This window comes from Amblyomma maculatum, chromosome 8, assembly GCF_055883805.1.
Source record: "Amblyomma maculatum isolate TAMU_Amacu chromosome 8, ASM5588380v1, whole genome shotgun sequence".
Classification (NCBI taxonomy): Eukaryota; Metazoa; Arthropoda; class Arachnida; order Ixodida; family Ixodidae; genus Amblyomma; species Amblyomma maculatum.
Window position 1 is genome coordinate 62933922 of NC_139351.1, and position 576716 is coordinate 63510637.

Below are 576716 nucleotides of genomic sequence, written 5' to 3' on the forward strand. Positions count from 1 at the left end.
TGTCAGCGCACGTTAAAGATCCCCAGGTGGTCGAAATTACCCCGTAGCCCTCCACTACGGCTCCTCTTTCTCTCTTTCCACTTTCACTCCCACCTTCCTTCCTTCCCTTACGGCGCGGTTTCGGTGTCCACAGAAAAACAAGTGAGACAGTTACCGCGCCTTTCCCTTCCTATAAATAAAATAAATCAGAGGCAGCGGAGGTGGTGGTTGTGAACTTTTTTATTGCGCCCAAAAACAGGGGACCAGTCAAAGGACCGGTTGCGCTGGCTTAGAGGAGGTCGGCGGGGATCCTTTGGGATGTCGTGTCCTCCACCGCGCGCTGGATAAGCCAGTGTTGGTCTGCTGGCTCGGAAGTACGCAGGAGAGACTCTCAGGTGGCTCAGCTACAGAGCCAATAGCAGGCCCGTGTATTTTCTTTTCCGTCTTCCTATTCGCATAAAGTGCACCCTAGAATTTCTTTTTCTCCTGTCACCATAAGCAATCAAGCAAACATGACGAAAAGATTGTTACAATGGTTTCGTAGATTTCAGGGGCTAAAGGGTCTTGACAATAAACATCTACGCAGATAAAAAAAATGATCAATGCACAATTGCACAGAAGAAACTGCATTCCATTCGGGCCATTTATTTATGCAGCTCTATTTTGGCAGACCAGCAGTGCGTGGCGTGTTCTAAGGAATGCCGTGATGGCGATTCATAGAATTAATTGGGTCCATTCGTAGTGGCAGGTGGGCGCTTGCGATTTATAATTGAGACTATGTGGAAATGTATGTAACCCCGTAGTCTGTATGTCGGTTTCTTCCCTTTTCTATCACTGGAGCTGTCGTTCCCTTGAATCAGGCGAAGGCCTTCCACTGCGTTGGACATACCTATTGAAAAAAAAATATGAAAGATGGCTTAGCTCTGCTATGTATGGATATACGTAGCTACACATTCCATTCGGGCCATTTATTTATGCAGCTCTATTTTGGCAGACCAGCAGTGCGTGGCGTGTTCTAAGGAATGCCGTGATGGCGATTCATAGAATTAATTGGGTCCATTCGTAGTGGCAGGTGGGCGCTTGCGATTTATAATTGAGACTATGTGGAAATGTATGTAACCCCGTAGTCTGTATGTCGGTTTCTTCCCTTTTCTATCACTGGAGCTGTCGTTCCCTTGAATCAGGCGAAGGCCTTCCACTGCGTTGGACATACCTATTGAAAAAAAAATATGAAAGATGGCTTAGCTCTGCTATGTATAAATATACGTAGCTACAAGCCTTCTGCGGCCCCTGCCTGCAGCCAAACTCTCCTTGGCCTCCATATCGAGCGTGTCTAAGAGAGAGAGAGAGAGAGACAGAGAAAACTTTATTAACGTAAGTAGTGTTACTGGGCTTTAGTGGAAGAGCCAAGTGGCCGTTAGCTGGTGGCTTGCGGCGACTTCTTCAGCGCTGTTTACGGCGCCCAATTGTATATCGGGGCTCGCGCTAAGCAGCACTTCCTCCCAGGATTCAAGTGAGGGAGCTTCTATGAGAGACTTGGGAGGCGGGTCCTCTGAGTAATCCCACAGGATATGATTAAGGTCGGCCTTCTTTCCGCACTTAGTGCATGATCAGCTTATGCTGTCCGAAAATACGTGTGCGTAAACCGCAGGGTTTGGGAAGGAGTTCATTTGTAGTTTCCTCCAAACAATTTCTTGTTGCCTTGTTAGCGATTTGTGTGGTGGTGGGTATACTCTTCTAGACAGTTTGAAGTGTTGAGTAAGATTGCTGTATGCGTGCAATCCTTCCATTTCAAGTTCCTGGGCATTAGGTCTGACCGCTCGGCCGATAAATCCCTCGAGCATGTTGACGTGTAGCCTCACTGCCTCGGTTCCCTGGGTGGGCGGGTGTCCATACGAGTTCTATCTCTCTGTCGAGTCTGATATCCGCGAGGATGTTTTTGGCAGTATTTGATATTCTGCCGCGCGAGAAGTTACGTATGCAGTTTTTTAATCGCTGACAATTATGTCTGCATCTGTTGTAGCGATGGCTAAAGCGATTGCGGCTTCTTCCGCCTGCTCCAAGTAGTGGACTTTGACCAAAGCGGCTGATACGCATTTACTGATTTTACTAGACTGCTTAATTACACAGATGGCAAAGACACTTTTAGCCATATTGTAGTCCGATGCGTCTATGTACACCACCCCATAGTGATCTAGGTATTTTCTGTTTAGGGCCCTAGTTCTAGCTTTCCTCCTGCCTTCATGGAAGGAGGGATGCATGTTTTGGGTCAAAGGTTTGGAGACAATTTTGTCGCTCACTCCTCTTGGTAGTGGACCTCGGTGGTTGGCTAGTGGTTCGGCATTAATTCCCATGCGGTTGAGAATTTGCTTGACTGCTTTAGAGTTGTTAGTCTTTGTAGCTGTGCTGTCTTATGTGCTATGATCAGCTCCTCTACAGGGTTGTGTATCCCAATTGAGAAGGGTTTTTCAGTTGAAGTGTGTCTGGGTAGGCCTAATCCAGCCTTGTAGGTGCTTCTAATGAGTCTCTCAATTTCTCCTTGTCAGATTGAATCAGGCGGAGATAAGGGCCTGAATATGTGAATCAACTTAGCCTCTTTCATTCATCTCTTTCTTGCTGTTACTCTGTGTATAAGTCTAGTGATTTGTTGCACAGTAATTTCCAGCCTGTTGATAGGGACATTGCTTTTCTTATTGCTCTGGATGTGCAGCCCGAGTACTCTAGTAGTATCGACTGTAGGTATGGGTAGTCCGTGCAGGCAGACTTTAATGTCTCCTTCGTCTTGCGTTTTCCTTCTGACTGCGAGTGTTTCAGACTTAGGTTGCGAGCATTTCAGCCCAATCTGGTTAGCGTATAACTGGACTATATTCACTGCTTCTTGAAGCGTTTCCTCTATTTGAGTGTCCGAACCTTTTGTTACCCTCAAGGCGACATAGTCAGCATACATGGAGTGTTGAAGATCTTGGCAGACCTATCAGTGCTAGATTGAATAAGAAGAGAGAGTTGACAGATCCTTGCCGGGTTCCACTGTCTCCTATTGCTATTTTGTCCGATCTAAGTCCTGCGATACTTAGATCCGCAGTCCTTCCCAAGAGAAAGGAATGAATGTAATTACAGATGTTATTCCCCGCGTTGATGTTGGAGAGGATTTGGAGAATATAGCTTCGTGAGAGATATTGTCGAAGGCTTTTTCCAGGTCTAAGGCAAGAATGGCTTTGGTTCCGGTTTGTTATGGGCATCTATTACTTCTGCACGCGACTGAAGCATTATGTCCTGAGTAGAGAGTTGACTTCTGAAGCCAATCATTGAGCTGGGCAGTAGGTCATTCTCTTCTGTGTAGTTCTGAAGCCTATACATAATAGCATGTTCCATAAGTTTACCTAAGCCCGACGTAAGAGAAATGGGCCTTAAGTTCTCTATGCTTAGTTTCTTTTTCGGATTAGGAATGAAGACAACCTTCGCGTGTTTCCATACCTGCGGAAGTTCACTTTTGTTCCAATATTCATTAATTAGGTCCTTAATTGTTGAGGGTCACTTTAGGTCTAAATTTTTTCTTAGCATTTTATTGGTTACGCCATCTGGCCCTGGCACCGAGGTAGTGCGTAAATAGCCAACCGCGGCCCAAATTTCCGCCTCCGCTATCTCTCTGTCTAAGTCTTCATTATGAACCCCTTTGTACTTGTACGTGGCACTGGGGTTGCTATCGGTGTTGAGATATCTGCTTCGTAGTTCGCTTACCAGATATGCATGTGTACCTGGATATTCGTGTATGATTTGATTAATGTGGGATCTCATTGCTGTTTTGGTGAGCGTGGGATCTAAGAGGTATCTAAGCAGAAGTCAGGCTCTTTTAGTCCCAAGTTGGCAGTTTAACCCATCGCAGATTTGTCCCTATTGTTGTTTGCCTAGTTCCTGTGCGTGGGACTCGATCTGTCGTTCAATTGATGCTCGCTTGGATCTTAGTTTCTTGTTACACCTTTGTTTGCTCCATCTGTTTAGAATGGTTTTGTGTGCCACCCAGAGATGCAAGAGTTTAGAACCAGCGAGGGACTGTTCCTCCAGTGTTTCTATATCCTGGATGGCAATAGTAGTGTCTTCATTGATTTGTGTAACCCATGCTTCTAGATCTTCAATATTATTAGGGACTGTGTCCTGTCTTAATTTTCGAAACCTGTCCCAGTCCGTAATTCGGGATTTGGCTGATTTGTGTGACGTAGTGCGGAAGGTGAGTTGTATGACGCAATGATCGCTGCCTGCTGGGTTTCCTGTGTTCAGCAATTTCGCTGCTATTATGATTTTAGTGAAGGCTCGGCCCGGCATTGTATCTCTGCTTACGCTATTTCCTATGCGCGTGTATGCTTGAGGGTCATTTAGAAGAGGGAGTCCTAAGTCTCTCGTGGCCTCCCATACCCTAATTCCTTTTCTATTAGATTTTATGTATCCCCATCTGCGTGGGCCGAGCGTTGAAATCTCCTACCACGATTAGTTGCGCCCTTTTGGCTAGCGTAATTACTTTCTTTAAAAGATCAGATAGGCTAGTGCCTTTCTTCTCTATTTTCTCTCTTCTGTCTGCACGAGGCAGCGGAGGTGGCTCAGCTACAGAGCCAGTAGCAGGCCCGTGCATTTTCATTTCCTTCATCCTCTTGCTGTTTTTGTGGCTGTAGCCCCTCCGCAAGCGGCGTTGACCTACCGTCCCAGCCCCGTAGGGCCAGGAACAGCCACCCTTCACCGCCTCCCTCAGGAGCTCTTCAGCTGTATTGCGCACACCTACTTTCGTATAATGACGTCGATTTTCTTATAATCTCCCGTATTGAGGTGCAAATACGGTGTCGAATACAAAGTTTGTTAAAGATGAATGCTTGAACCAGGCGCAGGGTGTCTTGTTCGAGCATACCCTTGTTGTTAGTAGTGACCTTGGCTATCATACGCGAAACCTGCAGACATGGTGTTTTGAGCAGAGTTAGGGCGTACCCGTTTCTGCCCCTGTCGTTGATGTAAAGGCCTGAACCCTGATGGTGTCCTTCTGGTATTGGGTCTCCATTGAGGTTTACTTCAACAGTGGGTCTGCGTTGGCGGGAGGTGTGTAGTACCAGCAACTCCGATTATTTCGGGAGCAATAAGGCCGCAGTTCGCGGCGTAGGCTTGCACGATGGTTACAGCCTCTTGAAGGCGGTCCTCGATTTCCGCCTTTCTTCGGGACACTTCTCGCAGCATCTGTCACTCCCGGAAGGCAAGAAGCGCCGCCAGGCGGTGTTGGAGCGCCCTCGTTCCCACTTGATCCTCACAGCTGACGGCAGATGGGTGACGTCACATCCTTCACATCACCCTAATTGAGTGACTTGACTATTTTAGTATTGGGTACTTCATATTGCTCGCCAATCGCAGTATCCGTCACTCGCGGAATCCCGCTATCATTCTCACCGTGCGTTCTGCGCGCGATTGCTGAGTGTAGCTGGCGCCTTCGCGTTATGGCGCAGTCCTTGTGAGGTCGTCACGTCCAGCCGGCGCCGACGTGTGCCCTTCCCCGTCCCGGTGCCTCCACACCACATAGCATATAGCAGCAGACGCAGTCAAGCAGAAATCAATGTTTCAAATTGGTTTACAGGAAAGACAAGGCACAGCATCTGTCACATTCCTCAGTGGACGCCTTAACCGAGCCGTAAAAAAAAATAAGGATGGTGAGAGTGAAAATAGAGAGAAAGAGGTGCTGTAGTGGACGGCTTCAGACCACCGCGCAGCAGACGTTTTCGCCTCATCAGCCTTTAGTGCTCCAATTTCCCCCCTATGGCGTAAATAGAGCTGTCTGTCTCTCATTGCTAAGATGGTATGAGTAGGTGGTGAAGGGTGGCAGTTCCTGGCCCTACGGGGCTGGGACGGTAGGTCAACGCCGATTGCGGCGGGGGCTAGCCAGCCATCGATTTTTTATCTGTTGTAGGCCGTCATTGTTGTTGTAGTTGTGGCTGTAGGAAGAAGGAAAAGAAAATGCACGAGCCTGCTACTGGCTCTGCAGCTGAGCCACCTCCGCTGCCTCGTGCAGACAGAAGAGACGAAAGAAAAGAAAGAGGGAAAGGAAGACGCGCGCCTCAACAACAGCCGTCGTCCACCACCGAAGCGGTTGGCGCATGCTGTTGTTGTTGTGGCTGTAGGAAGAAGGAAAAGAAAATTTAGAAAATGCACGGGCCTGCTACTGGCTCTGCAGCTGAGCCACCTCCGCTGCCTCGTGCAGACAGAAGAGAAAATAGAGAAGAAAGGAAAAGGAAGGGGGAGAGAAAGACGCGCGCTGCAACAACAATCGTCATCCACCGCCTAAGCGTTGGTGGGGTGGCTGGGACAGGTAGGTTACCGCCGCTTGCGGCGGGGGCTTGCCTGCCACCGAATTTTTATCTGTTGTAGGCCGTCATTGCCATCCGTGCAGAATGCCTCGCTGAACGACCATCTGCAGTTTCTGAACTTCATCACATCATGGACTATCTAAACCATTCATATACAGCTGCCCCAGTACTTTCAAGCGTGTTCTACCATCGTTAGATGTGCGCTGCGGTGTTCTGGTGAAGGAAAACTTTCCGCCCCCAAACACGGTACCTGATTGTTGTACTTACGCTGCGGTGTTCTGGTGAAGGAAAACTTTCCGCCCCCAAACACGGTACCTGATTGTTGTACTTATGAGTCCGTGACGAAATGTTACAAGCTTCCCATGATGAACCACATTCTGGACATTTGGGAGTCACCAATGCACTTGCAAGGATCCAGGAAAAGTACTACTGGACTCGTCTTAACGCGGACGTTTCAAAGTAGTCAAACCTAGTGGCAGCTGTCAGCATCGCAAGGTTCCGGTGAGGACATCGTTCTTGAAACCAATCGACCCGCCATCGAGGCCATTTCAGCAAATTGCCATTGACATCCTGGGTAAAAGGTAGGTAATAGTTTCAATGGATTACCTTACGCGACAGGCGGAAACCTCCGTTCTACCCAATCACACAACCCTAAAGATTCCAAAGTTTTCATCCATTACATTGTTCTGAGTCATGGTGCACCGTATATTTCGATCACCGACAGGGAGGGGGTACCGCTTCACAGCTGAATTCCTGCAGCAGATTTTGCTTCACAGCCATAATGAACGCAAGAAGACGCCTCCACGCCATCGTAAAACGAACTTCTTCACTGAACGGCAGAGCACAACACTCGCTGACATGCTCTTAAAATATGTCAACGTAGAACACAAAACATGTTGAAGTGCTACCATACGTCACCTTCGCATACAATATGGCGGTGCTGGACACAACGAACATCATCACTTTTCAGCCTAATCCATGGCCGCTAGGGGACTACGATGCATAATGCCGCGTTACTACATCTGTACGACTACAAACAACAAGCTGATGTTCGCACCTTTCTGCACCTCGGCGAAGAGACCCATCAGCTGGCCCGGGTGCGAATTAAGAACCAAAAATGCCGAAATACCCAACGCTACAACCTACGATGCCGTGATGGGTCGTACTTGAGACCGTGTGTGGGTCTGGTTTCGTATTCGCCGACATGGCCTCAACGAGAAACTCCTCTTCCAATACTTTGTTTCGTATAAAGAGCTAAGACCTGTTATGGAAAATCCCTCCGCGGCCAAATGAGCTTGAGTGCTTGAAAAGTGCGTCCTTGTCAAGTAAAATGTTTGAAGGTATCGAGATACTTATTTAGAATATTGAGATCTATTTCGCATTTCCTCAAGTCACACACACCGCTCCAAAGAGATCCTAGTGAGCAAATCAGAAGCACTCGGGGCAGAGCACGTGCTCGCATGATATGAATCTCTCGAGGCGAATGCGTACGCCAAAACGAAGGCCTTGATGACGGTACACTTCCGGTTGGCAGAAAGTGATCTGCACTTCCGTTTGCCGCCAACTGCCGCAGCAAAAACAGTGGCAGATCGCTGCATTCAGGTACACCTGGCGCACTGTCAAGCCGTTTTAATGGAGAGAACGTGCTGACAAATCATAAACTGGACCTCATTTTCTTGCAGGAAATCAGTGTGCTCGCTATGTGGATTCGGTACAGATAGGAGATTCAGGGAGGGGTGACTACGACGAAGTAAGCTTATGATAGTCGGTCATGTCCACAATGCAGCGTGGCGTGGTTCAGCGGCTCGAGTGTCCCATTTCCGATGAGGAAGACAATACCCAGGACTAACTTACTACGCTTATTATTTAACCAAACAAACACTCTATTCAGAGTCTGCTCGAGGCGGCCTACCTTTTCCCTCGTGTTTGTCCGCTTCTCGACAGATTAAGTTAGTATAGGCAGTAGTTTCACTTTTGTGCATAGCACATGCACAGGCTGCCAGACCACCGTTACAAATGAGCCCACTATACGTGAAATGGCCAGTGAGCGTCTACGGGAGCTTTCAAGGGGAAATGAGCACCCCTCCGGGGTGGCGCAGCGGTTACGGCGCTCGACTATTGTTCTCAAGGATGCGGGATCGAATCCCAGCCTCGCCGGCCGCTTTTCGGTGGAGGCGAAAAGCAAAGTGCCCGAGTGCTGTGCGATGTCAGTGCACGTTAAAGAACCCCAGGTGGTCGAAATTTTCGGAGTCCTCCACTACGGCGTCTCTCATAGCCTGAGTTGCTTTGGGACGTTAAACCCTACAAACCAACCAAACCAACGTTATGAGCATTTATAGTTTTATCGGCTTTTTCATGCCCATTGGTCTCGTTATATTGAGACTTGAGTGCACCGCATCGGTGCTTAGTTGTTGATCATCTGCCTCGATGTGAGATGGTACCAGGCTCGATCCCCTCTACCGTCAGTTAACCACCATCGATGCAATGAGTCCAAGCTTTTCGGTGGCCTCCTGCTCGGCTGGCCTGGGGTCGACATGCTGGAGAAAGTAGTGACTGCCAAACCTTAGCAAAAAAAAAAAAGAATAACCGGCCTCATTGCTTTATTTGGACTAAGGTGCTATTGCTATCAACGTATATCATTATCCTTTTCAAATTTGAGTCTAATTATTTTCTATTGCGAGGGTGTCGCGAGTGGAAGAAATACATTTTTGCGCTCTTCTAAAGAAAAGTATACATGGACACAATAATCTATATTAAACCTACCATTTGGCCCGCTACGCATGCAAATAACTATAAAAACAATGAGCTCATATGCATGTCAGAACATTTGAGTTTAAAATACTTATTTCTACCGCATAGACTTTATTGAGGGGAATTCGCTTTCTAATGAAGCTGCGCTAGCCCATTCTTACGTCACAGAGCTCACCCACCTGTCTGTGTGAACCCTAAGCAATACTTGACGAATGCTGCTTTTTAACATCAAAACCGAACACAAATTCAGCAGCCTTGATGCGGAATTGAAGAAATATAAGCAGGAAAGAAACGAAACAAATGCGGATATTTGTCATAGAACCGATTCAAATACAAGCGGAGACGTTTTACGAATATTGGCATCCGCAGCTACTGTTTGTGCAAGCCGTACAGCAGTTGTAAGTAGCGAAGATGTTGCGCTAGCTGCGACACAGTAGCATATAGTTTTGATTATTTATTTTTTTATGTCTTCAACACTCAACTACGTTTGTAACTATATTCAGCTATGTTTAGCACACTCACAAAGAGCAGTTCTAGACGAACGATGCTGCATCTGAAACCTCAAACATATATAAGTATGACGCGTACAACAGTATAGAAAAGCTAAAAAGCTAGGAAAGGAAGCTGCTGGAACATTATAAAGGTAGCTAGAACGGAAACGTATAAAGGTAGCCGCACTGTGGCGCCTACATATATATCCTTCAATTAGAAAAACGAAAGAACTGCTCAAGTACTTTAGCGCCATTTTATTACCTTTCAAACAATTATTGCATGAAAGAGCACTGAACAAGGGTAGAGGGGTTAGCCTCAGCTCTCAAATCGAGCCAACATTTCGACAAGGGGACTTGTCTTTGTCCACTTGTCGCCCAGTTGAAGACAAATCCACTTCTCGAAACGTTGGCTCGACTTGAGAGCTGAGGCTAACCCCTCTACCCATGTTCAAGTGCTTTTTCCAACGGGGTAGCCATCTCGCGTTCTACCCATCCTAAACAATTATTGTGGTATATTTAAATGTAGTTTAGCGTTTTCTTTTCCGAGCCACAACGACTTTTCCATTCACTGATTAAATTAGCACAGGATGCTCACGCAAATACAGCTCTGCGATGTTCTGCGCTGCCAAGCGCAACCTTTACGCTCGCCATGTCGGCCGATGTCCCCCTTCTGACATAGAATGCATTCAAGAGCTACAAAATGAACCTTAGGATGTCACCAAGACAATCAATGCCAAACCAACAAACCAACAAACCTAGACTTTGATAAGCACATTTCCTATCTATGTGAAGCGAGAAAAGGCATAATATCAAGATGTACGTGACAGAAGAATCACAGCGCAAAGCGGAAATCACGTCCAAAATGGACGCCAGCGCCCTAGAGCTCACGCAGAACAAGTGAAAAATGAGCAAAACAATCGGGATTTTGGTACATGGAACTCATCAGGATCAATTGGCTACTTTACAGCACCTATAGCGTTGTTATATCATCCACGGCCCTTGCCCTGCTTATAGATCTTGACCTGCGTTGGATGCCAAATTTATTGCAAGTGAAAGGGCAAGTAATGACAGCTTCACTCAACTGAGTATTCTGCTGACCCGGATACTGTGATGATGTAGCCCAGCAATCTTGAGGTAACAGCGCGGAACGTGGACGGGAGCACAAGATTAGAAGACAACACAACGAGCGCTGAAGATGCATAACCAACATGCCCAAGCTGCTATTCTAGCTTTGCAATGTTTAGTGGAGTTGTATTAACGCAAATTAAAATGGCTTCCCTAAATTCGTACAGAGGCATACGCTGTCAAACTTCACCATTAAGGGTGTAACACAAACCTTGGTACCTTTTCCACTCCCCTAATCCTTTTTTCGTTTTTGTCCAGAAGAGGGTGCGCTAAACTCGCCAAAACATTTTATCTGTTACGCACCCTTTAGAGGTGCACGGGAACGATGGTGTCACTCAACGGTTTGAAGGTGTTCGAAGGCTTACGGGCCGCCTGAGACGTTTTTCTCGAATTTTCAGTTGTTCTTCAAGAGTGCCTTTAATATTACGTAAGGTATTCAAATCCCCGAAATAAAGGCGCCCGCAGACACAATACCTCCAGCTATATAACGGCGATTTTAAGCGCCATACCCGCAAAATGAACTGAATATCCACTCACCTGTTACGCTCACCTGGCTACAAGTGTGACCTCGCTCAAGTGTAGTAGAAATAAGCGGAGAGTGTGTTAGTTATAGGTGTACATGGTAGACGTGTTTTAAAATGGTGATAGTGCCATGAACCCGTCTGTTGGAGCTTTCTCCAGGACGCAGTATACGGGTATCGTACGTAATTCTGCGCTTAAGACTTTCCATTCAAGAACAAAAAAAGAGCTCGTAGATAACCTGTGGGTTTGTCAATGTTTTGTGGCCAAGTTATGGATTAACCCTAACAAGGAGAGATGCGAGATCATACAGACGCGTTTGATAATGTCGCTCCATCTAGGGGTTGGAATATTTTGAGAGTACTGCACAACCTCCAATGAAGAAAAGCGAAAGCGTGAGCGTTGTTGCTGCTACTGCTGCGACACTTCGCGTGTCGCAATTTTTGTTTTCTCTCTTTATTATTTTTATTTTCTACTTTTATTACAATGTGTATTCGCTTTTTAATCTTTTTATTTGTTTATTTCCTTCGAGCCCACTTACAATCAATGCCCTAAGAAGGAGAAATATGGACACGTTCGCAGACAGCCGCCGTAGAATATTGGTTGGCGCGGTCGGCTGGGGCAAGGAGAGAGAGAGAGAGAGAGAAAACTTTTAATGAGCATGTAATCAGTAAATATTCGCAGGAGCTGGGTGGTCGGTGCCCCTAGTCCAGGGCTCCGCTGGCAGCAGCTGACTTGCGGACTAGCTGGATAATCCAGGCTTGCTGGTCCAGGTTGTCGCTGATCAGGGCCGCCTCCCACTGCTCGTGTGTCGGGCATGGCACTATTAACATTGGGTCAGGTTTGTCCTGGCATTCCCAAGAGATGTGAAAGAGTGTGGGGCTTGCGCCGCACCAAGGACAGTAGCTCGTGTATTTTGTTGGGCTTATCTTATTTAAAATTTGAAGATTAGGGAATGTGTTTGTTTGTATTTTTCTCCAGTCTATAGCGTCCGAGGAAGGAAGGTGTTTGTGTGGTGGTGAGAAAAGTCTTCTTTCTAACCGTAGGTGTTCCAGCCTGTCGCCGTAGGGTCCTAGGAGAGGGGTGAGGTAGGGATGGGGATCCGCCCGGTTTGTGAGAGCTCGGGCTAGATCATTCGCTACCTCATTTCCTTCTAGGCCTTCGTGTCCAGGTGTCCATGTTATTGTGTGCGTCTGGGAGATGGAACGTAATATTGCACACGCTCTTTTGTGAGGTTTTCCGGCCAGGTAGTCCCTGCAGGCTGGTTGGGAGTCCGTCACTACGTGTGATGACTTATTTTGGTTGTCTTGTGTTTTTATGGTGATGGCTATTGCCAGTGATTCCGCTTCCGCAGGATCCTTTGCATAGATCGAAGCCTGAATAATTGGCCTCTTCTTGTGGTCAACTGCAGCTATTGTGAACTTGCCAGGTTCGCCGTAAGCCCCTATGTCCACGTAGACAACTTCCGCGTCTTTAGACAATTGTTTTTCCAATGATTTGACTCTGGCTTTCCTTCGACCCTTTTGTAACTCATGGTGCATGTGCTTGGGTATAGGGTTCACATAGATGTTGTTTCTTGTGGATGCCGGAATTTGTGATTTGATCTCAGAAGTTCTTAGTGCCTGCCATAGCCCTAGTTTTGACAGGATTTCCCTACCCGCCTGCGTTGTTGTTAGGCGTTGTTTCTGACTCTCTAGAACCGCCTCCTTGAGCTCCTCGAAGTTGTTGTGCACTCCGAGTGCCCAAAGACGTTCCGTTGATGTTGTTGGCGGGAGGTTTAGGGCCGTTTTATAGGCTCCTCTTATGATAGTGTCAATGGCCCTTTTATCAGTGAATCTAATTTCGTGATATGGGAGCCCGTAGGTAATCCTGCTAACGACTAGGGCCTGTACAAGGCGTAGGGTGTCCTCCTCCCTCATCCCTTTCCGGTGCCAGGTCACCCTTCTAATCATTCTGGAAATTTGGTTGACTGTAGTTTTGAGTGTTTTGATTGTATAATCCACTCTCAAATTGCTTTGCAACCACAGCCCCAAAACTCTGATCTTGTCCTTCTCTTGAATTATCTGGTCTCCTAGATAGAGCTGAATTTCTCCTGGGGACTTGTAATTTCTTCTGTGTAGCCTGATAAGTTCGGATTTTTCTGGGGAGCATTGAAGACCACTCTCCCCGGCAAATTCTTCGACTAGGTCTATAGCGGCTTGCAGAGCTTCTTCTTTTTGCGCCAAGGATCCCTGAGTAGCCCAGATGGTGATGTCGTCCGCGTATAAAGTGAAGCCAATATCAGTGCGGGTCAACAGTTTTTTTGCTAAATTTATCATTGCTATGTTAAATAGCATTGGAGAGATTATAGAACCCTGCGGTGTACCTTTGTTCGGCATGGGTACTTTTGATGATCGGATCTCTCCAATTCCTATGGTGGCTGTGCGATCTGAGAGGAAAGCCTTCACGTATTTGAAAATTTTCTCTCCGCAGTTGATATTGTTTAATTCTTGCAATATGGTTTGGTGGCCAATGTTGTCGATTGCTCCTTTGAGATCTAGTGCCAGAATGAAATTTTCGCCTTTTCGGGGTATGGCGTTGATGACTTCTTCCCTAATCCGGAGGAAAGCATCTTGCGTGCAGAGTCCCTTGCGGAAGCCCAGCATGCAGGAAGGAAAGATGTTGTTTTCGTCGATGTAATTTTGGAGCCTTAGGTGGACTACTTTTTCATAGAGTTTTCCCAGGCAAGAAGTGAGGGAGATAGGACGGAGACTCTCCACAGCCGGTGGCTTTCCAGCCTTTGGTATGGTGATGATATCCACGTGTCTCCAAGCTGATGGGACCTGTCCCTTCTCCCACAGTTCTTCGTTGATGTACTTCGTTAGGTCTTGCAGATGTTCGGTGCTTAAGTTCCTAATCATAGCGTAGGTGACTTTGTCTCCTCCAGGGGCAGTGTTTCTTGTAAATGTACGGGCGGCTGAGTAGACCTCCGCCAGTGTTATGGGGGAGTCAAGGGAGGTGTTTGGTTGACCCGCATATGAAGTTTGGCAAGCCGGAGTAGGGTCTCCTATGTATTTCTTGTGCATGGCGGTGATCAACTCTGCATCTGTGCCCGGGTATATATGGGCTATGGTGTGGAGGGTTCTTCTTGTGGCCGTTTTGGTTTTTGATGTGTCTATCATGCTTCTTAATATTGACCATGCTTTAGCCGTGCTTAGGGTACCTTTCAGTGAATTGCAGAAATCTGCCCAGTTTTGCTTGGCGAGCTTTATAGCATACTCTTGTGCTTCAGCCGTAACCTGTGCTATCTTCATTTTAAGTTTTCTATTTAATTTTTGCATTTTCCACCGTTTTAATAGACTTTTTCGGGCGTCCCATAAATGTAGGAGATGTCTGTCTACTTCCGGGGTTTTTGTCGTTGTGTTGATAGTCTTGGTCGTTTTTGCATGAGCATCCTTCAGGCTTTGAACCCAATCTTCAATTGTTGTGATGCCGTCGTGTGGCCGTCTAATTTGTCTGAACTTATCCCAGTCTGTTATTTTAGTAGAGCCAATGTTCCTTTTCATACGGGTTGTCATTAGGGATAAGCTAAGGATTTTGTGATCGCTGCCAAGTGTTTCTTCTAGATTGGTCCAGGTGCAATGTCTTATGTTTTTGGTGAAAGCTAGGTCTGGGCAGGTGTCTCTGCTTACACTGTTTCCTATTCTAGTGGGGGACATGGTGTCCGTCGTAAGACAGAGGTCCAGCTGCTCAGCCGCTTCCAACAACTTGGTTCCCTTCGGGGTGTCCTTGTGGTAGCCCCATGCCGTATGTACAGCGTTTAGGTCCCCCATAATAATAAGGGGGTTCGTTCCCGCTATGCGTGTGCATTCCAGTAAAAGTGGCTTGAAATCTTCCTGCGTGTTACTTGGAGGACTGTAAAGGTTTAGAACAAACACACTCTGCTTTCTTCTTTTTTGAGAGATGATCTCGATGAGAACTTGATTAATTTCACTGAAGGGAAGGTCGTGCGGTATGACTGTTAGTGTGGGGGCCACTAGTGTAGCTATTTTAGGTGCCGTGTCATGGGTGTATGTGAGGTATCCTTTGAGGTATGTTGTGCATCCTGTTTCGTGGAGACAGATGACGTCCGGAGGTATCAGTTGATTTTGAATAAACATCTGCAGGGAGCTGCGTTTCCTCTTGAAGGAGCGACAGTTCCACTGCCAGAGCTCTAGGTGGTTTGGTTGCCGGTTAGGGGAGGCAGCCATCAGCGTTACTCGCCACTGACTCGCAGTCGCTGAGATCTGTCATGCCAGCGGACCTTCGGTGGGTTTTTAGTCGAGGGTCATCGGGGATTCCCGTGCGTTTTCGCACCCCCTGAGTTATTATTTGGATTTTCGAATTGAATTCTTCTTGAACTGCCGCAAATTGAGTTTGCGTGGCAATTTGTTGGTCTTGGAGTTGTTTGGTTAGTTGTGTCATGGTCTGCTGCATTTGAATAATCATTTGTTGCATTTGAGTAAGAATGCTTGGTGCGTTTTCTTGAGTGTGAAGTCCGAGAGTTTGCGTAAGCGTTTTCTGCCGTTGCGTTTGGAGTACACTCGCCTGTTGAGGTTGAGATGCGGAGGTGTTTACAGCATTTTGTACCGATTGTGGCTGTATCGATACTATTGATGAGGGTTGGGGGGCAGTTTGCTTCTGACCCATTTGTAGCAGTTGTTGTAGTTGTTGTTCCACCTTATTAAGGCGTTTCTGTTGTTCTGATAGTTTTATTTTCAGTTGTCTATTTTGCTCCTCGAGCCTAGTGCAATCCTGGCATGAACCATACCCATTTAGAGCAGTGGGAGAGGCAACCTGAGCCCAGCTTACCCTTTTGCTGTCGTGCTCTAGCTTGTCTGGCGTCGCCCCTATCGCTTCTGGTGGTCCCTGCTGGTTGGGCCTGATCTGTTGTGTCTTCTGTTGGGAATAGTAGGCTGTCAAGTCCCGTCCCTTGGATCTCGATCGGGATTGGGGTCTCTGTTTCTCTGCCAGCTGCTGTTCCTCCTCCTCCGATGAAAACCAGCGGCGCTCCATCGGCTTGATCTGCTGATCTCTCCGGCTGACGTGCTGCTTGGGGGGCTTCTGTTGCTGATTGTTATTGCTTTGTTTAGCTTTGTTGTTGTAACGTCCGATATGTGCCCTGAGGCGCTGCTTGCAGGCCTTGTCTCCCGTTGGGTGGTTTCCCTGGCAGGCCACGCACTTGGCTTCACAGGTGTGGTTTTCCTCTGGTTCATGAAGGCCGCAGTTCCGACATACGTTGGCGTTGGGTGTTGGGCAGACATCCGCTCTGTGGCCTGCCTTGAGACAGCCTTGGCAGATCTGTTGGGTTGGTCGATATGGGTAACATGCCGTCTCTCCCCCGTAATAGATGACGTAGCGGGGGAGAATGGGGCCTATGAATGTTAGCACTGCCGTGCGAGACTTTCCCAACATTCGTGCTTGAACGAGCTCGACCCCTTGTGTGCGTAGTCGGATGTTTGTTAGAAGCTCCTCTGATGGTGTGTTTGGATCCACTCCATGAATAACTCCTCTGATGACGTCCTCAGGGCAAGGAAAAATCGTGTATTGATGCCCGGCGTGGACACAATTTTTTTTTTAAGTTTTGGTTCATGAGGACACGTTTGGTGACACGCTCTCAATACGCAAAAAAAAATATTTCGCATTAAAGATTTGCAGATAGGTCCAGGATTTCGTTGTAGAAAGAACGACCACAATAGGCCTTGGAGGAATTATGCCCGATGCCATACAGCTAACAGAGAATGGCACACTACAGGGGCAGGCGCAGCCCCCGACACTCTTCAGTGTAGAAATGTTGAAACTACTGCCTCTCATCAATCAGATACCCAACACATTTCAGCTGTTTATCCAGATGAGATTGCATTTTACTCTGACAGAGGCCCTCATGAGAAAACACAGGGCTCATTGCAAGCGGCTGCTGACACTGAACGGGAAGACGCCAAGGCAGGAAGACAAATTTGCAGCCGAGAAATCATAAATTCTGCTGCTGTACAGGAAGCACTGCAGATCAGAACTATTTTCTTACGTTCAATTTCGAATCTAAGGCGAGGTGGTCCCAAAGAAGAAAACGCTTCGTCTCCTTTTACTCAATTTTCACTCAAACGAAACGACCGCACACAAAATGTACATATTATTACGATGCGGCAAGCCGATGAAGACAGGAGACAGAACATGACCGATGGCGATGGTAGATGACCTTTAATGAGTCTGTTAGCGGGCCTAGCGCGAGCGCTCCAGCCCGCGCCACTGCCTGATTCTTCCTTGATATCGTCCGTAACATGGCCCGGGGTCACCGAGCGATCGTCCCGATCGTGGACGAGGAAGTGTACAATGTTGATTCCATGGCATGATGATGGGCGTGTCTGGATGCTTGAAAAAGAAGAGGTATAAGGAAGAATATAACGGCTTGCCGGCACGATGATTCCTGATGGTCCTTGGCCCAGAACACTCGCGCCACGACTTCATGGCGGAGGCCAAGGCACGCACCGCATGGCATAGGAAGGGGAGGATGTCATCCAGTGTAGTGGTGTCTTGGGTCGTGGGGTCTTTGGTCGGCACATCTCGTCAGTGGGATCACATATGGTCGTTCCGGTCTCTTCTTATGTCTTGTGGTCATATGTGGCGTCTCGGGTCAGTCTCTCCGTCGTGTCTCGTGGTCAGGGCGGGGGACGGGTCGGAGGAACGGCAAGGTCTTGCTGGGTCCGGCAGGCTGGGGAACAGCCATGCAGTGCCTCACCTTCAACCGACGGCGCACGACGTCGCAGGGCGCCGAAGCTCCGGACCAAGATGAGGGGGTGATGATGAAGTACCCCGCACCTCCAATCATATGAAGCATATAACAGATCCAATGAAGCATATAACAGATTATCCGCATGATCAGAAGAACCGATCTAACGTCCCATTGGAATACGGGAATACTGCATTTTCCAAGTCATGCAGGTCCTCATCATAACCCTAATCTGTGCTGCATCTCTTACCAAAATATCAGTGACTGGCGCCTTGACGTCCTCTTACAAATTGCAGGTGTCATGGTCACATTGTTTCCACCGTATACATCGACTAAGGGCGTTATAAATCTGGGCTTCCATGATACAATGGAGGATATCATGGAGGCGCAGAGTGTAGGGCTCTCCCCGAGCAAATTTCCCGGCAACATCACATGTGACAATTTTAGTATATGTACTCCGCGCTAACCTCATCGTACCTCCCATCCCTAAAAACATGCACCCTGAGCGAGACCAGGGCCGCAGAATAGCCAGGGCTCACGCCCTTCACAGACAATATAGCGACGACCAAGAGGTGGTCTACGTGGACGCAGAGGAATATACGTCAGGCTCCCGTATGGCCCTGGCTGTAGCCGACAATCAAGCAAAGCTACTTAGTTCCAGCTCCATAATACCAATTCCACCACAGAGGCTGAGGAGGCAGCCATTGCGCTTGCTCTCATCTCTACTTCTGCCACAAAAATTATCTCTGACTCCAAATCTGCGATTCTAAATTATGCCAACGGCTGTATATCCCGCACCGCTGCTCGCATACTACGCTTCTGGCAGCCCCGGCACCCCATAACCCTCATCTGGACGCCAGAAAATTCTGGCCTCCCTGGCAACGAGGAGGTTAATTCCCTAGCCCGAGGTCTTACTTTCCGGGCTAGAGGAATGGAGCCCCCTCTACAGGCCGAGGAGCGCCTGCTCTCCTTCCGCGATATTCTCTCGTACTACCGGAGCAAACGAAGGGAATATACACCCCCAGCCCCCTCTCTCACCATAGCGCAGGCCGTACACTGGCGAAGCTTGCAGACTCGGACTGCTCCATACCCTACACTACTAGATACCAGATACCCAGACCAGTTTTCCTCATCATGCAGACTCTGTGGCAAACCAGGACACTTCCTACACATCCTTCTTACATGCCCCTCCTTTCCTCATCCCCCATCACCGAACTTAGCAAAGTCCTACTGGGAGTCTCTCATGAAGAGCACCTCAAGTCAAGACAAACGGAAGATCATTTCCAGTGCTATGAGGAGGATTGCTCTTCAAGGACTTTCTTTTTTCCTTATGAGGGTGCCTCCCATGTAGTAAGGGAGCACCCAAGTCCATGCAGTATTTGTTCCAAATGGCAATAAATGTTTCTACCACCACCACCACAGGTGACAAAGAGAAGCGCGAAAGAAATAATGATAACTGGTTCACAAGAAGGGAAAGGCGCAGTATCTGTCACACTTGCTCTGTAGACACCTGAACCGCGCCGTAAGGGAAGGGAGGAACGCATGAGTGAAAGTGAAAAGAAAAGGGAGCCGTAGTGGAGGGCTGCGGACGAATTGCTACCTCTGAAATGCAGCGTGAAGCCGAATGACCTGTGCATCGGCAGGGTGCAATACCTAGCACAGTCAACGATGACAGTACCATAATTGGAAGGAAATAAGAAGTTGGTAGCCACCAAGCGCACGATAATCAGCAAATCAGACATTAAGCGCTTGCCATATGTTGGAGCCCACAGGACACTACGCAAAGCGTTGTCCCAGAATCTCAATCAGCCCCGCCGGGGTGGTGCAGTGGTAAGACGCCCGACTACTGTGCCGGACCACCTGAGTTCGATCCCGACCGCAGCGGCTAAGTTTCGATGGAGGCGAAACAAAGAGGCGTCCGGGTGCTGTGTGATGTCAGCGCACCTTAAAGATCCCCAGGGGGTCGAAATTAGTTGGCAGCCCTCCACTACGGCTCCTCTTTTTCTCTTTCCACTTTCACTCCCATCTTCCTCCCTTCCCTTACGGCGCGGTTCAGGCGTCCACAGAAACAGGTGTGACAGATACTACGCCTTTCCTTTCCTGTGAACCAATTATTATTATTATTATTTATTATTTTGGACCTTCTCACCAGGCTTCATTTCAGCGCTTAGCAATCTGTTAGAACAAGGGCGCCACCCTCCCAAATAAAAGCATATTCTTGACTGCTGGGAGCTCCCGCTATAAAAATAAGCGGAATAAAGTGTTAGCCCGGCGTGTTATCCGAAAACCATAAACAATCTGTCCAATTCGAAGACGCATCGCCAAAGGGATTGGCATACAAATTCATTACCATTCACTGTAAGACTAGTGCTACCACCGGCCTATCCAAATGTGAGTAGGGATAAACCCACGGGGAGCCACCAACTGGAGAAGACGTCCTAATTCCTTTCCTACCAAATGTTTCTCGTTACAGTCATCAAAACTCGGAATGACCAGTTACGAGGAAGTGACTAAGTGTTACCGCCTAGCTCGACGAAAATGCCGCCGCCTCACCCGGCACTTAGTCTCGAGGAGGCGCATCCTAAGGCAGATACAAACCGGGTCACTCCGGCGGACCAATGGCACATCATGTGGGACTGTGCCAGGTTCCCGACCGAAGCTGCATCCAAGACATACCCGCCAGAACTTCGAAGTGCTGTGCAAAGTAAAAACAAGGACATTTAACTATGGGCCGTCCAGCAGGCCCGAGGTGCGCTCGAAAAGCACAAGCCTCACAACCTACCACAAACAGGCCAAAATTAGGTAATGTAGAGTAGGGCATAACCCCGGGTCGACGCTGGGCCACCGTCACGATGCTTTAAACCGTCGTTTGCTGGCATCTCAATAAAGTTCATACATACATACATACATACATACATACATACATACATACATACATACATACATACATACATACATACATACATACATACATACATACATACATACATACATACATACATACATACATACATACATACATACATACATACATACATACATACATACATACATACATACATACATACATACATACATACATACATACATACATACATACATACATACATACATACATACATACATAAAAAAAATGTTTATTCAACGGATGAGATTTGCATTCTGGTACATCAACGGATGCTACTAAACATGCGGAACTCAGGGCTTGTGAATCGCACGTTGTGTAGCACGGATACGTCGTACTGCTCCAGTGGCGAGTACAGCTTGATTTGTCGCACGTGCGTGTTCATTCCGTGCAGGTGATTGGAGAGCACCGCAATCTGCAGGGAAAACGTGCGCACGGGTCGACAAGCCGCGTCCGTCGTTGCAATGCGCATCCAGCCCGTGGGCTGGTGCAGGTTGAAGGCCACTAGATCGCGCAGTTCGCCGAACGGACAGCCTGCGCGCGCACAAATCCTGAAACAAAATAAGGGGGCGAGGAAAGCAGGCGACACAGTTAAGCTCCGTTTTTAAGAGTATGACGTCAGACGTGAGATTGTTAATGGTTTCATCAGCGCTTCCTTACGTGCATTTCGCTAGTCGCGTAAATGATACCGCAATATTCGCCTCTCGGATCTCACGCAGCTCATTAGTACACAGCCGTATGCTTTTATTTATTGGTTCACAAGAAGGGAAAGGCGCAGTATCTGTCACACTTGCTATGTGGACACCTAAACCGCACCGTAAGAGAAGGGAGGAAGGTGTGAGCAAAAGTGGAAAGAGAGAAAGGGGAGCCGTAGTGGAAGGCTACGGAGTAATTTCGACCACCTGGGGATCTTTGACGGGCGCTAACATCGCACAGCACACTGACGCTTCTTCGTTTCGCCTCCATCGAAACGCAGACGCTGCGGTCGGGATCTAACCCGGGTGCTCCGGCACAGTAGTCGGGCGTCAGTGATATGCTTCCACATTACGTAAAGCACCGCCCAATTTTGGTAACTGCAGCTAGAGCCAACACATTTAAATGCAAGAGAGCGGCTGTTCAGTGGTTAAGGCGCTCACCTACTGTACCGGAGTACTCGGGATCGATCCCGACCGCGGCGACCGCGTTTCGTGGAGGCGAAACGCAAAGGCGTTCTTGTGCTGTCCGTAGACAACATCTCCGGCGTCTTCGAAACTTTTTTCGGGAAATCAACAATACCAGTTGTTGGGAGAGTTGGTGTGCACGGTGCGCTGTTATGGTTCGGGAAATCAACTGCTGAGATATAGCCCAGTTATTGCTAGTAGCTGAGCGTAAAGTCTGAGCATGGCTACCCATCAGTCATGTCTGCGCCGAAGTGTTGGCGTACTCGGACCGCGTGTACATGTAAAATGTAAATTGATTTATTGAAAGGAAAGGGGCAGTATCGTCCCATGTTTCCTCGGACACATCATTGGCTTGCAAGAAAGGAAAGCAAAGGCGCAGTATCTGTCCCACTTTTTTTATGCTGGGCGCCTGACCCGATCCGTAAGGGATGGGAGGAACGTAGGAGTAAAAATGAGGGGAAAGTAGAGCCCTTGTGGAGGTCTACAGAGTAATTTTGACCACTTGGGGATCTACACTGACATGACGTGGAGCCGACACCATGGCAACGCCAGGAGAGGAGGTGATGTAGGGTGGCTAATCCTGGCCCTGATAGGGCTGGGACAGGTAGGTCACCGCCACTTGCGGCGGAGGCTTACCCTGCCACCGAATTTTATCTGTTGTAGGCCGTCATTGCACCCGCCATGGCTTCAGTAGTGGACGGCGGCTGTTGTTGCGGCGCGCGTCTTTTCCTCCGCCCCGCCAGGGTGGTGCAGTGGTAAGACGCCCGACTACTGTGCCGGAGTACCCGGGTTCGAACCCGACCTCGGCGGCTGCGTTTTGATGGAGGCGAAACGAAGAGGCGTCTGTGTGCTGTGCGATGTCAGCGCACGTTAAAGATCCTCAGGTGGTCGAAATTACTCCGTAGTCCTCCACCACGGCTCCTCTTTCCACTTTCACTCCCACCTTCCTCCCTTCCCTTACGGCGCGGTTGCGGTGTCCACAGAAAACAAGCGAGACAGCTACCGCGCCTTTCCTTTCCTATAAATAAATGTTTTTTTTCTCCCTCTTTTTCTTCTCTATTTTCTGTTCTGTTGGCACGAGGCAGCGGAAGTGGCTCAGCTACAGAGCCAGTAGCAGGCTCGTGCATTTTCTTTTCCTTCTTCCTACAGCCACAACAACATGGTAATGCTAGCCTTTTTGCAATATAAACAAGAGCCATTGAAATCGCCAAATATTGCTTTGCTTGCACAACTACACGCGCTTTGCACGCTTCGAACGCCATTTGCAACTAGTAAAAAAAATCACCCGATTTCCATACTTAATCCAATTCGAGGTATGTGTGCAGCGCTTCTTACCCCTTTTATACTTTCCTATGCATTATACAGTTTGTTATGCTTGCATTTTTCTCTGATAAGAAATGTTCTCATGCATATGATTCAACTCAATACATTGCTTATTTAAATTACATTAAATTGTTATACAGAAAACGAAAGGCGCAGTATCTGTCATACTTTTTCCGTGGACACCTGAACAATGATGTACGGGAAAGGCGGAATGTGGGAGTGAAAGCAGGAAAAAGAGGTGCTGAGGTGTAGGGCTTAAAAGTAATTTCGACCACCTGGCGATCATTAACGCGCACTGACATCGCACAGCACACAGACACCTCTCCGTATCGTCTCGATCGAAACGCAGCCACCGGCTGTCTGGTTCGAACCCGCGTTCTCCGGCACAGCAGTCGGGGGTCTTTACCGCGCCACCGCAGTAGGGCCGTTGCTAATTTTAAGGCGAAAGCCGTTCTTTCTATGTTCATAGAAAGGCTGCTCACAGATCGAAATCCCGTGCGCGAGATTTGTGCGACATCTATCATAATCCGAGAGACTCCACGAGATTAGTTCTTGTCTAGCGTTCCTGACATCTGCAATATGTCATACTTGAACACGCGCCAAGGAACGCCACGTGACAGGAGCGATGGTGTACCGTCCAAACTCTCCACCTGCCGGAAAAAGTGTGATAGATACTGCGCCTTTTCTTTCCTGTAAACAAATATGTAGCACTGCAACGAAAGCCGATAAGAGGCAAGTGATAGAAGAGAAAGGGCAGGCTTTCGTCCTTCTCCTCTTAAAACACATCTAAGAGACCATTTATATATATATATATATATATATATATATATATATATATATATATATATATATATTGTTAAGCGGGGATCCAGACACTGGTAGCGGGCACTGGTAGCGAGCAGGACCGGAGCAGGGGTGGCTTAACTTGCAGTCAGCTAGTCCGCAAAATCACTTTCTCTTCCTCCTTCTCGGTGATCTGCCCAATTAATGGGAACCTCTTCTTTACATCTTGCCCCCGCAGAAAAGAGGAGCCATCCTTGCGACTCAAGGAGACGAAAGGAATGCGGGATCGTAGTAAGGCTTCAAACGGTCGACGTGAACAATCTCACGCCCACGGCGGCGAAGGTCGGTGGATGCGGCGAGCGGTTCAATTAGGTAATTCACTGGAGAAGTCTGTTGGAGCACTAGGTAGGGTCCGTGGTACTTGGAAATAAACTTGCTGCTCAGGCCGGGTGGTGTCGATGGGACCCAGAGCCATACGTGAGCACCGGGAGAGAATTGATGCACAGGGTGGCTGCTGTCACTGTGCGTTTTCTTCTGGGCTTGCTCGTCCGAAGTAAGCGAGCGAGCCAGCTTGCGACATTCTTCAGCGTGCCTGGCAGCTGCTGAAAGTGATGTGTACTCTGACATATCAGGACGGTAGGGGAGGATGGTGTCGAGTGGAGACGAAGGTTCACGCCCGTACAGCAGAAAAAATGGTGAGAATCCGGTAGTTGCTTGAACGGCGGTGTTATAGGCATAGGTTACAAATGGGAGAATCTTGTCCCAATCGGAGTGGTTGGAGGCGATGTACTTGGACATCATGTCACCTAGTGTGCGATTGAAGCGCTCTGTCAGTCCGTTGGTTTGAGGGTGGTACGCGCTGGATGTCCGGTGGGTGGTTTGGCATTCGCGTAGGAGCGCTTCGACAACCTCGGATAGGAAAGGTTTGCCTCGATCACTTAGAAGTTCTCGGGGGGCACCGTGCCGCAGAATGAAATGATGAAGAAGAAAGGACGCGATAGTGGGTCCCGTGGCATCCTGAAGTGCTGCTGTCTCCGCATAGCGAGTAAGGTGATCGACGGCCACAATTACCCAACGATTTCCTGCAGGTGTGTACGGTAGAGGTTCATACAAATCGATGCCAACACGATCGAATGGTCGATATGGGCACGGAAGGTGCTGTAGTGGAGCCGGCTGATGGAGAGGAGGCGGCTTGCGACGTTGGCAATCGATGCACGAACGCACATACTTACTGACGAAGGTATACATACCGCGCCAGTAAAAGCGCTGTCGCAACCGTTCATAAGTCTTAAATACACCCACATGGCCACACTGCGGATCGTTGTGGTGAGATGCGCAGATATCACTTCGGAGGTGGCGAGGTACGACGAGCAGCCACTTACGGCCATCTGGCATATAGTTGCGTCGATAGAGAAGATGGTCACGAAGGGCGAAATGCTGCGCTTGACGACGAAGGGCGCGAGGAGCCGGTGAAAGTGACGAGTTCGTAAGAAGATCGATTAGTGATGTAAGCCACGGATCCTTGCGCTGTTCTGATGGCATGTCGTTGATGGACAAAGAAGACAAGGCGGAGCTGGAGGCAGGGGACAACGGAGCGTCAGGCGACACTGGCGAGCGGGATAAAGCGTCTGCGTCGGAGTGCTTACGCCCTGTACGATAGATGACTCGAATATCATACTCTTGTAGTCTAAGCGACCAGCGGGCGAGACGGCCGTTGGGATCTTTTAGTGAAGACAACCAACATAAAGCGTGGTGGTCCGTAACAACATCAAATGGGCGCCCATACAAGTATGGCCGAAATTTCTGAAGCGCCCAAACAATTGCCAAGCATTCCTTTTCTGTCACCGAGTAGTTGGTCTCGGCCTTGGTCAGCGTTCGACTTGCGTACGCCACAACGTATTCATCAACACCGGGTTTTTGTTGGGCAAGAACAGCGCCGAGGCCGGCGTCGCTGGCATCGGTGTGTACTTCGGTAGGAGCAGCCGGATCGAAATGGCGCAATACGGGGGGTGAGGTAAGTATCTTGCGCAATTTCGTAAAAGCAGCATCGCAAGCCGGCGACCAGGCAGAAAGATCTTTGTGAGCGCTGAGAAGTCGCGTCAGAGGGGCAATGATGGTCGCAAAGTTCCGAACGAAACGCCTAAAATAGGAGCATAAGCCTATAAAGCTGCGTAATTGCTTGATAGATGTTGGCTTCGGGAACTCAGCGACAGCTCGAAGTTTAGATGGATCATGGAGGATGCCTTCTTTGGACACTAAATGTCCTAAAATAGTGAGTTGGCGAGCGGCGAAATGGCCCTTTTTCAGATTGAGCTGTAGACCGGCGTTGCTAAGGCATTGCAAGACGGTTTCAAGGCGAGTTAGGTGGGTCGCGAAGTCGGATGAAAATACAACAATATCATCCAAGTAGCAGAGACATATGTGCCACTTCAAACCGCGGAGAATATCGTCCATCATGCGTTCAAATGTGGCGGGCGCATTACACAGGCCAAATGGCATCACGTTGAACTCATAGAGCCCGTCGGGGGTGACAAAAGCTGTCTTGGGGCGATCGTCCTCAGCCATTGGAACTTGCCAGTAGCCAGAACGTAAATCGATAGAAGAGAAAAATTCCGCTCCAAGCAAAGTGTCCAGCGCGTCGTCTATGCGTGGTAGCGGATAGACGTCCTTTCGTGTGATTGCATTAAGGCGTCGGTAGTCCACACAGAACCGAATAGACCCGTCTTTCTTCTTCACTAAAACGACCGGGGACGCCCAAGGGATACTGGAAGGCTGAATTACACCCCTACTGAGCATCTCGTCGACTTGCTCATCAATAATGCGGCGCTCTGAGGCTGATACACGATAAGGGCGTTGGCGTAATGGGGCGTGCGTACCAGTATAGATGTGGTGAGAAACAGTTGACGTACGACCCAAGGATAGCTGCTGGATGTCAAAGGAAGCTTGGAATCGGTTCAGTAAGTCGAGGAGCTTGGCGCGTTGATCTGGAGCGAGAGCACTGTCGATGGCTTTGTCGAAGGTAGCCAGAGGCGGTGAAGGAGACGAGGAACGAGGTGGGCTAAGGGCACTGACGTTGTGGGATATTGTGTCGGCACAGGTGGAGAGAACCGGTGGGACGGTCACAAAATTTTCTGACCGAACAGGCTCAGCATGCCCAACGCACTCGCCACGTTGCAACGTGAGTGGATAGAACGAATCGTTAGTAATGGCTAGTTCGGTGCGTCCGCTTCGTACACTAAGGACGGCGCAGGGCAGGGGAAGGCAGCGTCGCGAGACGAAAAGGGAAGATGGGGTGAAGAGCACTGTACAGTCTTGAAGAGAGGGACAGTTGATAGGCACAATCGCAGCAGATGAAGGCGGGATATCAGTAGCATCCGCAACATGGCATTTGGCTTCTTAAAGAACGTTAGCAGCAGTCGGTGCGGTGCACAGCGGAAAAAACTATACTTCGGCACGAGCGCAATGAATTACGGCGCGATTGCGACACAAGAAGTCCCATCCTAAAATAATGTCATGAGAGCAGTCACGGAGAACGATAAAACTGATGACGTAGAGAACGTTCTGAATGGTGACTCGAGCCGTGCAGGTACCGATCGGTTCGATGTGCTGAGCAGTGGCGGTGTGCAATGAAACCCCAGAATATGGCAGAACAACTTTTCGTAACAAGCGGCACAGTCTAACGTCAATAACCGACACAGCAGCCCCAGTATCTACAAGCGCAAGAGTACAAACATTTTCAATGGTAACTTCTATTAAATTGTTCGGTGGCGAAGCAGGACTTTCACTGTTCGACGAAAGCGCAGTTCTTGCCTGCGGAACTGCGTCTAGTGGTTTTCCGGCATTGGCGAGGTAGAACGGCGGCGCATCGGCGACGGAGAGCGACGGCGCGGAGAGGTTGAGCGGTTGTCATAGGTTGAGCGGTTGTCATGCGAGAAGTGGTCAAAGTGAGAGGAGGGCTGAGGTGGCGCACGGGGTGGGGACGGCGGCTGTGCGTAGGCAGCCGGGCTCTGATCGAAAGCGTACGGTGTCGGACGACGGCGGCACAGGCGTGCAACATGGCCAGGGAGACCACATGCAAAGCAAATTGGCCGATTGTCAGATGTGCGCCAAGGGCGTAGAATAGGTGGCGCACGACGCTGAGTGAAAAATGCGCGCTGAGGCGGACCATACGATGGCAAAGGCGTAGGAGGGGGTAGTCTTGCGGCAACCTCAGCATAGGACAGTGGTGTAGGTCCGGACGTCGGAACAGCGTCGGCATGAATGAGCGGAGCTGTCAGTGGTGTGGAATGAGGAGTAGGTTGTCGATGGGGCGGAAGTGCGTCGGCAACTTGTTCCTGAATAACCTGGCGTATGGTCGGAGCCAGGTGTGAGCTGGAATGCGGAACGTTTGAAATTAGCGATAATTGACGTGCAACTTGTTCCCGTACGAAGTCTTTTAATTTCTTGAATTAGTGTGGAGCTGACAGGGGCGTCAGACATAGCCGCGATCGTGGCTTCAGGTTGTCGAGGGACGATGCGTTGCCAACGAAATTCGTCGTAGTTTTGACAAATCGTGACAACTTCACTTACAGTACGGGGCTCTTTTGCCATCAGAATGTTGAATACGCCTTCGTGGATGCCCATCATGATGTAGCGAATCTTCTCGGCTTCAGTCATTGATGCGCTTACACGATGACACAAATCTAAAACGTCTTCGATGTAGCTGGTAAAGTTTTCTCCTGTCTGCTGCCTTCGCTCGCGCAAACGGTGTTCGGCGCGAAGCTTGCGGACCGCAGGTCGACCGAAGACATCAACAAATCGGGATTTGAGCGAGGCCCAAGTTGGAATGTCAGCCTCGTGATTTGTGAACCATAACTTTGCTACTTGGGTCAGGTAGAAGATCACGTTGTTAAGTTTTAGGACGTCATCCCACTTATTGTGGGTGCTTACGCGTTCATACGAAGAAAGCCAGTCCTCGACGTCCTGATCGTCGGTACCGCTGAAGACCGGCGGGTCCCGCTGGCGAAGCACCCCGGAGCATGGAATAGAAGGGGCCGAGGTAGCGGGGCCGGTGGTGTTAGAGCTGGAGTCGGTCATTGAGGTAGGAATTCGGCGGCTGCGGAGCTCCAGAGCGAATAAATGGAAGAGAAATCCCGCGACCTCCACCAAGTGTTAAGCGGGGATCCAGACACTGGTAGCGGGCACTGGTAGCGAGCAGGACCGGAGCAGGGGTGGCTTAACTTGCAGTCGGCTAGTCCGCAAAATCACTTTCTCTTCCGGAGTCCTCCACTACGGCGTCTCTCATAGCCTGAGTTGCTTTGGGACGTTAAACCCCACAAACCAACCAACCAACTTTCTCTTCCTCCTTCTCGGTGATCTGCCCAATTAATGGGAACAAAATATATATATACTTTTTTTTCTTTGCCCCGCCGGCGTGGTGCAGTGGTAAGACGCCCGACCACTGTGCCGGAGTACCCGGGTTCGAACCCGACCTCAGCGGCTGCGTTTCGATGGAGGCGAAACGAAGAGGCGTCCGTGTGCTGTGCGATGTGAGCGCACGTTAAAGATCCCCAGGTGGTCGAAATTACTCCGTAGCCCTCCACTACGGCTCCTCTTTCTCTCTTTCCACTTTCACTCCCACCTTCCTCCCTTCCCTTACGGCGCGGTTGAGGTGTCCACAGAAAAAAAACAAGTGGGACAGTTACCGCGCCTTTCCCTTCCTATAAATAAATGTTTTTTTATATATATATTTTTTTCTTTTTTATTTAGATTTTAATGCAGATGACTAATCAATTGGTTTATACAAAAGGGAAGGCGCCGCTTTTTTTTTCAATTTTTTTCGTTAGCAACTGGACCTCGACGTATTGAGAGGAAGGTGGGAATGAAAGAAGTGCCGTAGAAGAGGGCTTCGAAGTTAGACCGCCCGGGGATCTTTAAAGTGCAGATGTACGAACACAGTTTTGTGATCTGGGCCGCAGCGTCCGCGACTGACGGCCGCACTCTCTCACTAGGAGCATCTATAGCCACTCCGTTTCCTCAGCTAAAACGCGTGAAGGGCGCGTAAAATTCTAAACTTGCTTATAGGAAAAAAAGGATCACACTTCGTGACACCACTACAGCACCGCAAGGGAAGGAGCGCAGATGGGAATTGAAGCGGAAAGAGAAAGAGCAGTCGTAGTGGAGGACTGTAGAGTAATTTCCACCACCTGTGAAACTTTAACGTGCACTGACATCGCACAGCACACGGACACCTCTCCTTTTCACCTCCATCGAAACGCCGCCGCCGGCGGTCGCGTTTGTTAAGCCGCGCGATGCACGTCGCCTCCTTGTCTTTGTCCACTGCAAGTTCACGTAGAGAAACAGTGCAGCTTCGGACAGACCTTACGATATCATAACCATGAAGTTATCAGAGAACATTGGCTCAGTTACCAATAAGTTTTAGTCATCATCATAGCGGGTGTAAGTGAGTCATGCATCTCATCTACACGGGTTCCCAAAATTGAAGCCACCGCGAAAACAGTCATGATGAGTCATGGTGTGACACGCTTGGGGTTACCACGTAGCGCGCGTCATGCTTAATCATATTTATCACCTTGTTGCACACATGTACCGCTATGCGAGATGCCCGCTGTTCCATACGCACAATCAATGGGTCAAAAATAGTTAGTCAAGACATAATACTGCCGCGAAACCTTCAAAACTGTATTTGTTGTTTTTCACCAGCCGCCGGCATACAGGCTTATCACTCTGATTCTGGATCGCGTATCAGTTCCGTTATCTTTGTTTGTTAATGCTCGATGTCGCGAGTCACACCTTTATAAGTTTCGTTGTAGCGCAAGATGCACCGAGATCTGTCTCGAAGGTTCCGGCCACTCGTGTGTCTTTCCACAATGTTCCAGCCCGTGCTGGTAGCTGTTTGCGACGTTATCTAGATTGTTCTGTGTAGCCTTTAAATTGAGCGTTGACGAGTGTGATGAGCATTCTTTGTTCGACAATCGACGAGCACGTTTGCTGCTATCGCCGCCGCTGAGTTGCTTAGTTCTTTTGCGGGCGCAAGTCAGCCCAATAAAGAGTTTTTTCAGTGCAATCACCGACTCTTCATTTGTGTCATCGACCTTGTCACCACCACGTTACAATACGATTACTACCATATATTATGTGTCGTGTAATTATGTATCTCATTGTACTCTAAGACATATATACATGACTGCTAAAACAGGCACATATCATACCATGTAGAATCGAGCGTGAAACCAATACGCCAGCAACGCCGGTTGCCCCCGCCCGGGTGGTGCAGTGGCAAGACGCCCGACTACTGTGCCGGAGTACCCGGGTTCGAACCCGACCTCGGCGGCTGCGCTTCGATGGAGGCGAAACGAAGAGGCGTCCGTGTGCTGTGCGATGTCAGCGCACGTTAAAGATCCCTAGGTGGTCGAAATTACTCCGTAGCCCTCAACTACGGCTTCTCTTTCTCCCTTTCCACTTTCATTCCCACCTTCCTCCCTTCCCTTGCGGCGCGGTTAAGGCGTCCACAGGAAACAAGTGAGACAAATACTGCGCCTCTCCCTTCCTGTGAACCAATTATTATTATTATATTAGCAACGCAAGCGCTTCTCTCTCTCTCTGTACGGCGCCAGCCGGACACGCTTCACGCCGATTTGAATGCACCGCTACTGTTAACCATTGTTAGTGTGCAGGGCGAAAACATATATTGTGCGAACTTATTTTGGGAGATATTATAGTTAACCTCCATATGCAATGATCTTCGACCTCAACATCTCGGCTAATTCTCTGCACGTATGTAAGTATGTACATGCATACCTTTTGGGGCAGTAGCTTTGGTCTTCCTTGTAGTCGACGTAAATGTAGATCGCCTCGATAGCCGTCTTCCGGTTAAACTGAATGTCGACAAAATGAGGCAGGGCTCCGTCTGATTGCCAGTAAGTCTCGATATTGCCGTCCCGTAGGTTATCGACGCCGTGCCCTGCGAAGAAACGTGTTGGCGACAGCATGAGTAAGAACGACATGTCGTTTTACTCATCGCCGCTCAATTAGTGGGATATCATACATTAACTATAGCCTACCATACACACAAGATGAAACCGTCCACACAGCTTCCTCGCCCACTTCACGGACTTTTCCACTCCTCTCCAGGACTTCGGGAGAGGTGTCGTCACCAGGGCTCAGGAGAATAACGGAATAACTCGTGTCCGAATGCTCCAATGTACCTAGAAGCATGTCAAATAAAAATTCTAAAGTTATTTCATTCTTCAAAGTGTAGCTACCAAAGACTCACGTGGCATTGTAGAAGCTATATCTTTAGAGCCCGTTGTTACCTTTTGAGGGACACAGAAGCGGAAACTGGACTCAGTTCGAGAAATGTCAACAAAACTTTCGAACCACTGCAGAATGGCCTGGTCCGCGTCGCCTACTTCAGCTTCGCCAGTGAAGAGCTGACTGCACGCAATCGCAGCAAGATGACTCTTTTAGCCCTACCAAATCACTGGGGAGCGCGCGGCTACAGTTAAAAGACAGTGAAGCGCACGTACTACGTCTGCCTCCGTCCCCTCCAAAACGCGTTCGCCGAGTTCGTCTGCAATCAGAATTGGTATTTGCACTGGTGTTGCATGTCTAGCGCACAAATAAACAAGCAAAGTATTTTATTTCGCTGCAAAATGGTAGTGCTGACGATGATTTGTGAGGCAAACATGTGGACTCGCGCAAATACAACTCGGAAGCTGTGAATGCATAGGAGGCGCTGCAATCGAAAACTTGCCGGTCCCGTTCCACAAAACCGTGTCGTCTGCTCACGGTATTTCTGCAAACACCACAATCACGTGCGCTTGTCTGCAAACGAGGTGGTATTTTAAACGTGGCGGTGGAAAGGAAAAGCATCGTAGGGTGAGACACTCAACTCGCATAGGGAGGTGCTTGCTCCTGGCCCTACGGGGCTGGGACTGTTAGACAAACACTGTTAGACAATTGGAAGATGATGAGAAACCTTAACGAAATGAAAAGATATGAAAACGAAGTGCAAGCAAATAATTTTCGTGGAAACATTTTTCACACACGCTACAATCCAATTTTAATTTCGATGATTATAAGCTTCAGATATGCACGAGAATATCTTTAAAAAATGCAAGCAGTTACCAGAAATTTTGAACAATTTACAGATTCATTCAGGCGACAGGCAAAATATTAATTGTATGCAGATTTTCAAACCACAACTTTCACAAATGTTTCAAATTAATAAAACATGAAATTACGAATGCATACTGTCACCTAATCTGAGCTGCAGCGACCCGCATGCATACGCTTTTGCTACCGCATTTACTACTAGTCACTGGAGATATTTTGGAGGCTTCATCTCGGACAAAAATCTGGATTCGTACTTCCACGAAAACACTCACAATCTCTTTTACAACATCGTGGCAGGCTGGGAAGCAAGATACCAATGAAATGCTATCTTTTATCCGGGCCTGCAGTTGTGCAGTGCTGATTGAATTTTTGAGGAGACCCTCTCTGTTACTGCGGAAAAAGTTCTCAGCAATTTTTACAGTTTCGATTACGGCTGGCGATGGGTTCGTCAGTGACATGTGAGGCTGTGAAAAGTTCTTCAACTCAATTAACCTTGCCGGTGCCGTGTTGGTAATCAGCGAAGCACGGCAGTCGTTCTGTTCTACTATTCTATGTTCTGTTTCTGTTCTACTTGAACACTGAAACGCGCAGCAACACAGCATCGCGTGCACGAAACTGCACGCGCGCAAGCCACAGGAACGGTACGACGAGGCAGTTTAATGGCGGCAGCAAGAAAATAAAAAACAAGCAAAACAAGATTTTGCGCGCGCTGATGACGTATGGTGACGTGTTTGACACGTCAGGGGGCCCGGCAGCCAACGACAAACCAGAAAACCCGCCCTCATTCTCTCTTTGGAGAGGGGAGCGTAGAGGAGCGAGGAGGAAAGCGGCGGGAGAGGGAAACGGCGGCAAAGATCTTACAATTTCGCTACTTTCCAGAGATAGAGGGGCTTTACGTGATTCCCCTGAGCAGCGCCACCAGGCGACAAATAGTGGATAATTTCTCTTAGTGTGCTTTTCCTTACAAATTGTGGTGCAGTGCTTAGTATCCTCGCTTATGCAGTGAATCTGCCCACTTAGTGTGTTTTTCCTTACAAATTGTGATGCAGTGCTTAGTATCCTCATTTATGCCGTAATGGCGCGGGATTCCTCTGAGCAGCGCCACCAGGCAACAAATAGTGGATAATTTGTCTAAACGAATCTGCCCTCTTAGTGTGTTTTTCCTTAGAAATTGTGGTGCAGTGCTTAGTGTCCTCATTTATGCAGTAATGTACATACATTTTTTATCGCGTCTCTAATTTACTTACCGGCGCAGTCAGTCATAGAGAAGTTGAGTCGAGCAGAGGCTAATCGCCTTATGCGATCATCTCAGGGTGGCCATTGGTCAAACCTCAGCGAATTTGTTTTTTCAGTTTCTTTATTCGCATAATCTATCTTATGTCATTATAATAATCATATCACCATCCCAACCGCTGTAGGTACCTTATATCAATAGCAATATATCTAATGTAATGGCGTCATATGATTATCGTTAATGTTAGCCTAAATTCCTATTTTGTTCCTTTATCAGCGTTATCTAATCTCATTAGCATACTATGTCAAATATCTGGTTACCTTTATGTTGGGTTGCAATGGCATATCATTTCATTTATGATCTACGGTAAATTATATATTTATAATTCATTATTGTTTTTCTTACCGTCGTTACCACCTGTACACATCTCGTGGTCACACATCTTGTCCACGCCACCCATGGTCCATTAAATCCTTTCAGATTAAAGACAATCAACACTAAACGGTGGGAAATGCTTAATATGGGCCATTTTTGGCTTTATTCAATTGCCTTCAAAGAGAACGTGCTCTCACAAAGAAATCAAGTGAGCTTCCACAGCTTTGTCTTCAAGTGCTAAGCGCCAGACGAGCTCGCGGCACACTTGTGGTTCCTGCACCTTGCTTTCCGATGTATTGCTGACTTGAGCTGCTCTCTCTTGAGAAGCAAAATATCCATCTGCAACTTGGGCATCTCTCTCTTCATCGACGCGTCTTGCTTGAGATTTCTTTGAAGCATCAGTCCAGCATGCTTGAAAGCTTCGGCCGCGATCGACAGCTTTCTTGATACACCCAGGCTTACCTCCGTATGTACCTCGTTGGCCCTGTGTTGTCCCTTCCTTAAGCACTCCTCCCCCCCCCCCCCCTTCCCGATCTATCCAACTATTTTGGGTTCCGGCTCACGCGGGGCACCCTGGAAATGAGGCGGCAAATTCTATCGCTCGCGAAATGACCGACCGAGCTGGCCCCCTCCACCCCGGGATGGACACGCGTGACTCCCTCCTCACCTTCCATGACATCACCCTCCACTACCGCAACTCCCGATTATCCCTCCCTCCCCCTCACAAGTCCCTATCTAAAATCGAACAGAATACGTGGCGCCATTTACAGGCCCACACTTTCCTCTCCCCTGCACGCCTTGCCCTAATTCACACCGGTGCCTTGTCGCCCCAATGCACGCTTTGCAGCTCTCCCCGAGCAGGCTATGCTCACATTCTTTACTCTTGTCCGGCGCACTTTCCCCCCGTCTCCTGGCAAATAATCAGCCCGCAGCTGTGGGAGGCTGCTTTGGCCAGCTCGGAGCCGCATATTCAACAGCGGCTTGCGACCTGGGCAGCAGAAGTCGCCGCCAGGCGTGACCTGGAGGCCACGACCAGCAGCCGGAAGGCCATCCACGGAACGGCGGCAACATAATTTTACTTTTTTAATTTTTTTGGCCTTCACTGAATAAAGTTTGTACCGCCACCACCACCTTGTGCAGGAACGCTCGAAGGCGCTGCAGGTCACTTTCGTAAAGACCGGGAAAGGATGGGGAAAAGGCCCCTCTCAGACTGCTTGCGGACGGCGTCCGTTTGTAGGCCTTGGATGCTGTGTTCTGATGCTGATGCTGCTGTTGTGGCTTCTCGCAGTCTTTCCCGTCCTTTGACTGCGAGCAGAGGCGCATAAGGAACCTATGCGGGGAAGCGAATCCGCGCTCTGGACTGAAGGGCGACGGCTGATATGTCGACGTCTGCCAGCCCGTGCCCTGGGAGTTGAGACCGAAGGGAGACTCGGAGGGTTGAGTGTCGTTGTCGGTCCATTGTCCAGCGTCGTACACCTCGGTGCAATCCGAACTCTCTTCCAGTTCGGCCAAGTCAGCCTGCTCTGGAACGGTACTGCAAAAAAAAATATATAAAGAGCTTTGTTAACTGCGTTTCTAGCTAACACTGAGGGTTAGCCATAGAGTTATCAAAAAATGCTTATAACGGGTCATCAAAGGTGAACCGAAATTAAATTGAAGTTGGGCTGAATGTATGCATAAGCGCATTCTAATAAATGACGACCAACATGTGGCGAAACCCGAGATTTGAAAGTTAGCTAAGAAACGAGAAATAAAATGCAAGCATCCCACCCTTCTACAGACAGAACATGAAGACATTTTTCATTTCGCGCGAATTCCTGAAGCTAACAAGCAGGGATCACGAAGTCCATTTTGCCTTTGGCATCTCAAGCGCCAGCCGTTCGTCCACGAAATATATTCTTGATTTTTAAATCAATTTGTTTCAGTGATATTGTGTATTTCAATGCAAAAGAAAACATACGGGGAGAGAAATACAATATCGGTGTTTTCTAAAAACAGACTAAAAATCGGTTTCTACTCAATGAGGAATATCTATGGAGTTGTCAAGTTTATATAGATTTGGCTTGGTTTATGCGGTTTAACGTCCCAAAGTGACTCGGGCTATGAGAGACGTCGTAGTGGAGGGCTCTGGAAATTTCGACCGCCCGGGGTTTTTTAACGAGCCCTGACATCGCACAGCACACGGGCGCCTTGCTTTTTGCTTCCATAGAAAAGCTGCCGCCGAGGCCGGGATTCCATCTCGGATTCCTGGAAGCGGTAGTCGAGCGCCCTAAACACTGCGCGCGTTTCGATGGAGGCGAAACGAAGAGGCGTCCCTGTGCTGTGCGATGTCAGCGCATCTGCAGTCGCCCACTTGAACGCGCGCCAAAGAACACCAGGCGGCAGAAGCGATGAGCTACCGTTCAACTCGCCGGAGAGTCTGTGACAGATACTGCGCCTTTCCTTCCCTGTAAACCAATGATAATTATATATAGCACTTAAAGATCACCAGGTGGTCGAAATTACTCCGTAGCCCTCCACTACGGCTCCTCTTTCTCTCTTTCCACTTTCACTCCCACCTCCTTCCCTTCCCATACGGCGCGGTTGAGGTGTCTGAAGGAAACAAGTGAGACAGTTACCGCGCCTTTCCCTTCCTATAAATAAATCAACCAGACTGCACCACTCCTGCGGAGTCTTCAGTTTATTTAAACATATAAGCATATGTATAACATCACAATGCTTTCGTCACCTCAGCATCCAGACCCTGCTCAGATAGGTATTTTTTGCGATAGAAGTTATATTTGTGTTCTTGAAGAATCGCCCTTTCATCGCTTTTGAAAATTTTCAACAATTCACTCTCGGTAGACTATGGCAATTGTGGATCTGCTTATTATGGGAAATTCCCAAAAATCTGTACACCTACCACCTCTTTTTTTTTTATTTCTTCACGTATGTTCCCTACATGGCTTAGCCATGATTTCCTCCTTATGTGGACGCTGCCATGCATAGGGTCTGCATGCTTTTGGGCCTTACCATATAGACCCTATTCACTATGAGGTTTAGCGGGCGGCAGTTGTAGCAACCATGTATTGCGGAGATGCCATAACGTTGGGCGGGTCCTCCTTGCTGCGCGTCGCTCATTTGTCGGATACTTGAGATGCCGTTTGGAACGCCGTCCAACCAGAGCTCAGATTTCACCGACGCCGTGTCATGATTCGCCGTAGGCCCTCTCTCTCTCTTTCTTTCTCCCTCTCTCATGTTGCGTTATACCTTCCATGGTTGCCAGAAACCCCGCCGGGGTGGTGCAGTGACGCCCGGCTACTGTGCCGTAGTACCCGGGTTCGAACCCGACCTCGGCGGCTGCGTTTCGATGGAGGCGAAACGAAGAGGCGTCAGTGTGCTGTGCGATGTCAGCGCACGTTAAAGATTCCTAGGTGGTCGAAATTACTCCTTAGCCTTCCACTAGAGCTTCTCTTTCTCTTTCCACTTTCACTCCCACCTCCTCCCTCCCTTACGGCGCGGTTGCGGTGTCCACAGAGCAAGTGCGACATACTACTGCGCCTTTCCCTTCCTATGAACCAATTATTATTATTATTATTATTATTATTATTATTATTATTATTATTATTATTATTATTATTCGGCTTTGATAAGCACATTGGCAATAATAACCTTGAACTCCAAGAGGTCAAGTCTATCCTTTGGAGTTATTGTCCTTTCACAGTCTTTGATACTGAACCCAGCTGTTGCAACAAGCGAGGTCTAGATAATGAGCAAAAACGTGAACTGTCCATTTGCGAGAGCGCAGAGAGATCCGATAGTATGAAACATAATGATTGATGAGGGACGTCTACGCCACCCATGTGAGCGTTGTACTTGTTCACCACATATTTGGCTGTGAGACATCAACTTCTTTCTATTCTTCTTTCGACCATTTCTTGCACGTTCCTTCCGGCTCAGTACCAAATGACGTGGTTGCCCCGCCGGGGTGGTGCAGTGGTAAGACGCCCGACTACTGTGCCGGAGGTCCCGGGTTCGAACCCGACCGCGGCGGCTGCGTTTCGATGGAGGTGAAACGAAGTGGCGTCCGTGTGCTGTGCGATGTCAGCGCACGTTAAAGATCCCCAGGTGGTCGAAATTACTCCGTAGCCCTCCACTACGGCTCCCCTTTCTGTCTTTTCACTTTCATTCCCACCTTCCTCCCTTCCCTTACGGCGCGGTTCGGGTGTCCACAGAGCAAGTGTGACAGTTACTGCGCCTTTCCCTTCCTGTGAACCAATTCAACCAATTTAACTTAAATGACGTGGAGAGAAGAAGGACTGATTTAGTGTCCTTCCATTTTACTATGCACATCTTCTCATCATTCATCTTGTCATCATTCTGAACTTTGAAGTGGGACTCTCCTCGCTGCATCAACTTGTCTGGAGGCATCGTTGTTGCCACACCACCTGTTCTATTAGCCATGATTGTTCCTGTCAGGTAGATCCTCCTTTCCAAGAGGTAGATGGCGAGCTTCTGACCGGTGAAATACCTGTTCGTAAAAGCAAACGTTGGTTTAGCCGTTCCAAGTGTCTCCATGAGTTTTTTCACCACACTCCCTCCATGACCAAGTTGCATCATATCATCTTGTGGGGCAGTTTCTTTCCCGACGTAAATTACAAAGTCGAGAACGGGGCCATCAGACGATGAGATAACAAAGTTTTTCAAACCAACCGGGTTAGGCTTGCTTGGGAGATACAGTCGCATGGAGCACTTTTTCGAGAACGGGATCATTTGCTCGTCATTTCAAACGTGCTGCTAATGTTGCAACTCCAAGCAGGCTTCTCTGAAGAAATCAACTATTGGGTTTACAAGATACAGCCAGTTTTCTTTCTTTTTCTCTTCTGTCAGCAAACTCTTGTCCTCAAAGTGAAGATTGTTGGGCAACTAAAAAGACCTGTTACGTGTCATCGCACTTATCATGGTGATGATGATGATGATGATGATAACTTTATTTTCCACCAGATATGCAGGCCCTCAATTCCCGCCCCCGGCACGCAGGCCTAAGGGACGGGAGCAGAGACCTCCGCGATGTGTCAACGCTTATTACGCGTGACCAATTGAGCCGAACTCTTGATAACTTCAGGATCCCCATCAAGATGTGCATTCCAGCGAAATTTCAATTCAGCAGGGTCAGTTTTTACTGACCTCCCAGACCGTTGTTGTAGAGAGTAAAGGTTTGTTTTAAAAGCGCGTTCGTCCCAGAACTGGTCTTTACAGTATTTTAAAGAGTACTGGTAAGGAGTTCGTGGTGTCGTCGACGTTTGTAGTCATCCGGTCTTCATCAAACTGAAGCCTTTCAAATCTGTAGCAGCAGAAAGTAATAAAAAGAATTTTTAAACATTGCATGCTAACAGATGGCACCACATATACACGTCTGGATTACAAAAATAGGAAGGAAGAAATAGAGAAAGTGAAAGCGCGCACGTCTTTGTCTTTCACAATGCTCTTCTTTGCGGCGTTCTGTCCTCATCAATGGCAGTGCTGTCGGCAATATGACTGAGCTGTCACTTTTCATCGCTTGAAGAGTCAGTTTCGCTCCCGCCTAGCACGTTGTTGTTGACAGCGTCCGTATCTTCGGAGTCGGACAAGTCTGCATCACTTTCCTCCAAAAGTGCATGAATATGCTCCTCGCTAAAATCGTATATGCTCAGTTGAGACCACTGGTTAAGACCCAAAGTACCCAATCGGGTATTCAAAATGCGAGAAGCTCTTATAGGTCTTGTCAGACAAGCAGCAGTTTGAAATTGCTCTTAATATACACGTGGGCGCTTCCATTGTTGATCAAATGACAAATAGACCTGTTAAATCATGCAATCATAAAGGAAAAGCGTTTTACTTACAACGAGCCCACTGCAGAGCACACGAGCCGGCTGACGCCATATTCGTTTACTTCCTGCTTGGAGATGGCTGGCTTAAAGTCCCTCGATAAAGAGAAAGTACCGCCACGCTTTGTATTTTGCCGCCGCCGCATCACCTCCTCTCCTCACCTCCTCGCCACCTACTCGGATTCAGATCTCCGCGCGACGGGCACCTCTGCGCGACGCCGCGCGCAGACGCGCGGCGCGCTCCGCTTCGCGCTAATTGGTCACTCTGGCTGTCCCCGGGGTCGCCATGGTTACACGCGCGCTTTTTGCATTCTTTGTGAAGCTTTTCGTTCTTCGCGCGCCATTTTTCACCCACTCAAGCAAAGGAGACCTTGCGCAGGTTGTTTTTCTTTGCGATGTACCTCACTTGTTAAAAAATCTTAGAAATCATTTGACTAAAGGGCACCTCATCTACCTTCCCGAAGAAGTTGTGCAAAAACATAACTTGCCAACTAATGTCGTGAATTTTGAGTTCATTAAAGCACTTGTAAGGCACGATGAAACGGATGATATAAAACTTGCCCCGAACCTAAATGCTTCCTGTCTTGATCCAAGCCACTACGATAAAATGAAGGTAGGCCCAGCTTTTTCCATTTTCCATAATGACACAGCTTCAGGCTAGCGCTTGCTTCAAGACAGAGGAAAAATTCCGAGAAACGCTCTTACTACTGCATGGTTTATCGAAACCGTGTTCAGGTGGTTTCGCCTGATCACGTCACGGACAACAAAGCTAGCTTTTAGCCACGCAGTTCAAGAGGAGTATGACTCCAGTGTAGCATTTTTGGAAATGATAATCGAGCTCTTCTCTAAAATTCAAATTGGACGTGAAAAAAATGCTGTCTGGAAGCCTGTACAATCGGGAATTATACTAGCGACAATAACAGCACTAGAAGTACAAGACGTCCTTCTCACAACGTACAACTTTCATTATGTGTTCCTGAGCAGGTTAGGCCAGGATGGGCTTGAAAACTTTTTCTCTACATTACGCGCCAAAAACCCCATCCCGAGACTATATGAGTTTAAATGTAGCTTAAGGAACGCAACACTAGGTAAATTTTTGAAGCCTAGCAAATCAGGAAGTTACTCCGAGGAGGAAGATTATTTCCTATTACATTTACGCGACACAAGTGAAGCAAGAAGCGACACAGATGCTATTCAAGCGCCCGATGACATTCTTGACCTGAGCCCTGAAATAGAGCAGTCATTAACGTACCTAGCAGGCTACGTTGCTTCAAAACTTGTGAAGCGAGTACAGTGTGAGAATTGCTATAATTCTCTGATTGAACGAGACAGCTCTACGACGCTGATAGAGCTCAAAAACTTTTCAAAGCACCAGCAGTCTTTGACCACTCCATCGCAAGGGGTGATTGAAGTGATAAAAATAGTAGAGAACTACTTCCGCACTAATAAGGAAGAGCTAATCCGTAATTCTATACATGAGTCGGAGGTGAAGCCATTACCCAAAGCGTAACTTCGCAGACATGCTTTCCTTCTTGCCATAACTTACTTGAAGATATTGTTAAAATATTCGGCAAACTGCGCATGGAAATTTTAGTGAAAAGTGAAGCGGCTAAAAGATCTTCTATTGAGAGTTCCAGATGTGCCAGTAAAAGCATTGGCATGCGCGTTGCTGTTTCAAGCATTAAATGATGTGTAGACGCTTCATTGCTTGCGAAGCAAAGGACCTTTATGTGATACTTTTAAAACAAATATCTTTCATAAGCAGCAAGCCACTGCCTGGGATAAATTTTAAAATTTTACAGCCACTGTGTAGTTAATATCTAACGTGAGAATTTCGCTTTTCATGTCGAAATAAATTTTGTTCACAACAGAAAAGACTTTTTTTATTTCAATCCGCTTTCAATTTACTGTAACATAAAACTGAAGGGGCTCAATGGTAAAGTGCACCAAGAAAAAAAAAACTCCAGAACGTCCACAAAGGGTGAAGGAGAGACAATAAACGTTAAAGAAAACTGCGTTCCGTGCGTTGAACTTCCTTTTACTGGAGAGTTTCGGCTCCAAATAATGTGCTGGCCCTTGCACCACGTAGCATCGGCTTCATTACATGTCTGGAAATCGTAAGCAGTTCATGCTTGGTACCGTGTTGGTCATTTTTCAGCCGTACTAAAACCGATTCATTCATAGCGTGATATTGCTTTTGTACAATTGTGCTTGCTTTTTGTGTTGTGTTTTGAACTGTCAGTTTCGTAAGTTTTTTTAAGTCCATCACTTCTGCGCCGCACATCTCACTGCATGCACCTGCGTTCACATCAGGAAACTAAACACATCGTGTTGCACAGCACTTACAACTAATTTATTGTACGCCGCCATAAACACTAGCAAACCGTTAGATGTCTTGCACTGATAAGCTTAATACGCATTAACTTATGCCTGGAGCACTACTTAGTTGATTACACGCCGCAAAACATCACATCTCCTTTCAGAGACGGTTTTCGTAAATGACACCCGCAGAAGAATGTTTTCTTCTTGGAAATATTTAGAAATAAAGTGCCTTAAAAAAAGAAAAAAAATCCACAGAATTTTTTCTCAGCATTCTAATCGCTTGGGTAACCGTTTATGAGAATTACTTTCACTACCGAAGCTGTAAACGGTGCTTAAAAAGCACGCCAGCGTTCAAAGGCGCGGCTGGCCGGCGGACGCTTGGGTGAAAAAGAGTGCCGTGTGCAGCGCGGGCGGCTGGCGGGCGAGGAGAAACGAGGAGGAATGCGCCGCGAAGGAGGAGAGTGTCGCTACTTTCAAAACATCAAGGGGTTTTAGGCTGGCTTAGGGTGCCTCGATGTAGCGCGCCGCCGTACAGGGTGGAGACACCGCCGTCGACGGCGCCATGTTGGGGCAAGCTTAGACACGGCGGGCTATGGAGCGTCAGCCCGATTTCTTTTTCAGCATGCGCTTCCGCTTCCAGGCTTAGCTGGTTAACGTTTTTACACACATACTCGCAATCCTGAGCGCTTTCTTGCTCGAAAAAAAAATGTGAAAGCAACTACTGCTTGCTAGCATGCGACGTAGTTTTAAGAGGAAATGATCAAATTGCAGATAGTAAGCCTTTACTCGTTCGCCGTCTCGAATGCTCAAATGCGGTTATTTTGAAGACTGGCTGTTTTATAAAGCAATGCACTTTGCTCTGCCGGATATGAATGAGTTTATGAGGTGCATAACATTCAGTTGCGTCTATTGCTATAGATCAACAACCATGTCTACGTTTCAGTCAGCCGCATATCGAAAATTATTTGTATCGCAGACACCATAGAAAGACACAGCAAAAAACAATGCGTAAATCAACCTTTGACACGTGTCGCATGCTGATGCACACAGCATTTTATTCCAAAACAACCCTCATCAAGACTTCGAAGCTGATTTTGGATGCACGCCTAGGAGACATCTTTTAATCAAGGTTGGTGCCAGCTGCAGTTTTGCTGCCGTACCCATCATTTGATTTTTCTGGCTGACTTAGCCAACTCAAGTAAATGTGCAAGCGCATCGTCCCAAACCGCTCTAACAGTCTGCTGATCAGCTTTGGGGGTTCCGCGCAATTAACCACTGGAATCGGAACGGTTTGTTCGATAAGGCATTTAACGGATTTTACTAGACTCTTCAAATGGCAGATGTCGTTTTATTCCAATAAAGTTTTACACGCAATCAAACGATGTCGAGACAGCCGTTGACTTGAGGAGCCGCCGTCCATACACTGTGTTTGCCCTCGAACTGGCGCTGAAATGATAGGCGACGAAACAGTCATGCATTTTGCGTCTTTTGTAGTGTGCACGCAAATAAATGAAATAATAAAAACATTATGGAAGCAATGCGATATTTACATGTGCGATAGCACAATTTTTCTATGGATGCCAAGCAAGAGACAGCACCAATTCGGATGACAGGCGGTCAAATTTAGCTTCACCTAAATTTGGCCTAACCTCAGACGAGTGCTTGCGGGGACAACAGGGTGTGTACATCGCCTTGCCATGGGTAATTAATTACACAGGGAAGGAAAAGCTGCATTCGGGATGAACTTTTGTACTGCGCAAGCACCTTGCTTCCTCACGACCGCTTTCACAAGATGATGCCGCTACACCTTCCAGCTCACGAGATCAGTTTCTTTGTGACTTGTCGAGCTGCCAATCACATACTTAAAACGAACTAATTTTCGTGAGAACCCAACTTTTTATATTATTGCGAATCTCACAAACCTCGCGAAAATCTGCTCCTGTGTATATATATATAAAAAAAAAAGCAGCTTCAGACGACCTGTTATCTCTGTTTCGCGAAATGTTGTACTAGCGATAAGCCCACTTGCCAAATTCCAGCGGGCCCACTCACGGGAAGTTTCTTTTTTTCTTTTTTTTTTTGCGACCAAAGTAATTGTTACAAACTGCGTTTCACTTCCTACTCTGTCGCGGGTGAGATGCCATCCGTCGCTCTCCATTGTATTATTTCCCGAGAAGGGGAGAGGGAATGTAATCCGTGTGAATCTGAAGCCTCGGTGGTTGACGTTAGCTTTCAAGATCGAGTGTAAAGGGGAGCGATCGAAAGGGCGCAATGGTGCATTCCTTTGACAAATACCAGGCTCGACCTTCTCCGCATATTCTTGGTGCGGCTATGAACACAGAAAGGGAGATCCTCAACAACAGATATTATTGTGTGACACTACGCGAATGATACTAAGGTCGAGTGTCACTCACTGAAAGTTACACTAAATTTTCCCGAGTGACTACAACATAGACGCAATTGTCCATATATTTAGCTTAGAAGCCATCACGTACGCTGAAAATTCAAAATTTAGACTTAAAAAACACTCCGTGCTACTCCCGATGCCAGGCAATGCGATGCTTCGACCTGCTTCAACGTTTAAGAAGGCAGACCAAAATCTGTTGCGCACAATGCTAGATTGGGAAGCCAAAAACCGCACAAAGCTCGTGCTTACAAGCAGATGGGTGAAGCGGCGTGAGATAATGTTATTCCATACAGGAGTGGGTAACTGCATTAGAAAAGTACAAAAATATCTTGTAAAACGCTTTCGTATGAACAGATACAGACCGCAAGAAAGACGACACGCGCACATACGCAGGCGCTTGTGTGTGTGTTTGCCATCTTTCTAGTGGTCTGTGTCTGCGCTAGATCTTTTTTACACAATCGAAATGCACCTATTTGCTCAAAAGAAATTTTATGGATGCATAAAAGCAGCACAGGTATTGTGGCTTACCTCGCAGATCTTCGCGTTGCCATTCGCCGTCCAGTCTTCACGCTTCACTTTCGCCTCCCATACATTTCTCCGTCTCTTATCTCGTGGAAAACAAAATCATCTGGCTCCTTTTTTTTTTTTTTTTTTTGCTGAGCCAGCACAGAATGGAACCCAACAGCCTGGCATGCTAGTTTGCGTGACTGAACCCAGTACAATCGCCCAGCGCCGAACACAACCGTTTCGGACACTCTGCAGCAACTGCACGAAGCGACTTGCCCCAAGATGGCGAGCGCGGAGAATGCGGCGGCGCGGGGCATGCCAAAGGGTGTCACCACCCTGTACGGCGGCGCTGGTATCGAGGCACCCTAGGCTGGCTGGACCCTTCGCGCCATCTCTTGGGACGTGGAGAAAACAAGCACCCGTTTGAGTAATGTGGGCACGCTACACGCACGCTACACATCTGCTAGGGTCCCTAGAAATATTGCTAGTCTGTCGTCCGCCGGCGGCGGCGGGGTCTGCCGCTGAATGATCGCCGCGGTGGCGCTGCGGTGAACCGGAGTGCGCCACTGCTGACGGAGCAGACGACGCGCGCGCCCGCGCGCTTCGAAATGCATTCGCTGCATGCTCATTGTCAGGTGCCTTGTACATGCGATGCCGCTCTTTAGTCTTTGATTTCAGTTTAGTCGTAATATTGAATTCGCAGCCTAGTTGTTGGCATAACCACGGATGCGACTTTTTTTTTTTTCGTGAGCGAAGTTTTGCGCGCATGCCATTGAGCCGATGTAGAAATGAAGCTGCTTTTTATACCCTATTATCCTGCTGAAGCTACCGCCGTGCCGTATTGTAATAAAGACTTCTGAGGATTTTGTGCAAATTGCGCTTGCATACTAGACGCACATTCTTGGCTCCAAGGACCATGTGTGCGAGCAACAGAGCGCTGTCGCCGGCGTTTTCATTCACGCTATAGTTTCATCTTAACTTCTTCGGACGTTTAGCTAAGTTATAACACGTATGTAGAACTAGAAACTTTCGGATGCATGCACAATTAAAGCACGCAAGATGGGAACCCGAGCCCTTCAAATCGCACCGCGCTTCAGGCAAACTGCTGATAGGCATTCTTTGCTGCTTATGAAGCCTAGTAGCCACTCATCAGAGTATGCCATCACTTTTGTTGACTTGCGTTTAGCAACCTCTAAAACATATTTTAACAGCCAGCTGTTAGTTGAGAGGAAGGGCACTAACACTTCTTTCAAACTGTTCTTGAAGGTGTTCATTTTCATTTCTCATTTCACCGAGAGCTTTTACCAGCTTTGCCACCTTGTCCTTCGTACGACAAACTGCTTGAGACATAGAAGTCTGTTTCTTAATTTTTTCTTCTTCTTGACAGGGTGTTCTGAGTTAACTTTCGCAAGTATTTGCAGGCTATATGCATGTTGCATCAGAAATAATGGTACAGTTCGTCGCAAATTAAGCAACGCCCATTGTAGGTGGGAAAGGTCTTGGTAATAGGCTCCAATCCGCTGCCAGGACATAAGCTGAGTTTCGCAATGTCCTGAATAAGATTAATTACCTCTTCTGTCGACTTTACAGCTATCTCCTTGACTTTGTTTCCTCGAATGCACACAGCAGCATTCATGGCAGCTTCACCACTGCGATGGAACAGAACTCGCCGATGGCAATTGCCTCCGGAGATTCGTCCTCGCTTGAGTGGCACTATGCGAATGGTCATTGTTCAACATCAGAAAGATCGACATTTGTCCCCAGTGGCGGTGGCATGCAGCTTTCTGCATTCCTGGAGCAGGCTCACGTCACACGATCCACCACCGCTGTATTCTTCAACTGGCTCCACTGATGCTCCAGGATCAGTGCACTTTTTTTCTTTCTCTGCAGGTCTCCCTGCTGACTGTTTTTGCTCGTACAAGTTGCTCTCCTTTCTCTTGAGAGGCAGGGGTTTCAACGAGTATTTCGGAGTGTCAGGAAACAGCGTTGAGATGGCATCCTTCGTGAGTTGCGTAACATCCCGTGGAATCTCAATTACCTTTACCTGTCTTAAAACATCGCTCAATAAAGCAGGGTTTGAAGTGTCGCTCACAAACGTCGACACTAGCTTATTCGTGTTACAGTAATGTGAGGGCAACCCCGATCCGGATCATCCGATATATATCAACGTCCAGGATTTCCTGTCTGCAACTCACAAAATAATGAGGAAGATATTCACCACTTGTGGGTTTGCCCGCCACTGAAGCCGACAATATCGGCACCTGACGGCAGTGGGCCTTTCACCGAGCAACCCATCTTCGTACATTGCTTGCACGCAAGGGCCTTATCATCGTTCTCTCTTGAATTTTATTAGAACACAGCCAGTCTATTTATTTTCTTTCATTTATTACGCCTTTTAATTTTTGTTTTGCATATTCCTTTATGCCCTAGCTGAGACAATAAACAATGTTATTGCCTTTGCAGCCGCGCTTGATGTTGCGCTCCCACTCTTGCCTCTTCCCTGCGTATTTCGGTGTGCTGAAGAGAACATTTCACCTTGCACGAGCGCTACCCGGTCTTGCACCCGGGCAAGAAACATGTGCTATCACGCTTACCCCGTTTTCTGGACATGACGCGATCACATATCCATAAAAAAGGCACACTTGCACACATGCTAGCTAATTTGCGCGCATTCCGGCCCGCGAGCGAAAAAAAGTGCACGTGGTGCACGAGCCTTGTCACGGCACAAACGGATCAGCGCGGCGCAGATTCGCAGTACGGCACAACCGCCACAGCACCACGTACACAACGCGACCACGCTCCGAATGCGTACAGCGCCCCCTGCGCTTTCATCCGGGAAGCGGCCAACCGGTTCCATAGGGAACCCCGCTCGGACGGCAGACTAGCAAATACTTCTAGGTACTCTACATCTGCTCACCACATTCAGAGTTACGAAGATTGGACAGCCCCCAATACCAACGCCAAGCACAAGCTTAGTGCCCTGCTAGACTTCATGTCGGAGTCTGGCGCCCTCAACCTCACCTAATCCACCCCCTTCCCCTCTAGGCCTCAGGTCATCCTCATGAATAAAGGATTAATGAATGAATGAATGAATGAATGTGGGCATAACGCATAGATTTTGTTTTTAAACGAATCTGGCCCTGTAGAACCATGGTACTGATTGGGTACCTAGGGACCGAGGAAGGTATGTAACGGCATCTCTAAAGATGAAAATTTTAAAACTGAAACATCTGACTAATAGGCACACAGTAGAAGTTTTTACTCCGGAAATATGTCGATCATAGGAAGCAGCCGTTCTCACGGAACTCTCATATAATGCTTTCAGGAGAAATACAAGTGCGCTCGAAGCATTTTAAGGAAATTATCACGTCACATAATACTTGCGTAGAACGTCTTTCCGATCGATACAACAAACTGTTTTGCTAAGTGCCCTGTAGACTATAGCGCGCGCGTTCAAATTAATGAAAGCAGGAAAGCAAGTCCCAAAGTGCATATGGGTTGCTTGGTCATATTAGGGCTCATGACATCACATGCATTGAATTGCGCATATGTGCTAAAAATGTGCGAGTTATTCAAAATTCATTTTCTACCATTGTCACTTCATTTGAACCCAACTTAGTAACATTCATATAATCCTTTTTCTAGAAGCCGATTAAAAACCACTTTCAGCGCGATACTTTAGGTGTAAAAAGTTAATTCCATTAAAACACATATATCTGTATTACGTGCACCTTTGACATGATGTCTCATTTTTCTGCCTCATCCTCTGAACCATCTGCGGTGGAATTACGTGCGCAGCTTGAAATTGCGGCAGGTTATGCGTTGTGGTAAGTTTTACAACGTTGTATATTGCCTAATTTCGGCTAGACAAGATCAGACACGTAATCGACTGTGGCGAAATCGAAGAATTAAAAGAACTTAATTCAGCTTTTTGCCGATGGAGGAGGATAATGGGGACAGTGGCGCCATCTTTAGAAGAAAACGCAATCAAAATTGTCGCACGTCTCGCCGCTTCTTTGTGCTTGTGCGTGTAAAAAACAGATGATGCCATCATAGCTGTGGACGGCAATTTTGGCGCAGGTAGACAATAATGTGTTTGTATCATGTATCATGCGGTCGAGTCAGGTCAGCGGTGCTGTGATACTTGCAAGCAGACAAAAATTAGATTAGTGTAAGCTGCCTGTACGGTTCCACCGCAATCTGGCAAGAAACAACAGAAATTGAAAGTGGAGGACGGAGAATAAGTAAGCGCACTCTATTCGTATGCGCATTGTCAGCTGAAAGAAATAACCAGAGGCGGTAACGCGCCACCTAATTATGACGTGCAATGTAGTCTATAGACCTCCTTCATGTTTGCAAACAAACAAGACGATCGAGGTGGCGCTGCTCTCGTCAGCGATCCCACGGTAGGCAAAAAGCACGACCGCGGCACTGTGGCCAAGCTTGTCAAGGCTATGTTATTGTGATTTGTAGGCGCCTTCTTGGCAGACCACATACTAGTATTTCGTGGGCCTCAGCGGTGAGGACTGAAGCGATAAATTGAGAAACTCTATCGTACACGGCGTGCAGCGTACGGACCCACACGCCGTACCGATGAAGATTGAGTTCAAAGCGCACAAGAGAAGCGTTGCTGCCAGCCAGGGAAAATGAGCGACGTTGACATCTATTTGCTGTTTTCTCACAAAAAAAAAAAAAAAAAATTAAGCGCGGAACGCATTGAGGATTACAAAGCTTCGGATGCCTACAACTACTTTGAGTCGAGTAATCTGACGGTAATTTTTCTCGCTCATAAATAGCGCGCGCAAACCGCAAACGTAGTCCGCTCGAATCATATCATTGCGTTATCGGATGGGAGGCAGATGAGCGTTCTTGGTAACCACGAAACACCTCGCTAGCATCGAGCGGCTGCATGGTTAAGATGATTTAGGTTAGCACGGCAACAGTAGCCTTGACACCACACGAATTTGCGTATCATTTCGTTATTCGTTGAAATCACAACGCTGCGCGTCTGTTATATCTGCTCTGTTCGTGGGCGGCAGTCGTCGTTAATGGTAGCAATTTTATCACGGGTAGTCACGCCGTTAGCTTGCATTACAATTACGAGCAGCAGCGGCCAATGTGGTTACGTGGGTTCCGGTAAAAACGTCCCAGGAAAAAATGGTCCCGGAAAAAAGGGCCCAGGATAAAACGTCCCTAAACAGGTGTAATCAAACGTACTGCTAAGTCGAGCTTTCGCTTTGCCTGGTGCTCGGCTTATTAGCGATGAATTGCGCTCATTGTAATAAACTTTTAGTGTTTTATCTTACTATGGTTTTAGCTTGAACATTATTTATATTTTGATCCCCGCCGTTTTATTTGTTTTTTCACGTTCTGTAGTTCTTTTACTAAAGGCTTAGACTTAGTTTCTTCGTGTCTAGCCGCAGTAATGTATGCTACAGTGCTTCCTTCTACCCGTCCGCTTGAAATTTGCAAAAAATGGTAATGATGCCGTGCGTTCGCAAAAAAAAAAAAAGAACATTATGGTGCCGAAATTTGTGCGGTTGAGGACAAGCACGTCTCTCAAAATTGTAATACTAGCCGGGTGATTAGAGCTATAAAAGAGCGATATTTCCTAGCTTGGAAACTGGGAACTATGCACTGCATGCATAATACTCGCTGGATGTTGTATAGTGGTGGGGTTCTTTCTTCTTTTTTTTTTTTTCGCAATGCTTTCTCGCCAAGCCTTCTCCAGTTCCTGCAAACGCGTAAAGCACCCAGAGGACCCAGTGCCCAAACAATAATTACATTTATTCTAAAAAAAAGGCACCTAATAAGATGCTTAATTTTTTGCGAAGTGAGTTCCGGGCAGTTTTTCAGTCAATTTCACGGTGACATTTTTTCCTAGGGACCGCTTCCTGAGGGGACCGCTCTGGGCGTTTTTTCCGGGGCAGTATATTCCAGGGACCTTTTCTTCGGGGCTGTATCTTCTGGGGACCTCTTTTCTGGGGCCGTTTTTACCTTCACCCGTGGTTCCGTAGTTAGGGCGGCCCAGTTCGGTCTCGGCCACTGTGGCCGCGCTAATGAAGGATAAACCCCACAACTCGCATTCACAATCAGCCGCTCTGAATACAAATAAACGCGCTCGGCATCAATAAAAAAATGCATCTCTATTCCAAAACAGTAGCTACCAACGTGAAGTGGGAATCTTCATCAGGAACTAAATTAAAATAATTTGACGTGAACGCGGCGAAGGTTAGCCATGCAACATATATGTCACGGATTGAGGTATGCAACACAGATCTCTCGCGTAGAAGCTCATTGCATGCACATATACATACAATTACCAAAGTGAAAAAAAGAACGGGCTTGAGGAATAGTTTGCATAGATAAACATCTATGCATGCTCCAACAAAGAAACAGGCCTACGCATTACAACATATATATATGACTGCCTCGTCTACATGTGTTACCTGCGCACCCACGCCCGCGCCGGTATTAAAACAGAACCAAACTTGAGTTATTCGCGACCTTTCATCCGGTAGACCGCTCTGGCGTAAAGGTAAATAAGCTCCAGTTTAGCCGTGACGAAGTGTTTGCCGCATATTTGATGAGCAGGCGGCGGTATCCAGCCTTGGCGCTTCACCGCGGCGGCCCACAACAGTTTACGGCGACCATTGTCGGCCAGAAACCTGTGCAAGCTTACTAAACATCCTCTTGTGTGCCTTTCAGCACATGTCATAGCGACGCGATTAGGCGGCATGGTGCTCTGCATTTCCCGGCAGCCATCGCACAGTCACGGTAGGCAAAGCGACTGAAGCGTTGTTGTGCCTACCACGCGAAAGTCACTAACGACGACAGCGCCACCGCATTTTCATGACGTAGCCGGAGTGAAGGAGGTCTATAGGCCGTTTTACCGAGAGCAAGCAGGAGAGGCGGAAAATACTCTCTAACCAGATTCATTGCGCCGGCCCATTGTTGCCACTACCGACTGGGCTAAGCATTCGCGCGCTTAGTGCATAGCAGAGCGGCTTTGCACCTCGGCATATTGTCGTGTGAGAGCCTTATACACCTTTATTAGCGCCACTTTTAGTGGTAATGTCATGGGGATAGCAATGCATGTTTGCGGACTGCAAAACAATCAAAGAAATCGCAAGATGATTGCCACGAGCGTATGCGGGAAGCATGCAACGACAGTCCGAGTGCAGCTGTGATATGTTTCTGCTTCACCGCTTTCCAGTTCACCCTGATTTAATTCACCTATGAACGTTTTGTGTAAGCCAGACAGACTTAGTACCAATGACTGACTCACAATAAGATGCCCATTTTACTAACTCCGCTGTAGTAAACGCGGCAGCCGGCAGGCCGTGCCGATCCCGCAAGCCCTTTTTGCCAACGATACGGTAAATCTCTTCCGCCAGCACCAGAAGAGCGTGCTAAAATCTATTCTTCACTTAAACAATTAATAAGCCGACAGCAATATATATATATATATATATATATATATATATATATATATATATATATATATATATATATATATATATATATTTCATGCGGATTCCTTACCCATAGCGTGTTTTTGATAACTGCAATACAAATAAGTTTCTCAACACAGCCAGCAGCCGCTGGTGCAGCGCGCGGCTCATCGTCTGCACGCTGGCTCCGGTGCTAAGACGTCACCGAAATTTACATATTTCTTTTACTAATACATGGGACCGGTAGTAAGGCAGTTCCATGAAAGACCGTTTACTCTAGCGCTGAGTAATTACAAAGCGCCGTCGGATATGACTTTTATGTGAAACAATTTAGGCCTAGCGACGACTAGGGGGTAGCGCTCGGCGAGAGTGCAGTAAGGCTCCTCTAAAAATAGAGGAGCCTTAGAGTGCAGTCGTCCGTCGCGGCAGCGTGCGGCGCCGCTTTCGTAAGCGCTGCTCTATGTGCTGCGAATTTGTCGCCTTCGTTCATGGTGCAGCTGAGAGCGCACGTTTTTCGACGTTTTGCTCAACAATTAATACGTCGTGCAAACGATGCTAGATACGAGTACGGGACGAGGATATGCTGCGCCGCCGGACGTACACCAAGGCTCTTTGATTCCATCAATATGCCCGGGAGAATCGGGGAATTCCCTATTGAGATGATTCTGATTGGCTATTATCTCGCATTTGCTGCAGAACGTTGGAGGTTCCTCTCCCTCCCCGATATATAAGATGGAAAGAATCGGCTTGTTTGTAATTTTCGCCGGTCTCTGCACTACTTAGATGTGAGAGATCGATCTGGAGGTGGGAGGCCTAGTCTTTCATTCCTGTGTGCAGCTGGCGTGTACGTGATAAGCGGATCCTTCGACCCGGGTAAGGGTGATTCCACGGCTGCCCGGATGTAGATATCTCGAGCGAGACTGTTAGCAGCCTCATTGCCTGGAATCCCCTCGTGAGCCGGGACCAACATGATGGTGATCTCTCTTTCCAATACCGCACTTAACTGCTTATTTCGAAACCCTTCCATTATTAAAGTTTCTTACTACTATCTTCTATCGCAAAGTATGAATTTGGCTTCGGTGCTCCTGCAGGCTAGCACCAGAGCAGCCTCTTCCGCTATAAGCGAGTTTCCGGTGACCATCGTCTAGTAGTCCTCATCGATTACTGCCATTACCGCCACTCCATCTAGGCCGCAGGCTGCATCGCAGTACACAATTTGAGTATATAGAGTCTACCCCTTGTAGTCTTTTTTTTTTTTTCTTGTAACTTTAACTCTATGTACCCTGAGCTCCTTGTTGTGTGTCGGGTGCACATTCTTCGGAGTTGGAGCGATCCTCAGTCTTTTTCGAACCTGAAGATCTCTTTCTGCTGCCAAATATAACAGCTCCCTCTGGTTTTCCCCTATCTTTCTTCCTGCTCTCGTGGAGAGTCGCCTCCCTCACCACTGTAGCGATTTCACACCACGTATTAGGTACACCTGTTTTCAACAGCTTCTCAGTTGAGACGCTGGTGGGAATTCTTAGTGCTCTTTTATGCCCTCTAATCCCAATATCTAGTTTTTGTTCCTCGCTCGGGCTTAGATTCAGGAACGGCGTTGCATACGCGATCCTGCTGATAATAAACGCGTGTGCGTGTTAGACGCAAGAGGCAGGGCTCCCGCAAACCCTTATCTTTTAGTGAGATTTTTTTTTCAATCTCTGGGATAAGGAAGCCTCTAATTTTGATTACTGGCTCCCTAGGTACCCTAGCTATTGCCCCCCCCCCCCCTCCAACACCTCCACCGGCAGGTAGAGTTTTGTAAGGCGTCTTCCTTTCCTTTTTGGTTCCTTCGATGAGAGTATAAAAAATTCAGACTTATGCGGAGAGCAGTACAGTCCTCCCTCTGGCGAGAATGTATTTTTCTGCCGTCTCCGCCGCTATCTGAAGTCTAGGCGAGATATCGGCATTGGAGCTCCCACTCATCAAAATAATGATATCGCCAGCGTATATGCTATGTTTGATCCCCTCTGTTTGTCTTCGAAGAGGGGAGAATTTCCGCAGAGTAAAGTTGAACAACATGGGGGAGAGAACAGATCCTTGTGGCGTTCCTCTATCCCCCATCACCAAAGATTCGGAGTGGAAATTTCAGAATTTGATGGTAATCTGTCTCTCTGAAAGAAAGTTCCTAATGTACCTGAAGTATTTCACTCCTATGTTGGAATCGTTCAGACCTTCGAGTAGTGCCCTGTGTTCCACATTATCGAAAGCCTTCATGAGGTCCAACCCGAGAATCACTCTTGTGCCAGCATGTTCTCCCTTATCAACGATGCTGTGTTTCAACTGAAGCTTGACATCCTGTGTGCTGAGACCCGGCCTACATGGTCGATGGTCTTGGCGGCATCGTTCAAATCCTGCGCGCCGCGTAACATGCAACTTGCATTTGGGAGCATGGTTCCGTCTTCTTGGATAATACTTCCCGCTAATATAGTTATTATAATTTGACTACGTCCCGTTTTGTGACGAAGAAACACTAGGTTCGGATGGTGCTGACATCATGGATGGCTGACAAAAGCTGCGCACTGGCGGTTCCGTCCAGAGTGCGCACTGGCGATCTCTTCCAGTAATAATATGTTTCACAACGGACGGGACTACCGTGAATGGGTCTAAAGAACCACAGTGGTAAAGAACAGTGGCATGTATTCGTAGTATATTAATATATTGAAGGGAGCAAGTGACATTCTTCACAAGTCGATAAAGCACGCAACCACTACTTCATTATCCCATACCATTCGTACGTTTAAACTTGGTTTCGGTTTCGTTTCATAAATTGCATTTAGAAATAGTTTACTGTAAACAAAAATTAGATACAGTATATTAACTCTTTGTATAAAATCATAGAATATAACACTATTTAGTGCGCATTGGTACCCAGTTTGTTAAAACATTTGTAACTGTGTAAGACATTATTAATGATTGAGCCTGTTCATTTACAAAAATTGGTTGCTTTAAAATCCTGGAATATTACTAAAAGTTGTGAACCTACATAAAATATCAATTTTGCCTATATTAACCTAAGGATGTTTTTGCCCTTTACGTGACCAAGTTCAACGCACATTTTCGTTTTCATGTGACGTCGCCAGAGCGCGGTCTACGTCATTAGACTTTTCTTGCGCTTCTGTTTGGACACTTGTTGAAGGAAATCGAACTCGCTCTACGCGTATTCTTTTTTGTGCCCATTTATTTTTGGTTTCTTTCCCCAGGGAAGTGGAGGCTTCTTGTTTTCTTTTTTGCTTTTGGTTGCCTCTTCTCGCATGCAGTGTGTGTGCTGTGACACCTGTGCTATGCGGTGCCGGGTGGTGTCGGCGGTACGTGCGCTCGGAACGGTGAGTACTGCTTCATGTCCTTTGTAAAGAGCGTGTGGAATACCTGCTTCCTAGCGCCCGCCGAGGCGAGCGAGCGACAGCTTCGGCAGGTCCCCGCTACCGATCTTGCTTTGGCGTCTAGGAACCTGCCTTCGTTGCGACTCCATTCCGTCCGTCGAACCAGCCGGACGAGCTTGGAGTAAAAGAAAGAAAAGACGCGTGTACCCCCGAACGCTCTTTGTTTACTGCCCGGCTCTGGCGATCGCTGCTAATTATCGCGGGGCTGTGGAGACGGCCATCCGTTCCAGCGAAAAGTACCGCGCGCGCAACAGCGGCTGTCACCGGTCCCGACACACGCCGGCGTGTCGAGCGTTGTACAGGCTTCCCTGTTTACACTCCGTAGCATGCACTTTTCAGCTCTGTAGGCTCATCGAAACGATGGGCTAAGCGCAGCCGAGAATTCCGGACTTGTGTATAATGCATTTGGCAGGCATTTATGTGCGGAAGGGCGGCGGACTTTTCGACCTGGGGGTACGTAATAGTTATACCGCTGCGCTGCTCTCAAACGTGCATTCTTCTTGCCATGGGCGCTCCATCTCCGCATTTACAATTCCTCTCGTCTCGTGAGGCACCGCACCCGGCGGGCCTGTCTCGTCGCTGGCCTGCGAGCGCGCGGTTCTAGTAGGGCACCTCGATTTCGAATTTTCCTGTCATCGAGGAGCCGCTGCAGACCTCGGCGGAGAGCTGTGGCGACCTAGAATGTATTTCTGCAGTAATCTTTTCCCCTGCGAGCGACCACCACGTTCTTTCCGCGCGTTTTTGTTTTGTTTTCTTTTTTCTTTTTTTTCCTCGGCTGAGCTGCGCGTTCACAGTTACCTTCGCGAGCCTTGAGCAGCTTGCTTCATGCGATCCTCGAGAGGTTGTTGCTGTCAGAGTGCGAGACGCCTTGAAAGATGTTGCGTTAACATGTTATTGCGTGCAGTCTGCCTTGGTAGGCGAAGAGATGAAATACCGGAAGTTTAGAGAACATACAGAACGGAATTCCGTCCCGAGAAGTGTGTTCTCTAAACTTCCTGTCTTCTACTAACTCATTTGCTTGACAATTGCTTCCTAATTCCTTGGAATTGCTGAGTGTATATCTGTTGACAAGCATATCCAGGATACTGCGCACGTCTGAACTGGGGTGCTTTTTGTCGGACCCGGGGTTGACACAAGCTTGTCTGACACAATTTTTCTTACACTAACTGCGAGCTATAGGAAGAGCACTTGTTGCAGCGTGGACAACCATATCATTCTGTGCCTTTTGTACAAAATGTGACACAAGAAAAAAGAGCACACATCCGCTTTCAGCCATTGCTTACATAATTTGCACTGCTCGAAGTGAAGGGCGGGGGTTAGAAGGGCACATGTTCACACTGCAGTCCTTCGTTACAGCTGTGCAAACCCCTATATGTTACTGCAGCAGTTCCCCCAAAACCTCCTATTTTCTGTTCTCTGTCTTCTTACTTGGTTCAAACCGTAAGCATCCATAATGAGGCTTTAATTACACTGGAGTTTAATAAGGAGAGTCCCACGGTAGAGTGAATCTTGTTACTTAAAGAAGAAATACTCCTCAGCATCTACCTGAGCATTGAGAGCTAGGGTGCAAGAAGCATCGAAAGTATTGGTTGAGAGCTGCTTGACTTGTATTCTGGCTGAGCGTTTTATGCTCACGAAGTAAAATAATTATTTCATTTTTGTGTAAAACGAAGTGATTGCAGAGTTGTGGGCACACCATAATTTGCTTATGCCACCAAAATTGGTTGTTTAGTGAAAACACTTAGAATAAATTATCCACATTGTATCCACTGCACCATGTTGATGCTGTATAGCTATCGGCTGATCTATGTTCTAGAGAAGCCTGAAGCATAAGAAAGACAGGGACATGACAGAGACAGGATTTTATGTTCTAAAGGTTTAGGTCATTTAGAAATAACATTGCATTTATGAAAAGAGAGTGTATGTAAGTTGTATTAAAAGGAAGGAAATTGAATTAGGGGCTTAATAGAAGCCTTCTCGCTTTATTTTTGGGCCCTTTTCCTGCCATAACAAAAGCTTCTTTCAGTTTGGCCCAAAATTTTCTATTTTAGGCTCTTTTTTTTTCCTACAGCAGCTTGGTAACTCTGACAGTTAGGCAAAAAATGAGGCAGTGTTGTTTCCTTAATTTTATTTATTTATTGTTCATGAAGCTTTGTTAAATTTCCTTCTTTTTTTTTCAGCTTGCATGAAGTTCCCTGAATGTAGTGTCACCGTTTACTTTTTACGGGAGGGGTCAACAAGAATAGGTTTCTGACAGGTAGCTACGTGTAGATTTCTGTATTGCATTCTTTTATCATTCGTTTGGGCCTGCACCACTGGAAAGGTAATGGTTGTAACTATAGAAAAACAGTAGTGTAAAAGGCAAATCATTTCACCGTGGGAAAAGCTCATTCCGCAGTGTTACTGATGCCGCATAGATTTTTGAAAGAGGCAAACAGTCTACGAGTCCAAGGCAAACGTTTTTTTTTTTTTTATGTTATGTTGCTGTCATTGACAAGAATTAGTCTTAGGATGTTCAGGGGTAAAGAATATTAAATAAAAAGCGGAAGGAAAAACAATGCGAAAAACAACGCTCATCATCGGTGCGTTATTTTTCCTCCCGCTTTTCATTTAATATTTTTTATCTCTGAACATCATAATTCTTGTCAATGACAGCAACAAAACATAAAAAAAATACCCAACGTTTGCCTTGGACTCGTAGACTGTTGGCCCCTTTCAATTCTATAATAACGAGCCCCTCATTTTTCCTTCAGTTGCCTGCGCGTAGAGTTTAGCAAAACAATTAATAGTTATTATTTCCTTTAGTAATACAGCTGTAATATTTTATGAATTTCCGTGACAATAATGTCTGAAAAAAAAGGTTTCACCTCTACAGCATTGCCCAGCATGATGAGGCAAGTGTCGAAGCAGCATTCCACCTCCTCCATGATGGGTTTCGATATTAAAAGAGAAAGCGCTAAATTTTACCGTGAAGTGACAAAGACTAGTGGGCAAGTTTTGTTTGCAAGCTTGATATACCAACCTTTTAACCCTTTGACTGTTGAATGTTCTGAAAAAAGACTCGCTGCCAGTGCAAAATTTTTTTAGACGCTGTGCGTTTAGCGCAGTACCTGAACGACAAAAACGCTGCGAGACGGAATGTGGCTGCAGTATCTGTACGGCAAAAGTAGTCAAAGAGTTAAGGAGGAAAAGGTCAGGCAGGTTAACTCGACCTAAACCAATCAAGACATGCGAAAGCGCTGTTTAGCATGCTTTTGCTTGATGGTTTAGCATTGAGATAGTGACATAGCAATGTCATTGCTCGGAAAAGTCCCTGGGTTGTGGAAATTATTCCGTAGCCCTTGACTGCGGTGCCTCTTTCTCTCTTTCACTTCCACCGCCTTCCCTTCTTATACAGCACAGCTGAAGTGTACAGATATCTGAAGGATACAGCACCTTTCCTTTTTTATGTACCAATTTGAAACTTAAATCTGAGCTTGCCAGGCCCTGGTGTAATGTGCGACGTTAGTGCACATTAAAGAACACCGGGTGGTCGGAATTTCTGGGGGCCTCCACTACGGCGTCTCTCATTGCTTGAAACAGTGCAGTATCTGCTTCTCACCTTGGTGAACGCCTACACGAAGGGGACGTATACATATGTTAGATAAGTTTGCCAGGCTCTGAACCTCTGCTGTTACTGCTATCATACTAAAAAAATGAATTTAACAGACTTCAGAATTATATATAATTTTCTGCTTATAATAAATTATTATGGCTAGGGCCCCAATCTGTGTTTTTGAATTTGTTTTGATGTAGTAATGTTTCTGCGAAGCAGTGGTTGAAGGAAGGGTGCAAATTAGATTAATGGCTCGCAATTGCTTTAGCATTAGCAAACACCAAGGGATTTCAAAAGATGCTTCCTACCTCACAACAATGCAGGAAAGATCATGCACTTCCACAGCTGCTCAAAAACTGCCAGAGTTTAATTAATTATGGCCGACAGTTTAGCAGTGCAGTCTGATATAAATGAATGAGGTATGATTATTCTCACACTAAATTAGGGGAAAAGTTCAGCTTTAGTCATTCATGAGTTTAGGCTTTAGGGAGCCCACAAAATGTTGCAATAACTTAAAGAGTTAACTCAGTTTGAGAACCCTTACATTAGAGAAATTCTGGCGTGAGGAGCCAAGCATGTGTTTAGCATTATTAATTGTGGTGCGTGGCATTTGCTTTATTTTGACAGAGATGATTATGCAAGACACACTGAAGTCACAAAATATTTACAGTGTTCTGCCATGGTTGACGAGGCAAAAGGCATTTAATGAACTCCTGACGAAGTCTCGTCTCCGAATACACTGCACTACCTGATTAATCTGCCAGTCGTGTGATTAACAGAAAGCCTGGATTAACAAAATGCCACGATTATGTGGGCCACAATATGCTAATGCACTTTTGTAGATCCCTCAGTAGGGGTATTCGATGGTTTGAATGATTAAGTAATTTGACAGTCGTTGAGTTGTGTAGGCCTGACCACTTTACACCTGTTTGCAGGTGGAGGCCACCTCAGCATGATCACCAAGGAGGCAACAGGTAAGCAGGAATTCACTTGGCTTTTTTAGCTTGGTTTTTGTCTTTGGAGCCTTAAGTGACGACTCGTTCTGTATGGTGTATTAAAGGCTCCATTTTTCATGGAGCAATTTATTCTTTCCCACACTCGGTGCTTCGATTTTGGCATTCTATCACAAGTTTTGCTGTGTTCTTAATTCGGCTGCTTACAATGCAGCGGGCTTTTTTAATTCAATATCCCACGCGACTATGCCCACTGTCGGAAGCTCGTGGCTTGTCACTCCTTGCCAGCGTCAGCATAATTAGTGTCACTGTTGCATTCCCAAATGCACCATGTTCCTTTTGCCATATTTCCTCTTGGGTTCAGTGAGGCATGAATTGGTAGGGTGGAAAAGCAAAAATTTCTTATGTTCTGTGGGATGTCAGTGCATGTTAATGAAACCCAGGTGGTTCAAGTTAATCCAAGTTGCCTATGTGGAGGTTTCGGTTGTTAACCATTATGTACCATAGCATTCTACTTGCTTTCTTTGGTGTCACTTTATGTGCATCTAATTGCCTTATTATGCAGGCGATTTCAGTGGCAGTTTAGCTGACAGTCAGTCGAACTGAACAGCAGTTAGCGATGTTACACTGCAGTGCAAACTGCAGTTTAGGTCTAAAGAGCAGTTCAGTTCAACTGAGGTCGGGGGTCACAGTTGCACCAGTCAACTGACAAGATGGCTGTCAGCGAACGCGCTGCATCGGCCGAGTTGGCGGCATTTCCAACCGCTGTGTGTTCTAAATTCACTTGGAAGGTTGTTGTCCTAGCTTGTATAAGCCCCAGCCTCTAACCTTAACTAATCAAATGAATGTCAACAGTCAACTTTGCAAGCTGCACCACAAAAAAAATGACTAAGCTGTGCACATGGCCGGATCACATGATGCAGAGATTAAGCTAACCTTTGCGAGATGTTTGGTGTCACTGCAGTGTACTGCCGTTCAGTTCAGCGTCGCTTGAGAAGCTGAAGTGTCATTCAACTAAGCAGCAGCTGAAACTGCTTTTGTAAAGCGGGTATAACTCTCTCTCTACCCGCATAACAGTGGTGCTTGCAATTTGCAGCGGCAGTTGCTGAGGCAGTGAGTGCCCTCGAGCGTTTCCGAGAGTCCCTGAGTCCTGCTGCCGCTGCCGAGCACGAAGAGGACATCAATGCCCTGCTTGGAGTGCTTGCCGCAGACCCCGTCCTCGGGCGAGTCTTGGCACTACAGGCAAGTGTCCTTTCTTGATAGCCTTGCTTTCATCCCTTATATGCTTTGGAAGCTCATTGAAAGAGTGTGCTAGGGGGGTGGGGAGTCTGCTAGAAAACAACGGGAGTTAATGATGTCCAAGCTGAAATCAAGAAAAGGAGATTAGCATGAGCATAGCATGTTACCAAAAGAACAAATGACCAGTAGTTATCACAGGCTAACAGTTCAAGGTGAAGTAAATGTAGCAGGGGTTGGCAGCAGACTAGGTTAGTCAGTCAGGAGGGGGAGAAAGGGGGCAACCTGAAGCCAGCATCTTCCTGATTAGAGGCCACTGGGGGAGGCCTTTGTGTACTGCTGTGAACGCAGCAGAGCTCTTGATGTTGTTCATGAAGTAATCCCTGGAGCATGATGTTTGTGTAGGGTTGAGTGTGATCTTGGTAGCGACCGCATTGGTGGCCATTTCGCTTCTGGTGCCCCGTTTTCACAAACTAAAATTCACTTCCTTTGCAACGTTGGCCTGAATTCACTTGTCTATATGGAAGAGGAGCGTGCTGGATCATGGTATGCTTGCAGACTTGATTCAGACTAATCCGAAGGGCTGAAGTTGGCATATCACGGTCTGGCATCAAACATTTTGCTCAAGACTCGTCTTTATTAAGGCCCGTTGTTCCAAGTATTGAATAAAAACCGAGACGCCACCATTTTAGTAGTTTCTTGTCTCCACATTATTGACCTTTTCTTTTGTATGCCCTGCATACTCAAATGGTATTCGATGAGGTTTGTATCCTGCAGTGGTATGCACTAACAAAGTGCCCTTCGAGCACGTCTCAAAAATCGCATCATGCACTGCGTTAATAGAACTGAGTCCAAAACCGAGTTCACTCGTTGATCTCTCTGTGCTGTGCACTCCACAAGTTTTCGTGTTATGGTCGCGTGTAGTGTAATGGTTCTTTGTTTTCTCATTTGCATTTGCAGGACTCACTCTCTCAGTTGCGGCGGCATCTCCAGAGGCACCCATCGCTTTTGCCCAACGACTTTGACTTCTGTCCGCAGACTGGCGCACTCACCTTGGGGGCGGGCGCTGTGCAACTGGGCGAGGATGAGATCGACCATGAGGCCAGGGATGAGGAGGAAGAGGAGGAGGAAGAAGAGGACGACAACAACAATAACAACAACAACTCTGATTCGTGCGAGCCGAGCTCGGAAGCTGACCAGAGCCTCTCGCATGCGGCTTCCTCTGCCGGAGGTGTGCTGCAGTACTCACCCGAGGTCAGTACTGTGCGATTTATCTGTTTTCATCTGTTTCGGGTCATACGTGGCCTCTGATTCCAAGTTCTCAGAGTGTGCCATGCATTACTTTGTAACGGAAGGAAACTGCTATTGGCAGTCTAGCGTGCATCAGCTGAGATTATGTGCCAATTGCTGTCCTGTCTATCCATATTCTTTTAGCTATTCCATTCTTTTGGCCTGCATAATTTTCCTTAGACATAGTTTGACCACAGCTGCTATTACTCCATTGGATAGCAATAGGCATGGGCAGGGCATGCGGCATGAAGAGAGGATAACCCATGATCGCAGGGGGCGGCAGAAAGTTATGTGGGCGGATGAGTTAAGAAGTTCGTAGGGGTCTGGATGCAGCTAGCAGAGGACCGGGATAATTGGGGGAATATGGGAGAGGCCTTCGCCCTGCAGTGGGTGTAGCCAGGCTGATCATGATGACTGTTAAATACACTCTGAGGGACTAGTTGTTGCATGGTCTCAAAAAAAGAACATGTGCAACACAACACAGCAGGAAGAAGGATGATGACCTCTTCCTTCTGTGTTGTCTATGCTTCTCATCTTTTTTTGTGTGGTGATGACTATTACTTGGCTGCCTGTTGTACGCTGCTGTCCTTTTCTCCAATCATAAACCCTCAACAACAACACAGTGCACTGGGGTGGTCAGGGGACTCTTAACACAGGTACGTGGGCTTGTAACGTAAGGGTACATTCTAGCCAATAACATGCGAGCCTTCCTACATATGCAGTATGCAAACTGAAGCTTGTTTAGAATGTTCTGGCAGGCTAGTTGGCCGGATATGCTTAGACGCTGCGTGTAGTGCATATAAATTTTCATAAACTAGAGCATGGAGCATAATAAATATTCATTCCCAAGTGAATTTAAAGTGATCCACAGGGGATCGGAGGGAATTAATTGCAAAAAATTGATTGTTCTGTGCACTTTGCATAGCACCTCCTTTTGAATCGCTGCTGGACAGGGAAGCAAGAGTAGCAAGCGAAGCAGACACAGAAAACTTGTTCAGCTACTAAGAACTGCAAGTCTTACTGTGAAAACAAGCAGGTACATCACTATCGCACTTCTTTATCAATAACAAACATGTCAAGCTTCAATCAGGCAAAATCATACTTGAACCATTATAAAGGTGATGTCATGAAGGCAACAATCACTAGAGTACTTTGTCAAGGGTGTTTAAAAGCAGTACACGGCCTGTTGCCAATGTGTTGATATGGACGAAGCTCCAGCATCGCTGAAGCAAAAACATGAGGAGCCACTGGCTGAAGGCAGTGAAGTAAAGAAGCTGAAGGAACAAAAAGGCTACCCTTCCGGGCTGTCTATCCTCCCTGAATGGACTACTGAGCAGTGCTTGAGAACATATCAGTACTTACGGGCGTAAAACCAAATAACATGAACAAAGTGGAGAACAGCAGTGTACTTCTCATCAGTGTAAACTCTAACTTAAACTGGTGACAATGCTTGAGCACATCATAGTGGTAGACTCCGCCTTTGAATCTGTTAACTCATAACAAGCAAATGCTTTTAGTCAAGCTTCATGTTTAGTTATGAAGTACATAAGCTAGCATTTTATTATCTGCTAGTCTTATTTTCTGAATTGTTGGTCAGGTCAGCCGTGATACTTTAAATACTTGCACGTTTTTTTCCCGTTTGCCTTGCTTTGTCAGAGATGGGTGCGTGGTTGAATAAGAAGGAATCGATCGGTGTCTTTCTTTTTTTTTTTTTTTTCATGTTGGGAATTCAGCAGTCGCAATTATTAAAGGCTTCTGACCCTAGAAACATGTTTCATAACATGATTAGAATGCTTCAAAACTCGTTCTATTGCTCCAAAGCTGCTCCAAAATAACTTTACTGTCGAACCTCGCTATAACCAACAAGGGTATAGGGAATTATCGGATAAAGCGAACTGAAATTAAAGTTTGGTTGGTCTGTGGTTTATTTCTATGGGAGTTCTTTCTTTATAATGAAACATAAATATCAAAATTTTACGCTAGATCGGTTATAACAAAGCAGTTCTTTTGCATTAAAAGTGTAAACGATGCATGAAGGAGCCGGAAAAAACAAGAAACAAAATTTTTTTACTCAATCGAATCTGCCGTCGCAGAAGTGTGTTTAAATTGCCCATGCATTCACATGCCGCTCCATCTAGCGGCGGCGACAAAAACTTGCACCAACGGCCTATGGCCTCCGAGATCACCCCTCCGCACGCGAGGATCTCGAAGGCCTTGAGCGGGCATGGGCAGACTCGAGCGTCGCCGCCGCCACCGCTGCTCGAGTCCGACTATGCAACGACTGACAGGCATGTGACCGGCATGCCATCACCATTGCCTTATCATGGCGTAAGCCCCTACAGTGCCTCTGCCACTGTGACCGACCCGTTTGCGCGTGCTACACTCCCAGAGTCCATTGGTTCCGTCGCGCAAATTGTGCGCGGAGGCAACATCTATTCTTAGTATTCATTTTTGCTCTCCAACTCGGAATAAAAGGCGAGATTTCATCCTTATACCAAGCTTTTAATTTTAAAGAAATGTGCATTTTCGCACCTTTGTGCTGTCCATATTAGTGCGCATTTGGTTCATTTTATTAGCAAACTTATTTACAGGAATTTGGACATGCACTTCTATAACGAATATAGGATATAACGAACAAATTTTCACACCCTGTACCACTTTGTTGTAACGAGGTTCGATTGTATTACTGCCTCTGCAGCTGCTCTAGAATAAATGCTCAAGCCAGCTTCCACCGCTGTGTTAGATTCAGGTGCCTCCGTAGCCATTCTTTGGCGCAGTGCTTTGCACTCTTCCTGAATATGGTCGTTTGATGCCTCTGGCTATTCCACTCTCCTTACGTCGCTCGTCTTGCAAGTCATAGCAGAGATGATTGTAGCATCTGCTGTGGTCGGACTACAGATGCCATCGCAAAAGGTTGCGCCATGTTTATGACTTTGAGTCAACAGAGTTTACTCGAACATTTCCAGAGGGGTTTTCACCTGCATTTTTTTTTAATCTTGGTTTCCATTATGCATTGCCCTTTGGAGCCTTCATGCGAAATCTCCTTGTAATGAAAACCCGCATGTAGCGAAAAATCGCTTACTTTTTTCAGTGTACTTGTATCCAGGTTTAACCGTACATGAGCTTAATTCCCTGCCATTTTCGTGTGTCCTTCTTGTGTCAATTGCAGTCAGTTTGAATTTATTCTTCCTGACAGAATACATAGGTCAGATTAGTGGAACTACCGTAAAAACCCGCGTATAATACGAACCCGAATATAATACGAGGTGAAATTCTGGAGACGCGAAATGGAAAAAAAAAGTTTTTACCGCATATAATACGAGAGAGAAAAAACAAGACATTTATTGAAATCGGACCTCACACTTCAATCACTTTCATCTTCAGCAGCGCTTTCCTCGGAAATTTCTTTGTCGGACAAATCATCCCACAGGTACTCATCTTCTGTGCCATCGAGGGCGTTTGAGATGCCGCACTTCTTAAACGAACGGCGCACAAGCTCCTCTGGGATGCTTGCCCACGCGTCCACAATCCATTTGCACAGCGTGGCTGGCGATGCTCGCTTCAGCCGCCCGGCCGGCGTCACTGCAGGCTCACCTGACCGCATCCATTCCGCGTAGCATCGCTTGACTGCGTCCTTGAAGGGTTTGTTGACACAAACGTCGAGAGGCTGAAGTTGTGAGGTCATCCCACCCGGAATCACAACAAGTTCTGTGCGGCAGTCGCTTAGCAGCCTTTTCACCGAGTCGGCCAAATGGCAACGAAATGCGTCCAGCACGAGGATGGATGGAAAGGACAACAGTGCACCGGGCCGTTTGCACCACACTGACTTCACCCAGTCGAGGACAAGATCCTCGTTCATCCAACCTTTTTCGTGGCATCTCACGATGACATTCTTCGGCAGCTCCTCACCTTTCGGCATTGTCTTGCGCTTGAAGATGACATAGGGCGGGAGCTTGCGGCCGTCTGCCGTGCACGATAGCATGACTGTAACCCGCGTCTTCTCGTTTCCAGTAGACCGGATACAAACTTGTTTAGAGCCTTTCTCATGGACGGTGAGGGGCGATGGCATGTCCAGGTAAACCGGCGTCTGGTCAGCATTGCCTATTTGCCCCAGCTGAAAGTTTTTGGTCTTTCGCAAAGAAATCACGTGGCGCTGAAAAGCCACCAGCAGCTCTTCGAAGGATTCGGGCAGCTTTTGTGAAATCGAGGTTCGCCGGCGTAGCGAGAATCCAGCACGGCACATATAGCGATGTATCCAGTGCTTGCTTGCTTTGAAGGCGGAGCTCGGAATTCCCTTTTCCCTTGCAAGCTCCCTAGCTTTTGCTTGCATAAGCTCTACGCTCACAGCTAGATGCGATGCTCGCTGTTCTCGTACGAACTCCGTCAGAGCGAGTTCAATTTCCGGGAATGCGCCATTCTTTGGCCCGCGAAAGCTTCTTCGCATTCCCTTGCACGCGAAAAGGGCTTCTTTCTGTCGTCGCCATCCGCGAATGCTTCCCTCGGTGACGCCAAACTGCCTCCCGGCCGCACTGTTGCCGATGTTTTCAGCAACTAAAATCACCTTTCTCTTAAAAGCAGCCGAGTACTGTTTCCGAGACCCTGGCATCCTGCTCGTTCACTTAAAGAAAAAAGCGTGCACTTTTTCGCGAACCGTGGTTTGCACGAGAGCACATGCGCTGATGCTGTGCGCACTCGACGACTCAACAACAAAGAGACGACACCTCGACGTCGTGGCCACTGCGGGGTGCGGCCACGTTAGGGCAGCGAAGCCAAGCCGTAGCCGCACATCGATAACAAAGCCAAGCCGTAGCCACGCGGCAACAACGAAACCAAAACTTCTCGCAAAACTTTGACATTTTGGTTGGGATCCGCAAATAATACGAGGCGGAAATTTGGAACGCTGAAAGTTGGAAAAAAAACTCGTATTATACGCGGGTTTTTACGGTAAATTGTTCAGGGCTTCATGGCAATGGTCTGATGCTTCAAGGTAAACAAGCCCTGTTAATTGAACTTAGTATAACCATTCCATGTTTATTATTTATTTACCCCAATGGCACTGGGCATGATTTGGCTTTAGAGCTCTGTTTGTTTAACTTTGGCAATAAAATGTGTAGTAAAACATATGACTTTCTCACCCTGACTGCAAAGAGAGTGAAAACGATGTGATTTAGAAGAATGAGACAAAAATGCACGAGTGTCGAAAATTGACTGGCTTTGCTGAAAGATGTAGTATATTGTGAACACTGACGGTGGCTACTGTATCATGTGCAGCTGAGTGGGTCATCCGTGGTGCACTGTGGTGGGCGGGCAGTGACGACACCGGGCTACCTGGAGGAGTTTGAGCGGGCGATAGCCAGAGGCGCGGCGGGCCGCCAGATCCTCCGCGTAGAGCTGGCCAGGCCTCCGGGTGCCAGCCTTGGATTCAGTGTCGTTGGGCTGCGCTCACCATCTCGCGGCGAGCTTGGCATCTATGTCCAGGAGCTGCAGCCTAATGGCATTGCCCAGCGGTGAGTACAAACGAACTTGCCTGGGGTATCGGAGTTGAGGAGGGATGGCTGCATGGGACTTCATCCAACATGCATCAAGGTCTTTTGTTTCTTTGGTGAGTTGTCTTAAGAAAAACTTTGAGAAAGCATTGGCAACCTTGATGAGATCTAAATGCGACAGCTTGCGGAGATCCCTCTGCGTCAAACCCTTTGCGTCAGATCCCTGCATAATTTGAGGAGGGGGAACAGTCTTCGAGTCGACTTTTTGGCATAACCCAAGCAGTCTTTTTGTGAGGTGCCTCTGGAAAGGGTTTGCGAAGGCTGTATTTTGCATTTGCTGCATTGGAAGGGCTTTGCCTCACACTTCTGAAATAAATCTCAGTTGCATAGTTTTGGTTTCACTTTGGTTAACTCTACACCATCCAGTGGCTGCAGATGGCGTAAAGCGCATAGAGCGCATGCGTTTTCACTGCGCACTCTCTTCATTGCTGGGCTTCACTGTGCAGTGAAGCATACTCAAAATGGGACGGTGCCACTTTGCGAGGACGCACCACTATTACTGTGTTGCACTGCAAAAAGGGTAGCGGAGACGAGCAGTTCCTGTATGTTGCTGACAATGTGTGCAGAGCAGAGCACTTGACAAAGCAGGGAAGAACCATTGTTCTGAATTGAGCTTTCAAGTGCAGAAAACAATCGTGCAAATGTTCAATAGATAAAATGACTTGATGCAAGCAGTTTCCCTTCGCTTTTGTAGCGCAAGCTACACTGCGCTAGGTTTTAAAGCTGTTGACGTGGCACCGTGCCACGTGACCGTTACCTAGCAACTGTCACTTGGTATAGACCGAGAGCTGTGCCAGGAGTTGGAGGAGGAAAGAAGAAGGAAAAGAAGAAGGAGAAGAAAAAGAAGAAGACAGATAACTCTGTAGTTGGTAGAGGTGAACGACAGCAGCGGGTTGTTAGGACAGAAGGCTTGTTCGAACATTGTGACGGTGGCACATTAAATCCAGGTGTCTGCAGGAAAATTCGCTGCAGCACTCACAGCTTCTGCTTTATCACTAGATTCAAGCCATGCTTAAACCCCCCCCCAGTTTTTTAACCTCCCTATTGATAATTAAAACTTTCGGTTGGTTTAAGCATTTTTTCTAGTTCATCATGTGGCCGAATTAATAGGAGTTTATTCTATGTGAACAGCACACAGTCTCGGTGTACTGGAAGATTTAGACCATGCAGATGTAAGTAAAGGAAGCGGTACTCAAGTGGCAAGTGAAAAGGACGGTTGAGAAGGAAACAACCATTAGCATTGTGCTAATTAGCTTCCAAAGTATTGCTCAGCTAAGTTAGGTTGGCTGGTTGGTGCGGGTTGATTGTGCCGCTATCGCTGTGGGCTGGCGGGGTGCTCAGGGTAGTGAAACCAAGACTTAGTAGTTGGACTGCTGCCAGATTTTAGGCCATCTACCTTCACAGCTGCTAAATGTTCACGTCAGAAGTGAAGTGGTGACTCTGTATCATGCTACTCCGGCCTTGAGTATGGGCAATTTCCACAGCAATTTCCTGCTCCGGTTATACTTGGACAGAGCCCCAAACCTGTTTCAACTAATCAATATGAGACCAATAGCACCTGGCTTAGTGGCTATCCAGCACTGCAGACTTCCATGATGCAGGGGCTGTCCAAAGCAAAACCAAGTCGGCAGTTTGAATGATCCAGATTTCTCAATTAATGTGGGTCAAGTTAATGCACCCTTACTGTAACCTCAGGCTCTTTGTCGATGTTGGCGACCCGTGGTGACCTTGTGTGAACTGCTGCTTTGCTGCCTAATGGTGCAAAAACAACTAAACAGTAAACAAGGAAGAAATCGGTGTTTGGCGCTTTACAACAGCTGGCGTGAATGCAGAGTGGTGAACGCTAAGTAGAAGTAATTTAAGATTGACAGCATTAACAATGGAGCCATCTGAAAGGGGTGAACTAGAAGCATAGCTTTTTGCATTTAACAGTGTAGGTGAACGAGACTCCATGACTGTCGTGCAGTTTTTGCAGCGAACAAGTTTGAAACATCCTCATTGTTGCAGCTGTTTTTAAACAGCTGCTAAAACAGTCCCCACTTCGCATTTTTCTTTAGCTCATTAATTCAAATGGTTACGTGCTACATTGTAAACAAATATACATCTTTAGTCATGTGTACAGGTGCACAGGGTGAGCAACGTGAGACTGCCTTCCCTGTGCTCTATTTATTTAGAGCAATTGTACCTGGGGGAGGGGGGGGGGGAGAGAGAGGTGTGCTGTCTGTTTGCAAGCAGTGGGTGCAAATCATGCAGTGAATCTAAGGTTCCTGTGGTTCAGGGCCGATTCTGACTGATTCTGTTCGATTCTTGCTATATATGCCCCTCTTGTATGTGTACAGTTGCAGCAAAGGCATGGGGCTATAATAAATTGCAGAGAGAATTGCTACAATGAAATGGAGTTCGAATGAGTACAGTCAACGACCGATTTTTCCGACCCTCTAGGGAATGCTAAAACGTCCGAAAATTCAGGCAGTCTGAAAAATGAATGCATGAAAAAGACTTGCCATTTTACGAATATTTCTGGGATCAAATAGGTCAAGGACAAAGTGTCAGGCTTCCAAAACGCCAAAGCATAAAAAAGGGTTGTTCAAAAACTGTATGCAGCCGACAGCCGGTTTATTATGTATGTGTCGTCAGGGCAGCCGGCGTTATTGCTGCAGTGTCTTGAAGAACTTGTCCATCATTGTTTGGACGGCATTCCACTTGCATGCGATCATATTCGCCTCGATCTGAGCAAGGGTCATGTCAGCACTGCACACGAATGAAAGCGTAAACAATGCTCGTGTCAACTCTGCACTCGTAGGCGGCACAGGCATTGGCTCCTCATTTTCAAATTCGGATTCTTCCGAATCCGTCAAAACCTGATGGACTACTTCCTCGTTGGTTAGTTCTGCACAGAAGTCAAGCTTGTCAGCGTCGACGAACTGTTCAAAAGTTATTTCCGTCGGTATGGAAATCCCAGCAGAGCGGAGATCGTTGATCACGTTGTCCATGGGCGGGCAAATGTCAATCACGTCACATTCAGGCAAGTCTGCTGCTTCTGTGGTGAGGCAGCAGACTTGCCTCACCACAGTTGTGTATCGTGTCTTCCCTCACTGCCTTCCATGCGTCCGCAAGCATTTCGACGGCAGACCAAAGGTCAACGTTGTAGCCTTTATCGCCTTCCGCACACAGCACCATGCGGTTTAGTACCCGTGAATGGTACAAAAGTTTCAGATTGCGGATGACGCCTGGGTCCATCGGTTGGAGAATTGCAGTCGTGTTGGGTGGCATGAATTCCAGCTGGACAGCCTTCAAGTTCTTGATGTGACCACGAGCGGCGCAGTTGTTAACGAAGAGCATGGCACGTCTGTTCTGAAGTTCAAACTTCCTGTCCAACCTGCAGACGTAATTCTCAAACAACTGGCATTAAACAATCCCATGTGGTCAACGACACTGAGGCCCGCCCCTACATCAGCTGTCATGTAGCCGATGTCGCATGGCACGTTAAACCCATATATGCTTTTCATTTCTTATTTTTTTTGTTCAAGGATTCTGCTTATTCGTAATAGGGGTAATGAGCACATTTTGCTTTAGAGAAATGCTTGAACGTTTGAGAAACAAATCTTTGCAACACCAATTACACTAAAAGTAAAACCTCTTGCAGGTCCCTAAAGTAAATTCTTCACTATTTAGAAAAGGCACAACCCGGGTACGCTCATGCAACGCGGCTGACTCATACCAACTCGTATGTGTGGCAGTTTAGATTTCCTTATCTAAATTCTGTTCCATATGAGGGTTCTTTCTGTTTCAATATGTCAGGAACCAAGGAATACCTCCTCTTAACTGGGAAGTCAAAATGTCCCCATTGTTTCAGTCACACAGGAATGTGATGACAGTGGTTGAAATAACGGGGACATTTTGACTTCCCAGTCAAGAGGAGGCACTCCTTCTCGGTTCCTGACGTATTGAAACAGAAAGAACACTCATATAGCACAGAATTTAGATAAGCAAATCTAAACTGCTGCACATACGAGAGTTGGGAAGAATTTTTGGTTACAAGACAGCTTTCTCAGGTCCCCTGAGTGTCTCTTGTAGCGAGGTTTTACTGTATTACATCATACACATAGATCAGTGTACACTGGTAGCCCATTAGAATCATTAGAACCCTTTTCCGTCTGTGCTGTCTTTCGAGCAAACTGGTTGTTTCTGACAAGTGGAGTAAAACAGCTTCATACCGGCTTAACCATTGGTGTTTATTTCGGGAATAAATATATATTCATAGTCACATGATAAGATGAACTAAATTCCTTTCAGGATATACCGTATACACGCGTGTAACGGCCGCACTTTTTTTCCGAGATTGGGGTGAAAATCAGGGGGTGCGGCGATTACATGAGAAAAAAGAAAGTGAAAAAAATTATTTGCGGTGGTACCTGCCTTTATTATTGTCAAAAAACTCCTCGTCCTCCTCCGCTAAACTCGTCGGGATTTCAGGCTCGTCCCGTGTCCAAAACATCACTTGTTGACACATCGTCATGCGACGGCGAATGGACAGGTTTTTTCGCTTCATGAAGCGCGAAATCCACCCATTGCTGGCTTTAAACATGGTAGCCGCAATCCCCTTGCTGCGTGCAGTGTCTAGTGCTTTCATGCGCAACATCTCGGCGAACTTAATCCACTCACCACTCTACACATGAGCAGTCAGTTTTCCTGTGCGGCGAGGTTTCCTGTACAGTGTCAGCGTAATCTAATTTTGGGGAATACTTGTGCCTGATTGTCTAGCCAAAGTTGATCTCCACTCAGTCTACGGCAACCCATTGGGCAGTACACTGCCAGAGCTACATCTAACCTGCGTAATCCTCGAGTCAAGTATGATATACCAGGCTGCCTTGATTCATTCTAAAGTACTGCAGGTCAGAGCACAAACCTTGTATCTGCGTGGGCTTGACACTAAATTTGCTTGTCTTACTTTTATAAGACGCGCACGCCATTGAAAAGGCGATAAGGTATGCTATGTTCAGGCCCAAGTATCATGCCAGTGAACGCCATACAACGCAAAAGCGTGCAAAGCGATGCCAGTAAATCTATAAGACGGGTGGTTGTATTGCCGTGTCCAAAAATTTTCGCGTTTTTTTTTTTGCTGCATCGGCGAAATCCACGTATCTTTTTCTGCAATATTGGAACATTCTAAACAGTAAATCGCTAATGCATTGTATCAGGCACGTTTTCAGCGCCAACAAACCCGCCGTAAACTTGGAAGCAGACATACGCCGCATGCGCTTCTGTGAGCGCCGCCGGCTGCCAATCCCCACTAGCGGAGCGACAGTGGCGCCACCTCTAGGTCAATCTCGCGGCAAATATTGAAATTCGGAAATATGAAATATTTTTTTACATTGAAGATATTAGAAATATGTCTGGGATTTTTTTAAAAATTCGTTAATGTGGTGTTTGTACTCACGAGATTTAGCTGTACAGGATCTGTCCTGAAAGTAATGAAACAAGCATGGGGATGCGCGCAATTGGAAAATGGTTTCAGGGGATCGTGGGGGTACATTGAGCTTCATAATGCAGTGAGTTCAGTTGGCTTCGAGCAGATGACCTGACGAATAGATGCATTGACGAAACATGGGTACGCACCCAAGCACATTCACTTGCTTTGCCTGTTCGAAGCCATCTGAACTCAGCTGAATGTTCCCTCACCATGCACCAAAAGGACTTTCCCGATTGCACTCATACATGCTGAATGCGGCCATTTGTCTCAATACTTTCAGGACAGACCCTGTATAATTTCAAAATAATTTTGTTCAGAATATTTTAACTATGTTTAAGCATACGAGGCAGTAAATAAGAAAGGCAGAATCAAGTCGCAATAATATCACCAAACATTATTTTGTAATGCAGATTGATCGCTTGAATAGGCCTTCCTTCCAGCTCCAGTTCAGTTTAGTCGTTCAGTCGTGTCCGACTCTTCGTGACCCTATGGACCGTATCACGCCACGCTTTCCGGTCTCTCACTATCTTCCTAACATCACATAACTTCATCTGCAGTGCCTCGAGGATGCCATCTAACCAACGCGTTCGCTGCCTACCCCTTCTCCGGCGACCCTCAACCTTTCCCAACATCAAATCTTTCTCCAGCGACTCCTCTCTTCTCATCAGATGACCAAAGTAGCTGAGCTTTAACTTTAAAATTTGACCCTCCAATGAGCAGTCAGGGTTTATGGTCGACAATATCGACTGATTTGATCTTCTGGCAGTCCAAGGAACTCTCAAGAGTCTTCGCCAGTACCACAATTCAAACGCGTCAATTCTTCGGCGGTCAGCCTTTTTCACAGTCCAACTCTCGCATCCATACATCACAACTGGAAAGACCATAGCACGAGTTATACGGATCTTGGTTGGCAGACTAATGTCTCTGCTCTTTACTAGGCGGTCAAGGCTAACCATTGCTTTATTATTTATTGAACCATTTATTATTAAAGACTACACACTCACTCACATTTCTCTTTGTAGCAGTTGCATCTGTTAAAATTTCTTGTATCTCAGTTTGAGTTATTACTCACGTATGGCAAAGGAATTTACTCAATGTTATCATGAAGCACTGTAAGTTGACTAGATATCGGAGTCAGCAGGATGGCACTGTAGGCATGACAATCGTGACAAGCCATGTGGTAGCTGCCTGCACATGCAAGCACAGTGCGTGCTGTGGGAAAACCATGCTATATCAGTGGCACTCAATGGAAACCATTTACATTATGACAGTCAAACAGGGAGAGGAGACAAGTTTCTGTTGTGTTCTTGTGGCTGTAGGAAGAAGGAAAAGAAAATGCACGGGCCTGCTACTGGCTCTGTAGCTGAGCCACCTCCGCTCTCGTCCGGACAAGAAAAAGTAGAGAAGAAAGAAAAAGAAGAGGGAGAGAAAGACACGCGCCGCAACAGCCTTCGTCCGGCCTACAACAGAAAAAAAATTGGGGGCTGACTAGCCCCGCTGGAAGTAGCGTTGACCTACCGTCCCAGCCCCGTAGGGCCAGGAATAGCCACCTCAAAGTGACAGAATGTCATGTTTGAAAACTCGCTGAGAAGCACCAGACGAGTGTCAATCCAAGCACAAATAGATTACTTCCCTCTTGCCCAAAACCATCAATGAGGCTCTCCAAGCATTTTGAGTGACACAGCACACATTGCTGTTATCTCCAAACGACTGACATCAAACAGGTGCACAAAACAAATTGCCTTTATATTTCAAATGCATAACTTGCAAAAATTCAACTAAGCTAGATAGACAGAAATTAGCACCATGCTTGAAAACAGCTTCTAAAAATTGACCAAATGTGGAATTTTCAGCCATCTTGCTCTAGTATTAACACTTTGACTGTCAAATATTCTGAAAAAAATTCACCCCTAGTGTCAGATTTTTTTTAAACGGTATGCGTTTAGTGCAGTACCCTTAAGCAAAAACGTGGGACGGAATGCGGCTGCAGTGCCTGTACGGCAAAAACAGTGAAAGGGTTAGCAAAAATGCTTTGTTCTGAAGCTTGCCCCCTTTAAAAGGTTTTTAAAAGAGTCCCAGACAGTTGTAATTGATATGGAGTCCTCCACTCCATTGCCCATGTTGTTGGGAGACATTAAGCCATGTATACTATGCCATACCATACCTCTGCTAATTTTGGCCTAGAAAACACTGCTGAGATGCAGAGAATTAGCATCCTATGGCTACTTTTCAAGTTTGGGCTGCATAAAGTGTCTGTCATAGATATGAGCTCACGAATATGCGCATGTAAAGCTTCAATCCATAGAGCGTATCAGCCCCTTCACTGAAAGAAGCTGTCTATATTATAAGTAGTGAATGTGAATGAGGTCTGAAACGCAACCGTATGTATGCACTGAAGGGGCGAATTTGCAACAGCACTGGGCTTTTGCTTTTAACTTTTGTAGGTTTCCTGTTTCATTTTGAAATTTGGTTTAGCCATCACTTTTATATGGCTTAGCCACGAGCTTGTGAAGGACAGAGATTGACAAGGCTCTCTTGCACTTTTGCATCGCACCCAGTTTTCTTTCTGTTTGTCCAGAGTAAAGCATTTGAAAACTGAACTCCATTTTTCATTTGTGCTGCTGGGGGTTCAGGAAAATAAAGTTATGTGCCCCAGAGTATTTTAAAATCAATGTTTTGTTTCTTCAAAGTGCTACACATATATAAGAAATCGTAGTGCTCTTATGCAGTCATGAATTGGCAGTCCACTGTTAGAGCAGCTCCTCACTGTATACTTTAGTGCATCAAAAATGCTGCAAATAGTAGATGTTCGGTGGCATCAGTGATGTTGAGAAAATGTGACCTACCAGAGCAAAGCAGTGAGGCCCCCTCCTTTTTTTCTATGAAACGAGAAATCATGAAAGGAGTCAAGAGAAGTGAGCAGAACTCCGAAGGTGCCACAGCACAAAAGGTTTCAATAAGCACTTTTTTGCACCATTTTGAAGACGACGCTGATGTGCGGGCTAAAGCGAAGGGCACCTGCCACTCGAGGCATCAGACGAGTATGCACAGCTGTGTGTCAGATGTTGACGTAGCTGTGTGCAAACGGTTTCTCGACATTAAGTCACGAAACGTTCCCATTTTGAGCCCAATGCTTGAGCAAAAAACTAAAGCACTTTGTTTTTGTTCTTAGCAGACCTGATTTCTACGGTGGCTCCGGTTGGTTACAGTGCCTTAAAGAATACTGCAAAGCTTTCGACGAGGCGATCACTGGTTGATTCGTGCCGTGGATACTGCGAAAAAGTGGATTGAGGAAACTTGGGGTGACATCACAGCAAGGGGGTGGGATATTTTCAGCGTAAACTGTGTTATTTTGTTACATATGCTTCCAGTGAAGACGCTGGCGTGTCGTGAAACGTCTGGTAGTGGGAAAAGAGCAAGGATAGAATGTCAGTGTTGCTCACCACTAACATAAATGAACCAGCAAACCTTTGACTGCTCATGATAGGAAGTAGCATTTGCTTGTGCAATGCTTGCAGGACACTCTAATTTCGATTCCAGTGACCTATACGGGTCCAATCGAAAAGTACGGATGACCTTAAAACTTTTTGCCAAGTGGCCTGGTATACAAAGATCTGGCCTGACCTGGAAGACCAAGTGTGCTTTTTCATAGACAACAGCCCTGCCGATTGCTGCAGTTCCAGCGATATGAGCTTCGCTTTCTGTTGGTTGTTGGCCGAGCGCTGTGTCGGTGCTTCGATCTCTTGGGCCAAGGGGTAACCTGTGAGGTAAAGGCTAGTTATGGAAAATGTCTGATAAAGAGCCCGAGAAATGGAAGAGACCTAAATAAAATTAGGTGTGGTTTAACCCTTGTTAACCCAACGGCGGAAGCTTCTTTTGCCTGCTACATTATTTCCCTATCACGCCCTATCAGTGTAAGCTGCTACATTATTGGGGACACTTAAGCTCATCCTTTAAGAGTATGACGCGAGAGCGTAAGTTACCAGCCTTTTTTTTTTTTTCTTCATTTTCTTCTTCTTTTTAGTCGCCTTGTAACGTCATGACCAGTCGTGACAGTACATCGTGCGCCCCTTGTCGAACACAATTAGCATTTCATTGAACGCATTAAAGTTCACCGACATTCTATAATTCATCTACAGAAAAGGAAAGGCGCAGTATTTGTCACTCGTGGAATCTCGCTATCATTCTCACTGTAGACAAGGGGAATTATGAAGAGAGTTTTACGATCCGGGGCATGGCGCAGTGGTGAAGCACTGGGCTGGGGATCCAAGGAACGGAGGTTCGATTCCCGGTGAGAGACAAGGTTTATAATTTATTTTTTAAGTACCATCGCCGCAAAAGCTCTTCCTCCTCCTCCTCCTCGGCTGTTCAAGGTCAAGCGTGGCGTCCGCCGGGGATACGCGACGGCTCGAATCCTGGCGCAGTATTGCTATAGCAATAAAAAAAACGCTGCTGCTCCCACAAATAAGAGTGTATGTAAGCACGAAACAGGCTTATTACCGGCGCGCTCAAAAACACTTCGCTGCGTTTCCGTCTTGCACAGGGGTGACTGGGTGATCAAATTAGAGCTAGTTGCTGCCTTGGCCGATGGATGGTGCCACAAGACCTGTGGCGTTAATCTTCGGGCGGCACACGCATCCTCTAACGACGCAGGGCCGCTAACGACAGCAATTCACGCGCCATTTCTGTCGCTCGTCACGTTTCGCCAGGAATGCGCATGCGCCACTCGGGCTTCACGACAGAGCGTAGACTCCCTCGCGTCACGTGCTGGCTTCGTCCTCACCGTTGGACCTGGGAGACACTTGTTGACGTGTGCGCTGCTCGAGCGGCAGCACAGCATTTAGGCTCCAGGAGGTAACCAACGGAATTTCGTTTTGGTTCGCCTTCGTGTGCTGCCGTTCGGAGCCGTGTGCTTCTCTCTGAGGCGCCGTCAGCGAGCGCTAAAAGCATTTCGTGCTTAAAAACTACCTCCTAGGCGCTCGTCTGTGTGGTGTAGGTCATGGAATCATGTCAAAAACGAAGCTGCGCAACTGCTTCTGACAGATTCAGATCTGCTTTCCCGGCGAAGGGGGAGCAAATTCTTTGACTGCTGAAGTCGGCGAAACCATGTCGGGTGTTGCCGATTTATAGAAATAGGGTGGCCACAGGCTACCTTCGGGTTTAATGTCCGTAGGGGGCGACAACCACGAGAGACACGGCGCTTCAGTAATTTCGATCGCCTGGGGCTCTGCACTGACGTCGAGCGATACACTGGCGTCAAAACTCACGAACCGGGGATCTTGTGTGGCGATCTTGTGCGGATCGCTGTCGCAGCTCCCGAAGCAGGTCATGGAATTGGGATTGAGTGAAAGCTAAACTTGCCTGGCCTCAAAGAAACGCGCACTTAAAAAGCCAGCGCGCCATGGCCTGTAGAAGACGTGGGGAGGAGGCGATGCATCGTCACCGGTGTGCAGGGATTCGACTCCTCGATCCTAACATTGCGCCGCTCGTCGGACACCCGAGAGGCTTTGCATTGTAGCCCCCGTTCAGCAGAAGATCCAGCCAGAACTAGAATTTCACTGATGCTGGCATCAACAAATGCCGTAGACGCTCTCTCTTTCTCTACCTCGCGCGCCCTCCGTTTCCACACTCATCTCGCGTTTCTTTCACCTTGAGGAAGTCGGCTTTGAATCTCTGTGGTTTTAACACCTTGTAAAACTGTCTGCCAGGCCAGATCTATGCGCGACCTTACTGGTTATTTCTTCTTCTTTTTGTGGGCGTCGGTTTCGCGGTACCCCCATATGAGAAACGCTGCCCTAGCGGATCACTTGCGTGTGGTGGGGCTGCACGTGTGCGCGTAAAAAACGCCGGCATTTTTCGCCGCGTGCAACTGCTCTTGCTTTCATAGTGAAATATGCCAATGCAGACAAAATATGCTTCGTAACACGTCGGGTTTTACAGGTCTAATTTCAGAAGTTGCCGCGTGAAATGTCGTGAAATAGACGCGCCGAAATGGATTCGCCTTCTGCCTTCGCCGGTGGCAGACGTCGCGGAGATTATCGAAAGAGCTCGAGCAGTAAGGCAGCAGGTGACAAAAGTGGGGACGTCCCGCTGGATGGACTAGTGTGTTGTATGGAGAAATTATGGAGGTTTAATTCTTCGAAACCTATAGATGCAGAATGATCGAGAGCTCTATTTGGCTTGGTTACTCTTGTTGTTAGGCTTCCATGTCAAACGTCAAGTCCGTTTGGGTATTTGTTTAACGCAAAGTTAAGCGGCCTTATTAACCTCAAATCAGAGTTTCTGGCTTCAAGGTCAAATTGTCCCACCCGGTGACCTTGGCGAAACCTGTCGTGATAAAGCTCGCGCTCTAAAAGGCGTACAGATCGGAGGAAGACACTCTTTGCTCGGGTTGTTTGCGAAACACGAACTTGAATGCGTGTCGCAAGTTATTTTTTCTCAGTAGCAAGAAGGGTTCGCACGGGCTTTTTGGAAGGTATGCTTTATCGGCCAGCTTGTCGCAATCAACACCCCCCTCCTTCCACGGGGGTTGAGTGTCACCACCAAGAACTTGACAATCAGAAGCCCACGTTATGACTGCGGGAGGCGCCATGAAGGGCCATCAAATATACAAATTTAGTATATCGCGATCCGCGATTAGTTACCGTTATCCGCCACCGCGGATCCTACTGCGCATGCCCAGATCACCTTGACGGCGCTAGATGGCGCCACGTGCTAGAATTGGAACATACCTGCCGTGTCGGGACGAATAAGCGTATACGCACTGTCGGCGCGCAGTAGCGGGTCACGCGGTGACGGATCGCGAATCGCGCTATGCTAAATCTCTGTAATGATGCTGCGAGCGCGGAGCTGAGTCGACTCATGATTGCCCCCTCTACACTAAATTTAAGATGTTCAGTCACCAACTCGCCCAGTAGCACACTTTGATGCCCAACCGTGGAGGTTCTCGACCCCCCGCTAGAAGCGTCCTGATCCAAAAGACAACGTTTTCGGTCGTGACGTTCGCAGCTTGGAAAGTGGGTTATGCACCGGCCTTGTTCTCGGTGGTGACGATTTGCTCGGCCCGCCAAAATGCTCCCTGCCTCCACGGGCAGAAAGTCAGTCGCTTGGGGATGAATAAAGCGATGAGGATAGATACGCTAATTGAACCTAGATGAGGCGTTAATTGCCAAGTTGGCGCGTCCTTGCCGTTCGGCCGCGGGGGCGCGACAGCCGCTTCTGCCGGCCGACGACGCCATAGCTGCCCCTTCTCCCTCCGCGTCCCCCGTTTGAAGAAAAACTTCCCCTCTCTTTCGATTCCTTAATGTATTTATGTCATAACGCCGGTCCCTCTGCGTTGTTTTAAGCCATCAATTAGTGCAGCTTGGCAAAATCGCAGGGTTTGAAGTTGCTCGGGCAGGCTGATCGTCTGTCAAACCTTCGAGTATAGTAATAGAAGTCGTCGGCGGTGGCGCATATAAAGCATTCAGCCGTAGCATATCTGCCAAAATACTCTCCTTATTCTTGCAATAGAGAGAAAAGCTCCCATTCTTCAATAAAAGGCAGTTCATTTTCCTTCCGAAACGTTGATCACGTCAGAAAATTAGGGCGACGTTGAGTTTCGCTTGGCAGATATAAGGAAAGGAACGAATGATCGCTTTTCCTTCATTTTCCTTCGAACCCATTGTACCCTATTTCTCCCTTAATGAAAAGAGCACCGCGCAAATGGACTCGAATTTGCATTAAAAGGATCGATTTATATAGTTGGGTGGCAATAAAAAATAGGACGATCTTTTTTTTTTCTTTGCTGTTTATTGCGCGGTTTCGATTTTTTTTTCTCGCAGGGAGACGTTCGCTGTGTGTATTTGTTTTGCGAGCCTCACCTGGTTTGGCAGTCTCGAAATGCTCATTTGCGCTGCGCGCGCCGCCAGTACCGGGCTGTCGCGCTTTCATCCTGTCTCTCGTTTCCGTCGGTACGGTATATATCGACCTGGCCACGCGGAACACCGGTGGCTTCGCAATGGCATCATTAGCGAGCTGTCAGTTCTCATTTAGCTGACGTCCCCGATGGCCGGGAATAACGCGGTGTGGCTCGCTTAATGATTGCAGTTATATAGCTGTTAGCTACCTACGACAGCCTCTTTTTCTTGCTCCCAGATTTTTCGTATTCCCTTGTTGTAAGCGCCGCCAACCTTCCTGAACGAACGCATAATTATCCGCGTCGCGGTCGTCTGCTTGACTGCTGGGCGCGCACTGGGAAGAAGACGCTTGTTAACGTTCTTCTTATTGGTGCGGAAACTGGGCACCTATTGCCGCGCATTCGTTTTATGGTCTTCTTGCCTCGTCTTTCGAGCCGCTCGGCCTTCGTTATCGTCGTCCCCATTTTTTTTTCTGCTTCGTCGAACCCTTTCCGCTCTCCCGGGTACGTTTCCCCGGTTCGCTGTCGTCTGCGTTCGCGGCGGCCGGGCGTCATCTTGGTGCGCAGTGCCGCGAGAACTTCCCTCTCTACCCTTTCCGCTGTAACGCTTTATGTTTTCTCTCCGCCGGGTACTCGTGGCCATGGAGGAAGGAAAAACTCTCGAGAGGTTTCTCATTTCCGCCGGCGAAGATTTCCGCTCTCCGACCGCAGGCCGCCGCACACGGCGCTGTCGTCGGTTTCTTGCTCCCTGTACACGCACAGTCATGTGCTAGTTGGCGCTCGTGGACGTGGCCTGCGCCTTGCTCACTTCATGAGGTCGCTGAGAGAAATTTTGGGGAGTTTTAGCATAGTTAGTTTTAGTTTTAGCACTGCTTACTGTATCCATTTGACGTGTGCTATATGCACCACACGCGCATGCGCAAATGGCCTGGGCGCCCAGTAGCTAGCTTACGCATGGGCCACTGGGCGCTGGCCGCCATCTGTGCCGCCAATGCACAGATAACACAGCACAGGACAGAAAACGCACTGGCGCAAATTATGCAAAAATTATATCAATTTTAGCATGCTTCTACTGTGAACAGCTTATCAGATCGTTTCCGGTAACCGCCAGTTGCTCATGCTCAGACGGCGCCAACAATCTAGGTTAGGGTGGCCAGTTGAGAGTGGTCTGCGGGTGCAACTGGACCATCGGAACCATCGACATGTGCACTGTGGCAGCGAACTATAGAGCTGTTACAACCTAGTTTTGGCAAGCAGGCTGTTACCGTAGCTTGCACCGCAAGAATTTGCTGCTTATCTGTTTGCGCGGCTTTTGTTTTCAAACATAGATCGAAAGGCGCCACCATGTTTGTCGTCTGAGCTGTTTTGCAGAACAAGGCATAATTGAGGAGTAAAGGCCCCCACGCTCTCCCTACTGCCCAAAAGCTAGTTGCTCCGAACTCTTTCGCAAAAAAAAAAAAAAAAAGAAGTAGTGAGGTTCAACACTGCTGAATCGGACGCCGGCAGATGCTTTCTTGCTCCATTTGGTCAGCTCCGCGGCAGCGGGCGCATTACGGGAACTACCCTCCGCGCACTAGGCGGTATAGTGCCTAGAATACACTTCTAGGCACTATACCTGTGGAATGGCGCAGCTAGTTGCCATGGTTACGGCGCATGCGCAGTAGCGGCCCCAGCTCCGCACAGCGACCTTGGCTTTACATGGCGCACATCCGCATATTCTAGTAAATTTTTTACCGTACGTTTTTCTCTGCGCTCTGACGCATTCTACGAAATTTGGGCAGTATTTGATAATTCTTTCGTGCGGAACTCGATTTTAAACTGTCCAGTTTTCATGCCTCAGTTCTGACGATTTGTGCGGACAACACTGCGTTTGTGACGTCACAGTTATACCTGCGTTATTTCCCGCTTCCCGCGCGACTTTCCGGCCTGTATTAGGCTATCTCAGGCATTTTATGCACTGCATCATAATTTCCAGGCTTCACTTGCAACATCCAACGAGCGAGCGAAGGTTTTTCGAATACTGTATGTGACGTCACCATTCCGCCTAGAGGAAAGTCTTTTTCTGGCCATAAAACCACGCAGTTTCGGTTTCGATCTTCTGTTCTTTCATTTTATAGATAGTTCCACTTGGAATTTTGAAAAAAACTGTGTGTGTGTGTGTGTGTGCGTGTCGGAGTCAGGACATACTGAAAAATGAATGCAATAAAACGTTTTGTGTGTGTGTGTGTGTATGTCGGAGTCAGGACATACCGAATGCAAAGGATAACTCAAAATGATGAAAAACCACCGGAGTCGCCATTTAAGCGGCCGGCTTCAAACGTATGACGCGACAGCGTTGGCGGCTTCCGCCTGTGGGCCCCCTTGCGGATTTTCGTTCGCATGCATGCATTTTGCTACTGGCTTAATCACTAACCCCGTGACTTGTGTCTCCGTTGTCTAACACGTGGTCATTGGCATACAGTATAAGCTAGCACGTAAAGTACAGTAACACGTGCAGTGTAAGCTAACACGTAACACGTAAAGACCCGCTTTAACCAAGCCTTACGGATGTGCTTGTGTGATCAAGGCGTATCTGTCGCGATCCAAGGGTTCCCGGAGGGAAAATAATCCAACCCCACCCTTTTATCTCAGACGTGCTGCCCTATAGTTGGAGCACCTAGATTCCTCGCACCCTTGTGTCTGAAGTCGGGTACGCTATATACGCCTAAAGGTCTATTCACACTTGCGACTCGCGAAGGACACGCGACCGGCAGTCACATGCGACCAGAGAGCAACCGATGTTCACACTTGCGAATGCGACTTGCGGGTTGCTTTCCACATCGTGTCTACTTTGACTGTTCACCACATAGAGTGAAGCTAACTTACGTTCACGTCAGCTGAGCCGCTGATTGGTTTAACGGTTTGCGACCAGCAGTCGCGCGACTGGAAATCGAGCAGTGCCCGAACGGCCCGCGTCGCTTTTCGACCGATGCGACCATTTGCGACTGTCGCTTTTCGACCAAAACGGTCGCGCGACCGCTGCGAGTCGCAAGTGTGGACGGGCCTTTAGGCCACGCTGGCGTTGTCGTTCTGCTTAGTTAAAGCGGTTCCTTGGCTGTATCGCGTGTTCTTCTAATAAGGGGGTTGCTACGACAATTTGCTAATAAATGTGCTTGAGGTTATAGACGCACGGATTAAAGGTTAGTGATTAGAGAGTAGCAAAGTGCATGTAAGCGAATGATGGTTCGCAAGGGGAGCCGTTGAATCCGTCGCATCATACTTAAGTCTTAAAAGCAGAGCTTAAGGTGCCCCCATTCTTTTTCCAATTAAGGCAGATTACGTTTACTTTAGAACTCGCCACTAATTCTGATTAAAAAAAAAAAAAAAGGCTTTCTGAAATGTGAAGACTTCTTTAGAGCCACTATATTGTATACCATTCTTGGCGGACAGAAAAACGGCAATAATGGTATACTATTGTGGGTAACTAATTTCTGATAATTAACTTTTATATTTTACATAACCGAGGGTAGTCGCGTTTTCTAAATTCTAAGAACTGATACCTCTAGTAACAAGGGCCGACTACAAATCTCCGATTGCAACTATAGACGCGGAACTGTAATAGTTAAAATACTAATTGTCATCTATTAATTAGCTTAAGCTAGCATTATCCACCTGTCTCCTGGCAACACTGATGCAATTGCGCCGCAGAAGCCAGCCCAGAAAGTCCATTTTTAATATTAGTGGTGGGATCGCTTGAAACACGATGTTCATTGCAGTTTACTACTGTATACGCCTACATGAAACTGACAGGAGTGCGCCGTGTCGCTGAGCAGGTTCGCCGCGACTTAGACCGAATTCCCGCGTCTAGATATCGCTGTTTTCTCACGCTTTAGTCACCGCGTAATGCTGTTTATGGGACACCGTCCGGAATAACCTTCAGTGCATGTGATCCATCGCTTCTTGAGAAGGAGCCGTTTGTATTGACTGTCAGTGTACGCACTGATCGTCTAACACAAACACCGAGCTGCAACTAAAGGAGATTTACTGAAATTGCTTCTCTCTGAAATTGCCACCCGCATCCTTTTCCCGCAGAATCCCCCCCACCCCCACCCCCCTTTTTCTTTTTCGACGCTAGCGCCGTGCCGTTCGATTTCCGCGGGCCGCTGTTGCGTTTCCGTATCAGTTCTTCGTATCTGCCTTTCCTTCCTCGGTCGTTGCCGCATTTCGAGTAGATGATAGTGTTTCAGATGGTACTGGTATCTGCAGGAAGATGAACAGAAAGCACAGGCTTTTTGAAATCGAGGTGGGCCCAGTGTCTGCCGCGTGCGCGTAAGGATACAAATGACTGTAACAGATTAGGCGCGTGTTGCAGTCATACTGATGACCCCCCAAACCCGCGTTGCAGTTTTAGATGTACGGCGTGTCTCCGTATGTATAGAGCTGTATGCCTTTTCTCTCCGCGTGACTCGAATATATTGTTAGGGCAGGTGTCTATCTGGCATGAATTCTCCTTCATGCGGTACTTCCTAATTTGCCTTACCTTACGGTCGCAGCTTTTAGTGTAAATATGTCAGAAGCAAAACGCATCACCTCTAACCAATTGATTTATAGAAAGGGAAAGGCGCGGAAACTGTCTCACTTGTTTTCTGTGGACACCTCAACCGCGCCGTAAGGGACGGGAGGAAGTTTGGAGTGAAAGTGGAAAGAGAGAAAGAGGAGCCGTAGTGGAGGGCTGCGGAGTAATTTCGACCACCTGGGGATCTTTAACGTGCGCTGACATCGCACAGCACACGGACGCCTCTTCGTTAGCGTAGGAGCAAAAATGAGTATGAGCAGCTATTCTTGGGGACCTCTCCGTGCTAACGCGACCGCTGGTCACCTGTTTACATAGTCCTGTTTACACAGTCTTTAACGCGCCTGTAGTGGAAAGTTAAACAATCATGCTCACAAGGAATCGCTGCTGCCGGAAAAGATAAAAAGGTTTTAAAAGAGAACGAGTTCTGGCGCTCGCATTCAAAGCGTCATTCACCCACCAATTTTCACAGTGGCTTATATGTGTGCTCAGCTTTTTTACCGGTTGTGAAGATATATATATATATATATATATATATATATATATTACACCAGAGAACACATTATGTAATTTTGTTTTTGAATTGCCTTTCTGTCTTATGTCTACCTCGTTGTATAGTAAAGAAAATTAGCGCCATACCCGCCGCAGTGTGCTTCAAAAGCGGCCAGATCCGTTCGCACCTGCGTAATTCTCCCCCCACCTCGCCTAAATTGCGGCTTCCTGATGGAGTTCCGCATACTGGCAGCCGTTGTTTTCAGCGCGCTTGAATTTCGCTGGCCGCACCCGAGATGGCGCGCAATTCGGACCCCGTGGCGCAGGTAGTTGCCTAGAGGAGGAGGGGAAGGAAACGGGATCGAAGCAGCGTCCCCGCCCTTTCGGCCGAAGGGACGATGTCAAGCAACGTTTGCCGCTGTTCCCCCCTTTTCTTTCCCGTTTGCTTTCTTTCGCTTATTTACCCTTCAGTTAGCGCCCGGTGTGGCCACTCTGCTCGACTTCCCGGCGTCCCCAATCTCACATTTTGTATCGATATGAAGGCGCCTCGCACTGCGAGTTCCCGTTTTGGGGAAGCCTGCAATAACCCACGCGGGCGCCGCGCGCAGCTGACCGCCGGCGCTTGAGGGTTCTCGGCGGAGGAGGACCCGGGGGAAAGGAAACCTCGATTCGGGAAGTGGGGCTGAGGGGAAAGCCACATTCAAGGGAAAATACCGGCGTCGTCTCGGGGACGAGCGGGAAGGAAATTGGATAGGACAAGCCCGAGTGGCCGAGTCTCCCGTTTCGCGCGCGCATTTTTTCCCCCGTTTTCTTTATCCGCACTATTTTTTTTTTCGCCCCAAATCGCTTCCTCTTGGACGCTGTGTTTTTCCCTTGGAGAGAGAGAGGAGTCCCGTCGCCCACCGCCTTCGAGCGACTGCCGCGCCTCCACGCAGCGGTCGAGGGCGGCTGGTGTTGTGCTGTTATTTGCGTTGGCCCGTATACGTAAACCTTTGCCCAGGTTCGCGCGCCGCTCGACGATGAGGGCGCCAACGCCCGCGCGTCGCACCCCTTCCGTTCACTGAGGAGAGCGGTGGTGTGCCGTGTCCAGCCGTGGCTGCTGTTGACGGCTCCCGACATCGTCCATCCCGGCGGAAGGTCCCAGCCGTCGCCGAGCGACGTATTTGTGTCTCCAGCAGCTGCTGAGCTGACACCGGCACCGCTATGACTAAGGCTTGATACAGGTTGAGGTACGGCGCGGGCAGGTGCGGCGTGCAGAGAGGCGGCGGAGGAGCGGACTCTGGAGACGACGTTCGGCTGTGCTCGCAAGGCGCGGGAATGGGCCCCGTGGTAGGACCGGCCCATCGACGGCGGTCGCCTCACGGCCACCCTACCTTCGTATGCCCTGTGCTCGCGACGCCGCTTTCACGACCTATGTGGCGCTCTCACGCTGTGTTCGAGTAACGGCGCGTCTGCCGAGGTCCGGCCACCACCACCTCCAAGCCACAGTCGCCGCGCGCGCTATGAGTGTGCGGCGGCCGGTCGTCGGGTGTCGTAAGAGCCGGGCCGGCTCGGAGCGCGTGAGCCGACGCGTGCGAAGCAGCAGCAGCAAGAGCCGCGCCGAAGGCCTTCGCCGCTACGCCGCCGGGCCGACGCCCGCAAATAGGCACAGCCGCCACTGCCGAACGTCAACATCGCCACAGCCGCTGCGGCGCATCCACGGAAAGCGCGGTGGCGCGCCCGAAGCGCTGGGCGCCGTGTTCGGGGCCTGCAGCCGCTCGCCGTCTCTACGGGCGCCCCTGCTGCCTGCTACGTCCGCGACCGTCGACTGCTCCGTCCATCTTCTGCCGACTGCGGCGGTGGACGCGTCCTCACAGCCGACGGCTCGGCACGGCGCCCGTCGGTGGTGATTTGCCACGGCGACTTCAGCTCGCAGAAGCTTTCCTTTTGACGAAAAGTCCATTTTCGTGTGTGCTAGTCTCCGAGGGTGTGTGGTTGGTAGCCTGGAGACTGGTGGAGAGTTGTCACTCATTTCTTGGACAGTGCGCGCACCCTTTTCACTGTGACCTCACGGCTGGACTGACGGCGCTATACATCCGTACCGCATTTTGTTTTCATTCGTCAGATATCACGGGACCCAGCAGACGACGTGTCCCATCCCGCCCGATTACTACCCTAGAAAAAAAAAAAAAGGAAGTGCGCACATATTGTATTTCAAGAGTGTTTTGAAACACGCTCCTTCATTGCGGTAGGGAACAAAATCGCTATCTTCGCATGCACAGACTTCGGCACCGTGGACTTCAGGAAAATGGACTTCAAGGCTTGAAGACGGAAGCGCCGCAATTCATACTGAACCTGCTTTACCGTACATATTAAAAAAAAAAAAAAAAAGGAAAATCAACCTCAATAAGCATACTAACACGAACCACGGGGCCTGACAGCAAACGGCGTCCAGTTTTGCAGCCGTTGCAGTCATTCTTACATTACTTTGAAAACATATCCGCACCAACTACCGCACGTCGCTGCCCGCTCATAGGGCTGCCCTATCTTATCTCGGGGCACCGATCAAGGAGGAAGGAAGGACGCAACATATCGTTTTTTTTTTTTTTGTCAATCGCTTTCGAACAGCTGCCGTCTGTACGAGAGGGCGTCGTCTGCTTGCCGCCGCAGGTGGAATGGGTAGCGCAAATTAAGAGACTGTTCGCCTAGTCAGATTGTGGGCGTGCTCGTGTGGTCCTTGGGACGTTTCCGCGCTCTGCGCGGCGCTTGAACTCGGGCGTCAAACCTGCGGCCCAAAAAGCGGTGGTGGGGCTGGATCGTCCGATGACTTTGATCCCCGTGCCGTGATGTGGACGTTCTGCGGTGCACCCAACAACGGCGGGGCTGCTATGACGCACAGCCGCTCCGACGACTCTGGACGAAGTAGCGACGGTGCGACCACGTGCGTGGCGGCGCCGTTAGCGACGGGATTCGAACCCTGCGCGCCGCCTGATCGCAGGGCACGCCACCAAACTCGACTCGGGATGAGTGCGACTGCCTTCGTAGTAGCGTTACCGCGTAGCTGCTGCTTCAGCTCCGCTTTCCGTTTTCGCGAATGAAGTCGTCAGTATGGGCGTGTTCTTTTGTTTTTTCCTTGTCCTAGTGCCTTCTGTTTCTGTGTCGTGATGGTATAAGTGTAGTTAGTGTGACAAGCGCAAGAGGCCCTCGGAGTTCAAGAGAGCGTCGAAATAGGTAGGTAGTTGCAGCGGTGCGCTTCTTTAACTTCGTCCATGGCAGTTGCTCTGTGGCTGACCTGAGCTTGTTGCATCAGGCTAGCCTCTCTTTGTCTTTGAGCCAGTGCATGTCATGACCTGTTCTTTAATCTTTAATAGATGACTTCTGTTTTAATGTGAACATGTTGAATAACAGCAGTTATTAAAGAGACTTTTCGATGGGTATCTTTAATGATTGACTTTAATTGTTGCACTTGTATATTTTGATGAAGTGCTAAGTTGTGGTTTTGTATGCATGCAAGAAGTGGTACAAGCCATAAATTTAACATACTAGGCTGTTCTGGTCAGTTGTGGCAGTTTCCTCTTCTAATTGTTACTTCATTCTATATGACTCATTATACATGTACACATAATTGGGCTCTTATGGGATTGGTTGGTCTGCTTTTAGTTCTGTTTTAATGAAATGCATCTTTTTTACATTGAAGCAATTGTAGCTTATATGGTTGCCCAGAGGTTTATCTAAGGTTTACATGCTTCAACGAAAGCTTTGTTTGAAGTTCTCATTACTGTTGTAATCATTTAGTCCAAATTTTGCAGCTGTTCATCTCTGTGTCTGTGATAGCATCCGCTCATGTTTACGGAAGATTTTTTTCTGTTGCTTGCCATTTTGTGAGCTCAGTTTGAGGAATTCTCGTCGGTCAAATTGTTGCTGTGGAGTCGCATACTCTGCTCACCGATGCTTGCCGGGCAGTTGCTTGACAAGAAAAAAAAAAGGCTTTGTCATTTGAGGCTTAGTGAAAGTGGTTGTCGTTTACAGTCAGCATTTTAATTTTTCAAAGCATGCACAATTTATATGTACGCATGACTGCAGGGTTATGCTCTAGTTTGTTAAAGAAATTGGCCTTTCGCTTTATTATTATTATTTTTTTTTGTGTTAATTATGCTGTGGGATTTACTAGGGAAAAGAAAAAGCATGCACAAGGATTTGACTGCTGAAATTTGTGGCATCATTATCTGTATTATGGATGCCATCGCCACATTTAGTTTCTGGCTTCTTGCTGCTTTAAGGCGTGTAGCGCATTGTGCTAAGTGGTTATTCTGCTGCTGTTGAGCAGCCTCTGGAGGGTAGAGCAGTTTGCGACAGCAAAGTGTTTGAAGTGGCAAGAGAACACCACTTGGAGCAGGTGTTATGCAGATCCAGGACACGAAGTAGCTAGGAGAACAAGAATGGGATGGCGTACATTTGGCAGGTTGAGTAGCAGTTTAATTACCAGTGTATCTCTAGAGGAAAGTGTACAACAGCTACATTTTGCTGATGGTTACTTGTGGCGTACAAAAGGTTATGCTAAAAAAGCAAGGGTAGGACTTATAATAAAAGTGGGCTTTGTGCAGGGAGCGATGTAGAGAGAAATGATTAGTGCAATATTAATCAACAGGAAGGGAGTAGGGTGGGTAGGGTTAGAAATGAGAATTAAATCAAGAAAAAATGCGTCTGGGCATGTAATGCAAAGAAAGGGCAAGTGCTGCAAGGACAGCAGAAAGTCAGGTGGGAATATGAGATCATGATGTTTGTTGGAACAAGGTGGCTGCAGCTAGCAGAGGGCAGGGTTAAGTGGAGTGATAGGGATGAGTCCTTTGTCTTGCAGTATGCATACTTGAACTGCTGCTGAGAGAAGAGAAAACAATGAATGCTGTAGCAATGTAGAGAACAAACTCCGAGGAATATAATGTAGCCATAAACTCATTATGTTAAATAGCTATTAGTTTCTCTGCCAGTGGTTTGAGTTATTAATGTTTTGCTGGTTTGCCTGTTCAGGAAGGGGTAGGTATGTACTACATATTTGAAACACATTCAGTTTCCAGACATGAGGTCATTGTTGCAATGCTTTTGAAAGCGCTCTGTCTGTGATAGCAAATAATGGGGTTTGCAGGCTGTTGCATTCGGTGGAAGTTCTTGAATATTGTTAATGGTAGTACCTGATAGTAGCTGATTGCATTTAGTGGGGACACATTACCTTGTAGTGGTGGTCTGCACGGTAAAACATTTAGCGATGTAGTACCATCATTTAAAACATGTAAATACATATAAGATGTACAAGATGATGTAGGAGCGCTTGTAAATGTTTTGAAAGGGGCAAATGTACAGGCCAGTCCTCTCCAAACTGCAGTTGTGCAGCTTTCTTCCCATACTCTTGTTTTCCTTTCCTTCAGTGATGGTAAAGAAAAGAAGTTAATTTGCTTTGCCTTGATATGAAGGTAGTTATCTGAAGTGCTGTTCTACTCCGCAGTTCTTTTCATGTGTAGCTGTTAGCCATTTAGGCACACTAGACAATGAATGATTCACTGCATCCACATATGCTGTTGCTTTCAGCTTACAAAATTGCAGGCAAAGAGGAAACAAAAGGCATTGAATTGCTGTTTTCAGCTTTGCAATTTGCACCTGCAAGGTTCTGTTGTCTTTATTGGAGCGTTTAGATTAGACAAAAAGCAGAAACATTGGGCCTGTAGGCTGGGCAACATGCCATTTTCCATGCTTTTCTTGCACTGTGGTTGCACAGCTATTGATGTCGGGGCAGTAACTTCGTTAGGGTTGACATCAGAGGGGGCAGCTGAGTGAGACAACTTTACTGAAGGAAGGCTGAATAACAGCGTACTTGATATTCGCTTCTGCAGCACACTGGACTCTTATGTTCAAGTATTTAGAGATAATAAACCCAAACTGCATTTCTTAGCAGGTATTACTTTTGCATTCTCGCTTTTGCTATGTCTCATTTTGTCGACCGCTTGCATCCTCTTTTTATATTGTTTTCACACTGTGTGGCATTCTTACCGCTTTAAGCATCTAACTGCACAGTCGGGAGTTGTTCGTTTAAAGGCTGTTCGAAAACATTCTGTCAGCAGCTGCCTCTCCTCCTGGCATTTGTTCCAGTACAAAATGAAAAATTATTAAAGTTTTGATTATTTCAGCATTTATGGTTTGGCATCAACCTCCTACAATTAGAAGACTTGTAAGTGACCCATGTTTTTCAATATCTCAGTTTACAATGTTCCTGCCCTCTAGCCTTTAAATGCGTGATGGTTGCGAGTACGCTTTTGCAGGCTAGTTGGTGCCTAAGCATTCTGTTTTTTTGCGCAAAAAAAACAGAATGCGTGATGGTTAGTCGCTGTTGGCTGCTCTCTGCGAGTAACTAACTGAATCGATGCTAACTTCGCAGTGAAATTCCAGCCTGACCATCTGACTACTGTTGAAATTGCAGCTAGATAAGCTCCAAGAGGTCAGTTGCATTACCTGTTTGGGAAGGAACTCTGTGTATTTAAAAGTGAATCGGGTTAGTTTTCAATGAAGCTGGTGCTGGTGCTGAGGCTTCAGTGATGCTGAATAAAGACTGGATAGGGTACTTCACTAAGATTTACCCCCGCCGAGGTGGCGCAGTGGTTACGGCGCTCGACTACTGTTCCCAAGGACGCGGGATCGAATCCCGGCCTCGGCGGCCGCTTTTCGGTGGAGGCGAAAAGCAAGGCGCCCGTGTGCTGTGCGATGTCAGTGCACGTTAAAGAACCCCAGGTGGTCGAAATTTCCGGAGTCCTCCACTACGGCGTCTCTCATAGCCTGAGTCGCTTTGGGACGTTAAACCCCACAAAACCAAACTTCACTAAGATTTGCATTGGTCTGATGCAGTGTGCCACAGACTGCAAGCATTTAAAACCAGCATTTTCACTGTCACAATGTCAACTAACATTTTTTCTTATTCTTTTCAATATGGTGTGCTGGGGGGACCAGTAGGGCTCTTGACGTCTTAGGGGATCTCTCCTGAACCTTGCTGCTGTTCGGTGCTGTAGGGATGGACGTCTGGAAGAAGGAGACCAGATCCTGGCCATAGACGGGCAGCCTCTGGACAGCAACATCTCACACCAGCAGGCGATTGGCATCCTCCAGCAAGCCAGAGGAACAGTGCAGCTGGTCCTTGCGAGGGGACCACCCCCCACCACACCACCGACCACCGCTCAGGGTATGACACTGGGTTATGCTATTGGTCAGAGGAGGCACATGATTTTTGCATGCCTGAGAACGTGTACAATTTGTCATTTTTGGACTCTACACTGGGCGCAGGTTTTCATTGCTAGTGCTGTGCTGTTGTGGGACACGGTTGAAGCATTGAAAGAGGCGTTAAGTCCGTGTCAGAATACTTATTCTTTCCTCCACCCAAAAGATGTGATTCAGAAGTGGAAGACTAGGCCAGCTGAGACATGGTCACACACACAACACAAATTCATACTAGGTACTTGCTCACAAGGAATTGAGACTTCCAGCTGGCTTTAGTGATAGCATGCTGTATGTATGAAATTATCGCTGAAGAACAGTCACTTGGAAGTCTGCATTGTCTTATGTTCTTCACTGTGTCTGTATCCTTCCATCGGTCTTGTTGTCTGGAATTTGTACAGTCTTCGTCAAAAATATGCGGCCCGAGGTATTTGCTTCTAAATCCTATAAGGGAAGCTTGAGAAGGGTGAAGATAAAATTTCTTGTCACCTGTGGGATTGTGAACACTGGATGTGCGCAGAAAACCCCGCTACAGTGCTTAGACGCAAACCCCTTGGGCTGCATATTTTTGCAAAGGACTGTACTTTGACTCCAGTGCAATAGAGTCTTGGAGTTTCATGCAAACATAAGCCTTATTAAGTTTCTCATGGACATGGGTCTTTTACAGCAGGTGAAATCTTGTGTGTTTATTGTGTGCGAGAGAGTTTGAAGTGAAGATGTATTTCTCCTGTAGGCAGCCAGCATAATGTCTCGGCAATCATTGAAGAGCATCTCTTCCTGTTGGTGTGTTACTGAAACCATAGTTGCATGCACAAGATAACAGCAGTATGCGACCTTGGTGCAATGCTGAGCAGGGCTTTGTCACCTGTATGAATATGTAAGTGTGTAAGCTCGTGGAAACAGTGGCTTGCAGCAGTCTACAGTGGGGATGGGGGTCAGTCCTTTGAAAACCACTTGTTTGGCCTCCATTTCAAACTCGTATGCACTACATCGCCTGTGTGCATGTTGTTTTTCCTGTGACATCAGGGAAGGAAGAACTGCAGTAGCGTACCTATTTTTCATTTTTTTGAATAGGCTGGCTGCATCTGTGACGCCATGCTAGTTGCAAATAGAGCTGTGCACTTTCATTGCCATGTTGCACGAACCACTTATGTATGCATGCTGTGAGTTGATAGAGACACTAACAAAATGGGTACGCTCAAATTAGCAGCTTGCACCGTATTTTCCGGAGCTCATTTTCTGTCTGCTTGGCCACTTCAGTCATGTGAATTAACATGGCTCTGACAGAGGGAGGAATAATTGTTATGAACAAGGGTGGAGAGGGGTCTCAGGCTAGTGTCTGTCTGGGCTCTTACTTTACACAGTGGCAGAGGGGAAGGAGAAATAGCAGAAACGGTTGCACCCCGTTAATGTGCAGGTAGGCATAGCGTAGCACATCATGACGCAAGCAAAACGAATTCCTGCTTTCAGGACTTAATGGCAGTTGTGACGTGCAGTAATGGTATTCACTGTTAATGAGGCCAGAGAGAGCCATAAGTTGCAGAGTTTTTTGGTGCGCCGTTAGAAAGTACTTTCTGAACTTTTTATTGTATTCTCCCCATAGATGAGGGGCCAGCAAAGTTACTAGAAAAAACAGCCTTGGAGAGGTTTTCTTATGGCTTGAGCAGCGAATGAAGTTAATTTAAGAAGCGCAGTTCTTTATCACTAATAGTCTTTGGTAGGCAAGGGCAAATGGCTTTTGTTTAGCGATGTCGTTGTGGCATCTATCGCCTGTGTACATAGACCTGTGTGTAAGAGGTGCTCTAAACATGTTTGAGCAATCAATTTCCTAATAGTAAATTACTTCTAGGGCCCTATTCTCTGAACAAACTGTAATGAAAGGGTGTAGATGGTGGAGGTGTTTATCTGCTTAGGAGCCCATTGCTTTTGAAGACTGTGACAGTGCACGTCTCTGTCTTGGCTACATCCTCTTCATCGTTTAGGAGATATTTATTCCATTGTAGGGCAGCTTTAAGTGTGCTATTTGTGCCCATACCTTCTGCAGGTACCCCTGTGCCTGCATTACCATCAGGTTCCCTTACTGGGTCCGTGACCGCTGTGACGAAGTCAGCTGCAGAGCGTGAGGAAGCCATGGTGCTGGGCACGGAGTGGGCCGAAGTGGAAGCCGTGGAGCTGCTCAACGATGGCTCGGGTTTGGGCTTCGGCATCATTGGTGGCCGCAGTACGGGCGTCGTCGTGAAGACCGTTCTGCCCGGTGGTGTTGCTGATCGGGTGAGTTGTATTAGGGGACGTGAGACGAGGCTTTTGTTATTAAATGCGCAGAGGCAGTTTTCTGCAGGCTTCTGGTGAATGAATTTATTTGAAACCCAAGCGAACAACCCAGTAAGGTGTGATTAGGGTTCTGAGAGTTGCATCTAGAGAGGGGCCTTGGGTAGGTTGGTAGGAATACTACTCAGCGTTGTGGCAAACTTCAGAAGGCTGCCTGTCTATTCAGCATTTGTTGAAACACAAGTGGCATTGTAGCAGTGAAATCAGGCATAACCCGCCTTGGTTGATCCTTAGTGCTGAAGTAACATATGTGGTTCAATTGGGTAGATTATTTGGAACAGAGAAAGGGAGTCAGCACGTAAGCACAACCTGACTTTGTACGGGGTGCGCAAATCCAAATCTATCCATGCTCTGCAAAGAAGACGGCTCATGTTTTCCTTTTTGGGACTTCCCTCCTTTCATCAGGATGGCCGGCTCCAGAGTGGCGACCACATCCTTCAGATTGGTGATGTCAACCTCCGGGGCCTGGGCTCGGAGCAGGTGGCCTCGGTGCTGCGGCAGGCGGGCGCTCGAGTGCGACTTGTGGTGGCGCGGCCTTCGGAGTCTGGCGACCTGCCAGCGCCTCGGCCGTCATCACTGCCACCACCGCTGGTACTGCCCACCCGGCTGCTGGCCGATGCTGACGAGCTGGAGAGGCGGCTGCAGATCCACAGTGCCACGGTCGCCATGGCAACTGCCGCAGGGGGGACGCCAGGCTCTCCACTTCTGACCGAAGTAAGCATGGCTGAGCAAAAATGGCAGGTGGCTAATCGAGATTCACAGACTTCATGTACAGTAGAGCGTCATAAATTTGATGGTTATAAATCTGGAATCCAGTTGACTTCAACAGCCAGCACATTCCCAGCTGACGCCGATTTAAGTCTGTCAGGACCGTGAAATGATTTAGATGGTCATATTGTAATCCAACAAGTCTGTAGAGGCGTCCCTTGTGAATCTTTGTAAACCCTGTATCAAAGGAATTCACGAGATCAGTGAAAAATTTAGCCAAAGCTGAAACTTTATTGTTGTGAAATAGGACCAGGAAATTGCCAGATGAGAATGGGCAGTCAAGATTTAGTTGATCCCGGATATATTGAATTGCTGCTTATTGCCAAACAGTCGAATAATCGAACAATTTCCTTGAAAGTTTCATGCAAACATATATTGTTACCAAATATGTTTACCAAATGGCACGCCACACCCATGCAAGCGGAGGCTCTGCTAACGGCGCCTTTAGATCGCTTTTCGCACATGGATAACGTAGCACGTGATTGGCTGTATCCTTCCGTCTGGCAGAGCATCTTTTCACACAACACTGCTGCCATGCGGAGAAGCCAACGTTCGGTACAACTATGCCATGCAGTAAAGCTAACCTAGCTGACCGAAGCTTAGCGGCCTGCAGGGCTCTCCTTTTTGCTGAAAGAGCTGCAAAAATAAACTAACTTCATGCCAAGGAAAGATAGTTGCACATACAGCGCACCAGTAACATGATCAGACATGACCAGGCACCCGCTGGTTACAAAGCATTGTCTTCACTGCGAAGCAAGCTGAGCCCTGCAAACTCTTGCTGAGCGGCGGGCTTCTGCAGGAGCGAATGTGTTTAAATTTCAAAAATTTGGAGTAAGTGATCTCTGCGAGAGGTATGCACTCCATTTGTCATGCGGCTGAGCACTCATTATCTGCGATTAGAGTTCAGCATTTGTTTTCTGTGGGGGTCTGTGAATGTTGAAATTTTAAAATACGAATATGGTAGAAAATTCCTTCGAATATCTGATCAGTCAAGAAAGATTGTCAAAATAAAACATTGCAAACTTTTTAAATCTTGTTTGTTTCAAAATTCGGATGGTATTTTCAAATGTAAAAAAAAAAAACAAGGATTTCATAGAAGCATATACACTACTGAAAAATTCAGTTTACATTTTACACAGAATTCTCTCTACTGGTTTTTTGGCTAGGATGGACCTGCGCATGAAAGCGGGTTGAGCTGTCATACAGTAGAACCCCGCTATAGTAGACTCTGATATAGTAAGAACTCTTATATAGTAAAGGGAAACTGAAGTCCCAGATCATCTTCCATAGACAACTGTACATTTTCATGCCTTTATAGTAAAGATATTTTTGGTAAAAATCGGTTATAGGAGAGTTCGCTTGGCCACGGTGACGACTCCCACGACATGACATTGCCGCCCGCGCACTATCTAGAATCTTGAGGCAAAGATTTTTTGTACTTATATTAACACAGCGTTTTTTTTTTTTTTTTAATGGCTTTACCATTAGGCTTAACAGCACTAAGGCGAAGCCTGCTTTACGGAGGCCTCGAAGTCGTGAGGGAAAGCATGCAGCGTGTAAGAAAAAAAAAAGTAAAGCTGTCTACAAACATGGAAAGGAGGTGGCGCCATCCGTGGTAAAGTGCAGCAAAGAATAGGGATGGGAAATTAAACGGGCAAACATTTGCAGCACGAAGCATGAGGTAGTGGAGGCAAGAAGTGTAGATGCAGCGTGTGTGGTCTTGCAGCACTTGACTGCCACGCGCATTTATTATTTATTGCCTTTTAAAAGACAGAAACAGCAAAAAGTGACAGGTGTTCAAGCAAGGCTTTGGTTTTCACATGAAATCAAACTTGGTTGTATTCGTAGCCATGTTGTCCGCGTGCTTAAGAGGTACAGTCTTTGTCAAACATGTAGAGCCCAGGGGGTCTGCTTCTGAGCTGCTTCGTGCGGCTTGTAATGTATGTTCAGTGTTCCGAAGCTCATGATGGTAAGAAGATTTTTTTGTCCTACCCTCTCCATTTGGAAGAACCTCCACTAACGCTAAATCAGCGCTGCTACACGGCTCAAAAGCAGACCCCCCCCCCCCCAGGCTCTGCACTTTTGACAAAGGCTGTACTTCCACAAGACGTAAAAAATTTATCTAACTGAAAAAAATTGAGCTAAGAGATGATAGAAGAGAGGTGGAAGGCATTTCAGAGCTTTTTTTTTTTCAATAAGCAACAATACGTGTTCAGTAAGTGCCCATTTAGCTACCAGACAGCATCTTAGGACCGTGCCATCACCAGCATCTGATATAGTAGAGACCCTGATATAGTAAAGATTTTTGCTGGTCTCAGTGACTTTACTATAAAGGGGTTCTACTTGCGGCTGTATACAGTGAACTCGTCAATTCGGCCTTCAAGGGACCAGAGAAAATGTCCGAATTAACTGAAGGTTAGAATTATCAAAGAGGCCTGAAAAGACTGCCAAAAACCATTTGCATAACAGTAATTCATCTCCATGAACACCTGCATGATACTTGTCTGCATTTGACATGAAACCAAAGTGAGAACGGCATTTTTTTCTGGTATCGTCAAGTACTTCTCTTTGTGCACGCTGTTGGAAAACCTTCTGCTCTAAAGGGAATAATAATAATTATAATTATTATTCTCTAAAGGGAAGGTCCCCTTTCACCAAAACAGCCCCTTCATGTTTTGAGGATGCTTCACTGCAGCGTCAAAGGCATTGCAGTGAGGCGCGCAGTATGGGGCAACTGCGGGAGTTGAATATTCCTGAGTATTTGAAAACTTCGAACGAGTTTTTCGAATGCGAGTCAAATAACAAGCGTATATTTGATTCATGTTCAAAACTTCGAATTTTTGCATGCCCCTAGTTCTTAGACGTCAGTGGGCGAATTTGTACAGGGGTGAACCTTTCTTTCGAAACTTTGCCTGTGGAGTCTCCCAATGCGTGCATGAAGAGGAGCAGAGAAGTTTTGCTGATCATCCCTCTTAATAATCTACCGCAGAAAAAAAGAAAAATTTCTCATAGTGTGTCTTGCAGTTCTCTCGGTGCTTACCTAACACTTTCCTGCCTGCGGGAAAAGTGGTGGTTTTTGGGTGGTGTCATTAATCTTTTTCGACTCTTTTTCTTCTTTAACAAAACTTACTTGGTACAAGAGTGTCTAGTATCAAATTATAGAGAAGGGGTTCCTCTTCACGATGGTATTAGTGACAATCAACATATTTATTGAGTAAGTGATGAAAAAAAAAAAAAAAGAAACAGTAAAAAAATTGTAGTTAAAAAAACAAACTCACAAAAGCATCTAAGTTTCTTGACACAAATAAAATGGAAAAGTTCCAATATTACGTTCTTTACAACAGGGACCAATGCAACATTGCAGCAAAGTCTAGCTTTCTGTATACGGTATTTGCTGAGTTAGGAAAGAAAATAGTACTCGAGGTCGACTACGCCGAGGTTGACCCCTGGCTGTCTTCTAGCGGAAAACACAATTCTCTGTCATTGCCGGCAGCAAGTAATCCCGCCCGAAAAACGTTGACACCCTGCAGATAACAATTGAAAGCCGAACGTTTTGAGGGCGAAAGCGAAACTTATCGGGGCATAGCTGTTGACGTTCCGGGTCAGTTTGGGGGACAGTTTCACTGTCGGTGCTGAAGATTGAAAAACTGAATTCGTCTTCCAAGTCATCATTGCTGCTGTTCACATCCAAAGACTAGCTCTCAGATGTGTCAACTTTCGTGGAAATGTGCCATTTCCGCGCGGCAGCAGCGCGTGATGTTAACTGTATGATATAAATAAGGAGTGCCGATCACTGGACTCCGGAGGCCATCGGGACAGGCGCGGCACGGCGGAAAAAATAAAACCGCAAGTGAAACTGAAAGAAGGGTTCCTCTATTCTCTGCTGGATGACGTCATTTGTCAAGGAGTGTTTCGAAATTGAGAAAATTCTATTTGTGAAACCATCGATATAGGCGTGAACAGGAAAGTGTTGAAAGGCGTGCAAAACTTAAATTACTCTCCGCATAGAGGTGAGAGTATCAATTGGCATTTACCACTGTTGCAGATGGCAAGTCGTGACAGTGTTTTGGGTCTTTCGAGCGAATGGGTGCATGTTACATTTTCTTTCCGTTCCTTTTCTGTGTCAAGCTAAAAACGAAAGGCCATATTGCGTGCACAAGCTAGTTGTTTATTATTTACCTTCGACTGCTGGCAGCTGCAGTTGCCATCATTCCTCATTGCAGATCGGTGTAGTTGCGTGCATCAATCTTTATCTATAAATGCACCTGTGGCCTTGTTCTTATTTATTGCAGCCCACTTGGTGAAAGGAGAAGCTTTTGATTGCCCCTTTGCGGTGGCATCTGAGGCTGAATTCTTTCCTTTTGTTCCGTTTCTCGTAAGGCGTTTTGCTGTGGCAACCGGAATGCAGTTACATCCCCCGCCACCACTCTCGGTTGCAACCGAACTGTCCCACTTCTGACCCTTCGATCAATACCGTGTGGCCAAACGCAGTGGTTTTCGGAGGGATGTGGGCCCAGAGATCTGTCCTTGTGTCGCATTGGGATCGTCCTCTAACACCGTGTGGTCCATCCCGCTTCTCTACCAGATACTGGACGACCTTCCCGAGACGGAGACTTTTGAGGTGGAGCTGGTGAAGGACCAGCAAGGTTTGGGCATCACTATCGCTGGCTATGTCTGCGAGAAAGGAACACAAGGTATGTATGTAGGTGTTTCTTTTTGACGCGGTAACGTTAAAGGCATCTTTCTTCAAAAAATCCAGCACCTCCATTGGTGTTGTGGGCATAAAACCGGAAGCTTGCCTCTGGCAAATGTCATGGCTGGACACTGACTCGCCGTCGGTCTGTGGGAGGTCACGAGACTACACCACATGGTCAAGTGGGCAGAAGCTGCCAATTTTAGGGTGGTTTTTCCAATAATATGCTAGCTTACAACGGTACGGTCAGGAGTGCTGCGAGATAGAAGAGGCAGAAATTCAGGTATATTTTGACTAAGCGGGTAGCAAAATGCAATGTATGTGAATGAGAATCTACGGGGGGGAAACGCCGACGAGAGCCATGAATGCAGTCGCTTCATGCCCTTAAAGGCGGAATTTAAGTGTTCCTTCAGATATTGTGCTTTGCCCCAAATTTGTGTCATTTGAGAGCTTGTTCAATTTGAGTGTCTTTTGCGGTCAATAGGTTTTAGAATTAAGGAGGTCCGCTGTACCTGGAAGACAGTGGCCCGGTTTTCAGGCACATCCGAGTTTTCTGGTTGCATATGCTTGCTGTTCCTTCCAGGCATATTCTTTTATCTTGAGTCTTAAGTATCTGTTAAGTATTTGCACTCTGCTCTTTTCTTGCTTTCGAACCTTCAAAACACTGTGCCGTGTTTTCTCGTTTCTGTGCACCTGCAGACGAGATTTCGGGAATTTTCGTGAAGAGTGTGGCCAAGGGGAGCGCCGCCGATGCCAGCGGCTGCATCCGTGTCAACGACCAGATCATCGAGGTGGACGGCCGGTCACTCCAGGGCTACACCAACCACCAGGCCGTCGAGGTGCTCCGCTCAACGGGCAAGTGCGTCAAGTTGCGCCTGGCACGCCACCTGCGTGGTGCCCGCTACCTCCAGCTGCAGCATGCCGTCGCGCTCTCGGATGCCGGCGGAGGACTGCCACCTCTGCCCACTACACCTACGCTGACGCCGGGAGCCGTGACGCCAGTGTCACTGCCGGGGAGCTCTCCAGTGACGCCAGAGCAGCCGTTGCCGTCACTGCGGGCTGCCGTGGAAGACAGCATCGTCACCAGTTCTGTGGTGGATGGAGTCAGTCCATATGCCACACTTGAAGAGGAGGATGGAACGTATGGTAAGGGATCTCCTGCAGCACCTTCTTCTCCCTCCAGGATGAACAGCCGGGACTCCTCAACCATTGGTTTTACAGGAAAAGTTATTGTAGAATGTGTGTAGTCATATAGACCTGCCGCGTCAGCCGTTAGATCTTATATAACAATAATCATAAAATGCTTTTATTTTTCCATCATGTTGATAGGTGAGGCAGGGAGAAAAGGCCACGCAATTAGCTTGATAGAGAGACAGGACAGTGTAGCGACGGCAATGTACAAGAAAAATAAAGGTACATTCAACAACACATCGCACTCATAGATATGTGTTAAAGAATTGACAAAAACCGGCAACATTTGCACGAGAACAAAAATTTGGTAGAGTAAAGAAACATGGGCAAACTTACTGAATTCTTAATCGAATCAGTTGATTTGAATTGAAGTTGCATTTTATAAGGTTAGAGGGACAGGAGGCGGGAGGCTGGAAGGTTGCTTCGAGAGAAAGAAATTGAAGGAGGTCTGTTGTGGATTGTACTTGTGCTGAATAATTCACTAAGCCTGGAGTAGCATGGAATGTCCTAACAAGAGAGTGGAAGGCCCAAAAGAGTAATTTTTATTTTATTTTTGATGAACGTTTGCCTGGCTTTTGGCTAGGAGTAAGCCTCCCGAACCAGGCGTGCATATGCATGGCAGTGTGTCTTTTCTGGTCTGGCTTGCAGTTAGCTTATCATTGCTGCTTCTTGATTTCTAGCTGGTGAGCTGGATCTGAAAACAGAGGCTTCAATCGTGGCCCACTGGAGCAAAGTGGTAGGACCGGAATTTGAGATTGTGGTAAGCATCTTCTACCTTTGGCACATGTGAAATGTAACCCCAGTGATCAGGAATGCATGCTGCACTGCTAGTTTTCAATGCAGGATGTTACGCATTTTCACAACCCTTGGATATAGGGAAGGCTGTCTAATTTGATCTTGAGTAGTTCGAATTTTAGGATGATTCAAACTGTACAACTTGGCCCAGGCAAGCTCTGTAGAAGCTTATGGTTATGAAAAGCTTGTTAATTTGAATGTGAGTCAGCTCAAGAAAGGGAGGAGAATGAGGAGAGAAACTAGGAAGCAGGTGACCAAATAAATTCGCTGTGATGCAAGTGGGTCTTGCCAGTTTTTTGGTGGGTCGTTTAATAGATGGAGCTTCAGCTAATTCCAGCTTTTTCTGTGATGCTGGTGCTTTGTAGTTTGAATTAATTACTTTTTACTTTACAATGTTTAGTTCTTATTCAAGCACATACATTTTTCTGGTTTGTAATTTAATACCGTCTGATTGATTGCTTTTGCTACATCCACACATAACCACTTTATTGAGCTGTACAAACAGAGCACATTGTGTAGTCATAAGAGCCATGGCTCATTCGAAAAGTTTAGTCGAAGTTGAAACTTCGTTGTTGTGAAATTAACTTGAACGAGAAAAAGATACGAATAGGTAGAGCGAAAATAATGTTTATTGTAGGAAGTAAGTCAAATTTGTTTGCTTTTGCCTTTTTTTAGCCCCTGTATCAGAGCACGATTTTTGTCATTATGTGCTGATTCATAACTTTGTCACCTCTTTCTTTATTTTTACATTCTTTGACACAACACTCATCAGTGATGGTTTCATACTAAGCTCAGTGCTCTGGAGTGAGCAAGGGCAGAGCCTAGATGGGACATAATTTTTTGATAACATGAGCTTTCGGTCATCTTCTGGACTGTGCTGTGTCTAATTTCAGTTAATATATTTACTAAAATCTAGGCCGACCCACAGAATTGAAAAGGTTAGAAAAAGAAAACTTTACTCGGGCGTAAGCCGAGTAAGAAAAAGGCATTGACTGGGTCTAGAATGCATCTTATTGTGCTTGCGATGCTCACGTCCCATGCTCACTCGTCGTCGTCTTCGTCGCATCACTGCCCTCTTTGTCGCTGGCTTCATCCCACAGCACACTGTCCTCTCTTAAGTTGAGCGCATTTGAGATTTTGCACTTATACAATCAGTTGAGCCGGAATTTTGTTCCATGCTGCAGCAACCCAGTTTGCCACTTGGCACGCTTAATATGCCTCGTTTGTGTGAACTGGTGGTCTTACAGTGTCAGCCAGTCATTTTAATGCTTCCGTAGCCTATCCTTTAAATGGCTTGTTGCTGGCAACGTCGAGCAGTTGTAGTTGGCTCATCATACCTCCTGGTATCTCCCTAATGTCCGTACCACCATCCGAAAGCAGGGAATTTACAGCGTCTGTCAAATAGCCGCGGTAGGAGTAAAGAACCAGGAGTGACTCCTTGAACAACAGAGCTCCGGGAGGATGGCATTGCCAAATGGTCTTCACCCAGTCTTCGACAAAGGCGCCGCTCATCCATCCATTCTCATGAGCTCGCACGAAGACGTTTTAGGGAAAACTTCCAGCTGGAAGCATCTTCCGCTTAGATATGATGTAGGGCGGCAGTTTTCGCCTTTCAGCTGGGCAACATAACGCCATAGTGAAATGTTGGTTCTCGTACCCAGCAGCTCATAATTTCACATGTTTTGCGCCCTTCTCATTGACTCTGTACGCTATTGGAAAGTCGAAACACACTGGGATCTGTTCGGCATTACCAATTTGGTCCAGTCTGTACTCCTTTTTCAGCTGATCCTTGATAACAAACGGCCTGAACGCTACAAGCTTCTCCAAGTTAAGAGTAGGTTTTGGCATACGGAAACCCGGCGTCGTAGGCTGAATCTAAAACGCTTCATGGAGTGACCCAGCCCCTGCTGGCCTTAAATTTGTTCTGCGCAACGCTTCTAATATTTGCGGTCTCCCTGCCTTTACCTCTATTATTTCTGTTGTCAGGGGCATCGGACCTTCTCTTTGCTTTCTGATAAAATCGTTCTCCACCTAGTGACAACATCCTTCTCCACTTCGTAGTGTGACCTGCTCTTGGGTCCAATGAAGGCCATTCGCTTTGCGGTGCTGTTAAAAAGTTTGTTCCACTGCTTCCGTCACCGGCACACATTCTTTTTGTCCACACCAAAGTCGCGAGGGGTTTGTTGGCTTGAAGTTTGCTCTGCTTCCAAAACTACCTTCTGTTTAAAAATGCGGTGTAATGGCAGTACTTGATGGGCACCCCGTGAATACGACCGCTTCTTGAAGCAAGCATGGAACGACGAAACCTTTTTTTTTTCACAGCTGTCATCGTCGCAGCGTTCGGAAAAGCAAAATGGAGCCTGCAAACCTGCAAGCAGCTGCAAGTGTGTAGCTGGCATAGCTGTGATGTGGCGTTACATGTCTAGCGGTTGTAGGCGAACCGCATCCTCGAATCTAAACCGACCCCCTAACTTTCGTAAACGATTCTTTTAAAAAAAAGTCCCGGCCTAGATTCGAGGAAATACGATATTCTCTCTGTTTCATCAAACATGGTGTTCCTTCCTTGTTACATGAGATCACCAACAGCGCTATTTTTTTCCTCATTCACTGCTTTCTTAGGACAACCATTTCAAAGCCATCTGCAGTGCTCACCTGATCATAATTAAATGTGTCATCCATGCACTGGCTCTTCTCCTACTTTTGCATGTTGTTACTGCATGTGTGCTCAACCTCGCGGCAAATTTGTTTTTTTTTCAGGACAAATTGTATGCTGCTGAAATGAGATGCCAAGGACAGCCATTTTGTTTCATGTCAATGTATGTTGGGTGAAATACTCAGTGTCAGCAGAAATGCTTGTGTAGCAGTCCATAAGCTCCTTTTTGTTCTTGAGCTTTGTGCTAGGTGATCATGGAGCACAAATAATTGGCCGAATATTGGAATGGGTTGAGCAATGCACTGATCGTATGTTGGCTGGACATTTCTGGTGCAGTTCGGATATTAGGTTGGTGGTTTGCGCTGCTCGGCCCAATATTGAAACGGGTTGGCAGTGTACTGGTCCTATGCTGGCCGGACATTGCTGGTACAGTTTCGTTATTGGGTCAATGGTTCGTGCTGCTAGGCCCAATATTGAAATGGGTTGGCCAACATAGGACCAGCTCGGGCCAGTATTGGAATGGATTGGCAATGTATGGGTCCTATGTTGGCCATACATTACTTGCACAGTTCCAATATTGTGCTGTTGGCTTGTGCTGCCCAGAGTGGTGCACTGTTTGGCACGACAACTGAACTTCAGGGGGAAAGGCACATTGACGGTCAAGTTGTGTGACCTTCATCTGTCCGCCACTGTATCTCGTTGCTCTCTCTGGCTGCAGGTAGCACAGTTGAGCAAGTTTGAGCCTGGTGGGGGCCTGGGCATCTCGCTCGAAGGCACAGTGGACGTGGAGGATGGCCGGGAAGTGCGTCCGCACCACTACATCCGCTCGGTGCTTCCCGACGGCCCAGTGGGGCTGAATGGCCGCCTGCGTCCAGGAGATGAGCTGCTGCAGGTACAGTTGATAGCCATATCAGGGTGTGCCCTTCCTTGTACTGCTTTCTGTTCTTGTCTGTCAAGTTGAGGCGGGGATGAGGGTTTGCTGGCACGCACGCGTCTTTGTTCATATCAAGGATGGCTCTTAGTGATACACACTGAATATTTTTCTAGTGAAGGTATCTGTAGGGAATTTACTTAAAGTAAATGGTTATATAATTATATTCAACTAGCTCGACTATCAGTTTATGGTATTTAAGTTACCTAAATAAACAAAATAGCTTAATTTCTCATTTTTATTAATTTCATTTTAATATTTTAAAATAAATTGTTCTGTTTGTAATAGTTTGAAGGGTTGATTTTATTTAGAGGTGAAAGTTGGGCATTAATCTTTTTTCTGGGAAATTTCCTCAAAGCCAGAAAGTAGGCATGTTATATAATGGAGTAAATTTTCAGTTCAAAGCGAATAGAAAGCAAATAAGAATTTCTTTCGAGTAGTTTTGAAGGAAAGGGATATATTTCTGTATTGAGGCAGTTCCCTGCCATGTAAAAATATGTTGGCGAAATTCCTTAAGGCAGTTGAAATAAAAATGAAACAAAATAGATGCAGTCAAATCTCATTGGTACATATTCGCGAAATTCCCTAGCCGGGGGGCATTGTATACAATGTTCAAAATTTCGGATGTTACGAACACTGTCCCACGCCACTACAGATGATACAAGCGCGTGAACTGCAACCGTGACCTTGAGCAGTATGCACTGCCTGCACATCATTGACTGCAGAATCGCCAGCCACGCTGTATGCACACATCATAAGCAGTTGTCGGGCTTATGCCGCGAAAAGTTTTCAGCGGCACGCGGCCCACAAACCGCAGGCGCCGCAATCACAGCAGTTGGTGGCAGCGTACATGGCAGGTGTGCACAGATCACATATCATTGACTCTGCAGTCGCGATCCGCGAGCAATTTGCGGCGCCGTGCGGCCCACATGTCGTCATCTGTCGTGCTGTACGCGCCGCGGCTGTGAGTAGTAGTCGGCGGTGCATGCAGCAGGCACGCATGGGCTGCTGCGCTGCGCTGCCGGCACGTCGCCATCTCTTAACAGCGCCACGGGAAGTCTGCGGAGACACGTGGCCCACACGTTGCAATCACCTTTCGCACTATGTGCTGCGAGAGTGGCGAGCTGTGACCACGGGACCATAATAAACCTTCTCAGTCGGAAACCGATCTGCGCAACTGCCTTTCCCATGCATCTGCATACTTATTTTCTTTCATTTTGGTGTTACAAATGTTTGGATTTTCTTTCATTTTGATGATACGAATGTTCTGATGATACAAATTTTTTCGTGACCACGTGAGACTCTTATCATCGAGGCTTTACTGTATCTTGAAACTTGCATTAGGCAATGGGTAAACAGCAGCAAAGCAAAGTGGACAAAGCATCATAGTTTTGTCTTTACCATGAGATTGTTTTCATGGTGCCGATTTCAGATATAAAAAGACGCTAACATACTTTTTGAACACGATTTATGATCTAAACTTTCGTGCCACTCAGTCGCATATTTATTCTATTGAGTCAAGTGCGCAAGCGTGACTGAAATTTCGGATGGGTCGCATCTGACATTTCTCGGGCTTAATTTGCTTTGCACATAATCGCACGACCGCATGTGGACGCATTATCACTAGAGGTGTGTGAACGTCCGAAATTTTGAATATGAATCGAATATTGATGTTGTTCGATTCATATCTGTATTTGAAAAACTGTTGGATTACCGATAGTTTGAAAAATTACCGAATACACCGAAAATTTTCGAGGTCACCACAGTTTCTCTGCACTGCGTCCTTCAGCGCAATGTTTGATCTTGTGGGCTGTGCAGTGAAGCATCCTCAAAACGCGACGGCAGTTCCTTTTGTGAAGAGTGCCTTCCACACAGTGTGTGCAAAGCAAAGCAGTGGACGAAGCCTTGCGAAAAATGCCGTTTTCACTTTGGTTTAGTCTCAAATGAAGACATCCATCATGGGTGTTCATAAGGTTAAATTACTATGATGCAAGCGGTTTTTTAGTTTTTTTCGGGCCCGTTTGATAATTTGAGCTTTTAGTTAAGACATTTTTCCTGGTCCCTTGAAGGCCAAATTGAGTTTACTGCATTCATCAGCCATATGACAGCTCCACCCGATTTCATGCAAGTTTTTCCTATACAAAGAACTGGCATACGGAAATTCCTCCGTATAAAATTTATGCGGGATTTTTCAGTTCACTTCTGTGTAGTTCAAGTTAAATTTTTTTTTCCCAAATACCATGTGAATTCTTAAAGAAACAAAGTGAACAGTGTTTGCTATATTTTATATATATTTTTGTTCACTGTTCAGATATTCGATATTTGATTCGTATTTGAAAATTTCAATATTTGCGCACTCCTAGTTATTGCAGTTTAGCACTGTTGTCAGGGGGAGGCTTTGGCCTGAGCTGTCCAGTACCCGGAAGTTGAAAGATAGATGTCAGCAAAGGCACCACATGCACATTGAAGGGGCACACGGCCCCCGTCGCGTCACAAAATACTCGTTAGAGGATGCAGTGTGAAACAATTTCTGCCATGCGGCAGCATGAGGAGATGCCTTGCATACCCTCTCACGCTGTCAAACATGGCTCAGCACAAAGATGAAGGGTTCGCCTATTTCTTGAGAGCAGACTAAAATGGTATTCTTATGGGAAAAGGATACAGTAAAGGTTCATTAATTCGAACTTCATGGGACCAAGGAAAAAGTTCGAATTATCGAATGGCCTCGAAAAAACAGACAAGAACCATTTGCGTTACGGTACATTTACCATATTTACTCGCGTAATGAACTCACTCGTATAATGAACCCACCTACCCGCGTTTAGTTTAAGAATTTGACAAAAAAAAAGAAGGCATCAGTCGTTAGCACGTCCCTCTGTTTCTCGCCATCATGGTCCACAACGCATTTCTTGGCAGTGCACCAAGATCCTGCGCAGTGATAACATCAGGGTGTGTTTACCTTTTGAGGTTAGCTCTAGCAGGGAAGGGTTGGAGGGGGGGGGGGGGGGGGAGACTTGGCAGAGTGCCAGTGCTTGTCCAATTGTACAAGCCTCTTTTTCAGTATGTTCGCTTTATCATGCCTTGCAACAGCAGCAAACTCCTTTTGAAGCTAACCATGCTAAAAGCCAGCTGCGTGATCGTGGCTGAGCAGGTGCTTTCGTTGACGACTGATGGGTGGAAGGATGAACAACTCTTGCAAAAAAAAACGAAAAAACGTGTAAGCTGTAGCTCCCATCCCAAGTCATAGTCATACATATTATCATTCTTTTTCTTGAAAACAGCTCGAGACTGGAATGGCCTTCCATCCTTCAGCCAGTACAAAACCGCCATCGAAGATATTTTGTATTCATATTAAATTTCACAGCCCACCCTTCGTGTAATGTCCCCGGACCTTTGAGGAATAAACAAATAAATAAATAAATGGGCGTTGGCTGGGACCACACCAACAGTACTTATACATATTTCTGAACTAACGGGGCTCGAATTAACGAGTATTTAGTTGTGAGATTCAGATGTTGCGCGAAAGAGAGAGCAGGCAGCCGCGGCCTCAACCTCTACCTTTTGGTGTCGCCGGCCGCCACGGCGGTCATGGCGCCATTTAGGCTTTGCTCACTCTTTCATGGTTTTACCTTGTTTCATCTTCTGTTCCCGTTTTGGACATGCACAGCCTCTAACTAAGCTGCCCTTTCACAGAGTAAATGTTTTTGGGCCACGTGCTGTGTGCCAAGTCGCCCAGACGCGGTGGCATGTAGTTCTAATTATCCGGACTCTCATTGGATTAACGGGCTTTTTTGTATGGAGATCTGTATGGGAGCTTGGCTGGATCAAATACAGTAAAAGCTTGTTAATTCGAACTTCACGGGACCGGAAAGAAGTTCGAATTATTCTATGTTCGAATAATCGAATGGCCTCGAAAAAACTGGCAAGAACCATTTGTATTATAGCAAATGTATCGTATTTAGTCGCGTAATGAACTCGCTCGCATAATGAACCTACCCAGCCCTGATTCGTACCTACGAATCTGAAAAAAAAAAAGCTGTCAGTCGTTAGCGCATCTCTCCGCTTTGCGCCGTCACCGTCCGCAGCAAATTTCTTGGCAGTGTGCAAGATGCTGCGCAGCGATAACAGCCTGTTTATTTGACTAGCTCAGCAGAGGGGGATGGGGGGGGAAGCAAACTTGGCAAAGTGCTAGCGCTTGTCCGGTTGAGCAAGCCTCCTTTTCAGTGCGTTTGCTTTGTCATGCTACGAGCGGCTGGGGCCGGCGCCGTCTACTGCCACTCCAATCATTGAAACGCGCGACAGCAGCAAGGGGCTTTTGAAGCGGCCGATGCTAAATGCTAAAGTCAGCGTCATGATTGCGGCTGACTCGCGTGCTTCTGTTGACGACTGATGGGTGAAAGGATGGATGGCTGTCGAAAAAAAACAACAACAACAAAAAAAACTTTTAGTCCATAGTGCCCATCCGAGATCATAGCCTTTCATGGGCGTTGCCTGGGACCGCGCCGACAGTACTTATCCGTATTTCAACAGAGCTGGAATTAATGAGTATTTAGTTTGCGAGCTATGGGAGGTTTGTGCAGAAGAGAGAGCAGGCAGCCACCGCCGCGGCCATGCATTGACCTTGCTGCGGCTGCCTTTCCCCCCCTCCAACACAGCCACGCCGGTCTTGGCGCCATTTGAGTTTTACCCACTCATTCATGGTTTTACCTGGTTCCATCTTCTGCCCCCGTTTTAGACGCGCGCAGCCTCTAATTATGCCTTCCTATCCTGGAGGTGTTTCTTTACTTTTTTTGCCGCGCGATGAGCACCAAGCCGCCCGACGCGGTGGTGCGTAGTTCGAATTATCCGTAGCGGAACCGATTACCGTTCCAATTAACGGGCTTTTTAAACAGATCTCTATGGAGCTTTGCCAGACCAAGTAGTGTAGCTTCAATTATCCGAAAATTCGAATTATCGGGGTTAGAGTTTATTTATTTATTTATTTATGGTACCCCTCAGGGCCAGAGGCATTACAGAGGGAGAGTAGAAAAAAAACACAAAAATACAAAATTGGGAAATACAGCACAGTCAAATTTAAATAACACCTGAGTATACAATGCTAGCTGTAGCTTCGCGAAAAATCTCATAATTATTAATGATGGCATTATCTGCTGGAAGGTGATTCCAGTCACTGGAGGTACGTGGCACGAATGACTGAAAAAAAATGATTAATGTTACATGAATCAAAACCTACTTTATGAGGATGGTCAATACGATGGAATACGTAAAATGGTTAAGGGATAAGGCGATTGCGCTGTAAGGAATGATGGTACAACTCGTGAAACAATGCGATACGAGATGCTTTTCGACGAAGTGACACTATGGAAGAGAAAGACTAGATTTCATACTACTTATGCTTGCTGTGCGGTTATAATTAGTTAGAATGAAACATACAGAGTTATTCTGGACTATCTCAAGAGCAGTAATATGACTGTCATAAGAAGGATCCCAGACTGGAGTTGCATACTCCAGCCTGGAGCGAATTAGTGTTTTATAGAGCAGAAGTTTCAAAGAAGGAACGTTTAAAAAGTTGCGACGTAAATAACCTAGCATGCGATTAGCGTTGTTGATTATGTGCTCAATATGCAGAGACCAGTTTAGGTTAGCAGTGATGTAAACCCCAAGATATTTATATGATGTTACAGATTCCAAAGACATGTTGTCAATTTGGTACGCAAGCAGGGCAGTAAATTTTCTTGAAACACGCATTAGTTTGCATTTGTTAATATTTAGTTGCAAAGGCCATTCCTTGCACCAGTTAGCTATAGTGGTAAGATCAGACTGAAGAAGACAACTATCGTTAGTATCTGTCATTTCCCTAAAAATAAACGCAATCATCCGCGATAAGGAGAATATGAGAGTTAACAAGGGAAGGAAAATCATTGATGTAGATTAAGAACAAAAGGGGCCCAAGGACTGAACCTTGAGGAACGCCTGAATGCACTTCTGTAAAATCTGAATTAAAACCATTGGCGGTAACAAACTGCGATCGATTAAGAAGAAAGCACCCAATCTATCTCAGTGGACCAGGGTCAAGGTTTAGGTTACTTAGTTTTAATAATAGGAGTCTGTGTGATACCTTGTCAAAAGCGTTACTAAAATCTAGGAATATGCAGTCAGCTAGTGATGATTGTTCGAAGTTAATGAGCTTTCACTGTAATATAGTTCGAATTATTGAGATTCGAATTAATGAGCTTTCACTACTTCCATTTAAACACACGAAAAGGTAGCCGAGAAGTGTTGGGGAGACTCGTCCCTATGCCAAGATGGTGAACGCAAAGAAATGGCAGTCCTTTTCATTGTGAAGACTGTGCAGTCGCATTAAAACACTTCATAGAGCCAAATTTCTAATTGTGGTAGTTGAAATAATTGGTAGTGCATTTCACCCGTAATTTAAACTGTCGACAAATGTGAATGTGAAAGAAAGTGAATGTGAAGCAAATGTGAAGAATGTGTGTCTGCATCAAGATTGATTTCCTCTGACATTGTGTAGTGTCATCAGAAGTGATTCAATCATGCGAGGTTGTTAAAGGGGATGTAGATACATCCACCGTGTCTTCTGACTGTCTATTTTCCCGAATTCTGGAACTCCATAATGTTGGAAGTTTCCGAATGCTGCTGCTGGTCGCTTTGCAGCCCAAATTGAACACTGCCTTATTTGGTTCAATATTCAAAACATTTTAATACAGCGTTCGAATATTGGCACCGCCCTACTAGAAAAGGTTCTGAGTGGTGGTGTTGAGGCTGTAGCAGGTAGAATAAAAACCGGATTCGCCAGTGATGTTGTACTGTGATGGAGTGCCGGTTGACAAGCTCAGAGCAGGCTGTGCCACTGATGTAGGATGTGTATACCTTCCAACTCTCTCAAATTGCTCAGGGTACTCTCTGAGTTTGCCTGAACTTGTATAAGCACTGCCCTATATCATTCAGATAGCTTCTTCAGCCCGGACAAAATTAGTTTTGGTGAAAAAAGAACTTGTCGCGGAACCTTTTGCCTCAATGTAATCACAGTCATCAACATTAACCGCTGCACTGGTGCCATTGCCATCATTAGGTAGGCAGTCAACCGAAGCCAAGCCAAAGCAAAAGTTGAAGCAGCTAGGAAATGCAGAACTGGCTTCCTCTCGTTGGTATTCTCATTAGAGTTTAGTTCCCAGGTGTGGTTGCTGTGCAGGGTAGTAGAGTGTCTTCCTTCCTTCTGCAGGTGAATGGGCGTCAGCTGCTGGGGCTGCACCATCGGGAGGTGGTGGGTGCCCTGAAGCAGCTGCCGCTGCACGTGCGGCTGGTGTGCGCCCGGCCCCTGCCTCCTCCGTTGCCCCTGCACGGACCACCAGCTTTGGGCAGCATCACCCGGCGCTCACCCTCTCGGCCGGCCGATGAGCCTGACCCTTTTGCGGACGACAGCAGCAGCTACACGGGAGGTGCGTTGCCTCGTTTGGTTTTGACCATACCTGTTGCAGTGCCAGCTGCAGTATCCAGGTGACTCACTTTGCGTAGCTTAAAGGGTATGCAGTCAAACCTGGTTCTAACGAAATTGTAATGGGTACCGAAATCTTGCAAGCAGCTGTGCACAGCTTGACCTGTGTATTTTTTTCTTTCGTGTTGTATCGTCATGAAGCTTGGTGAGGTTCTGCCAAACTTCCAGTAATTCAGCGCTAGCTAAGAGCCAGTCGGCGCCCCGAGTTCGTTATATCCAAGGAAGTTTTAATAGAATTGCTGGAGTGGAGGAGGCGCCCGGCGTGCTGAAGCTGCATGCCGCCATCTCGCCATAGGCAGAAAATGCGCCAGTTTTGTTTGGCGCGGTCGGTTCGTTCGCTTGATTTTACACTCGCGGATGCTTATCTGTGAGAATGGTGGCGTCATGCATTGCATATGAATTCACGCATGGACTGAAGAAAGGTTGAAGGATTATATTCCATCTGTAAGTATGCTAAAATAAATAAAAACAATGCTTGCTGTCACCTCGTGTTCGGACAGCAATTATGCTCAGTTTTGTTGACAGGTTTTCAAAAAAATGAGGAAATGTGAAGCTTATGGAAGTGAACTGTTAGAAGAGAATTCTGAAAACTAAGAGAGAGACAATTTGCGTCCTGTGCTTCCGCAGTACTTTCAAAAACACCAGCTTGCACTTTTTTTATTGCATTTGAAAAGAAAGCGACTACCCGTGCTGGACAGCCAAGTCTTCAGCTGGTGCAAGAAGATATAGTGGAACTGGACTAAGAAGTCTGGATGCACCAGTTGATGAGTGAAAAATTGGCAGTGGTTAATAGTTGAACCCAGTTATAAGATCAATAGCAATCGGTTTTGCATGGTCTAATGTTGGTTTTTGGGTTATTATTATTGAGATATTTGAAGGATGTGATGCTTTAGCAAACAATTAAGTTCTATTTTTAATTTAAATAAATATATAATGTTAATTAGTTAAAATTTGTTTTCAGTCCAGTGTATGACACAAGCTCTCCAATGATATGATATGTAGTGTAGAGTTTATTTTTAATCACAATTAACAAATAAGCTGCAATAATTGTGATGCATAGTAATCGGAAGTCTTTTAAAACTTTATGTAAGCTGTCAAATTATATAACACTTGTGCTGCAATTATACTCGACGTAAGCTACACAACTGTATAACACTTGTGTTGCTAAAATTTGACTCGGATATTATTATTGACACAGTTGAAGGTGACGCTCACTAACAGAGCTGAAAATCATGAAAAGCTTGTTTTTGGGAAATAGTTAAAAAAGACTTGTTCGCTTAGTTTAAAATCAATAAAATAAATACAGTGCTGAGTGCGCGTTTGTCTATTTTCCGTTTTCCGTCCTCGCCTGCTTTGCGCTGTAATTATATATCAATTTATTTTTTCAACACTTTTCAGGACGAGCTTTACAGTTGCCCCATTTTATTTAGTTTAAGCTGTAAATGCAATACAGTGGCTTATTTAGAAGACCAACCACTCTTCTCAGCAAAACATTGCATTGAAAAACCACGAACACCCCTCCCTCCCCTTCCCCTCCCCCCTCGCATGTTTTCTAAAAAAGTGCTAAAAATCATTTCTTGAACTATAAACCTCCTCTTTACCCATCCCCTCTGAGTGTCATGCATAAATCCGCTCCTGATCTGAAAATATGAGCACGGAAAGACCATATACAAGTGTGCTAGGTACTCTGTCTTGCCTATGGCAAGATGGCCACTGTGCTCTCTAAGTAAAACCTCGTTACAAGAGACACTCAAGGGATCCGAAAAAGTTGTCTCTTGTAACCAAATATTTCTACCAACTCGTATGTGTGGCAGTTTAGATTTCCTTATCTAAATTCTGTTCCATATCAGTGTCTTGTTTTGTTGCAACATGTCAGGAACCAAGGAGTGCCTACTAAAATTTTTATGAAACTTTAAGGATCAGTTTTAAAAATGTGTACCCTGTTTAGCACTTGCATTCTTCAAAATTAGGCGTTTTGGATCATATGTCTTTTTTTGTGGCGTGCATTTTTCTGAATAATGTTTTTCCTCACTTCTATGAAACATATCAGTAAGGCTTTGCTATATCTAGGTAGTGTAATTTTAGTTCATGCTGTGTCAGTTTCAGAAAAGACTCTGAAAGTTTAGGTGGTGTAGAAGTTTGACTAAGTGCTGTTGTGTGTGCTCTGTTGAGGGTTTAGGACACCCGAGAAGCTGGGGCTCCAAATGCTGTAATGAACTAAAGAGAAAAAAAAAAAGAAAACTGGTTTGTTAAGTCTGGAGTATTCGTTCTGCCACTCCACTGCTGAGACCTAATGGTCTCACCCAACAGTGCTCTCTCTCTGAAAAGTGTGCATTTATCTTGGGCGAGGGTGGTCATATGAGGGTGCACCAACACGCAAAGATGTCGGCCGAGTGGAAGAAAGCTCGGGACGAACAGCGTTGGCTCATTTTTGAGAACCTCACAGCTGAATTTGATTTACATAGTCTTTACGAACTTGGTGCAGGCTTGGCACAAAGCCCCACGGGCCTGGCTCGGCCCTCATCGTCCTCATCAGCGTCTCCGCCGCCACCTCTGCTGTCGGGTGGGGGCCTGGGTGGTTCGCTGCCAGCCCTGGTCAAAGCCAAGTCAGACGGGTCGCTGGCCCAGTCGGATTGGGAGGAGGGCCTGCCGGGTCCCCTGGTCAAGCTGCGGTCGCGCTCCCTGGAACCCCTCACGGGCCTGGCCATGTGGAGCAGTGAGCCACACGTCGTGGAGCTGCTCAAGGGCGAGAGGGGCCTGGGATTCAGCATCCTAGACTACCAGGTCAGCACCCGGCCTTGTTTGTCTCTTGACGGCCAGGACACCGTTGGAGCTGCTTGGGGCAGAAATCGGGAAAATTAGGGAAGGGCTTATAGATTAAGCGGAGCACAAGCCCTCGTGAGGAAAATATTTACTTGCGATTTAGTGCGAAAAGACCACAGTGGGTAGGGGGGCAAGCAGGCTGAAACCTAGAAGACAAAATAAAATGGGCATGGAGCAGGGCATGTAATGCAGAGAGTACTGTATTTGCACGATTCTAACGCGCCCCTGATTGTAACACGCAGCAATAGTTAACACCGAAAAACCATGAAAATAACTTTGTGCTGATTCTACCGCACACAAGAAATAATGCAGTGAACAATATTTAGTGGAACAAAACCGGCACACACAAACACAACCGCAAGACCTGGACGTCATAGGCTACTCGCTGTCAAAGTTGGAAGACAGCTCTTTCTCGCTGTTCATCGGCCACAAAAAGTCATTTTCAGTACCATCTAACTGCCTGGAAATTGCACAATAAATGCACGCATGATCATTGCTAGCAGGAGGGCCTTCCACGCGCCGTGAATCCATCTCTCAATGTCCCCGCACGTCGCTCTCTTGAGACCGCGTGAGGGCCTGCTCACAAAGCCAGTCGCTGTATGCTGCACGCATTCAATTTTTTACGGGCTTATTTAAGCCATGACACCATGATTTAAGCACACATCAAGCGACTGGACAAACACTAGACCAAGAAACAGAAGCGGCTGATAGGAAGCTCACCTGCGCAGTGGAAGAAAGAGAGGTGCTTCAACGGCGCGACCGCGCTGCAGCGAGAGAGCAGCCACTTAGTGTGACCGGAAGAGAGGGCAGCCGCTAGGGGCAGCGCATGTTCTGGGGGCCATATGCGAGACATCTTGTGCAGTCTCTTAGATTGCAACTGCATAGACGCACGTGCTCTGACCCGATATCTACCTTTCGTCCATTTCGCCACCTGGAAGCGCTGTTGTACATCTCAAGCGAGAGGGCCAGCTGCTCGACCTGGCTGCTCGTATTTTTAAAATGCTGGAGAGGGTAGAGGCAGTTTCCCGAATATATGCTGCAAACTTTATGCTTACCTCATCATTTACGTATCGCGTTGTATTTCCATGTGCTGACCATAAAGTAAATATCACGCCACATCCCCTAAACTACTATGTTTCAGTGAGGTTGCGACAGTTCAGCAGGCAAAGACGGTCGAAAAAAAAAGTCTTGCAATTAGAGAAAGCCTGCATAAGCCTCTCTACGCTATTGTGGTAGCTGAAAAAAAAATCCACCTGTTACAAACAGCTAGCTGGCTATCGAACAATCAAATGACAGCATATGTACCACGGTTGCTGCGTGGCTTCATATGTCCAGCACTGTTCAGTAACGCGAATCCAAACAGCTGCGGAGTAACTTTGAGCCCAAGGAGTGTGCTCGCCGATATTTGATACGGCCCAAGCTGGTCGCCATGTGTATGTGCGTCGATCGAGAACGACATGCAGTGCTGGTTGTGGTTATTTGTTTTGATATTAGTTTTTATGCACTGTAAGTTTTGTCTAAGCATTCAAGTGGAATGGTGCTGGATGCATTAAACGATATCAGCTAACTGCTTATATGCCTCACACATACGTTACGCCTTTTTTTGTAAATAAAAATGGAGTACGAAGCTTTCTCTGGTTACGCATTCAGTATGCAAGTTAAACAATCGATTGTAGCAACCTTTGGGCCATAATGTTTTACTACGTGATAAAAAAAGAAAAGCGAACACATTGACGCTCCTATAGGTTCTGCTGCGGTCATATCGTCATCGCCATTGCCGATTTTGTGTCCGTGGAAGATGGCGGCAACCATATTGACGGACGATGCGATAGCTCACGAGATGAAACGGCAGATTCTTCGGGATTTTTGGCAGGGTTTCAAGGTTGAAAGCCTCGGGTAAAAAATAGACATTTGCACTCTTCGATTTTAACGATCATCAAGGCTGGGGATATCCTTCAGCTCATCCAGTCGCTAATCAGTTTCATGCACGCAAAAAGGACTGCCGCCAGTGATTCTCACAGCGATTGTCAAGCTTCAGCTGCTGCTCAAGCGAGCGCGAATTTCTGACTTCTTTAAGTAGCCTTAAGTTGTTTTATGGCTATTGATGTATACTGTAATGAAGTGTTTAGTGCTCTTTACGATGATTAGTGTTGTTCAACCCGATTTACTCATTGCCAGTAAGTAGGCAAGCCTACATGCATGGAAAAATACGTGGGTGCGCTTTTTTTTCGTCGGTCCAGATATGACTATAATCTGTTATAACAATCGGATTTTCAAGTTTTCTCAATATCGCTATAAGTGAACTGCACTGTGCTGGTGCTGCCCCTGGTGGCCGCGTCATGCATAAAAGTCACACGAAGCAGCCGCTCCTCGAAGGCATCGAGCCAGCCGGAAAATATAGACTGGGTTGTCCAAGCCTTCTGGTTTGCAATGTACTGGACACATATCGTACGGTCACCCTTGAAGCTACAGGGCTTCTCCCTCTGGCCATTTGTCAGTGCCGTTCATGTTTGAGCACAGCAAAATTGTCACTCGCTGCTTACTGTGCTTTCCTTCATGTTATTTGTGGCCTTTCAAGTCCAGGGTTCTTGAAGGAAGCATTTGATAAAACAAGCCCGTCTCATCCGCATTGTAGATGTCAGAGAGCTTGTACTGAGCTAGTGTTTCTTTGTTAGTCAGCAGCCACATCGGCGTTGACATCAGCTCAACGCCTGCTGCTTCCCCGGAAATTACCTTAGTCACAATGATGGGCTTTAAAGCGGCTCGACCAGCCCGCGTTAGCTACTGGTCATGCTCGAGGATGCAAACGAAGTCCAGTGCTTTCTGCTGAAGCACTTTGACAGGCAGTACCACTTTGCTCGCACACCATTTGCAAAACCAGGCGAACACCGCCTTGTCGACAACCGGGAAGGCGGTAGCCGTCACTGTTTTGTTCTGCGCACGAGCATCATTCTCGAGCACTCGGAAGAATAGCGGCCTTACTTTTCAGAATGGTAGAGAGCAAGCTGCACGGAAGTCTAAACTCTTCGGTGATATCCATCGTCTACCTGCTTTTTTCCACTTGGGCAATAATAATGGCAGCCTTATCTTGCAGTGACAAAAATTTATGCTTTTTGGCTGGTGGAGGAATTTTTTCAATGGAATGTGCTCATTTCCCCCTACATGCAGACAAACACGCACACGCACACATGCACACACACACACACACATGCACGAAACACACGATACGGAAGCATGGAGTGTGTTGCCACCTGATGGTGGCACTGCAAATTTCATTATTGTGGAATTGCTGTGCAAATGTCTTATTGCTGAGAGATATGAAATACCGTATTTACTCGCATAATGCTCGCATTTTTTTTCACGGAAAATGGATGCTAAGTTGGGGGGTATGATAATTATGCGGGGAAAATTTTCGAGCAGATGTGTTGGAGCGCTAAAAGCAAATTTAAATAGGTGTGAATCGGGATTCTTAGGTCAGCTGTTGTATATACAGTGTTTTGCAACTTTATCGGAACAGTCTTGGAAAATTTTCCCACTGGACGAGGCGGGAAAATTTTCCAAGACTGTTCCGATAAACTTGCAGAACACTGTATGACCAAAGCATTACTTTCAAGCAGAACTTACCCTTGTTATAAGAACAGGGTCGCCAAAAGCACAAATTGCTAAAGCACTTTATTTACCGCACGCAGCCTCATCATCACTCCCCGCGTTTTGTGGTATAATGCTCACAGCAGTTCTACTCATGATCAGAGACTTGATCCGAGTCCGTATCGACGCTGCGATTGCTGTCTCCAGTAGCGCACTATGCAAAACTCTTTGACGCCAAAGTGCCCGCTGGCAGCATGGTTGCTATGCTGTAGCCCGTACTCGAAAGCTTTCAGCTTAAAAGCAGCTGTACAACTTGCGTACCGCCCCACCGCGATGCGGCACCAAAAACATGGTAGACGGTGGAACAAAGCAAGTAACACGGATTGAACGAAGGAACAGTGACAACGAGACGTGGAGACACCTCACAAAATGGCGACTATGAGCATCATGGAGGTAAAAAAAAAAAAAAAAAAAGACGAGCATAACCTATGATGATTACCCGAGCACGCTATCGCTGCCTGGTAGCGCGTGCACACAACGAGGCCAGCTATGATGGACAGTAATATAAGTGCGCAACAAGGACGAGACAAAGAGGAGAAACGAGACAAAATGTTCGAAACTTTCGAATACAGTCGAACCCGGATATATCGAACTCAAAGGGGATCACAAAATAGTTCGAGATATCGATAATTTGATATACAGAAACCGGCTTGAGACACCGCTTGCAATCGTGAAAAATGATACTGTATTTGTCGCGTAATTAACTCACTTGCATAATAAACCATTCATCCACTTTTCCACCCGTGAAAGATGAAAAAAGATCTGCGGCTTCTTAATGACTTCAGCCGCCCTAGTTTACGCACATTCAGCACGACGACACGAGACGCTCATCGCACGTCATCCACCGCGTGCAGAGGGTCCACAACACACGTTGGAGGAAGCATCTGACATTACATCTGCCATGGGCTGAGATGGCTAGGCCCATGCGCAGCGCGTGCTGCTGTGCACGAAGACCGGGAAAAAGGGAGGAAGGAGAGAGAAAGCTCAGCAGAAGAATGGGCACACCCTTGCACTTCGCTCAATCGCGTTTTCCCCCCGAACATCATGGCTGCATTGACTGCATCCACTGTGTACCGGTCGTTACCAAACTAATTCCCTCTTGTTCGTAAACGCACTTGGCTTGCAAACGTCATGTGCTGTCGCCAAATTGTTCCTTTTCATCCCCTCTGCGTGTGGCTTGAAAACGTCACGTGGCAAATGGCCGAGGGTGATGCGATCGTCTTCGGACAAGGCGCACCTTCCAGTGCATGGCGTGGAGTTCAGTATATCGAACGACCGATGAAATTGAATTCGATATACGCAGCTTTCCTATACTTTCACATGGGAGTTTCTAGGGGATAATCCGTGAGTTCGATATAACCAAAATTCGAATTCTCCGGTTTCAATATATCCAGGTTCGACTGTAGTAGTACCTCATAAATGTTGAGAAGTTGTAAATTTCTAGTTCTCTAAACTAGCAGCAAAGCATTGCAATAATTTCTAGACAATTATAGCTTGCAATTGTTGCTTAAGGTAACTTGCTGCTTTGCTACAGCATTGGCGTAGAGGACAAAGGACAGATGTGACAGTGGAAGACGGGGGGGTGCGTAGGTAGCAAAAGTAGCCCCCTGTCTTCTTAAAATAAGGCTCACAGTATGGCACGTGCATATGGCTGTCGCTTATTTGTTGGTGTGTGAGACTAAGAAGAAAAGAAAAAAGTTAGAAAGAAAAATCAAATAAGCTTCCCCAATGGGGCACCTGACTACCACAGAGTCGCTCACATTTGACCTGTAGACGATAGCCGATGACGAAGCCATAAAACTTCACTTGAGCCCTGCTAAACTCTTTCGCATCTTTAGCACGAGCATTCCTTTACGTTAGTGGGCCTACCTTATTTTCCAAGCAGTGCTAGTCTCGCCTGAATTTCTGATATTGGTACCATCTCAAAATTTGCATCAGCCACAATTTTATGATGATTTAATCGTATTCATATCCACATTACTACCAAAAAGTTTGTATTCTTGCCAAGTCGGCACACAGTCACCTTGCTTGCTTACGCCTCGGCCCTTCTCTCCCATTTGCAGGACCCAATGAACCCAAGCGAGACGGTGATCGTCATCCGCAGCCTCGTGCCGGGTGGAGTGGCGCAGCAGGACGGCCGGCTCATCCCGGGCGACCGGCTCCTCTTTGTCAACGACGTGCCACTGCAGCATGCCGGTCTTGACGCCGCCGTGCAGGCCCTCAAGGGTGCGCCGCGGGGCATCGTGCGCATCGGCGTTGCCAAACCTCTGCCCCTGCCACCACCGCCGGACTCCTCGACCACCATGGGCGTCTCCTCCGCTTCCTGCACCCAGGTGGGTGGCACTGGTGGCAGCCACCACCTCCGACGGCCACCCCTCCTCAAGGCCGAGAGCTTCTGAGCGCCCCGGCGATGGCCTGCCCTCTTCTCATTCGCCACTGTCGGCTCGAAAAAAAAGAAAAAAAAAAGTCTGGATCGAACAGGTTTTCGACATGCAGGGGAACCTTCAATTTTGCACGGTTTGCTGTGTAACTTTGCACGGAGTGGTCACAAGAAGCAGGTCCAATGTTGCAAGCACTTTCGAAGAATAGCACGCACAATGGTCATTGTTCAAAGTGCGCAAGCCACGCTTGTTGGTCTAGTTCGTAAAAGGAATGGTTTGGAATTCTCTGCTGTTTGAAAGCTGGTTCGAAAGTTGTTCAAGAGAGGTTCGAAAGCTGGAACAGCCAACTTGTGAGTTAGCTGTGGTTCGCAGCAGCATCGAGAGTGTCAGGATTTTTCTACCAACAAGTACAGCTGTTTGGAGTGGACAAACTTTTGAGCATTATGGTGCTAGTGCGTTCCCTCAAGACAGTGATGGCTGATGCAGCCAGCCAGTTGCAGCAGGCAGCTTTTACTCATTTTCCATGACACCATCTTTTGATGCGCCCTTTGGGACTTTGAGCTGAAGCATCTGAGAATCGTCTCTCCATCATGTATGTCGAGCACTTGGCAGCTTTTTTCGGCTGCTCTGACTGTTTTGGCCTTTGAAGGTTTTTTGGTGGAGGTGGGCCCTGCTTCATCAGGTTGCAAGCAGGCATACATTCCAGGACATAGTCAGCGATGACAGACCGACGTTCTTGGCTGTGCGTAACGTGCTGCGTCCTAAATGGAAGTTGAGTAAGCTTATATGAAGTACCAGATTAAATACATCTTATTTGGAACGGAAATTAGATTTTCGTAGCTTGAGCCAGAGGCCCTCGGGTTTGCCTTTCGGCTGTGGATTTGTGCACCGAGACATTCGTTTTGCGATGCTCCAGTAAAATGCTAGAAAGCTTTTCAAATCAGGAAGTTGAAGCGAATAGCTTCTGCTACTCTCTGAGCGGGAACGAAAACATCTGTCTATATAGGCAGATAATGCCACACTAACTAGAGAGACTGCACTTGAGGTGCGCATAGTAGCGCCATCTTGTGGCTCAAAATGAAAATTTGCTGCAGAAACTAAAATCAACTTCGAAACAAGTTTCTAAACATGATTCAAAAGTGTGTGCATGCTTAAGACGTCGGCTGTAGGCCAATGCTATGTAGTACAGTTAATGTGTTGGCACGTTTGTCCTTGTGGCCACTGTACATCACTAGCATGCGAGACAGTACCTTCGTATCAATGGTGGGGTGGTTGAAATTAAGCCAAGAACGTCAAAAGGCAGCTCAGTAGATTTCTAGAGAGACAATTACAGGCGTTGTCGAGTAGACGTGTGCCGTCCTTAGCTGGGACCTGGCTCGGAGGGGGCATGACAGGGTCAGAATTTTTGAGGTGCTACCACTCTAACTCTCCTGTACTCCGAGGGCCTGCGCTTGTCTGTCACGGTAGAGATAGCCCGCCGCTTGCGGTCGTTCATTATTCTGTGTAACGGTTACCGTCGAGGGTTGCCAGTGCACTCATGCTGTGCATCCATCGTATTGTGTCTTTTATTTTCTCCCGACATTTGGGTAGCCTCCTTTCTTGCATGGCTTTTCTTGCCCGTGGCCTTCAGGCATTTGTGATGGTACCACAGATACTAGTGCAGCTATTCGTATCTTATTTGTTCTTTGTCATTGCCCTCTCGCATTTCGCTCTCTGCTGTTGAAAGTTTCTGATTAGAATGTGTGCTGGTGGCAGTCAAACTTCTTTCCAGTCTTATCTAAGATAATGCAGCAGAATCGAAAATAGTCTTTGGAGATGTACAACACTGTTTTGGTTTGGGCAGATGGGTGCAGCCATGTTGGGGTGTCAGTGTGACTTGTTGTCGCTCTGCTTATAAGACCGAGGTCTATTGGGTTCAGCCCACAGTTGGCAAGACTCTCTTGCCACGCACATGGAGATGTGAATTTTTTTGCAACCGTGCACTGCGATGAGGGAACAAACGCCAACTGACCAGCACTTTCGAGATGGCTGCACCTGTCCACTGTGGTTTCAGTAGTTTTGTGCAAGTTTTCATCTTTAAGCGATAGCAAAGCTAAGCAGCAGCGTTTTCTACTGTGCCCATAAGCAGCTTGGCCACCTTATTCCCTAGGAGGGGTGTGCCTCTTGTTCCAGGTGAGAATGTCTCCCCTGTCTCCAAACAGCTCTGCGTGCATCCAGAGTCTTGTTGTGGAGGGCTTGCCTCCCATACTCAGTACTATGGATATCGCCGCTGTCATAGAAGCAAGTACAAACGTAAACCCGGGTGTCTAGGCGAAGGTTGTGGCCTGTTTTGTAATTCGGGAGTAGTTGGGTCGCTTGGGGTTTTCACATTCCAGGGAGCATGTTGCAGCCTTCACTGACATGCCTCAACATGTCTCAGTAGCACATTAACTCGTATTGAAATGTTTTTTTGCTTTTTTTTCCCTGATCTGGGGTCGTCAGAGTGTAACGATGCACAAGTTTGAGGCAGTGTCCCTTTCAGAGAGTGACTGAGCACACCATCTTTCGCATATTATATACATACATTTATACAGAGGTGTGATATTTTGTAGTCTAGTGCACAACTGTTCCCAGCTGAGAAGTAGATCATTTTGTGGCTACTAGGTTGTTCGGTTTGAAGGCTGGGATTAGCTGATTGTTGAAGTAACTGGATTGTTCAGTGCCACGCCGCTAGAAGAGGGTTCAACATCTGTGTGAGGCTGTTGTCAGCTCATACTGAAGCAAGCAATGAAGCGGAAGCGGCTTATTTCACATAGGTTTCTTTTAACGGGAGCTTGTTTTTGCTGTGTCAGATAAGTCGAAGAAGAAATTATTTAACTATTTGGTCCTATGGTCTTTGGTTCTGCATTCTTTTTGCAAAACACTTGGTCGTCAAGGGTGGAAGTGCGTAAACTTGCAGAATACCTAAATTAACTTGGCAAGTATAGTAAAAAAGAAAAAAATATAGAATGCTGTACGAGTACGACAACAGATTCTCATAATCAGCACATGGTTGAAGCTTTGCTGTTAGTGCAACCGTGCATTTCTTGGAACATTTTCTGCTAGGGAGATAACAGTGATATGAGCCCATGTTTGAAGCAAAGATAAGCATTCTAGTCAGTGCATGTGCCAAACAGACAGCTGCTTTTGAAGTACATTTTTTCGCATATTTTTCATTGGCAGCCTCGGATATCCAGGGACATATCTCGCTGTCCTTTAGATCCAGTTCGTAAGAGATGGCGCTCGGTCTCACTAACTTGACAGTGAAGCTGTGGCTGATATACACATGAGCGTTAGGTTTACTAACATATTTTACTGTGCGATGATGCTGAGGTCCTGCTGAGGCATGTATGAGCAGGCTCACTTACTCCTGTTTCCGCTTTCCACAGTTTGCCCCAAAAACGGCGATTGCAGCGCGTTAAGCACGCTTACTGCACGTGAGAATTACATACATGATAAGCAGCACGTCTCTCTTTACGTTGCTGAGCTGCATTTCAAGCGGTAATATGTTGTGCTAGTTTTCATGGGGTGCATTTTGATGTGGCTAGAAAAAAGTTCAATGCATTTCCACCCATCGCATTTTCACTTGCAAGCAGTCTAAACCACCATTCTTTCTGGCATCAAGGTATTGATGTAACAAAGTAGAAAGCAGAAAACGATGAAACAATGGTCTTACACCTGTTTCTTTTAATAGTTATGTTTTATTTTTAGTTTAAACTGCATGTATCTGTATTCTAAACTATTGAAAATTGTGCGGTTCAGTTCAAAACCAGATTTTGTTTTAATTTTTTATTCCTTGTTTCATGTGTTCTTCACCGTGGTGATTTCTAGGAGAAAACCTCGCATGTTTCCGTGTAGAGTTAAATCATAGCTTAAGAACAACAATTGGTGGTTCACGGCACAAATTAAGCTTTCAATGAATGTCCGTACATGTCAGCTAAGTGTCCCTTAGTGTCTGGAACCTGCAACTTAGTACAGTTCATGCCCAGAACAGCTGTAGTATTGGCGAAACTCGGTGGCCCCAAAGGGCTAATGCAAAAAGGTGATATGCAAGTAGAACCAGACCATGAGAGTTTATGTGCAACAAAGACGACACAAAGAAGGTAGACACGACAGGACACACGACAGAACATGTTCTGTTGTGTCTAACTTTTTTGTGTCGTCTTTTTTGCACATATCTTCTTCAGGTAGATGCGACAGGACACGTCCTGTCATGTGTGTTCTTGAGGAATGCTGAGCTGTAGTTTCCGCAGAGCTTGGTGCAGTGGCGTAACAGACTGGCGTGCTCTATGTCCACCACTGCGTACGCTTTGAACCTAGCCTGTCTTGCTTGGGAAAGCTTGTTTTGGCTGCACTTGCTTCCTGGAATGCATCTCGCATCAGTGAGACCTGTGCTCGAGGTTGGCTGAGTCGCCATAATGCGTGGCCTAACCTTGAAAAATTTATAAATTTCTAGAGCCCTCCCTGTTTTGAGAAATGCCGGCGCCACAACGGCTGCCATGACATAGGTGCCGCAAGATTTTTAGCCGTCGCTAGTAGCATAGTCTGCCTGCCTCGTCGACATGTGCGGCAAAACTTTTATAGTGTCCGATGGCCCATCGTAGTAGCCGTGGTAGCACTGGGCCACTTTGGAGATGACGAGTCTTGGTGTGTGTATGTCTTTGATGTGCGGTGCGGTGACAGGTGTCATTTTCGTGGCGGTGTGCATTGCCTCTACCCACTGCAGGCTTGCGTACACTGCTGCTGCTTGCTGCATATTTCATATGCAGCCGTAGATAATGCTCTCGCACATGCCCATGCTCAGTGCGAAGCTTTCTGGTGTTAGTGGAAGCACTCTGACATCATTTGTGAGCTGGTGACAGTCATGGTGAATCTTCGGAACCTTTCCCCTCCTTTTTTTCTTTTCCCGGTGGTGTTGGCAAAGGGGCTTGGCAAGAGCATGTGGTACCCATCTTGTGGAACTGGAATTTTCGTTTTATTTCCCTGCTCGCCTGTTTCTTTTGTATGATCAGGCTAAATGTTCTATTCTGCAGCCCTCTCCCATGGGCAGCCTCCCTGAACCCATATGGCTGCCTTGAAGCAGTATTTTGAGCACTACCAGCCATCATTGGGCTCTATATGCTCTCCTTGCAATACTGAGCAGTTGTGTGAGAGAAAATTCTATCGTGTTCATCTCAAATTGAAGGGAATGCAAGGAGGGGGAGCAGAACTGTCTCTGCATTGTTGGGGAGAAACTCTTGCACAGTGAAGAGGCCGCCAGTGGTATATTGGAAATTCCGCATTCAAGTCGTACGAGGAGCATGCTCTTGCCGACAGTCTCTTGCCTTTCTCCACTGATGTGCGAATCTTTCTTGTCGGAGTGCACTTTCCTCTTGTCACCACTCGCTGGTGATGTTCTTTTTTTCTCAAACGAAAGCGCCCAGACTTTTCTGTTTGATTTGCGTTGTTTTCCAGGCACTGGCTGTTGTGCCGGCTGCTTGATTGAGAGCAGGCAGCGTGTTTGCAGCATGTGCATTTGTTCCCTCACTACGGCCTATTCATTCACCGCCACCACCATTACCCCCCGTGCACAGCTTGGCTGCCTCTCGCCCTTTCACAATCCCCTCTTCTTCCACCCCCCCCCCCCCCCCCCCTACCCTGGGGGTTGGAGGCCGCTACCACGTTCACCACCCTATGGTTTGGAAAATATTTCCCCGATTTTGAGGCGCCCGCAGCAGTTCGAGACTGCTCCACATTGCAAAGTGGGAGCCTTTCTTTTTCTTTTGCACTGCAGTCAGGTGCAGGCAACCTTCAAGCTTGATGTTCACTAGGCACTCTGTAGGCTTTTCCCAACTTCTTTGTCATGAGGTTGGTGCCATTTCTTCTACTGAAGGGCCCATTTTTGTCTCAACCTAGCCCCTGAAAGGTCTGAATGCACCCATAGGTTGTGGGCACACGCTTGCGAGGACCAGGTTTTACTTAGTTCGACTTGAACCTTGCAATCTCTACTGAGAGTGCAGAGTTTGAAGTGCATGCATGCATGCATTCATGGCCAAAAGTGATGCTTTCCCTCTTCTTTGCTTGTGGCTTTTGCAGTCGGCGTAAAATCTGGTGAAGATACGAATGAGCTGCAATGGTTACACGTTTGTGACATGCACTTGAGAGTGTGTGTAATAACTTTCTGCGTGTGTGTTGCTACACTGCTCTTTCTGCTGCTCTCGTTCTTCTGTCCTCACCTCTCGTTCATTCCACATTGCAGCTTGCCGCTGGTCTGTCGGGCTGTCAGCCTTCATCTTACATGAAGAAACATTTTTCAACACACTTCATCGACCATTGGCTAAGCATGTTATTGAGGACAAAAAAATGGCGGGCTGTAGTTTCACTTTTGGTCTTCTTGCTTTTGTCTTGGTCATTTGTGGAAAGGATTGAGAGGCTGCCAGGCTGCTGGCGTCTGACCATTCGGGGCCTGGAGGCTATCTGCTTCTCTCTTTGGCTTGCATGCATAGCTTCGCTATTGCTTGCTTGGAGTTTGGAAAAGTCGATACAAGCCTACTTGGGTTGTGAGAGAGTGGGTGAATAGACATCTGCAGTAAGCATGCTTTGTGCTCAAAAGGAAAACTTAAGCATGTCCCCAAGATGCTTTCGCTGTGTTTTGCCACAAAACTTGCATTTTTTTTTATTTCACGCTCATTGCACTTGTGCTGCTACTGCTGCTGCTGCTGCTGCTGCTACTGTGCGGATTTGTGTTTTGCCGCCACTATGTATCCCTGTCCTGTCCCTCCATGGGCTTTGCAGTTTCTTTTGGATCACTCGCCTGGTTGTCTCGGCTTATCTTGATCTAGCTCCGTACTGAATATGGAAGTGCAGTTTGTTTACTGATTGAGGCATCTAGCAGCTAACCCATTATGAATGGCACATTGCGCTGGGCATCAGGGGACTTTGGCTGGCAGGTCTCTTACTGCTGCTGCTTAAAGTGCTTGCTCACAGTCACTGTTTTTGAGGCTGAAGGAAGTCTTTCATTGCATCGCCTTTAGGGAGGATGCAATGGACATTGTTGCATTGCATTTAGAGATGATGTAATGTACACTGTTTGTTGCATCATCTCCAGGATCGATGAAATAGCATTTTTTATTGTCATGGGTGTCAGAGCTCGTGTATGCTGCTTCTTGCAGCAATTTGGTGCTAAATAGGAGCCTTCTTTATCACCGAAAGAAAAAATTTTCAATTTCTTTAACTTGTTCTACAAAAGCACTGCGTGGCTTTAATTACATAAGCTTTAATCGGTTTCAACCACATGCTTTTAACGCATCCTTTAAAACCCAGATTAATTAGTACAGGCTTGTTCTGGCTGGCAAGATTTTTGCTCGGTGACTGTATGAGGTGCCCAGGCAGCAGACAGGAAACATTGTGCTTTATTGCATGCGGGAAAAGCTAACTCGTGCAGACAAAGTCAGGTGATAAAAAAAATGAAGAGCAGAGAACATTGATGTCAACATAGATAAAAAAAGAAATATGGGAACAAACGCTCATGCTGTGAAAAGTTGTCTTTCTTTTTTTTTCTGCGAAAGTTTCATGAGTAGTTTGTAGGCCATGTGTTTCGTGAAACCAACAGAAAATAAAATTGAATTACAGAAAGAAGAGATAATACAGAAGCTTGTGTAGTTTGCACTGTAACTCTTGGTACTACCAGTTCATGTCTAGCTTTGTTTTTGAAGTTTGTTCGTTAAGCTTGCGCCATATTATAAATATACATATACCTTGTCCTCGTGCAAGTGTTCCCAACCCTTGTAAGAGACCTAGTCGAAGCAAATAAAGAGACAAGTTTGAGACATGGCCTCGACTCTTGATTCGCGTCGGCCGTTTTCTTTGTGGCCTTGTCGCCCCGATCGGCATGCCTTGGCTGCCGCATGCTCTGGAGCACAACGTTTCTTTCTGCTGTTCCGTGTGGACGCTGCCATTGCCTCTCGGGAGATTGCCCGCATTAGGCTAGGCTAGGCTGAGTCTAGGGCAAACACATTCCGCAGTTTTTAAGATGAGAACATTAAAAGCTGCTCTGTCATTTTTGTAGAGCTCAGCAGCTATTGATTCTGCTGGAAAGCTTGCTAGCAGAACTACCTTCATGGACATGGAGTCTCGTGTTGCTGAATGCATCACTTCTGAGCAGCTTTTTCACTTCATATATTTTTCTTGTTTGAAATCGGGAAATTGTTTTTTTGATGTGCACTCCTGTGCTACTGACTTGGTCTCACACCTAAGCATGCCTTTTGCTGTCGTGCCCACTTGCATTGGATGCTGGGGAGCTTGCTCTTGCCTTCTACAGGCAGCCAAGGGGGGTCTTGCCTTCTAAAGGCAGTCAAGGCCGCCCTTACCTTCTATGGGCAGTCAAGGCCGTTCTTGCCTTGGGCAGTCAAGGCCGCTCTTGCCTTCTACGGGTAGTCAAGGCAGGTCTTGCCTTCTATGGGCAGTCAAGCGCAGTCTTGCTATCTGCGGGCAATCAAACAAGAGTCATTGGCAAGGAGGCAGGGTGTCCCGATTGCTCTGACTAGGGGGCTCACACGAGGCATGGATGTACAGTGCTCCCTTTTTCCCATGGCACGCACAGCACTCCTCACGCCACCATTCATCACTGTTTTTTTAGCACTTTTAAGTTTTCTTCTCCTTCATGCCTGCACTTCTTTCAGCTCTGCCCCCTCCATTTTCATCACATGCAACCGGGACAGTGTAATTGCGAAGTTGTTGCTAGTGGAGGTAGCTGTAAATGCTTTGCTTTTTTTTAATGGCTGGCTTTTTGTTCTTGGGATTGTACACTCCAGTGTATTCTGGCGGTGTCATGAAGTGTGCAGTACAGTTGAAAATGCACTGAAAAGGACGAAGCAACTTGGGGATACACGGGACTTGTTTCTTCATCCCTCTTCTTGTGTCTCTCCATTCGCATTGTGCTTCATGATGCTGCTTCCAAACCAGCTGGGTAAAGCTCACCAAAGCATCTGTATGCACTTTGGTAGTAGATTTTATGTAATGCCAAGTTTGATTGTAGATTTGCCTTTTATGAGGTAACTAAAACAATGCTTCATCCGTGTCCTATGTTGGAGCAGGGAGGTGGGATCCTGTAACTCAGTGGTAGCAGAGTGGGGCAAAGTTCCTGGAGAGCTAAGGGCAGCGGCACGCAAGTAGTACTTCTAATCTGGACCGAATATGAAAGAGATGGTGAAAACGGGATGAATTACATGTTGGGTATTTGAATACTTGCTGCTTATGGCATGCAAGTGAGAACTGTGGTGCATTATCAGCAATGCTGTATATAGTACGATTAATTACGGAGCTATAGCTGTCAAAAGTTGCATTGCTGGTCCTCGCTAGGGAGACTCAACATGGAGTTCTACGAATGTCACCTCCTGCACAGAGAAAAGTTCACTTTTGCTGCTAATGATGGCAGTGAATAAACAGCCCCACATATCATTTGAGGAGCAGGGCATGATCTGTAAGCCCTGGCGTCGTAGATTTGTTATTGAATCAGTTTTGCCAAGTCTGACTCAACCCTATGATGTTGCCGAGTCTTGGAGGCCATGTGAGGGTTATGAGGGATGTCAGACATATACAATACACCACTGTGCTAAATCCACGTTCCTGTTTGACAACATGCTATGCAGCTCTAATTTGAAGCACTAATTGGAAAACAGCTGGCATATTTTTTTGTGTGATTCATTTGAAAACTACTATTAGACGTTTTCGCTCAGTCGATGGAGTAATAGGATATTTGATTTGGGATTTAAAATTTTGAATGTTCGCATCTCCTTGTCAAAATTTTCTTTGCAAAGCTATTTTGGAGTGTTTCACCCTTTGAGGTGAAATGGTTGTAATGGCTTTGCAGTGGTTTCATCTGGTGTTAAAATTTAAATTTAGCTCCTGTACTGGACTCCAACATAAGATGTAGAATCTAATTGGTACACAGGCAACTATTATCCTGCAAAGAAAACCTACAGGCTCAGATTCTCATGCCTGTTATGTACAGGTGCAGACATATGTAAACGGAGCGTGCTTTTCCGTTCAAATTAAAATCACACCTTCTGCGCTAGAGATACGAAAACAAGATTTGTCCGAGTGAATTATCACTGGCGTCTAGTACTGGTTTGCATGCACCACTACTTGCAGTTTCAATTATGCGACGTATGAAAAATGGCAGGAGGAAAAATGTGTGCTCTGTTTACTTTTGTCCACAACGGTACATAGGCCAGTGAAAGCCTACCAAGAGGCAGAGGACAGAGCAAAGAAATGGACAAGACACATTATTGCTATCAAGTGCAGTTTACTACAGAGCATTTTAATTTGCTTTGGAAGTGTTAGAATTGACTCCTAAATACTATGTCAAAATTCAGGTATTTCATTGTAAAAATATAGTTAATAGTGCCAGAGCATGCTAATTTTTACTTTATATTTCATAACTTTACTGGCTTTCATAACTATACTTATCTATGAATTATTTACACTAGTATATACTGCTTTAACAACAAGGGTAACAAACTGGATTCCAAGGGAAGGAAAGCGTAGCAGGTGCCGGCAGAAAGAAGGTGGGCAGAGGAGGTTAAGAAGTTTGCAGGGGTCAAGTTGATGCAGCTAGCACAGAACCAGGTTAATTGGAGAAATATGGGAGAGGCCTTCGCCCTGCAGTGGGTATAGTCAGGCTGATGATGATGATGGTGATACTGCTTTAAGCACGTTGCACCTGAAAGAAGTCTTGTTACAATCTTGACATGGGACACAAAATGATGTTAGCTCTTCAATGCAAATACTGAGTTCTCGCTCATGCTGAGCTGGACTGTGAACCTGCGAGGAGACATTTGCTTATTTTGCAACATTTGTGAGGCAAGTACGCTCTTCAAACTTGGCATTACTCACAGTTCAGAATTAATTCATATCGAAGTCCAAATGAGCTCGGAAGTCAAAAATGTGTATTTTCAGCTGCTTTTGCTGGACGTGCACCAGTCCGTACTGGTTAGAACTTTGCAGAGCTTTATAGAAAGGCACTCTTAGCAGAAATGGATGGTGAGCATAGGGTTGGGGGCAGAAACAGGTTATCGTGTGTCTTCTTCTCTCGTACTCGTGCACATATTTTACGTGGGAAATAAGAGACACTGCAGTAACTGATGCCACTGGTTACTTCGAAACCGGCATTTTTAGTAATGCAGGTTCAGCAGCAGGCACACTGGCATTGGCCTTATTTGAGTGTTTTTTTCTTTTTTTTTTTTACGCCGTTGCATGCCCAAATCATGTTAAGGGAAGACAGGAAACTGCTTTGTGTAACCTTTTGGGGATAATGGAGCACCAGGGGGCTTAAGCTGACCTAGTCACGGGATCCATCCTCAAACACAAATTTGTCTCCATGGGCCACTAACTGTAAAAAGAGTGGTTAGCAAACCCGCCGTACCACTTTGCTTACCACTTCGTTAGCCGAGCTTTGACCGATAGGTGAAGAGTATATGACAATAGGAGATATGATCTGCATTCTCACAATGCCTGGCCTGGAGTTCTTTCCTTCGACAGTGGCATTCTTTGCCTGAGGTCCTTTGGAGGAGTAGGTGTCTTGTTTATCTAGAGGCCAATGCTGCCTCCGAAAACGGTTATGCATTGATTGACCCACTGAGAAGCTGCTGCTCAGAGACACTGACTTCCTTATGCGGAAGCTCTCAAGCAACCAAGATGGCTTTGTCTCTTCTACGAGGAACATCCGCATGCTATGCGAACACAGGTTTACTGGGGTTCAGCCTGCAGTATCTCGGCATTGTTGACCATTTACTTTGTCTGTGGCTGACTGTTCAGGGGAAGTGGGTCCCTCATGTGGCCCAATCATGTTGTTCTTTGAAACAATGATTCAAACTCTTGGCACCCGTGGGCACTTCGAAACCCACCTTATTATTCCCAGGATGGTCCATCGGATGTAATCTCCAAGTAGCAGAGACAGTGCTGTGAAGGTCAGTTTGTATGACCAGATGCATAAATAATTTAAGTGGGACCTGCGTGGGCCAACTTTGGAGACGGGAGAAGCAGTTAGTGTGGCTGCTATAGGACCCAATGAACTTAGGGCACAAACCTGAGAGGAAACAGATTTTGAGGCAACTGGGTCAGGATATCTTCAGCCTAGTGGTTGGCCATAGTAATGACTGTAATTATGATCCAGTACTTAATGAGAAGACTGGAGCTGTCAGAAGACGCCCCGAAACGGCATGACATAAGTCTCTCTAAGGTCAGCAAGTTGCATAATAAGGTGTTATGGGATGTCTGTTTGGGACATTTTATTTGGCGTAAAAAGCAGATTGTCAGAAGTGGTTCCAACTTGCATTTTTCAGGTTGAGGGATGATGAGTAGTAGGTCTGAAACAGCTTGGGATGAATGCTAAGTCTCTTGCCAAATGCCAGCATTCTGCGCAAAAGCTTTAGCTGCAAAAAAATAAAAGGGTCTTGATTCAGTCTGATGACACACGGACTCACTAAGTGGGTCAAACAAAGGTAGGGGGCTAGGGGCTAGTTTGAAGAGGAAAAAACCTAGGACCAGAACAAAAAAATTACGAGGGACTTTAGCGACTAAAGTAGTGAAAGGCGAAAGCCTGTGTGCCGCATTCTGCTATGCAACTGGCACTAATTAGTGATTAATTATGTGGTCATTACTTCAATTATTTAGACATCAAGTGGGTAACTTAATAATTGCCCAAATAGTTTTTATAACTAATAATAAATTTCTTAATTAGTCAGTAATTAGTAATACTGTATTAACCAATTACTCATTAATTAGTAATTTATCGTTGATTGCCATATGGTCATATAAGCCACGCATTCGCGCATACTGTGGTGGTGCTCTGTGATGGTGAGACCTCTATGACGTTATTCCGCCTTGGCCAATCAGCCGCCGCAAAAGCGGGACATATTTTGTCCACGACAGCATGAGCCATTACAAGCTTTCGCATTAAAAAGCATGAACACTAGGCAACATCCGTATAGCAAGCCCTAATATGTGCTGAGAGCAACAGGTTCGTATCCACTTTGTCCAGGAAATTTGTTGCCTTACCTGTCACGAAGTACGTATAACGTGCAATTCACCGTGCCCGTCATCGATGGCACATTCGTTGCCTCTTTCTCCAGTCGCGGAGTGCGTATTGCCCGGACTGTGCACAAGGTAAGTCGTTGGAAAGGAAATGTTGCCAGGAAATGAAAGGCAGAATTGCTCCTTAGTGAAAGCTATGTGAAAAACAGGGCTCTCTATAGAAGGTCCGGTAGGCAGTACTTTTTTAGGCCCAGTTTGTCCTAACTGTAAATTCCGGCATTTTTGTGCGTGCAAAAGAGAATGGTAGTCATGTAGGCCAGATATTTAATGGTATATTCACTCGCACATTCTGAATGTATTCCACCATTCACTAATATTTCAGCTAATATTTCAACGACAAACCAGTTTGGACTAAGGTGAATTTTTCTACAAAGATAGTGAAAGCTGTTCTCTCGGTAGCCCAATGGCTGCGTTTGGGTGCATGATAAGAAATCATCCTCTTACTAGTTATAAATTTTTTCCACCTTGGAGAACAAATATTGGACAAATAAGTTCGTAATCTGATTCTCCTGGTGGAAATGCCAATGACTTTGTGCTGGCCAGTATGAATACAAGAAGGCTGTACTTGTTCCTTTACCTTTTAAGGCATACACAAAAGGAAAAGTGCAGGGGGATTAACTAGGCCATGCCTATCTGGCTACTTCACATACTCTCATGCCAGTGGAATAGGCTGTCCACTTCAAATGGAACTGTGTTTTTGCGTTTGGGAGCTTTGCTCGCATCCAACCTCTAACACCTGAGCGTTGTGACACTGCCGGAAAGGTGTTATCTCTGGCGATGGGTCATTTTAATTGAAGCAGGGTGTTGGTGTATGGTTTAGCTCTTGCAGTCACTTTTTTTTTTGACCCACCTAATGAGAAAAAAAAACATGAATTTTTCACCTGAAGAAACCGTACAGCCAACCTTGAGGCAGTCATACAGCTACTGTGGAGAGGAACGTGGACACATAGGCAGGTGCAAGCAGACAGGATGATCAGACAGTATTTCCTATTGCGAGTTTTTCCTTCTAGAATGTGATATAGAAAAGGTGGAAGCTTGGATAGGGTTTGACATCGGAACCACGTATAAGACGAAACGAGTGCACCAACACGACGCCGACTTCAGCAACATGTCTGTGCACTCGTTTCATCCTCGTCTTACCTGCTGCTCTGATAATGATATAGAAAAATTCAGTGGAAGAGCTTTTAAATTTTTACATGATCAATTCAAAAGAATGAAGTTTGTACATCATCATCACCAGGTAGACTACATCCGCTGCAGGGTGAAGACTTCTTCATTTTTCTCCAATTAGCCCGGTCCTGTTCTAGCTGCATCCGCTTGACCCCTGCAAGCTTCCTAACTTTGCCCGTCCACCTAATTTTCTGCCGCCTCCTGCTACACTTTTTTTGCTTTGAATCTAGTTTGTTACCCTAAGCGACCATTGGTTATCTTCTCTTCACAATACATGCCCTGCCCATGCCCATTTCTTCTTGATTTCCACTAGAATGTCAGTAACTTCAGTTACTTCTCTGACTCACACGTCACGCTTTCTATGTCTTAACGTTGCACTTACCAAAGTAAATCTGTTGAGGGAGTGTGAACGCAACTGTTCAAGGTAGGAGTAAGTGGAGGCTATTGAAAACGACCTTCTGTCTTGTGTCAAGCACAGCTAGGGTGACGACGGTGTCGAAACCTTCCTGCGGCGTCAGTTTTACAGCACATAATTGTTTCGGTCCCAGGCTGTGCATTGAAGACAACACGAGCCTTTTGCAATTTTATCTAAAACTCCTAAGCCTTTCATGAAGGGACCATGAAAAGATATTTATGAAGTCTTGAGCAGGATCAGTATGCCATCACTCATCTTCGGAGTGCAAACACTGAATATACAGGTGTTAAAAAAATAATGCCTCACCTCTCTCTCCCTTCAACTCTCATGCCTAAGGCCGCCTGCATCACTTGGGCAGAGGGTGCATTTCGATGTCTGGAACATATTGTAAATTTGTCTTGTAAATCGTAGAGTGGACTCAAAGCTTTTAAATTTGGCTCTTATACTTCCAAGGACAACCTCTACAGATCTGTCACATTAAATAATGACAATAGTTACCTTTTGAGGCCCCCCCCCCCCCCCTTCCCCCCCCTAGAGATGGGAAAGTGCATGCGTCTGAACACTAGTGAGAAGAATGGCACTCATTTGCAGTGTCAGGGGAACGCTCTGCAATACGCTGAAACTTGATGTAAGCATTTTATTCTGCTACACATGTTGTGTTCATTGGGACGTGTCCGCAGAAACGTGTTATGTTGGGAAGTAAAGTCTAAAATAGGAGAGACATTCTAGGTACTAGTACAGAGTGGAAAGGTTGAGAATGTTGCTGCAGGTTGCTGCTCAGGAACAATGGAATATGTTCTCGGTGGCAGCAGAGTGGCCGATCTCTCGTGCACAACGGGTAACTTGCTACTCCTTGCAATTGTCTCTTTGAACAGCGAATTTCTAGCTCTCAAAGTTGCCGTAGTATTTGTCAGTTTGGAGTAAGTATCATTAGTGGAACTCAAACGTTCACATTCTCTGCCATCAAAAGTGCCACAAAACCTTTCGTTACATTCGATAAGTGGGGAAAACCTTATGGCTTACAGTTAACAACTAATGTAGGTAACATCTGGCTACAGCTTATTAGCGCAGTGTGAAAGAGAGCTTCATGAGCGGTACTAGGCCTTTTATGGGTTATAATTACAGGTACCATTGTTTGTTCACGCATAATGTACTTACAGCTGGAAAAAAAAATAGTGGAACTGTATAGAGGCGAAATTGGTTCAGCCTTCTGTATAGCTGGGGCTATATATCAGTGGGTAATTTTGATAATTTCAGTTATTTCCTTGTTGGCTGTGTTTGCTGCAGTTTTATATAGTTTTATACAGCAGTTCTCTAGACCCTATGTAACTAGATTCATACTCTGTATGCACCTTGTTTGTTGTTTTGGAACTTGCAATTCAGTCGAATGTAAGTGTAAGATCTTAAGCGAGATATGAGATGTTATCTTTAAAATATCCCACGGACATCAGGTTCTACAGTATCGGTACAGGGAAGTGCTACATATTTGGGCATTACTGCTTTGAACTTTGTGTATAGTGTCTTCAATCTTTTTAAACAGAGAGGACAATAACATAAAAGCCCTTTTTGTAGGGGAGAAGATCCATACAAGCTCTAGAGGCAATTTAGGCAAGGGCGAAAGTTTAAACTTGGAAACTTCACTGTCTTTATTGTTCTTCATCATTATGATGGTAGAAACAGTACAAAGACTGCTCCTTTTTCGTTTGCATCAGCAATGACTTGGTAGCTTCCGTTGAATACATGAACGGGCTGTTAAATGATTGGAACATAATGACTGCAGGCAAAAGAGTACAAAGGAATGAAAAGAAGGAGACGCCACAGAGTGTTGTGCTCCTTTGTGTGTCCTGTTTTCCCCTGTGTATACCAATTGCTTCAGGGATGCCGGCCATAGACTTTTTAAAAATAGGCTTTTTGAGGTATAAAGAGGGCTCCTGCACCACAGCGGTACTATGTTGGTGGCCACGCGAATGAAGGTGGATAATGATATTGTAAGCTGGTTAACTACTTTCTAATTATGGTGCTGCAGAAGCAGTCGTCGCTTCGGACAGTGAGGACGTAAATGGAATGATTAATTCTAACTGAATCAGGCAAGTATCTCTTGAAACGTATTAAGAAACAAAAATTACCGCCAAATGTCACCTCTTTGAAATTTAAGCCTGGACAAATAAGTGGTTAGGCTGAGATGATAATCTTTTTTTGCCACTGAGTAGCCGCTCTGGCCAGTTTTCTTGTTGGTGTTTGTATTTATTGCATGACTTCATAATAATAAAAATAAGTGGCATGCAGGAAAGGAAAGGCGCAGTATCTGTCACACTTATTCTGTGGGCACCTGAACGATGGCCTGCAGGATAGCACACAGCACATGGCCACCTTTCACTTTCGCCTCTACCGAGACTGCCCGGGTTTTAACCCGGGTTCTCCGACACAGTAGTCGAGCATCTTAACCATTGCATCACCACGGTGCGGCATGAATTAAGCAAATCTCTTTGAAATAAATTTTGGCCAAAACATAAACCGCCTAATACACTGCATTCTATGAGAAGCAAAAGCACCAAGCAGCCTCCATGTGAATCATTTTCATTTCTGCTTATTTTATAAATATAACACATGACAGGACATAAAGTAAATACTTATTAGCCTGAAAACAAAGTCTTGGAGCAGCACCAAGTATTCAGGGCGATGCTTTCTATGTCACCAATATGGGCAGAGGGGCCACTAGACGGCAGCTAGAATTGTACGAGGTCTACCGTCTCATAGCTATAGCAGCTATGAGACGGTCCCCGTCTGTCCAGATGTCATTGTTTTGGTCAGCCTTGCATTTACTGCTTCTGTATTGTGTGGCAGAGCAATCACTGTGGAGGTGGTTGGACACTTTTGAAATCAGGGTGGAATTACTTTTAATATCATATGTGCAGTCTCTGTCATAAATATGCAGTCCAAGGAGTTTGCATCTGGGCCCTCTAACGGGGCTTGTGCATCTCCTGCATTCGCAGTCTTGCAAGCGACGTCAAATCTCTTCTTCACCCCTCATCTTCACCCTTCTTTAGCTTAGGTATTCCAAAAGCTCTTGACAAAGACTGTGCTTGTAAAAGAACGCACCCACAACTTTGGCCATCTGAAAGTACAGTTTTTTTTCCCTTGTCTGCTGGACATACCTCTATTTTTGGTTCATAGTCTCGTGGTAATGGTGAATAATTTGAGCAGGTGCCCCTTTTTGAACATGGAAACAACTGCACCGTAACATAAGAAAAGGCCACCTGTGGGAAGTCAAGGCTACTGCAGCTCAACCTAGCCAGCAAAAAGGTTCTGTGACAGATGCAAGAAGCAAAAAAATCAAAAATGAAAATACCTGGTCGCAAAGGTTTCTCAGTTTGATTTTGGCAAGAATTTCTGGCGTGACATTGCGTTGCAAATGAGTGAACTCAGATGTCGCTCTCCTTGGACATATCTGCAGGTCATACATACCGCTTTAAGATAAAAATGCTTGAAACCATGCTGTCGAGCGTGTTCAGAAGGTTTACAAGTTGAGTTGTACTAGATCTAGTTTTTATTCCACCGGTGTACTTTTTCTCTTATTTTACTCCTTAAAATTCTTTCTGAATATTGTATTCTTTCTGAATGCACCACTGGATTTTCGAAGGTGCTTTTTTTTAAAGGTGCATTCATTGTGCATGTAAATAATGTGTTACATAATGTAAACAATGGTGCAATTAGAAAGTGTGCACAAGCTCCTGCTTGTGCACACTTTCTAATTACACCTCGTGACCTCGTAGCGTCTACTGGTAGGTGCATAGTGGTTGGGATGATGTGACACTCTTTGCTGTTTTTTGTGCAAGAATTCAAAGCAAATTATTAAGTGATGAATCTTCATACACTAAGGCTGTGGCTGGAGGGCCACAATGGGCACAATAGCAAATTTCAAATTTATTTCACCCATTTGAGGCCCATTAAAGGGTGCAGCGCAACCTGAGCACAGGAGCATGTTTGCACGAGCATGTCCGCATGTTCACAATGTTACTAACATGGCCGAGGCTTAACCCTTGACCAGTAAGCTCAATAAGCACATCGTACTGCCAGCCTTGCACATGGTGGAAGCAATACCTTCCTACTTTTTCTGATTGCTTTGCTTTATACAGGTCGAAAGTTTTTGAGAGGGTCACGATAAGGGTGTTGGGGGGAGCAGATTAATGTTTTATTCTGGAACAGTCATTCTTAAAAGTATTGTCTTGAGGATTTGTCTTCCGAGGTCCACAGATTGTACAGCACTGACAGAATTGTTTCAAGTGATAAGCAGTACTACTATTTTCTAACCGTTTTCAATTTATTCTGATGTTTTTCCTTGTTATGAAGTCACTAAGCAAGAACTTCAAAACTATAGCTACAAGTCACTAATACCATCCGCTTAGAATAAGCATTTGACGCTCTTACAGGCGTTATGGCATTGCCACGATGCAAAAAGAATAAAAACTGTCGGTCTATGAAGTATTACGGGGCTGATTTTAAGTCCTTTAGCAATTTTTCAGTCAACTTTAATGCATTTAGCTTCACTAAGGCCACTGTTAGTCTCTACATAGTGAAGTACTTGTGGACATTCTTCATTGTCATGCTTTATTGTCTATGTAAGTAGCCTTTTCTCTGTACAAAATGTCAGGTAATATGCCCCAACTTCAATGTGTCTCATCGCTCCTTCAAGACCAGGCTGTTCCTTTCTCGTTTCTCGCAGCCTGAGCGACCCGAGAATTCCATATCGGCCGACTCGGACGAAATCAGTGCCATCCAGCCTCCGGACGAGCTGTGGAAAGCATCGTCGGGAACTGTGGTTCTCCACAACAGTGGCGGATCCTTAGGTGGGTGGGTCTTCATTATGCATGGTTATATAAGTGCATGGTATCTTGAAATGTGCTGGAAACGATTGACTGGCCATATTTACTAAGCATGGAGAAAAAAATTGCTTAATTGCATCACGCACACCTGCATAATGAACTTTCTGGTACAGTTGTCTGAGGGGTAGATTTGGAATTTTATTTTGCTTAAATTACAAAATGTGGATCGTGGTATTACTGCTAAGACAGCACCATGCACTAATGGCCGAGCATAAGTTTGTACTACTGCAACAGAGGGTGCCACAAAGTTTTGATGTGTTAAAATACGCGATTCCTGCTTCTGATTTCCTCCTCGCGCTGCTTTATGGTACTCTAACACTGCGGAAACAAGAAGCGTGCCCCCTACTGGCTGTCAGAGTAGAAAGAACTGAGGCAAGGAAAAAACACATGCAAGATGATGCAGATAAAAAATTGTCTTCAGAAGAACAACTGCATGCATGTAGTAGTAGGTGCCAAATGAGGTCGTGTCATGCTTGTCATAATCATGATTGCTGCTGTGCATCATTGTGCGCCCCCCACTTCCGGGTGACATTATCTACCAATCTCTTTCTTGTGCGGGTCATTGCTCCATTAGCCTGAATGGCCGGTGTATTAATAATAGATTTCTGGAGCAGACCGAACCCGACTGCCGGTGACTGTGTTTTGATGGAGGCGAAATGGAGAGGCGATTGAGTGCTGTGGGATGTCATTGCAGGTTAAAGATCCCCAGGTGGTCAAAATTACTCCAAAGCCCTCCACTACAGCTCCTTTTTCTCTCTTTCCACTTTCACTCCCACCTTCCGCCCTTCCCTTACAGTGCAGTTCATGTGTTCACAGAACAAGTGTGACAGATACTGTGGCTTTCCTTTTGCTGTGAACCAATTATTACATTATTATCATCATCCCCAAAGAGCACTCAGCGATGGCCACGTAGTCTTTCGCCTATAGTAAATTCTGGCTTAAAAAGGAATTGGCCTGAGGTTAAAGGAGCCACAACAAAGTTAGTTAGGAGATAACAGGGGCACAATGTTTTGATCACAATGGAGAAGCACATGTGGTCACTCTATCAACAACTTCAGTGAAATTAAAAAGCCCTTCCAGCATAACTCTAACACACTCATCATCAACTGGGCCATACCTCCTGCAGGGCTAAGGCCTTTCCCATATTTCGCCAATTAACCCTGTCCTGTGCTAGCTGCTTCCGTTTGACCCCTGCGAACTTTTGAACCTCATCCACCCACCTGACTTTTGTTGCTCCCTGCTAGGCATGCCTTCCTTTGTAATCCAATTTGTTACCCTAAGCGACCAGAGGTTATCCTTTCTTCGCACCACATGCCCTGCCCATTCCCATTTGTTCTTCTTCATTTGCACTAGAATGTCGGCAACTGGAGTTGTTTCTTTGGCCCACTCTGCGCGCTTCCTATCTCTTACATTACACTTACCATTTTGAGTTCCATAGCGCTCTGCATCATCCTCAACTCAAGTAGAATCCTTTTAGTTAGCCTCCAAATGCGGTAGAATTTTTTTTTTTCTTAGGCTTCTTTCTAGATGCTTGACTCCCGTGTTTCATAGGAATGCAGCATTCTGTACTCTGCATGCTTTGTTTCCTGTTCTGTTTCTTGCTTCCTTCCTTCGCTGTTCTTATGGAATCTGCAACAGCTACGATTTCTCTCGGTGGTGGTGGGAGCAGGTCTGAAGCTTCGCTGGCAGCATGGCATCTGGACCATCTCGGATGTGGAGCCCGGTTCAGCCGCGGAGCGGCACGGGGAGCTCCGCGTGGGCGATATTGTGCTCTCCATCAATGACCACGTCCTCTCGGAGAAGACGCAGGGCGAAGTGGCCGCCATCCTTGCCCTGACACAGGATCTCAGCGTTGTGTTGTGAGTTTTGCTGGTCCAGTAGCTACCAACAGTCCGCAGTGCAGGCTCCTTCTCATATTGGTTCATAAATGGACCAAACAAATTGACATTTACCGAAGGCACTGCGACTTTTGCATGTGCGGAATTTACACAAGTTAAGCTGGTAGACGCTGTGGCCTAATAAAGCATCAACATATCATATTGAATGAACCAAGGGCAGAAGGCTATCGCGTTTCTTTCATGCTCCCGTACTCAAAAGCAATGACTACAGAAACACTGTTATAGTGTAACGGATGAGGTTTTCGTTTTCAAGATCCGGATCAAGAAGTTTTGTTTTTCTATTTCAAGAAAAATTTCTGCAAAATATCTGGGCCTATAGCCTTATATGGCTAGTATCCTGTCTAATACAAAATATAGCATTTAGGCAACCGCATAGGTAAGCAAGGTGTGAATGGAAATTTGAACAAGCTGTCAACACATAAATAAAGATAAAGTGCAAAAAGCGATGTAAGACAACCAAGTAGTCCGGTATGCCGACAAAAGAAAGCATTAGGGCAACCACATTAGAAATGTACAAACCAGCATTTCAACAAAGCAAAGTCGTGTGTTCAGACGAAATGAAAACAGTCAAACTACAAAGAAAAAAAATAGCTTCGAAGACAGGTTAAAATTTCGTGCCACTTTTAATTCTATTGATAGTGTATTTGAGACCTTCCTGCCAAAGAATTCGGTCAATATGTTGACGTAGGCATTGCTATGACTTGGAAGATTAAAGTTACCATTAGAAGCATGTCGTGTTTCAAATAGGCTGAACAGATAAGCTCAACAGGAGGAGATAGTTGCTTTATTCCTTTTTACTGAAATAGAGGTTTTATAGTCATGCAGAGGAAAAGGTTTTAATACATGAGTTTCTTTAAAGAACCTATTTCTTGGTCGATTTATTGGAAGCATTTGAGTATGCATGAAACACTGATTGGGGTAGCTGGGCACTGAATATTGATGAGAAGCAAATCAATTAGGCACCCATATCGAGAGTTAACGTTTGCAAGAATAGTTCTAGTGCTTCCAAGTCCATCCCTTCAATGCTAGTTCACCATAGCATGTCGGTTCTCTCATGGCTCTCATCCCAGCCAATCCCCATCTTTCGCAGTGTTTTATATAGTACTTTTCATGGCTTGAAAACTGCATTACCTACAGACTGGCTGTTTTGCGAGTTTATGAAAGGTAAGCCCCCCCTCCCCATTATAACAACTTAGGAGTTCTAATCTGCAGCAGTATTGTATCGAACGAAACTTGCAAGGCCCCTGTGTAGTTTTTGGCCTTATAGTGGTGATTTTATCAGCGCATATCACCGGAGGCTCTCGCCTACTGACAGGCAGCCTCTTTCATAGAGGTGTAACTTTTTCTCCTCTTTCCCGGCTAACATTGTGAATCATCGGGTGTCTACATGATCTCAAACAAAGAAAGCCTTACCAACAAAGACTTGTTGGTACCCTTTGATTAAATCATACCTGTGTGCCTTCATCTCTCTGCCACAGCCAGTAATCAATATGCAATCAATATGCAATCAATATGCAATCAATATGCAATCAATATGCATATGGTCTACAATCACATGTGTTTGAAAGAAATCGTTCCAGTTTGTGCGAAAGTTGTGCACTGTTGAAAGTACTGAAGTTTATGATCTTTCGTGCAGCATCAACTACCTCAGGGAAGTGGAGGAGGATGTTGTCGAACTGCCACCAAGCCCATCAGTTGAAAAAGTCAAGCTTCGGAAAGTGAACGGGATCAAGGAAGAGGTTGTCAAAATGTGAGTGGTTTTTTAGGGTTCAAAAAGTTTAACCTTGGCTAAGTTCATGTTGGGGGAAGTACATATGTGGTATCTCAATTAGTGCCAGAGAAGCCGTTCAAGAGTAGCTGTGTTGAAACTGAAACAATATTGTTCGGGCAAACAGCCACAAAAAGGAGTATTTCCCTTACTGCGTGGTTCAGGTGTCCACAGAACAAATGTGACAGATACTGAGCCTTTCCTTTCCTGTAAACCAATTAATATTATTATTACATTTAGTTTACACTAAGGTATTTTATTTAAGTGCAGTAGACTTTGGGTAAGACGAGTTCTCGGATAAGATTAAAATTGTGGGGTCCCATGAGACTCAGTATAAAAAAAAATGAAAAGAAATCTACTTTTAGGTCCTTTAATTAAACAAATTTTGCAGCTTGTAGTGTCCACTGAAAAAAGTGTGAGATACTGCGCCCTTCCTTTCCTGTAAAGCAAATATTAATTATTATTAACTACTGTGAATCAGGAGAGCGCATCAGGAAAGCGCATGGGCAGTTAACGGCCAATATGGTATACATACGGGGAGGAAAAAAGAGACTGTAGAAAAAAAAACGAAAAATTACGCCAATGTCATTTCAAAGTAGGACGATGTGAGCTTGTTGCATGCTTTGTCTATGGCTCGTTTTATGCATAGGTCTCTAAATACTTTTTTTTTGCGATTACTCTCTCTCTGGAAGGCTTTTTTATTATTTGTATTCATGTAACATACAGTAGAACATCGGTGATACAAATTTTATAGGCCCCTTAATAAGGGAGTAATTGCGCATTATCGGGCCGCGAAAAATTTTATATCAGAAAACTCATGTCATCAAAATGGAAAAAAATCAATGTGGGGCTGCGGTCCAGGCTGCAGTCACAGCTCACATGTTCTTGCTCTCCGTAGTGCCGCAAGAGGGTGTTTGAAACGTGAAATTCTGCACATTGTAGACAATACACTCTGGCTGGGGAATTTTCACGATTTCATATTAGTAGAACCCCTTTATAGTAAAGTCACTGGGACCAGCAAAAATCTTTACTATATCAGTTGTTGTTGATGACATGGTCCTGAAGATGTTGTCTGGTAATTTACCCAACAGACGTGGAAGAAAGGTAGCGCAGTAAGTGTTGGAGAAGCAAGACCAACGATAAGCACACTAATTCTGTCTGGTCTTATTTTGGCCTGTTAGTCTCAAAATCCCAACTATAGTACTCTGCATAGTTCAGTCTTGAATAAGTTATTCAGGTGTCTACTGGTCTGCTTTGGGTTGTGCTTTCTTTGGATGTGTGCAGGTACTTACCATCGAAGCTTCTGTGTGGAGCATTTCAGTCTACTCGCAAAACTGTTGGTTTTCACAAGCGTATCTTTAAACATAAAAAGACAGGACAACAAAAAGATAAGACGAACATTTATTGGTTCACACCATATTGAATTCTGCAATATGTGCTTAGGAGTAGCATGTTTATTCTCCTTGTATATACTACCGTATTTACTCGCATAATGCTCGCACTTTTTTTCACGGAAAATTGATGCTAAGTTGGGGGGTGCGATAATTATGCAGGGAAAATTTTAGAACAAATGTTTTGGAGCGCTAAAAGCAAATTTAAATAGGTGCAAATCAGGATTCTTAGGTTAGCTATTGTAAATGTAACCAAAACATTACTTTCAAGCAGAACTTACCTTGTTATAAAAGTACAGGGTCGCCAAAAGCACAAATTGCTAAAGCACTTTATTTACCGCGCGCAGCCTCATCATCACTCCCTGTGTTCCGTGGTATAATGCTCACAGCAGACCATATAGTTCTACTCTTGATCAGACTTGATCAGAGTCCGTATCGGCACTGCAGTCACTGTCTCCAGTAGCGCACTACGCAGAACTCGTTGACGTCGAAGTGCGTGCTGGCAGCGCGGTTGCTATGCTGTAGCCCATACTCGAAAGCTTTCAGCTTAAAAGCAGCTGTATAACTTGCGTACCGTCCCACCGCGATGCGGCACCAAGAACACGGTAGACATTGGAACAAAGCAAGTACACAGACTGAAGGAAGGAACAATGGTGGGACGCGGAGACACCTCGCAAAATGGCGACAACAACCAGCATCATGGAAAAAAACGCAAAAAAAAAAGCCGAGCATAACTGATGATGATGATCTACTCGAGCATGCTATCGTCGCCTGGTAGCGCATGCACACAACGAGGCCAGCTAGGTTCAGTAGCGCTCCAAAGATGGCGCTTGTTACTGCTAGCAGATGACTCTCGCAGTGGTAATATTGGTGGTGCGATGATTATACGAGTAAAAGAAATTCCAATTTTCGATGCCCAACGTTGGGGGTGCGAGCATTATGCGAGTAAATACGGTATGTATGTTTTTCCTATTTTTCATGCCTTTTCATCTTTCAAAATATGTATCATGCTATCAGGAATCTACACTAGCAGAATTTCACAAACAAGCTTCATCCGAGACCAAAAAGCCTGCACGTCAATAGCATGAAGCTCTGCAGACAGCTGTGCATATTTAATTATTTTACGTAAATTTTGTTTGCATTTTTTTGTATTCTCCTTTTCGTGAGCATAGCCTTGGTCTTGCTTTATACTGTCTTCTAAACAAGGTCGCTTGTCTTTTTTAGTGTGTGTGAGTGTGTGGCATTAGACTTCCTTCTTTTTTAAGAGTGACAGCGCCTTCTCTTTGTTTTCTTTCTTGACCTGCTGAGCTCTGATGCACAGAGGCCGAGGGGGAGGGGGGGAGAGGGGGGGGGGGGACGGGGAGGAGGGGGAAGCCATGAAACGCCTTTGCCTCCTAATCTCGTTATAAGCAGTGGGGTAATCCCAGCTCCAGATCCGAGCGTGCCGTCTCCCTTTGCTTATCTCGTTTTGCTGTATGTTCCCGTTTGGGTTGGGGGTGGTGGTGGTGCAGGGGCCCAAAGCCGGCGGAGCCAGGCTCACGGCGAACCTCCTTGCTCGTGCCATCGACTGGACCGCTGAGCCTGGCGCTTCCTCGGCGGCACTCAACAGCTCCTGACATGGAGACCATGGTCGCGGCAGTGCACAACATTGCCTCCTCTTACGTGCCTTCTCTCAGGGATTCCATGTCGTCATCCAAAGGTGAGTGCGGACCGGGAATTGTTTCTAAAAAAACTCTCGAAGCTTCATTCTTGCCTTTCTGTTATGTCTAATCACATCTACCTAATCACTTCAGCTAGAGCATTTAAAAAAAGTGAAAAGCACTTCGGCTTGTATAATGTATAATAGGATATGGTTGATATGCCGGAGGACAGTATGATGAGGTGCAGCATTCTACTTGTGCATTTTTGGGCTTTTGCACAGTAGGCTTCTAGGGAACTGCAGTACTTTAATGTGCAGAATGTAAAAGAACTTTACATGGTTTGGCTTTTTATCTGTTCCTGGCTTTCATTTGTGTAAAATTTAGCATGGAGGTGCACGACCTCTCGGAAAGCGTTTAATTTGGTTAATAACCGCTTAGATATTCAATTTTTCATAATTCTGCAAAAAAAGAAAAGTAAACGGGGAATTGAGCACTTTTGGTGGAATTCGACCGGCATGTTCTCATTTTTGGATTGCTGCTGCTGTTATGAGCGTCAGTAGGAGCGACACAGTGATGGGAAAAAGACATGACACGAGGAAAGAGACTGAAACGGCAAGAAAACAAAAAAGAAATGTTATTGAAATGTTTATGTAACAGAGTTTCATGAGACTGCTGAGGTTAACTGCAGTCAAGGCCGTCCTGACAGAACCGCGCCTGACATGCTAGAATACAGATTAATCAGATACTTTGATGGTGATGAAAAGGCAGCATTTCAGATGCTCCATTACTCGGTGTTTTGGGATCCCAAGTTTGACACTGGTTTTCCTTTGTTTGCTTTCAATGCAGCTCTTTCAATTCCTTCTCTTCCTGAACCATCTGCAGTGCTTTGGATTCACATCCATCGTCCTAGGGGCTGTTGAAAAACTGACTTCTCTTAGTGGCTTGCAAGGCTAGTGGCGAAGGTCGCTTCAGCTACCTGCAACATCTCGAAGAAAAAGAAAAAAGTTTGCTCTATATTCTTCGATGCCTCCTGTGGGATGTTGCAGATTTTTGTTCTCGCTTCATGGAACTGAAAATTGTTTTGCTACAGAAAGTTTGGAGCCTTGATAATTACTGCGCATAAAGTGAAGAAACAGTCTGCTGCAGGCTCAGGCAGTTGCAGTGTGGTTTGTCCTAGCATGAAGTGGCTGGCGGATAATGAAGTATCTTTGCTTTTGGGCACCTGATGAATCCAACAAGTGCTCAAAGGAACAACTAAGGCTTTTGCAGAACCTAATGCTGAGAATTATTCACTAAATGTGTGGGGTAGATGCTTCAATTAGATCTACATTTGTGAAACGTGCTTCTAGCTTACCTTATCTTTGAGTACACTGCTACCTAAACAGTCAGGGGTACAAGTTTAGCTGAGCATTGGCCACTTGGCGATATGCGTTCTTTTTTTTCCATGATTCCAACAGTCATCAGAGGAGTGTGAAAAGATTTGATTTGTTGCATAACTAAGGCATGTGCTTTGAATGCTGGTCACTTGAGTTTGAACCTAGGTGGCCTGCTCTCGGCAGCTTATATGAATGGCTCGTGCAGTTTTACGCCCCCTATACTTTCTCACCAACGCTGCACTCTTATTTCATCTCCGGAGCCGATGGCTGTAGGAATATTTTTTAAAATAAATTTGTTGAATTCATCATCTTGTGGGAAACAACGACATGAAACAGGAAAGACTGCTGGCACTTGTTTTGTATGTGGGCCTGTGATAGGTAGCGAAACGTTAGGAGTGGTAGGCGAACATGTCTGCTTTGGACAGGTAGTGACTGCAGATCCAGACCATGAAAGGGAAATAACTAGGAGAATAAGATTGGCACAGAGTGCATTTGGAAGGCACTCAAACATTATGACTAGCAGCTTACCGGTATCACTGAAAAGAAAAATGTAAGACAGTTGCATCCTACCGGTACTGACCTATGGGGCTGAAACATGGAAGTTAACGAAAAGGTTTCTGCTTAAGTTGAGGACAACGCAGAGGTCATGGAACAAAAAATTGTTGGATAACTCAAGTTACTGACATTCTAGTTGAAATTAAGAAGCAGAAATGGGCATGGGCAGGGCATATAGTTTGAAGAGAGGATAACCGATGGTCTCGAAGAGTAACCAATTGGATTCCAAGGGAAGGTAAGCGTAGCAGGGGGCGATAGAAAATTAGGGGGTGGATGAGATTAAGAAATTCTCGGGGGTAAAGTGGATGCAGCTAGCACAGGACCGGGTTAATTGGAGGAAAATGGGAGAGGCCTTCGCCCTGCAGTGGGCATAGTCCGGCTGATGATGATGATGATCCAGTGTCATTTTGGGCATGCTTGCATATGAGTTACCTTTCTAGACTTCATATTTATGTCGTCGGTGTGAATCAGAGCATCTACAATGGAGGATATTTACTGCTGCAGTAAGATCTCGTTAATTCGGCCTTCAGACGAGCAGAAAAAAGTTTGAAATATCCGAAAGTGTGATGTATTGAATGGCCCTAAAAAGAATAAGAACTGCTTACACCCCACTAAACTTATTTGCTGGACACCCGGACAATAACTGTCTAGATTTGTGATGAAAACCAAGTAACTACAGTTAAACCTCTACGTAATGAACCTCCATATAGCGAATTCCTCGATATTACGAAGTTTTTCAATAGACCTTATGCAAAATTGCTGCCATCTATCGGCCGCCGCGCATGTTTCCGCCATGTTCAAGGGTAGCCGCATTGAGGAGCGGCTGCGTTAATGCTCGTTGTTGCCGATAATATCTATATACTGTTGTGTCCCTTGTACGCAAAATTAAAATAAGGGTGTAGAAGAAAAGAAGCAGCAAGTTACATCCCTTGAGCTTTTTTTTTTTTTTAATTGAGGCTTGTGTTAACCTGCTCTCGCGTGGTTGTCGCGCTAGGCGCACTTTCGATCAACGGCGCACCTGAATTGTAAAATATCTTATTTAGCATGTATTGGAAGATTGCAAATCAGTACCCGGTGCTAAGGCAGACGAAATATATCGTCCAGGGTGTGTTAAATTTGCCTGTAGACGGACTGGGTGCATCGCCTTTTCACATAAAAGATACACAAGTGTGTTGTTACTGCTTTCCTTGTTGCGCCAATTCATCTCAGCTTTTAAGGTTTCATGCATACAGGATGTCAACACATTTCGCCCGTATGTATAGGTCCAGGTATCCAGATAGAACAGGTTTCGGCACTTCAAGGGCGCCAGACTGCTCTCTTAAATTCCAGCGCAATATTCTAACGTCTTTACGCATTCGATTCATCGATGAATTGAATAATAGTCGGCTACGTCCAGGCTTCAGTTGCTAAGATGTGCCTCCAGAACACGACTTGCAAAAGAAATGACTCAGAGTATATACGTGGCAGCAACTGCCTCTACCGTTTAGCTGCTCTCGTCTACCACGAGTTTGCATGATTGTTGTTGCTATAGTGATGGCGATCACCGCTCTGTTTGCTTTTTTTTTTAGTGCGAGATTCTTTTTCTGCAAGTTGTGTGAGGTGCTTAGAAAAGGAATTACGATAAGGAGTTAAGCCTTAATTTGGACCATGCCAGTTTTTTTTTCTCCCATCCATATCGCTAAATAATGCCGGCCGTTTCTTCATTTAACCTTCATTACGGGCCATGAAAACAGTGTAATGAGGCAGGGATTGAAACTGTGAACCATTTGACATTATCCACAGAGCAATATCGTTTGTAGCGAGCCTTACTGCGCTTAGTAGTGAGGTTTGCTACTGCGGCCATCGCAGTAGAAGCAAGAAGGAGCACAGACGTCTTCCAACTTTATTTTGTCTAAAAGTACCCAGCCCTATACTTGTATGCATCACATTTTCTGTATGCCCATTGCTTGGTACATTCTACTAATTCCCTGAATTGAGGACGCGGCTGCGCCGTGCGTTTGCTTCGTATCGCAATGGTTAAAGCGGTCCCGTCTGGCACTGCGGCGCAGGTTCGCCGTGCTCGACGTGCTGAAGTACAATGGTTACGAAGGCAGGGAGATTGCGAGTCTACTGATTCTGATATTGCAGCCAAACGGTGCAAGAATCTAGAAGCACAAAGAATGAGGAAACGTGCCGAGCATGCTCAGGAAACTGCTCAAGACACTGAGCGTCACCGTGAAACGGATATGAAAGCAAAGAGGAACGAATGTGCAGTAGAAACTCCAGGACAATGGGGCTGCGTGACTGCAAGCGATGAAAAGGTATAGCAGGGATAAGCAGTGATACGCACCTACTTCGCATTTGATTAACTATGAAAATCAGGCGTTACTTTTTTTCAATTACGCTCGATAATAATTATAATGATTGATTCGCAGGGAAGAAAAGGCACAGTATCTGTTGAGCTTGTTGTGTGGACACCTGAACTGTGCCCTAAGCAAAGCAAGGAAGGTGGGAGTGAAAGAGGAAAGAGGTGCCATAGTGGAGGGCTAGGAAGTAATTTTGACCACCTGTGTACCTTTAATCCACAACACATGGATGCCTCTCCATTTCGCCTCCGTTGAAACGCAGCCCCCAGGGATCGAGTTCGAACTAGGGTACACTGAAACATTCAGGCATCTTAACCTCTGCACCACCGGGGCAGGATGAAATCCATTCGATAATTCGAACGTTCTTTATGGCTTCCTGGGGGCCGAAATAACAATTCATTACTGTATCCAAAGAAATTAGGATATTTGGTAGTGTTCAAATATCCGAAAATTATTGGTGTACATATTCGGTAATTTTTCGAATGTGCAAAAAACTTAGAACATGCATTTTTCGAATCAAATACGAATCAAATAATGAACATGTTCGATTCGTGTTAGAAATTTCAAATATTCGCACGCCCCTAATTTTTGCACTAAAGAGCACCTCTTGTTATCTATTTTTTTTTCATCTTTGGTGCCTTGGTGGTATTAGCGGCTTTCTTGCTAGCGCGAGAATTTGCGAGCTTTTAGCAGTAGAGAAGAGGATTTTAGCAAGGAAGAGAACATTTTTCCTTCACTAGATTATGGTAGTAGCAATGAAGACGATGGCGCTACAGACGGCAGCTGTGGTGATACGGGACTCGATAAATATTGCAGGATCTACGTGTTTTGTTGTAGAAAGCACTCTTGCTGGCTTTCTGAAAAAAACTGTCATCAGGATTTTTTATTTTATAAGAATGCAGCAGCAGCTGAAACAGGGACTAAGGTATCAATGGCACCTACAGTACTGCTGCCACCTGATCAAATGGTCATAATTGATAATAATGATAATAATAATAATAATCCATAATATAATAATCGTAATTCAGGTCAGCACCCAGGAGAGCCCTTTCAGCACTACTATAGGCTGCACAAATATTACTCAGACTTGGGACACATAAAGAAATTTCTCCAAAATACCTTTCAATCAGTTGTTTTCTTTAACATTGCCCCAAACTGGCAAAAGAGTATAAGGGAAAATGTCGGACTGCAAAGGATTAAGCTTGGTCATGTTAATGCTATTTCAAATCACGCCTCTGCCTGCAGTGCTGGCAACAGTGCAGATGCCTGTTTTAATTTCTTGCTAGGTGTTCATTCACCCACAATATTTGGGAAGGTTCTAACTGGGTTTTACTGTAACAGGGTTCGCCTTTGTTGTTATCATCTCTATAAGAAGCCGCATTCATCTCACATTTATGTTCGTTGCGATGTAGGGCACCTAAATTTCGAGGCCAAGGTTTGAGGATATGCCCTGTTAACCAGAACCAAATGAATGGTTTGGTTTGGTTTTGTTTACAGGGCTTAATGTCTCAAAGCAGAGACGCCGTAGTGGAGGGCTCCAGAAATTTTGACTACCTCGGGCTCTTCAACGTACACTGACATCGCAAAGTACATGGGCGCCTTGCTTTTCATCTCCATCGAAAAGCGGCCGCCACGGCCGGGATTCGATTCCGCACCCTTGAGCTCAGTAGTCAAGCACTGTAACCACTCGACCACTACGCGCAGATGAATGATAAAAGGCTTAAGTGGCCAGGTGTTTTGACACCTGTGAAAAGCAGCATAGGAAAATGGCACGAGAACACCAGTCTCATGTTGTTGCGGTGTTTGCAGAGCTGCTAGTCCCCAGCCGGAGCCTGACCTCGACGCCCAGCCCGAGCACGTCTCCGTTGCCCTCATGGCCGGCGAGGACACCATCCCCGTTGCTGTCCCCAGCTGGCTCCGGCCAGCCACTGCTGCCGGCCTCTCCCCTCCACCAACAGTGGGGCCCCGAGCGGGAAGTGGAGCTGGTGCGTGAGCTACCCCAGCAGAGGAACCTGGGCATCAGCATTGTCGGTGGCCATGTCGACCTCTTCCGGCATTCGAGAGGGGGCGAGGGGGGTGGCCCTGCTCCGGGCGTCTCGGGCATTTTTGTCAAGAACGTGCTGCCAGACAGCCCCGCAGGTCGCTTAGGTGCCTTTGGACGTGGCGACCGCATTCTTGAGGTTAGTGGCAAGGAAGCTTACCCCAGATGGGCTGCGGTGGCTAAGTGGCTATGTTGAATGGCCCACGGTGGTTGTGTGTCGCAAATTACGAATGTGCACAGGTATGCGGTCACAGAATTCAGGGTGTGCGATACTGCAGGGAACCCTGGTGAAGCTTTACCCATTTTTATAACACTCGAGCTCTCCAGCTGCAAATGGAAGTGATGTGGCCCTGTGACCAAAACGGGCCCATGGCAGATCGCCCCACTTAACCAAATTCATTGGTCCTTTTGGTCATATTGCTGGGCACTTAGATTAATATCGCTAACGTGCAGTGCATCAGCCCAGTGCTGCAGCTGCGGACTGCGCTTGTTTTTCTCGTGTAGGCAAGGACCAGCACAGGTATGGGGTTTTCGCTCAGTCGACATTTGGTTGAGAAAATGCTTCGAGCATACCTACCTTCCCCATAATGTGGTCACTGAATGCTAAACACAATGCTATGACCACATAGTTAAGCTGACGATTTCAAGCAAACTACTTATTCGTGCATTCCTACTTTGCTCGTAACTCTTTCTGTGTATCGGTGCAGTCCATCCTTGTTGTAGGCTGTCATTTCTTAATGCCTTACGGTAAGTGATACAGGCTGAGCGCTGGACAATCACAGAGCTCTCAACACATGCGATGCACATCGCAAACAGTACTCAGTCCAGCCACTTCTTCCTGTGGTGGCTACTGCATTCGTAGACACTGCAGCTGTGTCCGAACAACTTTTTAGACTTGCAGGAGGATGCGGTTACTGCGCCTGCTTGTATGGGACACAAAGGTGATCCGTAGCATTTTGGTACTCCAGGGATAGATGGCTCCTCGTGTCTGGGTTTGACAACATGCACGAAGTTGTCTTTGTGCGAGAGTATTGTATTCTGGTCTTTAGACAGTTTGCACATGACATCACGGTTGCCATCTTTGTGCACAGAGACTTGCTCACCCATTGTGCACCTGAGTAGTGGCAAATAATAATTGAATTAATAATTTATTCACAGGAAGAGAAAGGCAGAGTGTCTGTCAGACTTGTTTCTGCATGGTTCTCCATAAGGAAAGAGGGAAGTGAGAGAGGAAGGGGAAAGGGAGAAAGAGGAGCCATAGTGGAGGGCTAGGGATTAATTTTGACCACCTGGGGATCTTTAACCTGCTTAAAAGTAAAAAGCAAATTAAAAATTCCCCTCTTTTTACTGAACTTTTCACTCCCAAATACATATATAGCAGCCATTAGGACGTCTGTGCAGTCTGGGTCGACCAACAGCTCACAGAGAGCTATTTTATATATGAATTTCTGTGCATGCAAAACAGTCATGAGTGACTGTGGTGTGAGCCATAAGGGCTTGCATATTGTGAAGCATGCGTCGCACTTACAGGAAAAAGAAAAATATTGAAGGGGCAGAGAATGATGTGTTAAATGTACTTCCGCTAAGACTGACTGAAAACTTGCCTTTACTTCACTGCTATATTTCCTCTTCAGTATGCTTTTGGCCACTATAGTTTTCATGACCAGTGCACTTCTTTTTTCCTTGAAGAACATAACACTTGGAATCTGCTGTCAACTAAACTATAGTTGAAGCATTCACATATGTCTTGTATTCGGAATGTTCGGGCTCAGCGTCCTTGGAAGGGTTTGTTCTGGGTTTGGATGCCATCCCCATACATACATACTTATTTGTAAACTCCTTGTTACAGAGGTGTCATGGTGGCCTTTATGTAGGGAAGTTGAGTTGCTGTTAGTTACTAGGGGGGTTAGCTAAGAGCAGTGCTATAATGAACTCACCACACCAACTGCACATTTTTTACTAGCGGCACATCTTTTGAAATTTAGTTGAACTGCATAAAATTTTAATGATCATGAAACACGAATGCTTGCGATCAGAAGGTCTTCCGTTGTAACAAATGTATGCATTTTACATGCAACACAGTGCACTGTGCACACCGAAAAGGTTACATGCAGAAGAGGGCGTGCTGCTATCATGCCGTAACGTCATAGCAAAATGTTTCACCATGTTTACAACTTCGAGCAACAAGGGTTTATTGTAAACTGCTGGTAGGGCTAATTTTATCTATTCTCTTGTTTTCATTTTGACTTCAGTTTTGCACGTTTTTTCCGAGTTGTCATATAAAACCTTCATAGAACAAAACCTCCTTGTAACAAAGAATTACAAAATTTTTTCAGTTTCATGGTATCCAAGTTCAAGTCGACAATTATTGTAGTGTTTTTGGAAAAGCTGACTCAATCTTGTAAATTCTCCATTTAGCTACCCTGCAAAGAAAAATGAAGGAGCAGGTATAGGTGCGGAGATAGGTGTATTCGTTGTATTCGGTCTCTGCTTTTTGAAGCATGACTTGCTTTTGCCATTGTTGTTTGTCGAAATTAATACAGTCGAACCCGGATATATCGAACTCGAAGGGGATCGCGAAATGGTTTGATATACAGAAATCGGCTTGAGATGTCATTTGCAATCGTGAAAAATGATACTGTATTTGTCACATACCTTATTTACTTGCATAATGCTTGCACTCGCGTAATGCTCACACCCCCAACATTGGGCAATCAAAAATCTGGATTTTTTTTTCCTCGCATAATCATCGCACCACCAATATTACCACCGCGAGAGTCTGCTAGTAGTAACAAGCGCCATCTTTGGAGAACAACAGAACCTAGCGGGCCTCGTTGTGTGCACGCGCTACCAGGCAGCTATAGCGTGCTCGGGTAGATCATCATCGGTTATGCTCGTCTTCTTTTTTTTTTGTTTACCTACGACGCTCGTAGCTGTCGTCATTTTACGAGGTGTCCGCGTCTCGTTGTCATTGTTTCTTCATTCCGTCCGTGTTACTTGCTTTATTCCACCGTCTACCGTGTTCTTGGTGTCGCATCGCAGTGGGGCGGTATGCAAGTTATACAGCTGCTTTTAAGCTGAAAGCTTTCAAGTACGAGCTACAGCATAGCAACCGCGCTGCCAGCACGCACTTCGGCGTCAACGAGTTCTGCGTAGTGCGCTACTGGATACAGCGATTGCAGTGTCGATACAGACTCAGATCAAGTCTCTGATCAAGAATAGAACTGTATGGTCTGCTGTGAGCATTATACCATGGAACGCGGGGAGTGATGATGAGGCTGCGTGCGGTAAATAAAGTGCTTTAGCAGTTCGTGCTTTTGGCAACCCTGTACTTTTCTATAACAAGGGTAAGTTCTTTTGTTTTGATTATATTTACAATAGCTGACCTAAGTATCTCGATTCGCACCAATTTAAATTTGTTTTTAGCGCTCCAAAACATTTGCTCTAAAATTTTCCCCGCATAATTATCGCACCCCCCAACTTAGCATCAATTTTCCGTGAAAAAAAGTGTGAGCATTATGGGAGTAGATACGGTAGTCAACCCACTCGCATAATGAAACCCCCCCCCCCCCCCCCACTTTTGCCCCCAAGAATAATAATTAAAAAAAAAACGTTTGGTGCCGCGTCCCTTTGTTTCGACTGTCCCATCCACAGCTCATTTATTGGTAGTGCGCCAAGATGCTGCGCAGCGGTAACGTCACAGCATATCTATCTTTTGACTACTTCTGATAGCTTCTGCGGTGGCGGGGAGTGAACTTGGCAGAGTGCCCATGATGGCTTGATTGCACAAGTCTGGTTTGATCTATCACGCCGCGATTGGGGCGAGCAGAGTCCCTGCCACGAAATTATTGGAAAGCGTGATAGGTGCAAATGCCGTTTGAAGCGAACAATGCTAAAAGCCGGTGTCATAATTGCAGCTGACCGCGGGCTTTTGTTGTTTCATAGATGCAAGAATGGATGACTCGCAAAAAAACCTGAAAAAACTGCCGCGTTTTAAGTCAGCAGTTACCATAGCATACACTAGGCTATAGCATTCTAGAACACTGTAGCTAGGCTGCACATTCAGCACGACGGCATGGATGAATGACTCCAGCAAAAAAAGAAAAAATTACCGCTTCTTAGCCTCCGCGGCCGCTGTAGCTTACACACATTCAGCATGACGACACGAGATGCGCATCGCACGTCAGCCGCCGCGCTCAGAGCGTTCACAACATGGACTGAAGAAAGCATCTGCTACGGTATCCGCGGGCAGAGCCAGCTGAGTCGCTTGTTCACGCATGTGTAGTACGTGCTGCTGCGAATGAAGACTGGGAGAAAGAGAGGAAAGGGAGAGATAAAGTTCGGCAGAAGAGTGGGCACACCCTGGCGCTTCGCTCTATCGCGTTTTTCCCATCTCTCGAACACCACGACTGCATTGGTTCCGTCTTGTTCCTTCAGGCACATGGCTTGCAAACGTCACGTGATGGCGTGCGGCAAACGATCACAGCAAGATGCGCGCACCTTTGGGAAAGGGCGCGCCGCTGCCCAGACCAGTCGTCGCCGAACTGTGGCGCTCTCATTCCTTCCGCGTATGGCTTGAAAACGTCTCACACAGCAAACAGCCGAGGTTGATGCGATCGTCTTTGGGGAAGGCGCATCGTCCAATGCGTGGTGCGGAGTTCGATATATCAAACGACCGTGAAATTGAGTTCGATATACAATGCAGCTTTCCTATACTTTTACATGGGATTTTTAAGGGGATATTTTGTGAGTTCGACACAACTAAAATTCGAATTATCCGGGTTTGATATATCCGGTTTCGATTGTATTCTTCACAGAGTAATACTTTGTTTAGAAGATACGAACAACCGCATTTCATTATAGACATTTTCAGCGAACCAAACTGATTCGCACTACATTCAATCGAGTAGACAAATCTTTGTCACGCTATCAAAAGAGAATGCTGCTGCCATCTTTGTTTCAAGTGCAAATGGGGCAGTATTTTTTAAGGTGTTTTCATTTAGAAGTGATTTTCATTAGTGAGCATTTTTATTTCAATTTTGGTGCATATTGTGGGTAAGATGCTGATGTTGGGAGCTCTTCTGAACAGCAAATTCTATTAGCTGCACATCTGCCTTGCATACCTAGTAAAAAGGGATGTTTGCAGCGTCCTGTGTGGCAATTTGCTTTCTGAGCTAGTTCGCACAGCCTTCTGTTTTTGGGCTCGTCCCAATGTGTCTGTCCTTCTCTTTCCCTTCTTTTTGTCAACAGGTGGATGGCATCGACCTCCGAGATGCAACGCACGATCGAGCAGTGGAAGTGATTCGAAATACTGGGTCTCATGTCAAGTTTCGACTTCAGTCTTTGCTGCCTACGGTTAGTGTCTTAGTGAAACTCAATCTCGTTACAAGAGACACTCGGTTATAAAAGGCACTTGAAAATGGTTTGGATGGTTTTTCTATGTTTGCCATGTTAACAACATTGCATACAAGAGACATGATTATAAGAGACGCTCTGTTACTGAGGGCAACTTTTGCAGATCCCTAAAGTAAATTCTTTACTATGTATAAGAGACACAACCCAAGTACACTCATGCAATGCAGCCGACTCGTACCAACTCGTATGCGCGGCAGTTTATATTCCCTTAACCAAATTCTGTTTCATATCAGTGTCCTTCCTGTGTTGTTGCAATATGTCAGGAAGCAAGAAGGAGTGCCTCCTCTTGACTGGGACTCCTTCTTGGTTCCTGACATATTGCAACAACACAGGACACTGATATGGAACAGAATTTAGTTAAGGGAATCTAAACTGCTGCACATACGAGTTGGTAAGAATTTTTGGTTACAAGAGACATCCTTTTGGGGTCCCTTGAGTGTCTCTTGTAACGAGGTTTTCCTGTATTTTTTTTTTTTTTTTTTCAGAAACCAAAAGTGTTATAGAGATCTCTTATTTAGAAGAACACATAGAGCTTAGTGCTTTTGGTGTTTCCAACTATGGCTGCAGCCCTGAACATGGCCGAGATTGCGCGGGTAGCTCCGACCACCTATAGCTGTTTAGAACATGTGCTATACTAAACAGGTTAGCACCAGGCAGAAGGATTTGGGAGTTCCTAAACTGGTGAATGTTTCCTAAATCATTGTGAACTGCCTTAATTTGCACACCGTTGTCAGGCAAGGTCAGCATGATTCAGCTGTCTGCATGCTCTTGTGAAGCAAGACGTTCTTGTGGAAGTGCAGTTTAACCAGATGGTAACCAGAGTTAATGCAACAGTGGACTTGTAACGCTGTGCAGCTGTAAAGTGGGTTCACTGGTGAGCTTGGCGTATTTGAACCACGTTACTTGCTTCTCGTTTTTATGCAGCCAAAGGACAGCATAGATGATGCGAGCCAGGAGCCATCACCAAGGCTACTTTCACCACAGGCATGTATTTCACCATTGGGCCTTTTATTTTCTTTTTATTTTTTATTTATTTTTAATTTTTTGTTGAGGTAACATTTCTAGCACCTACTTCTTGGCAGCAGTTTGGTATAATCCAGATTGACTGGCAGTTTTCAGTACGATGTCACATCTTTCTCGTGTGAGAGTGGACGCTTGGCTCATGCATCTGTTTTTCTTCCTGTGGGCAGTTTTTAAGTTGTTTGGCCCAGGAACAGCTCTTCGTTATGCCAGTTTTTTGCCTTGTTTTTTGTGTTAGGGGTCTTTTGTTGAACTGATTTTACTGTTTTTCTGCATCAGTTCTCTTCTGTCACTTGTGCAATATTCTCTTTGTTGGGCAAGTTTACAGGCCCTGCCTGTAATGCTGAATCCTCTCTTCCTAAATTTCAAAAATAAATAGCCTAAGCAATTTTCTTTTTGTCCGAGTCGTGTAGCAGGCCTCGTGTAGCATTTGTGAAATTCTTAGGTTTCGGAGGGGCGAGGCTGCTTAGCACCGCCCAGTAGCAACCTTTGTGAATTGTTTAACTGTTGACAAGGACTACATGTTTGCCAGGTCAACTGCTAAGCTGAGGTACATGTTGAGGCCGATGTCAAAGGAAATGATGGAGGCACGTAATTGACCTTCGTTGCCCATTGCTCGTGCAGCCCTCTCTGGAGGCCGTGAGCCCTCAACGCAGCCCACTGGCCGTGACCAAATCGCTATCACGGGAGTCTCGCCTCAGTGTGGCGTCACAACTGAGCCGCAGTGCCAGCCAGGGCAGCCAGGAGGGTGTTGAGCCGGCACCAGAGCCCACCAGGAAGGTGCTCTCCAAGCACGGTGTGGAGGTGACCCTCTTTTGTTTTTCATGCTTCCTTTTCAAGTGTACACGTTGGTAGGTCACCATCTTATATTCGTAGTGCTTCGTTTTCAAATGCACCTTTCGGTTGATCATCGCCACTGGATCTTTTATAGTTGGCGTAATAGCACAGTTAGTTATTATGTCTGCATTTTGATACCATTTGAGCACAGGCTCTGTGTCGCCTTCATGGCCATGTGATGTAATGTCACATCACTACTTGCATTCGCATGTATGCATGTATGTAGTAACACTGATATCCCTGAGGTAAAAATAGTCGTACTAAAATTGCCGGTTAGGATAGTTTCTGGAAGTTCATGATGGAAGCAAACCAGTGTGGCCAGGATGAAAGCTGGGTAAGGGAAGCATGTACTACCACTAGTAGCTGGTGCCAGTGCTGGTGTCTGTTTCCCCAACCTACCTTTCACATTGAACCTACTGGTTTGTACCTTCCAGGGTAGTGTTCCAGGGTAGTGCAGTCTGCAGTCTATCCCGATTATATTGAATTGTTGCTTATATCGAACTCTCAGAATATCCTTGTAAAAATAGCATGCAAAAGTATAAAACTAGTGGCGTTCACTTTTATCGAATTCCCATTCAACGTTCAATATATTGAACTAATCTGCGCTGTGGCTTGCAAAGGGTGCTTATCTAATGACTCTCCTGCAGTCACATTTTGTTCATGGAGGCAGATTGTCTGTACACTGCCTAGTGCCAACCCTCTATAACCGCGGGATGACCGGAACATCGAGTCCACTCGAAAATGGTCTTCACTCTGGTGTGTTTGTTTTGACGCGGCAGCGAAGCCAGCCTAGCTGACTGAGGGCTTTCGGGAGGTGTCGCAAGGGAGGCTTTATTGATATATTGAACTATTTCGCAATCCCCTTCGATTAACATATATCTGGGATCAACTGTACGTATAGTGGTGGGTGATGACTGCTGAGCAACTATGGGCCGTCATAGTGCTGGCTGGCTTTTGTTCTCGCATCATTCATTGTTATTGAGGCCTGTATTGACTTGCCGTGTACTTCTTTGACTGTCTGCAGATCGACATGAACAGCGCGGGCAGCATCAGCCGCGAGGAGCTCTCCGAAGGCGAGGAGGAAGAAGAGGAGGAGGACGTGTTCGGCTACACCATGAGTGAGTGTGAGAATCTTGGTCACCACGCTAGGGCTTGCTCCTTTGTTGTAACGACCTTCCTGAGGAGCCAGGCTCATCAAAATTTTGAATTGGGCCGTAGGCATCCTGGTATTTGCAGCATACTCAGCGTGGAGGTGCAGAGAGTGCAAGACAGCACCAGGGTACTCTGGGCACATTGGTGCATGTACTCAACGTGAATGGTGCAGGGAAAACAACGCAAGACAGGTGGCATCAAAAGTATCCTAGTAGTATCATTCTGACGGCTTGCACCAGCTTTCAGTCTGCCACATTGGACTTTCGCTCTAATTCCTCTAAATGTGAAAAATACTCTCAAAGAACAGTCCGGCCAGGAATTGTCTTGAAACTCTACAGGTGACAGAAGGTTTACGCAGCCTTCTTTGAGTTGGTTTCACTGGCGTAAGGGCTTTTCTTTCGAGCGTCACAAGGCCACTGAGGTGTGCCATTGTGCCATTTTGTTGCCATGAGCGGGTGTTCTGGTGTACTCAGCGACGAGCTCAGTTCATCCTGTTTTCATTTATCTTGCTGGCAGCTGGGGTCGAAACAACTGCAATTAGATGGGAGCGGGTTACATTCACTTTTGTTGCCATACGCAAGTTTAGAAGTGAACATAAAAAAGAATCGAGAGCAATAGATGTTCCACTTTCTGACTATTTGCTTGATTTTACTGACCGCAAGGAAAAGGGAGAGGAGGAAATGAATCCTAAGCGGCATTCTTTTTGCAAGGAAGCATAGCAGAGGTTGGTCTGGAAACTGTGGCTGACACTGTTTAAGTTTAAAATTATGTCAGCAAGTACCGTATGGTACGCTGCCTTTGAGCAGTCTGAAAGGAAATGTCAAACGTCCTAGTCATACTGTCACATATCTTGTTTTTTCAGCGTGTAATGATAAAAAGAAATATTACGTCATCTGATGTCGACAACACTGTAGAGTATTTTTAACTTTTACCGTGTCAGTTGTTGATAGATGTTACCTTGTTTTGCTAGTCTTGGGCACCCAAAAATAATTAGATTTCCCCCTTCCCCTCCTTTGAATCTTCTAACTTCATTCCTCCTGTAAATGGCTTCAAAAAGCTGCATATAATCAGACTATATGCCAAGTTGTCATAGCCACCTTGACACAGGTGTGAGGCCAAAAACTTTCCCACCATTCAAAAGAGCAGCGTTTCACCGAATATGCCATAGGATAGTGCACAGTTGCTCTTTGAATGTGTACCCTTGGCTTCCTAAAGCCTAGAAAACAGAATCTCAACATTAGGAGTATTTAAGAGCATTGTTCAAGTACAATGAACACGAAAACATTCACCGCTAACTTCCCACACCTCTCTCAAAGTCTAGCTTTATCTCCTTTCATCTAGACTTTGTTTTATCTCCTTCTATCTGACTGTGCTCCAAGTCCATTTTCTCTCCCCCTGTTTAATTCCCTTATCCCTTTTCCCCAGTGTAGGGTAGCCATCCGGAGGCCTTCCTGCTTCTATCCCCCCCCCCCCCCCCCCCTACACACACACACACACCTCAGTGTTTTCTAACACTGAACATTTGTGTTAAGTACTCATGATCGTCTTTTGCAGCTAATTTTATGAGGAGACTGATATAATCATTCACAACCTGTCACGTTGTATGGAAAAAGGAAGCTTAATTTTGACCCTTTGTAGTAGCACTGCATCGTATTACTGCATTTTGATACGCAATTAAAGGAACAACTTCTCGTACAACCAGTTCTCAGGCTATCACATTTCGGAGCAGCAGGTTAGCCTACTGGCATCCATATCGTGCATGCATGTATACTTTTCAGTATTTGTAACCATATAAGTGAGAGCATGCAAATGCTTGAAATCTTGAATAGTTTGCAAATAGTGCTTGTTGCTTGATATTCACAGCACATAATCACTGATTTGGATATTCAAGTTTTTTTCAAATTCAAAAATTGTGAATTCCGGGAAATCAAACCTTCCCAATCAATTGGACTTGGACCTGGTCTAGAATCATGAGCTTACAGTGCAGCTCTCTCTCTCTCAACATTTACAGCATGGCCTTTTTAAATGCATGGACAGTAATGCCAGGCATTTTATATCTGCATGTGCCACTTTGCATCTCCTAAACCTCACTGGATCAGTGAGCAGAAATTGGTTGACAGCTGTCACGAACTGCTGCCAACTTGATGCAACTAAAACGAAGCACAGCATGACACCTGTCATGCCGTTCATTTGAGCATCAAAGCATTGACTGCACCATGAAGAAATCACCAACAAAGAAGGCACGCTTATGCAAGTGTGGTTCTCTGCACCTAATTTCGTTTTAGGTCGTCTTAATTGAATGCGCGAGGTTCCGCACGCATGGTCAGTGACAATGCACTGGGCAAAACTACTGCTGTGTGCGAAAGACCTGCTTCCACGGACTTCTCGCTGTGACCGCACTCGATCATGTTCACACGGTGACATGTAAGCTAAGCGTACAGCAGCCCATAAAGAATGTGCTTGCTATGGCAGTCTGTACTCTATATTTCTTGCACTCTGACAAATATGCGGGTGGAACATAAACTGCATCCCATTCATGCTGTAACCGAACTTGCCGCTCTTCATCTCTTCTTCAAACTGTTCTGCTACATTTTGCGGTACCAACTTTACTCGTAATTCAAAGGAAAAGTTTAGCTTTGATAGATGTTAGTCTCATTATTACTGATTGCGTATGAATGATGTTTAACTGTAGCAGGATGGAAAGGAAAAGTTTAGTTTTGATAGATGTTAGTCTCATTATTACTGATTGCGTATGAATGATGTTCAACTGTAGCAGGATGGCCACTTGATTAGGTTAGTAACAATTCGTATTTGGGTGGAAAACAGTGCACAAGCATGAAGTAGAGAGGAAGGAACCAAGGCAGCGCTCATCTGTGTGCTCTCTTTGTTTCTCTGTCCTTCATCCTTTTGCGCTGTTTTCTATCCAAAAATGATGTTTAACTCCTGCAGCCTGGTAACAGGTGTAGTGGGCATCGAATAATAGAAAAAAAGAGACATCAGACTTTTCAGCAACAGTTATATGTGATTAAGTTTTGTAAGGCCAGCCAGCACAGAAAGGAAAGAAAGAAAGCCGTTTTATTTGTCGCAGTGTTTCAATGCTGTAGTGTTAAAGGCCTCGTTCACCAGAAAATTCGGCATTAGCATTGATTGCACTTGGCATTGGCATCGGTGCAGCCGGCATCATGAGAAAAAAATCACAGTCTCAGGCACGTTGTAGTTGGCAGGCAGCATGGCCAGGCATTGATTGACTGTTGGGTTGTGTGACGTCACAAGGTCACATGACATATGCAAGCTAGCAGAAGCTGCCAACTTTGGCATCCCTTTTCAGCCGAGGTTCATTGAGACCTTTGGCTCCTAGGTCCAACATGCTAATAGTGGATTACGCAGGCGCGTTTATACGGCTTGGTGAAAGCGGGACTTTATCTGCATGTTGAGATGTCCTTTGCATAATGTGATAGCTTGTGACTGTATGCTAACGAGTTTCCTTGAGATACAGGGGCACAAATTAATTGGTTAGCAATTAAGCAAATAGCAAAGCACATGTAGTAGAACGAAGATCCGGACTAGAGCCGTCAACGCTGCCGCGTCATGTTGTAAAAGGCATTAAGTGTCCCCCAAATTTTTTTGTTGAATGCAGCAAATCTATTGCTTTGGTTTGCATGAGGGCTTTGTAAGTAATTATGTTATCCCCAAACATTTATCTTGTATACATTGTTCTCAGTTCGCCCTTCTGCTTTTTCCAGTGTCGAGTCGTTTTTAATGGGCCCCTCCCTAGGTAAGCGAGAAGGCAGTCTGGGTAAGGATTGCAGAAAATTGTTGTAAATCACACTGTGTCTAGGGATTTGACTGTAGGTGCAATAAAGGTGCGCATTCAGTGCCACTAGTTTGAGAAAATAAAACTCCTGGCAATAATCCTTGTATATTTTTTCTTGTCCTCAATGGTTTGCCAAGTGCTACCTGTGTTTACCTTGGTTTCTGCTATCCTGTTAGGTCGATTGCTCTCCTGGGCCGTGTATAATATCTGCTTGACTTATTTTTGTAGTGTATAGCACCAAAGTAGCACAAATTGTATTATAGTTATGCTTTTTCAAACATTCATTGCCCACCTAACTTTACATCAGTGAAGACAACTTTTACAAGCACGCGGAAGTATCGTATAAGGGGCGTGCATAAAAGCTAGCAGTAGCACCACGCTGTCTTAATGGACTTGAGGCTATGTCTTCCAAATCAGCAGTGATGGCAGGATGGCATTATTTCTCTCTGGTTTGCTTCAGCCTACACTAATGAATCTCTTCGGAGTATGCCTTACTGTCATCCTTTCCCCGAAGCAGCTAGAGAAGATATTCCGTAAAAACCCACATATAATAGGAGATTTAATTTTGAGATAGCAAGAACGAAAAAAAAAAAAATCTTTCTGATCTGCATATAATGCAAGCGAGGAGAGGTCAGTAAAAAATGCCACCTCGCACCAGGCATCGAATAGTTCCACAAACCTTCATACCGGTGGTGGTTTGCTCCCCTTCTCGCGCCGACACGCTAGGCCGAAGAATTTTATGCACCGTGAGTAGAGCAGAGTAGCACATATTCGCATCAGCAATCGCTGAAGCCACATGTTCCTCAGTGTATTCGAAAACTAGCAGGCCGCTTCCAGCTCGGATGCGGGACGGCAGCGCAAGAACTGTCGGCTAGCATGCACCGCACCACGCTAACGCCTCTTCGCTTCTATGTATAGCACTGCGCACAGGCACGCAGCTTATGCGCCCAGGAAGTGTTCTCGGATTTAGGGTTTTCATCATCGTTGTCATCCGGTATATTATTTGTCAAGAGTCCCTTGCTAAAGACACCTTTCTCTTCAGTACCTCTAAACGCATTTGATATCCCAAATTTCTTCAAAGCGCGACACACACTCCTTGGGAATTAAGCGTCCATGATTTGGCTGTAGGGTGAGGCCAGCATGGGTGGAGAAAGTCTGATGCTGATAGCGGTGATTAATAACGAGGCTGGAACTGTGAATTTGGGCAGAAGTATGTAAAAAAAAAAAAACTCGTATTATACCTGGGTTTTTACAGTAAGTCAGAAAGTATAGGGGTCTTTCTTCGAAGGCAGAATTCTGCATTCTCTGAACACGCCCATATTAATTTTGTTCTTTGTTTTTTTTTTTCTTTTTTTCCACAAATAAAGGATTGTTGAGACCCATGATTTATAGCTGCCGACTGATATTTCAGACCCAGTGGGACCCAGAACATGCCCAAATACATTAGAATCTTGATGATGTGCACCTCACGGAATTTCGTAAACTTTTGTATCGTCCAAAGGTAGCAAAGTTAATATGTAGAAGCGTGGGGAACGTGTTCACGCGAACCTGTCCATGGCTATCAGGATTTATTTATGGCCACGTGCGACCCCTCACTGCTTGCAATGCTTGCCATGCAACTGAACTGGCTTTTGCAGCATCAGCAATGTGGCAGTGTTTATTTCTTGATGATGCAATCACAGTTTATGCACTGTTGTTGTCTACAGTGAGGCAGGTGAACTTTCAGAATGTTGAAAATTCTGCAAATTGTACACAATGCACTATGGCTGAGAAATTGTGCAAATTCGTATCATCCCGAAATTTGCACTAGCCATGATCTTATCATTAAGGTGCTACTTTATTCAAATTGCCCCAAACAGCCCTGAACAGTTGCTATGGCAACCAGTAAGGCACAAGCAAGTATTTTGCTCGGCCTGACAATCATATGAGTGCTTTCCCACTAATTAGTTGAAGCACAAGCTTCTGAAAATTGCTGTTACATTTCTGCACCTTCACCTTAATTGAGCATTTTTGGAGCTGAATGTCTCACCAGGGATGAAGACATCACCGTTTCCCTGCTGTGCAAAGAAAGTTAAAAAACCACGGTTTAATTTGCATTGAAAATCAGCTTTAGCTCAAGCTCACACATTTTTGTTTTCAGGTTGCCACGAAAACTATATAAATATCCTGCAGTAAACGCAAGTAACTAATGTCCATTTGTCGCTACTCGTTTCGAAATGCGTTCATGTCAAAATCACAAAAAAGGTTGTGCAGTACAGACAGCAGCAGAGCATAGGAAAGAAATTGCGAGCAAGGCACTGAGCTTGCAGCTGGTTGAATTTAGGGTAACGCTGAAGAATAAACACATTTCACATCACAGGGATCACGGGATCACAGCGAACTGTGCTGTTGCTCAGTGTTTGGGCTTTGCGCATGCACCCAGGATTTCAAGGGAGGGCTAAGGGTTCAGGCACGACGAGGGTTGAGGTATAAAGATAAGAGCAGCAGGGTTTCAGTTGACAAGGTATCTAGTGGCTAAAACCTGCAAGTCAGCAGAAATTTTGTATGCCTGGGAAAATTGGGGAAATGTCAGGGATATTATCAGAAATGTGGCCAAGTCAGGGAGAGAAAGATAGTCTGAAATTATAGCACAGCAATCTGCTATGAATTTTGATGGTAACATGAGTGCCCAACACATAGTCCATACACACTGGCATGGCATCCTTTTGCTTCTAATATGTATCAGGCATGGCATCCTGTCCGTTTCAGCCGTCTTGTTCTTGTCCATGCAGTGAGCGCTTTTATAAGCTACTAGGTTGTTTACCAGCTACCATACTCCTTAGTAAGCTTGGGCTCTTGCAGTTCTATAAACGTAGGTACGTTAGACATAATATTTATGGAATAATTCATAATTAGTCATGTGTGAAACACCCGCTTTTTAGCTTCGTGCGAGCCACCGCGCCACCCCAGCAGGGCATCAGAATTGTTCTGGCAAGCTTGCTGCCTGGCTGCGTCTCCACATGAAAAAAATGTCTCCCCCAGAAATCAAACCTCCATCCCTCGGATCCCCAGTCGAGCGTTTTATCAACTGTGCCACACGTGGGATCGTGAGTAGCGCATCCTAATTCTCCTTCTCTAGTGCGAAGATGATAGTAGCACAGCTGGCGGAGCTGCAGGTAATGACTACCTGCAATGACGTAATGACTACCTAGTACTAAGTAGTCATTAGTCATGACTAAATAGTCATGAGTAATGACAATGACTGGCTATGATGTCATGTCCGGATGTCATCCGCTCATGTCTAATAGCCAGGAGTGATGTCATAATACGTCACATCCGGTCATGACGTCACAACTTGTGATGACGTCACCAGGCCAAGCACCTCGCAGCATATAGAAGCAGACAGTGCAGCAGGCATGAGCGGCATTTCAAATTGGTTTACAGGAAAGAAAAAGCGCAGTGTGCTGGAGTACCGGGGTTCGATCCCGACCACTGCGGCTGCGTTTCGTTTCGATGGAGGCGAAACGAAGAGGCGTCCGTGTGCTGTGCAATGTCAGCGCAGTTAAAGATCCCCAGGTGGTCGAAATTACTCCGTAGCCCTCCACTGCGGCTCCTCTTTCTATCTACTTTCACTCCCAAATTCCTCCCCTCCCTTACGGGGCGGTTCAGGTGTCCACAAAAACAAGTGTGACAGATACTGCGCTTTTCCCTTCCTGTGAACCAGTTATTTATTATTGTCACAATTCACCGTGGACACCTTAAGAAAAGGAGGAAGTGGGGAGTGAATATAGAGAGAAAGAGGTGCTGTAGTGGAGGGCTTCAAACCACTGCACAACAAAGGCTTTCGCCTCATCGCACTTTAGTGGCCGAAGTGCACCCTATGGCATAAGTAGAGCTGGAACTAGCCATGTCTTTACTTTCAAGGCGAACCTAAGCGTAACCATGCAGGTTACTCTCGTGTAACTCCAGGTTTAACCATAACTAAACCACAGCAATTTTTTTTATGGTTTCAGAGTGCAATGTGGTTTTTTTTATTATTATTATTATTATTATTATTATTATTATTATTATTATTATTATTTCCATCGTCATTATCGCTGGCGATGTTTGTCACCGAGAGAGTCACGGATGAAAAGCATCCGAGTGAAAAGCACGCGGGCCTGGCCTGCCCACGCTGGCAACAAGTCGGCTTCCCCGCTCACGTAGGCGCTATGCGGGGAAGTATCATTGCCGTTCGCGCTCCCCGGTCGGTTGCCCGGCATCAAATGCTTCGTGCGCATAGCGGACGTGCCTGTGCTTAGGGTGCAAGCTCCCGAGATGGAAAAAAAAAAAAAAAAAGTAGATTCGAGTTGGTACGATAACGGCATATTTTCTTAAGCGTTGAAAAACAATAAACGCTCATTTTGTACCTTTCGACCTATCTCTTTCCTACTTTGGCGGCAGAGCATTTCAAGATTTTATTTTTAGGCTTGCTGTTTTCTTTTTTTTCTCTCTCTCTCTTTCTTCTGGCGATGGAGAGAAGTGCGCACTGTACCTCGTGCAACTGAGTGGTTCCTGTCTGTTTTGTTGAGTGTGAGGGAACAAGGCAGGCACGTTCATTAACGACCGTTTGCCGCCTAACCCTAGCGTACCCAGTTGGCTGACTTCCGATGTTTTTTCACTTTCGTATACTTGAAGAACAATTGGCAATGGACTGGATTAATTGGAGAGATGGTGGAGAGATATTTGCGCTGGAGTGTGTGTAGATCAGGCCAGTGATGATGATGATGACGATGACGTATACCTGAAGTGCTGCTTGGATGTGGTATCACATAAACATTGGTCGGTTGTCATCTCCGTCGGCAGCCTTCGGTGGGGCTAGGCCATAGAGAAGTACGTGGCGTAAGTAGACATACTTTTGAGGACCTTCTCTGCTCTTATAACAAAGCGAACGGCGCTGTGAATGAGGGCGTGTGATATGCCTGTGTTTTCCGACTCACCCGTAGAGCGCGGCGGTAGAGGTGTAAAACAGTAGATGGAGACGAGTCGACAAGACTTGCGCTGTTTAAATCATCGCACACTACAGTTACTGTGGGTGATCAGACGAAACGAACAGCCCTGCAGACGTCTGTTTGTTCTGGTGCGTCAAATCGTGCTATGCGTTGTGCATCGCATATCGCATAGCACACGCGGGACGTTGTCTTGCGACCGGACTTTGCTAGCGTAGTGGTGGCACTGGTTTTCCGTCCTGCTCTTCAGGGCCGATACAAGAGTTCGGCCTTTCTTTGATAGTGTCGATAGTGTAGCGACGTCCGTGACGCGGAAAACTTGAATTCTCCACTGAACAGCCTCGGAGAAATTGAGCCCCATATTTCCTTTTCGCCTGAGCGTCGTCCGTAGACATGCTGATGCTTCTAATTTCACTGTTGCTTTTCACTTCCTTCAAGCAGCGAACAGCTGCTCGAGACCGGACGCGCATCTTGAGTGGGAAAGCTCCCAGCGCTATGCATCGGTCGCACCTGCCGCCCACTCTGGCGAGGGGACGTAAAAAGCGGCGTGCGGAGGTGTTTCCTGGCGTCGAAAGGAGCAAGGCCGCCCCCTCGGCCCGCCTACTTAATTCCAAACTTTTACGTTGTGCATTGCCTCTGGTCTTGTGCGCGAATAGAGCAGGATTCACCCCGCAAATGAACTAGAGGCAATGTGGGACGCGTTTATTCTAGGATATGTGCGGGGCCGTGTGATGGATTTTAAAACGCGATATTTCATCCCGAAGGCTGACACATTTGCGCGGCGCCGCCTTCGACTCTCTGGTTTGTACGATGGGTGAAGACGAGTGGTTTTGATGTGTTTGTGCGGCATCATTGTTTTTATAGCGATGGTTATAAATGGTACTCATCTCTCGCGGAATAATACGAGAGGAGGAGAAGAGGGGAGCGCACGTTTATCCCCGTCACCTCTCAGCCACAGATACAACGAGGCCCGAGAGGAGACGTACTTTTCAAAATGGGCATCGAATCAAAAGAGATTTAGCATACCGTGATCCGCCACCGCGCGTTCCACTGCGCATGCCCAGATCCCCTCGACGCCGGTAGATGGCGCCACATACTTGATGTCGGCACATAGACCTGCCGCGTCGGGACCAATCAGCTTGTGCGCCCCGCCCACGCGCGGTAGAGGGTCACGGTGGCGGGTCGCGGATCACGGTAAGCTAAATCTCTCTATTAGAGAGATTTAGATTTAGCTCGCACTTCTCGCTAGCGATCGCGGAGTCATCCATGCTGTCGACGTCATCCTCGACGTCACGAATTTGTACCGAAGGGCGGGAAACAAATCGAATTTTACGTGGTAACTTGAGCCTGTGTCGCAGAAAACTCAGCGTCTTCGGAGTCGTCCGCGTACGTGGCGTCGTTCGTGACCGAGAAATCCCACGATGCACCGATTCGAGCGGAGACCGCTGAATATGCTGCGCGAGGTGTGAATTAGTCTCGCGCCACGTGATCCGGAGAATAGGGCGGCTTCGCGGTGGGATAGGCGGCAGTCGGCAGCCATGGGTCGACCGTGCGGGATCGTGACAGTCCCTCCGTTGACATTGGAGCTACAGCAGATCCAACGCCTGCTGCAACATTCGCACTGATGCGCTATATATGCATTTCGTGCGTTATTTTCGTACTGGATTTTTCTAAAGGTTTTTTTAGGGCGTTTAACGTCTAGGCTATGAGAGACGCCGTAGTGGAGGGCTCCGGAAATTTGGACCACCTGGGGTTCTTTAACGTGCACTGACATCGCACAGCACACGGGAGCCTTTGCGTTGCTCGTCAATCGAAAAGCGGCCGCCGAGGCCGGGGAAGGCAGAACTGTGTGTCTTAATGGTAAACTGGAACCGCTGACTGTAACAACGCAGTGACGTCACGCATTTTAAAAGCGGAGTTTAAATGCGACCCAGCTCTTAATTGCGCAGGAATTCTTTTGCTGCCGAACGGACGTCTGCAGACTTCAGGCGACTAATAATTATAAAAAAATAATTGGATGAAGCTATCCTTATTGTTCGCCTGTGCCCTTTAATGTCAGCACGAATCATCGTGCTCGGCAGAAGCCGCTGCGCACTGCCCAAGCCAGTAAATTGCGGATGCATGTCACCACCACTCACTTGTGAAAGGGCCTTTATGCGGTGGGGTTCCCGAAATCAGCGCTCTTCAAACTGTTCCAGCTGCCCCCTCCCCCCCTTCGGTCTTTTTTCATTCCACTCCTCTTACGTTCGTACACTCGTTTCTTTCGGCTGTCGCTTTCTTTATTTCGTTCTTTCTTTTTTTCTCTTTCGCTCACGCTCAGATTCCACGAACGGCGAAAGCGCAGTGCAGAGCATGAAACCGCGATTGTGTGTCCGTCCGCTCCTCCGGGAAGCTTGCGTAATTAGCTCATAAATATTCACAATGACGCTTGCGCTTTGAAGCCAAAGAGACGAAACAAAAGACGCGAGCGCGCCAGACCTCTATACTCTTTCTATTATACACGTGTATATATAGAAAGAGGGAGACGCGGCGGAATATGCGCAAGCCCGCAGCGCGCGCAGCACGTTTCAATACCGCGCGGTGCACACGTCTGCGCCGAACCCCTTTCGCCATTCTCTTCTCCTCTTCCTCCTCCTTCCGGCCCCGTATCCCGACCCGTCCGTCCAAATGCCCGTGAAAAGTTTATAACCTCGCCTCCGACCCGAAAGCGAACACCGGCGCGGGCTGATTGGGGTGAATATTTCAGGTGGTCGTTGCGATGGGAGCCGGCAAGGCAGCTGCGGAGTCGGGTTGCGCCAGCGCATCGGGGTAGAATTTTTAGCGCTGGCCACGTTTCGAACGCGCACCGACGACGTGAGTGCCAAGACGAGGGGGGGGGGGGGGGGGGGAAGCAACACTGTCGCCAACGTAGCTGGCGGTGTTGTTTGGATGAGCCCGTTTTGGTGGTTACACTGTTTCCGGAGCGTTGACGAGCGGTCACCTGACCGCTCGTCAAAGGATTTCGCCACTACTCTAACTGTACTGTTCAACTGCAATTCGTGCGTGACGGTATACCAGTGCGTGATTGCACTGGGGCGGCTACGTGCTCGAAAGCGTCAGCAATACGAAGCGGCCAATTCCCACGCAAATGGTTTCTGCTACGCTGGTATTTTAGCGTGGCGTATACCGTCCAGAACTGCGGCGCTCACCGCGAGATGACGCTCTGCTACTCGAGGCAGTGGTTTCGTTAGCAACATTTTCAGGAACACACTTTCTGGGATCGCTCATCAATCGCGACGTATACGATGCACCAGAAACTTCGAATAAAACCGAACTTCGAATTAAGCGATTTTGAAACATCACCATCAGCCGGATTATATCCAGTGCAGGGCGAAGATATCCTGATAAGGAGATGTGAAATAAAGAGAAGTAAAAGAAAAACATATCTAAATGCTCAGATTTCCCAAATTCAAACATACATCTGCAGATCGCTTCCGTTGTTCAAGCAGGCGTTCATATCCGCGGCATGGTATTCCTTGCCAGTTTATTGAAGCTGCGATGAACTCGACAGCCGGAAAACAAGGTTCTGCCCAGGCCGTCCGTCCGCGAATATGCGACGTATGCGAATATGCGACGTATGCGAATATGCGACGTATGCGAATATGCGAACTCTGCAGTGCACGTGAAATGTTCCCACGTGGTCTAAATGAGCACCTCTTAGCGGTGTTCCTTTCGTCCACTCGCTCCTCCATACCTTCCCTCAAGGCCCGATCGAGGCGTCCAGCGACCAATGAGACAGTTAATGAGATGTTTTTGTTTCCTTTCCCCAAAATGCGTTGTTTCTGCGCCTAACGATTTGAGCTGATAACTGTTTTCCTTGCTCACTAAAACAACCGCTGGATTCCTCATGGCTTTCGAAATCCGCGAATTAATAATTATTGGTTCGCAGGAAGGGAAAGGCGCAGTATCGGTCACACTTGCTCTGCGGACGCCTGAACCGCGCCATAAGTGAAGGGATGAAGGTGAAAGTGGAAAGAAAGAAGAGCCGTAGTGGAGGGCTACGGAGTAATTTCGACCGCCTGTTGATTTTTAACGTGCGCTGACATCGCACAGCACACGGACGCCACTTCGTTTCGCCTCCATGGAAACGCAGCCGCCGTGGTCGGGATCGAACCCTGCAACTCGATCCGGGCATATGTGTTTTCAGATACAACGAAATGACCTTCATTCGAATTAGTTAGATTCGCGCTCTTCCAGTTCGATCTGACGTTTTCGTCTCGCTTGTACCTCCCACGTATCACAGGGGCTTTGCTTAATTTGAGCTCCGAAATGAACCAATTATTATTATTATTATTATTATTATTATTATTATTATTATTATTATTATTATTATTATTATTATTATTATTATTATTATGGGAACGAACTTTCATGCATCGCCTCCTAGTTCCAATAATACCGAAGTGCGACTTGAGATAATTTCAAATAGCGAGAGACAGGAGAAAATAGAAAAACCTAAGCGTTCAGCTAGACCTTTCGAAATCATTCATTTGTACTCCGCTGTGATGGCGCAGTGGTCAGGGTGCCTGACTGCTGAACCCTAGGCGGCGAGATCGAATCCCGGCCGCGGCGGCCGCTTTTCGGTGAAGGCTAAAAGTAAGGCGCCTGTGTGCTGTGCGATGTCAGTGCACATTGAGGAACCCCAGGTGGTCGAAATTACTCCGTAGCCCTCCACTACGGCGTTTCTCATAGCCTGAGTTGCTTTGGGATGTTAAACGTCACAAACCAAACCATATACTATACGCCGTTATTCGAAGCGGCCATCTTGATCCGCGCTATGGTATTCCGTGCCAGTATCGGAGTGGCGACGAACTTCCTGCCGACCCAGAAATACTCCACAAGCGTAACACGCAAGTTTTCGGGTGGGAGGACGTGCTTGCCGCGGAAACGCATTTGCGTAGATGAATCCTCAAAAAAACAACCTCATCGCGCGTTTTGAGTCGGGAACGCATTTGCGTATATGAATCCTCAAAAAACAAAAAAACAACAACCTCATCGCGCGTTTTGAGTGCTCCGGTACCGCGATCGGTCGGTCGACACGCGTCCCTAATCTGTCTCCGTGTGCGGAGAAGCAGTGGCGTGACAGCATCCCGCGCGCTCCTACTCAGCACGCACGCTGTCGAGAGCGATTCACGCATCTTTACGGCTACGCACGCGAGCGTCGCCTTTTCGTTTCGCCCCCTGTAAAGTGAACCATGCACAGCAGCGCACTGCGATTGCAGCAGCATTTGGGCGCACTGCGATTGCTGAGCAAAACAAACGGGAGAATAAGGAAATGCGTGCGCAGTACGTTACGCCGCATCCCACTATACTGCTCGATTCCTCTCCTTAATTCTTTTGGATTTGTTGTTTTTTCGCCGTGTCTGAGATGTTCGTCTCTTCCTGGGTCTATAGATGCCCGGCAGAATGCCGTGGTGTGGAGAGAGAAACTTAAAATTGGGAAGGAGTGGGGGCGGACAGCGCCTTCTCCAATTGGCTCCGAGCCGAAATCCTGTTTAGAGCGCGCCCGCGCGTAATCCGCTTGCCTCACCGTCGCAGCTTCCTCCTCTCCATCTCGCCCCGCCACTTCACGGGGTCTGCGAGTGTGTGGCCGCGGGCTCGCGTTAAAATTAATCGCCCGGGAATGCGCGCTGGCACCGCGACCGCCGTCCACCCCCGCGTTGCGGCTCCTGGTGGATGAGGAGGACTCGGCACCGCTTCTGTGTGCGGAGTGCGCCGAGAGAAACGTCACTGTCCCGGAAGAGACTGGCTCGAGGGCGGCACGAGACGCCGATAAGGAGACGCACCTGAGAAGAAAGATAAAGATAAGCCAATAGCCAAGCCCCAAAAAAGAAGACAGGGAAGGGAAGGTTGCGGAAACGTTGTAGGGGCGTAACGGTTCTCGCCGAATGTTTCAAACCATAACCCACATGCACAATACCAGATTTTTTTTTTTTTTTTTTTTGCAGTGCTCTCTCTATTAGGAAGCGTTTATCTATTCACGACGGTCCGGCATCCCCACCGTCCCCACGTTTGCTCTGTGTTTGGCACGAGCACAGGCGCGAGGCCTCAAGCTAGCGTCGTGGGACCATTCGTTATTTCAAGGTACAGGCATGCGCGGGCGCAAAGCACACGCACACCGGTGATCCAGCCAAGAACCCGCAAACTCAAACTTTACCCGCCAGCTAACGTCGCATCTTACCGCGGAAATCCGTACCCTCTTCGTGATGGTCACGTAATAACATTTTCTTTCGGCTTTTTTTGAGGCTAATAAGGTACCAAATATATTATATAAGCGAGTTGTGGTATCAGTGCCACTTGTAGCCGTGCTGCACATACGCGATGTTCTTCTGACTTGTAATATATATATATATATATATATATATATATATATATGTATGTATGTATGTATGTATGTATGTATGTATGTATGTATGTATGTATGTATGTATGTGTGTTCGATTTCACCGGAGTGTACCTAATAATAATAATAAATTGGTTGACAGGAAAATAAAGGCGTAGTAGCTGTCACACTTGCTCTGTGGACACCTGAACCGCGCCGGAAGAGAAGGGAGGAAGGTGGGAATGAAAGTGGAAAGAGAGAAAGGGAAGCCGGTAGTGGAGGGTTACGGAGTAATTTTGATCACCTGGGGATATTTAACGTGCACTGACATCGCACAGCACATGGACGCCTCTTCATTTCGCCTCCATCGAAACGCAGCCGCCGAGGTCGAGTTCAAACCCGGGAACTCCGGTTCAGGTCCACGGAACAAGTGTGACAGATACTGCGCCTTTCCTGTGAACCAATTATTATTATTATTATTATTATTATTATTATTATTATTATTATTATTATTATTATTATTATTATTATTATTATTATTATTTGCGAGAGTGCGGACTGAACGTTTCCGAAACTGAGCACCTTTGCCAGTGCCGTTTCCGCTCGCAAAGCTGTTCATACCTGTTGGTATAAGGCTAGGGATGGCAGCGTTATAGCTCGTGCAGCATTACCCGCGTGTATCGTCTTTGCCAAATGTTTCCAGGTAACTGGGTTTATTTCTTCGGTGTATATAACTTAGTTCTTAAGGCACGTTTCAGCACTAAGCCTGCGTAAGGCAAGGAAAAGACTGTCCTCACCTTTCATCACATCTTGCTACATCTTCGGGACCACTGTAAGTGCTCTACTGGAGATCTTAAAAGCAGACACGGTTGCCATGGTTATTTCTGGCAAACGTGGGGCGCGTTTTGGCAAGCGGACTTGTTTTGGCCTTGTCGTAGCTCCATTCGGGTAAATTTCAGAAAGGAGGAGCGCGGATGTGTCCGGATTAGTTGAAACCATGGAAAACGCAGAAGGGGTTGAGAGAGAGCCTCACTTCGCTAGCCAAGGTTTCAGAAACGACTTGTATCACGAAGATAAGTCTACTTGTCGAGATGTTGCCTTGCGGATTGATGCTCCCCCTCAAACCTTGTTCGGTCTCCTTTCAATTTGTGTACCCATCTTCTACACCTTGCTCCATCCTGGAGAAACGTTAAGCATTTGTAGCCCAGCGCACTTCCCTTCAAGAGCGAGTGTGTGATTACCATATACCAGCCTACTCAGATTACCATGGTGGTTATAAAAAATTACAAAGCACGAAATTACTGCAAAATATCTGATGTGCTTATGCGTAGTAAATTCATTTATTCCACTTATGTGGATTTGTGCTCTCATTCAAATTACTAATATAAGTCATAAGCATCTGCTTGCTCATATGATCGATGGTAATATTTGTTTCAGCAGAATGTTTCCTTGACGAAGAGTGGATTTACAGGCAGGGGTGGAAGTGATCAACACCTAGGGAAAAAAATTACATAGGAATACTATGAGGAAACTGTTTTATTTATTCTATTTATTTTTGATGGGGGGAGGCTAAAACATAATTATTTAAATGACACCGCTGCTTCCAAGAGTGACTCATAAATGTGCCCATGTCCTTTAGGCACCCTAAGTTCGTTCAAGGAATCCTTAATTGCACAGTAGCTGTGGTGACAGTACAAAAAGCACAGTCTGAATTGGTCATTGCTTTATACACAAGCGTGATGGTGAGTCACTGGTTGTGTCTTTTGACTCCGGTATGGCTGGCCGTGGCACTAACATGATGGTGACAGTAGATCTATGATGGCTCGATGCTTTGTTCTTTACTTATATAAAAGCACACGTGCTAGGAATAATTGCGGAGGCTAGCATCGATGGCGCGCCTCAACAGCTCTGCTGTTTCAGTTCGCAAGAAATAAGGAAATGACCGGTTAACGCCCATACTGTGGTGAGAGTTCTGTTATGCGGGACCTTATGCAGCGGAATGAATAGAAGTTCCTCCGGAATGAATGTTGGTTATATTTCAGGGATTGTTGTCGAAGAAATAAACCCACAAACGGGACATGGGAAGCAAGACTGCTTTACGGGTAGACACGTGAACAGCGGCTAAGACGAATGAAAAAGGTAGTGAAAGGAAGGCCCCGCCGGGGTGGCGCAGTGGTTAAGGACGCGGGATCGAATCCCGGCCTCGGTGACCGCTTTTCGATGGAGGCGAGAAGCAATGATGCGCCCGTGTGCAGTGCGATGTCAGTGCACGTTAAAGAACCCCAGGTGGTCGAAATTTCCTGAGTCCTCTACGATGGTGTCTCTCATAGCCCGAGTCACTTTGGGAAGTTAAACCCCACAAACCAACCAAGCCAACCAACCAGTGAAAGGAAGGGCATCGAGATTCGAGCGCGCGCGCGCGCGCGTGCGTGTGTGTGTGTGTGTGTGTGTGTGTGTGTGTGTGTGTGTGTGTGTGTGTGTGTGTGTGTGTGTGTGTGTGTGTGTGTGTGTGTGTGTGTGTGTGTGTGTGTGTGTGTGTGTGTGTGTGTGTGTGCGTGCGTACGTGCGTGCGTGCGTGCGTGCGTGCGTGCGTGCGTGGCAAGGGGGGGGAGGGTGCGTTAACTTTGACCCCCTGGTGTTCTCTTATAGTACTGACATCGGCACAGATAGTTGTTCCGCCTGGTACATCTGCGGTCGGAAGCCGGCACCACAACCTCAGGCTCGGCTTCGAACGCCATGGCTGCTGTTCCATCACCGCGGAAGATACAAATGGAACGCGAAACGCACGCGAAATTAGTGGGCCTCCGAGACGCGTCTGATGTCTCTTGGCCCGCCTACCCAGCGCGCGTTCCTCTCCTCCGTCTTGCTTCTCACGGAAGCGAGGGAGGTTGAACGTAGGAGAGCGAAGGGGCGAGTGAGAGATGAGGGGAGAGTCTGCGGCACACTGACCGGGTGCCCTTTCGCCGCGGCCGGGGTCCGGGCCCCGGCGAAAGGGCAAAGGACGCCCGCGGCGACCGGAGCGGTGGCGGTGTTCGCCCGGGCGCTTCGACTCTTCCCCGGTTTGTTTCTGCTTCTCGTCGACGCTGCTTCCGAGAGGACGACGACCGGCGCGCTGGCGGACGCTGCCTTCATCCTCTTCACGGCGCCGATCTGCTGCAGGGCTTCCGTGGTGTTGCGTCCGTCCTTAATTAGATTCGTTGCTTCTTTGGCGCGCAATTTCTTCCGAGGTTTCGCAGTTCAGACTTCCAGTCACTTTTGTGTTCGTGTACTCCGCGACAGCGCGTAATGCGGACGGTAATGCGCATAGCGATAAAGACCACTGGCGTACGCACGGCCGACTTACGTACAACGATAAACCATTCATGGTATCCAGCTTGCTTTCTTCCCCTGATTGCGGGCGCCGCTGAAGAAAGCCGCTCGAGCGTGCGCGGGGACAGCGAGGCAGTGGAGAAAAGTATGCACCAACATGGAATGCGAGTTGAAGAACACGACACTCAGCGCCCTGACTTTCGCGCTCGTTTACCTTTCTTCAAAATGATGTATCAACTTGCCCGGACCTCCGCCTTCTAAGAAATGCATTCGCTCTGGGGGTACACGCTGCAGAGGTTAATAATGGCCGCGATAGCTTTGGCGAGGAAATGCGTAGGACGCAGTAATCTGGCTTATAAAATCCTTGTCGGCATTCTTGCCTCGCAGTTAAGAGGTTGGTGTGTCTGAGCGATGCAAATCGTACACTTGCGTGTCTTGTTTTGACGGCGTGTAATATGTAGCAGAGCCGTGTATTGGTGGCGCATGTTGGCTAGCAATGTTTAAAAATTAAACGAACAGTTCGAAGCTGCGGGACCAGGCACAGAAAGGTCCCGACAGGCCGGAATTGCGTTACCGGGCACAGAAAGGTTTCACGCGAGAGACCATTGCAGTGCGTATCGTGTGTCTGAGCTTCTTAGTATGCCGTATAGATTACTTTTCTTTCTTTTTTTTTTTAATTCGAAGACTTGCCATGTGGCATAGACTGAGGCTGTCTTTTAACTTAAAGGAAGTCATAAGTCTATTTTCTTCAAGATTACTTGTCTCAACCTTTAAACTTCAGCTCTGCTCCTAGAAGGCTGACAGGCCATGAAATGTTTGCCAGTCTTAATAATAATAATAATAATAATAATAATAATAATAATAATAATAATAATAATAATAATAATAATAATAATAATAATAATAATAATAATAATAATAATAATAATAATAATAGTCTTTCTAAGTGCCATGTGATCAATACTTTCACTGCAAGCAAGCGATAGATGGAGGACAGAGTTTACAGATGGCAGAGGTTATTATTATTATTATTATTATTATTATTATTATTATTATTATTATTATTATTATTATTATTATTATTATTATTATTATTATTATTATTAATTGGTTCACAGAAAGGGTAAGGCGCAGTATCTCTCACACTTGTTTCTGTGGACACCTGAACCACGCCGTAAGGGAAGGAATGGAGGTGGGAGAGAAACTGGAAAGAATTATATCCTGCATAGCTGACTCACATGACCTTGTAGCCGCACTCGTGTTGTTATTTTTTTTGTATTTTACGGTTCTCTTTGGAACGCGAAATAAAGGACCAGGTGAGATACATGCTCTAGGGAACAATGTGTAGAGAGGTTTTTGAAGGTGCTCTGCAACTTTGCGTATTGCACGTACTTCAGGTCCGCAGTCAATAAGTGAATAGTTGAGTAATTAAACGCAACTAATTATTTAGTTAAGGGGAAAAAATTGGGCCACTGCGCCGCACTTTCATTTTTAAAACTTGTGCTCAAATGGTGTCGCATAGCCTGTATACTTCGCTGCACGGACAGAAGCATATTGTTTTTATTATTTTTGGGAAGCCTCACCATATATACTACATGTACCGATGAAGGAAACTTTTTATAGGTTATAAGCCGTCTCATAAAATTTCACCGAAGCCAATCGATTGGCTGTCACTAGACTTCTTGTAGGAACATCAATCGTCGGTGTATAAACTGCAATTATTTCAGTACTGAGTAGATTATTTAAATTTTTCTGCCAGAAATTATGTGTAGGTATCTTTCTGTGAGAGTCTGGGGGCCGACTGCCTTGTGGCGTGGTGGCGTCTTGCTAAGTGCCGTGTGATCAATACTTTCACTGCAAGCAAGCGATAGATGGAGGACACTCTGTTTACAGATGACAGAGGTTTGCCCATGCAGAAATAAAGATGATGAAAAGAGAACAAGTACGATCGCAGTCTCCAGTTCGTTGTCGGATCATTTGCCGTAGTCGTTAGGCTTGATTTCGCCGGCACTTCTACAAATCTCAAGTCACGTCAGTGACAACGTACGATATCGTCGGGAACTAATGTTTTGTTTGCTCTTACGCCCTGCGTTCACAACGAAAGAATATGGTGGACGACCTGCCTCTGTGATGTAAGTGAACGCCCCCAGGTGGTTGAAATTTCCGGAGTCCTCCACTACGGCATCTCTAATACCCTGAGTCGCTTTGGGATGTTAAACCCGACAAACAAAACCAAAACCCGATTTCTAATTACATCTTCAACAATTTTTGTTATGTTGCATATATCAGCACACAAGCTTTCTTTACCGTTATAGCCCTACAATCATTTTCGTTCCTCCAATCACCGAACCCTGACCATCCGCCCAGCGTAGCTGATGCTCCATTTCGGAAAAGACCGACAACAGCACTGAAGAGAAACACTCGCCAACCAAGCCGCGCCTGTGACTCTTCATCCGTCCGCCAGCGGGCGATGGCGTCGCCAGCGCTGGCCGCGTTGTCCGATTGTGTTTTGTTTGCCTTTCGGCTAAGCCGCGGTGCGCTCTCCTGCTGGGGTTCTGTCGCTTGGTATAGCGCTGCGTTGTCGATTGTGACCGCGCTCGTGGTTCTCCCTGATTATTTTATTTTTTTTTCTCTCTTCACTGCGCCGTTGTGGGGCCGTATCGACGTGGAGGAAAGATAGGGTGGAGGGGTCAGACGTAGATAGATCGCGCCCAGCCGCGCTTTCCTTCCCTTCATTTGCTGCTTGCCGTCTCGCCCCGTAATGGAGCGAAGGTTACCGCCACGGGTCTGCTCTCGCGTACGCCAACAAATATAGCGACGGGGATAGAACTCCTCCCAGCAATCAGTGAAGAATTTGCGAGGGACTGGGTCAGAGTTGTCGCTGTTGCTGCACTGTGCGTTTTTGTTTTTTTCGATTTCTACTTTCGACGCCTCGAGTTTCTGATTAAGTTTCCAGCGTGGCTCCGACGGGGCTTTTCGTTTCCTTGGGGGTCTCGCCCTACAAGGTTGCCCGCACAACGCCGTGCATTTTTGTGTTCGTGCTTGGGAGCAGTGGAGCGAGGGTGAGGTAATGAACGCCACCTGGCGTCAATTGCGGGCCGATCTCGGCGAGAGGAAGCGATGGGCTTTTTGCCGACGCGGGGACCATCCTTATAGGCTTTTCCGCTATACCTGGACGCCGAGAGGGGCGCGCACCATTTTCCTTGGAGGCGGATGTAAGGGCGAATGAAAAAGAAAGGGGATCGAGGGAGCCGTACTCCGCTAACGGTCGTTTATAAATCTTTCCCCCTGTTTGCCCATTGTTGTGTCTCTCCGAGGCCCGCAGAGCTTCATCAAGCCGCCTGTGCCAGTTGTGCGGACAACTTTTTTGTCGGGGTCGTGGCGGTGGTTTTCTTGGAAGCACCACGAATCAGCGTCCGTACTCCGCAGCTTGACGCTAAGCATGCGCGGCTTCTGTAATTGTGCACTATTTTACACGAAAAGCAAAAAAGTGTGCATTTTATTCTCCATGCGTTCCAGGTATACAGTTTGCGTTAATGTGTATCATGTACCTTCAACTTCCTAAACGCTTCACTGTCGACACTGGTGGGCAGCTGAATCGAAGCTCGGATGTATTCGAAGTCGCAAGTGCTCTTGCTTTTCGTATCATAGCACAAGGCGCCGCCATGACGAGACATCTGGTCGCCATCAAACTAAGATGCGAAATCACGCCTAGTACAGTGCGCACTTAGCGTTTTACGCGTTCTAGTCATGCAATCGGTCGATGACATGATGGGTCATCTGATCGCCATCAAGCTAACATGCAGATGTCACTTGGGTACCCGCAACCTATTCCGTTTGCGTGTCATCTCACCAGTCGCCGCCATAACGAGTCATTTGGTCGCCATGAATGTATCATTCAAATTCACGCATAGCACAGTGCGGCCACATAGTATCTTCCGTGTGCATGTCATGGCAGCAGTCGCCGCCATGATGATCGCCATCTAGTACGCGAATCTGCATTAAGTTTTACCTGTGCATATCACGGCACTGGCCGATGCCATGACAAATCATTTGGTTGCTATCGAAGTAAGGTGCAAAACAACTTTAAGAATGAATATCTGGAAAAGTTGGCAATGGTACGGCGCTAAAACAGGCGAAGGGCAGATGACTAACTCAGCGCTGGGGTATGTGGTCTTCATCATTTTGCCCATATGTTCTCGCGCTATGACACCCACAACAAATACAAAGTCACGAGCACTGTTGATCCGCCTAGCGTTTTTCGTATGGATGTCGGCACCAGTGACCGCTATGAAGAGACATGTGGTGGCCGCCGAGTAAGGTGCCAAATTTTGCGCTTTCAATATGTATGTCATAGCGTTTGTCGCTTCCATGACGAGTCATCTTGTCGCAATCTGGTAAGGCGTGTCCGCAAAGCGTTTTCGTCAGTATTTCATGGCGCCAGTCACCGCCACGATGAGTGTATCTGGACCCCACCGGGGGGGGGGGGGGGGGGGGGAGGGGGGGGGGAGGGGAGGGGAGGGGGGGGGGGGGGGAGGGGGGCGCAGTGGTTACGGTGCTGCGGATGCGGGATCGAATCCCGGCTGTGTGGCGACGGCTTTTCGATGGATGCGGTAAGCAAGGCGCCCGTTTGCTGTGCGATGTCAGTGCACGTTAAAGAACCCCAGGTGGTCGAAATTTCCGGCGTCTCTCATAGCCTGTGTCTCTTTGCGACGTTAAACCTCACAAACCACTTCATCTGGTCGCCATCGAATGCGGCGCGTCCGCATAGCGTTTTCCGCATACATGCCACCACACCAGTCGCCGACATGACTCATTTGGTCGCCATCAAACTAACATGGCCGAATTGCGCTTAGTAGGCAAGGGTCCACATTGCATTTTCCTTGTGCATGTCATGGTACCAGTTGCTGCCATGATGAGTCATTTGGTCGCCATGAAACAGATGCCAAATTGCGCTTAGTATACGGCGATCCACATTGCGTTTCGTTTGTGCGTGTCACAAGACCAGTTGCCGCCGTGATGAGTCATTTGGTTGCCATCAAACTAAGATGCCAAATTACGATTAGTACGGCCGGTCCGTACCACTTGCCGGCGTGGTGATTCACCTCTTAAGTATTTTCAAGAAATGAATATAGAGCACAAGGAGCCATTGCAAGTATATATACTATATCCCGCCGCAGTGGCTCGCTGATTACGATAGCTGAACTTAAGGACGCGGTACCAAATCGCGGCCGGGAGCGGCAGCTTTTCGGTGTTGGAGAAAAGCGAGGCGCCCGTGTACTGCGCGACGTGTGGTCGAAATTTCTGGAGCCCTCCACTATGTTCTAGCCTGAATCGCTTTGGGGCGATAAACTCTACGAAGTAAACAGGTATATAGACTATATTGATAACGCCCCGCCGAGGTAGCGCAGTGCAATATACAAAGGTTCCATCGTGTATTTGCGGTCTTCATTTGGTCGTCTAACTGGGAACGAATTAGCAGAGATAATTTCTTTCGGCGAGTTAAAGACGGAGGGTTGTCTCTAATGCATCTATATGTGCGGCAGATGGTTTTAAGGTTTTGTTTCCTACGTGACCAAAAAGATGCATTCCTGAGAACCTTTATGCAAATCATGCTATCCAGTGCAATTCCAGAGTTTATAGTCTCATCATGCTCTGCTCGGGGATCACGCTTCCTGCGAGAAGTGGTGTGGTCGTTCAAGTTTTTGCGCGTGAGGTACTCTGTAGAGTATTTAGCGACGGTACCACCTAAGCAACTGTACAAGGATCTTATTTCATAATTGTACCCAGCTCCACTGTACAGAACATTATACTGTGAAGGCCCATGGAAAGATGTGCTCAAACGAGTTAAAAACATGACTGTTGCACCGGGCGTAAAAACATTCTTTTTTAAATTGCATACAGGAACCCTCCCAGTCAAAACATGGATGGAAGAAAAGGGCCTTTTTGTACCTTGGGGCTCAAACTTTCTGCTATGTAGCAAACCTGAAACAGTTGAGCACGTGTTCCTGGATTGTTGGGATGCGGTGTGTTACTGGGATGTGTTACAAAGGACACTTAAAAAAGACCGGCCATTGACGCCACGTGGAATTCGGTACTTGACAACTGTTAATGATGATTTTCAAGTATGACCTCATCATGCTATTGGGCCTTCACAGTATTTGGAGGAGTAGGATATGGCTTATAGACACTGTGATGTCGATGCACGATCTGTATGTGATTATTTTGTTGAACAAGTGTATAAACTAAAAGAAATTTTGAAGCAGCAAGACGCTGCAGAGGAGGTCTTGAGTCTGATGGGCGAACTTGTGGTAATGAAAGTTCATTAGACACGGTTGTCAGCCAAGGGGAATGGCAACCACGATTTTTTACTGATGTATTTGTACCAATTCATGCAATAAAGAAAAAAAAGCCGAGGTAGCGAAGTGGTTAGCGCTCTCGGCCACTAAGCCCAAGAATGCGAGATCGAATCCCGGCCTCGACGGCCGCTTTTCGGTCGAGGCGAAAATAAACGCAGCCGCGTGCTGTTTGGTATCACTGCAGGTTAAAGAACCGCAGGTGGTCGAAATTTCCGGAGTCCTCCACTACGGCGTCTCTCATAGCCTGAGTCGCTTTGGGACGTTAAACGCCACAAACCGAAACCAACTTATTTTGATAGCGCATGGGGATAATATACGCTCACACGTGGCGTCAAGGAAAAATTTTAGCGCCCTATGAAAACCATGCGGAAAAGATACGGTAACCACGGGGGAAAACGGATGGAAATCATGAGGATTTTCGTATATTTTCGCTTTTATATGCGGTCTGCGTATTCCTGCAGTGAATTTTATATGGGCGGAACGTCTCATTGTACGCTCTTTGCGTTTGAAGAACAGGCCATCAGTGTGTAATGGTCATCAATGTGTACGTTGGTTAGGGAAATGTAATGCTACTTTTGGAGACTCGGGACGGGTTTTGGATGGTGATCGCCGATCCCTGCCGCAGAAGTGAACTAAAATGTTAAAAATTAGGCACAGTGTATTTGGCAGACACTCGAGTCATTAATAGCGCATCTCAAGTGGAAATTTAATGATATATAAGCTGCCTTTTCAGTACTCACCTTGGGCACAACGAAAATTGAAGGCGAACAAAAATGTTTTAAAGTAAATTGTGGACAGCGCAGCAAGGATTATGAGCAAATTTATAGAAGCATGTCAAGGAAAAACCGCAACTTAAAAACATTCTAGTCGAAATCGAGACGAAGTATAGTAGGCGCAGGATATGTATCAGGCCAAAACAAGAGAATGCAAGCTTAGCAGGGGGCAGCGGGAATAACGGACGAGACAATAGATGTTTTCGACGATGTCTAATGATTACTAATGATTAGGCTCATGATGTTAGTGAAAATAAATGAAGGCTTTCACCCGAGCAGAAAAAAGAAACTTGCTAACAGCTGCTCGTCCGGGAAACACTGGCGGCTTAGTTAACTTTCTGGTGAGAAACTTCGGGGTAAATTTATTCTCTTTCGCGAGAATTTAGTGGGAAAATCGAGCACCTCATATGATCATTTTATGGCGCGGTTTAAAAATGGCAAACCACGTGCGCACGGCGAATCGAACGCTGATGAATTTGTCCCGGGTCCTCTCTGGGACTCCACGTAAGGAATATGCTGCTCAAAGTGGCCCTGACCTATTATATCTGTCGAGTTCTTTTGACACCGGGAGGAAATTATTTCCTTCCGTTCCGCGCGAATGCATGGCCTCGCCGCGCCCGTAATTCTTTCCCCCGAGTGCTTTTCGTTCTTTGTTTTTCTTTTTCGTCGTTATTTATTTCTTATTTCGCTCATTTCGTTCCCCGGTGGCTTTGGCACGTTCGCGCAGCACTGGGCGACCGATATGAGTGAGAGCTCCATCTCTCCACCCAGTCGTTCGTTGGAGAGCTCTTCCCGTCTCGTAGTAACGCGCGCGCTTCTCTCCCGGCAGTCTGAACGGTGGTAGTTGCGGAGCCGAGCGGACCCCGAGCTGTTACGCAGAGCCCGAACCCCGGAGAGTCACGCTTGCGGCTGCGACGCAGCGGGGCGCTTGCTGCCGGCGTCTGAAGAACGCCGGCGGCCTGCAGCGCCTCCTGTGCCATCTCCGCGAGGGAAAAAAAAATCACCCTTGCGCGCGCCGGCTGCGCGCTCTCTCGGGACCGCCGCATCTCGCTCCGCAGCCCGACCCGTGTGCCTTGCGCGCGCGCGCTTCGCTCGTTTTCAGCGTCGTCGTCGTCGTCGTCGTCTTCTTTTTCCCCCGCACTTGCTGCGCGGCGCCTTCGTTGCATCGTCCGGTCGGTGGTGGTCGTCGAGGAAGGAGTCCCTCTTCGTGTCGTGCTGTGTGCCGTGCTCGAATCGCGGTCGTCGTGATCGTCGTCGTGGTTTGCGGTGGTGGGCGGACGCTCTCGTCGCCGCCTGAGGAGACAGAGGAGGACGGTCAGCAGGGGTGCGCGCGCCCCGGAGTCTGGCGCGAGGGCGGGAACCGCCGCTGCCGGTGGTCGTTCGTTCCATGGCGGCCGGCAACCGGAGTCCGAGTCACCGTCGCGGCCCGGTGCTTGCTTGCTGCGCGGCCGACCGTGTGCCCCTGAGGCTGGGCGCGAAGTCCTAGCGGGGAACTGGGTGCCCTTGCCGGCAGTTCTGTCGGGGCCACTTTTCCATTCGACGACGCCGGCACAGTCCGACACCCCTTCGCAAGTGGGGTACCAGGGGGAGACCGACCGTCCCTTGTTCCGTTTGGCTGGTGCAGAAGTCGTCGTCCGGGCTTGTACTGACCTACGTGGTGGTGTAGAGGGGACACACGTTTACGGCATTCGGCGCTGCAGGACTTGCCGGTTGTGCACTGTCACCGTGAGGGAGACGACAGAGCTCCTTCGTTGTACGTGCCCCCACGGTCCGTTGCCGTCGACTGCTCTCTTCCCGCCGGGTTGGTTGGTTGCTCGTGCCGTTCCGTGCCTCTTCTTCTGGCCACTGTGTTCGCTAGTTGGCCGTGCTTGTGCCCCTCCACGCGGATAGGAAGAAACCTCGTGAAGTGCCGTTGCCGAGACAGGAGAGGGCGCGTGCTCTGTCTTGGAGAAGCCTCGTCGGTGCCGCGATAAAGTGCTACAGCTCCACTACCGTCTTCGCCGACTGGTCGTGCCGTGGCTCACTAGGTTAGGCGGCCAGTAGTGTCGCGCGCCATGCAGCTGGAATGTGCGCTGTGCTCGCGACGATAGACGCCGCGGGTGACCGGCATCCCATGGAGTCGGCGACGGTCAAGGTGCCCGACCCGCTGCTCGGTGCGTATGCTCACTTCGGGTTCTGTTGGGATCCTCTCTCTGCTGTGTGCTAGTAGTAGTAGTAGTAGTAGCAGTAGTATGCGGACTTCGCACTCTAGTGCCACCAAAGCACTCGTACTTCGCTGTCCCAGGACTCGGTTTCGAACGTAGCAAAAACTGGGCAATGTGTCCTGGTACTGCCTTCTAGATCACCTCGAGTCTTGTATATATGCACATACCTAAGCGCGCTGAACAACGCTTAGGTTTGGAAGAAACGTCGAGGGGCTTTTCGGCGCGAGCACTTCCGCCGTATCGAAGCATCTGTAGGCTGACTACCCCGCCTTTCCGCGGGACTCTGCGTTCTGGAATAGCATACTCGTATATCTCGCTCTGTATCGACGAACCGCAGCCATATTTGTGGTCTCGTAATCAATCGCTTTGAGCATTCCGAAAGCAACGACGCCTGTGTGCGTTATACACGTTTCGTACAATTCTCTTTCGCGCGTAGCCTCTGGAAGGATGCGCGATGCTCACTGAGGCAAGGTCACTCCACAAGACGGGCGGCGCGACCGTATCGTCTTCGGTGCGTTTGCATGGATGGAAAGCCTTATATGAGTGACATAATTTTGCCGTCGATATCGTGTGTGCTAAAAGGAAAGAAAAAAACTCCGTTCGGTTTTGTTTTTTTGGAACTGTTTTGTTTCCAGGCTGATGCATCCGACCACCTCCATGGTCGTGTCCCCAGCATCCTTTTGAAAGGAAAGATTCGGACTGATCCCAAGCTGCGCAGTGGCGTAGTAACCTTGCGCGGCTTCGGAAACCGTTCAAGTAACGGGATACCTTTGACCAAGAAGCCACTGCCTACCCCAGCGTTCGCTTCTGTAGACCACGCAGCTGCAGGGGCTTATTGTTTTGCATCGTGGGGATTCCGAATCTCTCTAAGGTGATCGCGTGCAACTCTGGTCCTCGCATCCACGATGTTTCAGGCTCCCAGATCTATTAGAGAGCCCGGTTGCACTTCTTGGCAGCAAACGGCGTAGGTCGTGTATTTTTTGCTATCAAGGTTGCTAGACCTTCCCGATCGCCTCGCGTAAGCCTGCTCGAGAGGGAAGACCCACCGCCTTATTAATAAGGAAGAGCCGCACGGGAAACGGACTGCGTGTAGTTGTATGTTTTTTTCTGTAGGTAGCGTTGGTTTTGTGCTGGTGAGTGCGACGCGCTTACACTTTGTGCGCTTTTCTACAAGGAGAAATGGACCTGGCGTATAATGCGTAGGCGAGATATAACCAATGGTCCCAGGGAGTAAGGGATTCGATGCCGAGATAAGGATACACATGTGGTAGGGGTGGCAGAAAGGGGAGAGAAACGTGCTGGAGAAAGTTCATCAGTGGATGATATAAGACAGGCTGGTCATGAGGATGAATCCTTTAGGATAGAACTTCTGGTGTGCCGAGTTTCATGAAAATTCCTTTATTGATGGTGTTCTCTTTGGAACTTGGTCGCCGCGCTGTTTTTCAACAGCGGGTACGTGTGGGCGTTTGAGAAGGTGCGTTTTGTAATCCGCTCCATTGTGAGCATATCGTTTACTGCAGTTCTGCATTTTGTTGTTGTTGTTTTTTTATACGTACGAAGGTTCTAGATGTGGTGGAGGTATATCGTCGCTTTGTGCAGTGACGGCGAACGAAACGGATGGAAACGGAACGAAATTGAGCCAAAATAGTTATATTATGGTGGCTTTAGTTTCTGAACATTGTTTTCTTTAAGTTACATCAGCCGACGGTTGCTTTCTGTATAGATCATGGGTGTTCCCGGTGCCTATTGTCATTGTCCCTTTCACGTGCCGGAACAAAATATGCTCCTGTAACGCCAACGAACGATAAGCCTATGGCCCTCACAGTGTCAGCAGCTTGAGGGAAGTTTGGTTCGTGTCGAGTATTCATATGGTGTCGTGGTTTAAATGGGTTAGGAGCGGTTCTACTCTGTAACGTTAAATGTCGGTTTGAAAGTGTAGCGGGGCTCATATATGCATGGCCGCCATGTTTGTGCGCCGCGCATCTCCTTCGCAGGCAGTATAAATATAGTGAGGCTTTGAAAACAAAAACAAGAAAAATAATCTGCCTTCTTCACTTTCCTACAACAGGTCTCTTTCGCAGACGCGAAGCTTTCCTTCTCTCTCTCTCTCTCTCTCTCTCTCTCTCACTTTGTTCTATCCGTCGTCTTGGCCAGTTCGGAACAAATTACGCCCAGGTGGGCACGAACATATATCCGACGCCACCCTCTACTTTTCTCTTTCGAAACATCGCGTTAAACTCGTATCAACCAGGACTCTCATCTCAGAACAAGGTCCGGGAAGTCCAGCGCAGCGCCTGCGCTGGTATGTTCAGTAGAAATATTTAATCCTAGCTGTTAGGAAACTCTAAACCAGTGTCGCTGTTACCAGCGACCAGTTCGTTATAGCTAGTCGAGGTCTAATACTCGCCCCATTCACAGTCCCATGGTTTCGACACATGCACCCTGTGGGGAGTGTCTCTGCTGGTTCTGGTTGGGGGGCAGAGCTGTACGAAGGTACGCAAATATTGTTACGTATATGCCACCGAAGAGAACGACGATGGCAAACAGTGAGGGACGACGAAGCCGAAGCCAGGGTTGTTGCTTGCCAGATCACTTACGTCTGTCATCAGCTGTTGTGGTTTTCCTGAACTATACCTTCTGCCACGTATCAATATAGAAGCGTGGTATACGGTCTCCCAAAACGCGGGGCATTTTTGATGATCTGGGGTGATAATGTTGCGCCGTTTCTTCCGTGTTTTACTTGCGTTTCAACATATATATCCGCACAAGTCCTGTGTCACACGTCCTTTTGGCGTGTAAGACGTGCGTTCCTGCTTTTCTTTCCGAAAAAAAAAAGGAACCTCGAAGACCTGTGTACTTTTATAATAATTACGAGGAACTTTAGCGACTAAAGTAGTGAAAGGCGAAATGAAAGCCTCAGTGCCGCATTCTGTTATGCAACTGGTACGAATTAGTAATTGATTAATTGACTAGTCATTAAGTGGATAATTAATTGTATAATTAAGCATTACTGTGTTATTTAATGAATGACTAATTAGGTATCTAATAATTACTACATTAATTAGTATTTAATTAGTAAGCTATAGACTGTGCACGCAACGGCTAGGAATAAAGAGCCTGCTTTTTAAGGCGAAAGCCTTTAATGGCTCATGCTGTCGTGGACAAAATGTGTCCCGCTTTTACGGCGGCTCCGATTGGCCGAGGCGAGATGACGTCATAGAGGTCTCGACCAGCCAAAGACCACCACCACAGTATGCGCGAATGCGTGCCTTATATGGCCATATGCCAATGATCAATTACCAATTAATTAATTATGGCCATATGCCAATGATCAATTACCAATTACTTAATGAGTAATTAATTGGTAATTGATCATTGGCATATGGCCATATAAGGCACACATTCGCGCATACTGTGGTGGTGGTCTTTGGCTGGTCGAGACCTCTATGACGTCATCCCGCCTCAGCCAATCGGAGCCGCCGCAAAAGCGGGACACATTTTGTCCACGACAGCATGAGCCATTAAAGGCCTTCGCCTTAAAAAGCGGGCTCTTTATTCCTAGCCGTTGCGTGCACAGTCTATAGCTTCCTCTTTGACTCGGCGTAGAGACGCGAAGATGGATGTCGATCCCGAGATTGAAACTGAAAAGAGACGCACGAATGCGTGAACTATACAGGAGCAGCGCGGGGATCCCCTTCAAATGCGTCACACCTCGTTAGTCGCGCTCTCTTTCTCTTCTGTACGAAGCCATTCAATTTGGGGAACTTTGGGGCTTATTACGTCGTGCTTCGTTCCATCACACTGAACGCCCGTCAGTGGACGCGTGGAGGTCATCTATACAGATTTTTTTCTCGCAAAAAAAAAAAAAGAAAAAAGAAACCCTGTGTGCATGTTCTCACTACTAGAGTAAAGGAAATGGTAGACCACACCCTAACCTTGCCGAAATGGCCCACCAGCAGTAATGAAAAAACGCCCGTGTATAGAGCTTTTTTAATAAGCGTTCCCTCGTTCGGTGTAATGATTGCGGAAGCGAGACTATATTCTCGTTTTGAAGCGACGCCATGGCCCGCTTTCGCTGTTCGTTATTGGCTCAAGTACAGGGCACATGACGACGTCTGCCAATGACCAAAGGCGCAAATATTTAAGAAAAATGGAATGGGAAGGATTTCAGTATTGTTTATAATATACCGGCCCTGGGCGCAGCCATACTTCCCTCTGAACTGTTCTGTGCGTGTAGCGTAAAAGCAAGCTAACCGGAAGCGATAGCTCGACCGGTCTTAACCAGTACTCCTTTTCCCCACTTTTTCTTTGCATTGTGAATTTCACGGTGCAACTGATATTTGCTCTTATGACTATATAGTTAGTCGTATTCCACATAGGTTCCAGGTAGTAACTAATATTAGCGGAGCTACAGGTATTTTAAAAGGTTTGACCGTTTGAGGGGAACAACTGGAACCGTGTTCCAGATAATAATACCTGCTAAGTTTTGCACCTAGACTAGCGTTGTCCGCGGTAAATCATGTGGAAGTGTGTTCAAATGGACCGGGCATATGCAACCAGCCAAGTTGTTATGGAACCGAGGTTAAGGCCGTACGCTATATAGGGTTGACGTTTCACTAATTATAATGAAAATGCAAAGATACAGTCGGCCACGTTTTAGCAGTATCACCGTATAAAATCGAACAAGTGGCCCTCCAGTGGCCTATTGCGGAGTGAAGTGTTAAAACAGCCGAGAATAAGCACGTCCATACTATAGTGTTTACTGTTTTCATCTCGTTTTTTCCACTTTTTCTTTTTTTTTTTCTTTTACAGAGCGTTTTATGGTTATTTTTTAAACTGCCAGGATGCGGCTAATAAGTGGCCACTGTAGTACATACGCAAAGCATTACAATGGTGGTCGTTGTCATTAACAGCGTACACAAGCACTCTATAGTAATATCTTATAGTTTAGAATGACGTTGCGGAGGCGGAGGGCTCCACAATGCTCGTGGTGCATCGTCAAACGTATTTCAAGATCCTGTGTCGCGGAGAGGACGACGGCAGTGCTCGAAAAAAGAAAAGAAAAAAGAAAAAGCCATGAAACGCCGCGTGGTGGACGTACCGTCTACTACCGGTGCGTAAAGCGGCCGCCTTAATGATGGCCGTCACTCTCCAGTGCGGTCTGTTTCGGTCGACTACACCCCCTCCAGTGTAATCGCAGATTGGAGAGGGCCCTTATCAGCTGCTCATCTCTAACCGGCGCCGAGCGCGGATCGTTCTGTTTGTTCCGGCGTTGCTGGAGCGATCGAGGACGCTCTCCGCGGTTGGAACGCAGAGCTGTCTACGCGTGCACTGAGCATGCGTCGGCGATATTGCTCTTTTCGTGGACGTGCAGAATTGTTCAAAAGTGATCAGGCCGTAGCGCCTGCTTTTGAGCCTCTTGTAGCGGGGAGTTTCTAATATATCTGGCGAGAGTGCCAGGCATATGTACTGCTCAGGAGGCGGGCCCGTGCGGATCGTGGACCAATTAGCCCTGTTTATATACTGGCGAGTTGAGGCGAGTCCTTGCTCCAAGGGAAACAGTTGGAAAGTGCGTTAGGCCGAGCAAGGTGTAAAGTAATTGACTAAGACGAACTTGGCGATTCGGTGCGAATGCACTGAGGAATTGTCAAAATTTCAGCTTAACTGGTGAGGCAGAAACAGCGAGCTGCACGGGCGCACATGCCAACTCCGATATTAAGCTCGTGCAGTAAGGCAGCCGTATATGAGGAAAACTTTGTTAAGAGGCGTTTGTTATAGCCAACCCAGAATTTCCTTCTCTGTTGTCATGTCCCCTTCCCACTTTTTCAATTGCGCACTCAGATGTGGCAAGTCGTACAGCACACGAAACGAAGAGGCGTCCGTGTGCTGTGCGATGTCAGCGCACGTTAAAGATCCCCAGGTGGTCGAAATTACTCCGTAGCCCTCCACTACGGCTCCTATTTCTCTCTTTCTACTTTCACTCCCACCTTCCTTCCCTTACGGCGCGGTTGAGGTGTCCACAGAGAACAAGTGAGACAGTTACCGCGCCTTTCTCTTCCTATAAATCAATCAATCAATCAGATTAACCATTTCTGTGTAACTACATATATATATGGTCGTCTCGCTAATGTGGACGCTTTGGTTCCAGCGGTTCTAAAGTGTGCGTAAACCAAGTCGCCCGTAATAACGAATCATGGAGAATAACAATAATGTTCAGAACAGGCCCTTGGTGTTTAAAGCCTGCATCTCTCCATACCTGCATGCATGTGAACTGAGAATTAGACAACCTTCGGAGTTGCAGACGCATTATGCTGATTCCCATTATACCCACAGAAATTCCATGCGGTTATAGAAGCGCCTTACCGTCCACTGAGACCTCGGCGGCTGCGTTTCGATGGAGGCGAAACGAAGAGGCGTCCGTGTGCTGTGCGATGTCAGCGCACATTAAAGATCCCCAGGTGGTCAAAACTACTCCGTAGCCCTTCACTACGGCTCCTCTTTCTCTCTTTCCAGTTTCACTCCCACCTTCCTCTCTTTCCTTACGGCGCGGTTGAGGTGTCCACAGAAAACAAGTGAGACAGTTACCGCACCTTTCCCTTCCTATAAATAAATAAATCATTTTTTTTTTGTACCGTCCACTGAGTGCACAGTGGCCAGTCCCGTATCATGATGCCCTACTTCCTGCCTTCGCATTCTGCTAACTTTTACAGGGTCGTCAGCTCTTAAGGTGAACAGGAGAGCACGTGACCGCTTTCTTCAGAGCGTCAGTGCGCCGAGGCCGACTGCTCATCGAAGCGAAATTCTCAACCCATGCTTAAGCATCTTCAGGTCTAACTGTAACTGCGCCACTTTGCCTCTATTAGCGGCCGTGTAGTACACATAGGCGCTTTCGAAGACAGCGGTCAACCTCCTCACGTGTTCCCCCTAAGAGTGGAGGATCCTGTACCTGTGCCTCGTCCATCGACAGCTAATGAACGCAGTTTTCAACTGGCTTAATTCATTCACAGTCATTCATAGAGTATGGACAGAGCAAGAAAAGCAAGGCGCCCGTGTGCTGTGCGATGTCAGTGCACGTTAAAGAACCCCAGGGGGTCGAAATTTCCCGAGTCCTCCACTACGGCGTCTCTCATAGCCTGAGTCGCTTTGGGACGTTAAACCCCACAAACCAAACCAAACCGAAAGATGCATGTACTTATGCATGTCTAACTCTAATTGACGAAAGTTTTGCGTAAAAAAAAAAAATGATGTCGTCGCTCCGGCACACTGGCTTTTGCTGATGTTCTGTTCCCTGTCCGCATTAGCGCGACTAGAATGTGTTTGCCCCACCGACCTCGGTGCAGTTTCACCCTGTCCTTTGTCCGTACTGCGCGAGTTTCATGCATATTAAAGATAGTGGTGGAACTTCCGCGTAATTTCGTCTAGCAGCGAGAAGTGGCAATTTCTGCTGCCCATGCTGCTACAAAATGCAGTCCTTGATTACTTCTGCGCCTTGTCTGCGCCAGAGGGTCGCTGAAAAGCTTTTGGCAAGAAAGAAGGCTCGCGGCCGCCATTTTGGTACAGAAAATGGAAATTGCCGATAGACTTTTTCCGGCGAACATAAGGAGTGAAAGAGCAGCAGTTTCGCTGTCAAATCTTTGAGCTCCGGATATGCGTTTTTACATAATTCCGAAGGAGTCTTTCCCTGGCATTGTTGTGGAAGAAAGATGTGCCGTCGGCTTCAGGCGGTGTGTGGCCCGGTTCCCACGCTGTCAGACGCCAGCTCTTTTAAGGCTGAAACTTTTCTTGCTTCATGCTTCGTGTGACTAGAAAGTGTGACCAGAAAACGTCCTTCGCACCTGTCAATCATCCGGAGATCGATAACAGTGAAATAAATCACTAATATTTAATCATGATACTTTTGATTTGATTAGTGATATGCATGTTTGGTCATAGGCATGGATAGTCGTGTTAGTCATATAGTCACGACTATTCGGTCATGGTTACAGTTTGTGATGTCTTAACAGCACAGTGTAGATGACGCCACTCGTGCCCAGATATGTCTGAACGCGCCAGTATTTGTTGCAACTCTGTGTACAACACAAGTTTAGACGCAGGCGCACAGCCGTACCAGCAAAACAGTGGAGAAATGCTTCGCATTGCCTCACATAACCTTAACTGCCCCGGGAATTTTTCGAGACGTCGACTGCGAACATATTGGGATGTAAGGTGCTACATGGAGTACAGGGTACGGGTATATTTTAAATTTCGAATACCTCGTGGACGGCAACCTCGCAGGACGATTTCCAGTGCTTGCCGAAAAACGCAGCAACCCTCATAACAAAAGGAAAGTGCTGGCGGTGCTCGATTTTCGCTGATTCATGGTTGCCCCATGACCCCGAAGTGCAGCATTCCTCTATACATGTCACCACGTTGTGCTGTGCCGCATGTGAGCGATTGGCATGATCAACATCTACAGAGGTACGCATTGCAAGTGGAGATTCGGTAGTAGTGGGGCTAGAGGATAAATGTACCACACGCGTATACACTTGTATGTTTTGCGGCGACCGCTTAGATTCTGAGCAGTAGAGTCCAAACAACTTGCAATCAGAACTATTAGAGCCTGCGTGTTTCGAACCACATTGGACAAGAAAAAACATCGGAACCTGGGGTCCATATGCTAATGGATGGCGCACGCGCGCTGTCTTGCGGCATTGTTTCGTTTTCGCCTCTTCGGTCCCTTTGAAAGCTGGATTATGTGGCACAGAATGCTGTATTGCCTCCCAGGTGGTCGAAATTTACGGAGTCCTCCAATACGGCGTCTCTCATAGCAGCCTGAGTCGCTTTCGGACGTTAAACCCCAGACCCCAAAATACGAATCTACCGCTACGCAAGGGCATGTTGTCATTTCCACTACTGATTAGAAGAGGCACTAAAGTAAATTTGAAGATTCGTCCTCAGTAAAGCTGTCCGCAGTTTCGAGTCGTCCGTAATAAAAGGGGCCATATATTAGACAGTTTTAGTTTCACGTACGTACAGAGTTACGCACGCAAACGTGAGAAGTCTACGTGCGCTACGCGCATTACGCCAGGACTACTTTTAGTTTCACGTACGTGTCTAAGTGTACGTGAAGCAAAATGTATGGACCTTTCATACAAGCCTCGAAAAACTGCGTACGTGTTATGCCGCGCCATCTAGTACAGATGAACAAAACTAATTTTGTTTAGTCGAGCTGCCTTGAGCCGAGCCACGCTGCGGCCGTAGCCAAGAGTCGGTCGGATTGGAAATTGCTGTTCTCAACGTCGTTGCTCTACAGTGAACAATTAGCAGTTCGCGCTATGCCTTCGAGGCTTCGTTTTTTGCCTCCGACAGGCGCATACCTATATGCGTCCACCGCACTGCGTGTCGCATGCAGTTTTCGAATGGATTACATTCTCTCACGTCGCGAAGCATATCCAGATCGTCGCTTTTGGAGAAGCGAATTCGCTGGGCAACACCAACAGAACTCATGCTTACAACTTCACAACCTTCCCCCTACAACGGATTGGCTCTGGTTGGCTGCCGGCTTGCATCTGGCACTCTAGCCGCTTCTCGCTCAACTCTGGTTTGGCGTGATCTCGCGAGATCGTTGCTATGATGACGACAAACGCTTCTGCGTCAGGCTTAACAGCTGAAAAATCGTCCTTCTATCAAAAAAAAAAGGCTGTTTGTCACTTGAAACTTTACGCGAGGGTAAGCTGTAAGCGAATACAACAGTTTAGAACATGATATCGCGCCGAGGAATTAGCGGCGAAGCTGTTATTGCTGTGAAGCGGGCGGGCAGGGCGTCGCCATGTTGTCAACTCTACGTACGCCAGCAACGTAAAGACGCCAACGTGAAAATCCGAATCTCACGTACGTCCGTAAACGTCCCGTGGGCTCTTCACGTTCTGCGCATGCGCACTGGTCACACGTAGGCGCTTCACGTACGCTAAGCTCCCACGTACGTGAAACTAAAACTGTCTAAACGACCGACCACGGCTGTTCTGCCTTGCACAGTTCTCTCGTACGGGGTTGAAACCTGGGGCCGACGAAATGCTTAAGCCTTAAGCATTTTGGGGTAACGTGAAGGGATAGAAGAAAGCATTTTTGATTAGAGAACACAATTGTGGTAATGGTGTCGTAACATAAAAGTAAGAGGGCTTGTCTGGAAGCCCTCCGTGATCGCCTTGGGTAACGCGGGAGTGGATTCCATGGGAACTCATGAATACAGCTGAGGGTGACAGCAAAGTGGTTGCTGAGTGGAGGAGGTAATAGGAAATATATACAAGGTCGGATAACATATGTCTCAGGGCAGGAGAGGGCCAGTCAGTAACTGATTTGGAAGCCTCTCTTGCAGTGAATGAAAGTCATGGTAACTCGAACTAATGGGGCTGACGACAGCAGGATAAGTATGTAAAATGAGTAAGCGACTAATAGTTTGATGGTTTGGTTTGGTTCATGGGGCTTTGACTTTCCAAAGCAACTCAGGCTACGAGAGACGCCGTAGTGGAAGGCTCCGGAAATTTCGACCACCTGGGGTTGTTTAACGTGCAATGACATCGCACAAAACACGAGCGCCTCACTTTTCGCCTCCATCGTAAAGCGGCCGCCGCGGCCGGGATTCGATCCCGCATCCTTGGGTACAGTAGCCGAGCGCCCTAACCACTGCGCCACCACGATGGGTTGACTAAACGTCAGACATTAAGCTTCTTGTTATTTTAGGAAAATTGGCCGGTTATTTTTTTTTTTTTATCCGTGGTGCTTATTCCAGATCGGAAATTTTTTTAATTTTTTTTTTGCAAATAATATTTCTCAGGGTAAAATCAGTGGTCTATCTTTTATTATTATTTTTTTTTTTCAGTGGTATACGGATATCCGTATGTGTCCAAGAGTCACGTATAGTTTATCGTGGCTTGTTCGCCATCAAGAGCAGTTTATGTACCAGCAAATGTGAAAATGTATAGTTTAAAGATCGCAATGCAGAGCGGAACCGCCGTAAGAACGAAAAAAAAAATACTATTAAGATCAAAGAAATTGAGCGGACGTTAGGACGAACATAAAGAGAAGTTAACTTCCAACAAATAGTTTACGCGAACGTCGAGTTAACATAAAAGAAAAATACACATGCGCTTAAACACGCCGCAGTTAGACAAACAGAACATAGTCTTTGTGTCCAGTTTGGAATAAAAGCAAGCGTATTTCTTGCTGGCAATCACGGAACGAGCAATTAAAGGAGCAACACGCTACTTAAGAAAATAAGCTTTTTAATTTTGAGGGAAGGAGTAGCGGGCGCAGCAGAAATGGAGGACAATGCGCAGTGGCTTGGATTGCGCAATCCGCGTAATAGTCTACGCCAGCTGTGAAAGTCCCGCTGGCCCATTGCTGAAATCGGAACATATAAGGTTTTTCTTTTTTTTTTCTTTTTATTATTTAGCGGTGGAGGGGAGGGGACACTTGTAAATGGTTGCGCTGTGACGGCGGCGTAGAAGTCGACAATTTCTTCGGAGTTTCGTAATAGAAATATGTCGCGGCTGTAGAATTCTTTTTTTAGAAGCGTTACTGAATCGCGGGCTTCCCCGCTCTAGATTGGTATAGACACTCGATCTGCCCCAGATGGCGGAGGGCCACCTGCGCAGGAACCACAATAGAGAGAAAGGGGGGAGGGGGGGACTTATTCATGTGGAACCACAAAGAACGGTAATCTCCGTCTTGATCCCAGTTTAATCTCTGGTTGAGGCCCCAGTAGGAAAACTTGAACAAAGAAGACTCGCGCAAGTAAAGGAAGAACCTGAACAGCGCCGGAGTCGCGTGACCTTGTACCGGCGAATGTCGCGTGGTCTTTCGGCTCCACTATGCTTGGCGGGGCTGGTGCGTTCCCTGCGTGTTAATCGCTCCTCTCGGCGATTATTAATACTCGCTCTCCCGACGCTGTTTTCAACCGCCACTCGACTTCCTGGCACCTTTCGCCTGTATGCTTATGGCGCCTATAATATGGAGAGGGAAGAACTCCTATAAAAAACCCCGTCGCAAATTACTGAGCGGCTGTCCTAGTGCAAGCACGAATTTCTGTCGCCGTTGCGCCTGTTGTCCGCAGCAAAGTGTCATATAAAAAAAAAAAAAAGGTGTTATTTTTTAAAAAAAGGAACTACCAATTTTTATTGGTAGTTTTTTTTTTTTTTCTCCATTAAAATGAGGCTACGACAGGCTACAAATTATTGTGTCCTAATGTTAGGAAGCGAAATCGGGATGTCTTAGAACGCGTAACTATATGAAAAGAAGTGTACCCGGTACGACGGCTTGTACTTCGAGAAATCTGTATGAACAGCTCTTTATGAACCTCTATGAACCTCTGTATGAACCTCTTTCACATAAACTGTAGCTTTTATGTGTTATCACTGCCTCATTTCGCTAGTTATTATTGGTGCATCGACACCGCATTTTCTTTTGCGGTTAACGGAGTCTGTTCTTCACCGTCACTCACTCCACATCGGCGGAAATCAATTCTTTTCGCTGAGGACGTCGCGAGTTTGAGTAGTGTTGCGGGAAAAAAATATATTAAATTTTCTAAGCCATATAAACGCGCCTCTTGCTACCGGGCAAGCGTAAAAGATATACGTAAAAACCTGGAGATAAAATTTTTGCTAAGAATAATTGAATACAATTGTTTTATGTTTCCCTTTAAGCACGCGTTGCTGAGCTGCAGTGGTATCCGCCCAGACGTGGAGGCGAGTATACGGCCGATATTTCTGAGACTCTGTTGGGTTCAGGGAGTATGATGCAAACGCAGACTCGTGTGTGCGGTAGTTATCGGCAGGAAAACAGAAAGAGTGTACTGGCCTAATGAGATGCAGACTTCGGATCCCAAATTTGCATGGTATTGAAGTCGGCGGGATCTTCTGTAACTGAATAGGGTAAATTTCAAAATAGTATTTTTTAATCCTTAAAGACTGAAGAAACAATTGATGTACGGAGAAAGAAATGCTCTGAATCGAATACGAGTAATGTAGTTAGAACTGGAGTCGAATATGAATGGAATATTTATTCACATTAATATTCGCTGATATTCGCTATATACGCGAATATTCGTAAAAAAAAAAAAAATAGAATCATTCCTTAAGCTGATCCAGTTTTGCACCGTTGCTGCTAATGGGTGATTAAAGCTATGGCTGTTAAAATATTACACGGACGCGAGACGAAACCACTATATTAACTCAATGACCTTAAAGTTATACATATATGTTCTCATTAGCGGCGAAAGGGGCACACCTCAGGACATGAGACAGGAGAAAGACACCTAAGAGCCTGATTCTTAATAGGTCGAAGTTGAATGTAGAATTGGCTGAACTTTCCTGAGCCCTGTCGTGAAGTGGTCTTTAGAGGCCGTGTACGAGCATTATGATGTGACTACGCGCATGGACCACCCTTACAAAAGATTGTTAGGCCATTTAGTGTCGACATGTAGATTTAAGGTCTTATATAAATCTTTGGTCATACAGGTTTTTTAGACTTTTCTCTGTAGGCACTCTTAGACAAATTTGACACTGTCTATATAGCCGAAATAAAATGTTATAAAGATTAGCCTATACAGATTGTATACAGACGAAATGAAATGAGAGTAATACATGTCTAACATATTCTACAGATTGCCTGCAGATAAAAGAAGTCGGTGTAAAGGGTGGCCGTAGAGTCCATAAATATCTCTAAACACTCTATGCGCCATTTTTATAAGGGCGTGTCGATACGCTGACGCCTCCATCCCTCTCGTATACTGATCGCGGCAGAAAGACACGCGGCTCGTCGGTATGGATGCCGTTTCTGGAACAGCGACAATTATTCGAAGCCTGCTCGAATTCGAATTCATTTCGAATGGGTTTCAGCATACGCTATTATGTTGGTCTCGAATGTTCGCATAGGAGGACATATGCGATTCGGTATTCGAAATTTTCGAATATTCGCGCATAGTTCGTCTATCCCAGGAACTCGCAGAGTTGGTCAAACATCCATGACATGGGCACGCCTCTCCATATTGCGTGTTTTTTTTTACTTCTCGCTTGTCGGCATCTTGCTTTGCGGGAAACACGTGACGGATCAGCAGACTTCGGTGGCGGCACTTTTGTATCAATAAATGTGATTCATCATCATCGTCGTCATCATCATCATCATCATCGCAAAGGCGCGGGCAGCTATAGTTGAGAGATGGTGCGCCCACGTTCGCGGCAAAAGATAAAGAAAGGAACGAGGCGAAAGTCAGCGAAAGACTGATCAGGATACGCTGTTCAGGCACGTTGGTTTAGAACGGTGGAAAGTATGATCCGCGAAAAAAAAAAAAGAAAGAAAAAGAAAAAAAAAAAGAAGAAGAAGACAATCACAAGACAGGACTGGACCATAGTGCAAATCCCGTCCTGTCACTTGCGATTGTCATTTATACGCAACGCATACCTTCCCATCGAAGCACGGAGTCGTGCCTATCTCAACCAGAGGCGTGAATGATGTGTGGAAGGCGTTGTTTCACTGCAGCCGGTTGTTTGTTCACCCCCGTTCGTACGTTGTACGTGAATGAATTGAAGCAAGTGTTCTTGGCCATGGGGCGGTCGAACGCGGTCATTTGCTCGAGCACGAACGAACGTCCCCTGTGCCCCTGCTTGTTACCGAAAAACAATTCTCCGTCGTCGTCGCCCGAAGCATTCGAGGAGGAGCGCACGGGTGCCCCGGTGTCCCCCAGCGGTCTCTTACTGCGCAGACACGCTCCGTCGGGCATCGCGCCAGCTGCCGCGGAGGAAAGCGGCGGCGTCGTCGGCGCAGCGTGGGTCCTCAAGGCGCCGACTTTCACGGCCTCGCTTGTGCACGCTGCACGGGCATCGCGAGCGGCGACGAAGGACGGCACATCTCCTTTTGTCAAAGATGTACGGGTCACCGGCGCCGCTGCCGGCTCATTGCTAGTCTCCGACGGGTGATTCCTGGGCGCCGCCATGTTGCACGCCGGACTGTTGCATGTACACTCGCCCATTGTAAATATATGTATATATTATCAATATCAAGTGTTGAGTCTCTAACTGCGACGTGTAAAGTGCTCCACTTCGCCTTGCAGGTTGCTCATTCGTACAGAAATTTAACGCATGACGTGGTAATGAATGGTCCCTTTACTATAATAATATGTTAAGATGGCAGGTTTGCTGTATTCTTCAAAATTAACTAAACATCACCATCCTTTGCTGCGACAAAGAGCTCAAGCAACATACGCATCAGTGGTTGTCATACATTTCACTTCATTTGGGTAAATGATCGGCCTAAACCGCAAGTGCCTGCGAATTTATTTTGGTAAGTTATTTTACGGGTGATGCGCCGCAAGAACCATTGCGGTGTATGCTGCTTGTTTGGCTTTAGATCGCGCCGGACGATGCGGATTTTAGGTAATGTCAGACTGAATCAGGCAGGTAGCATATTATTAGAAAAACAGGGACGGTTAAATACCAATTCGTGCGTTAAATTACAGCACGAATCAGCGAGCGGTGTAGCCGACAGACACATTATATACGTTGTATTTAGCGATGCAACACTTGAAGTCATTATTAATTTGGGATGGTGTATAACTGGTGCATACAACGGTGAAATTTATATGTATCTCCCATTTCAAGTGTTGCGAACAGAAGAGGGATCGAACTCGCATACAGAAACAGCCCAACGAAGAGTAGACGACCCCCACGGAGCATGCATTGGCAAGGCCGCCCCATATCTTGAATCATCTCTTCCGTTCCAAGGTCTCGGGACAGGGATGGCACGAGTTTCCCCTCCCCTCCGAGATATATTTACAGCGCCGGCGACGCGAAATAAGCCGTGCACACCGCACAGAGCAGAAGCGAACTCGGTGGCAGGTATGTTTTGGGCGCAAGCGTCATATTTGTTAACACAGATGGCGATGCTGTCGGCAGCGACTCGATGGTCGAGACGTAACATGTCCGCACTATGGTGCGGCCATGTTACGTCTTGGGCATGTTGCATTTTGCGCTTGGAGTAAGCGACGCTGCCTTCGAAACTGGTGTATCCGTCGTGTGTGCTGTCGTCGCCCTTGCCGTTTCAGTGCGCTAGGTGACGGCTGTTGCACGTCATTTTTGGGGGGACCATCTCTCGGCCTCTTCTTTTGCAGAGTCGTGCTTAGTGGATCGGTGTGTGCAGTCAAGGTACCCGGAAACGCCCAGGGTGTTCCACTTAAGACGAGATAAGCGCACAGAAAATCTCGTCTTGTTGGTGGGGGCACCAGCGTCTTGTATGATGTTGAGAGCACGACAAATTGTGATTGAGCTGCAGGCGTTCATGCTTGCACTGTTCGTGGCCGAGGGGCAACGTCGCGTATTAAAGAACCACAATCGAACCGGTGAAGTTTTTATGCATGAATGCAACCCGCGAAGCCGATCCGTTGACCAAGGGGTCTACTTAATTGCCGTTCTTTATGACCGCTAACCTTCCACCTCTATCTTACCGGAAGAAACTTGCGGAGGAAACTGAGGCTGTTCCCTTTCTCGTGCCTCACGACGCAGCCAACAGCGCGGTGCAAATTGTCGGAATATCGCGAATTACACTCGGACATCTGCGAGCGTGGCACGTTCGATCAACCGTGCGCATCTAGCCAGCACCACCTAGGAATCACCGTGACGTACCTATACCTCTCTGTCCGAATCCAGGTAAAATGAAAGGAAGAAGATGGTTTGCACGGTATGAAGAACTGAACAAAGGTAAATGGGGTACGCCTCAGTTCGAGACGAAGACAAGTCCACTTGTCGAAACGTCGGCTCATCTGCGTACTGAGGCGTACCCCATTTACCCTTGTTCAGTTCTTCTTCATTCTCTGTCTGAGTGTATGACGTTGACATTTTTTTTTTCTGAAAGCAGCCAATGGTTTGTGAAGGGACATGAGTTGATTGCGTTCGGTAAGAGGAATAAGTGGACTAGCACCATGCACGTGTATCACGCACATAACTGCGTATATGGCCGGTGGTTTGTTCGAGCGCGCACCAGCCGGAAGGTAGTATAACATTGTGGAGGATGAACGAGAAATGTTGCCACTCCTGCTGGTCAGCGGAGGTGGTCCGGTCGACGGTGTCGATGGCCGACGACTCTGCTTGCGAGCCAGACAAAGTATGCTTGCGCTGTAAAGTGCAAGTTTGGGCTATAGCTGGTGTGACATATGTTTGGAGCGCGCTCTTTTGTCCTTGTTTGGCGCCAGTATTGGCAAATTAGCTGTTTTCCCGTGAAACCTACCGGGTTTTTACACGCTTTAGTGTGCAACTATTATGCAGGAGGCGAGATTTTTAACGGTGTTTAAAACTTGTTGGCCTTATTTATTGTCGGGCTTTGCGGTGCTGCTGCAGATTTTATTTAGAACGGTGCAAGCTTTTTTTTTTTAATTCACATTAAAAGCTACGAAACAGCGTCGTTGTGAGCGCATGAAGTCACTGGGATCTCAATGTGGCGAGTAATCGAACACGCTCAATACGCCATGAATATTTCTGCGGTATTTTTCGTTTCCTTTTGCTTTATTGCCTAAAATATTGCCTTGAAGACCCTTTTCGGGATACTACGTAAGGGATGGAATATTACATATCATGGTGAAGGCTACAATCTTTGAACGTGAGGAGGAACATTCGTCGCAAGCGTCAATGGGCAGGCGTTGGCGGCAATGGGAAAAACCGTGCCATTCGATTGCTGTTCGGGAAAAAAAAATAGCCTAGAAAACGTAGCGGTTCTAGTGAGCGGTCGAGCAACATGAAATGGATGCCCAGTGCGGGGGGATAACTTGAAGGTGATGTTTATCACGGGGGAAGATTGAACGAACTGTCGAATATGTTACGAAACAATAAAAAACCATAGCTATGCGACGGTGAGTGCGTAATTAGATTCTGAAGTTCGCATTCGCGTTTTAACGCTGTTACGCTGGAGTTTGAAAGAGCAGTCAGAGAGAATGAATCTTACGGCGTGGTTCTGCAAAGCTTGAAGAACGTATAACTCGTTAAGTTTGATGTGGACGGCAGATAGGAGACGCATATTCTAGGCTAGACCGGATGAGTTATCTATGAGCGAGTAATTTCACGTGCCGTGGTGCATGCCGTATAGATAACGTATCGGAACTCTAAGAGATCGGTTTGCCAGTGATATGACGTTAGTTTTGGGAGTGCGCCAAGAAAAATAAGTGCTTAAAGTTGCGCCAAGTTAATTTTAAGGTTGCGCCTAGGTTTAGGAAAGGGTGGCTGCAGGACCCTATATATAGGTTTCGAGAAGAAAATCGCTGCCATTCAACTGCCTTGGAAGAAGCCCACTCTCGTCAGCTTGAACAACCGTGGGAAAACAGCTGCATTCTGGGATGAAATGAACTTGTAGATACAGGGATATGCTTTCGACAAAAATCCCCTCTTCGAGCTGACCGGGTTTGCTATCTTCATGTGGATGCTGCTGTGGTGGAACGCACGTGTCCAGCCACCCGAACATTATCGATAGTTTGCAAACAGCGATCCTGTATGTGGACAGAGATGGCGAATTTCATCTTGATTATTCAAACCGGACTGCGAAGGCAGAGTAAATGTTGCTCGAACTATACAAACCGCCCGCAAATGTAATCCGAATGACAGGCACGATATGGATGTGTATGTTGGCTGAACTATGCTGGAATCTCGTATTTAACCGGCGGTACGAGCTCACAGTTGCCCGCAGTGGGCTCACAAAATCATGATGAAGCAGACGACGTCCTTTTTCGATTTAAAATGGCAGCGGTGTTGTAAGCAGGAAGCAGCATAATAATAATAATAATAATAATAATAATAATAATAATAATAATAATAATAATAATAATAATAATAATAATAATAATAATAATAATAATAATAAATTGGTTCACAGGAAGGGAAATGCGCAGTATCTGTCGCACTTGCTATGTGGACACCTGAACCGCGCCGTAGGGAAGGGTTAAAGGTGGGAGTGAAAGTGGAGAGAAAGGGGTGCCGTAGTGGAGGGCTGCGGAGTAATCTCACACACATGGGGGTTCTTTAACGTGCACTGACATCGCACAGCACACGGGCGCCTTTCTTTTCGCCTCCATCGAAAAGCAGCCGCCGAGGCCAAGATTCGATCCCGCATCCTTGGGAACAGTAGTCAAGCGCCGTAACCATTGCGCCACCCCGGCGGGGTCAAAACTATACAGAAAGCAGGCCGTATATGTTACGGAGAATGAAAGTATTTCTGGTTTGAGGCTTCCATATGCTGTGCGATCTCAGCGCACGTTAAAGATCCCCAGGTGGTGAAATTACTCTGTAGCCCTCCACTACGACTCCTCTTCCTTTCTTCCTTTCTTTCTTTCTTTCTTTCTTTCTTTCTTTCTTTCTTTCTTTCTTTCTTTCTTTCTTTCTTTCTTTCTTTCTTTCTTTCTTTCACTCCACCTTCCCCCCTTCCCTTACGGCGCGGTTCAGGGCACCGTGGTTCAGGGGTCCACAGAAACATGTGGGACAGATACGGCGCCTTTTCCTTCCTGTGATTGAATTATTATTATTATTATTATTATTATTATTATTATTATTATTATTATTATTATTATTATTATTATTATTATTATTATTATTATTATTAGCTCATCTGTCCTGAACGTTGCCATTTACCAAAAGAAGCGTCCGAAGACTATTTTCGTCTCTAAACTCAGTCCCGATACTACATCGGTAGACCTTACCAACCATCTAAAATCAGTGAATATTACTCTCATTTCCTGCCGGCAGCTGAAAACAAGGTACGACTCCTACTCGTCCTTCCATATTGAAGTTGATGAAGAATCCTACAGTAAGCTTGTTGAGCCTTCGATGTGGCCGATGGGTTGCATATACAAGGACTTTCGTGGGAAGCTTTACGACGATATGCTTCATCCCTCTGAACTGACGCAAAATTGCAGTGGCCCCTAATTTGGATATCTATTATCAAAACGCCCGAGGTCTTCGGACTAAGGGATCAGAATTTTTTTCTAGCGTCTTGTCCTCTTGTTATACCGCTGTTGTGGTTACCGAAACCTGGCTGTCAAGTGATATTCCTTCCAATGATTTCTTTCCAAATAATTACTCTGTTTTTCGTAGCGACCGCCCTGAAACAGGTCCCAAATCAAGAGGAGGTGGAGTGCTCATTGCTATTGACAGTTTTGTGAAGTGTGTTCGACGTTCCGATCTGGAAACTGTTGAAGAATGTGTGTGGCTCGAGCTCACTTTAAATCGACATGAAAAACTTTTACTTGCAGCTTTCTACATTCCTCCGAATCTACCTCCTTCAGCCTATGATGATGTTCTGCTCTCAATCGAACATGTTATAACCCGTCATAGCAAACACAAACTTCTTATTTTAGGTGATTTTAATACTCCTGGTATCAACTGGAACTCACTTATTTCTTCTCACAACAATCATTACATATTAAGTAAGTGTAACGCTCTACTTGATTTCATAGCCTTTAACTCTTTGCAGCAACACAATTTCATTGAAAACTGTTGTTGCGGTAATATTCTTGACATCTGTCTATCGAATTTTGAAAGTGTTCGAGTCTCGAGTTCGGACATACCGCTGACTCGCTGTGACAAATTTCACCCTCCGCTTCTAGTTACTACTGCTGTCTCTGCCTCACCTTCTACTAACTCAGATCGGGTGGGGGATTCGCCCCGTTTCGCGTATGCACGTGGTGATTATGTCGGTCTTTTCAATTTCTTCTCTTCCGTCGACTGGTCCCTTTTAAATGACATTAATGATTCAGATGGACAAGTCAGTCGCTTTACAGAAATAGTTCTTGATGGTATGCGTCGGTACATACCTTTGCATACTCCTACGCGTAGGAAGTTCCCTTCCTGGTTTTCAAGGGAACTAATAACGGCGTTAAAGCTCAAGGAACGGGCCCATCGTAAAGCGAAACGCCCTGGGTTTCACAATTGGGCAGATGAGTTTCGCCGTGTGCGTTCTCTTTGCAAACGCTTATACAAGCGGGACTACGACTCCTATCTTGAGTCTTTAGAGAGGTATGCCTCAAATCGTCCTAGTCAGTTCTGGCGTTACGTTCGCAAGCGTTCCATTAAATCAGATTTAAGTATCAGCTTAGTTGACTCTCAGGGTTCGGAAATTCGGGATGTTGCCGACAGTTTTGCACAACATTTTTCCTCCGTTTACAAACATCCACATTGTGATTCCGTTTGCCTCCCATCTGGTGCACTATCTAATTCCATTCTCTTTGACGAGGAGTTGATAACTGAGAGTCTTAAGCGTCTGAGACCATCTTTGTCTCCTGGACCTGATGGCATTCCAGCTGCCATAATAAAAGCCTTCAGTTATATCTTCGTACCAGTACTGACTGCCATATTTAATAACTGTTTAAAAAATGCTGCCTTTCCTCGCGTGTGGAAAATGGCACGCGTGTTTCCTGTCTTCAAGTCTGGAAACAAAACTGATGTTTCCAATTATCGTCCTATGTGCAACCTCTAAGCTTTTCGAATTAGCTTTGCACAGCGTACTTTCCTTCCATCTCAAACATATCATAGTACCGAATCAACATGGCTTCATGTCGGGTCGCTCTACTTCCACCAACCTAGTCACGTTTATGACGTATGCCTCTGCAGCAGTCCTTCAGAGGGGTCAGGTTGACACTGTGTACTGTGATATGAGCAAAGCTTTCGACGTTGTTACTCACTCACTACTTCTTGAAAAACTTCTACTCTCTGGCGTTGAAGTCTCTCTCGTAGCCCTCCTACGCAACTATCTCCTTGATCGCTTCTGCTTTGTCAGTGTCAATGGACAGACTTCTTTCGTTTACCCTGCAACGAGTGGAGTTCCTCAAGGTTCAGTACTAGGCCCGCTTCTCTTCTCCGTTTTTATTAATGATGTTTCCTCGGCGATAAAGAACTCCTCGTTTCTTCTTTATGCTGATGATATGAAAATATTCAAGGTAATACATTCTTTTCAAGATTGCGTGTTGTTGCAATCGGACATATCTGCTTTTTCTGATTGGTGTGCGATGAATCGACTTACCCTCAATTCTTCCAAAACTAGGGTTGTGTCCTTTACTCGTAAAACACATAGCTTTCTCTACCATTATTCTGTCAATTCTGTGCTGTTGGATAGGGTTGATGAAATTAATGACCTTGGTGTACTTTTTGACCGCACCCTCAGCTTCTCCTCTCACACTAAACGCATTGCTCAGCGGGCTATGCGCACACTCGGATTCGTTTGCAGACTTTCGAGAGAGTTCCATACTCCACTTCCGTTCCTAAAACTGTACCTGTCCATATGCCTCCCGGTCTTGGAGTATGCGTCGGTTGTTTGGAATGGCACTTGCAAATCGAACTTGGACAAGGTTGACAGAGTACAAAAAAAAAATTTTACGGATATTTCATTATCGCTTTCCTTTCGCAACTTCCCCCTCTCGCTCCACCAGGAGCGCCCAACTGAATCTTCCTTCCCTTCACTGCCGTCGTATCAGACTTGATATCATATTTCTGTACAAACTCCTTCATGGCCACATTATGTGCCCTCAGCTCTTAGAGTACATCCTACTGCGCGTTCCGCGAAAGAGCATGAGGGAATTCAGACCATTTCAGGTTTCTCCTCTTCATTCCCACTCCCCTCTGGACAGGATGCAGTGGTTATTTAACTCTTTTTGTCCTCACCTTGACATCTTCCAAAACTCGCTCTGTTCATTTACATTGGATGTTCGTAGCGTTGTATTCTAAATAGTACTTTATCACATATAACTCCCACTTTCTAGCCTTAAATTGTATTTACTTCACTTTTTGCTTTTTCTCCTGTTCAATGCTGTCTGTATCTTGAACTACTTTTTATCCGTTTCTTGCTTATATTTCAACTTTAAACTTTATATTCGAATCTTACTGTCCCTTGTTCAATTTTACTTCTTTATTGTATTATTCTGTATTTCTAGCCTGTGTTTTAAGTACCATGCACTTGTTGCGCCTGGAATGGTTGTTTATTTTATGTATATTTCTATATTACTATAATCAATGTCAGTCATCTGTTTTTTTTTTTTTTTTCTCTCTTCTACCTACCGTTCTTTTTTTTTTTTCTTTATTTCCTGGTGTGCTAAAAAATTCTCTCACTGTGTATATAAGTGATGATACTCATTGTTTGCTTAATTTCCGTGATACTTTTCGTCTCAGTTTCATTTCATGTGTTATTTATTTCTTTTTTTTGTGTTCTCTCTGTGTGTGTAAACATGTTTGTGCTTTTTCATTTTTTTTTGTGCTGCAGCACAAAGACCACATGGTTGTTCCTGCGCACATTAAATAAAGATTGATTGATTGATTGATTATTATTATTATTATTATTATTATTATTATTATTATTATTATTATTATTATTATTATTATTATTATTATTATTATTATTATTATTATTATTATTCTAGTTGTAAACCAAGAAGTTCTTTTTAATATGTTTAAATATATCTCTTCTATTCATTTGAAGGCTAAATAACAGAATAGACACGTAAAAACTATACCTTTAGATTACAAATATTAAATTTAGTAATATTGAGGGGATTTCGGGGCTTCATGTTTCGGGTTTTCTATTTTTCCAATTGGCAGTGTCGCTTGAATCGTAGCGCTAAGCTCTCCCCTTCCAAATTTCACTTCAGGAGCCGCTTGTCTATGCAGGCATCTCTCCGCTGCACGCATGCGCGGCTGCCTGCAGATTACGTCTCTGACTCGACACGTAGCGCGATTGGTTACCTGTGTGGCTCAGTATAGGTACACTATATATATCCGCGACGAGGGAGAAGATTAGCCGACGACGAGGGGGGGGTCTTACTTCGGTCGGTTTGATTCCTTAATTCTGTCCTCCCGGCCCTGGGGATATATTCGTGACCAGGCTCCGTCCAGCGCCGTCTTCGGTGCATATGGACGAGTTTTCGGCCGCATTTACATGAGAAAAAGACGCGGAGTGTTCGCTCCCCGCGAGCGGCTTCTCCGTTCCCTCCGTATATATATATATATATATATATATATATATATATATATATATATATATATATATATATATATATATATATATATATATATATATATACACACACGCTGCAGCAGTTCTCTGCCTTCGTGAAGGGTCGGGGCATATATTGGCGAGTATAGGGATTACCGAATTTGCCTCCCAAAGCCCTCTCGCCGTATGTAGAAGCTTATACGCGCACGAACCTGGTGCGGCGCCCGCGTGTTTCTCCGGATTCATTTGAGCTATACGTGGGGCTCCACCTCGCCTTGCGTTGATACCTGGGCCGGTTGGATTTTCCCGCGTTTCCTTTGCGCGGAATTTTGGCCGACTTGCAGCCGGGTGTCGGAACCTTAATTCACCGTTCGGAGCTGCGCTTAATGCACAGACAAAAAAAAATTAAAGGAAAGGTCAGGAGGTTGCCCAGGTAATGCGCAGTTGGTCGGCCTGTATACATTGGAAAAGGGACAACGCGTGCCGAATATACAAGAGGGAAAGTTCAGTTCCTTGGCTGGACGGAGCGCGACCGAGCGGGTTTTCTTGGCGTATAAAAACAAGACTCCCGCGTGTAGTCTGTCTCCACGAGTAGTGAGGGCGGAGGAGAGATATGCGACACGCGACGGGAGCGTGTTGCAGTACCGCGCGGAGCGCACGAAGCGGGTCGCGCAGTCTCTGGAAAGGCTTTTCTTCGAAATGAGTCCGTTCGTCGCAGCGCTTTTTCTGTAACGAGGGCGACTGTGCGGCATGCCGGCCACAGAATACCGCTTGCGCTTGCGCGGCGTTTTCGCGCCGAGCGTGTTCGCGAGTCCGCTTTCGAGTGAACAAGAGTGGTTGAAGGAGCGCATATGGCTTTGCCTTCGGGGAACTGGAGACCTTGCGCGGGAGAATAGTGATGGACGCCGCGAACGCTTGACTCTGCCAGAGGAGCACTCCGAATCTGCAAAAGAGCCAAGCATCTACACACTTCAGAGACTTTAGTTACCACACAGCTGTGGTCCAATCAAAACGCAGAATCAGAATCGTGTGTACTTAACATCTTGAGAAACACTCTAAAACAGCGCAAAAGAACAGGGACGAGAGAACGAAACGTACAACACGAGCGCGAAACGAACGTACAACACACGAACGTACACACAGCGCTCGTGTTGTACGTTTCGTTCTCTCGTCCCTGTTCTTTTGCGCTGTTTTAGGATGTATACATACCAACTCGCCCAGGCTTCTATTTTGAGAAACACGATGAGAATGCGAATCCAGACAGAAGCTGCCTATCGCTTCGTGGACATCGAAAACTTGATCATCGGCAGGCGCTGTAGATCGATGAAGCGAGGGGGGGGGGGGGGGGGGGGACTCATGGGGATATGCCCTTTTCTGTGTCATCCACCCGCCCTATGCACCGAATGCCGCCCTGGAAGCACTTGGAGGGGAGTGCCCATTGAAAGAGCGGCAAGATGATGTTTATGGAGAAGTCATTCAGACGTAACTCTGGCACGCTCATCTGCGATGAGTGATGCGTAAAAATAATTTTATGTCCCGCCGCCGTGTTGCAGTGGTGGTAAGACGCCCAACCACTGTGCCGGAGTACCCGGGTTCGATTCCGACCGTGGCGGTTGCGTTTCGATGGAGCTGAAATGAAGAGGCCTCCGTGTGCTGTGCGATGTCAGCGCACGTTAAAGATCCCCGGGTGGTCGAAATTACTCCGTAGCCCTCCACTATGGCTCCTCTTTCTCTTTTTCCACTTTCACTCCCATCTTCCTCCCTTCCGTTACGGCGCGGTTCAGGTGTCCGCAGAAACAAGTGTGACAGATACTGCGCCTTTCCATTCCACTGAACCAATTATTATTATTATTATTATACCCGCGGAAAGAAAGCGCTCCAATTAATATGGCGCTAAAACCGTTTGTTTTGCCCGCGGACAGGCCTGCGAATGCGGTGGAATTTATAGTTATTTTCGAGCTCCGTTTCATTCATTAGCGCGCGCGTGCCACTTATAGTGCTTTCAACTGTAACGGGAGCGGTGTATAAGGCCCCGCATGTTCAGAAAAAAAAAAAAAAATCCTGGAACAACCAGAACCCATACCATGTTTTCTTTATAGTTTTAGTTTCACATCGCGCTTATATTTCGCTTATAGTCCCCATTAGGGTTGGTGTAATGTTACATAACAGGACTTTTCTATCGATTCTATCGCAATCTTATCCTCAGCCCTACCAGTAGGCTGAGCGCTGTAATCCTTGCCCAGGCCTCGATTTGCTCAGTCGCCTCTTTATTGGCTACGCAGCTTGCCCACCTTCCGCGTGAGCGGTGCATCTGCTACGCGAGTCAGTCGCGAAACGTTTTTATTACCAACGTTTAATTGTGCTCGTATAATTGCTGTTAAATAGCGAACACCTTAACATTTTTAAAAGTACATCGCAAGCGGCATTCATAGAATATTCGTACGGGGTTTTGTTTACTTTTAAACGAAGCGCTGATTTTTATAGCTGCGGGACTTTGAAAAGCCTTCGGTGTGACTTTACAGCTTCAGTGTGAAAGCTGCTTCGTAGTGTAAGACGGGATTTAAGCTACCGGTGTCCTCCAGGACCAGAGGGTTGGTGGACACGCCGGGCCGCATTCTTTCTCAACTCTGCCTCGATCGTCGTTTTGCTCAAATTCTTCACTGCATCCTAGTAGCATTTTATTTGTTTTTCTAGTTCAATGGTTTTCATTGCTACCAACGTTGCGCTATATATAGACTGTACCTGAAACCGGAAAGGGGCGAATGTACAAACAGCTCTTATCTCGCAATTTTTGTGTGCCTAACATGACTTCAGCCTTAATTTTATGTTACACATCATGTGCCGGCTGGCTGCTGCAAGATAACGTGAGCCTGTTACATGCGCGAAGAGACTCACAATCAAATTATCGATCTTATATGTCCCCGAATGACATGTGTGTATTCGTGGCAACTATTGTATTCACGCGCTGCGGCAAATGAGAACAAAAAGAACAATTGCAGGATTGCCCTTAGCTTGGCTTAAGAGCTTAATGGCGAAAGCTTTTCCTCCTTCCTCTCTTCTTCCTCTTCTCTTCCTCTCCTTGCGTGTTTGTGTACGCGTTATGATTTCATTACTTTCTTTTCTTTGGCTTCGTCGTCAGAATATATTGCGACGTCTCGCTGACACATCTCGTGGAACCTCGCAAAATCTCTCGAACACACCTCGCGGGCATATCTCGCAGACCCTAGGAAGGCTTACGCCTTAAAGGGCAACTCCGGGGGCTTTTTGACATTCGAATATTCTAATAAAAATTTTACTGTAGATTCTCCTCTCCGTCCTGACGCATTCTACAAACTTTGGGCGGTGTACGATAATCCGTTCGCGCGCAACACGACTTTAAAATATGCTGTTTTCATGGCTTAAGTTGAGACTATTTCTGCCGGCAACACTGAGTTTCTGACGTCACAAACAGTATGCCGGCGTTACTGTCCACTTCCCGCGTGATTATGAAATTGTGAGGTTTATATTGAACTACCTCAGACATTTTATGCAATGCTTCATGATTTCCATACTTTGTTTTCACCATCTAACGCACGTACGAGTGTTTCTCTAATACTGAGTGTGACGTCACCATTTCGTCACCTGGGACGTCGTTTCTGGCCGTGAAAGCAGTTTCGGTTTCGATTTGCTGTTTTTTCTTTTTAAAAATACTTCTAATTGGAATTTCGAAAAACGGATTTTGTGTTCAAGTCAGGACGTGCCGAGGAATGTAATTCAACCAAAAACACAGAATGATGGAAAAACCACCGGAGTTGATTTTTAAAGAACGAGAGTGCCCAACGAACAAGTCCGTTCCGTGCAACTTCAAATGCGAGAAGTGCTTTTGTTCGGCTCCTAGCTGTGCTCATTCTTTCGCTTAACAGGTAAAAATAGAAAGTGGGGGAAGAGAATATTGAGGTTCTATATAATCGCGCAACAGCGCGTTGTTCTCTTTATCCGCATGCCTTCGTTTGGCGCTGTCATTTGATAACCTAGCAACAGGGCCGTCATGCGTCGTTCGCGGCGCAGCGCTCGAACCGCGGTTTGCTCAGTTATCGGTGGAACCGCACTCATTCCGCGAACAGACACGCGATGGTTGGGTCCCGCTGTGGCATCGTGTGACACGGGCGTTGCGCGGTCGGCCTTCGGTGACACCTGACGCCAAGTCGCGCAGGTGGCTCCGGAATGCGCGTTCGCCGCGTTGTACATGTGTCGTTCGCCCGAGAGTGGCGCCCAGAGATTAGTCCGATGGCGCTCGTCTGTGTTCCTTTATGTAACGCGGCCCGTCATTTCTTATATTTTTCGTTCCAAAGGAGGCGTAGGTAAGAGCGCCGTACGAAGGTCTCTACTCTTTCGACGTAGCTAGACTGATGATGATCACTGGATAGCACGTAGTGAATGGAAGAGTGATGGAAAAATGCAGATATCAAAACGGTGGGTGTAGCGAAACGATAGCAATGACTTTCTCGTTTTTTTTTTATATATTTATTACAACTCTCAGCACATACAAGACAGCTGAATTCCAGGGGTTATAAAGACGCGGGTACCTTCGCCTCTTTCCTTTCTATTCGAATGTCTTGATAAGCTTGACTGTGACACTTGATAACTATGCGGTTAGTTTTCGATCGAGGCACTGTTCGCTCTTCTCTGCGCCATTTCGGCAGCCGGGCAGCATTCGTAGTCGGCGTATGTTCCTATCAGGAGCTATGGGGCAGAAAGCGGGCGCCTTTTGTACACTCGTCCGGCGCTGTGTCGCTCTCGCACTCGGTCTGTTCTGGGGGAAAAAATGAGAAAGGTTCAACGCTGCTGAACCGAATGTGGAGCAAAGCTGTTGTTGTTGTTGTTGTTCTCCTCTAATGTGATGGCACATACCCACACAGGGGGATCGGCCAAGAATTGGGGTGCAGAGATATTAGATTTTGAGATGTATAACTACATCGGAAAAAAAAAATAATAATAAATGCTAGGGAATAGAAAAGGAAATGTAGATATGATAAACCAAAATATATAATAGTAAATACTAACGCACGCAGTAAGAGAATAGTAAGATTTATATGTACAGAATAAAACTTCAAAGCATATTAGCCAGGTAGACGTTTTGTTTCTATTAAGAAGTTTTGAATGGCGTTGAAAACATACCTGTGGCTGTACCCAAGCATGGTGGCACCGAACGATAATAAAATTTGGCTGCTCAAATTAAGACCCAGCTGTTGTAACGGCTTCTCTAAGTACCGTTTTCTCATCATGGTAAAACGGCGGCAAAATATCAAGAAATGGTCTATTGTTTCCGGTTCCCCGCAGAATGCGCAGACAGGAGAAAGCGCCAAACCAGACCTGTGCATATAGAAATTTAGGGGCGGAATACGACAGCGTAGCATTGTTAGAGAGATCTCAGTCTGCCTTGATTGACATGATTTCCTATTCCACGAATACTTGAGGTGCAGGTAGTCATCCGAGGATAAAATAGATCCAGACTGCGTGCTTAATAAGGCACGCCGCCGAAATCTTGCTGCTGTTATGTACGCTGTTGCCGGGAGGATGGGCAATACAGGGCCGTTCAGAGAATCTTTGGCTAGTCTGTCTGCAATCTCATTGGGTGTCACATTGCTGTGTCCTGGTACCCACACTATATGTATGAGCCTCAAATGTGAGGGGAGCAATGAAAGAAAGGTGTTTAAAATTTGCGAGTCCATATTCGAAGAAAGCGACAAGCACAAAGAATAAGAGTCTGTAATTACAGCCACTGTTGAGTATGTTGTGTCTAGTTTGCGCAGAGCAAGCACCACCGCCAGCAACTCCGCCTGGAAAATTGGAGTAAAATCCGGAAGACGGACTGAAAAAGCCCAGTCTAAAAGCATTAGCTGCGGGTGACCGAGCGTTCTTCTTCTTCTTCTCCTCCTCCCCCTTCTTTTCTTTTTCTTTCATGGTGACGCGCCGACGGCTCGAAAACCTACGCAGGGTAGCTTTCGCTACAAAAATGTCGCGGACCCCCGAATCCTCGCACAATTGCGGACTGATTGCGTTAAAGTATGCATGAGACCAATCTGGACTGCTTAGCAGCAAGTTGCGCCACTCATCGGTTGGTTGGTTTGTTGGTTTGTGGGGTTTAACGTCCCAAAGCGACTCAGGCTATGAGAGACGCCGTAGTGGAGGACTCCGGAAATTTCGACCACCTGGGGTTCTTTAACGTGCACTGACAGCGCACAGCGGCCGCCGAGGCCGGGATTCGATCGGTCGGAGTTGAACCGACAACCAGTTCATGGGTGTCTGTATGATATCAGGCCACAGTACGGCTCTGTATACTGAGCAAATACGATATCACACGTAATAAAAGATTCGGTGCCCCCCCCCCCCCTGCCCTATTTGGGAGCAATTTCTTCAGCCTAATGAACCTGCTTGTCTCCTAGTCATCGTGCATCTAATGCATCTAAGATCTAGTCAATAGTGGCTGCATATGTCTCGAACCGCGGTACCGCGGCTCTTGTTTAGCCGAACAGCCAAAGTGCTCCCCGCAGTACACAGTCGATCAATTCATTACCAGAGTCGGTGGCGAATGATGGGTAGGAGTTGCCGTGCCACTCAGTTCCCAAAGTTAATCCGCTCCGGACTGTTACCTATTTACCGTTCGCGGAACGAATAATTGCGGAGTGAAGGCGTGGATACGAAAGTCACTATTTGCAGCTCGTCACGAAACGCTCGTGCCGAAACATCGATCGGCCCTCGGACGCTTTGCGTGCGATTAGGTTTTGCAACTAGGGTTAGCTGAGGTGCACGTTAATAAAGGGGTGATCGGTGGTACAAACGACCTCATGGGCAAATCCGCGATATCACCTCAAGCCAGCTTCTATACCTGTTCGCTGGAAAGCATTCGCTCCACGGATGAGAGTAATAGACGCGAGGCGGGCGACTCGACGCGCACGAGGGCGCCAGCAAGGGCGACGATCCCCATAAGTAAAAAAAGGGCCATAGATTTGATTGTGGCTGGGAGGGCTCATTGGAAAGGTTCAGTCCTTCGCGTCTCCCGCGTTCAACAGAATCGCGCTTCAGATACGTTCAGTCTGTTGAATATAGACTTTGTTTATCGCTGCCACTTACCGCGGCCGTCTACCGCTACCGCGCACCGTCAGCACAACACGCGCTGATAGTTCCTGCGTGCGGAGTCCGCCGAAATTTGGCAGGAATATGACGCCATCTGTCGCCCCCGAGTTAATCTGCGCATGCGTACTGACGCTCGCGCGGTAGCGCTAAACGGTAGCGCTGCACTAAAGTCTGATGTGTCTCGTAGCCCTCTGCACCATCTGCCCCGATCCTTGTCGCCCTCATCCTCGGATGATCTCTGTCTAATCAGGTTTTGCAGTTGCCTGCCTATAAGAATATCTAAATCAATCCACCTCTCTTGGGTTACATTCATGTAAACGCCCATTGTAGCCAGTTGTAATTTCCTGCTTGTACTCGCTCTATATATGTATATTAGTCGCCAAGTTTTGTAATGCCAATTTCTTCATTTTCCTCTTTTCTTGTTTGTTTTGCCGCAAATCATTCAAATATTTATTTGTTCTTTTTTCGACACCCGCCGGCATGCGGCCTTATCACTCCGATTCTGGCGCGCAGATCAATTCTGTATTCATCTTTGTTTGTTCATGCTCGTTGTCGCGAGGCGCAGCTTTATCAGCTTCTTTGCCGCGCAAGATGCGCCGAGGTGTGTCTCGGAGATTCCGACCACTCGCGTGGGTTTCTGATATGTTCGAGGCTCTGCTAGTCACGGCAAGCGGCTTTATCTATGTATTTCTTCGCGGCCTTTAAATTGAGCATTGGCGCGTTCGACGGGCATCCTTAGATCGACGACCGACGAGCACATTTGCTGTTACCGCCGCCGAATCGCTTAGTTCTTTTGCGGGCGCAAGTCAGCCCCAATAAAGAGGTAATTTCAGTGCGCTGCCTGACTTCATTTGTGTCGTCGGCCTTGTCACCACAACGTGGCAATATATCGTGATCCCGCATTGTTGCGGAATGCTTCGCTCTTCCGTGTTTTGCTTCAGTCTCGTTCGTCTGGTTACTGTTGTGTCGGTCAACCTATAATAAATATTAAGCGATAGTTCAATAAAAGCCTTCGGCGTATACAGTACTTAGTCGGCACCGCGTGTCGGAAATAATCAGGGCTGCGTAAAAAAACGTGTCATGGTAATTTGGGGTTCTGGTGATTTATGATGTGTCATGGTAATTTGGGGTTTTGGTGATTTATGATTTAGTGTGTTAATGAAATCACTGTAATTTAATAAGGGAGGAATTATATAACTGACAAAAAAAATGAAAAAAATTGGAGACAGCGGTTCAAAGGTGTCAAAATGATCAGAATGAAAAGCTAATACTCGATGATGCTAATTAAACATAGAGCGTAATTGATCAAATAATTGAAATCATTGAAGAAATGAAAATGCATTCAAAGGTGTCCAGTCCAGCTGCTTGAAAGCCAATGTTTGCTGATGCTAAGTATCGGTGTATAAAAAATTACAAAGTATGAAAATATAAACGTTAAAAAAAGTTAAGTGAAAAACATGTCCTGCCTGTGAAACTATCGCGAGCTTTAACGGCGGAGCTTTAGTGTTCCCCATTAATTATTTATTGTTTCACATCTCAAAACAGGATTTTTTTTTTTTTGTGAACGTCTTCTCATCCCTATCGACACACGTGTCTAGCGGGTGGGCTGGGCCAAATTTACGGCGTCCGCAAACCTTCCTTTGAGGAAGAGCGGTTAATCAACAAGCGAATCCTGCGCCTCTACCCGACTTGAAAATAGATGTGTGTGTGTGTGTGTGTGTGTGTGTGTGTGTGTGTGTGTGTGTGTGTGTGTGTGTGTGTGTGTGTGTGTGTGTGTGTGTGTGTGTGTGTGTGTGCGTGCGTGCGTGCGTGCGTGCGTGCGTGCGTGCGTGCGTGCGTGCGTGCGTGCGTGCGTGCGTGCGTGCGTGCGTGCGTGCGTGCGTGCGTGCGTGCGTGCGTGCGTGCGTGCGTGCGTGCGTGTGTGTGTGTGTGTGTGTGCGTGCGTGTGTGTGTGTGTGTGTGTGTGTGTGTGTGTGTGTGTGTGTGTGTGTGTGTGTGTGTGTGTGTGTGTGTGTGTGTGTGTGTGTGTGTGTGTGTGTGTGTGTGTGTGTGTGTGTGTGTGTGTGTGTGTGTGTGTGTGTGTGTGTGTGTGTGTGTGTGTGTGTGTGTGTGTGTGTGTGTGTGTGTGTGTGTGTGTGTCGGAGCACACCTGCTCGCCCGTCAAAGTTCGCTTATGTGAAGCCTCTGCCAGGGACCCCCATCCCCGTGACATATCCTTATGTCGGGACTGCTTCAGTGCCTTTCACCGTGGCTTGACCTTCTCGCAGTCGCCCATTCTGAGCTTGTACGTCAGTTTTCAGCGTTTAAGACAGCTGGGTGACAGTCGTTCGGCTCTAGGATGTCCGGTGAGCAATAACTAAAAAGAAAGTCATATAGATTCGGCAAACATGCGGCTTGCTCTCAGCGTGGTTATTCAAACCTACCACGGACAGTCACCACGGACAGCAAGGTCACGTGAATGATTTAACTAGGTCACGGAACCAGTGCCTAAACTTATTTTGTGTAAAGCAGTCATATTCATGCATGAACTTGCGTGAAAAGGAGAATAGAACTTTGTTCCAGCAGTTGTAAAGTCACATGCTTAGGAGGGCATCTGTACATTTTTTTTTTTTTTCTAATTTCTTGATGAGTGATGACGTCTTCGGCAGGTATCTGCTAGGAGTCACCACGCGTGGTCACGGTGCGAAACTGGAGCGGCGATGTTCTGACGCAGTTTCGCAAGTTGGAGAGTAATGAGAGGACTGGTCCGTTTACTGACAGCAGTGCGTCTTTCACGTTCCTCTCGTCGCCTTGCGCGTGATGCGGCTGGGAGTCGCGAAGGGGTGAGTCGCTGTGTTTACCCGGCGTGGGCGCGTAGCTTTCCTCGGACCAGATGTGTGCTCGAGCAGCGCAGCCCGAGTGGTCGATATACACGCGGCGTCCCCGCTACGTTAATGCCCACTGCCACCCCGGCGGGTGTCGCCTTACGTTCCCTCTCGGGTGGACATGGGTTGCTTCTTGTCTCCTGCTGCATTGCGCCGTCCGATGTTTCCTACACTACATATATAGCTAGGCGTAGTTTAGGTGCTGTTCTGCGGCAGCGCAGTTAGGGATCAGCTACCTCGCTGCAGCGCTGCTGCTGGGAGGGCGCGCTGTTTGATAAAATCTTCTGTGTTCCATCATCTGCAGCCTGAACTCTGTTGAGAACAACGTTCTCTCATCTGGCTGTTGGGAGGGCATTCTGCGTGCTGTTTGATAAAATCGGCTCTGCTCCGTAATCAGCAGGCTGAACTCTGTTGAGAACCAGGTTCTCTCCTCTGGCCCTGCTTTTAGAAGGTCGGCGCTCTGTAGCGATGCTGCTATTAGGGGGCATGTTCTGCGCTGCCTCACTGCTGCTTGGGAGCATGCGCAGTGCTGCCTCACTGCTGATGGGGAGTAGGCTTAGCGGTATTTTGAATCGTATGCCCTCAGGCTTGCCGTACGGTTGCGTGAAAGCAGGGACTGTGATTCCCTGCTTCGGCGCTCCTGTAGGGAAGCACGCATGCTGTGCTGCGCGTCACTGCTTTTTCTAGCAATGTTGCGCGCTTTGCGCTATTGAGGTACTCTGCGTTGTCACTGCCGCCAGAAGGCGTCGGCGCTGCTTTTGAAACCAGGTGCTTGTTTGCACGCATTGTGGGGCGTTGATGACGCATTGTGGTAGAGAGCAAGGATGGGTGGTATAACGCGCACAGTCGGAACGTTCTGGTCGAGGGAAGAAACGCGAGCGTCGTTGCTGACTTAGCAGAATGTTTCGGGGCGTTGATATCGCGCCTTGTTGTGAAATTTCAATTCCGTTTGTTCCTTTCCTCGTAACGGTCTAATTTACTTCGATGGAGAAGAGGTACGAAAATTTCCCTGTGTGGTCAAAAATCCCCAGGTGGTCGGTAATATGGCACAGCCCTCCACTACAGTGTCCTCCCCCAATCTGCGTGAAGCTTTTGGACAGCGAACCCCACGAGCGTCGTATTATCTTGAGGCACAAATACTTGCAGCCAAGGATGAAAGTTTATCAGACGCGGGTTTCAAAGCAATTTCTGCCCTGCCTAATTGTTAGCCACATTTATGTAGTACACACCTGTAAAGACGCGCCCCCCTTCGTATCCAGCACAGAAACGGCGCCAAATTCTGCTCGATTACCACCTCGCCGTAATCATTTCTCTCGGCAGCATTTATAGACTGCACTAATTCTGTTTCGAGACGCATTTATCCTTTAGAAGAAAAAATACTTATGAAATTTCCCAGCGAAAGTAGTATTCGAACTCATCACCTGCCTTATATAAGACCGGTGCTCTGCCGGTATATATAGGCCCATCAGCTGTGGCAGCTCGCATGTCTTTTGGTGGCAGACAAAATGTCTATAAAGGACACGCGCCGGCGGCCTCTCAGGCTGGAGTTCGCGGTAAACGCGGCCGCAGGTGTTTTGTCGATCGCTAGCGCCGGCTCGACGACGCCAGAGTGCGAACTGTATACGCTCCTACGCAGGGGCTAAGCACGAATAGGAAATTGCGCTAACCCTCTACGGTGTCATCGAGAGTATTCGCACGCAACACATACACAAACAAACGAAGACGTGCAGTAACAGACTATGTATCGTAAGCGCGGAAATCTGTTCAGCGAGAGTACTTTCATGCGTCATCCTGGTCATAGAAGCGTTTCGTGGCAGCGGCCGTCTTCATGGGGCCAGTCAGAATCACGTGATCCGACGAGAAGATCGTTGTTGCCAGATGAGTACGCATCTCGCGGCCATAGTTGGTGCGCGGGGCTGACTGTGAAGAGACGTTGCCACGAAACGTCTTCAGGCGCGGGCATTGACGTTGTTAAAACCAAATATTCGCACGAAAGCGCACATAAGCAATTGACGTCACATAACGCGTATGCGACGTCAATCAACATCTGTCAGCCGAGGGTAAAAGAATGAGACGAGCGAGTGCAAGTGGGCCCAAGCATCGTCGACACCCGCGTCTGCAAAGAGAGAGAAGTGGAGGTGCCTTCGTAAGACCGAGACGAAAACTGTCCGGAAGCCGCGGGCGACACTGAACAAACCTGAATTCAGGATTAGCTCGGGAAATAGTGATTTAGCTCTTGAAAGCACGCCAAGATGTTATTTTGGACACTGTCTCACGAGTTTCAGCAGTGGCTATTCGATGTGTCGTTCATAAAATGGGTACATTGTCATATACGGGAAATGACCAAGCCTTTGCATGATGTGATTTGTGCATTTAATCACACATGGCCTGCTCACGTGACGATGAGGTCTCTCGTGCAAAGTTGGTGCGGTGTAATATGGAAAGGGGGATGAACACGTGATAGCGTGACGCCCGCGCTTTCGCTCTTCGGACGCATTTTTTGTTTATTTCCAAATCACCAGTAGGCGGGAATGAGAAAAGAAGGAAGGGCTCCGAGGGTAAAGTAATGGAATGAAATATTAAGGATCAATATGTCGACTTAAATTCAAGCTGAACTTGACATTTCAAGGTGCATGAACGGAAAACTCCGACTAAATCAGGCACTCGTGAACGCATGCACGCACGCACGCACACACACACACAAACACATTTTCTCCGTTTTTCCCCTCTTTTTTTGTATTCGTTGTCTTGATGATGATCATCATCATCATCAGCCTGATTATACCCACTGCAGGGCGAAGGCCTCTCCCATATTTCTCCACTTAACCCGGTTCTGTGCTAGCTGCATCCACTTGACCCCTGCGAACTTCTTAATCTCATCCGCCCACCTAACTTTCTGCCGCCCCCTGCTACGCTTTCCTTCCCTTGGAATCCAGTTTGTTACCCTCAGCGACCATCGGTTATCCTCTCTTCGCACTACATGTCCTGCCCATGTCCATTTCTTCTTCTTAATTTCTACTAGAATGTCGGTAACTTGAGTTATTTCTCTGACCCACTCTGCCCGCTTTCTATCTCTTAATGTTACCCCTACCATTTTTCGTTCCATAGCCCTCTGGGTTGTCCTCAACTTAAGTAGAACTCTCTTGGTTAGCCTCCACGTTTCAGCCCCATAGGTGAGTACAGGCAAGATGCAACTGTTGTATACTTTCCTCTTGAGCGATACCGGTAAGCTGCTAGTCATAATCTGCGAGTGCTTGCCAAATGCGCTCCATCCCAATCGTATTCTTCTTGTTATTTCCTTTTCGTGGTCCGGATCTGCGGTTACTACCTGTCCTAAGTAGACATATTCGCCTGCTACTTCCTGTATTTCCCTACCTAATGTAAACTGCTGTTCCTTCCCGAGGCTGTTGAACATTACCTTAGTCATTGAACATTACCATATTGATGATCACCGCACGTCGAAGAAGGGTTATTCTCGGTTATGCAGGTCATCAAACGGTGAAAAAAAGGACGAGGGCCGACGTGTCACGAGAACAGAGGTTATTACAGTCTTCGGGCTCAGTGGGCCTGGCGTCAGGACTCCGCATGCAGCGCGTCGCCCGCAGACTGCTTGTTTAAGACATCTGCTCTATATGAAGTCATTACGTCAACTCTATGCTGGGTGCCTTCCGCTTTGACGTCAGCGCTTAGCTTCGAGGGTTGCTGCACCCAACCGCCGCTGCTGCCGCCGTGCCGCGGTGCGGGGACCACCGCGGTGCGTCACTTAGTTTAATAAGTCCGCTAACCTTGGCGGAGCAGATAACGTTCCCTTCGCGCGCTCGCCGCGGAAAGCGCTTATTACCGCGGCCGCCGTGCTAGCTGCTCCGCTTTGCTCGAGTTGTGGGAGGCTCGAGCGTGGACGGCTCCCGTTTCCGCACTGCCGCTCGACGAATGGTGAACCGAATTTTGCTTCTGGTGCAACATTTTGGCGCCTGCTGCTGGCATCCAAGCGCAGCTTTCTTGGACAAATCGCCAACTAGCGCCATCTGTCGACCTCCAGTAACGAACACCACCGCTTAAACCAGTAGTGATAACTCTGACTCGCAACTCTAAGAAAAGGGTGCAGTGCAGTTAGTTGTTGCGCGAACGTGTTGGTGATCGCAGCCCGCTTTCACAACGCGGTGCTGGAAAACCTGACTGGTAAAATGGTTATCGTGTCGTCATCGACTGCTTTTAACGTGCGTAGAAAATTACTGAGGTAGAGGAAACCTTCTAAATTAGTCTAGGTTAGATATTGTTAATGTTAGATATTCAACGGATCGTGCGGCACGTGGTGGCAGCTGCGTGAACTAAAAGCGGTTCTCCAGGTTTTCTAGGTCTATAGCTGCTCCCGGGAGAAAGGCGCCATGATGTTTTGTGCGATTCCTCGCAAAAGCATGGTGGCGCGAGTTTCACAGAATTCCCTTTGGCATCTGTTGGTGAGGATAGTACGCCTCGGATGATGGCGACACATCGTCACGTCACTGCGCCGGCGTCACATGCTCTGTGCCTGCGACTGACCCAGGCTGCGGCGTCCTCTGGGAACGGAGCTTTTTAAGGCGAAGGTCTTTATTGGCTCATGCTGTCGTGGTCAAAAGGTGTCCCGCTTTTGCGGCGGCTCTGATTGGCCGAGTCGGGATGACGTCATAGAGGTCTCGACCAATCACAGGGCACCACCACAGTATGCGCGAATGCGTGCCTTATATGGCCATATGTCACTCAATGACCAATTACTAATTAATGAATAAATGTTTAATTAAATAAACAATTATTAATAACTCACCTACTTAACTACTTAAATAATTAATGATTGATTAATATATAATTACTAATTAGTGTGTTGCGTAGTAGAATGCAGCACTCAGGCCTTCGCCTTTCACTGCTTTAGTCGCTAAAGTCCCTCGTAATTTTTTCTTCATAATGCTTATACCGTCGAGAGGTTTAACCACTAGCAGCGCTGTGTCACAGAAGAGACATCTGGGCGAGTTGGTACGGTGACATGATGAATAAACAGCGCTACAGACTAGGACAAAGGTCAAGGACAAACAGCGCCCGTCCTGTTTGTTCTTGACCTTCGTCCTAGTCTGTAGCGCTGTTTATTCATCATGTCGCTGTGTGAAAGTTGTGCGCATGTCGTTTGTAAACCCTTTCCGGTTCAGTGTATATATACTTTGGTGGTCGGAAAGAAAGGTTGGGCTCGATGTAAGACGAGGACGTGAAGGGGGAGATGGTACGTGCCATGTGCATGCAGAGCTGGTTTGTTTCATAGTGCAAACCAAAGTCATCAGCGCATGCGCAGAGCTGCCAGGACAAAAACGGATGCAATACGGATGTGTCACGCATTGCATCATTTTCTTTTTTGCGTATTTGCGTGCATAGTGCCCTTAGGAGTTCGCGCATGACATTATTCTGGGGTATTGCCTAAAGACTTCGTTTCTGAAAGCCTGGCCATGCAATATTTGTAGTGTTTAAGTTGACATGTAGGTGGAAACATGTCTTTTTGTTATCGCCTTTTTCTGCGCCCGCATGCGCGGTCGTTGATGCACCTCCCTGTCTGCCCTGCGTAAACTTTGGTGTCACATCTGAGGGGGATCCTGTATACCCCATCTGACAAGGACCCTCTGTTGGCTTTTCTCGTATGGCTGTCTCTTCGTCGAATTGACCCCTGCACGAGCGCTTATGTTCACATATATGGCGGGTAGTGCAACATGGAGGTCATGGCTGCACGCCACCGTTTTCTGTAGCGGGCAACATTATGCAGAAAATAACCTCTGGTTTCTTCTTTGTGTTGTGGCGATCCTGGTCTCTCTCTTTTTTTTTTTCACTCAGCGTCGCAAACTCGCGGGAAATCGCTGATTCCGGGTAGCGATGTGGTTCGCTGTTTCGAAACCCGCATCACGAATTCTCTGCATTTCCCGAAAGCGTTGGGTGTTTCCGGAAGCCGTTCAAATCTGTTTTTTTTTTTTCGACAGCCGCCGCCATGCTTTCTTATCACTGTGATTCTGGCACGCGTATCACTTCTGTATTTTTTGTTTGTTAATGCTCGTTGTCGTGTGACGCAGCTTTATGAGTTTCTTTTTCGCGCGAGATTCGCCGAGATGTGTCTTCAAGATTCCGGTCACTCGAGTATGTTTCTGCAGTGTTCTAGGTTGTGCCAGTCATCGTTTGCGGCTTTATCTATAGATGTGTCCTCGCCCCCTATAAATTGAGCGTTTGTTCAGTTATTCAGTTATTTTGAGGGCGGACGTCAGCTCAACAAAGAATTTCGGTGCTTCTACGTACGTCTGGGTGTTATGCATGATCACGGCATTATCACCGCCACGCGACAGTATAGAGTTTTGCTTCGTCTCTCATTTGGTTTGGTGTATGGGCTTATGGGGTGCAGATGAAGTTATGTGATGTTAGGAAGATAGAGACCGGAAAGCGTGGCGTGACATGGTCTATAGGGTCACGAAGAGTCGGACACGACTGAACGACTGGACTGAACTGAACTGATGGGGTTTAGCGTCCCAAAGTGACTCATGCTGTAAGGGGCGCCGCTCCGGAAATTTTAACCACCTGCCCTTAATGTGCACACTTTAACGTGCACCTGCATCGCACAGTACACTGGTGCCTTGCTTTTCGCCCTCATCGAAACGCGGCCACCATGGCTGAGATCGAATACGCGGGCTCGAGATTCGCAGTCGAATGCCTTAGCCACCAAGCAGAAATATCAGATGAATACCGACTGTTAGTACTAAAAAAAGTGACGATGGACTTACAACTGATATTTGTAAGCATTATAAACCAACTAGCCCAACAATTTACGCTCTTGATAACTTCGTCTGACGTGCTTTTGTCTGTAAGGGCTCAATTGCGCAAATATTCAATTGAGTTGTGTTTACGTTGGTATTTGGGACTGTATTTATGGACGATCTGAGCAGTTCTCTATTTTTTGGCATTCGTAGACAAGACGATGCAACTAACAGTTTTTAAACAAAGAAAAATATTCCTGGACTGCCCTGCAGCACGGGTAAATATGAGTGCTTCTTTCTCACACAAGAACTAAACTTAAAGCACACAAAGCGCGCTGGAAACGCGGCATCCGCTGGCGACGCTTTGCAATATGATACGGCGCCAAATTTAAATCGCGTCTGCCTTCATTACCCCAGTGCATACCTTTTAAGGCGAAAATCTTTACAGGCTCATGATTGTGGACAGGATTCGTGCGTCCGCGGATGGCATCACACCGTCATTGTGGAGAAATTGACAAGAGAATTTTAGTATGAGGTAGAGTGTGAAAAAATGTGCCTGTGCGTAAATTTTCGTTGATGACGAGTAATTAGTTCATTAATTAAAGCAAAAGAAAAGTCAATTAGACGTCAAAATAGCTTAGGACGTCGATATAGTGTGACACGTCAAAACAGCCACGGACGTCGAGATTGTGGAAATACGTCAAAATTGTGAAAGACTATCCTCTCCCTTACCAAGAGCGGCGAAACGAAATAATGTGCATGACATGGTACGACAGCGTAGCCAGATCGCGGCGCTAATAGCTAGAAGATAGTCACATGGGGTTTTCGGCGCACAGGCAACTACGGCTATCATGCGCCAAACACAGGGTTAGATGTCTAGATGACTGGCGTAAAAGCTTGGATTTTTTGAAAAACGTTAAAGCTTGTGAAAAATGAAAATGTGCATATGTTCTCCTAAAAGCAGTGCTGAATGCAATGCGAAGCGTTTACTGTAAAATGGTGTAAAATATTATTTTCCTCGGGTCTTTGAGATTTATGAATGCGATTAAATTGTGATTTACTGTGAGCTCATCGCCACAGCATTCAAATACGGTTCATTTTTCTTTTTTATTTAATAGCTGGAAGACTTTAAAGGGCAATCGCCGCTCTGTTCTTGAGTCGTGTCCGATGTGGCACTAGACACTCGTTGCCTCCAAGGGGTTGTATTATCACTATCAGACACGCCACATCCACTGCAATAGAAATGTCCCGCCAAGTGACGTTCAATTAACTTCCCTTAGGCCTAATGCTGGCGGTGAATTGAACTGCTATTTATGAAGGAAGGGCTTTCAATAGCAAACCTTCGCTAAGAAAAAGTCCTGCACTTCATGAACTCACCTCTCTTTACCCTATAGCTTGCTCTTAGGAGGTCATTTGTTTGAAATTTGATGTTTTAATTTCCTCATAAGTGGTCGAATCAAGGATGCCGAACTAGTCTTACTATCTTAAATATATTGCTTTATTTCTTTCGAATTAAGCGAACTTATTAAACCCTGGTTTCGCAGCATCGTGGCCTCATCGTGTGCCTTCAAACTCAACACAGCGCACGAACATCAATGGCACTAACCACTATACTGTGTCGATTATAAAGTTAGTTAGTTGCCTGTAGTTTTTTTCTGTATAATTAGATTACTTTTCTACCAGCCTACGTCCACCGCGGCGGCAGTTCTTTTCTGGGGCCTTTTTATTTCCAAGTCGGTGTACGTTTATAAGCACCCGGTGTGTTATTTGCTTCGAGGTGTCCTCTTCCCCGATGCGAGGCTTTCATCCACCAACTGGCGAAGGCCTCTATCGGTACACCGGTCGCCCTTAACGGCGATGATGGCAGAAAAAGTTGTTTCCTCCATTATGTTTTCTTTACTCCTGCGGAATCGAGCAGGTTTTCCTGGTTGCGTGTGGGCACGCATGCAGTTGAAGGGCGCGAACTTCCCTTCTCCAACGACTCTCACTTGTACGCGCTTCGTTTCTACGTGGTCGTCGTATTTCGACGACGTGGCGTTCTTCAACGTGCGCTGCCATTGTAGTGTACACGTGATCCTCGCCTACCGCTTCCATCTAAAGACGTCCGGAATCGAACCCTCGTCCTTGGATTCAGCATTAAAGCCATTAAAGCGCCCTATCGGCTGAGCCACCTGCCATGTATTGTGTACTACGTATTTCCCGCTCAATTTAATCCAAACGCCAGACTATTTAATCATTGCGCCATAGAATTTAATCTAGGCGCCACAGAAAATAATCCAAGCGCCAAAACATTTAATCCTGCCGCCACTGATTTTAATCTGGTCGCACTCCAACAGTTCCTGGACAGCCAAGACCATTAGATCTATTTCATCAACCCTATAATCATGCGTATCAAATAATTGGGCTTTCTGAGCGTAATAATATGAATAATGTTGTCAAGCGATTTTGGCGAGTCATGTGACAGCGTAATGTGATTTGGTGTGACATGCGCAATAATGCGCCCATTTTTCAACTGTATCATCATGGGCGTCAAATGTAAGGGCTTTTCGAGCTCAATAAGGCGAATATAGCAGTAAAACGATTTTGCTGAGTTACATGACACTGTAACATGATTTCTCTTGGCATGTGCGATAATTTGCTTTTTCTTTAACCTTATAATCATGGGTATCAAATGATCGTGCTTTCTGAGCGTATTAAGATTAATAAGGTTGTAAAGCTGTGGAACTGGTAATCTATACACTATGGGTGTGTTCCGATTCGTGGCTGCGTCGTAGCAGCCACGATTTCGTCCGCAGCAACAGGCGATGACGGACACAGTGATGTGTCACTGCCCTCCAAGATCGCGTGATCACTTGGATAACGAATGACAACGTGCCGTTTGCGGTCACGAAACCTATAGTTTTCCGGTGTGCCTACGGTTGGTATAAACAGTTTTTAGGTGTTCTTGGTTTGGTGTCATGGTGGAGATCGGACCGTGACAAACAGTGGTGCCCGTTACGTGCACAGCAGGCGGCTGCGATATTGTATCTCGTTTGTGGGCCGACGTGCAGGCTAATTGGGAAGATAAAATGAAAGGAAATCACCCAACGTGCTTGTGTCGCCCTCGCTTACAATTTTTTTTACTTCTTCCAGCGTTTCCGGTAAAACAGGAGCAGCCACGTATCGAATGAAAAGGCTCGCCAGTTCTTTTCTTTGTCGGTTCCCGTACACCACCCGTGCGCGAATGCGTTCAGCTTGCGCGTATATGTTATAGCGACGTGTGTACTTGCACCGGATGTGTGTATACCGTTTACGGCGCGCCGCGCGATTTCTTTATACTTGGCGCAGTAGCTGCGCGGCTCGTTTCTATGCGCGGTCGACTGGCGGGGCGTTTTAGGCGTTCACTTTTACGAATTTCTCTTATCGATGAAACGAACCCGGTAGAAGAAGGGTGAAAACTAATATAAAAAAAAATATTCCGAATTGGAAGGCGAGGCCGGGGGGGGGGGGGGGGGGGGTGTGCATAGCCAAAGGTGCTAGTGGGCCCCTGAATACGCACGCGGGTACGCACCATACCCAACAACTGACCAAAGCGTAGCACATAAAACGAGCCTTCGTGTTTCGGCGCCGAGTATAAAGAGAACTCGCGTGCTACCCCGGAAGTTATTTCGAAATGTATTTTTTTTTCTCCTCCGCTTTAGCCTTTTCTGGTTCTGTGTATACGTAATTCGACGGTAAAAAAAAAAAAAATTAAAAATAAAAAGAGGAAGGCAAGAAACTTTCTTTCCAGACGCCGGCGAGGCGTAAAAGGCGCCTTGTATAACGCACCGCGTCTTCTCCTGCTCCGCTGCGTGCGTCCAGGATGTAGGTCTGTGTGGCGAGGCTGTCTCTTTACCGGGCACGGTGTTTGTGGTGATGTGCTTCGCTTCCTTCGGCGGTGGTCGGCGCCTGCAAAACGCGTCCATGCCGTGTGGCCGCTGGTCGCGAAACAAGCTTCGCGCATCGATCAGTTCTCCTCCGGCACGTCCTACGTGTCTTTCCACGCACGCCCCCTTTCCCGTCTTGCTACTCGCCGTGCGTGCGTGATTTCACTTCTCTTTTCCTCGACACAGTTGCCGGTGGGGAGAAAACGAAATTACACGAAAGAAATTCGAAGCAGTTCCCGGCAGCGTGAAAGGGCCCCCCCTCCCCTCCTTCCCATCACAGAAAGTATTACGAGGCATGGGTCTGTGGAACTCAGAGGAAGCACAGATGGACAAGGAAGCCAAGTGTAATGGCGCTAGTATAGGATTGAACGATTTTTTTTTCTTCTTCTTTTCTGTTCCATTCTTGTCGTACGCTGATGTGTTCAGGTGGAACGCGTCAAAGCAGCGCTGGACTGCTGGTGCATTCTCTCTCCTTCCGTGCATTGCTGAACTACACCAAAGGCAGCAACAAGATAGAGAGTGCTTGGACTATCCTTCTGCTATCTCAGTCTGCGGTAGCCAGTCGCCAGTTCGCTGTTTTCTTCGGCAAGCAGTGTTTCTTGTTAGCGCTGAAAAAAAAAAAAAGAAAGAAAACGGAATGTTTTTTTAGGGTAATCTGTCAGTCGAGTTTAGCTTACTCCTCCTTTCCCAAGTAGTTGCACACACGTTGTGAACTCTGCAACTGCGAATGCGACCAGGTATTCCGACGAAGCCACGCTTGCCGCCGCGGGTTAATGTAAGCAAGCTCATTCAGGAGATGGTAGTATACGCCGGAGAGTCCGGTATATTCAGTGTTTGGTGTGCGTATTATTGGTTTATGCCGTTCCAAAATTTTGACCACCTGAGGATCTTTAACGTACGTTGACATCTCACAGCACACGAGCGCCTTGCTTTCCGCGCGGCTCCATCGAAAATCGGCCATCGCGGCCAGGATAGAACCCGGATCCTTGGAATGTAGAGCCGTCGTGGTGGAGTCAGTAGAGAGACTTAGCACACCATGATCCGCGATCCGCTACCGTGATTCGCCACCGCGCGTTCCATTGCGCATGCCCAGATCACTTTGATGCCGATAGATGGCGCCACATACTTAATGTCGGCACATAGACCTGCCGCATCGGAACCAATCAGCTTGTACGCCCCGCCCACGCGCGGTAGAGAGTCACGGTGGCGGATCGCGGATCACGGTAAGCTAAATCTCTCTAGTATGCGCATGAGTTGCGCCTCCCACACTACAGTAACTTTTCGGGGTGTTCGATAGTGTGGATGATTCGCTAATTAGTCTACGGGGTCTAGTGTACGCGATACACTAATGCATTTCATGCACTGTCGACGTCAGTGCCGCGGCCAGCTTGCCGTGCCGTATACGGCGAGGAGACTCCATAAATGGAATGGGGTTTTCAGAGTGTGCTTCAGTTTGGAAATCACGTTTATTGTCCGAAGGCAACGGTTAGTAAACGAAAAATATGTTAATTACTAATTAGTTAATTTCAAAATATAAAGTTACCTCTGGAGCGCCGGACGGCTGGCAGCTGTATGCAAGTGGTTTCCCTGATGTATACCTCAAATGTTATATTTTTTAACCCTTGGGCTAAAGTTAGCTTGGACACCCGGTATATCCACACTTAGTGACTGCGCCTAATTCGCGCCCTATCTGCAAAAACCACATGGACATGACATCCATGTCCAACCAATTAAACTGTCCGCTTAATGAGCTGCCACTAAACAGCAGTAATGCGACACCGCCTTCCGAATCTTATGGCAACATTACTGATACGCTGCACTGTATGCGTCTGTGCGGCATGGCGGTCAACCAGCCAGATGATTGTATCGCGACCAGACTCTTTTTTTTCCCTTCTCGCGCGTAATATTGTGCGATCGACCTCTCTTAACAGTGCTAGCCAACTGGGCTCGAGAAACTCGGTCATGGTACGTGTTCACTTACGCTTCTGGCACCAAGTCTCCGCGGGGGCAGTATATATACCGTCATTTCTTCATTTAACGCGCGCCCCATTTTCGCGCTCGCGAAATTTTGAAAACGAAACTTCAGGAGAAGGCAAATGTATCTGCTTCGGATATAGACCTAGTCGTATGGCTTTGATATTTTTTCTTTTTTTTTCTTTTTTTTTCGGTCTTCTCATCATGCAGCGTTTCCGGTCCGTGCCGCCGCAACGATGACCATCTCTGCACGTTAAAAGCACTGCAAATATTAACTGGCCGTGTAGCCTCTTAGTCGTCATCATCATCATCATGCCAACAATGCGCGGCCAATCAACGGTGGCTTAGGCCAGCCGCCATCGCCTTATCATCTGCTCCCACATGCTTTTTAATCATATACGCCCGCCTGAGCCTTTTCTGTCCCTTGGTAGGTGCGCCTCATTTTGGAATGCACTAATTATTCTTAGGTTTGGTTTGGTTTGCAGGCTTTAACGTCCCAAAGCAACTCAGGCTATGAGAGACGCCGTACTGGAGGACTCCGGAAATTTCGACCACCCGGGGTTCTTTAACGTGCACTGACATCGCACAGCACACGGGCGCCTTACTTTTCGCCTCCATCGAAAAGCGGCCGCCGAAACCGGGATTCGATACCGCGTTCTTGGGAACAGTAGTCGAGCGCCGTAACCACTGCGCCACTCCGGCGGGGCTAATTATTCTTAGGTGGGGAGGGAGGGGGCATTGGTTATATCGGCTGACGTCTTCTAATAATCCACTAACTAGCAATAATGACGCCGATGCTGATCGTATTAATGCGCGCACCGTTTAGCGGCTGAATTCTCGCGATGAAAAAAAAAAAACAAACAAAAAGTGCCTATTAAGACCGAGTAAATACGCTACTCCGCACGCGTCGTCATTCCATCCCGCTGCTGCGCGTCGATCGTCCTTGGTCTCGGCTAAAAAGATACGCTGGTGCGGCCGGTAAATGAAGGGCGGGAAAGGAAGGGGAGGGGGCGGCTGAGAAGTGTACAGCCATAGCCACGCGGGCCCACTTCTTGCCGAATTCGATTGGTCGCCACCGCTCGATGCAGCTCCGTGGTGACGACGACGACGCTGCCGCGTCATTGGACTTCCTTGCGGCGCCGAGCCGACGCGCTAGAGAAGGGCGCGGGGGGGACCACAACAGGGGAGCACACCAACTGCCATAGAGCGTAACCCTCCCCACCCCCCTTCAACCCCCCTTTGCCACAACCCCACCGCATCGACTGGAAGACGACTGCGCTGCTCTTCTTTTAGGCACCGTTGCCAGCACGATCTCCCTCACCGCCCTTCCCGGCGTTTCCGCCCCTTTTTTTGCCGGACGCCGGCGGACAGAAAGTGCGTACGCGCAAGAAGGCCACGTCGTGCACATTTTGCCCGGACGTGATTCGATAAGCAGTGGGAGAAAGCTCGGTAAGGGATTACCGGTGGTGTGTGGGCCTCCGTCTTGCTGCCCGCTGACCTGGCCGTTGCCCAGATCCGATGTGTGTGTATAAGATGTGTGCCTCGGGTCAGTTGCAGCATGAGAAGTTTCATTCTGAGGCCCAGTGGGTGAAAGTTTTGTGCTGGAAATCTGCTGGTTCCAGCAGTGCTGGTTCACTAGCACATCCCCGGCGGCTGCTAAGACCATAGCTTCCCTGGTACCACCAAACCAAACCATCACATATAATTCTGTTTGGATAAACCAAATGCAAAATGTCCTTTGATTTGTAAATAACTTCCTGAAAGATTGTAAACAAATGTTAAAGTAACTGTTTGTGACTGTTTTTGCGCACAAAACAAATTGGAAATAAAAATAAAATGCTCATGGTCAAGTTACGGTAAGTCGTAGTCATCCTTTCTAAGCCATGCAGTGTTGCTCACAGTAGAAGCGTGCGCACAGCTTTAAAGGCCCACTGTCCACCCTCCGGTCGAAAATATTTTCTTCCCCGGTGGCTGTGAGACTTCGCCCCTAGAACGCAAGGCCGCAAAATGTTTTTGAAAAGAGTAACTAATAACGCAGTTACAGCCACCGCAATCACCCGATTCTGTCATGCCTCTCTCCTTCCGTTCCCTCGCAAAGGTTTTTCACTCTCCTGCCCGAGGTCGTCTAGCCTCCGCAATACAAATTCCCCTTCCTCCTCCGCGTTTGGCGGGAGGTGGGGCGTGGCTCTCCGCGAGCGCGAGAAAAAAAAAAAAAAAAAAAAAAAAAAAAAAAACGGTCGAGGGAGCGCGCGCCGCTGGATTCAGTCTGGCCGTGGCGAGGGAAAAGCGCGCTGCGAGCGGTAGACACCCACCCTTCTCCCGTCAGTCAGCGAGACGGACCAATGGACGTCGTTCGCGGTACGTACGTCATTATTGTGGGCCGTCGGTCCAGCGCAGGAAACGGGGAAGCTGGCTTCCCAAAGGAGAGCATGAGAGAGCTTTGAATTGTATTTTCGATGCTTTGCGGCGCGCGTGTCACTGTAGCATTTTGCACAGACTATCTCCGGTACCTGATCGAATCACTGGGCTCCTTTGCTTAAAAGGGCCTTCCCTGGACAGTGGCCCTTTAAAACCCACTCGGAAAGCTGCAATTTAAGCAGCGACAAAGCATTTAAACAACTTACATGCAGAATTAATACACTGACATGTTCTAATATGACATATTCTAAAATGTTATGTTCATGTATTCCCCCGGCTCATTAATGGTGCCCCACAATGTTAGCTTGGCATGGTTAATAAGCAAAGCTCTCTCATTTAATTTCAGTCCCGTCACAGTTTATAGCAGCGCAGGTCAAGAGATTTAGGTGAAATATTCTAGCTGTTTGTTGAAAAAAAAAAACCACTGCAAAAACAATGAAAAAAACGTTATAAAATGAGCAGCAAAATGTTCTTTACCGGGAACCTGTTCACAACCAGCAGATCATTACACAAAAAGCACTAGTAAGTGCATTGCTGGAATAAGTGCAACAAACAAAACACTATAGTTGTTTACTGGGACCAGCAGAAAATCGGTAAACACCTTGCTTTGGCCGGGCAACCAGCAGACTTCTTGCTGGTTCCAGCAGAAACCAGTACAAGCATGTAGATTCCCATTAACAATTTTTTTTACCTGGTTGGGGACAGTTGCTTGTTGATATCACTGTAATACTGGTTCATTTGAAACCTGAAATCAACAAACATAGGTCTTATACAAATGTGCCAGCACTAGAACATCGCTTCAGTGTCAGTCATTCAGTGTCAGGTAATAAAAGACTTAGGAACGTGTACCATTACTGGACTATCATCTCCATCTTGCTTTGCTCATCTGACGTTACAGTGTTAGTTGCCTAGCAACAGTACAAGGTGAGGCACTTGCGCTGTCGGTCACTCATCAAGATGCGACCGGAGACAGTCACCAGAATTTGAATCCCGGCCTCGGCGTCTGCGTTTCGATGGAGGCGAAACAGGGTGGCGTCCGCGTGCTGTGCGATGTCAGTGCACATTAAAGAACCCCAGGGGGTCGAAACTTCCGGAGTCCTCCACTACAGCGTCTCTCATAGCCGAGTTGCTTTGGGACGTTAAACCCCAAAACCAAACTAACCAACCAGCCACCAAAATTTATTAACTCAATTCTGTACTTGTATATATACGCCATCTTTATCTCACAGTTTCGTCAGTAGAACCCCTTTATAGTGAAGTCCTTTGGACCGGCAAAAATCTTCACTATATCAGGGTCTCTACTATATTAGTTTTTCGTCATGACAAGGCCCCTAAGGTTCTGTCTGCTAATTAAATGGCTGCCAACCGAACGCGTCTTGTTGCTCTGTGACAAAAAAATATATAATAAAACACCCTATAATACCCTCCACCCCTCTCTGATCATCTCTTTGTACATTTCTTTTTTTCTTTTTTGCAGTTATAAAATTTTTCGTTTGCATCTTGCAGAAGTACTTGTTCGGCATGAATGCAACATATGGCTACGAACACAACTGAGTTTGATTTCATGTAAAAACGAAAGCCTTGCATAAACACGGCGTTTTCTTTCGCTGTTTCTGTCTTTTAAGAGGCAGTAGACTGTAACTGACCGAAATGACCGCAAGACCCAAGCGCGGCAAAGCTGCACATGCCGCGCCTCCACTCTTTGCCACCGCTGCCCCGTGCTTCGCGTTGCTCAATGCTGCGAAAGTTTGGTTGTTTTTTCCCTTCCCTTTTTCCGCACTTTTATTCTCTTTTACTTTCTGAATGGACCGCGCCGCCTTCCTTCCACGTTCATTACCAGCTTTAGTGTTTTTTTTTTTTTGTTCCTCGCTACGCGGCGCACGCTTTCCCTCACGACTCCAAGGTCTATGTAAAGTTGGCTTCTCCTCAGAGCTAGCGAGCCTGATGGTAAAGCTACTTAAAAAAAAACGGAGTTATTATTGTTTTCTTTTTCCAAAACGAAAAATTTGCCTCGCAATCCTAGATAGCCTGCATGCGGCGATGTCATTTCACAAAACGTACGTCGCCGCGGCTTAACAAGAATGTCTTTATTATAAAGGGGAATAAATGTACAGCTTTCAATGGGAGATGAACTGGGACCTCAGTTTAGTTTTATTATATGAGTTTTTACTATTTCAGAGTTTAGCTGGGTTCTATTCTTTTTTTTTTTTTCTATTTATGGGGGGGGGGGGGGGGGAGGGGTGTACAAGTCGGGTCATAATAATTGTGTATTGGATGCAAAAGTTTGAAGCTTAAGGATATTCAAGACTTTGAAGGTTACTTACTGTGCTGAAAACATGTTATTACAGGACAAGGAAGAGAAGAAGAATAAGCAAACAAGACTGATGCAGAATTGTGTCTGTGTTTCTTTAAAATTTTTCTTCTCCTTATCCTGTAACAAAGTATGTTGCCATCGCAGTAAGCAATTTTCAAAGTTATGACACTGTTTGGGAGCACAGTTTACTGAGACTTGAAAGAACCGGTTACAGGCCAAGAAACCAGTTTGGTCAGGCCACATTTTATTGAATTCCGAATTTTTTAAAAATTTAATGTGCACATTTATGTTCTGCAAAGATACAACCCTGCACAGGCAGCTGCATAGGTCTAATTAGACAATTAATATATTATTCATTTTCTATACCTTCCTTACACATTAAGCAGGAGAAGAAGAAGGAAACAGGTCAGGTCCAAGTTACTGAATTAAGCAGTCAAAATCAGCATGGCATCAAGGTTCCTAAAAACATGGATAGAGCACAGCCTGCCAAAAGCACAAGCAATAAAGATGGAAAGTCAGTAGCTGCAGTTAAACTACGAGACATTTACTCACGCTGAAATTCAACTAGGTTTGACGGCATCTGCTGGATTTAATGGTTACAAGTGTATTTATGATTAGCTATAGTAACCATAAAGCCTAGTGTCATGAGACAAGTACGTACAGCGTGTTGCAAGGACGCCGGGAAAGAAAAGGGGCAGCATTCCTTCTTCGATCCCTTACATAGACAGCAGTGCTTGCAATCTCTCGAGCGACAATCCTGGTACAATTGTGCCCCCTTTGATTGATTGGAGCAGCACTGGGACAGTCAATCAAGCTCAGATAGTGCACACTCAGTGCTTAGTCAGCAGGTCGGCAAAATGGGGTCTGGCTTGTTGGAGGGGTTTGCACTTTTACTTGAATTGGTGCTGGCTTGCTTGTCCATTGATTGCTGCTGTTGCGAGTGGGTGGAACTCTGGGGCACAATCAGAAAAATGGCTGGAAACATGCTATGAGCATTATCTTATCTCTTATGTTCTTTTGCTTCTGTGCTCTGCAGTGCTTTTTATACTTAATGTGTGCTGCTGGCTAGAGTTACATGCACGCAAAAGATGAAATGTAGACTTTTGGTTGCGCACCCGTTTTCTTTTTTTAATGTACAGTTACTTAAAAAGTGTGCAAGATTTATAGGCCATTCTGGAATTCTATAAGAAAAATAAAATAAAAAAATTTGAACATAGTTGAAGTTGCAACAAAGTCTATTTTTGCATTTTATAATCTCCCAGTTATTAAGGAACACACGCCTGTTTTCACGCTGACATTTTTTATTGTTTTTTTTAAACCATTCAGCACATCAAGACAGTTAGTTGCTTTTGGATATTTCTGTTTTTTTTTTTTATCAAGTCCCCTTTTATTGTTTGCTCTTGTTCTGTGCTTTCTTATGAGAATGGCTTGTTTTTGAACATATGCTTACTGAGGTGAATCCACGGTTGGAATCTTTATGATATGCAAATTGTTGTTACTTGTTTTTGGCAAACCTTCCATTAATTGTCACTCAGGAAAAAAAAATCAGATTCCACTGCTACGATCTATTCTCTCTGAAAGCTTGTAAGTCAGAATTTGTTTACCTTTCATTTTCTCTTTAGCTAGTCTAGCAATTTGCGTGTTGGGGTAGGTGTCTTAAATCTACCCATTTCAGTGTAAGCATTAGGTCCCAAGATAGCTGGAGGGCTCTGAAATACTGCGAAGGTCATCAGCCAGAGCTCATTCGAAGCTATATGGTCATATGCAACATGATGGTATATGCTAGTTCAGGCCTTTAGGGTGGTTCCTGTAATTACACCAAAATTCCCATTTTGTAGCGAAAGCTACACTGTGCTAGGTTTTCAAGCCGTTGACATGGCACCGTGTGCCGTATGCTGGCCGTAGAAGAAGAACAAAAGAGGAAGAAAAAGATAAAGAAGAAGGAAAAAAAGAAGAAGAAGAAGGAAAGAAGAAAAAGAGGAAGAAGACAGAAACTCCACTATAAGCGGAACCTTGGCGTAGCCAGGAGGCCATAGCTTTTGCTACACCATTAGGCTTAACCGTAGTTAAACCACAGCTAATTTTTTTTTCCATCTGCGTATCCTGTTGCATTCTCAAGACTTTGTGCACCAGTTGATGAGAAAGCAAATGCTGAGAGCATATCCGCTTCATCATTCTTGCTTCACTTCATTATGCACAGTCCCGTATATCTAATTAGCAGCAGTACAGACTAAGTTCATTGAAATAATTAGGAAAGGGCCCAATTTATGGCAATTCAGAATGGTGTTACTATGCAGTATTTGAATGCTGATATCTGACATGGAAGCTTGTGGGCTCTTTTACTGCAAATGTGTCATTAAATTTGGTCTGAGAAGAGTTAGGCCTGTTTTGGGACTGCTAGAGGGCTACCTTTAATGCCAAAGAACATTTGCCTTTTCTTCGCTTTCTGGATTTTCCTTAACCTGTGATAAGTGGATATAAAACGAGTTAAGCACTTCGTTGGAAGTAAATTTGAAAATCACCGAGTCTGCGAATCTTCTGGTTCATTCATAACGCATTGCAACACGTCAAGAAGCCTTCCTGAATTTGACTTGCACAAAAAGGGCTGGGTGATGCCCGGCAGCATCCTCTTTCCTGTCCTAAATGCTTGCACCGCAAGCAAACTTACAACAGGAAGCCCCCTGGTTAGTCATGTCTGCTGCAGATTTGAGGGTTTTGCTGTACATTATAGCAATTTTTCCCACAAACAGTCTGGCGCGTCTGTTTCCGTTTGAAAAATGAGGAATGGCACTTTTTTTTTCTCGAGGGATGCTGCCTCTGTTAAAGCTGGATTGCGGACAATTTGCGCATGAGACAGCGTAAACTGTCCACATGCGAAGAGGAGAAAAGAATTGCACAACCTCGGTCAGGGCGTACACAATGCTCATAAACCAGCAAGGCAGATGCATCAGTTGGCACTTGTTCGGGGAGGCTTTTGACTGCGGTGCCTTTCTCTCTACCTCACTAAAAGAGGAAGCCGGGAAGGGGGGCGCCAAGGTGTTTATTGCCGTTTGCGGGCCGTGTATAAAGAGTGACCCAGCAGACCTAGGCGGTGGCGGCATTTCGTTTATTGGAATTTAAAACAGTCACTGCGGGTGGTGGTGGCGGTGCTCTAGGGCGGGGTGCAGCTGGGATGATTTGAGGGCAGGGCTGATGCTTTTATAGCCTCTGCCTGGCCTGTTTGTTGTTTCTGGGAGGAGGTGAGGTGAAAGGCTTTCCTTGGCGGTCTGCGGCAGTCGCAGAAGGATGGCAGGGTACGCCTGGCCTGGTATGTGACCATGCAAGAACAGGAAAAAAGCGCACTCTCTGAGCCTTTGCAGTTTTCTTTCCCACACTCTCTTTACACTTTTTCTTTTTCCTCTTTGCTTTGAGATATTGGGGAAGGTCATACTCAAGGTAATGCCTTTTATAGCTTAGTCTTTGGCTGAACTGGGGGGATTAAGCTCAGTAGGATGCAGAAAATGATTTGGCACTTGGCTCACTAAGGTTAGCAGCTAAAAAATTAAACTGGCATTAGTCGTTGCTGCTGCCTATTTTCATTCTCAGTGGCATTTACGTTCATTCTTTTATTTCTCTTGGCATTTATGTTGAGCACACATTTTGGGCTTTTGAAGTTTGTGCATTCTGGAATAAGTGCTTAGAGGCACTGGCATATTTGACAAGCTGGCAGCTTCTTCAGGCTGCGCCTTCCACTAAGGCATGTTGAATGGCTCATGATCTGTGCACTAGAGACAAGCAGTTACCCAAGCAAAAGTTGAAGTGATAACCAAGTGGAATCGCATAGGCAGCTCACAGTGAGAAAGAGGACTCACACTTATCTTTGCATGGATAAAGTACAAAAAGTAGGTACAGTTTCTGGTGTGATAACTTGCTTGGAAACCATCAAAAAGGTTGTTGAAAGCTGTTATTAAAAGACGGAACTGTGCAAAAAGCACAAGACGACAGAAGAACACACGACGAGTGCAGTTCTGTTTTTCAATAATGCCTTACCAATTAAGGCCCCCATCACATTCTATTAGATGTTGAAAGCTGGGGAATCATGTAACGGAGTGGTGTGTTTTGGGTGAAGGTTGGGGTGCATTGTGGTTAAGCGACTGGTCTTTAACTTTTTTCATCCTTTGCTGGGGAAATATTTTATGCTACATTCTGGTGTTGATACGAATTTCACAAACAGCTCACAGTTGACTTCAGTTGTTGCTTTTTCTAGACTTCTTGATTTTCTTTTTTTTTCCTGATTGTCTTGTGTGGCCAACCATAACACGTTGAGACTATTGTCTGTTTGCTTTTCATTTTTTTTTTTTCAAAGCAAATGGGCCATACACCCATGCGCACAAAAGAGTGATGTGCTTCTGACAGTTGTCCTTAGTGTGTCATTCACTTTGGTGGGGGGGGGGGAGCGTGTTGTTCCCCTTGAGTGCTTCTACGTTGTAAGCACCGAATGTGTCCCTGTGAATGAACGTACTAAACAGAGTGGAAGAACATTTTTATGTTTCAATTGGTCTCAGGGGCATGCAGAGGCTTGTATTTGCATAGTGTACTGTCACATTTTTGTTTGTGGTACATTAAAAGTGTGTATAGCTTATTGGGAAGTTTAGTTGTAAACATTTGCTTATTTCTATAATCACAGCAGACAAGTTGATGGCTTAGTTTATTGAGTTTAACTTCCCAAAGCGACTCAGGCTATGAGGGACGCCGCAGTGTAGGGCTCCGGAAATATCGACCACCTGTGGTTCTTTAATGTGCACTGACATCGCACAGCACATGGTCGCTTTGCTTTTAGCCTCCGTCAAAAAGCAGCCGCCGCGGCTGGGATTCGATCCTGCTTCCTTGGGCACAGCAGACAAGGGCCGTAACATCTGAATAGACAAGTGTCGCATGTTTTGCATGTCGAAGTATGAGTTTCTACCGGACCATTCACCTCTTGACTACTGCTGCTAATACTACAACTACTATATAGTAATACTGCTTCTATTGCTGTTGGTCGTACCATTAGTAACAAGGGAAAAGCATCAGAAGAAACTGCAAAATGTTAATAAAAATGTGAGAAAGACTGGCCAGGTAGAGAAATGAAGGGAGCACACACATCATTTTATGCTGCAACTATCAGAGGTACCTGCTGCAAGTATGACGCCTGAATAACTAGGCACCTAGTGTACTCTCTACAGTGTGAACATGGCCTGTGCTAGGTCGCTTGTCCCATGTGCATGAAATGTGAGCAGTACGAAATTACAAAGTAAGAAATAGAATTATCATCATCATATAGGCTGTGGTTTCTGGTGTCTCTTTATGCAAATGGACATAAAACACCAGATCATCAGATGCAGAGCAGCAAAAAATATAAAAAATGGGAGACATTAGAAGCTGGACTGTAATCCATTCACTATTGTTTCCTTTCTTTTTTTCTGAACAGGGTTTGACAAAAGGCTAAAAACTGAAATGATAGATGGACTACGCCTTCAGTTGCTCTTATTATCTTGACTTGATTGTGTTTTCTGGTCTTGGCTTAGTGGAAGATCAAGTGTCAAGGCACGTGACACTACAGTTAGGACTAACTTTCTGTCATTGTGCAACATACACAAATAGGAAAATTACATGTGAGATTGTTATTTCTCGAACAAGAGTATATTTTGCAAATACAAATTGCTGCTTATGTTGTTTGTTATTGTTGGCATCGGAATAGCGCATGGCAATTTATAGGGGAAGCTTCTTTGAATATTTCAATGTAACACAGGGAAAGAAATGGAAAAGGGCGCTATTTTAGTGGGATCATACTCGTTTGTTGTAGTTATAGTTTTCAGCTTGCGAAAATTGATAGGTAGTTGTTCCAGCAGCGGTTAGCTAGGTAGTTTTGCCATAATGCCATACTCGCTGCCACCCATCTAAGATTTTTGCTTGCATTACGAGTTTCTGAGCAAGATCAAATCCCACGACATATTGTCCAGCCCTTGTATTATATGACACATACTGAAAAATGAAGGGGCCGTTTCAAGACATCCTAGTATCTACTGTACACATTTTTATATGCGCGGCATAGTCTTTGAACAAGTGTTTGATGGAGCAGAGAAAGGAAACTGTACCGAGCGTATTTTTTAATTTCTTTTACAGCGAGGCACTCTCGCTAAAGCGCAGCATTGTCGCTTGCTCGATGGGCATATACAATAGCAAAGTTAGTGGAAAATAGCCTTTGTGGCTCTTTTTTTTTTCATGAAATGTGAGCGACGAGCGGAGCGCAGGACGGCACTGCTTTTTGTTCCCTCACCTTTAACTTTGCGGACATGCGCATTCAGCGCTTCTTTTGTTCTCCTCTTTCCTTTGCTGGCATCCCAATGGCATCACATTGCATTTTGACAGTCTCCAGCTTCATTGTTTTTTCTTTCCTGTGCCTTTTGTGCGAGGCTGTTACTTTTTTGTTCTTTTTTTTTTTGTGATGAGCTCTTCTTTCTTTTGCTCATTGCAAACCAGCTGTGTTATTTTTCTCTCCGTCTCTAATCTGTCTGGCATTTTTCATATTTGCGTGTCTCTGTTTCTTTCTCGCCACTGCAACACCTGCTTTCAACAAAGGGCGCGCGTGTCGCGCGCAAAATCTGCTGGAAAAAAAGAGAGGTGGGGAGGGAGGAGGGGGCCTCGTGACAGACGCGTCTTTCTTTTTTCCGCACTCCCTCCACAAAGTGCAATGAAGGCGGTCTATGCATTCTGGTTTAGGCCTAACTTTGGATCCCTGAAGTTTCTGAGTAGCAAGCCGGACAGGAAAGGTTGGGAAATCGACAGCCTCTTTTCGGTCTCAGTTGTGCGTGTTCTAGTGACAGCAGTCGTTTGATCGTAGGTGTCTGTCGTGTGTCGAGGGTGAGGGCTCCGCGTCAGGCTGCTAATTGCTCGGTATGCTTGTGTGTGGCACGCTCAGTTCACAAGCGTACTGCATCGTCGAGTTTCATCGGTCGTGCAGACGTGAGCACTTGTTTTCGAGAGCAGCTGCGTTGCCGTTTTATTTCTCCCGAGTGACACTGGATCTAGCCCAAGTAATAAGCACCAGCAGTTTGCTCTCACGGGTAGAGGGAATGAGGGCAGGATTGCTGTCCTATTGTCTGTCACAAGGGGAACAGGGAACATTAGAGTATTTTTGTGTATATGAAGAGAAAAAGCAGAGCTAGCTATTTTTCTAGCATTGTACCTGAAACATTGTTGTTAAGGGCAACAATTTTGTTTGGCTGCTTGAGTGACTCCCATGTTTGTGTAGCACCCCTCATGATACTTAACTAGTGCTGCTGTGGTAACGTTAGGTTTACTGCTGTGGCTCTCGGCTACAACTCTCTCATTTTGAGCTTTCTCAGGTTGCAACGAATATTTGTCCTTACCGAGTTCCATTCAGGAGTCTACCATTCCACACATATTACAGTGTTGTGATTCGAATCTCTGCTCTCTAATGTGTAAAATATAAATCTCTTTAATTCTTCATTGTGTTACTGAGCACTGGTAGAAAGCAAACTATATCCGACAAATTTCTGTTAGCAACGTGGCGTCCTTCGTCCAGAATGGAGGACATCATGTAAAACATATTTTCCTGTGTCCAGTGTCTCGAATGTGGCAGAGTGATAACTTACTTGACTGGTTATATGAACTCAAACACACTTATTTGTCATTCTTGGATTTATTAGCAAGGTTCTATTACAGGGTGAGGTCGGTTTATTTGGCTAATAACAGTGTAAAAGAATAACTGCAGAAATTTCTACCAAACATGCGTAACTAATTGTTTCAAGTATGCCCTTTTATCATACACGTGAGTTGAGCTGACATGTTCACGTCAGCTGCAGCTTTAAAGGGCTCTTTACTGGCTGGCTTTCTGCACTCAGTATCAGGATGAAGGGTTAATGTGGGAAGGTGCTGTTTAACTCTGGTCTAACATAAAACATAGCATGATAGCTTCCCTTAGCAGCTTAGCTTAATTTCATAGCTAGGACGCTGATGCCTCACAGATAAATGTGTTCTGTTGTTTCTGCTAGTGCTAATGTAGCAGCGAATCCAGTAAGGCTCTATGCAGCACCGAGATCTACTTCACAAATGTCTAAATAGATCAGGAGCTGTGTTAGGCCATTTTTTTGTACAGCAGAGATCAGGAAGGACCACTTGTAAGCGTAGTGAAAAATTTGTATGCAGTGAATGCACAATGACCATAATCTTGGCACAGAAGTGATGCAATGCTAGTTGAGAAGTGTGCCGGGCAAAGTGACATGAGCTGTGCACTGTTATTTACTTCATATTTACCAAAGTAACGGAGTGTTGCATTGGGAAGAGTTGTGTATAAACACACCTTAGCGTGTTTATACACAACTCCACCTGATGCTGAAATCTTGAGACCAACAAAGGCTGGGGTTCTATTAGAACAGCACAGTAGGCGGTGAAAATCAAAATGATAGAGTTGAAATTCTGTAACAAGAAGAGAGCAGTGGGGTTGGAGGGAGTAGCATTAGTAATGGTAATTTATTGAATTATAAAAGGGATAAGCTTGGATGGCACTCTTAAGGAAAAGAGAAGATAACCGATCAGCCATTAGCTTAAATGAGTTGAAGTCAAGTAAAGGAAACTGTAGCGGGTTCTGTAGAGAGTCAGTTAGATTGATAGCATATGCAGATTTGGGGGGATAAAAGGCTGGAGCTAGCGCAGGTTAGGGTTAGTAGAAGATAGATGAGAACTGTCCCACACGGCTTATAGCCTGGCTTATGGCAACTCTAATGATGAATTAATTAGACACCCCTCCCGTAACTTGAAGCACAGCTTTGGGTGGTGAGGAGCTTTGTTTGTGCAAAGCACTCTACGTCAAACACTATGCTTTTTAGTAACTGTATGACTTTGTTGCTTAACATTATTATTTTTTGGTTAACTGTTCAGTTTCGATGCACTGCTCGAGTTGAAGGACTTCACGCCGATATATTTGTTCATATCTCTTCTTGTATCTGATTCGGAACATGTGGAATACAAAACCTGAGATGAACTTCACTCCCTATTTTCCATTTGTTTACAAAGAAAGTAAAGGGATCCATTTAGTCTCTGTTTTGAGCGTAATATGTGTGCTTCATCAAACATTTATATAATTTTTTTTTATGTCATTAGTGTTGGGTGTGAGCCCGGAAGCTATGGGATAATTTTTTATCATTTTTATGCGTCTAGCAATCTGTTAAGAGTTGTAGCCTATTTTCATTTGCAAAATTAAAATGGAGCAAAGACAAGGAAAGGAAGCCATACACATCTAGGCACGCACTACAAAAAATAAAATTTGCCCCATATGTATAAGAACCCCTCTAATGCAAGTCTCAAAAACTTATTGTTTGCTATTCCGGCCTACTCCGATAAAGTGGTCGTAATATCCCTCCTAGCTGATGGCCGTAGAAGTAAATGTATTGGCATCAGCGAATTTTCAGTCTGTCACACAGATAATTGGACTGCGGAAAGAAGCATATGTGGGGCTGCTAGCAGAGTTTTATCTCTGCTGTCTTTGTGTTCCTGATAGCACCGGCAGTCAGCCGGGGCAGTGTAGTCATTTTGAAACACGTCACAATGCCGCGTGCCTCTTGGGGTGAGCTGGAAATTTCCACTTTCTTTGTGAAGAATTGCTTTGTGATTTCTTTTTCACAGTACATAAATTAATCACATCAATTTGCTTTGAATCTTTACAATACTACCTCCAGGACATAACTCTGTCCGGTGTGTTTTCTCTGGACGCTAACGTGTTCTATTTTTTCTGTGCAACTCGGCTTTAAAGGTTGATCAACAGTCAATACTGACTCCTTGTCAAGTGAGCTTTATCTGTCTTATTTGGTGGTATGGACAACAAAAGTACCATTGCTGGCAATAAGACATTCATTAACAGATGCACAGTACCTTACAGAGCAAGCATTTCATTTCAGTCTTTCTATGCCAGTTCGTACTCAGCCTGTATATCACTGCGCAACTGCTACCTTTTTGTGTGTCGCTTGTGTGAGAATGTCAGGCTGCTTCAACATATTTACAGTAGACAACACTACAGTACATATGTCAGCTGTCATGTATGAGTAAATATGGGTCATCAGGTCTGATGTATTGATGCAAATGTATACTCAGAGGCTATTTAGGACCCTTCATTTCTTAACCGTTGTACTGTGCATATATATGCACGGTACACACACGAGTGAGTGAGTGAATGTTTGATGGAGCTTTTCAATAGTGTCAGTTGACTCATGATGTGAAGTGTAATTTAGCAGCTTCACGGTTAACCTGCAACAATTGTGCAGAAGCTTTAGTATTGCTCAATTTATGATTTATCTGGAACCCTTTTGTTATGATATCTCTCGTACATAGCTCAAGTGCAGGTTTAGGACATAAAACCTCACATATATTCCATTTTATTTTTATCGCAATTGGTTGGTGGAAGAAAAAGATCTAAACTTGCAACCTAATAGAATAGCAAGGTTGGTCTAACTGGTGTGTGTATGTTGTGGCAGACAGCAAGAACAGTCAGAAATATAAGAAGGAACCTAAAGAGGCATCATGCCTCTCTCTTTTTGTCATCCATCTTTGTTGTTTGGCACACTTTCTCCAGGTGTCTTGCTGTCCTTACAAGGCAGGCAAGTCAGAAGGCATTTAAAGTAGGAAGTTGAAATGAGAATCAGCATTCTAGTGCTCTTGTTTTTTCTTGTTCTGAAAACTGAAGCGTGCTATTTCTCTTCTTCATTCTCTACCATGGCACGTGAGCCTTTGGCAGCCAAGCGGATTGTAAAGTCGACCCTCTTTTTGAATGCAATTGTTTCTTTCTTTTTTCCCTCTCGTTCCCTTGTGCAGAGAAGATAGAGCGCAAGTACCAGGAGCTGAAGCTGGCCGGGGGTGAGCTGCTCCTGGTGGAGTTGCAGAAGGGCCCCAGCGGCCTGGGCCTCTCGCTGGCGGGCAACAAGAACCGCAGTCGAATGAGTGTCTTCGTCTGCGGCCTCCACCCTAATGGCCAGGCCGCCCGTGACGGCCGTATACGGGTGGCCGACGAGCTCCTCGAGGTACACCTTATTTTTACAACCCCTGCCACCCTTCACCTCTCATTTTTTTTTTCACCCTGAATGACTGGTCTAGTTAGCAGTTATTTAGAACAACTTATATGCTTGCTTCTCACAATGTGTGTACTATATATCGACACTAAGGTTTGTTAAACTTGTTTTTAAAATGTGCCTTGCTTAGCACACCCAATGTGTGGTTTCTCATTCTGTTTGCTAAGCAAGACATGCTATGAGTTATGCTGTATTGGCTGGGGTGGTCGTAACGAAGGGAACCGAGACTCAGTTGAGCGTGACCATGAGCAGAGCAACTGATGTTTATTGAATAAGCACACATATTTATGATGTTGGCACATGCGACTCAAGGCAGCCTATAAACAAGTACACATACACACAAACGAGCACATAGCCAATCCATGAAACTGAAACAAGGACCGAAACTCATTATATAACAAGTTAGTATATTTTTTGATAAATGCAATCGGGTTACTCTGGAAAAATTGTGTGACAGGTTAAGCTCTGTTGCAGACCATACTGTGTTGTAGGTATGTTACACTCGAAGTTTGCAGTCAGCTTTGAGTCTAGCACTGCCAGGAACTATGGTCACTGTGACCTTGAAAACTGGCCCATGTAGATCTCTATGCCTTTCACTGAGCTGAGTTCTTCCGAGAGCACAAGTTGTTCGTCTCAGTAAGCAGCTTTGTTTTCAGGAGGCCATCACTGCTATGTGGCAATGCATGCCAGATGCTGTTCAAGTTTTCAAGTTGTGGCATTGTTTTCTTTCATTTGCATGCGGAGTGTAATGTGAAGGTTATATGTATTGAGATGAATAGAAAAAATTTTGAAGAACTGAGACGTAAGCACCATTTCAGAATATAGTGTTACGAGACATTAAAAGTGATCTTAAGCAACTCTGTTGCTCAAGCTGATGGATGGAAATTCTCACAGTTTAATGATAGATGACCATTCTAGCATCATGTCATTAAACAGTGAGATCATGATTTATGTTTACCTATAGTGGATAAGCTCTCATCTTCATCTTGAGTTGTGGATTTTTTTTCTAGCCCTTCACATATTTTGTTTATGCATGCAGAATGCCAGCTCCTACCTCCATTCATGACATTCACTTAGATGCTCATTTTCTTTCTCACCTTGTGTTGTGACTAGCATGTTTTCATTACTTATATGGTGGTGTTCATAGCTATCAACCGAGTAGTTATCATCATCTCCCTTCAGCTATATGGCTATGATGAAGAGCTAGGAAACCTTTCTGGTGACCCACAGTTGAAGAAAAATACAGTCTTGTCCAGGTCTTTAATGCAGATCTGTGCCACTTCGAGGATACAGCACTGGACTGACAGTATACATAGCAGACGACTGCAATTAAAGCTTTTCAGTCTGCAAAGCATGAGGGTGCTGCGAAATAATACAGATATTGAGGAAACAGGCATTGCATGTCGCTGTAATAAACAGTAAGGGTATTCACATCACGCAGCTTACTGATAGGAGCAGTCTGGCCCGAGCACAGCTGCTGAATCATTCATTCTTCTGAATGAGGGCAATATCATTTTTTTTAGATGCTGTCGCAACCCACCCTCAAAGTCCATGTGGCATAAATTTAGTAGTATTGATAAAGTGCAAGGCTTTAGAGGATATGGATGACTGCCACGAACCTCTACGTAGTGCGTTCCTGACTGATATATCTACGGATCTGGCTGGCGTTTTCCTTGCCTAGTTGACACCTAATTTGTATAGGCTATGATTGGGTTGGATTCTGCATGCCCATTCGTGAGGCAATGTGCAGCGGTCTGTTTCAGGGCAGAAGGCACTGTAACATTCAGTGTGTGTTGCTGTTCCATTAAAATGACTTATTGTAAAGCAGGGGTTCTGTGACTGGGTTCCGCAGAACCACAAGGTTCCTCGGAAGGCTTTTTGGCTTTCCCATGGACCTGCAAGTAAATGAATACCTTAATCTCCAACTTTTATTTACCTACTGTAGTTTTGCTCTAATCACACTGTAACTGTTAGTTGCAGTGATAAGTTGAACACGTGTGCAGATAAAGTGTGATTGCACGGTCGTGATTGCCACCCTAACTGTTTCGGTTTGGACACTGGCACGTTCTTCTCGCAGCTTGAGAATCAAGAACTCCAAAAAAATTGTGTGCACGATGCTTCTTCAAAATGGTTTTTTTGATCTCATGAAGATAGTGAGCTGGTTAGAGTATACTGCTAGTTTGAGATGTCTGTATATTTTCCTGTGCTGGGCATGCAGTGCATGCTTGTATGATTATTTTATCAGCTCATATCAGGCATGCTGCTTAACTCACACAGGTGAATGGGGTCGTCATGTATGGCCGTTGTCACCTCAATGCCTCAGCCATCATCAAGAGTCTTCCTGGTCCCACGTACAAGTTTGTCCTTCACAGGTGAGAAGAACTGCTCAGAATCTCTAGCATAATTACCTTGCATAGTGGCTGCCTGCATCTGTTTCAGCTGCTTGCTTTGGCATATCCCACTGTAATTCCGTTTTGTGCATCTTTGCGGCGTATTCTCATGTCTTGTTCCTTTTATTTAGGGCAAAAATTTTCATTGTGTTTCACATTGTTCAAGTATGCTGTTTTGATAGTGCCAATACCTCAACGTGGCCGTGTACAGTACGGTCCACTGTTAAAGGGAACATGAGATCCTGTGGCGTGGCTTTGCAAAGTGCTGCCGCCGACCACTGACAAGAATGGACGGCACCAAGTGCATGCTCGGGTAGAGCAGTCAGCTGTGCTTACTGTGCATGCACCTTGTACAGTCGTTTGTCACTGGCTTTCTCGGGAGTGCTTTGTAATGCGCTGCAGCAATGCGATCTCATATTCCCTTTAACAGTGAACCATACTGTACAGGTGCGGCCATTATATTACGGAGCACTTGCACACCTTTTGTAAAGATGATACGATGTTTACTCGGATCCCTACGGGAACAGATCAGTGACATGTACAGCCTCGTCCACTTCTAGCTGTAACACGGTCACTGCTTTCAAGGTGTCATTGCATCCGACCCAGCCACGCAGTAATCTAAAGTGGCTGGCCATGTGAAGCAGCACATCCGTGTCTCTGTGTGCTTGCATCGCTTTGCATCGATATCTGCCTGCATAAGATACAATGTTGCTTTAAAAGCAGTGACCGTGTTCTAGCTAGAAGTGGACTACCCTGTACATACATATGTGTGAGGTTTTCGTGATATTCACTAGGCTACCTCAAAATAACGGCTTGAGGGGCTGAATACAATTCACTAGGCTACGCTTGAGAAAATATTTGACCGCCGAGGCGTGCTTCATATTATTATGGCTGCTACTGTATGTACTGAGATTTCAAGGCATTTAGAACACCAGGTGGTCAGGATTGATCCAGATCCCTTCACTGAGACAGTCATCGGCATTCAGGTTTGTTTGGGAAATACATATTTAAAGACAGTCTAAGCAACATATATCCTCGCTCCTTTTTTTTTTTTTCTTTTTCTGGAGATATGATTTCTGTGGATGGCGACAACTTGTCTGTATAGTAATTTTATTTTGAGGTTTTCTCGTCATGTTTGCACTCACCTTCCTCAGATTACAAGGATGCTGCTGTGCAGCTGTGGGGACAGGGCGTTGTCTCCAGTGGTTTGCCATTCCTTTTCCCCTAATCTTCCTCCTCTTCCCTATGGCAGGAGAGAGGACGCAGTGGAGGACATGGCGGTCAAGCCCCTCACCCAGTACCCCATGCAACTGGATGAGCAGGTGAGAAAAAAAAAAAAAAACGGGCGATCAGTCTTGCTGTTTTCCTGGCTGCGCTGTCACTGGTGGCGGGTAGATTCACTGGCAGCATCTGTGGGAGAGAGCAGAGGGTGCCTGCATTCATCTTCACGGTGTCAGGAGCCCTTGGGACATGGTTTTGTAACAAAATCTCTCTCACTTGCAGAATTGTTGGGAGCGTACGTTTCCTCATTAACCCACGTAAAGGAACATTCCATTTCATAATCATTTCAAGAGTTGGAAAGGGGCTTATGTACTGTCTAGAATCTTTTGCAGGCGTTCCCGAGGAATATGAAGGTAGTCATCTGCTATAAATGGCCTTTTGTCTTCCTACTGAAAGGAGAATTTTTTTATCTGTGTCTATTTTCATTGCTTCGAACACCTTGACATGGCATGGAGGGATGTAACATGCTGTAGATTGGGACAGTGTTTTTACTCCTGTGTCAGTGTCATTAATTTCCTATTTCCTCCATTTCTGCCACCCATCTGGCTTTGGCATTTTTGGAGGTTTTCCGGAAATTTTCCTAGCAGTCGTCTGCCAGCACGCATATGCATAGAGCAATTTTTGCCTGTCATGTTACGCTGCATCAGGCACCAATTATTATAGCAGTGTTGTGAATCTGGTTATCCACTCAAGCAGTTGAGCAGGTCTCGCTTCAAAAATGATTAAGTATCGAATCAAGAGGAACTGTGTAGCCTAGGCTGTTTGATGCAATAAGCTTGACACTCCACCAACTTTACCAGCATGGAAACAGGAAGCAATCACCTGGAGGTGTCCTGCATATGCGTAATTTCTGTGCCTCTGTTTCTTCGTTGCGGTTAGGTTTAAAAATTTGTCACCTATTTTAGTTGTAGGAGTCAATGCACTACACCCTAACACACTTGAAGTGGGCTTGGAATGTTTGGGGCATAGATGTTATGCGTGCTTATCAATTGGCATGCATGCCATGTCATTTGCATGGGTCTTTTATTCATAGTTCATGTTTTTAAAAAAAGTTGGTTACTGCAGCTTTTCTAGTGGAAAATTTGTCACTTTTTAATAGGTGTCTTCTTTTTAAATCGATGCTTTCTAGATGAAACACGTTAGTGAACATTATTGTAGCACTTCATCTGGCCAAGTTTTTCGTTACCATTATGTGTTCAGAGAACTAACTAATTTCATGCATATGCTTTTTCCACAGGGCCATGAAATAAAATATGCAAACTACCGAGGGGTTAGGACTGTAACTGTGAAAAAGGTCAGTGCAACAGGCACCTTATTTCTTTGTTATGCATAACAGTGCACATCGCTTTTTATTTTTGATTGAGAAAATGCATTGCTTGCCCTTCATATTTCATATATTCCAAGTTCTATATTGTCACTGCCTAACCTCACGTCTATGCCTTTTCCATTCTTTTTTTCATCGTTCACTGAAACATTCTTCGCTTAAACCAACTCCTAGAACTTCATCTCGCTTAAACGACAGAGATAATCGCAGCAATCCCATCATTACTGCCTGCACCTTTGCCATGAGTAGTTCATTTTTTCTCAGACACTGTAACACTTTGGAATAACCTACCCGGTACATAACGACATGCTCTGGTCACCAACCATTCTGTGATAAACTTGCTAGCCGCTTTTCGTAGTTTCGCCAACCGGTTTCCCGGCACTGAGCGTTACTTAATTTTGAGCTTTGTTAACCGTATTATGATGTTGAGATGTCAGCTGTACTGTCTCTTGAACTTGATTGCTTGATTCTATTTATTTTGCTTTTGGTTGTTTGTTTATGGTGTTGCTTTATTTCTTTCATTTATTCTGACATTACCATAACTTGTATGCATGCCTCCATTATGTAATGCCTTGGGATCTTTGATGGACAAATAAATTAAATAAAATTAAATGAAACTCGTGCTTATGCTGCTTGACGAAATGCCTGAATAGCATTTTTTTTAATTCTAGCTTCATATGTCGTTAGCATTGCAGCATTTAAGCTTTAAATTGGCATGTTGAAATTAGTTCGAAGCTTAGAGTTAGTCTTTGTTTGATAGATTGGGTGTGCGTGATCGTATCACTTGTGAGTTGTGTGGATTTCATATGCTCAGTGCTGATCGGGTTGCCAGGTTTCATAGTCCATAGACCTTGTTGCTTCAACATAAGGGGTCTGAAGAGCAAGTTTATTTCCTGCCTTTCAAATCTCATTGATTAGGAAAAAACGCACTGGCATGATGACTTTGCTCCTAACGCAGTAGCACATGTTGTTAGTTTCAGATGTCATCATGTTTGGAAGCCCATAAACAAAAAGAAGCTCGGACAGTCTATTGACCTTCTATCATAGCAACTTTACCTGTGGAACAGCTATTTGTGTGTTTCCCACAACAGTGGCGAAGTGGTTAACGCGTTGTACTGGTGAACCCATGCATACGGGATCGAATACCGGCCGCGCCAGCAGCTTTTTGATGGAGGTGAAAAGCAAGGCTCCTGTGTGTTGCGCGATGTCAGTGCATGTTAAAGAACCCCAGGTGGTCGAAATTTCCGGAGTCCTCCACTACGGCTTCTCTATTAGCCTGAATCGCTTTGGAACATTAAATCCCATGAAGGAAGCCAAACCAAACCAGTTAGTTCAGCATGCAGCAGTTTCATTAATCTCATTTCAGAGATTATCACCAGATGGATTGAAGTTAATTAGGCTGGTCTAGCTGTCACAGTGCTACAAATAAATAAAAAAGTTCGGAGCTTATCAACAATGGTTTGTTTTACCTAATCTGTATTTTTGGCTTGCTTGACTTTTCGTGTGCAGCGAGGTGTGGCGATAATTTGTGGACATTTTAAGTGTAAGTGCTCTGCAGATATAGGCCTCCTCCCGTTCACGTAATGACATCATGACTGTATTGCATCAGGGGACGCATGGCCTGGGCATTATGATCCTGGAGGGTCGGCATGCCGAGGCTGGCCTGGGCATCTTCGTCTCGGATATCCAGGAGGGGAGCCCCGCCCACCAGGCTGGTCTGGGAGTGGGCGACATGATCCTCGACGTCAACGGCACTGATGTCTCCGGTGCCGACTACGAGACGGTGGGCACGCCGCTTTTGTATCGCTTGCAATGCAGCTTCAGCCGAGCGGTCTGGTCAGGAAGCACGGTTTGCTTGGTTCGGTTCAAAATTGGCTTAGTATTTTTTCTGAAATACTGAGGGCAGAATCTCTGAAGTAGGATGGTATTACAAGGGCACTGGATCATAGAAGACGAGTGCGGAACAGCTATCACCAGGAACATTAAGTAGCATGCCTTGTTTTTTTTTTTGGACTTTGTGGTATGATTCTTGAGTAAGCCGGTTGAATTTTGTTGTTCATTGGAAAGCAATAAGCTTCTTCAGAATGGAAAGGATGTTAGTGGAAACATGGTCTGCTTTCTTCGCAGTCGTAATTTAGTAAATATCACTGCCTTGTGTTTACATGTAAAGCGCCACAGCGCAAAACCCAAGTACGTATATGGTTATAATTCAGCAAATTTTTCTGTTGTTGAAGCCTAGACGGGGAAGCGGGGGGGGGGGAATAGACGGGGACGTGAGAGAGACGCAGGACGCAGCTGTACTTCCATGCCCCTCTCTGTCATGTCCCTTTCTCTTTTAGCACTTCAGGCTTCACCAAATTGAGCAAACTCTACCAAACAGACCAAGAATCGGCCTTGCTGAGCTTTATATTGTGTTCTTTACTTAAATAATTGCGTTGTTAGCTCACCCCTTCTGTGTATGCTCTGTGAAAGTCATTTCACTCCTTCCTTGGCTGAGCCTGACTCATGCTGGTGCCTTCACTTCGTCAACCTGTGCACATGTAGGTGGCGCAGCTGCTGAAGCAGGCGGAAGGGGTGCTGACGCTAATCGTGGCGCGGCCTATGGGCAACGTGGTGCCGCTGCTCAAGAAGAAGTCCGCTTCCATCGAAACCCAGGAGCCCTCTCGGACTGTTCCCTCCAACCGCAAGAGTGAGTGCTCCGTTGGGGACCTCTTGCGTGCTTCTTTTCCTGACTAGCATGTGAGAGTAGCTGTGAGCATGATTTGTTTCTGGGGCAGTAATTTCACAGAGCAATTTTTCTGCAGCAAATAGGATCATAGTCGTTTGCAACTAAAAACTCCCGCAATCAGCTGCTGACATTACATGCTCCTTGCGTTGGCAATGACTGTGGGTGAGGGCCCAGCAACAAAAAGATATAATTAGCGGTGGTCTTCAAGAGAAGGGATTTTTCTCTTTCTTCCATAACTGATCCTGCTAACTCTGTTTGTACTGTGAGAAATTTCGGGGCTGTCTGTTTAAACAATTTATTCAGCCATCAATTTAAGATTCCTGCTTTATTGAGCCGTATTTCGTAGCAGACTTAACGAGACAGGCATGACACAATCCAACTGAGATTTCTGGCTACTGATCAGTCCACTTTGTCATGTCTTTTGTGGCACTCTGTATTGTTTGATTAGAAAACTTGAATCATTTACAAATAAATATTGGAAGTGTTTTATGCATTAGTATAGCAATATTGGTCATAAAAAGTTAATCAATTTGCAGTACAGTGCCCAAGTCAAGCCCAATTTGCCGTGGAAAAACTAAATCCACTTTACTTTTGGTCACTAATAGTAATATTCTTCAGAACATGTCCTGCGCCTTCAGAGGAGCTCGAATTACTATAGACCCCGCGTAATCCCTCCTCAGAAGCGGTGAAAACAAGAATTACGATTGCATACTTGTTAACAGTCTGGGCAGGGTGGAGTACTCCAGGTTAAAATTTACCAAATGGACATTATCTTTTCATGCATCACTGTCTTGCACCTTCTGAGTCAAGTGTCAATGCTGCAGAATCTGCTTTTGTATAAAAGGTTACGTGTGAGACAAGGGCACCGCCTTTTGCTGCTGTGCTCGCTACTCTTACTACTTGTTGCCAGATTTTCAGGCAAGAGTTTGCTGACTTAAAGAAAAGATAAAGTCAGAAAGAGAAAGTCAGAAAGTTCTTTATAGCACACTGGTAGGGCTGTGTGTTGACAAATGGCCACAGTTGTGCCCTGAAGGTTATTACCGATTACGTGTTGTTGGTCAAATGCATCGAATTGAATTGAGGTCTTAAAGAAAAGAGGTAAAACAATGTTTCAAATCGCCTTTGACGCTGCCCATGAGAACGCATTGCCTGCATTGAAATAATGACATGAAAGGATAGCATTGCCCTGTATCACAAGTATTCGGATATCTCGACATATTTTACCTTTTGCAAAAAAAAAAAAAAAGAGGTTCTACAACTTGTCCTTTTTGATCAAGAAGCTGCACTGTCACACTTAGCAAGAGGCATATGGGAAGTGTTACTCAAATTATGATCGAACAGGGAATGGAGTTCCAAAAGTATGACATTCTTTGAGCCATTTAGTCAGGCGGATGTCTGGAAAGCTGTTGCTTTGAAACAATTTTAATTGCATATTGTTTCCTTTTTTCGACAAAAGCTGGCAGTTATAAGCCAGCTCCATCTGGAACCCACCCCTTTAGAGTGTCATGCCCCCTAGTTCTATTTCATTAACTCCAAAAACGGGAGACCACTGTAGTGAATTCATATTGTTCGTCTTGCCTGTTGCCCTGTCTAGGGTTGGGGACAATACGCTGGCTCCACGACCTGCTTCGGCGAAGCTCAACAGACGATAGCCAGGGTTATCTATAGCACGCCCCTGGACGCAGTAGCACAGCCATACCCTTTGCACACACGGGTCAACCTCTATCCCGACATTCCTACAGCACGTCGGCAATGCAGACGAAATTCTAAATGTAGCCTCGTGGGAGGAGGGGCTAAGTATGAGCAGAAGATGAAACTGCAGTAAACTGCACAGCTGGGGAGGCAGAAGCATAACTTCCCCTAAAATGCTGTGCTGGGGAAAAATCAAATGCCAGTGCCTTCCGCCCTGTCGATGCTGGTAGACACAGTGCCTGCGGTTTAAAAACTTCAAAAACACACGACTCAATTAAGCAGAAGCTTAGCACAGACTCAGCACTTGGTGGTGCCCCTTATTTCGTTTTTAACTATGACATCATGTATGGCCAGGACGTTTACTTAACGTGCGCTAATTGAAAAAGAAAAAAAGTGTCACGTGATCAGCAGCAGTGTTGCGCACCGAAAAATGAAACTCGTGGCTGAGGTGCTAGCAAATGCCTTTTCCACATTCACTTGTCTGTGAAGTGCCAGGATGGCATCAGACTTTGAGTTTAATTTTCAAAGCTCATTCGAATTTAATTGGGATGCTTTGGCATGCTTTCTGTTAAACAACTGCTCTTTGTGCATGCAATCTCATTTGGTAACGTGCATCTTGACCCCTACCTGCTTCCCACAGTTTAGTCAGAATAACGCCACAAGGTGTGGCTGTGTGAGCATAGGCTCATTTTATGCGTCATGTGTAGAAGACTTCAAGCCTGCGTTTAGTTTCGTTACTTGGCATTCATGCTTGGAGCGAAGCTATGCTGCACAGATTCAAGAGACATACAGTTCAGTTTGCCAGTGGAGTTATATTTGTATTGAGGCAGTAATCACTCATTAGCATCAGTCGATAGGAAATCTAGTGTTCACATAAATTCAACTTAATAGTTAAAGGAAGGTTCAACCTGAAAGGAGTTGGTCCCGGGTTTGATCTTCTTGCCAGGACCACTACAATGCTTTTAAAAAATGTGCATATCTCGCTGTTATAGGCACATTCAGGTGTATGGCAGCTGCTATTGAGTTTAATTACAGTTATATTATATGTACATACACATTCAAGCATGACCTGATTGTGTGTATGGTTTTTTTTAACATCTCCAGCCTGTGCAATGTTTGCCTCTGCTCCGGGCATGATAGCATGTGGTGGCCGGCCCTCTGTGAAGAGGCGCTTAGAGACAAGCGTAGAAAAATACGTATTTCTTGCATGTCACGTGTATTTGCTAGCTGCCGTGCTTGCTCAGTGAGCAAGCCAGTAGCGGATAAGCGGAGGGAGGCAGCTTCTGCAACACAACCCAAACTCTCTCTCTCTTGCGTGCGGGCGCCTTCTTTCTCTCTTTGTCTTGTCTTTTCTGCCCTTCTCCTGTGCTGCCTGCCACCTCGTTTCTGGGAAACCGTGCGTGCCCGCATGCTGCGTGGCCTACGCTTCATGAATGCCCTTCTTCTCGTTGCCTGCTGCGTGCGTGCATGCTGCTTATCTGCTTGCTGCTGCTGCCCTCTGCGGAAAACATGCTTGTAAGTATTGTGCAGAAAGCAGCTGCGCTTCTGCCAGGCCAGTTGTGTTGCCTGCAGGTGGCAGATTTGCGCGTTGAAGTTGAGATTTGTTCTACAGTAGACTGCCATTCAGGTGAACTCGGTTAATAAAAAATTTGAGGGCACTTTGGCGGCTAAAGTGATGAAAGGCGAAAGCCTGAGTGCTGCATTCTGCTTTGTGACTGTTGCGCATGTAGCTCTTTCATATTCTGCGAGTGGATTTATTCAGTGAATTCTGCTTGGCAGCGATGAAATCGCGCTCCTTGCATCTTCGCAGTTAGTCTACATTTACTGTTGTGTGGTTGATTTTACCAGGTGTGCGGCATTAATTGGTAATTAATTAATTAATCATGCAACTAGCACTAATTAGTAAGTGTTAAATAATTAGTCATAATTAGTAATTAGAAATTAGTGAATAAGTATTAGTAAATAATACTCGTCAGTTAGTAATTAACTAGTCATTAATTAGTAATTGATCATTGATTGGCATATGGCCATATAAGGCACGCATTCGCACTTACTCTGGTGGTGTTCTGTGATTGGTCAAGACCTCCATGGCGTCATCCTGTCTCAACCAATCAGAGCCGCCGCAAAGGCGTGACACTTTTGCTCACGACAACGATGAGTCAATAAAGGCTTTCGCCTTAAAATGAGGTGAGAAGAAAAATGTGAGACCGTTTGGTTGATTTCTTACAAGATTCAATGGGAAACTTCCAATTCGCGTCATTGAGCTGACTGCGACTTAGGTGCATGTTAGCACATTTGGCCTTGTTTAGCTTTTTTTCTGTCGGTTTAGATTTGTTTATCTTTTGCGTCTGCAGTTCACCTTGTGAACATGTATTTTGCTACTCACTCAATTAGTGATCTCATGTGGCCTCGCGACATCACACAACCTGCTGACCAATCAGTGTTGGAGACATCTCAACTGTCAACTACCACCTGCGCTAGAGGCTTCATCAGGACATGCATAATCACTTTTTCACCACTGCTCACTATTGACAAGGCGAACTTGTGCAGCGATCATGAACCACGGCACTGCGCAGAACTGCACCCATGAGGCGTCTGAGCAGTATTATGTCAAAGCAGATGTGTCTTGAAGCTTTGTGCAAAGGTGGGAGGAAGCCATCTTCTTGGGCTGCACTTTCTGGTGCAGAAGCGTTTTATATGTGCTCTCTTGTAAATGCTGAATGAAGCACGTACGGCATTCGTTGCCCGTATCGTACAGAAGGGCACGTGGTGTGCTTGCCTGTGACGATATTAGCTGTGCTGCATAGCAGAACGAGTGAGATAGGAGAGAGACTCACTCACAGCTGCTTTACTGGACACCTCCAAAGCCTCCGAGCAGGGTGGAAAGCAAAATTGAAAAGAAAAAGAAATGCACGCACACAAGCAGCTGCTGCTGTGGGATACAGTGAGAAAAATAGAGATAAAAGGCTAAAGCTAGACCATTGCAACTAGAACAGTGTGAACCAGTTTTGCATTTTTTCTTTAGCTGACTTTTTACATTTCATTTCATTTCGTTTATTTCACATACTGAAAGCACATGAGGGGGCAAGAGAAAAAGCTCGCGCCCCCATGTAGTGAAGTACATGAAGTGATAACAGCTCAAGCAACAGCTATGCTGTCTTTGAAAGGTTGTTTCATTCGTTGTTTTGAGAAAAAAAGAAGATAACAACATGCTCACAAATCATTTTATATACAGTTTTGTTGACACAAACTTCTGATAAGGCAGAACAGTTTTCCTTGTTATTCCGAGTTCATCTTAAAGGGAGTCTGCTGTGGTCAGATGTAATCCGAAAAAGTAGTGGCAGATGCCCCTGAGAAGAGGCCTGTCAGCAAATGACGTCACCCAATTGCCGTAACGCCATGGCTGGTTTGACAAATCTGCGTTTAAGTCTCTTGCACTTTCCAGCCTTCTCTGATGCTGTACTGTAGCTGGTGCAAGGGTATTAACTGTGGCGTCGTGACAATCAGACTGCACAATTGGATGGAGAACCTATTCTGAAGGGCATCTGACAGTAGCACTGAAGATGTGACATGCAAACTTTCAAGACAAAGCACCAAATTCTTTCATTGGGTTGTGCTGTACAGTTCGTACGACAGATCTGTAGCTGTACGTGCTTCTCTGCTCTGATTATGTGTTTCAGATTATGCAGCTTTGCCACATTTTCTTTCTATCTGTACCAAAGATAAGAAAACATAGTTTGACCTAGTGAAAACGCGCTGGTGTCCACTGCCCGTTTGCATATACCACTACTGCCAGTTACCATTAAGCGATGCGTGAAAAAGTTTAGAAGGAAATTGCGTGCTCCACTTACTTTTGTCCACACCTGTACAAGTGACGCCGCAGTCACAGCGAAGAAAAAAGCTCCATCATGCCTGCATGCATTCTTTAGGCCTAGCTTATTCTACCGCATTAATAAAGCATTACGGAGAAAAAGTTGTTGCAACGAGACGAAACTTGGCATTGCAGTGTCGTGCAGCACTCTTCTGATATGTAGACTGTTTGCATGGCACCAGCAGCATCCAGCCAGCATCTTGCGTTGTTGCTTGAGCGTGGAGAGCACTGGGCTTTGCCCGACTCATTTCTTACTAATTACAGTTGAGATAGTGAGTGATTTGTTGAGCCTTTATGTGTTAGCTTTTTTGCTTGACACCATCGTCATCAGCAACACGCAAAATGCTACCTGCAAGACCGACCATTTAAATGCTGAGTAACCAGGTGGGAGCATCCTCCCCAAAATGTTTCCTTGTATTGAATTGGAGGAGACTGTGTGTGTGTGTGTGTGTGTGTGTGTGTGTGTGTGTGTGTGTGTGTGTGTGTGTGTGTGTGTGTGTGTGTGTGTGTGTGTGTGTGTGCGTGTGTGCGTGTGTGCGTGTGTGCGTGCGTACGTGCGTGCGTGCGTGTGTGCACGCGCGCGTGAATTCAGCCTAAACAACACATGTTAAAGCGCACGCTTACTGAGCTCATACCTTTATTGAGGCATGCATGAATGCATTCGCAGTGTAGTAAAAGGTCTTTGCGAAACTGGTTGCCTTCAAGCGTTATGTGCTGCGGGAAATTATAGCCTGTCACTTGCTTCTGTGATTTTGATCCAGTTGTTGCCGTGCACTTCACCTGTTGTCTTGTGCCCATAAAAGTAGAAGACTGCACTAGGGCTTGTGGGCTCATCGTCACTTCAGTTACATTGAAGCACAGTAGGCGCAGACTTCATGACCTTCACTTCAAGTCTATATGCCTATGTAATAATAATAATGATAATTGGTTCACAGGAAAGGAAAAATGCAGGATCTGTCACACTTGTTCTGTGGACACCTGAACTGCGCTGTAAGGGAAGGGAAGAAAGTGGAAGTGAAAGCGGAAAGAAAGAAGGGGGGGCTAGTGGAGGGCCCCGGAGTAATTTTAACCACCTGGGGATCTTTAAAATCTAACCTAAGCTAACCTAACCTAGCCTAACCTAACCTAAGCGACATCGCACAGCAAGCGAAAAGTTCTTGTGCCACAGGACTGTGCAAAGGTTCAGCAGCTTGCAACTTATACGCAGTGTGCACGAGCATGTATGTGCATGTGTGTTTGTATGTGCGCCTCCCCATTCGTTGCATGCTCTGACAGTGCATTTTGTGAATCTGGCTAGCAGCAACAGCAGCGCTGATCCAGGTGGTGGTAGAGTAGTACATCTCTTTGCATGACTGCCTTTTAGTGTGAAGCACTTTGCCAGAGCCATGGACTTATGATGTGACAAGGCTTTCTCTGTTACTGGCTGCACTTTGATTGTAGGGGATAAGCCAGGAATATTTGAGTAACAAAGGAGCGTTGTGCTATAGTATCATCAGAGTACCATTCTTCAGCCTTCACAATAAACTGGAAGCTCCAGGTAGAACCAAGTTTTAAATCTTTACATACTGCTACTTCGGGTGGTAGCCGCACGTGTCCGTTGCATTTAGCAAGGCCTAAATATTTGTTTCATGGAAGTTTTCATCTCAGTACATTGCTCATTTTGAGGAGTTCTTGTTCAGAATGTCTGCCATCTTATCTAAGGGCTTCCTCATTGAGCATTTCAAATTGGTTTACAGAAAAGGAAAAGCGCTGTATCTGTCACAGTTCTCCGCGTACACTTTAACCGTGCCATAAGGAAATTGCTTTCGAGTGGTTACTTCACTTGCTTTGTTCTGAACCACGTTTCTTCAGTAGACCGCCCAGGCATAAACCACATATTTCTCATCGAGTGAAAAAGGGATTTGGCCACCTGCCACAATTTTGGCGAGCACTTCCACCTTCAGAAACAAAATGCTCACAGATTGTTGTGGGTTGTTAGAGAGGGACAGTAACTAAGGGATCAGTTTGTGCAAGAGATGATGTGGCAGAATAGCAAGGACAGCTTGTCTCCAGTGAGAGCCATGCCCGCAATTTCCACTTAGTGTCACATCACACATGGTACGTGCAGAACACAGCACGTGGATTGGTCTGTTTCTTGGTAGAGGAAATGCTGACCATTGAAGGAGGATACAGAAATTAATGGGCATAATACCAGCACTTAACTCTGTTCGTACAAGTCTGAGCAAAAATTGAAAGTCATTACATGTTCAGTCGAGACTGTGTCAGTGACTCCCTCGCACATGCATGTAACGTAGCTCCCAAGTCTCAAAAAACATCGCACAAGTGCATTTAAGATGCCACAATAGGCTGTATTCACTTCATCTCTACATCTTCATGCTCTGTCACATAAATGGCAACGAAGGTTGTAACTGTGCGAACAGTTGTTGTCATTCCTTCGCAAAAGGAACTGCAGGCCAAGTACTATACACCCTTTGCCAAATATGTACTGCCTACCGAGATTTGTCTCTGAGCAATACAAAGAGGAGAGGGGGGGGGGGGTTATTTTTCGCTGCCAGTGTTGCACGTTTTTTGAATGCGAAGGGAAGCCTTGTCTTTACCCTTTCCAAGCTTAAGACTTCCACGAGTGCTACAACGATAGCTTACACACAGCAGTGACTTTTTCTACTTTAGTGCTTTTGTGTGCTTTTTGACAAACAATACAGTAAAACCTATTTACAAGAGACACTCAAGGGACATAAAAAAGATGTCTCTTGTACCGAAAAATTCTTACCAACTTGTGTGTGTGGCAGTTTAGATTTCCTTATCGAAATGTTTCATATCAGTGTCCTGTTTCGTTGCAATATGTCAGGAAGCGAAGTCAAAATCTCCCCATTGTTTCAGCCACTGTCATCATATTCCTGTGTGACTGAAAGAGCAGGGACATTTTGACTTCCCATTCAAGAGGAGGCGCTCCTTCTTGGTTCCTGACATAGTATTGCAGCAAAACAGGACACTGGTATGAAACAGAATTTGGATAAGGAGACCTAAACTGCCACACATACGAGTTCGTACGAGTCAGCTGCGTTGCATGAGCGCACCTAGGTTAATTGCATCTCTTCTAAATAGTGAAAAAGTTTCTTTAGGGACCTGCAAAAGTTGCCCTTAGTAGCAGAGTGTCTCTTGTAACCATGTCTTTTGTAACGAGATTGTACTGTATTACATGCTGTTCTAGACCACTTTTCCAGCACATCATTAGTGCTTATGGTGCCATATTTTTTTTTTCCCTGTCCGGCTCCTTTGTTTTCACCGCTCACAATAACTTGTGCATCCACGGTAGGCACGGTGGGTTCCCTGGCACTATCGCACTGCTCGTCGAAATGCCGGCCCTCCCCGTCATCTCCTGACGGCCGCCTGCCTTCGCCACTGCTGTCCCCAATGCGGGCCGAATCGACGGGCGAACGCACACCAGACCAGGCACCCCAGAAACCGGACAGCGGTGCCACCTCGCCGGCGTCGGACGTCATCCGGCCCGGCCGCCCAACAGCGATTGAGATCACCAAGGAGAAGCTTGGGCTTGGACTCAGCATCGTTGGTGGCTCGGACACACCCCTGGTAAGGATAGGAGTGCCTATTCCTTTGTCCGGATGGTGACAGCACCCGATTCATTTTTTAATGTATCTACAGAAGGAAGCAGTTCTTTTGAACTCCTGCAATTTGTTTGAAATGGTGCCTTGATCCATTCAGCATGAACTGTGTTATAAGGGCTCTCTGTAATTCTATCTGCAACTCTAATAACAAGGCATATGAGGCATGTTAATCTAGACTAGTGCAGCCTTTTCCTAGCTGCTTCATTTTCATGAGCGAGTTTGCTCTAGCTCTCATAGAAAGTCCTGTAATACCACGAACCTAATTGTTCCAATCAAGGCGACATTACTGCATGATGCTAGTGAATCTCACTATTTTCATATACTGTTGCATTTTTTATACCATGTCAGCCATGTTCTATTGTAGTGCTCCGATACATATTATGACCTGGATGCCTTCCTGTTTCATACTGTTGTGCAGTATGTTATGTTTGTTATAGTTTGGGGCAGAAAGCGTGAAAAATTAGTGGTTTTGTGGGAGCGACTAAGTACAAAAGAAATGTACAGTAGTCCCAGAATAAAAAAGAGTACAGCGCCACAGCCCAACACACTGTGTCCGTTGACATTACTTTATTTCTTATGCAGCTACAAGAAGGCCAGATTATTTAGTCGGCCCAGTACAGTCTGGACATGATGAATAAACAGCACTACAGACTAGGACGAAGATCAAGAAGCTTGATCTTCTTGATCTTCGTTCTAGTCTGCAGCGCTGTTTATTCATCATGTCACCATACCAACTCGCCCAGATGTTTCTTCTATTACAGTCTGGAACTGTTCGTGTTGTTTATCCCATGCCACACGTGCAGTGCTTTCTGTGTTGCTGAACTTTGCACATGCCCTAGCAACACTTCCTCAGCTTGGAGATAGTCACTGGCAGTCCAATTTGGGATTTGGCCCACTCACTGATTCACTCAGCAGTCACTTGTCAAGTTGGCATGCCACTTTATGGCCTGCTTCACCGTAGTCTTATTTTGCTTTCTAGGCGAGTCCCCCAAGGTGGAATAGATTTGTGATAAGAAAATAATTACTCATTAGCATCTACCCGAGTTATGCCATGCAGCCAGCCATGTAGAAGAGTTGCTTGCTTTGCGTTGTATAAGAGCCACAGGAGCATGTGGTTCGTCAGTGATCAAAAATTCGATTTTAAAGACCGCACAAATTTAAGCCAAATTGGCTTTTATTAAATTTCAGCCAGGGCGAGCGCAGCAGTTTTAGTAGACTTGACATACACATCGCTTACTTTGAAACAACCTGTTTTGTGCTGTGCTGTGGTGGCTGCGTCTTATATGCTACCTCCCCTACTATTGCGTTGCAATGCTAAGAGGCCTCTTCTTCAAGATGCCTTGAAACATCTTGTATATCAGATCTGGGTAAATTGATTCTGGGTGTTTTGCAAACTGCTTGTGGCTTCTATGTTTTTTTCCCTGTGGCCACTACGGTGGCATACATCATGTTGCTCTCTTGTGAGTGCTGAGAGTAAACATGAAATCAACTCAGCCGCATACCTTTTCCATGGAACAGGGTGCGGTCATCATTCATGAAGTGTACCCCGATGGTGCTGCCGCAATGGATGGTCGCCTACGACCAGGTGATCAGATACTTGAGGTGAGACTCTGCGTCGTACACTCCAGGGGGAAATATGCGGGAAATCTTCAAGTGAATTGTCCAGAGATCAATACTGCTGTATCCTGTCAAATATGGATCTGCTCCTGTTGCATGTCAACCCTTTCAGCGAGCCTCACAAGTGGATAAACCAGGACTTTATTTATTATTTATTTATTTATTTTACCGTCAGGGCATGCATACTTTTAGATATTTCAGATGGGAGGGGCAAACATTTACAACAGAACGAAATCAGACAACGAACAGAGAGGTCATGTAAAAACAATGAACAGAAAGATTATATAAATCTTAAACTCAAAGAAAAGGGAGGTAGACTGTACAGTAATATGTTAGTTATCACATTCTTGAAATGTTTTGTGTCTTTTATGGTTCTGTGTCTTTTGTGGATGCTCAAGTTGACTGTAGATTTTTCTAGCCGTTACTTGTCAGAATAAAAAATGAGTGCAATCGTGTTGATGTTTAACAGTATGGTATGCTGACTTCATGCATGTGATCGGGACGAGAGGAAATAAACCGAGCTGGCTGGATCCGAATATAGAGCAAAGAGCGGGGTTATGATAATAAATTTAATGAAATAAGTGAACAAACAAGATATCTTTCTGCGCTTTGATACTGGCCATAAGCTTGAAGCTGTTTCCATTTGTTTTACACTGGCGATTCTGTGGTAGTTGTTGAGAATCAAACGAACTGAACGAATTTTTGCAGCTTCAAGTTTATCGATTAGTTTGGTGTCGTATGGATCCCAAACTGATGATGCCCATTCCAACTGCGAATTGACATAGGTTGCAAATAAAACTAGCTTTAAGGATGATGATGGTGCAAAGGAAAAGTTTCTCCTTAGATATTCTAATGTTTCTGTTAGCTTTGAGAATTAAGTTTTCAATGTGTTTTTTCCACAACAGGTTTTTCTAATATAGTAATACCGAGGTAACAGTATGAAGTGGCAAATTCTAAAGCATTGTTGTTGAGATAATAGTAGTTAGGACACTCTGTGTTAGTACGATAAATTGCCATATTGTTGCATTTATTTATATTTAGTTGCATGTCTGGGTCCGCCCATATGTTTAAGAAACAAAAAATAAACATTTCAGGTGAGAAATATATAATTTGGCCTCCACTGTATTGAATTTCACACTGAAGGTTGTATTATTATCAGCACCTGTCCACAGTAAGACGGGCTCATGCCACCGACTCTCTAACCTGTAGTGACAACAGATTAACTACACTTAATGTCAGGATTTGATGCAATGGTAAAAGTTACCATATATACTGTCACCTAAAAGTCTTCTTCAAATTATGTTTACCGCAGCCCTCACTGAGTGAATAAAAAAAATACTCCAAACGTGATTCGTTGCATACCTGCCGACGCTCCACATGATATCACTGCAATGCACAGCGGAAAGTAAACAAAAACAAACACGTATCTATGCCTTCACAAGGTGAGCTGTTAGAGGCAGGTGCAGATAAAGGGCTGATAAAATGGCACTGTGTCCCGCCATACATACTAACGTGCAGCTGGCTCACTGGCGGCAAATTGAGCTACCATTAATTTTTTAGTGTTGGATTCCAGCGTGACCTGCACTGCAGAGGTCACCAGAAGAGCCAGTCCTGCCGTTAACGGGCACCAGCTTGAAGTACAGGGTCGTCAACTTCTAGCTACAACACGGTCACTGCTTTTAAAGCGCCATCGCATCCGACTCCAAGAAAGAAAGCCAAGTGACAGCCCATACAAAGCACCACCTCTGAGTCCCTCTGCACATGTATCGCTTTGCTTTTGTTATGCTTCTGCGTTCAACGCACTGTTGCTTTGAAGTCCATGACCATGTTGTAGCTAGAAGGAGATGACCCTGTACATAATAACTGGCTCAGCCAAAACTATGCCAAGCCCCGAAAATGGGTCGACCCCCAAATTTCAGATGCCCGGTTTTAGAGAAAGAGCATCACCTTACATGTGGCAGTATAAGGTAGTCTCTGAGATTATACTTGGTGGCAGCTGCAGGTGAACCTTTTTTGATCGTTGTCATAGGTGAACTATGACCTATGACCTATGACCTATATTGACTTCCTATCTACAGGTGAAATGTCTTCATAAACGTATCCTTGCATTTCAATACATGTGCCAGCAGCAGGGAGCTCTAGTGCCAGTATTGAAGGAGAATCTTGCTAGTGCTCACCGTGGCAGAAAAAGCTTGTGGCAGATCCCAAGGTGAAGTCTTAATGAGTAGTTACTTTTTTGACGCTTTGGCGTCGGCTCATATGCCTTTGAGACTACATAATGTCTCCACATACAGTTATTGTGTATATACAGGGCGTTCTGTATTTGCCTGTCCGGGTAGTAAAAAATTCTCTTGTGGAAACTACTGAATGAAGCAATGCAAGGAAGCAAGGAAGAATGAAGCAAGGCTCCAAACAATAACCACAGAGTAGCTTGTAATGGTCTATGTCTTTTATAAATAATTTAGCATTAGAACTTGGCTGAATTTTTTCTAAATCGATTAAAAACAGCAGTCTGCCTTGACAGAACTTTTCGTCAAAACAAGCAGAGCAGGTTAGACAGGCTGTGCCATCTGGAGGACAACGCGGCCTGCCCTCACTCTGTTCAGGACAGTGGTTGCCTTGTAGCTCGCCAGATGGCGCGGCCTGTTAAGTCGGTTTTGTTTTGAAGAAGAGTTGTACCACAGCTGAATCCAGTTTTTTGACGATTCTGAAGAATTTAGGCAAGTTCTAATGTTAAATTACTTATCAAAAAGCGTGCACCGTAAAGAGCTACCTTGTGGTTGGCCTTTGGGCCTACATAGTCCAATAGTTCGCACGTGATAATTTTTTACAACCCGGACAGATAAATACAGAGTGCCCTGTGTATAGAGAAAGAGCACAGCCAGAGTTGGCTCATGGCTGGCAGTGATTGATGATCCTAGAAAGTAGAAACCTTTGGTCTTATGACAGTGAACGAACAGAGCAGCAATGGTGAGACGCATTCATGCAGGTGAATGGCGAGGACTTGCGGGAGGCATGCCACGAAGCGGCCATCGGGGCACTGCGGCAGACCTCGTCGGTGGTCCGCATGCTGGTACTACGCGAGGAAGAGACACAGCAGGACATCCTAAGCGTGGAGCTGCACAAGAAGGCTGGACGTGGTCTTGGCCTGAGCATTGTCGGCAGACGCAACGCTCCGGGTGTCTTCATCTCCGAGGTGCATCGTCTCTCTATCTCTCTCTCTCTCTCTCTCCCACTGCTCCTAACCTTCATCCTCTTGAGTGTGGGGTTCTTTAGCATGCACTGACCCCAGGTAACACAAAACATTTCCGCAATATTGGTACAGTGTTGGCATTGTCCTGCCCAACAAAAAACTGGTGCATTGCTGACATAATACCAATATTGGGCAGAAGGTTTGTGCCGTTTGGGACATCACATAGTACATAATTACCTTGGTTTTCGCCTTTATCGAAATGTGGCCACCATGACCAGGATGTGTGAAAAGGACAAAGACATTAAGGTGTACACAGACACAACATAGGGGGAAGCATGTCCTTCACAGAGTCAGGAAGCTTGTAGCACTTTCATCATGTATGGCCATGTTGTTACATGTGAGATACATTGTACAATCTGTAAATCTCTGGCGAACTATTGTTGTTTCATTTTCATCCTTTTTTTTGTATATGAAACTGAGCCTCACTGGTTCCGCTGCAAAACAGTTAGAAAAGTCACAGGGGAGAAGCAGCCGGCTTGTTCTCTGGTTCAGCTTCAGTCTGAAGGCGAAAATTGTTCATTCTGTTTTGGGATTACTGAAGCCAAAACTTTGCTAACCAAGTGGCTTTTGGTTGCACACTGTGATGGCTGATGCAGAAGCCAGGGAGCTACTGTAAGTTTCATTTTTTCCTGTTAGTTCACTGTGCTGAGACTAGAGGACAGTAATGGTGGGCATACTTAGCGTCATCTACATGCTTTAAATGATTTCTGTCTGTACAGTCTTGATTGGGAGTTTCAGTTTGGGCTGTGAAGTATAGAAAGTTTAAAGTTACACAATTCCTCAATTCCCATCTACCATGGACATCGTACACGCTCATTGTTGCGTGATGAGAGGAGAGATCACTCAGCCAGAGACACTGCACATGCTGTGTGCCGCATCTTCTGGGGTCACCCAGCTGAGGAAACTCCCATCAACTGAAGACGAAAACGTTGCACAAACAACGCATAACACGTTCTGGCATTGTTCAACCTGGAACGCTGGTGATATTCTGAGCCGCATGCTTTGGGGGCTGCTGAGACAGACATTGCATGCATTGCAGCAGTGGAATAACTGGAGGGGTGCGTGCCGTGCAGGTTGTGCGTGGTGGGGTGGCCCAGCTGGACGGCCGTCTCTGCCAGGGGGACCAGATCCTGGAGGTGAACGGTCACAGCCTGGTGGGCGCCAGCCAGGAGGAGGCGGCTGCCCTGCTCAAGACCACTATGGGCCGCATCTGCCTGCGGGTGGGGCGGCTGCGCCGTGCACCCTCCCAGCGAGCCACCCAGGTGCCCGTCTCGCGCTCAGACTCGTAAGTGGCGCTCTTTTACTCCAATCTATCTGTCGATCGGCCAATCCACAGATCAATTAATCGGTAGTCAATCAATGAAAACCTTTTTCTGCATTTAAGTCAGCTAACCAACCTGCTTACCAGCTAATTAGTCAATTAACCAAAGCGGTAAAGGCCCTGTTCAACATAAAATCAAGCTTCGTCATTGTCGACCTTGTGAACAAGAAGTGGCGGCCGTTGCTGTGGCAGGCGTTAGCTGCTCGGTGACATGACCGCGCACTGGCTGCTCTGTGGGCTGTCCAACGTCACAACACCACGTGACAAGCGCTGTCAACTCGGGCTTTGCATTTGAGATGGATGGGTGACATCCTAACCAGCCTTCCAGGGCACTTGGAACCTGAGTTAGATAAGCTGCCCCATTGGTTAAAGCGAGTATTTATACTCTTGTAGCGTGGTCTTTCACATAATGGGGAGTTCAAGGACTGTATATGCTTATGTGTCGGATAATAGAGGGAAAAAAAAATACAGTACAACCTCGTTAATTCGAAGTCATCGGGACCGCGAGAAATCTTCGAATTAAGCGGGTTTTCGAATTAACCGAACACACCAAGAAATAAGACTTAGGCAAAAAAATTCGTTGCAGGAACGTGTTACCTTTATTCGGCATATTTTGAATTACTACTGAAAGTAATCAGAGATGCTGGTTTGCCGCGTCCGGTAGTTTGCGGCTCCTAAGGTCATGCTCTCAAGTTGGTCAAATAGACGAAACATCTCTGAACTTCCACCGCGGCACTCAACAAAACTGCGGATAACGTTCAGCGATCCGATAACTTCACCAAGAGCAGGTGCTCGGGGAGGCTCGTCGGTGTCGTCGTCGCTATCGTCGCTGTCATCGCGCATGTTCGTACCAGCGTTCTTTAAAACAGCAAAACCATCCATTGCTGCACTTAAATTCCTCGTGCCCAAGTTGTAGAGCTAGGTCGTTGGCCTTCTCCCGCAGTAGCGTTCCATTGACGGGAAGGTGGGCAGCATTTGCTTTCTGCAGCCAGCGAAGCAGAGCAGCTTCCACATCTTGATACGTGGGAGCCTGCAATCGTGACCGCTTCGAAGAATAGGTCTTGCCGTAAGCTTCTAGTATTTTTGACTTGTTGCTCAATATTGTGGACAACGTCGAGAGGGGCACGCCATGCCTTTTGGCCAACTCGGTCTTCGAACAAGCGCTCTTGCCTGCTTTCTGAATCAAGCAGCGTTAAAGTCTTGTACTTTGGCATTTCTGCACTGCTACGGTCACAAAGCTAGCACTTCTGCACAGTCCCGCCCAAAAAACCGGCACAGTAGCCGACCCCTAACCACAGCGCACAACACAAAGAAATGGCGCAGGCGAGACCGGCGCAGCGGTGGTGGTGGCGTACTTGCAGCGTCGGAGGCACGGGGGAAGAGTAGGCGAAGCACACCAAGGGATGGAGTGGGGGCGAGGTCACATGATAAAAACCGGTATGCCCGCCGTGTTGCAGTGAAGCACGTCTTCTCCTCCGCAGGCGCGTGTTTCGGCGGTGCGCGAGGCGCACTGTGGACCGATTTTTGTGCAGAGAGTGCTCCGGCTGGGATGCTTCGCCTATAAATCATCACCATTACTATGTGGCTTTGCCTCGCGGCTCCGTAGGGCGGTCGTTTCGCCGGGTTTGCGGCGAAACATGGATCAGGCATTGCCGCATAGCAGTCCAAATTTTCGAATTAACCGGGCTGGCGCAGGCCGCCTGTTCGAATTATCCGGCCAAATTTACATCGGAAAATACAGGACCGCAGAAAACCTTCGAATTATCCGGGATTTCGAATTAACCGAGTTCGAATTATCGAGGTTGTACTGTATATGATTAGTGATGTGAATGAGAATCCATGAGAAAAGCCGGTAAATGGGGAGCCATAAACACAGCCACATCGTGCACTTAAAGGCAGAGCTTAAGTGTACTGATTTTGCTGCTTGGTTGGCTTCCAGTCTTGTACTTCAGCAAGATTCTAAAAGTGTCCCCATAGTCGAAATAGGTTTTCACTACTTCAATCTCTGTTTCTCCTTTCCTCTGCACAACGCTATGGGCTCCTCTGCTCATGCTCTCACCAATAAAATTTTTCTCTCTTCTATTTATTTCTTCTGAGTACAGCAGGACTTCTCTGTTGCATTTTCAGGTGCTGCACTTTCTTTGCAGCTGTGTTACCAGCAAGTCCCGGCATACAGTACAGTGCCATCCACTTATAAGGATATTGAGCAAACTGGAAAATTTGATTATTATAATTGGTTATCGTTATATCTAGACTGGCAAAAGAAAAAAAAACAAGCAAAAATCACGCACCAAAATATTTTTTTCATGTATGTAGGCTTGCCTACTTACCAGCAATGAGTAAATCGGGTTGAACAACGCTAATCACTGTAAAGAGCACTAAACAATTTATTACAGGATGCATCAATAGCCACAAAATAACTTAGGCGTACTTAAAAGTCGGAAATTCGCACTCGCTTGACAACCGCTGTGAGCATCGCTTCCAATAGCGCATACGGGGGTGGCAGTACTTTTTGCGTGCACGAAACCGATTAGCGACTGGATGAACTGCAGGGCATCCCCAGCCTTGATGATCGTTAAAATCGTAAAGTATAAATTCCCGTATTTATTCGCGAGGCTTCCAACTTTGATACCCTGCTGTTTCATCTTGAGAACTATCTGTCATCGTCATGGTCGGTGCCATCTTCTATGAACGCACGATCGGCAATGGTGCCATCTTCTATGAATGCACGATCGGCAATGACAATACTGCCGCACCTGTTGCGCGGTGACAGCAAGCGATAGCAATGATAATAGCACTCCGCGTGCAATGACCCTCACAGATTTCTTCACTCTAGTTCGTTTTCGCCACATATGTCTGGTTTTCGCGTTATTCTCTTCTTAGTATTTTATTTTTTTATCAAACATTTAGACATCCTCGTATTTAACATCTAGTGGGTGATGATGAAGCTATCGGTGTGTCCGATATACCGCCAATAATCGTTCGTTATATCTGGTTTACTTTTACGTAGGGGCAATGGGAAAGCTGATAAATCCCAAGAATCTGATCGTTATAAGGGATATATCGTCATATGTGAACTGCACTGTAGAAACCCAGCTGTTACTTCGTAATTTAGGGGACATTCCCACATGATACGTCAGGAATGGGCACCTAAAGCCAGCCCGAGTGACAAGTGCCGATGGCCATATTCACTTTTAAGGTGCTTGGCTTGGGGTGGCCTTGACTGACTTAAGATTCGCTAGCATGATGCAGTGAGGGCATTGTGTGTTGCATTACAGCAAGGGCATCGGGGCAGGCTTTACCATCATCATCAGCTGCGGTGGTTGAACCTCTCTTATGCCCCTTTGCTTATCTTAGCTTATCTTTGTGCTGCTGATTTTGTTGACATGAGCTTTGCTTCACTTTGTGCTTCGTTGTATTTCTTCGCTTTGCTGTTCGCATGAACAAGATTGCGTTCACGCTAACCCCAAATCGAAGTGATATGAGGAAACATGTTTGTGTTGTGACATCAGACATTCTCAGAAATTATGTTCTCTCAAGTGATGACCGCAACAGGTGCATGGCACTGCAAGTTCTGGAGGGGCACGTTGTGCTTGCCAGGCTCAAGAAAATGCAGCAGATATTGTACCACAGTTTCTCCAAGTGTTAGCTCAGCCATAAACATGTGTTCAGTTTTCCTCTGATATCAGTTTTCAATTTGCCGTATTTCCTGGCTCTTACATTTCCTGGCTCTTGCATTTTTTTTTCTTCAATTTTATGAAAACATATCAGTGGGGTTCTATCGTACTCATTTTAGTGGTAGTGGAGCAAATGGAAAGCACTTCGTTACAAAAGAAAAAAAAAATGTCAGCCATCTGGGCATAGCAGCTTAGTGAAGTGGTAAAGGAGAGAATCTCACTTCACTTACCTTTTGGAAACTCCTGAACTCTGCACAGGGGTTTAACAAGTGATCCAAAAAATGTCTTGACCAAAATAGCCTAGTTTGAATGTACTGAGAGGTGCCTGGTGGCTACATGAAAGTGACGTCCTCTTAGCTGTACCTGTACTGAGCACTCGGGTACCCTCCGGCACCTGTCCTATGTAAGACTGTGGTTGAATATCATTAAGAAGAATTTTACCTTCAGCTTGCAGTTGCATCTTACCTGTACTCACCTATGGGGCTGTAACATGGAAGAGGGTTCTACTTAAATTGAGGACAACACAGAGGTCTATGGAACGAAAAATGGTAGGGGTAACGTTAAGAGGTAGGAAGTGTGGAGAGTGGGTCAAAGAAATAACTCGAGTTAATGATGTTCTAGTGGAAATCAAGAAGAAGAAATAGGCATGGGCAGGACATGTAGTGCGAAGAGAGGATAACCGATGGTTGCTTAGGTAACTGGATTCCAAGGGAAGGAAAGCTTTAGCAGGGGGTGGAAGAAAGTTAGATGGGCGGGTGAGGTTAAGAAGTTCGCAGGGGTCAAGTGGATGCAGCTAGCACAGAACCGGTTTAAGTGGAGAAATATGGGAGAGGCCTTCGCCCTGCAGTGGTTGTAGTCAGGGCGATGATGATGGTGATGATGAAGAATTTCAAGGGTCCCTGCCTCTGTGTGGACCAAGGATTATGTAGTTGATGTCGTGTGCTGCTGCTGTGGTGGGCTGCTAACACTCTTGCAGCATGCTTGTTTTGGATGAGTTTCCTTTCGTGATGGTAATGCCACTGTGCCCACTTCTACTGGGACTCGTGTCAGACTCCGGCACCTCTTAAAGGAGCTAAATATTTAGAACTGGTCTTTACATATGCTCATAGCATTATTCCGTAGGAACCTATTTCCCAGGCATTGATGGAGCCTATGTGGTCTGTGGTGGGAATATGCGCACAGTAAAGAGTAGTGTGCATTCGGCCTATTTTTAACTAAATGCAACTGTTGAAGGAAAACTTGGAGAAGGATGTTGTTTTATCAAGACTCTTCGCTAGGTTAGGTTACGGTCAGAAGCACTTCACTTTTGATGGGTTTAAGCTGTTCCTCATGTAAGGTTCAGATTCCGTCTTATTAAAAACGTCTTGTTAAAAACGTAAATGAAGAACAATATTGATAGAGCTGTTTTGAATCTCTCTTTCTTGCTGCCAAGGAATCTCAAGGTAAGCTGTATTTCATACTCATTATGGCAGAGAACTTTATGTGGAACTTATCTGCTTTAATTTCCCAGCTCTGTAGTGCCTTTCAAATAGCCTATTTATGGAGATAAAAATCCCTTCTTGGAACCAAAGCGTAGTAAACCCAGCATGCAAGTCTAACTCGACAGTTACACTTCAATAAAAGATGTATAAGCTCACATGATGGATCTCAGCAACCCATCTCATGTTTTGCACGTGGCCACTTTTCTTTCTCTAGCACTGCTAACGGACCCATGACTGTGACCCTGGAGCGGGGCTCAGAAGGCCTGGGGTTCAGCATCGTGGGCGGTGCAGGGTCACCACATGGCGACCTCCCCATTTATGTGAAGACGGTCTTCGAAGAAGGCGCCGCAGCTCGCGACGGCCGCCTGCGTCGCGGGCACGCCATTCTCTCCGTCAACGGCCACTCGCTTGAAGGACTTTCGCACCAGGAGGCCGTTGAACTGCTCCGCGATGCCCGCGGAGCCGTCGAACTTGTTGTTCTCGACACTTCGGTCTTGGAGACGGCAGCCCCGAGCCCAGCGCAGAGCCCGACGACAACAACACCGCCGACATCCCTTTTCACCACGGCCGATCCTTTGTCGTGACGGCGGCAAGGACGCGCATTTTAGTTGTTTCGTTTGCACTGTGCCAAGTGGTGAAGTGTGACTGTGTGCAGCAGTTGCCACTAGATGACAGCACGTGACGGCAGTGGTGTTCGTTCGCCGCTCGCGAGGCTATTACGCAGACTCCTGTTGACGGGCAAAAAAGACTGCAGGGGGAAAGAAGAAGCAAAGAGAAGCCACTGCCCTCCCAATGCACTTGGGAAGTGTTTTTTTTTTTTCCCTTCCTCAGCAAACAGGCCTGCCTGTGGTGCATACATTTTCAAGGGTACAGCTTGCTTTTTTCCTTTCTGGTCTATTCCCCTCATCCTCATTTGATCTTCTCTCACACTCCTACAAACACAACCCATGCAGCTGTGTCAAGTGTGCCTTTATCCATATGGACCGGGATGAAAACAGTGCGTCACTTCATGATGTGTATGTGACGCATGCGAGTGCGTGAGCTTTCTTTTTTCTTTTCTTCTTTCTCTCTCTTTCTCCGGGCAGGTTCCCGGTCTGTGCGGAAGCCATGGCTTTGAGGGTGCCATCGCAGTTGTGTCATTTCCCCCGTTCAGCATTTTCTTTCCTTCATTTTTTTTTTTTCCTTTGTCTCATTGTCGTCATTGTAGGTACCTTGCATGTGCTTTCTTTTAAACCTCGTAAATCCTGTTTTAGTCAAGGCATCATCACCGTGTACTGTTGCATCATCTAGAAACCAGCGCCGCTGCAAAACGGAGGACTGCAGAGGAGTGGCCCTCGCATTGTTTCCGAGTTTTTGAGAAAATGTTTCTCTTGTTACAGGCCACGTGCCTCTCCTGTGTTACTTCTCGACTGTTCTCGCTTTTACTCCCTCCTCCTCTACTTTGGCACTGCTAGGGCAGCTACTACTTTCAGACGTATGCAAGGATCCTCATTGCATAGAAGCTATACAAAATCCTTGTGCCAGCAACGGGAACGAAGTTTCAGCATTAGCAGTCTCGAGTTCCTTTGCCGACACAACCAACGCTAACTGTACTCCGAGCAGGTGTACTAGTTCTCGGAGAGAAATGAACAAGAAACTATGCGCAAAGCCTGAGGCATGTTATTACCATAACCAAGAGATTTAACTACTTGTCAACTTGCGAGAGAGTACTTGCACCCATATGTGACTAGCATTTTTTGTCTGCAGAAATGTGAACTATGGATACTTTTTGTTTGTTTGTTAGAGTCGCCGCGTGGGACCATTGCAGTTGAGTCAGTCAGTCCCTCCACCATCGATGAATACGTTGTTGTGGCATTTCCCGAGTTGGTGGGTGAACAGGCCTATCCAAAGCATACGGCTCATTATTACACTTCTCTAGATCACAGTATCGTTTGTACTCCCCTCAAGAAGAAAGTTTGTCGTTAGAAAAGAGTCGCACAGGCAGGAGAGATGGTCGGGGAGGAGGAAAAGGTAAGAGAGGGATTTTGGAGCACTCTGTGACCTAGCAGAGCAGCACCACTCTTCAGGCCATCATCTTGCAGCTTCGCACTCGATGGGACCAAAACCAAGTTGCACATGCCGAAACGCGACACCACACGCAGACACATGGGAGGCACTCTGAAAGTGCACCCACGCCAGAAGGGCAGGGGGAGAGTGGAGAAGATAAAAAGCACCAGGTCCTGCCCCCTGAATTCATCGAATTTAGAAATGACTGTCCATTTACCAGCCAGGCAGCACAATGCATTGGCCTAATGTTGGCACTAGGTTGACAATATCTTGGCAGCCTATACCAGTGTGTTGCCAACATATGGCCAATATTGGGCAATGGTTCATGCTGTCTTGAAACAGCCCGGAGATCCCCCCTTTCACGCGTCTTCATATTTTTAGCAGGATTCGCAGGTTGGAAAAAGCTCAGTCAAGAGCCAGAATCGGACCCATTTGTGCAACTCTGATGGGAGCACATGAAATGGAGGTGCATATGTGTGATGTATATATTTTTTTTTCTCTTGTTTTCTCGGAAGCAGTCAAGGACCAAGTATATGTAGACGTTGCATATCGTATCTGCCATTCAAGAAGCCCAGGAAAGACGGTGTTATGAAAAAAATCTAGCTTATCATGTACATGTCTCTTTCGAGGAGCCAGTCAGAAGCTTGTTGTGTTGCTAAAACAGCGCACTGCTTTCTTTCTTTTTTTTTTTTTTTTATTCGTCGTAGGCCTCATAGTCGGTGGCAGCAATCCAAAGCTGTGGATGTAATGCTGCATAACAAAGCCTTAGTTGCTCTCCTGCTTTGTTTTTTATCATCTTGTTTACTGCTTTTTATTCTAGATAAGGTATATGTACCTAATGTGCAATGCCTGATAGGTTTACCTGTGTCTTGTAAGGATGAGCAGGTCAGATGCATTCTCAGAATATTCGTGTAATCTCAGGAAAGGTCCTGTTGAGCTCTTTTACACTACTTTCATCAGCATGGAATCTATACCATGGGAATCACTGACTGTGTTTTGTTACATCCCATTCACTGATTATATGAGTTGACTTCGAGAGTATTTCCACTATGTTGAAAAGCAAAGATTCGCCACAGGTAATTTCCGCCTCATGTCCACACAAAGGAGGGAAATCTGCACAGATAGTTCCGTGCGGGGAGCCAGCGTAATAGTAGCAGTCAGACTATCACCATTTTTAAAGAAGGCCCCATGTTTGATGTTCGAGAGTTTATCCCCTGAGAACCACCCACTGCTTTTACTTTTACTTGTAGCTCGTCCAAGCTGTTTCGCTTCTTATACATGTGTCAGTAGAGACGGTGGTTGCTGCCCGTGCCACAGTTGTGCTAGCTTCATTTTCTCCTGTGCTCATTAAATCTCAAGAGGATGCTCTCTGGCAGCCTATGTGTGCAATGCCCTCTTCTCTGCTGTGTTCACGATACGAGGAGAATACAAATTTAACCAACAGTTTCATTTTGCCATGATCCCTGTTGTTTGGTTTCATGGTGTCATGTTTGCACGGTTCAGGTGTGCTGTTTCAACTGCTGTACTTTTCTTCAATCAGTACAATGTGCATTCACAAAATACACACTCGCCACATTTTAATTAAAGGATACCTTTAGTTCAATCCTCTTCGCTGTTAGGAATTTCCCTAAAAGATGTTTTATGCAAAAAAATAGAATGTTTCCTACCCTGTGGCATGTAGCAGTTCTCGAAGATTGTGTGCTTCCTTTTATAAATGTGCTTATGATTTGTAATTAGGAAAAATTTATTTAAAAAGTTTTCTAAAACTCTGAGTGGCAATTTAACATAGTGCTATAAAAAAAATAACCCAATTTTATAATGGCCTTGCACATTTTAGCTATCAATGCTATCTAATTTTGTTATGTGCATTGAGAACTCTAGATATAGCATCTTCTTGGCAGCACTTAATTTAGAAGTATATAGTTGTGTTGCATTACGGTTTTTTTTGTTCTTCTGAAGTATAGTATACAGCCGAGCAGTCATCGACACATTTCCTTTTGCAATCACACATGCCACTAATAACTAAGCACACTCTGCTGTTACAACATCTATATACACTCAGGGGAACATGCTAATGCTGCTATTTTATGCTATGGCCGCCTGGAACCGGAAGAGCTCATACTAGTTGTTTAGCCGACCATCGGAATCTTAATGCTGGTTCTCTGTAGCACTCACCAGAATGTGATGACAGCCTGCCAGACTGAAAAAAATAAACTGGGTAAGCTTCAGCTGGTACCAGTTGAACCTTTTCTAAGCAAGTATAGAAAGAAGAATAAAGGCCACGGATGGAAAATTGGCAAGAAGTTGGCAAAAAAAATGACTATAGTCACACCTTTTTTTTTTCCGCATTTTGCCATAAGGCTTATTATAAAAACCCATGTGTAGTGTGCAGTAACAATCAGGTTGTAGATGCAAGAGGCACTATTGGATGTTCTTTTATGGGCACTCATTACATATGCCTGCATTACATATGTGGCTTTGAGGTATGAGTCACAGGAACAATGCCTCTCGGTTACTGTTTTGCTTTCTTCATGACAGCCTGTTTTTTGCCTCGATGTTTCTGCACTTCACCGTAGCTAGACACCAGGTTCTATCTTTCTCTGTACTGTCCGGTGCTCGTACTGTTTCAGGTACCTTTCCAACTGAAAACAGTATGAACTGCTACACCTACTGGAGTAACTTGCCGAACTGAACCCGGTGCCAGCAATGAGTACTACAAGAGTATTAATGCTAGCAGTTAAGTGTTCAAGTGTAGTATTGGTCACGTTTTGTAGCTGTTTTTAATTAAGTTTTTTTTTTTTTTTTTTTGCTGCTTTAAGAGCTGAAAGAAAACTAAAATTGTGTACAGATGTTTGCTAAGCTTCTCGAGGGAGAGCACGTACATGCACATGTGACGAGGTATAGCGAGTTGCGTTTTACCAACTGTGGTTACCCGCTAATTGATAAGAGCTGAAGGAGTTTCTTATTACTCTGCATTTCACTACACACAGTCTGTAGTGCTGATTTCTAACTCTGAAGTATGATGTTCGTACGACACACTTTAATATAAAGCATATGCTCGGGAAGCGTGCAAGTTTCGCATCGTGGCTTGTGGCCCATATTTTCTTTTTACATTAAGAGCTATTACTTCTCAGAGGCGGGTGTTGCATATCTGCTGCCTCGCACATTTTTCACTTGCAGCTAAAGAATTAGCAAGGGTATACCCTTAAAAGTTAACGACAAAAGGCGAGTCATTTGCATCATTGATCTGTCCCAAGTTAATTTGCTTTTTTTTTTTTGTCGGACCAAGTTGACTTTATGGTTACCGTTTTGACGTAACTCTTTACGGCGTTGTGCGTGCATATCTTTTTCATGCTTACGGTGAACTGCGTGCGCTGTTCACGCTCGCCGCTTGGGGCGCTATGGCGGCGGAAGTGTCGCATTTCCTTCCTGTTATTCCCCACGCCTTTTCCATGGGAAGGCGATTTACGCGGCGCCCTATCGGTGCTTTCCCTTCTGTTTGGTCGAGCCGCACTGTTTCTATGAGGAATTGTTGAATGCAAAGAGGAAATAAAACCAAGTGCATATACTATTGCAAAACATGGTGCATGATTCATGCTTCCGGTTTTCGATCCTTAGTGGCATTATGGTGTAGAAATAAAACAAATACGTTTTCCCTGCTTCTTCGCAGCTGACAGCTTAAACTGGAACTCCAAGGTCGCGACTATTGCCAAGCGCACGCCAGCCACATACGGCAGGTCGTGATGAAAACAAAGAAACGACATGTAGGCCTAAACCAAAGGTACCTAACGTTAAGAGAAGTCGTTCGGCTTGCCAGCTGGGTTGCGAGCGAATGTTACCCACGCTAAGGCAGGGTATATTCAGCTCGAGGCCGGACTGGACGGGATCGCAGTATAGGTCTATCGAGGCTTCGTCCCTATAACGGGATGCGGAGCCCGCGCTGGAAACGACCTTGCAAGTCGAGTTCCCGGCCGGTACTGATTGGGGAGAGGTGACATTGATTCCTCCAGCTCAGTAACAGCCAAGAACGACGTATATGGCTCTATAGTGCTCCAAGGGAGGACTCGTATTTTGTCTCGGGAACTTGAGGCGGGTTTTGCAGTAGATTGATTGAAGACAACTTTATTTGCCACTAAATTAAAAAGCCGGTCACCACCGGCACGCAGACCTAGGAGACGGGGGGGCCGCTGCTATAAAAGCTGGCTGGCAGCAACCCATCCTCCTCCGTTAGGTGGACGATAATCTGCTAGAGCTCGGGGTCCGGGCTTTGCGACAGGGTCTCGCAGTCCTCTTTACTAGTTTGTTTTGTCCCACCCCAAAAGATTGTGAGTACAGTGTTCGAGAAGGCTTCTAGAGCACTAGTGTGGGCATCATATGTGGTCGATGGTCTCTCTCGCCCCACAATAACTACGTCTAACATGCTGTCTCGTCTCGGGGTGGATAAAGGAGGCGATGACATGGTACGCCAAGACTGGATTTATATACGTGTTCGCAAGCGCCTCCATGCAGCAGCTTCTTTTTTATTCAGTTTTGGGTCTGGCAAGGGTCTCTGCCGGGGTGACTGGAATAGTCCCTAATAATAATAACAATAATAATAATAATAATAATAATTGGTTCACAGGAAAGTAAAGCGCTGTACCTGTCACACTTGTACCTGAAGTGTGCAGTAAGGGAATGGAGGAAGGTGGGAATGAAAAAGGAAAGAGGAGCCTTAGTGGAGGGCTTTGGAATAATTTCGACCACCTGTCGATGTCGCAGTATTAGTAGTGAGAGTTGGCACCGCGCCTCGTAAATAAGGACCTGCGTAAAAAATCTATCATGGCAATTTGCGGCTCTAGTGATTGATGATTGACTGGTGTGTGATAGGTGATGAAGAGGTAATGAAATCATTGTATATAGTTGATTAATTAAAGAAATGAAAAAATGAAACAGGAAAAAGGTCGGTTCAAAGGTGTAAGAATGCTCAGAAATAAAAGCCAATGCTAAAAATTGAGATTGTGTAATTGACATAACTGAATTAATTAAAAATGATAAGTTGAAAAAAGGGTGTTTCAAGGTGTTAAAATGCTCAGAATGAAAGGCAATACTTAACATTGCTAATTAAGAAAATTTAGTGTGTTTAACTGATAAATTAATAATGGAAATCATTAAAAAGCAAGGAAACTTACAAAAAGAAAGTTCAAAGTGTTCAAAATACTACGAATGAAAAGGATTACGTCATCGTGTAATTAAGAAAATTTAAAGTGTGTAGACAACTAATTGAAATGGCTAAAATAGAAAAAATTCTAGAGTGCACTTTGGACCCCTAAAGTGCCATGAGGCGAAAACCATTATGGCGCGGTGGATCGTAGCCCTCCACTACGGCACCTATATCTCCCTCTCTTCTTTCTCTACCACCTTCTTTCCTTCCTTTACGGCGAGGTACATGTGTCCACGGAGAATGGTGACAGATACTGCGCCTTTTTTAACCTATAAATCAATTTCAAACTCCGCTGATGCCTGTTGTACTAACACCTCCTAGAAATCTGGGTCTGCTTCTGTTTGCTATTGCGGCGTTAGAGGAAGTGCCAAATGAAAGGGGCCGCACGAACGCCTGGATTGGACGCCCGGCGGGGTCAGCTTCGTCTATGCATGAATCGCCTGGTGACGTCATGACTCGTGATGGTACGCCCCTTATCGAACACAACCAGCATTCCATTGAAATCATCAATGTTCACCGGCGTTCTATAATTCGTTTAGAGGAAATTAAATCTGTCACTCGCGGAATACCGCAATCCTTAAGATAGACAAGGGTAATTATGATGAACGTTTCACGATCCGGGGCGTGGCGCTTCTGAAGAAGCTTCTGAGGCGCCATGTCACCTTTTTGTGCTGATGGGACTTTAAAAAGCCTGTGGAAGAGCCGCATGACCGATCGCCACGCAGAGCCACCACGTTCATCAGTCTCTGTTCAGAGAACAATGTGCAATGGTGCGGGGGGTACAGGCTGCGCAGGACCGACCTCCTGCCTGGTTACATAAACTTAATGCATGTGTATGTCTCCCGGAATTTTATATGTGTGATCAAAGTGAGAGCTCTATGCTGATGTAACTGTGTATTGACAGGTTGTGGAATGCGAGCTGGTTAAATTGCTCGAAGTACTTCCACACAATAAAGAAACAAAAAATCCGAGGCGTGGCGCAGTTGGTGAGGCGCTCTGTTAGAGATCCAAGGGATGAAGGTTCGATCCCGTGTGGGGACAAGATTTATTTACTTTAGAGCGCAGCTTTTTGGCTCCCGTTCCTGAGTTTCGCGTCACCGTCGGCGTTGTTCCTCGTAACCAGTGGGGGTGGCAGTTCCTGGCCCTACGGGGCTAGGACGGTGGGTGGGTCAACGCCGCTTGCGGCGGGGGCTAGCCAGCCACCGATTTTTGTGGGCCGTCATTGCACCCGCCACTGCTTCGGTGGTGGACGATGGCTGTTGTTGCGGCGCGCGTCTTTCTCTCCCTTTTCTTTTAACGCGATAGCGTGTGGGATTCGGGCTTGCTGCGGCTGCCCTTTGCGCGGCCGCCGCCTGCTTCCCAGTTGTTCTCCTCGTTCCCTTTCTCCCGCCTGAGGCGGCGGAGAGAGAGGCTCGGACGACTTGTCACTGTCGTTCGGGCCACAGCTCCGCCCTGGCGTCCCAGTGGCTGTTCCCATTGGCGCCTTTTGGCGGGAACACGGCACCGCTTCGACGGCCGCACTCGCGCGACCCTCTGAGCTGGGCTCAGGGAAAGACCCGAGACATCGCAAGGTGCGTACGCAGCTGTTCTTGTCTGCCGGCCTTTGTCCGCGCAGACCAGTGTGTACTCGAGTTCGTCCACTCCGGGTCGTACCTGAGAGCGCAGCTCGAGCCTGTCGATCGTGATCCAACGATCCGCGACAGGCGTACTTTGCGGTGGTTGCCCACTAGCTCTCTCTCAAAGGAACCCTTTGGTCACTGCGAGAGAGAGATCACAGCACGCCCTTGCGTGCTTGCGGCGCGCACTCCGTGTCACTTCGTGCGCTCAGGGGAGCCTTGCTGCTCGCGCGCTCCAGGGACACGGTGACGGAGTATGTGTGTGTATGTGCGTTTTGTATATATGTGTGCGTGTGTGTGTGTGTGTGTGTGCCGCTGGAGGATAGCGTTTCAATAAACGTCTCCTTTGTGAACTTGGAGGTTTGTGTCCTTGCAGCTCAGTGCTCTCCTCCCGGTGGAGAATGAGTGCGCGCTGCGGTATTTCAGTGTACACGCAGTGACGGCTGATCGGGGCTTCGGCTCGCGCGACGCTCGAACCCGCGGTGGTTGGTGGCCTATGCCCACGTAGGAACCACAAGCGCTCGTGTCGCAGAAAAGCCGGTGTCGTCGGCGCCGGCGGCGTTGGCCGTGAGCGATAAATCCCGGCATGCACTTCATAAATAAAAAGCAATTTCCAAGATGGGCTGGGTGGTAATCGAACCAGGGTCTCCGGAGTGTGATACGGAGACGCATACCACTCAGCCACGAGTTTTTTTTTTTTCTTTATTGCCGGTCATCACCAACACACAACAAAAGCAACAAAAACTCTGCTGTGAGCATTTGATTGCAGCCACTCAGCCACGAGTTCGATGCTTGAAAGCGGTACAAAAGCGCTTCTAGTGAATGCGGTGTTGCCTTGGAAACGTGCCGTAGACCGTTATTCTGCGGTGTATATCGGTAATTAGGAGCATGTTACTTACAGAAGTCGCAGTTACACGAGTAGCGAAGTACGTTTCCGCTACATTTCTTCTGCGCTCTGCGCACATGCAGAGCCATCTTGCGGCAGCATTGTGCGGCGCTGCCCCGACACGTGGCAGCGCCACTCGCCCCTGACTTCTGGAACGACTGGAAGATTGGTGGCTTAAAAGCAGAGAAGTGACATAATGTTAGTAATGTAGGAACAAAATTTACTAAATATTATGATGGTTTAGCTAACCATTCTAAATCAATAATTAAGATATAGGGAGAAAAATGAGCATGATAGCTACTGCTACCACCCCGTTTCAAAGGGGACGCTCCTATATTCCATCCATCCATCCATCCAACGTTTCGCCGTGCACCCTCACGGGTTATAGCGTGATGACAGTGCTCTTGAAGACAACGAACGACATTCATCCAGGTGTGTCATGCCAGAAGAGCGATTTGGAGGAGTCCGAAATGACTTACACTACGATGAGTGAAAATGCCAGTTTGGTGTGTGTGTATGTGTGTGCTGACTGACCGACATACTCAGTGCGTGTGAACGCTAAAGGAACACGGGTGCAAGGAACGCTGTAGTGTGCACAACACAGTGCGATAATGTAGATTGTGAGAAGCACTCGTTTGAACAAATAATTAGAAAAAAGTTGTACAGTGCACTTAGAAGTGTTGAGTATGAAAACTATGTCTTTGTGTGACTCAAGAGCATACCGAGCGAATGAGTGGGCGGTGCGAACGAGGTGCAATAACGCTATCGCGTTCCACTCTTGAAGGCGAAGCTTAAGCGTCCTCCAATTTTTTTCCTTTCTTCTCTATTTTCTCTTCTGTCCGCACGACCTAAAAAAAATAAATCAGAGGCAGCGGAGGTTGTGTTGTGTGGCTGTGGGAAGAAGGAAAAGAAAATGCCCGGGCCTGCTACTGGCTCTGTAGCTGAGCCACCTCCGCTGCCTCGTGCGGACAGATGAGAAAATAGAGAAGAAAAAGAAGAGGAAGAGGAAAACGCGCGCCGCAAGAACTGCCGTCGTCCACCACTGAAGCGGTGGCGGGTGCAATGACGGCCTACAACAGCTAAAAATTCGGTGACAGGCTAGCACCCGCCGCAAGCGGCAGTGACCTACCTGTACCAGCCCCATCAGGGCCAGGATCAGCCACCCTCCTGAGGCGAGCGTAAAGACGTAAATGTGCTTTGCGACTGGTCGAAGTCGGGGGCGGCCTTTACCGCGTCGGTAAAATGCTAATGGGAATCAGAAGCAGACATCGGACCAACCACATGCCCGAAGTGTTCCACACCAGCTGCAGAAGTGGATGTTCGCCACCTGCTATGGACTTGTGCAGGGACAAGGGCATCAAGGACACAGATTCTGCGCGAAGTGGGACTAACCACAACAAGGGAAGAGGACTTTTCTAAATGGCTCACCGACAATGCTAAGAGCGGGAGCCTGCTCCGGTTCCTCCCAGAAAACCATTTACATGAGTTTCTATAATATGCCTTATGGCAAAAGTTTGCATACAAAAAAAAAGAAGACTGGTCGACGTCATACCGGAGCCCTCCACTGCGGCACCTCTTTCTTTTTGAATACCACCTTCCTTCACATATGGCGCTGTCCGCAGAAAACAAATGAGACATTATTATTATTATTATTATTATTATTAGACAGTTACCGCGCCTTTCCCTTCCTATAAATCAATCAATCATATGTCGCTGTACAGAGGGAGTTGCTCGAACCCGACCTCGGCGGCTGCGTTTTGAGGGAGGCGAAACGAAGAGGCGTCCGTGTGCTGTGCGATGTCAGCGCACGTTTAAGATCCCCAGGTGGTCGAAATTATTCCAAACCCTCCACCACGGCTCCCCTTTCTCTCCTTGAACTTTCACTCCCACCTTCCTTCCTTCCTGACGACGCGGTTGAGGTGTCCACAGAAAACTGGTGAGACAGTTACCACGCCTTTTCCCTTCCTATAAATCAATCAGTTTCTGGTAACCACAGAGCAAGTGTGACAGATACTGCGCCTTTCTCTTCCTGTGAACCAATTATTATTATTATTATTATTATAATTATTATTATTATAAATGGAGCGTGGTGTAATAGCCTGTTCATATTGCTTTTGCAAGAGGCAGATAAATAAGCAAAAGCGCGCAGGAACCGCGAAACAAACAAAAAGCTACGCACGCACGCACGTAATTCCCTGCGGGCTGGGACACGATGCGAACACGCATCCCTAGTAGGGTTCGCCACTGTGACGCTAAGTGGCGACTCCACTCAATCTCGAGACCAACTGAAGCCTGCATGCGCCAATACAGTCGACCATTTGAAGCTGTTTATGGAAGACCCTACGACGTATCACCTACAAGCCTGCGAGACCTTATTCGCGAGGACGTTCGGGAGCAGATGCGCCGGCTGCTTCCATCATCCCAACAACCTCAGGTAGCGACACTTGCGGACGTCGTCAGAGAAGAGGTTGAGCAGGCACTGGGCGTTCCTCAGGCGACGGCTCCGACGCTACAGCCAACTGACAACTACGCTGCCACCTTAAGCCGTCCTGCGCTGCGACCAGACCTTCCAAGCACCTCCCCCCACCCCCTCCCCCCGACGCGGGCAAGCTCTACCAAAACGCCGTCACTTGGCCCCCTCCCGCCAAGTCTGCGAACAACCCTCAATCCCCAGGGAATGCGATGCCTGGACGACTTCTAAAAACTGACCACGCTGTTCAGGTAACATTTTACACCTCTGCCCATGCAGGCGCATCAGCCGGCGTGGCTTCGCCATCGACGCCCCCACGACCACGCCCTGACAAACAAACAGGAGAAAGCGAACACTACTTGCGCAAGGCAGTCACCTAAAATTGTCGGTATCGCTCCACATCGCCGTACAGCGCCAGATTTGCGTCACCGGGCCGCAGTTACATCCAAGGAAGGTCTCCTAGCCCCCGTAAGGGAAACTAAAGGTAGCAACTTTTGGAGGTGAGGTTGCTTCACGGCGAACTAACGAAGATCCTCCGCCGCCGTCGACAAGTAACGACGACGTTACTATTACACCGACACGCCTAATGAAGACACCCTGACGCGCCCAGACTTCAAAGGGACACCGCCGGCCGCTACGCACGATGTGAACATCCACGACGACGCGACCAGACTCCAAGCTGATACCGCCGCCCTGTGAAGTGACGACGGTGTGCCCCGGCCGCGACCTCAGCACAAGACGAAGCAGAGATCGAACACCGAAGCCAACATGAGGACACGAATAAGTGACCTCGAAGTTGCTATTGACGGTTGCACGGTTACCGCATTTGTGGGCACAGGAGCAGACTATTCTGTAATCAGTGGAGCTTTCGCCGCCCAGCTCAGGAAAGTAACGACCACTTGGGATGGCCCGCTGATTCGCACCGCTGGTGGTAACCCCATTACTCCGCCAGGGCGATGCACTGCAAGAGTAACCGTAAACGGGAGTACTTAACCGAAGAGATTCGTGGTCAGACAGCAGTGTTCCCGCGACGTGATTTTGGGCATGGATTTTCTGAACGAGCATCGAACGATCATCGAAGTTCGCTCAAATCTGGTAAAGATCTCGACGCACAACTCCATGCCTTCCACGACGCATCACATCGCTCTAAACGTTCTCGACGGAGACGCACCAGAACCGGATTTCCACCACCATTTCTGGTTCCGGCGCTTCCACCAATCAGATGACTCGAGGTCGGGGAGATAATGACGCAAACTCGCAATACGGTCCAAAGCGTCCATAGAAAGTAGTGTGACAACTACTGCGCCTTTCCCTTACTGTGTGTCCACCAGCCGCGGTGGTGCAGTGGTAACATGCCCGTGTGCCGGAGTACCCGGTTTCGACCCTGACAACCGACGGCTGCGTTTGGATGGAGGCGAAACGAAGTGGTGTCCATCACTGTGTACGTTAAAGATCCTCAGGTAGTCGAAATTATTTCAGAGCTCTCCACTAAGGCACCTCTTCCTCTTTTCAATTTCACTCCCACCTTCTTCCTATCCCTTACGGCGCGGTTCAGGTGTCCACATAACAAGTTTGACAGATACTGCGCCTTTTCTTTCCTGTGAACCAATTATTATTCCTGTCAACCAATTATTTTGTCGAAAGCATTTATAGACTATGGTGGAAATTGCTTGGAGAGATACGTCCGCGAGGTACGTCAGCGTGATTCCGCGAGTGACAGATACTATGCCTTTCCTTTCCTGCAAACCAATTATAGTACGCCGGTTAACTTTGATGTTGTTGTCGTGGCTGTAGGAAGAAGGAAAAGAATACCGATATACACCGCAGTGTAACGTTCTAAGGCACGTTTATAAGGCAACACCGCATTCACTAGAAGCGCTTTTGTACCGCTTTGAAGCATCGAACTCGTGGCTGTGTGGTAGCGTCTCCGTCTCACACTCCGGAGACCCTGGTTCGATTCCCACCCAGCCCATCTTGGAAGTTGCTTCTTATTTATGAAGTGCATGCCGGGATTTATCGCTCACGGCCAACGCCGCCGACGACACCGGCTTTTTTATGAAGTGCATGCCGGGATTTATCGCTCACCGCCAACGGCGCCGATGACACCGGCTTTTCTGCGACACGAGCTCCTTAACGCTATCGCGTTAAAATGCACGGGCCTGCTACTGGCTCTGTAGCTGAGCCACCTGATTGATTTACTGATTGATTTATAGGAAGGGAAAGGCGCGGTAGCTGTCTCACTTGTTTTTTGTGGACACCTCAACCACGCCGTAAGGGAAGGGATGAAGGTGGGAGTGAAAGTGTAAAGAGAGAAAGAGGAGCCGTAGTGGAGGGCTGAGTAATTTCGACCACCTGGGGATCTTTAACGTGCGCTGACATCGCACAGCACACGGACGCCTCTTCGTTTCGCCTCCATCGAAATGCAGCCGCCGAGGTCGGGTTCGAACCCGGAACTGAGCTGAGCCACCTCCGCTGCCCCGATTTATAAGGGAAAAGGCGCGGTAACTGTCTCACTTGATTTCTGTGGACGCCGCAACAGCGCCGTAACGGAAGGGAGGAAGATGGGAGGGAAAGTGGAAAGAGAGAAAGAGGAGGGTAGTGGAGGGCTACGGAGGAATTTCGACCGCCTGGGAATCTTTAACGTGCGCTGACATCGCACAGCACGCGACGCCTCTTCGTTTCGCCTCCATCGAAACGCAGCCGCCGAGGTCGGGTTCGAACCCGTGTACTCCGGCACAGTAGTCGGGCGTCTTACCACAGCACCACCCCGGCGGGGCGGACAGAAGAGAGAAAGTAGAGAAGAAAGAAAAAGAAGAGGGAGAGAAAGATGCGCGCCGCAACGTCGTCCACCACCGAAGCGGTGGCGGGTGCAATGACGGCCTACAACAAATAAAAATTCTGTGGCAGGCTAGCCACCGCCGCAAGCGGCGTTGACCTACCGTCATAGCCCCGTAGGCCCAGGAACTGTGGGCCTGCCAGAAAAACCCATCTTTGCCTCATATCCCCAACCCCACCTGAGAGAACTGGGAGGCGACCCTGTTCGGCTGCTGCATCCTAGAGGCCCAAAAGGTCTTAACGCAGCGCGCCTGGGCTGCGGCAAACGCCAATGGAGTGCCTGTCTAGGCATCCCACCTAGTTGGTTGGTTTGGTTTGTGGGGTTTAACAGATACTGCGCCTTTCCCTTCCTATGAACCAACCAACCAACCAACGTCCCAAAGCAACTCAGGCTATGAGAGACGCGTAGTGGAGGGCTCCGAAAATTTCGACCACCTGGGGTTCTTTAACGTGCACTGACATCGCACAGCACACGGGCGTCTTGCTTTTCGCCTGCATCGAAAAGCTGCCGCCGAGGCCGGGATTCGATCCCGCGCCCTTGGGAACAGTAGTCGAGCGCCGTAACCACTGCGCCACTCCGGCGGGGTGTATATACCTCTATGTATTTTAATGAATGTTTTCACCACTACCACCAGCCCGGTACGACCAGGAACAGCCACACTTCCTCCTTGATGCGCGCTCAACAGAACGCTGGTTGTGTTCGACAAAGGGTGCTTGATGTAATGTGTTTAGCAGCAACGCTCAGGCTTTCGCATTTCTCCACAGCAGATTCTGCGTTGATCTCGGTTATGCTGCAGCACAACTACCCGCATTCTTGCAAAAACCCTATGTCTCAGACCGATTTGAACTTTGACGTGACTTCGGTTGCCCACAGAACAACAGTGCCAGATTCTGCGCCTTTCCTTTCCTGTAAAATAATTAGAAAACGCCGGTGAAGTTTGATGCGTTCAACGGAACACTGGTTGTGTTCGACAAGAGGCGCGCGATGTACCGGCTGAATCTGCTTCTTTGGGGCCGACGAAGAAACCACAGCCTTGCCAGAGCGGTACTGTTCACTGTTGTCATCAGTCGTGGATATCAGTCCACAGCCACGGTCATCGCTATTGCTGTCCTTACTGTAGGTGTCATAGGTCACAATAATCAGCACAATTTCTGCAGATGCTACGGTGATGGCAGACGCGCGTCTCAGACGCTTGCTGCGTATTCAGAAATTCCATGAGCAGACGACGGCTTGCAGACACATTTGGTCTGCGCTAGTTTTCGATCGCAGCGCCACCAATATACCTCAGTGCGTCCGAATACCATTCATACGCGGGGACCCGCCTTATCTAAATCACCTCAGCCCTTTGCTTGCGCAACAGAATAAAATATTCATTGTCTTTTTATGCGCCTGGCGCGCGGCACAAATAGTTAGAAATTCTATTTGCTGAGGAATTCGGTAAACGCGTTTTGGACTGAACAGCTTCAGCACCGGCGTTTCGTTCACAGTAGCGGGAGCAGACTCACACATTAAGTGCCTGGCATCTGCTACCTTACCTTTCCACTGTAGCTGCACTGCGTCCAAATTTATCTGCACGTTCTATCTTGTTGATATTCCTTGCCATAACTTAATGTTGAAGAAGCTGACGAAGTCTACGTGTGTCCGATTATTCGGCTGCGGTTCGAGCGCTTTCGAATTCTCGGACTGCTGCCCATTTCCGCTTCCTAGTGTGCCTCAAAAGTAGCGGGCAATAACCCCGAATACAAGATTTTGAGAATGGCAGGTAAGACAAGTCGCTATAAAGCTGAATCTCAATGCATGGAAGTTCTGGCTCTGCGCATTTCACTTGCTTCCAGGTGCATGGAACGATTCGGGTACGCTTCATGCCGCTGTTGTCTTGAACCCGGACGACGCCTCCGCACCCGGTCGCTTGGAGAGATTTGGAAAAGTCAGGGAAGTGGGCGAAGAAGCTGTGTGGACGGTTTCTTCCTTCAAGCATGGTATGGTATTAGGCCCATGGCTCTAAGCGACATGCGGTTGTGACTACTGGTGTCTCCGACACATTTTTTTCGCAGACTTCGGCGTCGGTAACTTACGAGACGACGATCTAGACACTTTCTGGCAATCGGACGGAACCCAGCCTCATCATGTGAACGTTCAGTTCGAGAGGAAGATGACCATCGAGACGATTTACATTTACCTGGACTGCAAACGAGACGCAAGCTACTGCCCAGAGAGGTACTTGTAAGGCTAATTATTCAAACGCATAAGGCTCCCGTTTGAGGTTTGCCGGCGTTGTTGGAGTGCTACGGTCACACTCGATTGGTACTTGCTGTGTTGTGTGTTTGTGGCAGAGATCATGACATGTGTGTTTAGAATAAGGTGTGTGGTTACGCGTGACATGATTTGAGTTAGGTGATCATCATTTTATGTTATGACCAATCATGACTCACCAATTTACGGTGACTGGTGTCTATGGTAGCCCGGGTGCGATGCCCTAAAGAGGCACAAAGGAGTTGCCAAAATTTTCCGATGGTAAATATCGTTTCAAAAATTTTGTCAAGGGAAGCAGTACTAACTGGGAACGGATTTTAAATCGCTAACCACAATAACGACACTGTAAAGACTCAATATAGTTTGTTCTAGCGCGTGTATCCGGAACCGTAAGTGTAAATTGGTTTATAGGAAAGGAAAGCGCTGTCACGTATCTCTGTGGACACCTGAACCGCGCTGTAAGGGGAGGAAAGAAGGTGGGTTGAAAGAAGGGCCGTAGCGGAGGGCTAATGAAATTATAAATTGGTTCACAGGAAAAAAAAAAAGGCGCGGTGGCTGTCACGCCTGTTTTGTGGGCGCCTGAACCGTGCCGTAAGGGAAGGGTGGGCGGCAAGGGAGTGTGAAAGAGAGAAAGAGGAGCCGTAGTGCAGGGCTTTGGAGTAATTTCGACCGTCCGGAGATGTTTAACATGCACTGATTACAGTACATGGACGCCTCTCGGGGCAAAACCTAATAATAATAATAATAATAATAATAATAATAATAATAATAATTGGTTTACAGGAAAGGAAAGCGCTGTACCTGTAATACTTGTTCTGTGGACACCTGAAGTGTGCTGTAAGGGAACAGAGGAAGGTGGGAATGAAAAAGGAAAGAGGAGCCTTAATGGACGGCTTTGTATTAATTTCGACCACCTGTCGATGTCGCAGTATTAGTAGTGAGAGTTGGCACCGCGCCTCGTAAATAAGAAGGGCCTGTGTAAAAAAATTCGAATCATGGCAATTTGTGGCTCTAGTGATTGATGATTGACTGGTGTGTGATAGGTGATGAAGAGTTAATGAAATCATTGTATATAGTTGATTAATTAAAGAAATGAAAAAATGAAACAGGAAAAAGGTCGGTTCAAAGGTGTAAGAATGCTCAGAAATAAAAACCAATGCTAAAAATTGAGATTGTGTAATTGACATAATTAACTGAAATAATTAAAAATTAAAAGTTGAAAAAGGATGTTTCAAAGGTGTTAAAATGCTCAGAATGAACGGCAATGCTTAAGAGCGCTAATGAAGAAAATTGTGTTTAACTGATTAATTAATAATGGAAATCGTTAAAAAAGACAGGAAAATTGCAAAAAGGAAGTCCAAAGTGTTCAAAATACTAAGAATGAAAAGGACGACGTCATCATGTAATTAAGAAAATTTAAAGTGTATTGACAACTAATTGAAATGACTAAAATGAAAAAAAATTCTAGAGTGCACTTTGGACCACTAAAGTGCCATGAGGCGAAAGCCATTATGGCGTGGTGGATCGTAGCCCTCCACCACGGCCACCTATAGCTCCGTCTCTTCTTTCTCTACTACCTTCTTCCCTTCCTTTATGGCGTGGCACATGTGTCCACGGGGAATGGTGGGAGTAAAAGTGGAAAGAGAAAGAGGAGCCGTAGTGGAGGGCTACGGAGTAATTTCGGCCACCTAGGGATTTTTAACGTGCGCTGACTTTCCTCCCTTCCCTTACTGCGCGGTTGAGGTGTTCACAGAAAGCAAGTGAAACAGTTACCGCGCCTTTCCCTTCCTATAAATCAATCCACGGGAAATGGTGAGAGATACTGCGCCTCTTTTAACTTGTAAATCGATTTCAAACGCCGCTGATGCCTGCTGTACTAACGCCTCCTAGACATCTGGGTCTGCTTCTGTTTTCTGTGTGGTGCGGCGTTCGAAGAAGCGTAATTGTAATTGTAATTGGTTCATAGGAAGGGAAAGGCGCGTTATCTGTCACACTTGCTCTGTGAACACCTGAACCGCGCCGTAAGGGAAGGAAGGTGGGAGTGAAAGTGGAGAGATAGGGGAACCGTAGTGGAGGGCCGTGGAGTAATTTCGACCACCTGTGGATCTTTAACGTGCGCTGACATCGTATAGCATTCGGACGCCTCTTCGTTTCGCCTCCATCGAAACGCAGCCGCCGAGGTCGGGATCGAACCCGGGTACTCCGGCACAGTAGTCGGGCGTCTTCCCACTGCACCACCCCAGCGGGTCGCCTAACTACTCAACGATAGCGGAAACCGCAAAATAGTTCTGTCGTCTTATAAAATTCAGTGCGGTCGTTTAGCTCTGAAGGAGACATTTCACGCGAACACGCCTCTTCATGGACGCGCAGTTGCAGAACCCTTTCAGTATTAATGCACGCTAGTAACACCGACAGATTCACACGTTCACGGTAACTGGTAGTTAGTCAGCATCCTGATCATAGACCTTTGATAAGGATGTAGCCCTGTAGGCAGCACAGCGCATGTGCTCTCACGCGTACAGTATACGTCACCCTAGTGCAAAAAGTTCGAATAACGCTTATAAGTCAAACAAAGTAACTCCTCGCCGCAGCTGTTGTGTCTTCAGCAACCTCTGCGGAAGATTATCCGCAAGGACCTAAATACGAAATAGGAACTGTCGGCTGATGTGCGATCTAAGTGTTCAATGATTGACCCGTACTGCTCTACCACGCTCCACAAATCTGGCTCTATCTATAATTGCTGTCTCCCCTTTGTCTGCATGTGGAAGTAGCCCATAAGGCAGATAATAAGGCGAAAGCCGTTCTGGGCTAATTGTTAATATCTCGTGTCTATGAGATGTGTCCACGAGATTCCGCGAGATGTGTCAATGAGCTAGAGGAAGAATAGAAGATGTAGACAGAAGAGGAAGAAATTAGGAAGGAGGAAAAGCTTTCGCTATTAAGCTCTTAAGCAAGGCTAAGTGCAATCCTGCAATTTTAAGGCGAAAGTCTTTAATGGCTCATGCGGTCGTGGACAAAATATGTCCCGCTTTTGCTGCGGCTCTGATTGGCCGAGGCAGGATGACGTCATAGAGGTCTCGACCAATCACTGAGCACCACCACAATACGCGCGAATGCGCATTGTGGTGGTGCTCATTATTCAATCTTTTTAATTGAAGAAATTATTAATTATTTAATTCAATAACTAATTATTGACTGACTAGCTAATTATTTACTAATTAGCGCCAGTTGCGTAGCAGAATGCGCCACTTAGGCTATCGCCTTTACTACTTTAGTCGCTAAGTCCCTCGTAATGTTTTCAAGCGATGTACCCGTGATTGTTAAGGGTGTCAAGGCATACCTCGGCAGTTTTACTTGAAAGAGAGAGAGAGAGAATTTTAATGAAAGCATGCAGGATATGTTTGCCGGGGAGTTATCCTGGCTTGTTACTCCTGATGAGTGTTGGCAAGAAAGAAGTGAAACAGGAATAAATCGCACAAAACACTTCCCCACTAACAAGCACACAATCATGTCGAAGGGTGTGCTTTATAAAGCACGCGCTTCGATGTAGGCTTAATGCATAAGGTTCCCGCTTATACCGTTTGATGTCAGTGTACGTTAAAGAACCCGAGGTGCTCGAAACTTTACAGAACCCTCTACTAAAGCCCGACTCGCTTTGACATATTGAACTCCATAAATCGACTAGCCTAACAACCATGAATTATTGAACAGCACGCTCCATCGCGAGGGTGTTTACTGCTCTGATCTCCGGAAACCCCGAGATGTGAGCTGAAAATGACGAACGTGACACTAGCAGGTGTGGGTTGGTAGTTAACTTGGCCATGCACTGATTGATCGGCGGGTTTTGTGACACCATGAGTGTACATAAAATGGCTGGTGTCGCCTGCGCGAGTAACTCTTTTGAGGTGGGAATCGGACACGCCGGCACTCTTGCGTCCCCATTCGGATAGTCCACTCTGGTCGGTCTGTAAGGCCATGTTCTAGCGCGAATTTGAGTCGGGTTGTCTTTGACATAATGTGACAGTTTACGACTTTATGCTAATGAGATGTGTGACATGTTAGACACACTAATTAAGGGATTAATTATTAAGCCAGTAGTCAATACCTGCGTGGGATGAGAGTTCCCTAGGACAGTGATGATGGAATAATTAGCGCTCTGATGTCATACTCTTAAATTCGGAACTTTAAGTTTGTCACCCCCCCCCCCCTCCCCCGCCATTTTTGTTTCAGCATCTCCGTGCGCGTAGGCAGCCCGTTCGGCGATTTGCGCGAGCTGGTGGGCTACACCCTAGAAGAGCCTACGGGATGGGTACGCATTCCAAGCGTGGACGAGGCTGGCCAACCCGTGCGCACGTTTTTCCTGCAGATTGCGGTGCTCTCCAATCACCAGAGCGGACGAGACACGCACCTGCGTCAGATCAAGCTGTACTCGCCACTGGAGCAGTACGACGTATCCGTTCTACGCAAAGTGCGATTCACAAGCCCAGAGTTCCGCATGTTCAGCTGCATCCGTTGACGTATTGGAGTGGCAGTCTTATATGCCCAATACATGTGAATTTGTTGGCATTTGGAGTTTTTGCAATGGCTCGGAGAAAAAACAGGGAAGAAGACATGAACTTATGAGCGAATAAGGCTAAAGCATTCTTTGACAAGTGTTGTCGTTTATTGCGAAATTAAGTAATGTTATTTGCTTTATTATTCTTGGCCTACGTGAACTTTGTCATTTTAGTTGTGTAAATATGTTTGTGTTATGTAGTGTTAAGCATGTTATTTTTGGTTAATAACTATTCCAGTCTGTGTTAGTGTTGATGCTATTACAACTAATGCTGAATAGGCGTTTGGTACAGTTAAATATTTCTGTTTAATATATATCACAACCAGCTATCACAACCGAAGGGGTGCCCACACAGAGGTCCGCATATCTTTATTCCTTTGTAATAATTAAACGAATGCAGTCGCTGTTACTACCAATCTTACCTAGTTACAATGAATAATTTTCATGACCAGTGGCATTAGTTTTAACTAGCACATTACTAACGAAGCGTGGTGACGCGGCGTTCCCCAGATCTTTAATCTTATTTCCTCCTTCCCTGGTCTTAACGGACAAAGAGCTAGCGTATTTGCTAACATGTAGAAAAGGTCATCGGCATCAATTTCTGGTTTGCGAGTGCATCCTTGTTTCCGTCTGTCACGCATCAAAATAAGCAAACATCTGCAAATAAATCTGTATACATTCAACGGTGTGTGTCCTGCCTCCAATTTTCTTTATGCGGTTAGAAATACGCATGAAAAACGAAGTACCCTGGTGATCTACCTTTGAGAGGGGCAAAAGGAAGAGGTAGATAGAACCTCCGCGCCCGTGATTCCACGTTTAGTAGCACTGTTACTGCGACGAATGAATAGTTGCTTCATGCCGGGGGAGGACAAGGAAAGTGTTTGTGGGCATATTAAATGTAGGTATTCCTTTCGAGAGTGGAGACCCCAGCCAAGGCCCAAATTGCTGGCGCGATGCTTGATCAGACGTCGCTGTTATTGCGGGTTAGTGCTCGTTAGGGCGACTTGCCTAAAAAAGTTGGCGGTCGCAGTTGCGAGGCTGATTTGAGATTTGATTTGAGATGGTGGGACTTAGAGAATTGGCTCTGTAGCTGAGCCACCTCCGCTGCCTCGTGCGGACAGAAGAGAGAAAGTAGAGAGAAAAAAGAGGGGGAGAGAAAGACGCTCCGCAACAGCCGCTGTCCACCCCCGAAGCGTTGGCGGGTGCAACGACGGCTTACAACAGATAAAAATTTGGTGGCAGGCCAGCCCCCGACGCAAGTGGCAGTGACTTACCTGTCCCAGCCCCATCAGGGTCAGGAGGTGGCCATTGCGCTGGCCCTAATACAACAGAATGTAAGGGTGATTGTAACCGATTCCCAATCGGCTGTCCGAAACTACAACGCAGACAGGATATCTGCCAAAGCGGTTAAAATCTGGCTGCCGGACCGCCACCGGCAGAGCTGATTAACCTCGTCTGGACTCCGGCCCACAAGGAAACGAGACAGCGCACTCACTGGCCCGGGGACTTACACACCGGGCTACCAGTGCGGTCTCGTCATGCAGAGAGCTTCTTCCGAGCGAAGAGTTGAAAACACACCACAATATTCTCAATCATTACAGATTAATATCATACCGGGCAATTGTGTCAACTGATAATGCAAACTTATTAGGAAGATTTTGGCAGAACGCAGCCCCTATGCACGGCATGACAAACTTTCCAGCGAGATTATGTTACACTTCACAAAACCGACATACAGCCTTTAAAGTGGTATAAGCACTGAAGCCAGGGACTTTTGTGGTGGATAAAAGTCTTAAATTGGGTGTGACATGCCTCACTAGTACATATGTGCATGGGTGTACAGGGATACCAAGGAGCCAAGCGAGTGGAATACGTATTTAGTTGGCCAATATACTTAGACCAAAACTTCACCTGGGGCGAATAAGAGATCTCAGATGAATGTTCAGACAATTCACATTGCTTGCGAGCATGATTAAGCATCGCGGCATTGTTCTCATAGTCCAACAAATATATTCATAGGAAACGTTATCACTTATCAAACTGCACAGGTCTTCGTTGCTTCTAAGACACGGTATTCACAAAAGCACGGACTGTCTAAAGCGGACAAAAGTTATGGTAGAAAGGAATGGCATTCGAATAAATGTGACATATTGTACATATCAATATATAAATGACTCAGATTTCAAAAATCATGAAAAAACATCGCCTCAATCAAACTCTCGAATGTATAGTAAAATGCTTTAAGCACAACGGCTGCCGGACATTCCGGACTGTATTGCCCAATTATAAAGAACGCTGAAATTTAATTAAAAATACGATTTGACGATAATGTAATAGCGCAACACTTCTCAAGAACCACATCTCCCAACGAGGCCAATTATTTCCCTTCGACGGGCATGACTCCGTTCACGGGAGAAGTTCACAGAGCTGGCTGGCACGCATTGGGCTGCCGTCTGGACAGGAGAATGCATCACTGAAGTGCGGCTGCACCCGCAGGATTTCATGACCTTTGCGCTGGTAGTAGGAACCGCAGTGGCGGTACATAGCGGCCACGTAGAATAGTTGCCGAGAGCGCAGATTCTCCAGGCCGTTGAGGTGCTGCTCGGGATCCAAGCCATGCAGGCTGAAGAAGGCCTTGTATGAGGCCTCCATTCCGGCCACTTCATCCACGTGCTCCTTGCCGACGGTGTTAGTCACACAGTTTCGGAACTTCTCAGCAGCTGGGGGCGCATCCGCGCTCGTGTTGACCACGTGGAAGAAAGCCTGCGCAGTGAGGACCGCAACCGACGACCCCAGGGCGCCGTACCTGCCGCATGGCAAGTATTCAGTTTCCACTTTAGCTGCAATTCTTCGGTCGGAAATATGTCTCCAATGCTTAGAATAACATTCTCACAACTGAACTAAAGTTCACACTCTGTGCATGTCTTAATATTCCTGGGTTACAGATATTTAGGGCTCAAAGGAAGTCGCGGAGGCTCCTTTGATTTGTAACGTCTGAAGCATTTTGCCAGAGCTTGACTATGGGTTACCACACTTCCCAAAGCTAGTAATGGTCATTACAGATGAAGTACAGGTGGGGTATTTAGTAGCATATGCACATATTATCAATGCTTCGCTTTTTCGTTTTCAGCAACTACTCGCAGATAGTAACGATCCACTCGAAGATGTGCATCTTTTCAGTTCACAACAATAAAACGACATCAATAAACATCATACTATTAGTGGAGCAACTCTCCAATAATAGAGACTCTTGCCTGGGGGGCAAGGAGCATAAAGAATTAATAGGTAACATAGTAACAAACAAGCAAACCATGCAGCTGACTATGAGGACTGCCCAAAAGGCCAGACCTGATCAGAACTCATTCTACAGGCATGAAAGTATGTGACTAACAGAGCCGGCCGGGTAGACTCGGGAATTCGCATTTTTATTTTTTACGCGTTTCTCGGATGGCTCGATAGTTTGGGGACTACAGTGAGCGTTGTGCCTAAATTTTTCAGGATTATGACATTCAGCATTCTATCGTCAGCGAGCTTGGAAGCCCGCGACAGCAAGCGGTGGTCTGGCACTACGCGAAATGGTCTGCTCGACGTAGTCAGCCACTGCCACGCAACATGCATGATAGATTTCTCCAAGGACGCGGGATCGAATCCCGGCCTCGGCGGCCGCTTTCGGTGGAGGCGAAAAGCAAGGCGCCCGTGTGCTGTGCGACATCAGTGCACGTTAAAGAACCTCAGGTGGTCGAAATTTCCTGAGTCCTCCACTATGGCAACTCTCATAGCCTGAGTCGCTTTGGGACTTAAACCCCTCAAACCAAGCCAAACCAAAATTTTTTTCGTACCCTCAATCACTCGCCTGTTTCTGCTCTGCTTTGCCCCTGCTATAACTTCCTCTTCCTCTTTCCTTTCCCCAGTTCCTTTTTACAGCCGGCCAAATCGGTAACTGGCGTGGGCGATGCCCGCCCTTCTGTGCCTTAGGGCGGATAAAACTTGCCCGAAGGTCAAGATTGAGCAAGGGCTTAGTAATGCCTTGCTTATACTTGGACTTTTCGGAGGTGAGCTCCACTGCAACGCTCTGGACAGAAAATGCTGCCGTCAGGCACACCAGTTAAACATTTTGGTGGCTCCTCTTCTGCGCTTTCCTCCACCCTCACACTGCATTCACATTGGTGCGCTTTCATTGTCCACCTTTTCTCTCGTTCCTCACCCATCGTAATTTTCGCTAACTTTGCTAGTTACGGGGTCGGTGCTGCCACCAAGCCCACGAAAGAGCTACGCTGTGGAATAAGAAGCACTTTGTGCACACGTTGTAACATCGGCTCTTAGTATAGCCTTGTCGAGTTGGTGAAGTCGAACTTTTTTTTCTGTAAACGGTTTATGAGAATGTTTTCGTTTCTTCGCAGAATGCAGCAGCAAAATTAGTCGAGTTCTAACTTCCTGTGGTGGTCCTACTGCTTAAATACTTCTTATGCTTTACATACATACATCGCATCGCTGCTTAAATTGCGCATCTGGCAAGCACTCGCAGATTATGACTAGCAGCTTACCGGTGTCACTCAAGAGGAAAGTATACAACAGTTGCATCTTGCCTGTACTCACCTATGGGGCTAAAACGTGGAGGCTATCAAAGATGTTTATACTTAAGTTGAGGACAGCGCAGAGGGCTATGGAAAGAGATAGGAAACGTGCAGAGTGGTTCAGAGAAATAACTCAAGTTACTGACTTTCTAGTGGAAATTAAAAAGAAGAAATGGGCATGGGCAGGACATGTAGTGCGAAGAGAGGATAACCGATGGTCGCTTAGGGTAACAAACTGGATTCCAAGGGAAGGCAAGCGTAGCAGGGGGCGGCAGAAAGTTAGGTGGGCGGATGAGGTTAAGTTCGCAGGGGTTAAGTGGATGCAGCTAGCACAGGACCGGGTTAATTGGAAGAATATGGGAGAGGCCTTCGCCCTGCAGCAGGTATTTAGGAAGGATCGATGGCTGTAATAGCTAAAGAGCGTTTCGTGATAAAATCAGGTGATGAAAGGCGTCCTTAGCAGATTATTCATAGAATACAAAACTGCGTGCAAAAAATTTCAGCAGAGTTTACAATTGCAATAAACCTGCTGACAATAGGAATTGCGATAACCTTACTCAGTAAGGTTACTTTGCCTGCAGCACGCCCTTTTCTCTTTTATATTCAAATAACGAAGGAAACAGCTAAAGGGCGTTTCTTGACTAGAACACGTGACGGAAAACGTCCTTAGCAGCTTCTGTCCAATGATTACAATCTCACTGAGCTTGATGCAAACGATGCGAATGACGATAACCTTAGCCTCAACAAGGCCTTCTTTACGACGATACACAAGACTGAATGTCCATTGTGCGTAAATGGGCCAGAAAGAGGCAGTTGGCATAAGTGCCTGGGTTAAATCCTTCTTAAGGAAAACCCTGCTAAGAGAGTAACTAAAAAACTGAGACACAATTCTGAAGAACATTTACGTTTTGAATTGATTTGAAAACGTCTCCTCAGGTGTGCCCTAGTGGTCTGTCCTTGGACCCCTTCTTTTTCTCATTTATTAATGATATTGTTCTTGACCTCACCTGCCAAGTTCGGCTATATGCTGACGACTGTGTGCTTTACCATGTTGTGGAAAGTTCTTATGACGCATTAAAACTTCAGCAAGACTTAAATTTTATCCAGTACTGGTGCTCAAAATGGCAAATGTATTTGAACATTTCAAAATTCAAACTTGTCTCTTTCACGCGTCCATCGAAACGCAGCCGCCGTGGTCGGGTTCGAACCCGGGAACTCCGGCACAGTAGTCGGGCGTCTTACCACTGCACCACCCCGGCGGGGCGAAACGAAGAGGCGTCCGTGTGCTGTGCGATGTCAGCGCACGTTAAAGATCCCCAGGTGGTCGAAATTACTCCGTAGCCCTCCACTACGGCTCCCCTTTCTCTCTATTCACTTTCACTCCCGTTCAGGTGTCCACAGAGCAAGTGTGACAGATACTGCGCCTTTCCCTTCCTATGAACCAACCAACAACTTTCACGCGTAAGCGTTCCCCTCTACAGACCTCTTACTCATTAAATAATGTTCTCCTGCAAAACGTTTCTGAATATAAGTATCTCGGCGTATATTTCACATCTAACCTTACGTGGACGAGACAAGTTGAGCATATTACACAGAAAGCCTGCAGAATGATTAATTTTTTAAAGCGTAATTTCAACAAAGCGCAGTCAAATGTCAAGCAGCTCCTGTATTTCACTTACATAAGGCCAATTCTTGAATATGCATGCCCTGTATGGGATCCCCAGTTTATTTACTTATCTGACATGCTCGAACGCGTCCAAAATAATGCTGCCAGATTTGTGTCTAACAATTACAACTTTTCATCTAGTGTCAGGTCTATTAAACATCATCTTGGTTGGGAATCTTTAGCTCACCGCCGAAAACATTTCAGATTGCAGATCATGTATCGCATTTATTTTGAAAAGCTCAGCATTGATAAAGGCCGGTACTTGCTTCAACCTCACTTTTTATCTAGACGACTTGATCATCAGTGGAAGATCCGAGAAATAAAATGCCGGACAGATGTATATAGAACCTCGTTTTTTCCACTGACGATCAATGAGTGGAACCGACTGCCAGCTGGCATCACTGAGTGCTGCACGGAAAATTTATTTCGGGCTTTTTTATCAGATGTGTGACGTAGCGCCCAGTTCTCTTGCGTGTGTTTCCTTCATCAATTTGTTTTTGAATGTTTTCATCACTTTGTTCGTCGCGCAGTTTCCCCCTTTAGATGCATGCTTCTCATTCTGAATTATCACTTGTGTCGTGTTATTTTCTTCATTTTTAAGTATTTTTATTGTACTACTGGCGTTTCTAGCAATGTTATTTGTCATCTCCCTCCCTGCAATAATGCCTTCGGGCGCTGCAGGAATCTGTAATAAATAAATAAATAAATAAATAAATAAATAAATAAATAAATAAATAAATAAATAAATAAATAAATAAATAAATAAATAAATAAATAAATAAATAGCATTTATAGTATTCGATGCCCTATTTCGAACAGACAACGGGTGGTAGTGAATGTATTGATCCACATAGCCTTCTGTTTTAAATCGCATCCGTATCTACAAAGTTCTTACACGTGCTCTCAATTCACCTACAACCGTCATCAAAAAGAGGAACGCATATTTGCATCCAAAAAAGTTTGGTTGGTTGGTTTGTGGGGTTCGCGCCCCAAAGCAGCTCAGGCTCAATGGAGGGCTCCGAAAATTTCGGCCACCTGGGGTTCTTTAACATGCCCTGGCATTGCACAGTACATGGGCACCTTGTTTTCGCCTCAATCGAAAAGCGGCCACTGCAGCCGGAATTCGACCCCGCATCCTTGGCCACAGAGGTCGAGCGCTCAAAGCACTGCACCACCGAAGTGGGGCAATCCAATAAAAAAGTTTATACATAAGCTCCCGTATTGGCTCCACATTCAATGGCATTTATTTAATAATATAAAAAAAAGTTAAATTGGTTCACAGGAAGGGAAAGGCGCAGTAACTGTCACACTTGCTCTGTGGACACCCGAACCGCGCCGTAAGGGAAGGGAGGAAGGTGGGAATGAAAGTGGAAAGAGAGAAAGAGGAGCCGTAGTGGAGGGCTACGGAGTAATTTCGACCACCTGGGGATCTTTAACGTGCGCTGACAACGCACAGCACACGACGCCTCTTCGTTTCGCCTCCATCGAAACGCAGCCGCCGTGGTAGGGTTCGAACCCGGGAACTCCGGCACAGTAGTCGGGCGTCTTACCACTGCACCACCCCGGCGGGTTAATAATATAGCAGTTTTCTGAATGATTGACTTTAAACAACAACAGCCGAAGAAACATCTGATGATGTCACCATTTTATGTGTTTCTGTCTCGCCCCCTTGTGGTCACGATGCTCCTGCCGAGAACCGCATTACGTTTCTAGACTCCTGGCCTGTGCCTCATTGCTGCACATGTTTGCTGAGCCTTCGATCCCTGCGATAATGAGCTTCTTCTCCATTATGGGTGATACCATATTAAGGCCGAGAAAAAAAAAAAAGGAATAGTAGTGCAATGCAATGCTTTTCTCGAGATTCTTAGAACGGGTGGAAAGGCAGCTACTAGCTGGTTATCTACTTCAGCTTCTGGTGTCATTGGCTTTGTCTTCCCTAAAAAAAGAATATCAAGCTTATTCACACTCGACGTCCTGGACGCAAGCAAGTCGCTTCGATCCCCTTCCTGAAGGAATCTCACACTCCCAGAGGAAAGATGGTAGAAATGTTGGTGTCTGTATTTTCTGTGCCTTGGTGTCTTACTAGCTTGTGCTGAGGTGGTAGTACAGAAAATTGCATGTCAGCTAAGTTTACAACAAAGAACTAGAAGTCCATCTTCGCTTGTGACAAAGGGGTTGTTTGTACGATCCCTCTGCTCTGCGATGGGTAACGCGTATGATTGACTGCACGCTGGAGTAATAAAGGAAAAAAGGAACATTGATATAAATATTCAAGAGTCGTATCTTGACACTTGAGAATTCCCTGTTAGGGTTATGAAAGCAGAAAAATTGAAAACAGAGGAAATGCCGTTTAGAAGTGACTCTTATCGAAAAAAAAAGGGGCAAGACGGCCAATGAAATAATCCACGCATTACACATAATGAAGCAGGGAATCCGCCTTTTGCGCGAGGATGTGGCGCCATCATGCGGGAGCGGGCGGGAAACACATTGAGCGGCAGTGTAGCAGACGACGCGAAAGCGCACCATACGAAATGGCCACGCCAACGCTGGTAGAAAGCGAAAGCTTACCCCCTTTTTTGGCCTCGGAGCGGAAAGTAGTGACAGTGATTGCAGCATATCATCTTCACGCAGTATGGGGGAAGGTAGAGCGTTTTCACAATCCACTCATAACGCACGTACGCATATACTATCTTCGTATTGTAAGAGCGTGTAGAGCGGGCCGTGTTCGATGTGACAGAATGAGACGCTCTCAGCGTGCAGGTTTTCGGCAGACAGGAGAGCGTGGGGGCAGAGAAAGAGAGGGATCTCAAAGGGCAAAGCAGCCAGGGGTTTGTTGATGCTGCAGAGCTAGGTGGAATCGTCTCCTGTGACTTTGAGCGGCGCATATGCGCGGGGTGTCTTGAGTTACCGAGCACAATGCGGTCACCGCGGCGCCGGCAAGGTGCAATGGGCGTCGCTTCCTCCTCGCGTCAACTACAACCGTGCAGCTATAGGATTTCATGCACGAAGATCGGCAGAGAGGCACATATACACACCCCGTGAAAAGGGCGCATTGTCCCGGCCGGAATGCACACCTGCAGGAAACGCGCTGCATTTTTCTGGCAATGGATGATTCAGAGCTGTAGCCGGTTTCTGGCCTCAGGAGTCAGAACGGATGTGGTCGCAGTGGTGAAAAGGTTCTCGGTGCGCAGACAATGGTCATTCTGTAGTGAAAGAATCTCCAACGTTCATTTCTGCCTCCGCCGCGATTTCTGCGGAATCAACAACTTGGTGACACATGTGAATCTCCTACATATCGGATGCGCATCTCGGTCAGGAACCAACCCTGTTCTACGTCCAGAGCGATCCACTCTGCAAGTGAACGAGCATGAACCCTCCAGGAGACTCATTTATTGTGCCGGGCGGTTTCCTTGCCGTTGCAAACGGTTGGACGTAGACGACGATTATCAAGCTCCCTAACGAAGTGCATCTGATTGCGTACACCAAAGGAACAAAATCCGGATGCTTTGTCGTGCACGAAGGCGAGCCTTTAATTTAAAAAAAAATACTGTGCGTTGTGCAAGAGTGTCAAGTGCGTCATATGCTCCGAGCGGCAAAAACACAGATACTACAGGTATGTATGCATCTAAACGAAATATGCATGATGAAGATTACCTACCCAGTTTTCACCCAGGCTGTAGCGCACCAGAGATAGCTGGAATGAGGATTTTTTCGGTGCGTGATTGCTTTAGTTGCGCCGGGGCCTGAAGGCGATGTATTTTGTCCTTTATTTTCTTTATGCGCGAAAGGGCTAGGTAGCTTAGATATCACAGGCGGCTCTGTGCGCTAGGCCGTAGTATTTAGCATGTTTTATCGTGACTGCCTATCAAGAAAAAAAATACGGCGTTTTAATGCACTGCCGTTCGCGAGCCTCATGACCAGCTCAACCACTCGGCTCGCAAACGGCGGTGCATCACAACAAACGCCCAATTTTTCTTTTCTTTTTAGTCAGGCGGCAGTCGCGATAAAACATGCTAAATATTACGGTCTAGCGCACACAGCCACCTGTGATATCTGCGCTACCCGGCCACTTCGCACATAAAGAAAACAAACGACAAAATACATCGCCATCAGACGCGCCGAACAAATGCTCATTGCGGCTATCACTGGTGGGTTACAGGCTTGGTGCAAACTCCGGTACTTTTCATTATGTACATTTCCTTTAGATGCATACATACCTGTAACGAAGTGTTTATCTCACAGTCGAGAGTACGCAGTAGGTAGCTAAGGTCGGCCATTCACATCTTGACGCTTGGTGGCCCTAATTGTAGCTTCACGTCGTTGTTGGCCGCGGCTCGGCGAAGGAAACCTGAAAAACCGCGTCTTGCATCTTGGCGCGCTTAGAGAGTGGCAACCGTACGCGGCAGATGTGGTTGGCATCGCTTTGCCAAGCCTGTGACGGCCACCGTGCCGCCCGGTGCCGCCAGCCCCCGTGCACTGGCGGCGCCGAGAAACGCCGTCGACGCCGCTCAATGTGTTTCCATCGGTCGCCGCTACGACTTCGCGCATGCGCAGCAAACTCGCGCAAAAGGCGGATTGCATTGGTCAGCACTCCTTCCGTACCATTGCTATAAAGAGCTGTCACATTCGGGGGAATTTTATTATTTCTTATTCTCCTCAGCCTTTAGGTATTCGCCCTCTTATACGGTAAGCATATGCTGCAACTCCTTGGTCCTGTACGAATATGTACCTGACGGGACGAAATAAATTCACTTGGTAGCGCTCTGTTTATCTGTTTCGTCATATATCGTTCGTACCTCTGTCCGACGTATGACACCAAAGAACGTATTCATCTTTCCACATCAGCCTGCACTCTGGGTCATGACTATCGTCATTGTCATCATTGGGCGGACTATACCGGCTGCAGGGCGAAGGCATCTCATAATCCTCGAATTAACCTTGTTCATGCTAGCTTCACAGACTTGCACCCGTGCAAAATGTTTAACCTTATCCGCCAACCTATATGTTATGCCAACTTTGCTATGCTTTCTGCCGTTAGAATCCAATTTGTTGCCCTTAGAGGTGATCGGTTAGCCCCTTTTCCCATTACATGTTCTGCCCATGGCAATTTCGTGTTCTTGATTTCGAGAAGGATGAAATTAACTCAACTTCTATGACCCCCTCGGCATGCTTCATAACTTTTAACGTTAGACCTACCAATTTACGTTCCTTAGCACGCTCGCTGTGATCAACTTACGTAAAAACCTACGACTATGCCCAGTAGCAACCCAGTCGCAAACGATGTGCACCTGGTACTTTACCTACAATTGCCTCGTTAATAGAGACGTCAGTAGATAGGATGAGACACGTACCGAGGAAATTACATAATTATTGTGGCATGCTACACTAGCGGAGAACACCTCAGGCAGAAATGCAGATGTTTGTGAGAATCAGAGTGGCAAAGAACAGGAAATTCTTGTGAACGAGGTCATCGTAACTGGCCCAAGACAGCGTATAAATTAAGATTAACGGAAGATAACTTCACCCTGAGTAAGCGGAAAGAATTTGATGATACCTAGCATAAAATTCCGAGAAGCTGCAACAATTTTTCACATCTTGTAGGCTCTTCATTGTGGCAAACAGCGCACAAGAAGAAGGAAAAATGAAAGTACACACAAGTTGCGAGCCTAAAATGCAGTATTAAGAAAATGTTTAGGCTAAATGGGAAAAAAACGCGATTATGGTGTGACAATTGACCACGCACAAAGGAAAAGTTAGAAGCTTGTGCGCCGCCACCAAGAAGCTACCAGGAAGGAAAGTTTGTTCGAACAATGCTTCTGAGCGTTTAGGACGATATTTTCAAGGTTCGTGCGTCATATGGTATGCATAAATCATATCCGGATTGTTCTTAATGCTACGCATATGCAGTACTTATGTGTAATTATACCAGACGCGCTTGCAGGTATCATAAAGATTCACCACATGAGAAGGTATGTTACACTTCGCATTTTTGCACCCTCCTTGTCGTTTACCAAGCCAGTTTTCTTTTCCCCGTTTAAACAAAACGTTCTGTGAAAACCTTGATACCATGTGAATGCGCTTACGCTGTGAAATTTTTAATTCGCAGTCCTTCGCCTTCAGGCGCTGTTTACCATAATGAGCCGATACCAAACCGTCCAGCTTATGACACCCCTAAATATATTCTCTGGTATTCGCGGAGAAGGAAATAGTTTCGTCACATCTTTCGAGACACACCTGATGGACATCGGCACGTCGGGCTCGTAGAAGGGGAAGTTGAGAGCCAGCGGAAGCATCGAGTACTCCATGGTGCCTGTCTGATTCTGTATGCGGGAGTAGTATAGACTGGACTCGTAGAGATGCGCGGACAGCTTGTGGGCCTTGACCATTTCAGCAAAGTCTGCGTTGTCCAGCAGGAACACTTTCACCTTCCGCAAGTCCTCGGGGAACCTGAGTTCGATGTCAGGCATCTGGAAAAACTTGTTGGTCATTTCGATGGACTGCGACCCGTCCAGAAACTCGAAGAGACCACTTGTGTTGCTCCAGTCGAAAGTGCCCTGGGTCAGCGTCTGGAAGAAGGTCACGCGGATAGCCCGAGCCATCCTGGACACGTCGGAGCGCGTCTTCTGCACAGCGAGAATACAGCGAGTGACTACAGTGTGAAGAACAAGACCGACACACTTGAATACAGTTCGTACAAACGCTTTTCAGCAGCGAATTCTCGTCCTTTTTTTGAAGTATTCCATTAGTTCCCCATAACGATACGCAGAACCACACACAATCTTGGTAGACAGGAGACAATAGCCTGGAGGGACGTACAAACTAAGACCTTCTCAAATCTCGCAAAGTGCCACAAAATTAGTCCAGAAAAATTCATAAACAACACATGCGCCTCATACGGAGAAGTGTCTGACATCAATCAGAGGATATGGAATTGCAAACAATTAGCAGCTTCTGAGCATTTTGCCAAACCAAGTTTTTTTAACATTTTAAATTTGCAATTTTTCGTTCTCTTTTTTATTTGAAATGTTTTATGCTTATGCAATAATTTTTTCCTTTTTCATTTGTACTTTTCTAACTTTTTATTTTGTTAATACCTTGATACTTAAAACCAGGCTGTGCTTGGGTGGATGGCAATAAGTAATTACTCCTTCATAAGAATTAGAGAAATATAAAACTTCAGCACTCATTGAATCGGAATAGGAAGCGAAGCTGCCTCACACGAGTCTCTGATCCGCGTAAGTTACTCGCGTAAGTTACTCAAGGCCCGCGAAGCAGCTCAAGCTATTGGAACTCACGCAATTCCTTCAACCAATTAAAGTTTTTTCTCCCTTCTCTCTCTCCGCGGCGAGTCGCCGCATCGACAACACCCCTCCCGCCATGTCACTAAACTCACTTACCAGGAGAGAATTTGGGCTCGTATTCGTTCCGTTCCGATGATTTGTTCTTGCCCGAGCTAGGAAGGCGAAATGCTAACATTTCTGGTTTGGTTTGACGGTGTGAAGTAGTGTTCTCTCATCAGAAATGTAGAAAACGGGAGCCAACACGGAGCGAACCCGCCCTCTTCCTAAACTGCAGGTTACGTACGCTTTGCATGTTAGGTGTGCAGCGGGATCGGTCCGTGTTGGCTCACCTTTTTTTTCTGGGCTAGATGGCTCTGTCGACAAGAATGCTCATCATCTCTGATCATTCGGACTGCTCCTATAAAGAAATATAAAGCTCCGCTTAAACTATCATGCTGCAAAGCGTTTTGCTTATGATTGTAATTTGCGCACATTAGAAAAATGGTCTTCAAAAACAGTGTTCTTAATTTTCTTCATAATCAATAAATTGAAATTTCCGGAGTCCTCCACTAACGGCGTCTCTCATAGCCTGAGTTGCTTTGGGACGTTAAACCCCACAAACCAAACCAAATTAAATAATATTATAATAACTGAATTGAATACCACTGCACTCCGCAAAAAAAAAGAGATTACAGTACAGAGAAAAAGTTCAACCGTCCCTTGCGTTCTCCCTTGAAAGTGGCAGGAATAGCGAATTTATTCCACTTTAAGTAGTCATCAGTACTGCCAACAAGCAGAAAACAGCTTTATAAGCATTAAGAAGGCTTTGGATAGTGCATAAGGTAAAATGTAACTAAATTTACCAAATATAATAAATCGAACGTTTGACGCCTAGCCCCCGCCGCTTGTGGCGTGGCCTAGCCTGCCACAGAATTTTTATCTGTTGTAGGTCGTCATTGTAGGTCGTCGTTGTAGGCCTGCTCCTGGGAAAGAGAGCAATGGTTAGCCTTGACCGCCTAGTAAAGAGCAGAGAGATTAGTCTGCCAACCAAGATCCGTATAGCTCGTGCTATGGTCTTTCCAGTTGTGATGTATGGATGCGAGAGTTGGACTGTGAAAAAGACTGACCGCCGAAGAATTGACGCGTTTGAATTGTGGTGCTGGCGAAGACTGTTGAGAGTTCCTTGGGCTGCCAGAAGATCAAATCAGTCGATATTGTCGACCATAAACCCTGACTGCTCATTGGAGGGTCAAATTCTAAAGTTAAAGCTCAGCTACTTTGGTCATCTGATGAGAAGAATGGAGTCGCTGGAGAAAGATTTGATGTTGGGAAAGGTTGAGGGTCGCCGGAGAAGGGGTAGGCAGCGAACGCGATGGTTAGATGGCATCCTCGAGGCACTGCAGATGAAGTTATGTGATGTTAGGAAGATAGTGAGAGACCGGAAAGCGTGGCGTGACATGGTCCATAAGGGCACGAAGAGTCGGACACGACTGAACGACTGAACTGACTGACTGTAGGTCGTCATTGCACCCGCCACCGTTTCGGTGGTGGACGGCTGTTGTTGCGGCGCGCGTATTTCTCTCCCTCTTACTTTTCTTTCTTCTCTATTTTCTCTTCTGTCTGCACGAGGCAGCGGAGGTGGCTCAGCTGCAGAGCCAGTAACAGGCCCGTGCATTCTGTTTTCCTTCTTCCTACAACCACACCAACAGTTATTGTTGCGACTGTAGGAAGGAAAAGCAAATGCACGGGCCTGCTACTGGCTCTGTAGCTGAGCCACCTACGCCGCCTCGTGCGGACAGAAGAGAAGATAGAAAAGAAAGAAAAGGAAGAGAGAGAAAAAGACGCGTGTCGCAACAGCCGTCGTCCACCACCGAAGTGGTGGCGGGTGCAATGACGGCCTACAACAGATAAAAATTCGGTGGCAGGCTAGCCCCCGCCGCAAGCGGCGTTGACTTACCAGTCCCAGCCCCGTAGGGCCAGGAGCAGCCCCCCCCCCCCCCCCCCCCCCCCGAAAAAAAAACTCCAAACCAAGTTTTTCTTTAATTTTAAATTTGATATTTTCCGTTTTCTTTTTTATTTGAAATGTTTTATGCTTATGCAATAATTTTTTCCTTTTTCATTTGTACTTTTCTAACTTTTGATTTTGTTAATACCTTGATACTTAAAACCAGCAATCATGGGCTTTCTATCCTGTACAGTTCGACACCTATGAACGCGATTTTTCAATTACTTCAATTATTTAATTCACCAATTACACACTCTAAATTTTTTCATTAGCATGTAAACCATTGGCTTTCCTTCTGAGCATTGTGCCACATTTAACCCCCTTTCCCAATTTTGTCAGCTTCTTAAGTTCCTTATTTCCCTAAATAAATACGTTACAATAATTTCATTAAGCCGTCATCGCCTATCGCACAGCAACGAATCAAATACTAGATCCACAAATTGCCACTATACGTTTTTTTAATGCAGCACTTGTTATTTCCGACATCCGGTGCTGGCCACTACGACTACCACTACGCTGATGGATTTTCAACCTAACGAGCAATATGACCTATCGCTAAATAATTGATTTAAATGATTGTGAAAGTGCATTACAATTTTGCTTATCACAGTTGGGGTCTGCAAACAATACTTGGAAATTTTAATAATCGAAAATAAATAATCAATTAGTTAAACATGAAAACATAGCCTTGAGTACCTGCACCTTACCAGCAACACTATGCATATTGTTCCATTGGCGTCCGAGTGGTCTTTCATTTTGAAGCGAAAGCTTCGCCAAGTCAAGTCTGAGCGAAAGTCAACCTTGGAGGCCACTTGACCTTCAGCAAGCCAGAGGTCACACTGTACTATTATAGCTTAACCATGGTACTTCCTATAGTGTAAGACCACCTGAGCATTGTTTGAGATTTGAGAAAGCTTCACTATGCATGTATCAGCCAACGTGAACCTGGCAGTCCGCTTCATCATTCATGAGGCAGATGTCGCAGTGTATCTATGTAGCTTAACCATTGTACCTCCTATGGTGTAACGATTTGACCTTTGACCATTTGGTAAATTAATCCTGCACAAACATTTCCGTTGATTTTAAATCTAAACCTAATCAAAATAAAAAGCCAACGCGTTTTTGCTTCGCCTAGCGAGGGTTAGCCGGATTAAACCTTAGCATTTAACACTCCGGAGCAAGTTGCGTGGTACAACCAGCTGTGTACATGCTCGCATTTGCAAACACTCTCACAGTGGATCACCTTGTCGAAGTGAGCTTCCACGTAGTTTGTGATGGACGCGAGACCCATGAGGCTAGAGAAGAGGTCGAAGCAGTGACGCAGGAATTGATCCAAGGGCCTTTCGCTGTAGGAGTAGTAAGATATGGCGAAGTCCCGGTTGGCGTACTGCGACATCTCCTGCACGGCTCGCCATCCCATCATCAGCACTAAGTTGGACTCGTTGGCCGCGATCTGTTCGTGCAGACGCTCCAACTCCGCCTTGTTTTTCGTGTAAAATTTAATCGTGGGACGAACTTCGCTGAGCATGACAAGCATCTCCGTTACAGTATTTTGCCAGTTCTCAGCTTTGCTCTGCCAGTGCTTGGAGAAGGTGTGGTCAACGTCGACCAACACAGTGGCTTCCCCTCCGAGCCCTCGGAGGTGCTCGTCCTCGATCCACATCGTGGTCTCGAAACCTTCCACGGGAGCTGAAGTATTGCCGAAGGCACTCAGCAGCGCAGTGAAGAATTCGGCGTGCCTTTTTTTGTTGGTGAGTCTCGAAGACCGAAGGTTCTTGTAGTTCCGAAGGCTCTCTGAAGGAGAGAATATCACCTCCATCACTTTAGAACTGATATGGTTGACAGAGAACTGGATCGGGGATGGCCAGGCAAGCTTTTCCTGCAAAGAAAATAATTCTTCTCTTATCTGACTTAATTAGGAAATTTTGCTCGCGTTCAGCATGCGCCATCCACACTATTTCAATAGTGACTATTTGCGGCATTTCGAATTAAAAAAATTAAGAAGGCACCCAATTTCCTTTACACGTGGTAAGGCGAGAGCCTTTCCTCGGCTTCAGTGAAGATGGTGCGCTTTCGCTGCGCTGGGCTCCCGGCAGATGGCATGCAGCGGTGTTCGACGCGCGGCTGCAAACAGTCACTCTCTCGCTAAAGATGGGGGTGAATCCGATGTCGTCACGCCTCTACGTTGCTATGGAAACGGAAGGAACGCTAGACAAGAAGAATTAGGATACTTTTTCATGTGCCCGGCGTGGCTAGAGACCAGTGGGGTTGGAGCTCGATTGCCAGTGCAGGACGATTCATTTTCTTAAACGTTAAATTCTGGTCTGGATTGATATGCCTTGTGTTAGAGTGGCTTTGGATACGTCTCCTTTGATACACCTCTGCGGATGGCACTCATGTGCCAAGAAAGGCTTTATCCCTAAAAATTACTTCCAAGAATGCCATTTTTAACCGCAGGTGGATTAGAGAAACACCGTTCTCCCTGCACCTCCCGGGCCAATAAATAGTGAAGCTGATTTAAGTATTCTTGAAACACAGCTATAGCTGCTGGACATGAAAGGCATATTGCTGACAAATAAAAAATGCCGGCTTCTCTCAATAGATAACTATATTTAAATGCAGAGATTTATGTGCAGAGAACGCGACAATGTTATGAAAAGCAAAATGTTTTAAAAACGCACTACAATTTTGTTGTCACCATCGTCAGTTATTTTCAAGTTAACAGCTAACTTTCAAGATGTTATTATGACCTCTGGGTTTCGTATCACATGTTGGTAATTGGTATCAGTTGATAGGTTGACCATTTTCGAAATCCTATTTTCTATCCTTTTGGCACATTTTATGCACGCTCAATAGAGATCAGCTCAGAATTTATTTTTAATGACAGAAGAAATATTTTGTGTAGCTTTTCCCACTTCCCACAAAAGTCCGAAATATATTACTTTCACTATCGAATAAGCCATGCTTCGATCACTGTCAAGTTCGCTAATTTTATGATACAACGGTGCCTTCTAATGAATATGAGTTCCGTGCATCATTATCATCATCATCACCAGCTGCAGCCGGATTATGCCTAGTGCAGGGCGAAGGCCTCTCCAATATTTCTCCAACTAACCCGGTCCTGTACAAGCTGCATACATTTCATTCTGCAAACTTCTTAACCCATCGGTATTCTCTCCTCTCACTACATGCCCTGCCCATGCCCATTTCTCATTGATTTCTAATAGAATGTAATTAACTCGAGTAATTTCTCTGACCCACTCTGCACGCTTCCTATCTCTGAGCGTTAGGCTTATAATTTTTCTTTTCATAGCCCTCTGCGTTGTCCTCAGCTTAAGCAGAACTCTCTTCGTTAGCCTCCACGTTTTATCCCTATGGGTGAGTACAGGAACGGTATCGGTAAGCGGCTAGTCATAATCTGCGAGTACTTGCCAAATGCGCTTCATCCCTATCTTATTCTCCTATTTATTTCCCTTTCATGGTCTGGGTAGCGTTATTACATATCCTAAATAGACATACTTGCATATGACCATGTACATCTTAGCTATTGCTAATTGTCGTCTACATAAAATTCGGTGACATCAAATCCAATGCAAGCACTTTGCAGGGATCAGTTGAATCGATGAACCTTCTGCCAATGCGTGGAAACCACTGGAGCCGGCAAAGGTAACACACGCTACTTTATGTGACCCATCGAATGAGGTGTTGAACTGATATTGTTATCATTCATGTTGATCTGAATATTTCACATTGCTTTCGATTCCCGTGTTCAGTTTGGTTCATGCGGTGTATGTCCCAGAGCGACTCAGGAAGAATCTGAAAATGTCAACCACATGGATTTTTTATGGTGCCCAGATATCGGACATACATAGGCGCTTCTTCCCTGCATCAAGAAACGATAGTAGCAGCCCTACTACCCTAATTGAGTTGAACTAATTGAAATAACCGGCCTCTCAGCTCAGCCGTCGCGGCAGATCTCTTATGCCATATGTTGCCTTCTCTGATGCTACACTTTTTCCTAACTACTCACTATTCTAACGGATGTTTTCTTCGGCTGGTAATTTTTTTTACTCTATTCCTAAACTTTCTCTAAGCTCCACACATGGAATTCCCTCATGGGCCTGTCGTAAAATAAATAAGTGGATGGCCGAAAATATATTTCTGCAACCCCTACGGCTGCACCTGTGAGTAGCCGCATAGGAATATACAAAGTGTTCTAATAGCGAATCAAGGTTAGGCGAACGAATGCAGTGTGAGAGTCCAAATTTGATATGAATGGAATTCACTCGGAAGTTTTCGAATATCTGGCACGAATGTCGGGTAGGGCGTTCGGTCGTCTTTGCGGCCATAGTGTCGCGAAGAGGGCCCGCTTAGACGCCTCGTATCATAGTTGATCGCTGTAGTGTGGTTTATTAGAGTGGTGCCATGAGTAATGATCACATGCACGCACTGCGTGATAAGGCAGGGAAGAAGGAGATCCAGAAGATCTAATCAGCATTCTAAACGCGAAGCCATGAATAAATTTGGTCCTTTTTATTTATATGCACTTGACAGACAGTGCACGCTAGGTATCACAAGAAAATAATACTTTTTCTTGGGCGTGTTATAGATATGTTGGGGAGGAAATGTAATGGCTTTATGCCCCAGATACACAAAAAGTTTTCGCGTCTTTCGACAGCTAGCGTTTTAATTCCACGACTTAAGGACTTGACTGCAGTGCTTCGCCTATCAAAATAAGTGCTGCTTTTTGCAGGAACCACGGCAGGGAAGAGTTGTCCTAAAAGTTTTTTGGTCTCTGGTACGCCAACGTTCGGCTACGCCATCAAGCATCGTCGAAGATCTAAAATTGGCAGACAAGGAAGCCCAGATACAAAAAGACCGGACACGGAAACCTCACAGTTTAAGTGTGGTAAGAAGTAAAACAACACTGCCATAATCCAAACTAACGACGCCTATCGATATAACGTTTCGTGTCTTGACATTTCACAATGTCGGTATATGCTCTGATAAATAACAATGTTTCTTTAATGCTTCAGTGTGACACAAAAAGCCCCAATACCATCGCTTCGACAGCCGCTTAACATGCATGTACGCTAAAAAATAAACCTTCTCACTGGCGACATTCAATACGATAATTTAGGGCCTGATGCCAAGCTACGAGCAACTACCAATAATTCTTATGTAAGCGTGCACAGCTTATAATGACGAAGAAAGGGTTACAAAACAATACAGAAAGTTAAGCGCATTTACATGCTTGAGAACATGCTACAACTATCCCACACTCGAGCACTTCGTTACAATAGCTAAGCTTCACTCTACACGTCATCACGAACAGGAGTCGGAAAATAGCAGCCTACGTCTTCACCATCATCATAACCACGACCACTGCGGGACGAGGACATCTATGCTACGTCCACATAACCTTAATCTAGAACAGATGCTTACCTGTAATACCCAGAAATGTGGCGCTACAAACATAAACACATGCGAAGAGACACAACACACGCGCACACTACCAACTGTAATATGGATCTGAACACACTTCCTCTTCACCACTCCTCTTCTTCTACACCCAAGTACATCTTCTCATCATCCTCTTCTGCAGTTGGTAGTGTGCGCGTGTGTTGTGTCTCTTCGCATGTGTTTGTGTTTGTTGCGCCACATTTCTGGGTATTATGCAGCACCAACTAACCCCTCAAGCTGTTATTTTAGCGTACCTGTAAGTATACTATGCTGTAGATGGCGTCCACATCCTGGTTCCTTTTCGGCCAGTCGAGCTTGGCTTCCTTCAACATGAGCACGATGCTCTGCACGTTGTCGGTGTTGGCCTCGGCAACGTCCTCGCAGCCCCGGTAAAAGGCCCATGCCTTCTGAAGCATGTTCTTGGCGACGGCCGTCATGATGGACTCGTTGCGAGACGGCCGCACCAGGTCCTGCCTGAAGGACTCGAAAGCCGCCTCTCGTACGGACATCTTGCGCGGGTCGCTGTATCGTCCGCACACGTACTTGCTGAAGTCGACGCACGGCTGCTCGTCTAGAAGCATGCTCTGTGTCAGCGCAGTGGCGTACGACCGGCAACCGGTAGTCGTGCACAGGACAGAGTCGTCGCGGGTCTTTCGCCTCGTGAACAAAATGGCGCCCATGCTGACGATGGCGAGTGCCACAACTGCGGCGACCGCACCAATGGCGAAGGTGTGGATGTTGAAACGTGTGCGGAGAGTGTGGGGGCTGTACGGACTGCCTCTAGGCGAGGTGCTGCGCCCGGTTGGAGAGATCGGATCCTGGAAAACATGGTTTTGGGGCGACTATAAATTACAGCTGATAAAGAGTGGAAGAAATAAACTCCCTGTGTTATCTCCTCTTCTTTAAATAGACAATAAAAAGCAAATTACAGACACTAGAAAACACGACACAACAATCCGTATACCAAGCGCCCTCTCTGCAGCGCAGAAAATTTTAAGGTAACTTCTATAACGTGGAAGGTATCCGAAATAAAAAAGATGTTCCCCTTTTTCTCCCTCTACTAAAGATTAGCGCTAAATTTGCGCTGAAATTCGTTACCTACAATAGAGACTTGCAGGAATGCGCTGAAGTCTTAAGAGTAAAAATTGCGAAAGCCACCATTATAGGACTATCCTCACTAACTAAATCGCCGTTGCCATTTCATCAATATCTACTCCCATCGTTACCAAATAAATGCGCTATTATTGTTATCGCTAATAACATCATTTTCACTAACTGCCACATCACTATTACCGTTATCTCCATCATCGCTATGACTATTATGCATTGTCATTATCATAGCTACTATCATTCTTTGGCCAGATAAGGAGAACTGCGATTGGTGAAGCACAAGTGCAGCCTCGAGCTCCGTGGTCAGATGATGAGTTATACTTTTAGATTGAATGGCACAGATAGCAGCGTTAGAGTCAGTGTATATAATATACTGAGGCATAGGTGGCAGAGAATGGAAACTTTGAATGGCAATGATGGAATGGCATGATGAATATCGTCTAAAAATGAAAGCGGTATTTTCCGAACATGTCATAAGACGAATTTTACAACGGTAAAGAACTGCGTACGCTTATAATAATGCTACAAATTTCCAGTAATGAGCACATGCCAAACGAGTCCAGTATAAATTCTTGAACAGCGTGCGCGCTCAAAGCCTAAGGCTTTACACACTGCCTCTGATTATCAATGCTAATATCTGCTGCACGATGCCATTTGTACGTCAAGTCGTGGGCATGATATATAATGGACCACTGTTAAGTGTCCATAGTTTTCTAATGCGTTACCAAGTGAGCATCAATCGATGTCCAATGTTAGTGCACGTGTATGCTTCTCATCTGAACCAATAAAAACAGCAATCTTTGCACCCAGTTACGCAACGACAAATGGGACATGAAGGGCCGAGGTGTGGCCCGTACCACTGGTCCGCTAAAGTACTCGCTCTCTGGTGACCACAATGCTTGGAGCTCCACCCACTAAAAGTCGCAGTCAGTTATTTTCCAAAGCATCAAATTTATTATCTGCATGGATATAGCCATCCTTGAACAGTATATGGCTACCGCCTCTCAGTGTTTCATGCACAAGCTTCAAAGTTTTCAGCAATGTTTGCAATGGAGGGCTCCTATTGTTGTTTTTAAAGTAATTCTTACACAAATGTTTGGAATATGCCATCCGCATTTTCGAAACTATAATATAAAGAGATTGCTGGCTATTGCATGTGCGCAGATATACATTTGCGTTTTGCTAAGCGAGCATGTCATTGTGAATGATCTTAGCATCGTTACATGCTGAGACGTGCTAAGTTGGCTTTTTCTTCGCGACCTGCGGCGCCTTCCAGGAGGTCATTGACGGTCACGGCTGGGAACTGGCTCGGCAATAAACCGGCTGGTAGTGTAATCAGTATGGCTGCACATGCTCAGATGTAGGCTATCTGAAACCACGTGCTATCATTAGAAGTCGCGCGTGCATATAAAAACAGCCATTTCAAGTGCTTTAGACAGACCATGGTGGAAATAAAGGGGGGCAAGGATGGTTGTTTTAGCGCGACTGCTGCAAAGCTACAGGTCAGAGAGCCAAAAACTCAAATAAAGGATATCCTGTTTTATGAAAGAGATAAGCTATTTTAATAACACACTTCGTTTACTTAATTTCTCAGCGCGCTTGTTGCGTCCCCTTTAAATGTTGTACCGCCATTGGTGAGACTTTGCAGGCCTTGCTGCGTGCCTGCGAAGGAGGCAACGAAGCAGTTTCTTATCGCTGCGTCACGCTGTATGCGAAGTGGCTCAATGGAATTGTACGAGGTTAGCTCGCTTATCTAAAAATGTGCTGTTTCCGAAGTCTTCTAGCATGCAAGTTTCTTCCCTCTCAGTGCTATTAGGCTGGATTCTTTTGAATTTTGTAAGTCCATCTTTTCTGGCTTACGTGCAGCCAGCGCTAAGCCTTGCTGCGTCCTTGTGGCACGCTTTTCGTTCCTTCCATAGCATCTGCTGTTTGTGGAACTGAGGTCGCGGCGTGGGAAAGACTGACGCACCGTGCAACAGCGATGACTCTATTACATCGGCGTTAGGCTGCAATTTACTCCTGCAAGACTTTCACAGGTGAGCTTCCGAATGCATGTGTGGACTGCCTTACTTGCGCGCATTGCGAACTTACATATGTTGGTCAGTGCTGCCTTTGCTGCGCATTTCGCCGGTATGCTTTATCATTGTATTTGTGGGCTTAATATAATAAAGCACGAACACTTTTAAACTACAGCACTTCGACACTTTATTGCTAATTCTGCGCTAGCCCCAGCTCTTTAGAGGTCATGCTCTACAAGTATGCTGAGCTTGTCCCTTTGAAAAAAGTGCTGTTATGCTCCTTTCCTCTGCCATCTTTTAATTGCTCGGTTTGATTGTCAACTGCACTCAAAGTAAGATTCGAGACCAGTAGAATGGCAGTTGGCGAGCGCTGGAAGGCGCCCGTCAACTTGTCGGACTCGAAAAAACGGTAGGGTGCGTCCAGAAAAATGACACTTTATAATTGGCGCCAATTTTATACGTAATCCTGACGTCATGCAACGTCACTAACGTCTGTTGCTCCCCCCCCCCTCCCAGACTTCAGCGGGTACTGGAGAGCACATGAAAAGGAGTGTTTTGAACATATGGACATCTATGGAGCCTTCGCTACTTGTGTGCATCTACTTTGGACCGACGTTCTGATGTCTGTACTCTTTTGGCCTAGCATGTATGGGGCTTCACGCACGCACGCACGCACGCACGGCACACACACACACACACACACGCACGCACGCACGCACGGCACACACACACACACACACACACACACACACACACACACACACACACACACACACACACACACACACACACACACACACACACACACACACACACACACACACACACACACACACACACACACACACACACACACACACACACACACACACACACACACACACACACACACACACACACACACACACACACACACACACACACACACACACACACACACACACACACACACACACACACACACACACACACACACACACACACACACACACACAATGTTTGAGTAAAAAACAAAAAAGCACATCAACTTGTAAAATAGCGGCATCCATTTTCACCCCCTCCAAAATAGATAATCGTACTACTCTTACCATACCTACATTCATCGTCCATAAGCATGCCACTCAAGTTTCGACCTAGTTCTCCAACCGCGCCGCCCTACCACGCGATCAACCTGAACTCACCTTTCCACCGGCGGCAGCTAGCATGCGAGCTGCGGCCGCCTGGGAGGTGGCTGTGATGGCAGCGGCGGTCGGCCGTGACGTGGTGCACTTCGACGCAGCCGTCCTGGCATCGTGGTGCGTGCCCTTGATCCCAGATCGCGAAGGGCTAAGGTAAGACAGCGTTCCAGGCTGGCGAGACTGCACCGTCGGTCAGGAATATATCACTCAACGCTGCCGTAAGATGTAAGCAGAGTGTAATAGATGTGACAGATTATTCCTGGCGTCAAATGGAACTCTGCGAAAGCCACTGAAAAGGTAGCAGCAAAACGACATGATCTGATTTAATTTTAAATGGATGATTTGATGCCGTGAGGACGGCTGTGTTGAAGTTCTAATGCGTTCCATTTGTACTGATGTGCAGTAACTAAATGCTTAGTATTTAGGTTTTAGTTACAGTAATGTTGTTTAACGATGATGGTGCGTGAAAAGATAGACAGGAACACTAACAGGAGAAATATGCAAGACCTTCCAGTGAATAAACGGTCCTCCTGCATTTCATAAATATATCAGGAGTCCCAAGGAATCGCAAGAAAGCGTTTAAAAAAAGTGGGTTTAACACAGTTGGAACGTAGTGATACGAGCGAAACGCACTTTAAGCACGACTGTGCGTGCTTTAACACTTTGAATTAGGGGAACGCGCAATATTCGCCTTGAGTGTAGCCGCTATAGCACCTCAACATCGCCTTTCAACAAGGATCTTTTTTTCATATGTTTTCTGGAAGTATGGCATCTGAGAAATGAATACGCAGTATGCTTTTGAGTAGACACGTACACTTAATCAGTCAAGCCCACACCCCATTTTTGAAAGTCATGCGACTGGGCGGATTGACTTTCGCTGATACATGATTGAGTGAAACGTTCATTAAAAAAAAAATTAGAGCACTGCAGAATCTATATTGGAGTAATGCGAAAGCCGTTGGTTGCTTCTAGTAGCTTAATTCACTTCTTGTTTACCTATTTAAATGGACCTTATACGCCTTATACGCATCATCCGACATACCGTAAGGCTGCGCCTCGACTACTGCGAGGAGCCGAACAACAGCCCCATTTATCCTCTTAGCGTGACGTCACAAACAGCGAGCGCCCTCTCTCGAATGCGACACAGCGCCGTGTATGGACTCTCCGCCACCATCCGATGGCGCGAGCTGGGGCCCCGTCTCTCGGTCTGGCGTGACGTCACACGGTCACGTGAAAGGTCATGTAGGGAGGTGCCACGACACGCCAAAGGCTCGAAGTGCTAACAGTATTACTTTTGCAATAATACCCGAATATTAAAGGGTATTAATAAACAAGGGTATTATTAAACCCTTCCTAAACAAGGTTATAAGTTGCATGGTTGTGATGTCCTGTGTGTGCTTTGTGATGTCAGTGCATGTTAAGGGTGCACAGGTGGTTCAATTTACTAATTCGAAAGCATTAATTGCTTCACTATGTTCACAGATTTCTGTCCGCAGACCGTGCCAGCAGATCGTGTCCGCAGGCCGTGTCCGCAGAATGTGTCCGCGAAATCGTGTCCGCAGCAGTTGTGAGTATTTGAGAAGTGGTAGAGGTAAATGAGTGGTGTCAGTCGATTGAAGGTGACGTAATGTTGTTGCTGAAAAAATTAGGCCAATAAGTTAATTAGGTAACTGATTAGAATAACTGGTTCACCGGAAAAGAAAGGCGCAGTATCTGCCACACTTGTTCTTTGGACACCTGAACCGCGTGCAAGCGAAGGAAGGAAGGTAGGAGTTAAAGCGGAAAGAGAGAAAGGAGTGACGTAGTACATATGACATCAAGGATTTGACGTCACGCAACCGGAAGTAGAGCCGAAAAAAAGGGCATAGGAAGGAATTTTCACGAAATTTGAAAGTATACCAAACACTAAAATGTGTAAACAAGTAAATTAGTGTGAGGTAGATGATGTGACGTCACGCAACCGGAAGTAGAGCCAAAAAAGTGCATAGGAAGGGATTGGCGCGCATTTTGAAAGTGTCAAACACTAAAATGGCCAAACAAGATGGAGATTGCCCGCTAGGGGGCCAACCGAGCCGGTCACGACTCGCATGGGGCTCCGCTTTCTGCCCCTTCTTGTGCCATTTCTCCACCGCTCTGCACAATTCCTGTCACCAGGCAAGCAACGTGAGTGTTTCGGCTTCACTCTGAGCCATAGTTCATCGCCATCAGAGCAGAAGTAGTCTCACAAAAGCAGCAACAAGCCGGCGCCGTGAGGCGGCCGCGCTAAATCTACCATCAGGCCTAGCTCGGCGTAGTCGAAGAATAGAGCCCCCATCATGGCATACAGTGTGCAAGGAGAAGCCGTTAGCAAGGCTATTTTCGAAGAACCGGACTGGACAGAAGTAATTCGTTACCGGAAGTCGAAAAACGCTGGCGTCCAAAATCAAACCACGAAGAACGCGGATCCAGGACAACAACAGGAGACGGCGGACATGAAGACGCAGCGTCCCCTTTCTCTGTACCCCAGACGTCCTCTCCCACGACTACCGGAGAACGATTATAAAATTATCTATAGGCCAATGGGAGGCGTCGACATTGGCAAATACTCCGAAAGGACTATCAAGCATGCAATCATCACAACTGCAGGCATACCTATGCAAGATATTGACAAAGATTCGGCAAGAACGCATCAAGTCAAGAACATCTTCACGATCTCCACCCCGAGTCAGGACAACGCACTGAAGTACGTGCAAGTAAAGAAAATCCAGATCGAAGACAAAGAAATCAACATGTCCTCGTACATCGCCCCACCTGATCGTGCGGTGCAGGGCATAATATACAGAGCCTACGAGAACGAATCTCCGCGAGAAATGATCGAAGAACTGAGGAAAAGAAACCCGAACGTACCCATAGTTCAAGCCAGAAACATGGGTAAAACATCGAAATCCATCTTAATCCATTTTGACTCAGAAGAATTACCCGAAAGCATCATTTACTTCGGAATACTGTTCCCAGTGATTCCGTTTGTACCCAAAGTCGAAGCATGTACTAACTGCAGAAGGGTCGGACACCGTAGAGACGTATGCCCGGAGCCCTGGAAGAATATCTGCCCCTATTGCGGAGAACCGCATTCGATGGAAACAAAATGCATCCCGGTCTGCATCATCTGCGGCGGAAAACATCAAACCGGAGATCGCGAGTGTAAGAAAAGATTCGAAAGGAATCCGAGACACTACTGGAACAGGAAAGAAAGGCAATCCAGATCCACTGCCAAGAGCGACACGAAGTCACCGAGGGACCGTTCAGATTCGTTCCCACCTCTGGACCGAAACGGATCAACTAGCAACAGAGGCCGCAGCAACAGCAGCAGCAGCAGCCACCGCGAAAGGACGCCTAGCCCGGGGGCAAGCATCCTCAAACAGGTGAGCTGGGCAAATACGGCCTCCCACAGTCAGTCAAACCAAAACCTAGCGCAAGAGCTGCAGGTCCTCCATTCTAAATTTAATGAACTTTCAAAGAAAATGAGCATAATTGAAAAAGAAAATAAACGACTCAAAAAAGAAAATGACGATCTTAGGAACGCTATGCAACAAAAAGGAAAGGCGTCTCAAAACACAAACGCGTCAGAGGAAACTATCACTCCAGTTCCCACTACGGAACAAGAGGGTCCAAACCCTAGAAAGAAACGAGCAGTAGCTGGTCACCAGCCCACTCTCGCGGAAACTGTTGAACAACCCACACTTCAGAGCAGTCAGCGCTCTGAGAAACTAGAGGCAGTAACAAATAACCGCTTTGAAAAGTTAGAAGTAATACTCGAGTCCATAATAACCACGCAAAAAGACTTCAACCAAAAATTCGCCATTATAGACAACATCCTGCAAGATATTCTCCTAAGAATTCCCCCAAAAGTTCAGGGCCAAACACCAGAGCTACAACAACCTCATGGCCCCGCCTAACTGTATAAGGGTATGGCAGTGGAACTGCCGATCATTTCTCAAAAAGAAAGGCGAGTTACTTCTTCACATGCAAAAGACAGAGAAAACGCCAGATATTATCGCACTACAGGAATGCAGGTGCGATCGACCGAAGTTGCCGGGCTTTAGGGTCTTCAAGCCTCTCCACGTCCAAAAGGACCCGTATACTGCCACGCTAGTCCACAGAAATTTAACGGTCATAAACCACGAGCTCGAAAACGTTGATATTGACTGCATACTGCTAGAAATTATTCCTTCGAAAAGGAACAAGGCGCCGTTATTCGTGCTTAATCTATACAGTAACCCAAGAGCTGGCTATCCACCAATTCAGAGAGTCATCGTTCAAGCCCTAAACATAGCCAAACACAACCCCTTAATCGTGGTGGGAGACTTTAATGATCCCCATGTAGAATGGGGGCATGCGAAGACCACATCTAAAGGGAGATCCTTAATGAACCTCCTCCAGCAACGAGGTTTCACACAATATACAGATCCCCTACAGCCTACTAGGATTGGAAACAGCGTCAACAGAGACACGTGTCCGGACATTACGGCCGGAAAAAACCTACCGAATGTTAGATGGTCTAACACTAGGCAAAATTTAGGAAGTGACCACTACATCATCGAATCCGAAATTCAGATTGGAAATTTCAAAGGTCGACCTAAAAAGCATAAAATCACAGATTGGGACAAATTCAGAGAGCATAGGAATAACTACGATTCTGATTCTATAAGCGACATCCAGGAATGGACATCCAATCTCCTAAAGGATGTAGGTACGGCCACGACAGAAATAGAAAATGAACTCGAAGTAAGCAACATTGACAATCGCTTACTTCACATGTGGGAAGCTAGGCACAGTATGGAAAAGAGATGGGCTATACAAAAACACAACAAAAGGCTTAGGGTCAAAATCGCCAACCTAAACAAGGAAATTCAAGATCACGCGTCCCAGTTGGCTCAGCAACAGTGGCATCAAATATGCGACAACTTTAATGGAAACATGGGTACGCGAGATGCGTGGAATTTACTGCGACATCTTCTCGATCCCGAATCCAGCAAAGGAGTTAAGAAGCAGGAAATACAAAGAATCCTTAACGCTCTTAAGGCTCGCTATTTCAACATCTCTCGTGACAAAGAACCCCTTCCGGAATATAAAGGCAACCCGAACCCTCAAATAGACTCCAACATAACGGAAGCGGAAGTTCGAGCGGCTATTCATAAAATCCGCACGCCCTCGGCACCCGGCGCGGATGGGGTCACAAATACTATGCTGAGAAACCTAGATGAAAACTCCATTTCCCAACTTACCAGCTTCGCCAACGAATGTTGGAATAAAGGATCCTTACCGGAAACTTGGAAGCACGCCAAGGTAACCTTTATTCCGAAACCAGGGAAAAAACTTTCAATAGAAAACCTGAGACCGATATCTCTCACCTCGTGCCTAGGTAAATTATTCGAGCACGTAGCCCTGGCAAGGCTTCAGTCGTACATGGACGAGTGGGATCTGTACCCTCATACTATGTTGGGATTCAGACCCCTTTTATCCACACAGGACACAATGTTAAGGATTAAGCACGAAATCTTGGCACCTGAGATGAATAACAGGTTAAGAGCCATATTAGCTCTTGACCTTACAAAAGCCTTCGATAATGTGAACCACAAAGCTATTATGGGTGCCCTATCCGAGCTGCAGGTGGGCGCCAGGATGTATAATTATATCAAGGCCTTAACAGGTAGGACAGCAGAAATTCAATTAGGATCTATACATTCCAACAAATTCCAACTAGGGGACAGGGGCACGCCGCAAGGCTCAGTACTGTCCCCATTTCTCTTTAATATCACTTTAATAAATTTGGCACGCAAATTGGAACAAATCCCAGATCTAGAACACTCTTTCTATGCCGACGATATTACTCTATGGACAACGAAGGGTCACGCCGGCACAATTGAGGACACGCTGCAGCAAGCAGCAGATGCGGTAGTGGAGGAGACGGAGAAAATTGGCTTGGAATGCTCATCTCAAAAATCGGAACTTTTAGTCATTAAACCAAAACGACATACAAAAAACATTAACACAAACATCAATATATACATGGATGGTTTCACTATCCCGAGAGTAGAAAAGTTACGCATACTGGGTATGCACATTCAATCAAATGGCAAAAACACGGATTTAATCCAAAAACTCCGAACGATAAGTAATCAAACATCTCGCCTTATTCGGAGGATATCAAACAAAGAAAGAGGGATGAAAGAAAAAGAGACACTAAAACTTGTGCAAGCATTCGTTCTCAGCCGCATTATATATTCCACGCCCTACTTATTCCTACAGGCCAAGGAAAGAGAAGCGATCGATTCCATTATTCGGCAGTCCTTCAAAACAGCACTCGGTCTTCCCATTTGTACGGCCACCGAGAAACTCATGCAATTGGGGATACATAACACACTAGAAGAAATGATCGAAGCACACCTCACGGCGCAGTACGAGCGGTTGACCGCAACATCGACCGGAAGACAGATACTGCAAAAGACCGACATACACTACGAGGGCAGACACTCACAGGTAACGTCGGTTCCCCGTCCAATACACAAAATACTGGTAGTCCCTCCACTACCTAAGAACATGCACCCGGAGTTTCACCTGCAGCGTCGGGTAGCAAGAGCCCAATCATTAGAGAAATACTATTCCAGTCTACCAAATACGACATATGTGGACGCAGCAGAATACGGGAATAAGAGAGCCTATGCCCTGGCACTAGTCGATCACAAGTATCGCTTACAAAATTCAGCGACGATAAACGAAGTACGAACGCCAGAGGAGGCAGAAGAGGCGGCTGTAGCTCTGGCGATTGTCGCGACGGACTCTAAATACATTTTTAGCGACTCAAAAACAGCCATTAGAAACTTCGCAAAAGGTAGAATCCATCAACCAGCAGCCAAAATTTTGAATTTTTTTGATTACTCTAAAAACGCACGTTCGATTAAAATTTTGTGGGTCCCCGCACACGCGGGTCATCCTGGAAACGAGGCGGCGCACCAGTACGCCCGAGGATTCGTCGTAGGCCGGGAGGTGCGTTACCCCGAACTAAGATCTGCTCGCGAGAGAGACCCTACGTACAGAGGAATTACGACTTGGTATAAAAGCAACAGACTGAAATATCCGGAGCCCCACTATACACTCAGCAAATCACAACAAACACTACTTAGAAAACTTCAAACAAATACGTGCTTTAATCCGTATAAGCTAGCAAAATGGTATCCAGGCGAATACAGCCCCTCATGTTCCCTTTGCGGTGACCAGAGGGCAGATCTCGAACACATCATGTTTAAATGTGAAAGCATGCATCCGCCGGAGGGCCTGCAGATTACCGATTCGGAACAGTGGGAGGCCGCATTGCTTAGCTCTGATCCAAGCCGGCAAAACGCAATCACGACTTGGGCCAAGGAGGTCGTCGAGCGCCATCGAGCGATGACCACCCCTGGGGCGGCTTGAGGAGAAGCGAACTCCCACGAAGAAAGAACTTTCGAAATTCTCCTCAATAAAGTTTCCTCCTCCTCCTCCTCCTCCTCCTCCAAACAAGATGTGAATTAAGCAACTAGAAGCAACCAGAAGCAACCAGCAGCAGTATCCTTGCTTTCGCATTACTCCAATGTAGAATCTGCAGTGCTCTTTAATTTTTTTCGGAGACCCTTTCTACTTCTCCTGTCTCCCTGCTTTCACTACAGCCTACACTTCTTTTCCTGAGATATAAAACGGATCAACTTACTTCAATCAATTGACCTCTCTTCCCTTACGATGCATTTCAGATATCCACCGAGAAGTAATACACATGCTGCTCTTTCTATTTACGATATATGTTCATACATGGCATACGTTGTTAGTCTTGAGAGATGTGCTAGTTTCGACCTTGGTGTGGTCTCAAGTACATTGAATCGTGGTGAGGCGGAACTCTCAGTTGTGCACATGCAGCAGTAGCCTTCGCTTTAAAAAATGTACTATATCTTATTCAGTGAAGCCAGCCGAGAGCTCTCGACATTCCTGTGGCCCAGGCAGCAGTTTTTTTAAAGGGACAGACGTAAAGGTGCCGTTACGCTGAAGATCTAGCGTCGGCATAGGCGTTGTGACCGAACTATAACGTCCGTCGTGCTGGCAGGTGCTAGCTGGTAGCTGGCATAGCCGGGTGCGTTCACGATACCACCTAATATTACAAAATTGGGAGACGCTGTTAACTCGTGTGGCTCATTAGAGGTGGGAAGGTGGAAAGATTTAACCATGCAGTTCTGTGCCGAATATGGCGCACATGACTAGGATACGCCGGCACGCTTATATGGCTTGTATAAAGTGGGAATTTATGTGTAGGATGCTAGCCTTCAAGATGACCTCCTAGCTTTAAAGGTGGAGGTTAAGTGTCCTCTATAGTCTTCTTTCTCTTCAATATTCAGTTATTCGTCGCAACTAATTGGCTTTTTAAATTGTGGAATTAACCTCAAGATGTCAGCACAGTAGTTGAATGCCTTGAAAAATAGCTAACTGAATGTTCAGGTAGCTTTTGCAGTGGTCTTAAGTCATAACGGGCACAATAAAAAGGCTTCAATGAAAGTGATGTTATTTAAGCGAGCCGAAATGCTTCTAAAATAAACAAAGTTGCTTCCTCTGGAGCCCCTCCCCCCTTTTTAATGGCGCTTTATATGTGCACTAGACGCGACACATGTACCAGCCGCTGGTCGCAGGGCAGCTGTGTTTTAGGGCCAGTAAGCAAATGCGAAGGACACTTAAACTCCCACTCGCTAAAGACTATGACACCACCGAGTCAATCGCTCCTGTTTGCCAGCTCCCATTGTAGACCCCTTTCACTTATAGGGTCGTCTACCCTTAAGTTGAATGCACACAAGTACATGGTCACCGGCTTAGGAGCACCAGTGCGCCCCACCCGATGACGCACTGGAACAAAATGATGGCCCATTTGGAGTCTCACCTCCAGACACCTACTTGCCTGCGCCGCTTTTCTGTGACATGATGCCGTATCGACAAAATTGTGTATTTAAGAGAGTGGCTTATTCCTCGCGTAAGAAATGACGGCCCTGTATATGTGCCTCCAGTTGCTACTTGCTGTATTATATGTATTATATCGGGTACTCGATATAATACATGAAGTAAGGAAGCCAACAGTCGGCGAGGCCTAGGAAAGCATTGGGGGTTGTACTTTGTCTATTTTTTTCCTTCGGTAATCACTTAAACTAGTAATGTAATCTGTTTAGGGGAAAGATAAACACAAAGTAGATGGAAAAACAAACGTGCCGATGGTGGGAAACGAAACCACGACCTCCGAATATCGCGTCCGGTGCTCTTCCAACTGAGCTACATCGGCCGCTGTCCCACCTGTTATTTTTTTGGGTATTAACTTACGAACCTTGAGAGTGTTCACCAGCGCCGCCCTCAACCATAGCGGTGGACGTGGAACGTCCTTCTGTTACCGCCAGCGTCACGTAGAACGTGATCAAGAGCATGTAGCTCAGTTGGAAGAGCACCGGACGCGATATTCGGAGGCGTGGGTTCGGTTCCCACCATCGGCACGTTTGTTTTCCTTCTACTTTGCGTTTATCTTTCCCTTAAACAGATTACATTACTAGTTTAAGTGATTACCTAAGTAAAAAAAAAAGACAAAGTACCATCCCCAATGCTTTCCTTGGCGTCGCCGACTGTTGGCTTCTTTCTTGAGTTACGAGAGTAAAATATGGCTGCATTACGATCTCGCCTATGCAAACTCAAAGGCGAAGCCATTGTTATCAGCTCCTGCTAAACGAGAAAGTCTTGTCCCAGGAACCGCAAACCATGGGTCAAATATTAGAACTATGTTGGCAGTGGTACCGGCAATACGTTGGACCAGTGCGCTAGCAATATAATCCAAAGCTGGGACGATTTCTCGTGCTAGCTGAAGTAGTGTTATGACGTGCACTACCCGAATACTGGTCATGCCCCATACAGCACAAGCCATTGACACAATAAATTTCTAGAGAGCACTTTGGACCACTAAAGTGCGATGAAGCGAAAGCCGTTATAGCGCGGTGGATCATAGCCCTCCACTACGGCATCTGAAGTTGAAGTTTGAAGTTTATTCTTATCCTAGTTTCCTTATACAGAAACTAAAGGAACCCGAACAAAAGGTGCGTACTTGCACCTGACTAGGTTCAGAGCCCCAAATAACGTGCGAAATAATTAGTGTATGGATTTCAGACCACAAAAACGTACAGCAGACTTGAACAAGAGACTCTCAGTAATCCTAATTTGTTTTCTTCGGGCTAAGGAACTTGGTTAGATTTTCCTGCGGCAGCCGGTATTCATGTGGCACTATGAGTAAACCAAGCCTACCATTTCCGCTCTCCTATTCTCCTCCAACTAACTCGGACCTGTCCTATCTCCATCCACTCGATCTATACAAAAGTTTTAGCTCATCCGCTCAGCTTACTTTCCGCTGCTCTTCGCGACCGTTTCCTTCCTTGGAATTCCATTTGTCTCAAGTTACTCCTCTTACCCGCTGTGTACGCGTCCTATATTAAAATTAGCCGACTATTTTATGTTAGAGTCCTCTGAATTGTCCTGAACCTATGTTGAAACTTTTCGTTAGGCTCCACATTTCAGCCCAAAGGTGAGTACTAGTAAGGCGCAACTATATTTTCTTTCGAGCAGTACCTGTAATTAATTGGTAGTCATATTCTGCGAGCATTTGCCAAATGCGATCTTTCCCACTCTTATTTTGTTAGATAGATGCGTCCTAGCAAAATTAAATTGATCTAACGTGTCTATGACGAACCAAATAAGCAAACCGCTTTCCTACGCTTTTTGTAATACTGTACCCTATTCATGCTGTGAGTGCATGTAATGTCCCCATATGCCTTAAAATTCAAAAGCTGTAACTTGCAGGACGACCGCACATTAGATCTCACGAACACGGCCTGCCTCAGAGCTCGATCGCGTTTCGAAATGCTTGAAAACAAACAAACAGGTACAGTGATTTGTGGCATGTCCTTGGGCAGCTTTTTGGTGAACATGCCAAAACCAATAACGAAAGCAGCAAGGTAAATGTAAGTAGTTCCAACTCTTCTCTGATCAAATGAGGCTGTCAGTTAGTTGCTAACCTGCCACCAGCTGCCGACGAGGACTACTGGGCAGGTAGGAGGAACACGTATACAATATGAGCCCAAGTACGCTCAATATTAGTTTCAAGTGTATTCGTATCGCTCGAATTTCTCCCGGCTTGCCAGAGAAGTGAGAGGGGGAGGCATAGGAGTTTCCTGGCGGCCCAGTTTCTCATCCAGAACATAGCATGGGCTCTATATTTGCATATTTTGGCAACGACCGACCCAAGTAGGACCATTTCATTGGCAACAAATTTCAATATTGTTCTTATGGTTTCCGCTGCTTGGGTGGGCGCTTTAGCATCGAGAACCCAGTTGTCTAAAACTGCGGCGTCGAGCGCAGCTCGCGTTGGCGCTGTCAGGCAGGCTTTAGAAGGATGCTAAATGGTCGCCTTGTATGACGTCATGAGCCCTCGTGGTATGTCATAATTGGAATGCGCTGCGAACTCGGGTAGTTCGTTTGAACTGGGAGGATGAGATTGGAAGCTTCCAGTACCATCGGATCTTTAGAGACACACAATGTCCCTTAGCAAAGCAGTCGCCTTCCTGCGCCATGGTAAATTAGGTATCGTATTACATCTATATAGGGAAGTCTTTCCCATAATGTAGTACCTTTAAACTGTGTGCTAATGCGTTTGCGTGATATTACAGTCATGGATTATTTAGAGAACTAGTGAGTGAGTGAGTGAGTGGCAAATGGCAGGCAGCCATCGGAGGATCCGTAAGCGAAGCTGACGTCACGAGGCTATAATGCTATAGCGTCGTGCCATTAAAGGTTGGTAATTAACTGTCCACAGTGTTTTCCTCACAACCCTGTCTCTGTTCGCTTATATTTCTCCCCGGTTCCGCCGCTGGATACAGTGGGGGCAGCGAATCTTTATTCCTCAGCACCGTTACTAGGCTGAGGCCCTCGTAGTATCTAGCATCGCGTTCAACTATAGCCAGAGAGAGCTATAGGGCTAGGGTTTATACAACGACGGATAAGTATGCTTGAGTTTACAGTTATCCTCTACGCAGCTCAGGGGAAGGTGAGGGTAAAATGAGACGCTTGCGTGCTACAATAGAAACATATACGCTACTATACCGGCTGGTTTCGTAGCCGCGGACACTTCTGTAGAAAATTCCGGAGCAACTCCGTCGCATACACGTACTTTCTTGTGTTGTGACTTTTGCATTTCGTTGGTCTAGTTGTGGCTGCTTGGTGCTTTTGAAGGTGACTTCTGAAGGGAATCGGGAGTACGCAGCTCCGAACAAGTCCCGCCGTCGTTTTGGTGCTCTCGAAGACTTGCACTACACCCACGAAAGCAATTGGCCGCTGTCGTTGCCGCTGTGTTGCCCTACCAAGAGACGGCACGTTCTTCTTCTTTCGTTCTCTTCGAACCTGGCCGAGTGTACGAGGCCCCGCTTCCTCTTCTTGTCGTGCTTCCATAATAAATTACAAATGTGTCGATGTATTTTGTCCTTAGAGAAGCCACTCACCTTGCCAAAATTTTGACTTTAGTCCCTGAAACTCAAGGAAAATTATTTGTCTGGTCGACAACAGGAAACTGCATTAGAAATTGTTTTATCGCAGAAAATGTGTCAGTGACTTGATGTTGTCACAAAAAAGGGAACGAAGTTAGACAAATCTGTACCTGCCGAATCAGTATGCCATAAAAATCGGTGTGGGAGTTACTTCACAATTATAATATTGCTACTGGAAGATTTGTGAGTTAGCACTGCTCTGTCTGAATTGTACTCTTTTTTCTTTTTATTATTATCTTTATTATTTTACAATTTTAATCCTTTTTTCATTGTTTGCTATTACTACCGCCTCAAGATTTCAAATTATTTCCGCAACAATGACTCCTGATTATTAGGTTATTTATCACCCCTAGTGAAAAAACCCTATGAGTCACAATAACCTCATACAAATTTTCATACTAAACCCATACAAATCTCATATAATCTCATACTAGACTCATTAATTCTCATACTTAACTGATGCTAATCTCATACAAATCTTATATAATCTCATACTAGACTCATTCATCATATGAGAAATATATGAGAATATGAGATTTGTATGGGTTTAGTATGAGAAATCTGTATGAGGTTATTGTGACTCATACAGTGTTTTTCACTAGGGATACAGTCAAATCGACATTATCAATTATATTATGTCACAATGAATTCTGGCCAACCCCCCGCTATGGGTATGTGCCATTGTAACGAGGGAGAAGAAGAACAAGAATGAGCATCTGAAGTGCGCTGAAAAGGTTGAAACTTGATTACTTGAGAAGGAACTTACTGCATTCGACTCAAGATCTAAAGCTCTTAGCGTAATAAAGATTTATAAAGCCGATTCTCGAATATGCTTCGGCTGTACGGTAGTCACGTACTGAAACTATTAACAAACTCGAGAATATTTTAAGGAAAATCAGCTAAATTTGTGCATGACTCATCAGCTGATAAACCTTAGCAACAGCATCACTGAAAAAGGTTAAGCTAGATTCACTGCAGGTACGACGCATTCCGAATACTCGATTGCACGCATCTTATCACAGTAAGCTTGGCCTAGACAACAATCAATATATTGAACCAGTTACTCGGCAGATGACGCGCAGAAACATTTAAAAAAATTCAGACTATCATGGAAGACCGGTGCCTTTAAGAACTCTTTTTTTTTCTCAGAGCAGTTAACGAGTAGAAGACAGTTTTTGTCGAAACTGCGAAATTTGGTGCGAATTGCTACTGTTTATCATCTATAGAGAGGTTTGCGTACGGGTTTTTCAGATATCCGCTTTTTGTCATCATTCTTTGTGTTCTTCTGGCAGTCATGTTTCGCCTGGTCTTCGGATTTGCTTTTGTACAGTGTGGAAATGTTTAGATCATTAGGTACATCATATTGATGGTGGCTGACGGTGCAAATCCGCTGTTTAGGTCTGACTGCATGCTTGATTCACATCTTGTGATGCGCTTCTTTCTTCTGTGTATCTCTTTTAAGCTGTATGTCCCACTGCTGCCTAAGGTTTTTTTGAAGGCTGGCAGTGTTCAAAAAAAAAAAAAAACCTTATAGTGTTCAAAAATAAAACAAAAATACAAAAGTGAATTGTGAGATACAGTTTGAGCTGCAAATAATTATCTAAGCGTGCATTGCAAATAATAAGCAAAATTATCGGAAGAAAGAATAGCTGCATTGGGAGAAATCAACTTTCACACAGTGAATGCAATATAAATAGGTATTCTGACTGCAAAAAGGTACCTAATTCTTTTTTAATCTTAGTGGGCCAGATATGTTCGCTATGCGTTCTGGAACACCCTTTATATCCTGTGGCAAGGAGAAAAGGTTAAATGCAAGTGGTTGGCCGAATAGACGTTGAAAATGTAGATTAGTGTTTAGGCGATGGGAGGTGCGTGCGAGTCGGTCTTGTAATTGGCACTGTTGATGCTTTATGACCGTAGTAAGGAAATAAGCGCAATATCCTATTCGTGATAAAATTGGGAGCCTTGATGTGATAAACTTGACAAACTTGACAAACGTTGATAAACTTGGGACAACTTGGTGTGGGTTGCCCTGGAATGGTGTGCGTAATCATGAAATATAAAGCATGCTGCACGATTTAGAATTTGATTAGATGTTCCTATGTGGTGCCTAGATGGCAGATGCATATTCTGGTTGAGAAAGGACGAACAATATATACGCGAGCAAACGGGTGCTCTATGTGCATTTGGTTTGGTTTGTGGGGTCTAACGTCCCAAAGCGACTCAGACTATGAGAGACGCCGTAGTGGAGGGCTACGGAATAATTTCGACCACCTGGGGTTCTTTAACGTGCACTGACATCGCACCGTACACGGGCGCCTTGCTTTTCGCCTCCACCGAAAAGCGGCCACCGAGACGGGATTTGATCCCGCGACCTTGGGCGCAGTAGTCGAGCGCCGTAACCACTGCATCACCCCGGCGGGGTATGTGCATTTGGTTTTACATAGCTAGTTTTAAATAGCACGTTTAGCGGCTGCATTTTGAACATTCGACGGCCATAAAAGAGCGATGTACTTGTGGCATATATAGCATCCGCCTCGCATTCAGCAGGTACCATTTTCGATACCTGGCGATCGAAAAAGAGGCGTCCGTGTGCTGTGTGATGTCAGTGCATGTTAAAAATCCCCAGGTGGTCGAAATTACTCCGTAGCCCTCCACTACGGCTCCTCTTTCTCTCTCTCCACTTTCACTCCCACCTTCCTCCCTTCCCTTACGGCATGGTTGAGGTGTCCACAGAAAACAAGTGAGACAGTTACCGCGCCTTTCCCTTTCTATAAATCAATCAGTTTTTCTGAAATGCGACATACAGCGCATTTCCTTTCCTATAAATCAATTTGCCTTCGATGGAGGCGAAACGAAGTGGCGTCCGTGTGCTGTGCGATGTCAGCCCACGTTAAAGATCCCCAGGTGGTCGAAATTACTCCGTAGCCCTCCATTACGGCTCCCCCTTCTCTCTTTCCACTTTCACTCCCACCTCCCTCCCTTCCCTTACGGCGCGGTTCAGGTGTCCACAGCTACAAGTGTGACAGATACTGCGCCTTTCCCTTCCTGTGAACCAACCAACCATTATTTATTTCTACACGAGTGCAACAAGTATATACGACAAAAAGGGAAGGCTATTTCATTTTTTTCCCGTTACTGCTGCTGTGAAAATGATGTGAATAAACATATAGATGGATGGGGAAAATACGTGGAATTAATTTGAAATAAAGAAACTGCATTCTAACTCGGCCTCTCATTTATGCAACTGCTCGCTTTTAAATCGACAAGGCGTTGCGTGCATTCAGGAATGACATTCTGGTATGCCAAGTGTAAGATGGGTTCCGATTACAATGCAGTTGTTATCAATGCTGTGATAGGGAAGTGTTTTGGATTAGCATGTCTGAATTGTTACACAAGAGTTGCTTCAAACAACCTGTATGAGATATGTACAATGCAGTTGTTATCCATGCTGTGATAGGGAAGTGTTTTGGATTAGCATGTCTGAATTGTTACACAAGAGTTGCTTCAAACAACCTGTATGAGATATGTATTCAGTGCGTGCACATGACCGAGTGTAAGATGGGTTCCGATTACAACGCAGTTGTTATCCATGCTGTGATAGGGAAGTGTTTTGGATTAGCATGTCTGAATTGTTACACAAGAGTTGCTTCAAACAACCTGTATGAGATATGTATTCAGTGCGTGCACATGACCGAGTGTAAGATGGGTTCCGATTACAATGCAGTTGTTATCCATGCTGTGATAGGCAAGTGTTTTGGATTAGCATGTCTGAATTGTTACACAAGAGTTGCTTCAAACAACCTGTATGAGATATGTATTCAGTGCGTGCACATGACCGAGTGTAAGATGGGTTCCGATTACAATGCAGTTGTAATCCATGCTGTGATAGGCAAGTGTTTTGGATTAGCATGTATGAATTGTTACACAAGAGTTGCTTCAAACAACCTGTATGAGATATGTATTCAGTGCGTGCACATGACCGAGTGTTGGGTTCCGATTACAATGCAGTTGTTATCCATGCTGTGATAGGGAAGTGTTTTGGATTAGCATGTCTGAATTGTTACACAAGAGTTGCTTCAAACAACCTGTATGAGATATGTATTCAGTGCGTGCACATGACCGAGTGTAAGATGGGTTCCGATTACAATGCAGTTGTTATCCATGCTGTGATAGGGAAGTGTTTTGGATTAGCATGTCTGAATTGTTACACAAGAGTTGCTTCAAACAACCTGTATGAGATATGTATTCAGTGCGTGCACATGACCGAGTGTAAGATGGGTTCCGATTACAATGCAGTTGTTATCCATGCTGTGATAGGGAGGTGTTTTGGATTAGCATGTCTGAATTGTTACACAAGAGTTGCTTCAAACAACCTGTATGAGATATGTATTCAGTGCGTGCACATGACCGAGTGTAAGATGGGTTCCGATTACAATGCAGTTGTTATCCATGCTGTGATAGGGAAGTGTTTTGGATTAGCATGTCTGAATTGTTACACAAGAGTTGCTTCAAACAACCTGTATGAGATATGTATTCAGTGCGTGCACATGACCGAGTGTAAGATGGGTTCCGATTACAATGCAGTTGTTATCCATGCTGTGATAGGGAAGTGTTTTGGATTAGCATGTCTGAATTGTTACACAAGAGTTGCTTCAAACAACCTGTATGAGATATGTATTCAGTGCGTGCACATGACCGAGTGTAAGATGGGTTCCGATTACAATGCAGTTGTTATCCATGCTGTGATAGGGAAGTGTTTTGGATTAGCATGTCTGAATTGTTACACAAGAGTTGCTTCAAACAACCTGTATGAGATATGTATTCAGTGCGTGCACATGACCGAGTGTAAGATGGGTTCCGATTACAATGCAGTTGTTATCCATGCTGTGATAGGGAAGTGTTTTGGATTAGCATGTCTGAATTGTTACACAAGAGTTGCTTCAAACAACCTGTATGAGATATGTATTCAGTGCGTGCACATGACCGAGTGTAAGATGGGTTCCGATTACAATGCAGTTGTTATCCAAGCTGTGATAGGGAAGTGTTTTGGATTAGCATGTCTGAATTGTTACACAAGAGTTGCTTCAAACAACCTGTATGAGATATGTATTCAGTGCGTGCGCGTGACCGAGTGCTTGTCAGACCAAAAAGTGTCCAGAAGAAATGTACTCTAGTTTTGTTGAATGAGATGGCGTTGCGTGCATTCAGGAATGACATTCTGGTATGCCAAGTGTAAGATGGGTTCCGATTACAATGCAGTTGTTATCCATGCTGTCATAGGGAAGTGTTTTGGATTAGCATGCCTGAATTGTTACACAAGAGTTGTTTCAAACAACCTGTATGAGATATGTATTCAGTGCGTGCGCGTGACCGAGTGCTTGTCAGACCAAAAAGTGTCCAGAAGAAATGTACTCTAGTTTTGTTGAATGAGATGGCGTTGCGTGCATTCAGGAATGACATTCTGGTATGCCAAGTGTAAGATGGGTTCCGATTACAATGCAGTTGTTATCCATGCTGTCATAGGGAAGTGTTTTGGATTAGCATGCCTGAATTGTTACACAAGAGTTGTTTCAAACAACCTGTATGAGATATGTATTCTGTGCGTGCACGTGACCGAGTGCTTGTCAGACCAAAAAGTGTCCAGAAGAAATGTACTCTAGTTTTGTTGAATGAGATGGCGTTGCGTGCATTCAGGAATGACATTCTGGTATGCCAAGCGTAAGATGGGTTCCGATTACAATGCAGTTGTTATCCATGCTGTCATAGGGAAGTGTTTTGGATTAGCATGCCTGAATTGTTACACAAGAGTTGTTTCAAACAACCTGTATGAGATATGTATTCAGTGCGTGCGCGTGACCGAGTGCTTGTCAGACCAAAAAGTGTCCAGAAGAAATGTACTCTAGTTTTGTTGAATGAGATGGCGTTGCGTGCATTCAGGAATGAAATTCTTGTATGCCAAGTGTAAGATGGGTTCCGATTACAATGCAGTTGTTATCCATGCTGTGATAGGGAAGTGTTTTGGATTAGCATGTCTGAATTGTTACACAAGAGTTGCTTCAAACAACCTGTATGAGATATGTATTCAGTGCGTGCACATGACCGAGTGTAAGATGGGTTCCGATTACAACGCAGTTGTTATCCATGCTGTGATAGGGAAGTGTTTTGGATTAGCATGTCTGAATTGTTACACAAGAGTTGCTTCAAACAACCTGTATGAGATATGTATTCAGTGCGTGCACATGACCGAGTGTAAGATGGGTTCCGATTACAATGCAGTTGTTATCCATGCTGTGATAGGGAAGTGTTTTGGATTAGCATGTCTGAATTGTTACACAAGAGTTGCTTCAAACAACCTGTATGAGATATGTATTCAGTGCGTGCACATGACCGAGTGTAAGATGGGTTCCGATTACAACGCAGTTGTTATCCATGCTGTGATAGGGAAGTGTTTTGGATTAGCATGTCTGAATTGTTACACAAGAGTTGCTTCAAACAACCTGTATGAGATATGTATTCAGTGCGTGCACATGACCGAGTGTAAGATGGGTTCCGATTACAATGCAGTTGTTATCCATGCTGTGATAGGGAAGTGTTTTGGATTAGCATGTCTGAATTGTTACACAAGAGTTGCTTCAAACAACCTGTAAGAGATATGTATTCAGTGCGTGCACATGACTGAGTGTAAGATGGGTTCCGATTACAACGCAGTTGTTATCCATGCTGTGATAGGGAAGTGTTTTGGATTAGCATGTCTGAATTGTTACACAAGAGTTGCTTCAAACAACCTGTATGAGATATGTATTCAGTGCGTGCACATGACCGAGTGTAAGATGGGTTCCGATTACAATGCAGTTGTTATCCATGCTGTGATAGGGAAGTGTTTTGGATTAGCATGTCTGAATTGTTACACAAGAGTTGCTTCAAACAACCTGTATGAGATATGTATTCAGTGCGTGCACATGACCGAGTGTAAGATGGGTTCCGATTACAATGCAGTTGTTATCCATGCTGTGATAGGGAAGTGTTTTGGATTAGCATGTCTGAATTGTTACACAAGAGTTGCTTCAAACAACCTGTATGAGATATGTATTCAGTGCGTGCACATGACCGAGTGTAAGATGGGTTCCGATTACAATGCAGTTATTATCCATGCTGTGATAGGGAAGTGTTTTGGATTAGCATGTCTGAATTGTTACACAAGAGTTGTTTCAAACAACCTGTATGAGATATGTATTCAGTGCGTGCACGTGACCGAGTGCTTGTCAGACCAAAAAGTGTCCAGAAGAAATGTACTCTAGTTTTGTTGAATGAGATGGCGTTGCGTGCATTCAGGAATGACATTCTGGTATGCCAAGTGTAAGATGGGTTCCGATTACAATGCAGTTGTTATCCATGCTGTCATAGGGAAGTGTTTTGGATTAGCATGCCTGAATTGTTACACAAGGGTTGTTTCAAACAACCTGTATGAGATATGTATTCAGTGCGTGCGCGTGACCGAGTGCTTGTCAGACCAAAAAGTGTCCAGAAGAAATGTACTCTAGTTTTGTTGAATGAGATGGCGTTGCGTGCATTCAGGAATGACATTCTTGCCAAGTGTAAGATGGGTTCCGATTACAATGCAGTTGTTATCCATGCTGTGATAGGGAAGTGTTTTGGATTAGCATGTCTGAATTGTTACACAAGAGTTGCTTCAAACAACCTGTATGAGATATGTTTTCAGTGCGTGCACATGACCGAGTGTAAGATGGGTTCCGATTACAATGCAGTTGTTATCCATGCTGTGATAGGGAAGTGTTTTGGATTAGCATGTCTGAATTGTTACACAAGAGTTGCTTCAAACAACCTGTATGAGATATGTATTCAGTGCGTGCACATGACCGAGTGTAAGATGGGTTCCGATTACAATGCAGTTGTTATCCATGCTGTGATAGGGAAGTGTTTTGGATTAGCATGTCTGAATTGTTACACAAGAGTTGCTTCAAACAACCTGTATGAGATATGTATTCTGTGCGTGCACATGACCGAGTGTAAGATGGGTTCCGATTACAATGCAGTTGTTATCCATGCTGTGATAGGGAAGTGTTTTGGATTAGCATGTCTGAATTGTTACACAAGAGTTGCTTCAAACAACCTGTATGAGATATGTATTCAGTGCGTGCACATGACCGAGTGTAAGATGGGTTCCGATTACAATGCAGTTGTTATCCATGCTGTGATAGGGAGGTGTTTTGGATTAGCATGTCTGAATTGTTACACAAGAGTTGCTTCAAACAACCTGTATGAGATATGTATTCAGTGCGTGCACATGACCGAGTGTAAGATGGGTTCCGATTACAATGCAGTTGTTATCCATGCTGTGATAGGGAAGTGTTTTGGATTAGCATGTCTGAATTGTTACACAAGAGTTGCTTCAAACAACCTGTATGAGATATGTATTCAGTGCGTGCACATGACCGAGTGTAAGATGGGTTCCGATTACAATGCAGTTGTTATCCATGCTGTGATAGGGAAGTGTTTTGAATTAGCATGTCTGAATTGTTACACAAGAGTTGCTTCAAACAACCTGTATGAGATATGTATTCAGTGCGTGCACATGACCGAGTGTAAGATGGGTTCCGATTACAATGCAGTTGTTATCCATGCTGTGATAGGGAAGTGTTTTGGATTAGCATGTCTGAATTGTTACACAAGAGTTGCTTCAAACAACCTGTTTGAGATATGTATTCAGTGCGTGCACATGACCGAGTGTAAGATGGGTTCCGATTACAATGCAGTTGTTATCCATGCTGTGATAGGGAAGTGTTTTGGATTAGCATGTCTGAATTGTTACACAAGAGTTGTTTCAAACAACCTGTATGAGATATGTATTCAGTGCGTGCACATGACCGAGTGTAAGATGGGTTCCGATTACAATGCAGTTGTTATCCATGCTGTGATAGGGAAGTGTTTTGGATTAGCATGTCTGAATTGTTACACAAGAGTTGCTTCAAACAACCTGTATGAGATATGTATTCAGTGCGTGCACATGACCGAGTGTAAGATGGGTTCCGATTACAACGCAGTTGTTATCCATGCTGTGATAGGGAAGTGTTTTGGATTAGCATGTCTGAATTGTTACACAAGAGTTGCTTCAAACAACCTGTATGAGATATGTATTCAGTGCGTGCACATGACCGAGTATAAGATGGGTTCCGATTACAATGCAGTTGTTATCCATGCTGTGATAGGGAAGTGTTTTGGATTAGCATGTCTGAATTGTTACACAAGAGTTGCTTCAAACAACCTGTATGAGATATGTATTCAGTGCGTGCACATGACTGAGTGTAAGATGGGTTCCGATTACAATGCAGTTGTTATCCATGCTGTGAATGGGAAGTGTTTTGGATTAGCATGTCTGAATTGTTACACAAGAGTTGCTTCAAACAACCTGTATGAGATATGTATTCAGTGCGTGCACATGACCGAGTGTAAGATGGGTTCCGATTACAATGCAGTTGTTATCCATGCTGTGATAGGGAAGTGTTTTGGATTAGCATGTCTGAATTGTTACACAAGAGTTGCTTCAAACAACCTGTATGAGATATGTATTCAGTGCGTGCACATGACCGAGTGTAAGATGGGTTCCGATTACAATGCAGTTGTTATCCATGCTGTGATAGGGAAGTGTTTTGGATTAGCATGTCTGAATTGTTACACAAGAGTTGCTTCAAACAACCTGTATGAGATATGTATTCAGTGCGTGCACATGACCGAGTGTAAGATGGGTTCCGATTACAATGCAGTTGTTATCCATGCTGTGATAGGGAAGTGTTTTGGATTAGCATGTCTGAATTGTTACACAAGAGTTGCTTCAAACAACCTGTATGAGATATGTATTCAGTGCGTGCACATGACCGAGTGTAAGATGGGTTCCGATTACAATGCAGTTGTTATCCATGCTGTGATAGGGAAGTGTTTTGGATTAGCATGTCTGAATTGTTACACAAGAGTTGCTTCAAACAACCTGTTTGAGATATGTATTCAGTGCGTGCACATGACCGAGTGTAAGATGGGTTCCGATTACAATGCAGTTGTTATCCATGCTGTGATAGGGAAGTGTTTTGGATTAGCATGTCTGAATTGTTACACAAGAGTTGTTTCAAACAACCTGTATGAGATATGTATTCAGTGCGTGCACATGACCGAGTGTAAGATGGGTTCCGATTACAATGCAGTTGTTATCCATGCTGTGATAGGGAAGTGTTTTGGATTAGCATGTCTGAATTGTTACACAAGAGTTGCTTCAAACAACCTGTATGAGATATGTATTCAGTGCGTGCACATGACCGAGTGTAAGATGGGTTCCGATTACAACGCAGTTGTTATCCATGCTGTGATAGGGAAGTGTTTTGGATTAGCATGTCTGAATTGTTACACAAGAGTTGCTTCAAACAACCTGTATGAGATATGTATTCAGTGCGTGCACATGACCGAGTATAAGATGGGTTCCGATTACAATGCAGTTGTTATCCATGCTGTGATAGGGAAGTGTTTTGGATTAGCATGTCTGAATTGTTACACAAGAGTTGCTTCAAACAACCTGTATGAGATATGTATTCAGTGCGTGCACATGACTGAGTGTAAGATGGGTTCCGATTACAATGCAGTTGTTATCCATGCTGTGAATGGGAAGTGTTTTGGATTAGCATGTCTGAATTGTTACACAAGAGTTGCTTCAAACAACCTGTATGAGATATGTATTCAGTGCGTGCACATGACCGAGTGTAAGATGGGTTCCGATTACAATGCAGTTGTTATCCATGCTGTGATAGGGAAGTGTTTTGGATTAGCATGTCTGAATTGTTACACAAGAGTTGCTTCAAACAACCTGTATGAGATATGTATTCAGTGCGTGCACATGACCGAGTGTAAGATGGGTTCCGATTACAATGCAGTTGTTATCCATGCTGTGATAGGGAAGTGTTTTGGATTAGCATGTCTGAATTGTTACACAAGAGTTGCTTCAAACAACCTGTATGAGATATGTATTCAGTGCGTGCACATGACCGAGTGTAAGATGGGTTCCGATTACAATGCAGTTGTTATCCATGCTGTGATAGGGAAGTGTTTTGGATTAGCATGTCTGAATTGTTACACAAGAGTTGCTTCAAACAACCTGTATGAGATATGTATTCAGTGCGTGCACATGACCGAGTGTAAGATGGGTTCCGATTACAATGCAGTTGTTATCCATGCTGTGATAGGGAAGTGTTTTGGATTAGCATGTCTGAATTGTTACACAAGAGTTGTTTCAAACAACCTGTATGAGATATGTATTCAGTGCGTGCACGTGACCGAGTGCTTGTCAGACCAAAAAGTGTCCAGAAGAAATGTACTCTAGTTTTGTTGAATGAGATGGCGTTGCGTGCATTCAGGAATGACATTCTGGTATGCCAAGTGTAAGATGTGTTCCGATTACAATGCAGTTGTTATCCATGCTGTCATAGGGAAGTGTTTTGGATTAGCATGCCTGAATTGTTACACAAGAGTTGTTTCAAACAACCTGTATGAGATATGTATTCAGTGCGTGCGCGTGACCGAGTGCTTGTCAGACCAAAAAGTGTCCAGAAGAAATGTACTCTAGTTTTGTTGAATGAGATGGCGTTGCGTGCATTCAGGAATGACATTCTGGTATGCCAAGAGTAAGATGGGTTCCGATTACAATGCAGTTGTTATCCATGCTGTGATAGGGAAGTGTTTTGGATTAGCATGTCTGAATTGTTACACAAGAGTTGCTTCAAACAACCAGTATGAGATATGTATTCAGTGCGTGCACATGACCGAGTGTAAGATGGGTTCCGATTACAACGCAGTTGTTATCCATGCTGTGATAGGGAAGTGTTTTGGATTAGCATGTCTGAATTGTTACACAAGAGTTGCTTCAAACAACCTGTATGAGATATGTATTCAGTGCGTGCACATGACCGAGTGTAAGATGGGTTCCGATTACAATGCAGTTGTTATCCATGCTGTGATAGGGAAGTGTTTTGGATTAGCATGTCTGAATTGTTACACAAGAGTTGCTTCAAACAACCTGTATGAGATATGTATTCAGTGCGTGCACATGACCGAGTGTAAGATGGGTTCCGATTACAATGCAGTTGTTATCCATGCTGTGATAGGGAAGTGTTTTGGATTAGCATGTCTGAATTGTTACACAAGAGTTGCTTCAAACAACCTGTTTGAGATATGTATTCAGTGCGTGCACATGACCGAGTGTAAGATGGGTTCCGATTACAATGCAGTTGTTATCCATGCTGTGATAGGGAAGTGTTTTGGATTAGCATGTCTGAATTGTTACACAAGAGTTGTTTCAAACAACCTGTATGAGATATGTATTCAGTGCGTGCACATGACCGAGTGTAAGATGGGTTCCGATTACAATGCAGTTGTTATCCATGCTGTGATAGGGAAGTGTTTTGGATTAGCATGTCTGAATTGTTACACAAGAGTTGCTTCAAACAACCTGTATGAGATATGTATTCAGTGCGTGCACATGACTGAGTGTAAGATGGGTTCCGATTACAATGCAGTTGTTATCCATGCTGTGAATGGGAAGTGTTTTGGATTAGCATGTCTGAATTGTTACACAAGAGTTGCTTCAAACAACCTGTATGAGATATGTATTCAGTGCGTGCACATGACCGAGTGTAAGATGGGTTCCGATTACAATGCAGTTGTTATCCATGCTGTGATAGGGAAGTGTTTTGGATTAGCATGTCTGAATTGTTACACAAGAGTTGCTTCAAACAACCTGTATGAGATATGTATTCAGTGCGTGCACATGACCGAGTGTAAGATGGGTTCCGATTACAATGCAGTTGTTATCCATGCTGTGATAGGGAAGTGTTTTGGATTAGCATGTCTGAATTGTTACACAAGAGTTGCTTCAAACAACCTGTATGAGATATGTATTCAGTGCGTGCACATGACCGAGTGTAAGATGGGTTCCGATTACAATGCAGTTGTTATCCATGCTGTGATAGGGAAGTGTTTTGGATTAGCATGTCTGAATTGTTACACAAGAGTTGCTTCAAACAACCTGTATGAGATATGTATTCAGTGCGTGCACATGACCGAGTGTAAGATGGGTTCCGATTACAATGCAGTTGTTATCCATGCTGTGATAGGGAAGTGTTTTGGATTAGCATGTCTGAATTGTTACACAAGAGTTGTTTCAAACAACCTGTATGAGATATGTATTCAGTGCGTGCACGTGACCGAGTGCTTGTCAGACCAAAAAGTGTCCAGAAGAAATGTACTCTAGTTTTGTTGAATGAGATGGCGTTGCGTGCATTCAGGAATGACATTCTGGTATGCCAAGTGTAAGATGTGTTCCGATTACAATGCAGTTGTTATCCATGCTGTCATAGGGAAGTGTTTTGGATTAGCATGCCTGAATTGTTACACAAGAGTTGTTTCAAACAACCTGTATGAGATATGTATTCAGTGCGTGCGCGTGACCGAGTGCTTGTCAGTCCAAAAAGTGTCCAGAAGAAATGTACTCTAGTTTTGTTGAATGAGATGGCGTTGCGTGCATTCAGGAATGACATTCTGGTATGCCAAGAGTAAGATGGGTTCCGATTACAATGGAGTTGTTATCCATGCTGTGATAGGGAAGTGTTTTGGATTAGCATGTCTGAATTGTTACACAAGAGTTGCTTCAAACAACCAGTATGAGATATGTATTCAGTGCGTGCACATGACCGAGTGTAAGATGGGTTCCGATTACAACGCAGTTGTTATCCATGCTGTGATAGGGAAGTGTTTTGGATTAGCATGTCTGAATTGTTACACAAGAGTTGCTTCAAACAACCTGTATGAGATATGTATTCAGTGCGTGCACATGACCGAGTGTAAGATGGGTTCCGATTACAATGCTGTTGTTATCCATGCTGTGATAGGGAAGTGTTTTGGATTAGCATGTCTGAATTGTTACACAAGAGTTGCTTCAAACAACCTGTATGAGATATGTATTCAGTGCGTGCACATGACCGAGTGTAAGATGGGTTCCGATTACAATGCAGTTGTTATCCATGCTGTGATAGGGAAGTGTTTTGGATTAGCATGTCTGAATTGTTACACAAGAGTTGCTTCAAACAACCTGTATGAGATATGTATTCAGTGCGTGCACATGACCGAGTGTAAGATGGGTTCCGATTACAATGCAGTTGTTATCCATGCTGTGATAGGGAGGTGTTTTGGATTAGCATGTCTGAATTGTTACACAAGAGTTGCTTCAAACAACCTGTATGAGATATGTATTCAGTGCGTGCACATGACCGAGTGTAAGATGGGTTCCGATTACAATGCAGTTGTTATCCATGCTGTGATAGGGAAGTGTTTTGGATTAGCATGTCTGAATTGTTACACAAGAGTTGCTTCAAACAACCTGTATGAGATATGTATTCAGTGCGTGCACATGACCGAGTGTAAGATGGGTTCCGATTACAATGCAGTTGTTATCCATGCTGTGATAGGCAAGTGTTTTGGATTAGCATGTATGAATTGTTACACAAGAGTTGCTTCAAACAACCTGTATGAGATATGTATTCAGTGCGTGCACATGACCGAGTGTTGGGTTCCGATTACAATGCAGTTGTTATCCATGCTGTGATAGGGAAGTGTTTTGGATTAGCATGTCTGAATTGTTACACAAGAGTTGCTTCAAACAACCTGTATGAGATATGTATTCAGTGCGTGCACATGACCGAGTGTAAGATGGGTTCCGATTACAATGCAGTTGTTATCCATGCTGTGATAGGGAAGTGTTTTGGATTAGCATGTCTGAATTGTTACACAAGAGTTGCTTCAAACAACCTGTATGAGATATGTATTCAGTGCGTGCACATGACCGAGTGTAAGATGGGTTCCGATTACAATGCAGTTGTTATCCATGCTGTGATAGGGAAGTGTTTTGGATTAGCATGTCTGAATTGTTACACAAGAGTTGCTTCAAACAACCTGTATGAGATATGTATTCAGTGCGTGCACATGACCGAGTGTAAGATGGGTTCCGATTACAATGCAGTTGTTATCCATGCTGTGATAGGGAAGTGTTTTGGATTAGCATGTCTGAATTGTTACACAAGAGTTGCTTCAAACAACCTGTATGAGATATGTATTCAGTGCGTGCACATGACCGAGTGTAAGATGGGTTCCGATTACAATGCAGTTGTTATCCAAGCTGTGATAGGGAAATGTTTTGGATTAGCATGTCTGAATTGTTACACAAGAGTTGCTTCAAACAACCTGTATGAGATATGTATTCAGTGCGTGCGCGTGACCGAGTGCTTGTCAGACCAAAAAGTGTCCAGAAGAAATGTACTCTAGTTTTGTTGAATGAGATGGCGTTGCGTGCATTCAGGAATGACATTCTGGTATGCCAAGTGTAAGATGGGTTCCGATTACAATGCAGTTGTTATCCATGCTGTCATAGGGAAGTGTTTTGGATTAGCATGCCTGAATTGTTACACAAGAGTTGTTTCAAACAACCTGTATGAGATATGTATTCAGTGCGTGCACGTGACCGAGTGCTTGTCAGACCAAAAAGTGTCCAGAAGAAATGTACTCTAGTTTTGTTGAATGAGATGGCGTTGCGTGCATTCAGGAATGACATTCTGGTATGCCAAGCGTAAGATGGGTTCCGATTACAATGCAGTTGTTATCCATGCTGTCATAGGGAAGTGTTTTGGATTAGCATGCCTGAATTGTTACACAAGAGTTGTTTCAAACAACCTGTATGAGATATGTATTCAGTGCGTGCGCGTGACCGAGTGCTTGTCAGACCAAAAAGTGTCCAGAAGAAATGTACTCTAGTTTTGTTGAATGAGATGGCGTTGCGTGCATTCAGGAATGAAATTCTTGTATGCCATGTGTAAGATGGGTTCCGATTACAATGCAGTTGTTATCCATGCTGTGATAGGGAAGTGTTTTGGATTAGCATGTCTGAATTGTTACACAAGAGTTGCTTCAAACAACCTGTATGAGATATGTATTCAGTGCGTGCACATGACCGAGTGTAAGATGGGTTCCGATTACAACGCAGTTGTTATCCATGCTGTGATAGGGAAGTGTTTTGGATTAGCATGTCTGAATTGTTACACAAGAGTTGCTTCAAACAACCTGTATGAGATATGTATTCAGTGCGTGCACATGACCGAGTGTAAGATGGGTTCCGATTACAATGCAGTTGTTATCCATGCTGTGAATGGGAAGTGTTTTGGATTAGCATGTCTGAATTGTTACACAAGAGTTGCTTCAAACAACCTGTATGAGATATGTATTCAGTGCGTGCACATGACCGAGTGTAAGATGGGTTCCGATTACAATGCAGTTGTTATCCATGCTGTGATAGGGAAGTGTTTTGGATTAGCATGTCTGAATTGTTACACAAGAGTTGCTTCAAACAACCTGTATGAGATATGTATTCAGTGCGTGCACATGACCGAGTGTAAGATGGGTTCCGATTACAATGCAGTTGTTATCCATGCTGTGATAGGGAAGTGTTTTGGATTAGCATGTCTGAATTGTTACACAAGAGTTGCTTCAAACAACCTGTATGAGATATGTATTCAGTGCGTGCACATGACCGAGTGTAAGATGGGTTCCGATTACAATGCAGTTGTTATCCATGCTGTGATAGGGAAGTGTTTTGGATTAGCATGTCTGAATTGTTACACAAGAGTTGCTTCAAACAACCTGTATGAGATATGTATTCAGTGCGTGCACATGACCGAGTGTAAGATGGGTTCCGATTACAATGCAGTTGTTATCCATGCTGTGATAGGGAAGTGTTTTGGATTAGCATGTCTGAATTGTTACACAAGAGTTGTTTCAAACAACCTGTATGAGATATGTATTCAGTGCGTGCACGTGACCGAGTGCTTGTCAGACCAAAAAGTGTCCAGAAGAAATGTACTCTAGTTTTGTTGAATGAGATGGCGTTGCGTGCATTCAGGAATGACATTCTGGTATGCCAAGTGTAAGATGGGTTCCGATTACAATGCAGTTGTTATCCATGCTGTGATAGGGAAGTGTTTTGGATTAGCATGTCTGAATTGTTACACAAGAGTTGCTTCAAACAACCTGTATGAGATATGTATTCAGTGCGTGCACATGACCGAGTGTAAGATGGGTTCCGATTACAACGCAGTTGTTATCCATGCTGTGATAGGGAAGTGTTTTGGATTAGCATGTCTGAATTGTTACACAAGAGTTGCTTCAAACAACCTGTATGAGATATGTATTCAGTGCGTGCACATGACCGAGTGTAAGATGGGTTCCGATTACAATGCAGTTGTTATCCATGCTGTGATAGGGAAGTGTTTTGGATTAGCATGTCTGAATTGTTACACAAGAGTTGCTTCAAACAACCTGTATGAGATATGTATTCAGTGCGTGCACATGACCGAGTGTAAGATGGGTTCCGATTACAATGCAGTTGTTATCCATGCTGTGATAGGGAAGTGTTTTGGATTAGCATGTCTGAATTGTTACACAAGAGTTGCTTCAAACAACCTGTATGAGATATGTATTCAGTGCGTGCACATGACCGAGTGTAAGATGGGTTCCGATTACAATGCAGTTGTTATCCATGCTGTGATAGGGAGGTGTTTTGGATTAGCATGTCTGAATTGTTACACAAGAGTTGCTTCAAACAACCTGTATGAGATATGTATTCAGTGCGTGCACATGACCGAGTGTAAGATGGGTTCCGATTACAATGCAGTTGTTATCCATGCTGTGATAGGGAAGTGTTTTGGATTAGCATGTCTGAATTGTTACACAAGAGTTGCTTCAAACAACCTGTATGAGATATGTATTCAGTGCGTGCACATGACCGAGTGTAAGATGGGTTCCGATTACAATGCAGTTGTTATCCATGCTGTGATAGGGAAGTGTTTTGGATTAGCATGTCTGAATTGTTACACAAGAGTTGCTTCAAACAACCTGTATGAGATATGTATTCAGTGCGTGCACATGACCGAGTGTAAGATGGGTTCCGATTACAATGCAGTTGTTATCCATGCTGTGATAGGGAAGTGTTTTGGATTAGCATGTCTGAATTGTTACACAAGAGTTGCTTCAAACAACCTGTTTGAGATATGTATTCAGTGCGTGCACATGACCGAGTGTAAGATGGGTTCCGATTACAATGCAGTTGTTATCCATGCTGTGATAGGGAAGTGTTTTGGATTAGCATGTCTGAATTGTTACACAAGAGTTGTTTCAAACAACCTGTATGAGATATGTATTCAGTGCGTGCACATGACCGAGTGTAAGATGGGTTCCGATTACAATGCAGTTGTTATCCATGCTGTGATAGGGAAGTGTTTTGGATTAGCATGTCTGAATTGTTACACAAGAGTTGCTTCAAACAACCTGTATGAGATATGTATTCAGTGCGTGCACATGACCGAGTGTAAGATGGGTTTCGATTACAACGCAGTTGTTATCCATGCTGTGATAGGGAAGTGTTTTGGATTAGCATGTCTGAATTGTTACACAAGAGTTGCTTCAAACAACCTGTATGAGATATGTATTCAGTGCGTGCACATGACCGAGTGTAAGATGGGTTTCCGATTACAATGCAGTTGTTATCCATGCTGTGATAGGGAAGTGTTTTGGATTAGCATGTCTGAATTGTTACACAAGAGTTGCTTCAAACAACCTGTAGGAGATATGTATTCAGTGCGTGCACATGACTGAGTGTAAGATGGGTTCCGATTACAATGCAGTTGTTATCCATGCTGTGAATGGGAAGTGTTTTGGATTAGCATGTCTGAATTGTTACACAAGAGTTGCTTCAAACAACCTGTATGAGATATGTATTCAGTGCGTGCACATGACCGAGTGTAAGATGGGTTCCGATTACAATGCAGTTGTTATCCATGCTGTGATAGGGAAGTGTTTTGGATTAGCATGTCTGAATTGTTACACAAGAGTTGCTTCAAACAACCTGTATGAGATATGTATTCAGTGCGTGCACATGACCGAGTGTAAGATGGGTTCCGATTACAATGCAGTTGTTATCCATGCTGTGATAGGGAAGTGTTTTGGATTAGCATGTCTGAATTGTTACACAAGAGTTGCTTCAAACAACCTGTATGAGATATGTATTCAGTGCGTGCACATGACCGAGTGTAAGATGGATTCCGATTACAATGCAGTTGTTATCCATGCTGTGATAGGGAAGTGTTTTGGATTAGCATGTCTGAATTGTTACACAAGAGTTGCTTCAAACAACCTGTATGAGATATGTATTCAGTGCGTGCACATGACCGAGTGTAAGATGGGTTCCGATTACAATGCAGTTGTTATCCATGCTGTGATAGGGAAGTGTTTTGGATTAGCATGTCTGAATTGTTACACAAGAGTTGTTTCAAACAACCTGTATGAGATATGTATTCAGTGCGTGCACGTGACCGAGTGCTTGTCAGACCAAAAAGTGTCCAGAAGAAATGTACTCTAGTTTTGTTGAATGAGATGGCGTTGCGTGCATTCAGGAATGACATTCTGGTATGCCAAGTGTAAGATGTGTTCCGATTACAATGCAGTTGTTATCCATGCTGTCATAGGGAAGTGTTTTGGATTAGCATGCCTGAATTGTTACACAAGAGTTGTTTCAAACAACCTGTATGAGATATGTATTCAGTGCGTGCGCGTGACCGAGTGCTTGTCAGACCAAAAAGTGTCCAGAAGAAATGTACTCTAGTTTTGTTGAATGAGATGGCGTTGCGTGCATTCAGGAATGACATTCTGGTATGCCAAGTGTAAGATGGGTTCCGATTACAATGCAGTTGTCATCCATGCTGTGATAGGGAAGTGTTTTGGATTAGCATGTCTGAATTGTTACACAAGAGTTGCTTCAAACAACCAGTATGAGATATGTATTCAGTGCGTGCACATGACCGAGTGTAAGATGGGTTCCGATTACAACGCAGTTGTTATCCATGCTGTGATAGGGAAGTGTTTTGGATTAGCATGTCTGAATTGTTACACAAGAGTTGCTTCAAACAACCTGTATGAGATATGTATTCAGTGCGTGCACATGACCGAGTGTAAGATGGGTTCCGATTACAATGCAGTTGTTATCCATGCTGTGATAGGGAAGTGTTTTGGATTAGCATGTCTGAATTGTTACACAAGAGTTGCTTCAAACAACCTGTATGAGATATGTATTCAGTGCGTGCACATGACCGAGTGTAAGATGGGTTCCGATTACAATGCAGTTGTTATCCATGCTGTGATAGGGAAGTGTTTTGGATTAGCATGTCTGAATTGTTACACAATAGTTGCTTCAAACAATCTGTATGAGATATGTATTCAGTGCGTGCACATGACCGAGTGTAAGATGGGTTCCGATTACAATGCAGTTGTTATCCATGCTGTGATAGGGAGGTGTTTTGGATTAGCATGTCTGAATTGTTACACAAGAGTTGCTTCAAACAACCTGTATGAGATATGTATTCAGTGCGTGCACATGACCGAGTGTAAGATGGGTTCCGATTACAATGCAGTTGTTATCCATGCTGTGATAGGGAAGTGTTTTGGATTAGCATGTCTGAATTGTTACACAAGAGTTGCTTCAAACAACCTGTATGAGATATGTATTCAGTGCGTGCACATGACCGAGTGTAAGATGGGTTCCGATTACAATGCAGTTGTTATCCATGCTGTGATAGGGAAGTGTTTTGGATTAGCATGTCTGAATTGTTACACAAGAGTTGCTTCAAACAACCTGTATGAGATATGTATTCAGTGCGTGCACATGACCGAGTGTAAGATGGGTTTTGATTACAATGCAGTTGTTATCCATGCTGTGATAGGGAAGTGTTTTGGATTAGCATGTCTGAATTGTTACACAAGAGTTGCTTCAAACAACCTGTTTGAGATATGTATTCAGTGCGTGCACATGACCGAGTGTAAGATGGGTTCCGATTACAATGCAGTTGTTATCCATGCTGTGATAGGGAAGTGTTTTGGATTAGCATGTCTGAATTGTTACACAAGAGTTGTTTCAAACAACCTGTATGAGATATGTATTCAGTGCGTGCACGTGACCGAGTGCTTGTCAGACCAAAAAGTGTCCAGAAGAAATGTACTCTAGTTTTGTTGAATGAGATGGCGTTGCGTGCATTCAGGAATGACATTCTGGTATGCCAAGTGTAAGATGGGTTCCGATTACAATGCAGTTGTTATCCATGCTGTGATAGGGAAGTGTTTTGGATTAGCATGTCTGAATTGTTACTTAAGAGTTGTTTCAAACAACCTGTATGAGATATGTATTCAGTGCGTGCACATGACCGAGTGCTTGTCAGACCAAAAAGTGTCCAGAAGAAATGTACTCTAGTTTTGTTGAATGAGATGGCGCTGCGTGCATTCAGGAATGACATTCTGGTATGCCAAGTGTAAGATGGGTTCCGATTACAATGCAGTTGTTATCCATGCTGTGATAGGGAAGTGTTTTGGATTAGCATGTCTGATTGTTACACAAGAGTTGTTTCAAACAACCTGTATGAGATATGTATTCAGTGCGTGCGCGTGACCGAGTGCTTGTCAGACCAAAAAGTGTCCAGAAGAAATTTACTCTAGTTTTGTTGAATGAGATGGCGTTGCGTGCATTCAGGAATGACATTCTGGTATGCCAAGTGTAATATGGGTTCCGATTACAATGCAGTTGTTATCCATGCTGTCATAGGGAAGTGTTTTGGATTAGCATGCCTGAATTGTTACACAAGAGTTGTTTCAAACAACCTGTATGAGATATGTATTCAGTGCGTGCGCGTGACCGAGTGCTTGTCAGACCAAAAAGTGTCCAGAAGAAATGTACTCTAGTTTTGTTGAATGAGATGGCGTTGCGTGCATTCAGGAATGACATTCTGGTATGCCAAGTGTAAGATGGGTTCCGATTACAATGCAGTTGTTATCCATGCTGTCATAGGGAAGTGTTTTGGATTAGCATGCCTGAATTGTTACACAAGAGTTGTTTCAAACAACCTGTATGAGATATGAATTCAGTGCGTGCGCGTGACCGAGTGCTTGTCAGACCAAAAAGTGTCCAGAAGAAATGTACTCTAGTTTTGTTGAATGAGATGGCGTTGCGTGCATTCAGGAATGACATTCTGGTATGCCAAGTGTAAGATGGGTTCCGATTACAATGCAGTTGTTATCCATGCTGTCATAGGGAAGTGTTTTGGATTAGCATGCCTGAATTGTTACACAAGAGTTGTTTCAAACAACCTGTATGAGATGTATTCAGTGCGTGCACGTGACCGAGTGCTTGTCAGACCAAAAAGTGTCCAGAAGAAATGTACTCTAGTTTTGTTGAATGAGATGGAAAATAAAGGTCTATTAAAAGAGAGGCTGTTAACTGACGCTCGCTAATGATATACTGGATGAGCACGGCGCGTCGCGTGCCTACACCCGAACAATACCTCGGTCCACAGGCGAACAGACCTCTGCCTTTTTACCGCGAGGTTGCCGAGATAAAGTTGACTCTCGATGCAGACTTGTCAGATGGTAATTTAGGCGCCCTACCTTGTTATGGTTGAACTTGTGTGTCCTTTTTCCATTGCACACCTACAAAATAGTCTGACTACTTTTACAGATGGGAGACTTATGTTTGCATGAGCTGACGTCATGAACTAGCTAGTTGCCGTTCGCAAGCTTTCAGCTGATGAGCAACGAGAGACCGCTGTCCCCAAATGGCAAGCGTGGACAGCTTGTCGGCTGCCAAATATAGTGCGAGATTTTGACTGGCTTAGGCACTAGGGCGTCTTCTCTACGAGACAGCGCCTTGTCAGGTGGGATATCGTGTCCAATGACCAGCGTGCAACTGCGGTGCTTCTGAGAGCCTCTCGTATGTTATTGTTCTAGTGTGTAGTTGCGAGAACAATGGGGAGGCTCGCATATAGGATGTTAAAGTCGGTATGAACACCGGCGTCAGACACCAACGCAACCCTTTCGAACATCTTGTGTTCCCCGTGGTTCTGTGTTGTGGCGTCGCAGGTGCCTCGCTGAGGCGCGCCGCAGTTCCGCCCGCGCAATTTAACCAGCCTTGCATGTTGTGACAAACTTTATTAAGGCGAGCCTTAGTTGTAACATCCTAGAGATGGGATTGCTCTTGGATGCGTGTAGTGGCCGGCAGCATATGCTTCCCGGCGACTTCCAAAGCCCAGTCCACCAGCTGCCGTTGTAGCTGGGTCGCCTTAGCAATCGCTACTACATCGGCGACCCTCATGTTTATCAATTCGAAGACAGCGGTACGAAAGTTTGCGAAGAGCCGTGTATCCGAACCCAGTTTCCGGTTTCTTAGCCGGTCTCCCGTCCCTATCCGACCTATTCAGCCTCTCTGGGTTCCGGTCCACGCCGGCCACCCAGGTAACGAGGCGGCTCATTCTTTAGCTCGAGGTTTCGTCAGCCGAGCAGGAGCTGCCGACACCTGGGGAGACGCTCGAGATCGTATGGTCGCTTACCACGAAATCACTGTGCACTATCGTGGACAACGTCTTGCCTATCACAAGCCTCTCACTAAATAGCAGCAGGTGACGTGGCCCCAGCTACAATCCCGCACCTTCCTCTTCCCTGCCTACTTAGCCCTTGTTCACCCAGGACGGTTCACGCCGGAATGCACCCTCTGTGGTGCTCCCAAACCGGTTGGTTGGTTCATAGGAAGGGAAAGGCGCAGTATCTGTCACACTTGCTCTGTGGACACCTGAACCGCGCCGTAAGGGAAGGGATGAGGGTGGGAGTGAAAGTGGATAGAGAGAAAGGGGAGCCGTAGTGGAGGGCTACGGAGTAATTTCGACCACCTGGGGATCTTTAACGTGCGCTGAAATCGCACAGCACACGGACGCCTCTTCGTTTCGCCTCCATCGAAACGCAGCCGCCGTGGTCGGGTTCGAACCCGGGAACTCCGGCACAGTAGTCGGGCGTCTTACCACTGCACTACCCCGGCGGGGCACTCTGTGGTGCTCCCAAACCGGATTTCGCACACATTCTTTGTTATTGCTTTGAGCATCTTCCACCAGCCGAATGGCAACTCACAGACCTCGAGCGATGGGAGGCTGCGGTGTCCTGTTCTGACCCGGCAGCCTTGCAGACTTCGCGTTGTCATCTGGAAGTATCTGTGTGGCCAGTTAGAAATGGATGGTTGGTTGGTTGGTTCATAGGAAGGGAAAGGCGCAGTATCTGTCACACTTGCTCTGTGGACACCTGAACCGCGCCGTAAGGGAAGGGATGAAGGTGGGAGTGAAGGTGGATAGAGAGAAAGGGGGGCCGTAGTGGAGGGCTACGGAGTAATTTCGACCACCTGGGGATCTTTAACGTGCGCTGACATCGCACAGCACACGGACGCCACTTCGTTTCGCCTCCATCGAAACGCAGCCGCCGAGGCCGGGATTCGATCCCGGGAACTCCGGCACAGTAGTCGGGCGTCAGAAATGGATGGCGAGGCGCGGTTTCTACGGCACTGGCTCACGCGCTTCTATGTTGTATGGGAGAGCAGACTTCGGATGCCTGTCGTGCTTTATTAGAGCGCACCCGACGAACAATTTGAATACTGGCAGTAAAATAATGTTATTTTCGACATCTTATCCGTGTAACCTTTTACTCTTTCCCTTCTTTGGATTTGAGTTTATTTTGTATAAGTACCTCATAGTGTTTTGTATAGTACCATTGTTCTGTGAATAATGTGCGTTTTTGTATGTAGGTAAGTACACAATAAATTATCTTTGTGTATTCACATTGTCATTTTAAATTTTGCATGCCATTATCGCGAGTTAGTGATACAGAAAGGGCAGTACAATAATAATTTTGAGTCATCAAAGTGACACATCGAAGAAAAAGCGCCCGTGCGTCGTTCAAAGCAGGCATGTCAACTCAGATTTTTCTTATTTTTGCGCATTCTCAATGGTGAAATTCCATATCTCTTGCGGTGTCTTATTGAGCCAGTCTTTGCACAGACACGGTGTCTGGATTTCTGACGCAATCAGTGCGCCACGAGTATTAGTTTTACAAAAACAATAAGCTGTCCATTTTTTTCTGTATTCGAAAACGCACAGACAGCGTGAATTGAATCGTGTGTCACTTGTAGGACAACCGAAGGCCGACGCCGTCAAATGGACGTAGGTACGTACGTGCGGGACACCTCATACCATACACGTTCACTTGAGATTGAAGCCACTACCTCGTCCGGCATTGGGCATGCAGGTCGCGCGGTTGTTCTTTCTGGCGGCCTTAATTACATCGAATGCAGTCTGTTGAGTTCATTATCTCTCGTTTAGCGGGCACCTTTATTCACAGGTAAGCATGAATGGCGGCGGAACAGAGGGCACGGAATCTTGAGTCAATCGTCAAGTCGCTTGCCATTAAAGTGTACAAAAACACGTACCCTTAGGACACATTTGTAGTCGCGTTCGGTAAACTGTTCGCAAAAATGGCTCTCGCTCCCAGCGGATTGCGGCAGCAGTCATTTGGCGACACTATGAACAGCGAGCTCCCAGCTTTATAACAATTCCGGACTTCGCTGCCAAGCAAACACAAACTTTCAGTCGCTTCCCCGTTGACTGGTAGCCAGATTAGCAGAATGGTGCATCTTTTTATGTCTTCAGTGTGATCAATCTTCAGAGAAAGTGCAGCGCCTGCTTTGCTGCGGCGCTTTCAAACAAACTATGCAAGAGGGCAAACAGACGGCAAAAAAGGTAACTGACGTATATGTATTGTTTGAATGCAAGACCACAAAAGCATAAGTTTCAAATAATATTTCGTCTGGCTGGGCGTGCAACAAAATTTGTTATTAAACAAAATTGATGTTAGTAATACGCGCGGTGTAATATCGACTAGTAGCAGACGATTCGCCGTCGAGCACCAGGCGGAGAACAGCAGCACCAGTCCTTTCGTCATGAAGCGCAGGAGTAAAGAACTATGCTTTCATGCTTTGCCCATCGGCACACCTACTCATCTACCCACAGTAGCTCAAGTGTTCTCAAGTGCACTGTACCTAAGCGCCCTGGTACAAGGCCTGCTGTCTGGTTTCCTGGGCTCCTCTACTTGTGGAAGGGACTCACGAATTTTGCGAAGTTCTGCACGAAGCGTCTTCGAAAGTGCCTGTGATACTATACTAGCGCCAGGCCACCTTGCAATGGCGTCCAAGGTCCTGAATATGAATATACTCCACCTGTAGCGCGGCCTACAAAGGTCTAATTTTTCACCTTTATTTTGCCGGAGCCCGCTCTGACAGACGACCCTGAGATGCCTTGAGAGGGCCGTTGATGCCGAAGGGCTGCATTACATGCAGCACTTTGCAGAACTCGATTTATTACTTCAGCGAGCTCTATAAATGAAGGTAACAACGTGACTACGGCGGGCAGCATGTTGATCGCAGGCAAAAAAGTATCACTGATGCAGATGGCTGCATCTGTGGTTCATGTTATGATTTTCTGTTGCCTCCTTCAGCGGGTTAATATCCTGGCTGCGGGTCAGCCCCTACGGGAAGGTCCGGCCAGTGACAAAGCATGTCTTTATGGACCAGAACAATGTAACTATTTGCTGTCGCCTGGTGAAGCAGGAGATGCAGCGTGTGCCATCCAACTTTTGTGGGCCTCCACGTCACGTTCGAATGCTATGATATGAAGATGTTCTCATCATACTGTGGTCAGGGAAGTCGCTTGGAGCAGTGGGCATTACGGGAAAGTGCGGTCAGTGTTCCACCTTCGAGTACGATGCTGAGGCATGCAGTGTAGCAGGCAGACCCTGTGGTGGTCAGCATGTGACCTCAGACTGCTTGCCGCCCCTTGCCTACCTTTCTGCCGCCGCAGCAGCAGCTTCGGGTGTCAGCAAAGCTGTAGACGGTGTTGTGACAGCCTCCAGTGAGCCTGTTAGTGTGCCCAATTCTATCCTGGTCCCTCCCAATGAGGTAGACGCGGCATACACTTCACATGTCAGTCCCTCCAATCGAGAACAGAGGACGTCCTAACTTCAACGCTAGTGTTCCTCCCACAGAAGACAAGGACCTGGCCTACAGCACCGCTTTCCCTTCCATCGAATACAAATAAAGCCAAATACCTCTGTGTGGATATTGTATCAGTAGGATGATTCCTACGTAGCCACTGGGTAGGCCACATCCTAAGATGACCGCTCCTTCAAAAGCAGCGAAGAGGAGGCGCCTTCTGCAATTGACGAGTCGGAAGCTAAAACCTACATCGCCATGCCGGTAGACGGAGGCAAGGGAGTCTTCCACGACGTACTGCTCGAATACTCAACTGAAGAACTTAAACAAATCGTGGTGTGGAGTGTACCCAACCCGCAAGGCTCAGGAATAAGAAGGCTCGGGTTGGAATCCAAGACCATCCTGATCCTATTTCAAGATTGCTATGTGTCGAAATGGCTCAGCTTTCAAGGCATCAACATGAGGTGCTACCTAAACAAGAAAAAATACGAAGTGTGCAAAACGTGCGGAAGACTAGGACATAGAGATGTCTGTTCAGACCCAACTAACGTAAAATGTCGCAGCTTTGGCTTAGAAAATCTAGGAAACGACCACAAATATGAACCAAAGTGCCAACTTCGCGGCAAGGACGACGTCCTGGGCGACCACAAATACCATGAATTTTAAAGAATGCCATACCTCTCCAAAAAGATGTGAGAGAAGAAACTAGAGCAACAGACACAACAATAACCTCAAGACGGCAAGGAAGCCCCCTTCCCCCCCTCGGTACGGGAACCCCGCGGACGTGAACTCCGCAGACGGAGACGTAGAGAAACGGGGACCCGGTCCCAGGGACGAGGAGCTGACATACCAGCCGGGGAACCCAAGAACCCATGGGGCAACCGAAAACGTCAGAAACAAAAAGGTAAGCGAAAAAATGAAAAACTTAGAGGGGAGAATGAAGAACTCAGGGACATGATCAGGAAAATGAATCGCGAGATTGAGGACCTCAAATTTAAAATCATCGAAAAACCCGCGGTAAAAAAATCCACTGGTAACTCAGTACAACCCAAATGAAGGAGTAAAAACCATCCACCTACCTTCACCCGATACCAAATCAGAGGAATCAGAATGCATGAGCTTAGCCCCCCCCCCCCCCCCTTCCAAAAGCGCAAAGGGGCAGAGATCGATCTTTTGATAGCTCTAAACAAGAAATCTGAACGGGTATCTGCTACAGGCCCCTTTTCAGACCATCTTTGTCTAGATGAGTCCTCATCGGCGTACCAACGTTAGGGTAGCAACAACATTCTGAGTTGACACAGCGCCAGCCGCTACACAATCATCCGCCGCTTTGCTGCACACGCCGGTAAAACCTCATGCAAACCGTCAAGACAAATCACGGTTGTCCTGGCTCCTCAGCGCGAACGCAACACGAAGCCAATGCTAGTATTTGTGCGGAAGGCGGTTCAGATAGCGCAAGTAAAAGGCGCAAAGCGCCGGATTTGCTCTTCTGATGGCAAAGCAACGACAGCGTCTCCTTCGGGGCATGAAGGGATGCCTAAAATGGCGGACATCTACATGGACGTCCCGCAAACCAACGAATAGACATCACGGAGTACCCTGGCAAGGTTCAGGGCCTTTGTGGACACAAATCTTAATTCCTCCCTATCAGTAGCCTCGGAGACGCGATTACAGCGCTGGGCGCCGTTATCTCCTCATCGAGTCTGCACTATCAAGGACAGTGCCCTGCTGCGATTCCTGTTGGTCTGTTTGTGAAAATGTGTAGCAGGGGTCTTCGCAAATAGGCCATTTGCATTAGTTGGCGTCCTTGTCTCGGCATCGCGGGGCTGCAAGCCAGAATGATGGATGATCCAACGTTACTAGGATCTAGTAACGTTGGGATGATCCGTGTCGCTTTCCCTCTCCAAGCGCCACTCCTATGGCCGCGTGTGACGCACCAGCAGACTGTTCCCGCAGAATATTACTGTGAATAGCTCAGCGGTTGCTTTGTACACCTGTTTAATAATAAATAATTGGTTCACAGGAAGGGAAAGGCGCAGTATCTGCCACACACATGTCTGTGGATACCTGAACCGCGCCGTAAGGGAAGGGAGGAAGGCGGGAGTTAAAGAGGAAAGAGAGAAAGAGGAGCCTGCCGAGTAATTTCGACCACCTGGAGATGTTTGCGCTGACATCGCACAGCACACGGACGCCTCTTCGTTTCGCTTCCATCGAAACGCAGCCTCCGAGGTCGGATTCAAACCCAGGTATTCCGGACAGTAGTCGGGCGTCTTACCACTGTACCACCCCGGCGGGGTTACACCTGTTTTAACGCGGTAGTGTTTAGGAGCTCGTGTCGCAGAATAGCCGGTGTTGTCTGCGGCGTTGGCCGTGAGCGATAAATGCCGGCATGCACTTCATAAATAAAAAGCAACTTCCAAGATGGGCTGGGTGGGAATCGAACCAGGGTCTCCGGAGTGTGAGACGGAGACGATGCCACTCAGCCACGAGTTCGATGCTTAAAAGCGGTACAAAAGCGCTTCTAGTGAATGCGGTGTTGCCTTAGAAACGTGCCGTAGAACGTTATACTGTGGTGTATATCGGTAATTATGAGCATGTTACAGAAGTCGCAGTTACACGAGTAGCGAAGTACGTTTCCGCTACATTTCTTCTGCGCTCTGCGCACATGCAGAGCCATCTTGCGGCAAACACAGAAGAATCCCTCCTCGCAATGTGCGGCGCTGCCCCGACACGTGGCGCGCAACTCGCCCCTGACGTTTCGCCGTGCACCCTCACGGGTTGTAGAATCAAGCGTCTTTCCTTTCTTTAGATCACTATCTTCGCTCACCCGCTTCTCCCCTTTGGGCTGCGCGGGTACCGGTGCGAGGATGCCCCAATACCCTTGCGTTTAATAAGTTTTCTCGCTCTCTTCCCTTCCAACATCCAGCGTGCGTCACAACAGTGGTGTTTAGGCGACGCGGCTCCTCTTTCCGCTCACAGCGCGATTGCTAGGCGCAGCGTCTGATGCCGGACGCCTGTGACGTGTCGCTGCGCCGTAGCGCTTCTGCTGGGAAAGCGTCCCCTGCGATGTGTGCCGAGCTGCTTCCGAGGAATCATGCTTCTGCTTAGTGCTGCCAAGCGAGATGGAGGACGATCCCATCAAGGCGTCAGCCCCATGATCGCGTCCGCCTTCATGGCGCGTCGCTGCCCGGCTTTCTCCCTCCGAGACACGAGTTTTTTGGTTCGTTCCGCTTGCTCAGGCGCACGTTTCGTTGCGAACGCTGCGTTGCTCGGCGCTCACCGCGTGATTCGTGAGTGCAAAGTCCGACGCGGGGCGCCTCATCAGTGATTGCTGCGCCGTAGCGCATTGTCTTACACTCCTTGGCAGGTCGACGGGTGGTTTATTGCAGGGTCTTGCTGTATCGCTCTTGAGACGCGTGTGATGGAAGCGGCGCCATCTACCAGTGCCGGTAGCGCTGGGCGGTGCGAACGAGGTGCAATAACGCTATCGCGTTCCACTCTTGAAGGCGAAGCTTAAGCGTCCTCAAAATGTTTTTATTATTTGCGTTTTTGTTCCTGGTATTGTTCCCGAGTTCTTTCTCGACCGCCGGCGGCTGGATTTCTATGGAGGCGAAATAACGTGGCGTCCGTGTTCTGTGCGATGTCAGCGGACGTAAAAGATCCCCAGGTGGTCGAATATACTCCGTAGCCCTCCACTACGGCACCCATTTCTTTCGGCTTTTACCCCTACTTTTCTCTCTTCCCGTATTGCGTGGTTCAGGTGTCCACAGGAAAACGTTTGACGGATACTGCGCCTTTCCTTTTCTGTGAATCAATTATTAAGGCGAAAGCCATTAATAGCTCATACTGACGTGGTCAGTGTCCCACTTTTGCGGCAGCTATCGCGTGGCGTTCCTTCGCGCTCGTTCAAGTGCGTGATTGCAGATGCCAGGAACGTAGACAAGATGAGAGTTCTCAGGCTTTCGCCTTTCAATAAAACTTTCGACGCTAAAGTGCCTAGTAGTTATTTCACTTTTTCACATGCCTTTCGGTTGCTGTCTTTTACGGTTCAAGGTTTCCGTGCACCCGATAGACAACAGAATAGTATAGGGTGAAGTGTTGCTATTCCTGGCCCTACGCAACACCACCTAGTCTATTATAGGTGGTGAGAACACTGTAGTAGTATTGGAACAAGGCCCCGTTGGTGCCCCGGCCGTGTTTGGAGGAAGAGTTTGGTGCGTGGACATTACAGATCGACGCATCAAACTCTTCCCACCCCGTGCAAAAGGCCAGGGAAGGATAACGAGCGGGTGCGCTCCAGCGCCTGCTCACCAATACAATGTTGTACTCGGTATTACGTACGGGTCGCGCGCCATGTATCGTACCGCTCCACCAGTTATACATGCGGCTCGCGGCTCCGTGGCTCGGCGGACGGCAACAACGGTCCCAGCAAAGACGAGGCGTCTTCTAATGAAAGAACCTTTACTACAACATCATGAAGAAACGGGCAGAGAAGCTGACCCGGCGATAATACAGACACTCTCACACAGCTGGTGTCTAGCGTTGTGTCAACGGCGCGTCAAAGCAGTCTCTATCTCAGCGTTGTTGTTGTTGTTGTTGTGGCTGTAGGAAGAATGAAAAGAAAATGCACGGGCCTGCTACTGGCTCTGTAGCTGATCCACCTCCGCTGCCTCGTGCAGATAGAAGAGGATATAGAGAAGAAAGAAAAGCAAGAGGGAAAGAAAGGCGCGCGCCGCAACAACAGCCGTCCTCTACCACCAGCGGTGGCGTGTGCAATGACGGCCTACAACAGATAAAAATTCGGTGCCAGGCCAGCCCCCGCCGCAAGCAGCGGTGACCCACCTGCACCAGCCCCATCAGGGCAGAGAGCTGAGCGGAGTCGGCCGCTGCTTTTTATAGGCTTGCCAGTTCACAGGGAAAGGGGGAATTCTTACAGGGAAGGGAGAGCCCGACTAGTCCGGGCAAGACGGGATGACTCAATGGCAGGTGGTCTGACCGCATCTCCTCCTCCTCCTGCAGACGGGCGAGGGCGATTCACTCTCCCTCGAGCTCCAGGCTTGGCCGGCGTTTGCACACACACGCACGCACACACATTTGGCGCGTGGCAGGATCACGTCGAGACTTGCCCGCGGGAGGAAGCGTTGGGCGGCCGATAAACGGCGCCGAAATGGCCGATCCGCTCGCGGTTCTGCCTGTTGCTATGCGGTGGCCGCGTAAGCTGCCCCACTTGTCGGTGGCGAAATGTAACACCGGCTACTCTAAAGCGTTTTGATCACTATTTGGCGGGCTGTGCTCGCACTGTGGGGAGGTGTCTCACACCTACCACATGGTGTGGGCCTGCCAGAAAAACCCATCTTTGCCCCCAATCCCTAACCCCACCCGAGAAAACTGGGTGGCGACCCTGTCAGGCTGCTGCACCCTAGAGGCCCAAAAGGTCTTAACGCAGCGCGCCCGGGCTGCGTTAAACGCCAATGAGGCATCCGACCTAGTGTATATACCGCTCTGTACATATAATAAATGTATTCACCACCACCACCGGCCGAGCGCTCGCGATCTGCCATTGGAATTCAACATAAGAGACCCTATGATTTTTTATTTCTCCATCTCTGATGCTGCTACTCTTTCTCTCTATCCACTTTCACTCCCAACCTCCTCCCTTCCCTTACGGCACGGTTCAGGTATCCACAGAAACAAGTTTGACAGATACTGCGCCTTCCCCTTCCGGTGAACTAATTAATATTATTGTGGGTGCCATGGTTGGCAGTAAAGATACAATGACGTCACTTGAATAAACTCTAGACCAACTTTTCAGGCTTATAGCTGTCCGATTGTCATGGAGCCCTTGTTATATTTGGAGATTGCTCTTATTGAGGAGTCACTAACTATAGTGGCTATTTATCTTATAGAGATGGCAATTTCTGCCAATGTCAATGAGTTGACCTCCTCTGCGGCCGTAGTCGCGGAACCAGCCGAAGGCTGTTGAGAATCACAAAACCTAGTCTGCGGTTCCTTGCTATCTTCAAACATTATTAATAAGTAAAAATAATCAATTTTTAATTAGACTTGAGTAGCAGGGTTTCATTACAAATATGTAGATTTTTTTGAACAATAGCTGATTGAAATATTACAGCACGCTACGGTTCACGCAAATTAGTGCGCTTATCGGCCTTAAGCAACTGGCGATCTAAACAAGCTCACACTTTAGACCGGCGTCAATGTAGCGTCTGGAGACGCTCACCAGGAACAAAATTTGCCTTCTTATGGAACGCGCTTACCGAAATAGCTTTGCGCTCATAGTGGGCGAGGGATTTGGGTTGTGCCGCTAGTCACATGACAGATTCCTTTTAAGGCTAATAAAATTGGAGGCTTATCAAGGTTAAGCCCAGTGGATGCGAAGCATGTTAAGCAGCTGCCTCAGTGTGGATGGGGCTAAGTAACGGAGACGTGGTTTTAGGTTAATCGTCGTACTTTATTCTTTGCAGCCCGACAAACACACTCTTCTGGTCCGTAAATGCATGACTCGGTTTGCACGTCACTTACGCATACACGCCCGGCGAAAAGACGCTGGCGCGGTTGCGGGCACAGACTGACGCGACGGCGGGCGCGCGCCGCTTCATCCCTGGCGTGACGTCACATATCACGTGATGCAGCGATGGTGGCGCCGCCGCCGCGTCGCGCGCGACGGCGCGAACCAAAGCGTGGAGGCCTCCGCCGGGCGACGTCCGACGGCGCGATATGAGGCCCCATCTGCAGCCGATGTGACGTCATCACGTGATGTCAAATCATGCGATCTCACTTCAAGGTCAATGGTGGCCACCGCCGGGAGGCGACTGACGGCGCGATATGAGGCACCATCTGCAGCCGGTGTGACGTCATCACGTGACGTCATATCACGTGACCCCACTTCAGGGTCAATGGTGGCCACCGCCGGGCGTCGCGCGAAGGCCCGAAACCTACGTTAATATGCATCGCATAAAAGAAATCTATGCAAATCGTACCTTGACGCAAACAGCGCAACTAGAAGATTTCTGAATGATCTAAAAGTTTTGTGCAGACTCTTTACCTCGAGCTAATATTAGCAGAAATTAGTTGTTGTTGTTGTGGCTGTAGGAAGAAGGAAAAAAAAATGCACGGGCCTGCTACTGGCTTTGTAGCTGAGCCACCTCCGCTGCCTGATTGATTGATTTATAGGAAGGGAAAGGCGCGGTAACTGTCTAACTCCTGTTCTGTGGACACCTCAACTGCGCCGTAAGGGAAGGGATGAAGGTGCGAGTGAAAGTGGAAAAAGAAAGAGGAGCCGTAGTGAAGGGCTACGGAGCAATTTCGACCACCTGGGGATCTTTAACGTGCGCTGACATCGCACAGCACACGGACGCCACTTCGTTTCCTCGTGCAGACAGAAGAGATTTACCTGATTTATTTATAGGAAGGGAAAGCCTTTTCTTTCTTCTCTATTTTCTCTTCTGTCCCCGTAGTGGAGGGCTACGGAGACAGAAGAGAAAATAAAATTTGGAGGACGCTTAAGCTTCGCCTTCAAGAGTGGAACGCGATAGCGTTATTCATACTCAACACTTCTAAGTGCTCTGTACAACTTTTTTCTAACTATTTGTTCGAACAAGTGCTTCTCACAATCTACATTATCGCACTGTGTTGTGCACACTACAATGTTTCTTGCTCCCGTGTTCCTTTAGCGTTCACACGCACTGAGTATGTCGGTCAGTCAGCACACACATACACAGACACCAAACTGGCATTTTCACTCATCGTAGTTTAAGTCATTTTTGACTATACACTGCAGTACAACGTGCTACGGCACTTTCTAAGGCAACACCGCATTCACTAGAAGCGCTTTTGTATCGCTTTCAAGCATCGAACTCGTGGCTGAGTGGTAGCGCCTCCGTCTCACACTCCGGAGACCCTGGTTCGAATCCTACCCAGCCCATCTTGGAAGTTGCTTTTTATTTATGAAGTTCATGCCAGAGTGCATGCCGGGATTTATCGCTCACGGCCAACGCCGCCGACGACACCGGCTTTTCTGCGACACGAGCTCCTTAACGCTACCGCGTTAATAGAGAAGAAAGAAAAGGAAGAGGGAGAGAAAGACGCGCGCCGCAACAACAGCCGTCGTCCACCACTGAAATGGTGGCGGGTGCAATGACGGCCTGCAACAGATAAAAAATTACCGACGATTACGTCACTTCCTAATGCGAAATTTGAGCGCAGAAAATAAGCTGTTTCACCTTTTCGATAGATTGAGGCAAAGAAATCGAGCAACACATGTATGCGCTATCACAGGTTTTTTTTTTATTTTTCACACGTATTCCTGGGAACAGGGTAGGCAAAATTTCCGAAAAAAATCGAATTTTCGTTTTTGTGTAATTTAAAATCTCTAATCTTTCCTTAACATAGCCCAGTCTTTCATTTGTGCGCATGCGAAATATTTACCTCAAAATCAACATTTTTCGAAACCTAGGCAGCATCCAGCCACACCCCCTTTCACACATGCTCGGGATCTGTGCCTTTCCTAAGCTAAAAAAAAAAATTTTTTAACGCCTATTTTTTGTCACTTTTAGCGGAATGGCAGTCACTCATCTGGCAACAGTGAAAACCTAGCTAGCATACTTCACTTAGCCAAACGAATCCTATGACGCAGCTGGATTACTCGCAACGCGCGGCATTTTGCTCGTGTTTCGGCGTGTTTTCGCGGACATACGAGTTTGTTTATACCTTTGTGCTGGTTATTTAGCGGTAATGCAATGACAAAGCCAAAGAAGTGCTTTAAATAACGTCTCTTCTACGGAAACCGGCATAAGTCGATCTCCAATGACGCCAATTCTCCGCAACACAACCCAGGAGTGGGCGCCGCGGCCACCACATCTGCGTCTGCACCACGTGCGCGTCTGCGTCTGCGCGTCTGCAGCGGTCCTTGAAGCAGTGAAGCCGGTGTTTCAGCAACTATCAAAGCCTGAGCTTCTCCGGAAATGTCTCCATGGAAAAACACAGAACGCGAATGAGGCGTTCAACAACGTTGTATGGGAGCGCGTGCTCCGAAAAATCTCTTTCATGGTCTCAAGGCGCTGAAAATAGCGACAATGGATGCTGTGCTAACTTTCAATGGTGGCAGCATTGCTCGAGCCGAGATTCTGAGGTAATTCAGAGTTTCTCCAGGACGGTTTACAGTCCAATGGTCGCGCGAAGCTGACCGGCGGCGACTGTACTTTGCAGAAAGGGTTACACGACTGGTCACTAAGGAGGCCCGGAAAACAAGGCAGCTAGCGCAGAAAAGAAGTGTTGATGATGGAGGGGACTACCAGGCTGGTGGCTATTGAAAAAAATGCGTGAGAATTTGTTTCTATAGTCCTATATTGCAATAAAGCTCTTTCTTCCACTTCAAAGCCAATTATCTCAAAACACCAAATTTTCCTGCATTTGACCCTTTTTTTAAGAAACTACAGGCGCTAGGGAGATAAAATTTTCCAGACATTGAGCAAACATTACAGATAGTCTACTGAACTAGGATTATAAATATTATTGCAGGCGATTTTTATTTACAGGCTATTTAATGCAGATTATGGCTCTAAAATTTGGTGGGTCCAGTAAAAAAACGATAACAAAAAACCTAACCTTAAAAAAGAAATTATCCTAGTTCAGTAACACTACCTAACATTACTCATTACAATGCCACCATTGTTAATGTTCTAACCCCAGCAGATCATGAGAAAAAGGGTCACGAACATAGCCTAAAATGCATGGCAAGAATAGGACCTACCCTGTTCCCTTAACAAAGACTCCACTAACAGTTCTTGACAGTCATGAAGGAAGCTTTGTGGTCGGAGAAATAGACTGATATATGTTCGACTTGGTACACCAATGCTTGATTCTCAAAGACGAGATCTATACAAGTGCCTCGCGAGGTTGTCACAGCCCTGGGACGCGTTACGAGCGACAGGAACGGGATACGAAGAGGCGTCCGTGTGCTGTGCGATGTCAGCGCACGTTAAAGATCCCCAGGTGGTCGAAATTACTCCGTAGCCCTCCACTGCGACTCCTCTTTCTCTCTTTCCACTTTCACTCTCGCCTTCCTCCCTTCCCTTACGGCTTGGTTGCGGTGTCCACAGAAAACAAGTGAGACAGTTACCGCGCCTTTCCCTTCCTATAAAAAATAAATCAGTTTTTCTACGCGGTCATGCCCCGCCGGGGTGGTACAGTGGTAAGACGCCCGACTACTGTCCGGAATACCGGGGCTCGAACCCGACCTCGGCGGCTGCGTTTCGATGGAGGCGAAACGAAGAGGCGTCCGTGTGCTCTGCGATGTCAGCGCACGTTAAAGATCCCCAAGTGGTCGAAATTACTCCGTAGCCCTCCACTACGGCTCCTCTTTCTCTCTTTACACTTTAACTCCCACCTTCCTCCCTTCCCTTACGGCGCGGTTCAGGTGTCCACAAACTTGTGTGACAGATACTGCGCCTTTCCCTTCCTGTGAACCAATTATTATCATCATCTACGCGGTCACGTTGTCTTCACTCGCTAGCGGCGGCAGCGGCATCAGACAGTCGCTGCTAGCGCTTCCTCCGGCGACCGCTCCCCCCCCCCCCCCCCCCAAACACCCTTCCATTCCTTGTGTTCTCCGGCTGCTCCGCGCTTCCTGCGAGGCTTCGGTTGCCAAGCGCCGGCTCGAACTGGGGGGAGGAAAGTGGGGAGGCGCTGGTTACGAGGCCGACGCCGACGCGAAACCCAGGAACGAGCGCCAAAGAGCTGCGCTCTAAAATTGTGAGGAAGGCTACCAACCGCCGCAAGCGGCGGTGACCTACCTGTCCCAGTCCAATCAGGGCAGTACTGGGCGCTCGACTTCTGCACCTAGGAATACGGGATCTAACCCTGGCCGCATTTCGATGAAGGGGAAAAGCAAGGCGCACATGCACTGGCGATGGCAATGCGCGGTAAAAAAACCCAGACTATCGAAATTTTCGGAGCGCTCTACTTCGCTCTCTGTCATGGCTGGAGTTGCTTTGGAATAAAACCCCCGTAAACAAACCAAATATTCAGTTCGCGTGCACGTAAGAATAAAGTACCCGTTAAATAAGCAAGTAAAGCTACAAGCAGCTTTGCATTTATTAACGCCGAAGCGTTAAGGGCCCCGTGTCGCAGAAAAGTCGGTGTCGTCGTCGGCGGCGGCCGCCGTCCCGCGTCGTCCGACGTTGGCGGTGAGCGAAAAATCTCAGAAGCATTAATAAAAAGAAAAACGAGTAGGAAAATTCGCCGACCTGAGGAATAGAACGTGGGCCTCCGGGGTGCGAGACGAGCAAGATAACCACTCCATCACTCCACCATGCCAGCTGGATGGCTTGAAATGGACAAAGGTGCGTCTATTGATTGCGGTTTTGTCTCAGACTTGTCCTTTAAATAATAATTATAAGCATGTGAATTGCAAAATTACAGAACACGCAGTTAAGCGAGTGGTAAATTGCTTTTCCGCTGTACTTCCTCCTCGCTTGGCGTGCACGTAGCGCCATCATGCGTGTGGCTCACGGCATAAGATACACAGGTAATGGCCTCCGAGATCTTCATCGCGCCGGCTCGGATCGGCAAAGATGTTGCCGACGAAAAAAAAAAACGGAAAAAAAACTACGACTGCAACTTGAGGCCCGCGCGTTTCGGCAAGGTGGCTGGCAGCGCTTCTACGTCCCAGATTCACTTTTCGGAACAAGTAATTACCAAACCCCCTTCATGGATCACTGCCTTGTCGTGGCGGAGGGGCTTGCGAAACTCGATGAAGTCGTGAGCTCTGCTGTGTAGGGCCACCCAAGATAGACAGGTCACGGCAGAGAGTTCTGACAAAATGTGATTCACTGGACAAGGTAATGGCAACCCACTCCAGTATTTCCTGCCAAGAAAACCCTATGGCCAGTCACAATACCATTATCGATATGGCGCCGGAAGATGAGCCCCCCAGGTTGGAAGGCGTCCCACGTGTTACTGGGGATGAACAAAGGGCGATTCCTAGTAGCTCCAGGACGAATGAAGCGGCTGGGCTAAAGCCAAAAGGACGCTCAGTTGTGGATGTGTCGGGAAGCGACCGGAAAGTCCGATGTTGCAAGGAGATATATCACATAGCAACATGGAATGTAAGATCTATGACGCAAGGTAAACTGGATATCGTCAAGCGAGAAATGGACATATTGAACATTGATATCTTGGGTATTAGCGAGCTCAAGTGGACCGGAATGGGAGAATTTAACTCCGGCGACCATTATGTCTTTTATAGTGGGCACGAATCCAAGAGAAGGAATGGGGTCGCCCTCATAGTAAACAGAAGAATGGACAAAGCAGTGCTAGGGTACAACCCCCAAAACGACCGAATGATTTCACTTCAGATCCAAGGTCACCCTTTCAACATAACAGTTATCCAAGTCTATGCACCGACCACTGCTGCTAAAGAAGCTGACGTTGAGAGATTTTATGCGGACCTACAATGCCTTTTAGACGGCACCCCATCATCAGACGTCGTTTTTCTCATAGGAGACTGGAATGCTAAGGTCGGGAGTGAAGAAATATCCGGAATTACAGGAAAATTCGGTCTTGGTGAGCCAAATGAAGCTGGGCAGAGGCTAGTAGAGTTCTGTCAAGAAAACAACCTGACCATAGCGAATACTCATTTTCAACAGCACAAGAGGCGCCTGTACACATGGATTTCACCGGACGGTCTGTACAGGAATCAGATCGATTATATTCTTTGCCGTCAGAGATGGAGAAGCGCTATACAAGCAGTAAAAACAAGGCCTGGGGCCGATTGTGGCACCGATCATCAGCTTCTTGTTGCCAAAATTAAGCTTCGATTGAGGAAAGCGCAGAAAACTAGAAGGCCTTTCAGGTATGATCTGGATCAGATTCCATTAGAATATGCTGTGGAAGTGAGGAATCGATTTCAAGAATTAGATCTAGAAGACAAAGAGCCCGAAGAGATGTGGACTGATGTTCGTGATATAATACAAGAAGTTGCTACTAAAGTAGTTCCAAAGCAAAAGAAATGCAAAAAAGCAAACTGGTTATCTGAAGAGGCTTTGCAAATAGCTGAGGAAAGGAGGATGGCAAAAGGTATGGGGGAAAGAGAAAGATACAAGGTTCTCAATGCGGATTTTCAGAAAATAGCAAGGAGAGATAAGAATGCCTTCCTGAGCATACAGTGTCAAGCAGTTGAGGACAACAGCCAATTAAGGAACACAAGAGCTCTGTATAAGACAATCAAAGATATCAAAGGAAGCTTCTGTGCTAAGCTGGGAGTGATAAAGGACAAACGAGGCAAGGACCTCACTGAAGCCTCAGAGATAAAGAAGAGGTGGCAGGAATACACAGAAGAACTGTACAAGAAGGACCCGGATGTGCAAACCCAACATAGGACGGTTGTGATTACTGATCTCGAGCCGGGCATCCTGAAGAGTGAAGTTGAATGGGCCTTAACCAGCCTTGCTAAGAACAAAGCTAGCGGAATTGATGGTATTCCAGCTGAGTTGCTTCAAAACCTCAACCACGACGCTGTTAACACACTGCATACATTATGTCAAAAGATTTGGACAACCCTGCAGTGGCCACAGGATTGGAGGAGGTCAGTTTACATCCTCATTCCAAAGAAAGGCAGTGCCAAAGATTGTTCCAACTACCGCACGATCGCGCTTATTTCGCATGCTAGCAAGGTGATGTTAAAAATCCTGCAAGGTAGGCTGCAGCAGTATGTGGATCGGGAGCTTCCGGACGTGCAAGCTGGGTTTCGCAAGGGCAGAGGAACTAGAGACCAAATTGCAAACCTTCGCTGGATCATGGAAAAAGCAAGAGAGTTCCAGAAACCCATTTACTTCTGCTTTATTGATTATGCGAAAGCGTTTGACTGCGTAGATCACAGCAGATTGTGGCAAGCTCTCCAAGAGATGGGAGTTCCAATTCACCTCATCTGTCTCCTCAGGAACCTTTATGAAGGGCAAGAGGCCACAGTCAGAACTGGGCATGGTCTTACTGTTTGGTTTCCGATTGAGAAAGGGGTGAAGCAAGGCTGCATACTGTCGCCCTGCCTATTTAACCTATATGCAGAGTGCATCATGAGGAAGGCCGGTCTGGACGAGTCTTCAGCTGGAGTGAAGATTGCTGGAAAACGTATCAACAACCTTAGATATGCGGACGATACCACTTTAATGGCAGAAAGTGAAGTGGAACTCAAGAGACTTCTGATGCGCGTACAAGAAGAGAGTGAGAAGTTTGGGCTTAAACTGAACATTAAAAAGACGAAGATCATGGCGTCTTGCCTTATCAAGTCCTGGAGCATCAATGGACAAGAAGTGGAAGCTGTGACAGATTTTCTGTTCTTGGGCGCCAAGATTACCTCGGAAGGAGACTGCAGCCATGAAATTAGGAGACGCCTGCTTCTGGGAAAGAGAGCAATGGTTAGCCTTGACCGCCTAGTAAAGAGCAGAGACATTAGTCTACCAACCAAGATCCGTATAACCCGTGCTATGGTCTTTCCAGTTGTGATGTATGGATGCGAGAGTTGGACTGTGAAAAAGGCTGACCGCCGAAGAATTGACGCGTTTGAATTGTGGTGCTGGCGAAGACTCTTAAGAGTTCCTTGGACTGCCAGAAGATCAAATCAGTCGATATTGTCGACCATAAACCCTGACTGCTCATTGGAGGGTCAAATTCTAAAGTTAAAGCTCAGCTACTTTGGTCATCTGATGAGAAGAGAGGAGTCGCTGGAGAAAGATTTGATGTTGGGAAAGGTTGAGGGTCGCCGGAGAAGGGGTAGGCAGCGAACGCGATGGTTAGATGGCATTCTCGAGGCATTGCAGATGAAGCTATGTGATGTTAAGAAGATAGTGAGAGACCGGAAAGCGTGGCATGACATGGTCCATAGGGTCACGAAGAGTCGGACACGATTGAACGCCTGAACTGACTGACTGACTGAATTACCAAACATTCATGCTTTGGAAAAGTTAACGATTGTTGTATCATGTGAACTACGTCTTTGTGTCATTCAGAAGCCCGACAAGCAAATGAGTAGAAGGTGCGAACGGGGCGCGATAACGCTATCGCGTTTCATTCTTAAAGGCGAAGCATAAGTGTCCTCCAAATTTTTTGAACGATTATCTTGCAGATATTCTTCTATCAATGTTAGCCTCATTTTGCAAACAATGCATGCGCATGGACAGCTCATAAATTGCGATGCATATGGGCTGGATGTATTTGGGTAATTGGGGCAAATTGTTCGATGCAACTCACTTGTACAAGCATGTGAGCGCTCAAAGACTGTTGTCATGCGAAAAAACGGGCACAGGATTGTTTGAAGCAGCGGCTGGTACCTTTTTCCTTGTGTTAACAATGCAACATTTATATGTTGAGTGAGAGGAATAAGATGTCATTCGAGCTGAAAGAAAGCGTGCGCTAGCATTAGCGCCGAAATATATTGTTACGTTAGGCGGTGCATGCACTCATATGCGCATAAGAAGAAAAAAGAAAACTTTCGGGATTTTTGGCGAAGACAACGACGACTTTCGAGCAGTGTCGGCTGGTACCTGCAGGAAAGGCCTGTTCAAATACCTCTAATAAGTTCATTGATTACCCCGAGCCCTGATGCCTTCAAAAAACGGAAATAGCGGAACGGAGTGCCTGCGCAAATACTCAGCCGATGCACGTGTGAAATAACTCTGATGGGTTCATTGATTACTCTGAGCCCTTATATCTTCAAAAAGCGGAAATAACTGAACGGAGTGCCTGCGGTGTGCAGCACTACTAAACGCCAGGACGACACTCCTGATAAAGCATAGCTGGTCGGGTTATTGATTGATTACCCCGAGCTCTTCTGCTTTCACACTAGGAACACCGTCTAAAGGGCGGAGAAACCGAACGGAATGAATGATTCTTGAGAGCTCATATCATTGATGTAGAGCAAATAGCCAGCCGATGCACCTTTGAAATAAGTCGGATGGGTTCATTGATTATCCTTAGCCCTTATGCTTTCAAAAAGCGGCAATAGACGAACGGAGTGTGTGCGTAAATACTAGGGCGATGTACTTTTCAAATAACTGATGGGTAAATTGATTACCGTAAGCCCTTCTGCTTTCAAAAAGCGGAAATAGCAGTACGAAGTGCCTGTGGTATGTCTGCGCGAACTCGGCCGATCTACTTTTGAAATAACTCTGATGGGTTAATTGACTTTGAAATAAGTCGGATGGGTTCATTGATTATCCTTAGCCCTTATGCTTTCAAAAAGCGGAAATAGACGAACGGAGTGTGTGCGTAAATACTAGGGCGATGTACTTTTGAAATAACTGATGGGTAAATTGATTACCGTAAGCCCTTCTGCTTTCAAAAAGCGGAAATAGCAGTACGGAGTGCCTGTGGTATGTCTGCGCGAACTCTGATGGGTTAATTGATTACCCTAAGTCAGAAACAACGATTCCGAGATACTAGGGCGATGTACTTTTGAATTAACTGATGGGTAAATTGATTACCGTAAGCCCTTCTGCTTTCAAAAAGCGGAAATAGCAGTACGGAGTGCCTGTGGTATGTCTGCGCGAACTCGGCCGATCTACTTTTGAAATAACTCTGATGGGTTAATTGATTACCCTAAGTCAGAAACGATTCCGAGCGCCTGAAATAGCAGTACGGAGTGCCTGTGTATGTCTGCGCGAACTCTGATGGGTTAATTGATTACCCTAAGTCAGAAACAACGATTCCGAGATACTAGGGCGATGTACTTTTGAATTAACTGATGGGTAAATTGATTACCGTAAGCCCTTCTGCTTTCAAAAAGCGGAAATAGCAGTACGGAGTGCCTGTGGTATGTCTGCGCGAACTCGGCCGATCTACTTTTGAATAAACAACGATTCCGAGCGCCTGTGGTACGCTGCCCTACTTCGAAACGCCAGGACGACACTCCTGAAAACACGCAACGATTATAAGACCTAGCAAGGAATCGGCCGCGTTTAATAAGGAGATGGTTTGAACGCAGACTTTCTGTGAAATTAATTCTTTTTTTTTCTCAATCCGCGTTGGGGTTTATTCTTGTCATTCGTATAACCCTTAGATTTTACAAAATCAAATGGAAGAATGGGCTTGTTTTCGTGTTTGCTTTCTTGTGTTCCGGCATTGTTCCTCACGTCTCATGCGCGTGCAGTTGCCGTGCTGTGCGATCTCGGTATAGTCCTCTAATGTCAGCGCACGTTAAAAATCCCCAGGATGTCGAAATTATTCCATAGCCCTCCCCTACGACTCCTCTTTCTCTCTTTCCCCTTTCTTTCCAACCTTCCCCCTTTTCTTTGGGACGCGGTACAGGTGTCCACAGAACAAGTGTGACAGATACTGCTCGTTTCTCTCCTGAGAACCAAGTATTATTATTATTATTACAGTGCTCCTCGATAAATGGCTGATTGATTGATTCATAGGAAGGAGAAGGCGCGGTAACTGTCTCATTTCTTTTCTGTGGACACCTCCACCGCGCCGTAAGGCAAGGGAGCCGTAAGGCAAGGGAAAGAGAGAAAGAGGAGCCGTAGTGGAGGGCTACGGAGTAATTTCGACCACCTGGGGATCTTTAACGTGCGCTGACATCGCAGAGCACACGGACGCCTCTTCGTTTCGCCTCCATCAAAACGCAGCCGCCGAGGTCGGGTTCAAATTTTGATTGATTGAATTATAGGAAGGAAAAGGCGCGGTAACTGTCTCACTTGTTTTCTGCGGGCACTTCCACCGCGCCGTAAGGGAAGGGAGGAAGGCGGGAGTGAAGATGGAAAGAGAGAAAAAGGAGCCGTAGTCAAGGGCTACGGAGTAATTTCGACCACTGGGGATCTTTAACATCGCTTCCCTGATGGGGCTGGGACAGGTAGGTCACCGCTGCTTGCCGCGGGGAATGGCCTGCTACTGATTTTTAGAGCGCAGCTCTTTGGCGTCCGTTCCTGGGTTTCGCGTCGGCGTCGTCGTCGGCCTCGTAACCAGCTCCGCCCCCCTTTCATCCCCCCAGCGCCAGCAGCGACCGACTGATATCGCTGGATGCCGCTGACGCCGCTAGACAGTCAAGATAACGTGACTGCATAGAACACCGTCGCCGCCATGCAGAAAGAGGAGGGGAGGGTCCCCCCCCCCCCCCCCCCTGCTCCTGTGTGGCGGATAGGGTGCTCTTCAGTTGCCGACGCGCCGGTTATTTCACGTAGGCCCGGGCATGTCGACGAATACGCCACCACCTTCCCACGGCTAGACCTGGTTCTTGGCGCTGTGGAAGCGAGGGTATCATATTGTTTGCGTCGGCATCGGCGGCGTTGTCCCTGAAACCAACTCCGCAGTGGGGTTGACTCACTATCGGCGTCAGCAGCATCAGTCAGTCACTGCTATCTCTTCCCTCCTCCCTTTATCGCGTTGTCCGCTTGCTGCGCGCGCTTCTGCCCCCCTCGTTTGCCGCTGGGTGTACACGCCGCCCCCCTCCCCCCTCTTCCTGCGAGTCTCCGGTTGTCAAAGCGCCGGCTCGAACTTAATTCCTTTCTTCGCTCCTCCTCCAATGCAACCCCTGTGCGGTGGCAATCAGAGAGCCAGATCGGTGGCGGCGGGTCTGTATATGTGCACCGCCCGAGCCGAAATTGCCGCTGCCGTTCGCCACTGCGAAATTATCTGCCAGTTCTTTCTGAGCCATGAGCGAGACGACTGGTGGAAGTCCTCCGTCTGCTGCTGCTGCTGCTGCTGCTGCTGCTGCTGCTGCTGCTGCTGCTGCTGCTGCTGCTGCTGCTGCTGCTGCTGCTGCTGCTGCTAAACGAGCTGCCAGATCAGAGGCCCAGCGCCGTCGCCGCCAGAATCCAGAGCAGTAAGCGAGGCTGAAGCAGAAGCTCATCGCCGCCGCCGAGAAGGGAGTCTTTGTTAAAGGAATACGTGTGAAAAATAAAAAAAAAATTCTGTGATAGCGCATACATGTGTTGCTCGATTTCTTTGCCTCAATCTATCGAAAAGGTGAAACAGCTTATTTGCTGCGCTCAAATTTCGCATTAGGAAGTAACGTAATCGTCGGCATTTTTCGTGTGTTGTAGGCCGTCATTGCACCCGCCGCCTCTAAGGTGGTGGTGGACGACGGCTGTTGTTGAGGCGCGCGTCTTTCTCTCCCTCTTCTTCACATGATATGGAACTGCAAAGAGCAATTAGAAAAATATAAAGCTCGAGCGCTCGAGCTTTATATTTATAAAGCTCGAGCTGGCCCACACGGGTCTCTCTGAGCAGCGCAGCCTGCTCACCAGGGCCCGGGAGACAGCCCAGGCCAATGGTATCCTGGACTGAGGAAACCACCCACGCTATTCCGTTAAACAATTAAAGTTTTCTCTCTCTCTCTCTTCTTTTTTCTTTCTTGTCCATTTTCTCTTCTTTCTGCACGAGGCAGAGGAGGTGGCTCAGCTACAGAGCCAGTAGCAGGCCCGGGCATTTTCTTTTCCTTCTTCTTACAGCCACAACAACAACGCTGACATCGCACAGCACACGGACGCCTCTTCGTTTCGCCTCCATCGAAACGCAGCCGCTGAGGTCGGGTTCGAATCCGGGTACTCAGGCACAGTTGTCGGGCGTCTTACCACTGTACCCCCCCGGCGGGGCTAGATAAGTGGCTGTTATTTCCAAATGCAATATATTTTAATGCGAGCGTGAGAGGCATCCGCAAAAAATTACACAGGGCACTTTGGACCACTAAAGTGCGATGAGGCGTAAGCCATCGTAGCCCTCCACTAATGCACATCTCCTTCTCTTTCGTTCCCACCTTCCTCCCTTTACGGCATGGTACATGTTCTCCGCGGACTGCCCCGTCGGGGTGGTACAGTGGTAAGACGCCCGACTACTGTGCCGGAGTACCCGGGTTCGAACCCGACCTCGGCGGCTGCGTTTCGATGGAGGCGAAACGAAGAGGCGTCCGTGTGCTGTGCGTTGTCAGCGCACGTTAAAGATCCCCAGGTGGTCGAAATTACTCCGTAGCCCTCCACTACGGCTCCTCTTTCTCTCTTTCTACTTTCATTCCCACCTTCCTCCCTTCCCTTACGGCGCGGTTGCGGTGTCCACAGAAAACAAGTGAGACAGTTACTTCGCCTTTCCCTTCCTATAAATAAATCATTAAAAAAAATCTCCGCGGACTGATTTATTTATAGGAAGGGAAACTGTCTCACAGAAAAGTCAGACAGTTTCCCTTCCTATAAATAAATCAGTCCGCGTAGAATTGTCATAGATACTGCGCCTTTTCTATTTTTTAAATCAATTTTCCACACCGCTGATGCCTGCTGTACTAACCCCTCCTAGACATAGGATCTGCTTCTGTTTGCTGCGTGGTGCGGCGTTCGAGGAAGCGACAAATGAAAGGCGCCACACGGGCGCCTGGATCGAACGTCATGACATGCCGTGACGGTACTTTGTGCGCTCCTTGTCGAACACAACCAGCATTTGATTGAACATATCAAAGTTTACCGGCGTTGTATAATTCGTTTACAGGAAAGGAAAGACGCAGTATCTGTCATTTGCGAAATCCCGTTATCATCCTCGCGGTAGACAAGGGGAATTATGAAAAGCGTTTCACAATCCTGGATGTGGCGCTGTTGGTAAAGCGCTGGGCTAATGGATCCAAGGGATGGAGGTTCCATTCTCGGTGGAGCAAGATTTATTGATTTTTTAACTCTCACTCTCGAAAGCGTGGCACCTCTGATGACGACCTCCTTTGGACTACGATAAGGCATTCAAGGCTTTCGGCCTAATGTGGTAAGACGCCCGACTACTGTGCCGGAGTACCCGGGGTCGAACCCGAACTCGGTGGCTGCGTTTCGATGGAGGCGAAACGAAGAGGCGTCCGTGCGCTGTGCGATGTCAGAGCACGAAGATCCCCAGGTGGTAAAAATTGCTCCGTAGTCCTTCACTACGGCTCGCCTTTCTTTCCGCTTTCACTCCTACCTTCCTCCCTTCCCTTACGGCGCGGTTAAGGTGCCCACAGAACACAAGTGAGACAGTTACCGTGCCTTTCCCTTCCTATAAATGAATCATGCTTTCGCTTTAATGCAACAAGCGGATGCTCTGCTACTCAAAGCGTATGACAGCGCTCTGACTACCGCGCAACACGTCGACAGAAAATGAAAACGTCACCGTCGATCAGCAAGGAATTATTCCCGGCCGCCTTGATGGCTTTGCGCAACAGGGCCTTATATCTAATTTTCTTTTGCTTGATTGAGCTATAAATGTTAAGAAAGAATAGACTGAGATCGTTTTTTCTGCCGTAATTCGAGAAATTCGTTCTCGATATCGCTCGAATTCAAATCGTTTCCTATCACCGCTACGTTGCGCTTGACAAAGGTCGCCACCGTCGATATCTGGCTTCTATCGCTATTGAATGCCTGGTATCCAATTAGTTAGGCTCCTTTCCCTGTCTCCTGAAGGGCGATTGCTAGAGGGGTCTCAGTTATGAGTGGAAGGTATTGCTGCAGCAGCGCTCTTTTGCGCTGGAAGCCGCGACAGTTCCATTGCCAAGTTTGGTTTTCATTATAGTGCCTAGTTTTCATTTACGCGCCTGGCCATTTTGCAGCTGAGTTAGGGTTTGCTCGACATTTTGCTGCCACGTGTTGACGGCTATGAGCTCGGTTCGACCTCTCTGCACTTCTCCTGTAAGTGCCTGCACCTGGCTTTGAATTTGGTTCAGGATCTGGGTCATTTGGCTCATGAATGAATTCAGTTTTTCGTCAAAGCCTATTTTCGAGTGCTTGGAACGGGTCTGCCTCATTAAGTTTGCGTTTCACAGGGGTAGGCAAGATGCCTCAGTCATCATTTGCTCGTCGCCTTTATCCGGTGGCACCGCTAGTGGCGGGGCGACTGGCTGAGCTGGCGGCAGCGGCTTCGCGGGAGTGGGAGGCCCTTGCTTTGCATCTGCTGTTTCGAATTTTGATTTTGCGTTAGCTTTTTAATTATCCCCTTATGCTCCCAAACCCATTTTTAAGAATTTAGACTTCCTTGTCGTTCTTATGTTTTTTAGGTTTAACCTGGAAGGCCCGCTTTTGCAGCTTACGTTTTTCCAGCCTCCGCTGACTTTTCGCCTGGTCCATGGGTTGGCAAAAGCTACGCGATCAAATTTTGCGAACATAACTGGTTCAGCAGATTCGACGAAGTGGAGGAAGGCATGGATCTCTCGAAGACGTGGGGCATGCTCCGGCATTTGCAGCACCCAATAAATTCAAAAACTCAATCGGGAATAAGATTGGCAAAAGTGAGACACCCCTTCGAAGGAGACGACGTGGTGTTTATGAATAAGTTAGTAAAAATGTACGTTGCAGATAACCAGCGTTCCCCCTTCCCGGCCTACGGGGGCACGCACAACGAGGCGCTTGGCGCCCCCATCACGGAGGTAGAGGTGAGGGAAGAAATTGTAAGGCTGAAAACTAAATCAGCCTCAGGCCTCGATGGGATCACCAATAAAATGCTAAAAAATCTGGACGATGACTCCATTAGTCTTCTAACAGAACTCCTTGAAAAATTTTGGGAAACGACCCAGTTGCCAGATCAATGGAAACAGCAAACATAATACTATTAACCAAACCGGGCAAATCCTCGCAATTGGAAAATTTAAGACCAATTTCCTTAACGTCATGTATAAGATATTTGCTGGAGCACGTAGTCCAGACGACATTAACGGGCTTCATGGAGCAAAACGACCTGTGGTCGCACGAGATGGTCGGTTTCCGACATTTGTGCATGCATGACGTAATGCTCTGAATAAAACATGACATTATAGACTCGCGATCGAAAGACGCCAAAGTGATCCTGTGCAGAGCCCTCACCAGGGCCTTCGACAATGTAATACACGAGGCTATCCTCGAAGGGCTCGAAGTGCTCGGAGTAGGTTAGCGAATGTACAACTACATAAAAGACGTTTTATTGGGCAGAAAAACCTGCATGAAATTTCAAAATTTAGAAGCCTGGGAAGAAACTTGAAGTAGGCAACCTCAGGCCGATATCGCTAACATCGTGGCTAGGGAAGCTGATGGAGCATGTAATACTAAACCGACTTCAGGAGTATGCAGAGGAAAGGTAGGTATTTTCCGAAACAATGCTAGGTTTCAGGAGCAAGCTGTCCACTCAGGATGTAATGATTCAACTCAAAGCAGACATAATTGACGCGCCCAATAAAGGGGGCACAAAAACTGTACTTGGCCTTGATCTACAGAAAGCCTTTGATAATGTCAAACACGAAGCTATATTAAATAATCTGGAGGAAGTTGCCCCTGGCAAGAGGATTTATGATTACACCAGGAATTTTCTAACCGAAAGAACAGCAGAAATAAGCCTTGGAGACATCAGGTCTGGAACAATTAAGCTAGGAGACAAGGGCACCCCACAGGACAGTTCTTTCCCCTTTCTTCTTCAACCTAGCGTTAAAGCACCTCCCACCATTACTCAAAACTGTGAAAGGGGTGAAACATTCGCTATATGCTGATGATTTCACGTTATGGACATGCACAGGCAATGATGGGGAAATAGAAGAAAATCTTCAACAAGCCATCGACATTGTTGAAGAATATGCGGAATGGGCAGGGCTGAAATGTCCACCAAGCAAATCGGAACTTCTGGTGATCCGAGGAACAAAAAAACGCAATATCAACGCTGAAGACATTTTGGTGTAATTAAATGGCACACGGATAACCAGAGTGGACAAAATTAGGGTCTTGGGACTGATAATACAAGACAAAGGAAATAACACAGAAATAATAAATTGACTTAAGTTAACAATTAACATGACAACCAGGTTGATAAGGCGAATAGCCAACAAAAGACGTGGGGTCAAAGATAAAGATTTGTGCCGAATTGTTCAGGCTTTTGTGATAAGCAGATTAGTGTACACCATCCCCTACCTCAAGCTAGGGGTGGCAAAATTGAAGAACAAAATTGAAACGATCATAAGGCAGGCATATAAAGCAGCACTGGGGCTACCCCACTGCACCCTTACTGAAAGACTTCTTAAACTGGGGGTCTACAATAACACCATGGAACTATGCGAGGCACATAAACACAGCTAAAGAGGCTCGCCACCAAATCCACGGGGTGGAAAATCCTGGGTAAATTAGGACTACAAGATAGAATTCCGGAAAGAAATACACAAGTAAAACTGCCGACTGAAGTCAGGAACGCACTTACTATTAAACCGCTACCAAAAAACATGCACCCTGCTTTTCATGAAGGCAGGAGAAAAGCAAGAGCAAAGGACCTTGAGGCCAAGTTAGAAGGCTCTAAATACACTGTTTATGTAGACGCGGCGGAATACAAAGGAGGCAACTCTTTTGCTATCGTGGGCGTGAATGACTCGGGTAAAACATTATTGGCAGGTTCAATAAAAACAAACTACTCAGGGACAGCGGAGGAGGCGGCTATCGCCATGGCGATGGTCAGCCTCAAATCGGTTACCATAATTAGCGACTCCAAATCTGCTATAAACAATTTTGCGAAGGGCACGATCTCCAAAGAGACAGAGCGAATTTTAAGCTATAAGGACTGGAACCAAAAAGCGGTGGAATTAATATGGGTGCCGGAACACTCGGGGAACAAAGGAAACGAGTTGGCTAACAGTATAGCTCGAGGTTATGTCAGCCGAGCAGTGAGCCAGGTTGATTCCCCCAATTTCTCGAGAGATGCACTAATCTCATTTCATGACCACACAAATGACTTTAAACTAGAAAGGCGGATATATCCTCCCCCAGACAAGGAACTAGACAAAAGGCAAGAAGTAATCTGGCGTCGGCTTCAGACGCGTGCCTTCTTCAGCCCTTCTAAATTAGCGCATATGAACATAGCACAATACAATCCAAATTGTAAACACTGTAGCCGAATAGCAGTATATGATCACATATTATGGAGCTGCAAAAAAGCGCCGCCACCAGCGGACCTACTACCAGTCCCTTCTTTTGAGCGGTGGGAGGCTATACTGGCCAGCTCAGACCCGTTAACGCAAGTTCGGGCTACTGAGCAGGCTCAAAAGGTCGCCGAGAGCAACGGTCTTGAGGCCATCTAAGTGTAGCGCCCACAAATCGCTCATTGCTGACAATGAATGTTTTCCAATCCAATGGAATCTCCCACGATAGAGTTAGAAAGCAAAGGCACGCCGCAGGGCTCAGTGCTATCGTCTTTCCTATTCAACATGGCGATGAGAGGCCTCCTGGGTAAACTTAACCAAATCAAGAGGCTAAATCTTAGCATGTATGCGGACGATATCAACCTCTGGATTAACCAGGGGAGCGATGCGAGCACGTAGGAACGCCTGCAGGCAGCGACCGACATCATTCTCGATTAATGCTCCCCGCAAAAATCGGAGTTAGTATCCAACCCAAAGTAACTTCGCTGCAAGAATAGCGGAGAGTGTCATATTCAGGTTTAAGGGAAACCGGTGCCTAAAGTAGATCAGATCAGGATTCTGGGGATGGTCATCCAATCTCACGGCCCACGGTGTAAGAAATATTTCTTACACCGTGCTCACGGCCATAAAGGAGAGGTCCTGAAAAAATGAGAAAGTTACGCGATGCAAACCCTCGGGCTCTTGAGGAGGGTCGCCACTAATGAGAAGCTAGAAAGCACACATTATGCTAGTGCCAAGACTTCAATATCGCACTGAAAAAAGGAAAAAAAAAGGAGGGGGTGGGAGACGTTCAGAAGCAAACACCACACGACACTTGATAACACTCAATAGAGCATACACACACTACAATACTCAGACATAAAGAGAATCTATTGGATACATACATCCATACAAAAAAAAACGCACATTACTCGCAAAACAAAGCACTATACAAAACACTATAGGTTACATATGCATAATAAACTAAAGATAACATGATTCCCCAGAGAGGGGAAAAGAGTGTAAACCAGGAGGGTTCTAATAAAAGACGACTGTCATCTCAAGTCTGCTGCCTCGTACAACATAGAAGCGCGTGTGCCAGCGGCGCAGAAACTACGTCTCGCTGACCGTTTCTAACTGTCCAGACAGATACTTCCAGATGACGAGGCGCAGCCTCTTCAAGGCTGGGTACATTGCTCGGGCTGGAGTTCGGCGCACCTTAGCGAGGTACCTGCGATGCCACAACACAAAAAGAACCACACTGAACACAAGGTGTTCAAAAGGATTGCGCCGCCGCCTGACGCCGGGCCTCATGCGGATGTTAAACATCCTATATGCGAGCCGCCAAATTGTTCTCGGAACTACACATTCGAAAAAAAAGATGCGAAAGGCTCTCGGGAGCACCATAGTTGGCACACTGGTCATTGGGTACAATACCCCATCTGGCAAGGCGCTGTCTCGTGGGGAGGACGCCCCAGCGCCTAAGCCAGTCAAAATCTCGCACTTCATTTGGCAGCCGACAACCCAAGCAGCACGCCGTCAATGGACCGCCAATGGTCCAATATTGGGATATATTGGTCCCAATATTGGTCAATATTGGCGTCTGATTGGGGCGCACAAAGAGCCAAGATATATGCCAACCAATTTGATCGGCTCTCCTATCAAAACCAGTATTGGCATACTACCTTGTTTACTGGCATTCAACGGCACTCAATGGCTACTCAATATCTTCCACCCAAGCTCACTCACTGGTTGTTATATCACGGCCATCCCGCCAAGCTCACTGGCCATCCAATATCTTGTATCCATGCTTATTCACTGGATATTCACAACTGGCATCCAGCCAGATTTATCGGCTACCCAATATTTCCAATCCAATCTTGCCCAGTGGTTTTGCATTATTGGCATCCAGCCAGAGCAATTGGCAATCCGGCTAGTTGCTTTTTCGTGCTATGACTAATAGGCACCTGCAAAGCCATACCCTAATTATGCAGTGAAGATATTTTTCATGCAGCTTTTCATTTAAATAAAGCATGCTGAGAATATCCATGCACAGAAAATAATACAGCTGAAAGGTTCACTGCATGGTGATTTATTAGGTGTGCACGTGTTACAGGGCATGGAAACATTTAGGCAGAACTCTTAGACTTCAGTGCTCCTCCTGTCTTTGCGTCCCTTGGCAAGGTGTTCTCAGGTCCCAGGTTGGAGGAAGGCGCTGCGTTCATCGCAGCTTCTTTTGTGGTCGGTTGTAGGGGCAGCAGCTCCATGCAGCCTTGAAAGATATGGACTTGAGCAGCGTGCATAACAATGTATTTCCTTTCGCAGATGGCACCTGGAAATAAAAGCAACATTCATAAATCCCATTAAGACAGAAAACTTTTGGAAAGTGGAAGTGCAGCTAGACCGTGGAGTAAAAATGCAAAATAAAGCACTACCTGTTGGCCCTCAGGCAACTTTCTTGTCTGATTTACTCAGGTTGAAATAAGCTGCATGCTCAGTGAGGCCGGCCATATTAACTTGGTTAGATTGGTTGCGACATCTGACAGTGCACGGCTTCCCACGTGGATGCGTTGTTGATGCTGGAAACATAAAACAAAATGACATTTGCCGTTATCTATTCGTTAAACGGTAGTCAGTGCTTGCCCCCTTATACTTGTAGTGCCTTTGTGATCGAACACCTGTAGAAGAAAGACGTCGTCATAACTGGAAGCGTCAAATCAATAGCTTTCCTTTGAGTAGATTGCCGCAAGAACTAAAAAGTAACTACAAAGGAAAAAACAGACACAAAAAATGGCAGTCGCACTCCGACCGCGGCTACTAAATTTAGTGTGCACCGCATCATTACTGCAAACAGATCGTTTTAAAAGTTGTCAAAGCTGCAGCCAAAACAACGTACGACACAGATGCTTTGGGGTTTGTATGATACACTCGAACTGAAAAAAAATAAAGAAATCCGTAACTTAGCATCACGTTTGTTGTGGGAACAACTTTGTACGTGTGGTAAAGTATAAGAACTATGGTAGCAACTGTAAATAACCTATTTTAAGCGGCTATTTTATGACACTTCTACTACTCGGAATTAGCGCAAGAGAAAGATCAAACACGTGAATAAGCTACGCGTCGTTTAGACCATTCCAATAGCGCATTCATAACGGCAAATTACAATATTAAATATTCGCTCGCAACTAAAAATCATGTCCCAGAAAGCTAGACTTAACTCTGAGTTTTGTATACAGTTTGTAAAAGAAACTGACCACTTCAGACACACAACACACGAGCGATGAAGTTGTAACCTGAAAATCACACAAAACACGCGTCATGTTTTACAGGACCACGTTTTTCTTTTGCAATACAAATTGGCCACCTCTGCGCCGTAAATTTTGTCATTGTGACCAGAGTTTATGCATACTAAATAGTGCGCTGAAAATACAGTTCAGAACTGACTGGCGTGGTGCGGTCGAAATAAATGACTTTCCGTTCTCGCAAGCATATCGGTTATTGACATGATGATCAAGGCTGACAACATACTGCACCAAATAATGCAAAAAAAAGTATCTTACCATACGGCTAGCGCAGATTTGCAGACCTCAGTTGCAACAATCCAAAATGAATGCTGCCACGCAAATTACATCCCAGGGATCTGATGCTTTATACACCTGGTAAGAAAAAGTAGCGATCTTACAAGGAGACAAAGCAAGAAATAATCTCAGAGAGCTCAGTTGTGAACAAACAACTTAAAATGCTGGTGGTACTCACAAATATCCTCTTTCAGGCATGGCCATTAAGACGAATCGAAATATCCTCTTTCAGGCATGGCCATTAAGACGAATCGGAACTTTCACAAGGCTTGGTTTTTCGGTTCTGCTGTCCAAAGCTGCGGGAGCTCGAGCGGGTGGGGACTGTGTGGCCGACCAGACGCCTCTGAATCAGCGGCTTGTGTCGAGTTTTGAGGCACGGTTCGAAGAGGGCAGAAGATGGTTGTGTTTTCTCTCCCTCTTTTTTTTTTTTTGCTTGAGATCTGTCGAAAGAGTAGGCATAAAGCTCGAAAGGGGGTGAGAGAAATGAAACAGGTCCCGCAGGACCACGTGAGCCCAGAAGGCTGCCGGCCAGGAAAGTTGGCGGGAAGGAAGGGAAGAGTGAGGAGGAGTAGAATGGGGGGCATTGTGAGCAACGCCTGCCTAGCCGGGAGGAAAGAGAGGGCAGTGAAGGTCGCTGCCCCTCCGCCATGACTGCTTTACGGGGAGAAAAGGCTACAAGACGGGAAGTTGAAACGGTTTGAGAATTGCTTTAGTCAAGGCCCTCGGGCGGAGAGGCGACAAAAGGACGAGAGAATGAAAAGCATATGTTCTTTGCGCCAAGCGTGCGAGGATGAATGCGCAGTTTTACCCTTGGATTCGCTAAAACAACGAGGAGTGCGTTCGGAACTCATTGGTCGCCTCGACTGTTGGCTCGGTAACATTTTCAGTGGAATGATAATTTCGCTATATTTTTTTTTGTTAATGCAAAATACGTTTTACCTCATAGTTTCAAATAATAATCACATACGTAAAACAATCTTCAGTTTTCACGGATCGTCCTCGGTTCGAACAAATGGACATATCTTTTTTTATTAAAGATGGCACACAGGTCGCTGTTCATGACGGAGTGCTCTTGAAACGTCATCACGCGCAACTGAGCGATTCAACAGCCCGTATACTTGCTGTATTCCTATTAAGGAAAAGAAAAGCGAAAAAGACCATAACTACGAGCACTTCAAGGTTAAAAATTCCCATGTTATTCATTTTTTTTTTCAAATCAGGTGGACATTTAGAGCAAGAAAAAATCCGCGTAGAACTAACCGTGGGCATATCAAGAAATACAAAATACTCGAAGAGCTAAGATCTGAAGAACTAAATTTGCAGTAAAGAAAAAATAGAAAGAAAGCAAGGGTCAACATTGAAACTATATCTACGAACTTGGGACAAGGTTGTCCTCAGAAAGAAGCGCGGTATAATCATCTTTCAGCCCACGGAAGCAGTACTTGTAAAAGCGGCAGAATATTTCACAAAGGAACCCTAATTCTCAATCATGTGTTAAATTCTTCGAGAGTGGTGTTCTCTAAAAATGCCTCAAAACTGCTAAAGTAACGCACTCGCATTACTTTTAATATATATGAATTGCAATTAGCTGCCTGGTTGACATGATGGGATAGAATTATTTAGTTCTCTGAAGAGAAACGCCTTCGGTGCAGTGATTATATGGTTGGATAATAAGGCAATGAATGTTTGAAGAATAGTTTCTGAACAATGTTTAGGAGAGCGCTGTCAAACGCTGGGGTCAAATGCATCATTATGAGCCATATATTACAGCTTTCGAACAAAAATAACTTCCGTAAAGAACATCGTTATTATGCAATTTCAATTTTGTTACCATATATGCTGGCGACACATGTGCGCGCATTCATTACACTGTAGGTAATTGTTTTAAATTTTTATTTTTTTTCCTTTGCCTTGCCCCATGCAGTGCTGTTGGTTTTTTTTTATTATCTTTTACATGTACACTACTTCTTGGCAGTGTGCGATTTACGTCGCATTAGAATACGAACCATTCCAGGACAGTTCAGATTTGTTTTCTTGTCAAGTGAATTAGCTAGACATAACGTAGAATATATGTTGCTTGTATTTTTTCTTTGAGCTGAAATATTTTATGCGCTGCTGCACCGATGGCCAAAGTCGTTCAGGCTTTGTTGCTGAAGCCTGCAGCAGAGCGCAAAAGAGTACAGTACAAATTTGTGTTTAGTAGATATTAGAACTCGAAGGCCCTGAAATAAGCCCAACATATCTGTCTATAAGAACAGCTAGTACTGAGGCGTGATATAGTCGGTGCTTATGCTGAATGCCGGAAACAGCTAGGGTAATGGCGAATCATGCAGTGCGTGTTTGATTGGCTAGCGCGATCGATCTCTCCCACCTCTGCTTAGCTTGAACATGTTGGGTTTCTTTCCATCACGTAAAAAAAAGGCGGAAATAATGATGCTACGCGTGCGTGTTTCCAATCATGGACAAACGTTTATAGGATCTGGATTCACCGGATATATTCGATCGTTTCTGCGTTTACTATCCAAACGTAACCCCTGGTGTTTGTTCAAGCGACACACACGTTCTGGTGCGTTCTTTGCATTTGAGTACCTTGCGTTTCTTGACTGCGCAGGATTTTTTTCGCGGACACGCATCTATTAAACATTTGCTTGTCAGATCAGATGTGTGCTCGAGCGCGCGCATATGCTTGTACTCGTATGCGTATAAATAGGCCCATGGAAAGAAATCCCGTGCGCGAGAGTTGTGCGCGAGATGTGTTCGAGATGTGTGCATGGATATATCTGTTCATCGGATCTGTGCATTGATGTGTCAATCACTTTCAATCATCCTGATTTGACGAGATCAGAAAAACAAATCGTCTCCACCGGGAATCGAATTCCTAGCCTAGTTAACGCTTTAACCAACTGCGCTAAACCCTGGATCGCGAAACTAGCACCATACGTAATTCTCATTGTCTACCGTGAGGATAGCGACGAGAATGACGCTGCAATTAGTGAAAATGACAATGATGACCGAATCAATGGTAATGACGCTGCGTTTAGTTGATAACGATAATGATACGTAATGCACCGTATGCAGTAGCATTAATCTCGCCTTCGCTAATTTCTGCAGTGTAGATTCCACGTGCTGTGAGAATTTTTTCAACACTTGGCTAAAGTTTGGAACGCTATCTGTGTTAGCTACGTCCACGCGTGATCGACATCCGGGCCTCTAGTCTGCAGGAATTGTCTTGAAGATATTATATGCAGAATTTTACATAACAATTAATCGTGCCTAAAGTCGTAAATAAAAGAGTTCTCTACCAAAATTGTCAAGTATAATCGCAGATCATCCACAACAATTAGCGAATCACGAAAAATGTACTCAGAAAAATATATTCTACATTTTTCGTGATGGGCACTTCTGTTCATTTTGTCTGGTCAACTCAATCAAACAATTTTAGGACAATCTATACATTAATCCCAATAAACATTATATATATGGTGGCCCAAATTACGTATGGCATATGAATATCTTCTACAGTTCAACGTAAACTGACGTCCGGGACAGCGAAAAATTTAGTTGCGACGAAATTAGCCCCAACACACTGTCATATTGAGATGCAAGTATTAGAAATGTCTCTGTCGACCAGAGCTGCTTCTACTGTTTTTTTAGCGCCGCCGCAGCCTGAAATGTGCAAAGGTGGCCAGCCATCAAAGCTCGTTAGACAATATCGACCACTAGAAACCATGATATATACAATGTTGGGATGCCATCAAAGCTGATGGGACAATATTGACCAATCTATGTCAAGATATATGCAATGTTGACAAGCCATCCATATTGGCAGAACATTATTGCCCAACCTATGCCATTAGGGTGCAATGCTGGCTAGCCATCACAGTCCATCGAACAATATTGAACAATATAATGCATATGTATACATTGTTGGCAGGCCGCCATGACAGGAGGGTCACTATTGACCAATATATGCCATTATTTAATTATTGCTGACAAGACAACCATAATGGCCGGACAATATTAACCTATTTATGCCATTATATGTGCAATGCTGGCCAGCCATCAGACCTCATTAGGCAATATTGACCGCTATAATACAAGATATATACAATGTTAGGATGCCACCAAAGCTGGTGGGGCAATATTGACCAATGTATGCCAAGATATATTCAATGTTGACGAAGCAACCATAACGGCCGGACAATATTAGCCAAGCTATGCCATGATATGTGCAATGCTGGTCAGCCATCAAGGCTCATTAGACAATATCGACCACTAGAAACCAAGATATTACAATGTTAGGAAGCCGCCAAAGTTGGTTGGACATTATTGACCACTGTATGCCTAGATATATTCAATATTGAGAAGCCGTTGTTATTGACCGGACAATATTTACCAGGTTATACCATGGTGTGGAAGATATCGGCAAACAATTGCAGCTGGTTGGCCAATAATGACCAGGCTGCCTCATTGTGTATACAATAATGGCAAACTGTTCAATATGAATGGGCATTATTGACCGCTCTTAGCCGGTTGAATGCCAATAACGGATATGGGTGAAGTTCACTGGGCCAATAATGATTATGGTATAGCGTGGCTGCACATTATTGGTAGCTCAATGGCACCATTGGGCCACTTGTGGGCCAGTAATCCCCAATCAATCCCCATTATTGGGCCGATGAAATGTGCTGCCTGGGAAGCTGCCCACACTCGCCATTTGGGTACAGCGGTCTCTCGTTGCTCATCAGCTGAAAGCCTGCGAACGGCTACTAATTCGCTGATGCGTATGGCTGGTAGGTTGCCTACATTAACATCTGACAGGTCTACATCGAGAGTCAACTTTATCTCGGCAACCTCGCGGTAGAAAGGCAGAGGTCTGTCCGCTTGTGGACCGAGGCATTGTTCGGCTGTAAGCACACGACGCGCCGTGCTCATCCAGTACCTGGTGAGCGAGCGACCAGGGCAAGACTCGTCAGCTAATAGCCTCTCTACCAGCCTTAACGCGAGTACTCGAGCCACTGTCGGCATGCATGGAAGGGCCAGGCCTCCCCTGCTCCTCGGAAGGTGTAGGATGTGACGGGCGACTAGCGCTGTCCTGCCATCCGAAACAGCAGTCCCTATAAGGGACGCGAGTCTCTTCACCACCCGGCGCGGGATTGTCGCGATAAGCGCCACATAAAAGGCGAAAGCGCACGCTCGTGTCTTGAGGACACTAACTTTAGCATCGAGCGCGAGGTTGAAACGCGCTGCGTCAGAAAGGGCGTGCTTTGTGGAAGCCAAAACCGTGAGCAAAACAGCCGAATATTATTCCTTTACACTAGGACGCCATTCCTCAAAGTATGCCATGATTGAAGGATCCGGCAAAGAACTGGTGCGGAAATAAAGGAGCTTGTTTGAATCCAACTTCTTTCTTCAGATTAGTTCTTGATAGTTCCTCTATCTGCATATAGGTTTATTCTCGAAAGATTGAACAATGACATAGAAGGTTGTTCCTTTTTTCGTTTGTGCTTGTTTAAACTGCGAGCAAAGATATTCAACGATCCCGACCGCGGCGGTTTAGTTTCGATGGAGGAGAAAAGAGGAGGCGTCTCTGTGCTGTGCGATGTCAACGTAGGTTAAAGATCCCCAGGTGGTCAAAATTACTAATTCTGAGCCAAGGCACGACTTAGGAAGCAAAAGTTAGAAACGCATTGCTATGGCTCGTGATTCATATCCATATGCTAAGAACATTGGCTAAAGACAGCACAGCTGCCTCACGAATGTGTTAAAACGCTTCCCTTTGGTTTCCTGTGGCATTCATCATTATTCGTATTAAATATGCGCAGGGCAAACTGCAGAATCAATTAGTTGGTGCGGGTCGGGAACCTATAGCATTTTTATTATTATATTCGTGAAGGATCTTACAATATGGCACAGCTGCCTCACAAATATTTAGAAAACCAATCCTTTTGTATTCGATGTTAGATTTACCGACTGTCAGTGGATATATAACCATTTGGAGCGTTTCCGTAGCACCACTCTAGGAAACAAAGTTGTCCTCTGATAAAGAGACAGCTGCTTTCGAGCCGTTTTTGCCGGAATAACACATTATTGTTAGCCACGCAAAAGGCTTATCCGGAGTGTGTACGCTATTCCTGGCCAAACCGCTAGAGATGACAGCCATGTATTATTGCATAGATTACGAGGGGCGTCTTATATGATGTGGCCTCACAATACTTAGAAAACCAGTGCACTTGTTGTCGATGTCAGACTTAACTCTTCAATGTCAGTGGCCGTATAACCAAAAACAAATTTGGAAAACAAATTAGTAATGAAATTTCTTCAGGGGTAAGATAATTAAACACAAAGTAGAAGAAAAAACTACGTGCCGATGGTGGGATCCGAACCCACGACCTCCGAATATCGCGTCCGGTGCTCTTCCAACTGAGCTACATCGGCCGCTGTCCCCCCTGCTACTTGCTTGGGTGTTTGTGTTGTCTGTATACGAACCTTGAGAGTGTTCACCAGCGTCACCCTCAGCCATAGCGGCGGACGTGGAACGTCCTTTGTTACCGCCAGCGTAACGTAGAACGTGATCAAGAGCGAGGGCGAAAGCTGTGCTAGAACCCTCTTACGCTACCTATGGCTTCAAGACTGCCAGAACCGAGACCCCCGTAAGCTACAAGCAGATCAGTTAAGGGGAAATGAGGGTGCTCGTTATAATACATGAAGAAAAGAAGCCAACAGTCGGCGAGACCAAGGAAAGCGTTGGGGATGGTACTTTATATATATATATATATAGATTATCTAAGCAAACATTTAAAAAAAAAAGTCATAAAAGTGCCATTCTCAACGCTTTCCTTGGCCTCGACGACTGTTGGCTTCTTTCATCCATATATATATATATATATATATATATATATATATATATATATATATATATATATATATATATATATATATATATATATATATATATATATATATATATATATATATATATATATATATATATATATATATATATATACATATATATATATACAGGGTCTTGAATATTTGGGAGCCGGGTTTTAAAAAATATCTATGCAAAATCTACTACCCCACTCGAGCTGGAATAACTTCCACAAAGTAGCGAAATATGGTCTTTATCTGATAGGTGATTCCACATCGGTACTTGCCTAGATTTTCCGGAATCGACGGAAAATTGCTCTCTGCGGCGTGCACAATTTTCGCAGAAGAGAGTCGAAAAGCTGCTTTGACATGGTGCAACATCTGTAAAGCAGTGAGGAAAGCGCTATCCCGGCCGTTGACGCGCTTGTCTCGCTGATTGACGCCGCCAAGAGCCGTTTTCCGTCGATTCCGGAAAATCTTGGCAAGTACCGATGTTGAATCACTTATCAGATAACGTAGACCATTTTTTGCTACTTTGTGAACGTTATTTCAGCTCGAATGGGGTAGAAGATTTTGCATAGGAAGTTTTTATAAACCGGCTCCCTAGGAATTAATTCCTTCTGAAATTATTTTTCTTAAATGCGTCACTACTCTTTCAATAGACGACGAAGTAGAGTGCCGCGAAAGCAGGAACGGCGTGCGGCAAGCAAAGCCAGCGTAACGGATCGGCAAAGGGGGACAGAGTTGAGCAGAACAGTGCGTCTGAGGCCTCAACCATTCTCCAAGCAGCAGGATACAAGGCGTCAAGGGAATGCTGAAGGGAGAGATGGTGCCAGAAGGCTGCAGCTGAAAACTAGTTTGGAGCGCGTCGCAGTGACACTTCCTGTTGCGTCGGCTAGGGCACAGTGGTGCCTGGTTACACTCAACACCACGGGGCGAAGGCATATTGGGGTTGGGGGAGATAGGCAGAAGGGTCCATGACGTGAGGCACCGTGGCTTGAGCATTACTGAGCACTGAGCACATATGTGCCGACATCGATTCTTGGGACTGCGGAAGCAATAAATAACCTAGCTTCTCGGGCCCTTCAAATGGCGGAGACAGCTTCGGGCCAGCAAGACGCTGGGTTCGCCGGTCATATTTCAGGACCGTTAGACCATGTCTTTTTTTTTTGTTTCTTTTTGCGGTAGTCTTGTTTTTGTAATCGCACGTACTGTAGGAGAGAGAGAAGGAATAGCTCTCTGGACGGAATTTGGCGGGAAGACGAAAGAATGTGGGTGCTTCGCGTCTGGAGAACAAGTTGTTCCGCTTACTAGCTTTGCTTAGTTTTTGCATGGATGGAAAATAGAAAGTAATTTAAAAGTAATTTAATTACTCAGTAGAAGTAATTGTAATTGTAATGTAATTAATTTACTTTTCTTCGATTTTCAGCAAAGTAATTAGTAATGTAATTTAATTCCTTTTCAAAAGTAAGTTTGCCATGTATGACAACAACAACTCCACCCCGGAACGTAATCGCCGGCCTGCCATTTATGCGACAGCTCCCGCGCCTATTACCCTTATATTCTATTTTCCTGCCCGGCACATTTGCCCCCTGCCTCTTGGCACCTTACCAGTCCGCAGCAGTGGGGGGCTGCTTTGTCCAGCACCAAGCCGAAAGTCCAACTTTGGCTGATAACGTAGGCGCAGGAAGTCGCGGCTAGGCACGCCCTGGACGCCACGACCGGCAGCCAGAAGGCCGCCCGCAACGCTGCTATTATATTTTGGTTTCTCGGTCTTCAAAATAAAAGTTTTTCAATACCACCACCAGAACTGACATCTCATATCACACGGACGCCTCTTCGTTCCGCCTCCATGGAAACGCAGCCGCCGGAAGACGGGACCGAACCCGGGTACTTCTCTGCACAGTGGTCGGGCAACTTAATCACTGTACGACTGCGGCGTGGCACTGCTTCTCAGTTTAAGTTTCGTTTTGGGGAACTGATGGTATATTATGTTTCTTAGTGGACACTATCTGCTGCCAGTCACGCTTAATTAGGTCCAGGTAACTAGAAAGTGACATTTAGCGCTACGCGAAGATCGGCTCTATTGTAGGGAAGCTTTAGCTTAAAATTTAACTTAGTTTATAAGCCATAAACTATCTCTCAAGGCACTTTGAATTTCAAATTCCTGTGCATGAAAACTCTGGCTTTACACCGCGTATTGAAGCTATCGCTTCAATGAGATGTGGAAGGATGATGAAGACCACTATAAATGTCCGTGAATCAAAATCTGTGCTCACCATATAAAGCGAATTTATTGGGTAGATACAAGAACACACATCACTCACATACCAAAACACTACACAAAACAGTAAAACTGAGCTTACTAAACGGGAAGATAGCTATTGAAATTGTCGACCAAAACGCTGGCACCTACAACGCGTGCTAGAAAACACTCTTCACGTGGGCAGGAACCTTAGAGTTTCTGCTGTAAACAATAAAGCATATCTGTTCCCGTCTCCACACCTACTTCTAATCGTTCTTTGTTCCTCAGTAGTGCATAACTTTTCTTTGGAGATTCATGTTTTTAACTGCTGGGAAGTTTACAAATAGAATCGGAGGGCAATAATGTGTCTTGTTAGTGCACACTTGGAATGCAGAAAATGTTTGCCCAATTTTATTTATCTGGCAAAAGCGGGGTTCCACAAATTTTATGTGGCTAGAGACCTTGTGCTCTGCAGTTCCAGGTTTACGCGAGATGTTATCTGGGATCCGCCGAATCCGAATGGCGGAGGCATATTGCTGGTCTCCGCGTTCAGCTCCGCTGCAAATGCGCGCCCAACCACTGAGGCCACCCGAGAGCTACCACCAGGAAGCTACAGCATCAAATGGCGAAGATTTTACTTGAAGTCACTTATAACGCGCACGACATCCGCCGCACTAGCTCAGTACCTAAGAAACTAGGCTACTGAAGCCGAGTACCAGGTTTTGAATCCAAGTTCTCCTAATCCCCTCTGATTTCAAGCTGAGAGCCCATCTGGGCTCATGGAGCTTAAATTGGCATCCAGCATCACGCGGGTCCAAGTTACGATCAGAAAGCTGGGGGGTGACCGCGTCATTTCCAACTTTACCAGCCGCGTCCCGTTCCGGACATGGCTCCTAGACTGGAACGCTACTTCTGAGACGGATCCGACCTTTCAGTACGGGGAAAGCGCCGCAGCGAGAGCCTCGTCGCTGACGCACGGGGGAAGACGGTAAACCGTCACATAGAGCACCGGAGCTCCCATCTGCCCCAGCGGCACTTCTTTTCCGGCGAGATGCAGGACACCTCTCGCCACCATTTTGGTCAATTGCGCCATGAAGGACACGGCGGCCAGGAAACGAAGACCTCCAAGGTGCTGCAGGTACTGCAGCCTTCCTACTCCGACAACCTCCTCAATAGTGTCGATGAGGCTGTCCGCCGTAACAGGTTCCGGCACCGTGAATGTGAAGCACTGCGCCTTGGACGGGCGCAGTGCCGGGGTTGGTCGTTCTATGACTCGTTCCAGGGCCCAGGCAGCCGTGACAGGAACGCGGCTCCAGACAGGCGGATCCTCCGGGGGGAGTTTAGGAATACTTCAGTGTGCAGCAGCCTCCTCAGCAAAGACAACAAAGACGTGCTAGCGCCAGAAACGTTCTGACAAAGCAATTCTCATACAAAAATTTGCTCACTACACCAATGTTAAAGGGGCTGATTTATTTATTTATTTTTAGGAAGGGAAAGGCCCGGTAACTATCTCACTTGTTTTTCTGTGGACACCGCAACCGCGTGGTATGGGAAGGGAGGAAGGTGGGAGTGAAAGTGGAAAGAGAGAGAAAAAGAGGAGCCGTAGTGGAGGTCTACGGAGTAATTTCGACCACCTGGTGATCTTTAACGTACGCTGACATCGCACAGCACACGGACGCCTCTTCGTTTCGTTTCGCCTCCATCGAAACGCAGCCGCCGAGGTCGGGCTCGAACCCGGGTGCTCCGGCACAGTAGTCGGGCGTCTTACCACTACACCACCCCGGCTGGGCAAAGTTAAAGGGAAGCATATCTATTGAAATTGTCGAGCAAAATGCTGGCACTTAAAACGCAGTGCTAGAAAACACTCTTCATGCGGCCAGAAAGATTAGAGTGTCTGCTGTAAACCATATGGACATGGGCAGGACATGCAGTGCGAAGAGAGGATAACCGATGGTCGCTGAGGGTAACAAACTGGATTCCAAGGGAAGGAAAGCGTAGCAGGGGGCGGCAGAAAGTTAGGTGGGCGGATGAGATTAAGAAGTTCGCAGGGGTCAAGTGGATGCAGCCAGCACAGAACCGGGTTAAGTGGAGAAATATGGGAGAGGTCTTCGCCCTGCAGTGGGTATAATCAGGCTGATAAAGATGATGATAATGATGTAAACCATAAAGCATATCTTTTCCCGTCTCCACACGCTACTTCTAATCTTTCTTCGTTCCTCAGTAGTGCATAGCTTTTATTTGGAGATTTATGTTTTTAACTGCTGGAAAGTTTACAAATATAATAGAATCGGAGGGCAATAATGTGTCTTATTAGTGCACAGAATGCAGAAAATGTCTGCCCAATTTTACTTATCGAACAATAGCGGGGTTCAACAAATTTCATGTGGCTAGAGACCTTGTGCTCTACAGTTCTAGGTCTACGCGAGATGTTATCTGGGATCTTCCGTGCTGAATGGCGGAGGCATACTCTTTGTCTCCGCGTTCAGCTCCACTGCAGAGGCGCGCCCAATCACTGAGGCCACCCGATAGCTACCACCATGAAGCTACAGCATCAAATGGTGAAGATTTTACTCTAAGTTGCCTAAAACGCTCAAAACATCCGCCGCACTAGCCCAGTACCTAAGAAGCTTGGCTACTGAAGCCGAGTACCAGGTCTTGAATCAAACTGCTCCTAATCCATTCTGAGTTTAAGGTGAGAGCCCGTCTAGGCTCATGGAGCTTAAATCTGCACACAGAAACTGTGCGCGTGATCACTGAGTCGAATCGGTGCACTGACGTGTCGTTTGCAAATAGTGAATGGTTGAGGAGGCAGGTTAAAACGGAAACAGTTGATGGTTATAGACAATGAATAAAATTTACAGACATGGATAGAGGTAATAATTAACAATAATGATTTGTAATGACTAAAATAACTTGTAAGGATCAATGGCAAACTATTATAATTACCCCAAATGACTAGAAATAAAAATGCTTAGCTATGAGCGGTATTGGCTAAAATGCCTAGGCATAATTCATCATGACTAATAAATAAGCAATATGTCAAATGACCAATGAAATGACTGCAACTGATTGGACATGAGTACAATGATTAGGCATGACTCATCATGGCTGCTATGACTACGATACGACCAGTACGTCAAACGACGACTTGCAATAACCACAACTGGTTGGAAGTGAGTAAAATATTTAGTTATGAACAGTAATGACTACAATGACATGGCATGATTGCTGATGACTACAAAATGAGAATCATGTCAAAAGACATCTTGAAGTGCCAACGACTAATTTCAAATGAATAAAATTCTCAGCTATGTGTGGTAATGTTTAAAAAGACTAGACAAGACTCATCATGACTACGTAATGACCAATATGACAAAGAATGATTTGAATGACCGCCACTGACTACAAATGAGTGAAAATGCTTATCGAATAGAGAAAGTGATAAGAGATGAAGGGTAGGCTTTCGCCGTTCTTCTATTAAAACATATAAGCGACCCTAAAGTTATTTTTGTAGTTTGAAAGCACTAAACAAAACCATGCACATTCCTACATTCTATCCCCTGCATGTGTTGTCTCGCGTTGCAGCCATTTAGGGAATTAGTATGAATTACCCACACAAGGCCACGCAGTTCTAATCTCTAGACGATCATACTTGACTGTGACCCTGCGAATGAGTTAGTTGGGAATTCTCCTTCGACCTTCGTGGATAGCAGATTTGTTTTTTCGCTCTCATGCAACGCTCCGCGCCTTCTTCTCTCGTTAAGTCGCTTCCCTGTACCCAGTGCAGAGTTGTATGCGGAGCCCACTCTGGCGCGCTTGCATGCGTCCGGCTGTGCCGAGCGCCTACTATACGGAGTTGTTCTCTTGCCTCTAATCGCCTACTCCACTAATATCAGTTATTGCAAAAAGTTAAATTAGGCGAATGGTTAGCTATTTATAAGAAAAACAGCGGAAACTAAAAAGGACAACAAAAGAAACGACACAGGACGAGCACTGACTCGCAACTAAATGGCTATTCACTACAACCTTCATATGATTATAAAGAAACAATCAAAGCAAAGAACACAAAAATAATAAAACATACAACACTCTAAACTGTTTACAAGTATGCTCGTACCGCCGCCAAGAACTCCCGAGAAACGCAATCTCCATATCTCAAATGAAAACAGTCGATTTGTTGACACAATTCTGTCGGTCCTTTGTGATATGTGAAGATTCGACAACCTCCCATGTGGTCTGATCTCTGTGGGTGTACAATACACGTGTGTGATTAAACAATGCAGTGCGCTTTTTCTTTTGCATCACTTTACACTCCAGGCAATGTTTACCAAAATGTGAAAGGACGTCGCAATATTTAAAATATTCCTATGTTCCTGTAAGCGCTTGTTATGGCAGCTCCTGGTCTGACTAATGTAAACGGCTTCGCAGGAAATGGGAATACTGTAAACAATACCTCTTTCACAGCCAACAATCTTATCCCTGTGCTCAACATCCCATACTTCTTTTTCCTTGGTCTCTTTCTTTCAATAGCAGGGCACAGCTGATGAGCTTGACGAGGGCTGAAAAAAACACGCCAACATTAAATCTGCTTCCTACGTTCTTTAGTCTAATGGAAGCGCAGTGCACATATGGTAAAATCGCGACTTCCTTCTTTTTAGGCTGAACATCTGTCGCACGCGGAATGGCCTCACGCTTTAAGGACTGAAGGAACTCAGAGCATGCCCCGGCTATCACTTGGTCTTGATTTCAGCTAATTAACTCGAGATAATTGGGCCTGAAAGCTATCTAAAATGACATGTTGGCATGATTTGGTCAGAGCACTTAGCAAACAGGGGCTGATTAGGGTTCTTTTTTACCAAATTGGATTGACCTTACTAAGAACTACTAAGTGTGACGATCTCGGGCTGTATTTCCAGCATACATGGTTTCGCTCGAAATGTAGCTGCCGGACCAAAAAACTGCAGTGGCTCGTTAACTGGCTTTCCAAAGGTGAAGTCTCTCGACCGGCCGCACTCCCTGAGCACTTTTAGAAAGTGGATCAATCGAGTTTGAATGTGCCCACGTTCTGCAAAAAGCATGTAGTCATCGACCTATCCGAGAGTCTTAAGATGTAGGCCAGACAAGTTTCCCAAATCTGTGTTAACGTAAACCAGAGAAATATTCCTTAAGACCGGAGCGACCCTATGCACTTATTGATTTCTGCGCAAATAGCTTGCCTTTCACCCTACGAAAGTAGAATGCAAGTGAAACTGCACCAGTTCTAGCAAAGTTTCCACACACAGTCCGCATTGTGTTATCAATACCACTTCGTCATTATCATTCGTGATGTACAGTCTTTGTCATAAGTGTAGAGCCCAGAGGGTCTGCTTCTGAGCCACTTTGTGCTGCTTGTATTGGATTTCCAGCGTTCCGAATATTTTGACAGTAAGAAGATACTTTGTCGTACCCTATCCAATTGGAATGACTTCCAGTAATACTAAATCAGCGCCACTACACGGCTCGAAAGCGAACCCCCTGGGCTCTACACTTTTGACAAAGGCTGTACCTATTCACGCGCTTTAACAGGCAGTCGTATGGGAGGATATAATACAATCCCTATACAATAAAGCGGAAACGGGGCAATCTCCCGGCAGATATATATGGATTCCTTTAAAAACGCGCCCTAAATAACCTACCCGTGTTTCGACTCACTGTAATCACGGTACGCTTATGGGTGCCGAAATCTCAACCCTTTTGTTTACTTTTTCTTCATCTTTTATCTGTTTGGCGAGGGTACTTTTGTTACGTCGTTATGAACGTCCCTCGCCAGACAGGATTCCGCCGACCCTTGAGTTAATGTTTTTATTAAGAGCACGTACAGCCCACCATTTTTTCACTGGAAAATAGTGTATCAGTGTCATACCGTTCGTACCGGTTTCGTATACCGGTTTATTGTACAGGCTGAACCGCATGCAGCCGGGTGAAGCTCTGATTAGGAATTTCCTGTATGGTCAGTGGCCCTCTTTTCGGGCACAAAAGCCGCGCCTGGCTGGAAAGATATGCAGAGCCATAATATTATATGATTGCAATTAGAAGTGCGCAAAAGGAAGAGAAGACAAAAATTCCGAGAACAAGCGGGGACTCGAAAATGTTTTCTTCCTCACACACGACGTCTCAGCACTGTGGAACCAATTTTGGTTGCATCGCTTGTAATTTGTTTAACTTAGTGCCAGGCTTTAACAGATACCAAAATACATAGAGTAATAAAATCCGTCAATTTTTACGAGCATGGATTTGACACTAAAATTCTGTAAGCACAACCAAGGGCCCTAACCTTGGCAACTAGTCCGGAGTACATGTTTCAGATTTCAAAACCTCAATAAACTTTTATGCGCAGCCTGCACATGTGGACGTTCGCGGCGGTTATATTCCTTTCAGCGAACTTTGCTATTTCCCGATGTGTATTGAAATGGTTCAATCATTGTCTTTGCTCTACGCTGATCGCGAGTGCGTGCCTCGTATAGGCAGGGAAACCGAAGATGTAACGTTGATGTGCAGGCCCTGCCTAGTTCGCTGTCGCTCTACTACCAGTGGTCTTCGATGACGTTGTGGTCGCAATTCCCCGACCACTCTTTAAGGATGTTGAAACTCTTTCCTGCCTCACAGTGATTCCCAAAGTCTGCCATCTTTATAATGCATCGAAATATTCCACGCGAATCTGATAATATCGTAATTTACTAGTGCTACGTGATCTGTCGCCATCTTTAATCGCATGTAGCTATTACTGCATACATAGATGTCCGGCGCAATAATGCTTGTCATATTGCATGATTTAGCTTCACGTACGTGCTACCAGCGGAGCAGCGACACCACCGAATAAAATGCGACTAGAGTTTTGTGTATGTACACATTCACAGAATCGTGACCCGATATGCGCTTTATCTGTTGATATTTCAACGGTCAGCGATGTGTTCCATTTATGCTCGAACATATATTTGTCGTCGATGGCACAGTGCTACGTTCTCCGTTTCACTTTCTTGTTGAAGGCTTTCCTTCAGGCACGTATATGAAGTGCACAGCAAGATAGGATGAGCTGCAGTGATTCTTTTACGTACAAAGCGATGCGATGCGCGTACATACTTGCTGGCATGCACTTCCATGGCTTCATATCTTCGAGGTATTTGTAAAACAATGCGTACCCCCCATAACCTACAACAGAAAAGCTGTAACGTATATTCTTCATATTTTATGCTTATTTATCATGCTTGTATGCTCCTGCATGGTCATTCTGGTCGAGCTTCGTCAATAGGCCCGATATGACTTGAGAATAGGAGATTCTCTGGGCGGCATCTGTTCCATAAATGGTGGGTTCGTCTGGTTTTATTTGAAGTGGACAGGTTTTGTCCGGTCCGTCCGGTTTTATAGAAACACAGGACCGCAATGTTCGGTTTGAGATCCATACATGAAATTGATTATTCGGTGTTAGCTTTATACCAAACCTGTCCATCCGGATTTGAGATTCAGAATAGATCTGACATTGTCTGCACGGTATAAGCTTCATACCAGACTTGTCCATCCGCTTCGAGTCTTAAGCATGTCCTGTATGAGTATGGTAATTCTTCACACAGAACTGGACCCACCGGATTTTATCGGAAACCACCGGTTTAGCGAGATACGGGATTTTTCACTACGGTTACTCCGCATACAGCGGATATCACTTAAGTTTATAAATATCGAAGAATCGCTCAGCGCATTGCCGGACTCCTAGAAAACATTCTAAAATTTATACACGAATCTAAGCAGGAATTTGTAACTGTGACTAATTTATTTCAGTCGTCAAGATAATATCTACTGCAAAAAAAAATTTCAATACGTAGCTTTTCAACCCAACAATGTCACTTGCGAATTTCTACAGGCATTGAAAAACCGAAAGTATGGTGTCACTTCTTAAATAAAAAATGAAAGCGCATTAGTCGACGCGATTGGCTGATGCTTTTCCTTACTTAGGCCATTTCACCCAGGATTTGACAAAATTTTGTCATGGTATTTGCACATGCCATTACTTCCAGTTTTATTCAAAAAACAAACGGCTTATCCTGCGCTGGTTATCCTGTCTGTCTTGATGTTTGAAGCAAAGTGCCTTACTCCCATGCTTAACTTGGCCTATAGAACTTCCGTCAAAACCATAACTCTCAAAAAAAAGTTTTTCTGCTCCCTACATACAACGTGTTTCACTCCGGCTAAAGAAAATGGGTATTCGAGTTGGCATAGATTTGGTTTCTCTGTATCTCAAGAAGCTTCCGTACCTTTTAAGAGCGTCAAAAAAGATTGAAAATACCGCAAAAGATGTTACATCGGCCATCAGGACAGCTTCGTAAACTGCGTAGAAACCGTAGTGTCGTCGATCCGTTTTAATTGTGAGTATGCTTACTCTCGCTGAAATGGCCGGTGCACCAATCAAATGTTACAACAGGACCATCACTCTGTGCACAAAGCTGTCGGCGGGAATTCGAAGACTCATTGTCGGGATTGCCTTCGATTGCCACAACCGGAGCTCTGTGAACCTGAATTTACGCTCTGCGCTGAACTACCGAGGCGCAGAATAACACGGTGTGTGAGATCATCGGGGCCGCTGAAATCGTAAGAAATCAGAATTATTGTATTAGATTACACTCTGTACCGCTCATTGAGAAAAGACTTCACTGTCGTAAAGGCTTCCCGATCAATTTTTTGTTTTGTCATTCAGTCTGAATACTAGAAGGTGTATGACACGAAAAGTGATATAAACACATGTATCATCACGTGTTATTCAGCTTCCTGACAGAAAATTCTCGCCATAGGCCATCAGCCTGCAATAAATGATGTGCCTGCATGAAAGGCACGATATTCCAATGACTGCAGGCCACCATCTTTGCGGATAAGTTGACGCCTACCTTGTACGTGTTGGATATTTATTAAAGTTTTACCACCACCACATGCAGACGACTGTTATATTATGCCGGGAACAGATGCAGACACTTTGACAAAGCAATGCAAAGCCCTCCTGTTCACATTATTGTTGTGGTTGCAATCAAACGAACTTAATATAAATTTCTCGAAGAAAACGCTAAAAATATTTCCACCAAAAAATGTTTAATCGTGCTGTCATCAATAAGAGCCAAAACGTTACAATTGTAGGCTCGCCAAGAATACTAAGCGTCACGCTCAACAGCAATCTATACTGAGACTTGCCTGTTGCTGGCATGTGCAAAAGGTTTTCCATGGTGTTTGACGTTATTTCATGTCAGCGAACGCTCCTTCTGATGCACGATGAAAACAAATTGAATCATGTTTTTCACATCAACCAATGCATCATGACCACAGTCGAAAGTGGAGTAAGCAATAATATAATTTTTCCATCCTTTTCTTGAAGACAAATAACATGCACCAAATGGGTAATTGTGGGTAATTCAACGCCCCTCAATCGGATTGGGGGTATCCCACTGCAAGCCCTCACTGTAGGTGTATGCGCGAAGCCTTTACTGATGCCCTTTTTGTTCTGCTTAATCACCCTGGAACAGCAACACTGCCTGTGCATCCCATACGTAGTGCTGCCTATGCTCCTGACTTGAAATGGTGGTTGGGCGCGGGAACTCCTTCATGGCAGATGGAGCCAGACTGCTGAGCAAATGTCCACCGCCCTATCATCATCCGTTTCCTTCCTTTCCGGCTCCGCCCTTTACGCCGCAAATATTTTGCGATCAACTCGGACAGCTTTCGCACAAGTCTCGACAGTATGTCTTCGGATTCGTCTTCACTCCTTGTCGGCCACATACAAAGAGCACTAAACAGAACTACGAATACTACCTGGAGTGATTTAGGTCGACCGGCACCAGATCTTTGCGTGCTTAACTTGTGGGCTGCCCGCTGTCAAGCTGAGCTGGTTGCTACGTGAGACCCTACTTCGGTGCAGGCACGTATACGACTGCATTAGCTTACTGCAAAGGCTTGGAGATACGAACGCGATCTCTCGCGACGGCAGTGGCATGCATGGTGTGAACAATGTTCTGCTAAATCCTCGAATGCCTCTATCGAACGTTTCGTGCAATGGAACGCGGTATTCGTTCTACTGACGCAACAGCAACAGCATACTTTGCGGCTAATTTGTCGCCGGGTGATTTCGTCAAAGAAGCAGCACAAAAAATATTTCCCAAAATACGACGGAGTGCCTCCTTCAGCTGCAAATTTTAATTTGGCAGGTATCTCTGACGATGCATGGAAACTACCATCTGCTGCCGACGCAGATGGAATTGTGAGCCCCTTTTCGATGCCTGAGCTGCTGGCTGCAATTGACGATTCTAAACTGAAAACAGCGCCCGGCCTGGACAAAATTGAGTATGAAGTTTACAAAAACCTCAGTACTGCTGCACTCATTCAACTAGTAGACACCATAAACAAAGTATGGCTGGCTGGTGTCGTACCTTAGAACTGGAAAACCGCTGTCATGATCCCTATTCCCAAACCATTAAATCCTCCAACAGACCTCGCCAACTTACGACCACTCTCCTTAAGATCAACGCTTTGCAAGCTTTCAGAAAAAATGCTAGTCATACGGCTTTCTTGGTGACTTGAACAGCATGGTTTTTATCACCCCGCTCAAATTGGATTTCGTCCATACATAGGTAGAGACGACGGGTTGGTGGTCTTGGCATCAGCAATTCTATCACCTACCCGCAGCCGCAATTTACGTACCATATTAGCAATGGACGTTGAAAAAGTATATGACAACATCATCATGCTGCAATCCTGAATGTCATTGACGTGTTTCATCTCTGGTGTTCTTTAACGATGTCAGTGCACGTTAAAGAACCCCAGGTGGTCGATATTTCCGGAGTCCTCCACTACGGCATCTCTGATAGCCTGGTTCGCTTTGGGACGTTAAACCCCACAAACCAACCAAACCAACCCTCCGAGAGTACGCAGTTTTGTCGCATAATTTTTTGGAGGAAGAAACTTTGCAATACGCCTCAGTGGTGACACAGTTGGTTCATACGTTTCACTACGCGGCGTTCCCCAGGGAGCAGTAATCTCTCCGATGTTGTTCCATATTACCTTCAATGCTATTGGCATGGCGCTTATATGATATCCTTGAAATCAAGTTTTTGCAATACATAGATAAGATCACGGTATGGAACACTCACCATAAACTGTTCACTCAGGAGGCTGCCCTTAATTGAGCATTATACATAACCTCTGATTGCGCTTCCTTCATTGGTCTTCAGCTTTCTGGGTGTCAAAGAACATACAAATCTTTCGCCAACCGCTGGGGACGCCGTAAATCTATTTCAAATCAAATTAGTCTCTCTCTATGAGGTACCCCACTAAAAGAAAGTTCAACATGAAAATTCTGGGCCTAACAATTCACCAGTCAGGATCAGCGACTGCTTAGGTTTCTCGGGTAAAATAGCAAGCAATTCAGACTATTAGTTTAATAATAACAATTGCGCCTGAAACGGGTGGCGCTGGCTCTTCTGTTGCATGCCAGTTAGTGATGGCGGTTCTGCAGCCACGTACTGTTTATCAAGCCCAGTTCCAGCATCTTACAAGAGCACAATGCATGTGATCGCCTTGAAGCCGTAAGCTGAGGAGCTTTGAGGATCATAACATGCCTTCGACGATTCACGGCGGCCGTAGCGTTACAGGAGAATGCGCAGCTCAACACCATCGATGAGCTGGTGCAGCAGCGCCGTGATTCTCGCAGGCGTAAGGCCACTTTATCACATTCCACGCAAGCGCTGAGGGCGTATGTAACGTCACACGTTATTGTTCAGCCACCTGCGGCAGTTCGCCCTCCCTGGCCATTCGTATAGTTAGGAGATAGCAAGTCAACTGATATCCGTAGACCAACGTCTGCCAACTCATCATCGTCGCTTCGCCAGAGATTTGAAGAGCAAGATAATCACCTGCCTCAAGGGTCCATTGTAGGGTACATGGACGTAAGCCTACAATGCTTTGATACAAAAACATCAGTTTAATTGCCATGGAGACATAGTCTGAATCAGACCACTATGTTTCAAGTTTCGGAAGCACTAACATCTTTCTGTGCTGAGCACTTAGCAGTTCAAGAGGCACTTTGCTCCGTGGCTAACATAACCATGCTCCCTGAAGCCCATCTTTTCATCCCCACTGACGCACTTCAGGCAGTTCGTTTGCTTCGACGTGTCAGTCATTGCCCAAAAATATGCCAAGACATCCACGAGCTCTCGGCACGCATACCGCAATGAGTACGGATTGAGTGGGACCCACGGGACCTGCTGCCTTCCCAAAGTCAAGCAGATTTAGCGACCCGCCTCGTGAACCAAGACGCATCAATTCCACGGCTCCTTGAAGTGGACTATCACTGTTAATAACCTGCCAACGCACGAGGGGTGGCAGGCAGCTCTATCCAGCTCGGACGCAGTGGGTCAAAAAGAACTCGTCGAAAGAGTGTGGACAGCAGCCTGTGCCAATGGGGTTCCGGGCTGAGGACTCCGACCGCCACTACAACCTCTTGACCATTTTCATTATTTATTTTTACCACCACCACCTTGAAGTGAATGACGCGACCCTCCTTTTATCAAGAAAGGAACACCTCCCGCGCCGCACACATGCACTTATCCCTCCAAGTGCAGTATCCTTCCCCAAGGTCTCACCCAACGTTACTAGATACTTTTCCTCACCCGTGCAGAGTAGGTTGCGCTTAGGAGGACCCGGGTTAGTGTTGCCCTTATACCAGCTGTCACTAAGACGTGGTCTCACCTCCGACACATATCCCCGCCCAGAGTTCCCGATCTGCAAACACGAAAATCTTGAAGCCAACATTCACCACTTGTGGGACTGAAAAGCACTTAAACCGACACAAATCCGGAACTTGACGATAGCTGGCCTTTCAGCAACCAATCCTGCCTATATATCGCGGACGAAGCGACCTATCGTTGCTCACTCCTGGACTTCGTAAAGTCAGCCAACTTTTTCCATTCATTTCTTCATCCTGCATCTCATACCCTACTGATGCCCTGAGGCAATAAATATCGTTAAACTTAAGGAGGAGGAAGCCAAACGGAGTGCATGCGGTGCGCAGCACTACTTCTAAACGTCCGGACGACACTTGAAAAGCCATCTTGAAGTGCCAACGACTAATCGCAAATGAATAAAATTCTCAGCTATGAGTAGTATTGTCTAAAAGTTAGACAAGACTCATCATGACTACGCAATGACCAATATGTCAAAGAATGACTTGAATGACCGCCACTGACTACAAATGAGTGAAAAGGCTTAGCGATTAGAGCAAGTGATAGGAGAGGAAGGGTAGGCTTTCGCCATTCTTCAAATAAAACATTTAAGCATCCCTAAATTTATTCTTCTTGTTTGAAAGCACTAAACAAAATCATGCTCATTCCTACATTCTATCCCCTGCATGTGTTGTCTCGCGTTGCAGCCACTTACGGGAATTAGTATGAATTACCCAGACGAGGCCACGCAGTTCTGATCTCTAGACGATCATACTTGACTCTGACCCTGCGAATTGGTTAGTTGGGAATTCGCCTTCGACCTTCGTGGACAGCAGATTTGTTTTTTCGCTCTCATGCAATGCTCCGCGCCTTCCTCTCTCGTTAAGTCGCCTCCCTGTACCCAGTGCAGAGTTGTATGCGGAGGCCACTCTGGCGCGCTCGCATGCGCCCGGCTGTGCCGAGCGCCTACTATACGGAGTTGTTCTCTTGCCTCTAATCGCCTACTCCACTAATATCAGTTATTGCAAAAAGTTAAATTAGGCGAATTGTTAGATATTTATAACGAAAACAGCGGAAAATAAAAGGGACAACAAAAGAAAGGACACAGGACGATCACTGATTCGCAACTAAATGCCTATTCACTACAACCTTCATATGATTATAAAAAAACAATCAAAGCAAAGAACACAAAAATAACAAAACATAAAACACTGTAAACTCCTTACAAGTATGCTCGTACCGCCGCCAAGAACTCCCGAGAAACGCAATCTCCATATCTGAAATGAAAACGGTCGGTTTGCTGACACAATTCTGTTGGTCCTTTGCGATATGGGAAGATTCGACAACCTCCCATGTGGTCTGATCTCTGCGGGTGTACAGTAGACGTGTGTGATTAAACAATGCAGAGCGCTTTTTCTTTTGCTTCACTTTACACTCCAGACAATGTTTAACAAAATGCGAATGGTCATCGCAATATTTAAATTATTCCTATGTTCCTGTAAGTGCTTGTTATGGTAACTCCTGGTCTGACTAATGTAAACGGCTTCGCAGGAAATGGAAATACTGTAAACACCTGTTTCACAGCCAACAATCTTATCCGTGTGCTCAACACCTCATCCTTCTTTTTCCTTGGTCTCTTTCTTTCTATAGAAGGGCACGGCTGATGAGCTTGACGAGGGCTGAAAAAAACACGCCAACATTAAATCTGCTTCCTACGTTCTTTAGTCTGCCCCGCCGGGGTGGTGCAGTGGTAAGACGCCCGACTACTGTGCCGGAGTTCCCGGGTTCGAACCCGACCGCGGCGGCTGCGTTTCGATGGAGGCGAAACGAAGAGGCGTCGTGTGCTGTGCGATGTCAGCGCACGTTAAAGATCCCCAGGTGGTCGAAATTACTCCGTAGCCCTCCACTACGGCTCCTCTTTCTCTCTTTCCACTTTCATTCCCACCCTCCTCCCTTCCCTTACGGCGCGGTTCGGGTGTCCACAGAGCAAGTGTGACAGTTACTGCGCCTTTCCCTTCCTGTGAACCAATTTAACCAATTTAACTTAACTCGTTACCTGGCCTTTCAAAGGTGAAGAGTCCCGACCGACCGCATTCCCTGAGAACTTTTGAGAAAGTGAACCAATCGAGTTTGAATGTGCCCACGTTCTGCAAAATTATATAGTCATCAACCTATCCGAAAGTCTTAAGATGTAGGCCAGACAAGTTTCCCAAATCTGTGTCAACGTACACCAGAGAAATATCCCTTGAGACTGGAGCGACCCTATGCACACTATTGATTTCTACGCAAATAGCTTGCCTTGCCACCCTACGAAAGTGGAATGCAAGTGAAACTGCACCAGTTCTAGCAAAAGTTTCCACACACATTCCGCATTGTGTTATGAATACCACTTCGTCATTATCATTCGTGATGTACAGTCTTTGTCATAAGTGTAGAGCCCAGGGGGTGTTCTTCTGAGCCACTTTGTGCTGCTTGTAATGGATTTCCAGCGTTCCGAATACTTTGACAGTAAGAAGATTTTTTGTCCTACCCTATCCAATTGGAATGATTTCCACTAATGCTAAATGAGCGCCACTACACGGCTCAGAAGCAAACCCCCTGGGCTCAACACTTTTGACAAAGGCTGTACCTTTTCACGCGCTTTAACAGGCAGTCGTATGGGAGGATATAATACAATTCACATACAATAAAGCGGACACGGGGCAATCTCCCGGGAGATATATATGGATTCCTTTAAAAACGCGCCCCTAAATAGCCTACCCGTGTTTCGACTCACTGTAATCACGGTACGCTTATGGGTGCCGAAATCTCAACCCTTTTGTTTTCTTTTTCTTCATCTTTTATCTATTTGGCGAGGGTACTTTTTTTACATCGTTATGAACGTCCCTCGCCAGACAGCATTCCGCCGACCCTTGAATTAATGTTTTTATTAAGAGCACGTACAGCCTAACATTTTTTCATTGGAAAATAGTGTATGAGTTTCATACCGTTCGTACCGGTTTCGTATACCGGTTTATTGTACAGGCTGAACCGCATGCAACCGGGTCAGTGGCCCTCTTTTCGGGCACAAAATCCGCGCCTGGCTGGAAAAATATGCAGAGCTATAATACTATATGATTGCATTAAGAAGTGCGAAAAAGGAAGAGAAGACAAAAATTCCGAGAACAAGCTGGGACTCGAAAATGTTTTCTTCCTCACACACGACGTCTCAGCACTGTGGAACCAATTTTGGTTGCATCGCTTGTAATTTGTTTAACTTAGTGCCAGGCTTTAACAGATACCAAAATACATAGAGTAATAAAATCCGTCAATTTTTACGAGCATGGATTTGACACTAAAATTCTGTAAGCACTACCAAGGGCCCTAACCTTGGCAACAAGTCCGGAGTACATGTTTCAGATTTCAAAACCTCAATAAACTTTTATGCGCAGCCTGCACATGTGGACGTTCGCGGCGGTTATATTCCTTTCAGCGAACTTTGCTATTTCCCGATGTGTATTGAAATGGTTCAATCATTGTCTTTGCTCTACGCTGATCGCGAGAGCGTGCCTCGTATAGGCAGGGAAACCGAAGATGTAACGTTGATGTGCAGGCCCTGCCTAGTTCGCTGCCGCTCTACTACCAGTGGTCTTCGATGACGTTATGGTCGCAATTCCCCGACCACTCTTTAAGGATGTTGAAACTCTTTCCTGCCTCACAGGGATTCCCAAAGTCTGCCATTTTTATAATGCATGGAAGTTTTCCATGCGAATCTGAGAATATCGTAATTTACTAGTGCTACGTGATCTGTCGCCATCTTCAATCGCATGTAGATATTACTGCATACATAGATGTCCGGCGCAATAATGCTTGTCATAATACATGATTTAGCTTCACGTACGTGCTCCCAGCAGAGCAGCGACACCACCGAATAAAATGCGACTAGAGTTTTGTGTATGTCCACATTCACAGAATCGTGACCCGATATGCGCTTTATTTGTTGATATTTCAATGGTCAGCGATGTGTTCCATTTATGCTCGAACATATATTTGTCGTCGATGGCACAGTGCTACGTTCCCCGTTTCACTTTCTTGTTGAAGGCTTTCCTTCAGGCACGTATATGAAGTGCACAGCAAGATAGGATGAGCTGCAGTGATTCTTTTACGTACAAAGCGATGCGATGCGCGTACGTACTTGCTGGCATGCACTTCCATGGCTTCATATCTTCAAGGTATTTGTAAAACAATGCGTACACCCCATAACCTACAACAGAAAAGCTGTAACGTATATTCTTCATATTTTATGCTTATTTATCATGCTTGTATGCTCCTGCATGGTCATTCTGGTCGAGCTTCGTCGATAGCCCGATATGACTTGAGAATAGGAGATTCTCTGGGCGGCATCTGTTCCATAAATGGTGGGTTCGTCTGGTTTTATTTGAAGTGGACAGGTTTTGTCCGGTCCATCCGGTTTTATAGAAACACAGGACCGCAATGTTCGGTTTGAGATCCATACATGAAATTGATTATTCGGTGTTAGCTTTATACCAAACCTGTCCATCCGGATTTGAGATTCAGAATAGATCTGACATTGTCTGCACGGTATAAGCTTCATACCAGACTTGTCCGTCCGCTTCGAGTCTTATGCATGTCCTGTATGAGTATGGTAATCCTTCACACAGAACTGGACCCACCGGATTTTATCGGGAAACACCGGTTTAGCGAGATACGGGATTTTTCACTACGGTTACTCCGCATACAGCGGAGATCATTTAAGTTTATAAATATCGAGGAATCGCTCAGCGCATTGCCGGACTCCTAGAAAACATTCGAAAATGTATACACGAATCCAAGCAGAAATTTGTAACTGTAACAAATTTATTTCAGTCTTCAAGATAATATCTACTGCAAAAAAGAATTTCAATACGTAGCTTTTCAACCCAACAATGTCACTTGCGAATTTCTACAGGCATTGAAAAACCGAAAGTATGGTGTCACTTCTTAAATGAAAAATGAAAGCGCATTAGTCGACGCGATTCGCTGATGCTTTTCCTTACTTAGGCCATTTCACCCAGGAATTGACAAAATTTTGTCATGGTATTTGCACATGCCATTACTTCCAGTTTTATTCAAAAAACAAACGGCTTATCCTGCGCTGGTTATCCTGTCTGTCTTGATGTTTGAAGCAAAGTGCCTTACTCCCATGCTTAACTTGGCCTATAGAACTTCCGTCAAAACCATAACTCTCAAAAAAAAGTTTTTCTGCTCCCTACATACAACATGTTTCACTCCGGCTAAAGAAAATGGGTATTCGAGTTGGCATAGATTTGGTTTCTCTGTATCTCAAGAACCTTCCGTACCTTTGTAAGAGCGTCATAAAAGATTGAAAATACCGCAAAAGATGTTACATCGGCCATCAGGATAGCGTCGTAAACTGCGTAGAAACCATAGTGTCGTCGATCCGTTTTAATTGTGAGTATGCTTACTCTCGCTGAAATGGCCGGTGCACCAATCAAATGCTACAACAGGACCATCACTCTGTGCACAAAGCTGTCGGCGGGAATTCGAAGACTCCTTGTCGGGATTGCTTTCGATTGCCACAACCCGAGCTCTGTGAACCTGAATTTACACGCTGCGCTGAACTACCGAGGCGCAGAATAACACGGTGTGTGAGATCATCGGGGCCGCTGAAATCGTAAGAAATCAGAATTATTGTATTAGATTACACTCTGTACCGCTCATTGAGAAAAGACTTCACTGTCGTAAAGGCTTCCCGATCAATTTTTTGTTTTGTCATTCAGTCTGAACACTAGAAGGTGTATGGAACGAAAAGTGATATAAACACATGTATCATCACGTGTTATTCAGCTTGCTGACAGAAAATTCTCGCCATAGGCCATCAGCCTACAATAAATGATGTGCCTGCATGAAAGGCACGATATTCCAATGACTGCAGGCCACCATCTTTGCGGATAAGTTGACGCCTATCTTGTACGTGTTGGATACTTATTAAAGTTTTACCGCCACCACATGCAGATGACTGTTATATTATGCCGGGAACAGATGCAGACACTTTGACAAAGCAATGCAAAGCCCTCCTGTTCACATTATTGTTGCGGTTGCAATCAAACGAACTTAATATAAATTTCTCGCAGAAAACGCTAAAAATATTTCCAGCAAAAAAATGTTTAATCGTGCTGTCATCAATAAGGGCCAAAACGTTACAATTGTAGACTCGCCAAGAATACTAAGCGTCACGCTCAACAGCAATCTATACTGAGACTTGCCTGTTGCTGGCATGTGCAAAAGGTTTTCCATGGTGTTTGATGTTATTTCATGTCAGCGAACGCTCCTTCTGATGCACGATGAAAACAAATTGAATCATGTTTTTCACATCAACCAATGCATCATGACCACAGTCGAAAGTGGAGTAAGCAATAATATAATTTTTCCATCCTTTTCTTAAAGACAAATAACATGCACCAAATGGGTAATTGTGGGTAATTCAACGCCCCTCAATCGGACTGGGGGTATCCCACAGCAAGCCCTCACTGTAGGTGTATGCGCGAAGCCTTTACTGATGCCCTTTTTGTTCTGCTTAATCACCCTGGAACAGCAACACTGCCTGTGCATCCCATACGTAGTGATGCCTATGCTCCAGACTTGAAATGGTGGTTGGGCGCGGTAACTCCTTCATGGCAGATGGAGCCAGACTGCTGAGCAAATGTCCACCACCCTATCATCATCAGTTTCCTTCCTTTCCGGCTCCGCCCTTTACGCCGCAAATATTTTGCGATCAACTCGGACAGCTTTCGCACAAGTATCGACAGTATGTCTTCGGATTCGTCTTCACTCCTTGTCGGCCACATACAAAGAGCACTAAACAGAGCTTCGAATACTACCTGGAGTGATTTAGGTCGACCGGCACCAGATCTTTGCGTGCTTAACTTGTAGGTTGCCCTCTGTCAAACAGAGCTGGCTGCTATGTGAGACCCTACTTCGGTGCAGGCACGTACAAGACTGCATTAGCTTACTGCAAAGGCTTGGAGATACGAACGCGATTTATCGCGACGGCAGTGACATGCATGGTGTGAAAAAGTTTCTGCTAAATCCTCGAATGCCTCACTCTGGTGAACATTTTGGTGCAATGGAACGCGGTAATCGCCCTACTGGCGCAGCAGTTCCAGCATGCTTTGCGGCTAATTTGTCGCCGGGTGATTTCTTCGAAGAAGCAGCACAAAAATTATTTCCCAAAATACGACGCATTGCCTCCTTCAGCTGCAAATTTTAATTTGGCAGGTATCTCTGACTATGCGTGGAAACTACCATCTGCTGCCGACGCAGATGGAATTGTGAGCCCCTTTCGATGCCTGAGCTTCTGGCTGCAATTGACGATGCAAAACTGAAAACAGCGCCCGGCCTGGACAAAATTGAGTATGAAGTTTACAAAAACCGCAGTACTGCTGCACCCCTTCAACTACTAGACACCATAAACAAAGTATGGCTGGATGGTGTCGTACCTGAGAACTGGAAAACCGCTGTCATGACCCCTATTCCCAAACCATTAAATCCTCCAACAGACCTCGCCAACTTACGACCAATCTCCTTAACATCAACGCTTTGCAAGCTTTCAGAAAAAATGCTAGTCATACGGCTTTCTTGGTGACTTGAACAGCATGGTTTTTGTCATCCCGCTCAAATTGGATTTCGTCCATACATAGGTAGAGACGACGGGTTGGTGGTCTTGGCATCAGCAATTCTATCACCTACCCGCAGCCGTAATTTACGTACCATATTAGCAATGGACGTTGAAAAAGTATATGACAACATCAGTCATGCTGCAATCCTGAATGTCATTGACATGTTTCATCTCTGGGGTTCTTTAACAATGTCAGTGCACGTTAAAGAACCCCAGGTGGTCGATATTTCCGGAGTCCTCCACTACGGCATCTCTGATAGCCTGGTTCGCTTAGAGACGTTAAACCCCACAAACCAACCAAACCAACCCTCCGAGAGTACGCAGTTTTGTCTCATAATTTTTTGGAGGAAGAAACTTTGCAATACGCCTCAGTGGTGGCACAGTTGGTTCATACGTTTCACTACACGGCGTGCCCCAGGGAGCAGTAATCTCTCCGATGTTGTTCCATATTACCTTCAATGCTATTGGCATGGCGCTTATATGATATCCTTGAAATCAAGTTTTTGCAATACATAGATAAGATCACGGTATGGAACACTCACCATAAACTGTTCACTCAGGAGGCTGCCCTTAATTGAGCATTATACATAACCTCTGATTGCGCTTCCTTCATTGGTCTTCAGCTTTCTGGGTGTCAAAGAACATACAAATCTTTCGCCAACCGCTGGGGATGCCGTAAATCTATTTCAAATCAAATTCGTCTCTCTCTATGAGGTACCCCACTAAAAGAAAGTTCAACATGAAAATTCTGGGCCTAACAATTCACCAGTCAGGATCAGCGACTGCTTAGGTTTCTCGGGTAAAATAGCAAGCAATTCAGACTATTAGTTTAATAATAACAATTGCGCCTGAAACGGGTGGCGCTGGCTCTTCTGTTGCATGCCAGTTAGTGATGGCTGTTCTGCAGCCACGTACTGTTTATAAAGCCCAGTTCCAGCATCTTACAAGAGCACAATGCATGTGATCGCCTTGAAGCCGTAAGCTGAGAAGCTATGAGGATCATAACATGCCTTCAACGATTCACGGCGGCCGTAGCGTTACAGGAGAATGCGCAGCTCAACACCATCGATGAGCTGGTGCAGCAGCGCCGTGATTCTCGCAGGCGTAAGGCCACTTTATCACATTCCACGCAAGCGCTGAGGGCGTATGTAACGTCACACGTTATTGTTCAGCCACCTGCGGCAGTTCGCCCTCCCTGGCCATTCGTACAGTTAGGAGATAGCAAGTCAACTGATATCCGTAGACCAACGTCTGCCAACTCATCATCGTCGCTTCGCCAGAGATTTGAAGAGCAAGATAATCACCTGCCTCAAGGGTCCATTGTAGGGTACATGGACGCAAGCCTACAATGCTGTGATACAAAAACATCAGTTCAATTGCCATGGAGACATAGCCTGAATCAGACCACTACGTTTCAAGTTTCGTAAGCACTAACATCTTTCTGTGCTGAGCACTTAGCAGTTCAAGAGGCACTTTGCTCCGTGGCTAGCATAACCATGCTCCCTGAAGCCCATCTTTTCATCCGCACTGACGCACTTCAGGCAGTTCGTTTGCTTCGACGTGTCAGTCATTGCCCAAAAATATGCCAAGACATCCACGAGCTTGCGGTGCCCATCCCGCAGTGAGTACGCATTGAGTGGGTCCCACGGGACCTGCTGCCTTCCCAAAGTCAAGCAGATTTAGCGACCCGCCTCGTGAACCAAGACGCATCAATTCCACGGCTCCTTGAAGTGGACTATCACTGTTAATAACCTGCCAACGCACGAGGGGTGGCAGGCAGCTCTATCCAGCTCGGACGCAGTGGGTCAAAAAGAACTCGTCGAAAGAGTGTGGACAGCAGCCTGTGCCAATGGGGTTCCGGACTGAGGACTCCGACCACCACTACAACCTCTTGACCATTTTCATTATTTATTTTTACCACCACCAAATTGAAGTGAACGACGCGACCCTCCTTTTATCAAGAAAGGAACACCTCCGGCGCCGCACACATGCACTTATCCCTCCAAGTGCGGTATCCTTCCCCAAGGTCTCACCCAACGTTACTAGATACTTTTCCTCACCCGTGCAGAGTAGGTTGCGCTTAGGAGGACCCGGGTTAGTGTTGCCCTTATACCAGCTGTCACTAAGACGTGGGCTCACCTCCGACACATATCCCCGCCCATTGTTCCCGATCTGCAAACACGAAAATCTTGAAGCTAACATTCACCACTTGTGGGACTGAAAAGCACTTAAACCGACACAAATCCGGCACTTGACGATAGCTGGCCTTTCAGCAACCAATCCTGCCTATATATCGCGGACGCAGGGACCTGATCGTTGCTCACTCCTGGACTTCGTAAAGTCAGCCAACTTTTTTCCATTCATTTATTCATCCTGCATCTCATACCCTACTGATGCCCTGAGGCAATAAATATCGTTAAACTTAAGGAGGAGGTAGCCAAACGGAGTGCTTGCGGTAAGCAGCACTACTTCTAAACGTCAGGACGACACTCCTGAAAACACATAACTCTGGACGCTTTATTGATTACCCGGAGCTCTTCTACTTGCGCTTTAAGAATACCGTCTAAAGGGCGGAGAAACCGAACGGGGTGCATGAGTCTGCCCGTACGTCAGGAAATTATTGAGAGCCCATATTATTAATGTAGAGCAAATAGTCAGCCGATGCACCTTTGAAATATATCTGATGGGTTCATTGATTACCCCTGAGCCCGTATGCCTTCAAAGAGCGGGAATAGCGGACGGGAGTGCCTGCGGTGCGCAGCACTTCTTCTAAACGCCAGGACGACATTCCTGAAAACAATTGGAGGACGCTTGAGCTTCGTCTTAAAGAATGGATCGCGATAGCGTTATTGCGCCCCGTTCGCACCGTCCACTCATTTGCTTGTCGCGCTTTTGAGTGACACAAAGACGTAGTTTACATGATACAACACTCGTTAACGTCTCCAAAGCATTACTGTTTGGTAATTACTTGTTCTGAAACGTGATTCTGGGACGTAGAAGCGCTGCCAGCCACCTTGCCGAAACGCGCGGGCCTCAAGTTGCAGTCGTAGTTCGTCGGCAACCTTGTTGCCGATCTCAGCCGGCGCGATGAAGATATCGGAGGCCATGCCCTGTCTATCTTATTCTGTGCGCCACGCGCATGATGTCGCTACGTGCACGCCAAGCGAAGAGGAAGTACAACGGAAAAGTAATTTGCCACTCGCATAACTGCGTGTTCTGTAATTCTATAATTTACATGCTCATAATTATTATTATGCGCCACAATACACTTCTCTAAGAAAATTTCTGAGACAACACCGCAATCTATAGACGCGCCTTTGTCCATTTCATGCCATCTAGCTGGCGTTGCCGAGGAAGCGGAGGAAGTTAGATGGCGACGCCTACACACAGGTACATAACACACCAGCCCGTTTAAGCACAATACACCCCCGGTTCTGCGACCCCAAATGCAAATATTGCGGGGAAAAGGCAGGCCTGCGCCACATGGTGTGGACCTGCCCACACAATCCTCCAGATGATCCGAATGCAGTGCCAACAATTGAGGGGTGGGAGGCTACCCTATCCAGCTCTGGACTAGAGGCCCAACGGGCCCTCGTGACACGTGCGCGGGTAGCAGCGGCAGCCGCTGGAGTCCCGGATTAGGGACCCCACCTACACATCCCCCTCCCTTAAATATACTTAATAAAGTTTTTCACTCACTCACTCACTTCCTCAGGTCGGCAATTTTCCCTGCTCGTTTATAATGATTAATGCTCCTGGGATTTTTCGCTCACGGCCAGCACCGGACGACGCGGGACGACGGCCGCCGCCGACGACACCGACTTTTCTGCGACACGGGGCCCTTAACGCTGGCCTTGCTAAATATTTAATCATCACTTGTTCTACAATTATAGTGTCAATCTCCCGTGAGTGTTACCACTTTTCATTTTATATTTCACTTATTTCCCGTTTTGTTTCCTTTCCTCTACCCCTCAAATCATTTTTTTTATGCAAGTATATTAAAAAAAAAATTCTTTGCTACCCAATTCTTGGCCGATCCCCCTCTGTGGGTATGTGCCATAAGTTATTTGGACAACAACAACGCTGGCACGTTAAAGCATGTATGGTCTAGTGATTGCCCCGAGCTCTCGTGCTTTCACACTAGCACCATCTAAGGGGCAGGGAGGCCGTAGTTTACCCGGGCGTCCGGAGCAAATGGTCAGCCGATGCACCTTCGAAGTACCTCTGATGGGGTTCATTGATTAGCCTGAGCCTTTAGGCCTTGAACGAAAAGCAATTAGGCAAATGCAGTACCTGTGTTGCGCTACACTACTTCGAAACGCCAGTACGACACTGCTCAAAACACGCAACGGTTGTAAGACCTAGCAAGGAATCTACTGCGTAAATAAGGACGCCGTTAGAATGCAGATGTCTTGTGAAATTAATTCCACTTTTTTTGTCTCCATCCGCGTTGGGGTTTATTCTTGTCATCCTTAAAACCTTTAGATTTTACAAAATGGAATTGAAGAATGGGCTTTTTTTCGTTTTTGCTTGGTTGTGTTCGGGCCTCGTTCTTCACGTCGCCCGCGCGTGCAGTTGCCGTGCTGTGCGATGTCGGCGCACGTTAAAAAACCCCAGGTGGTCGAAATTACTCCCTAGCCCTCCTATACGACTCCTCTTTCACTCTTACTTCTTTAATTCCAACTCTATTTCTTTAGGACGCGGTACAGGCGTCGACAGAAGTAGTGTGGAAGATATTGCGCCTTTCTTTCCAGTGAACAAATTATTATTATTATATTAATAATACAGTGCTCCTCCGTAAATGGCTATTACTTCCAAATGCAATATATTTTAAGGCGAGCGCAAGAGACATCCGCAAAAAATTTCATAGGGCACTTTAGACCACTAAAGTGCTATGAGATGAAAGCCATTATATCGCGGTGGATCGTAGCCCTTCACTAATGCACCTCTATCTCCCTCTCTTCTTTCTCTCCCACCTTCCTCCCTTCCTTTACGGCGTGGTACATGTGTCTGCGGAGAATTGTGACAGATACTGCGCCTTTTCTATCCTTTAATCAATTTTCAACGCCGCTGACGCCTGGTGTACTAACCCCTCCTAGACATATGGGTCTGCTTCTGATTGCTGTGTGGTGCGGCGTTCGAGGAAGCGGCAAATGAAATGCGCCACACGGACGCCTGGATCGAACGTCATGATATGTTGTGACGGTACATTGCGCACTCCTTGTCGAACACAACCAGCATTTGATTGAACATATCAAAGTTCAGCGGCGCTCTATAATTCATTTATAGTAAAACAAAGGCGCAGTATCTGCCATTTGCAAAATCCCGTTATCATCCTCACGGTAGACAAGGGGAATTATGAAAAGCGTTTCACAATCCTGGATGTGGCGCTAGTAGTAAAGCACCTCCAAGGGAGTGAGAGTCGATTCTCAATGGAGCAAGTTTTAATGAGTTTTTTTTTTAACTCTGGCTCTCGAAGGCGTGACACATCTGATGACAACCTCCTGTCGACAATGATGAGGGATTAAATGCTGTCGCCTTAATGCAACACGCGGATGCTCTGCTACGCAAAGCGTATGACAGCGCTACGACTGCCACGCAACACGTCGACAGAAAATTAAAAAAGCCGCCGACGATCAGCAAAGGATTATTCCCGGCCGCCTTGATGGCTTTGTGCAACAGGCCTTACATCTAATTTTCTTTTGCCTGATTTAGCTATATATGTTAAGAAGGAATAGACTGGCATCCTTCTTTCTGATTTCAGTATTTCGGGAAGTATGTTCTCGATGTTTCTCGAATTCAAATCGTTTCCTATCACCGCTACATTGCACTTGACAAAGTTCGCCAGCGTCGATATCTCGCCTCAGTCGTTATTGAATGCCAGGTATCCAATTAGTTTGGCCCCTTTCCCTGTTTCCTGAAAGGCGATTGCAAGACGGGTCTCAGTTATGAGTGGAAGGTATTGCTGCAGCAGTGCTCTCGCGCTGGAAGCAGCTACAGTTCCACTGCCAATTTTGGTTTTCATTTACGCGCCTGGCCATTTTGCATGTGCTCTAGGGTTTGCTCGACATTCTGCTGCCACGTCTTGACGGCTATGAGCTCGGTTTGACTTCTTTGCACTTCACCTGCAAGTGCCTGTACCTGGCTGTGAATTTGGTTCCTGAATTTGGTGATTTGGCTCATGAATGAATTCAGTTTTTCGTCAAAGCCTATTTTCGAGTGCTTGGAACGGGTCACCCCATTAATTTTGCGTCTCACCAGGGGTGGGCAAGATGCCTCAGTCATCATTTGCTCGTCCCTTTTAGCCGGTGGCGCCGCGAATGACGGGGCGACTGGCTGAGCTGGCGGCAGCTGCTTCGCGGGAGTGGGAGGCCCTTGCTTTACATCTGCTTTTCGAATTTTGATTTTGCGTTAGCTTTTTTAATCACCCCCTTAAACTCCCAAAATCTTTTTTAAGAATTTCGACTTCCTTGTCTTTGTTATCTTTTTTAGGTTTAGCCTGGAAGGCCCGCTTTTGAAGCTTGCGTTTTTCCGGTCTCAGCTAGCTTTCCGCTAGGTCCATGGGTTGGCGAAAGCTACGCGATCAAATTGTGCGAACAAAACTGGTTCAGCAGATGCGACGAAATGGAGGAAGGCATGAATCTCTCCAAGACGTGGGGCATGCTCCGGTATTTGCTGGACCCAATAAATTCAAAAACTCAATCGGGAATAAGATCGGCAAAAGTGAAACACCCCTTCGAAGGAGACGACGCGGTGTTTATAAGTTAGTAAGAATGTACGTTGCAGACAACCAGCGTCCCCTTCCCAACCTACGGTGGCGCGCCCAACGAGGCGTTTGGCGCCCCCATCATGGAGGTAGAGGTGTGGGCAGAAATTGTAAGACTCAAAACTAAATCAGCCTCAGCTAGGCCTCGATGGGATCACCAAGAAAATGCCAAGAAATCTGGATGATGACTATATTAGTCTTCTAACAGAATTCCTTGGAAACGTTTCGGAAACGAGCCAGTTGCCAGATCAATGGAAAACGGCGAACAGTACTATTACCCAAACCGGGCAAACCCCCGCAATTGGAAAATTTAAGACCAATTTCTCTAACATCATGCATAAGATATTTGCTGGAGCACGTAGTCCAGACGAGGTTAACGGGCTTCATGGAGCAAAACGACCTGTGGCCGCACGAGATGGTCGGTTTCCGACCACATTTGTGCACGCATTACGTAATGCTCCGACTAAAACATGATATCATAGACTCACGATCGAAAGACGCCAAAGTGATCCTGGGCAGAGACCTCCCCAAGGCCTTGGACAATGTAAGGCACGAGGCTATCCTCGAAGGGCTCGAAGTGCTCGGAGTAGGGGAGCGAATGTACAACTACATAAAAGAGTTTTTATCCGGCAGAAAAGCCTGCATGAAATTTCAAACTTTAGAATCTCCCACGATAGAGTTAGGAAGCAAAGGCACGCCGCAGGGCTCAGTGCTATCGTCTTTCCTATTCAAGATGGTGATTAGAGGCCTCCCGGGTAAACGTAACCAAATTAGGGGCCAAATGTTAGCATCTGTGCGGACGATATCAACCTCTGGATTAACCAGGGGAGCGATGCGAGTACGGAGGAACGCCTGCAGGCAGCGACCGACATCATTCTCGATTACGCGGCTGAAATTGGACTTTCGTGCTCCTCGCAAAAATCGGAGTTGTTAGTATAAAACCCAAAGTACCTTCGCTGCAAGAATCGCGGGGAGTGTCATATTCAGGTGGAGGGCAAACCGGTGCCTAAAGTAGATCAGATCAGTACTTTGGAGATGGTCATCCAATCTCACGGCCATAACGGAGAGGTCCTGGTTGCGCAATGCAATGTCTCGGGCTCTTGAGGAGGGTCACCACTAAATGAAGAGGGCTCGTGAGAGAAATGTACTAAAAAAAATGCAGGCGTACGCAATAAACAGAACCAGTTACGCCACACCCTACCTGCACATCAAAGGCAGGAGAAAAGGAGAAATTAGACTGCCTGATCAGAAGATGCGTTAAGAAGGCGCTACGACTGCCCACAGGTTCCTCGAACGAACGACTGCTTTAACTCAGGGTGCATAACACCTGAGCAGAATAGGCGGAAGCAGTGCGAGTCTCCCAGTTAGGGAGACTGCACAACCGAGACGGGCAGGGTGATTCTTGCAAAAGTAGGTCTTAACCCAGGCAGAGGAATTAAAAAAAAGTCACAATTAATTCCGAAAGTAGGAACGCCTTGGTAGTCCCCCCTTCCCTAAACACATTCATCCAGAATTTCTTGTCGAAAGAGGGGCCAAATGAGCCGAAACTCTAGAGCAACAGTTCGATAACATGGGAGCGAAGGAAGTAGTCTATGTTGTTGCGGCAAGTAGCAGAACAGGTGCGGTGGTAGTCTCGGTAGTCGATGACCGAGGGGCGCCAGTATCCGCGGCAGCCATCAGAGGCCGCAACATAGAAACTGTGGAGGAAGTTGCGATAGCGCTAGCTTGTGTAAGAACGGAAGCAAAGTTCATAATTAGCGACAGCAAAACTGCCATCCAAAATTTTGGAAAGGAGAGGATATCGCCGGTGGCGGCCAAAATTCTCTCCCAAAGGACGCCAAGTATTAAAATTCAGTTAATTTGGACACCCGCTCACGCTGCCGTTCCTGGTAACGAGGCGGCTCACGAGCTAGCCCGAGCTCTCTACTTCTGGGTAGCCGTCGAGCCCCCGAACACTAGGCATACGACGAGCGTCTGCAAATTTACTGGTAAATCATCAACCATTATAAATTGGGACGTAGACTGGTACCCCCACCAGATGTTAGCCGAAATAATAGAGAAGATGGAAGGAAGGATGCACTAGGTGCGATACTCCTGTGAGGGTACAGACCTCAACCGGCTACCATCATCATCCTACGGCTACCCTAGGCAAGGCCTCCCGCACCATAAGGTTTGGGGGATGTTTTGTTTCGGGGAGCGGGCTTCTTCCAGCCAAGGGCTCATGAAATCCGACCTGTTTCCACCGGACGTGGTGCATATACACCACGTCCGCACCACTTCGGTGGGTGGAAGCTTGACGCGAGCAAATCTTCTAATATCTAACTTCTAGTTTTCCGTTTTCTTCTTTGAAGATCACCATAGGGGGTCCCCTTTCTTCAAAAATCTTCTTGCCCCTAAGTTGGCGTCTCTCTCTCTCTCTAGGTGGAACTATAGTTCTTTTCTGATTTTTGGCCTTCACTTCATGGAGGCTCGGAGTCTTGTTCGAGTAGGCCGCTTTCCAGCGGGCCAACCATACCTGATAGTTGACCTCTGCCAGTATCAAGATAAACTGCTTGCGCCTTTACTTTGGAAGCGGGTTGAAGTAGCGCATGGTGGGGTATGGGATCCCGGGGAGGCCGAACATATCTCTCAGACGCTCTAGGAGTGCTGCGGGAATAAGGCAGTCCAGAAAGATGTGCTCCGCTGTCTCTCGGGCCAAGCAGAAAGGACATAGGTCAATATTTCCCGGCGTCGCAGGGACGAAGGCACGCCTTCTGTTTGGTAAGATGCCTCTTGCGAAACTCCACATCAGACAGGCTAGGCGTGCATCGAGGAAGTGGGCGGTTATGTACTGCCAACTGGGTCTTTCTGCACATAGCATGTATCTTGATAGGCGTGTATTGATAATAGCTTTCAGGGGCATGGTTCGTGGGTCAACGCCAGACGAGTTTTCTTTCAGGTACTCTAGTCCGTTGCTGCGGCTCGGTAAATGATAGGGTTGACCCTGCATGCGGGGTGTTGTGGTGTAGGGCCTTCTCAGTGAATGTTCGCAGCCATACCGATAGATAGTACGAAGCCATCAATTTTGTTAGCGACATGTCGCATTCGATGGGACATTGAATGTGCAGAGCCCTTTGCGAGAATATAGAGATCGGGCAGCCTCAGGATACCTTTTGAAACTGGGAAGCAGTGTTGGTCGCTATATATTATCGAGAGCACACTGCCACAAATAGCGGTATATATGTTTTTCTTGTCGGGGGGATGTCAAGGATGCTGGCAACAAAGCTGCGGGTGGAAATCTGCATTGTCTTGATGCTGGTGGCCTGCGCAGTCAGGGGACATTTTAGAGCACCTAGCTTGTGGGTTTGATGCTTAGTTGCTCTTCAGTCCTATTCCAATTTCTGAGCGCTGTTCCAGCGGAATCGAAGAAATATCCGACGATACGTGTCTCGCGAGTAACAGATATTGATTGGATAGCCGTAGGTGAGGCGGTCGTGTTTAAGGCCATAACAGTGGACTTCTTGTGATTGAGGCGAGCGCCACTCGTGCTTTAGCCACAAGTACTGAAAAGTTTATTGCAACTCCAAAAACTGATGATACATGCTCATATACACACTATATACAATACACACTGTCCAACACTATATAAAACAATGATATACAAGCTGCAGACCCGTCCTGCACTACGACCATTGCACTAATGCCAAGCTAGAAAGCACACATTATGCACGTGTTAAGACTTCGACATCCCTCCTAAAAAAAGGGGCAAAAAGTAAAGAGTACAGTACAGTAAAGAGAATTTATACAAAACAAAAACATACAAAAACGCACATCACTCACAGGTCAAAGCACTGTAGAAAACACTGTATGGTACGGATACATAGGAAACTGAAAAATATGATTCCCCAGAGAGGGGAAAAGAATAGACGGGGGGGGGGGGGGGTTTATTAAAGGACAATAGAGATCTCAATTGCGCTCCCCCGTAACCATAAGAGCGCTTGTGCCAGCGCCGCAGAAACCGCGTCTCGCTGTCCATTTCTAACTGTCCAGACAGAGGCTTCCAGACGACGAGATGCAGCCTCTGCAAGGCTGGGGACATTGCTCGGGCGGTAGTGCAGCGCGCCTCAGCGAGGCCCCTGCGACTCCACAACACAAACAGAACCACAGTGAACATAAGATGTTCAAAAGGGATGTGCCGGAGCCTTGCGCCGGGGTTCATGCGGACATTAAATATCTTATATGCGGGCCGCCACAGTGTTCTAGCAACTACAGATTCGAAAAAAAAAAAACATGCCAGAGGCTCTCGGGTGCACCACAGTTAGCACACTGGTCATTGGGTAAAATACCTCATTTGGCAAGGCGCTGTCTCGTGGGGAGCACGCCCCAGCGCCTAAGGCAGTCAAAATCTCGCACTTCATTTGGCAGCCGACAAGCTCCCCACGCTCGCCATTTGGGGACAACGGTCTCACGTTGCTCATCAGCTGAAAGCCTGCGAGCGGCAACTAGTTCGCTGATGCGTATGGCTGGTAGGCTGCCTACATTTGCATTTGACAGGTCTGCATCAAAAGCAGACTTTGTCTCAGCAACCTCGCGGTAAAAAGGCAGAGGTCTGTCCGCTTCTGAACCGAGATAATTTTCTGGTGTAAGAACACGACGCGCCGTACTTATCCAGTACAGGAATAAAAATCTACAGCAGTCAAAACCGTAAGAACCGGCGAGCCATGGTCCTTTACGCTAGGTCGCCATTCCTCAAAACATGTCATGATTGAAAGATCGGGCAAAGAACTGGTGCGGAAATAAAGGAGCTTGTTTGAATGCAACTTTTTTTCTTCAGAATAATTCTTGGTAATTTCTGTATCTGCGTGTACATTTATTCTCAAAAGATTGAACAATGGCATTAAAGCTTTTTCGTTTTTTCGTGTGTGCTTGGTTAAACTGCGTGGAAAGATTTTCAACGATCCCGACCGCGGCGGCTTCGTTTCGATGGAGGCGAAACGAAGAGGCGTTCCTGCGCTGTGCCATGTCAAAGCACGTTAAAGATCCCCAAGTAGTCAAAATTACTCCGTAGCCCTCCACTGCTGCTCCTCTTTCTCTCTATCCACTCTCAGTCCCACCTTCCTCCGCTCCCTTACGGTGCGGTTCAGGTGTTCACAGAAACAAGTGTGATAGATACTGCGGTTTTCCCTTCCTGTGAACAAATTATTATTTGTTGTTGTGGCTGTAGGAAGAAGGAAAAAATTAGCGACGATTACGTTACTTCCTAATGCGAAATTTGAGCGCAGCAAATAAGCTGTTTCACCTTTTCGATAGATTGAGGCAAAGAAATCGAGCAATAAATGTATGCGCTATCACAGATTTTTTTTTTATTTTTCACACGTATTCCTTTAACAAAGATTCCCTTCTCGGCGGCGGCGATGAGCTTCTGCTTCCGCCTCGCTTACACCTGGTTGCTCTCGACGGTGGCGATGAGCCTCCGCTTCGGCGGTGCGAACGGCAGGGTCTTCTCGACGGCGGCGATGAGCTTCTGCTTCAGCCTCGCTTACTGCTCTGGATTCTGGCGGCGACGGCGCTGGGCCTCTGCCCTGGCGGCGGCGGCGGCGGCGGCGGCGGCGGCGGCGGCGGCGGCGGCGGCGGCGGCAGCAGCAGCAGCAGCAGCAGCAGCAGCAGCAGCAGCAGCAGCAGCAGCAGCAGCAGCAGCAGCAGCAGCAGCAGCAGCAGCAGCAGCAGCAGCAGCAGCAGCAGCAGCAGCAGCAGCAGCAGCAGCAGCAGCAGCAGCAGCAGCAGCAGCAGCAGCAGCAGCAGCAGCAGCAGCAGCAGCAGCAGCAGCAGCAGCAGCAGCAGCAGCAGCAGCAGCAGCAGCAGCAGCAGCAGCAGCAGCAGCAGCAGCAGCAGCAGCAGCAGCAGCAGCAGCAGCAGCAGCAGCAGCAGCAGCAGCAGCAGCAGCAGCAGCAGCAGCAGCAGCAGCAGCAGCAGCAGCAGCAGCAGCAGCAGCAGCAGCAGCAGCAGCAGCAGCAGCAGCAGCAGCAGCAGCAGCAGCAGCAGCAGCAGCAGCAGCAGCAGCAGCAGCAGCAGCAGCAGCAGCAGCAGCAGCAGCAGCAGCAGCAGCAGCAGCAGCAGCAGCAGCAGCAGCAGCAGCAGCAGCAGCAGCAGCAGCAGCAGCAGCAGCAGCAGCAGCAGCAGCAGCAGCAGCAGCAGCAGCAGCAGCAGCAGCAGCAGCAGCAGCAGCAGCAGCAGCAGCAGCAGCAGCAGCAGCAGCAGCAGCAGCAGCAGCAGCAGCAGCAGCAGCAGCAGCAGCAGCAGCAGCAGCAGCAGCAGCAGCAGCAGCAGCAGCAGCAGCAGCAGCAGCAGCAGCAGCAGCAGCAGCAGCAGCAGCAGCAGCAGCAGCAGCAGCAGCAGCAGCAGCAGCAGCAGCAGCAGCAGCAGCAGCAGCAGCAGCAGCAGCAGCAGCAGCAGCAGCAGCAGCAGCAGCAGCAGCAGCAGCAGCAGCAGCAGCAGCAGCAGCAGCAGCAGCAGCAGCAGCAGCAGCAGCAGCAGCAGCAGCAGCAGCAGCAGCAGCAGCAGCAGCAGCAGCAGCAGCAGCAGCAGCAGCAGCAGCGGCAGCGGCAGCGGCAGCGGCAGCGGCAGCAGCAGCAGCAGCAGCAGCAGACGGAGGACTTCCAGCCACCGCACAGGGGTTGCATTGGAGGAGGAGCGAAGAAAGAAAGGAATTAAGTTCGAGCCGGCGCTTTGACAACCGGAGACTCGCAGGAAGAGGGGGGAGGGGGGCGGCCTGTACACCCAGCGGCAAACGATGGGGGCAGAAGCGCGCGCAGCAAGCGGACAACGCGATAAAGGGAGGAGGGAAGAGATAGCAGCGACTGACTGATGCTGCTGACGCTGATAGTGAGTCAACCCCAGCTGCGGAGTTGGTTTCAGGGACAACGCCGCCGATGCCGACGCAAACAATATGATACCCTCGCTTCCGCAGCGCTAAGAACCAGGTCTAGCCGTGGGAAGGTGGTCACGTATTCGTCGACGTGCCGGGGCCTACGTGAAATAACCGGCACGTCGACAACTGTAGAGCACCCTATCCGCCACACAGGAACAGGGAGGGGGGGACCCTCCCCTCCTCTTTCTGCATGGCGGCGACGGTGTTCTTGCAGTCACGTTACCTTGACTCTCTAGCGGCGTCAGCGGCATCCAGCGATATCAGTCGGTCGCTGCTAGCGCTGTGGGGATTAAAGGGGGGCGGAGCTGGTTACGAGGACGACGCCGACGCCAACGCGAAACCCAGGAACGGACGCCAAAGAGCTGCGCTCTAAAAAAATGCACGGGCCTGCTACTGGCTCTGTAGCTGAGCCATCTCCGCTGCCTCGTTGCGGAGAGAAGAGAAAATAGAGAAGAAAGAAAAAGAAGAGGAGGGAGAAAGACGCGGCCAGAACAACAGCCGTCATCCACCACCGAAGCAGTGGCAGCTGCAATGACGGCCTACAACAAAAAACAATCCGTGGCAGGCCCCGCCGCGGTGGCGCAATGGTAAGATGCCCAACTACTGTGCCGGAGTTCCCGGGTTCGGTCCCGACCGCGGCGGCTGCGTTTCGATGAAGGCGAAACGAAGAGGCGTCCGTGTGCGGTGCGATATCAGCGCACGTTATAGATTCCCAGGTGGTCGAAATTACTCCACAGCTCTCCACTACGGCTCCCCTTTCTTTCTTTCCACTTTCACTCCCTCCCCCCCTCCCTCCTTTACGGCGCGGTTCAGGTGTCCACAGAAAGCTAGTGAGACAGATACTGCTCCTTCCTTCCTGTGAATCAATAATTATTAGTATTAGCCCCCGCCGCAAGCGGCGTTGACCTACCTGTCCCACCCCCGTCAGGGCCAGGAGAAGCTACCCTTCACCTCCTCCGGTCCTTATTAATGCGAAAGCATTACTTCGCTATGTTCGCAGATTTCTATCCGCAGACCGTCTCAGCAGGCTGTGTCCGCAGATCGCGTCCGCAGCGGTGGTAGAGGTTAATGAGTGGTGTAAATCGATAGAGGGTGACGTAATGTTGCTGTAAAATAATTAGGCCCAAAGGTAATTATAATAAATAATTAGAATCACTGGGTCGCAGAAAATAATAGGCGCCGTATCTGCCACACTTCTCTGGATTGATTGATTGATTTATAGGAATGTAAAGGCGCGGTAACTGTCTCACTTGTTTTATGTGGACACCACAACCGCGCCGTAAGGGAATGGAGGAATGTGGGAGTGAAAGTGGAAAGAGAGAAAGTGGGGCCGTAGTTGAGGGCTACGGGGTAATTTCGACCACCTGGGGATTTTAACATGCGCTGACATCTTCTCTGGACACCTGAACCGTTTGTAAGGGAAGCGAGAAAGGGGGAAATGAAAGTGGAAAGAGAGAAAGGGATGCCGTAGTGGATATGACGTCAAGGATGTCACATCACGCAACCAGAAGTAGAGCGGAAAAAAGGTCATAAGAACGGATTGGCGCGCAATTTGAAAATACCAAAGACCAAAATGGGCAAACATGAAGTGAATTAAGAAACTAGAAGCAACCAGGAGCAACCACGAGCAGTATCCGTGCTTTCGCATTACTCGATTGCAGATTCTGCAGTGCTCTTTATATTTATTTTACTCGTGATGTTGCCATCTTGTTGTTGTGACTTAGGAAGAAGGAAAAGGAAATGCACGGGCCTGCTACTGACTCTGTAGCTGAGTCACCTCCTCTGCCTCGTGGGGAGAGAAGAGAAAATAGAGAAGAAAGAAAAAATTAGCTGTGATTTAGCTCTGGTTAAACCCTGATGGAAGCGAAAAGTTCTTTTGCCTGCTATATTTTTCCCCTATCCCACCTTATCAGTGCAGGGCGTTACATTATTGAGGACACTTAACCTTAGCCTTTCAGGGTATGACGAGAGAGCGTAAGCTACCAGCCGACATATAAAGTCCCGCTTTCACTAAGCCGTATGGACGTGCCTGCGTGTTCTATGGGTAATGTGAATGCAAAGCGTGCTGGCAGGCTGATTCTGATATCACTCCTCCGTATGAAAGGAGCGACTCGAGTTGTCAGCTCCTGCCAGTGGCACAGGAGTAACGTGAATTCACATCTCGTGGCATGCTTAATATAATACCCCCATCCCACATTAAAGGAGAAGGCCGAGTCTGCGCTCTTTCCGGCACCACGGAAACTGACGCTGAAGGCTCCAGCTGGCTGGAGTAGTGAAGCTTCCGTTTAAAAATAGAAGTGTTCAACGCTGCTGAACCGAATGTAGAGCGAAAGCATTAGCTGCGGGTGACCGAGAGTTCTTCTTCTTCGTTTTCGCCTTCGTGTTTGCTCCAAACACCTGCGCCTTTCCTTTGACGTCACGTGGTTTGCGCATGCGCAGCTGTGGCTTTTTCTAATGACGGAACACACGCGAGACTCTGAGTTGACTAGCAAGCTTTTCGCTTCAAAAGAAAAGGGGGAGACAGATGCGCACTGCAACAGCCGATGTCCACGACCGAAGCGGTGGCGGGTGCAATGACAGCCTACAACAGATAAAAAATCGGTGGCAGGCTAGCCCCCGCCACAACAAAAACATGCGCAAATGTATGGAGCCAACCACGGTGGGGCAAACTACATTGTTGAATGATGTGACAGAGGAGAAAGGATGAGGGGATTACATCTCGGCACATGACGTAGATGTAGAAGAACGTTTGGTGTGTGGTCTTTACGTCCCAAAGAGGCTCAGGCCATGAAAGACGACGTAGTGGAGGGCTGCGGAAATATAGACCACCTGGAGTTCTTTACTGTGCACTGACATCTCACAACTCACGCGTGTCTTGCTGTTCGCCTCCATCGAAAAGCGGCCGAGATTCGATCCGGCATCCTTGCGCAAGGTAGTCGAGCACCTTAACGACTGCAACACCACGGCTAGTCATAGAAGAATGTGAGTGAAATTGTTATGAATGCAAGTGCAAGAAAAAACTGACACTTCCACGACCTTGTTCAGGCTCTTTAATGAGCACAAAGCGTTAGGTACAGAAAACTTCACATTGGCGTCAATGGGTGGTAAGTTACAAATTTATATGTCTGGACTCCTGTAAACATTCCTATGATACGCACCAAACCCAGGTTGTACAGTTCTCGGCAAAGCTGCATCTAATAATGCCTAAAATGCCGTGCACTTTTCTGAGCCAACTTTTCTTATTGAGAATACATGGCAAGCGAGCCTTAATACCACTTACAGAAATACGCCTTCGAAATCGTTGAATGAAAACCATCAATAATATTTTGAACGGATGCTAAGAGAAAATGAAGCAACATTTGATGCAAAAAAACATTTGATGATATTCAGAGCTTTGGGATTCCCTGAAGGCGATCCAGGCACTACCTACGGTACCCCACTGACTTAATACACCAGGAGTCGCCAACAGAATTGTTAGTACTGTCGGATACAACGTACCTGTCACACACAATTCGTTTAGAAACTGCTGTTTGTTTCACCACACTATAACAGCTTGGTTAATATAAAAAAGAAGCGTTAAACACCCCATATGAAGAGCGCGGTTTAAAATTTCATGTCAGCTAGCCCCAACTTGAGTGTAGCACTCAGAAAGCTAGGCACTGGCCTATCACATTCCGGTATCTAAGCACAAGCAGTTGCACGGGGAATAAAAATGTATTTATGACTTTTACATGGTTTAGATTGCCATAAACTGTAGAGAAAATGTGCTAAGGTTGAGAACTTCCATTTAGTATGGTTGTCAGTGAGTGTTTTTGGTTTTGCTGAACTTTGTACATAGAAGCACAAAGGTTTAAAAAAGAAACTTAAGCGGCAGTTGCCCTTTGAGTCAAAAGGGTCTCGCCAACAAGGTTATCATTATGGCACCATCTGAATGGCATTGCTCTGATATAAATATAAAAAGTTATCTCTGAACAAGTTCTCAAACATCAGCTCCAGTACTTTTGCTTTAGGTATGTCTGCGGACTTTCTGGTTCTGACTTCCCACTGTGTTCTCCCGATCCCATGCAGGCATTATGTGTGATTGTTTGCCCAAAATGCATGAGGTTTCCAATGACAGTAGATGCTTCAGAATGACACTGGCCGGAAAATATGCTTCAAACTTTCCCTTCACTCTCAGTGCTAATTCACTGCACCCTCGCCATATTAACAGCCTTTTGGCACAGCACTCACTTCTGCTCTTGACTATCTACCATAACCCACATGCTCGAACCAGGTGGGCTGGGGCAGGCGCGGGCATTCCTGAATTACATGACCCTTATAATAAATAAGGTCACCTGGATCCTCCGCTTATGATATGACACTATGATATGTAACGTTCGAATATAATCCCACCCGTCACGACACAATGGGCTACTGACCCTTCTATCTCCTATACGGCCACGACCCTCCCCTTCCGTTTGACAGCGTACTGCCTCCCACCGTTAATGCCAGTTGCTATGTTCGTGACGCCATATCTCGAGCTGATGCCACCCGTGCTATTGCTCGCCGCCGACTGGATTCCTGCCGAAATTCTCTAAAATGGCGCCATGATTCTCGTCACCGGGATGTCCACTACTTACCGGGCTCTCTCGTCTTGCTCTGGACTCCCGCTCGTAAAGTGGGGCTGTGTGAGAAGCTCTAGTCACGCTACGCAGGACCTTACCATGTTTTACGGCCAGTCACTCCTGTGACGTACGAGATCAGCTCTCTGCATCCGCAGCAACAGTCCGCTATGCCACGCACCGAGATTGCTCATGTCGCCCGAATGAAGCTGTACTACAACTGCAGTAGTTCGACCTAGTTCGTACTGGGACTGTGATTTTCGTGTGTGTGTGGGGAGGGGGGGGTAATGTGACTATACGCCCTTCGTCACTGGACGTTGAAGAATATAACGATCAGCAACAGTGACACAGAAGAAGACGAAGTGATAGCAACGGTTGAGGCTAGGAGAAGGTTGACGCTGCTGTGCTTCTGTGTGCTGTGGGCTGTGTCATCATGGACTAACCTTCTTATCTAACGTATCAATATTTTGCGATCACTGACGTAGTCACTCTTCAAAAAATGCTGGCCGCATGCTGTAGTCCAGGCGATTCGTCATTTATGAAGAGATTTTTCCCGGAAATGTTTTTTGCCATTTAGAACACAGCTCCTTGTCAACTGGAAACTTGCGAAACGACGCATCGGGAATCTTTCCGGACCGCTACTGATAGAACGGCACACAAGAGTTCACCATAGCCAGTAATAGACGCATCTTCACTTCACAATTGTTTTTGAGATGAGTATCCGTGAGAAGCCCAATGTAGAAATTCGCTAAGAAACGTGAGGTTCTCAGCCGGACGCTCGAAGAAACACAGCAAGCATTTCGTCAACTCGCAAAGCGCCAAACCCAGCATGCAGTGCCCACGTGCGCATCGACTTTCTCCTCAACGCATACCCAGGCGCCCACGCTGCACCCCTAGCATGGATTAGCACGAGTGGGCTCACACCACCCTGTCACGAAAACCAGCGATGAAGAAACGCAAAAAACAGAATGCATTAACCCCTCGGCTCCTGCCATGAGATCTACAAAGGCAGAGTATTGCAGTTCGCCCAGAATATTGCCCTGGTATGCCAGGACGACATTCCTGAAAACGCGCACGCTTGATTCATATAATAAAGCACTGCTGGTGAAATAAAGAATCTAGTTTGAATGCAGCATTTCTGTCAAAATACTGTTCCGTTTTCTATCTGCAGTACAATTTATGCAAGCCCGCGTAAGCTACCTGAAGGGCACATTGCTTCGAACGCATTCTTATATTATTACTAACCAATGTTAACTTCGGTAGGTTAAACTTGGTTGCTGCATATTTGGCAAATGTGGTGATGTACAGTCAGCGTCCACCTTGTGTAGAGCACTCGGGTCGTCCACATCAAACCGTAAAAATTGAAGTTAGAAAAGAGCTCATGCTCACCTTCTTTGCATGTGTGTGCGCCTCTATTTCGGTACAAGCGCTGCCTCTAGAATGTAGACGCTGCGACGAGGTGTCGAATTTTACGAAGGCAAGTACGCCGATTGAACGCTCTACAAAAGGGCGACCCAGACTGCATAGTTGGCGTGATGACTAATTTATGTCATGCTACGCCCCCTAGTCGGTCTTGATGGTGGGTGGCTGGCATCACCGCCGAAACATATCTAGCACCCTTACTGCCCACAAAAGACTGATTGTCACCTTAAAAGAATATGCACCGAAGAAGTATTTCAATTTTATGGCTCCAGCTAACTTGAATTCTTTATAAAGTATCATGTAATACACTGTGGAAGTGAACAAGTCACAGCACGCAACGTTTCTCTCTTCTTGGTAGCAAAGTGCCTCACTGAATTCTTGGACATGGCTACAAGGCAGCCAAAATGTCTAGCGGCGACTTGCTGCTGAAAGTGAACGACAAACGTAAAAACATATCTATACCTGCACATCGTAGTACGAACATCGTAAGAGGAGTTATATCCGTAGTAGACCTACAACGCCTGACAGCAGCAGACATATTTCAAGGGCTCAAAGCACAGAATGTCACTGCTGTTCGAAAAATCAAAATCTGATAAATGATCCGAATAAACATGTGATCATCACATTTGCCTCTTGCACCTTGCACGATTCTCTGGAAGCTGATTATGTGAAATTTGGGGTCCGACACTATATCCCTAATCCACGCCGCTGCTTTAATTGTCAGATTTGGACATGGCTTTGAGAATTGTAGGGGCTCGGTGTTCCGTGAAAGACCATCGGACTGACAACTGCAACGCAACTGCAAGCTGAGCAAACTGCGAGAGAGAACGCGCAGCATACTCACGTACGTGCCCGGTCTGGAAGAATGAAAATGAGATTATAACTATTAAGGTAAAATTGGTGTATGTCTCCTGACCGAGCTACACTGAAGTGATGAAAAAGGAGGCAACGCCACTTCAGTTCACGGCTCCTACTCGCAATATAAACAATGGATCCGCGGCTGGGCCATCAGCCACCTCGGCGGATGTAACCATCGCTACTCCTGCATCAGCACAGAAGGACCCCCAGACCCCTGGGTCACAGGGATCTAAAGCCTCTCCTCGAGAAGGAAGGCCGCTGACGCGTGCTCCGGCGCCACCTGCACGTGTATGCAGCAGCTCCATAGAGGTGATGAATAGGAGTCATCATCATCATTTAATATTCCCTTAAAGATCCCTATCAAGGACATTACATAATGGCGGGGGGGGGGGAGAGAACGGTGAGAAAGTGTCATACATTGGCATAAAAACAGAGAAAAAAAATACAAAAATGATTAACATTGACAACTTTGAAAAAAGAAACAAACAAACAAAAACAAACGTTAAGTGAAGAAGAAAAGTCAGGAAACCGAAACAGTGTACACAAAATACATATAACTATGTAGCAAGGCATCAGAAAATAAACATATGTAGTAAAATCAACTATAGTAAACAAAAGAGGCAAAAAGATGAATTACAGAAAATTGGGCGTTGACACAACAGTGCACGCAAATCGGATTGCTAATAATGGACCGCAAGAGTGTAGGCACTCCGACGTTCTCAGCCAAAAAATAAAGGCACTGCTCTATATTGAGAGTGCTAAAAAAAGAAAAACGAAGTTGTGGCAAAGATTCGTCACCTTAGGCCCTTGAGGCTTTCTTGTATATAGAGGTTATATCTTGGAAGTGATAGCTGCGCAAGTTGTGCAATATAATGTCAGAGACCTGCTAGATAACCTCGATGATATAGTAGAATTAATCTATGATGTGCAACTGACGCTGGTCACTGAACGGGACACCCTGAAGGCTTCGAATAAAGACGTTTTGAAGCAATATGGTGCATTCCGCAAAGACCGCTGCGACGGACGAACTTCGTCATGCGGTGTGTTAATAATAGCAGATAGGTCAGTTGCATGTCGACTCCTACAGCTCAAAACAACCCTTGAAGCTTTGTTTATTCTTGTTTTACTTTTTGGTAGGCGAGTTCTCTATATGTTCCCCCATTACTAACATTTCAGTATCTCAGAGTTTGAAAGCTAGACGAACTCCCAGGAATGCTAGGAGATTTTAACGCTCGCAACAGAAGTTTGGGCTGAATCCCATTGCAATAAGCGAGGCCGACAAATAGAACGGTTCCTCTTATCTTCTGGCGCTTGTTTGTTTAACGAACACGAACCTACCTACTGTAGCTCCGCACATATAACATATTCGTCAACTGACCTAACTATAGGCTTACCTATTTTTATGTCATGCTTGGCTTGGTAATTTATAAAAAATCCGTATGGCAGTCATGATTTTTCAATAGTGATTCCAGTGATCACTTTCCTGCCAAAATATATTTGTGGAGACCCGACGACCAGTTTGTCTGTTCATCTCCACAGTACTGCAAGCAGAAAAGGAATCGTCGTATCACAAACGGTGGCAGTCGTCACGTGCCGAGTGGGAAAAATTTTAAAGAGCTCTCGATCGTATCTTATGACTCTGTTAATCACCTAGAAGTAGGAGAACTGTGCGCATACATTACACAGCGCATACTTAATACTGCACGACAATCCATACCACAGTCCACAGGGACTGTCACTGCGGCGAAGCCATGGTGGAATCAGAAATGTGAATAAGCAAAAAAAAAAAAAAAAACTAAAGCCTGAAGAATGTTCTCACATTACCCAACAAGAGAAAACTGGATTGCATTCAAGCGCTACAAATCGAACGGAAGACGCATACAAGGGATACGCGGATACAAGGGAGGTTTACGACAGAATAAGGAATGTAGAAGGAAAAAATATAAACCCGACACCACCAGTACCACTAACTCAGTAAACTGCCTCGGGCACAATCTTAAACCAAGCAGACGCTATTGGAGAGCACTTTGCGTTGTATATAAACGCAAAGTGCTCTATCCAGGTCAAAACATTATTCGCATTAGTTTGTAGTTCAAAAGAATTCATTGGAAGCAATGACAATACAGGGTGGCGATGTTGTGAAGCATGCTACTACAGACCAATACGTATGCACGAACTTGATGCAGATGAAATTACATACGAAATGATCAAAAACTAGTCCGAAGAAGCGCTTGAAGGCATACTGGCTCTTTACAACAAACTACACTACTGGACCGCTACCTTCAGCTTGGAATAAGGCTGTAGTTATTCCTATTCTAGGGCAAGGGAAAGATTCGTCTATTGCTATAAATTATAGGTCAATTTCCTTGACCAGTTCCCTGTAGAAGCTACTTGAATAAATACTAAATGCACCGCCTGGTATATTTCTTAAAAAGAAATGCCATAAAGACCCCTTTCATTCTGGCTTTAGAGCAGGGCGGTCTACAACAGACAACTTTGTGCTGCTTGGGGCCCATATTATAGACGCAGTTACACATAAAAGTTGGACACACCTCTATGTCAGACAGCTACTTGCTTGTTTCTTCTTTTTCCGCAATAGCTCCCATCCAATTATCAGAGTATCCCTCCAAACTAACTTTGTGACCTCCTTCCCAATTTAGTGGTCTCTTCCAAGTTTACCGATTGGGCCTTATTATTTGGTTTCATGCAAGAAGTTCACAATTCAGTGCATTTTTGGTAGTTTCTTTTCTTACGAGTACATATTCTTTGTGTCACGGAAAACTGTATACAAAGAATTGATATCTATATTGTTCCCGCCTCCCTTTTATCGTTAACTCTTTTCTAACTGTATGTTGCATAATGTGTTAAAAAGAGTGCGCGAAATTGCGATCTTGTCTTCTACTAAACCTTTTTTTTTAAACTTCATGCCGAAGTTCCACCTGTTATGATGTGGCTTCACAAAACATATTTTTGTTTCTTCTGTTAATTTTGGGCTATGTCATACACTGAAACCATCGGACATTGTTTTATTGCCTGCAAAGGCGCGATATTATTTTGTAACGTTTTACAAAGAACACTGAACAAAATCTTTTTGAAATCTCACAGTGTGAGTTACTTAATGAATACCCAACATGAACGTGAACCCTATGAGATGATTTTCTTCCTTGGACTGCACAACCGGTGAAAAACGCGTATGTTGGATCGGATTGATGATCATCTAGTTTCCCCAACTACTCATTTCGGCCAGATAGTGCGCCAGCCAAGTGACACGAAGACAGCGACTATGAAACAGGCTGGCTGGCATTATTGATGTCTTCCCTTTCCATGCCACCGTATCAGTGAATTTGTGCTGAGTCATATTTTTGTGTTGTACGTTTCTAATTGGACTTTTCGAGTACAGGCTGATTACTTTTAAAATAATGTATATAGCTCTTTCCTGCATTTAAACCCAACTGAAAAACCAAAAGTTCTACGGGGCTATAACCTCTTAAAATTTGATCTAATCGCATAGACTCTCATACGATGCACATCATTATCATAAAATATCGTACATAATTTATGATAATGTTCAAGAAACTATGAAACCTTATGCAATTATATGCGACTATTATGTAATTTCTTATGCGAATTCAGTGAGATTGTGTGAGAAAATGTGAGGTTATTGCCTCATACAATTTTTTAAGCAGTGAGGGCATGTAATAAATACCATGCTGAAAAAAATCCCGGGCGTGGCGCGGTTGGTAAAGCGCTCGGCTGGGGATCCGAGGGATGGAGGTTCGATTCCCTGTGGAGATGTTTCTTTTTATCAGTAGACCGGCTCCACGATGTGTCGTGACATCACGCGTATGCGAAACTGGCGCAGCGCCGGCACCGACACGGCCGCGGCAGCCACGCTAAGCGCACGAAGTGCCAGGAAAAGCGAGGCCCCATCCCAGTTGCAGCGGTTGCCATGACAACGGCTATGCTCTCCGACACCGACACGACTGATGCGCAGCCACGCTGATGGCTCACAACTTGGCGTATAGAGAAGCTATCGCTTCAATATATTGCAACCAATGTGTAGAGTCTATCCAAGCAGCGAACATATTATCGATGAATTACGCCTTGGAAGTCAAATAACGTGGGTATCACCCATGTCGAAATTCATTGATTGAAGCCTCAGAACCAAGCTTGTACGTTAGCAAATCACTTTACCAGCAGCCTTTCCTCAAACGTGTGAGAAAGTTGGCGGAGAATTCGAATTGCGTCTCGATGGCTGCCTAACTGAGTGCTTGAATGAAGCACGAGCTCATTGGCCAACTGAACTATTTGAATGCGATAAACCGATTTTGGCTATTTCCAAAAAGCACAGCCCTGCCTTCAGCTGTGCAACAAAATTTTATGGCGCTTCAAGAAAAATATAGGTGTGAAGAGTCCTTCAATGATGGATAAAAAAGGGCTGTTTCTGCTGCTTGTAGGATGAGAAGACGTCCTCGGCAACCAAAACATAAACAAGGATGCCCCATCTTCACAGCTGTGACGGTTGTTATCTTCATGGCTGTAGAAAAAGGGTTTTGCGAAAAAAGAATAGCAAAATCTGTCATACGCACTGACTCGCTTAGTGTTGTCTCAGCACTCTCGGGTGAACGGAGAAACATGAATGCCATTTTTAACACGCTACAAAAACGCATAATGGAGGCATTAAACCGAGCTCTGCAAATAACGTTTTGTTGGGTTCTTAACCAATGTGAAATACATGGAAAAGAATAAGCTGATAAGGTGGCAGCGTCGACATTAATAAAGGTATGACCGATGGATATTACCAACATCCCCTTTCAAGGCTACCGACATTCTCTCAAGCGCAGACTAATTCAAATGTGACAGATCGAATGGAATATAGAAAGCAATAACAAACTGCATAATATCAAGCCGCGTGTAGGGAAAAATTGCTTCGTAGAAGTGGCGTTAACAACATTACGGATAAACCACTCTCACCACACCCACTTCTATCTACTCACGTCCAACCCTCGCCCTCTGTGCAATAATTGTGGGCAGCATGACTCTGTTGTGCATGAACTCATCGAGTTCACCCGCTGTGGGAAGGAACCAAGGGCTTGTTTTCAAGAAATATACAAGCAGTGCATTTCACTTAAACCGAAACTCTTCTTAGCACTCGATTCATTATTTGCTTTGACACGAACCCCTCATTTTTTTAAGAAAATTCATTTTATACAATCCCTATCTTTTAAGTGAACTGGCAGAGCCCGTTTTTTTATACTATATACACAATGCTAATTTATAAATTTTACATTGCAGGCACTTTATGATGAGCCTATAATATAGCCTGTTCGACACCCTTGTAGGCAAGGTTAAATGGTTTCTTGGCATAGACAAGAGGGCTCCGTAGCCAAGCATGGTGAGAATTTCTCCACCATTTTGCTCATGGCAAACCAGCAATTTTCTTGTGTTTAAACATGTACCTTTTTCTTCACCGGGCGATCGCATGGGTTCATGTCATAAGATTTCCGATTATATTTCCACACAATTACAGTGGACTAATTCCTTTTATTTACATTCACAGCATCTCACAACTTTCGTGCGTTTCATATACTAACAGTCCAGTGTCAGTCTCTGGCGCTCTTTGGTTTCAGACGCCTTTGCCCCAATAAACATTGCTAATCATCATCATCATTTTCATAATATGGAGTAACACTGCCTGCTTTCAAAGCAAGTGGGAGGATCAAATTAGGAGTATTTTAAGCTGAAACTTTACAATAGCTTGAAGCTATAAATTAGAGTGTGAAGTATTCGCACAGACATATTCAATGACATGACCTAACGCGGTCATCAGCAATGTACACGGACTTCTTTTAAACGTAATCATAGAGGTCGCTATCAACCCAAGAGACGTGCGAAGGCGTAGCGGAATATTGTTAGAAGTTTGCATGATTATCAGGTGGATTCTCACTTTAAAACACAGAGAACTTGCTGGAATCCCGTGGCGAATGGCGGTTATTGAAAACATGGCCAAATCTGGCTGCACTAACGACAGAGCGAGCGACTTTTAACACAGTATAACTTACCTTCTCGCTCACTGCGCCTCAAAGTCCGATGCTGTGAGTGAGAAACCGACACTCTGAGACCTTTTTATACGCAGAAATACCGCGTATTGCACGCGCCATTTATCGCTTTTTTTTTTTGGGGGGGGGGGGGGGGGAGGAGTGCTCAGGTGATGTTTTGGTCCAGGAGAGACAAAAGCAAACATTTTTCAACGTTGTTGCAGTTTCAGGGTTGAAAGCTGTGCTCCGCGTCACACAGTGTGTTCTGTAGAGGCAAGAACCGATACGCTTCACTTCTTCCGCCTATCGTGAACGCGAACTTAAAAGCGACACTCTCCCGTGAACAGCACCTGAAGGTTCTGTATTAGGACTGACATGCCGTCCTTCAAGTGCAATCGAAAAAAAATGTAACTCGAAGCTTCTGAACGCGTATGTGAAAACGTTTCCAGCCTGTGGATAAAAAAATGTGCCCTCCAGTGCTTCGGTTATATTTCACTTCATTTAAACTAAACTTAAGACGATTGTTTGTAAAAAAAAGTTATTTATATATGGACTAGCGACCTCTGCTACCTCTGTGTAAAGCATCATGGCACCGCTTAGAATATGTGCAAAAAAGAGGGCCAAAATAGAGGACGTCTTGCCCAAAGAGGGTTTAAGCCCATTTAGGTAGAATATTTCTTCATATGCGGAACCTATCTTAAAATGCATTCAGAAAGGCTACCTCCGGCTACCGCATAATATATGACAGTATTATATTAGATAAGGGGGCTGTCGAAATTTAAGAGCTCCAAGCACTTTGTTAACCTTGCAATGGCTGGCTTTCAGAGGGCATCACCAAATTAGTACTCAGCACGATGACAGTAAAGGTGAGGTTCGTTGTTAATCTTCAATTCATCTACACTTCTCCAAGGTGCTCGTCGATTTGGTGTAGTTCACACACGCACGCACGCACGCACGCACGCACGCACGCACGCACGCACACACACACACACACACACACACACACACACACACACACACACACACACACACACACACACACACACACACACACACACACACACACACACACACACACACACACACACACACGCGCACGCACGCACGCACACGCGCGCGCGCGCACGCACGCACGCACACACACACACACACACACACGCACGCACGCACACACACACACACACACACACACACACACACACACACACACACACACACACACACACACACACACACACACACACACACACACACACACACACACACACACACACACACACACACACACACACACACACACACACACACACACACACACACACACACACACACACACACACACACACACACACACACACACACACACACACACACGCACACACACACACACAGACACACTGAGAAGAAGGACGACGAACTTGCAGTAACAAGAAAATAAACTTTATATGACAAAAGAACGACGTACAGAAAACGTATTTACAAAAGACAGAGAAGCAACTACACTTGACAAATTTTTGACTGAACGAAAATTAAGCGCAGCTCCACGAGCTGGTATGATAAAAACAACATGAGCACATAGCTCTTTTTACAACTTCCAAGTAGGGGCCTGCCTGTTACTGCTAGCTTCGTCGACCACAAGAACCGCCACAGAATATTTGTCTGTTGGCCGTCATTGCACCCGCCACCGTTTCGGTGGTGGACGACAGCTGTTGTTGCGGCGCGCGTCTTGCTCTCCCTATTCCTTTTCTTTTTTTATCTATTTTCTCTTCTGCCTGCACGAGGAAGCGGAGGTGGCTCAGCTACAGAACCAGTAGCAGGCCCGTGCATTTTTTTCTCCGTCTTCCCACAGGCATAACAACACAACTCTCCCGTACAACATAGCAACGTGTGTGCCAGCGACGAAGAAACAGCGCATCGCCGTCCGTTTGTTGAAGAAGTGACCGAGCAAGTCCGCCCCCGTCGGGAATGGATACGAGGGACGCGCTCCACACGTACCACGATATAAACTTGCACTACCGCCCTTCTCGTCTCACCTTACCGCCTCCGCAGAAATCTCTTTCCCAGCACAACCAACATGTGGCGCCACCTTCAGGCCCACACCTTTTTTACTTCAGCTCGTCTTGTCCTCCTCCACCCCGGGACGTACTCGCCCAACGTTGGTACTCGCCGACCTGCCGTTTATGCGACAGCTCTAGCACCGATTACACCAAACCACCACCACCACTTATATTCTATTTTCCTGCACACTTGCCCCCTGCCTCTTGGCATCTTACGAGTCCGTCGTATTGGGAAGCTCCTTGGTCTAACTCCAAGCCGGAAGTTCAAGTTTGGCTAGTGACGAGGGCGGAGGAAGTCGCGGCTAGGCAAGCCCTGGACGCCACGACCGGCAGCCAGAAGGCTGCTCGTAACGCTGCTATTTATTTTGGTTTTTCGGCCTTCAAAATAAAAGTTTTTCAATGCTACCACCAGCACAGACGTCTCACATCACACGGACGCCTCCTCGTTCCGCCTCCATGGAAACGCAGCCGCCGGCAGTCGGGACCGAACCCGGGTACTCCGGCACAGTAGTCGGGCAACTTAATCACTGTACGACTGCGGCGTGGCCCTGTTTCTCAGTTTAAGTTTCGTTTTGGAGAACTGATGGTAAATTATGTTTTTTAGTGCACACTATGGAACTGCTCCCAGTCACGCTTAATAAGTTTCAGGTAACTAGAAAGTGACGTTCAGTGCTACTGTAGGGAAGCTTTAGCTTCAAATTTACCTTAGTTTATAGGCCATTAACTATCCCTCAAAGTCCCTTGAATTTCAAATTCTTGTACATGAACACCTAAGACCACAATAAATATCCGTGAAGTGAAGTCTGTGCTCACCATATAAAGAGAATTTATTGGGTACATACATACAAAAACGCACATTACTCACAGACCGAAGCACTATGCAAACACTATTCTGAGACTGTTTAGGAAAGCATAGCTATTGAAATTGTCGAGCTAAACGCTGGCACTTAAAACGCAGTGCTAGAAAACACTCTTCATGCGGGCAGAAACCTTAGAGTTTCAGCGGTAAACAGTAAAGCATATCTGTTTCCGTCTCCCCACGCTGCTTCTAATCTTTCTTCGTTCCTCAGTAGTGCATAGCTTTTATTTGGAGATGTATGTTTTTAACTGCTGGAAAGTTTACAAATATAACAGAATCGGAGGGCAATAATGTGTCTTTTAGTGCACACTTCGAATGCAGAAAATGTTTGCCCAATTTTATTTATCGTACAAAAGCGGGGTTTCACAAATTTTATTCGGCTATAGCCCTTGTGCTCTGAAGTTCCAGGTCTGCGCGAGATATTATCTGGGATCCGCCGCGCTCAATGGCGGAGGCACACTCGCGGTCTCCGCGGTCAGCTCTGCTGCAAAGACGCGCCCAATCACTGAGGCCACCCGAGAGCTACCACCAGGAAGCTACAGCATCAAATGGCGAAGATTTTACTAAAAAGTCGCTTATAACGCGCAAAACATCGGCCGCACTAGCTCAGTACCTAAGAAGCTAGGCTACTGAAGCCGAGTACCAGGTCTTGAATCAAACTGCTCCTTATCCCCTCTTATGTTAAGGTGAGAGCCTGTCAAGGCTCATGAAGCTTAAATCTGCGCAATGCAACTGTGCGTGTGACCACTGAGTCGGATCGGTGCACTGATGTGTCGCTCGCAAATAGTGAATGGTTGAAGAGTCAGATTATGAACGGAAACGATTGATGGTTATAGGCAATGAATAAAATTTACACACATGGATAGAGGTAATGATTAACAATGACGATTTGTAATGACTAAAATAAATTGTAAGGAATAATCGCAAACTCTTATAATGACCGCAACTGATTAGAAATAAAAATGCTTAGCTATGAGTGGTACTGGCTAAAATGCCTAGGCATAACTCATCATGACTAATGAAAGAGCAATATGTCAAATGACCAATGAAATGACTGCAACTGATTGGACATGAGTACAATGACTAAGCATGACTCATCATGGCTGGTATGGCTACGAAACGCCCAGTATGTCAAACGACGACTTGCAATGACCAACTCTGGTTGAAAAATGATTAAAATATTTAGGTATTAATTTTATTGACTACAATTACATGGCATGACTGCTGATGACTACAAAATGAGAATGATGTCAAAAGACATCTTGAAGTGCCAACGACTGATCGCAAATGAATAAAATTCTCAGCTACGAGTGATTGTGTCTGAAAAGCCTAGACAAGACTCAGCGGGGCTACGCAATGACCAATATGTCAAATAATGACTGGTTTGACCGCCACTGACTACAAATGAGTTAAAATGCTTAGCTATTAGAGCAAGTGATAGGAGATGAAGGGTAGGCTTTCGCCGTTCTTCTATTAAAACATCTCAGCGACCCTCAATTTATTTTTCTAGTTTGAAAGCACTAAACAAAATCATGGACATTCCTACATTCTATCCCCTGCCTGTGTTGTCGCGTATTGCAGCCGCTTACGGGAATTAGTTTGAATTACCCAGGCGAGGCCACGCAGTTCTGATCTCTAGACGACCTTACTTGACTGTGACCCTGCGAATTGGCTAGTTGGGAATTCGCCTTCGACCTTCAAGGAGAGCGGTTTTGTTTTTACGCTCGCATGCAACGCTTCGCGCCTTCCTCTCTTGTTAAGTCAGCTCCCTGTGCTCAGCGCAGAGTTGTATGCGGAGCCCACTCTGGCGCGCTCGCATGCGCCCGTCTGAGCCGCGCGCCTACTATACGGAGCTTTTCTCTTGCCCCTAATCGCCTACTCCACTAATATCAATTAATGCAAAGCACTAAATTTGGCGAGTTGTTAGCTATGTATAAGAAAATCAGCGGAAACTACAAGGGACAACAAAAGAAAGGACACAGGACGAGCACTGACTCGCTACTAAATGATTAATCACTACAACCTTCATATGATTATAAAGAAACAATCAAAGGAAAGAACACAAAAACAATGAAAAACACAACACTATAAACTCTTTACAAATATGCTCGTACCGCCATCAAGAACTACCGAGAAACGCCACCTCCCTATCACAACGGAAAACGGTCGGTTTGCTGACTGACAGAATTCTGCTGGTCCTTTGCGTTATGGGCAGATTGGACAACCTCCCATGTGGTCTGATCTCTGCATTTGTACAGTAGACGTGTGTGATTAAACAATGCAGTGTACTTTTTTCTTTTTCATCACTTTACACTCCAGACAATGTTTAACAAAATGTGAAAGGTCATCCCAATATTTAAATTCTTCCTGTGTTCCTGTAAGCGCTTGTTATGGCAACTCTCGGCATGACTAATGTAAACGGCTTCGCGGGAAATGCGAACACTGTAAACAACACCTGTTTCATAGCCAACAGGCAACAATCTCCTTCTTTCAATAGAAGGGCACGGCTGATGAGCTTGACGAGGGCTGAAAAAAAGAAGAAAACACGTCAACATTATATCTGCTTCCTACGTTCTTTATTCCAATAGAGGCGCGGTGCACATATGGTAAAACCGCGACTTTCTTCTGTTTAGGCTGAACTTTTTTCGCACGGGAAGGGGTCTTACGCTTTAAGGACTGAAGGATCTCAAACATGCCCCGGCTATCACTTGGTCTTGATTTCAGCAAATCAACTCTAGATAATTGGGCCTGGAAGCTATCTTCAATGACATGCTGGCATGATTTAGTCAGATCACTTCGCAAACAGGAGATGATTATGCTATAGTTTTTTTACCAATTTTAAATGACCTTACTAAGAACAACGAAGTGTGAAGATCTCGGACTGTATTTCCAGCATACATGGTTTAGCTCGAAATGTAGCTGCCGGTCCAAAAAACTGCAGTTGCTCGTTAACTGGCTTTTCAAAGGTGGTCTCTTGACCGACCGCACTCCCTGAGCACTTTTAGAAAGTGAACCAATCAAGTTTGAATGTGCCCACGTTCTGCAAAAAATTATATAGTCATCGATCTATCTTCGAGTCTTAAGATGTTGGCCAGACAGGTTTCCCAAATCTGTGTTAACGTACAACAGAGAAATATTTCTTAAGAACGGAGCGACCCTATGCACACTCCTGATCTCAGCGTTTATAATTTGGCTTCCCAACCGACGAAAGTGAAATGCAAGTGAAACTGTACCAGTCCGAGCACATTTTCCGCAAACATTCCGCATTGTGTTACGAACACCACTTCCTCATTATCATTCGTTATGTACCTTTCACGCGTTTTAACAGGCAGTTGTATGGGAGGCTATAAACAAGTCACTTATTATAAAGCGGAAACGGGGCAATCTTCCGGGAGATATACATGGATTCCTTTAAAAACGCGCCCCTAAATAGATAACGTACCGGTCTTTCGACTCGCTGTAATCACGGCGCGCGTACGGGCGCGAAATCTCAATGTTTTTGCTTTCTTTTTCTTCACCTTTTTAACCATTTGGTGAGGGTACTTTTGATACGTTGGTATGAACTTGCCTCGCCAGGCGGGATACCGCCGACCCTCGAATTTATTTTTTATTAAGAGTACGTACAGCGAAGCATTTCTTTATTGGAAAATACTATATCAGTTTCATACCGGTTTTGGTGTACCTGATGCTTTTGGCTGATGCTTTTCCTTAGTTCGGCCAATTCACCCAGGATTTGACATTTTGTCAAAGCATTTGCACATGCCATTACTTCCAGTTTTACTCAAAAAATAAATGGTTTATCCTGTGCTGGGTATCCTGTCGGTCTTGGTGTCTGAAGCAAGGTGCCTTACACCCTTGCTTAACTTGGCCTATAGAACTTCCGTCAAAACTATAACTCTCAAAAAAAAAGTTTTTTTCTGCCCCCTACATACAACATGTATCTAACGATCTAAAGAAAATAGGTATTCGAGTTGGCATGGATTTGGTTTCGCTGTATCTTAAGAAGCTCCCGTACCTTTTAAAAGCGCCAACGAAGATTGACAATACCGCAAAAGATGTTACATCGGCCATCAGGATCGCTTCGTGAAGCCTTCCTGTTCATATTATTGTTGTGATTGCAATCAAACGAACTTAATATGAATTCCTCGCCGAAAACACTAATTATTTTCCCAGGAAAAAAACGTTTAATCGTGCTGTCACCAATGAGGGCCAAAACGTTACAATAGTAGGCTCGCAGAGAATACTAAGCGTCACGCTCGACAGTAATCTGTACTAGAACATGCCTGTTGCTGGCATGTTCAAAAGATTTTCCACGGTATTTGATGTTATTTCATGTCAGTGAACGCTCCTTCTGGTACCCATTGAAAACAAATTAAATCAATTTTTTCACATCAACCAATGCATTGAAACCACAGTGGAGGGTGGAGTAAACAATAATGTAATCTTGCCATCCTTTTCTTAAGGACACAAAACATGCACCAAATTGGTAATTGTGGGAAATTCAACGCCCCTCAGTCGGATTGGGAGTATCCCAGTGCAAGCTCTCGCTGTAGGCGTGTGCGGGACGCCTTCACTGATGCCCTTTTTGTTCTGCTTAATCTCCCTGGAACAGCAACACTGCCCGTGCAACCCATACGTAGTGCTGCCTATGCTCCAGACTTGACATGGTGGTTGGGCGCGGAAACTCCTTCATGGCGGACGGAGTCAGACTGATGTGGAAGTGACCACCACCCTATCATCATCAGGTTCCTTCCTTTCCGGCTCCGCCCTTTACGCCGCAAATGTTTTGTGGTCATCTGGGACAGCTTTCGCACATGTCTCGACAGTATGTCTTCAGATTCGTCGTCACTCCTTGCTGACCACATACAAAGAGCACTAAACAGCGCTAGGAATACTACCTGGATTGATGTGGGTCGACCGGCACCAGATCTCGGCTTGCTTGACTTGTGGGTTGCCAGCTGAAAAACTAAGCTGGCTGCTACGCGATATCCTACTTCAGTCCAGGCACGTAAACGACTGCATTATCTTATAGCAAAGGCTTGGAGATACGAACGCGATCTCTCGCGACCGAAGTGGCATGCATGGTGTGAACAATTATCTGCTAAATCCTCGAATGCCCTGGCGAACGCTTCGTGCAATGGAACGCGGTAATCGTTCTACTGACGCAGCGGCAACACCATGCTTTGCGGCTAATTTGTCGCCGGGCGATTTCGTCAAAGAAGCAGAACGAAAATATTTCCCAAAATACGATACATTGCCTCCTTCAGCTGCAAATTTTAATTTGGCAGGTATCCCTGACGATGCATGGAAACTACCCTCTGCTGCCGACGCAGATGGAATTGAGAGCCACTTTTCGATGCCTGAGTTGCTGGCTGCAATTGACGATGCAAAACTGAAAACAGCGCCCGGCCAGGACAAAATTGAGTATGAACTTTACAAAAACCTCAGTACTGCTGCACTCTTTCAACTACTAGACACCATAAACAAAGTATGGCTGGATGGTGTCGTACCTGAGAGCTGGAAAACCGCAGTCGTGATCCCTATTTCCAAACCATTAAAGCCTCCAACAGACCTCGCCAACATACGACCAATCTCCTTAACATCAACGCTTTGCAAGCTTTCAGAAAAAATGCTAGTAATACCGCTTTCTTGGTGGTTTGAACAGCATCGTTTTTATCCCCTCGCTTGGATTTTGTCCATACATAGGTAGAGACGACGGGTTGATGGTCTTGGCATCCGCAGTTCTATCATCTACCCACAGCCGCAATTTACGTACCATATTAGCAATGGACGTTGAAAAAGTGTATGACAACATCAGTCATGCTGCAATCCTGAATGTCATTGACATGTTTCATCTCTGGGGTTCTTTAACGATGTCAGTGCACGTTAAAGAACCCCAGGTAGTCGAAATTTCCGGAGTCCTCCACTACGGCGTTTCTCATAGCCTGAGTCGCTTTGGGACGTTAAACCCCACAAACCAACCAAGCCAACCCTCCGAGAGTACGCAGTTTTGTCTCATAATTTTTGGAGGAAGAAACTTTGCAATACGCCTCAGGGGTGACACAGTTGGTTCATACGTTTCACTACGCGGCGTGCCCCAGGGAACAGTAATCTCTCCGATGTTGTTCAATATTATCTTCAATGCTATTGGCATGGCGCTTATATGATATCATTGAAATCAAGTTTTTGCAATACGTAGATAACATCACGGTATGGAACACTCACCATGATCTGTTCACTCAGGAGGCTGCCCTTAAATGAGCATTATACATAACTTCTGATTGCGCTTCCTCCATTGGTCTTCAGCTTTCTGGGTGTCAATGAACATACAAATATGTCGCCAACCGCTGGGGACGCCGTAGATGTGTTTCAAATCAAATTCGTGTCTCTCTGTCAGGCACCCCACTACAAGAAAGTTCCAACATGAAAATTGTGGGCCTAACAATTCACCAATCAGGATCAGCGACTGCTTAGGTTTCTCAGGTAAAAAAGCAAGCAATTAAGACTATTAGTTTGATAATAATTGCGCCTGAAACGGGTGGCGCTGGCTCGTCTGTTACATACCAGTTAGTGAGGGCGGTTATATAGCCACGTACTGTTTATCAAGCTCAGTTCCAGCATCTTACAAGAGCACAATGTGATCGCCTTGAAGCCGTAAACCGAGACGCTATGAGGATTATAACATGCCTTCAACGACTCACACCGGCCGTAGCTTTACAGGAGATTGCGCAGCTCAACACCATCGATGAGCTGGTGCAGCAGCGCCGTGATTCTCGCAGACGTAAGGCCACTTTATCACATTCCACGCAAACGCTGAGGTCGTATGTAACGTCACACGTTATTGTTCAGCCACCTGCGCCAGTTCGCCCTCCTTGGGCCTTAGTATAGTAAGGAGATAACAAGTCAACTAATATCCATAGACCAACGTCTGCCAACTCAGCATCGTCGCTTCGCCAGAGATTTGAAGAGCACGATAATCACCTGCCTCAAGGGTCCATTGTAGGGTACATGGATGCAAGCCTACAATGCTGTGATACAAAAACATCAGTCTAATTGCCATGGAGACAGCCTGAATCAGACCACTACGTTTCAAGTTTCGGAAGCACTCACATCTTTCTGTGCTGAGCTCTTAGCAGTTCAAGAGGCACTTTACTCCGTGGCTAGCAAAACCATGCTCCCTGAAGCCCATCTTTTCATCCGCACTGACGCACTTCAGGCAGTTCGTTTGCTTCGACGTCTCAGTCATTGCCCAAAAATATGTCAAGACATCCACGAGCTTGCGGCACGCATCCCGCAGTCAGTACGGATTGAGTGTGGCCCACGGGACCTGCTGCCTTCCCAAAGTCAAGCAGATTTAGCGACCCGCCTCGTGAACCAAGACGCATCAATTCCACGGCTCCTTGAAGTGGACTATCACTGTTAATAACCAGCCAACGCACGAGGGGTGGGAGGCAGCTCTATCCAGCTCGGACGCAATGGGTCAAAAAGAACTCGTCGAAAGAGTGTGGACAGCAGCCTGTGCCAATGGGGTTCCGGACTAAGGACTCCGACCGCCACTACAACCTCTTGACCATTTTCATTATTTATTTTTACCACCACCACCACCTTCAAGTAGATGACGCTACTTTCTTTTATCAAGAAAGGAACACCACCGGCGCCGCACACATGCACTTATCCCTCCAAGTAAAGTATCCTTCCCCAAGGTCTCACCCGTGCAGAGGAGGTTGCGCTTAGGAGAATCTGGGTCAGTGTTGCCCTCATACCGGCTGTCACTAGCACGTGGTCCCACTTCCGACACCTATCCCCGCCCAGTGTGCCCGATCTGTAAACACGAAAATGTGGAAGCCAACAATCACCACTTGTGGGACTGCCAAGCACTTAAACCGACACGAATCCGGCACCTGACGATAGCTGGCCTTTCAGCAACCAATCCTGCCTATATATCGCGGATGCAGGGACCTGATCGTTGCTCACTCCTGGAGTTCCTAAAGTCAGCCAACCTTTTTCCATTCATTTATTCATCCTGCATTTCATACCCTACTGATGCCCTGGGGCAATAAATACCGTTAATCAAAAGGAGGAGGTAGCCAAACGGAGTGCCTGCGGTGCGCAGCACTACTTCTAAACGCCAAGACGACACTCCTGAAAACACATAACTCTGGTCGCTTTATTGATTACCCCGAGCTCTTTTACTTTCGCTTTAAGAACACCGTCTTAACGGCGGAGAAACTGAACGGAGTGCATGAGTCTGCCCACACGTCTGGAAATTATTGATAGCCCATATCATTAATGTAGAGCAAATAGTCAGCCGATGCACCTTTGAAATAACTCTGATGGGTTCGTTGATTACCCCTGAGCCCGTATGCATTTAAAAGGCGGAAATAGCGGACGGGAGTGCCTGCGGTGCCCAGCACTAGTTCTAAACGACAGGACGACACTCCTGAAAACAATTGGAGGACGCTTGAGCTTCGCCTTTTGAATGGAACGCGACAGCTTTATCGCGCCCCGTTCGCACCGTCTACTCATTTGCTTGTCGCGGTTTTGAGTGACACAAAGACGTAGTTCACATGATACAACACTCGTTAACTTGTCCAAAGCATGACTGTTTGGTTATTACTTGTTCTGAAACGTGATTCTGGGACGTAGAAGCGCTGCCAGCCACCTTGCCGAAGCGCGCGGGCCTCTAGTTACAGTCGTGGTTCGTCGGCAACGTGGTTGCCGATCCGAGCCGGCGCGATGATCTCGGAGGCCGTGCCCTGTCTATCTTATTCCGTGCGCCACACGCATGATGACGCTACGTGCACGCAAAGCAAAGAGGAAATACAGCGGAAAAGTAATTTGCCACACGCTTAACTGCGTGTTCTGTAATTCTGTAATTTACATGCTCATAATTATTATTATACGCCACAATAAGCTTCTCTAAGGGATATTTCTGAGACAACACCGCAATCAATAGACGCGCCTTTGTCCATTTCAAGCAGAAGATCTCGGAGGCCATGCCCTGTCTATCTTATTCCGTGTGCCACACGCATGATGACGCTACGTGCACGCCAAGCGAAGAGGAAATACAGCGGAAAAGTAATTGGCCACTCGCTTAACTGCGTGTTGTGTAATTCTGTAATTTACATGCTCATAATCATTATTATACGCCACAATAAGCTTCTCTAAGGGATATTTCTGAGACATCACCGCAATCAATAGACGCGCCTTTGTCCATTTCAAGCCATCTAGCTGGCGTGGCGGAGTGGTTGCATGCTCGTCGCGCATCCCGGAGGCCCACATTCGATTCCTCAGGTCGGCGATGTTTCCTACTCGTTTTTATTTATTAATGCTTCTGGGATTTTTCGCTCACGGCCGGCGCCGGGCGGGGCGGGACGGCGGCCGCCGACGACGACACCGACTTTTCTGCGACGCGGGGCCCTTAACGATTTTTTGATTATACCCCGAGCTCTTCATCGTCTAAGGGGCGGAGAAGCCGAACAGAGTGCATGATTCTGCCCGTGCGTCCGGAGCAAGTGGTCAGCCGATGCACCTTTTAAATACCTCTGATGGGTTAATCTATTACATTGAGCATTGTCTTGTCAGATGGAAGGAAGGATGCACTAGGTGCGATCCTCCTGTGAGGGTACAGACCTCAACCTGCGACCATCATCATCCTACGGCTACCCCAGGCAAGGCCTCCCGCACCATAAGGTTTGGGGGTTTTTTGTTTCGGGGAGCGGGCTTTTCCCAGCCAAGGGGCTCATGCAATCCGGCCTGTTCCCACCGGGGCGGGGTCGCTGTGCATATGCACCACGTCCGCACCACCCCGGTGGGTCGAAGCCTGACGCGAGCAGGTCTTCTAATATCTCACTTCGAGTTTTCCGTTTTCACCTTTGAAGATCACCATGGGGTGTCCCCATTCTTCAAAAAATTGCTTTCTCCCTAAGTGGCGTCTCTCTCTCTCTAGGTGGAACCATAGTTCTTTTCTGATTTTGGCCTTCACTTCATGGAGGCTCGGAGTCTTGTTCGAGTAGGCCGCTTTGCAGCGGGCCAACCACACCTGATAGTTGACCTCTGCCAGTGTCAAGACAAACTGTTTGCGCCCTTCCTTTGGAAGCGGGTTGAAGTAGCGCACGGTGGGGTATGGGATCCCGGGGAGGCCGAACATATCTCTCAGACGCTCTAGGAGTGCTGCGGGAATTAGGCAGTCAAGGAAGATGTGCTCCGCTGTCTCTCGGGCCAAGCAGAAGGGACACAGGTCAATCATTCCTGACGTCGCAGGGACGAAGGCATGCCTTCTGATAGGTAAGATGCCTCTTGCGAACCTCCACATCAGGGAGGCTCGGCGTGCATCGAGGAAGTGGGTGGTGAGGTACTGCCAACTGGGTCTTTCTGCACATAGCATGTATCTTGATAGGCGGGCAGGGAGCGGAGGGGTGATCATATTGATAATATCTTTCAGGTGCATGGTTCGTGGGTCAACGTCAGACGAATTTTCTTTCAGGTACTCTAAGTCTGTGGCTGCGGTTCGGTAAAATGATAGGGGCGACCCTGCATGCGGGGTGTTGTGGTGTAGGGCCTTCTCAGTGAATGTTCGCAGCCGTGTCGACAGATAGTACGAAGCAATCGTTTTTGTTAGCGGCATGTCGCATTCGACGGCTCTGAATGTCCATTTGATGTGCAGAGCCCTTGCGAGAATATCCAGATCGGGCAGCAGGCCGCCTTTGAATCTGGGCAGGCAGACAATGGCTCGTTTTACCTTATCGGGGGCTCCCTGCCACAAAAAGCGGTATATGTGTTTCTGGAGCTGTTTTTTCTTGTCTGGAGGGATGACAAGAATGCTGGCCACAAAGCTGAGGGTAGAAATCAGCATTGTCTTGATGATGGTGGCCTGCGCAGTAGGGGACATTTTAGAGCCCCAAGATTGTGGGTTTTGATACTTAGTTGCTCTTCAGCCCTATTCCAATTTCTGGGCGCTAGTCCTGCGGAACCGAAGAAATATCCGAGGATTCGTGTCTCGCGAGTAACAGAGATCGATTGGGTAGTGGTAGGGGAGGGGGTCGTGTTCAAGGCCATAACAGTGGATTTCTTGTGATTGAGGCGAGCCCCACTCGCTTGGCAGTACTCCGTAGTTAATTCAAGTAGTCTCTCCAGTGATGTTGTGTCTGGCACCACCACAGAAACGTCATCCGCGTAGGCGAACACTGGAGTGCAGGGAGGGCCAGCTGGCAAAGGTGTTTTGTGGATGCCGCCATCTCTAACAATCTTTTGCAGGAGGGGTTCAATCGCTATGACATAGAGCAACGGGGAGAGGGGGCAACCTTGACGGACACCCCTTTCCACGGGGAATGGCATTGAGATGCGCCCCTGTACAATGACTGCTGCTTGTGGTGCGGCATAAAGCGCCTTGCACAGATTTATGTATTGCACGGGAATGCGCGCGAGCTCAAGTGTCCTAAACAGGTACTCGTGACTCAGGCGGTCGAATGCCTTCTCTTGGTCCAGGGAGCAAAGAAAGCCATTGATGCTGCGCGATTCCATCCATGTCGAAAGGTCTCTCAGAGCCATGCCATGGAGTTCTACCGAACGGCCTGGGACACAGCAAACCTGTTGCGGGCCTACTATTGACGATAGAGCAGGCGTCAGGCGTAAGGAGAGACATTTGGCAATTGCCTTGTAGTCCGTATTTAGAAGGGTTATTGGCCTCCAAGCTTTAAGGTCACTGCTCCTGGAAGTGTCCTTGCACAGGAGTGTGATGAGGCCTTCGTTCATACTTGGAGTTAGTTCCCCTCGCTCTAGGGCGTCGTTTGCTAAGTTGGTGAAAGCGGTCTTTAGCGACGGCCAAAACTTTATGTAAAAAGCTGGCGGGAGTCCATCCATACCCGGGCTTCTTTTTGGCTTCATCTGTTTTAGGGCTGTGTGTAGTTCTTCAGACGACAGCCATGAGTCGTCTAGGTTAGGTGCGTCAGTTGCTACCTCCAGCTGGAATGATGGGGGGGTGCAGGGCTCAGCAGCATAAAGTTCGATGTAGAAATCGCGTGCTAAACTCAATACCTGTCAGGGTTCGTAACAATATGGCCGGTGAGTGGATATTCGACTGCAGAGAGGGTTTCGTTCTTTCTGGCAAGGCGACGGCGTAGCAGATGACGCGAACACCATGCCTCTGTTTCCCATCGTTCAGTGCGTGCTGTTGCGCGAAGTCTGTCCCAGCGCCGATTTAGAAGACGATGGAACTCCTTACGCAGGGTGGCCAACGCCGCGAGGATGCTTGGTTCCTGAGAAAATGGGGCCGATAGCGCGATGATGGCATCCGAGACTATTCGGATTTCTTCTCTCTCTTCCCGCGCCATCTTCTTCCCCCACTCTTGGAGGCAAATCTTCATTGAGCCTTTATGCCTTCAAACAAATATACATCGCCAAATGCAGTGCCAGTGTAGCGCTGCATCACTTCGAAACACCAGTACTACACTGCTGAAAACACGCAACGATTGTAAGATCTAGCAAGGAATCGGCTGCGTAAATAAGGAGATGGTTTAAATGCAGACTCTCTGTAAAATTAATTTCGCTTTCTTTGTCTCCATCCGCATTGGGGTTAACTCTTGTCATCCTTATAACCCGTAGATTTAACAAAATGGAATTGAAGAATGGGATTTTTTTCGTGTTTGCTTGGTTATGTTCGAGCATTGTTCGTCACGTCTCCCGCGCGTGCAGTTGCCGTGCTGTGCGATATCGACGCACGTTAAAAATCCCCAGGTGGTCAAAATTACTCCCTAGCCCTCCACTACGACTCCTCTTTCTCTGTTGCTTCTTTCATTCCAACCTTCGTATATTTCTTGAGGACGCGGTACAGGTATCCACAGAACAAGTGTGGCATATACAGCGCCTTTCTTTATTGAAAAGCAATTATTTTTATTATTATTATTATTATTATTGCAGTGCTCCTCAGTAAATGGCTGTTACTTCCAAATGCAATTTATTTTAAGGCGAACGTGAGAGACATCCGCAAAAAATTTCACAGGACACTTTACACCACTATAGTGCGATGAGACAAAAGCCATTATATCGCGGTGGACCGTAGCCCTCCACTAATGCACCTCTATCTCCCTCTCTTCTATCTCTCCCACCTTCCTCCCTTCCTTTACGGCGTGGTACAAAGGCTGCGTTTCGATGGAGGCGAAACGAAGAGGCGTCTGTGTGCTGTGCGATGTCAGCGCACGTTAAAGATCCCCAGGTGGTCGAAATTACTCCGTAGCCCTCCACTACGGCTCCTCTTTTTCTCCTTCCACTTTCACTCCCATCTTCCTCCCTTCCCTTATGGTGCTGTTGCGGTGTCCACAAAAAACAAGTGAGACAGTTACCATGCCTTTCCCTTCCTATAAATAAATCAGGTGTCTGCGAAGAATTGTGATAGATACTGCGCCTTTTCTATCCTTTAAATCAATTTTCAACGCCGCTGATGCGTGCTGTACTAACGCCTCCTAGACATATGGATCTGCATCTGTTTGCTGAGTGGTGCCGCGTTCGATGAAGCAGGAAATGAAAGGCGCCGCACGGACGCCTGGATCGGACGCCTCGACCTGTCGTGACGGCACATTGCGCGCTCCTTGTCGAACACACCGGCGCTCTATAATCGGTGTACAGGAAAGGAAAGGCGCAGTATCTGTCATTTGTAAAATCCCGTTATCATCCTCACGGTAGACGAGAAGAATATGAAAAGCGCTTCTCAATCCTGGATGTGGCGCTAGTGTTAAAGCGCTTGGCTAATGGATCCAAGGGATGGAGGTTTGATTCTCGATGGAGCAAGTTTTAATGAATTTTTTTTACTCTGGCTCTCGAATGTGTGACACCTCTGATGAGAACCTCCTGTCGACTACGATGAGGCATTCAAGGCTTTCGCCTTTATGCAACAAGCGGATGCTCTGCTACGCAAAGCCTATGACAGCGCTGCGACTATCGCGCAACACGTCGACAGAAAATTAAAAAGCCACCGACGATCAGCAACGGATTATTCCCGGCCGCCTTGATGGCTTTGTGCAACAGGCCTTACATCTAATTTTCTTTTGCCTGATTTAGCTATATATGTTAAGAAGGAATAGACTGGCATCCTTCTTTCTGCCGTTAGTATTTCGAGAAGTACGTTCTCGATATCGCTCGAATTCAACTCGTTTCCGATCACCGCCACGTTGCACTTGAGAAAGGTCGCCAGCGTCGATATCTCGCCTCTATTGTTATTGAAAACCTGGTATCCAATTAGTTATGCTCCTTTCCCTGTTTCCTGAAGGGCGATTGCAAGACGGGTCTCAGTTATGAGTGGAAGGTATTGCTGCAGCAGCGCTCTCTTGCGCTGGAAGCAGTTACAGTTCCACTGCCAAGTTTGGTTTTCATTTACGCGCCTGGCCATTTTGCAGGTGCGCTAGGGTTTGCTCGACATTCTGCTGCCACGTCTTGACGGCTATGAGCTCGGTTTGACCTCTCTGCACTTCCCCTGCAAGTGCCTGTACCTGGCTCTGAATCTGGTTCATGAATTTGGTCATTTGGCTCATGAATGAATTCAGTTTTTCGTCAAAGCCTACTTTCGAGTGCTTGGAACGGGTCGCCTCATTAATTTTGCGTTTCACCAGGGATGGGCAAGATGCCTCAGTCATCATTTGCTCGTCTCCTTTAAAGTCTGTCCCCTTTAGCCTGTGGCGCCGCTAATGACGGGGTGGTGGTGGTGAAAAACTTTATTAAGATGAGCCTTAGCTGTGACATCCTAGGGATGGAATGGCTCTTGGGTGCGTGTCCTGGCGTGAAGGTGACGTTTCCCGGCGACTTCCAAAGCCCAGTCCACCTGCTGCCGTCGGGCAACCGGCTCAGAACTGGACACCGCAGCCTCCCATCGCTGGAGGTTTGTGAGTTGCCATTCGGCAGGTGGAAGATGCTCAGGGCAAGAATAAAGAATGTGAGCAAAATCCGCTTTTGGAGCACCACAGAGGGTGTATTCTGGCGTGAACAGTCCCGGGTGAACAAGGGCGATGTAGGCAGGGGAGAGGAAAGTGCGGGATTGTAGCTGGCGCCACGTCACCTGCTGCAATTTAGTGAGAGACTTGTGTGGAGGTGGATAGGCAAGACGTTGTTCGCGGTAGTGCACAGTGATCTCGTGGTATGTGACCATACGATCTCGAGCGTCACCCCAGGCGTCGGCGGCTCCTGCTCGACTGACGAAACCTCGAGCAAAAGAATGAGCCGCCTCGTTACCTGGGTGGCCGGCATGGGCTGGGACCCAGAGAAGCTGAATAGGTCGGATAGGAACGGGAGATTGGCTGAGAAGCCGGAACGCGGGTTCGGAAACACGTCTTTCGCAAAGTTTCGGATGGCTGTCTTCGAATCAGTAAAAATGAGGGTCGCCGATGTAGTAGAGATTGCTAAGGCTACTGCCGCCTCCTCCGCTTCCGCGGAAGTGGAAGCGATGACAGTACCTGCGGTAAGAAGGGTGGAGGAGTTTGACACTACAGCTAGGGCGAAGGCGGGAGAAGCTGTGTAAGAGGCAGCATCGACGTAGACGGTCTCCGGCTCTGTGCCATAGTGTTTGTGTAGGGCGGCAGCCCGAGCAGCACGACGAGCCACGTGATGTTCGGGGTGCATGTTCTTGGGTAGGGGGTGAATGGTAAGGAGTTCTCGTGTGTGGCGTGGGAGGGAGAAGGTGTGGGCGTAATATCCAGGGGGACGTAGACCGATAGCGTCAAGAATGTGACAGCCGGCTAAGGTGGAGGAGAGCCGATCAAGTTGAGCAGACCGATGAGCCTCGATGAGTTCGGCGAGGGTATTGTGTACGCCCATCTTAAGAAGACGTTCATTCGACGTGTGGCGGGGAAGGTTGAGGGCCGTCTTGTACGCCTGGCGGATAAGGCAATTGACCTTGTTCTCCTCTACTCGAGAGAGGAAGAGGTATGGTAATGAATAGACTACCCGACTAAGAACGAAAGCCTGGATCAGGCGACGGAGGTCGTGTTCCCGCATGCCACTCTGTTTATTAGCGATTCGTCTAATCAGGCGGACTGTTTGTTGAGCGGTAACACTGAGCTTGGTGATCGTGGCAGTGTTCTTGCCATTGTTCTGAAGAATCATCCCCAGGATGCGAACTCTCTCCACCTCCGGGATTCGGACGGCGCGAATAGTGACCTCGATTCTAGGTGGGGGAGCTTTGTCGATTCTCGCTCTAAGCGGGTGAAGGACCAAAAGTTCAGATTTGGTGGGTGAGCATGCAAGGGCAGCTGCTTCGCGGGAGTGGGAGGCCCTTGCTTTACATCTGCTTTCCGAATTTTGATTTTGCGTCAGCTTTTTAATCACCCCCTTGAACTCTCAAAATGTTTTTTAAGAATTTCGACTTTCTTGTCTTTCTTATCTTTTTTAGGTTTAGCCTGGAAGGCCCGCTTTTGAAGCTTGCGTTTTTCCGGCCTCCGCTGGCTTTCCGCTTGGTCAATTGGTTGGCGAAAGCTACGCGATCAAATTGTGCGAGCAAAACTGGTTCAGCAGATGCGACGAAATGGAGGGAGGCATGAATCTCTCCAAGACGTGGGGCATGCTACGGTATTTGCTGGACCCAATAAATTCAAAAACTCAATCGGGAATAAGATTGGCTAAAGTGAAACACCCCTTCGAAGGAGACGACGCGGTGTTTATAAGTTAGTAAAAATGTAAGTAGCAGACAACCAGCGTTCCCCTTCCCGACCTACGGTGGCGCGCAAAACGAGGCGCAAAACGAGGAGGTAGAGGTGAGGGTAGAAATTGTAAGACTGAAAACTAAATCAATCCAAGCTAGGCCTCGATGGGATCACCAATAAAATGCTAAGAAATCTGGATGATGACTTCATTAGTCTTCTAACGGAGATCCTTGGAAAAGTTTGGGAAACAACCCAGTTGCCAGATCAATGGAAAACTGCAAACATAGTACTATTACCCAAACCGGGCAAACCCTCGCAATTCGAAAATTTAAGACCGATTTCCCTTACCTCATGCGTACGATATTTGCTGGACAAGCACGTAGTCCAGACGAGATTAACGGGCTTCATGGAGCAAAACGGATTTCCGACCACACTTGTGCACGCAAGACGTAATGCTCCGACTAAACATGATATCATAGACTCCCGATCGAAAGACGCCAAATTGGTCCTGGGCCTAGACCTCACCAAGGCCTCTGACAATGGAAGGCACGAGGCTATTCTCGAAGGGCTCGAAGTGCTCGGAGTAGGGGAGCGAATCTACAATTACACAAAAGACTTTTTATCGGGCAGAAAAGCCTGCATGAAATTTCAAAATTTAGAATCTCCTACGATAGAGTTAGGAAACAAAGGCACTCCGCAGGGCTCAGTGCTATCGTCTTTCCTATTCAACATGGCGATGAGAGGCCTCCTGGGTAAACATAACCAAATCAAGGGGCTAAATTTTAGCATGTATGCGGACGATATTAACCTCTGGATTAACCAGGAGAGCGATGCGAGTGCGGAGGAACGCTTGCAGGCAGCGACCGACATCACTGTAGATTACGCGGCTGAAAGGGAACTTTCGTGCGCCCGCAAAAATCGGAGTTGTTAGTATATAACCCAGAGTACCTTTGCTGCAAGAATAGCGGGGAGTGTCATATTAAGGTTGAGGGCAAACCGGTGCCTAAGGTAGATCAGATCAGGATTCTGGGGATGGTCATCCAATCTCACGGCCATAACGGAGAGGTCCTGAAAAAATGAGGAAGTTACGCGATGCAAACCCTCGCGCTCTTGAAGAGGGTCGCCACTAATGAGAAGCTAGAAAGCACACATTATGCACCGAAAAAAAGGGAAAAGAAGGAGGGGGGGGGGGGCGTTCAGAAGCAAACACCACACGACACATACAGCATACACACATTACAATCAGACATAAAGAGAATTTGTTGGGTACATATAGACATTCATACAAAATCGCACATTACTCGCAAATCAAAGCACTATACAAAACACTATAAGTTACATATGCATAATAAACTGAAAATAACATGATTCCCCAGAGAGGGGAAAACAGTATAAACGTGGAGGGTTGTAATAAAGGACGACGGGCATCTCAAGTCTACTGCCTCGTACAGCATAGAAGCGCGTGTGCCAGCGCCGCAGAAACCGCGTCTCGCCGTCCGTTTCTAACTGTCCAGACAGATACTTCCAGATGACGAGGTGCCGCCTCTGCAAGGCTGGGTACATTGCTCGGGCTGGAGTTCGGCGCGCCTCAGCGAGGCACCTGCGATGCCACAACACCAAAAGAACCACACTGAACGCAAGGTGTTCAAAAGGGTTGCGCCGGCACCTGACGCCGGGGTTCATGCGGACGTTAAACATCCTATATGCGAGCCGCCACATTGGTCTCGCAACTATACATTCGAAAAAAAAAAACATGCGCGAGGCTCTCCGGAGCACCACAGTTGGCACACTGGTCAGTGGGTACAATATCCCATCTGGCAAGGCGCTGTCTCGTGGGGAGGACGCCCCAGCGCCTAAGCCAGTCAAAATCTCGCACTTCATTTGGCAGCCGACAAGCTGCCCACGCTGGCCATTTGCGTACATCGGTCTCTCGTTGCTCATCAGCTGAAAGCTTGCGAACGGCTGCTAATTCGCTGATGCGTATGGCTGGTAGGTCACCTGCATTAACATCTTACATGTCTGAATCTAGAGTCGACTTTATGTCGGCAACCTCGCGGTAAAAAGGCAGAGGTCTGACCGCCTGTGGACCGAGGTATTGTTCGGGTGTAAGCACTCGACGCGCCGTGCTCATCCAGTACCGGATGAGCGACTTTCTACCAGCCTTAACGTGAGTACTCGAGCCACTATCGGGATGCAACGAACGCCCAGGCCTCCCCTTTAAGGAATGCGAGTCTGTTCACCACCCGGCGCGGGATTGTCGCGATACGCGCCACATAAAAGGTGGAAACGCACGCTCGTGCCTTGACGACACTAACTTTTGCATCGAGGACGAGGTTGAGACGCGCTGTGTCAGAAAGGGCGTGCTTTGTTGAAGCCAAAACCTTGAGCAAAACAGCCGAACAATAATTCTTTACGCTAGGACGTCATTCCTCATAACATGCCATGATTGAAGAATCCGGCAAAGAACTGGTGCGGAAATAAAGCAGCTTGTTTGAATGCAACCTTTTTCTTTAGATTAATTCTTGGTAATTTCTTTATCAGGATATAGGTTTATTCTCGAAAGATTGAACAATGGCATTGAAGGTTATTCCTTTTTCCGTGTGTGCTTGGTTAAACTGGGAGCAAATATGTTCAATGATCCCGAGCGCGGCGGCTGTGTTTCGATGGAGGAGAAAAGAGGAGGCGTCCCTGTGCTGTGCGATGTCAACGCACGTTAAAGATCCCTAGGTGGTCAAAATTACTTACTAATTCTGAGCCCAGGCACGACTTAGGAAGCAAAAGTTAGAAACGCATTGCTATGGCTCGTGACTCATATCCATATGCTAAGAACATTGGCTAAAGACATTGCACAGCTGCATCACGAATGTGGTAAAACGCTTCCCTTTGGTTTCCTGTGGCATTCATCATTATTCGTATTAAATATGCGCAGGGCAAACTGCAGAATCTATTAGTTGGTGCGGGTAGGGAACTTAAAGCATTTTTATTATTATATTCGTGAAAGATCTTACAATATGACACAGCTGCCTCGCAAATATTTAGAAAACCAATCCTTTTGTATTCGATGTCAGATTTACCTATTCATTCTCAGTGGATATAATCATTTTGGGGCGTATCTGTAGCACCACTCCAGGAAACAATGTTGTCGTCCGATGAAGAGACAGCCACTCTCAAGCCGTTTTTACCGGAATACAACATTATTGTTAGCCACGCAAAAGGCTTTTCCGGATGGTGTATGCTATTCCAGGCCAAAACGCTTAAGATGACAACCATATCGTATTGCAAAGATGACGTGGGCCGACTTATAAGATGTGGCGTCACAATGCTTAGAAAACCAGTGCTCTTGTTGTCGATGTCAGATTTAACTCTTCAATGTCGTATAACCAAAAGAGAAAAAAATTTGGCACTATAACCACCATGGCCATAACCAAAGAGCAGTGGGAGACTCATCTGTCAAGCCCCAGCCTGGAGGATCAGCGTAGTCTGGTTAGCCGGACTCGAAAGATGGCTCGGGTGCACGGCTTCCTGGACTGAGGAGGCTGCCCACCTAGGGCTGAATATTTCACGCCTGCTCATAATAAATGTTTGTCTCTCTCTCTCTCTCTCTGGCACGGATCGCAAGCTTATGCCACTCTCTTTTGCACGTAGACAGCAGTGCCTCGTAATATCCCACAGCTGCCCCATAGCTAAATGGTCTGCCGGAAAAAGAAACTTGAAAACAGAACAACGCAAGAGCGTGCGCGGTATTTACCATTTACTGCTATGTACTGCTATTAGGAGGTTTAGAGAATCGAGGGGCTCCTCGATTCTCTAAACCTCCTAATAAACAAAGAATCTCCCATTAAAGACCATTCTTACTCGTTGTGGAACTTACCTTCGAGGAAACTATTCCCGGGAGAAACAAAGCATACCAACTGCAATCATGCCTGTTCTGATACCAATGCAATGTAGGATAGGAAGGACTGTGAACATAACAAAAGCCTGCCGCAAGCAGAAAGTCGTAAACAAACGGATAGAAGCCTTGTTTGTCAATAGCAAAAGAGGCTGGACTAATCGAAACTAGACAGACAACTGGAGCTTAAACCTTTCAGCGCCATTTGCCAGGAATGCGGAAAGCTTCGCCGGCAAGTAGCGTATTTTTATTTCAGAAACAGCTTGGCGTGACTAAATCTCGCAGGCAAATCATAAAAAAAAAAAAAAAAAATATCAAGATCATTGAGTTTGCAAAAGTTTGAAGGTCTCTATGATACGCCTCACGAATAGCTGCCTTTTAAATCCTATCCCCTTCCATGTTCTAACATTCTATAGCATAAAGCTTACATACTTTTGTCAATCTAATCTTCAATACGGAGCAATAGGCGTTTTTATCAAGTTGAAGGCATCCTGGCATGCGCAATCGGGCCTTAGCAATCTCCAAGACCATTGGACATTGGCTTTCAGGACACACAAGACATGAATTTGTTTTCTCTGTAAATAAGCACATTTCCATAACGTTCCAAGCGCAATAACGTTACCACCAGCAACCACTGCCCTGAATAGCAAACAAGTAGTTGTTCTTGCTGCTGCCCCAAACATCAAACTATTATTCGACGTTGTTTCTTTTTGCCACGATGATTATTACACTACGGTAATCTTTAAAAATGTTCTCCGCCGTAGTGGCAATAACGAAAAAAAAAAGGTGGTGCAGTGGTGCAGTGGTAAGACGCCCGACTACTGTGCCGGAGTTCCCGGGTTCGATCCCGACCACGGCGGCTGTGTTTCGATGGAGGCGAAACGAAGTGGCGTCCGTGTGCTGTGCGATGTCAGCGCACGTTAAAAATGAACAGGCGGTCGAAATTACACCGTAGACCTCCACTACGGCTCTTCTTTCTCTATTCCCCCTTTCAATCCCACCTTCCTCTCTTCCCTTGGGGTGCGGTTCAGGTGTCCACAGAAAAGCCCCGCCGGGGAGGTGCAGTGGTAAGACGCCCGACTACTGTGCCGGAGTGCCCGGGTTCGAACCCGACCTCGGCGGCTGCGTTTCGATGGAGGCGAAACGAAGAGGCGTCGTGTGCTGTGCGATGTCAGCGCACGTTAAAGATCCCCAGGTGGTCGAAATTACTCCGTAGACCTCCACTACGGCTCCTCTTTCTCTCTATCCACTTTCACTCCCATCTTCCTCCCTTCCCAAACGGCGCGGTTACGGTGTCCACAGAAAACAAGTGAGACAGTTACCGCGACTTTCCCTTCCTGTAAATAAATCAGTTTTTTTTTCAGTCCACAGAAAACAAGTGAGCTAAGGTATGCGAAGGTATGATCCTCATAGCAAACCACTCAGCAAACAGAAGCAGACCTATTTGTCTAGGAGGCGTTAGTACAGCAGGCATCAGCGGCGTTGAAAATTGATTTAAAGGATAGAAAAGGCGCAGTATCTATCACAATTCTTCGCAGACACATGTACCACGCCGTAAAGGAAGGGAGGAAGGTGGGAGAGAAAGAAGGGAGGGAGATAGAGGTGCATTAGTGGGAGGCTACGGTCCACCGCGATATAATGGCTTTCGCCTCATCGCACTTTAGTGGTCCAAAGTGCGCCCTATGAAATTTTTTGCGGATGTCTTTCAAACTCGCCTTAAAGTATATTGCATCTGGAAATAACAGCCATATACTGAGGAGCACTGTAATATAATAATAATAATAATAATAATAATAATAATAATAATAACAATAATAATAATAATAATAATAATAATAATAATAATAATAATAATAATAATAATAATAATAATAATAATAGTAATAATAATAATAATAATAATAATAATAATAATAATAATAATAATAATAATAATAATTGGTTCTCAGGAAAGAAAGGCGCTGTATCTGCCACACTTGTTCTGTGGACACCTGAACCGCGTCCTAAAGAAAGGGAGGAAGGTTGGAATGAAAGGAGAAAGAGAGAAAGAGGAGTCGTTGTGGAGGCTATGGAGTGATTTCTAACACCTGGGGATTTTTAACGTGCGCCGACATCGCACAGCAAGGAAACTGCACTCGCCGGAGACGTGGCGAACAATTCCCGAACACAACCAAGCAAACACGAAAGAATACCCATTCTTCCATTTCATTTTGTAAAATCTAAGGGTTATACGAATGACAAGAATAAACACCAACACGGAGGGAGACAAAAAAAGAGTTAATAATTTTACAGGAAGATCTGCATTCAAACCATCTCCTTATTTACGCAGCCGTTTCCTTGCTAGGTCTTATAACCATTGCGTGTTTTCAGGAGTGTCGTCCTGGCGTTTTGAAGTAGTGTTGCTCACCACAAGCGCTCGGTATTACTGCTTCCGGTTTTTTTCTTTTTTTTTTAAAGACTTACGGTAATCAATAATTTCTGGACGTATGGGTAGACTTATGCTCTCCGTTCTGCTTCTCCGCCTATTAGACGGTGTTTTTAGTGTGAAAGCAGAAGAGCTCAGGGTAATCAATCAATACACCAACCAGAGTTATGTGTTTTGAGGAGTCCAACGCAGGCGCTTCGTTCGGTCACCTCTGCCTTTTAGAAGATGGTATTAGTGTGCAAGTATAAGAGCTCGGGGTAATCAATCAATAAACCCATCAGAGCTATTTCCCTGTGGAGTGGAGAAAGGGGCAGCTCTACATTGATATGGGCTCTCAATTATTTCGGGATGTACGGGTAGACTCCTTGTTTTCTGACTTGAACGGAACTCGTCAAGGTCCTAACGCGTTGAGCTCATCTGGATGCCAGCGCACTCGGGAAAACCCTGCATCGAGGCCACCGACTCCTTAGCCCGAGATTCAAGAAACCGGGCACAGGCGGAACTCGGGGGGGATTTCTCGAAGGAGCGCATGCATACCTTCACTGAGCTCACCGCGCACTTCTGCGCAGAACGGCAACAATACCCACCACCACACTCCTCCCTTACCACCAGGGTCTCACTTGTTTTCTGTGGACACCTCAACCGCGCCATAAGGGAAGTTTGGAAGATGGGAGTGAAAGTGAAAAGAGAGAAAGAGGAGCCGTAGTGGAGGGCTACGGAGTAATTTCTTTAACGTGCGCTGACATCGCACAGAACACGGACGCCATCGAAACGCAGCCGCCGAGGTCGGGTTCGAACCCGGAAACTCCGGCACAGTAGACGGGCGTCTTACCACTTCCCCACCCCGCCGGGGCTTTTCACCATGGAACAGCCTCTCTGGCGAATATTGCAAACGAGGACCCCCGCCCCCCACTCCCTCCCCATTATCTCAGTGTCATTCAATCCCGCCAACCTGCCCCCTCTGCCAAGCCCCTAAAGCGACACTGACCCATATTCTACTAATCTGCCCGTCGCCTCCTCCCCCCAGCGTATCGGTGCCACTCCGGACTTGGGAATACTGGGAGACCCCACTACGCTCCAAGGATCCGGCGAAGCAAAAGATCGCAGTTCGCCGGCTGCCGACGACATGGAGAGACTGAACTTGAACGTTTTCAGTGCGGTGGGGTTTCACGTTCACGTACTGTGGGGTTCACGTTCAATCACGCCTGGTGGTGGTAAAAATATTTTAATGAAAATGATTAGGAGGTTGTAGCGGCGGTTGGAGTCCTCAGTCCGGAACCCCATTGGCGTAGGCTGCTGTCCGCGCTCTTCCGATGAGTTCTTTTTGAACCCTTGCGTCCGAGCTGGTCAGAGCTGCCTCCCACCCCTCCTGCGTTGGCTGGTTATTAATAGTGACAGTCTGATTTCGCTGGCATGCCCACACCATATGGTATAGGTCCGCCTTCTCCCCGCAGAATTTGCATTGTGAGTCAAATGACTCTGGATCTATTGCGTGTAGTCTGCGTGGATTGTTAAAAGTGTTGGTCTGTGGCTTGCGGAGGTGTATCTCCTCCCCTTTGTCTAGTGTCTTTGCCGGTGGAGGGTAGACCCGGCGAGATAATCTTAAGTGCTGAAGTATTTCGGTGTAAGTTAGCAATGGGATAGGAGGTTCCACGAGATCCGTATTGGGTGCCCGGGGGAGAAATGCTCGGGCTGAGGCGTGTGCGCTCTCGTTCCCTGGGATGCCCTGGTGACCTGGTACCCATACTAAGTGTTTATCCATGGGTTGGTAGCCACGGGTGTAACTATCTTGCAGGATTTTAGCTGCTAGCGGTGCAATCCTGCCCCTGAGGTAATTGCGATATGCTGTCTGTGAATCTGTAAGAATGTATTCTGAGGTAGTGTGTGTCGCAGCTAGGGCAATTGCCACTTCCTCCGCGGCCAGTGTGTCATGGCTGTGTAATATTAGTCCATCCACTGTTTTATCTTGGTGTACTACCGCAACGGCCGCCATTCCCTGTTCAGGACCCGCAGCATCGACATAGAACACGCCCTCGCGCCCGCCGTAGTGCCTTTTTATAGCTTCCGCTCGTGCTTGTCTTCTTGGCTGGTGAAAGTCGGGGTGCATATTCCTCGGTAATGGAGTTCCCTTGAATTGTCCTCTCCATGAGGCTGGGATGTCGCTTTTAGGGTCTAGCTGTTCGGGGCAATTGATGTTCAAATCGTTCAAGACTTGTCGGCCAGTCAGAGTCGTGGAGAGTCGTACCACCTGCGCCGTGAGGTGTGCCTCAATCAGCTCGTCTACCGTGTTGTGGACGCCCAGTCGTAAAAGCCGGTCCGTCGATGTCGTAAGAGGGAGGCCCAGGGCCTTCTTGTAGGCTGTTCTGATTATGACGTCGAGGTTCTTGATGTCAAACTTCTTGAGACGAAGGTAGGGTGCCGCATAGACGATGCGGCTCACGACGAAGGCCTGCACCAGTCGGAGAGTATCTTCTTCGCGCATCCCTGATTTCCGCGTCGTTATTCTGGCGATCATCCTGCCGACTTGCTCGCTCACGAGGCGGAGTTTCTGGATGGCGAGGTGGTTGTTGCCCTTGTTATTGATGCATAGACCCAGTATCTTAACGGTCTGAACTTCCTTTATGGGTGAGTTGTCAACGTGGATGTCGATCGTGGCCTGATTTTTGTGCTGGCGGAAGACTAGGAGTTCACATTTTTCGGGAGAGCAGGTTAGTCCACACGCTCGTGCATAATTCTGAACTGTTGTTGCCGCTGTTTGTAGTTGTTCTTCCATCATTCCCATACTACCCCTAGTTGTCCAGATGGTTATATCGTCAGCGTACAGGGCGTGTCGTATGCCCTGTATCTGATTTAGAAGAGGTGGAAGATTGCGGAGTGCAATATTGAACAGAAGTGGGGATAATACTGCCCCTTGCGGAGTGCCTCTCGTGCCCATCTTCACTTGCTTTGTTTGTTTAGTGCCGATGCTGATGTTGACTGTTCTGTCTTTAAGGAAATCATAGATGTATGAGTAGACTCGCTGGCCACAGTTGGTGGTCTGGAGATTTTGGAGGATTGTGGAATGTTTGACATTGTCAAACGCTCCTTTGAGGTCGAGGGATAGAAGTGCTCGGTCACTGTTTCTGCGTGCTGGATCAATGACTTCGCGTTTGAGTTGCAGAAGCACATCATGGGTGGACAGATGTGCTCTGAATCCAAACATCGTGTGTGGCAGTAGCTCGTTGTTTTCTAGATAGTTGGAGAGACGTGCGTGGACTGCCTTTTCCATGAGTTTGCCTGCGCACGACGTGAGGGATATGGGGCGTAGGTTTTCAATGCTGATTTTCTTGCCGGGTTTGGGGATAAAGTGTACATTGGCTGTTTTCCATGCCTGTGGAATGGTGCCGATGCGCCAGCATTCGTTAACGTAATCCGTAAGTTGCTGCAGTGCCTCCGTGCCGAGGTTGGTTAGAAGTCCGACCGTAATTTTGTCTTGTCCCGGGGCTGTACCTCGGCGCATATCTGCTAGTGCTGCTATGATTTCTTCTAAAGTGAAGTCTTTATCTAGGTCTTCGTTCGGTTCCCCCCGGTATTCTGGATTTGAGGGTTCTGCGTCTCTCGAAGTGCAGATATAGCGACGCGTGAGTTCATCCATGAGTTCATCATCCGTGCCTTGAAAGTTGTGTAAGGCTCGATGCAAATTTCTACGTTGTTCACTCTTCGATTTCGGTGGATCAATTAGGCATCGGAGAAGGTTCCACGTAGTCTTGCTGTCTAGGCGACCTTTGAGGGATTCGCACCTTTTTAGCCAATTGGTGCGAGCGAGGTCCCATGCGTATTGGTCTGCTTGAGTAGTTAGCTTCGCTATTCGAATTCTGAGTTTTCGATTGTGCCTTTGTTTCTTCCACCGTTTTATGAGACTACGCCTAGCTTCCCAAAGGTGTAGAAGATGGTTGTCAACAGCTGGGTGGTCCTCCGTGGTGGCAAGGGTTTTTGTGAGGTTTTCTTTAAGGTCGAGAATAGATGCCGCCCACTCTTCGTAACTAGTTATTTGTTCCGATGTAACTAGTTTAGTATCCTTCCTGAATTTCTCCCAGTCTGTCATTCTGGCTTGCCCACGAGGTTTGCTGTGCTTGTTGCTTTCAAAGATGGTCTGCAGCATGTAGTGATCGCTGCCTAAGGTCTCTCCCGTATTGAGCCACTCATAGTTGCGGGCGTTGCGGACGAGCGTCAGGTCGGGGGAGGTATCCCGAGTTATGCTGGTACCGACTCGAGTCGGATGCTGCGGGTCAGTAAGTAAGGTGAGTGCCATGTCAGCGATGGCGGAAGCTAGTTTCCTGCCTTTAGTGTCTTCCTTTGGATATCCCCATAATGGGCTAGAAGCGTTAAAGTCGGCGACTATAGCTAGGGGAGCTGTGTGAGCTTCTCTTAGTGCTTTGATAAAGATAGCGTCAAAGGCTGCGCGGCGCTGTTTGGGGCGACTATATATATTGAGTATATAGGTGCCCTTGCTGTTACGGTGTTGTGGTAGCAACTTTATGAAGGTATATTCAATGTCGCTGTGTAGGTCAAGGTCTACAGTGGTTGCTGTGCATGATTTGTGGACCAAAATACATGTCGAGGGGTTTGTTTGATGTGTTGAGTATCCTCTGATCTTAGCCTCCATATTTACTTCTTGCAGGGCTATTATTTGCGGCGCATGAGAATAAGAGTCTATGTATTGTTGTAATGTTTCCCTCTTGCGCTTTAGTCCCCTGCAGTTCCATTGTAGGATGGTGAGTTTAGGTCTTGGTTGTGGCGCCATGTTGAGGATTAGAAATGTGTGTCGGATCCTGTGGTGGATCTTCAGGTTCTTTATCAAGTTCAGGGATGACTAGGCGACGATTTCCCATTTTGCCCTGTAGTTTTGTGCCCTTGTTGTGAGAAACATCCGAATATTCCTGAATTTTTCGGTCAATTCTAATCTCCTGCGCTTGCATCCTGATTAGAACTGGTTCAAGTTTTTCCATCATGGGCTTGATGACTGATTCTAACATGCTTTTGATTGTCGTCTCGATCATAATTTGTAATTTATTGGCCATGAGATCTTGGACTGTGTTTTCCAAGCGGGTAATGCGGTCCTGTGTTTCGGTGTTCTCAATAAATTGCGGCATGGGTGCCTGCGGTGCTGCTGCCTGCGGTTGTGGTACCTGCGGCATTGGCGCCTGCTGTGGCGTCTCTAGTGCAGTTTGCCTGTCGATAGTGCTAGTATTTAGCTCCTGTGGGTACGGAGGGTGTACCTCTTCCTTGTCCTCCTCCATCGGACATGCCTGTTGTGTCAATGGAGGTAATGTGTTCTTCGGGTTGGCTGCGACGCCTAATTGCTCTTTTAATTTCCTATTTTCTGACTTTAGTTTCTCGATCTCTGCTTTAAGTTGTTTGTAAGCCAACGCTTCGGGGGAGGAGGCAGCTACATCTGCCCAGCTCACCTTGCCGTCGTTGCGCTGGTCCTTGTAATGGGGTCCTGTTGTTTTCTCAGCTGGACGACTGCCGGTGGGGTGCGACGCCTTGTCGCTAGTGTCACGTCCTTTGCTTGATGACCGGGAGCCGCGTGGTCCTGAGTTGCTGCTGTTGGACTGGGCCCGTTGGGTCAGTCGGTCCCCGCTGTTAGATGTGCCTCTGCGGCTGGACCGGTCCCGAAACTTGGCCCTGGACTGGTGACTGTCTTGACCTGTCTTGGATTTGGCTGGTTGTGATGTTCGGTACTTGAACTTGCATTGATTCGACCCCATGGGATGTGGGCCTTCGCACACTGTGCACTTGGGTTGGCAGTCATGGGCTTCTTGAATGTCGTCCTGGCCACACTGCGGACATCGTGACTGCGCAGGGCAAGGGCAGACATCCGCCCGGTGTCCAAGTTTCCCGCACAGCAAACAGGCTGGTGTTGTTTTCTTGTAGAGGCGCACGGGAAGCGCCTCTCCGTAGTAAAAGACGTGAAAAGGGACCTTTCTTCCTTCGAAAGTGACGGCCGCTTTGTTGGAGGAACCTAGTTTTCTCACGCTCACCACTGGTGCGTCCGGGGAGCGAAGCGCTTCCGTGATGTCTTCGTTGGAAACCCTAGGGTCCACCTGTATTACTCCTTTACATGTGTCGTCAGAAGGCCGGAGGTAGGAGTACACTGCGTGTGCTGTGTCCCCTAGTTTAAGTTCTTGAATTGCGAGGATCTTTCTGATTATTTCGGCATCTCGTACGCCGACGACGATGATGTTTTGTTCCCAAATGGGCCAAACGCTGAGCGCTGCTGATGTGTTATTAATGCCTGCTGCCATGTGCAAGGAGCTTCCGAGAGTGTTGCTTCCCCTGAATTTGCTGAGATCCAGCGTTCCTCTAGGTTTGATTATGATGACTGCATCTTGCTTGTCGAGACGCGGCTGCGGAGGAGGCTTCCAACGCTTGACTTGCGTGCGTGGCGTCTCCTGCAGCGGCGTATCAGCTGCGGCGGTGAAGTGGCCATCTGGCGTTCGTCCTTTCTGCCGTGCCGAGCGGTTGTTACGGGCTGATGCGCGTTCCCACTCTTCTATCTTGCGTTGGATGTTGGCTTCTGTTACTTTGTCGAAAACTGGCGTTTTCGCCTGCGGAATGGTGACGATACGCATTCCATCCGGGTCGTACCCCGTCAAGGTTGTCATGATTTGCGGCAGAGTTTGCCCGCGGAGCCGCGGCGGGCAGCTGACTCGAGGCCTATCTGTTAGGCTTAGCTACTCGCTCGATCCGCTTGAACTTGAAATCCTCGTTGAAAATGGTCCCACCTGAGAAACGGTGGTCTCCTCGTTGTTCTGAAGTGCCCGGGAACAAGTCCTGCTGCTTTTGAAGCGCTTTGGAAATCCTTGTCCGGGAAAGGAGCATAAATTCGGCGGAGCCGATGTAACACACGGCCGTCCTTCCCGACTGCTCGCAGCGCCCTCCAATCACGCCTGATTGAACGTGAAAGTTTTGAGTGCGGACCCCACTGTTATATATATATATATGTACATATGAAAGGGAAATGAGGGGCTCGTTATTATAAAGTTTAAAGGGGCTGACAGTCTACGAGTGCAAAGCAAACGTTGGGGATTTTTTTGTTTTGTTGTTGCTCTTTGACAAGAATTATTCTTATGGTCATTATCAACATAAAGAATAATAATTGAAAAGCGGAAGGAAAAATAACGCACCGATGGTGGGAGTCGAACCCACGACCTCTGAATATCGCGTCCAGTGCTCTTCCAACTGAGCTACATCGACTCCCACCATGGGCGCGTTGTTTCTATTTCCGCTGTTCCTTTAATATTCCTTATCCTGATAATGACGATAAGAACAATTAGTGTCAAATATCAACAACACATTAAAAAAAAGTCCCCAACGTTTGCTTTGCACTCGTATACTGTCAGCCCTTAGGCTGACAGTCTACGAGTCTATATATATATATATATATATATATATATATATATATATATATATATATATATACATACATACATAGAGGGTCTTGAATATTTGGGAGCCGGGTTATAAAAAATTACAGAGCAAAATCTCCTACCCCATTTGAGCTGAAATGGCGTTCACAAAGTAGCAAAATATGGTCTACGTTATCTGATAAGTGATTCAACATCGGTACTTGCCAAGATTTTCTGGAATCGACGGAAAACTGCTCTCGGCGGCGTGCCCAATTTTCGCACATTAGAGTCGAATAGCTGCTTTGACATAGTGCGTCATCTGTCAATCAGTGAGACAAGCGCGCCAACGGCCGGGATGGCGCTTTCCGCGCTGCTTGCAGATGGTACACTATCTCAAAGCAGCTTTTCGACTCTCTTCTGCGAAAATTGTGCACGCCGCCAAAACCAGTTTTCTGTCGATTCCGGAAAATCTAGGCAAGTACCGGTGTTCAATCACTTATCAGATAACGTAGATCATATTTTGCTACTTTGTAGCTTTGTAGCTTGGTAGCTGAGTAATATTTCCTGCTTTGTCGTACAAATACCGTCCAGTTATTTGCCGACAGCTATTGGTCGTGGTGCTTTTTCACATAAATGGTGCATGCTGTGCTGGCGGGTATCCAAACTCCTATTCCCTAACCCACGCATTCCGACCTTGCTGATAGGTTCAGGCTCCCTAAAACCATGTGAAATCTGTGTCATGTGCTAGTTTGCATACTACGGACGAGCTCTCAGATGAGGCATATGTTATCAGTGTGATGTCTTATAACTTCCGATAACTTTTAACTTCCTCTACCGATTACCACCGACTATCTAGTTAGCCCATACCAGTCATGTTCGGTACCTGTCTTATAACTTCCTCTACCGATTACCACCGACTATCTGGTTAGCCCATACCAGTCCTGTTCGGTACCTGTCTTATAACTTCCTCTACCGATTACCACCGACTATCTGGTTAGCCCATACCAGTCCTGTTCGGTACCTGGACGATCGGTGTTCGCTTCGCTGACACTGACGAGAGGTCTTCGAATACACCTGTGCCAAAAGGATCACTGGATCGTTTGTTTCCTTGGACCAGGCAAAGGCCTTCGACTGCGTGGAACATGGTTACTTATTCGCCATGCTCCGATCATTTGGTTTTCCTGACGGATTCGCTCAGCTCCTACGTGGCCTTTACACAGATCTTAGCAGTGAACTAGTACTGAATGGCTTTCCGATTACGCGGGGAGTGCGTCAGGGGTGCCAGCTCTCGCCGGCACCCTTCATACTTTCGCTCGACCCTCTGCTGCGTAGGGTCGCCCCGGACAGGCGTATTCGAGGTTTTCCATCAGTAGGACAGGAGACTGTCGTTGTATCTGTATGCGCGGACGAAATTTCACTCTTCGTGCGTGACAATGACAGCTTCATTGTTTTTTGAACATCTTTTCGGAATACTCAGCTGTATCTGGAGCGCAGCTCAACCCGAAGAAAAGTAACGCTCTCCGCTTCAGTCTGTTCAGTGGCCCCTTAGCCGCCGCCGTACCGATTGTGGACGCAGTGCGTGTATTGGCGTGCTGTTGGAGCCAAGCGGAGTCTCCCCTTGGACATGGGACGTAGTTCTCTCGCGAGTCGGATGCTGTGAGCAGATGCGAGAAATAGCGAGGACGGAAACGATCCCCGACGAACTTCGCAAGCCCCTCAAGGTAGCTCCAATCCCGAGAAACGCCCTTTCTGACGCAGCGCGTTTTAACCTCGCGTTCGATGCTAAAGTTAGTGTCGTCAAGGCACGAGCGTGCGCTTTCACCTTTTATGTGGCACGTATCACGAGAATCCCGCGCCGGGTGGTGAACAGACTCACGTCCCTTATAAGGACTTTTGTTTGGGATGGCAGGACAGACAGCGCTAGTCGCCCGTCACATCCTACACCTTCGGAGGAGCAGGGGAGGCCTTGGCCTTGGCGTAGAGAGGCTATTAGCTGACGAGTCTCACCCTGGACGCTCGCTCAGCCTGTACTGGATGAGCATGGCACGTCGTGTGCTTACACTCGAACAATACCTCGGTCCACAGGCGGACAGACCTCTGCCTTTTTACCGCGAGCTTGCCTAGATGAAGTCGACTCTTGATGCAGACCTGTCAGATGTTAATGTAGGCGACCTACCAGCCATACGTATCAGCGAATTAGTAGCCGTTCGCAGGCTTTCAGGTGATGAACAACCAGATACCGCTGTACCCAAATGGCGAGCATGGGCAGCTTGTCGGCTGCCAAATGAAGTGCGAGATTTTGACTGGCATAGGCGCTGGGGCGTCCTCACGAGACAGCGCCTTGCCAGATGGGATATTGTACCCAATGACCATTGTGCCAACTGCGATGCTCCCTAGAGCCTCGCGCATGTTTTTTTTTCGAATGTGTAGTTGCGGGAACAATGCGGAGGCTCGCATATAGGATGTTTAACGTCCGCATGAACCCAGGCGTCAGGCGCCGGCGCAACCATTTTGATCACCTTGTGTTCACTATGGTTCTGTTTGTGCTGTGGCGTCGCAGGTGCCTCGCTGAGGCGCGCCGAAATCCCGCCCGAGCAATGTACCCAGCCTTACAGAGGCTGCGTCTCGTCACTTGGAAGTATCTGTCTGGACAGTTAGAGAGGGACGCGAGACGCGCATTCGGCGGCGCTGGCACACGCGCTTCTATGTTTTACGAGGCAGCAGACTTGAGATGCTTGTCGTCCTTCATTACAACCCTCCTCGTTTATACCGTTTTGCCCTCTCTGGGGAATCATGTTATTTTTAGATTATTATGCATATGTAACCTATAGTGTTTTGTATAGTGCTTTGTTTTGTGAGTAATTCCGTTTTTGTATGTATGTATGTACCCAATAAATTCTCTTTATTGAAGGCATAAGGATTAGCTTAATCAATGAATCACGGTTTCGTTCGGGAACTGGCTTCTTTCCCCGCTCCTAATTGGTTGCTTCGTCACGTTTGGCTAGATTCCCAAAACTTCCGGAGGCGGCTCCTCGTTTTTCGGCTACGTCACAGGGCGGGGCCTACACTCCGAAAAGAATCGCTTTGCAGGCCAGCGCAGGAACCGCGACGAGTTGGTACGCTTCGAGAGGGAACCGCTCTGCGCTCGCTATGGCGCCTCATGGCCGTAGTCTTTGGACTTGACATTGGGAAGGGAGCAGGTCCCGTGGGTCCCACTCAATGCGTATTGACTGCGAGATGGGCGCCGCAAGCTGGTGGATGTCTTGGTATATTTTACGGCAATGGCTGACACGTCGGAGCAAACGAACTGCCTGAAGTGCGTCTGGCGGATGAAGACATGGGCTTCAGGGAGCATGGTTATGGTAGCCACCGAGCAGAGTTCCTCTTGAACTTCCAGGAGCTCAGCACTGAAAGATGTAAGTGGTTCCGAAAGTTCAAACGTAGTGGTCTGATTCAGGCTGTCTCCATGGACATTAGATTGATGTATTTGCATCGCAGCATTGTAGTCTTGCATCCACGTCCCCTACAATAGATCACTGAGGCAGGTGAGTATCTTGCTTTTGAAATATCTGGCGAAGCAACGATGCCGAGTTTGCAGACGTTGGTCTGCGGATATCAGTCGACTTGCTATCTCCCAACTATACGAATGGCCAGAGAGAGCGCAAGTGGCTGAACAGTAACGTGTGACGTTACATACGCCCTCAGCGCCTGCGTGGAAAGTGATAAAGTGGCCTTACGTCTGCGAGAATCACGGCGCTGCTGCAACAGCTCATCGATGATGCTGAGCTGCGCATTCTCTTGTAAAGCTAAAGAGTACACCTGCAAAACAAACGTGTTTAAAAATTCTTTCTTCCCTAGAACAGTCAGCGAGTGGAGCGCACTTCGTGCTGATATTGCAGAATGCCCGACCGTCGAGTCTATGTTATCAAAATTGAAAAATTGTTCTTGATATATTCACGTGTAGTGCTTCTTTATTACTGTTGGCGTTTCTAGTACATGTGGTTTGCCGTTGTTTATCTGTTCGGGTATTTTGCTCCTGTATTGCTTATACCATCTCCTTTCGCATGTGGTTTCATATGTCTACTTTTAATGTATCTTTTTTTTTTCTTTTTTTGGTGGTCAATTCCACTGAACGAACAGCGTGTTGATGTGTGAGTATTTTAATCCACTTTTTGGTGGCAGGTCGACACCGGAATGATTTTTTATTTCTTAGGTTTTTCCTCTTGTTAAGCTGTTTTTTCTTTAATGCTGTGTATTTTAACAATGCATGGAATCCCACTCCTGCCTAAGGCCTTCTGTGAAGGCTGGCAGTATTTCTGAAATAAAAAAAATAATAAATAAATCGTTGAAGGCAAGTTATGATCCTCAAAACTTTTCGGTTTACGGCTTCAAGACGATTCTTTTGTGCTCTTGTGAGATGCTGGAACTGAGCTTGATAAACAATACGTGGCTGCAAAACCGCCCTCACTAAGTGGCGTGCAACAGACTTGCCAGCGGCACCCGTTTCAGTCGCAATTCTTCTTATCAAACTCATAGTCTGAATTGCTTGCTCTTTTGCGTGAGAAAGCCAAGCAGATGCTGACCCTGACTGGTGAATCGTTAGGCCCAGAATTTTCATGCTTCGACTTTTTTATAGTGGGTGCCTGATAGAGAGTGAAGAATTGGATTTGAAATACATTTACGGCATCCCCAGCGGTTGACGACAGACATGTATGTAGTTTTACACACAGAAAGCTTAAGACTAATGGAGGAAGCGCAATCAGAGGTTATGTATAATGCTGATTTAAGGGCGGCCTCCTGAGTGAGCAGATCATGGTGAGGGCTCTATACCGTGATGTTATCTTCGTATTGCAAAAACTTGATTTCAGGGATATCATGTTAGCGCCATGCCAATGGCACGAAAGCAACATTGAGCAATGTAGGCGACAATACTATTCCCTGGGGCAGGCCGCGTAGTGAAACGAATGAACCAACTGTGTCACCACTGAGGCGTATCGCAAATTGTTTCCGTCCAAAAATGATGCGCCAAACTGCGTACTCTCGGAGGGAGATGAAGCACGTCAATGGCATTCAGGATTGTAGCATGATTGATGCTGTCATATACTTTTTCAACTTTCATTGCTAATATGGTACGTAAATTGCGGCTGCGGGTAGATGATAGAACTGCTGATGCCAAGACCGCCAACCCGTCGTCTGTCCTATGTATGGAAGAAATCCAATTTGAGCGTGGTGATAAAAACCATGCTTTTCAAGCCACCAAGAAAGCCGTGTGACTAGCATTTTCTCTGAAAGCTTGTAAAGCGTTGATCTTAAGTAGATTAGTCGTAAGTTGGCGAGGTCTGTTGGAGGCTTTCCTGATTTGGGAATAGGGATCACAACAGCGGTTTTCCAGCTCTCAGGTACGGCACCATCCAGCCATACTTTGTTTATGATGTCTAGTAGTTGAAGGAGTGCAGCAGTACGGAGGTTTTTGTAAACTTTATACTCAATTTTGTCCGGGACGGGCGCTGTATTCAGTTTTGCATCGTCAATTGCAGCCAGAAGCTCATGCATCGAAAAGGGGCTCGCAATTCCATCTGCATCGGCAGCAAATGGTAGTTCACATGCATTTTCAAGGATACCTGCCAAATTGAAATTTGCAGCTGATGGAGGCAATGTATCGTAATTCGGGAAATATTTTCGTGCTGCTTCTTTGACGAAATCGCCCGGCGACAAATTAGCCGCAAAGCATGCTGTTGCTGCTGCGCCACTACAACGATTACCGCGTTCCATTTCACCAAAACGTTCGCCAGAGTGGGTCATTCGAGGATTTGGCAGAATATCGTTCACAACATGCATGCCACTGCCGTCGCGAGAGATCGCGTTTCACCAAGCCTTTGCAGTAAGATAATGTAGTCGTGTGCGTGCCTGTATCGAAGTAGGGTCTCGCGTAGCAGCCAGCTCAGGGTTGTGGACACTTGCCCAACAGTCTGGCTCCATATGCCATGAAGGACTTCCCGCGCCCGACCACCACGTCAAATCTGGAGCATCGGCAGCACTACGTATGGGTAGCACAGGCAGTGTTGCTGTTCCAGGGTGATTAAGCAGAACAAAAAGGGCATCATTGAAGACTTCCCGCCTACCCCTACAGTGAGGCCTTGCAGTGGGATAACCCCAATTCGATTGAGGGGCGTTGAATTACCCACAATTACCTATTTGGTGCATGTTATTTATCTTCAAGAAAAGGCTGGCAAAATTATATTATTGTTTACTCCACTCTGTGGTCTTAATGCATTGGTTGATGTGAAAAACATGATTCAATTTGTTTTCAATGTGCATCAGAAGGAGCGTTCCTGATATGAAATAACATCAAATACAATAATCAATCTTTTGCACATGCCAGCAACAGGCAAGTCCCAGTATAGATTGCTGTTGAGCGTGACGCTTAGTATTCTCGGCGAGCCTACAATTGCAACGGTTTGGTCCTCAATGGTTTTAGCTTTTTTTTTAGCTTTTTCTTCGAGGAATTTATATTAAGTTTGTTTGATTGCAACCACAACAATAATGTGAACAGGAAGGTCTTGCATTGCTTTGTCAACGTGCCTTCATCTGCGCTCGGCATAATAGAACAGTCGTCTGCATGTGGTGGTGGTAAAACTTTAATAAATATCCAACAGGTACAAGTTATGCGTCAACTTATCCGCAAAGATGGTGGCCTGCAGTCCTTGGAATATCGTGCCTTTCATGCCGGCACACCATTTATTGTAGGCTGATGGCCTATGGAGAGAATTTTCTGTCAGCAAGCTGAATAACAGGTGATGATACATGTGTTTATATCACTTTTCGTGCCATACACCTTCTAGTGTTCAGACTGAATGACAAAACAAAAAATTCATCGTGAAGCCTTTACGACAGTGAACTCTTTTCTCAATGAGCGGTACAGCGTGTATACTAATACAATAATTCTGATTTCTTAAGATTTCAGCGGCCCCGATGATCTCACACACCGTGTTATTCTGCGTCTCGGTAGTTCAGCGCAGAGCGTAAATTCAGGTTCACAGAACTCGGGTTATGGTAATCGAAAGCAATCCCGACAATGAGTCATCGAATTCCCGCTGACAGCTCTGTGCACAGAGTAATGGTCCTGTTGTGACATTTGATTGGTGCACCGGCCATTTCGGCGAGTGTAAGCATACTCACAATTAAAGCGGAGCGACTACACTATGGTTTTTACGCAGTTTACGAAGTGATCCTAATGGCCGATGTAACATCTTTAGCGGTAGTGTCAATCTTTGTTGACGCTCTTACAAAGGTACGGAAGCTTCTTGAGATACAGGGAAAACAAATCCATGCCAACTCGAATACCTATTTTCTTTAGCCGGTGTGATACATGTTGTATGTAGGGAGCAGAAAAAACTTCTTTTTTGAGACTTATCGTTTTGACGGAAGGTCTATAGGCCAAGTTATGCATGGGTGTAAGGCCCTTTGCTTCAGACACCAAGACAGACAGGATAACCAGAGCAGGAAAAACCGTTAGTATTTTTTTAGTAAAACTGGATGTAATGGCCTTGAAAAAATGTTGGCAAATCCTGGGTGAAATGGCCGAACTAAGGAAAAGCATCAGCCAATCGCGTCGACTAATGGGCTTTCCTTTTTTTAAAGAAGTGACACCATACTTTCGGTTTTCAATGCCTGTAGAAATTCGCAAGTGACATTGTTGGGTTGAAAGTTTACGTATTGAAATGTTTTTAGCAGTATATATAATTTTGAAGACTGAATTAAACTAGTTACAGTTACAAATTTTGCCTGGATTCGTATTTAAAGTTGCGAATGTTTTCTCGGAGTAAGGCATTGCACCGAGCGATTCCTCAATATAGATAAAATTTATTGATATGCCTTGTATGCGGGGTAACCCTAGTGAAAAATCCCGTATCGCGCCAAACCGGTGTTTCCCGATATAAATTTCAAACCGCTGGGACCACCTCTGTGTGAAGAATTGATATACTCATACCGGACATGTATAACGCTCGAAGCGGAAAGACAAGTCTGGTACGAAGCACATACCGTACAGGCAATGTCAGATATGCAGATCTAACCGCACTGTTATGGCCATTCTGAATCACGAATCCGGATGGACATTTGGTATAAAGCTAATACCAAATAGTCAATTTATTCTATGGATCTCAAACCGAACATGCCGGTCCTGTGTTGCTCTAAAACCGGACGGACCGGACAAACCAAGTCCAGTTGAAATAAAACCAGACGAACCCATCATTTATAGAACAGATACCGGCCAGAGAATATCCTCTTCTCAACTCATATCGGGCAGATCGATAATGCTCGACCAGAATGACCATGCCGGAGCATGCCGGCACTCTAAATATGAAGAATATACGTTACAGCTTTTCTGTTGTAGGTTATGGGGGGTACGCATTGTTTTACAAATACCTCGAAGATATGAAGCCATGGAAGTGAATGCCAGCAAGTACGTACGAGCATCGCATCGCTTTGTACGTAAAAGAATCACTGCAGCTCATCCTATCTTGCTGTGTACTTCATATATGTGACTGAAGGAAAGCCTTCAACACGAAAAGTGTAACGAAGAACGTATTTGCCATCGACGACAAATATATGTGCGAGCATAAATGGAACACATCGCTGACTATTGAAATATCAACAGATAAAGCGCATATCGGGTCACGCTTCAGTGAATGTGTACATACGCACTCTAGTCGCATTTTATTCAGTAGTGTCGCTGCTCCGCTGGTAGCATGTACGTGAAGCTAAATCATGTAATATGACAAGCATTATTGCGCCGGATATCTATGTTTGCAGTAACAGTTACATGCGTCGAACATGGCGACAGGTCACGTAACACTAGTAAATTACGATATTCATAGATTCGCTTGTAAGACAGCGATGCATTATAAAGATGCCAGACGTTGGGAATCCCTGTGAGGCAGAAAAAGGTTTCAACTTCTTTAAAGAATGGTAGGGGAATTGCGACCACAACGTCGCCGAAGACTGCAGGTAGTAGAGCGACAGCGAACTAGGCAGCCCTACTGAAAGAATTGTATGAGGCAATAACCTCACATTTTCTCACACAGTCTCACTCAATTCACATAAGATTTTAGATACAAGTCGCATATTGCGTAAGACCTTCTAGTTTCTTGTAGATTAACAAAAATTATGGAAGATATTTTATGAAAATGATGTGCACCGCATCAGAGTCTATGCGATTTGATGAGCTTATTTGAGGTTATTGGCACCTAGAACTTTTCATTTTTCAGTAGGGAAGGCCAGCACCTCAACGTTACATCTTCGTTTTTCTCGCCTATACAAGGCACGCACTCGCGATCAGCGTAGAGCGAAGACAATGATTGAACCATTCCAATATACATTGGGAAATAGCAAAGTTCGCTGAAAGGAATATAACCGCCACGAATGTGCACACGTGCAGGCCGCGCGTTAAAGTTTATTGAGGTTTTGAAATCTGAAACATGTACTCCGGACTGGTTGCAGGGTTAGAGCTCTTGGTTGCGCTTAGAATATTTTAGTGTCAAAGCCATGCTCGTAAATTCGGCGGATTTTATTACTCTATGTAATTTGGTATCTGTTAAAGCCTGACATAGGGTTCAAAAAGAATTACAAGCGATGCGACCAAAAGCGGTCCCGCAGTGTTAGGATGTCGTGTGTGAGGAAAAAAACATTTTCTAGTCCGAGCTTGTTCTCGAAATTTTTGTCTTCTCTTCCTTTTTCCCGCTTCTTAATGCAATCATATAATATTATAGCTCTGCATATTTTTCCAGTTTGGCACGGCTTTGTGCCCGAAAAGAGGGCCACTGACCATACAGGAAGTTCCTGTATTAGAGCTCATCCCGGCTTCATGGCGGTTCAGCCTGTACAATAAACCGGTATACCAAAACCGGTATGAACGGTATGAAACTGGTACAGTATTTTCCAACAAACAAATGTTTTGCTGTACGTGCTCTTAATAAAAAAATAAATTCAAGGGTCGGCGTAATAATCCCGTCTGGCGAGGGAAGTTCATACCGACGTAGCAAAAGTACCCTCGCCAAAGGGTTGAAAAGATGAAGAAAAAGAAAGCAAAAGGATTGCGATTTCGGCGCCCATACCCGCGCCGTGCTTACAGTGAGTCGAAAATGGCTGTGTGGCTCCCGACGCTCACTGCGGTGGAACGTATCCAAACGCTTAGTTGTATTTCAGTCACAAGTGATATCTCAGTGCCTGTGCAAGTGTATCTAGTTGAAGGCTCCGACTTGCAGCGTTGCGTCGTTTACAACGTCGACATAAACGAAGATCAAGCCAACCTTCAACGTGAGCTGTACTGCCCAACGCACCGAGTCAGACAGGCTCGACACACAGGGAAGGGGCGTTCCTGCATGATCACCTTGCAAGGCCCTCCGACACTCCCAGCCTGTCTGTACTACTACGGCTGCATATTAGGGCCAGGACCGTATAAACCCAGTGTGGTTTACTGTTACAACGGTTTCCGGGCAGGGCACATGCGCAAATCTTGCCTTTTTGCTACTGCCGTTGAAGGTGCGTCTGAAGAAAACGTAACGTACCGATGCGGCCTCTGCAAATCGGACGACCACGAAATAACATCTCCAAGTTGTCCGACAAAGCAAAAGGCAACGCAGAAGGCTCGCCTTTGGAACGCTAAGTATTGGCCAATAGAAGACATGAAACCAGTGCAGTGCGCTTTGCAGCTCTGCAGTGGGATGATGACGAGTGGCCAGAGCTTCCTGAGCCCGCTTCGAATGCACCTCCAGCTAAGACAAAGACTAACGATACGGTGCTCAAGAAACGCCGTCGACAACAGCCAATACAGCAGCGTACTGATATACCAGACGACGATATGGCTGTACTGGATAAGCAAATCAATCGTCTCTTATCAGAGGTCTCTATGCTCCGACAACACCGCGAAATGCTTGTTCGACGTCGGCGGGCTGCAGTAGTAACCGCCAAATCTAGCAATTGCCCAGCACCGCCGCTTTCATCCCGCGCAACAAGGCCATTTGCTGCCTCTTCCCAGTGTACCACAACGCCCAATGATAACTCTGCAACATCGCTGCTCCGCTATATGGTCAACCAGTTGTCCAACCTGACATCTGCGATACTACAGTGCTTAGACTAGCACACGAAAATGACGAAATCTGGTCGTCTTGGTGTACTCAGTGGAACTGTAGAGGCATTTCCACGAAGGTGGCCGAGCTAGAGACCCGACTGCGGTTTAACAAGCTTCGGGTGTGGGCTATGTTACTTCAGGAAACGAACGCCTTGCCATCCATTTCGGGCTTCAGCGGCTACGTGTCTCCTTCAATGACCGACCGTCGCGTGCAGACTGCTTCTCCCCTGGAAAAGGCGGCGGTATATGTGGAAACGCGTATTCCTCATGTGCGCCTTTCTCTCGAAAACTGGTGCACATCATACCAAGAAGTAGTAGCAGTTGCGAAATTTCTGAAAGGAACCGTTGTTGTTGTTTCATATTACGTTCGACCAGCTGGAGGCGCCCCTTCCCGTATTAATCTTGGCTGGTTATTAAGTGTTCGTCGGCAATACCCCGGGTGTCCAATTTTAGTCGGAGGCGACTTTAACGCCCCTCACCCGGATTGGGGGTATCCGACTGCAAGCCCTCGTGGTAGGTGTGTGCGGGACGCCTTCACTGATGCCCTGTTTGTTCTGCTTAATCATCCTGGGACAGCAACACGGCCTGTGCGTCACATAAGTAGTGCTGCCTATGCTCCAAACTTGACATGGTGGTTGGGCGCGGGAACTCCCTCATGGCACATGGAGCCAGACTGCTGGGGAAGTGATCACCACCCTATAATCATCGGTATCCATTCCTCCCGTCTCCGCCCTTTACGCCGCAAATGTTCTGTGATCAACTGGGACAGCTTTCGCTCATGTCTCGGCAGTATGTCTCCAGATTCGCCGTCACTCCTTGTTGACCGTATACAAAGAGCACTAAACAGTGCTACGACTACTACCTGGATTGATGTAGGTCGACCGGCACCAGATCTTGACCTGCTTAACTTGTGGGCAGCCCGCCGTCAAGCTGAGCTGGCTGCTAGGCGAGACCCTACTTCAGGGCAGGCACGTACACGACTTAATTATCTTACTGCGAAGGCTCGGAGATATGAACGCGATCTCTCGCGACGCCAATAGCATGCATGGTGTGTACAATTTTCTGATAAATCATCGAATGCCTCACTCTGGTGAACGTTTCGTGCAATGGAACGCGGTCGTCATTCTACTGACGCAGCAGCAACAGCATGCTTTGCGGCTAATCTGTCGCCGGGCGATTTCGCCAAAAAAGCTGCTCGAAAATGTTTCCTAAAATACGATATACTGCCTCCTTCAGCTGCAAATCTTAATTTGGCAGGTATCCCTGCAGTCGCATGGAAACTACCATCTGCTGCTAACGCAGATGGAATTGCGAGCCCCTTTTCGATGTCTGAGCTGCTGGCTGCAATTGACGATGCGAAACGGAAAAGAGCACCCGGCCTGGACGAAATTCAGTATGAGGCTTACAAGAACCTCAGTACGGCTGCACTTCCTGAACTACTTCACACCATAAACAAAGTGTGGCGTGATGGTGCCGTACCCGAGAGCTGGAAAACCGCTGTCGTGATCCCTATTCCCAAACTTGAGAAGCCTCCAACAGACCTCGCCAACTTACGACCAATCTCCTTAACATCAACGCTTTGAAAGCTTGCAGAGAAAATGCTAGCCAGGCGGCTTTCTTGGTGGCTTGAACAGCACGGTTTTTATCTCCCTGCTCAAATTGAATTTCGTCCATACATAGGTACAGAGGACAGGTTGGCTGTCTTGGCATCAGCAGTTCTGTCATCTACACGCAGCCCCAATGTACGTACCATATAAACAATGGACGTTGAAAAGGCATATGACAACAGCAGTCATGCTGCAATCCTGAATGTCATTGACATGCTTCATCTCCATCCGAGAGTACGCACGTTTGTCGCATCATTTTTGGACGGAACAAAATTTGCAATACGCCTCAGTGGTGACACAGTTGGTTCATTCGTTTCACTACGTGGCGTGCCGTGCCCCAGGGATCAGTATTGTCTCCGACGTTGTTCAATATTGCTTTCATCCCATTGGCATGGCGCTTACATGATATCCCTGAAATCAAGTTTTTACAATACGCAGATGATATCACAGTATGGAGCCCTCACCCTGATCTTCTCACTCAAGAGGCCGCCCTTCAGTCAGCATTAGACGTCACGTCTGATTACGCATCCTCCATTGGCCTTCAACTTTCTGTGTGTAACCCTTCATACACGTCAGTCGCCAACCGCTGGGGACGCGGTAAACTTACCTCAAATCCAATTCGTCTCTCTCTATCGGACACCCCAATACTAGAAATTTCGAGCCTGAAAATTGTGGGCTTAAACATTCAGCAATCAGGATCAGCGACTGCTTGGCTTTCTCAGGCAAAAAGGCAAGCACTCCAAACTATGAGTTTAATAAGAAGAATTGCACCTAAAACGGGTGGCGCTGGCTCATCTGTGGCACGCCAGTTAGTCAGGGCGGTTCTGCAGCCACGTATTGTTTATCAGGCCCAGTTCCAGCATCTTACAAGAACACAATGGGATCGCCTTGAAGCCGTAAATCGAGAAGCTATGAGGACCATAACATGCCTTCCACGACTCACACCGGTCGTAGCGTTACAGGAAAGTGCGCAGCTGAACACCATCGATGAACTGGTGCAGCAGTGCCGTGATGCTCAGAGACTCAAGACCACTTTGTCACATTCCACGCAAGCACTGAGGGCGTATGCAACGTCGCACATTATTCTTGAGCCACCTGCGCCAGTTCTCCTTCCCTGGAATTTTGTACAGTTAGGAAACAACAAGCCAACTGATATCCGCAGACCAACGTCTGCTAACTTGGCATTGTTGCTTCGCCAGAAGTTTGAAGAGCAAGATACTCACCTGCCTCAAGATTCCATAGTAGTGTACGTGGATGGAAGCCTACAAGGCTGTGAAGCCAAAACGGCAATCTACTGTTCACGGAGACCTAGCCTGAATCAGACCACTACGTTTCAGCTTTCGGAGCCACTTACATCTTTCTGCGCTGAGCTCGTGGCAGTTCAGGAGGCACTCTGTTCCGTGGCTTCCGTAACTATGCTCCCTACAGCCCACGTACGTTGTCATCCCCACTGGCGCACTTCAAGCAGTACGTCTGCTCCGACGTGTCAGCCGCTGCCCTAAAATTTGCCAAGACATCCACCAGCTTGCGGCGCGCATCCCACAGTCAATACGCATTGAGTGGGTCCCACGGGATCTGCTGCCTTCCCAAATTCAAGCTGACTTAGCAACCCGCCTCTTGAACCAAGACGCATCAATCCCACGGCTCAAAAGATCACCTCCGGCGCCGCACACAAGCACTTATCCCACCGTGTGCGATGTCCCTTCACCGCGGTCTCACCCGTGAAGAGGAGGTTGCGCTTAGGAGGATCCGGGTCGGTGTTGCATTTATACCAGCTGTCACTAGGACGTGGTCATACTTCCAACGCTTAAATCCCCGCCCAGGGTGCCCGATCTGTAAAAACGAAGATATTGAGGCCGACATCCAACACTTGCTGTGGGACTGCCCAGCGCTCCAACCAACCCGAATCCGGCACCTGAGCAAAGCAAGCCTTTCAGCAACCAATTCTGCTTCATACGTCACTTGGACGCAGGGGCCTCATCATCGCTCACTTCTGGACTTCATAAAATCAGCCACCCTTTTTCCAATAATTTAATCATTTATTCATCCTTCGTCTCATACCCTACTGATGCCCTGAGGCAATAAATATCGATTAAAAAAACACACAGGTAGGTTTCTTAGGGGCGCGTGTTTAAAGGAATCCATGTATATCTACCGGGAGATTGCCCCGTTTCAGCTTTATTGTATGTGAATTGTATTATAGCCTCCCATACGACCTCCTGTTAAAGCGCGTGAAAAGATACAGCCTTTGCCAAAATATAGAGCCCGGAGGGTTTGCTTCTGAGCTGTGTAGTGGCGCTGATTTAGCATTAGTGGAAATTATTCCAATTGGATAGGGTAGGACAAAAAATCTTCCTACTGTCAAAATATCCGGGACGCTGGAAATTCATTACAAGCTCCACAAAGTGGCTCAGAAGCAAATCCCCCGGGCTCTACACTTATGACAAAGACTGTACAATACGAATGATAATGAGGAAGTGGTGTTCGTTACACAATGCGGAATGTGTGTGAAAACGTTGCTAGATCTGGTGCAGCTTCACTCGCATTCCACTTTCGTAGGGTGGCAAATCAAGCTATTTGCGCTTAACTCAGGAGTGTGCATAGGGTTGCTCCGGTGTTAAGAAATATTTCTCTGTCGTACGTTAACACAGATTTGGGAAACCTGTCTGGCCTACATCTTAAGACTCTCAGATAGGTCGATGAGTATATGATTTCTGCAGAACGTGGGCACATTCAAACTCGATTGGTTCACTCTCTAAGAGTGCTCAGGGAGTGCGGTCGGGACAGTTCACCTTTTAATAGGCAGTTAACGAGCTACTGCAGTTATTTGGACCGGCAACTACATTTCGAGCGAAGCCATGTACGCTGGAAATACAGCCCGAGATCGTCACACTTCGTAGATCTTAGTAAGGTCATTCCAAATTGGTAAGAAAAATAGCATAATCAGCTCCTGTTTGCGAAGTGCTCTGACCAAATCATGCCAGCATGTCTTTGAAGATAGCCTCCAGGCCCAATTATCAAGAGTTAATTTGCTGAAATCAAGACCAAGTGATACCCGGGGCATGCTTGAGTTCCTTCAGTCCTTAAAGCGTGAGGCCACTCCGCGTGCGATAGATGTTCAGCCTATAAAGAAGAAAGTCACGGTTTTAACATATGTGCACTGCGCCTCCACTGAACTAAAGAACGTAGAAAGGAGATATAATGTTGGCGTGTTTTCTTCTTTTTTTCAGCCCTCGTCAAGCTCATCAGCTGTGCCCTTCTATTGAAGGAAAGAGACCAAGGAAAAAGAAGGATGGGGTTTTGAGCACAGGGATAAGATTGTTGGCTGTGACAGGTGTTGTTTACAGTGTTCCCATTTCCTGCGAAGCCGTTTAGTTTGGTCAGACCGGGCGTTGCCACAACAAGAGCTTACAGGAACACAGGAATAATTTAAATATTGGGATGACCTTTCACATTTTGTTAAACATTGTCTGGAGTGTAAAGTGGTGAAAAAGAAAAAGTGCACTGCACGCGTTTAATCACACACTTCTACTGTACACCAGCAGAGATCAGACCACACGGGAGGTTGTCAAATCATCCCGTATCACAAAGGACCAACAGAATTGTGTCAGCAAACCGACCGTTTTCCTTTGTGATAGGGAGGTGGCGTTTTTCGGGAGTTCTTGACGGCGGTACGAGCATATTTATAAAGAGTTTAGAGTGTTGTGTTTTTCATTGTTTTTGTGTTCTTGCCTTTGATTGTTTCTTTATAATCATATGAAGGATGTAGTGAATAGCCATTTAGTTGCGAGTCAGTGCTCGTCCTGTGCCCTTTCTTTTGTTCTAGCTTGTAGTTTCAGCTGTGTTTCTTATAACTAGCGAACTCGCCCAATTTAATGTTTTGCATTGATATTTGTGGATTAGGCGATTGAAGGCAAGAGAAAAACTCCGTATAGTAGGCACGCGGCATAGACGGGCGCATGCGAGCGCGCCAGAGTGGGCTCCACATATAGCTCTGCGCTGAGCACAGGGAGGCGACCTAACGAGAGCGGAAGGTGCAGAGCGTTGCATGAGAGCGAAAAAAGAAATCCGCTCTCCTCGAAGGTCGAAGGCGAATTCCCAACTAACCAATTCGCAGGGTCAGAGTGAAGTGAGGTCGTCTAGAGATCAGAACTGCGTGGCCTCGCCTGGGTAATTCAAACTAATTCCCATAAGCGGCTGCTACACGCGACCACATATGCAGGGAATAGAATGTAGGAATGTCCATGATTTTGTTCAGTGCTCTCAAACTAGAAAAATAAATTGAGGGTCGCTGAGATGTTTTAATAGAAGAACGGCGAAAGCCTACCCTTCATCTCGTTTCACAATTGCTTAATTGCTAAGCATTTTAACTCATTTGTAGTCAGTGGCTGTCAAACAAGTCATTATTTGACATATTGGTCATTGCGTAATCATGATGAGTCTTGTCTAGTCTTTTTAGACATTAACACTCAAAGCTGAGAATTTTATTCGTTTCCGATCGGTCGTTGGCACTTCAAGATGCCTTTTGACATGATTCTCATATGGTAGTCATCAGCAGTCATGCCATGTCATTGTAGTCATTACTATTCATAGCTAAATATTTTACTAATTTCCAACCAGTTGTGCTCATTGCAAGTCCTCGTTTGACATACTCGTCGTTTCGTAGCCATAGCAGCCATGATGAGTCATGCCAAGTCATTGTACTCATGTACACCCTCCCACTTTTTTAACCTGAACACACGAGCGTCGACTGCCGTGTCGACAAGCGCCGTACGACGGAACACAGCGGCGAAATGAGCGAAAATACACGCGTGCGCGCAATGAACACTCCGGTGCAGCTGTCCTCTGCCAGGCTGTTACGGGAACCGGATCCAACCCCACCTGCTTTTAAAATTGTGCGTTATCGCATTTTGTTCTGTTTTATGCATGCAGCTGGTAAAAGATTAGAAAAGGCCACGTGACACCGTCTCCTTTCATCTATGAGAGAAAGGTGCGAGTTGATAATCAAAAAGAGAGAAAATGCTGATACGCATGTAGTATAATCAGCAGGCGTATATCGCATTCCACCAAGTGCTACCGCCTGACCGCTTATTTTAACTTTATGGATGCGTTCAGAATAGAAAGTGGATGATGGCGATAAAGGTTCTCAAATAAAGCAGGGGTGACCCCGTTTCCAGAACAGCCTGGCAGAGGACAGCTGCACCGGAGTGCTCATTGCGCGCAACGCGCATTCTCGCTCATTTCGCCGCTGTGTTCCGACGTACGGCGCTTATCGACACGACGGTCGACGCTCGTGCGTTCAGGTTAAAGAAGTGGGAGGATGTACAATCAGCTGCAGTCATTTCATTGGTCGTTTGACATCTTGCTTATTTATTAGTCACGATAAGTTATGCCTAAGCATCGTAGCCAATACCACTCATACCTAAGCATTTTTATTTCTAATCAGTTGCGGTCGTTATAAGAGTTTGCCATTGATCCTAACAAGATATTTTAGTCATCACAAATCATTATTGTTAATCATTACCTCTATCCATGTGTGTAAATTTTGTTCATTGCCTATAACCATCAATCGTTTCCGTTCATAATCTGCCTCCTCAACCATTCACTATTGGCAAACGACACATCAGTGCACCGATCCGACTCAGTGATCACGCGCACAGTTGCCGTGAGTAGATTTAAGCTCAATGAGCCTAGACAGGCTATCACCTTAAAATCGGAATGGATTAGGAGCAGTTTGATTCAAGACCTGGTACTCGGCTTCAGTAGCCAAGCTTCTTAGGTACAGAGCTAGTGCGGCGGATGTATTGCGCGTTATAAGCGACTGTTGAGTATAATCTTCGCCATTTGATGCTGTAGCTTCCTGGTGGTAGCTCTCGGGTGGCCTCAGTGATTGGGCGCGCCTTTGCAGCGGAGCTGAACGCGGAGACCACGAGTGTGCCTCCGCCATTCAGCGCGGCAGATCCCAGATAACATCTCGCGTAGACCTCGAACTGCAGAGGACAAGATCTCTAGCCACATAAAATTTGTGGAACCGCGATTTTGTAAGATAGCTCAAATTCGGCACACATTTTCTGCATTCTAAATGTGCACTGACAAGACATATTGTTGCCCTCCGATTCTACTATATTTGTAAACTTTCCAGCAGTGAAAAACATAAATCTCCAAATAAAAGCTATGCACTACTGAGGAACAAAGAAAGATTAGAAGTAGCGTGTGGAGACGGGAACAGATATGCTCTATTGTTTACAGCCGAAACTCTAATGTTCCTGCCCGCATGAAGAGCGTTTTCGTGCACTGCGCTTTAAGTGTCAGTGTTTTGCACAACAATTTCAATAGCTATGTTTTCTTTAACAGTCTCAGATTCTATTGTTTTCCCCTCTCTGGGGAATCATGTTTTTTATTGTGTATATGTGCCATAGAGTGTTTTGTATACTGCTTTGGTCTGTGATTATTGTGCGTTTTTATATGTATGTACGTACCCAATAAATTCTCTTTACATATCTGAACGCTGGCACACGCGCTTCTATGTTGTACGAGGCAGCAGACTTGAGATTCCTATCGTCATTAGAACCCTCCTCGTTTATACTGTTTTCCCCTCTCTGGGGAATCATGTTATTTTTAGTTTATTATGCAGATGTAACCTATAATGTTTTGTATTGTGCTTTGTTTTGTGAGTAATGTGCGTTTCTGTATGTATGTATTTACCCAATAAATTCTCTTTTTGTATCTGAACTCCCCGCGCCTCCTGCACTTGGCTGCTTCCGCCCCCGTCCTCCCGAGTAAGGAAGCCACCCTGTCTGTCGTTACGGTGGCAAGACGCTCTGGCTCCGCGAGGCCGCAACGCCTGAGTGCGGGCCGCGCTAAGAAAGCGCCTTTGGCCGACGACGGCAAGCGTCACTTTTCCGGCACAGAGAGCTGTGCATCTTCTTCGAACGCATCAGCGCCGCACAAGGAGGTGGGGAATGCACCAGATGGCTCCGAGATGGACTTCTCGGACGCCGAGTCGTAACCACCATGGCGCCGCCTCTCAGGCTCAACGGCCGCTGCGGCCGCACCCTCATCCTTCACTTCGCCTTTGAATGTGAGTTGAATGTGACCACGTTCTGCAGAAATCATATAGTCATCGACCTATCTGAGAGTCTTAAGATGTAGGCCAGACAGGTTTCCCAAATCTGTGTTAACGTACAACAAAGAAATATTCCTTAAGACCGGAGCGACCCTATGCACACTCCTGATTTCTGTGCAAATAGCTTGCCTTCCACCCTACGAAAGTGGAATGCAAGTGAAACTGCACCAGTTCTAGCAAATTTTCCACACACGTTTCGCATTGTGTTATGAATACCACTTCGTCACTATCATTCCTATTGTACAGTTTTTGTCATAAGTGTAGAGCCCGGGGGATCTGCTTCTGAGCCACTTTGTGGAGCTTGTAATGGATTTCCAGCGTTCCGGATATTTGACAGTAGGAAGATGTTTTGTCCTACCCTATCCAATTGGAATGATTTCCACTAATGCTAAATCAGTGCAACTACACGGCTCAAAAGCAAACCCTCTGGGCTCTACATATTGGCAAAGGCTGTACCTTTTCACGCTGCTTTAACAGGCAGTCGTATGGGAGGCTATTATACAATTCACATACAATAAAGCTGAAACGGGGCAATCTCCCGGGATATATACATGGATTCCTTTAAAAATGCGCCCCTAAATAGCCTACCCGTGTTTCGACTCACTGTAATCACGGCACGGGTATGGGCGCCGAAATCTGAATTCTTTTGCTTTCTGTTTCTTCATCTTTTTAACCTTTTGGCGTGGGTACTTTGGTACACCGGTATGAACTTCCCTCGCCAGACGGGATTCTGCCGACCCTTGAATAATTTTTTTAGAGCACGTACAGCAAAGAATTTATTTCTTGGAAAATACTGTACAGTTTCATACCGTTCATACTGGTTTTGGTATATCGGTTTATTGTACAGGCTGAACCGCCATGCAGCTGGGTGAAGCTCTCATACAGGAATTTCCTCTATGGTCAGTGGCTCTCATTTCAGGCGCACCAGCCGCACCAGTCTGAAAAAATATGCACAACCATATTATTATATGATTGCATTAAGAAGTGCGAAAAAGGAAGAGAAGACAAATATTCCGAGAACAAGCTGGGACTCGAAATTTTGTTTCCTCACACACGACATCTCAGCACTGTGGAAACGATTTTGGTTGCATCGCTTGCATTTCCTTTTCAACCTAAAGCCAAGCTTAACCAGATACCAAAATACAGAGTAATAAAATCTGCCAATTTTAGGAGAATGGCTTCGACACTAAAATTCTCTAAGCTCAACCAAGGGCTCTAACCCGGGCAACCATTCCGTAGAACATGTTTCAGATTTCAGAACCTCTATAAACTTCAATGCGCAGACTGCACGTGTGCACATTCGCGGCGGTTATATTCCTAAAAGACAACAAACACAAAATAAGACATATCCGCTTGTGCCAATCTTTCCCAATGCCAATTTTCATGCGCGGTTGCATTGCAATCGGGTTTCTTTCCTTGGAGAAAGGCTTTGAGAAACGAAAGCGATCTCTCGCGACGGCAGTGGCATGCATGGTGTGAACAAGTTTCTGCTAAATCCTCGCATGCCTCACTCTGGCGAACGTTTCGTGCAATGGAACGCAGTATTTGTTCTAACGTGACAAAGCAGCAACAGCATGCTTTGCAGATAATTTGTCGTGGGGCAATTTCGTCAAATAAGCAGCACGAAAATATTTATCAAAATACGATGCATTGCCTCCTTCAGCTGCAAATTTTAATTTGGCAAGTATCCCTGCAGATGCATGGAAACTACCTACCATCTGCTGCCGACGCAGATGGAATTGTGAGCCCCTTTTCGATGCCTGAGCTGCTGGCTGCAATTGACGATGCAAAACTGAAAATAGCGCCCGGCCTGGACAAAATTGAGTATGAGGTTTACAAAAGCCTAAGTACTGCTGCGAGACACTATAAACAAAGTATGGCTTTGTTTTTTTATATTTTAACCCTTATCCCGAAGGGCGAACTTGCGCAATACAAAAAATAAGTATGGCTGGATGGTGTGGTACCTGAAAGCTTGAAAACCGCTGTTGTGATCCCTATTCCCAAACCAGGAAAGCCTCCAACAGACCTCGCTAACTTAAGACCAATCTCCTTAAGATAAACGCTTTGCAAGCTTTGAGAAAAAATTCTACTCACACGCCTTTCTTGGTGGCTTGAACAGCATGGTTTTTTTCACCCCGCTCAACTTGGATTTCGTTCATACATAGGTACAGAGGATGGGTTGGCGTTCTTGGCATCAGCAGTTCTATCATCTACCCGCAGCCGCAATTTACGTACCATATTAGCAATGGGCGTCGAAAAATGATATGACAATATCAGTCATGCTGCAATCCTGAATGTCATTGACATTGCTGTGAATTTGCAGGGTCGCAGCGGAGCACCAGAGCAAGGGGACCAGCGTGGCAGGCTTCTCATTCTGAACAGCCCGTGCCAAGCTTGAGCTCCGAGCACGCGCTGTACATCTTTATTATTCTCTAACACGGGCTGGTAACGCTGATCTCAGCGTCTCCGCTTTATAGCTTCGGCGGGCGCAATAAAACGTTTCATCTCCCTCCGAGAGTACGCAGTTTTGTCTCATCATTTTTGGAGGAAGGAACTTTGCATAACGCCTCAGCGGCGGCAGAGTTGGTTCATACGTTTCACTACGGGGCGTGCCCCAGGGATCAGTAATCTCTCCGATGTTGTTTAATATTACTTTCATGCCATTGGCATGGCGCTTACATGATATCCATGTAAAAAAGGTTTTGCAATACGCAGATAACATCACGGTATGGAGCACTCACCATGATCTGTTCCCTCTGGAGGCTGCCCTTGAATCAGCTTCATGCATAACCTCTGATTGCGCTTCCTCCATTGGTCTTCAGCTTTCTGCGTTTAAAAAAACAAATGTCTGTCGCCAACCGCTGGCGACTCCGTAAATGTACTTCAAATCCAATTCGTCTCTCTGCATCAGGCACCCCAATACAAGAAAGTTCCAGCATGAAAATTCTGGGCTTAACGTTTCACCAATCAGGATCAGCGACTGCCTAGCTTTCTCAGGCAAAAAAGCAAGCAATTCAGACTATGAGTTTGATAAGAATTGCGCCTGAAACGAGGGGCGCTGGCTCGTCATTTGCATGCCAGTTAGTGAGGGTGGTTCTTCAGCCGCGCATTGTTTATCAAGCCAAGTTTCAGCATCTTACAAGAGCACAATGGGATCGTCTTGAAGCCGTAAGCCGAGAAGCTATGAGGATCATAACATGCCCTCAACGCTTCACACCGGCCGTAGCGTTACAAGAGAATGCGCAGCTCAACACAATCGATGAGCTGGTGCTGCAGCGCCGTGATTCTCGCAGACTTAAGGCCACTGTATCTCATTCCACGCAAGCGCTAAGGTCGTATGTAACGTCACACGTTATTGCTCAGCCACCTGCGCCAGTTCGCCCGCCCTGGGCATTACTATAGTTAGGAGATAACAAGTCGACTGATATCCGCAGACCAACGTCTGCAAACTCGGCATAGTCTCTTCGCCAAAGATTTGAAGAGCAAGATACTAACCTGCCTCACGGGTTCATTGTGGGGTACGTGGATGCAAGACTGCAATGCTGTGACGCAAAAACATTAATTTAATGTCCATGGAGGCATAGCCTGAATCAGACCACTACGCTTCAACTTTCGGAACCGCTGATATCTTTCTGTGCTGAGCTCCTGGCAGTTCAAGAGGCACTTTGCTCCGTGGCTAGCATAACCATGCTCCCTGAAGCCAATCTTTTCATCTGCACTGACGCACTTCAGGCAGTTCGTTTGCTCCGACGTGTCAGTCATTGCGCAAAGATATGCCAAAACATCCACGAGCTTGGGGCGCGCATCCCGCAGTCAGTACGCATTGAGTGGGTTCCACGGGACCTTCTGCCTTCCCAAAGTCAAGCTGATTTAGCGACCCGCCTCGTGAACCAAGACGCATCAATTTCACGGCTCCTTGAAGTGGACTATCACTGTTAATAACCAGCCAACGCAGGAGGGGTGGGAGGCAGCTCTGACCAGCTCGGACGTAAGGGGTGAAAAGAAGTCGTCGAAAGAGCGCGGACAGCAGCCTATGTCAGTGGGGTTCCGGACTGAGGACTCCAAGCGCCGCTACAACCTCTTGAACATTTTCATTAATTATTTTTACCAACACCACCACCACCTTGAAGGGGATGACGCTACCCTCCTTTTATCAAGAAAGGAGCACCTTCGGCTCCGCACACATGCACTTATCCCTATGTGTGCGGTATCCTTTCCCAAGGTCTCACCCAACGTTACTAGATACTTTTCCTCACCCGTGCAGAGGAGGTTGCGCTTAGGAGGACCCGGGTCAGTGTTGCCCTCATACCAGCTGTCACTAAGACGTGGTCTCACCTCCGACACCTATCCCCGCCCAGTGTGCCCGATCTGCAAACACGAAAATGTTGAAGCCAACATTCACCACTTGTGGGACTGAAAAGCACTTAAACCGACACAAATCCGGCACCTGACGATAGCTGGCCTTTCAGCAACCAATCGTGCCTATATATCGCGGACGCAGGCACCTGATCGTTGCTCACTCCTGGACTTCGTAAAGTCAGCCAACTGTTTTCCATTCATTTATTCATCCTGCATCTCATACCCTACTGATGCCCTGAGGCAATAAATATCGTTAAACTTAAGGGGGAGGTAGCCAAGCGGAGTGCCTGTGGTGCGCAGCACTGCTTGTAAACGTCAGGACGACACTCCTGAAAACACATAACTCTGGACGCTTTATTTATTACACCGAGCTCTTCTACTTTCGCTTTAAGAATACCGTCTAAAGGGCGGAGAAACCGAACGGAGTGCTTGAGTCTACCCGTACGTCAGGAAATTATTGAGAGCCCATATTATTAATGTAGAGCAAATAGTCAGCCAATGCACCTTTGCAACAACTCTGGTGGGTTCATTGATTACCCCTGAGCCTGTATGCCTTCAAAAGGCGGAAATAGCGGACGGGAGTGCCAGCGGTGCGCAGCATGATTCTGCCCGTACGTCCAGGGGAAATGGTCAGCCGATGCACCTCTGAGGGGTTCATCGATTAAATTGCCTTCACAAAAATATACATCGCCAAATGCAGTGCCCATTTTGCTCGGCATTACTTCGAAACGCCAGTACTACACTCCTGAAAACACGCAACGGTTGTAAGATCTAACAAGGAATCGGCTGCGTAAGTAAGGAGATGGTTTAAGTGCAGACTCTCTGTAAAATTAATTTCGCTTTTTCTGTCTCCATCCGCATTGGGGTTAATTCTTGTCATCCTTATAACCCGTATATTAAACAAAACGGAATTGAAGAATCGGCTTTTTTTCGTGTTTGCTTGGTTATGTTCGGGCATTGTTCGTCACGTCTCCCGCGCGTGAAGTTGCCGTGCTGTGCTATGTCGACGCATGTTAAAAATCCCCAGATGGTCGAAATTACTCCCTAGCCCTCCACTACGACCAGCGCCATCTACGACTCCTCTTTCTCTCTTGCTTCTTTCATTCCAACCTTCCTATATTTCTTTAGGAAGGTTGGAATAAAAGAAGCAAGAGAGAAAGCGGAGTCGTAGTGGAGGGCTAGGGAGTAATTTATTTCTTTAGCCCCGCCGGGGTGGTGCAGTGGTAAGACGCCCGACTACTGTGCCGGAGTACCCGGGTTCGAACCCGACCTCGGCGGCTGCGTTTCGATGGAGGCGAAACGAAGTGGCGTCCGTGTGCTATGCGATTTTAGCACGTTAAAAGTCCCCAGGTGGTCGAAATTACTCCTTAGCTACGGCTCCTCTTTCTCTCTTTCCACTTACACTCACCCCTTCTTCCTTCCCCCAACGCGCGGTTGAGGTGTCCACAGAAATCAAGTGAGACAGTTACTGCGTCTTTCCTTCCTAAAAATCAATCTAATATTTCTTTAGGACACGGTACAGGTGTCCACAGAACAAGTGTGGCATATACAGCGCCTTTCTTTATTGAAAACCAATTATTATTATTATTATTGCAGTGCTCCTCAGTAAATGGCGATTACTTCAAAATGCAATAGATTTTAAGGCGAACATGAGAGACATCCGCAAAAAATTTCGTAAGGCACTTTACACCACTATAGTGGGGTAAGACAAAAGCCATTATATCGCGGTGGATGGCGCTGGGTGGATCGTAGCCTTCCACTAATGCATCTCTATCTTCCTCTCTTCTTTCTCTCCCACATGTCGGCTGGAAGAATCATGCAGTACCTGTTGACGAGGCCGATGGCAGAGCCCAGCGTGATGCGAGGTGCCCCGTCCTTCTGCACAGGCATGTATGGGGGCAGCAGCTGGTCTATGGCAAAGCTGAGCACCACCTCTGAATTCAGTGGTGCCGCCCTTTCGTGGCACCTGGTCATCAATATCGCCTCGATGGCAAGGTAGTTGCGGAGGTTGGCGCCGTTGACAGGAAAGTCGTCTCTGGAAGTTATCATGGTGTACAGCGACTGCCGGGCCCTGGCGCGGCCCTTGGACTGTATGTACGAGCGGAAGTCGTCGGGAAAGTCAAAGCGTACCACTAGGCTGCACTTGGGTACGTCCATGCCCTCCTCCACCACTGAGGTTGCCACCAGCAAATTACACTCCTGGCGGTGAAACTGCTCCAACACCACGTACTGCCTCCTGAAAGACATCCCAGCTTCTTTGGAGCCAAGCTGCAGGTTGGCCCCATGGCCAACGATGAACTCTGGCACGATGTAGGCATACCTAGGAACCTTGGCCGCCAGCTCGCGAAGCCAGTCTCGGAGAACACGAGCGACAATGCGCTCCTTGACAAAGATGATGCCGCAAAGCGACTCAGGGGCCTCGGGCACAATGCTGTCACCGCTGCCACCTGCTTCAGCCCGTCGAGGTCGGAATTCCCATAGGATCTCCAGGAGACGCCTCAGCTTGGGCGTAGACAGCACCAGCAATGGGTGCTCAACAAGGTCAGCACTGACAACTTCTTCGATGCATTTTCTACAACTCTTCCGCATTGTGTCAAACCACTCGAGGCAGCCCTCCACCTCGCCGAGGGCTGTTCCGTCATCGAGACCTTCGAGCATTCGACGAGCTTCCTCCATGATGACCTCGATGGCCAAGTGTGCGCACCAGACACCCAGGTCATAGAGCACCTTGACAATGCTGCGCTGCCTCCGTTCCAGCTCCTGACCCTGCGATGTCGTCTTCGTGACACTGCTGATCAAGGGCACCTCAATGCTCGCAGCTGACTGACCGGTTGAGGCACGGTACTCGACCAGCACCTCTCTTGGCTTGGTACCGTACTTGGCCATGCTCTCGTGGTTGGAGACCGTAACGACACGGGAGCCAAGAGCAGTCTCGAGGGCCCGTATCTTCTTCTCGACCTGGTGCTCGTTGACCTTGCTGTTGATGACAGATGCCGTGAGGCCCAGTATGCGGGGCCGCTGGTGGGGTTCCAGCACGTCCATGCAGCGCATCACCTCTCGGTAGGTGTGCTGTTTGACTGCCCGGTGGCACTCGTCCATGATGAGCAGGTTCACCCGCGACAGCTCCAGGAACCCGTGGTGGATGATCAGCCTGAACACGTCCGGGGTCATCACCAGCACCTGAGACTCGATGAACTCCTTTTTCCAGCGCTCCTTATTCCAGTTGTCAACATTCATGTCGCCAACATAACCCCCCACGCGCAGGTCTGTCTGACATTTGATGGCCTTCTGCTGCTGTACAACCAGGGGCACTGTAGGCACAAGAAAGAAGGTTCGCTTCCCTCCTTCCTCGAATGGGATGCGGATGGCAGCGGCATATTCCTTGATCAACATGACCGCGATGAATGTTTTGCCTGTTCCCGTTCCCAGGCATACTATCGTGTTCTCTTTCACGGCGGCTTCGAACAGCTCAACCTGGTATTCTCTGGGTGTAAATTCATCTGTCGGGACGTCTTCATCATCCTCCATAGCTGGAACCGCACCAGAAGCGTTCGATGACGAACTTGGGCACTCCGCCATCGTAATCCTGCAATCCCAGCTTCGATTGCAATTCCGAACGTCTCCCGAACTAATATGGAACACGGGCAGTGAGGTCTACACAGGCAACACAGGTTTTATGCAGCATCACGGAACCTCACATGTTACAAACAGCGAAACAACTGCACCCTTTACGGCATGGTACATGTGTCTGCGAAGAATTGTGATACTGCGCCTTTTCTATCCTTTAAACCAATTTTCAACGCCGCTGATGCGTGCTGTACTAACGCCTCCCAGACATATGAATCTGCATCTGTTTGCTGTGTGGTGCGGCGTTCGAGGAAGCGGCAAATGAAATGCGCCACACGGACGCCTGGATCGGACGCCATGACCTGTCGTGACGGTACATTGCGCTCTCCTTGTCGAACACAACCAGCTTTTGATTGAACATATCAAAGTTCACCGGCGCTCTATAATTCGTTTATAGCAAAGCAAAGGCGCAGTATCTGTCATTAGCAAAATCCCGTTATCATCCTTACGGTAGACGAGGGGAATTATGAAAAGCGTTTGACAATTCTGGATGTGGCGCTAGTGGTAAAGCGCCTCCAAGGGAGTGAGGGTCGGCTCCCGATGGAGCAAGTTTTAAAGAATTTTTTAAATTCTCGCTCTCGAAGGTGTGAGACCTCTGATGACAAACTCCTGTCCACTACGATGAGGCATTCAAGGCTTTCGCCTTAATGCAACAAGCGGATGCTCTGCTACGCAAAGCGTATGACAGCGCTTCGACTACCGCGCAACACGTCGACAGAAAATTAAAAAGTCACTGACGATCAGCAAAGAATTATTCCCGGCCGCCTTGATGGCTTTGTGCAACAGGCCTTACATCTAATTTTCTTTTGCCTGATTTAGCTATATATGTTAAGAAGGAACAGACTGGCATCCTTCTTCCTGATTTTAGTATTTCGGGAAGTACGTTCTCGATATCTCTCGAATTCAAATCGTTTCCTATCACCGCTACGTTGCACTTGACAAAGGTCGCCAGGGTCGATATCTCGCCTCAGTCGTTATTAAATGCCTGGTATCCAATTAGTTTGGCTCCTTTCCCTGTTTCCTGAAGGGCGATTGCGAGGCGGGTCTCAGGTATGAGTGGAAGGTATTGCGGCAGCAGCGGTCTCTTGCGCTGGAAGCAGTTACAGTTCCACTGCCAAGTTTGGTTTTCATTTACGCGCCTGGCCATTTTGCAGGTGCGCTAGGGTTTGCTCGACATTCTGCTGCCACGTCTTGACGGCTATGAGCTCGGTTTGACCTCTTTGCACTTCCCCTGCAAGTGCCTGTACCTGGCTGTGAATTTGGTTCATGAATTTGGTCATTTGGCTCATGAATGAATTCAGTTTTTCGTCAAAGCCTATTTTAGAGTGCTTGGAACGGGTCGCCTCATTAATTTTGCGTTTCACCAGGGGTGGGCAAGATGCCTCAGTCATCGTTTGCTCGTCGCTTTTAGCCGGTGGCGCCGCGAATGACGGGGCGACTGGCTGAGCTGGCGTCAGCTGCTTCGCGGGAGTGGGAGGCCCTTGCTTTACATCTGCTTTTCGAATTTTGATTTTGCGTTAGCTTTTTTTAATCACTCCCTTAAACTCCCAAAATCTTTTTTTAAGAATTGCGACTTTCGTTTCTTTCTTATCCTTTTTAGGTTTAGCCTGGAAGGCCCGCTTTTGAAGCTTGCGTTTTTCCGGCCTCCGCTGGTTTCCGCTTGGTCCATGGGTTTGCGAAAGCTACGCGATCAAATTGTGCGAACAAGACTGGTTCAGCAGATGCGACGAAATGGAGGGAGGCATGAATCTCTCCAATACGTGGGGCATGCTCCGGTATTTGCTGGACCCAATAAATTCAAAAACTCAATCGGGAATAAGATTGGCAAAAGTGAAACACCCCTTCGAAGGAGACGACGCGGTGTTTATAAGTTAGTAAGAATGTACGTTGCAGACAACCAGCGTCCCCTTCCCGACCTACGGTGGCGCGCAAAACGAGGCGTTTGGCGCCCCCATCATGGAGGTAGAGGTGTGGGCAGAATTTGTAAGACTGAAAACTAAATCAGCCTCAGCTAGGCCTCGATGGGATGACCAATAAAATGCCAAGAAATCTGGATGATGACTTCATTAGTCTTCTAACAGAATTCCTTGGAAAAGTTTGGGAAACGACCCAGTTGCCAGATCAATGGAAAACGACAAACATAGTACTATTAACCAAACCGGGCAAACCCTCGCAATTGTAAAATTTAAGACCAATTTCCCTAACATCATGCATAAGATATTTGCTAGAGCACGTAGTCCAGACGAGGTTAACGGGCTTCATGGAGCAAAACGACCTGTGGCCGCACGAGATGGTCGGTTTCCGACCACATTTGTGCACGCATTACGTAATGCTCCGACTAAAACATGATATCATAGACTCACGATCGAAAGACGCCAAAGTGATCCTGGGCAGAGACCTCACCAAGGCCTTGGACAATGTAAGGCACGAGGCTATCCTCGAAGGGCTCGAAGTGCTCGGAGTAGGGGAGCGAACTACATAAAAGAGTTTTTATCCGGCAGAAAAGCCTGCATGAAATTTCAAACTTTAGAATCTCCCACGATAGAGTTAGGAAGCAAAGGCACGCCGCAGGGCTCAGTGCTATCGTCTTTAATATTCAACATGGCGATGAGAGGCCTCCCGGGTAAACTTAACCAAATCAAGGGGCCAAATGTTAGCATGTGTGCGGACGATATCAACCTCTGTATTAACCAGGAGAGCGATGCGATTACGGAGGAACGCCTGCATGCAGCGACCGACATCACTGTCGATTACGCGGCTGAAAGGGGACTTTCGTGCTCCTCTCAGAAATCGGAGTTGTTAGTATATAACCCAAAGTACCCTCGCTGCAGGAATAGCGGGGAGTGTCATAATCAGGTGGAGGGCAAACCGGTGCCTAAAGTAGATCTGATCAGTACTCTGGAGATGGTCATCCAATCTCACGGCCATAACGGGGAGGTCCTGGTTGCGCAATGCAATGTCTCGGGCTCTTGAGGAGGGTCACCACTAAATGAAGAGGCCTCGTGAGAGAAATTTACTAAAACTAATCCAGGCGTACGCAATAAGCAGAACCAGTAACGCCACGCCCTACCTGCACATCAAGGCCGGAGAAAAAGAGAAATTAGTCTGCCTGATCCGAACATGCGTTAAGAAGGCGCTACGACTGCCCACAGGTTGCTCGAGCGAACAACTGCTTTAACTCAGGGTGCATAACAGCTGAGCAGAATAGGCGGAGGCAGTGCGAGTCTCCCAGTTAGGGAGACTCTGCACAACCGAAACGGGCAGGGTGATTCTTGCAAAAGTAGGCCTTAACCCAGGCAGAGGAATTCAAAAAAAGTCACAATTAGTAGCGAAAGCAGGAACGCCTGGGTAGTCCCTTCTTCCCTAAACACATTCATCCAGAATTTCTTGTCGAAAGAAGGGCCAAACGAGCCGAAACTCTAGAGCAACAGTTCAATAACATGGGAGCGAAGGAAGTAGTCTATGTTGATGTGGCAAGTAGCAGAACAGGTGCGGTGGTAGTCTCGGTAGTCGATGACCGAGGGGCGCCAGTATCCGCGGCAGCCATCTGAGGCCGCAACATAGAAACCGTGGAGGAAGTTGCGATAGCGCTAGCTTGTGTAAGAACGGAAGCCAAGTTCATAATTAGCGACAGCAAAACTGCCATCCAAAATTTCGGAAAGGAGAGGATATCGCCGGTGCCGGCCAAAATTCTCTCACAAAGGACGCCTAGTATTAAAATTCAGTTAATTTGGACACCCGCTCACGCTGCCGTGCCTGGTAACGAGGCGGCTCACGAGCTAGCCCGAGCTCTCTACTTCCGGGTAGCCGACGAGCCCCCGAACACTAGGCATACGACGAGCGTCTGCAAATTTACTGGTAAATCATCAACCATTATAAATTGGGATGTAGACGTACTCCCGCCAGATGTTAGCCGAAATAATAGAGAAGATGGAAGGAAGGATGAACTAGATGCAATACTCCTGTGAGGGTACAGACTTCAACCGGCAACCATCATCATCCTACGGCTACCCCAGACAAGGCCTCCCGCACCATAAGGTTTTGGGGATGTTTCGTTTCGGGGAGCGGGCTTCTCCCAGCCAAGTGCTCATGAAATCCGGCCTGTTTCTACCGGGGCGCGGGGTCGCAGTGCATATACACCACGTCCGCACCACTTCGGTGGGTGGAAGCTTGACGCGAGCAAATCTTCTAATATCTCACTTCTAGTTTTCCGTTTTCTTCTTTGAAGATGACCATAGCGGGTCCCCTTTCTTCAAAAAACTTCTTGCCCCTAAGTTGGCGTCTCTCTCTCTCTCTCTCTAGGTGGAACTATAGTTCTTTTCTGATTTTAGCCTTCGCCCCGCCGGGGTGGCGCAGTGGTAAGACGCCCGACCACTGTCCGGAATTCCCGGGTTCGAACCCGACCTCGGCGGCTGCGTTTCGATGGAGGCGACACGAAGTGGCGTCCGCGTGCTGTGCGATGTCAGCGCACGTTAAAGATCCCCAGGTGGTCGAAATTACTCCGTAGCCCTCCATTACGGCTCCTCTTTCTCTCTTTCCACTTTAACTCCCACCTTCCTCCCTTCCCTCACAGCGCGGTTCAGGTGTCCACAGAAAACGAGTGAGACAGTTACAGCGCCTTTCCTTTCCAGTGAACCAATTATAATTGATTTTGGCCTTCACTTCATGGAGGGTCGGAGTCTTGCTTGAGTAGGCCGCTTTCCAGCGGGCCAACTGCACCTGATAGTTGACCTCTGCCAGTATCAAGACAAACTGCTTGCGCCTTTACTTTGGAAGCGGGTTGAAGTAGCGCACAGTGGGGTATGGGATCCCGGGGAGGCCGAACATATCTCTCAGACGCTCTGGGAGTGCTGCGGGAATTAGGCAGTACAGAAAGAAGTGCTCCGCTGTCTCTCGAAAAAGAAAGAAATGACATAAGTCAATATTTCCCGACGTCGCAGGGACGAAGGCGCGCGTCTGATTGTTAAGATGCCTCTTGCGAACATCCACATCAGACAGGCTAGGCGTGCATCGAGGAAGTGGGCGGTGATGTACTGTCAACTGGGTCTTTTTGCACGTAGCATGTATCTTGATAGGCGTGTATTGATAATAGCTTTCAGGGGCATGGTTCGTGGGTCAACGCCAGACGAGTTTTCTTTCAGGTACTCTAGTCCGTTGCTGCGGCTCGGTAAATGATAGGGTTGACCCTGCATGCGGGGTGTTGTGATGTAGGGCCTTCCCAATGAATGTTCGCAGCCATGCCGATAGATAGTACGAAGCCATCAATTTTGTTAGCGACATGTCGCATTCGATGGGACATTGAATGTGCAGAGCCCTTCGCGAGAATATAGAGATCGGGCAGCCTCAGGATGCCTTTTGAAACTGGGAAGCAATGTTGGTCGCTATATATCATCGAGAGCACACTGCCACAAAAAGCGGTATATATGTTTTTCTTGTCGGGGGGATGTCAAGGATGCTGGCAACAAAGCTGCGGATGGAAATCAGCATTGTCTTGATGATGGTGGCCTGCGCAGTCAGGGGACATTTTAGAGCACCAAGCTTGTGGGTTTCATGCTTAGTTGCTCTTCAGTCCTATTCCAATTTCTGAGCGCTGGTCCAGCGTAATCGAAGAAATATCCGAGGATACGTGTCTCGCGAGTAACAGATATTTATTGGATAGCGGTAGGTGAGGCGGTCGTGTTTAAGGCCATAACAGTGGACTTCTTGTGATTGAGGCGAGCGCCACTCGTGCCTTAGCCACAAGTATTGAAAAGTTTATTGCAACTCCAAAAACTGATGATAAATGCTCATATACACACTGTATACAATACACACTGTCCAACACTATATCAAACAATGATATACAAGCTGCAGACCCGTCCTGCACAACGACCATTGCACTAATGCCAAGCTAGAAAGCACACATTATCCACGTGTTAAGACTTCAACATCCCTCCTAAAAAAAGGGGAAAAAAGTAAAGAGTACAGTACAGTAAAGATAATTTATACAAAGCAAAAACATACAAAAACGCACATTACTCACAGGCCAAAGCACTGTAGAAAACACTCTATGGTGTACGGATACATAGGCAACTGAAAAACATGATTCCCCAGAGAGGGGAAAACAATAGACGGGGGGGGGGGGTTAATAAAGGACAATAGAGATCTCAATTCCGCTCCCCCGTAACCATAAGAGCGCTTGTGCCAGCGCCGCAAAACCGCGTCTCGCTGTCCACTTCTAACTGTCGAGACAGATGCTTCCAGACGACGAGACGCAGCCTCTGCAAGGCTGGGTACATTGCTCAGGCGGGAGTGCGGTGCGCCTCAGCGAGGCCCCTGCGTCTCCACAACACAAACAAAACCACGGTGAACATAAGATGTTCAAAAGGGTTGTGCCGGAGCCTTGCGCCGGGGTTCATGCGGACGTTAAATATCCTATATGCGAGCCGCCACAGTGTTCTAGCAACTACACGTTCGAAAAAAAAACAAAACATGCCAGAGGCTCTCGGGTGCACCACAGTAGGCACACTGGTCATTGGGTAAAATACCTCATTTGGCAAGGCGCTGTCTCGTGGGGAGGACGCCCCAGCGCCTAAGGCAGTCAAAATCTCGCACTTCATTTGGCAGCCGACAAGCTGCCCACGCTCGCCATTTGGGGACAGCGGTCTCACGCTGCTCATCAGCTAAAAGCCTGCGAACGGAAACTAGTTCGCTGATGCGTATGGCTGGTAGGCTGCCTACATTTGCATTTGACAGGTCTGCATCAAGAGCAGACTTTGTCTCAGCAACCTCGCGGTAAAAAGGCAGAGGTCTGTCCGCTTCTGAACCGAGATAATTTTCCGGTGTAAGAACACGACGCGCAGTGCTTTCCAGTACAGGAATAAAACTCTACAGCAGTCAAAACCATAAGAACCGGCGAGCCATGATCCTTTACGCTAGGTCGCCATTCCTCAAAACGTGCCATGATTGAAAGATCGGGCAAAGAACTGGTGCGGAAATAAAGGAGCTTGTTTGAATGCAACTTTTTTCTTCCGAGTAATTCTTGGTAATTTCTCTATCTGCGTGTACATTTATTCTCAAAAGATTGAACAATGGCATTAAAGCTTTTTCGTTTTTTCTTGTGTGCTTGGTTAAACTGCGAGGAAAGATTTTCAATGATCCCGACCGCGGCGGCTTCGTTTCGAGGGAGGCGAAACGAAGAGGCGTTCCTGCGCTGTGCGATGTCAACGCACGTTAAAGATCCCCAGGTAGTCAAAATTACCCCGCAGCCCTCCACTGCTGCTCCTCTTTCTCTCTATCCACTCTCAGTCCCACCGTCCTCCGCTCCCTTACGGTGCGGTTCAGGTGTTCACAGAAACAAGTGTGATAGATACTGCGGTTTTCCCTTCCTGTGAACAAATTATTATTTGTTGTTGTGGCTGTAGGAAGAAGGAAAAAAAAATGCACGGGCCTGCTACTGGCTCTGTATCTGAGCCATCTCCGCTGCGTCGTTGCGGAGAGAAGAGAAAATAGAGAAGAAAGAAAAAGAAGAGGATGGAGAAAGACGCGGCCAGAATAACAGCCGTCATCCACCACCGAAGCAGTGGCGGCTGCAAAGACGGCCTACAACAAATAACAATCCTTGGCAGGCCCCGCCGCGGTGATGCAATGGTAAGACGCCCAACTACTGTGCCGGAGTTCCCGGGTTCGGTCCCGACCGCAGCGGCTGCGTTTCAATGAAGGCGAAACGAAGAGGCGTCCGTGTGCTGTGCGATATCAGCGCACGTTATTGGTTCCCAGGTGGTCGAAATTAGTCCACAGCCCTCCACTACGGCTCCCCTTTCTTCCTTTCCACTTTCACTCCCTCCCCCCCTCCCTCCTTTACGGCGCGGTTCAGGTGTCCAGAGAAAGCATGTGAGACAGATACTGCTCCTTCCTTCCTGTGAATCAATAATTATTAGTATTAGCCCCGCCGCAAGCGGCGTTGACCTACCTGTCCCACCCCCGTTCTGAGTTGACTAGCCTAGTGAAGCTTTTGGCTTCAAAAGAACCGGGGGAGACAGATGCGCACTGCAACAGCCGATGTCCACGACCGAAGCGGTGGCGGGTGCAATGACAGCCTACAATAGATAAAAAATCGGTGGCAGGCTAGCCCCCGCCACAACAAAAAAATTGGAGGACGCTTAAGCTTCGCCTTCAAGAGTGGAACGCGATAGCGTTATTGCACCTCGTCGAGAAAACTTATCAAACGCAAGGTTATTGGGACATCCTCGCACCGGTACCCGCGCGGCCCGAAGGGGAGAAGCGGGTGAGCGAAGATAGTGATCTAAAGAAAGGAAAGACGTTTGATTCTACAACCCGTGAGGGTGCACGGCGAAACGTCAGGGGCGAGTGGCGCGCCACGTTTCGGGGCAGCGCCGCACATTGCGAGGAGGGGTTCTTCTGTGTTTGCCGCAAGATGGCTTTGCATGTGCGCAGAGCGCAGAAGAAATGTAGCGGAAACGTACTTCGCTACTCGTGTAACTGCGACTTCTGTAAGTAGCATGCTCATAATTACCGATATACACCGCAGTATAACGTTCTACGGCACGTTTCTAAGGCAACACCGCATTCACTAGACGCGCTTTTGTACCGCTTTCAAGCATCGAACTCGTGGTTTGAGGACGGGCATGCAAGTACGACTGTGTAAAATGCTTCCAGTATACGTTGTCTGTTCTGGTGAGAATATGAGTGGCGCTTTAAAAGGGTACATGCGCGAAGTTGTCTTGTCTTTCAGAATGTTGCATGCGCGTTTTTCAATGGAATACTTGAGCAAAGTGTGTAAGAAGAAGCTGTACAAAGATCTTCTGGATGTGATGATACCGTTGCCGATTTACCGTGCACCACACCGTGGAGGCCCCGGACAGGATGTCTTAAAGCGTGTGAAAGAGATGCCAGTTAGGCCTTCAGTTAAAACGTTCTTCTTTAAGCTACATTCCAACACATTACCTGTTAAAACCTGGTTACATGAAAGAGGCTTATTCGTTCCCTGGACAACAGACTGTCTCCTTTGCAAAAAACCAGAGACAATCGAGCACGTCTTTCTGGATTGCTGGGACCCAGTCTTTCACTGGGATGTTCTCCAGAGAACACTAAAGAAAGACCTTCCGTTAGATCCTTATGGCATACGGTTCCTTCCAGTCGAGAGTGAGGGTATTCCTTTGGATTTAGTCGTGGTCTTGGGCCTCCACAGCCTGTGGAAAACAAGGATGCAAGTGCAACATGCAGATGTAATACGCGTTCTGTACGCGAGAACTTTATCGAGAGTGTGCTGCTCCTTAGAGAAACATATCGGGTGCTTTCTGATCCACCTGACTGGATCAGTGTGCTCGATGAACTGGCTGTCCTCAAAAAATTTTAAACCTTTCGTGACAGCCGAAGTCTGGTTGTTGCGAGTTTTACCATTATTGTGGATCTTTTTTGAATTGATGTGAACTCAAAACAGGCAATAAAGAAAAAAAAACTCGTGGCTGAGTGGTAGCGTCTCCGTCTCACACTCCGGAGACCCTGGTTCGATTCCCACCCAGCCCATCTTGGAAGTTGCTTTTTATTTATAAAGTGCATGTTTATGAAGTGCATGCCAGATTTTATCGCTCACGGCCAACGCCGCCGACGACACCGGCTTTTCTGCGACACGAGCTCCTTAACGCTACCGCGTTAAAACATGCGCAAATGTATAGGGCCAACCACGGTGGCGCAAACTACATTGTTGAACGATGTGACAGAGGAGAAAGGATGAGGGGATTACATTTTGGCACGTGACGTAGATGTATAAGAACGTCCGGTGTGTGGTCTTTACGCCCCAAAGAGGCTCAGGCTATGAAAGACGACGTAGTGGAGGGCTGCGGAAATATAAACCACCTGGAGTTCTTTATTGTGCACTGACATCACACAACTCACGCGTGTCTTGCTGTTCGCCTCCATCGAAAAGCGGCAGAGATTCGATCCGGCATCCTTGGGCAAGGTAGTCGAGCACCTTAACGACTGCAACACCATGGCTAGTCATAGAAGAATGTGATTGAAATTGTTATGAATGCAAGTGCAAGAAAAAAGTGACACTTCCACGACCTTGTTCAGGCTCTTTAATAAGCACAAAGCGTTAGGTACAGAAAACTTCACATTGGCGTCAATGGGTGGTAAGTTACAAATTTACATGTCTGGACTCCTGTAAACATTCCTATGATATGCACCAAACCTAGGTTGTACACTTCTCCGCAAGCTGCATCTAATAATGCAATAGAGCTAGGGAGTAAGGGTACGCCCCAGGGATCAGTGCTGTCCCCCCCTACTCTTCAACGTGGCTGTGAGGGAACTCCCCGAGCAATTGGCAAAGCTCTAAGGTATAAAATTTAGTATATATGCGGATGATATCACCCTTTGGGTCAACTGGGGAAGTGATTCGTGCGTCGAAAACCTGCTCCAAGCCGCCACCGACATTATAGTCGATTACGCGGCAGAGAGAGGCCTAGCGTGCTCGCCGCAGAAATCAGAATTGTTTATATACAATCCGAAGCACTTAAGGTGCAAGGCACCGCCGGAGATCAAAATTAAAGTGGCGGGTAACGAGGTACCAATAGTCGAGCAAATCAGAATCTTGGGCTTGATTCTCCAGTCACACGGACATAATGGCGAGACCATCAAGAGGCTGGAGAATCACGCGATGCAGACCCTGAGCCTAATTAGGCGGGTGGCCAACAGAGGCCGAGGGTTAAAGGAAAAAAATTTGATGAAACTGATACAGGCCTACATCTTCAGCCGAGTGAGCTACGCAACGCCGTATCTAGATATGAAAGCGGTGGAAAAAGGAAAAATTGTGTCACTAATAAGAAAATGCGTAAAAAGAGCGCTGGGACTGCCCATATGCACATCCACAGAGAGAATGATGGCTCTAGGGGTACACAACACATGGGCAGAACTTGCGGAAGCGGTGCGAACCTCTCAAATTGAGAGACTTAGCACCACGAAGACAGGAAGAGTCATTTTGACGAAAGTTGGAATAAATCCGGATAGGGGTCCCACGGTCAAGGTGGAGGTAGCTAGAGAAGTCAGACAAAATTTGGTGATTCCCCCGCTGCCAAAAAAACATGCACCCGGAATATAACAAAGACAGGAGGAAAAAACGAGCCGAAGCATTAGAAATTAGATTCGGCGAAATTTCGGAACATGAAGTGGCCTATGTAGACGCGGCGGGAGGTGGTGGCAGTTTCACGGTAGCAACGGTCGTCAGCGGCCGGAGCAATCCCGTGACAGCTGCCACTTTGCGCGGGCGGAGCATAGAAATAACCGAGGAAACTGCGATCGCGTTAGCTTGCGTCGGAACGGAAGCGAAGTTTGTCATCAGTGACAGCAAAACTGCCATACAAAATTTTAGCAAGGGCAGGATCTCGCCCTTAGCAGCCAGAATCCTAGGCTAGAAAAAGTTGGATAGGAAAATTCAAATAATTTGGACTCCTGCGCACGAAGCCGTCCCCGGCAACGAGGCGGCCCACAAGCTGGCTCGAGATCTCTACCGCCGAGCCGCTACAGGGCCACTTGATGACCGAGGAAGCGGAGAGCGCTTGCTAAAATATGGGGAGATCACGCAGCACTACAGATTGGATCGTAGACTGGTACCCCCACCAGACCCGAAATTAAACAGCAGACAAGCAGTGGCGTGGAGGCGACTGCAAACTTATACATATCCGCACCCGGTTATGGCGAACCACATGTTCCCTGAGGCTAGGAGTGACAAGTGCAATCTTTGTGGGGCGAGAGGGACCCTCGACCACATAATATGGGGAATGCCCGTATTCTCCCAGGAGGACGAACAATATAGGCTGTAGAGACACCTGGGAGACCCTGCTGCGCAGCTCGGACCCTGAGCTCCAGCTCCTACTCGTCCAACTGGCTGAAGAGGCTGCTGGGACCCAAGACCTCCCGGCCTGCCTCTGAGGCGGCGGCACCCGCCCCTTGACTTGCGTGTTGGGGGGTGGGTAGATCACCTTATCTGTTGGACATTAAAGTTTAGTCCATCCATCCAATACCACTTACAGAAATACGCCTTCGAAATCGTTGAATGAAAACCATCAATAATATGTTGAACGGATGCTAAGAGAAAATGAGGCAACATTTCATGCAAAAAAAATTTATTCAGAGCTTTGGGATTCCCTGAATGCGATCCGGGCACTACCTACGGAACCCTACTGACTTAATACACCAGGAGCCGCCAACAGAATTGTTAGTACTGTCGGATACAACACAAGTGTGTTGTACCTGTCACACACAATTCGTTTAGAAACTGATGTTTGTTTCACCCCACTATAACAGCTTGGTTAATATAAAAAAAGCGTTAAACACCCCATATGAAGAGCACGGTTTAAAATTTCATGTCAGCTAGCCGCAACTTGAGTGTAGCACTCAGAAAGCAAGGCACTGGCCTATCACATTCCGGTATCTAAGCACAAGCAGTTGCACGGGGAATAAAAAGGTATTTATGACTTTTACATGCTTTAGATTGCCATAAACTGAAGAGAAAATGTGCTAAGGTTGAGAACTTCCATTTAGTATGGTTGTCAGCGAGTGTTTTTGGTTTTGCTGAACTTTGTACATAGAAGCACAAAGGTTTAAAAAAGAAGCTTAAGCGGCAGTTGCCCTTTGAGTCAAAAGCATCTCGCCAACAAGGTTATCATTATGGCATCATCTGAATGGCATTACTCTGATATAAATATAAAAAACGTTATCTCTGAACAAGTTCTCAAACATCAGCTCCAGTACTTTTGCTTTAGGTATGTCTGCGGACTTTCTGGTTCAGACTACCCACTGTGTTCTCCCGATCCCATGCAGGCATTATGTGTGATTCTTTGCCCAACATGCATGAGATTTCCAATGACAGTAGATGCTTCATAATGACACTGGCCGGAAAATATGCTTCAAACTTTCCCTTCACTTTCAGTGCTAATTCACTGCACCATCGCCATATTAACAGCCTTCTGGCACAGCACTCACTTCTGCTCTTGCTCTTCTACCATAACCCACATGCTCGAACCAGGCGGGCTGGGGCAGGCGCGGGCATTCCTGAATTACATGACCCTTATAATATATAGGGTCACTTGGATCCTCCGCCTATGATATGACACTATGATATGTAACTTTCGAATATAATCCCACCCGTCACGACACAATGGGCTACTGACCCTTCTATCTCCTACACGGCCGCGACCCTCCCCTTCCGTTTGACAGCGTACTGCCTCCCACCGTTAATGCCAGTTGCTATGTTCGTGACGCCACATCTCGAGCTGATGCCTACCGTGTTATTGCTCGCCGCCGACTGGATTCCTTCCCAAATTCTCTAAAACGGCGCCATAATTCTCTTCACCGGAATGTCCACTACTTTCCGGGCTCTCTCGTCTTACTCTGGACTCCCGCTCGTAAAGTTGGGCTGTGTGAGAAGCTCTTGTCACGCTACGCAGGACCTTACCATGTTTTACGGCCAGTCACTCCTGTGACGTACGAGATCAGCTCTGTGCATCCGCCGCAACAGTCCGCTATGCCACGCACCGAGATTGCTCAAGTCGCCCGAATGAAGCTGTACTACAACTCCAGTAGTTCGACCTAGTGCGTACCGGGACTGTGATTTTCGTGTGTGTGTGTGTGTGTGTGTGTGTGTGGAGGGTAATGTGACTCTATGTCCTTCGTCACTGGACGTTGAAGAATATAACGATCAGCAACAGTGACACAGAAGAAGTCGAAGTGATAGCAACGGTTGAGGAGAAGGTTGACGCTGCTGTGCTTCTGTGTGCTGTGGGCTGTGTCATCTTGGACTAACTTTCTTATCTAACGTATCAATATTTTGCGATCACTGACGTAGTCACTCTTCAAAAAATGCTGGCCGCATGCTGTAGTCCAGGCGATTCGTCATTTATGAAGAGATTTTTCACGGAAATGTTTTTTGCCATTTAGAACACTGCTCCTTGTCAACTGGAAACTTGCGAAACGACGCATCGGGAATCTTTCTGGACCGCTACTGATAAAACAGCACACAAGAGTTCACCATAGCCAGTAATAGACGCATCTTCAGTTCACAATTGTTTTTGAGATGAGTATCCGTGAGAAGCCCAATGTAGAAATTCGCTAAGAAACGTGAGGTTCGCTAAGAAACGTGAGGTTCTCAGCCGGACGCTCGAAGAAACACAGCAAACATTTCGTCAACTCGCAAAGCACCAAACCCAGCATGCAGTGCCCACGTGCGCATCGAATTTCCCCTCAACGCATACCCCGGCGCCCACGCTGCACCCCTAGCGTGGATTAGCACGAGTGGGCTCACACCACCCTGTCACGGAAACCAACGATGAAGAAACGCAAAAAACGAAATGCATTGTCCCCTCGGCTCCTGCCATGAGATCTACAAAGGCAGAGTATTGCAGTCCGCCCAGAATACTGCTCTGGTATGCCAGGACGACATTCCTGAAAACGCGCCACGCTTGATTCATATAATAAAGAACTGCTGCTGAAATAAAGAACCTAGTTTGAATGCAGCATTTCTGGTAAAATACTGTTCCGTTTTTTATCTGCAGTACAATTTATGCAAGTCCGCATAAGTTACCTGAACGGCACATTGCCTCGAATGCATTCTTATATTATTACCAACCAATGTCAACTACGGTAGGTTAACCTTGGTTGCTGCATATTTGGAAATTGTGGTGATGTACAGTCAGCGTCCCCCTTGTGTAGAGCACTCGGGCCGTCCACATCAAACCGTAAAAATTGAAATTAGAAAAGAGCTCATGCTCACCTTCTTTGCAGGTGTGTGCGCCTCTATTTCGGTACAAGCGCTGCCTCTAGAATGTAGACGCTGCGACGAGGTGTCGAATTTTACGAAGGCAAGTGCGCCGATCGAGCGCTCTACACAAGGGGTCCCAGACTGCATAGCTAGCGTGATGACTAATTTATATCTTGCTACTTGGCCTTGATGGTGGGTGGTTGGCATCACCGCCGAAACATATCTAGCACCCTTCCTGCCCCCAAAAGTCTGATTGTCACATTAAAAGAGTACGCACCGAAAAAGTATTTCAATTTTATGGCTCCAGCTAACTTGAATTCTTTATAAAGTATCATGTAATACACTGTGGAAGTGAACAAGTCACCGCACCAACGTTTCTCCCTTCTTGGTAGCAAAGCGTCACACTGAATTCTTGGACATGGCTACAAGGCAGCCAAAATGTCTAGCGGCGACTTGCTGCTGAAAGTGAACGACAAAGGTAAAAAAATATCTATACCTGCACATCGTAGTACTAACATCGTAAGAGGGGTTATATCCGTAGTAGACCTACAACGCCTGACAGCGGCAGACATATTTCAATGGCTCAAAGCACAGAATGTCACTGCTGTTCGAAAAATCAAAATCCGACTAAATGATCCGAATAAACATGTGATCGTCACATTTGCCTCTTGCACCTTGCACGATTCTCTGGAAGCTGATAATGTGAAATTTGGGGTCCGACACAATATCCCTGATCCACGCCGCTGCTTCAATTGCCTGATTTGGACATTGCTCTGAGAATTGTCGGGGCAAACTGACATGTGCTCGGTGTTCCGTGAAAGACCATCCGGCTGACAACTGCAACGCAACTGCATGCTGAGCAAAGTGCGAGAGAGAACGCGCAGCATACTCACGTACGTGCCCGGTCTGGAAGAATGAAAATGCGATTATAACTATTAAGGTAAAATTGGTGTATGTCGCATGACCGAGCTACACTGAAGTGATGAAAAAGGAGGCAACGCCATTTCAGTTCACGGCTCCCACTCGCAATATAAACAATGAAACCGCGGCTGGGCCATCAGCCACCTCGGCGGATGTAGCCATCGCTACTCCTGCATCAGCACAGAAGGACCCCCAGACCCCTGGGTCACAGGGATCTAAAGCCTCTCCTCGAGAAGGAAGGCCGCTGAAGCGTGCTCCGGCGCCACCTGCACGTGTATGCAGCAGCTCCATAGAGGTGATGGATAGGAGTCATCATCATCATTTAATATTCCCTTAAAGATCCCTATCAAGGACATTACATAATGGCGGGGGGGGGGGAGAGAACGGTGAGAAAGTGTCATACATTGGCATAAAAACAGAGGAAAAAAATACCAAAATGATTAACATTGACAACTTTGAAAAAAGAAACAAACAAACAAAAACAAACGTTAAGTGAAGAAGAAAAGTCAGGAAACCGATACAGTGTACACAAAATACAGATAACTATGTAGCAAGGCATCAGAAAATAAACATATGTAGTAAAATCAACTATAGTAAACAAAAGAGGCAAAAAGATGAATTACAGAAAATTGGGCGTTGACACAACAGTGCACGCAAATCGGATTGCTAATAATGGACCGCAAGAGTGTAGGCACTCCGACGTTCTCAGCCAAAAAATAAAGGCACTGCTCTATATTGAGAGTGCTAAAAAAAGAAAAACGAAGTGGTGGCAAAGATTCGTCACCTTAGGCCCTTGAGGCTTTCTTGTATATAGAGGTTATATCTTGGAAGTGATAGCTGCGCAAGTTGTGCAATATAATGTCAGAGACCTGCTAGATAACCTCGATGATATAGTAGAATTAATCTATGATGTGCAACTGACGCTGGTCACTGAACGGGACACCCATTTGAAGGCTTCGAATAGAGACGTTTTGAAGCAATATGGTGCATTCCGCAAAGACCGCTGCGACGGACGAACTTCGTCATGCGGTGTGTTAATAATAGCAGATAGGTCAGTTGCATGTCGACTCCTACAGCTCAAAACAACCCTTGAAGCTTTGTTTATTCTTGTTTTACTTTTTGGTAGGCGAGTTCTCTATATGTTCCCCCATTACTAACATTTCAGTATCTCAGAGTTTGAAAGCTAGACGAACTCCCAGGAATGCTAGGAGATTTTAACGCTCGCAACAGAAGTTTGGGCTGAATCCCATTGCAATAAGCGAGGCCGACAAATAGAACGGTTCCTCTTATCTTCTGGCGCTTGTTTGTTTAACGAACACGAACCTACCTACTGTAGCTCCGCACATATAACATATTCGTCAACTGACCTAACTATAGGCTTACCTATTTTTATGTCATGCTTGGCTTGGTAATTTATAAAAAATCCGTATGGCAGTCATGATTTTTCAATAGTGATTCCAGTGACCACTTTCCTGCCAAAATATATTTGTGGAGACCCGACGACCAGTTTGTCTGTTCATCTCCACAATACTGCAAGCAGAAAAGGAATCGTCGTATCACAAACGGTGGCAGTCGTCACGTGCCGAGTGGGAAAAATTTTAAAGAGCTCTCGATCGTATCTTATGACTCTGTTAATCACCTAGAAGTAGGAGAACTGTGCGCATACATTACACAGCGCATACTTAATACTGCACGACGATCCATACCACAGTCCACAGGGACTGTCACTGCGGCGAAGCCATGGTGGAATCAGGAATGTGAATAAGCAAAAAAAAAAACTAAAGCCTGAAGAATGTTCTCACATTACCCAACAAGAGAAAACTGGATTGCATTCAAGCGCTACAAATCGAACGGAAGACGCATACAAGGGATACGCGGATACAAGGGAGGTTTACGACAGAATAAGGAATGTAGAAGGAAAAAATATAAACCCGACACCACCAGTACCACTAACTCAGTAAACTGCCTCGGGCACAATCTTAAACCAAGCAGACGCTATTGGAGAGCACTTTGCGTTGTATATAAACGCAAAGTGCTCTATCCAGATCAAAACATTGTTCGCATTATGTAGTTTATAGTTCAAAAGAATTCAGTGGAAGCAATAACAATACAGGGTCGGCGATGTTGTGAAGAATGCTACTACAGACCAATACGTATGCACGAACTTGATGCAGATGAAATTACATACGAAATGATCAAAAACTAGTCCGAAGAAGCGCTTGAAGGCATATTGGCTCTTTACAACAAACTTCACTACTGGACCGCTACCTTCAGCTTGGAAGGAGGCTGTAGTCATACCTATTCTAAAGCAAGGGAAAGATTCGTCTATTGCTATAAATTATAGGTCGATTTCCTTGACCAGTTCCCTGTAGAAGCTACTTAAAAAAATACTAAATGCACCGCCTGGTATATTTCTTAAAAAGAAATGCCATAAAGACCCCTTTCATTCTGGCTTTAGAGCAGGGCGGTCTACAACAGACAACTTTGTGCTGCTTGGGGCCCATATTATAGACGCAGTTACACATAAAAGTTGGACACACCTCTATGTCAGACAGCTACTTGCTTGTTTCTTCTTTTTCCGCAATAGCTCCCATCCAATTATCAGAGTATCCCCTCCAAACTAACTTTGTGGACCTCCTTCCCAATTTAGTGGTCTCTTCCAAGTTTACCGATTGGGCCTTATTATTTGGTTTCATGGAAGAAGTTCACAATTCAGTGCATTTTTGGTAGTTTCTTTTCTTACGAGTACTTATTCTTTGTGTCACGGAAAACTGTATACAAAGAATTGATATCTATATTGTTCCCGCCTCCCTTTTATCGTTAACTCTTTTCTAACTGTATGTTGCATAATGTGTTAAAAAGAGTGCGCGAAATTGCGATCTTGTCTTCTACTAAACCTTTTTTTTTAAACTTCATGCCGAAGTTCCACCTGTTATGATGTGGCTTCACAAAACATATTTTTGTTTCTTCTGTTAATTTTGGGCTATGTCATACACTGAAACCATCGGACATTGTTTTATTGCCTGCAAAGGCGCGATATTATTTTGTAACGTTTTACAAAGAACACTGAACAAAATCTTTTTGAAATCTCACAGTGTGAGTTACTTAATGAACACCCAACGTGAACGTGAACCCTTTGAGATGATTTTCTTCCTTGGACTGCACAACCTGTGAAAAACGCGTGTGTTGGATCGGAATGTTGAGCCTCTAGTTTCCCCAACTACTCATCTCGGCCAGATGGTGCGCCAGCCAAGTGACACGAAGATAGCGACTATGAAACGGGCTGGCTGGCATTATTGATGTCTTCTCTTTCCATGCCACCGTTTCAGTGAACTTGTGCTGAGATATATTTTTGTGTTGTACGTTTCTAATTGGACTTTTCGAGTACAGGCTGATTACTTTGAAAATAATGTATATAGCTCTTTCCTGTATTTAAACCCAACTGAAAAACCAAAAGTTCTACGGGGCTATAACCTCTTAATATCTGATCGTGGCGCGGTTGGTAAATAGCTCGGCTGGGTATCCGAGGGATGGAGGTTAGATTTCCTGTGGAGATGTTTCTTTTTATCAGTAGACCGGCTCAACGATATGTCGTGACATCACGCGTATGTGCAACTGGCGGAGCGCCGGCACCGATACGACCGCGGCAGCCACGCTAAGTGCACGAAGGGCCAGGAAAAGCGCGGCCCTATCCCAGTTGCGGCGGTTGCCATGACAACGGCTATGCTCTCCGACACGACTGATGCGCAGCCACGCTGATGGCTTACAACCTGATGTATAGTGAAGCTATCGCTTCAATATGTTGCGACCAATGTGTAGAGTCTATCCAAGCAGCTAACATACTTATCGATGAAGTACGCCTTGAAAGTCAAATAACTTGGATATCTCCCATGTCAAAATTCATTGATTGAAGCCTCAGAACCAAGCTTGTACGTTAGCAAATCACTTTACCAGCAGCATTTCCTCACATGTGTGAGAAAGTTGACGGAGAAATTGAATTGCGTCTCGATGGCTGCCTAACAGAGTGCTTGAATGAAGCACGAGCTCATTGGCCAACTGAACTATTTGAATGCGATAAATCGATTTTGGCTATTTCCAAAAAGCACAGCCCTGCCTTCAGCTGTGCAACAAAATTTCAAGAAAAATACAGGTGTGAAGAGTCCTTCAATGATGGATCAAAAAGCGCAGTTTCTGCTGCTTGTAGGATTGTTGAGAAGACGACCTCGGCAACCAAAACATAAACAAGGATGCACCATCTTCACAGCTGAGGCGGTTGTTATTTTCATGGCTGTAGAAAAAGGTTTTGAGAAAACAGAATAGCAAAATCTTTCATATGCACTGACACGCTTAGTGTTGTCTCAGCACTGTCGGGTGCACGGAGAAACATGAATGCCATTTTTAACACGCTGCAAAAACGCATAATGGAGGCAATAAAACGAGCTCTGCAAATAACGTTTTGTTGGGTTCTTAACCAATGTGAAATACATGGAAAGGAATAAGCCGATAAGGTGGCAGCGTCTACATTAATACAGGTGTGACCGATGGATATTACCAACATCCCCTTTCAAGGCTACCGACATTCTCTCAAGCGCTGACTAATTCAAATGTGACAGATCGAATGGAATATAGAAAGCAATAACAAACTGCATAATATCAAGCCGCGTTTAGGGAAAAATTGCTTCGTAGAAGTGGAGTTAACAACATTATGGATAAGCCACTCTCACCACCCCCACTTTTATCTACTCACGTCCAACCCTCGCCCTCTGTGCAATAAATGTGGGCAGCATGACTCTGTTGTGCATGAACTCATCAAGTTCACCCGCTGTGAGAAGGAACCAAGGGCTTGTTTTCAAAAAATATACAAGCAGTGCATTTCACTTCAACCGAAACTCTTCCTAGCACTCGATTCATTATTTGCGATTCATTCATTATTATTTATATTCATATTGTACAATCCCTATCTTTTAAGTGAACTGGCAGAGCCCGTTATTTTATACTATATGCACAATGCTATTTTATAAATTTTACATTGCAGGCACTTTATGATGAGCCTATAATATAGCCTGTTCGACACCCTTGTAGGCAAGGTTACATGGTTTCTTGGCATAGACAAGAGGGCTCCGTAGCCAAGCATGGTGAGAATTTCTCCGCCGTTTTGCTCATGGCAAACCAGCAATTTCCTTCTGTTTAAACATCTGCCTTTTTCTTCACCGGGCGATCGCATGGGTTCATGTCTTAAGATTTCCGATTATATTTCCACACAATTACAGTGGACTAATTCCTTTTATTTCCATTCACAGCATCTCATGACTTTCATGCGTTTCATATACTAACAGTCCAGTGTCAGTCTCTGGCGCTCTTTGGTTTCAGACACCTTTGCGCCAATAAACATTGCTAATCATCATCATCATCATTTTTATAATATAGAGTAACACTGCCTGGTTTCAAAGCAAGTGGGAGGATCAGATTAGGAGTATTTTAAGCTGGAACTTTACAATAGCTTGAAGCTATAAATTAGAGTGTCAAGAATTCACACAGACATATTCAATGACATGACCTAATGTGGTCATCAGCAATGTACACGGACTTCTTTTAAACGTAATTATAGAGGTCGCTATCAACCCAAGAGACGTGCGAAAGCGTAGCGGAATATTGCTAGAAGTTTTCATGATTATCAGGTGAATTCCCACTTTAAAACACAGAGAACTTGCTGGAATCCCGTGGCGAATGGCTGTTATTGAAAACATGGCCAAATCTGGCTGCACTAACGACAGAGCGAGCGACTTTTAACACAGTATAACTTACCTTCTCGTTCACTGCGCCTCAAAGTCCGATGCTGTGAGTGAGAAACCGACACTCTGCACCATGGCACCACCTAGAATATGTGCAAAAAAGAGGACCAAAATAGAGGACGTCTTGCCCAAAGGGAGTTTAAGCCCATTTACGTAGAATATTTCTTCATATGCGGAACCTATCTTAAAATGCATTCAGAAAGGCTACCTCCGGCTACCGCATAATATATGACAGTGTTATGTGAGATAAGGGAGGTGTCACAATTTAAGAGCTCCAAGCACATTGTTAACCTTGCAATGGCTGGCTTTCAGAGGGCATCACCAAATCAGTACTCAGCACGATGACAGTTAAGCTGAGGTTCGCTGTTAATCTTCAATTCATCTACACTTCTCCAAGGTGCTCGTCGATTTGGTGTAGTTCAAACACACACACACACACACACACACACACACACACACACACACACACACACACACACACACACACACACACACACACACACACACACACACACACACACACACACACACACACACACACACACACACACACACACACACACACACACACACACACACACACACACACACACACACACACACACACACACACACACACACACACACACACACACACACACACACACACACACACACACACACACACACACACACACACACACACACACACACACACACACACACACACACACACACACACACACACACACACACACGCACACGCACACGCACACGCACACACACACACAAACACACAAACACACACTGAGAAGAAGGACGAGGAACTTGCAGTAACAAGAAAATAAACTTGATATGACAAAAGCACGACGTACAGAAAACATATTTACAAAAGACAGAGGCAACTACACTTGACAAAATTTTGACTGAACGAAAATTAGGCGCAGCTCCACGAGCTGGTATGATAAAAACAACATGAGCACATAGCTCTTTTTACAACTTCCAAGTAGGGGCCTGCTTGTTACCGCTAGCTTCGTCGACCACCAGAACCGCCACAGAATATTTGTCTGTTGTAGGCCGTCATTGCACCCGCCACCGTTTCGGTGGTGGACGACGGCTGTTGTTGCGGCGCGCGTCTTGCTCTCCCTATTCCTTTTCTTTTTTTCTCTATTTTCTCTTCTGTCTGCACGAGGAAGCGGAGGTGGCTCAGCTACAGAGCCAGTAGCAGGCCCGTGCATTTTTTTCTCCGTCTTCCCACAGGCACAACAACACAACTCTCCCGTACAACATAGCAACGTGTGTGCCAGCGCCGAAGAAACAGCGCATCGCCGTCCGTTTGTTGAACAAGTGGAAAACATGCATCAAGCAGTGAGTTGACGGTTGAGTCTACATAGCGGTATCTGTGTGCGCACAACACTTCGATTAAACAGAGCATCAGTTAAGGGAAGGTTCAAATTAGGAAATAAATTACTACCTGGTAGAATAACTAAATTGTAGGCTACAGAGCGGATTATGTAAGTAATTGGTTCACAGGAAGGGAAAGGCGCAGTATCTGTCGCACTTGCGCTCTGGACACCTTAACCGCGCCGTAAGGGAAGGAAGTAAGGTGGGAGTGAAAGTGGAAAGAGAGAGCATTTCCTTAACACAACAAAGCGGATGATGTGTTTAAGAATTGAGTTTACCTTTAACCTCCACATGAAGAAGCAATGATAAAATTCAGTAATTTCATATCTGAGGGCATCATCAATGAGCGACCGTGTGATTATACATTTTCACGGCAACAAGAATCTGTGTTGGTTAGAATACACGTGGTGCATCACAAAGTTTGTTACATGAAAAGGTTAACTGGCTCTTCGAAGACATGCCACTGTCAAACAGTATTCCTAGATAATATTATCAGAGAATGGAATAAGAATGCAGTCGCAGCCAAGACAACAGGACGAACGGGGAAACAATGGAAGCACTGGAGCAAGCTTTAAATGTGGATTATGAAAATAGACATGTTTCAGAGACCCGCCGGGGTGATGCAGTGGTAAGACACCTGACTATTGTGCCGGAGTACCCGGGATCGAACCCGACTTCGGCGGCTGCGTTTCGATGGGTGCGAAAGAAAGAGACGTCCGTGTTCTGTGCGATGTCAGCGCACGTTAAAGACCCCCAGGTGGTCGAAATCACTCCGTAGCCCTTCACTACGGCTCCTCTTTTTCCCTTTCCACTTTCACTCCCACCTTCCTCGCTTCCCTTATGGCGCAGTTCAGGTATCCACAGCTACAATTGTGACAGATACTGCACCTATTCTTTCCTGTGAACCAATTATTATTATTTCGGATTCGCTGATTAATAGAGATTATTATTCAAGTGCCAGTTCACCACATGCACAGTGTCAATTCTAAGCGCATCCATTGCGGTGAAATTGATGTATTGGCTGACTAGAAAACTTTGTCATTTGCATATTGAAACATGATGCAAGTTGAAGCAGAACCAAAGCAAATCATTGACAAACAAAAGAAAAAAGCAAAGGCGAATAAACAAACCCATGTGTCAGAAATCCGTGCGCTGAACCGTTTCACTAGATTATTCGAATAATTCATGTCGAAACATGCCCACTTCTGGTTTTGCGACATCACATACTGGTGTCGCATAGTGCCATTACATCCCGACATCGATATAACGTCACTATTCCTATGTCCTCATAGGTCACATGACCGGAAGGGAAATATCACGTGGTCACTTCGGACGTCGCCATTACTACGGTGGACTTATTTGACATCCGATTGAATTAATTGGCTGTAATAATTACCTAAAAATTCCAAATGAAAGAAACGTTTTCAGACACTACATGTTTTCCCCTACTATCGACTACAACCATTCGCGTTTTCCTATCGCCCCTCACTTCGATGCAATCCTACTGATAATCTCCTCAAACATAGCCACCTCATTCTTACGCATAAAATTGATTCACATGAAAGGAAAGGCAAAGTATTTGTCACACTTGCTCTGTGGGTACCTTAACCACGCCATAAAAGAAGGGAGGAAGATGGGAGGGAAACTACAAATACATTAGGAGGACCCAAAGCGAATGGCTATGCAGAAATTTCTACCACCCGGGGACCTTTAACGTAAGCCATCGGTATCTTGCGTTGCGGTATCTTTCCTTCTCGCCCTATCCAAATCATCTGGGTGCCCTCATATGTGGCCCATCCTAGCAACGAGGCGGCCAATTCCATCGCTTGCGATTCGACTGACCGAGCAAGTCAGCCTCCGCCGGGAATGGATACGAGTGACGCGCTCTACACGTACCACGATATAAACTTGCACTACCGCCCTTCTCGTCTCATCTTACCGCCTCCGCAGGAATCTCTTTCCCAGCACAACCAACATGTTACGCCACCTTCAGGCCCACACCTTTCTTACTTCAGCTCGTCTTGTCCTCCTCCACCCCGGGACGTACTCGCCCAACGTTGGTACTCGCCGACCTGCCGTTTATGCGACAGCTCTAGCACCGATTACACCAAACCACCACCACCACTTATATTCTATTTTCCTGCACACTTGCCCCCTGCCTCTCGGCACCTTACCAGTCCGCCGTAGTGGGAAGCTCCTTGGTCTAGCTCCAAGTCGGAAGTTCAAGTTTGGCTAGTGACGAGGGCGGAGGAAGTCGCGGCTAGGCAAGCCCTGGACGCCACGACCGGCAGCCAGAAGGCTGCTCGTAACGCTGCTATTTATTTTGGTTTTTCGGCCTTCAAAATAAAAGTTTTTCAATGCTACCACCAGCACAGACGTCTCACATCACACGGACGCCTCCTCGTTCCGCCTCCATGGAAACGCAGCCGCCGGCTGTCGGGACCGAACCCGGGTACTCCGGCACAGATGTCGGGCAACTTAATCACTGCACCACTGCGGCATGGCCCTGCTTCTCAGTTTAAGTTTCGTTTTGGGGAACTGATGGTATACCTATTATGTTTCTTAGTGGACACTATGGAACTGCTCCCAGTCACGCTTAATAAGTTTCAGGTAACTAGATAGTGACGTTCAGTGCTACGCGAAGGCCGGCTCTATTGTAGGGAAGCTTTAGCTTCAAATTTACCTTAGTTTATAGGCCATTAACTATCCCTCAAAGTCCCTTGAATTTCAAATTCTTGTACATGAACACCTCGGCTTTACATCGCAAATGAAGCTATCGCTTCAATGAGACGTGGTAGTATGCGAAAGACCACAATAAATATCCGTGAAGTGAAGACTGTGCTCACCATATAAAGAGAATTTATTGGGTACATACATACAAAAACGCACATTACTCACAGACCGAAGCACTATGCAAACACTATTCTGAGACTGTTTAGGAAAGCATAGCTATTGAAATTGTCGAGCTAAACGCTGGCACTTAAAACGCAGTGCTAGAAAACACTCTTCATGCGGGCAGTAACCTTACAGTTTCAGCGGTAAACAGTAAAGCATATCTCTTCCCGTCTCCACACGCTACTTCTAATCTTTCTTCGTTCCTCAGTAGTGCATAGCTTTAATTAGGATATTTTTCTTTTTAACTGCTGGAAAGTTGACAAATATAGCAGAATCGGAGGGCAATAATGTGTCTTGTTAGTGCACACTTCGAATGCAGAAAATGTTTGCCCAATTTTATTTATCGTACAAAAGCGGGGTTTCACAAATTTTATTCGGCTATAGCCCTTGTGCTCTGAAGTTCCAGGTCTGCGCGAGACGTTCTCTGGGATGCGCCGCGCTGAATGGCGGAGGCATACTCGTGGTCTCTGCGTTCAGCTCCGCTGCAAAGGCGCGCCAAATCACTGAGAACACCCGAGAGCTACCACTAGGAAGCTACAGCATCAAATGGCGAAGATTTTACTCAAAAGTCGCTTATAACGCGCAAAACATCCGCCGCACTAGCTGAGCACCTAAGAAGCTTGGCTACTGAAGCCGAGTACCAGGTCTTGAATCAAACTGCTCCTTATCCCCTCTTATGTTAAGGTGAGAGCCTGTCAAGGCTCATGAAGCTTAAATCTGCGCAATGCAACTGTGCGCGTGATCACTGAGTCGGATCGGTGCACTGATGTGTCGCTCGCAAATAGTGAATGGTTGAAGAGTCAGATTATGAACGGAAACGATTGATGGTTATAGGCAATGAATAAACTTTACACACATGGATAGAGGTAATGATTAACAATGATGATTTGTAATGACTAAAATAAATTGTAAGGATTAATCGCAAACTCTTATAATGACCGCAACTGATTAGAAATAAAAATGCTTAGCTATGAGTGGTACTGCCCAAAATGCCTAGGCATAACTCATCATGACTAATGAAAGAGCAATATGTCAAATGACCAATGAAATGACTGCAACTGATTGGACATGAGTACAATGACTAAGCATGACTCATCATGGCTGGTATGGCTACGAAACGCCCAGTATGTCAAACGACGACTTGCAATGACCAACTCTGGTTGAAAATGATTAAAATATTTAGGTATTAATTTTATTGACTACAATTACATGGCATGACTGCTGATGACTACAAAATGAGAATGATGTCAAAAGACATCTTGAAGTGCCAACGACTGATCGCAAATGAATAAAATTCTCAGCTACGAGTGATTGTGTCTGAAAAGCCTAGACAAGACTCAGCAGGGCTACGCAATGACCAATATGTCAAATAATGACTGGTTTGACCGCCACTGACTACAAATGAGTTAAAATGCTTAGCTATTAGAGCAAGTGATAGGAGATGAAGGGTAGGCTTTCGCCGTTCTTCTATTAAAACATCTCAGCGACCCTCAATTTATTTTTCTAGTTTGAAAGCACTAAACAAAATCATGGACATTCCTACATTCTATCCCCTGCCTGTGTTGTCGCGTATTGCAGCCGCTTACGGGAATTAGTTTGAATTACCCAGGCGAGGCCACGCAGTTCTGATCTCTAGACGACCTTACTTGACTGTGACCCTGCGAATTGGCTAGTTGGGAATTCGCCTTCGACCTTCAAGGAGAGCGGTTTTGTTTTTTCGCTCGCATGCAACGCTTCGCGCCTTCCTCTCTTGTTAAGTCAGCTCCCTGTGCTCAGCGCAGAGTTGCATGCGGAGCCCACTCTGGCGCGCTCGCATGCGCCCGTCTGAGCCGCGCGCCTACTATACGGAGCTTTTCTCTTGCCCCTAATCGCCTACTCCACTAATATCAATTAATGCAAAACATTAAATTTGGCGAGTTGTTAGCTATGTATAAGAAAATCAGCGGAAACTACAAGGGACAACAAAAGAAAGGACACAGGACGAGCACTGACTCGCTACTAAATGGTTATTCACTACAACCTTCATATGATTATAAAGAAACAATCAAAGGAAAGAACACAAAAACAATGAAAAACACAACACTATAAACTCTTTACAAATATGCTCGTACCGCCATCAAGAACTACCGAGAAACGCCACCTCCCTATCACAACGGAAAACGGTCGGTTTGCTGACTGACAGAATTCTGCTGGTCCTTTGCGTTATGGGCAGATTGGACAACCTCCCATGTGGTCTGATCTCTGCATTTGTACAGTAGACGTATGTGATTAAACAATGCAGTGTACTTTTTTCTTCTTCATCACTTTACACTCCAGACAATGTTTAACAAAATGTGAAAGGTCACCCCAACAATTAAATTCTTCCTGTGTTCCTGTAAGCGCTTGTCATGGCAACTCCCGGCATGACTAATGTAAACGGCTTCGCAGGAAATGCGAACACTGTAAACAACACCTGTTTCACAGCCAACAATCTTATCCCTGTGCCCAACACCCCACCTTTTTTTTTTTTTTTTCATTGATCTCTTTCTTTCAATAGAAGGGCACGGCTGATGAGCTTGACGAGGGCTGAAAAAAAGAAGAAAACACGTCAACATTATATCTGCTTCCTACGTTCTTTAGTCCAATAGAGGCGCGGTGCACATATGGTAAAACCGCGACTTTCTTCTTTTTAGGCTGAACTTTTTTCGCACGGGAAGGGGTCTTACGCTTTAAGGACTGAAGGATCTCAAACATGCCCCGGCTATCACTTGGTCTTGATTTCAGCAAATCAACTCTAGATAATTGGGCCTGGAAGCTATCTTCAATGACATGCTGGCATGATTTAGTCAGAGCACTTCGCAAACAGGAGATGATTATGCTATAGTTTTTTTACCAATTTTAAATGACCTTACTAAGAACAACGAAGTGTGAAGATCTCGGACTGTATTTCCAGCATACATGGTTTAGCTCGAAATGTAGCTGCCGGTCCAAAAAACTGCAGTTGCTCGTTAACTGGCTTTTCAAAGGTGGTCTCTCGACCGACCGCACTCCCTGAGCACTTTTAGAAAGTGAACCAATCAAGTTTGAATGTGCCCACGTTCTGCAAAAAATTATATAGTCATCGATCTATCTTATAGTCTTAAGATGTTGGCCAGACAAGTTTCCCAAATCTGTGTTAACGTACAACAGAGAAATATTTCTTAAGAACGGAGCGACCCTATGCACACTCCTGATCTCAGCGTTTATAATTTGGCTTCCCAACCGACGAAAGTGAAATGCAAGTGAAACTGTATCAGTCCGAGCACATTTTCCGCAAACATTCCGCATTGTGTTACGAACACCACTTCCTCATTATCATTCGTTATGTACCTTTCCCGCCTTTTAACAGGCAGTTGTATGGGAGGCTATAAACAAGTCACTTATGATAAAGCGGAAACGGGGCAATCTTCCGGGAGATATACATGGATTCCTTTAAAAACGCGCCCCTAAATAGATAACGTACCGGTCTTTCGACTCGCTGTAATCACGGCGCGCGTACGGGCGCCGAAATCTCAATCTTTTTGCTTTCTTTTTCTTCACCTTTTTAACCATTTGGTGAGGGTACTTTTGATACGTTGGTATGAACTTGCCTCGCCAGGCGGGATACCGCCGACCCTCGAATTTATTTTTTATTAAGAGTACGTACAGCGAAGCATTTCTTTATTGGAAAATACTATATCAGTTTCATACCGGTTTTGGTATACCTGATGCTTTTGGCTGATGCTTTTCCTTAGTTCGGCCAATTCACCCAGGATTTGACATTTTGTCAAAGCATTTGCACATGCCATTACTTCCAGTTTTACCAAAAAACAAATGGTTTATCCTGCGCTGGTTATCCTGTCTGTCTTGGTGTCTGAAGCAAGGTGCCTTACACCCATGCTTAACTTGCCCTATAGAACTTCCGTCAAAACTATAACTCTCCAAAAAAAGTTTTTTCTGCTCCCTACATACAACATGTATCACACCGACTAAAGAAAATAGGTATTCGAGTTGGCATGGATTTGGTTTCGCTGTATCTTAAGAAGCTTCCGTACCTTTTAAGAGCACCAACGAAGATTGACAATACCGCAAAAGATGTTACATCGGCCATCAGGATCGCTTCGTGAAGCCTTCCTGTTCATATTATTGTGGTGGTTGCAATCAAACGAACTTAATATGAATTGTTCGCCGAAAACACTAATTATTTTACAGGAAAAAAACGTTTGATCGTGCTGACACCAATCAGGGCCAAAACGTTACAATAGTAGGCTCGCAGAGAATACTAAGCGTCACGCTCGACAGTAATCTGTACTAGAACATGCCTGTTGCTGGCATGTGCAAAAGATTTTCCATAGTATTTGATGTTATTTCATGTTAGTGAACGCTCCTTCTGGTACCTATTGAAAACAAATTGAATCAATTTTTTCACATCAACCAATGCATTGAACCCACAGTGGAGGGTGGAGTAAACAATAATGTAATCTTGCCATTCTTTTCTTAAGGACACAAAACATGCACCAAATTGGTAATTGTGGGTAATTCAACGCCCCTCAGTCGGATTGGGGGTATCCCAGTGCAAGCCCTCGCTGTAGGCGTGTGCGGGACGCCTTCACTGATGCCCTTTTTGTTCTTAATCTCCCTGGAACAGCAACACTGCCTGTGCAACCCATACGTAGTGCTGCCTATGGTCCAGACTTGACATGGTGGTTGGGCGCGGGAACTCCTTCATGGCAGACGGAGCCAGACTGATGGGGAAGTGACCACCACCCTCTCATCATCAGGTTCCTTCCTTTCCGGCTCCGCCCTTTACGCCGCAAATGTTTTGTGTTCATCTGGGACAGCTTTCGCACATGTCTCTACAGTATGTCTTCAGATTCGTCTTCACTCCTTATTGACCACATACAGAGAGCACTAAACAGCGCTACGAATACTACCTGGAGTGATGTAGGTCGACCGGCACCAGATCTCGGCTTGCTTTACTTGTGGGTTGCCAGCGGTCAAACTAAGCTGGCTGCTACCCGATATCCTACTTCAGTGCAGGCACGTAAACGACTGCATTATCTTATAGCAAAGGCTTGGAGATACGAACGCGATCTCTCGCGACCGAAGTGGCATGCATGGTGTGAACAATTGTCTGCTAAATCCTCGAATGCCTCTGGCGAACGTTTCGTGCAATGGAACGCGGTAATAGTTCTACTGACGCAGCGGCAACACCATGCTTTGCGGCTAATTTGTCGCCGGGCGATTTCGTCAAAGAAGCAGAACGAAAATATTTCCCAAAATACGATACATTGCCTCCTTCAGCTGCAAATTTTAATTTGACAGGTATCCCTTCAGATGCATGGCAACTACCATCTGCTGCCGACGCAGAGAATTGTGAGCCCTTTTTCGATGCCTGAGCTGCCGGCTGCAATTGAATATGCAAAGTGAAAACTGTGCCCGGCCTGGACAAAATTGAGCATGACGTTTACAAAAACCTAAGTACTGCTGCACGCCTTCCACTACTAGACACCATAAACAAAGTATGGCTGGATGGTGTCGTACCTGAGAGCTGGAAAACCGCTGTCGTGATCCCTATTCTCAAACATGGAAAGCCTTCAACAGACCTCGCAACTTACGACCAATCTCCTTAAGATCAACGCCTTGTAAGCTTTCAAAGAAAATGCTAGTCACACGGCTTTCTAGGTGGCTTGAACAGCATGGTTTATATCATCCCGCTCAAACTGGATTTTGTCCATACATAGGTACAGAGGACGGGTTGGCGGTCTTGGCATCAGCAGTTCCATCATGTACCCGCAGCTGCAATTTACGTACCATATTAGCAATGCACGTTGAAAAAGTATATGACAACGTCAGTCGTGCTGCAATCCTGAATGTCATTGACATGTTTCATCTCTGGGTTTCTTTAACGATGTCAGGGCACGTTAAAGAACCCCTGGTGGTCGAAATTTTCGGAGTCCTCCACTACGGCGTCTCTCATAGCCTGAGTCGCTTTGGGATGTTAAACGCCACAGACCAACCAAACCAACCCTCCGAGAGTACGCAGGTTTGTGTCATCATTTTTTGGAGGACGAAACGTTGCAATACACCTCAGTGCTGACACAGTTGGTTCATACGTTTCACTACGCGGCGTGCCCCAGGAAGCAGTAATCTCTCCGATGTTGTTCAACATTACCTTAAATGCTATTGCCATGGCGCTTATATGATATCCTTAAAATCAAGTGTTTGCAATACGTAGATAACATCACGGTATGGAGCACTCACCATGATCTGTTCACTCAGGAGGCTGCCCTTAAATGAGCATTATACATAACCTCTGATTTGGCTTCCTCCATTGGTCTTCAGCTTTCTGGGTGTAAAACAACATACAAGTCTGTCGCCAACCGCTGGGGTCGCCGTAAATGTATTTCAAATCAAATTCGTCTCTCTCTATCAGGCACCCCACTACAAGAAAGTTCCAGCATGAAAATTCTGGGCCTAACAATTCACCAATCAAGATCAGCGACTGCTTAGCTTTCTCAGGCAAAAAAGCAAGAAATTCAGACTATTAGTTTGATAACAAGAATTGCGCCTGAAACGGTTGGTGCTGGCTCGTCTGTTGCATGCCATTTAGTGAGGGCGGTTCTGCAGCCACGTACTGTTTATCAAGCCCAGTTCCAGCATCTTACAAGAGCACAATGTGATCGCCTTGAAGCCGTAAACCGAGCAGCTATGAGGATCATAACATGCCTTCAACGATTAACGCCGGCCGTAGAGTTACAGGAGAATGCGCAGCTGAATACCATCGATGAGCTGGTGCAGCAGCGCCGTGATTCTCGCAGACTTAAGGCCACTTTATCACATTCCACGCAAGCGCTGAGGGTGTATGTAACGTCACACGTTATTGTTCAGCCACCTGCGCCAGTTTGCCCTCCCTAAGCATTAGTTTATTTAAGAGATAACAAGCCAACTGATATCCGGAGACCAACGTCTGCCAACTCGGCATCGTCGCTTCGCCAGAGATTTGATGAGCAAGATACTCACCTGCCTCAAGGGTCCATTGTAGGGTACGTGGATGCAAGACTACAATGCTCTGACGCAAAACCATCAATCTAATGTCCACCCAGACGTAGCCTGAATCAGACCACTACGTTTCAACTTTCGGAACCACTTACATCTTTCTGTGTTGAGCTCGTGGCAGTTCAAGAGGCACTTTGCTCCGTGGCTAGCATAACCATGCTGCCTGAAGACAGTCTTTTCATCCGCACTGACGCATTTCAGGCAGTTAGTTTGCTCCGACATGTCATCATCATCATCATCAGCCTGACTATACCCACTGCAGGGCAAAGGCCTCTCCCATATTTCTCCACTTAACCCGGTTCTGTGCTAGCTGCTTCCACTTGACCCCTGCGAACTTCTTAATCTCATCCGCCCACCTAACTTTCTGCCGCCCCCTGCTACGCTTTCCTTCCCTTGGAATCCAGTTTGTTACCCTAAGCGAACATCGGTTATCCTCTCTTCGCACTACATGACCTGCCCATGTCCATTTCTTCTTCTTAATTTCCACCAGAATGTCGGTAACTTGAGTTATTTCTCTGACCCACTCTGCACGCTTCTCTTAATGTTACCCCTACCATTTTTCGTTCCAGAGCCCTCTGGGTTGTCCTCAACTTAAGTAAGCGATTTGCTGATGACATTGCCTTGCTAAGCAGTCGGGGGATGAACTGCAAATAATGATTGATGACCTAGACAGGAAAAGTAGAAAGGTAGGCTTGAAAAGGAATATGCAGAAGACTAAGGTAATGTTCAACAGCCTCGGGAAGGAACAGCAGTTTATATTAGGTAGCGAAGTACTGGAAGTAGTAGGCGAATATGTCTACTTAGGACATTTAGTAACCGCAGAGCCGGACCATGAAAAGGAAATAACAAGAAGAATAACATTGGGATGGTACGCATTTGGCAAGCACTCACTGGTAGATTATGACTAGCAGCTTACCGATATCGCTCAAGAGGAAAGTATACAACAGTTGCATCTTACCTGTACTCACCTATAGGGCTGAAACGTGGAGGCTAACCAAGAGAGCTCTACTTAAGTTGAGGACAACCCGACGTGTCAGTCATTGCCCAAAAATATGCCAAGACATCCACGAGCTTGCGGCGCGCATCTAGCAGTCAGTACGCATTGAGTGGTTCCCACGGGACCTGCTGCCTTCCCAAAGTCAAGCAGATTTACCGACCCGCCTCGTGAACCAAGACGCATCAATTTCACGGCTCCTTGAAGTGGACTATCACTGTTAATAAACAGCCAACGCAGGAGGGATGGGAGGCAGCTCTGTCCAGCTCGGACGCAAGGGGTCAAAAAGAACTAGTCGAAAGAGCGTGGACAGCAGCCTGTGCCAATGGGGTTCCGGACTGAGGACTCCGACCGCCGCTACAACCTCTTGACCATTTTCATTATTTATTTTTACCACCACCACCATCTTGAAGTTGATGACGCTACCCTTCTCTTATCAAGAAAGGAACCCCTCCTGCGCCGCAAACATGCACTTATTCCTCAATGTGCGGTATTCTTCCCCAAGGTCTCACCCGTGCAGAGGAGGTTGCGCTTAGGAGGATCCGGGTCAGTGTTGCCCTCATACCAGCTGTCACTAGGACATGGTCTCACTTCAGACACCTATCCCCGCCCAGTGTGCCCGATCTGTAAATACGAAAATGTTGAAACCAACATTCACCACTTGTGTGACTTCCAAGCACTTAAACCGACATTAATCCGGCACCTGACGATAGGTGGCCGTTCAGCAACCAATCCTGCCTATATATCGCGGACGCAGGGACCTGATCGTCGCTCAATCCTGGACTTCCTAAAGTCAGCCAACCTTTTTCCATTCATTTATTCATCCTGCATCTCATACCCTACTGATGCCCTGAGGCAATAAATACCGTTAAGCAAAAGGAGGAGGTAGCCAAACGGAGTGCCTGTGGTGCGCAGCGCTACCTCTAAGCGTCAGGACGACACTCCTGAAAACACATAACTCTGGTCGCTTTATTGATTACCCCGAGCTCTTCTACTTTCGCTTTAAGAACACCGTCTATACGGCGGAGAAACCGAACGAAGTGCAAGAGTCTGCCGGTACGTCAGGAAATTATTGAGAGGCCATATTTTTAATGTAGAGCAAATAATCAGCCGATGCACTTTTGAAATAACTCTGATGGGTTCATTGATTACCCTGAGCTTGTATGCCTTCAAGAAGCGGCGATAGCGGAGCGGAGTGCCTGCGGTACGCAGCACAACGTCTAAACGACAGGATGACACTCCTGAAAAAACATGTCTGGTCGGTTTATTGATTGATTGCCCCGAGCGCTTCTGCTTTCACATCATCGCCGTCGAGGGGGCGGAGAAGCCGAACGGAATGCATGATTCTGCCCGTGCGTCCGGAGTAAACGGTCAGCCGATGCACCTTTGAAATACCTCTGACCGGTTCATTGAATAACCTGAGCCTTTATGCCTTCAGCGCAACTAGAAAAACATCTCTGGTCAGTTTATTGATTGATTGCCCCGAGCACTTCTGCTTTGAGAAGCCGAACGGAATGCATGATTCTGCCCGTGCGTCCGGAGTAAATGGTCAGCCGATGCACCTTTGAAATACCTCTGACCGGTTCATTGAATAACCTGAGCCTTTATGCCTTCAGCGCAATTAGAAAAACATCTCTGGTCAGTTTATTGATTGATTGCCCCGAGCACTTCTGCTTTGAGAAGCCGAACGGAATGCATGATTCTGCCCGTGCATCCGGAGTAAATGGTCAGCCGATGCACCTTTGAAATACCTCTGACCGGTTCATTGAATAACCTGAGCCTTTATGCCTTCAGCGCAATTAGAAAAACATCTCTGGTCAGTTTATTGATTGATTGCCCCGAGCACTTCTGCTTTGAGAAGCCGAACGGAATGCATGATTCTGCCCGTGCGTCCGGAGTAAATGGTCAGCCGATGCACCTTTGAAATACCTCTGACCGGTTCATTGAATAACCTGAGCCTTTATGCCTTCAGCGCAATTAGAAAAACATCTCTGGTCAGTTTATTGATTGATTGCCCCGAACACTTCTGCTTTGAGAAGCCGAACGGAATGCATGATTCTGCCCGTGCGTCCGGAGTAAATGGTCAGCCGATGCACCTTTGAAATACCTCTGACCGGTTCATTGAATAACCTGAGCCTTTATGCCTTCAGCGCAATTAGAAAAACATCTCTGGTCAGTTTATTGATTGATTGCCCCGAGCACTTCTGCTTTGAGAAGCCGAACGGAATGCATGATTCTGCCCGTGCGTCCGGAGTAAATGGTCAGCCGATGCACCTTTGAAATACCTCTGACCGGTTCATTGAATAACCTGAGCCTTTATGCCTTCAGCGCAATTAGAAAAACATCTCTGGTCAGTTTATTGATTGATTGCCCCGAGCACTTCTGCTTTGAGAAGCCGAACGGAATGCATGATTCTGCCCGTGCGTCCGGAGTAAATGGTCAGCCGATGCACCTTTGAAATACCTCTGACCGGTTCATTGAATAACCTGAGCCTTTATGCCTTCAGCGCAATTAGAAAAACATCTCTGGTCAGTTTATTGATTGATTGCCCCGAGCACTTCTGCTTTGAGAAGCCGAACGGAATGCATGATTCTGCCCGTGCATCCGGAGTAAATGGTCAGCCGATGCACCTTTGAAATACCTCTGACCGGTTCATTGAATAACCTGGACCTTTAAGCCTTAGGCGCAACTAAACAACCGAAGCGCTTATGGTGCGCTGCACTACTTCGAAACGCCAGAAGGACACTCCTGAAAACACGCAACGGTTATAAGACCTAGCAAGGAATCGGCTGCGTAAATAAGGAGATGGTTTGAATGCAGACTTTCGGTAAAATAATTGTTCTTTTTTATCTCCATCCGCGTTGGTGTTTATTCTTGTCATTATATATAACCCTTAAATTTTACAAAGTGGAATTAAAGAATGGAGGATTTTTCGTGTTTGCTTGGTTGTGTTCGGGCATTGGCCGTCACGTCTCTCCGCGAGCAGTTGTCGTGCTGTACGATGTCGGCGCTCGTTAAAAATCCCCAGGTGGTCGAAATCACTCCATAGCCCTCCACTACGACTCCACTTCCTCTCTTTCCCCTTTCATTCCAACCTTCCTCCTTTTCTTTAGGATGTGGTACAGGTGTCCACAGAACAAGTGTGGCAGATACTGCGCCTTTCATTCCTGAGAACCAATAATATTGCTATTATTAAAATTATTATTACAGTGGTCCTCAGTAAATGGCTGTTACTTCCAAATGCAATATATTTTAAGGCGGGCGTGAGACATCAGCAAAAAAATTTCACAGTGCACTTTGGACCACTAAAGTGCGATGAGGCGAAAGCCATTATATCGCTGTGGACCGTAGCCCTTCACTAATAAACCTCTATCTCCCTCTCTTCTTTCTCTCCCACCTTCCTCCCTTCCTTTACGGCGTGGTAGATCTGTCTGCGAAGAATTGTGATAGATACTGCGCCTTTTCTATCCTTAAAATTAATTTTCCACGCCGCTGATGCCTGCTGTACTAAGGCCTCCTAGACAAATGGATCTGCTTCTGTTTGCTTTGTGGTGCGGCGTTCGAGGAAGCGGCAAATGAAATGCGCCACACGGACGCCTGGATCGAACGTCGTGACATGTCGTGACGGTACATTGCGCACTCCTTGTCGAACACAACCACCATTTGATTGAACATATCAAAGTTCACCGGCGCTCTATAATTGGTTTACAGAAAAGGGAAGGCGCAGTATCTGTCATTTGCGAAATCCCGTTATCATCCTCACGGTAGGCGAGGGGATATGAAAAGCGTTTCACAATCCTGGATGTGGCGCTATAGTGCTAAAGCGCCTGGCGATGGATCGAAGTGTTGAGGTTCGATTCTCGATGGAGCAAGTTTTAATAATTTTTTTAACTCTCGCTCTCGAATGTGTGATACCTCTGATGACAAACTCCTGTCGACTACGATGAGGCGTTCAAGGCTTTCGCCTTAATGCAACGAGCGGATGCTCTGCTACGCAAAGCGTATGACAGCGCTCCGACTACCGCGCAAAAGTCGACAGAAAACTAAAGAGCCCTGCAGAATCTGCATTGAAGTAATTCGAAAGCACGGATGCTGCTGTTGGTTGCATCTGGTTTTTATAGTTGCTTAATTCACTTCTTGTTTACCGTTTGTTCTGGTACTTTCAACTGCTCGCCAATCCCTTCCTATGCCCTTTCTTCGGCTGGACGTCCGGTTGCGTGACGTCATATTCTTGACGTCATATCCGCTACAACCCCCCTTTTTCTCTGTCTGCTTTCACTCCCATCCTCCTCCCTTCCCTTACGGCACGATTCAGGTGCCCACAGAAGAAGTGTGGCAGATTTAGCGCCTTTTCTTTCGCTTGTACCAGTTATTCTATTTAAAAACCCAATCAACTTATTGGCCTAATTATTTTTTCTGCAGCAAAACCACTCACTAACCTCTATGACTTCTCAATTACTTGTAACAGCTGCGGACACGATTTTGCGGTCACGCTCGGCGGACATAGTCTGCGGACAGGGCCTGTGGACAGAAATCTGTGAACATAGCGAAGTAATGCTTTTGCATTAAAAGTCATCGACGATCAGCAAGGGATTATTCCCAGCCACCTTGACGGCTTTACGCAACAGGGTCCTATATCTAATTTTCTTTTGCTTGGGTGAGCTATAAATGTTAACAAGGCGTTTACAGGGATCCTTCTTTCTGCTCGTTAATATCTCGAGAAATACGTTCTCAATATCTCTCGAATTCAAATCGTTTCCTATCACCGCTACGTGGCGCTTGACAAAGGTCGCCGCTGTCGATATCTCACCTTTATCGCTATTGGACGCCAGGTGTGCCATCAGTTTGGCTCCTTTTTCTGTTTCCTGAAGGGGGATTGCCTGCTAGAGGGGTCTCAGTTATGAGTGGAAGGTATTGCTGCAGTAGCGCTCTCTTGCGCTGGAAGCCGCGACAGTTTCACTGCCATGCTTGGTTTTTATTTACGCGGCTGTCCATTTTGCAGGTGCGCAAGGGTTTGCTCCACATTCTGCTGCCACGTCTTGACGGCTATGAGCTCGGTTCAAACTCCTTGCACTTCCCCTGCAAGTGCCTGTACCTGGCTTTGTATTTGGTTCAATAATTGGGTCATTTGACACATGAATCAATTCAATTTTTCGTCAAGCCTATTTTCGAGTGCTTAGAACGGGTCTCCCTCCATAATGTTGTGTTTCACCGACGCCTCAGTCAACATTTGCTCGTCCCCTTCACCCGGTGGCGCCGCTAGTGGTGGGGCGACTGGCTGAGCTGGCGGCAGCTGCTTCGGGGGAATGGGAGGTGCTTGCTTTTACGTCTGCTGTTTCGAATGTTGATTTTTCGTTTAGCTTTTTATTCACCCTTAATCTCCTCAATTTCGTTTTTACGATTTTCGACTTCCGTGTGTTTCTTATTTTTCTTAGGTTTAGCCTGAAAGGCCTGCTTTGAAGCTTACGTTTTTCCGGTCTCCGGTGGCTTTCCGCTTAGTCCATGGGTTGGCGAAAGCTATGCGATCAAATTGTGCGAATAAAACTGGTTCAGCAGATGCGACGAAATGGAGTGTGGTATGAATATTTTGAAGACGTGGGGTGTGCTCCGGTATTTGCTGGATCCAACAAACTCAAAAACTCAGTCTGCAATAACATTGGCAATAGTCAGACACCCCTTTGAAGGAGACGACGTGGCGTTTATGAATAAGTTAGTAAAAGGTACGTTGCAGACAACAAGCGTTCCCCCCTCCCGAGCTACGGTAGCGCACCCAACGAGGCGCTTGGCGCCCCCATCACGGAGGCAGGGGTGAGGGCGTAAATTGTAAGACTGCAAACTAATTCAGCCCCAGGCCCCGATGGGATCACCAATAAAATGCTAAGGAATCTGGACGATGACTCTATTAGTCTACTAACGGAATTCATTGGAAAAGTTTGGGAAACGAGCTAGTTGCCAGATCAGTGGAAAACGGCAAACATAATACTAATACCCAAATCGGGAAAACCCTCGCAATTGGAAAATATGAGACCAATTTAAGTAACTTCGTGCGTAAGCAAGTTGCTGGAACACGTAGTCCAGACGAGATTAAGTGGCTTCATGGAGCAAAACGACCTGTGGCCGCACGAGATGGTCGGTTTCCGACCACATTTGTGCACGCGCAGGACGTAATGCTCTGACTAAAACATGATATCATAGACTCGCGATCGAAAGACGCCAAAGTGATCCTGGGCACAGCCCTCACCAAGGCCTTTGACAATGTAAGACACGAGGCTATCCTCGAAGGGCTCGAAGTGCTCGGAGTAGGGGAGCGAATGTACAACTACATAAAATACTTTTTATCGGGCAGAGAAGCCTGCATGAAATTTCAAAGTTTAGAATCTCCCACGATAGATTTAGGAAACAAAGGCACGCCGCAGAGCTCAGTGTTATCGTCTTTCCTATTAAACATGGCGATGAGATGCCTCCTGGGTAAACTTAACCAAATCAGGGGCTAAATTTTAGCATGTATGCGGACGATATCAACCTCTGTAATAACCAGGAGAGCGATGCGTGTACGGAGGAACGCCTGCAGGCAGCGACCGACATCATTATCGATTACGCGGCAGAAAGGGAACTTTCACGCTCCCCGCAGAAATCGGAGTTAGTGTATAACCGAAAGTACCTTCGCTGCAAGAATATATCGGGGAGTTTCATATTTAGGTGGAAGGCAAACCGGTGCCAAAAGTCGATCAGATCAGGATTTTGGGGATGGTCATTCAATCCCACGGCCATAACGGAGAGGTCCTGAAAAAAAGAAAGTTACGCGATGCAAACCCTCGGGCACTTGAAAAGGGTCGCCACTAATGCGAAGCTAGAAAGCACACATTATGCACGTGTTAAGACTTCAACATCGTTCCCAAAAAAGGGAAAAAAAAGGAGAGGGTGAGGGACGTTCAGAAGCAAACATCACACGACACTTGATAACACTCAATACAGCACACACACACACACTATTTATTGGGTACATGCAAACATACAAATAAACGCACATTACTCGCAAAACAAAGCACTATACAAAACACTCTAGGCTACATATGCATAATAAACTAAAAATAACATGATTCCCCATAGAGGGGAAAAGAGTATAAACGAGGAGGGTTCTAATAAAGGACGACAGGCATCTCAAGTCTGCTGCCTCGTACAACATAGAAGCGCGTGTGCCAGCGCCGCAGAAACCGCGTCTCGCCGACAGTTTCTAACTGTCCAGACAGACACTTCCAGATGACGAGGCGCACCCTCTGCAAGGCTGGGTACATTGCTCGGGCTGGAGTTCGGCCTCAGCGAAGCACCTGCGACGCCACAACACAAACAGAACCACAGTGAACACAAAATGTTCAAAAGGGTTGCGCCGGCGCCTGATGCCGGGGCTCATGCGGACGTTAAACATCCTATATGCGAGCCGTGACATTGTTCTCGCAACTATACATTCGAAAAAAACTGGCTGTGGCTTAGCTTGGTTAAGCCTGGTAATTGCGAAGCAATACGTGGGTTCTGCTCTTGTGCCTCTTGCGGTGATGCTCTGGTTATGCTTATGCTAGTATGGTACTCTTGGCTGTGCTATGTTTCTGCTATGTTTGGCAATGGGTAAACATGCACAGACAAGAATGACGACACACACATGTTCTTCACGGCGCTGTGCCACGACGCTTTCATCGGTTTGAGTCCGGGTAGCTTGGGTGAGAGATTTCTCTCGTGTTTTCTTCAAACGTTCCTCTCGTTGCTCGGGTGTTTCTTCAGCATGCGGTTTTCTTCGCTTTTCATTCTGCCTCTCTCGATACGCACGTTCCTTCTCGAGTCGCTGCTGCCGCTGTTCCGGAGTTTCTTGGGCACGTCGCTCCCGTTTGGCTGCGTTCCGGCGTTCCCAACTAGTAGTGCAGGAACGAGATGCACTTTCCACACTGTCGGCCAAACTTCACTTGCTTCTGCCGTTGATTCTGCTGCCGAAGACGCTGAGCGTTTTTTTCGCCTGGCTGCATCTTGAGCTCGTCGCTTGGAAAGCCGTTCTTCTCCTTCTTCTTCTGTCTCCGTAGCTCGCTGATGCTTTCTCTATGCAACCTACCGAAGCGTAGGCGGCATCTCATGGATTTGACGAGAAGAGCGGGAGTCAAGCCGCGGCCGTGGCTATGCGCCGCGCAATGTGACGGTTGTTGTTGTGCCTGTAGGAAGAAGGAAAAGAAAGTGCACGGGCCTGCTACTGGCTCTGTAGCTGAGCCACCTCCGCTGCCTCGTGCAGACAGAAGAGAATATAAGGGTCTTGAATATTTGGGGGCTGGGATTTAAAACATTCTTATGCAAAATCTACTACCCCATTCGAGCTGAAATAACGTTCACAAAGTAGCAAAATATGTCTACGTTATCTGATAAGTGATTCAACATCGGTACCTGCCTAGATTTTCCGAAATCGAGAAAAAACTGCCCTCGGCGGCGTGCACAATTTTCGCAAAAGAGAGTCGAAAAGCTATTTTGACATGGTGCGTCATCTGTCGGGCAGCGAGGCAAGCGCACCAACGGCCGGGATGGAGCTTATCTCATCGCTCGAAAGATGACGTATCATGTCAAAATAGCTTTTCGACTCTTTTTAGAAAATTGTGCACGCCACCGAGAGCAGTTTTTTCTCGATTTCGGGAAATCTAGGCAAGTACCATGTTAAATCACTTATCAGATAACGTAGACTATATTTTGCTACTTTGTGAACGTTATTTCACCTCGAATGGGGCAGTAGATTTTGCATAGAAATTTTTTAAATCCCAGCCCCAAATATTCAAGACCCAATAGAGAAGAAAGAAAAGGAATAGGGAAAGAAAGACGCGCGCCGCAACAACAGCCGTCGTCCGCCACCAGCGGTGGCGTATGCAATGACGGCCTACAACAGATAAAAATTCGGTGCCAGGCTAGACCCCGCCGCAAGCGGCAGTGACCCACCTGTACCAGCCCCATCAGGGAAGGCCATAGTATGAGATGGGGCCCCGTTGTTATGCAGATGGTATGACGTCACTTAGCGCGCAGTGCCCCTGGTGAGAGGAGCGGGAGTCAGGCCGCGGCCGTGGCTATGCTATGCGCCGCGCAAGGCGACGGCGGGTTATGGGGCCCCATTTTCACACAGATGGTATGACGTCACATAGCGCGCAGCGCACCTGTGGAGAGGAGCGGGAATCAGGCGGCGGCCGTGGCTATGCGCCCAGCAAGGCAACGGCGTGAGATGGGGCCCCGTTTTTACACAGATGATATGACGTCACGCAACGAGGTCACGCGAAAGGTCAAGCGTGGCTATGCGGCCGCGTCATGGCACGGGCTGAGGTGATAGCTAAAGTGGTATTGCTTCGCAATAAAACATGCGCGAGGCTCTCGGGAGCACCACAGCTGGCACACTGGTCATTGGGTACAATACCCCATCTGGCAAGGCGGTGTCTCGTGGGGAGCACGTCCCTGCGCCTAAGTCAGTCAAAATCTCGCACTTCATTTGGCAGCCGACAAGCTGCCCACGCTCGCCATTTGGGCGCAGCGGACTGTCATTGCTCATCAGCTGAAAGCCTGCGAACGGCTACTAATTAGCTGATGCGTATGGCTGGTAGATCACCTACATTAACATCTGACAGGTCTGCATCGAGAGTGGACTTCATCTCGGCAACCTCGCGGTAAAAAGGCAGAGGTCTGTCCGTCTATAGAATGAGGTATTGTTCGGGTGTAAGTACACGACGCGCCGTGCTCATCCAGTACAGGATGAGCGAGCGACCAGGGTAAGACTCGCCATCTAATAGCCTCTCTACCAGACTTAACGCGAGTACTCGAGCCACTGTCGGGATGCACGGCAGGCCAAGGCCTCCCCTGCTCCTCGGATGATGTAGGATGTGACGGGCGACTAGAGCTGTCCTGCCATCCCAAACAAAAGTCCCTATAAGGAACGCGAGTCTGTTCACCACCCGACGCGGGATTCTCGCGATACGCGCCACATAGAAGGTGAAAGCGCATGCTCGATTCTTGACGACACTAACTTTAGCATCGAATGCGAGGTTGAGACGCACTGCGTCAGAAATGGCGTACTTTGAAGCCCAAAACCGTAAATAAAACAGCCGAACAATATTCCTTTTGCTCTAGGACGCGATTCCTCAAAACATGCCATGATTGAAGGATGCGGCAAAGAACTGGTGCGGAAATAAAGGAGCTTGTTTGAATGAAACCTTTTTCTTCAGATTAATTCTTAGTAATTTCGTTATCTTCATATAGGTTTATTCTCGAAAGATGGAACGATGACATTGAAGGTTGTTCCTTTTTTCGTGTGTACTTGTTAAACTGGGAGCAAATATGTTCAGCGATGCCCACCGCGGCGGCTGCGTTTCGATGAAGGCGAAAAGAAGAGGCGTCCCTGTGCTGTGCGATGTCAACGCACGTTAAAGATCCCCTGGTGGTCAAAATTACCAATTCTGAGCCCAGGCACAACTTAGGAAGCAAAATTTTGAAACGCATTGCTATCGCTCGTGATTCATACCCATATGCTAAGAACATTGGCTAAATACATTGCACAGCTGCGTCACTAATGTGTTAAAACGCTTCCCTTTGGTTTTCTGTGGCATTCATCATTATTCGTTTTATATGTGCGCAAAGCAAACTGCAGAATGAATTAGTTGGTGCGGGTCGGGAACTTATAGAATTTTTATTACTACATTCGTGAAAGATCTTACAATATGACAGCTACCTCGCAAATATTTAGAAACCCAATCCTTTTGTATTCGATGTCAGATTTACCTATTCATTCTCAGTGGATATAATCATTTGGGGCGTGTCTGTAGCACCACTCCAGGACACAATGTTGTCGTCCGATGAAGAGACAGCCACTCTCAAGCCGTTTTTGCCGGAATACAACATTATTGTTAGCCACGCAGAAGGCTTTTCCGGATGGAGTCTGCTATTCCAGGCCAAAACGCTTAAGATGACAACCATATCGTATTGCGAAGATGACGTGGGGCGACTTATAAGATGTGGCGTCACAATGCTTAGAAAACCAGTGCACTTGTTGTCGATGTCAGATAACTCTTCAATGTCGTATAACCAAAAGAAAAAAACATTTTGGCACTATAACCACCATGGCCATAACCGAAGAGCAGTGGGAGGCTCTGCTGTCAAGTCCCAGCCTGGTGGATCAGCGTAGTCTGGTCAGCCGGATTCGAAAAATGGCTCGGGTCCACGAATTCCTCGACTGAGGAAGCTGCCCACCTAGGGCTGAATATTTCACGCCTGCTCATAAAAAATGTTTCTCTCTCTCTCTCTGGCACGGATAGCAAGCTTATGCCACTCTTTTTTGAACGTAGACAACAGTGCCTCGCAATATCCCACAGCTGCCCCACACCTAAATGGTCTGCCGGAAAAAGAAATTTGAAAACAGAACAACGCGAGAGCATGCGCGGAATTTACCATTTACTGTTTTTACTGCTAATAAAAGGTTTAGAGCTCCTCGATTCTCTAAACCTCCTCATGAACAAAGAACTTCCCATTAAAGACTATTCTTACTCGTTGTAGAACTTACCTTCGTGGAAACTACCTCCGGGAAAAACAAAGCCTACCATCTGCAATCGTGCCTGTTCTGATACCAATGCAATGTAGGATAGGAAGCACTGTGAACGTAATAAAAGCCTGCCGCAAGCAGAAAGTCGTAAACAAACGGATAGAACCCTTGTTTGTCAATAGCAAGAAAGGCTGGACGGATCGAAACTAGACAGACAACTGGAGCTTAAACCTTTCAACGCCAGTCGCCAGGAATGCGGAAAGCTTCGCCGCACTGGATGTCAGCCCCCTGCCGAGAAACATGGATCCCAACCTCCACGCCGCTAGAAGGCAGGCCAGGGCAGACTATGTGCAGCGCAACCTAGCCACAATGGAAAATACAGTATACACAGACGCGGCCCTATACCCATGGGACCGCAGGACCAGAAAGTTCAGAGTCGCGGCAGCAGTGGTAGACCACATGGGGGAACCAAACAGCAGTACGACGTTAAGAAACTGTACGGTAACGGAGGGGGAGAAGGCTGCCGTAGCTCTAGCGGCGGCCGAAGGTTACCGTAGGAACAAGTCTCTGGTAATCCTAACAGGCTCCAAAGCAGCATGCAGGAACTACACACGGGGCAAAATAAGCAAGGAAGCGCTGAGCATCCTCCTCGAAGCAAGGCTTCCAAATAAGACCCTAAGACACAGGATTTTCTGGATACCGGCACACACCGGGATAAAGGAGGGTGTGTGCCGGTATCCTGTGGGATATTGCGAGGCACTGTTGTCTACGTTCAAAAAAGAGTGGCATAAGCTTGCTATCCGTGCCTACCCGAGGGTAGACAGCCTAGTTCGCGAGATCACGAACCGAGCAGGGCAGTCAGAAGCCCTGGAGGACCCCATAACGGTGGAACCAACGTATACAGAAATACTAAACTGCCACAGAGGGTGGAGATTCAAATACCCCCACCCCACACATCATAAACACAGCACGAGGTGGTCTGCTGGCGGAGACTGCAAGCAGGGACTTTCCACAATCTATACATACTACACAAGATGTTCCCTACACAATACAGGAACACATGTCCGTGGTGCGGGGCAACCCCCACACTATACCACATCACATGGGAATGCGAACGAAACAGAGCCTTCCACAAACTAAATAACCCGAGTGCGGAACAATGGGAGGGTCTACTGACCAGCAGCGAGCTCGCGGCCCAAAGGGCACTGGTGCGGCACGCCTGCGAAGCAGCAAGACTCAGCGGTGCCCTGGAATAGCGGCGCCGAACTTGTGATGAGGCCGAAGTAATGAAGACATCGGCCCACCGCTAAAACCAGAAATTTTTAGAGCAATAAATGTTTTTTTCTCTCTCTCTCTCACCGCAAAGTAGTGGCTTTTTATTTCAGAAACAACTTGGCGTGACTAAATCTCGCAGGCAACTCATAAAATAAAAAAAAATCATATCAAGATCATTGAGTTTGCAAAATTTTGCAGGTCTCTATGATACGCCTCACGGATTTCTGCCCTTTTATTCCTATCCCCTCCCATGTTTTAACATTCGATAGCATAAAGCTTACATACTTTTGTGAATCTAATCTCCAATACGGAGTACTAGGCGTTTTCATCAACGTGCAGGCATCCTGGCATGCGCAATCGTGTTTTTGCCAATCTAATCTCCAATACGGAGTACTAGGCGTTTTCATCAACATGCAGGTATCCTGGTATGCGCAATCGTGTTTTTGTCAATCTAATCTCCAATATGGTGTACTAGGCGTTTTCATCAACATGCAGGCATCCTGGCATGCGTAATCGTGTTTTTGTCAATCTCATCTCCAATACGGGGTACTAGGCATTTTCATCAACATGCAGGCATCCTGGCATGCGCAATTGTGTTTTTGTCAATCTCATCTCCAATACGGAGTACTAGGCGTTTTCATCAACATGCAGGCATCCTGTATGCGCAATCGTGTTTTTGTCAATCTAATCTCAATCAATCTCAAAAAAGGGGCAGTGGTGCAGTGGTAAGACTCTCGACTACTGTGCGGGAGTTCCCAGGTTCAATCCCGACCACGACGGCTGCGTTTCGATGGAGGCGAACCGAAGTGGCATCCGTGTGCTGTGCGATGTCAGCGCACGTTAAAAAAAAATGGCTGAAGGCTTAGCTTGGTTAAGCGTGGAAGATTGCGAAAGCAATACCCTTGGCTGCGCCTTGTTCGGCGGCTGCGCCCCGACTACTGCGAGGAGCCGATCTGAATTCGTGCACTTGCGCCCCTCGCGCTCATGTTCGACTCAAATCAACCTCACCTTGCAAAGCGGTCCCATTAAAGAATCTAAGGAAATCAGAGTTCTTGGACACTTTATACACAACTAGAGTCGATGCGACACAATACTCGCCAAGCTCTGGCAGGTGGCGGACCAGGCGGGCCGCATGGTCCGCCGGGTTTCCAACAAGCGCGGTGGGTTACGATGCAAGGACGCCTTGCGGCTGGAGAACGCATTCGTGATCAGTCGAATCTTGTATTCGACTCCCTACCTCCACCTGCAGAAAAAGGAGGAGGATACTCTCGAAGTTATCCTCCGTAAAATCATGAAACGAGCACGGACCTCCCGGTCTCCACCTCTACCAGCCGTCTCATAGTGCTGGGTGGGGTGAATACTTTCAAGGAGCTTCGGGAAGCCCACCTCACCAATCAGTACACGCGCCTAACAAAGACAGAGTCGGGTCGCCGTTTTCTTGCCGGACTTCACATCGAACACACCCAACTCACAGAGGAGAGATGCCGCATCATCGAAAAATGGAGACGCACCCTCCATGTGCGGCCTCTCCCCGCCAACATGTCCAAAGAGGACCATAATGGTCGGCGCTTGTCGCGGGCGGAAGCTTTGGACCGCCATTATGGAAGGAAACCAGGAGTTTTTTATGTGGACGTCTCCGGCACGAGCCCTAGTTGTTGGTACACAGCCGGGGTCATCCACAAGGACAAAAGAGTAAATGGCCTTATGTTCAAGGTCCAGTCACCAACCCACGCAGAAGAGGTTGCCATCGCCCTCGCAGCCTCTGACTCCTCCTCCAAATACATCATAACCGACTCGCGAGGGGCTTCTCGGAACGTCCAGCAAGGGTGGACTGTTCCCCTAGCTTACCGCATTTACCAAAATTGTAGTCGAGATTCTGATCCCGCGTTCCGAACTCTCGTTTAGGCTTCAGGTCACCAAACTCTCCAAGGAAATGAGGCAGCCGATGCCGCCGCCCGCGCGCTCTTTCTCCGGGCATTTCCCACGGGATCCGACGCGGACCAGGATTTTGATTTCAGCCCAATTTACAAATTCAAAGAAATATGTGAATATTACAGATCCACGCACAAAACTCTTCCCACTCCGTGCAAAGGGGTTGGGAAGGCTAACGAGCGGGTGCTCCTGCGCCTGCTCACCAATACAATGGTGTGCCCGGCTACTCTAAAACATTTTGATCCGCAATTCTGTGCTCGCACTGTGGGGAGGTGTCTGACACCTACCACATGGTGTGGGCCTGCCAGAAAAACCCATCTTTGCCCCCTATCCCCAACCCCACCCGAGAGAACTGGGAGGCGACCATGTCCGGCTGCTGCACCCTAGAGGCCCAAAAGCTCTTACCGCAGCGCGCCCGGGCCGCGGCAAACGCCAATGGAGTGCTGGTCTAGGCATCCAACCTAGTGTATATACCTCTATGGAACATAATAAATGTTTTCACCACCACCAGCCACAGCCCCATTTATCCTCCTAGCGTGACGTCACAAACAGCGAGCGGCCTCTCTCGGCTGCGACACAGTGCCGTGTATAGACTCGCCGCCACTGCCCGATGGCGCGAGCTGTGGCTCCGTCTCTCGGTCTAGCGTGACGTCACACGGTCACATGAAAATGGAGCGACGTCACCGCTGCGGCTCCTGTAAGGACTCACCGCCACCATCCGATGGCGCGAGCTGGGTCCCCGTCTCTCGGTCTGGCGTGACGTCTCCCGGTTACGTGAAAGGTCATGTATGGAGGCGCCACGACACGCCAAAGGCTCGAAGTGCTGGAAGTATTGCTTTAGCAATAAAATCAACAGGCGGTCGAAATTACTCCGCAGATCTCCTCTACGGCTCCCTTTTCCCTCTTTGCACTTTCACTCCCACATTCGTCTCTTTCCTTATGGCGCGGTTCAGGCGTCCACGGAGCAAGCATGACAGGTACTGCGCGTTTCCCTTCCAGTGAACCAATTATTATTATTGTTCTCTAAAGCAGGCGACGGACTGTTTCAACTAGACTGATGTGCCCCTCATCTAAGAGCTCGTCTGCAGTACGACACAGATTTCACCTGGTTTTAGGGAGGCTGAGCCTATCATCAAGGTCGGAATGCGTTGGTTAGGGAATAGTAGTTTGGATACCCGCCAGCACAGCATGCACCATTTTTGTGAAAAACCACCACGACCATTAGCTGTCGGAAAATAAATGCGTGATTTGTATGACAAAGCAGCAGATATTACTCAGCTACCAAGAATATATACATATATATATATATATATATATATATATATATATATATATATATATATATATATATATATATATATATATATATATATATATATATATATATATATATATATGTATATAGAATACTAGGCATTTTAATCAACATGCAGGCATCCTGGCATGCGCAATCGTGCTTTTGTCAATCTAATCTCCAATCCGGAGTACTAGGCGTTTTCATCAATGTGCAGGCATCCTGGCATGCGCAATCGTGTTTTTGCCAATCTAATCTCCAATACGGAGTACTAGGCGTTTTCATCAATGTGCAGGCATCCTGGCATGCGCAATCGTGTTTTTGTCAATCTAATCTCCAATCCGGAGTACTAGGCGTTTTCATCAATGTGCAGGCATCCTGGCATGCGCAATCGTGTTTTTGCCAATCTAATCTCCAATACGGAGTACTAGGCGTTTTCATCAATGTGCAGGCATCCTGGCATGCGCAATCGTGTTTTTGCCAATCTAATCTCCAATACGGAGTACTAGGCGTTTTCATCAATGTGCAGGCATCCTGGCATGCGCAATCGTGTTTTTGCCAATCTAATCTCCAATACGGAGTACTAGGCGTTTTCATCAATGTGCAGGCATCCTGGCATGCGCAATCGTGTTTTTGTCAATCTAATCTCCAATCCGGAGTACTAGGCGTTTTCATCAATGTGCAGGCATCCTGGCATGCGCAATCGTGTTTTTGCCAATCTAATCTCCAATACGGAGTACTAGGCGTTTTCATCAATGTGCAGGCATCCTGGCATGCGCAATCGTGTTTTTGTCAATCTAATCTCCAATCCGGAGTACTAGGCGTTTTCATCAATGTGCAGGCATCCTGGCATGCGCAATCGTGTTTTTGCCAATCTAATCTCCAATACGGTGTACTAGGCGTTTTCATCAACATGCAGGCATCCTGGTATGCGCAATCGTGTTTTTGTCAATCTAATCTCCAATACGGTGTACTAGGCGTTTTCATATATATATATATATATATATATATATATATATATATATATATATATATATATATATATATATATATGCGAGAACATTTAACGTACTTGGCCGCTTAAAAAATAATAGAGCGAAGTGTACGCTTCATTTAAAGAAACATTTTATTAGACTCGACGTTTCGATCGGAGACCGATCTTTCTCAAGAGTCTTATTCTTGGTAGCTTGGTAGGTATATATATATATTTGGTAGCTGAGTAATATCTGCTGCTTTGTCATACAAATAACGCATTTATTTTCCGACAGCTAATGGTCGTGGTGGTTTTTCACATAAATGGTGCATGCTGTGCTGGCGGGTATCCAAACTACTATTCCCTAGCCAACGCATTCCGACCTTGATGATAGGCTCAGGCTCCCTAAAACCAGGTGAAATCTGTGTCGTACTGCAGACGAGCTCTTAGATGAGGTGCACATCAGTCTAGTTGAAACAGTCCGTCGCCTGCTTTAGAGAACAATAATAATAATTGTAAATTGGGCTGAAATCAAAATCCTGGTCCGCGTCGGATCCCGTGGGAAATGCCCGGAGAAAGAGCGCGCGGGCGGCGGCATCGGCTGCCTCATTTCCTTGGAGAGTTTGGTGACCTGAAGCCTAAACGAGAGTTCGGAACGCGGGATCAGAATCTCGACTACAATTTTGGTAAATGCGGTAAGCTAGGGGAACAGTCCACCCTTGCTGGACGTTCCGAGAAGCCCCTCGCGAGTCGGTTATGATGTATTTGGAGGAGGAGTCAGAGGCTGCGAGGGCGATGGCAACCTCTTCTGCGTGGGTTGGTGACTGGACCTTGAACATAAGGCCATTTACTCTTTTGTCCTTGTGGATGACCCCGGCTGTGTACCAACAACTAGGGCTCGTGCCGGAGACGTCCACATAAAAAACTCCTGGTTTCCTTCCATAATGGCGGTCCAAAGCTTCCGCCCGCGACAAGCGCCGACCATTATGGTCCTCTTTGGACATGTTGGCGGGGAGAGGCCGCACATGGAGGGTGCGTCTCCATTTTTCGATGATGCGGCATCTCTCCTCTGTCAGTTGGGTGTGTTCGATGTGAAGTCCGGCAAGAAAACGGCGACCCGACTCTGTCTTTGTTAGGCGCGTGTACTGATTGGTGAGGTGGGCTTCCCGAAGCTCCTTGAAAGTATTCACCCCACCCAGCACTATGAGACGGCTGGTAGAGGTGGAGACCGGGAGGTCCGTGCTCGTTTCATGATTTTACGGAGGATAACTTCGAGAGTATCCTCCTCCTTTTTCTGCAGGTGGAGGTAGGGAGTCGAATACAAGATTCGACTGATCACGAATGCGTTCTCCAGCCGCAAGGCGTCCTTGCATCGTAACCCACCGCGCTTGTTGGAAACCCGGCGGACCATGCGGCCCGCCTGGTCCGCCACCTGCCAGAGCTTGGCGAGTATTGTGTCGCATCGACTCTAGTTGTGTATAAAGTGTCCAAGAACTCTGATTTCCTTAGATTCTTTAATGGGACCGCTTTGCAAGGTGAGGTTGATTTGAGTCGAACATGAGCGCGAGGGGCGCAAGTGCACGAATTCAGATCGGCTCCTCGCAGTAGTCGGGGCGCAGCCGCCGAACAAGGCGCAGCCAAGGGTATTGCTTTCGCAATCTTCCACGCTTAACCAAGCTAAGCCTTCAGCCAATTTTTTTTAACGTGCGCTGACATCGCACAGCACACGGATGCCACTTCGGTTCGCCTCCATCGAAACGCAGCCGTCGTGGTCGGGATTGAACCTGGGAACTCCCGCACAGTAGTCGAGAGTCTTACCACTGCACCACTGCCCCTTTTTTGAGATTGATTGAGATTAGATTGACAAAAACACGATTGCGCATACCAGGATGCCTGCATGTTGATGAAAACGCCTAGTACTCTGTATTGGAGATGAGATTGACAAAAACACAATTGCGCATGCCAGGATGCCTGCATGTTGATGAAAATGCCTAGTACTCCGTATTGGAGATTAGATTGACAAAAACACGATTGCGCATACCAGGATGCCTGCATGTTGATGAAAACGCCTAGTACTCCGTATTGGAGATGAGATTGACAAAAACACGATTGCGCATGCCAGGATGCCTGCATGTTGATGAAAAAGCCTAGTACTCCGTATTGGAGATTAGATTGACAAAAACACGATTACGCATGCCAGGATGCCTGCATGTTGATGCAAATGCCTAGTACTCCGTATTGGAGATTAGATTGGCAAAAACACGATTACGCATGCTAGGATGCCTGCATGTTGATGCAAATGCCTAGTACTCCGTATTGGAGATATTAGATTGACAAAAACACGATTGCGCATACCAGGATACCTGCATGTTGATGAAAACGCCTAGCACTCCGTATTGGAGATTAGATTGGCAAAAACACGATTGCACATGCCAGGATGCCTGCACGTTGATGAAAACGCCTAGTACTCCATATTGGAGATTAGATTGACAAAAGTATGTAAGCTTTATGCTATAGAATGTTAAAACATGGGAGGGGATAGGATTAAAAAGGCAGAAATCCGTGAGGCGTAACACAGAGACGTGCAAAATTTTGCAAACTCAATGATCTTGATATGTTTTTTTTTTATTTTATGAGTTGCCTGCGAGATTTAGTCACGCCAAGTTGTTTCTGAAATAAAAAGACACTACTTTGCGGTGAGAGAGAGAGAGAGAAAAACATTTATTGCTCTAAAAATTTCTGGTTTTAGCGGTGGGCCGATGTCTTCATTACTTCGGCCTCTTCACAAGTTCGGCGCCGCTATTCCAGGGCACCGCTGAGTCTTGCTGCTTCGCAGGCGTGCCGCACCAGTGCCCTTTGGGCCGCGAGCTCGCTGCTGGTCAGTAGACCCTCCCATTGTTCCGCACTCGGGTTATTTAGTTTGTGGAAGGCTCTGTTTCGTTCGCATTCCCATGTGATGTGGTATAGTGTGGGGGTTGCCCCGCACCACGGACATGTGTTCCTGTATTGTGTAGGGAACATCTTGTGTAGTATGTATAGATTGTGGAAAGTCCCTGCTTGCAGTCTCCGCCAGCAGACCACCTCGTGCTGTGTTTATGATGTGTGGGGTGGGGGTATTTGAATCTCCACCCTCTGTGACAGTTTAGTATTTCTGTATACATTGGTTCCACCGTTATGGGGTCCTCCAGGGCTTCTGACTGCCCTGCTCGGTTCGTGATCTCACGAACTAGGCTCTCTACCCTCGAGTTACCCTTTATCCCGGTGTGTGCCGGTATCCAGAAAATCCTGGGTCTTAGGGTCTTATTTGGAAGCCTTGCTTCGAGGAGGATGCTCAGCGCTTCCTTGCTTATTTTGCCCCGTGTGTAGTTCCTGCATGCTGCTTTGGAGCCTGTTAGGATTACCAGAGACTTGTTCCTACGGTAACCTTCGGCCGCCGCTGGAGCTACGGCAGCCTTCTCCCCCTCCGTTACCGTACAGTTTCTTAACGTCGTACTGCTGTTTGGTTCCCCCATGGGGTCTACCACTGCTGCCGCGACTCTGAACTTTCTGGTCCTGCGGTCCCATGGGTATAGGGCCGCGTCTGTTTATACTGTATTTTCCATTGTGGCTAGGTTCCGCTGCACATAGTCTGCCCTGGCCTGCCTTCTAGCGGCGTGGAGGTTGGGATCCATGTTTCTCGGCAGGGGGCTGACATCCAGTGCGGCGAAGCTTTCCGTATTCCTGGCGACTGGCGTTGAAAGGTTTAAGCTCCAGTTGTCTGTCTAGTTTCGATCCGTCCAGCCTTTCTTGCTATTGACAAACAAGGGTTCTATCCGTTTGTTTACGACTTTCTGCTTGCGGCAGGCTTTTATTACGTTCAGAGTGCTTCCTATCCTACATTGCATTGGTATCAGAACAGGCACGATTGCAGATGGTAGGCTTTGTTTTTCCCGGAGGTAGTTTCCCCGAAGGTAAGTTCTACAACGAGTAAGAATAGTCTTTAATGGGAGGTTCTTTGTTCATGAGGAGGTTTAGAGAATCGAGGAGCTCTAAACCTTTTATTAGCAGTAAAAACAGTAAATGGTAAATTCCGCTCATGCTCTCGCGTTGTTCTGTTTTCAAATTTCTTTTTCCGGCAGATCATTTAGTTGTGGGGCAGCTGTGGGATATTGCGAGGCACTGTTGTCTACGTTCAAAAAAGAGTGGCATAAGCTTGCTATCCGTGCCAGAGAGAGAGAGAGAGAAACATTTTTTATGAGCAGGCGTGAAATATTCAGCCCTAGGTGGGCAGCTTCCTCAGTCGAGGAATTCGTGGACCCGAGCCATTTTTCGATTCCTGCTGACCAGACTACGCTGATCCACCAGGCTGGGACTTGACAGCAGAGTCTCCCACTGCTCTTCGGTTATGGCCATGGTGGTTATAGTGCCAAAATGTTTTTTTTCTTTTGGTTATACGACATTGAAGAGTTATCTGACATCGACAACAAGTGCACTGGTTTTCTAAGCATTGTGACGCCACATCTTATAAGTCGCCCCACGTCATCTTCGCAATACGATATGGTTGTCATCTTAAGCGTTTTGGCCTGGAATAGCATACTCCATCCGGAAAAGCCTTCTGCGTGGCTAACAATAATGTTGTATTCCGGCAAAAACGGCTTGAGAGTGGCTGTCTCTTCATCGGACGACAACATTGTGTCCTGGAGTGGTGCTACAGACACGCCCCAAATGATTATATCCACTGAGAATGAATAGGTAAATCTGACATCGAATACAAAAGGATTGGGTTTCTAAATATTTGCGAGGTAGCTGTCATATTGTAAGATCTTTCACGAATATAGTAATAAAAATTCTATAAGTTCCCGACCCGCACCAACTAATTCATTCTGCAGTTTGCTTTGCGCATATATAAAACGAATAATGATGAATGCCACAGGAAACCAAAGGGAAGCGTTTTAACACATTCGTGACGCAGCTGTGCAATGTATTTAGCCAATGTTCTTAGCATATGGGTATGAATCACGAGCGATAGCAATGCGTTTCAAAATTTTGCTTCCTAAGTTGTGCCTGGGCTCAGAATTGGTAATTTTGACCACCAGGGGATCTTTAACGTGCGTTGACATCGCACAGCACAGGGACGCCTCTTCTTTTCGCCTTCATCGAAACGCAGCCGCCGCGGTGGGCATCGCTGAACATATTTGCTCCCAGTTTAACAAATACACACGAAGAAAGGAACAACCTTCAATGTCATCGTTCCATCTTTCGAGAATAAACCTTTATGAAGATAACGAAATTACTAAGAATTAATCTGAAGAAAAAGGTTTCATTCAAACAAGCTCCTTTATTTCCGCACCAGTTCTTTGCCGCATCCTTCAATCATGGCATGTTTTGAGGAATCGCGTCCTAGAGTAAAGGAATATTGTTCGGCTGTTTTGCTTACGGTTTTGGGCTTCAAAGTACGCCATTTCTGACGCAGTGCGTCTCAACCTCGCACTCGATGCTAAAGTTAGTGTCGTCAAGAATCGAGCATGCGCTTTCACCTTCTATGTGGCGCGTATCGCGAGAATCCCGCGCCGGGTGGTGAACAGACTCGCGTTACTTAGAGGGACTTTTGTTTGGGATGGCAGGACAGCTCTAGTAGCCCGTCACATCCTACATCATCCGAGGAGCAGGGGAGGCCTTGGCCTGCCGTGCATCCCGACAGTGGCTCGAGTACTCGCGTTAAGGCTGGTAGAGAGGCTATTAGATGGCGAATCTTATCCTGGTCGCTCGCTCATCCTGTACTGGATGAGCACGGCGCGTCGTGTACTTACACCCGAACAATACCTCATTCTATAGACGGACAGACCTCTGCCTTTTTACCGTGAGGTTGCCGAGATGAAGTCCACTCTCGATGCAGACCTGTCAGATGTTAATGTAGGTGATCTACCAGCCATACGCATCAGCTAATTAGTAGCCGTTCGCAGGCTTTCAGCTGATGAGCAATGACAGACCGCTGCGCCCAAATAGCGAGCGTGGGCAGCTTGTCGGCTGCCAAATGAAGTGCGATATTTTGACTGACTTAGGCGCAGGGACGTGCTCCCCACGAGACACCGCCTTGCCAGATGGGGTATTGTACCCAATGACCAGTGTGCCAGCTGTGGTGCTCCCGAGAGCCTCGCGCATGTTTTATTGCGAAGCAATACTACTTTAGCTATCACCTCAGCCCGTGCCATGACGCGGCCGCATAGCCACGCTTGACCTTTCGCGTGACCTCGTTGCGTGACGTCATATCATCTGTGTAAAAACGGGGCCCCATCTCACGCCGTTGCCTTGCTGGGCGCATAGCCACGGCCGCCGCCTGATTCCCGCTCCTCTCCGCAGGTGCGCTGCGCGCTATGTGACGTCATACCATCTGTGTGAAAATGGGGCCCCATAACTCGCCGTCGCCTTGCGCGGAGCATAGCATAGCCACGGCCGCGGCCTGACTCCTGCTCCTCTCACCAGGGGCACTGCGCGCTAAGTGACGTCATACCATCTGCATAACAACGGGGCCCCATCTCATACTATGGCCTTCCCTGATGGGGCTGGTACAGGTGGGTATATATATATATATATATATATATATATATATATATATATATAGGGGAAATGAGGGTGGCGCTGTTGAACACTCTCAAGGTTCGTATACAGACAACATAAATACCCAAGAAAGTAGCAGGGGGGACAGCGGCCGATGTAGCTCAGTTGGAAGAGCACCGGACGCGTTATTCGGAGGTCGTGGGTTCGGATCCCACCATCGGCACGTTGTTTTTTCTTCTACTTTGTGTCTAATTATCTTTCCCCTAAACAGATTACATTACAAATTTCTGTGATTATCCCAGTAAACATTAAAAAAAAACATAAAGTACCATCTCCAACGCTTTCCATGGCCTCGCCGACTGTTGGCTTCTTTCCTTCATATATATATATATATATATATATATATATATATATATATATATATATATATATATATATATATATATATATATATATGTTATCTGATAGGTGATTCCACATCGGTACTTGCCTATATTTTCCGCAATCGACGGAAAATTGCTCTCTGCGGCGTGCACAATTTTCGCAGAAGAGAGTCGAAAAGCTACTTTGACATGGTGCAACATCTGTAAAGCAGTGAGGAAAGCGCCATCCCGGCCATTGACGCGCTTGCCTCGCTGATTGACGCCGCCGAGAGCCGTTTTCCGTCGATTGCGGAAAATCTAGGCAAGTACCGATGTTGAATCACTTATCAGGTAACGTAGACCATATTTTGCTACTTTGTGAACGTCATTTCAGCTCAAATGAGGTAGGAGATTTTGCATAAGAATTTTTTATAAACCGGCTCCCTAGTAATTAATTCCTTTTGAAATTACTTTTACTAAAATGCGCCACTACTCTTTCAATAGACGACGAAGTAGAGTGCCGCGAAAGCAGGTACGGCGTGCGGCAAGCAAAGACAGCGTGACGGATCGGCAAAGGGGGACAGAGTTGAGCAGAGCAGTGCGTCTGAGACCTCAACCATTCTCCAAGCAGCAGGATACAAGGCGTCAAGGGAATGCTGAAGGGAGAGATGGTGCCAGAAGGCTGGAGCTGGAAACTAGTTTGGAGCGCGGCGCAGTGACACTCCCTGTTGCGTCGGCTAGGGCACAGTGGTGTCTGGTTGCACTCAACACCACGGGGCGAAGGAAGATTGGGGTTGGGGGAGATAGGCAGAAGGGTCCATGACGTGAGGCACCGTGCCTTGAGCATTACTGAGCACTGAGCACAAATGTGCCAACATCGATTCTTGGGACTGCGGAAGCAATAAATAACCTAGCTTCTCGGGCCCTTCAAATGGCGGAGACAGCTCCGGACCAGCAAGACGTTGGGTTCGTGGGTCATATTTCAGGACCGTTAGACCATGTCTTTTTTTTTGTTTCTTTTTGCGGTATTCTTGTTTTTGTAATCGCACGTACTGTAGGAGAGAGAGAAGGAATAGCTTTCTGGGACGGAATTTGGCGCGAAGACGAAAGAATGTGGGTGCTTCGCGTCTGGAGCACAAGTTGTTCTGCTCACTAGCTTCGCTTAGTTTTTGCATGGATGAAAACTAGAAAGTAATTTAAAAGTAATTTATTTACTCAGTAGAAGTAATTGTAATGTAATTTAATTAATTTTTACGATTTTCAGCAAATTAATTAGTAATGTAATTTAATCCCTTTTCAAATGTAATTTTGCCATGTATGACAACAACAACTCCACCCCGGGACATAATCGCCGGCCTGCCATTTATGCTACAGCTCCAGCGCCGATTAGCCTTATATTCTATTTTCCTGCCCGGCACACTTGCCGCCTGCCTCTTGGCACCTTACCAGTCCGCCGTAGTGGGAAGCTGCTTTGTCCAGCACCAAGCCGAAAGTCCAACTTTGGCTGGTAACGTAGGCGGAGGAAGTCGCGGCTAGGCACGCCCTGGACGCCACGACCGGCAGCCAGAAGGCCGCCCGCAACGCTGCTATTATATTTTGGTTTCTCTGTCTTCAAAATAAAAGTTTTTCAACACTACCACCAGCACTGACATCTCATATCACACTGACGCCTCTTCGTTCCGCCTCCATGGAAACGCAGCCGCCGGCTGTCGGGACCGAACCCGGGTACTTCTCTGCACAGTAGTCGGGCAATTTAATCACTGCACCACTGCGGCGTGGCACTGCTTCTCAGTTTAAGTTTCGTTTTGGGGAACTGATGGTATATTATGTTTCTTAGTGGACACTATCTGCTGCCAGTCACGCTTAATTAGGTCCAGGTAACTAGAAAGTGACATTTAGCGCTACGCGAAGATCGGCTCTATTGTAGGGAAGCTTTAGCTTAAAATTTAACTTAGTTTATAAGCCATAAACTATCTCTCAAGGCACTTTGAATTTCAAATTCCTGTGCATGAAAACCCTGGCTTTACACCGCGTATTGAAGCTGTCGCTTCAATGAGACGTGGAAGGATGATGAAGACCACAATAAATGTCCGTGAATCAAAATCTGTGCACACCATTTAAAGCGTATTGGGTAGATACCAAAACACTAAAACTGAGCTTACTAAACGGGAAGATAGCTATTGAAATTGTCGACCAAAACGCTGGCACCTACAACGCGTGCTAGAAAACACTCTTCATGTGGGCAGGAACCTTAGAGTTTCTGCTGTAAACAATAAAGCATATCTGTTCCCGTCTCCACACCTACTTCTAATCGTTCTTTGTTCCTCAGTAGT

At 46.6% G+C, this 576716-nt stretch overlaps 5 protein-coding genes and 2 long non-coding RNA genes across 8 annotated transcripts; 2 read left to right on the top strand and 5 right to left on the bottom strand.

Moving 5' to 3' along the window:
• Positions 1 to 21112: 21112 nt before the first annotated feature.
• LOC146181287 (anaphase-promoting complex subunit 10-like) lies at positions 21113 to 34924 on the bottom strand. Its single transcript, XM_084575754.1, has 4 exons — positions 34870 to 34924; positions 32177 to 32320; positions 31914 to 32076; positions 21113 to 21398 (listed from the first exon to the last, which is right to left on the bottom strand). The coding sequence occupies exons 1-4, from the start codon at positions 34922 to 34924 to the stop codon at positions 21113 to 21115; spliced, it is 648 nt and encodes a 215-aa protein (XP_084431880.1).
• A 21592-nt stretch (positions 34925 to 56516) lies between these two features.
• LOC146181288 (multiple PDZ domain protein-like) lies at positions 56517 to 289588 on the top strand. Of its 2 annotated transcripts, XM_084576335.1 has the most exons (35): positions 56517 to 56737; positions 61325 to 61363; positions 62439 to 62584; positions 63539 to 63832; positions 69140 to 69375; positions 94860 to 95029; positions 97106 to 97332; positions 97795 to 98103; positions 102743 to 102851; positions 103550 to 103996; positions 104722 to 104801; positions 108208 to 108381; positions 115664 to 115880; positions 118422 to 118720; positions 124471 to 124740; positions 144189 to 144312; positions 146018 to 146207; positions 147883 to 147996; positions 150917 to 151104; positions 157131 to 157501; positions 162613 to 162717; positions 163702 to 163761; positions 164422 to 164601; positions 165659 to 165752; positions 255750 to 255955; positions 258281 to 258375; positions 259646 to 259715; positions 260912 to 260968; positions 262608 to 262781; positions 263543 to 263687; positions 272606 to 272880; positions 274434 to 274517; positions 277522 to 277728; positions 278859 to 279070; positions 284479 to 289588. In XM_084576335.1, exons 2-35 carry the CDS (start codon positions 61342 to 61344, stop codon positions 284846 to 284848), a joined length of 6321 nt encoding a protein of 2106 aa, XP_084432461.1. In that variant the 5' UTR covers positions 56517 to 56737; positions 61325 to 61341; the 3' UTR covers positions 284849 to 289588. The 2 variants fall into 2 exon arrangements, with proteins under 2 accessions (XP_084432461.1, XP_084432462.1); XM_084576336.1 differs by lacking the exons at positions 56517 to 56737; positions 61325 to 61363; positions 62439 to 62584; positions 63539 to 63832; positions 69140 to 69375 and adding an exon at positions 90438 to 91038.
• Positions 238079 to 245612, bottom strand: LOC146181289 (uncharacterized). The gene is made up of 3 exons (XR_014700192.1): positions 245563 to 245612; positions 243189 to 243332; positions 238079 to 238803 (listed from the first exon to the last, which is right to left on the bottom strand). It is a non-coding gene; the product is annotated as an uncharacterized LOC146181289 (long non-coding RNA).
• An 11485-nt stretch (positions 289589 to 301073) lies between the features above and the next one.
• LOC146181290 (anaphase-promoting complex subunit 10-like) lies at positions 301074 to 306087 on the top strand. The gene is made up of 4 exons (XM_084575755.1): positions 301074 to 301080; positions 301154 to 301297; positions 301373 to 301535; positions 305802 to 306087. The coding sequence occupies exons 1-4, from the start codon at positions 301074 to 301076 to the stop codon at positions 306085 to 306087; spliced, it is 600 nt and encodes a 199-aa protein (XP_084431881.1).
• Positions 306088 to 308532: 2445 nt separating this feature from the next.
• Positions 308533 to 333734, bottom strand: LOC146181291 (neprilysin-1-like). The gene is made up of 6 exons (XM_084575756.1): positions 333693 to 333734; positions 331424 to 331600; positions 327369 to 327932; positions 322895 to 323530; positions 318601 to 318989; positions 308533 to 308932 (listed from the first exon to the last, which is right to left on the bottom strand). Exons 1-6 carry the CDS (start codon positions 333732 to 333734, stop codon positions 308533 to 308535), a joined length of 2208 nt encoding a protein of 735 aa, XP_084431882.1.
• Positions 333735 to 397921: 64187 nt separating this feature from the next.
• Positions 397922 to 404082, bottom strand: LOC146181292 (uncharacterized). Its single transcript, XR_014700193.1, has 4 exons — positions 399642 to 404082; positions 399446 to 399541; positions 398321 to 398464; positions 397922 to 398217 (listed from the first exon to the last, which is right to left on the bottom strand). It is a non-coding gene; the product is annotated as an uncharacterized LOC146181292 (long non-coding RNA).
• A 110736-nt stretch (positions 404083 to 514818) lies between these two features.
• Positions 514819 to 516768, bottom strand: LOC146181293 (endoribonuclease Dicer-like). The gene has a single exon (XM_084575757.1). The coding sequence runs from the start codon at positions 516625 to 516627 to the stop codon at positions 514819 to 514821; it is 1809 nt and encodes a 602-aa protein (XP_084431883.1). The 5' UTR covers positions 516628 to 516768.
• Between the last annotated feature and the right edge of the window lie 59948 nt (positions 516769 to 576716).

Coding starts and splice junctions, on each gene's coding strand:
- LOC146181287 (XM_084575754.1), bottom strand. CDS start 34,924: ATGGGTGGCGTGGACAAGATGTGTGACCACGAGATGTGTACAGGTGGT. Junction 32,077..32,176: donor GGTTTCATCTTGTGTGTATG/GTAGGCTATAGT, acceptor GTTTCTTCGCAG/GGCACGGCGTCGATAACCTA. Junction 21,399..31,913: donor CAAAGCTACTGCCCCAAAAG/GTATGCATGTAC, acceptor ATTTTGTTTCAG/GATTTGTGCGCGCGCAGGCT.
- LOC146181288 (XM_084576335.1), top strand. CDS start 61,342: ATGATCACCAAGGAGGCAACAG. Junction 108,382..115,663: donor CAGGAGATGAGCTGCTGCAG/GTACAGTTGATA, acceptor TTCCTTCTGCAG/GTGAATGGGCGTCAGCTGCT. Junction 255,956..258,280: donor TGGCCGACGAGCTCCTCGAG/GTACACCTTATT, acceptor TAACTCACACAG/GTGAATGGGGTCGTCATGTA.
- LOC146181290 (XM_084575755.1), top strand. Junction 301,298..301,372: donor GGTTTCTTCCTTCAAGCATG/GTATGGTATTAG, acceptor TTTTTTTCGCAG/ACTTCGGCGTCGGTAACTTA. Junction 301,536..305,801: donor GCAAGCTACTGCCCAGAGAG/GTACTTGTAAGG, acceptor TTTTTGTTTCAG/CATCTCCGTGCGCGTAGGCA.
- LOC146181291 (XM_084575756.1), bottom strand. CDS start 333,734: ATGGGGGCTCTATTCTTCGACTACGCCGAGCTAGGCCTGATG. Junction 323,531..327,368: donor ACAGCATAGTATACTTACAG/GTACGCTAAAAT, acceptor TTTTCTTTGCAG/GAAAAGCTTGCCTGGCCATC. Junction 318,990..322,894: donor TGGAAGCTCACTTCGACAAG/GTGATCCACTGT, acceptor CTCGCTGTGCAG/AAGACGCGCTCCGACGTGTC.
- LOC146181293 (XM_084575757.1), bottom strand. CDS start 516,627: ATGGCGGAGTGCCCAAGTTCGTCATCGAACGCTTCTGGTGCGGTTCCA.